Source organism: Toxotes jaculatrix, chromosome 5 (genome assembly GCF_017976425.1).
Source record: "Toxotes jaculatrix isolate fToxJac2 chromosome 5, fToxJac2.pri, whole genome shotgun sequence".
NCBI classification, from domain to species: Eukaryota; Metazoa; Chordata; class Actinopteri; family Toxotidae; genus Toxotes; species Toxotes jaculatrix.
In genome coordinates this window covers 20955281-21514031 of record NC_054398.1, presented here as the reverse complement: position 1 = coordinate 21514031, position 558751 = coordinate 20955281, and the positions used below count along the sequence as shown (strand labels likewise).

At 40.6% G+C, this 558751-nt stretch overlaps 17 protein-coding genes, 2 long non-coding RNA genes and 1 other non-coding gene across 33 annotated transcripts; 11 read left to right on the top strand and 9 right to left on the bottom strand.

The window, feature by feature from the left end:
- Positions 1-38403: 38403 nt before the first annotated feature.
- Positions 38404-44026, bottom strand: LOC121181500. Its single transcript, XR_005894038.1, has 2 exons — positions 43691-44026; positions 38404-39298 (listed from the first exon to the last, which is right to left on the bottom strand). It is a non-coding gene; the product is annotated as an uncharacterized LOC121181500 (long non-coding RNA).
- Positions 44027-46378: 2352 nt separating this feature from the next.
- On the top strand, positions 46379-63725 carry LOC121181501. Of its 2 annotated transcripts, none has more exons than XR_005894040.1 (3): positions 46379-46845; positions 54433-54524; positions 61755-63725. It is a non-coding gene; the product is annotated as an uncharacterized LOC121181501 (long non-coding RNA). The 2 variants fall into 2 exon arrangements; XR_005894039.1 differs by having other exon boundaries at positions 61722-63725.
- Positions 63726-69828: 6103 nt separating this feature from the next.
- Positions 69829-97402, top strand: pparab (peroxisome proliferator-activated receptor alpha b). Its single transcript, XM_041037668.1, has 7 exons — positions 69829-70006; positions 81932-82180; positions 84200-84360; positions 86810-86948; positions 90438-90637; positions 93422-93875; positions 94118-97402. Exons 2-7 carry the CDS (start codon positions 81973-81975, stop codon positions 94360-94362), a joined length of 1407 nt encoding a protein of 468 aa, XP_040893602.1. The 5' UTR covers positions 69829-70006; positions 81932-81972; the 3' UTR covers positions 94363-97402.
- A 1820-nt stretch (positions 97403-99222) lies between these two features.
- yars2 (tyrosyl-tRNA synthetase 2, mitochondrial) lies at positions 99223-126797 on the top strand. The gene is made up of 5 exons (XM_041038567.1): positions 99223-100010; positions 123095-123262; positions 124386-124541; positions 124807-124977; positions 125214-126797. Exons 1-5 carry the CDS (start codon positions 99223-99225, stop codon positions 125371-125373), a joined length of 1443 nt encoding a protein of 480 aa, XP_040894501.1. The 3' UTR covers positions 125374-126797.
- A 454-nt stretch (positions 126798-127251) lies between these two features.
- Positions 127252-131559, top strand: cdkn1bb (cyclin-dependent kinase inhibitor 1Bb). The gene is made up of 3 exons (XM_041038568.1): positions 127252-128054; positions 128353-128480; positions 129991-131559. The coding sequence occupies exons 1-2, from the start codon at positions 127613-127615 to the stop codon at positions 128466-128468; spliced, it is 558 nt and encodes a 185-aa protein (XP_040894502.1). The 5' UTR covers positions 127252-127612; the 3' UTR covers positions 128469-128480; positions 129991-131559.
- Positions 131560-140677: 9118 nt separating this feature from the next.
- kcnq1.2 (potassium voltage-gated channel, KQT-like subfamily, member 1.2) lies at positions 140678-294574 on the bottom strand. Its single transcript, XM_041038396.1, has 19 exons — positions 294460-294574; positions 291479-292165; positions 278213-278303; positions 273533-273659; positions 273236-273314; positions 273047-273143; positions 271400-271540; positions 268921-269031; positions 268488-268583; positions 267578-267715; positions 264372-264537; positions 260825-260851; positions 259205-259258; positions 258689-258806; positions 198148-198223; positions 197069-197163; positions 195935-195975; positions 194866-194927; positions 140678-142662 (listed from the first exon to the last, which is right to left on the bottom strand). The coding sequence occupies exons 2-19, from the start codon at positions 291979-291981 to the stop codon at positions 142516-142518; spliced, it is 2169 nt and encodes a 722-aa protein (XP_040894330.1). The 5' UTR covers positions 291982-292165; positions 294460-294574; the 3' UTR covers positions 140678-142515.
- Positions 294575-296984: 2410 nt separating this feature from the next.
- mrps35 (mitochondrial ribosomal protein S35) lies at positions 296985-304173 on the top strand. The gene is made up of 8 exons (XM_041039360.1): positions 296985-297125; positions 297540-297583; positions 297797-297964; positions 298739-298799; positions 298946-299085; positions 300816-300925; positions 301036-301105; positions 303326-304173. The coding sequence occupies exons 1-8, from the start codon at positions 296993-296995 to the stop codon at positions 303593-303595; spliced, it is 996 nt and encodes a 331-aa protein (XP_040895294.1). The 5' UTR covers positions 296985-296992; the 3' UTR covers positions 303596-304173.
- Positions 304174-304703: 530 nt separating this feature from the next.
- LOC121182474 (MANSC domain-containing protein 4-like) lies at positions 304704-306560 on the bottom strand. Its single transcript, XM_041039005.1, has 3 exons — positions 306341-306560; positions 306073-306207; positions 304704-305566 (listed from the first exon to the last, which is right to left on the bottom strand). The coding sequence occupies exons 1-3, from the start codon at positions 306558-306560 to the stop codon at positions 304704-304706; spliced, it is 1218 nt and encodes a 405-aa protein (XP_040894939.1).
- A 2642-nt stretch (positions 306561-309202) lies between these two features.
- LOC121181996 (transcriptional enhancer factor TEF-3-like) lies at positions 309203-345459 on the bottom strand. Its single transcript, XM_041038256.1, has 13 exons — positions 345445-345459; positions 342590-342887; positions 332620-332979; positions 321655-321719; positions 320502-320564; positions 318906-319040; positions 318304-318347; positions 317949-318010; positions 317634-317764; positions 316861-317034; positions 312990-313130; positions 311734-311886; positions 309203-310170 (listed from the first exon to the last, which is right to left on the bottom strand). Exons 1-13 carry the CDS (start codon positions 345457-345459, stop codon positions 310057-310059), a joined length of 1755 nt encoding a protein of 584 aa, XP_040894190.1. The 3' UTR covers positions 309203-310056.
- Positions 344565-388011, bottom strand: si:dkey-82f1.1 (DENN domain-containing protein 2A). Its single transcript, XM_041038673.1, has 21 exons — positions 388000-388011; positions 376333-376667; positions 361138-361224; positions 356908-357951; positions 355282-355409; positions 353645-353757; positions 353330-353527; positions 352944-353037; positions 351941-351991; positions 351487-351674; positions 351025-351134; positions 350278-350347; positions 349898-349975; positions 348712-348852; positions 348394-348542; positions 347087-347264; positions 346915-346956; positions 346633-346738; positions 345937-346221; positions 345642-345728; positions 344565-345505 (listed from the first exon to the last, which is right to left on the bottom strand). The coding sequence occupies exons 3-21, from the start codon at positions 361221-361223 to the stop codon at positions 345474-345476; spliced, it is 3180 nt and encodes a 1059-aa protein (XP_040894607.1). The 5' UTR covers position 361224; positions 376333-376667; positions 388000-388011; the 3' UTR covers positions 344565-345473.
- On the top strand, positions 379648-384665 carry adck2 (aarF domain containing kinase 2). The gene is made up of 8 exons (XM_041038679.1): positions 379648-380920; positions 381014-381160; positions 381324-381452; positions 381724-381819; positions 381956-382234; positions 382424-382552; positions 382875-382928; positions 383374-384665. Exons 1-8 carry the CDS (start codon positions 380039-380041, stop codon positions 383512-383514), a joined length of 1857 nt encoding a protein of 618 aa, XP_040894613.1. The 5' UTR covers positions 379648-380038; the 3' UTR covers positions 383515-384665.
- Positions 385769-447805, bottom strand: srpk2 (SRSF protein kinase 2). Of its 5 annotated transcripts, none has more exons than XM_041038676.1 (16): positions 447730-447805; positions 447426-447492; positions 405249-405400; positions 403058-403166; positions 401844-401931; positions 401283-401370; positions 401085-401191; positions 399560-399725; positions 397977-398017; positions 396638-396962; positions 394486-395382; positions 393229-393329; positions 392548-392655; positions 392363-392432; positions 389920-390012; positions 385769-386964 (listed from the first exon to the last, which is right to left on the bottom strand). In XM_041038676.1, the coding sequence occupies exons 1-16, from the start codon at positions 447743-447745 to the stop codon at positions 386780-386782; spliced, it is 2613 nt and encodes an 870-aa protein (XP_040894610.1). In that variant the 5' UTR covers positions 447746-447805; the 3' UTR covers positions 385769-386779. The 5 variants fall into 5 exon arrangements, with proteins under 5 accessions (XP_040894610.1, XP_040894611.1, XP_040894608.1 ...); XM_041038677.1 differs by having other exon boundaries at positions 397992-398017; XM_041038674.1 differs by having other exon boundaries at positions 447426-447755.
- A 2957-nt stretch (positions 447806-450762) lies between these two features.
- Positions 450763-450836, bottom strand: trnat-agu. Its single transcript has one exon. It is a non-coding gene; the product is annotated as a tRNA-Thr (tRNA).
- A 773-nt stretch (positions 450837-451609) lies between these two features.
- pus7 (pseudouridine synthase 7) lies at positions 451610-458693 on the top strand. Of its 4 annotated transcripts, none has more exons than XM_041039147.1 (17): positions 451610-451708; positions 451908-452024; positions 452367-452669; positions 452761-452845; positions 453168-453284; positions 453379-453523; positions 454448-454559; positions 454676-454753; positions 454970-455098; positions 455544-455669; positions 455755-455816; positions 455941-456101; positions 456330-456456; positions 456763-456864; positions 457114-457243; positions 457457-457548; positions 458132-458693. In XM_041039147.1, exons 1-17 carry the CDS (start codon positions 451671-451673, stop codon positions 458266-458268), a joined length of 2061 nt encoding a protein of 686 aa, XP_040895081.1. In that variant the 5' UTR covers positions 451610-451670; the 3' UTR covers positions 458269-458693. The 4 variants fall into 4 exon arrangements, with proteins under 4 accessions (XP_040895081.1, XP_040895084.1, XP_040895083.1 ...); XM_041039149.1 differs by having other exon boundaries at positions 451632-451708; positions 451959-452024; XM_041039148.1 differs by having other exon boundaries at positions 451656-451708; positions 455944-456101.
- A 604-nt stretch (positions 458694-459297) lies between these two features.
- Positions 459298-461199, bottom strand: LOC121182294 (endonuclease domain-containing 1 protein-like). Its single transcript, XM_041038723.1, has 2 exons — positions 460886-461199; positions 459298-460712 (listed from the first exon to the last, which is right to left on the bottom strand). The coding sequence occupies exons 1-2, from the start codon at positions 461177-461179 to the stop codon at positions 460107-460109; spliced, it is 900 nt and encodes a 299-aa protein (XP_040894657.1). The 5' UTR covers positions 461180-461199; the 3' UTR covers positions 459298-460106.
- Positions 461200-466832: 5633 nt separating this feature from the next.
- Positions 466833-469620, top strand: aplnr2 (apelin receptor 2). The gene is made up of 2 exons (XM_041039289.1): positions 466833-467013; positions 467448-469620. The coding sequence occupies exon 2, from the start codon at positions 467662-467664 to the stop codon at positions 469102-469104; it is 1443 nt and encodes a 480-aa protein (XP_040895223.1). The 5' UTR covers positions 466833-467013; positions 467448-467661; the 3' UTR covers positions 469105-469620.
- A 621-nt stretch (positions 469621-470241) lies between these two features.
- hdac10 (histone deacetylase 10) lies at positions 470242-477037 on the top strand. Of its 2 annotated transcripts, none has more exons than XM_041037405.1 (20): positions 470242-470546; positions 471722-471856; positions 471972-472068; positions 472242-472339; positions 472617-472721; positions 472803-472871; positions 472968-473094; positions 473350-473415; positions 473501-473560; positions 473801-473890; positions 474240-474346; positions 474435-474502; positions 475017-475260; positions 475387-475477; positions 475574-475659; positions 475936-475992; positions 476123-476204; positions 476351-476539; positions 476671-476830; positions 476946-477037. In XM_041037405.1, the coding sequence occupies exons 1-20, from the start codon at positions 470482-470484 to the stop codon at positions 476972-476974; spliced, it is 2025 nt and encodes a 674-aa protein (XP_040893339.1). In that variant the 5' UTR covers positions 470242-470481; the 3' UTR covers positions 476975-477037. The 2 variants fall into 2 exon arrangements, with proteins under 2 accessions (XP_040893339.1, XP_040893338.1); XM_041037404.1 differs by having other exon boundaries at positions 476943-477037.
- Positions 477038-478381: 1344 nt separating this feature from the next.
- On the top strand, positions 478382-492501 carry parvb (parvin, beta). Of its 2 annotated transcripts, none has more exons than XM_041039016.1 (13): positions 478382-478603; positions 484863-484952; positions 485423-485493; positions 485619-485721; positions 486613-486753; positions 487476-487591; positions 487816-487874; positions 488054-488073; positions 488602-488663; positions 488782-488850; positions 488990-489091; positions 489183-489255; positions 491046-492501. In XM_041039016.1, exons 1-13 carry the CDS (start codon positions 478498-478500, stop codon positions 491120-491122), a joined length of 1089 nt encoding a protein of 362 aa, XP_040894950.1. In that variant the 5' UTR covers positions 478382-478497; the 3' UTR covers positions 491123-492501. The 2 variants fall into 2 exon arrangements, with proteins under 2 accessions (XP_040894950.1, XP_040894951.1); XM_041039017.1 differs by lacking the exon at positions 478382-478603 and adding an exon at positions 482939-483091.
- Positions 492502-493142: 641 nt separating this feature from the next.
- Positions 493143-503466, top strand: parvg (parvin, gamma). Of its 2 annotated transcripts, none has more exons than XM_041039157.1 (14): positions 493143-493388; positions 493879-493982; positions 494557-494621; positions 495274-495376; positions 495598-495741; positions 497366-497481; positions 497583-497638; positions 497725-497759; positions 497869-497930; positions 498860-498928; positions 499075-499176; positions 500565-500637; positions 502385-502509; positions 502690-502848. In XM_041039157.1, the coding sequence occupies exons 2-13, from the start codon at positions 493922-493924 to the stop codon at positions 502474-502476; spliced, it is 978 nt and encodes a 325-aa protein (XP_040895091.1). In that variant the 5' UTR covers positions 493143-493388; positions 493879-493921; the 3' UTR covers positions 502477-502509; positions 502690-502848. The 2 variants fall into 2 exon arrangements, with proteins under 2 accessions (XP_040895091.1, XP_040895090.1); XM_041039156.1 differs by lacking the exon at positions 502690-502848 and adding an exon at positions 502857-503466 and having other exon boundaries at positions 493144-493388.
- Positions 503467-512030: 8564 nt separating this feature from the next.
- Positions 512031-552433, bottom strand: shisal1b (shisa like 1b). Of its 3 annotated transcripts, none has more exons than XM_041039281.1 (5): positions 552191-552433; positions 533608-533820; positions 529318-529531; positions 526446-526748; positions 512031-515220 (listed from the first exon to the last, which is right to left on the bottom strand). In XM_041039281.1, coding segments are annotated over exons 2-5 (585 nt in total). In that variant the 5' UTR covers positions 533675-533820; positions 552191-552433; the 3' UTR covers positions 512031-515219. The 3 variants fall into 3 exon arrangements, with proteins under 3 accessions (XP_040895215.1, XP_040895214.1, XP_040895213.1); XM_041039280.1 differs by lacking the exon at positions 512031-515220 and adding an exon at positions 536286-536361 and having other exon boundaries at positions 526442-526748; XM_041039279.1 differs by lacking the exon at positions 512031-515220 and having other exon boundaries at positions 526442-526748.
- Positions 552434-558751: the final 6318 nt, after the last annotated feature.

Genomic DNA, 558751 nt, shown 5'->3' with positions numbered 1-558751 from the left:
TGCCTGTCGCTTGCAACATTGGGTATTGCCCCACCAGTGTGGGCTCCCCGGATGGGCTCCACCACAACAGTGAGCCCCATAAAGTCAAACAGACGAGGAATGGCTTTCCAGCTGTGTGAATAAAAATTACTGTAGCATGACTAATAATGACTAATAATAATGAACTGGCGTCATGATAACTATGTGTCAGGGAGGTACTGTCAGTCACTTTGATTAACAGTGCAATGCATGAACAAAACAACATAAACAAAACATCAGTATTCCCATTTCTAGGGCTTCAGTTCCAGTGATGTGAATTTTGAGCAGATGTTCAGAATACAGAGTCAAGTCCTTTGGGAGTTATTATATGGCTCAGAAGACTCCCTCTGGTGGCAACTAGACAATGCTGAACTGATAAACATAAAGAGGTCAACCTCTTCACTATAGTGGCATTCTTAGTGAAAAGTTCCTTCAAAAACCAAGATTGAAATCAATCAGCTTAAAATCTGCTTAAAGTTAAAATCTGAATATGAAAATTTAAAAATGTACAGTGTCACTGTGAAGTTAAACTAACAGGAAGCTTCAGTTAATAGTAGGCAATACAGTACAATGGAATTTAATTTCACTTCACTTGATATTTCGTAATAAGCTTTTGCTTAACTGTTTTTGTGCAAAGGCTTCACAATTAAGTGTAGTTGTGGGCCTTTTCCTTAAATTTCAGTTAAGTGAACGACAGCTACAGTAAAATGCCACCTACTTAACAACTAGTTTTCTTTGAATTAATGAATCCCCCTAAATTTCTAAAGCTAAAGGAGAGAGAACCTGACCATTCTTTTTTTTTTTTTTTTTTTTAAATCAACACAACTTACATGTTTTGGGATAGGGTTATTTCAGTTCATAAACAGCCTTTGGGCTTTTCACCTGAAGTATCAGTTTACTAATAACCATCCCTTTTTTTCTTTTTTTTAATATCAAAATTCCACTGAAGTTGTAGAGTTAGTGAGGAGGTCTAATATTGTGTGAAGAATGTAATAAAGGGGATGTATTTTGACGTCATTTTAACAAGGTGACTCTAGATTTTGACCTTACCCCTTTTTTGATGACCTTTTTTGAGCTTACGTGTCGTCAGAAAAATTGTTTTTTCCCGCAGCAAACAACGCTCTGTCTGTCAAAAATCTCAGGAACCCCTTTCTCCTCTCCCTAAATTTTATAGACTTTGTACAGTTACTTAAAAGAACACATAAACTATCAATTCAGTATATTTCCAAGAAACTGCATGAAAAATGGTTAACGTGTTGTAATAATGATGGCATAAACTAAAATTACAGACATGAGCTATCTGAGCACAGAGACTGCCAGGCTGTTGTTGACCACGAGAAACAGACAAAACCACAGAGACCTTTGTTTCAAGACATCCCTGCGTTGTGGTTTCAAGGCCTTTTCCTTCAAAACATGCCCATCAAAATTCCAGATGGATTTTAGAAATAATGAAAGTCAACATGCGGGCCCAGGATGACATAAAAAAGACATGTATTTGATGTCTACCCCGTAAAAGATGGTCTTGTTTGTCTTCAAATGTACATAGCTCATCGTCGAGGCCTGGGTGGGGATGGTCCTGTTTAGTTTAATTAAAATTTTCAAAGGACCAACGCTTTTTATTAAAGCGGGATCAAGACCAGGGACAGTGTGCGTCAGTGTTATTTGTCACCCGCCATTGTCATTACAGACATGTTACACACATCCGCGCTTGTTTGTTGTCGACGCACACATTCCTGTGCACGCGAACACACATTATCTGTGTCTCAGTGTCCACACATACAGTAAGCATGCATACAGACTCACAAATCAAACCATAGACACATGCACTGTGGACACACACTGAGACTCTCACACACACTGCACTTGGGTGGTATCTGGAGGATCTTGTGACACACTGTTTATTTAACTTCAAAAAGCTGAGGCAGGGATGAGAGCATTTGGGTCAGCGAGGACATATCAATCTGAGTAAGTCATATGCCACATCACTGCCTGTGCTTTATGCTGCATTACAGGCCATTGTGTTTGAAAGATTTCCTCTTCCAGTCTCCTGAAAGGCGGTCGCTGTCCTCTTTGCTCTTTACTTGCCCTCGTCTTAGTCTTCTCTGTTACTTTAATAACTGTCAGCCAAACTTTTTCAAGATTGCACCATTGTGTATCTGTTCCTTTTCATCTGCATGCATGCTTCCCAAACTGTAGCGGGGAAAATGTTGGGGAGACAGGAAAAAAAAAAGAAGGGGATCATATTTTGGCTAGCATGGGATGATATGTCGCACTGTCTTTTTGAATATTATTAAGTACTCTTGACCGACAACTAAATAAGAAAACCCACCGGTTGCCCATGTGTTTGCATGGGAGCTGTTTCAGCTGGAAACAGTGAGAGGGCTGAAATGCAGAGCGTGCCAAACCATGGAGTGGCGTCTGGGGCTGGGTCCACCGCATCTACACTGGGCCCCAGGCAAGAAGGGGGAAACGGCTGTTATGGACTCGCAGAGTCCCCCTCTCCATCTCCATCAGCCATCTCCCTCTATATCTTTGTTGTCCTTGATCTTAACTCTTCCCTCTAGTAACTGAGCTCAGATTTAGTTTGAGAACATGACACAGTGAAAAGGAGCAGCCACAGAGAAAAAAGGATTCACCAAGCTACGCTGAGAGAAAGTGACCTTTTAGACCTGGATGTCAGATGTCTCCTTGTACATCTAACTGTGAGGTCAAGGGTTAAACCAAGCCTACCAGTCCTCCCATCCTGACCAATGGGTTTGACCTTTTCCTCTCTCCTGTTCAATCACAGCTGTGGACAAGGAAACAGGGTGTGGTCTGATTAATTCCTCACCATGCTCGCTGATATGTCAGGTGCCTCATTTGAGTGCGTGTGTGTGCACACACATGTAAGCAGCTCAGCCAGGCTTGGTCCGCATGTATCCCAGCCTGCTTCTTACTGGCCTATTAGCCCAGGCTGAAATTCTGTGCCATGCCCTCTCGATAGGAAGCAGGTTTTCTGAGTGCTGGTCCCTCTTGTTACTGTCCCACACCGCATTGGGGGCTTGTATAAAGTTTGAATTGCATCTTAAAGGGAAAGCAGTGTCTTTGCTTATGTTAAAACCTTCAAACACTAATTTGCAGTGTTGCTATTTTAAATCGGGTTCACTTCTTAGCAAGGCCACTCGCCAAACTGTCATGGGTGTTTTCCTGATCAGGCCAGGGCTCCGAGACAGAACAGAGAGGCAGGATCAGTTTACTCAAATCTGACAGTCTGGGACACCACGCCAAAGCTGTAGCCCCTGTTCAAGAGCACACTCAGTAAAATGAATGAAATGGCTTAGAGGAAAGAAAAGAGTCCAGTTTCAAGTTGGAGAGGCCTGAGAATGTCTGAGATTAGGATTTGTTGCTACTGTGCCATGTGTCTAGACCTGGCTCATGAGTTTATATGTGTGTGACTGTAGCTGGGTATGTATGTTTTCACAAAAGTAATACAATATACACTTAATAATTACTGTATGTGATAGTTCAGCAGGAATAAATTCTGCTAGAGGAGATCATAGTGCCACCGTCAGCTAAATTTGCCACACAAGACAACATAATTGATGGTTTGTTTTTCTGGCTTTATGTCACAACTCAAACACTTCTGATTTACAGGCTAATATTTGCTAATGAGCCGGAAGCACAGTCTGAAAAATATGTCTGTGCACTTCAATTCATGCCAACTCATCAATTATCTGCAATGCACTGTTGAATTTATGATTTTAAAAAAAAGTTTAGATGAGTCTCTTCAGCTTTTTCTTCACAAGTGTCAGAGACAACAGACTGCAGAACCAGGATAGTGAGTTGATGTGGTGTGGGGGACTGAACTTATGTTAGAGAGAGCAGTACCCACATGCAGACTTTGATGTGCAGAACACAGTTTAACTCACCATGATGTATATAGCCATGTATTGCACATCCTCTGAATTCCAATGAGAAAGTTGTGTAACATCAATGCACCCATTTTATTCCCCGTGAAGATTGGACTGCTCCGAACAAATAAACGATTTGTATGCTGACGCTTGAATTGAAATCAGATGGACAGGAGGCCGTTGTGACATAGTTTGCAGATGGGCCTGTCAGTTGGAATGAAGGGGCATATAGTGTTTTAGGGACATGTGGTAGACGGTGGAGTGCATTCAGGGTATGGAGATGCTGTTTTTAAATTGTCACGGACGCAGTCCAGTTTAACTTAATAGAAGAAACAAAGCTGAGGACAGGGATCACTGGATGTAGGAAAAATTATTTTCGTCCCTAAAAAACAAAAAACAACAACAAAAAAGGTTGGTGTTACAAAAAAAAAATACATAAACCACATTCAGTCTCCCTGGTCAGAGAATGAAACCCAAGCATTTACATTCACAATAAAATCTGACAGACATATGGCTTGTGTCTGTAGCAAAGGCCCCAAACCTTGTGTGCAGTGGAGCGAGTACAAGCAATACTCTCTGTTGCCCTCTAATAAGCCTGAGGATATGAGAAAAGGTCTGAGAACAGACAGAGTCCACGTCAATTTGGCACTTTGGATGGGCTTTCGTCTGAAATATTAATATCATGACATGTTCCCTATGTCCAGAAGCAACAATTCAACTGTATAATTGCTGTTTTATTTTCAAAAAGGCAGCTTGAATATGAAAAAAGGCATTAATAAAGCAAAAATGACATAAAACAGTAAGTCTGAGGTTCGCTTTATGACATTTAGAGTGCTCTTAGCACTCCAACATGGCCTATAGTACTTTAAATAACCATCTTGCATCACTGATTCCTGAGTATATTGGTCTCATTGGCTGAGAGCTATTAGTGAATGTTCTGAGCATGTTTCGCTTCAATAGGCAGGAATATGGATGAGATAACATTGCAAAACTGAATTAGATATTAACTTTCCTCCCCTTTTGGGTAAACTTTGCAGGTACATCAAATGCATGCTTTGGCGTTGGAGTTTACATACCTGTGAAAGCTAAACAGAGAGCATTGACTTAAGGTGTGGCCCATATTGGTATCTGACCGCAGCTATCACGAGCACAAGTGCACGGGCACATGCACACAAGCACACAGACACGCATGCTAACCTCCCTCTGAACAGCTGGGAGTGTTTGCAGTGCGAGTGGGTCATTCGTTCTCTTCTCTGTCTCACACAATGATCCATGCACTGTCTGTGTTTGCACTGCACCTAGCTCAAACAGCCCGTATTTCCGTCCCCTTGCCATTCAGGCACACTCTGAGGCTCGCTTTTGTGAAGACGCACACAACCTGGGAAGGCTTGGCCTCAGGTCGCACTCGGAAAACAAGGGCCAAGTTCATTGAGAAATCAACTAGAATTTCAGAAATGCACCTGATACATTTTGCCCCACGTTTTCTCCTCCAGCAATTGATAATGTTTTGGCATTCCAATCAGGGTCACTGAGATATTAGTCATGCGCTATTTCATTTCCTTAACAATGGCAGTCACGAAGACAAACCTGCTGTCAGGGAGAAGCTGGCACACCAAGTTCACAAAACCAGGGGAAGCTTATTGTCCTCGCTTTCACTCTCTGCTCAGTTATAAAGATGTTAATAAAAAACAGATAAACAATGAACTCCAGGCTGTCTTTACAAAATTAACAAAAGGCATTTTCAAGAGAGCAGTCTCTCTTACTGTCAAATCACATCATATTTTACACGCGTAATGAAATGATATCAAATCAACAGGCCTCACTATTGCTTACTTTTAATTTTCTCAGAATTTCATTATCCTGCTGATGAGCCCAGCGTAAATCACTCGGGATGAGTGCATCAGCTGAATGTCTAAAAAGTTTTTTTAAAAAGTGGCTATTCTCAGTCCATTCCGTCTCTGCATATGCCATTCCCCTCAGTCCATCCATGCTGTTTATCTTCAGCATTGCATTTGGCAGATTGAGGTTTCTATACCAATGGCCTGATATGTTTGGATATAAGAATGCGGTTTTCCTTTTTTTGGCACTGTCAGAGTGCCTTTTCATATACCATCCCGACATCAAACGCTGGATATGTAATATGTAAAGGCCATCTGTGGCATTCACTCCTGCGCACTGATGGCTTGGCAGCTGTATAGTGAGGCCTAATAATACCGGCCTGATAGACTGCGGTATAAAGAAATGGCGCAAAAGTATTTCCTTGCAGTGCTGCCTTTTTCAGGAAGGCTGATGCGAAATGATATTCAAGCTAGATTTTCTGTTGATATAAGGGAGCAATTAGCTCAACCAATCATCCTTCGAAATCGCATCATGGCCCTTGCCAAGATTTTGTGTTATGCAATGGTCATATTTCACCCCCCAGGTTTAAAGCACATAAAATAGCTGGTACATCTTGTTATTTTGTTGTAGCTTTTACAGATTACACAATACAGTTTGAGAATTTTTTTGCTCTTCTTTTTTTTAATTAACATTCAATAAGACTGGAAAGCCTGAATAAAAAATAAGTACGTCAGATTTTTCTTTATTTCAATGTCATACCAAATGTCACAAAATAACTCAAGTGACACTACAAAGCCAAAAGAAAAGCATCAATAATGAGGTTTGGCAAAAAAAAAAAAAAAAAAAAATCTTGAATTTCAACTCTAAGTCCACTTGGTAGTCTTTTCCATAACTTCCTCTTCCCAGCTGAAAATCCCTGCACTGAGTTACAAACTAACAGCATAAAAGATATAACACAAAATATGTCACAAGATCAGAATTTGAAAGTAAATGAATGCCAGTATACTCCCTAACACGTGAATACATTCTGAATTCTTTATGTGTGTGTATGTATGCGTTGTGTCTATGAGCTGGATGTCCATCCTCAGGTGGGTTCATAGTGTCCTGGGTTTCTCTGGCAGCCTCGCATTGGGCCTGGCATTGGGCTGCTTGTCAAACACAGGTTCTCTTTGTTGTGTCAGCCATACACTGAACCTTGCAGGGGCCTCACATACACAAAGGAATGTTTGGATGGATCCGTTACACAGCCACACACACTGCTTGTTTGCCTGTTTGACTCCACAACAGTAATCTGACATCTAAATTGGGTCAGGGAGGTTCTCGTAGCTGGACAGTGGATAAGGAGGCAGCCAGAGCAGAGGAAATTCTGGAGAGACAGTTGAATTATTCTGGGTCAGGAGGGTCAGAGTCAGAATCACTTAAATTGTCAAGAACAATAAACGTATCAGATACAAACGTATCCTGGTGACACTGGTGTAGAGACACTGACAGCTTACCAACTATCAGTTTGCATACCAACATGTGTGTTACAAAGGGCAACCAGACCACACAGAGACTTGCACGAGCCTTTTTTTTTTCCAAAATAGAAATGAATTCCTTATGAATACATTATCCGAGGCCACTTTTCTATTAAGACTGTTTACTTCAGCTTCATCTCTTTCCAAGCTGTTTTAAAGACATGAATACCACACAATTTGCAAGCGCAGTCAACACACACACACACACAGAGTTTCAACTCTCATCCATCTCCTGGCCTCCGGTTAACCCCACACTTTTCTGCCTGTGTGTTTGTGTCTGTAAAAGGCCACTTTGTTGTGTCTGAGCAGTGAAGCATCCCAGTGAGCAACAACTTCCTGTGAGATGTGACTGCTATTTCAACTCCACAGCGCTGGGCTGCCTGCGGTTTGTCTGTCTGTTGGTCTGGGTGTCTGCCCTCAAGCAGGAAGAAGACATTTCCGCTGAGACAGAAGAGTGACAACCAGTGTTGCCAAACCCAGAGCTCCCCACCAGCAGACTCAACTCCACTGGAACTGCAAACAGAGGGCATTCTGGTTTGTTTGACAGCAGAGGTCAAGGAGCACTCCAGGGTTTCATTGGACTTGGACTGTAGCCGCTCTGAGGGGTTCCTTCTTTCTTCCTCTTCTTCCTCTTCCTGTGTCTTCTTCATCTTATCCTCAGTTCCTCCTTCTTGTCTGGTGTCAGGGTTTTGGGTGAAGATGACAACAGCGGCTGGTGGACACAGAAGGGGAGCTGTCCTCCACACTGAGTGCGGAGCCATTACCTCAGCCGCCACCGGCATGACAATGATATTTTCAGTACTAGTGTAAAACCCGTTATAAACTAAAGCTGCAAAGACATGAAAGGCTTCCCATTTGGTTTTATTTTGCTGTGGTGCCACACTTTTTACTACATGCATTCCCTCAGAGAATTAAAAGAACGTCTCCTTTGTTTAGACTGTCTTATAACAATGAGGCCAAGTGCAAGAGTAAAAGTCATCATCAGCTTCTGATGAGAGGCTGTTTTAAATGTGGAATGTCAATGTAATGGTCATATAAAACACATTTATATGGATGATGTTAACATGACTAAAAAATTAAATTCTATTAAATTCTATTCTGTTGACATTGTCATTTTTAATTAGTTAATGAACAAATGTAAATGCTTCAGTTCCTTGGATCGTACACAGATTTTTAGGCTAATCGGAACAGACAAACTAGGCCCACATTTTCAAAGCACAATTTTCTAGTCTTCGAATTGAGTCGTAACATAACCAAAAGTGACTATAAGAAAACAGAGACCAAAATGTTCTTCCGTTCCCCTCATGCTGTTCCTCCGAGTATTTATTTTATTCTTCATAGAAATTATTTGTTTTTGGTCAAATCAGCCACCTCCATATCTCCTGGAGCCAATATTACACTCAGGAGTGGTTGGCCTATGAGTGGATTAGGACTTTTCCATTGACCAGCGGTTTGCAGAGGTTATAATCTTGCACCCCAAAGACAGATTTCCCGTTAAGCCCAGGAAAGCTGTCTGACACCACTTACTGGAATCTAGAGGAATTTGTAGCAAATACTTGCTGGCAGAGATGCAGACTCACAGAAAGTGGCATATAGCAAATGTGGACAATGCAATTTTGACTCTTTTTTTTTTTTACCAAAGGTGCACAAGGGTAATAAATATGTCTTTCCTTTATCTTTATTTAGCTTGAACAGAATAATGACTCCCGAACGTGCATAGTGCTGGCGCCACTTGCTGTCGGACAGATAAATCATTCATAACCAAGCGATTAAATATATTGAGGGATATATTGGTGGTTAATGGGCGGTTGGATCCTGGCTCTCCTGTATGAAATTCAGACTTGACCGCTGTCATCAGGAACCCATTCGAACGATGATGTCTTTGGGAATCACTGCCCATCTGCGTGTGGTACAATAAATTACAGCAATATGTCAAAGAATCAGCTTAGTACAGTTTGATCTATATGTGAAATGTCTGAAAGATTCTGTCTGATCTCTCTGTGAGAGAGAGTCATGTACAGATTATTGTTCTGTTCTGACAAGAAGCATACTGGTCTTTGGTAAAATAGCCACAGTTTGATGCCTTGATGGACATGATTAGCTGTCACTGAAAGACACTGGAATAAACTTGGAAAACAAAAAAAAAGTGACAGCTGAGTCTTCCCAGTAGATGGAGACAGAGTATGCAACACAAAATCAACACAATGAGCTTCTGTCATTTTGAGATCAGTCTACATTCTCCCAACATGCACAGGAAATGCATGAAGTTAGAAGTTTGGTTATATTTTAATGATCTGTAAGTGATTTTTAACCTTCACAAAACTTAAAGACAGAGGAAAAACAGGAAAAAAGAGAGGAAAGCCTGCTAAAAAAAAAAAAAAAAGACAGGCTGGTCGTGGACTTGCACTCACTACATGCATGAAACCTTTCAGAGATGTGATTAAACTGAGCTGGTACTTGATTCTGATCCATGTGTACACCCAGCAGAGGGAGTTCTTGGACAAGCATTGAAGCAGCAGTGGGAAGGAGGTCCTTACTTCAAGCAGCCCCAGTAGTGGAGCCAATGGATTCGGCCTGCATGGGGCTGAGGTCTGACTGTCCCCCAGTCCATCCGCCATCTTAATTGCTGTCATCTTTGCAGAAGTGACTCACAGCTCTAAGCTATCACTGTAATAAAGGACTGTCCCAGCACTGTGGACATTAATACTGGGAGATTTACCACTAATCTCTTAATCACATGTACCATTTCCCTTAGTGTCAAAGTGACCATTTTATTTCACTCTGTTCGTGTATCATCTGTTTGTCTGCAGCATCTCTCTGCTCATTTTTACTTGACAAAGCTCAGAGAAAAAGTCTCTTTCTTCCCCAGTTTATTAATCACCATGAAGCAAAGCTGAGACAGATCTACCAGCTGGCTAAGGGAGGCCTGGTCCCTGCTTGCACGCCACTGCACACATGAATATCATTAATAACTTCATTAGCACTTCCTGACTACATCCAACACTACAGTGGATTGGGTTGCCAACTGGATTGGATGTATGTGTGTGTAAGTCAGGGTATAGAAACGGTGGGGGGGGGTCCTACTGACTCTTGATTGCACATGGTTTCCTAGATTCAGAGGAACACATCTCCTCCAATTCCAGCTTGCCGTGTGATTGAAACAGTGCCTGGCTCAGACACCCCATGCTCCCAGTCCCACCAGGCGTATCGCTGTACAGTAACAGTACCCCTATTAAGATTCAAAAAGAGCTTGATCAAAGATAGACATTGTGCTCACTTCTCCAAGTCAAAGTGCATTATAGCACTGGGCACTGTTTAAAGCACTTAAACATCAAACATATGTAAATGTTCTGTTTAATTGCACAATCTCTAGCCAATCTTGACCGGAATGAATCGTCAAAGCTGTCTCCTCTAGTAGCGCTTGGACTGACATTAAAAATCTGGAATATATGGTGGTGAACGCAGCTTAAAGAAACTGAATAATAATCACAAATGTGCTCGATGATCTGATTATTCCCTTGTGAGGAAATGTCATTCATGTTGCGTGGAGGAAACTTTTTAAGCCTTGCAGGGCGGCATGGTTTTTATCAGTACCCTGCATTAGTTCAGGGACCTGCCAGTACAACCACAGTCCTTTGGTCACTACACTCCTCCCTATGAACATTAGCCTTTTGGACTTTCCTTAAGAGCACCTCAACCTTTAGAGAAAAAGAGTTATTTTCCCTTGTCAAATTTGTCCGGTGATTCTGCATTCAACTCTATATTTTGTTCATTATCAACAATTCTCATGAAAAGGCCAAAAGCAGCAATGAATTGAGTCACAGTGAATGTCATGTTCCTTCATTATGGTGAACATGGCCACTGTAGTTTATTTTGAGTCTATCCCACATAAACCATTGTGCTGTTCTCAGTGCTCAGTCCTGAACCCAGAGATTCAACTTTTTCCTACAATTTTACGCTTGGCTTAAAACTACAATGCACAGCTATTTTTGGAGATGACTTTCTCTCTCTCTTTCTCTCTCTCTCTCTCTCTCTCTCTCTCTCTCTCTCTCTCTCTCTCTTTTTTTTTTTTTAAATGAGTGTCTATATTTATGGCCAATTGTTAAAACTTTCATTTTCAGTAGGAACAAGTGAGCTTGTGCCAAAGAAAGGAGAGGGAAGTGAGAAAGTATTGGACAAACATATTGCTGATTTTGGTTTATTATTTGGATTTTCTGACAACTATGAACAATGATATAAAAATAAGTACAATTTAAAGAAATGTGGACCTTATTTTAAAAGTTTGTCCACCTTTTCTTATAGAAAATCAGGGCAAAATTTAAACTTATTACCCAATTTAGAGACTGACTACCATACCGTGCACAGTTTTTCAGTGCAATGAAGGATTATTACAGACATTTCATCTGTGCTCAATTTCTGTTTCTCCTGCAAACAAAGATAATTTTGTTACACTACTATACATCTGGCCGTTTGTGTTTCTTTCTGCATAACACCTGATCATAGCAATGTAGAAATTTTCCAGATCTCAGCAAATGTGTCAAAAACACAACCCAAGTTGTGATAAATTAGCAGAATTATCCTTTAATATGGTAGACAAGCTAGAATGTAATTGCTTTCATTACATTTTATTTACTTCACTCTTGTTTACTCAAGATTTTGCCATCTGGTTTTTCTACATGTGTCAACAGGCATCCTGAAGCAAGTGGCCAGAAAATATACTGCTACTAATTAGATTATCTTTTCCCCAAATGCTTCAAAGATTTGGGGAAAGATAAAAATCAAGGTCCACTGACCCAGTAAATTATACTGACTGACTGTGCACCAGATTTCCTACCCAAATACAATCAGTCTTTGCTGGATGCTGACCAATTCGCACCTTTTAACAGAGCAGACCCCAGAGCCATAAACTGCTCGACTCCAACGCTCACTGCATGTGTAAACTCCACTGCTCGAGCTCCTTTCTAATCACACGGGTCAAATGGAAGTTCACTGAGAAATATTCACGTGTGCCAATTTACACTGATCTCCTTCCTTTGCTTCATGTTTAGTCATTACACCGAGTTAGAATGAACTCTTGGGTCACGTATTTCATCAGGAAAAATACTCAGTGGTCTTTACACAGCAAAAAGTGAATACAGATGCCTTTTAAAAGTTAAAATGAGAACAAGAGCCAAAATAACATTAGAGATAAGCTCCATGGGCTCCTTTTTTGATTTATTATGCCTGTTTCCCCTTAAATCTCAGTAGAGCAAAACTTTTTTCTAGTCGGTGATTCTTTTACTCCTGCCATCTCGGCTGTTTCAAATTCACTTCCCGCCCACCCTATCCCTTCTAGCCCTGTCATTGGGGGAGACAGCTCTCGTTCTGTGATACAAGCAAATTTGTGGTGATACCAATGCAAAGCGACACCCAGGGTGGGAGCACCCAGTGTGCTGATTCAGCCTGTGTTAAGAAGGAGGGGTGAAGAGAAGGAAGGAGTGACGCAGAGAGGGACAATACTGTCTCCATGTAGCGGCCGAAATATCTTCAGCACAACTCTTTGACCGAGCGATGGCTTTGTCTGAACAAACCCACCAGACTTGCAAGCATTTCAGACGCAAAAACAGAATAGGGATACACAAGAAGGAGGTTTCATTTCAACTGGTTTACAGTAAAGTTCACTACAAATAATTCTATAAATAACTTGCAAATGAGTCGTTTTCCTTTACACTCACATGTGCATTTTTTACAGTCCTCCAGTTCTTGAAGATCCTTGACCTTGCCTGACCTTTGAGTATTCCACCACAGAGGAAGTGATTGTTCTGGCCATGGACACGGACAATGCATGTTTGTCCTTTCTGGGAACAGTGGGGGGTGTAAGAGATATACAGTAATCATAATGTGCAGTCACCAACGTTGATGGCTTTATGTTGTAAGTTCATGGAGGTCACTTACCATAATGGAAAAGAGTATGTTGTTCTGTGATAAATCCTCAAGTCTGACCATTAATTATACTAATGTCTTTCCTGTTGTTTTCTCAGCTTTTTTCACAGCACTGGCAGTCAACTGCGGATGATAATGGTGGTTTGAAGTGTGAGGCCAACATGATCGTTTCATAAACAGAAAAGCAGCATTTGTCATGGCTGCTTTTGACAGCTCATGACAACATGTGATGAATAACACATGCCGTGTTGAGTAAGAGTACCGCAGCAGGGCTGTGGGGATGGCCCAACAGACAGTCTGAATCGGCAAAGATCTTCTGGGTCAGCCGGAGGGATAAAACCTTTAAATGGAGACCATCCAAGAGTACTGACAGGGATCAGATGCAGTAATGCCCTGACAAACAACAGGGCCAGGCCACATGAGGTAAACATTAGATGCCACATGCAAAAATCACTTGTGCACTGACACATGCAAACACACCACACAGAGAAATGTATGCACAGTGAATGCAAAACACACATGTACATGTGCTTAAGCCACAATTTTATTCATGCTGCATGTGTTTGTATGGATGTAGCGACAAAACAAGATTCCTGCTATATTTTGAATCTGCAGCCAACTGTTTTTCATTTGTACTGGCTGGGGTGAACAAGTCCATGGAGTCCCATGACCGAAAATAGACAGTTCATCTGACTGTGTTATCAAGGCCTGCCCCACATCTTGTTAAGGCACGTCTGCCAGCCTATCTAAGCCTATCACTGTGCTCTGAAGGAAAACAAACAAGACCCACATACACACATCTACAAAAACACTTGGCTGCATGGGTACTCATCCTTTCAGACTTGTCCTTAAAAAGCAGGTCAGGTAAACTGAGGGGAGTCCCATGCCTTGTTTGTGTCACAGCATTGCTGGCCCTGTGTCAGTGTCAGGCTGACTTTCTTGCAGAACACAACATATGGGCCAGCTTTTGTCAGCAATAATAGGATGAAGTGCCAGACCTGCCAGGGGAGTCCACGTGATCACTTTACCTGAGATGACCCTTCTCCACATGAATGTGACTCACCCCGTGTTGCTGCTGTTTTTACGCCTCCTATAATAATGTAACATGATCGGTGTGTACCTTAGACTAAGCCACCAGCTGAATGGTTTGCATTAGAGCTTGTTAAGATGGTTATTAGTTGTGCTCTATTTTTTTAGCTTGTTGTGAGAAAATTCAAACCTTGTATGGGATGTTTGCCTGATATAATGCAGTTATTTTTGTCAAAGAAAAGATGTGCAAATTTACTTTAAAACTTCCCCTTAATGTGGGTACACTTCACAAATGGCCATCTGCATTGGTACAATGGGAACATGGCAACTAGGATATGTAATGCCTTGTGCTTTTTGACAGTAATTTCTACTAAATATCTTTGGGATCATTTGTCTCTGCAAGTAAAGTGTGTAGGATCCTGGAGACTGAATCGGTTCGCATAAGGAGCCCATTTTTATTGAAATGATCACAGAATTGTTATCAACCAAATGACACCCTCATGATTATGGACAAAATATATGAAAGATTCTCAGTCATCATCTATAATCAGCAGGTGTGAAGAAGGTATACTAATAATGCTACTCCAAACTTTTTATGGTAGTATCAACAAAGTTTGGTCTTGACACTATAAAGTACCTTCTGACTACCACAGGTATAATGCTAATTCCTGTAAGAGAATTACAGGTACATCACAGGTGTTTTTACTGCAGATGCATCAGGTTAACTTAGGAAGGAATTTTCTCATGTCCTCTGGATGTACAGTAAATGATTAACCTATGAATATGTTGCATGATCACCTGAAGCCAGTGTGGGTTATGCTGAGATCAAAAATTAATTATTTTATCATCAAGAGACAACAGAACTTGTTAACCTTACAAAACAATTACTAAGTGATAAAGAGAAAACATGTTTCGTTTTCTCTTTAGCCCCCAGGAGGCTGCTGCAAACAGAAAAGATGCTGCTGCTCTTTCTGGCTCACAGTTAAAGTTGTTTTGACTGAAATACTCACACACATCCAACCTGTAGTCTGGCATGTAGGAATATATGAAGTTATTTAGTTTTGTTACAAACTGAGTAATTATAAAACTATCTTCTAGTCAGCCGATACATTTGGAAGACTTGGCCCACTGGCTCTATTAATATCTTCAACTTACTGCCTTCAACTTTCTGAGAAAAATTCTGACAAACATGGCAGAGCTATGAAATGAATTGGTTGCCAAGTACTTAAAAAGATTAATAATTCCATGTGATTTGAATCTTTGCAAGTGTGATGCAGTATGTGCTATGTTTTCACATGTCCACATTAGTGTTAATATTTTTCAGAATAGTATGAAGAACAATAAGTTGTCGGAGCAGAAGGATATGGGATTTGCCTTTCTAAGACGTTATTTTGGTGTCTTCCCATGGAGCCGATTAACAAGACAGATGGAGAAGCGACTTGAGGGGTTCATTTCACCGTCTCCCTGTCCAGCCTATCTTGCTGTCATTTGGCCGTCAGACTCCTATTTGTGACATATAGTATCATAGCCAATACTTTCCAACATTAGCTCAAGCAATGTTAAAGTACTGAGAACTGGCTCCACAAAATATTGTGTTCCTCTGCAAACACAGCTGTTCATTTGATACAGACCCAGCTTCACTTTAACATGCAAGCCCCCAGAACATGAGATGCCCGATGAAAGATAAATTATTAAAATGGTAATGTTTGAGGAGTTCTGGGTTTTGCAGATTTATAAGAAATAGTTTCCTGGAGGGTTTGCAAGTTAGTGTTTCCAGAGAGTGTTAAGATATTATCAAAAATCAGCTGGGGCTGATAACATAAATGGATAATAATTTTACTAGCTGATTAAGTGGGAAAATACCACAATAATTTTATATTTGCACCTCAGATATAATTAATTATTTGCTACAAATGAGCTGGTAATGCATTAGATGTGATCCTAGTTGTATGCTCCTAAATAAGAACGAATCATTTGTATATTCAAGCAACTAAAGGTGCTGTACTAGAACTGTGTATGTGCTCAGGTATCATATTTCATCTATTCACGAGCTGTGTTTTAAAACTCCACACTGGGCTTGTGAAAACATCCTTCAGTCAAAGTAATTAACAGGTTTCCTCTTTTGTAATTTGAGACACACCTTCTGAATTCTCAGTTGTTCAAAGTGTAAATGAACCAAGACTTTAAGGAACAGAACGCTGATGACTGTAAAGCATGCCTGTCATAAGGCTTCACCTCAGAGGGTTGAAGGTAGCCGCTGCAGAGTAACATCAGCCATATTAGCATAGTTTGGTAGGCTGCTTATGTCTTTTCTTATGTTATTTCTATTTGTTCCTGATAAGATACACAGATATATAGTAGCCCCAGAAAGTATTCAGACCTCTTCTCTTTTTGCACACTTTATTGTGTTTTAATTTTAATTGGACAAAATTGCCCATCCATGTTCAACAATCCACAATGGCATAGCAAAACATGTTAAAAGACATTTTTGCAAATTTATTGAATCAAAAACAAAACTCTCTTTTACAAAAGTACTCAGACCCTTTGCAGTGGCACTCCAAATTGTGGCCAGGTGCATCCTGTTTGCCTTAATATTCTCTGAGATGTGTCTAGAACTTGATTGGAGTCCACCTGTGGCAAATTGAGTTGTTTGGACATAGTTTAGAAAGGCACACACCTGCACTCTAACAGGGCTTCAGAAGTTCTTTGCAGATGTGGGAGAACCTGGCAGAAAGGCAACCATCTCAGCAGCAATCCATCAATCAGGCCTTTATGGCAGAGTGGCAAGACGGAAGCCATTTTGAGTTACAGGCACATGACTGCCTTCTTGGAGTTGGCTAGAAGGTTTTTTTTAAGGACTCTGAGCGCACAAGGAAAAAGATTCTTTTCTGATGGGACAAAACTCTTTGGGCAGAATTCCAAGCACTATGTCTGGCAGACCCCAGGCACTACTGATCACCTGAATGATACGATCCCTGGGGTGCAATATGGTGGTAGCAGCATCCTGCTATTGGGGGACTTCTCAACAGCAGGGACAGGGAGACGGATCGCAATTGAGAGAAGGATGAATACAGCCAAATATGGAGAGATCCTTGAAGTTAACCCACCCTGACCTGAGACCAGGGAAACAATTCACCTTTCAGCACCATAATGACCTGAAGCATACAGCCAAGAAAATGGAGTGGCTTCAAGACAAGTCTGCCTCACCTGTGGAGATACCTGAAGATCATAGTTCAAACGCTTCCCTTCGAGTATGACAGAGATTCAGACGACCTGCAGGAAGAAATGGATAAAGTGCCCCAATACAGGTGTGTAAAGCTTGTAGAGACTTACCCTGGGAGACTTGAAGGTGTAATTGCTGCTAAAAGTACTAAATCAAGGGTCTGAATACTTGTGTAATTGAGTGATTTCAGATTGTAATTTTTGATAAATTTACAAAATTTTACAAACATGTTTTCACTTTGTCATTATGGGTTATTTAATGTAGACTGAGGAGTAGAAGTGGCAATTTTATCCATTTAAAATTTAAATCTACAACACAGAATTGTGAAAAAAGTGATGGGGTTTGAATATCCTCTGAAGCCACCGTATCTTTTTTCTGAATTAATTTGTTTTTGTAAATACCTAAATGGCAATTGGTATTAAACTCTCTTCCCAGACTAACTGCCACTCATGATAGAACCATGAGATTTGCATCCAATTTTTGGCCCATGGCAAAGTATATTTGGCAAATTATAGGCTGTCAGACCAAGTGCCTTCTTCTTGCTTTTAATAAATGACTACATAAATAAATAAACCTGAACTTGTACATTCAATCTTATGATTTAAAGTCCCATCCAGAAGCACACACCTGTGGATAAAAAAAATATGAGCTATGCAGCAAACTCTTGCCTTCAGCGCTTTGTCAAACTTACTTTGATGTGGAATGATTGAGAAACAATGGAGGGAGGCGAAATCCGAAAAAAAGGAATTAGAGTGCAGTTCACTGCATGCCACATCAAAATGTTCCAACATGATAGATTGAACTGACAAAATTACATAAGACACTGAATGAGGTAGTGTCAAGACAACACAATAATCATCCAACTGTAGAGGTTGGGGGAAAAAAATATTGTTAAATTAAAACAAACATGTTTCTGTGTGTTTTTGTGTCTTCTTGTGCAAAGTACCAACATTAAAAAAAGAGAAATGTATTTGGTGGTTAGGCAAACAATTCATTTTCTTGAATAACAAATGTTTGATTCAACTTAAGTCTACCTAATTTCCTCTACAAATCTGACACTTTGTGTATAGAAAACCCAAGTGACACAGTATATTATTCAAGACACTAGTGTGGTGTTTATGAAGAAGCCGTGGGAAAGGTAGTAGCAGGTCCACCCAACACATCACCGTGAACTGAACTAATTGAAGATTATAGTGGGGAGTATGCCATGCCTCTGCCAGCAGATAATCCCTCATCAGCTGCCGTCTGGACTCAGAATGAGGAGTACATTTCATGGAGGGACTCCCCCCATGGAGCTGCAGAAACTGAGAGGCAGCCCTGTTTAATTACTAGCCTCACTAACAGCACTCAGAGCTGGTGGAGTACAGAGACTGGGGCGGGACAGCGGACTGAGGTTCTGGGAGTCTTATGGGGTGGGGGGTGGGCGAGGGAATGCCTAACCCCCTAACTGTGGAAAACAGGAACAATGAGATTTTGTTTAGACTGAAGGCTCTGCAGCTTTGCCTCAGTTGCCATTGTCTCCCAGGCTTTTTCTTAAGCCCTCGCAGGTTACAAATCCAGACGCATATTGAGTCATTCAGGCATCTGTCAATGACAGGGTGAAGCCCACGTAGGGGACTCCTGCTGGGAATTTAATGAACATGTTTTCCTAAGGAGGTAGCTCTGAAAGTTAACAGACTAGCACGAGGGAGAATGTGAGAAAGTTAGCGACAGCCAAGAGTTTGAGGTTCGCTGCCAGTTTTGGTTTACAGACTCGTTTGATTTCATGCAGCATTTTAGGGAGTGTATTGTCGGTGAGGTTGGTGGTCTGGGCACCAAAAAACTACTGAGATCAAACGTTACCTTCATGTCATTCAGGCCCAACGTACAATGCTCAATTTACTGATTAATGCAAACCATTTTGCAAAAAAAAGTTGTTGCATTTTCTCAATCCAGAGTAAATGAAGGCCTCCACAACAAATTTGGAGTATAGAAAGTACCAAACACCAGTGAGAATGGTCTCTTTGTGCAAAGTGGCCTTATTCAGAGGGTGGAGGGTGAGTGTGGAGAACTTCAGCAAAGCATTCTGTTTACAAATAAGCATGGCTTAGTGTGCAAAGAGCCTCCAGACAGCCTTAGGTCAAGGAGCATTCAAGCAAAGCATCTCACCACAGTCACAGGCGACCTCATCACTTTACCCCATAGCTGGAATTCACATGCTTATGGATGGTGGTAAATTCCATTGAATCTGAGAGAAGGCAATGAGACAAGTCGTAATCCTTAATCTAAATATCAAGTGGTTTTGCATTGGCAAACACGTTGTGTCTGGACTCCTGATCAAGCAGCATAAGAGATTCATTGTGTGAAGCACAGAGTATAGAAATAGGGTAAGGATGTGTGCATTCAGGGTCTGTCACACAATTGCTGGAGTGACTTTGGATCAGAAATAAAATATTTAGCTTTTTCACTTGTGTGGTACTGGTGTGGGTGGGTGCCAAGACCAGCTGTCCTGGGCAGAAAAACAAATGCTCCATTATTTCAAGGTCAGTATTGATGTGCGCATATGCCAAGTTATTGTGTGCATGATATAAATAAAAATTCACAAATATTGCATAATATTTTATAAATAAATAAACACAGTGACATAACAGGAGGAAAATTGTCAAAACATGTCAAATCATTTTGGATTTCTTTTTTAAATACAGTATGATAAATTGTACAAATGTTACATACAATGTAGAACAGTTATTTGTACGAGTGCTGAAAATGAGGACATGACATAACCAAAACAAAGGAGTGTGCATTCCTTAGGCACTCAGATGGATCAGAACATGGGCATGAGGTCTTCCTTGTGGAAACACAAAACCGTCTCATGCTTTCAGTGCTGTAAACAGTGGTCTTTTTTCTCCTTACACTCCCTCAGAAAGTTCCCTTATGATGCCGCATGAAAGGCCTGCCTGACGTACACAACACTGACAATCATACCCACCGATAAAACAAAGCTAAATACGGCTGAATCTAGTGCAACTGCTCAGATCCAGTGGTCAGTGTGTAATTGATCAAAGTATTGAGGCTGAGCAGAAGCTTCCCCTGAACAGTTTAACATCAAGTCGACAGAAGTGATTTGATTTAACAAGCAGGATCATAGTTGTGTCTTTGTCCTTGAGTGTGTGTGTCTGGAGCTGCCAGACGGGTGGGTGTTGAGGGCAAAACTTTTGTGGTGCTTCCAGAGACTTTCTGTGTGGAAGCCGTGTCAGTGGTTCATGTATATACTCTGACCAACTACCCCTCTGAAGACCAACAACAGTCCTGACCATCTCATGAGATCAAGATTCAAATTGTTTTTGTTCCTAGAACTCAATAAAGTTTATCTTTAAAAAAAAATCTCAATATTCCGTGCTGTTAAAATAGCTCTTTGTGACGTAAGCTGTATTGCACATGCATCCACAAATTCTTTGCAGGTGCTGGGTAGCAATTACATGAAAGCAAAAGATGAAAAATACCTCTCAGTCTTGTTCACACAAATGGTGTGCTACTAAAGATTATTTTCACACAATTAAGCAGCTGGGACAGTTTCAGATTTAGACACAACTATTGAGTTCAATACCCTAGTTTTCAACTACTGAAAATGAATCTTAATATTAGTTTATGATGAAGAATAAGAGCTACTCTCTTAACATACTATTTTATATTGATATTCATAATCAAAACTGCCATATGTATATCATACAGTATAAGAGGCAAACCTTCGAAAGCTCCAACAGACCATGGTGCGTTGCAGCCATAAGACATGCTGCATTTTGTGTAACTGGTAGACACACCCCTATATTCATAACAAGTTGGCACGCTGGCTGCGCTAATATGCCCATATTCCCAATCTTCAATGAGAGTGACCAGTTCATACCCCTTATCCAGGAAATGTAGAAAATCCTAACAGAAAAAAGAAACAATTTAGGCAAACATCAAAACAATGAAACTGGTGCTTAAGATGACCCTATTCTTTAACATTTGTAGATACAGCAAAGACAGATTATGCAAAAAAAAACAAAAAACAAAACTGAACTGAACTGTCAGCGGGGATTACAACACGGCCTTAAAACTGAACCATTTGTTCCAGTGCATTAAAACAGAACTTACCAAATATGATTATTAAAAGGCAGGAAGTTCATTCTGGAAACAGTCAGAAATCCCTGACATTTTATGTCATTTCCTTTGGCACAAGCTTATGGTGCCTAACTCTTGCCCTGAGCTCGCCGCTCTGTGAACCCAATCACCCCGCCCAGTAATCCTCGCTCTCCTAACTGCGGTGATTTTGTCACATGAACTGCAGAGCCTGAAAGCTGTGCACGCACAGTCTGGAGAGGACACGTCACAAACGACGGTCACACTCATGCACAGCTAATCTCATTACCCTTGTCTCTATGCAGTATGGGGTCAACAGGGTTGTGTTGCTTGTGCCACCGCAGTGCACAGGGATCAAAATGATCATGAATTTTGGTGAGGCTTCACAGAAACATGAGTCCTCAGTGTGAGAGGTGGTTTGTATTAATAGCGGCTATCAAGAGGCCTAAGTGGCCTGGCTTCAGAGCAAAACATGTTGCTGGGCAAAAGTTGTTTGTGTGCCCTGGATGAAAAGTCAGTGCAGCCTGTGTTTACTGTCTGTCAAGTCTGGTATTTTAGAGCAGTTCATGCAACAGGTGCAACTTAAGATACAGTGAGAGTTATTCTGAGTGATAGCTCAAGTCACCCTTAAAACATCCCTAAGGCCATTCAGTCTGTCCGAAGGACTGCAGAGTGAGTAAATTGACTGCTTAAGTGCACTATGCACAGAGGACGCTTGGCGCTTGACTGATGTGAATGTGTTTATACCACATATCCCTTCAGAAACACTTGCAATACAACACACCAAATTTGATGAAAATAAAAAGAAATCTATTTTCTGCAGCTGTAAAGCGACTGGTTGCATTCTTCACACAAAACCGTCTCTCTGATTCTTCGGTGCTCCCAGTGTAACTATTTTCAAATTAGTGCATCCGACTTGTAAAATACAGTGGGCATTCAAAAGTATAACAATTTAAAGCAGAAAACTGGTGTGTGCACACAATAATTATTCTTCCACTGGTCCAGGTTTTGTGTTGACAAAGGTCAAATTTTGCACTGATTACAGGGCAGTGGCCACAGCTGTTTGACAATCTGCTGTAACAACAATAAGCCTTTATCACAAGTGCAGTAGTTGATGAGGTGATTTTGGATTAAAAAAAAAAACAACTTTAGCTTTTCTGACTTTTTAATTGCTGTTATGTAAACACATGTAATCACATATCAGTGTGTATAAAGACATGTCCTACTTTAACAGCCAGTATGTTTCATTTTTCTACTACTATTTTACATAAATACCCTACATTTTGAGTATGTTGTGCTGATTAAGTATGACAGTTATAATCTGCATTAACCCTAAATATCACATTAAATGAACTTTAAAGCTCAAATTCAAGCTCACAGAACAAAAAACAAAGGTCCTAACTTCTTCGATAGAGCAGATATGTGGTATTGATCCGTCCTCTGGTATCAAGTATTAACTCAATCATTTGTCCTGCAGCCAGAATTTGGACTAAATAATACGACTCGCACTGTGTGGACTATAATATGATAATATGAAGCTCAAACTCTGGAGTCATTGTTCTCCAGCAGCAAATCCTCTGAAGCCACATGCACACCAGAACCTGAATTCCCCATAGAAACAATTATCAAAACGAGGTCAAATAAATATTTTGTTTTCCACAAACGTTACCAGTCAAAACCCTTGTTGGCTGTGATAATAACTTGCAGTCCAGCCTTTATGCACAGTGGGGTGAGTCAGACTCGCCATGCAGCCGTGCGGAGATATTGGGGACAGCCTGCGCAGCGGATGAAACAGATGAAAAGCTTTCGCTGGGATGTGTATAATCCTGTCCTCACGACAGTCGTCAGACCACCTCGTAGATTATAACTCGGCTGAGGATCACTTTCTAGGCTATCTGAATGAAATGAAGAGCGCTGGTGACACGCACAGTTCTTCAGTCGCCTTCTTCCTGACAATTCCCGAAGCACCACAACAACACGCAGCAGCTGCAGCCGAAGAGGACACCTCAATATGCAGCTTTTTTCTCGGTTTCCTCTCATGCCTGTTACGCTGTGGACCCATAAGGAGGAGACTTTCAGCTGACAAGCAACAAGCACATGGCGCGTTGTTATGGTGAGTCGACTGCAACTTTTCTTTGTCCTGTGACACGTATTGGATGTGGGATTTATTCTGAAAATCTTATAAAAAAAAAAAAAAAAAAGAAATAACTTAACCCTTATTAAATTTACGGTTTTAACACAGTACTCGATCCCAGCGGAAAAACCGTTGTAATATTCTTAGAATATTTATAGCGGGACTTACAGAGAGTCCTTTGTGCACATTACAGACTTTACATAGATTTTGTCTTTAGAGTAGTTTTTCACTGGTGTCAGAGTTGCTTAAAAGCCAGTAAAATCCCTCTGTAGCACTGGAAAGAAGCTGGATTATCATCTTTTTATTTCAATAAATATTTTGTGAGATTTTATAATTTCATACTAATATCGTAAATTAAATTTTGCACTTGTGCTGTGGTGTAAAGTTTTTGAGTTTTTTTCCCCCTGTTGTTCTTTTCTTTTTTAAGTTTATTTCCTGTATTTGTTCACAGTGCCCCTTGTTGGTAGGTATCATGTGACTGCAGGTTCATTGACAGGAAAAAAAATAGATAAAAGTTTTGTTTTGTTTATGTCAAACTCAACAGTGTTGAGGTTCAGTCTAATTTATGCAGGTGATGAGTGCAAACATTAAAACTACACAGAGGAATTAAGTTCATGCGTTACCACGGTTAGTCTGTTTTCTGTCTAAAATCTTGAAATAGACATACAGTTTCGTAGTGCTGCTGGAAAATACTATGGTGAGGGATGTCGCTGTGTCAAGAGAACAGAAAATTGTTGGTTCAGTATTTCAGCTAAGTAATTTTGAACCGTGTTCATACATCATAAAGAAGTGAGGCGAAGGTGCAGCCTGAAAAGTTAAAAAGGCTCTGAGAGGTCTTGTGCAAGGACTCTTCAGAAATACACATAAATATAATTTACTGAATTTAAATGAGAGTATTAGGTCAGATAGACCTGTAGAGGAAGGGCACCCAATAAGAAATTATTAAAAACATAAAACTTCAAGGTAATAATTGTCAAATTTAGTACACAGTACACATCAAAGTTACTTTAATGTGTGTTCAGCTGATGCTTTATCAGCACCAGATGCAATATCTTGTGTTGATAAGTTGGTATAATAAAATTTGAAGTTCAGTATATATATTTACAGAGTCATGTGTTTAAAAAAAACTCAAACGAGTTGTGGAGTAGAAAAATAAAATTGCACCTTATTCATTTTATATTTTCTGCAGTTTGAATTGTTGTGTATCATTTTTGTTGCTGTATGAGACAAAAAAAAAATCCACCAGCACCAAAATCAGTTAAATCCAAGACCTGTCGCATACGCCTGTGTATAACCAGACTGCAAAGATTTTACACTGTATGTGGAATTCAGAAACGACTGGTAATTTCTCATTTCAACATGACGACATCTTTAATAGTGCACATTTTCAAGTCAGTTGCAGATGAGTCAGGGATATTTGTCAGAGTCCTATTTTCTGAGCAAAACTGGCCAACAAACTGTTCGAAGCAAAACTGCACATTAGAACTAATAATAACAGTGAAGCTCTCGTTCATAAACCGTCTTTAAAGAGTTTAAATACACTCTGGAGGTTTGACACTGCCTTGTCAAACCCTCATATGGAGCCCTCATTGCTAAAAACAATTCTTGCAGCAACTGCAACTACAATGCTCGTATTTCTGTTACCGCTTAAAATTAGTAACTTAACTCTTATGTGATTCTGAAGGGGTTTGGCTGAGTACCGTCCTCATCTTTATGCATTTACCTGGATTTTGTGTAAAGCCAGGATTTTCTGTTTTCTGCAACAGCATTAGAGGTTGTATTATATGACGCGGCCCGCTTATTCTCAGTTCCAACCTCCCTACCCTCGTCCAAACACATTTATGCCTCTGTCCAGATGTGTGTGTGCACATCTCTTGACGGTGCTGTTTTCTCTTTCCTAGTTCTTCATTGCTTGTAGAACTCATCAGTTAATAGCTGTGTGGAGTGTACAGCTCAATGGAGTGCACACTGGGTGAATCATTAATTATATTACAGCAGCTATTAAAGATTTCTGAGCACAATCTGATGAGTAAGCAATGTCTTAGGATTGACAGTGAAAAGATAATCATTTAGTCTGACAGTAAAATAACTAGTAGTGTCATAACTTTCACGTTATAGATTGTGGTGAATACATAGTTTGGTTCCTTGATGTGCTTCCTCGATCTCCTCATTTTTCACTGATCATTCTTTTGATCTAATATTGTATCTGCGGCATATCACTGATGAAATACAAAACAGCTGCGCAAATATTTACTGTCAGTAGTAGCAGCATAGTTATGAGTGCATAAAAGCTCCCGGCAAAACCATACAGAAAGCTTTTATCTTTTCTATGTAACCTAATGCTTAATGTTTGATCAGTGCAGTATGTAATTTTACTGTGAGACTTAATGAGTGGATACTTACAAAGCGAGTTGCACACACAAGCTGCAGATATCTTGTTATGCTGACATACATAAGCAGGCTGCATTTTTAAGCACAATAATAAAAGATTTTATTATTTTTTGACGACGTTTATTGGTAAGAGGCTACTGATGTAGTTGTTAATTTCAGCGTATTAATTTATAGCATCTGATTTTCAAAGGAAGTCTTTGTTGGTGATGAACAAATAGTGACAAATGTGTTTGAGCATCTTATACTTGCTGTGCTACAGCAGACTGTTGACTGTCATCCTGCAGTGGGAAGAAGGAACAGGTGAACACTATCAGGCAGCTGAGCCAGACAAGCCAATAAACCAGCCTCAGGACACTGCTGACTGATGCAAAACTTGCCTTTAGTCCTCCCTCATCCCTCAACTGTACTGCTGCTGCGCTTAAAAACTGAGTACATGCTAAAAAAACACTGCACAGAGTACAGTATATGTAAAATGGCACTTAACCAGTCTGGCTGTTCTTATTTGGGTTTTTCTTGCAAAGAATTAATGTGTGTGGTTTCCCCCTGTGACTTTGAAATGTCTTCTTAAAGTAGTGCATGTTTGTATCCGTGTTTGGGGCTTTTATGTGCATGACCTAATTCCACAGTGAGCAAAGAATCTGCAGTGATGGCTGCGTGGTCATGTGTATGTGTGCGCACACGCTCGTGTGTGTGTGTGATTGAGTGTGCACACGTCCTCCTCCCTCCCCCATCGCTTCCTTGTAAAGCCGACAGAGAGCACACTAAGTTCATCTAAGGACAGGGAAATGCTTTTCTTTCCAGTGTGAATCATTTTGGAAAAATGAGCCTCTGGACTGAATTGCCCCAGCAATTTGGCATGTTTCTCCATTCTGCTTCATTGTCTATTTTGGCTGAACTTGCAGTTCTTCATTTCACTGCCAAGAAAACTTCAGGTCCTATACAACAGGCAAAGCCAGTTTCTGAGTCAACCGCTGCCTGTAAGCAAATAAAATAAATCTCTGCAGAATACTGCCATAGCTTCCTGTTTAGCTGTGAATTCCAAGGAGAAAAGAGTGAGCCATGTCTGTACTGTAAATCCAGTGTTCCCCACTCCTAGAAACAGTGTAGAAAATACCCCTTTGTAAGCTTTTCACCTTCAAATAAAATTGTACTGGGAAAATGACACTAGTCCACTTTTTAAAGTCGTTTTTAATATATTTAGATTAAGACCCTTCCTCTTTTTAAAAGCCATTTTAAAAAGGTATCTGCTCTCACACTTATGCAGTTTAGAGAACAAAACTCTGCAGTGCAGTGAAAAGAAAGTGTGAGTGGGAGCGGTTTTGGGATGTAGACAAGGAGGAAGGGAGGGAGATGGGGGGGAGTTTTTAATTTTGCAGTCAGCCAGCCCCCTTATAATTCTGCTGGTTCCCCCATCAGAGGGAGCAGAGAGGGGAGAGGGAGTGGCCTGCGTTGAGGTTTGGGTGAGCCAGTCGTGGGCTGTGGCAGCCGGCAGCTGGGCTCTCACTACCTATGTCCTCCAGCTCCAGCCTGAATTATGAAGGCTCGGGAATGGCAGCCGGCCTAATTACAATGACTGATTGCCCATCCGTTGGCATTTCTCAGACGGTGATTGTCGTGCGTGTAGGATACGAGGGGAAGGAGGAGGGCCATTTCTCATTGGCCTTCCCATTTCTTTCTTTGCATGAGAACAGCCAGAGATTGAGATCTGATTGGTTGGAGGGAAAAGAGATGTTTCATGATTTGGCAAGGCAGAAATGGTGGAAAGCCAGAGACAGGTGATGTTGCACTGATGGTGCATTGTAGCCTATTCAGTCTTTGGCTCAAAATCCATTAAAAAAGCTGTGTGTTATACAACAAAAGACGTATTAAATGTTGTTTTTGCTGTCGTTTAGAAATACTTTATTGCCTGAAATCCTTTCATAATGTTTTTGATGCTGTTAAGAATCATGTCATGTGAAGAAATCCTTAAATGTGTCAAATCTTCAACTTGTTGACTTCTTACTGTGTATCTTGAGAGTTTTCTTCATCTATCCCACTGGCATTGTAAAAATGAAAATAAAAGAGGAAAAAGGAGAGGTCTTGAATTGGCCATTTGTATGTCAGCAGAGCACTCAGAGGTGTGATGTGTGTGTTAAGTGGGAGCTGGTTTGAGTTGGTCTGCCCTGCTTTGTCCACTGCTTTGGCTTTTGTTCCTCCAGTAATGAATTGTGGAAGCCTTGGCTTCAGCTTGAGTGTCTCATAGCAACTGAAAAGAGAGAGGGAGAGCTGGTAAATGGAGAAAGGGCCAGGGGAGATCATGTGTTTCTTTCAAAAGGCCAAGACAGACCAGACCATCATTTGGGCATTTCAAGAGGAAAAATCAAACTGGACGATTCGTGTCCTTATTACACATTCATCATTATTTATTACCTTTATTTCAAATGACAGCGTTTTGGGGCCTTAGGTAGCACCGTGTGTTCTCTGAAATGTTTCTGGGTTTTTTTAAGATGTACTTTGTAACTTCCTGGACTGCATTTGTAATAAATAGTGAAGTGAATAATATTAAAAAGAGAAAACGCACAGACACAGACAGCCCGGTCTGGTGACAGAGACTACCCTTTGAATGAAATGTGAGTCCAACCTCTGTCATAAGTTCTTTCCTCCTGATGCAGCCTTTCAACCCCTCTGGTGATGTATAGATATATGTAAGATTAGTTTTTACATGTCAGAAAACTAAATATAAAGTAATGAATTTCTTTCTAAACATACTACTGTTTCATAATTTTCTACATTAAACATTTCTAGACCCTTTTACCATTCACCTGTCGCTGCGACTCATTGTGTTTAGCACCCGAGGATGGTTAAGCATCTTGGATATCCAGTGGCACTGCTGATTAACTGAAACCTAGTAACACTCTGCGGTTGTAGCAGTTCTCAGGTCAACTGGCAACTTTCGCCCGAACCTCTCTCTCTCTCTCTCTCTCTCTCTCTCTCTCTCTCTCTCTCTCTCTCTCTCTCTCTCTCTCTCTCTCTCTCTCTCTCTCTCTGTGTGTGTGTGTCTGTGTTATCTTGCATGCATGTATGTTCACAGTTGCATTACTGTGAATGCACACGTGTGCGTTCACACCAGGCTAGTTTTTTATTAACTGGCGACCAGTGTTGAAGCCCGGCCATGTTTGCCCTGTGACCCAGACACTACCTGTCTGCTGCCATGGTTACAGGGACAGAGCAGGTTTAGTGGCCTGACTCCAGGGATTACTTTCCCTGGTCTTAACAATCAGGCCTGTGCCCCAGTGGCTGTAAAATGGACCAAACTGCACCCTAACAGTTAAGGGAGCTCTACGGTTTGCCCTGGTGGCCTTTAAAACTGTCCTAAGTGCTGTGTAAGGGATTAGACCTGTACAACGTAATTGCTCTGGTGTCAGTGACTGTCCCTTTGTGATCTGGTTCACTTGTAGTGATAAGCTCTCATAAATGAAAGAGCTCGTGGTGCACACTGGATTCAGGTCTGAAGTGCTTGAGCTAAAACACATGTTGAATTCATTTTCTTTGTCTTCGAAAGCTAACGATTTTTTCACCCAACACAGTTATACGTTTTCCTCCTATACTCACAATATTTTTTATTTCTGTTTGCCCAACAGATCAATGAGTGGCAAAAAAACGGAGGCCATGAAACAATCATTGTGAGTACTTTTTATATACAGAACTCGAACTCGAACCTGAACATCTGTAAAATATAATAGTCATGCACTACGTACTAGTTTTTGAAACATATACATTTACATTTTTGTTATGTAGTGTGTGGCTGAGGCGTTTGTTTTTGGTAACATTCCACATGTGAAAGATGGTAAACTGTGCAAATGTGTGAGAAGGGTGATGTGGTTTTTACGACCTGACTACTATACAGAGGCAGTTCTCAGTCTCTCTCCCTTTACACTTAATTTCAAGAAGTTGCAGCTCCGACTGTAACTACTTGAAAAGATTGAAATGAAGTACACAGGTCATTCTTGCTTGTTCTTTCTGTGCCAGTGAACTTGGAAACAATTGAAAATGGTGGCAGGACTTGATTTGCTGACCACCCCAAGAAGCTGGTCTTGTCTGGTTGACCAGATTGGTGTTGACATTTTTATTGCTTTTCACTGACTGTTCATTGTTATTTATGTTGCCTTTGATTTAGTCATCGAACGTTCTGGTTAAATACCCCACATGGCTGCTAAAGGCTATGGAACTGGCTGGTGCACTGAGGGTCAATATACTCTGGCTCAGATTTTTGGTGACTTAGCAGAATCACAAAGACCTCTCTTTTTCTTTCCAGTGACTTGCAGTCTTACAGGTGTCCACCAGATGCTGCAGGCTGCCTGCGCTGTCCCTTGCATGTCATCCAGTGGAAGATGTAATATCCACTTTGGAGCAAAGGGTTAGAACTCTTTCCATGGTGTTAGGATTAAATGTAATTTACTTGTGCATCATAGAAAATAGGTCCCATTTTGGGCTTTTAAGTAGCTTTGATGATGCATCTTTTACAGAAAGTGGACTGAGGTCAGTGTGATTGAAGACATGTTTTTAATTCCATTCGTTTAATTCAAGTCTTTGGAGAGATGATGAAAGAAGAAGTTTGTTGTAAAACATTATAATATGTCAGATAGAACCACTGTTTGGGGGTTTGCTGGGTTTTTTAACCACAGCTTTCAAATTATAGTAATGCATCAAAAGTTGTAAGAGATTCTTGAAAGAATATTCAGTATTGGTGTAGGAAAACAGATTAAGAGCAGATTAAGAGCTATAAACACAGTATGAACATGTGACAACTTCATTCTTCTGACAGTATATTATGTACCTCATGTAAACTTGCACTGGTTAACTGGAAAGGAGGGTCTGGTTCTCATGCCGAGAAGAGCAACTTCACAGTTAACTTTGTGAACAAAACCAGCCCCGCCCCAAGGCATGCTGGGAAATTTGGCTGCTGGCGAAAGTGCCTGCCAACGTCCAGAGAGCGGCTCTGAAAAATCTTGCAAGGGCTGAAAATGAAGTTTGAAAGTAGAAATAAGAGTAGCAACAAAGCAGAGAGCTCTCACAGCTGTAGGCTCAGCCTTCTCTTAAAGAGATATCACCAAAACATTCCTCAGTCATGGACAGGGAAATAGGGCTGTACAGTGAAGTGCTGTTCAAACATACTGTAGATCAAATCAGGGCTTTAGTCAATTTGCTTTTGGAACTACATTTAAGTTATGTTCAGTTTGTGTTTAAAAAGCTGACAAGGGCTGATTTGATTAAATGTCTCACTTTTGCTGTACCAATTACAGTTTTTTCTAACCGTAAATATATTGTAGCTTATTCTGAGTAACCAGAGAGAAAGAAGAGAAAAGAGCTTAGGAAGAATGATAGATAGATAATAATCTGATTGTTCAGCTGTATTCATCAACAAATACATAAGAAGACCGTAACAGAAAACTTGGTTTTAGAGTACAGTTGTGGCAGGTGTACTGTATACTGATGAAATAGAGAATGGAATTAGTCTATGTTTTTAAATAGTGTGTGAGATAACTAAAAGAAGCATTGTATCATTAAAATTTCCTGTTTTCCTTTAGTGTATCTATATGGCAGTGAGCAGAAAGGGGACATTCCATGTTTGAAGAATCAAACCTTTTATACACCTCGAATTTTCAAATTTTGCGGGGGTTCTGTTGCTCGCTCGTGGCTCTGTCCGCATTAAATTTTGACATGAAAAGAATAATTATTATTCATTTCTAATTTAAATTTTCATTTTGATATTGAACACAGGCCTGCATTACAGTGCAGTGTCAGCCTGGCATGGCTGATCAGAAGACTGTAGCGGTGGTTAGAGGTGGTCAGCTTTGTGCTGTGGAAGCAGCCGAAGCTCAGCACAGCACAGTGGCAGGCAGCCTGGAGGTCCTGAGCCTTCACTTCACAGCTCCCTGTTTGGCTCTCACACATTGTGCCATTCAGAGCCCAGACCGTATATTCACCCTGCTCTGGGCACCCCACCATTGTGAGAGTGAGCTCATTTGAAAAGCCTTCAGGATTTTTTGGTGCGAGCAAGTCAGCGCTATTTGCATTTGTTCCAGTCTTGAAGATTTTACAGGTCAATTGAGACAGGCAGATATCGAAACATGCCAAAGAGAGTGTTCCTCTTCATCGCCATCTTCATCATCCTCTTGTCTTTGTTTGTTTCACCCTGTCTCTGACTGTATTTTCCCAGATTTTCCTCGTGTATTGTCTTGATTCACTGAGGTACAATGTCTGAGGACTATTCATTTGCTTTCTGTAAGAAATTCTCTGATCAAATGGATCCAGGAGAAGAAATGGTCATGTAGCGGTTTCGCTTTGTGAATCCATTCAGTCATGAGATGAAGATTAAGCGTAGAAGATAGTTTAATAAATAGTTGTAAAGCACAGATTTACCTCAAAAGGATACAGTTACATTTTAGAAGATTAGTCTTTATACATTGTCCTAATGTGAATTTAAGCCCCATCACCTTACTTTCTATCTCAGACAACCATGCGTCCATATCTCTCTCCTTCTCCCTGTCTGTTGATTAGGGGCAGAAATACCTTTGTTGGCATCTATGGTAGCAACAGGGGATCAGATAGAGGTGTAAGTGCCAGGCTTTCATCCCTGGCCTCCTGGCAGGCAGACTGCAGGCGGGCCAGGCATGGGTTAGGCCGGAGCCAGCAAACCAAGACAGTACTCAGACAGAAACACCTAATCACTTTAATTAGCCTAAGCCTACCTTGTTGAGCTTGCCATCAGGTTTGCTTGCTCTTGCTTGTGTTGTGTGTGTGTGTGTGTGTGTGTGTGTGTGTGTGTGTGTGTGTGTGTGTGTGTGTGTGTGTGTGTGTGTGTGTGTGTGTGTGTGTGTGTGTGTGTGTGTGTGTGTTGTGCATGTGCACAAGTTAGAATCTGTGTAAAGACTCAACTCGTAATAATGGTTCAGATGCTATGTCCATTTCCAGTCATTTTACCAGTCATGAGTTACCGGTATTTCCTATTAGGTAATTCATGAGGATATATTAAAAAAAAAATCAAAATTGTGATTACTTTAAAAATTACAGTTTTGACAGATATTATTGAAATCTGTAATGTTCTCTTACTGACCAAAGTTTTATACAAAGCTGTATTGTTATGATTTTGAAAGCAAAAAAATGAAAAACTGAAAGTGGCTTGAGCTGCACAGAGCTGCGAAGGAGAGTTAATTTTTAGTGGAATTAGTTTATAGCAATTTTCTGACATTAAAAGAAGTAATTTGATTAAATGCCAATACATAGGATATTACATAATGTTTTTAAGTTTTATGTAGGTTTTTTTTTTCACTTACAGTCCAACAGGTGTTACACACTGGTGTAACAGGTGTAACACACATCATCAACAATGGCAACAAATTCTAAAATTTTGCATCAAGTAGGCCACAAAATCTTCATTAGGTTAGCCAGAGGACTGACAATTGATAGTGGTAGCTACTTAACATTCCTTGTAAAACAGGCCTAATGTTGTGGACTTTATACATGGTTGGTCTGATAGATCAAAATTCACACTCAGGACCTGAAATTTATATGTGCCAATCTGCCAAATGTTGGTTTGAAATGTACAAGGTATGTACAGTGTAGTTGAAAATATGATCATACAAAGAGTAGATTTTGATTTTGCACATTCAGCTAGTTACAGTTTAAAAGTTTTTTAGGACACGTCTTTCTGCCTCCCTCCAAAGGCATCACATGGCCTGCAGTTCTCATTTTCACCACTAGCCTATACTAAAATAACTGCACTGTACAGTGTTATCCCTAGATGAACCATTTTGTGGCTTTCTCTCTCTTTATTTTGCACATAAATTTGTTGATATTTAACAGTTACATTGCAGTTTGTAGAAATTTACTGTTAAAGATTTTTTGTTTCAACTCATGTATTTATGCTATGTTTATATGCATGCAGAGGCACATCTTTAGGTTTATGTCCAGAAAACTAGTGGACATAGAAAGCCTGTAAAATATGTAAGCCAATTTGGCTGATGATTCCAAAAAGTTCTCTTTGAGGCCCTAAAGACACTTTGACATTTTTAAAAAATCGCAGTGGTCGGCACATCATTTGTTCTCCACTCTTTTTGCGATCTTTGACCTGGCATGGTAATGCTCAAAACACAAAGTGATTTACAGTTTTTGAAACTAGAACAAGATCATGCCTTTGACCCCCAATGTCTAAAACCACAAAGTCATGAGTTTCATTTAAAGACAGTGAAATTGTATTATGTTGGGGAAAAACTGGTCATGCCGCCCACTCTTGCTAACAAGCTTACTATAGAGAGATAATGAGCTCACTTGCTAGCCAACATTAACTCATTAGCTTCCAAGCATGTTAGTTAATGCATCCCTAGACAGATCTCTCTTTAAGCAAACTCTGCACTTATGTCTTCCACTTTCCTACAATTCAGTGTTAACAACTCCCAGTATAGTGCAAGTGTTTCAGCAGCTTCAGTGTTATGTGAAGGGGTTAACTTGACTGTCAGTGTGTGTATGTGTCGGGAAGAGGGGGGGCGGAGGGGGGTTGTCCATCTGTCCACTGGTGAAAATGGCCATATGACTTGGTGCTCTGGCAGGATAGGAATCTGTCTGGCTTGAGAGTCAAGATGTCCTGGTCAGTGGGAGGAGGCCGCTTAAAGGATGTGACGTCTTCTCAGCAGACGGGATGTCAGTGGGAGTCACCTCATCTCTCAGGGGAGAGGTGGCACCGGGATAGAGTGGACACTTTCGGCGTTTTAGCTGACACTCTTATCCAGAGATTGACACAGGCACAACAGAGACAGTACAAGGGTCATGGCAACAGCATCAAGATAATAGCGTAGCAGACAGGCAGACAGTGGCAGAGGCATCTATGAACTTGACATTAGAAATCATTTTTTCACCTTGATCATTCACATGATCAGCTGGCCAGTTTTTATCCGGTAAAACTGAGATTAAATGATGTTTATGTTTGACTGTTTAACGTTTTAGGAGCTTGAGATAGTTGGCATTAAAAAAGTAGGTTAAGCTTTTCTAACCCAGTAATCCTTAGTTAACATCAGGTAAGTTTTACATACTTTCCTGTACTTGTTTTAACTTTCTGTCACTATTTGTGGCATTCTGTGCTTTCCCAGGCTGGTTAAATCAACATAGATTATTTGCAAATAATATCTGACCCTGGTCCTCTTGCTAGACAGTAGATGGGGCTTTATTTGTGATCCCACTATGGGGTCACCAGTCTTCATATCCTCTTAGAAAACCTTGTGGCCCCTTCTCCTTAATGTTTGAACCTGGCAGGACCGGGACGGCTTGGTTCTCCTTTTCCGTGCCCCCTCCCCCCACCAGACACAGTGATGGCACTCAGTGCCAGAGACACCCCTCCCTCCCCTCTCTTCCCTTCACCAACACTCTTCTCTCCTCTCCTCCCTCCCTTCCCTCTCCGCCGCAGGCAGACCCAGGCATGGGATCTCCATCTGTGCACAAAGGAGCCTCCTCTATCTGCATACGCTGCACATAAAAGGGCCTTTTGTCATGAGCTCTGCACACATGACCGTCCGCCTTTCACCCCACTGGAAAAAAAGATCACTCTCTCCAGCAATCCAACCCCACCCCCAACACCAGACTCAACCCCGTCCCCCGACCCCCACCCCGCCAGATTTTCGTCTGCGGAGAGAGAGGGAGAGAGAGGGAGAGAGAGAGAGGGAGTGAGACAGATCCACTCTGAACTTTGTCGAATAGAGACAACCATCAGATGGGGCTGCTTCCATCACTACTGCAAAGTCCTTTTTTTTTCTCTTTTCATTTCCCCTTTTTCATGTCTGCCTTCTCTTTTTCTCTCTCCTGGTGTCCTTGTGTGCACTCACTGTGAGGCACCAACGCATTATAGCATCTGCCATACTGAAATATGAATGTGCTCTCGTTTTTGCTGTCTCCCTTCCTTTCTGCAGTCTCTGACATTTAAGGGGCATTAGTGGTTGGTTTTGTGCCAGGTTATCGCCCCCCCATTACAGAGGCACAGGCTCAGTTGACAGCAGTCCGAGAGCTGATGCTTTTCTCTCCTTCTCATTTCAGAGCCTCCAGCCTTTTAACCCCTCGGCCCTATGCTGTTCAGCAGAGCCAGAGGTATTTGTAATGTGCTGAGATAATGACAAAAAATTGTCCGTACATGTAAGAATCATATCAAGATGAGACGAAGTAGAATTCTCCACCGTTGTGAGACAAATGGGCTGCAAGCCACTTTGGCCACTAAAGATGACAGATATTGGTGTTGAGGGATATTGAGTCAGGGTGGGGACAGAGCAAAGACACAGAGGCAGGCTAATACACACTGTCAAGTGCACGGGTGCTGCCACAAAAAACGCTTTCCTCAGCGTTTCCTTTGAAACACACACGGCCCTGATGCCTTGCTCCCAGCCAAACAAGTGTGGATTTTGGAAAGCCCTCTAGCTCATCTTGCTGTCGCTGCACACAGGCCTGTGGCGGAACGGAAGGATAAGATTGACTTCTCCCTCCACCGTCATGTCCTCTGCATGACCCTCTGCCTCTCTAAGCTGGTGTGAGAGGTCAGAGGCTGTCATATCGCAGTTTCCTGTGTGCTGTCCACATCTTAAGCCTGACGATGATGATGATGATGATGGGCAGACCAGAGAATATTACACACCATATAGTCAGCACAGTTTGGACCCTGTAATACAGAAATTATTGAAAGAATTTGGCACCATGTAACTGCAATGTTTGTGTGTTTGTAGCCATAATCACGAGGAACAGGGTAGTTTGTTCCAATAGAAGTAATAACATGAGAAGGAACGATTACAATGCTAATAATAGTAATAATAACAATAATAATAAATGTATTTATTTATTATTATAACTTAAAATAATTCCTGGCGAAACGTTATTACTTAAAATATTTAAATAATTTAACTTGTATATTCATTTGCTACATACAGTTGCCCAGTACATCTAGTATTCCCTGTGGGAGCAAGGAGCTGTGCTGTAGAGAAAAATCTCTGTATCAAACACACCAGCCAATCAGTTGTAAACGCACTGGAATACAGTGAAGAACACCTGTGTACACCAAAGGTTCAGGTTTACAAAGACAATCCCTTTGTAGAATGTGCATGTCCTCGGACTGAGCTCTTCAGTGTCTGTATTTGCTCATCTAATGGGCACAAACATAAAGCACAGTATGTGCTCTGTGTCTGAATGAACTAATTTGTTCATTTAAAGACAATGCGTCTTTACAGTATGCCCTTAGATGACCAGTATTTTTGATACCTACATACTCTAAAATATGGACGACACAAAGTAAAATACAGGGTAGAATTAATATATATATTAATATATATAGTAAAATAAAATAATCTGGTGGCACCAGATCTGTTTTCTTTGAAATCTGAAACATGTCTTAAACACATTATTTTGCTCCTCTTAAAAATAATATTTTACTGGAATTGAAAGAGCCACTAAATGTGCAAAAATAGCCCATGGAGTAATAAAACCTCTGTTTATGCAGCTGTCCTGTGAAGCGCTGCTTTTCTCCCACATAGATAAATATCCTTCAGCTAATAACGTTATGCACATCAATTACAGTCTGTCAGCCAAGTGGAATTTACCTAATCAGTGTTTTCATCCTTGTCACTTTCAAATCAATATCAGTACTGTTTCCCCTTTTTAAGGATGCCACAGATTTTTTACTGTGCAGCAAGTTAGAAACAGTTATCAAAGTCATTAAATGGCATTGCTGAATTGGGAATTGGATGAGTATCTACAATATTTCCCGCCTCACTTGTTGTCTTTGATCAAAGCTGTTTTGTAACTGAGCTAACTTTTCTGTGGTAATCAGAAGAGAGAAAGTGCTGTGAAGTGATTCAGTCGTTCTGCGTTGTAGAAGGCACCAGAAGGAGAGCAAGTTTATTAAATGGATAAAGCGTATTAGGTGCGTATTTTGCCATTCTCAGTAGACCAAGGAAGCTAGAGAGAGTGTGTGTGTGTAAGACATAACAAAACAGCACGCATAAAGTGTTTGTCGAGGCAGTGAACCGCTGAGTGCGTATGGCTCGACTGTTGGACTCCATGCAGCCCTGTGGCGCAGACACAGGCGTTTTGCCGTGGCCCCTAAAATGCCAGGCCGGTGCACTCCTGGCTTAATGTTGAGGAAGAATAAAACAAAATGGCCATGGCTGTTTAAAGTAGGTATTAGCAGCCCTCAGGGGAAAACTGCAAAGGGAGAGTTCAGGTATGTACAAGCCCGGCACAGGCTGGTCAAGTGGACAGAAAAGGAGAATTTTCTTTTTTATTATAACACATCATTGACTTTTAAGAATTTGCTCCAGTACCTCATTTAACTTAGTGCCTTAGATAAGTTTATTCACACAACTGTTTAGTCAACATCACATAATATCCACTCTACAAGGTTTTTTATTACACTGAAATAGCTCTTGTAATTACCATAATAACTTGGGTATTACAATTAATAAAGAGTAACACTATTAAAAAGAGTTATTTATTTATTATCAGGAAAAATGTATAATTTTTAACATCCTGCATCATAATTCATCTAATTTCATACATTAAAAACACACGTGCTTACTTCTGCCATAATGCTGAATATAAAAACCCAAAATTCTAATCTTTAGACTTCAAACCATGTTGTATCAGTGTTTGATTTTGGTCCTGTAATAGCACAGGACTGATAGAAGTATGAGGGAACATTTACATAATACATAATTATATTTAATTAAAAAAAATTGTCCCCCTTTTTGTCTAAAATGGCTCAAGGTGTAAAAATGTTAATTTAATCTTTTTCTTACTCTGTATCACCTTAACATGTTTAAAGTTTGATGAGCAAAATGAAGGGATGATTGAGCTCAGTCTATCTCAGATATGTAAAAAAATACATTCATTTACTTTTAATGCTTCGTTATCAACATTTTAATTCCATTATTGATGCTAAAGTTTGATGTGGATTTCTTGCCTTAGCTGCCCTAGTTCAGTGCTGCCATATGAAAGCTGCCCTGATCCAGGACAATATGTTTGGCTGTTGAGGGGCTGCCAGAAGTAGTTGTTAGTTACAGTTAGGGCGCGTCCCTCTTTGGATAGGTTGTCCACTCTGAGGTCTGATATCGAATAGGTCCATAATTTCCAGCCTGTTCCCCGGAGAAGCTCTCCTTTGCTCTTTTTCTCTCTGTGTCTCTTTTCTTCTTCTTCTTCTTCTTCTTCTTGTTCTTCTTCTTTCAGAATCCTGTGAAAAACAGAGAGGTGAGTTCATTTCTGCCATTAAAAAAAGTCTTGATGCTTATTTTCTTTAAGATGAATTGATCCAGTATACATGACCTTCCTTCAAATTTAATGTCTTTAGAATGTGACTGAAAATGATATAAAACACAGCTCCAAGCTTGACTTAAGATTTCTTCTGATTTTACATTTTTGATTTGTTAAATATGAAGAGATGAAAAGCTGACTGATAGGCGTTTACCACATGTTAAAATCAATGTTCTGTTTCGCGCTTAAATATTAGAAAAGATTACAGCAGGGCACACTGTAAAACGTTTCAGGGAGTCAGTCGATCTCTCTTCCAATAAAATTAAACTGAACAAATATGATAATTCATGCATTTACAAGCAATGAAGTGATTTTGAAGTATGCCATGTTTTAAAATATGCCATCAAAAAATATCCAGTATTATCAGACATATTCCCTAAGGAAATAAAGTACTGCTTTCAATTATTGCATTTATAATCATCATAACAAACCGTATTAATTCCAAACAATGTGTCTAAAGTTGACTAAAATCTGTTTTCTTTAGTATTTATATAGCAGCAAACTTGGAAAGTATTTGCATATGTAGTAAATAGAAACACACATATGAATCATAATTTTCCACAATTATTATTAATTATTTCTACCAAGGGAACGCAAAATAAAAAAAGAAGTTTTATCTAACTGAAATGTTTTTGGGAGAGTTGTATATGTGCAATGGTGTAATTATGATTTTTTTTTCACTAATAAAATTAAATACAATACAAATAATAAGCTTGATAGATGATGGAGATGCATGCTTTAAACCCATACATTTCATAAATATTAAGTTTTTGCCAAAACAAAATCAGTATCCTTTACGTTTCTATTTTTTTTTTTTACCATAAATTCCCTCTTACACCTTACTAACCTAAAGAAAAAAAATGAGCTATGTATTTTACAGAAGTTAATTGAACTCAAATATTACACATTTTTGCATCCAGTTTGCATCATACACTCCTAATGGATTATTATTTTTTATTGGCTTTTATCCTTTTTTACATGAGGCGTGAACTTACTCAGAAAGCAAACAGCCATCAACTTTTAAACCATTATATGTATTTTATAAAATAAACTAAATGTATGAATTTTGTAATATAAATATGTTATGTAATCAAATGTTCAGAATGCATTCAGCTATTAAATTGTGCATTTTCAAATAAGTGTTCAATTGTAATATCTACAGGTTTTACATGTAAAGACAAACTGTGGAAAAACTTATTGCAACTTTTGCATTCCTTGCACAAACATGAACTTGACCTCTGGGAAAGCACTCCAGGGAAAATTCACCAGTTCTTCTGTTTCAGGTAAATTAATATTGATATGATATTTAATTTTAAGAGAGATAACTGCAAATTGTCTAATCACAAACAGTGATTTCAGAGATGGTCAGTGTGAGTGATGTTTTAGTATGGTTTTATTTGCTTGCTGTTTTTGGACACACAGGATTAAGCTCATCACAACACTTTCCTTTTACCTCCCAGCTGTTTGAATAGCATGGCAGAAAGAGTTTGTGAAGAAATTGCCCCTTTCTTGCCTTTCATCATATGATATATCTGGTGCATCAACACTGCGCATGTCTTGTGTCCACCATTTTGTGATGAGAACTTTAGTGCACACGCCCCCATTTTATGAACTTCGCTAGAACACGTGCTTTAAAGTTGGAGGCCTTGAAAACTATTTATTCGAATCAGTCACGTTTAATTAGGATGTTATGCTTATTGGAAATATTACTCTGACTATTTTGAGATACACAGAGGATGCACTGCTTTCTAATGCAAGTCAAACATCCTTAATTTTCAATCAAGGGTGCAGGAGAGCATTACCTCTGCAAAAACCATGCAGTGATAATATTGTATCATTTATTCATGTCCAGACAACAATTATTGTTTCAAAGCTGTGCTGCACCTTGCCTTGACACTCTTCGTTCCTCGTCTGTGTGCATGTGTGTGTGCGTGTCAGAGAGCAGAAAGTGGTGGTCACAGTCGGCTGCCTGAGGTGACTGTTGAGGTCAAAGGTCAGGTTGTGTTAATAAGACATGATGTGCTGCCCTGGGACCTCAGTCCCATGAGGGATAACCCCCTAATCGGCATTAGTTAATGTGTTAGTAATCTTTACCTTCTTAAAGCAAACAGCAATGGAAAATTCAATGGGCCCGCTTGGCCTCCCGTGTAACGCTTTTGACCCAGGGGTCATGGCCTTTGTTCCCCGCTCGATGGGGAGTGCCCTCAGAGGTCTCGGGTGTAATAGAGAAGTTGTTTAGACACGTGCGGGGCTTAAGCAAGACCACCTCATAGACCCTGCTCCTGCTCCTGGAGAGTATAAAGTAGTGCTGGGATACTTTTGTGGTTAGCTTTTATCCCCTTGAATAAGTCCATTAGAATATCTATGTGTTTTTATATGCCACATATCATGTCTAGTATGTTGATGTAGTAGTGGTTGCTGACCAAGCACAGAACCACCCCCCCTTTCACCCTCCCAACCTCCTAATGCGTCCTTGATGTTTGCAAATGACTAAGTGCAAATATTGTTTGTCTTTGCGGATCCCCTGCCCACTGCAATTTCATATTCCTCCAGCTCTCCTCACTGTTTCCTGCAGCTCTGGAAAGAAAGCTATAGAAAAACAGCATCTTTATGCAGTAATGTGTCCTTGTCCTCTCCCCTTATCTGAACTTTCTGTAATAGAGAGTTCTTTCCTTGACTGATAATTGTCTTTTAAGACACTTAAATATGTGCTTAGTGTGTTCTCATGTCTGCAGCTGACCACAGCACATATGCTATACGAGGCCAAGAGCTAAATCAGTGTGAGACTGAAGGTTTATTCAAGGCCCTGATATGCAGTTATAATTTTTGGATAATAAATCCCGTTATAATTTTATACTTCTTGGATGAATAAGTGCAACATTTATATTGCTGTTCAATTTATATCTTTTAACCTTTCAGTGTAATTGTTCCTCTGTTTAATATTCTTAAATATGCTTATTTTGTGCTTTTTAATAAGATACAAAACTTAGAAATTTTAATGTCACAAACGTCAGTAGTCATCTGATGCTTTTTACAAAATCAACAAAAAAGATTAGCAGTTTCGAGAGCAAGTAGGGATCGTTTTTGCTGTTTTTGCTGTTCCTTGAATAGTAAAATGATGTCTGGCAGAGACCATAACATGGCGCTGTCTGCCATTTTGTTTCACATCGTATTATCAATAGGTCTGATTGACTGATTCTGCATCACGCAGAGGTAGCAGGCAGATGAAAAGCTGTTGCTTTCCTCTGCTTATTTCCGTTAAGTATGTAAATCAAAGAGCAGTCATATTTTCATGCCACTGTTAATTCTAAAAACATTTGTATTTAATAATTTAGCCTGAAAATAAGTAAGGATTAAAAATATCAGACATTGTAAAAAGAAGTAAAGATTATAAAGGTGCAAAAAAAAAAAAAAAAAAATCAGTGCATTTCATCAGAAACAGATTTATTTTGTCCAGTTAAAAACTCTCTATCAGTTGCCAAAATATGATAAATTATGACCTTAAAACTAAAGCTTGATAAATAATTGGGAAACGCAACAGAGGAACAATGCAGAGGAGCACAGTGGTAAGACTTGGCAAGCAACCCAAAACCAAAACTGTATCCTCAAATGAACTTTATGCCATGCAAAGTGCAGTATGCACACTAAGCACAAAAACACACAGTGTGCATCTCTAAAACATCTACATTTAATGCTTGGAGAACACATTCTGTCTTATGATTCTAGTTATTCCCAAATAAGGTCTCCCAAAATATACACATGGCAGCTTTATACATTTAAGCCATAATGAAGTCATGGGTTTCTCAATTGGTTAAAACGCATGGCGAGATGTGACGTACAGCTGCACTCCTTCTAATAGGATTCTATAGCTCATGCCAATGCAGACACCTGAACCAAGCTCGTATCTCATTTAGGGAAAGAGAACAGAGAACAAATAAACTGCAATCCAGCCTTCTCTGCACAAAGTTGGTGTAAATAATGCTAGCATTTTCCTCTGACTATCTGCACACTGTCTGCTTTTAGCCACCTGTGTTTTTATTGAAACCTGTCGAGCAAAGAGGAAGGTACAGAAGGGAGAATAGTTTTTGTGGAGAGTCCAGTTTCTGTGCTGCTGAAGTGAGGAAGACAGCCGGAGAGGAACGGGGTGGTGGCCGTGCTATGAAAGCAGCCCTCACAAACCGTGCAGCCTGAAGCAGTAGCAGCCATGTTAGACAAATCTGCGTGAGCTTGAGCCCCACTAATAATGCAGTGCCCTCCAAAGCCAACAAAAAGTTTTCACAGAGTAAAAGTAAAAAAAAAGTTTAACCCCCACCTTTTTTTCTCTCATTGTGTCTGCTAGGCATGTAGTCCCCTCTTGCCCTCTTTAATTCTCAGCAGTTTATAAAGCAGAAATGCAATCAAAATAGTTCCTCAGTAACAGATACACTTTACATATCCCCTTCCTCCTTTTATTTCCTTATAGAGCTCCTGTAGTTCAAGGCCGAGGGGAAAAAGTTAAAGCCACGAGCTCTGCCTTTGCAGTTTTTAGAACCAGAGCCAAAAGAGGCAGGAAGTTGTTGTACAATAGCGTTACAGTAATCTGCCACAAATGGAAAAAGCCAAATGCTGATCGCCGAGCAGAGAAGGTGGCAGAACAGAGGCAGAAAGAGGGAGGGAGGGACAGAAGGGACTAAAAGAGAGCTAGCGTGTGTGAGAGAGACAGACGTTACAGCAAAGAATAATCAATACAATCTAAGATGGTGGAAACAGCCATGCTGTTTAGGTCTCCCCCTCGAGTTTCCCTCTGTGGCTTGCTTACTCTTCGTGTAAATCTCTGCATGGATTCGGTTATAACAAATTGTTTAGACCATTATATTTTCTTTTTTTTTTTTTTTTATCCCTCCTCCATTTAAAAAAAGACAAATCAGCATCTCGGGGTGCAGGGTTGGGGGGGGCGGAGGGTGGGGGGGGGGGGGGGGGGGGGTTCTCGAATTTTTCTCTGAACTGTTGAATGTGCTTCACAGGGCAAGTGGCAGCTGTTTTTCCTCGAGGAAAAGCAGCAAAGTCTCACCCAAAAATGCTTATCAGCCTTTTGACTTTGTGCCAAAATAGCTGCAAGGGTTCAGCTTCAGCATTCAGTTTGCTTTGTGACAGAGCCGGGGCAAGGAGGAGGGTCCTGGCCGTGCGTTCTTTGCCACATATTACTGAAATAAACACTCTGCAAGCTTATCTTTTTCTTGTGTGTGTGTGTGTGTGTGTGTGTCTGTGTGTGCGACTGGTCTATTCTGTGTATTCACGCTAGTCACTGTGGCATGCTAAAGAGTTAATGCACTCCGAGAGTGTGTGCTTCTTTCAGAGTGTGCTCCCAAGACTGTTGCAGCGACAAGAGCCCAACTGCAGTAAGAGATAAGGTTAATAATTCAACCAGCTCTCAGAAGTCTTGCATATTTCAAGGATCCTTCAGCAGGGCAGTCCACTCTAAATGACTGTGTATTCTCTCTTTTTCCTAGCTTTTCTTTTCACTAGTTAATATAGTAGCTGAGGTACGGTATAGTATATCCCAGTATGGCGTGTGAGTGTGTGCACTGCGACTGCGCGCTGCTGGAGGAGTGGATTTCTGTGTCATTCTTCCTCCTCCACCCCTCCCACATTTAGTGCTTTCCACCCTCCCACTCTCCCTCTCTCTCTCTTTCCCTCTGTGTCTCCGTCTCCCACCCATCTTATGCTCCCTCCCTCCTTCTCCCTTGTCTCCAGTGCAAATACAGTTCCTTGCCGTGTTGGACATGTGATGAAAAAGTGACTGGTTCGCGCGCTCCGCCGCACCTCCTATTTCATCATCAGCGGAGCTTTTCTCCCCTTCACTGTGCGCTTGCTGTCTCCTCCTCTCTTCCTCTCTCTCTCTCTCTCTCTCTCTCTTCTTTTTCTCTCTCTGTTTCGGTTGCTCCCCTCTTTCTGCTCCAGCCACACGCAAGGGGGAGACTTAAGCTCTGCGAGGGAGAGAAAAAAAAGAAAAAGTCTGCTGCTATTTCTACAGTCAGGGCCTCCCCACAGCCCGCCCTTCCATAGACGGAGCTTTTTTTTCACTCACTACTAGCTGGATTTTAACCCTCTGCCTCCAACTAGCTGCACAGCAGCTCTGCAAAACCTGGCAACAAGTTGCTTTTTTAGGGGCCTTTTCTCACTTTTGGCGCATTGATTTTTGCATCACTTTGGATCTTGCTGCTTTTTCTTCCGTTCTCCTGTGTTTTATTTTCTAAAAATTTTCCTCGTCTTCATATTTTTTTTCTCCGCTGATGGGTTTCTAGTAGTATTTATTTGGTTTCTTTCTTTTTGGATGGAAATTCGTGAAGGTGGTGTTTCGCCATGTGATGGGCCTTGTTCCACCTGGAGTGCCGGGGCGCCATTTCTAACGGGTAACCTGCTTGTGGTGGGCTCGTGGTCTGGATGACCACTATGGGTGACAAGCAGAGAATGTGACCAGTATCTGAGCATGGTACACATCTGTGTTTTAAAGAAATGGCCTTCATCAGCGCCATCGACTGGTGTGAAGTACCGCACCTCCTTCGCCTTTAGTCTCTGTGTCTCCTTCTATTTCCTTCCCGTGTCCTCTCTCTCTCTGTCTCTGCCTCTGAGTCTCTCACTCACCCTTGTTCTCTCTCTTTCACACCGACTCGCTCTCCTAACAGGGGAATGAGTGGTGTGCTGAGCCGGAGCTCTTTCTGGGACAGGTGCCAACTGCAAACAAAAGACATTAAAAGGCAATAAGAGAAAAAGATGTAGCATTCGCAAAATTTCAGATTGTTGCAGCGAAATGTCAGAAGTAGCCTGTGCATGTTGTGTCTCTACATGGCCACTTTGCGTTAATATTGCATGTTTATATGAAGTATTAAAATTGATGTAGTGACCAAGGCTGTTGTTAAAGCAGGGGTTTGAATACTTTGCCACACTTATTCTAGTGAAGGCATTTCATTTGGGAAGAGGGAGGGAGTAATGTGGGAGAGCAGCATATAGACTGCTGAATTATTCATGTGCCCAGCCAGGGCTGTGACTGGACTGGTTGTGCTATTTGCATGCATCAGACATGCTGTTTGTCTGTTTGCTAACATTCCTCATTCAAAGACTTGTTAACTAGAAGACGGGCTTAGCTGGAGCCTTGTAGACAGCCTCATGGCCTCCTATTGTTTCAGGCCTCGCCAGGCCTGGACCCAGCCGGTGGCAGACGGGCGTGCAGCCCTGAGCTTGGGGCTCAGACTGTGGCTGGAAGAAGGAGTGAGCATGGAGCTGAGATTGAGGCCGGGGCTCAGGCTGGAGCCAGGGCTGAGGCACGGCTGTGAAGGGGACAGTCTGAGGGATATCACTGGGTCTTGCAAGAACCACCAAATGGGAGCTTATGGCTTTCTCCCTCTTCTTGACAGAGATGTGGATCAAAGCGGGAAGAGGTGCCGAATTTCGCATGCCGACGTTTGCCATCTTTACTCTGAAATATTGGTGAGTAATATCTGTTTTAATATATGTTGCTTGCATGGTTTCGGTGGAAGTTTATCCGTGTGTTTACGTTTTAGGCTTTCGATGTTTAACAAGCACCCTGTACAAATAAACATTTGATGCACTTGAGGTTCTAACACAAAGTTTCTTTTTACCTCAGTGCACATTTATACATCTGAATATAAAACCCTACATGCTCATGTAGTTTACACATAGTATACAGTAGCACATACAAGAGCGACATATCAATCCTTTTAACTCGGAGAATGCTTTTCTATAACTTTTCCCAGCTTTCCCACAAAATCTAATTGTAATTTAGTAATGCAAAAACAAAAGTCATTAATAGCACGTTGATTGCTGCCAGGATAATCCTACTTCGTGGTAATCAGTGAATGAGTGGAAGGCCACGGTTGTGGGGGTATGTGTATGAGTGATGCGGTCCGGGCTTAGTATGTGCTGTATGAACAGAAGTACGTGGTGTACTGATCATGTTGATCAGTTTAATGTTCCCAAAAAGCTTGTTTGTTTGTTTGTTTAAACTAAATTTCTATGAAAATACTCTGCATTTCTTTGAAGTGTAAGTTTTGCGGGTAGCATTTGCTAAGTTGGTATTTCAGTTAAGAATACAGAATAGACAATAAATATAAAACAGTCCATCACTTTGCCATTTGCAAGGTATTTGCCTCTATACATCTACTTTTAATGTCGATCATATCATTTCCTGATTTTTTTTGTAAGTATATCGTACTTCTTTGAACACGGGATGTCGTAGGACTTGCGCTTTGCATAGTAATATTTAGTGGCAAATGTATACGAAGTCTTTCAAAATGCTTTTGTCATTATTTTTAAAGGCAGGACAAATGTGAATTAATCCTCTGTAAGCAGTCATAAAGCGATTCCACAAAAACAACTGTAAAATGATGAATATGACTTTAGATAAGTTGCTTCGGATAAAACATAATTTACTTTGGCTCATTCAGCTCTTTGTCAGGTACTTGGTAGTTAACTTTATCAGTAGAATGGAAAATTTGGGTTGCATAAGCATATGAAGCGTTAATATGGCAATTTACAATCCCCAGGTCTATTCATAACATTTATTTTGTAGGTATTGCCTGTTAGAGAAACCAGATACACAGTAAAAACTGTTTTCAAATATCTGTTTTTTTAAACCTGACATATTAGCAGTTGATTCGTGGAAATCTTCCATCATTGGCCTGTTTTGTGCTTTGGTTTTCTGAGGTGAGCACTGATGTAAGGCTGCTTATCAGGGTTTATATGAAAGGGGACTTTTTGTGAAGGGCAGAGCCAACCTAATATTAGCTTTCAGGTGGTTCAAGATTCAGGTTCAGCTTTTCCATACACAGGTGATTATGTTCATCCATATGAATATAAGCTCTGCTTAACTAGCAGTGGACACATGGTTTTGGCTGGCAGAGTATCACACTACTCCACCCCTAAGGCCTTTTTGGCAGTGGATGGCAGGAGTCCAGGGAAAGGTTGCATGTTGAGAGGCAGATGGCAGGGTGGTGAGGGTTTGCAGTATTTTCTCTCTGTAAAAGTATACCTGACCAATCCAACAGCCTGGTACAGCCCACAATGAGGCATTCTGTGCACTGAAGCAAACTTCAGCTTTACTGCAGCTACACAGCAAATACAGCAAAGCCAGTCATGGGACACACACACACACACATGCAAAAGTACACAATCAAATATATATATTCATATGTATAACTGAATAATTTTCTTGGGGCAGGGGGTCAGATATTGATACTTTTTCACAACGGGGAACAACATTTTTTATATCCTAGTCTGTTTTTGCCCTTTCAGTGTGTGTTCTTGTGTGGCTTGATGAAGTGGTGTGTTAAAAGTGTTTATCCTGTTAAACCCGTATGATAATCAAAAGTGCCCGATTTTATCTGTGTATTTCATTTTTTTATTTATTTTATTTTATTTTATACACAAAGGTACCAGTCTTTCATGAATATGCTGCAAAAACAGAGCTAAAGGAAAATGCAGGCCACAGCTAGAACACCAAGTTCCCAAACTTGAACTTGACTGTGGCCTTGAACTTGAGTGTGAATTTCTGGAATTTTAATTAAATTGTACTTTATATCAACATTTTTCTTAGAATATACCAGTTATGGCTAAGTGCTATATGCTTTTGTGAAGATTATAAAAATTTCAAGTAACAGCACCTCAAACCTTTATGGGTATCAACCGAAAAATGCAAAAAACGAGCACTGTGGAAATAAATTATACTCTGTGTAGAATTATAGTTATTCAGTGTTCACAATAATTCTAAGTAATTATTATTGTATGCAATTCAGGCTTTTAAAAATAAATTAATTATTTTTCATTTATGTGTTACCTTTAATGTGCTTTGTTTAATTTGTATTTGATTCAGACGTATTTGAGTTTCATATTAACATATTATGTAGTGTACAGACAGAAAAAGAATAAATATTGTAAAATAATGTACTCCCTGTTTTTTTTCTGTAAAGAATGAATTATTTAAGAATTTTAGAAGTTCTTACATAGAGTTCCAAAGAGGGATCACTTGCAGAGAAAAGTACTTTTTTCTATAAGCTTACATCTATGTAGAGGAAAATACACCAGAAAGCATAAAACAAAATAACCGTGTATGTTATAACAAATATATACGTTTTTACAACATTGCTGTTATTGTAGAGAATACAGTAATAGTTCACGAATACACATCCTTAGTGTGTGTGTGTGTGTGTGTGTGTGTGTGTGTGTGTGTGTGTGTGTATAGTAAGACCATGAATGCATGCATGCACATGCTCATGTGTGTGTCCTCCACTTGCTTACTGGGTCACGTCTTTGATTTTTGTAATTTGTTATGGATTTTTTTTTTTTTATAATACTGAGTTCTTTGCGTTATTGCTTTTTTTTCTTTGATAGCAAAACCACAAAGATATTACTGTTTGACTTTCGAAGGGACACAATAAACATTTTTGTGCATTTATTTATTTATTTGTTTCAAACTACAATTCTCAGCATTTAGTTTTTCCTAACATTTATCCAGTTATGCCTTTAGACTAGTGTAGAAAAAAGTATAGTGCAATATTTATGTGGGTTATTTAATTTCGTTTGATTCCATTTGCACCGGAATTGCGTTATTTGTTATTCTCAGTAACATTACAAGCATAAAAAGTTTATCCATGTAGATAAGAAAACAGAGCAACATCTTTTCACAAACTGCCAGCCTGAGGCATTGGCACATGTCTCAGTTAAGTATATTTAATATTAAAAATCTTATTTCACACAACATTAACACATGGAATTAACAGATGGGAACAATACAATCTGGGGGTGGAATATTATTATTTAGTAGTGTAATCTAACTGGAGATGAAAGAGGTTTTTGATCTCTACATAACTTTTTGATGAAGATGTTTCCTGTTGTAGATTTTAATGGTTGTGTGTGCAGCAGTGCAGTATATACTTCTGTATGTCTCTGGATCTGAGTATTTCTGCCAGAGACTTTTCAAGTGTTGAGTATGTGGTTTAGGTCATGTGCCAGTGCTCAGTGTATTCTCACTAGTGCAACACACAGTGAAAATGAGTCATTCACCAGTACAAAACAGCAATAAGCCACCAATACACTGCTTCATTTGTTAAGTGGATAAATTGGTATTTAAGATTATGTGATTTTGTTTCATTTATGAGCTTGCTGTGATGTTGTGAATTCCATCCAATTTCCTCCTGGCTAATATGAAATCCAGATTGCAGTGGTGAATGGGGGCCAAGTGAGCTCTCACTGTAAATATATTTTTCTGCCACAATAATGAAACCTCTTTTATTTCTCCCGCTAAAATGGTTTCAGTGTGCTGTTTTAAGTACAGTAAAACTGAAAAACCCGGCATAATGAAAGTTATATTGTATGTGTAAGCTCTCTGGAGGACTGTCAGGGTTAGGGATTTGATTGACATACAGTACTGCCTGTGCTAAAAATGCATTTAATCAGTAAGAGGATTTTGATGTCTTTTCTGTATATTTAATTAATGGACAGTGATGCAGTATGTATCCATTGATAACAATATGGTGTTTTTAGGCCAGATTTTTTAAATTAATTAATTTATGTTGAAAGATCAAGATCAAGATCAAATCATGTCAAAGTAATGTACTTTTTCTGATCACAAGACAATGTAATGGCTACATGAACTACAAGACTAGAAATGTATATTTTAAAGTGGAATTCTCTTGCCGTAGCAGAAGCACCCACGTTTTCCAAGTGTTCATGTTTCAAGTTCAAATAAGTGGATATTCAGTACATCATTTGTAAAATGAAAGTCTTAGGAAAATAAAATCTGACGTTATGTAGGCTGAAAATATATTTATATGCGGTATCAATATGACAATTTTCCAGTTCCACCTTAGACTTAGGTCCAGTATTCACACTGACAGACTATAAGCAGGGGTGCTAAGTAACTCAACACTATGCAGCAGGTTTGCATAAGCAGGTCACTGCTTGTAGAAATGGAGCTGAACTGAAATCTCACTTCAGCAGCTTAAAACATCCAAAGGTCACATTGCATTCTGAAAAACCTGTGAGACAATTGGTTACATTTTACAGTACTTCTGTCAGTCTATGTGACATCTGCCTCAGGGTTTTATTCAGCGGTTGTCAGTCAGTAGAAAAACTTCAAATCTCCTCGAGGTACACAACAGTCTAGTCCGATCGGCTCTCTGTGGTAGAAGCTGGCCAGGCTCCCTGTTGCCCTCCTGTACTGTGAATGTGGGGTAGCAGCTAGAGTGGATCTACAGTGGCCACTACAGGCTATGCAGCACTCATACAGGATCAGCAATACAGTGCAGTAGGAAGAAGAGGGAGCCTGAACAAAGAGGCCGTGACCCCAATAAGAATGCACACACGTATACATACAGTTTTGGAGTTGATGTTGTTCGTGCAAGTGCCAAAATAATTGCACAAAAGCAAAACTTTCAAGGCTCAGTAATTACAGACACATATGTTGATGTACTTACACGCATATCGCACATTTGTAAATGCACACCAGAGTCTCTAAACCTGCTTTTCCTCGTTTCTTTCGCCATACATGGAAGCCATTAGTGCATTACCCCACTCACTACTGAGGATCGGGGGCCATTTTATTCTCCCTGTGTTAATCAGGATGTCAGCTGGGAGTGTCACATGTAATTTATCCACAAAACCGCAGCAACTCCACAGAGGCAGTGAGCGTAGTCATAATGACATAATATTGGACTGGGGGAGAGTTTTGGGGGTGACAGATGATGTAGATTTTCCTCCCCTGTACTTCCCCCTCTTTTCCTCTAGATGTTCACATGGTTGCTTTACATCATAGGTCCATTGGCTGAGGTCAAGGTGTTTTTTTTTCTCAAGTTTATTTACCCAAGGGCCATTTTCTTATACGCTTGCTGTAGAGTCCAAGTCTTACAGTTGAAAACTGAACATTTAAGCAGTTTTCTCGAGGGAATATGTTAGACATTTGACAGGCAGATTTCTTTCATCCAACCAAATTAATATTTAGAATCATTAAATTAAACTAACTGTTTTCTTTGCCTCTGACCACTCAATGTTCAATGTGTCATTATGTGTTTTAGAGCGTCTTTAGTCTGTGGTCGGCAGCATCACGTGTGAGTGTCTCTCAGCACACATCATCAGGACAGATACTTGTTTTATGTACCTGCCAGGCAAAGCGATATTCCAGATAACACTGAGCTGCGCCCACTCAACTTTTCTTTTCCAACGCTCATATATTTCTTCAGCTTTTGGCCTCTGCTGTCGCCAAGGCAATTTAGTCAGAGAAAAACTGCAGAATCAGCAAAATTGTTCCACTTGGAGGTAAGGTTGGAAGTGTTGAAAGGCCTCGCCTGCAACTCTCCAACTATCAAAATACTGTAAATCCGTTCCCTCACCTCACCTCCACTTCATCACTTTCTTACTGTTCATCATCCCTGAGTTGAATTATGTTGGCTCCATGTAGTAATAAAATAAATGCACTGGCCTGAGCTGTCTTTGAGCTATTCATTTCGGTACAGAAAAATGAATATTGAATATACTCTCTGCTTTGATATGTCATAACCCACATTTTCTTTTACTGATTTGAATGCAGTTTTCCACCACTGTAGTACTGATATCTACTGTGTAATTCAGCACTCCAGTAATGTTTATATATTCGGGTTTCCTTGCTTATGCTGCTTTGTAGAGGAAGAGTGACCAGAAATTTCAGGATTTGTCAAAAGCTACACAAGTCTTCCTACCTAACAGTTTTATTATTAAAGACAGTAAAGATTTCCCAATGCAGATTGGCTTAAAAAACATATAAGTGTGTGTGTGTGTGTGTCTATATATATATATATATATATATATATATATATATATATATATATATATATATATATATATATATATATATATATATATATATATATATATATATACACTGTTTTTAGTGTTTTCGTACAATACTTGCAATCTTCTATGTCGCGTATACTAATATACTGTAGACCATCCCTTCTGCACATACTCGCCCAGGCTTTATGAGTCATCAACATGCATGTACACATAAACAACACTCACACACACTGAGTGCAGTGAGTGCACAGCTCTGACATGAATCTCCCTCCACCGGCTGGAGGAGTTAGGTTACTCATGAGCCCATAAACATGTGCTGGCGGCTGTCCAAGGCACTGCACTGTAATTACAAACATTAGAAACAATATATAAAAGACCCTTCCCCGACAATGCTGTGTCCCGCGCTGCAATTAGCGTCCTTGTACAGAATTATCACCCTTCAGCAGCCGCCGCCGTGCTGAGTGGAGGCCTTTAATTGGCAGTGTCCTCCTCGGTCTGCTAGAGGACAACACTCACATCTCTCTTTATCTCTTTCACCCTCTTTATTTTTCCACAATCTGAGATTTGACTAATGGTGACCAACTACCTCTGTTGTCCTTTGTCCTATTTCACCTCCTCACAATGGTCCCGACATCACACACCTACGTATTGACGACATGGGCACATGTTAAAAACCTGCCTCATACATTAATGCTACGCAGTCTGTACATGCTCTCATGTGTGAACATGAACATACTGTGCCGCATGTGCAGAAAATCACTTATTATGCTCACAAGTACACGCATATGCGCCACTTCACCCACGCACATGACACTGTAGGCTTTCAGTAATACAGCATGCCAAAATGTGTGCACGTATGCAGCGAGTGGGTGCTACTGGGCAAGGCCAAGACCACGGCGGAGCTTGTGTGTTGGTGTTGGGTGAGCATGCGGCAGTGAGAGTTGGCCGCTGTACAGGCCAGCAGAGAGGGTGCGGTGTGTTACATGTTCCACTAATGAGTTTCCTTGGCCAGGCAAGACCGTGGGGCGAGCTTATTAGTAAACAGGCTACAGAGAGGAGACCCTACAGCCCTCTGCTGCTGCTGCTGGCTCTCCAACTGATCACTCTCTGTGTTTCTGCTTGTCTCTGTTGTTTTCTCTTCCTCTGTGTTTCTATCACTGTAAGTTGTCTCTCCCTTCGACTCTACAATTCTCACTCTGTTTTTCTCTCTCCATCTCTCTTTCCGTCTTGTAGGCAGTGAGTGGGGTTTTGACTTCAGCCACAGGCACAAACAATTTGGTCAACAAGTGAAATCACGGACAGACAGACTGGCGATCGCAGCAGCAGTAAGTACCATAATGTATTGTAAATTTAATATGTTGTTATTTAATGATGTATTGTAATGCCTTTGTGTTGTCTTGCATTTCATTTAATGAGATGAAGTCTGTAATTAGATGCTGCATAAGTTTCATTTGTTACATGCATGGCATGTAACTGCTCTGTCTACATCTATTTTCATTCTCTTTCTGAGACTTATTATAATTTGAGCCTGCATTAGATTAAATCATAATGGCTGGATATTGTGCCTTTGAAAGGCCAAGTGGTCCCAATGGCTTGTTAGTGCACTAGATTTAAAAAACAAAACAAAAAAAACAAAAACAGACATAATCTTTAGTGCAGAAGTACAGAAAATACACGGGGTGTAATCTTAATTGTCCACTAGGCATAGGAAGTCTTGACTCTCTCTCAGCCGGGGCCAGGATCTGTTAGAAAATGGCTTCCACTCTCTGCCTTCCAGCTCTCAGCTCCCCGCCGCCATTTTGTGTATCGCTGCCAAAGTAGTCAGGTAGCTGTATGAGAAGGACAGCGTAAAGTGGGGGAGAAAAGGTGGGTGCAACTGGATGCTGGGTTAAGGAGCAAATTAAAATAAACAGAAAGGAGTTGTGAGAATCGGAGAAAAGAGTTGTTCCGGTGCACAATGATAGAATATATGTCTTTTTCTTATGGAGTGGTTTTTAATTGTTGCCAACTGACTGCATACTATCAGCCTCCCCACTGGACCCTTCCCAGCTCCTCTTCTCAAAGAGCTGACCTTGGGTGGATGCCATAAACGGTTCTTTTCCAGTGGGGCAAATGTGCTGGCAGGGCCCACAGCTGCATGACCCCCTTCCACCCTCCACCCTCCATCAGTCCTCCCTCTCCCCAACAGACTGGCCCCCATAGTAACACAACCTGCCTGCCTATATAGTACTCTAGAGCCAGAGTACATGGGTAAAGCTTTAATCTCTGCTTATGTACCTGTCTCCACCCCAACCACAGCACACTGTTAGCTGTAGCTTCGAACCCTGCTGTGCCTGTATCACATGCACTTAGTAACCCCAGGCCCCACCGTCCAACCTCCAGCAGCAGTAGCAAGCTGCCCTTGGCTCTGGAATTCTGAATGCGCCAGGCATATGATTACATGTGCAGATGTTATTAAAATCCTCCTCTCATCTGACCCTAAGACCACTGGTACTATATCAAGCTTTCAGTAGTTGTCTGCTGCTGCTTTACTCTTGATCAGTCCATTACTAAACTTACTTGACAAAGTCACACAAAAACATCCAGCGTTTTAGCATATGCTACAGTGAGCAATAATTGAAAATTAGTGGAAAGAGGACTGATGTTTCAGGAGTTGTTTTCCTCATTTGTGGTTTCTGTCATTTGACCTACAGTTCCATCAAAATGAAATCACTTACTTACTGCTAACAAATATTCATCTGTTGCATGGTGATTTTCTTCCATTTCCCACCACATTCACAGTGAATGAAAGTAGCCCCTAAATGTTAAAAACAGTTTATTATCTTTAGAAAGAGTTGTTCATTTTCTTGCTTTGAAGTAATTTCACTTGTTTAATGTCACTCAACAAGCTCATGGTAGCGCCAGAATTTTGCGCCTTTATTTTTTTTTCCAACTTAGCAGTTAAACTGACCAGTGTGCCAACCACTTAAAACAATTCTGCGTAAGAACTGTAGAAGACATCAATATACATGTGTATTACAAATATGCATATAGATTTACCTTGTTGTCAATGGGGCAAAATATATTGACAGCTTACACAGAAAAACAGCACAGGTGTTTATCTGGACACTATATCTGTTTATGGCCTGAAGTGATGTTGTAAAAACTCCATTACTGTATCAGTGTGTATCTTTGCTGGCATGTAACTGATTTAGACTCTAGGTGCAAAATATAGCAGAGGTCCCTCTAGCAGTAAAACCTGGCCTATTTAGGCCTGTCACAGACAAGCTCTCATTGAGACAGACAGGCAGTCAATGGCTTTGCTTACAGTTCAGAATGCACTCTGTCCACTTTGGCTCCGCACTCCTTAATCTGGCCATGTGTTTGCATATGGGACAGAGTGGCCTCCATATTGTGTTTGTGGAATGAATTATGAATGCTATTGCATGACCGTGGCCTGTTTCTAGGGCATATCTCTACAACATCTACCCAGAGACCAAAGCATGAATACATTTACCCGGCCTAGACCTCTTGGAAATGATACTGTGAAGCTGGCCTGCCTGTGTTTGTTTATGGTTATATAGAGCAGATGGCCATGCAACATGGTCATATATCACACACTGGCTGCCTCGCTGGCACTGCCACACACACAAATGCTTATAGGCAGGCATGTAGGACTATTTGAAGGTGATTCAAATCTACAGAAATGTATTCATCATTCTTCTATCGGTCACAGAGGGAAAAGTGTTCAGTTTCTTTATCAGTGTCCATTGCTTTATGTTGGCAGTAGTCATGGAACTATAGGCACTGGTGCTAGTAACTGCTGCCAAACCAAGCTTTTCAGTGCTAACTGTGGTGAACTGTGCTGTATTTACAGCCTTAGCTTTCAGCTGGAACTGCTAACCACTGTAGTGAGGCTGACTTCAGCCAGCTGTAGCCTGGGGGGAACAAGCTCTTCAAGGTTACAAACTGTACAGATCCCTGTCTGCCTACTCTGGCCCTCTGTCTGTCAGCTGAAGTTCATATCCAGGGAGAAAGGTATTTGTCCCACCCTCTAAATATAGCTGGCGACAGATGCAGCTCGATGGGGCACTGCCCAAGCTGAAAGGGGCCCTGCAGGCAGGCCAGAGCAGAGCTGGGCATGCAGACGTGTCAGGACTATAGACTTCCCCTAATAGACAGGGGCCCTACAGGTCACCAGCAGCCACATGGCAGTGCACGTTTCACCGGCTCCAATTAGCATGGTGGAACAAAGACTAAGCCTGTGAATCTTTAAATGAGGATAAAAAATCAAATTGGATGTATTTCTATGAAATGTATAGTGAAATAGTGTCAAAAAAAGCAGAAATTTGTCAGACTTTTTAGAGGGAAACATCTTATAATGGGCTTTGTGGAGACTTTGAAATTTGTAGTCAAAAATCTTTTGGTACATGAATTTTGATTTTAGTATGTGTCCTTGAATTTCACAACCTTGTACAAGGCCATTAATCTTATAACCCTAAAGTAGAAGCCATGGGCTATATGCTGGTTCCACAGTGTAAACTTGATCAAGACACAGATTTGATTTTGTTTTTTTGTTTTGTTTTTTTGCCCGTGGAAAACCCTTCAAGTCTGTGCAAAGAATAAAAACGTAATCGGTAAGGTAAAGTCCTCAAAGTACTATTTTGCACTTATACCATTAAGCAGAGAAAAAAAATCAAATTTTAAACTGCTCATGATTAATGTAGTGTCATTGGTTTAATCACCAGTTTAAGCTTTTAGATATTAATGTAGTATAAAGCAACTGTATTTTTTGTCTTTTCTATCTAATGTAGGCTTGAGAACCATGAGCACTAATATGTCTAATGATGGAAACTTAAAAGGCATCATGTTTTAGGTATCCTGATATTTACTGCAATTGTAATAGACACCTGCAAACCCTGCATAAACAAGTCATTTCCATGTAGACCTTTCAACAGGCCTGTTCCCTGCTGTGCATCCTGCAGCCTTACAGTGTCTGTGTGCACACACATGCACATGCAAGAGTGTGTATGTTTCTCTATGTACATGTGACTGTATACTGTGTGTGAGAGATGAGAAGCAGCTGGCAAGGTTGGACTGAGTGGCCTGGGCGACCCCTGCTGCGTGCCCTGTCATTACAATGATTGGGGTCGTTTTTTACCTCTAAGGATGGGGCCGGGGGGGCGCACTGGGATCAGCTAACTCTGCTTAATCCAGCCCTCTTCACCTGGCATGTTTATGGCTCTACTGGGGAGGGGTGGGGGGGGGTCACTGGGTCCGGTTCATCTCACTGCCTGACAGGCAGACACACATATTATGCACATAGGCGTGAGTACATGCACACTCTGTCACACATGTATACACATGTTGATCTGCGCTCACAAACACCACAAGTGCATACATGTGCACATGTATTAATGTGTACACGTAGCTCCACACGCACATAAATTCAAACACCTTCATATGCAGCCATAAATTCTCTCTTCTTTCACTCTCCTAAGACACACTCACACAAGGTTTGCAAGCTCAATATCTGCCTCATGCGGAGGTGACGGAGAGGTCAGCCTGTCTGACTTTGAGCAGAATCCCCCTGTGGCTTGCCCCAGCCATCCCCCCTGGCATGTGTAACAGGACCTGCCCATGCAGCCTCTCCTCTTCCCCCGCTCCTGTCCTCCTCCTCCTCCCGCTGCCTCCCCCTGGCCCTCGTATAAATAGATGGGTCATGCCTGCTGTGCTACCCTGAGGGGGCTGTGAGGGGGCACAGAAGCCATGCTTCCCTTTATAAATGCTCCACCATGTCTATCTGGATTCCTCCTGTCTGCGCCCAGACACCACCACTTTACTTGTAGCAGGGCTCACATGTAGATGGACAAAGGAGAAGTACATGCACACAAATATGTGCATATACCTATAACTATACCACATCCCTGAGATAATGGAAGCCACATATGTATAAACACAAGGACTGATGAGCACATATACTGTGGATACTTGCAAAACTGAACCATAAGCACTCATATAATCTTGTGGAGCCTAAAGGCATCCACATAAGCTAGGCTAAGGAGAAGGGTAAATCTGAAGAAGAGTTTCTTTTCTTGAAACTTCTCAAGTGAGCTGCAGCAAGCCGACAGTGGAAATCATTTGATATTTTTTTCCATATTAGTGCCAGTACAAAACCTGCTTTTTGGTGCACATACCTTACTTTGAGGAATATAAATGTGTTTCTTCAAAACCCCTAAAACGCAAACTACGAGTAGCTTAACAATGTCCTCAATAAAATCTTCTAAACTTGGCAAAATTAGGACATAAATCTAATGTCTGATTATAGACTATGTAAACAAGACCATGAATCTACGTAAGAACTTGATGCCAACTTTCTACAGTTGGAATTTTGCAATACTTTGTGCTATTGACACATTTCTGTCTAACTAAAAGGTATTGAGGTTTGATATGAAGCCGTACTTATGGGTCCTACAGAAAACCCTAAAACGTAGGAATATACAACCTGGATCGGTAGAATCACATACACTTCACAAATGATTTAACTGTAATGTTTTTGGAGAATGAGCAGAAATATATATAGAAAATAATGCATTGGGAATGAGGGAATACATATTGTGTAAACGTCCAGCTTCTTTTTCCGAATAACCCGCCGCACTGACTGACCACAGACCACCAGAACCCCAAAGATCAGGTTACAAGGTTACAGCACTCTACTCAATCTGACTATCACTGCAGTAAAACTCAGCTTCAGTATTGATTGATAGGCACTGTAGCACTTAGACTGAAGTGTGATTGAATTAAAGTGGCTTTTTAAGCAGTGCATGCCTTTGCTTTGAACACTTGTGTGAAAATGTGATGAGGTAAATGAATATCATGTTTTGCCTTATTCCCTCCAAAGGATACTTTTCCATGTTTGCATGTGAATGTGTGTGCATTTGAAACTGTGTCCTTGTATGTGTGTGTGTGTGTGTGTGTGTGTGTGTGTGTGTGTGTGTCTGTGTGTGTGTGCATGCCCCATGGTGTGGGTATGTTTGTGTGACATTATTAGACGATGAAGTGTAGTAAGCAGGACTTCGCACCCCAGCACCTGTAAACAGCAAATGGGGGTGGAAGGAAAAAGCAGCATATCAGTTACAGACACTGTTCTTTCAAGTGAAGGAGTGCTTGCTGAGTTTGCACACTTTTAAGATGGCTGAATTTTCAGGTGGACAAGCTCTTAGTAAAGGAGGTGTTTTTAGATTGTATTGCATAACTGTGTGAAGAACTCTAAACAAGTGTGCACAAGGGTACATGCCTGTGTGTGTGTGTGCGTGCATACGTGCTTGCATATTGGTCCTCTGCACTACTTGTGTGTGGGTGCGAGTGTGAATATTTCCCTGTCACTGGATGATAGCAACTGGCTTCACTTGAAAGCAACAGCTTTCCTGGACATGCCCTCTGTTGGTCAGGACCCCAGAGCCATCTACTATATTAGATTGAAGTATGTCCAGTCAGCAGACTGAGAGGACAGTGTGCCTTGACCTTACCTTATGAAGTCTGGGCTCACACCGTTGAGCTTTTTGCAGGGCTGCACAATGAGAATAGACTGTGACATGAATGCTGATATGCTCTACACAGTGCAAACAGTCTCCTTCATGTACTTAATATCAAAACATAAAATCTTAAGAATTGCTTGACTTGCATATGATGAAAGATTTCTCTAATGTGCAACTTCATTTAAAGTTAAGGTTTCCTTCAAAGCAGTAATCTAATGCTTTTAGTCCTTTTCAGCTTCAAAATGAAAACAGTAAATTATTTTTGTTTTTCAATTTAATAAAATTAGCTTGAAATATGTTCTATTCTAAGTAAATTTAGTCCCTGTGCAGTCCTCTCTCTGTGGCTCTGCCTGTTCATTTCTTTCTGTCATTACCATATGCATGTGTATACATACTGTAAGTGTGTGTGCATACTGCAGGTTGCCATACTGTATCCTTCCTTCTGTCAGCTTGTCTCTGTCTGCAAATTGTCTGTGTGCTCCTTGTGTGTGTCTGTTACCCTGTAAGGGTGTGTGTTTGTGCATACTTAGCATCCACTCACCCAGTGCTATGGTGTAAGTAAGGCAGTGTTGAATAATGCAGAGAGCCTCAGACTCACCACTGAGCAGACACAATGGGGCCCCTCAGCTCAAGACATACCATGTTGTATTGTGCTGTGCTGTATTTGTGCCTTCACACATAGAATAACATTATTCTATGTTATTCTATGTGTGAATAACATAGAATTGAAGAGGTACATGCTGACAAAGATTACCCTGATGTGACTGACTGTTCTGTTTCTGCATCTTGTGACAGTCAAACTTGCAGGACGGTGTAGTTTTCTCACAGAACACACCGGAATGAGCCATATACAATTTCATACAAGCACACTGTAGATACACATAACCACATACTCAAATTACAAGCAAACAGACTGTCAGCCACTGGAGTGTTTGCAATTGATCTCACAGAAGTCAAATCTAAAAGTCATAGTGTTGAAGTATTTCTCCATTTCCTTTGTTGCAGAAGTAACAGATTTTCCCTCTTGGGGACTTTCAGATGGAGGCTACCTGACGTGCTGCTGAAACCGTGATGGAGGGAGGGGGCGACAGGCCAGTGTTCCCCGCTTCGCTGCGTGTTACAGAGCAGGTGAGAAACATTAACAGAGGCAGCAGCAGCTGCGGCCCTCTGCTCCGCACATGTGGGCCAGGATATGAGCTAGCTTGCGCTCGCCCACTCTCAACACTGGTCACTAATGTTAACACTCTCCTCTCTGAAGCACAGAAAACAGTACTAAGAAAAAAAGTAGAAACATGGTGGAGGCAGCACAGACTGTTACAGAACCAGTTTTCTTTTTTTACAGTTTATTGTATGTTGTGAACAGTAATGCTTAGCTTTAGAGAAGCATTACTAGACCTCTTGTGAGGTCACAACCCTCAACTATGGTCTGGGTTTTTTAAACATGACATTTGATGAATGGAATATTGCATTTTAATAGTGCTGAGGTTCACCTACTTTTGATAAAATCCTCATTATGGATGTCACAGTACCCTTTAAGTTATATACTAGTTGCATTTGAATATGGAAATATCTTGGCTATGCAATTTGTTTGGCACATATGCACCTTGTTGGATCATTTGAATTCCCCTTCAGTTTGAGCCATGAACCGGATGACCCAATCGTCACATTGTGTTCTGAACACACAGACCCCAGACACACGGGTGAGGTGTCCCAGAGGAGAGTGGCATGTGTATTTGTGTTTCTGTGAATCATAACTGCTGTTTTGTATTCAGTGAGGTGTGTCAAAGCGGATTACCTGCATGAATGGGGACCTGAAAGGACTTTGTTTTTCAAGACTGTCCTTTGGGGTGAGGTAGTAGGTTGTATAGTTTTAGGGTCATACCCTTCCTGTCAGATAACTATACAACTTACTGTCTTTCCTGAAGTGGCTGTAATGTCTTCAGATGCCTTTGTTGGAGCTTTCGGATCTGGATCAACACTGGAATGTGCATGTTTACGCACCGACAGCTAAGAACATAAGTCAGGCATTTGACAGTGGTAGGTTACTGAGGATTGTAGTTACCTTAGGTAGATTCCCATGTTATAATTTTCATGATTGTACTTTGAAAGTTTGAAAGTTTATGGTCAATAAAAAAAAAATTATCATAAGTGTTGTTATGTCATGCTGGTTCTGTTTGTGCCAAACAACAACAATCAACCATTCATATCTCATTAAAAACTGAATTTATAAACCTGTTCTCATCTGTCACCCCTTTTCCTTCACTCTTGTTTTTAACTTTTTTGCAGTTTTTTCTCCTGTTTGTGCATCATAGCTTTTTAGGATTTTGGTCACAACTATGTGGCTCTTTTCCCTAAACTAACTGATCCTGATTGCTTCCGTTGTTTTCTTAGTGTTTTAGAAATTAAAACTCAACTCAATGAGTCAGTCAATGTAAGATGCTTTTGATATGAAGTGTTTTTACTGTTAAAATATATGAGGACATATTTGTTTACTATAGTAAAATGTAGTGTTTATATGTCACTCTACCAAAATGCTATCAAATACAAGCTACACCAAAGCTTGCCAACCTGTAGGATCTTTCTGATGTTCGTACGGGGTGAGGTAGTAGGTTGTGTGGTTTCAGGGTAGTGATTTTGCCCAATCAGGAGATAACTATACAACCTACTGCCTTCCCTGAAGGGCAGCAATACTTCACCATACTGACAAGAAGGGAGGGGGGTTCATGTGCATAGCATCAAAAAATTTCCAGGATCAGTAAAGCGAACCAGGTCAACTGTTCAGGCCATGAGTCATCAAGTCATCTCTTATCTGGACCACAGCTCCAGCCAGTCATTGAAGCAGCAGACAGGACCAGCAGGTAAAGTCTTTTTGTCGTGGAATGTGTGTTTGATTTAGATTTTCTGCTTCAAACAATAATAACAATAAAAAATAGATAATGAATCAGTTTGTCTTTGCTGTTTTGTTCTTATATCCAAAAAGTTTCAATTTAAATGTTTCAAACTTTGAGACTATTTGCAGTTGATCAACTGCATTGGAGCTAAATGGTCCTGCTTTGGAAGCCATTTAGCTGAACATAACCAAACATTTTTTTTTTTATCATTGTTTGTTGGTTGAGAAAACATCAGAAATATCCTGCCTGAGAAATATAAGCCTGACTCGACTGCCTCCATCCAGTCCTGGGATCAGCCAGCAGCCCAGACATGTCATTAAGGCCCAGAGCAGAGCAGATGGAAAGAAGAGCCATGGCACAATCTCACCTCCTGAGCTACAGCATGATTCATATGGCAACAGATGATGGTTACAGTACTCTATCTCTCTAGCCAACAGCACACATAAATACACATACTCTCACACACACACGCGCACACACACACAGATAGTTGACGAGGTGAGTGCCAGCCAGTACCAGGCCAACTTGGGCATCAGACGTGCCTCACTGTCTGAGACTGCAGCCCTGTATCTCATATCAAGGTCAGACTTGGGGGTTGTCATTCACAGTGAGAGCCCTCGCTCACCCCTGTATCTTCACTCTTCAGTCACATACACAGTGATCAACTTTTAGTAACATGCATTTTACTATATACATGCATGTGCACACCCATTACTGTACTGTACATACTTACACTGCCTCAGTTTGCACATACTTTATATTTCACTTTGCATGTCATGGTTTCACACACATCAGTCATACCTGACGTGCTGAACTAGTTACATGTTCACCAAATGTTTCTGACACAGTGAGAGGGATTATGTGACAGTGCATCACTGGAGTAGCACAGCACAGAGCTGTAACATTGAAGCGTGGGAAAAAAAAAATCAACCACTGCACTGTGTCCCATGTGTTTAGACCAGTGTTGGGAGTATTTGCATGTGGGCTGCACCCACTGTGTAGCCGTCCACTGCCAGCCACCATATTGAATTGATTTGAGCCTTGGCCTTGGTGATAGAGCAAAGTGAGCTGAATACTAAGTCTGATGAGATAATGGATCTGTGTGCATCTCTAAAGGCCATCCTCCATCCTTCAGCCCCTGCCTCATTGCTTCACAAAAAAAAAAAAAAAACATTGCAAAAAGCTTTGACACCCACCCTGGGATATTCTTTTCCCATGCAATAAGCAACTAATGAAAAGCTTTTGAGACTCAGTCTGAAACATATGAGTCAGAATTCAATAATATACTGTTGTTTTATCCAAACTTGCCAGGAATTTGAAAAGAATAACACTCACAGCAGTGCTTTTCTAAGCCTTCATATGATGTCATAGCTGTATAAATGGAATAGTATTATTGATCGAATGTAAGTGGATAGGATTGAAGGCTCAGTGTGGGCAGGCCCCTCAAATAAACCACTGAGCAGAGTGCATTCACTGAAATGAAGAAACACTAAGCCTGCATCAAAATAGATTCAGCAACATTAATCTGTGCCACGGTGATTATAGAATGTGCTATTATGTGCTCTATATATATTTGAAATATAGGGCAAGGAAATGAAATACCTTGTTTCTATAGCAATGGTGCATATTCCATATTCATATTTAGATTTTCTACTCAAAGAAACAATCTATTTTAATATATTTAATCTCCAGAACAACTTCAAGCAGTTACACAGGCCACTCTGTTATAGACATATCTAAATCGCCCCCTAGTGGATGCTCAGTCGATATTCTGCCTATACAGTGTGTCTGTAACTTGTTTGCTTAATACAACCATTCTGTTTCTTTACACTGTAATTTTGTTATTTCCTGTACAGTCTTAGGGTTGCACCTAATGATTGTTGTCATTATTAATCTGTTAACAGAATGGTTGAAGAACAGTGAAAAATGCCCATCACAATTCCCTGAAAAGCCTTGTGATGTCCTCAAATGTTGTTTGGTTCAACCAACAGTGCACAGTCAAAACACATTCAAGTTACTATAATTACTATAAAAATGGGGAAAATTCTTACATTTGAGAATCTGGAGTTGATTCCTTTTTGGCAGTATTGCTTTAAAGAAATTAAGTTTCTGTCAGTAATCTAATCAGTTTATAAACATACATATACATCTAGTTTTCATTATTATTATTATTATTATTATTATTATTATTGTTCATCCAAATCAAGAGTCTGCAGATAGAGGTTGGAGTTGTAAAGCCATTTGTGATTTTCATCTCTCTCTCCCTCTCTCTCTCTAAAACTGTTGTAGCTAAAAACTGGTGTAAGACTGTGCAGGTAAAGTAACGTCCATCTGCAGTTTTTCAGCAGTAGGTGGCAGCAGAGGTCTGTTTGCTGTTGATCCTCCTCAGTGACCCACTTACTGTACTTCAGTGGGTCAACTCATTAACCCTTGTCAAAAGAGGTGCATGCAAGTTCCCCAAGCAACCCAGACTTATTTTATATAAAGCTACAACTTCATGTGTAACTGGAAATAAGAAGGTTGAGAATAGGATGTCAAGGTCTTGTGGCTTAAATGTTTAATCTGACTCATTTTGGGGTTAAATTTCACACACCATCAATGTTCTTCAGTAGCTACCATAGGGTAACATACAAAATTACTATAATCATATTTGTATTCTTGTTGAAAGTATTTTTCGGTTTTAAAAAAAAAAGCAGTTCCAAGAAGTTAAGCATGGAGCAGTGGGTCTTTCCTTAAACTGTATTCCTAAAGATGGGTGTCCTTTCATAACCATAAATTACTTCATCAGGTTTTTGCTTCTTTGTGGCCTGTTTTATTACAGCTAGGTTCAGTTCAGGGACAGACATGTTGTAAGCGAATGGGGCAGTTGTCATTATATTATCTAGATGTGGAAAGCATTCTAAGTCTCCCCTTAATTGGGAAACCAGCTGTTGTCCAGACAGAAAGTCTTGACCGTAGCCCATTACTGTGGACTCTGTTTCTGTCTGCTCTCGTGAGTCGTGTTGCAACAAGACGTAACTTCTGAGTCTAATATTTCTCCATGTCCTCCCCATATGGAGAAATCAGCAGCAGGCGTGGAGCAGCTCAGTGCACTGCAGCTGACATCTGTGCATTTGAGTATCATCTATTACTGCAGGATTTTACATTAATTGGTTTTATATTTAATGTAGTGCTTTACTTGTACTGCTCTTTACTGAACTACAGTGTTAAACAGGTTAAACTATCAAACAATATAAAGTTTAATAAAACAAACCCAAAACAAACCCACTCTTAACTGCAACTTAACTGTAACAGTTTTCATGGGTAAAATGTGGATTATTTCATCAAACTGTTATTTCCAAGATCAAGACTGAACTTCGGTGTTAACCATTAAGCAAACATGGACAAGAAGACATAAAACTACTATTGACAAAATAACTGGTATGTCAACAGATCCATTTCCAACTGATCAAACTCTATCTGCTGATGAAAATTTTAGAATACAGCTGAAAGCTCCACAGAAAGCTAGCAAGGGGAGCTTCAGTTTGGATTGTTTTGTCAAACTTTTATTTCCAAGGTCAAGAATGAACTCACATGCTTTGTACATAAAGTAGCTAAAACTGTCTCCACCTTGGCCAACTATTGTATTCTTTGTTTCTATTCTATTCTTACTTTGTTTCTTCATGTTATCATCACAAGTAGACATTAAGAGGGCTATACAGACCTTGGAGAGGATCAGTCAACTGATACTTAAACCAAGTGTGTGTGAATACTGGTGTTTGTGATACATCGTACTTGAATATACGAGCCAATCGTTTGGATTTTACACAAGAATCTCCTTTTGATGTAAGGTGAAGCGTTGCTGATATGGCTAAGGGACTTCCTTACCTCTAATTCCACACTAAAATGAACTGAGTGTGTGGTTTGAGAAGACTTTGCTGGGTGGATCCTCCAGTTGGATCCTCTAGAACCCAATCCACCATTCTGCAGAGATCAGTTAAAAGATATTTTTGATTCTTTCTAGGCAGCACATGCACATGATGTGGCATCAGTTAATGCATAGGCTTAAAGTTATTTTTTTCTATATTGGGGGATTTGTACTTCTACTTAAGTAAAGTATCTGAATACGCCTTCCACCCTGATTCATGTAAGTGCTGAGTGTACATGGAGGTTGTGAGGGTTCCACTGTGTTCCCAGGACACTTTAGAGCGACGCCCACATTACTTTGCCAAAGGCATGGACAGAATGTGATGGGGAGCTGGGATGAGGAAACAAGAGAGCTGAGAGATGCAATCGGCACACGGGATCAGGATCGCACACTCAGCATCTGGCATGAGCCGAGAAAGCAGAGATGCTTCATTAATGGACAGTTTGTTGCGACAGATTGACTGGAAACCCTCACAACTTGGCCAGGTGTCAGTGTGGAACACAATGTTTTCTCCAGCTGCCATGTGATTTTCATGAAAAGTACATTATTTTCTTATACACAATTAGCAGGACCATGTACTGGTCAACATCTCATAAATTACATATCATGCTGCCAAAGCATCTGGAAATTTAAAGATGTGTTCCTTTTGCTCAGATCTGAGAAAACTGTGTGATGAACAAAAATCTTGTCAGACTTGCCATGTACACTAGCAAAATATGTTAAAGACGGCCACATTCCAACATGTGTTTTGCTTATTGCCTGACTTGGATGTTTGAGCTTCACTGCACAGACATCATTCTGTGCAGAGTTTGATGCTAGAAGCTTTTTTTCCACATTCATCTACTGAAGGAGACATTATTTTGTGACGTGGCCGTTAGTCTGAAAGCCAATCGTGGTTCAGCATGCAGCTTATACAAGTGTGGTATGGAAACTTGAAACTTCCCGTGCACACATGATGTTAATAGACTTTTCATTGAAGTAGGAGACATCTTGCATCCAGCAGTTGAACTTTTGGACAAAAGAAAAAGTTAAAAAATTCTATATTTTTGTTTGTGGAAAAATCATTGATCTGACTCTAGATGTTATTCAAAGCATTTTTTGCATTATCTATTTAGTATTCTTTGTACTATCATAGACAACATTGTATAGACAGTTTACACTAACAATTTGACTTGTGTATAGATACTGTCAGTTGTGGAACTAAGTACATTAGCTCAGTGCTGTGTTTAGTAGAAATCTGTGGTATTTGTACTTCACTTAAGTACTTCCATTTTATGCTACTTTATACTTCTCTTCAGCAGCACAGCAAATTCCCACTACAGAGCAAAATATAGAACTTTTTACTCCAATACATGTATTTAACAGCAAGTTACTTTTAATTGTCAGATTTCAGATTCAGTTTATAAAATATGATGCATTGTTATAGATTCAACTACCCACCATCAGTAGTACGCAGTTAAAAGTAACCTCACCTCAACCATTTATAACATTTATGTACCACTTACACGTTATTGCATTAATGACAATGACCTGATGATATGATGATACAACACTGACAGCGGGCATTCAGTATTATACAGTGCTTATACTTTTATTCATGTATGCTTATAATACTTCTGTACTTTGACTGAACTGAATACTTCTTCCACGGCTCTCATACTGCACTCAGTTTCCTGTTCATAATAGTCTGATATAACTACTACAATTAGGCCTGTTGTGAAATTGTAATTTTAGACTGTACATTTACATTTTCCAGAATTTTAGAGAGTTTTGTTGTGTTTCTCTTGTATTATCAGTGATTGCATGTTTCATCCATATAGCTTCTTTGTATGTATTCACTCATTTGTATTAATGCCATTAACGCTTATCTGAACTGAATTAAATGCAGTGAATCGACAGGAAGTGAGAATGAAGCACGTGGATGACCTGAGGAGGGTCATTTGAGGACAGTGTCGTGGGTATGCAGATTTTGCCAACCCGTATTCATTCAGTTCATCATTTTCACAGAGGAACCAGCCGTATACTTTAAACCTCTGTTTTTGCAGAGCCTCCAGATTGTCTTAGGGTAGTATTTATTTGAACATTGCAAAGCAGTAAAGCGTACAGAGCACGTATGTAGGAAAAGTCTTTTTCCGGTCCCCCTCCCCAGCTGTCGCCATGGTTAGGGGGCGTCCTTCTCAAGAGTAACTGCTGCCCTCTTGCTATTCGCCGAAACTATAGGTGTGTCAGGGGGTGTGCGCCTTCTCCCTGCCAGCTGTCAGTCATGAGGTCACTTCCTGCGGGTGTGAGCTCCATGGCTCTGCTTTGTATGGACGTGGTGGGGGATTTTTGACAGCGGTAGCGCTGTTGGGAAACAAACAAGGACGTGGTCGGGGTCTGGGGGGGACTGTTTTTCCCTCCTCGCTTGCTCTCTCGATCTTGCACCGACCACTTCTCACCCCAGCGAGATTTCCGAGGATATGGCGGCTTCGGACTGGGCTGTTTATTGCAAGGTAGATGTCTTGATTTAGCCTTTTATTCATGAAGTGCACCCTCCTGCAGCAGCCGAGGGACCTCTATCTGTGAGGGAATTTTGTTTGGTGCACAGTTGCAGCCTAGAAACAGCGCATGTTCTCCCGGAGTGCGTCCAGTTTGCAGCGCCAAAAAAAACAGCAAGCGATTGTTTGCAGGACACTGGGACACATTAATAAATTCTTGAAGGATTATAAGACCATTGTTATTGCGTGGAGGCAGGCGAGTGTGATTTCAGTTTGCACGCCTGCGCAGCTAAAGTGGCCCTTGCTCATCAGTAGGCAGCATCTCAGTGTGATGTAAGCTATTCATTAGTGAGCCCTCCATTCAACACAAAGGCTATTTATTGGCTTGTTGGTACGCCCTATTACTCTAATAGCGGTTATGAGGAAGCTGTTGATTTGCTTATAGGTATTTATTATTATTATTTTTGTTATGAAGGCCTCCGCTTAGCAACAGTGACAATAGAGTTACAGGGTCCGTGCTCTGTGATGCTGTGCACGTAAAAAACGTAAACAACAAATGCTGTGTCAGTCCGGTTCTGAGGCGCTCATGAAACGGGACTCTAATAGCTAGAAACACCTGCATTACACCTGCAAATGGTCTCTGTAGTGTAAATATTGTTTACAGGTGTAAACAGGGAGCTTCAGATTAGAGAAGGAAGGAGGAAGTTATGAGTCCTTGATCAGGGTCTTAGAATCCTTGGCCTTTGGTGACAGACTTGAAATTGAGTTTTATTATTGCTTCTGATCTGTGTCAAGTATTTTTGCAGCACAAACGCTTTACTGTGAAGTGTTGAAGTGATGGAGGACCCAGGGAAGAGGTGGTTAATGTGTAGCTGCAGGTGCAAGGACCTGACTCCTAAAGTAACCATGAGGCATTTCTCTTCAGAGTTCAGAGCTTCTCAAACTCTTCCTTTATCTCTATAGGTTTGCATGGGATGAAATCACTGTCACATTTATGTTACTTTGAGTTGGTTGTGTGAATACTGTGAGCATGACATTCTGCATTAGAAAACTGAACACCTTGCACCGCTCATTTCTTGATAACACTCTGTTTCTGTGAAAGTGAAATTTGACCCAAATCCCGTACGTGTCCCATTCCCTTAAGCAATATAGGAATGCAGCCTTTTTTCGCACAAGTGGAAGGGTCGTATTTGTAATTTGATTTGTCTACTGCTCTTATAACTGTCCGTTGTGTATTTGTTTTTGGATTATATGCCTTCTGTGGGGTCATAAATGTTGACAGGAATTCCACAGTTAATGCCCTTCACAGTGCCTTTATTTTATTTCTCAATTTGCTGAAGTCATGTTTTATTTGTTCTTTTTTAAATGTAATTGTAAGACGACATTGGTACTAACTGGATACAGTGATGAAGGTGTTTTTAAATGCACCTGGTTAGAAGTGACTTGTGTTTTTTGTTGAGAATGGAAAGCTGCATCTGGAGACCACGCTCTCTGCTGACAAAGTCTCACGTTTCCCAAACGTGAGACTTTGAATGTGATCTGAAGACAGGCGCTCCATTCTGCAATCCCATTCCAAATACATTGAGATACAACCCAGTCCTGTGTACCAGGCTTTTACCTGTATTTTCTAACCCTTAAAGCCAGTCTCCACATTGATGTGGCATTTACCTTGGGATCAGAGGTCTTCAGTCAGAACCATTTTTACTCAGCTTATCATACTGGTGAGTGGGGTTAAAAATCCATTAAAATCGTGTGAGATTTGATGCAGCCTCAAAGTGACTGTGTGTTCTGCGTTGGCAGAGTAAAGCCAATAGAAAACTGATGTTTAGACTGAAGAGTAAATTGCTTCATTAGCTAAAAATGCTCGAAGAGATGACATCAAAATCGGTATACCAAACCCTGATTTTTTTACTGCTGAGTACCAAGTGTGTGGTGTTACTGCATCAGGGAAATCAGGTAGTGTCAGATATATCCCAGTTCTTTGATAAATGGAGGGAAGTAAATTTAAAACCTTTTCTTGTGATTTTTTTTTTTTTGGAAGTGTTTTTTTTTTCCATGCTAAGTTCCAACTATATTTTCTTTAATCCTTGCAGACTTCACTGGACACTCGGAAGCATGTGGATCTCACTTTCTCTGTTTGCAGGAGTGGCCATGTTGCATTTTTTTGGTCAAGTCTTATCGCTGCTTGTAATTCATCAAACCTGACTATTGTAAACAGAGGTACACAATGCATTTAGGATAGTCTTATCTCTCATGCACAGTACATGAAAAATGTCTTTAGAAACCAACTGTCAGAATTCTGTCACTGCTCAGACAAGAGCTTGTGCTTCTTTAAGTCAGCGCTAAGGGAACTTGTTCTACCATTGTTTTTATCTTTACTAGTTTCTGTCTGGCTGTGCTGCTGCATTCTGACAGTTTTGTCTCCAGGAACCTGAGACCTTTAATCAGATTCTGCTTGGCTGCATTCACACCCTGGACCTTTTTCTTTTTGGTTACCTGTCAGTTTTGTGGTAATTAATGCTTCAGCATTTGTGATCATATCTATCTACTTTATTTATGAATTATCAACTTGTAACCCCACCTCGGCATAATTATGTTGAAATACCAGTAGGAAGTTCATCACAAGAGAGGAAAGGAGAAGAACAGAGTGAAAGGCAGAGTTTTTTCCTCACTGCTCCTCAAACAGGACTGTCAGGTTCTCTTTCCAACTCAACCGTCTCAAGAGTTTATAATTTGTCTCTGTTGTGGGCCTATATAGAAGTGTATTGAATGTGTGTTTAGCAACGAAAACCTAGTTCCAGTGACCTATTTTTCAAGTCCTTGTATAACAGATGGCAGAGGAGCTATAGAAAAAATGTCATGTCTGGCATTTGTGTTGTACGCATTAAGTAATTCCACTCGGCTCCTCCACTGCTCGTAGGCCCTCACTGGAAGGAATGAACGGTACCTTTGTCTTGTTATCGACTTTGCAGGTTCAAAGGCGCTCCTGGCATTTCTCACCTGTTTCTGCAGGTAGTGGGTCTTGTTCTGGGGACTGTAGATTGGGGTATGCTTGAAACAAACTAGTTCATATGACGTGTCTTCTAACTACATTAAATGGCAGATGTGTTTATGGCTGCTCCAGATGGCTACACTAAAAGGGAAACTGAAAGGCCTGCCAAAATACAGTACAGTGAGGCAAAATGTGATGAGCATTCAAATGGGAATCTTGTGGTGCATTTTTCAACAGTATCTTCTCAATGAAGTGAGGCTGAATGCAGACCGAAAATAGCACTCACACAACACCACCTCCTCATTTACCTCACTGAGACCACTACGTTGGCACCACATGCGTCCTTAGATGGCTAAAAAAGTTAAACCTTTCAACTTATGCCACAACACACGTAAACATATTTGTAGATTACACTGAAGCTGAAACAGTTTCTTTGTTTTCGTCCCAGGCATTGATATGGACAATAAAATGATTGCCGCTGTGATAACTGTCCATAATTGTAAAATCCCTCCTCATATTATAAACACCCAACCATGGTCTTGATGTCTGATAAGCCTTCAAACTCATGGATGTGTTATTTAAACTAGACTTCCTGGATCAAATTTCACGTTTTCACTGGTACCTGTCGTAACACACTAACACCAATGCAGATTTTTACACATCGCTATTTTCAGTCCAAACGTGGCCTTTGCATAACAAGGGCTGTTTTGGATGTTTGTAGTCTCCTCTATGGTCTGTTTGTTTTGCAGCTTATGTCCTCTGTCGGCTAGGTTTGACCTTCATCTGAGCCAGGTCTATTCCCCTTTGAGCCTTCCTTATGGTAAAGTCCTTCTGGGTTGAATAGGATTGGGGGCCCTCTAGCCAGACTTACAGTAAGCAGCTCTGGACAGGAGATTGTCTGCACTAATGATAGGGGATGGATGCAGTAAATAAGCTGAATTTGTATGTTAAACCAAGAGGGGACTTGAAAGGAGGATTTGACTGGTCTCTCGAAGGAATGTCTTTGTCTCTCTCAGGCCTGTGTTTCTGGTCTGCTTGTGTGAGTGTTACATCTCTTCAACATCCTGTTTGTCTAAGACCAACCCATAGTTGGAAGCTTTATTCTTTCTTGTCAACTTGAAGTTGATGCAGTGGTGTCTGATACTCACCCATGTGAGCCACTGCCTATAGCAGCCCTTATCATTGACCTATCCCTGGTCTTATCTGCTCTCCCATTTTAATTCTTTTACTGACAAAGCCCACTCTCTTTCAGCTCTGACAGAAAAAACCTTTGTGGCCCCTCTATGACCTCTATGGCCCCATTTTGCATTGATTTTATAGCACAACAAACGAACAAGGCCTCTGAAGTATCCATATAATGTCAGTTTTGCTTGAGTTGGTGATACAGAGGTCTTTGACACTAGTATGGAAATTGACAGTGCTTATTAACATGACAGATGACCATGCCAAAGGTCTAGGCAGGGCAAAGATTGTAGAGTTTAATTGGGTCGTTTAAATCAAGTATGGTTAGCGTGTTGTATAATGGACGAGTGTAAAAATATGAAATTAACAGAATGGCTCTTGGACAACAAACTGCAAGATTTTCTGATTGCAACTGCAGCTTACTTGTTGCGTGAAGGAGGCCAAAAGAACATTATGGTCTTTTGTCGTACTCAGTGATCCTACTACAGCAGCCAATTAGTCTTGTTCTGTCACCAGGCCTGTGTGCTGCATGCCTCCCCACAAACACGTAGGCTGGTTTGGCAGCCAGAAAGGGGGAACTCAGTATCCCAGTGTCATGCTGGAAAATGAAATAAGATACACACAGCTGTCAGAGCGAGAGAGAAGTGCTCCCAGCCTCATGTTATTCTCATCTCAATTTTGGTGATTTCTGCACTCAGGCACTCCCCACTCTATTGTTTTTCAGTAATGCAGAAACCTCCCTCAAAAAAGTTTTGGAAAATTCTTGAGCATACCTCAGTGTAAAGATTGTTTTGGGTAAAAAGGAAGGTAGGTTGAGAGTGAGTAGGTTGAAGGCTTCCCTTTCTGATGGCTTATTACAGTGAAGGTGCAACCTGTGATTTTGTTGATCATTGTTGATTCTGTAAATTATAGTTATGATCAGTCATTTACTTAAAATTTTGTTGCAACAGTCCAACAATCCAAACCCAATTTACTGTAATATGATTTTACTTGGTAAATACCTCAATAGATCAGTAAGTTTTTCATAATTTTTAGTTGATCACTTCTCCTCTGATCAGTTAATAGTTTTTATTGTAAACCCCACTATGATAAGAATTCTCCCATAGTGAATTATGCACATAATAAACATAATACCATCTGAATCCAGGGGGATTTTAAATCCCCACTGCGATGTTGTAGTGCATGTACTGTCTTTCTAAGTCTAGACAAAGCATGTAAAATGTTTTATATTTCTTGGCAACGCTGCACTCAATTTGGTTAGTCAGAGTTTACAGACAGAGAGTTTGTCTGCTGTCCTTGTGTCCCTGTGTTGCCAGGGGATGAAAGTATTGTATCTTGGCAGAGCCTCAGGGGACAGAGCAGCTGGTAGAGAGGTACAGACTCACTTGAACGTTCCCTTCTCTTTCGCACTGGGAATGAGAGGTACATTGTGCTGATCACACGTGCAGTATTTGTCTTTCCAGAGAATGTGCACCAGACCGCTTCCTAAAAACCTCTTGTACCAATGTGTAATTTGTACTGTCCATAATATTCAAATTTGGCCATATCTTTATCCAAACCTAGAAATGTCTGATCACAAGAATTTGATTTCCTCCACTCTACAAGGACTGCATATACTTTATGGATACAAAGCCATGTCCATGTATTGCTTTTCATATTGAACAGAAATGCTAAGTACTGCAGTCTTTTTATTTTTTTATATTATATTTTTACTTTTGTTCTGCCATCTAGCACAGTTTCTGTATATCACCACGAGTATGTAAACAGGGAAAAATCAGTAACTTTTAATTAACACGATAAAACCAGCTCAGTGATAGCAAAGATCATTAAAAAAAAGTTAAGGTGACACGTACAGATGATACAGGTGACTCATGAAGGTACTTTATGGTGTTGTTGCTCCAGTATGCAAGTGCTGCTTGCTGTCTTGTTGCCCCAGCCCTATATCTGTCAAGAGATAAACGCAGCTGGAAAAGATTGCGGCAGTTTCCCCACTGTGAAATTTACAGTTTGGATGTACTGTGAGGTTTTGTAATGGTGGCCTGCTTGATCCTTGTGACTGATTTGGAAATAAGTACAAAGTGGCAGCCAGAAGCCAGCACTTGGCACGGAATGGACGTGTTGCTTAAGGACGGTGTCATTAGCTATTGGTGATTTTAGCAGCTGGAGAGAGTGAGGCTCGAGTCTGCCATTGGTTCAGTTGTAGTTGTATATCTTACACTCTGGGGTAGCTGGTTAAGCTGTGACTACACTTAGGGTCAAGGTTACACAGCAGCTGTGTAATTTCTCCACATGACCTCAATATTGCTGGTACATCACACTCCATCCAAAGCAGAAAAAAATAGACTATAGTATTATTACTAGTATTATTACTAGTATAGCATTACTACTTGCTCAAATCCAATCCAATGTTCCCTTCTTTTGTTATGTTACGTTCCTCTGAGCCAAACAAAGAATGAAATCAGATTTATTGTAAATGACATGCTTTTGAACACAACTGCTCCACAAAGGGATTTCTCAATGTTTTAGCGAGCAACCATATTGCCTTTTAGTGTTTAACAGAGGTTTGTTGTTTATCTGTTTATCTAACGCTTATTGCACAAAAATGTTTAATGTATCAGCAAATTAAACAGCCAAAAATAGCCCATGCCTTGCAACATTATGAGAAAGCAAATGTTTGGAGACAATGACAGCTGGTCAAGTTAAACATACTTTAGAAATTTCCAAAGAAATGCATGTAATCAGAAAGCCTTAACTTACTCAAACCTGAGCCAAAATATTTAAGATATCAAATACTTAGGAGGAAACATCTAGCTTTTTAAGAGCTTATGACTACCTAGAGTCTGTATACCATGCACTCAACCTGCTCAGATCTATCTAAATTTAGATTTTTGACCACCGCAATTTTTCAGCGTTGTCGTTTTGACGCCACAGCACACATGCAGGCACACTTTCCACCACGTAATGCTGTGCTTTTAACAGACGGTGTTAAGGGTCAGGTCACAATAGACCTTTGAGGTAACGTGATACACTGTCACATTGCACCTCCTGCTGTGTTTTATAGTCAGACTGTATGTGCTCTTGTCTTGTGAGCGTGTGCGGACATTTAATTATTATTTTGACATGGAACACGCTGTCAATGCAGAGGTCAGAGTCCTCTGGGGTTTATGTAACTTATTGTTTTATTTCTCAACTCCGTGCAGCAGTGGGTGTTGAATATGTAGACAGCCAATGATAGATCTTCATAATGTATAAAAATCAGTGGAAACCAATGGATGTCTGGAAAAATTACAATAATACCTAATATCTGAAAATCTAAAACTGCATTTTAAATTGGTCATCAAAAATGTTAAATAAATGCAATTTATAGTTAGGGAGCTAAAATTTGGACCTTCAGGTCTAAAAATAGTAGGCAAAATTTGCTATATGCTGTACATTTAGCTTTTACTGACCCCGTGATAGGGTAAGTGACCTGATAACGGGATGATTGAACTGTTAGCTATCATATGGCTCATCTGTCACAGACTACAGCTGAAGTCCAATGTCAATCACTTCTCAAGCTTGTACTTTGGCCAGTTTCCATAACGATAAGAGGGCGCCGGCCATCATATCAGCCCTAAGTGATAAGGGTTCACTCGAATGTTTACACTGCGGGCACGGTAGAGGCTGAGCTCATAGAACGAACTCTTCAAACAAATGGACAGACAGAGCAGGCGGGACAGCCCCATCAGCCCATATTCCTACCCTTAAGACTGCCGTAATGCCCTCTGGGGCCCTTCTTCTCACAGGCCTGCCAGCACTCAGACCACAGGATGGGTGGATTAAACATTAACCTGTGGTCCTCTCTCTCTCTCTCACACACACACAAACACACAAACACACACATACTGAATGATCACACAAGCCCTTGGGAAGAGCTGGATGTCATGTTGTCAGGGATCAAAGTTGCATGGATGAGGAAGGTAGGGTGGGAGTGTTTTAGTTACTTGGATTATTATTGAGTTTTCATGTTTTATTAACAATACTTACCAACAGTCTTATAGATACTGGTACTGATACTGGCAATACTGGTTTTATTATTAATGTGATAGCCAAAAAGTTATCGCTCTTCTATCTTTTCTTTTTTGCCAAGGTATGTTCTCCTTAACTTGGGAGTACTATGAGGTTTTCAGTAATGTTTTTTTCCACCCTTTCGCGAGACAAACTCTAATGTCTTGGTTTGCCTCTAGCTTTATCTGTTTTTACTTGTCATCGCACTCTTTGCTTGCTGTCCTTATCCTTGTTGGATTTGGAAAGCATAAAACTTTATTGCATGTGACACAATACTTAGTCATGTAGACTGAGTGATTACACCAGCCAGTTACCCATCTGGGTGGATTTATATATGCCACAGGATCAGATAATATGATCCCCTTTTTGCACACTAGATCTTGAGTGATGAATATCACCACTGAGTCTGTTAACTCAACATTACAGGCGATCACTTTCTTGAAGATCTCAGATAGATCTTTGTTCTCCACTATGTCCTTTTGTGTTGGGAGAGGTGGAGGCTGTGTACATGCCTGGGTCATGTTCAGAGCATGTTTATCTGTCTCAGGCAGAGCTTAGTAGCTGCTTCATGGACTGTCTGTCTAATGTGGGTCTTGACTGCGATGGATGAGTGTAATGTGGGGGGCTGGGTGACCGTGCAGTGCAGAAATCCATCGGACTGTATGGATTATTTATGCTCCACTCGTACATCCGGCCGTGTGATCATTGGTAACACACATTTTAACCTATTTTTGCAGCATACCATAATGGGATTTATTGATTTTAATGAGAGATTGAATTCCAGTGGTAACAGGTTGTAGCTGCCTTCACATGCCTGCAGCCCACCCTGCGTTGCTGATTTCAAAATGTGAGCCGTATATCAGCATTGCCATGGCATCGTCATGGCGACTCCGGTGGCTCTTGGTTAGCGGTCTTTTGTCAGTGTAACCCCCATCCTCCTCTTTTGGACCCTAACCCCAACCCTAACGTGCACACAAACATGTACGACCTTGCTCATCTTCCACTCAGTGTGCGCAGTGCCCTCAGCAGGCTTGGTTGACTGAGCACAAGAGAGGTCTTGACCTATGGGACAAAGGTTTGCTGTTACCGTAGGAACCGCTGTTTTCTTTCTCTCTCTGCCTCACTTGCTTATTCAGTCTTGCACATTGCTGATAATGACTGTGTAATGTAGCTTAACTGACATTCCTCTTCACCCTCCTGTGTCTCTCTCATTCTTTCTTTGTCTCATACCACTAGACCTCTGCAGTCTGCAGCTAAGCAGCTCTGTGTGTTTACATTCTCATGTTGTATGTTGGTGGCAACATGAGGTTAGCTTGGTCCACCACCTCATTGCTGCTGGCAGAGGGGTCATGAGTTCAGAAAAGAACTTGTGTCATGTATGTTATTTAAATAGAAAGTCACGCATGGTGTGTGCTGACACAAGACTTAGATATATATATATATATATATATATATATATATATATATATATATATATATACTGATCCATATCTGGCCTATGTCTGCAAATATGTACGATAAGTTTTTACTGACCTCGGGAAAATAAAGTTCTTGAATGGTTTACGAGCACAAATTCATCTCATCTTACCACTAGATAATAACTCAGCTGGGTCAATGGAGTGTTACCTGAATAGACAGCATGGATTTAGTCAAGCTGTAGCCAAGAAGCTCCTTTATTTTCGCCTTGGAGCAGTATTATAATGAGACAGTGCTGAGTGAAGTGAGTGTATGAAACAGGATGTCCTCTAAAGGAAGACCTGAGGGTCAGGAGCTAGAGGCTGAATGCTAAATAGGATTGCTTTATCCTAGCAGAGCTAACACTGCTCTCATTCAGAATTACAAGTATACTGTAGAGTGAGTAGCTCAGTAAAGTTGCCGGCTCACGTGCCAGGCTTCTCTTCCTGCAGAGTAGTTTTAACAAGTGGAAATCTTCACAGTCTTCAGACTTACTTTTAGTTCTCATGGATTTTAATTTTGATGATTAAAATTTTGTTCATTGCATGATTATTTTGGTCAGTGTCTTAAGCCCATATTAAACCTGAAAACGCACAGAAATTTTAATTTGTTGACTGTTTACTGCTTGTAAATTCTGCCATTTTTGTTGCTTGCTGTGCTGTTTTTTTCCAATGGCTCCAGCCTTAAAAAGTTTGCATTCATGAATTTGATAATGAACAATTCACCATTACTTTATCAGTTTTTCAGCAGACATTACGTCACTCTCTCATTACTGCAAATTGCTTACCGCTATTTTTTAAATAATTTTAAAATATTATTAATGATCATGTAACACATAGTTTTGCCACTCAAGGCTGAACTATATGCAAATGATCTGTACTTTCCATAGCTGCCTCAGTGGAATACCATTCATTTGTGTCATTAGACTTTTTAAATAGACTCACAGGGATCTCTGAGGGCAGAAGCTATTTGAGCACGCAGTCAGTCTCTCTTCTAAAATAGTCTACAGTACCTTACACAGTACAGGGCAAGCTAAGGTTAAACTAAAGACGTGTAAAGGTGTGGAATGGCTGAGAACAACCAACAGCTGCTATCTTATAGCTGTAGAGCCACCCTAACCCCCTTTACCACCCCACCCCCACCCCCTCCTTTGATGTTTTTAGTGGGGCCTGATGGAAAAGGCTTACCAAAGATTGACCCAGTTTACATGTGAATGTATGAAGTTTGAATATGCAATGTAAGGTCCATTCCCTTTGCCAGTGTTAAGCTAAGCCAGCAAGGCAAGCCAACCTCATAGTATATGTGTAGCTGATAGCTCCTCCCAGTTCCCCCTGTGCAATTCAGCAAAATCTCACCCATCTACTGTACAAGCCAGTCTGTCATGTCTCTTCTAGCCAAGCCTTCCTATCACAGCACAGCCTAAGCCAGCCCATTGACCTATATTCATTCCTCCACATGTCTCTGCGCCTCACTCTGTTCCTCTCTGTCCTCTGTCTTTCTCATTCTGCAGCTCTATAAGCTTTGTGAGGATAAGGTTACTGTATTCGGAGTGAATAGCTCAGAGGAGCGGAGGGGCCTGTGTTGTGTCATAGGATACTCTATGTCCTTCATGCCTTCATTGCCTGCTGACCTACTATAGCAATGCACATCACCTGTTTGTGGATGGCCGCATGTTGCATCAGCACTACTAGTTAGGCCTGCATCTGCTAGCCAGTGTTGTGTTTAATCATATGTGCTGAAAGATAAAGCTTCATTACTCTGTAGTGTTGATGTTGATAATGAGCTGGAGTTTTGCGCCATGCTAGCAACGTGGCTTTATGGGTGGCAGCGTTTGTCGGTCTACCACTTTGATCCAAAGTGAAATATTTCAACTTTCAACCACCTCGATTGCCAAGAAATTTTGAGCAGACTCTTGACAACTTTGGTAATCCTGTAACTTTCCTCTGGTATCACAGCGAAATAAAACCTATAAACCTAATGACCTGTTCTTTATGTGCCAGTTAAACGTGATGAACATTATACCTGCTAGACATTGTCATTTTAGCAAACTGACACTAGCATGTAGTGCCAAGCACTGCTGAACCAAGTACAGCCTCACAGAGCTACTAGCAAGGATGTAGACTCTTATCTGTAGGAGACAGAGGTGACCTTAGAAATAAATTATTATCTTGTCTCCCTCTGTCTGCCTGCCTGAGTTTCCATATCACGTCTTTGATGTGTCTTTTTTTTCCCCCCTCCACCCTCCCACTGTCCTCTGTCTCTAGTCTGATGAGTGAGAGTGCTGGCAGCCTGCTCCTCCACCGCGATGGTCGACATGGAGAGCCACTACCATCCCCCTTCTCCCCTGGAGGACACGGTGCTGGACAGCCCCCTGTGTGCCGATGACGACTTAATGGGCAGCATAGAGGAGCTACAGGACATCTCCCAGTCCATCGACAACGATGCACTCAGCTCCTTTGACGTCCCTGAATACCAGTCCTCCAGCAACGGCTCAGAAGGTTCCACTGTCTTAGGTGAAAAGGGTCTTAATGTCCTTGAACTGAAATATAGGTCATTAATGATATGGTGAGGTGACAATGCCGGGGTTGCTCCTGCAATGTCATTTTGCTGTTTCAAAGTGACCCCAGTAGCTCAGTGTAATCGCTTGGCCATTGTTGTTGTTGTCAGAGCAGGGGTCCTTTAGTTTAGCCACTTAATCCCTAATTTGCCCGAGCTGAATGTTTGGAGAGGACATACACTTTGGCTTATTTAATCTTTTGCCTTAACCTACAACACGGCTGTGCTACAGTCCTTTGACAGCCCTTTTTTACTCAGATCGTCTGACTGACCTACTTTTTCATGCCTTTGGGCAATAGCCCCTTGATCTTGATTGATTTGTCCTTGTCTGTCTCTGACTTACTGTGTGTCTTGATGCATTTTCCTGCCCAATTTCCTGCCAGTTTCGTTCTGTATTTCCTCCTTATTTCGCCTTTTCTTTCTTGCTTTATCTATCTCTTATTTTCTGCACACCCTTGTTTTACCTCTCTGTCCTCCTCCAGCCCTTCTCCTCGCTCCATATCCAATGAGGAATTCACACATTCCTCAGCTGCCGTGCACCACCTCTCAGGAAACATCCACTTTGCTGCTGTGTTTCCTTCTGAATAGAAGTCACATGGCCATCTGGGAAATTTATGCTACTACCAAATTATGCAACAAGTGAACCTGCAGTGAATAGTCTAGAAAGATAAACATTAAATAGAAGAATAGAGGGTGTGAGTGAGGTGGACAAAGAAAGAAGAAAAGAGAGGGACATGGCATCACAGAAATGTTTGATGATGTCATGGAAAACTCAGTGAGAGGGTGTCTGGGATTTATGGGTGTTTACAAGTGCTAACAGTGAGAGACAAGAGCAGAAGAAACACTGACATGCTTTTCTTGTCCACAGTCAGTCGAAGCATGTGCACTTGCACCAGGCAGGAACACAGATTCAGGTCTACTGCCAAATGCTGCTTATCCCTGTTCTGGCATCTCTCGACAAACTCATGTGGCTTGACTTAGTGCCACTGTTTTGTACCATTTCATCTTTGCTATTTGTGTACCAAGCAAGATCTTTCGACCATGTTCCCTTCCACAGAGTGGAAATACAAAACTATTGGCAGCCTATGGCAAACCCCTGACTTGTCTTCCATGAGGAAGATCGGTAATACTACTCCAACCCTGTTATGCTTGTGGCAGGCAACACACCGCAGACAGCATGCTAATATCTCTGAATAAATAGTCTCTGTGATGGAACAGACTGTTTTTATTGGGGCAAAGAGGTCAAACTGTACCTAAATTCCAATAGTTCTTTGGCGCAGGGAGATGAGACTTCACAGTAGAGACACATTCATTAAGGCAGCCATGACCGCAGCCTTTTTTGCCTTCAGTTATCTAATTTGTTAACTGAATGTGCTGACAGTGTGACTTACATAGACTGTAGCTTCACCAGAAATGGAAAGTAAGGTTGGAAGATCATCCAACCATGTCTTTTGGCAAGAGTTTTCACCTGTTCTGAATGGTTGGACTAGAAGGCATGGCAAAAAAGCATAGAGATGTTTGAGGTGTGATAAATCATACAGTCTCTCCATAAAGGCTTCACTGTGTGGGACTCAAAACCTATTCACTTAGTTGGTCTAGAGATTAAAAAGAAGAGAGCTTGAGAGTGAAGTTTAAATCCTGCATACTGTCTTACCTCTGCACATTTTGATTGTCAGATTGCTGGTTTCTAAAATTATAAGATGCAGTTCCCACAACTCTGACACTGGAAATTATTTGAAGGATGCTGATGCCTTTTGTCTGCTGGAAATGCAGTGTCCAGTTAGTTATGATCTGCGCCCATCAGTGCTTTATAAAGAGCACTCATAGCGGTTTTTACATACACAGCAGAAGCATGCTGCTCTCTTAAGTGTGCACAGACAATACAAACATTGTGGTGGCTGCCTTAAGGTGTGCACTTTAGTTGGAGTGAATAGTGCAATGGCATATTTAACCAACCATGTGCTTGTGTTTTGTAGATGCCCTGACGCCAGCGTCCAGCCCCTCATCAGTTGTTTACGGATTGGTGGCGGGCCAAGAGGAGTTCTCATCCTCCTCATCGCTTAATCTGGAGTGTCGAGTGTGTGCTGACCGCGCCTCGGGCTACCACTACGGAGTCCATGCGTGTGAAGGCTGCAAGGTGAGATGAAGATTACACACACAAAATCATACAGTTAAACAAAAGGTCCTGTTTTTAGATTTCACATTAGAGGGCAGAGGGGACAAGACCAGTGTAAGGATTGTTGACTCAGCAATTGAACATATCAGGTTATCACTCATGTCTCTACCTTATCTGGCCGCTCGTGTCTTCTCAGCCGACAATGTATTTTACTTACTTACTTACTTACTTTTTTCCTCCTTTCTGCCCCCTCTGTCACCAATTCTGTCAAGCTCCATCAATTACTTTGCTCCCAAGTCGCCCACACTCAAGCACAGACAAGCCAAGAATCACAAATAGTGTTCTGACTACACATTAACCAGCTTAAAGACAATAAATCATATCTAGAAGTATAACACTGAAGAAAGTGGGACATGCCAGGCCACAAATCCAGAGGCCATATGTCTTGTGACTAATGATAACTCCTGAAAGCATCAGAAATACCATGCTCGGCCTTCACACGTGGTCGCTCAATAATCTTTCCGTTAATTGTTTACCAGTCATGTTGAAGAACAACCCAAGGCTGTTTTTTAAGAGGCAGTAAAGGGCAAAGATAGTGGTACTTGAGGTGTTAGTGCATGTCTTTTTGAGCCTATGTTGGTCTGTTAGAATTCTGTGTTCTTTTATATTATTTCTAGTCACTGGAGCGGCAAAAACTGAAGGAAGAGTAGCTACTGAAGCAAGAGACTTTTCTACACCTCCACACTGTAAATCTACTGAGTTCAGCTAAGTGTATCAGCCAAAACAGCACTGGGAGTATGAAGTGATACATTAACTCCACCATGTCAACGTGCTGTTACATAAACATTGACATAAACAGAGCAGCAGCTCGCTGAAGTGTAAGCGCGTGCAGTTGTAGAATGATTTCGCCTCAGCGTTCATGCAGTTGTTGATATATTGTGCATCCATGTATGAATACAGAATTATATCTGCTAAACAAAAGCCTTGGTCAGTCCTCAGGGCAGAGTCGATGTTATGTGACTTATACAGAGTGAAGTCGTGGGGCTGTAAAACAACAGGTTATCGCAAAAGTCAAGGTACATTTGTTTAGCTTAACATCTACTTTTAAGAGGGAGTCATTAAAGGCGATCTATCAGATGTGACCTATGAAGTGCCAAAGGCTAATGGTGAAGTCCCTCCTTGCAACATTAGCTTGATAAACTGAAGTCAGCATTTCTTGATTAGATCTGTAGCAGAAGCTCTTTCCTGTTTCAAATGCTTCTCCAAATTCAAGAAATTCATCCTTCTTTTGCCCAGATTTTCAGGACACTACCATTGTGTTCTTTGCAGCCCTGAACTTACCCAGCCCTGAAAATATCACATAATGTATTTAGGAAGTATGTTGTTCGAACATGAGCCCTGATATCTCCATATACTCTATCTGCGAGTAAGTGGGAGTGACGGAAAAGAAAGATAGATTATTGACGCACATTGAGAATTTATCTTGTCATGGTAATCATGGTGGAAATTTGGCTGTTTGTGTACAGCATTTAACATTCATGACTAAATAAGCCACAATCAAAGTTAAAGTTCAGATAAATAATTTTCGTTATTTTTAAATGTTGTGCATTAAGAGTTAAATACTCAATAACTCAGTTACTCTGCTTCATCTGGACCCGATGAAGAAATTGCCTTTCTCAAAATGACTTTGCATATGCACACATACGCCCTCTCATCTGCATATTATTTGGTCATGGAGCAGTAATAGGAGGAAGCTGACCTCTGCGATGTCAGTACACTGATTCTTTACGACAGTGGACACAAGCAGTGTCGGCATGAAGTCCATTCATTTAGCCTGAATTCCAGTTCTGTCCTGGCTTCATGTTACCCTTGTTTTATGTGGGTATGTGTCTGTGTGCATGTGAGGTTGGGGGTTAGTAGGTGAGAGTCAGTCAGAATTACTTAACATGTTCTCCCATGGTTGTAGCACGTGTGTGTAATCCTATGTAATCTGGTATTGTATGACCGTTTGCGTGTCTTTCAGACTGTATGAGGGTCTGTATGTACTTTGGCACACTGGGTGACAGTTTTGGATAAATTGGATAAATATGTTATTAAGCAATTCCCCAGACCATTTTCTACCCTCCAGCCAACCACAAGCATGCAACTCAGTCTGTCTCTTCCTCGCCAAAGTTAAATGTTTCTTTTTGTCAAGGTTGTGTAAGCGAGGAGAAACTGATGGTGAAACTATGTATCTGATATTAACAACTCTGTCTTAGTAAAGAGTTGGTCAATATTTTTTTTTTTTCTGGATCCTGAAACTAGTCAAATAACAGTTTATCAGAAAGTAATTTACTAGACTAATTTCAGGTTCTATTAGCTTATGTATTTTGTTTTAGCAGCGCTGTTCTTACTGTCTGATTAATCTGATCTATATTGTCAATTCTCACAGCAGTATTCAGTGTTTTTTTTTTTTCCTCCATTCTTCCAGGGTTTTTTTCGGCGGACCATCCGTCTGAAGCTGGAGTATGACAAGTGTGAGCGCCGCTGCAAGATCCAAAAGAAGAACCGCAACAAGTGCCAATACTGCCGCTTCCAGAAGTGCCTGTCAGTGGGCATGTCCCACAACGGTGAGTCCTGCAGGGCAGGTCTGGGCTGTACTTCAAGCTCACACACACATGCACGCACATGCACGGTTCTTGTGACTCGTAAATAGACGCTACCTACCAGAGTGCCACAGTTGTACAGATGCCAAGAAAGATTGAACAGGCACGTACGCACATAATTAGCACAAATAAGCAATCTAACACCACAGCTGGGTGTTAAGTTGCATGTTAAAGCAAGTCACTAACTTAAGACTATACTACTGTACAGCTGTGTTTCTTCTGTAAAATGTACCCATTTCAAGACTGAAACCATTTTCCTTATTCGGAAACAGACCAAATCTGTAACTCAGGCGGTTACAGTACATGGTCTTTCTGTGTGTATCTATAGACTTTGCAGTGCTAGAGTCATATTGCATTGCAATTGCTGAATCCACTCAACCCTTTTGCTGCGGATATGTGAGCCACATAATTAGATGGGTCTGTCCACCTGATGATGTGCTTTCCAACCTGCAAAAACCTATGGAGGACTCTGACAGTCTGCTTTGCTGTACACATAGATCTGAAAATCAAGATAGAACATTTCAAGAGTCAAAAATAATCCAAGAGGTCAAAAGTAATTATCATTAATGCTAATTAATCATGATACCTACAAACGTAATACATGAACAGTGCCTTCATTAACTTAATATTCCTTACTGTTCTGTTTATTTTGACATTGAAAAAAAACCCTGGACTGTGTGTCACAGCTATAATTTCTACTCCTGTGACAGTGTTCATATCAAGAATCAAGCTGTAATATTTTAGAAAAATGTCCTGTTAAAAGACTAAAATTGAGAAAAGGATCACATCTCTATTCTTTTAATGGAATACTTTATTCTTGTAACGGTATAACTTTGGCTACTTGTTTAATCTGGCATGTGCTTAATGGAAGAAAGTGACTCTGACCTGCACGTGCAACATGTGTGAACACCCAAAACAACACATTGTCTTCCTTTAAATCGTTACATCAGATTTTGTCTTCAGTGCTTCTTATCTTTGTTTGGAATACAGGAATATTGAGGTCAAAGTATGAGATTCTGGTTAATGTTGTTTACTCTGTGTAAACATACAACATGGCATGCTGACCCTTGGCCAAGGTCAATGTCCCAATTGGAAAAAATGCTCTGAAACATTTTTTCAGAGCATTTTAGGAGATGACGTGTGTGTGTGTGTGTGTGTGTGTGTGGGCGAGGGGTGCAGGTGCTTGTCTTTGATGTCCTGTCAGCATATTTCTACTAGACAAGGGTCGATGTAATTGGTTGGTTTACATATAGACTATGCACACTTTGCAGATATTCTGTACTGGTGGCATTGAACTTGTAGATGCGGACGATGGACTGAGAATCTTTATTTTGTCTCATGGGGTTATTGACTCAACAGCCCTTCCAGTGCTTCCTTAAGGAATAGCCTAGATTTTGATAATGATAGTACCTTAAAGCTCTTCAGTAGCAGTATTTTTTCCCCTGCACTTCCTCTTATGGTATATGTGTATTGAGTTTCATGGGTCTAAATGTAACTGTAGAGGGGGAGGAAGGAGATTTGAGATGCAAGTGCAACCTGATCCTTTGAGGTCTGATGGTCTAAGATACTACAGGACCACAGCAGTGCTAATTTTGGGGGTTTGTCGCTCAGTTTGTATCGACTGCCAATTGATTTCATAGTTAAATCAGACCATTCTGGATACTCCTTACTGAAATGGTTCAGCAGTTTTCATTTTTTTTATTTAAATGTATTAACAAACACAGACTTATTATATGGGAAAATGTTGTCTAAGATGTTATTAAAAGAAACATTTTGAAAGGTTATAGCCAAGGGTTAGGCCACTCCACTTCATTTAATGTGTTGGCAGTTGCTGAGAAAATAACAGATCCAGAGCAATAATAAGTCTGACTGTAGTGAAGGACGTGTTTATTGGCTGGAATCTTCCTCCACAAATCAGCCTTTGAAACAGATGATTCAACTGAATGACAGACTGTCCCTCCCATCCCACCTTTAGGCCCCCTCCCAACTTGAGTCACAGACCCTCATGCCGGCTTTTAGGAAATGGACTTATGCTCAGCTTAGCATCACTCACTTCCTCTCATCTTAATTAGACTTGGCTCCTGCCCAGGCGACTGCTGTGGAGCTTTACCAGCTTCGGATGATCCAACCACTTTGTGAGCAGTAATCTAATGGGCCCTCATGCTGTCTGCTAGCTCTGTACTTCAGCCTTCTCACTCCTGCTCAGTTTGCCTGGATTTATTTCATCATGTGGGTGGCTTGTTGGAGAACAGGGAAATCATATCTCCTTATATGCTTTTATAGTCTTGTAAATACAGGCAGTTGGTGCTGATGGATTTTGGATTCTTAGAGGGAGGTGTGTGTGTGTTTATATGCACCATCTTGTGCCTATTTAGATTGTTAGGGGTTAAAAACAGTTCACCTCTAATCTCATTAGTCAAATGGGATCAGGCCGTCTGAGAGATGCCAGCATCCTCTCATAGAAAAACAACTCTTGCATGGTGTCGAAGCACGCTTCACACAACAGGTGCCCACTTCCAGCACACCTCGTAAAAGTGGTGTGTTCATTCACAAATTCCTATAGCAGCAATACATTAAAAAAAAGTCTCTTTACTTACATTTTCTTATAATAAGGTTTTCACTTCTCTGCACTTTGCTTAATTCATACTGACTTTAAGAAATCCCAGGCTCAAGTTGTGTCACTGATGTACAGCATTCACCATGCTGAATCAAGTCAGTATTTGAAAATAAATTAATATTATGTTTTTTTTTGCCTTTCTTTTTCTTCTTGTACATGTTTTTAACTTAGTATGTGGTCTGTTGTGGGATGTTTAGGTTTTACAGATTATGATATTTTGCTTGTCAAGGAAATATGAGATAATTTGCTTAGAATGCAACAGGACACCATCATCATACCCTCAGACTGAGGAGACAAAAAAGGCTTTGGCACCAGGTGTGAGGAAAAGAGTGAGCGTAGCAACATGATGAATAGTCCAAGAACTGCTTTTTTCATTTTCACTGATGCTATTTTTGAGCTTTTTGTTGCTACTGCTCCACAAGATTTATTTGGATAGATTTGATAGTTTTTGGACACATTTAATGTTTTTTATTTCTTTGCTGATATGTGGACTTGGAATCATTTTACTTTGTGGGGTGTCTTTGTAGAGATTTTGAAAATGAGTCTTCCAGATGTCAACATCTTGAATAAGTGATCATTGTGGTTTTGTGGCGCTCAAGCTATTTTACATTTTGTGTCAAAGCTCTCTGTGTACTCTCTTTGTTCTTACACAGTATTTTTCTCTGTGTTCAATTGCATGGCCTTTTGCTTTTTACAATGAACATAATACATGTAATATTATATTTGTTTTAAATTTTATCTGTGACTCTCTATTTGATTCTACAAAGTTCAGATTTATACGGGCACAAATTCTCTCTCATCTCTCATCTCAGTCTGACTTTCTCTGCTCTCTACAGCCATCCGTTTTGGTCGGATGCCTCAGTCGGAGAAGCTAAAGCTGAAGGCGGAGATGGTGACAGGGGACAAGGAGGTGGAAGACCCTCAGCTAGCTGACCAGAAGACGCTGGCCAGGCAGATTTATGAGGCCTACCTCAAAAACTTCAACATGAACAAGGCTAAGGCTCGAACCATTCTCACCGGCAAGACCAGCACCCCTGTATGTTGATTAAGAGTAGTGGGTTGCGTGTGTGCAGATTGCATGTTCATGGCTCTTGTCATTACCAGAGTTTCCTCACAGGTCAATGTCATGCTGTCTTGCAACTTTTTATTTATTGCTTCCCCACTGGAGTGATTTTGATGTCATTCTGAGCACACAGCAAATTTGCAATCAAACTCATGTCTCAATATGACCTGGCAGCCACTACCTCAGAGATTATGTGCAGCCAGCCACTGACAGAAATAACTTACTCAATCAGGAGTACAAGCCAACGCACAGGCCGGACAAGGAAACGTCTGTCTGCACGGAAACGATATAAAGAGCCAGTGTATGAGCCCATCACTTCGCCCTCCACCTCCCATTTCCCTCCATTCCTGCGCTCTTTTCATCACCCGTCCCCACTCTCACCAAAAACAGTCCCTAGCAGCCTTGCTTCTTTCGCTTTGTTTTCATCAGAACAGAGGGGTCAGCAAGGGGAGGGTCAGGGACTGTAGCCTCGCGTTGTTGTGAATTCCATGGATGGATATGTGTAGGTGTGAAATAGGTCAAGAGGGACAGGGTCAGTCCAAGTGCACATCCATGTTCAAACACAGACCTTCCCCACTGCTTCAGGAGATCAAAGCTTCCAAATGGACAAGTGTCCATTTAGAGTCCAGAGGCAGTCTCTGGATTCTGCAGCCATTGGGAAGCAGTCAGTTGGAAATGCACATATTGTTTGATCCACTTTTGATTTTAAAGTTCACTCATGGTCTCACAGCACTTTATACAACAATGAACTGCCAATGACAATCATATTGTACCATTTGCCAGAGCTCCATGTACACATTCTAATATGTTAAATGTTCAAGATACTGTTGCAAGAACATAGAAAGCATTCAACATCATAATTGTCCAAAAACTACCAAATGGATAATCACCCTTGTGGAGAAAGTGTAGCCTTTGTGAACAGTTTATTCACCTATGCAGGTAATTCTTTTAATTGAGGCGGAAAATTTCCATCAGGTTTGACTCATCAGTCTCAGCATCTGGCAGGAATACTGAGGAATAATTGCGTCAGTGTTGGCACTGATTTGCGTACAGCTAATTTTACTGTCTGACTTAACTGGTTTTGTGGTGGTATGACTCACCTACACAGTACATACAGTCTGGACAGGATGTCTTTAGTCCCTAAAAACAAAAACAAAGACACGTGCTAAAGAAATGTCAGACTCTTTCTGCTGCACTGTACTGTGGATAGTTTATTAGGAATTAAAAGACTGAGATTGTCTGATGACTTTTAGATGGATTGCCATTATCTAAAACTTTGTTTTATGACAAAACACTTACAAAACTATGGCATTCCCATCAGCAACAGCTATACTTTGTTGCTAATTAGCAAGTGCTAGCATGCTAACATGCTACACAAAGAGCATGAACACGGTAAACATTATACCTTCTAAAGATCAGCATGTTAGCATTGTCATTGTGAGCATGTCAGCATGTTGACATTAGTATTTAGCTTATTTATCATTTGGCCTACAAACCGATTGCAGCATCCATAAGGATGTCCCTCCAGGGTAAGGAGAGTAATTATATCAGTATTTCAGCAAATCAGCACATCGTAAGAGTCAACAAGGACTGTGGGCTTTGTACTTTTTGCTACCCAGTGAAGTGCCAAGGTCTCCTCTTCGGTTATTGTAACAATAGGATGATGATTTGGGCTTCTCTGCCTCTGTGGGATCACACAGTATCAGTTCAGGCTGTGAGGTCAAAATGAAGCAAAGTATCCATTAGAAAAACTATTTATTTACTCACTGTATACAGTGTATATGCACACAGCCTGTGTCAGCAGTTTTCTGCAACATTTTCTCAGTGTTTGGAAACTGAGATTAATATTTGATGAGCAGAATTTAGATTGTATCATTATAAAATTTGACATCAGCTTGTTCAGAAATACATTTGGTTGTGATTCTTGAGTCGTTTGTTTGTGAAACCATCAAATCTGATGATCAGATGCTGTGTTGACATAGAAGTTTCCCAGAATTAAACACCTCAGTGTCATGCCCCCCATACCTTCCCATGCTATTCTAGCCCACATTTAGCGCAGCACTTATGAGTCAGATCTCTGATATGATGTGCAGCAGCAGGTGTAGCTGCTCATCAGATGCTGTAACATGTCCACTACAGGAACAGTGACGCAGCTAAAAACACCTTTTCGCTAGTATCAATCACTGCTATCCAGAGCTTACATTGCTGCTTACGTTTACATACCTGTGTCTCTCCAGCAACATTGTTAGGATACTGTACACATCTTTTTTATTAGGAAAGCATAATTTGTCATATGGCCATTCAAATGAACTGCCTTCTTACTTTTGACATGTTGAGTTTGTCCAGGTAAGCCTTCTCTTCTCTGACACCGCTCTACTTTCAACATTAACTGTGCTTTTAAAAAAACTGTTTGCACCTGAAATCTTTTTTTGAGTGACATCCATAATTACATAGCTGCAGGGTCAAGGAGAGTAATTATGTCATGGTGGAAATATTCAAGCGTCAATAAGGGCTCTGGGCTTAACCTCTCCTTTCCGTGAAGATTATGTGTAAACACCACAGTCACTAAGGTTTTTCATGTAGAGAGGTTTGCTGATTCAGCATTTTCCATATTTACATAGTCAAGTCAGGTCAGGTTTATTTTTGTAGGCAAAAATCAGAGTAAACACTGAACTGACTGAGCTGCTTTTGAATTAGAAACACATTTTAAACCATATTTTACACAAACAGCTCATAGGAGTGTTTCTGTCTCCACAGCCTTTCGTCATCCATGACATGGAGACCCTCCAGCTGGCAGAGCAGACGCTGGTGGCCAAGATGGTTGGCTCTGCGGGAGTGCTGAAGGACAGGGAGGCGGAAGTTCGGATTTTCCACTGCTGCCAGTGCACATCGGTGGAGACTGTCACTGAGCTCACAGAGTTTGCAAAGTCTGTCCCTGGGTTTTCAAGCCTGGACCTCAATGATCAGGTGACTCTTTTGAAATATGGAGTATATGAGGCTCTCTTCGCCATGCTCGCCTCCAGTATGAACAAGGACGGGCTTCTTGTAGCGTATGGCTCGGGCTTCATCACCCGGGAATTCCTCAAGAGCCTGCGACGTCCATTCAGTGATATGATGGAGCCAAAGTTCCAGTTTGCCATGAAGTTTAACTCACTGGAGCTGGATGACAGTGACCTGGCTCTGTTTGTGGCCGCTATTATCTGCTGTGGAGGTGAGGATGCAGGAAAAATAACATTGTTTATAATTAAACCATTAATTTGCTGCATGGAATATTATATCTTCCTTTTTTCTTTTTGTTCTTCGAAAGCTTTTACTCTAACTTAAAAAAAAATGCTTCAGATTACACAGATTGTAAAGACATTCTTGAACTTCTTTGTTTTGAATATTTTATTCTATAAGGAGATCATTGTTAAGAAGTCTCATTCAACTTTATTTTTCCTTTACTATGATTAGACCGACCAGGCCTGGTGAATGTGGCGCACATCGAGCGAATGCAGGAGAGCATTGTGCAGGTGCTACAGCTCCATCTGCTGGCCAATCATCCAGACGACACTTTCCTCTTCCCCAAGTTGCTGCAGAAACTGGCTGACCTCCGGCAGCTAGTCACTGAGCATGCACAGCTGGTGCAGGAGATCAAAAAGACAGAGGACACGTCGCTTCACCCACTCCTGCAGGAGATCTACAGAGACATGTACTGAGGATTGTGGATGAATAACCAGGAGAAGCACTCTATAAACCATCTCCTTTTTTCAGGGACAAAAGAAGAAGAGTCCTCTATAAGCTAGGGTTGAACCACTTAAACCCCGCTAATGCAGCAAGAATTAGCTTTCATCAGCACAAGAGGTCTTGTTTAGGCCCAAGCAAGGAGCTGTTGATTCTCTTGGTTTGACACAGTGCTCTCCACTCCATTGTGTGGACCTTCCCAGGCAGAAAAATCATGTGTGCAAAGATGTGATGTACAGCTGATTGAGCCCCTACCTAGATACCAGTGTATGCAATCTCTGACCAAACCCTAAATGCTAATTTAAAGTCTTTGAGGTTATCCCCATCCTGACCCTCAAAAATGAGGAAAGAAAGTGAACTTCATAGTCACCACTCCAGCAGTATGTTTGAAAGTAGATTTTTATACTCTTATTAAAGAGCCATATACATTCACAGTTAATAACATCCAAATGATTTCCGTGGCAGCAGCAACACAGTAATGGTACAGTTTTCAAGCAAGGCAGCTTCTGCCAAATTGGCGATCAGTAAAGGGTGGTTATCCACATACCAGCCCTCCAGCAAGTTTCTTCTCCTTTTTATACCCAGAAACACAACTGACTGGCTCCTGAACATAATCATGTATTTTTACTGTAAGTCTTCTAAGCCATACTTTGTTTGTAATGATAGTGGAAATGATCAGTGTCTTTCATACACCTTACTCTTCTTAACAAAACAGCACTAAGACTTGGTATTGATTGTCCCCGTTTATTACACAACTTGTACTCGAACTGTTCAGGCAATAGTATTTTTGCACTTCAGAATAAGGTAGCAAAAAAGTTGAAAGAAAAGAAGAAGTTTATGAAATGGCCACAGGCACAGATTCACTGTGTATATGCATCACAATGCACATCTGAAGCACAAACACGCCTGCAATATGTTAATGTGACACTGTTTTATACTGGACCTCTCTTGAATGCCTTTTTCGCAAAACACATGCACAGACTTTTGGCACTCTATCCTGTTTTGTGTCCTGGTATTCAAGGGCTAACACCAAGATAAACCGCATTACAACCTTAATACAGGCAGACTTAGGACAGATTTGCTGGGAATTAATTCATCAGTTTCTTAATTTCTTGCTCACTGAAGCCCTGTTCCTCAAATTCTCACATCTCGTTATTTTTTCTCTCATTAAGTGAGAGTGTCTCTCTCCTCTTTCTCTTTGTCAGTCCCTCTGCCTTCTTTTGTGTTTTACCGGCTGTGTTTGGTCCTCATAACAGATGCTGCTGATTAAGATTCAGGAGTCTTTTGTGCACATTTTTTATATGATGGCAAATGAAATACATTACTCTTTTCTTCTTTGAAGAAAAGAATAATGGTTCTGCGTTGGTCATTTGTGGCAAACAGTCAAGCCAAAAGAAGAAGGTAAACACAAGCTTGTGGCCACCTGCATTTATCTGATTCAGTGAGTAAGTTAAAGCCAGTCAGACTTTTGACACAGCTAAAAAAATTACTCTAGACATTTTTCACAATTGGACAAAGTGATGGATGAAGACCAAATACATTTCCATATGGTATAATTTAGATGTTTTGTCCTCTGTTATAAATGTGTGTGCGAAAAGACCACTCCTGTATTTTGTTGTCATACTGCCTTCTGTAAAAAAGAAAAAAAAAAACGTTCTACACAGAAGACCAACCGTAAAGTCGAAAAAAGGTGAAAACATGCATGTCTGATAGCTTGGATAACATATATGTGGATCTGTGAGAGAATGCTTCCCCTCCCATCTGCTTATCCAACCAAAATTTCCTAAAATCATCATCAGTTTGTTGAAATCACAAGAAATGGACCTTGTGTTTATAATTGTATAAACAGAGTGTACTGTACATAGCTGAAATGATCACACTGACTTGCCCCAACTTTTAACTCTTGAGGTATACAAGGTACTAATGATGATCAAATTTTGTATTCCTCTGTTTGGTAAATACTTTTAAATGTTTGAAATTTTACAGTAAATGTAGGTATGTACTGTATGTTCTTTTTGCTTAAATGCCACATAATCATGTTTTAATTGAATTGGATCATATTTTTATACTAAAGTATATATGTATGACTAAATCAGATAATTGTTTATTTGAAACGGCACGATTGAAGAGTGCAAGAGTGTAAATAGACTTAATGGTAATAGGGCAACTGGTAATCTGAATATCCATAGATCTGAATCCCACTGGGGACATTCCTTTTGTTAGTCGCTGTTTTCTAGAAAGAGAACCATCAAGGCTACAATATGAATTCAGTTCATTTCAACTGTACTTCACCTGTAAAATTTACTGAAAACTGAACGCGTACAAGGGCTGTGCAGGGCTGCACTAGCTGACAGCTTTGAGTAGTTGACTAAAACTTGACCTCCATGACCTCCGAATACAATGAAAACTACATTTATCATTTGAAACGTCAAGCTACAACTCAGCACTGATCATACAATACTGGTCTCCTCTTTTTATACTCTGTTCTCAGGTTGCACATTAAAACAGCAAATGGGGTAATTAATATATGCACAGAATTTCATCATCATTATCAGAAATACTCCATAGTTGCCTCTTCATATTGAACAAACCAATCTTTATGTTTTTGTTCACACATCTTTATTGGTCAAATAGAGACAGTGAACGCACTCGTAATTTGCCATTACATCACATGCTATTACAGTAAAGAGGATGCAGTAATGAAAATGCAGTATATATTGTTTTATAGTCCTATTTTGTCATGCTTTTTTGTCTGACTCCTCACTCGCTGCTATATTGTACTAACTCACCTAACATTTCTTATGCCATGAGTAGATTACCGACACGTCAAGCTGCCTCTTACTTATTATATTTCCTCACAGAATGTCAGTCACACTTGCAGAATTCATTGAACGCAGCTCGTTTTTTTTTTTCCCGTGCATACTCCTGGGACTTGGATTTCCCAAATATGCTCGGGGGATTAACCACAAACAATCTGTGCCTTAGCGTGTGTCCATGCCATACAACACTAGAGATTCAGAAAAAGACTTGACTTGTGCACACACACACTTTCAGAATTGTAAACTGCTGGTGTCTTCAGCTAGATTTAGCAGTTGGTGACATAGTAGGGGCCACGCAGACAGGAAATGATGTCACAGCAGATTTAGAAAATATCCTATATAAACTACAGTAAGACAGAGGCTCAGCTGTGCTATTGAAGCTTTGTTTCACAGTAACAATAAAGGATTTGCTTTAAAGAAAGGACAGACTTCTTTAAAAACTTAAAAACATATACACAAGATAGTTAAATCACTAGAGCCAGGCCCTTGAGGAGAAGTCGTGCAAATTTGTGATGTCTGCTTACCCTTAGGAATGTCTGTTTTGTGTTAAATTGACAAGGGACTTTTTAACTTGTATCAGGGAAACCTAGTCTTCCTTTGTTGAACTAGCTCAGGACATAGAAAGGTACTGTTCTTCCTTCTCTCTCTCTCTCTCTCTCTCTCTCTCTCTCTCTCTCTCTTATTCTCTCTGGAATAGGTTTATAGTGTTCTGCCTTACAGCACACAAACACCAACAATATTGATTAATATTACCTTTTTATTTTCCAAAACTGACAGAAAAAAAATGTTACGGGGGGACAGCAGTCATAAGAATTAGATATTTGATTTTTTTTTTTCTTCCTGTATTTTTTGGAGTTTGTTTTTGTGGCTATAGTGTAATGCAAAGAGACAACGGAGACTGTCTTTGGATGTGTTAATGTGTACTGTGGCTTGGTAACAATACTGTAAATGTTTGATGAATGTATATCTAGTCATTTAAACAATGAAATAAGTTGACATTGAATGGATTTCAAAATAAAATGATTTTAAAATCCACTGTTAAAATGTCTATTTGTCACGTCAGCTAAACCTGATGCAAGTTTGCCATCTACTGGTCTGCAGTCAAACCTGCTTTGTAAAATTTAATGAAGTGCACACACTGCACTTTGGTTCAGTGTCTTAAAGCAGTGATTTTTATTTATAGTAATCACAACAGGTCTACATGTGTTGAGGCCAGGGAACAAGGACTGTCATAGCTTGTAATTGTATTACAATATGCTGTTATTATTTCGGCTGATGAGTGGCAGAAATTAATCCATGGCATGGGGGAAAAAACTCTTGCATATGTGCGAAGGTGAGGAACTAAAGCCTGGTATCTCACACATTTTCCAAGGCAAACAAGAAAACCCTAACCAGATTTACACTAGTTCATACTAACCCCGTTATAATCAAATGAAATAAGATATTATGAAATAATACTTGAGGGATTGGGGTGGGGGGGTTTGTTCTTGTTTTTATTTTTGTTTGTTTGTTTTTTGAAAAAGTGTGTGTGTATGCCCATATTTGCAGATGATTCTTTCTGACACCAGGAACTTCTCAAAGCCAGGACCTGTAGCAGGGCCCGCATTAAGGCCCTTGTAATGTCTACTATTGTGCCTTAGTAGTGCATGACCAGGACTGGATTACAACTGGTCAATGCAGGCAACTGCTCCAAGGTGTGATTAATGTTTGTGCATATATCAGTCTGTTTAACTTGTTCACTTCAAGGTGATAGTATACACACAACGCACATAGAGTTAGCGATGTTGGTGCGGGGGTGCCAAGAAGGATCCACACCTAAATTTTGCCCTAACATACCTGCCTCAAGCTCTAGGGCCCCAGGGCAGATGCCAGTTTTGTCCCATTCATTCTTACTTTTTAATCGGGCTTGCGGACGTCTTCAAACAGAAAGCGACCTCTGCCTTTGAGAACCAGTGCACTAGAGGGCGCTCAACAAACTATCCATGCGTCCCCTGTCTGCTTGTCACGTTGTCCAACATGGCTGCGTCCATGGTGAGGACTTGCCGTTACTTATCACGGAATGGATGCTGTATTCTCCTTGAGAGAACGAGTCTTTGCCTCACACCCAGATCTAAATTTCACTGTTCTTCCACAGCACATAACGGGCTGCTCTTCTCTCTAGGTAAACGCGGTATTCTGAAGGACTCCTTCCCCGATAACGCAGCTCAGGACCAGCTACCTCGGCTGCTAGAGTCCAGCGCTCAGACTGTATACTGCGGCTTTGACCCCACGGCCGATAGCCTGCATGTGGGTAACTTGCTCGCTATCATCGGCCTGCTGCACTTCCGAAGCGCCGGGCACCATGCCCTCGCTGTGCTCGGAGGGGCCACGGCACAAATCGGGGACCCGAGTGGGAAAACGAGCGAGAGGGAGCGCCTGTCCGCGGATGTCGTTGAGGCGAACACCCGCAGCATCCGGGAGAGCATCCAGAGGATTTTCACCAACCACGAACTGTACTTTCACGATAGCTCCAGGAAGCTGGGCACTGTTAATGTACTGAACAACCTGAGCTGGTACAAGGACTGGGGCGTCGTGGCTTTTCTGTCGGAGGCCGGCAGGTACTTCAGGATGGGCACCATGCTCAGCCGCCAAAGCGTTCAGTCCAGGCTGAAGAGCGCAGACGGTATGAGCCTGACAGAGTTCACCTATCAAGTGTTTCAAGCTTATGACTTCTACCATCTGAACCAAATATATGGCTGCAAGATTCAGCTCGGAGGCACCGACCAGCTGGGCAATTTGATGTCTGGCCATGAGTACATTCACAAGTAAATGCCCATTTTATTTAAAAATGGTTTCTGTTTTCTATCTTGGTTCCAAACCTTGTTGAAAATTCTCTTAATTTAATATATCATTGATCCTTGGTAAATGTAGACAGAGCAGAAAATTTTATCGAATATTTTTTGTGGATTGTTAGGAGACACCCTTCAATTCAGCATACCTCTAATCCACTGCGGAGCACTTTGTTGTACTAGGCAAGCAGCTATCTTACAGATATCTTAGCAGATATCTTATATCAAGCAGTCTTCTGTCTTCTAGCAGCTGAACCAGCTATATGGTTACAAGATTCAGCTCAGGGATACCAATCAGTTTTTCAATGTGATGTCTGGCCAGGAATGCATTTACAAGTAAATGTCCATCCTACTTAAAAACAAGCTTTAACGGCAGTGTTTTCTCTATACCTCTGTACCAGACCTCATTGAAAATTTAGGTAATTTATTATTTTAGAGATCCTTGGTAAATGGACACACCAGAAAATGTAACTGAATGTCTTGCAAGAGCTGATAAGAGCCAATTTACAATTCTGCAAAATATCAGTAGCGCAGTTATGGTATAGGTGTCTTTTTTAATAACAAAGGAACACCTTTAAAAGCTTTACATTCAATTTGGACTGATTGCTTTGTGGAGAGTTGCTAAATTCTAACTACCAAGGGGACATTATGCTACCTATCTAACATTGTCTTAATGAGAGTGTTTCTTTGTTTGTCTTGATATAACATGATATGGCAAATCTATACAAAAAGCCCTGTATAATAATAATATTGATGTTTTATACAGTGAACTGTATTACGCAGATCAGACAAAACACTAAACATGTGAAAGAAAAACTTCAGTTACACATATTTCTTTTGAAATTTTATTTAACAAGACAATTTTGTAAAACAGGTTAAAACAATATGCTCATATCACCTCTGCTGGATTCCACTTAAAGCTGAATTATTACCCATTGTTTTATTCATGTATGCAAAAAAGACAGAAGCAGTTCAACAGTGTGAACGGGCGGGCTGGCCATCGGGAGGTACGGGAGGTTTCCCGAACGGCCGGTCTGTTCCCGGCCGATGGTCGGAACGTTTTTTTTACCCTATAAAATGCAGTATCAGTGAACCGCAGCAGCGTGTCCTCGCAGCCGCAGGTGCCACAGAGTGAAACGTAACCAAGGCAAGAGTTGTAGGTTTCAGCAGTGAGGATCACTTCCGCGTTCGCGTTTCTCGGCTGCCGCTGCGGGCTGGCTCCAGAAGAGAGAAATTATCCATTTACCCCCATGTTAAAATAGCCAACATTACAGCCTAAAAAAACATATAATTTACGCGCTGTTACATTTTTGTGTTTTTGCGATCTATTGATCAGGGGCGGACTGTTTATTTTAGTAAGACCTCAAAATGTAATTAAAAACATCATGGTATAGTAAAGCGTCAAAATATGCCAAAAAAAGTCATATTTTAGTAAGACCTCAAAATGTCATAAAAAATGTCATACGGCCGTAAGGCGTCAAAATATGCCAAAACAAGTCATATTTTAGTAAGACCTCAAAATGTCATAAAAAACGTCATAGTATAGTATGGCGTTTTTTTCGGGCAAAAAATGTCAAAAAAGTTTTTGACCTCAAAATGTCATAAAAAAACGTCATAGTATGGTATGCCGTTTTTTTCGGGCAAAAAAAGTCAAAAATTTTTTTGACCTCAAAATGTCATAAAAAACATCATAGTATAGTAAGGCGTTTTTTTCAGGTAAAAAAAGTCGAAAAACTTTTTTACCTCAGAATGTCATAAAAAACATCATAGTATAGTAAGGCGTCAAAATCGGACAAAAAAAGTCAAAAATTTTTTTGACCTCAATATGTCATAAAAAACGTCATAGTATAGTATGGCGTTTTTTTCGGGCAAAAAAAATCAAAAAATTTTTTGACCTCAAAATGTCATAAAAATCGTCATAGTATAGTATGGCGTTTTTTTCGGACAAAAAAAGTCAAAAAATTTTTTGACCTCAAAATGTCATAAAAAACGTCATAGTATAGTATGGCGTTTTTTTCGGGCAAAAAAAGTCAAAAAAATTTTTGACCTCAAAATGTCATCAAAAACGTCATAGTATAGTAAAGCGTTTTTTTCGGGCAAAAAAAGTCAAAATTTTTTTGGACCTCAAAATGTCATAAAAAAATGTCATAGTATAGTATATAGTATGGCGTTTTTTTCGGGCAAAAAAAGTCAAAAAATTTTTTGACCTCAAAATGTCATAAAAATCGTCATAGTATAGTAAGGCGTTTTTTTCGGGCAAAAAAAGTCAAAAAAATTTTTGACCTCAAAATGTCATAAAAAACGTCATAGTATAGTATGGCGTCAAAATCGGTCAAAAAAAGTCAAAATTTTTTGGACCTCAAAATGTCATAATAAACGTCATAGTATAGTAAGGCGTCAAAATCGGACAAAAAAAGTCAAAAATTTTTATGACCTCAAAATGTCATAAAAAACGTCAGTATAGAATGCCGTTTTTTTCGGGCAAAAAAAGTCAAAAATTTTTTTGACCTCAAAATGTCATAAAAAACATCATAGTATATTAAGGCGTTTTTTTCAGGTAAAAAAAGTCGAAAAACTTTTTTACCTCAGAATGTCATAAAAAACATCATAGTATAGTAAGGTGTCAAAATCGGACAAAAAAAGTCAAAATTTTTTTTGACCTCAATATGTCATAAAAAACGTCATAGTATAGTATGCCGTTTTTTTCGGGCAAAAAAAATCAAAAAATTTTTTGACCTCAAAATGTCATAAAAAACGTCATAGTATAGTAAAGCATTTTTTTTGGGCAAAAAAAGTCAAAAAATTTTTGGACCTCAAAATGTCATAAAAAACGTCATAGTATAGTAAAGCGTTTTTTTCGGGCAAAAAAAGTCAAAAAAATTTTTGACCTCAAAATGTCATCAAAAACGTCATAGTATAGTATGGCGTCAAAATCGGTCAAAAAAAGTCAAAATTTTTTTGGACCTCAAAATGTCATAAAAAACGTCATAGTATAGTAAGGCGTCAAAACCGGCCCAAAACAGTCAAAAAAAATTTTGACCTCAAAATGTCATAAAAAACGTCATAGTATAGTAAGGCGTTTTTTTCGGGCAAAAAAAGTCAAAATTTTTTTTGACCTCAAAATGTCATAAAAAACATCATAGTATAGTAAGGCATCAAAATCGGACAAAAAAAGTCAAAATTTTTTTGGACCTCAAAATGTCATAAAAAACGTCATAGTATAGTAAGGCGTCAAAATCGGACAAAAAAAGTCAAAATTTTTTTTGACCTCAAAATGTCATAAAAAACGTCAGTATAGTATGGCGTTTTTTTCGGGCAAAAAAAGTCAAAATTTTTTTGACCTCAAAATGTCATAAAAAACGTCATAGTATAGTATGGCGTCAAAATCGGACAAAAAAAGTCAAAAATTTTTATGACCTCAAAATGTCATAAAAAACGTCAGTATAGAATGCCGTTTTTTTCGGGCAAAAAAAGTCAAAAAATTTTTTGACCTCAAAATGTCATAAACAACGTCATAGTATATAGTAAGGCGTCAAAACCGGCCCAAAAAAGTCCAAAAAAATTTTGACCTCAAAATGTCATAAAAAACGTCATAGTATAGTAAGGCGTCAAAATCGGACAAAAAAAGTCAAAAAAATTTTTGACCTCAAAATGTCATAAAAAACGTCATAGTATAGTATGGCGTCAAAATCGGACAAAAAAAGTCAAAAAAATTTTTGACCTCAAAATGTCATAAAAATCGTCATAGTATATTATGGCGTTTTTTTCGGACAAAACAAGTCAAAAATTTTTTTGACCTCAAAATGTCATAAAAAACGTCATAGTATAGTAAGGCGTCAAAATTGGACAAAAAAAGTCAAAATTTTTTTGGACCTCAAAATGTCATAAAAAACGTCATAGTATAGTAAGGCGTCAAAATCGGACAAAAAAAGTCAAAAATTTTTTTGACCTCAAAATGTCATAAAAAACGTCATAGTATAGTATGGCGTCAAAACCGGCCCAAAAAAGTCAAAAAAAATTTTGACCTCAAAATGTCATAAAAAACATCATAGTATAGTAAGGCGTCAAAATCGGACAAAAAAAGTCAAAAAAGTTTTTGACCTCAAAATGTCATAAAAATCGTCATAGTATAGTATGGCGTTTTTTTCGGACAAAAAAAGTCAAAAAAATTTTTGACCTCAAAATGTCATAAAAAACGTCATAGTATAGTATATAGTATGGCGTTTTTTTCGGGCAAAAAAAGTCAAAAAATTTTTTGACCTCAAAATGTCATAAAAATCGTCATAGTATAGTAAGGCGTTTTTTTCGGGCAAAAAAAGTCAAAAAATTTTTTGACCTCAAAATGTCATAAAAATCGTCATAGTATAGTAAGGCGTTTTTTTCGGGCAAAAAAAGTCAAAAAAATTTTTGACCTCAAAATGTCATAAAAAACGTCAGTATAGTATGGCGTCAAAATCGGTCAAAAAAAGTCAAAATTTTTTGGACCTCAAAATGTCATAATAAACGTCATAGTATAGTAAGGCGTCAAAATCGGACAAAAAAAGTCAAAAATTTTTATGACCTCGAAATGTCATAAAAAACGTCAGTATAGAATGCCGTTTTTTTCGGGCAAAAAAAGTCAAAAATTTTTTTGACCTCAAAATGTCATAAAAAACATCATAGTATAGTAAGGCGTCAAAATCGGACAAAAAAAGTCAAAATTTTTTTGGACCTCAATATGTCATAAAAAACGTCATAGTATAGTATGGCATTTTTTTCGGCCAAAAAAAGTCAAAAATTTTTTTGACCTCAAAATGTCATAAAAATCGTCATAGTATAGTATGGCGTTTTTTTCCGGCAAAAAAAGTCAAAAATTTTTTTGACCTCAAAATGTCATAAAAATCGTCATAGTATAGTAAGGCGTCAAAATTGGACAAAAAAAGTCAAAATTTTTTTGACCTCAAAATGTCATTAAAAACGTCATAGTATAGTAAGGCGTCAAAATCGGACAAAAAAAGTCAAAATTTTTTTTGACCTCAAAATGTCATAAAAAACGTCAGTATATAATGCCGTTTTTTTCGGGCAAAAAAAGTCAAAAATTTTTTTGACCTCAAAATGTCATAAAAAACGTCACAGTATAGTATGGCGTCAAAACCGGCTCAAAAAAGTCAAAAAAAATTTTGACCTCAAAATGTCATAAAAAACATCATAGTATAGTAAGGCGTCAAAATTGGACAAAAAAAGTCAAAAAAGTTTTTGACCTCAAAATGTCATAAAAAACGTCATAGTATAGTATGGCGTTTTTTTCGGGCAAAAAAAGTCAAAAAATTTTTTGACCTCAGAATGTCATAAAAAACGTCATAGTATAGTAAGGCGTCCAAATTGGACAAAAAAAGTCAAAATTTTTTTGGACCTCAAAATGTGATAAAAAACGTCATAGTATAGTATGGCGTTTTTTTCGGGCAAAAAAAAGGCAAAAAATTTTTTGACCTCAAAATGTCATAAAAAACGTCATAGTATAGTATGGCGTTTTTTTCGGGCAAAAAAAGTTAAAAAAATTTTTGACCTCAAAATGTCATAAAAAACGTCATAGTATAGTAAGGCGTTTTTTTCGGGCAAAAAAAGTTAAAATTTTTTTTGACCTCAAAATGTCATAAAAAACGTCATAGTATAGTATGGTGTTTTTTTCGGGCAAAAAAAGTCAAAAAATTTTTTGACCTCAAAATGTCATAAAAAACGTCATAGTATAGTAAGGCGTCAAAATCGGACAAAAAAAGTCAAAAAATTTTTTGACCTCAAAATGTCATAAAAAACGTCATAGTATAGTAAGGCGTCAAAATCGGACAAAAAAAAGTCAACCTTTTTTTTGACCTCAAAATGTCATATAAAACGTCATAGTATAGTATGGCGTTTTTTTCCGGCAAAAACAGTCAACATTTTTTTTGACCTCAAAATGTCATAAACAACGTCATAGTATAGTGAGGTGTCAAAACCGGCCCAAAAAAGTCAAAAAAAAATTTTGACCTCAAAATGTCATGAAAAACGTCATAGTATAGTATGGCGTTTTTTTCGGGCAAAAAAAGTCAAAATTTTTTTTGACCTCAAAATGTCATAAAAAACGTCATAGTATAGTAAGGCGTCAAAATCGGTCAAAAAAAGTCAAAATTTTTTTGGACCTCAAAATGTCATAAAAAACGTCATAGTATAGTAAGGCGTCAAAACCGGCCCAAAAAAGTCAAAAAAAATTTTGACCTCAAAATGTCATAAAAAACGTCATAGTATAGTAAGGCGTCAAAATCGGACAAAAAAAGTCAAAATTTTTTTGGACCTCAAAATGTCATAAAAAACGTCATAGTATAGTAAGGCGTCAAAATCGGACAAAAAAAGTCAAAAAAATTTTTGACCTCAAAATGTCATAAAAAACGTCATAGTATAGTATGGCGTTTTTTTCGGGCAAAATAATTCAAAAATTTTTTTGACCTCAAAATGTCATAAAAATCGTCATAGTATAGTATGGCGGTTTTTTCGGGCAAAAAAAGTCAAAAATTTTTTTGACCTCAAAATGTCATAAAAATCGTCATAGTATAGTATGGCGTTTTTTCGGACAAAAAAACTCAAAAATTTTTTGACCTCAAAATGTCATAAAAAACATCATAGTATAGTAAGGCGTCAAAATCAGACAAAAAAAGTCAAAAAAGTTTTTGACCTCAAAATGTCATAAAAATCGTCATAGTATAGTATGGCGTTTTTTTCGGACAAAAAAAGTCAAAAAAATTTTTGACCTCAAAATGTCATAAAAAACGTCATAGTATAGTATATAGTATGGCGTTTTTTTCGGGCAAAAAAAGTCAAAAAATTTTTTGACCTCAAAATGTCATAAAAATCGTCATAGTATAGTAAGGCGTTTTTTTCGGGCAAAAAAAGTCAAAAAAATTTTTGACCTCAAAATGTCATAAAAAACATAGTATAGTATGGCGTCAAAATCGGTCAAAAAAAGTCAAAATTTTTTGGACCTCAAAATGTCATAATAAACGTCATAGTATAGTAAGGCGTCAAAATCGGACAAAAAAAGTCAAAAATTTTTATGACCTCAAAATGTCATAAAAAACGTCAGTATAGAATGCCGTTTTTTTCGGGCAAAAAAAGTCAAAAAATTTTTTGACCTCAAAATGTCATAAAAAACATCATAGTATAGTAAGGCGTCAAAATCAGACAAAAAAAGTCAAAATTTTTTTTGACCTCAATATGTCATAAAAAACATCATAGTATAGTATGGCGTTTTTTTCGGACAAAACAAGTCAAAAATTTTTTTGACCTCAAAATGTCATAAAAAACGTCATAGTATAGTAAGGCGTCAAAATTGGACAAAAAAAGTCAAAATTTTTTTGGACCTCAAAATGTCATAAAAAACGTCATAGTATAGTAAGGCGTCAAAATCGGACAAAAAAAGTCAAAAAATTTTTTGACCTCAAAATGTCAGAAAAAACGTCATAGTATAGTATGGCGTCAAAACCGGCCCAAAAAAGTCAAAAAAAATTTTGACCTCAAAATGTCATAAAAAACATCATAGTATAGTAAGGCGTCAAAATCGGACAAAAAAAGTCAAAAAAGTTTTTGACCTCAAAATGTCATAAAAATCGTCATAGTATAGTATGGCGTTTTTTTCGGACAAAAAAAGTCAAAAAAATTTTTGACCTCAAAATGTCATAAAAAACGTCATAGTATAGTATATAGTATGGCGTTTTTTTCGGGCAAAAAAGTCAAAAAAATTTTTGACCTCAAAATGTCATAAAAATCGTCATAGTATAGTAAGGCGTTTTTTTCGGGCAAAAAAAGTCAAAAAAATTTTTGACCTCAAAATGTCATAAAAAACGTCATAGTATAGTATGGCGTCAAAATCGGTCAAAAAAAGTCAAAATTTTTTGGACCTCAAAATGTCATAATAAACGTCATAGTATAGTAAGGCGTCAAAATCGGACAAAAAAAGTCAAAAATTTTTATGACCTCAAAATGTCATAAAAAACGTCAGTATAGAATGCCGTTTTTTTCGGGCAAAAAAAGTCAAAAATTTTTTTGACCTCAAAATGTCATAAAAAACATCATAGTATAGTAAGGCGTCAAAATCGGACAAAAAAAGTCAAAATTTTTTTTGACCTCAATATGTCATAAAAAACGTCATAGTATAGTATGGCATTTTTTTCGGCCAAAAAAAGTCAAAAATTTTTTTGACCTCAAAATGTCATAAAAATCGTCATAGTATAGTATGGCGTTTTTTTCGGGCAAAAAAAGTCAAAAATTTTTTTGACCTCAAAATGTCATAAAAATCGTCATAGTATAGTAAGGCGTCAAAATTGGACAAAAAAAGTCAAAAATTTTTTTGACCTCAAAATGTCATAAAAAACGTCATAGTATAGTAAGGCGTCAAAATCGGACAAAAAAAGTCAAAAAATTTTTTGACCTCAAAATGTCATAAAAAACGTCAGTATATAATGCCGTTTTTTTCGGGCAAAAAAAGTCAAAAATTTTTATGACCTCAAAATGTCATAAAAAACGTCAGTATATAATGCCGTTTTTTTCGGGCAAAAAAAGTCAAAAAATTTTTTGACCTCAAAATGTCATAAAAAACGTCACAGTATAGTATGGCGTCAAAACCGGCTCAAAAAAGTCAAAAAAAATTTTGACCTCAAAATGTCATAAAAAACATCATAGTATAGTAAGGCGTCAAAATTGGACAAAAAAAGTCAAAAAAGTTTTTGACCTCAAAATGTCATCAAAAACGTCATAGTATAGTATGGCGTTTTTTTCGGGCAAAAAAAGTCAAAAAATTTTTTGACCTCAGAATGTCATAAAAAACGTCATAGTATAGTAAGGCGTCCAAATTGGACAAAAAAAGTCAAAATTTTTTTTGACCTCAAAATGTGATAAAAAACGTCATAGTATAGTATGGCGTTTTTTTCGGGCAAAAAAAAGGCAAAAAATTTTTTGACCTCAAAATGTCATAAAAAACGTCATAGTATAGTATGGCGTTTTTTTTGGGCAAAAAAAGTTAAAAAAATTTTTGACCTCAAAATGTCATAAAAAACGTCATAGTATAGTAAGGCGTTTTTTTCGGGCAAAAAAAGTCAAAATTTTTTTTGACCTCAAAATGTCATAAAAACGTCATAGTATAGTAAGGCGTCAAAATCGGTCAAAAACAGTCAACATTTTTTTTGACCTCAAAATGTCATAAACAACGTCATAGTATAGTAAGGTGTCAAAACCGGCCCAAAAAAGTCAAAAAAAAATTTTGACCTCAAAATGTCATGAAAAACGTCATAGTATAGTATGGCGTTTTTTTCGGGCAAAAAAAGTCAAAATTTTTTTTGACCTCAAAATGTCATAAAAAACGTCATAGTATAGTAAGGCGTCAAAATCGGTCAAAAAAAGTCAAAATTTTTTTGGACCTCAAAATGTCATAAAAAACGTCATAGTATAGTAAGGCGTCAAAACCGGCCCAAAAAAGTCAAAAAAAATTTTGACCTCAAAATGTCATAAAAAACGTCATAGTATAGTAAGGCGTCAAAATCGGACAAAAAAAGTCAAAATTTTTTTGGACCTCAAAATGTCATAAAAAACGTCATAGTATAGTAAGGCGTCAAAATCGGACAAAAAAAGTCAAAAAAATTTTTGACCTCAAAATGTCATAAAAAACGTCATAGTATAGTATGGCGTTTTTTTCGGGCAAAATAATTCAAAAATTTTTTTGACCTCAAAATGTCATAAAAATCGTCATAGTATAGTATGGCGGTTTTTTTCGGGCAAAAAAAGTCAAAAATTTTTTTGACCTCAAAATGTCATAAAAATCGTCATAGTATAGTATGGCGTTTTTTCGGACAAAAAAACTCAAAAATTTTTTGACCTCAAAATGTCATAAAAAACATCATAGTATAGTAAGGCGTCAAAATCAGACAAAAAAAGTCAAAAAAGTTTTTGACCTCAAAATGTCATAAAAATCGTCATAGTATAGTATGGCGTTTTTTTCGGACAAAAAAAGTCAAAAAAATTTTTGACCTCAAAATGTCATAAAAAACGTCATAGTATAGTATATAGTATGGCGTTTTTTTCGGGCAAAAAAAGTCAAAAAATTTTTTGACCTCAAAATGTCATAAAAATCGTCATAGTATAGTAAGGCGTTTTTTTCGGGCAAAAAAAGTCAAAAAAATTTTTGACCTCAAAATGTCATAAAAAACATAGTATAGTATGGCGTCAAAATCGGTCAAAAAAAGTCAAAATTTTTTGGACCTCAAAATGTCATAATAAACGTCATAGTATAGTAAGGCGTCAAAATCGGACAAAAAAAGTCAAAAATTTTTATGACCTCAAAATGTCATAAAAAACGTCAGTATAGAATGCCGTTTTTTTTCGGGCAAAAAAAGTCAAAACATTTTTTGACCTCAAAATGTCATAAAAAACATCATAGTATAGTAAGGCGTCAAAATCAGACAAAAAAAGTCAAAATTTTTTTTGACCTCAATATGTCATAAAAAACATCATAGTATAGTATGGCGTTTTTTTCGGACAAAACAAGTCAAAAATTTTTTTGACCTCAAAATGTCATAAAAAACGTCATAGTATAGTAAGGCGTCAAAATTGGACAAAAAAAGTCAAAATTTTTTTGGACCTCAAAATGTCATAAAAAACGTCATAGTATAGTAAGGCGTCAAAATCGGACAAAAAAAGTCAAAAAATTTTTTGACCTCAAAATGTCAGAAAAAACGTCATAGTATAGTAAGGCGTCAAAACCGGCCCAAAAAAGTCAAAAAAAATTTTGACCTCAAAATGTCATAAAAAACATCATAGTATAGTAAGGCGTCAAAATCGGACAAAAAAAGTCAAAAAAGTTTTTGACCTCAAAATGTCATAAAAATCGTCATAGTATAGTATGGCGTTTTTTTCGGACAAAAAAAGTCAAAAAAATTTTTGACCTCAAAATGTCATAAAAAACGTCATAGTATAGTATATAGTATGGCGTTTTTTTCGGGCAAAAAAAGTCAAAAAAATTTTTGACCTCAAAATGTCATAAAAATCGTCATAGTATAGTAAGGCGTTTTTTTCGGGCAAAAAAAGTCAAAAAAATTTTTGACCTCAAAATGTCATAAAAAACGTCATAGTATAGTATGGCGTCAAAATCGGTCAAAAAAAGTCAAAATTTTTTGGACCTCAAAATGTCATAATAAACGTCATAGTATAGTAAGGCGTCAAAATCGGACAAAAAAAGTCAAAAATTTTTATGACCTCAAAATGTCATAAAAAACGTCAGTATAGAATGCCGTTTTTTTCGGGCAAAAAAAGTCAAAAATTTTTTTGACCTCAAAATGTCATAAAAAACATCATAGTATAGTAAGGCGTCAAAATCGGACAAAAAAAGTCAAAAATTTTTTTGACCTCAATATGTCATAAAAAACGTCATAGTATAGTATGGCATTTTTTTCGGCCAAAAAAAGTCAAAAATTTTTTTGACCTCAAAATGTCATAAAAATCGTCATAGTATAGTATGGCGTTTTTTTCGGGCAAAAAAAGTCAAAAATTTTTTTGACCTCAAAATGTCATAAAAATCGTCATAGTATAGTAAGGCGTCAAAATTGGACAAAAAAAGTCAAAAATTTTTTTGACCTCAAAATGTCATAAAAAACGTCATAGTATAGTAAGGCGTCAAAATCGGACAAAAAAAGTCAAAAAATTTTTTGACCTCAAAATGTCATAAAAAACGTCAGTATATAATGCCGTTTTTTTCGGGCAAAAAAAGTCAAAAAATTTTTTGACCTCAAAATGTCATAAAAAACGTCACAGTATAGTATGGCGTCAAAACCGGCTCAAAAAAGTCAAAAAAAATTTTGACCTCAAAATGTCATAAAAAACATCATAGTATAGTAAGGCGTCAAAATTGGACAAAAAAAGTCAAAAAAGTTTTTGACCTCAAAATGTCATCAAAAACGTCATAGTATAGTATGGCGTTTTTTTCGGGCAAAAAAAGTCAAAAAATTTTTTGACCTCAGAATGTCATAAAAAACGTCATAGTATAGTAAGGCGTCCAAATTGGACAAAAAAAGTCAAAATTTTTTTTGACCTCAAAATGTGATAAAAAACGTCATAGTATAGTATGGCGTTTTTTTCGGGCAAAAAAAAGGCAAAAAATTTTTTGACCTCAAAATGTCATAAAAAACGTCATAGTATAGTATGGCGTTTTTTTCGGGCAAAAAAAGTTAAAAAAATTTTTGACCTCAAAATGTCATAAAAAACGTCATAGTATAGTAAGGCGTTTTTTTCGGGCAAAAAAAGTCAAAATTTTTTTTGACCTCAAAATGTCATAAAAAACGTCATAGTATAGTATGGTGTTTTTTTCGGGCAAAAAAAGTCAAAAAATTTTTTGACCTCAAAATGTCATAAAAAACGTCATAGTATAGTAAGGCGTCAAAATCGGACAAAAAAAGTCAAAAAATTTTTTGACCTCAAAATGTCATAAAAAACGTCATAGTATAGTAAGGCGTCAAAATCGGACAAAAAAAAGTCAACCTTTTTTTTGACCTCAAAATGTCTTAAAAAACGTCATAGTATAGTAAGGCGTTTTTTTCGGGCAAAAAAAGTCAAAATTTTTTTGGACCTCAAAATGTCATAAAAAACATCATAGTATAGTATGGCGTTTTTTACGGGCAAAAAAAGTCAAAAATTTTTTGGACCTCAAAATGTCATATAAAACGTCATAGTATAGTATGGCGTTTTTTTCCGGCAAAAAAAGTCAAAATTTTTTTTGACCTCAAAATGTCATAAAAACGTCATAGTATAGTAAGGCGTCAAAATCGGTCAAAAACAGTCAACATTTTTTTTGACCTCAAAATGTCATAAACAACGTCATAGAAAAGTAAGGTGTCAAAACCGGCCCAAAAAAGTCAAAAAAAAATTTTGACCTCAAAATGTCATGAAAAACGTCATAGTATAGTATGGCGTTTTTTTCGGGCAAAAAAAGTCAAAATTTTTTTTGACCTCAAAATGTCATAAAAAACGTCATAGTATAGTAAGGCGTCAAAATCGGTCAAAAAAAGTCAAAATTTTTTTGGACCTCAAAATGTCATAAAAAACGTCATAGTATAGTAAGGCGTCAAAACCGGCCCAAAAAAGTCAAAAAAAATTTTGACCTCAAAATGTCATAAAAAACGTCATAGTATAGTAAGGCGTCAAAATCGGACAAAAAAAGTCAAAATTTTTTTGGACCTCAAAATGTCATAAAAAACGTCATAGTATAGTAAGGCGTCAAAATCGGACAAAAAAAGTCAAAAAAATTTTTGACCTCAAAATGTCATAAAAAACGTCATAGTATAGTATATAGTATGGCGTTTTTTTCGGGCAAAATAATTCAAAAATTTTTTTGACCTCAAAATGTCATAAAAATCGTCATAGTATAGTATGGCGGTTTTTTCGGGCAAAAAAAGTCAAAAATTTTTTTGACCTCAAAATGTCATAAAAATCGTCATAGTATAGTATGGCGTTTTTTTCGGACAAAAAAACTCAAAAATTTTTTGACCTCAATATGTCATAATTAACGTCATAGTATAGTAAGGCGTCAAAATTGGACAAAATAAGTCAAAAAATTTTTTGACCTCAATATGTCATAAAAAACGTCATAGTATAGTAAGGCGTCAAAATTGGACAAAAAAAGTCAAAAAATTTTTTGACCTCAAAATGTCATAAAAAACGTCATAGTATAGTAAGTCGTCAAAATCGAACAAAAAAAGTCAAAATTTTTTTTGACCTCAAAATGTCATAAAAAACATCATAGTATAGTAAGGCGTCAAAATCGGACAAAAAAAGTCAAAAATTTTTTTGACCACAAAATGTCATAAAAAACGTCATAGTATAGTAAGGCGTCAAAACCGGCCCAAAAAAGTCAAAAAAAATTTTGACCTCAAAATGTCATAAAAAACATCATAGTATAGTAAGGCGTCAAAATCGAACAACAAAAGTCAACATTTTTTTGGACCTCAAAATGTCATAAACAACGTCATAGTATATAGTAAGGCGTCAAAACCGGCCCAAAAAAGTCAAAAAAAATTTTGACCTCAAAATGTCATAAAAAACGTCATAGTATTGTAAGGCGTCAAAATCGGACAAAAAAAGTCAAAAAAATTTTTGACCTCAAAATGTCATAAAAAACGTCATAGTATAGTATGGCGTTTTTTTCGGGTAAAATAATTCAAAAAATTTTTTGACCTCAAAATGTCATAAAAAACGTCATAGTATAGTAAGGCGTCAAAATCGGACAAAAAAAGTCAAAATTTTTTTTGACCACAAAATGTCATAAAAAACGTCATAGTATAGTAAGGCGTCAAAACCGGCCCAAAAAAGTCAAAAAAAATTTTGACCTCAAAATGTCATAAAAAACATCATAGTATAGTAAGGCGTCAAAATCGGACAAAAAAAGTCAAAAAAGTTTTTGACCTCAAAATGTCATAAAAAACGTCATAGTATAGTATGGCGTTTTTTTCGGGCAAAATAATTCAAAAATTTTTTTGACCTCAAAATGTCATAAAAATCGTCATAGTATAGTATGGCGTTTTTTTCGGACAAAAAAACTCAAAAATTTTTTGACCTCAATATGTCATAATTAACGTCATAGTATAGTAAGGCGTCAAAATTGGACAAAAAAAGTCAAAAAATTTTTTGACCTCAATATGTCATAAAAAACGTCATAGTATAGTAAGCCGTCAAAATTGGACAAAAAAAGTCAAAATTTTTTTTGACCTCAAAATGTCATAAAAAACGTCATAGTATAGTAAGTCGTCAAAATCGGACAAAAAAAGTCAAAATTTTTTTTGACCTCAAAATGTCATAAACAACGTCATAGTATATAGTAAGGCGTCAAAACCGGCCCAAAAAAGTCAAAAAAAATTTTGACCTCAAAATGTCATAAAAAACGTCATAGTATAGTAAGGCGTCAAAATCGGACAAAAAAAGTCAAAAAAATTTTTGACCTCAAAATGTCATAAAAAACGTCATAATATAGTAAGGCATCAAAATCGGCCAAAAAAAGTCAAAAAATTTTTTGACCTCAAAATGTCATAAAAAACGTCATAGTATAGTAAGGCGTCAAAATCGGACAAAAAAAGTCAAAAAAATTTTTGACCTCAAAATGTCATAAAAATCGTCATAGTATAGTATGGCGTTTTTTTCGGACAAAACAAGTCAAAAAATTTTTTGACCTCAAAATGTCATAAAAAACGTCATAGTATAGTAAGGCGTCAAAATTGGACAAAAAAAGTCAAAATTTTTTTGGACCTCAAAATGTCATAAAAAACGTCATAGTATAGTATGGCGTTTTTTTCGGACAAAAAAAGTCAAAAAATTTTTTGACCTCAAAATGTCATAAAAAACGTCATAGTATAGTATGGCGTCAAAACCGGCCCAAAAAAGTCAAAAAAAATTTTGACCTCAAAATGTCATAAAAAACATCATAGTATAGTAAGGCGTCAAAATCGGACAAAAAAAGTCAAAAAAATTTTTGACCTCAAAATGTCATAAAAATCGTCATAGTATAGTATGGCGTTTTTTTCGGGCAAAAAAAGTCAAAAAATTTTTTGACCTCAAAATGTCATAAAAATCGTCATAGTATAGTAAGGCGTCAAAATCGGTCAAAAAAAGTCAAAAATTTTTTTGACCTCAAAATGTCATAAAAAACGTCATAGTATAGTAAGGCGTCAAAATAGGCCCAAAAAAGTCAAATTTTTCTTTGACCTCAAAATGTCATAGAAAACGTCATAGTATAGTAAGGCGTCAAAATTGGACAAAAAAAGTCAAACATTTTTTTGGACCTCAAAATGTCATAAAAAACATCATAGTATAGTAAGGCGTTTTTTACGGGCAAAAAAAGTCAAAAAAATTTTTGACCTCAATATGTCATAAAAAACGTCATAGTATAGTATGGCGTTTTTTTCGGGCAAAAAAAGTCAAAATTTTTTTGGACCTCAAAATGTCATAAAAAACGTCATAGTATAGTATACCGTTTTTTTCGGGCAAAAAAAGTCAAAATTTTTTTTGACCTCAAAATGTCATAAAAAACGTCATAGTATAGTATACCGTTTTTTTCGGACAAAAATAGTCAAAATTTTTTTGGACCTCAAAATGTCATAAAAAACGTCATAGTATAGTAAGGCGTTTTTTTCGGGCAAAAAAAGTCAACCTTTTTCTTGACCTCAAAATGTCATAAAAAACGTCATAGTATAGTATGGCGTTTTTTTCGGGCAAAAAAAGTCAAAATATTTTTGGACCTCAAAATGTCATAAAAAACGTCATAGTATAGTAAGGCGTCAAAATCGGACAAAAAAAGTCAACATTTTTTTTGACCTCGAAATGTCATAAAAATCATCATAGTATAGTAAGGTGTCAAAATCGGAAAAAAAAAGTCAAAAAATTTTTTGACCTCAAAATGTCATAAAAAACGTCATAATATAGTAAGGCATCAAAATCGGCCAAAAAAAGTCAAAATTTTTTTTGACCTCAAAATGTCATAAAAAACGTCATAGTATAGTAAGGCGTCAAAATCGGACAAAAAAGTCAACATTTTTTTTGACCTCGAAATGTCAAAAAAATCGTCATAGTATAGTAAGGCGTTTTTTTTTCGGTCAAAAAAAGTCAAAAAAATTTTTGACCTCAAAATGTCATAAAAATCATCATAGTATAGTATGCCGTTTTTTTCGGGCAAAAAAAGTCAAAAAATTTTTTTACCTCAAAATGTCATAAAAAAACGTCATAGTATAGTAAGGCGTTTTTTTCGGGCAAAAAAAGTCAAAAATTTTTTGACCTCAAAATGTCATAAAAAACGTCATAGTATAGTATGGCGGGTTTTTTTTGGGCAAAAAAAGTCAAAATTTTTTTGGACCTCAAAATGTCATAAAAAACGTCATAGTATAGTAAGGCGTCAAAATCGGACAAAAAAAGTCAAAAAAATTTTTGACCTCAATATGTCATAAAAAACGTCATAGTATAGTATGGCGTTTTTTTCGGGCAAAAAAAGTCAAAAATTTTTTTGACCTCAAAATGTCATAAAAAACATCATAGTATAGTAAGGCGTCAAAATCGGACAAAAAAAGTCAAAAAAATTTTTGACCTCAAAATGTCAAAAAAATTGTCATAGTATAGTAAGGCGTCAAAATTGGACAAAAAAAGTCAAAAATTTTTTTGACCTCAAAATGTCATAAAAAACGTCATAGTATAGTAAGGCGTCAAAATCGGACAAAAAAAGTCAAAATTTTTTTTGACCTCAAAATGTCATAAAAAACGTCATAGTATAGTATGGCGTTTTTTTCGGGCAAAAAAAGTCAAAAATTTTTTTGACCTCAAAATGTCATAAAAAATGTCATAGTATAGTATGGCGTCAAAACCGGCCCAAAAAAGTCAAAAAAAATTTTGACCTCAAAATGTCATAAAAAACATCATAGTATAGTAAGGCGTCAAAATCGGACAAAAAAAGTCAAAAAAGTTTTTGACCTCAAAATGTCATAAAAATCGTCATAGTATAGTATGGCGTTTTCTTTCGGACAAAAAAAGTCAAAAAAATTTTTGACCTCAAAATGTCATAAAAAACGTCATAGTATAGTAAGGCGTCCAAATTGGACAAAAAAAGTCAAAATTTTTTTTGACCTCAAAATGTCATAAAAAACGTCATAGTATAGTATGGCTTTTTTTTTTCGGGCAAAAAAAGTCAAAAAATTTTTGACCTCAAAATGTCATAAAAAACGTCATAGTATAGTAAGGCGTTTTTTTCGGGCAAAAAAAGTCAAAAATTTTTTTGACCTCAAAATGTCATAAAAAACATCATAGTATAGTAAGGCGTCAAAATCGGACAAAAAAAGTCAAAAAAATTTTTGACCTCAAAATGTCATAAAAATCGTCATAGTATAGTAAAGCGTCAAAATTGGACAAAAAAAGTCAAAAAATTTTTTGACCTCAAAATGTCATGAAAAACATCATAGTATAGTAAGGCGTCCAAATTGGACAAAAAAAGTCAAAAATTTTTTTGACCTCAAAATGTCATAAAAAACGTCATAGTATAGTATGGCGTTTTTTCGGGCAAAAAAAAGGCAAAAAATTTTTTGACCTCAAAATGTCATAAAAAACGTCATAGTATAGTAAAGCGTTTTTTTCTGACAAAAAAAGTCAAAAATTTTTTTGACCTCAAAATGTCATAAAAAACGTCATAGTATAGTATGGCGTTTTTTTCGGGCAAAAAAAGTCAAAAATTTTTTTGACCTCAAAATGTCATAAAAAACGTCATAGTATAGTAAGGCGTTTTTTTGGGCAAAAAAAGTCAAAATTTTTTTGGACCTCAAAATGTCATAAAAAACGTCATAGTATAGTAAGGCATCAAAATCGGACAAAAAAAGTCAAACATTTTTTTGACCTCAAAATGTCATAAAAAACGTCATAGTATAGTAAGGTGTCAAAATCGGACAAAAAAATTCAAATTTTTCTTTGACCTCAAAATGTCATAAAAAACGTCATAGTATAGTATGGCCTTTTTTTCGGGCAAAAAAAGTCAAAAATTTTTTTGGCCTCAGAATGTCATAAAAAACGTCATAGTATAGTAAGGCGTCAAAATAGGCCAAAAAAAGTCAAAATTTTTTTGGACCTCAAAATGTCATAAAAAACGTCATAGTATATAGTAAGGCGTCAAAACTGGCCCAAAAAAGTCAAAAAAAATTTTGACCTCAAAATGTCATAGAAAACGTCATAGTATAGTAAGGCCTTTTTTTCTGCCAAAAAAAGTCAAAATTTTTTTGGACCTCAAAATGTCATAAAAAACATCATAGTATAGTAAGGCGTCAAAATAGGCCCAAAAACGTCAAATTATTTTTGGACCTCAAAATGTCATAAAAAACGTCATAGTATAGTAAGGCGTCAAAATCGGACAAAAAAAGTCCAAATAATTTTTGACCTCAATATGTCATAGAAAACGTCATAGTATAGTAAGGCGTCAAAATTGGACAAAAAAAGTCAAAAATTTTTTTGGACCTCAAAATGTCATAAAAAACATCATAGTATAGTAAGGCGTCAAAATCAGACAAAAAAAGTCAAAATTTTTTTGGACCTCAAAATGTCATAAAGAACGTCATTGTATAGTATGGCGTTTTTTTTCGGGCAAAAAAAGTCAAAAAATTTTTTGACCTCAAAATGTCATAAAAAACGTCATAGTATAGTAAGGCGTCAAAATAGGCCAAAAAAAGTCAACATTTTTTCTTACCTCAAAATGTCATAAAAAACGTCATAGTATAGTATGGCGTTTTTTTCGGCCAAAAAAGTCTACATTTTTTTGGACCTCAAAATGTCATAAAAAACGTCATAATATAGTATGGCGTTTTTTTCGGGCAAAAAAAGTCAAAATTTTTTTGGACCTCAAAATGTCATAAAAAACGTCATAGTATAGTATGGCGTTTTTTTCGGGCTAAAAAAGTCAAAAAAAATTTTGACCTCAAAATGTCATAAAAAACGTCATAGTATAGTATACCTTTTTTTCGGGCAAAAAAAGTCAAAATTTTTTTGGACCTCAAAATGTCATAAAAAACGTCATAGTATAGTATACCGTTTTTTTCGGACAAAAATAGTCAAAATTTTTTTGGACCTCAAAATGTCATAAAAAACGTCATAGTATAGTAAGGCGTTTTTTTCGGGCAAAAAAAGTCAACCTTTTTCTTGACCTCAAAATGTCATAAAAAACGTCATAGTATAGTAAGGCGTTTTTTTTGGGCAAAAAAAAGTCAAAATTTTTTTGGACCTCAAAATGTCATAAAAAACGTCATATTATAGTAAGGCGTTTTTTTTGGGGAAAAAAAGTCAAAAAAATTTTTGACCTCAATATGTCATAAAAAACGTCATAGTATAGTAAGGCGTCAAAATAGGCCCAAAAAAGTCAAATTTTTCTTTGACCTCAAAATGTCATAAAAAACGTCATAGTATAGTAAGGCGTCAAAATCGGACAAAAAAAGTCAACATTTTTTTTGACCTCGAAATGTCATAAAAATCATCATAGTATAGTAAGGTGTCAAAATCGGGAAAAAAAAGTCAAAAAATTTTTTGACCTCAAAATGTCATAAAAAACGTCATAATATAGTAAGGCATCAAAATCGGCCAAAAAAAGTCAAAATTTTTTTTGACCTCAAAATGTCATAAAAAACATCATAGTATAGTATGGCGTTTTTTTCGGGCAAAAAAAGTCAAAATTTTTTAGGACCTCAAAATGTCATAAAAAACGTCATAGTATAGTAAGGCGTCAAAATCGGACAAGTCAACATTTTTTTTGACCTCGAAATGTCATAAAAATCATCATAGTATAGTAAGGTGTCAAAATCGGAAAAAAAAGTCAAAAAATTTTTTGACCTCAAAATGTCATAAAAAACATCATAATATAGTAAGGCATCAAAATCGGCCAAAAAAAGTCAAAAATTTTTTTGACCTCAAAATGTCATAAAAATCATCATAGTATAGTAAGGTGTCAAAATCGGACAAAAAAAGTCAAAAAATTTTTTGACCTCAAAATGTCATAAAAAACGTCATAGTATAGTATGGCGTTTTTTTTCGGGCAAAAAAAGTCAAAATTTTTTTGGACCTCAAAATGTCATAAAAAAACGTCATAGTATAGTATGGCGTTTTTTTCGGGCAAAAAAAGTCAACATTTTTTTTGACCTCAAAATGTCATAAAAAACGTCATAGTATAGTATGGCGTTTTTTTCGGGCAAAAAAGTCAAAAAAATTTTTGACCTCAAAATGTCATAAAAAACGTCATAGTATAGTAAGGCGTCAAAATTGGACAAAAAAAGTCAAAATTTTTTTTGACCTCAATATGTCATAAAAAACGTCATAGTATAGTATGCCGTTTTTTTTCGGGCAAAAAAAGTCAAAAAATTTTTTGACCTCAAAATGTCATAAAAAACGTCATAGTATAGTATGCCGTTTTTTTCGGGCAAAAAAAGTCAAAATTTTTTTTGACCTCAAAATGTCATAAAAAACATCATAGTATAGTAAGGCGTCAAAATCGGACAAAAAAAGTCAAAAAATTTTTTGACCTCAATATGTCATAAAAAACGTCATAGTATAGTAAGGCGTCAAAATGGGACAAAAAAAGTCAAAACATTTTTTGACCTCAAAATGTCATTAAAAACATCATAGTATAGTATGGCGTTTTTTTCGGGCAAAAAAAGTCAACATTTTTTTTTACCTCAAAATGTCATAAAAAACGTCATAGTATAGTAAGGCGTTTTTTCGGGCAAAAAAAGTTAAAAAATTTTTTTATCTCAAAATGTCATAAAAATCGTCATAGTATAGTAAGGCGTCAAAATCGGTCAAAAAAAGTCAAAAAAAATTTTTTGACCTCAAAATGTCATAAAAAACGCCATAGTTTAGTAAGGCGTCAAAATAGGAACCGCTACAGGAAATCATTCCTGCCACATGCTATAGGACTGTATAACTCATCACCCCTGTGCCAGAGATAACCTGTGTTATTGCTGTTATGATGATTATGCACCTTAACCTTGTTTACAACTGTATTTCATCCTGCACTCTTATTCATTTTTATTCTTGCACATTCATATTACTGTCCTACAGTTTTACAGTCTTAATAGTTTTCATAGTTATTTATAACAATTTTTTATCTTGCACTCCTATTCATCTTATTTTGCACATTCATATTACTGTTCTATAGTTTTTTACAGTTCTTATAGTTCCATAGCTGTTTATAAGAATATTTCATTCTGCACTCTTATTCCTCTCATATTGCACAGTCATATTACAGTGGTATAGTTTTTATTGTTTCATTGTTGTTTATATACTTATTCATCCTGCACTCTTATTCTTCTTATATTTGCACATCCATACTACTCGACTGTTTTGGTGCACTGACTTGCTACTATGCACATTCTGGAGAATTCATTGTACTACTTGTACATTTGTACTCTGGTTTCACAAACTTAACTTATTGTTACCGCTGACTGCTACTTATACTTAGCTTTATTTAGCTTTTTTACTGCAGATTTATGTAGGGCAAATCTCCTTATTTTTTGTACTTGTGACCATTGTACTATTGTGTTTATTACCTGTACACGGCTGCTATAACAGTTGAATTTCCCAGTTTGGGATCAATAAAGTATTTTTATCTTATCTTATCTTATCTTATCTAAAATAGGCCCAAAAAAGTCAAATTTTTTTTGGACCTCAAAATGTCATAAAAAACGTCATAATGTAGTAAGGCATCAAAATCGGCCAAAAAAAGTCAAAAATTTTTTTGACCTCAAAATGTCATAAAAAACGTCATAGTATAGTAAGGCGTTTTTTTCGGGTAAAAAAAGTCAAAAAAAATTTTTACCTCAAAATGTCATAAAAAACATCATAGTATAGTAAGGCGTCAAAATCGGACAAAAAAAGTCAAAAATTTTTTGGACCTCAAAATGTCATAAAAAACATCATAGTACAGTATGGCGTTTTTTTCGGGCAAAAAAAGTCAAAAATTTTTTTGACCTCAAAATGTCATAAAAAACGTCATAGTATAGTAAGGCGTCAAAACCGGCCCAAAAAAGTCAAAAAAAAATTTGACCTCAAAATGTCATAAAAACGTCATAGTATAGTAAGGCGTCAAAATCGGCCAAAAAAAGTCAAAAAATTTTTTGACTTCTAAATGTCATAAAAAACGTCATAGTATAGTATGGCTTTTTTTTCGGGCAAAAAAAGTCAAAAAAATTTTTGACCTCAAAATGTCATAAAAAACGTCATAGTATAGTAAGGCGTCAAAATCGGCCAAAAAAAGTCAAAAAAAATTGTGACCTCTAAATGTCATAAAAAATGTCATACGGCCGTAAGGCGTCAAAATATGCCAAAAAAAGTCATATTTTAGTAAGACCTCAAAGCCTAAATAACACTAGTATGACCTCAATAAAAGATTAATTATTATTTCAAGTGGGGGGGGGTCTCGGGCCGGCAGTGAATCAAGTGTGAACCAATGCTCTTACATGTTTTGATATACACAAACTAGACATGTAACTCTTGAAATCCTGACATCTCTCCAGAATGAGTGGCGAGGAGGTGTATGGCCTGACCATCCCCCTGGTGACCAGCTCTATCGGAGACAAATTGGGGAAGACAGCAGGCAATGCAGTGTGGCTCAACAGAGACAAGACATCACCCTTTGAACTCTACCAGTTCTTTCTCAGACAGCCTGACACCAGTGTGGAAGGGTAGGTGAAGATAAAGGCATGTGTAAGATCTGAAAGTATCTTATAAATGCTAGTAAACCCATCACCTAATTTGGCTGGTTGAGTTAGAGTCTGACAGACTCCTTCACTTTTTGCACATTTGTTTTGTAGATTTAATTGTAAATGGATAAAATTACCATTTACGCCCCCCAGTTTCACTCAACAATCCATAGTGACAAGGTGAAAAACATGCTTTTAAATTTTTTTTAGCAGATTTGTTTAAAGAAAAAAAAGAAAACTGAAATCTCTCATTAGTCTTTGACTGAGCCACTCAAGGGCAATCACACTTGTCCCGAGGCCGAGGCCTCTCTTTATTTAGCTGCATTCATCCTTCCCCTCAGTTCTAACCAGTCTCCATAACGTGGTGCTGCTACCATGCTATGGGGATGCTTCTCTCATCTCTGTAGAGAAGCTCTCTCAGAGTGAACTTGGGACCTCTTGATCACCTCCCTGACCTATAACCTTCTTGGAAGGTTACTCAGTTTGAGTGGACGTCCAAATCTAGAAGAGTCCTGGTGGTTCCAAACATCTACCATTTCACAATTATTGAGGTCACTGGGCTCCTGGGAGCACTCAAAGTTTCAGAGATGGTTTTATGCTCTTGTCCTGATCAGTGCCTCGCCACAAAATTTTATGGACTATTATTGGACTTTATGGCTTAGTTTTGTCCTGACATGCAGTGTGAATTGTGGGACCTTATATACACAGCAGTGTGTGCGTTTCTAAACTATGTCCAATCAATTCAGTTTGCCAAAGATGGACTCCAGTCAAGTTCTAGACACATTTCAAGGATAACTAAAGCAACCAGGATATGTCTGAACACAATTTTGAGTACCCTAAGCAGAGCACAATCTGAATACTTTGGTAAATGATAGATTTCAGCTTAAGAGTTATATAATATTTGGAAACATTTCTAAAAACATGTTTTCACTTGGATTATTGAGTGTAGACTGGTGGACAAAAATGGCAGTTTTATGTGTTTAAAATTAAATATATAACACAAAGTGATCATCAAACAAAGGGGTATGAATAATTTCTGAAACCACTGTAGCTATTCTCTGCACTGTAACAGGAGACTGAGGTGTACTGTGTGGCTGTTTCACAGGTACTTGAAGCTGTTCACCTTCCTACCACTGGCGGAGGTGGAGAGGCTGATGGAGCAGCAGAGAGAGGATCCAGGTAAACGCCTCGCACATAAGCGACTGGCTGCAGAAGTGACGAAACTGGTGCATGGAAAGGAGGGCCTTGAGAGTGCTAAGAGGTCAGAACAGGCTGTGTATATGTGACATTTAATGCTCTTTTATTCAATATAATTGTTCTTTATCATTTCTTACAGGTCTTTTTAAGGAATTCAGTCAGTTAGAGAATTTTTTAAAAAATCTGTAATTTAGGATGATGCCAAATCTTTAACTCTGCCAGGGCCGCTGTTCTGTAGATCTGTAGTTGCCCTTGACCTCTGACCCCATTGCAGAGGGGACAAATTACCTTCAGAGGAGAAAAAGTTATATGTAATATTGTCATTGCAGATGTACCAACGCACTGTACCACAGCAGCGTGCAGGCCTTGGAGGAAATGAGTGACGAGGAGCTTCAGGAGCTCTTCAGGGAGGCTCCCTTCCACGAGCTGCTGTTGGAGCCGGGGACGACTGTGATAGACACCTGTCGCAGAGTCAATGCAATCCCAGAGGGGCCCAGAGGGTAGGCACCCCACTCCTGCTTTCATTAAATCCACTTCCAGGATGCAAGCTAACAATAGTCAATAGAAATAATTTATTCAAAAACTATATTAAACATATTAACCTGTAAATGAATGGATTCAAGTTACAGGGTCAGTGCAACCAAATCACAAAAACATTTTGCTATGGAGGTATACACATAGTTTTCATAGTGACTGTTTCACTGTCCTAATTAACAATGTGAACGTATGTGTGCAGGTATCGGATGGTTCAGGACGGAGCAGTGTGGATCAACCACAATCGGACAGACAAACCAGAGCAAGTACTGATCCCCAAACTCCACATCCTGTCTAATGGACTTACTTTGCTCAGAGTGGGCAAGAGGAACTTCTACATCATCAAATGGCTCAGTCTCTGAGGTCGTCTGCCTCTTGTAAGGGACCAGTTTACTCGAATGGACTGGCTGGGAAGGTAGGCAACTACACCTCATCAGGGTCAGCGAGGAGACCTGGATGGACTGATATTTTGGTACACAGTAGGCTTTAGTGTGGCCTAAGCTCAGTGATTGCCTGTGGTTGTCATATAAATATGTATATGTACAGATGTGACCTTTATCTAAAGGTAAGGTATTAAAAAGCGTTTGATATAAAGATTGTTTCCTGTTGAATTTGTACTCCCACAGAAATCCTGCAAAGTGAACGCTAGGGGGCACTATTGTCCCAGTCATAATGGTGGTGGTGCTGCTGCAGTCAGGACACAGCTGCACCACAGAGCCTGCTGTGACCTCCATAGGTAAATAATTGCTCACAGTAAAATTAAACTGCATCATTTCTCGCAAACAGGTTATGGTCCTATTTTAAGCGAATCACTTTTTTTTTAATTTGATGCAAACACAAGGCCAACATCTGTTGTACTGTAGCTGTTTTTTCTTCTTAGTGGTGGGAAGTGTAAACTGTTCCAAAAGAAAAGAAAGGGGTTTTATATAAATTCACAAACAAAGAAAGCTTGCTTGTAGATTATTTTTAGACTCCATGAATTTTATATTTCCATTAGCAGAATATTTTTTTCAAGACTGGCATTAGATTTTCCCTTGAAGTACCAGGTTTTCACTGTGGTGTAAATAACTATTTTCAACTCTCAGCATGCACAGACTTTCTCTGTCATTCTTTGTTTTTTCATTTTGGAGTTGGGGATTTTCTTTTGCTTTTGCAGACCCTTAAATGTGGATATGTACGTGGCTTTTTAGTTCTACATCTGTTCTTCTCTTTTTCTCCTGGGGGCCAGTGGAGATGAGGACAGGGTCTGGTGTGTGCTGACCTTGACTTACCCCACTCAGTTCCAGATTACTGGTGGAAATACATGGAGTCATGGAGATACACTTTGACTCAGTTTGTAGAAATTTTTATTTATTTATTGGGAATCATTGGATAGTTTTGACATTAGGTGGTGGGAAGTATACCTACTCTAACAGAGGATCCACACCTTGAAGCCTTCAGCCTATGCATTTTCAGACATGTCATCTCTTTTAAGGTGGAATGTTTACAAGCAGCTCATTTTTCACTGATTGGTTAAAAAAACACTCCACAGCTTATTTTTCCAAATGTTATTGGAGATTGTTTTTGACAACCTTTTGTGTTTGTATACATGTGTATTTTATGAATTGTAAATGTCTAAAAGATATTTGGTTTGAGGTGAAACAGAGTAAAAAAACATGTCTTGTGAGCTGAAAAAAAGGGTGGTGGGGTCATCTCAATTTAAAATACAGCATTGTCATTTCTCAAACTCTGCCATGAAGTTTAGTCTTGTTTTTTGTTATCAGGAGGCAGTTTTTAAAACCGCATTATACATGCCAGCCATTTAAAGTTTATCAGCAACTTCCATATATAGCCAAAATAAGAATTTTTCCTTTTTTTTTTTTTTTTGCTGAAATGAAAACAATTAGTAAACTTATGGGAGCATTTTCTTTTTGTTGGCAGAACAATAATTAAAATGCTTTTTTTTTTTGAAAAATGTTTACTTAAGTAAGATTTTTTTTTTTTTAAATCAAATTGAGACATTTTTGAGACATGCTGACAGCTGCAATTCTCATTTTCAATATTGTATCAGATTAGCCAAAGTTTTACTCTGTACAAAAGTGTGATTGTGCAGACGGCGCTGGATGTTGCAGCCTGTCGCAACTAGTCCGGTCCACCTTAAGAGAAGTGGGCGGGCTTTAGCGGCCTGCTCCACATTTAAATAGCTCTGCGTGTCAATCATTCCCCCTCCTCCTCCGCCGCCGCCGCCACCATCCCCCACCCCTCACCCCCCCGAAAGTCAAGCTCCCCTCTCAATCCCAAGTACATCTCTCAATCGCCATATTGGGTACTGAGAAGGTTTGTCTGCAGTTTCTCTCACTACGGGACGAAATTGACAGAGCGGCTTCAGTTCCTGTGCACTTTGTTTTGATGATCCACGGAGACAACGCTTGGCTCCAACGCACCGCGGCCGTTACCGTTTCCAGCTCGACGTATGCATGGCATAAGTCATTTCACGCTTGTTTTGGATCTTGCCCTGCGACGAGGAGACACCCGTTGTTTTTGAGCGGTGTGTTTTTCTTGTGAAAACTGGACGCTCCCGGCTGTTTGAGAAATTGTGTCTTTCATCTGGGGGGGAAAAAAATGTCAGATGTTCGACTTTCAAACGGGAGCCCGACGCTGGAGCGGACGGACGCGCGGGTGTCGGATCACCCGAAACCGTCAGCCTGCAGAAACCTCTTCGGCTCGGTGGATCACGAAGAGTTAAAGAGGGATTTAAATGGACATTTGCGGGAGATGCAAGAGACTGCCTCCGCCGAGTGGGGCTTCGACTTCGCCAATCACAAGCCGCTGGCCAACGGCAGGCTCAAGTGGGAAATAGTGGATTGCAAAGACGTCCCGGATTTCTATAGCCGGCCGCTCCGGAGGGAGAAGGGCGTCTGCTCCGCTGGGAATAACAATGTGGATCTAAATGGGAATCATAACTGTGTTGTAGTGGCTCCGAGCGACGATACCGACAGTTCTGACGGGCAGATGGAGTGCACGGAGCAGTGCACCGGGCAGAGGAAAAGACCTGCATGTCACGGTACTAAGATTTGAAACATTACCTCTAAATTTCACCCCGACCGCATTTCTGTGTAACAGGTAGACAAGGCTGCGGCTTACATATGGATCACAGTGGTGGTATTTCGCCCATCAGGCCGACGTGCACCGAAAATGAAATTTTAATAAACTGTAAAAAAAATAATAAAAAATTAAAACATAAATAGAATTTGCATCTTACAGTGTGGGCAAGCATGCAACATGACAGCTAAATGGGACATAATTTTTCGGCCGACTTATTTTCGGTAGTATTTTTTTGACGCTAAACTTTGCTTTTGCAGACACCTCGGCCCAAAATAAGAGGTCACACACCAGCTCAGATGAGGTTAGCTGTCCAAGTCTGAGCCACTCTGCAGAACACACACCCAGAAAGACCAGTCCCAAGAGGCAAACGTGAGGACGAGAAACGGTAAGGAACTGTTTTAGACTGATGCAACTTTAAGAATCGTGATTTTTTTTTTCTATGGGCTTCTGCATGGTGTAGCTACGGTTTGATGTTTACCAGCGTCAGCTTAGAAAACTCCGTGCCCCTCTTCCAGCTGTTGTTCGCCTCCAGAGGCAGCCGTAAATTTGACCAAATAGTCCACTTTAGTTTTTTATTTAATATTTTCCGTACTAAGATATGGAAATCTTAATCCAGCCCCGGTTACAGTTTAGATTTAATATTAATTTAAATTAGGTTTAGGTAGGTTTGACAACCAGGATACTTAGTTCTTTGTGTGTGTGTGCTCTTGAAAGGTGTTGTCAGTTGGTTGGTCCCATTCATTGAGTACTAGCAGAAAAAAAAAGTAGCAGCGAGAGTAAAAGTGTTTGCCGCAGCTGGTAGAGTTCAACAAAGCTTTCAGTTGTTTTTTTTTTGTTTTTGTTTTTGTTACTCAGACTTGTTTGGATGCACCGTCACGATCGGTGCAAGAGGGAGGCTGTTTAGAGTCAGAACAGAGAGGAAAGAAAGAAAAAAAAACGTGACTGTAACATTTACACCTTTAACTACAGCCGCCGCCTGTCACGGCGAGCCCGAGTTTCTGACTAAACTGTAAACAACAAGTGCTGAACAACAGTGTAGTAGTAACACGTCAGCAGCCACTGCCCTCAGCACGGAGCAGAGCAGGGACGGGAAGGGGCTGGTCTCTGTGTGAGTGTGTGTGTGTGTGTGTGAGCGCTGCTGCACACACTCTGCACACTAATGTTACAACACACACATCTGTCTCTGCCGGTGATGTGTGTGTGTGTGTGCAGAAGAGCCGCGCAGGTCTGAAATCAAGTGAGCTTGTTGGCCACGGCGGAGGCGAATAGGCATGAAATCCGCATTGTCGTGGCAGCGTGTGAACTGTCAAGGCTGCAATGGAGGATAAACACCAAATCGTGCCTTTTAGTGCATATGTATATTTTCTTAATTTGTGATATCTGTAAAGGCTTTTAATGGATGGTAAATATTTTCGCGCACTTAAATATGTTCAAGATATGTTTTCGAGGAGGAAGAAACAAAGAGTTTATCACCTTTTTTTTTTTTTTTAAACATAACTGGTAGTAGTTGTTTTTGCCTTTTGGTAACCACCTTCTAAAAAATATGTAAATTATCATTAGTATAAAACATAAGATCTTGCAAGTGCTGATGTAAAATTACAGATCCACTATTTTTATTTTTGTAAGTATTTTTTTTTACAGTCATTTGAATAAACAATTCTTGCATCGGTACTGTTATTCAGTAACTATCACTGGAGAAAACAACAGTTGCTAAACAATTTGCAGCGTCTTCATGTGTATCCCACTGTATATTTGGATACAGTTTGATGCTTTGAAGTTAATCCTCCTCGCTCTTGTCAAAAGTACTAAAGAACACAAAGCAATAACATTTTTTCCACATGCTAAGTGAAACTTAACTTTCTTTTTTTTTTTCTTTTATCTCATTTGTCCCACAGAGCCGAAGAAGCATGTCCCCCTTTTATGTGGGAAAACTCAGTGTTGGCCGACTTTGGAAGAGGAACTACACAGCATCAGAAACATATCAACTCTCCTGAAGACGGGGGAGGACGCTGTTGAAGCACTGAATAGAAACACTAAAGTTGTGGCACTCAATTAAAAGTTACTGCCTCTAAAAGCAGTCAATGTAGCAGTGTGCAATTAGGTTTGATTTCCTTTTTTGCTCCTTTTTTACTACCTGTGTGTACATAAATATATATATTATATTATATTTCTCTCCATATGTAGCACATAAGATAACATTATGATTTGAAAACAAATCCTTTATGTAAAAAGGTGTGAATTTTGATTTGACTTGAAGAATTGCAGTGTAGTTTGATACATGTTTCCAAAATGCTGTTTTGTTTTTTTTTTTATTTTATTTTCCGAAAGGCAGTGTGACTTTGACACAGTCCCTAATTGCTACATTTAAAACAAAATCATGGCTTCTTACAGTTTCTTAACAGTGCATCTTCACTCCGTCATCTTCCTAACTCAGCAGTGAAGAACGGTACAAATGTAGCTCATCTGTTTTTGTTTTTCTTTCCTTCCTCTGGTCATTTCAGTGTCACCAAGTGCAGGTTCCTCTATCAGATCTATTTCCCCTTGGAAATCAACACAGGAAAATAAAAAGAGTAATATTTCTGTGAGAGTGATTTAAAGAAAGTCCTATTTATTTTGTGATAGGTGCTTTTAGCATCATTTGAAATCTGGAATATGATGGGGGGGGGGGGGGGGGGGGGGGGGGTTTCTCTAGTACTCCTGCACACCTCAGCCACATTGTAATGGTGTGTTTGATTTCCTCTGGAGTTGTGAGGTACTCAGATATTGAAGGACAAAGACCATACAAACTGCACAGGTTGTTTTCTTGACTGTATTCCTGTTGTTTCATCAGCCTTAATGCTCTTCAGAGAGGAGAATTTATTTTTTTTGATAAGGGTTGAATGTCCTACAATACCAAATACATGGTTGCTTCAGTATGGTTGCCAACACTGCCTGTGCTTTTTAGTTGACTTCACATTGTATTACTTTGTGATAACCTAGACTTAAATTTCCATTGATGTTTGTACTTTTTTTTTTCACCAATGTTGTTAGCCTGCTGACGATGTGAGCATCTAAAAGCTTCCCTTTATTTGCCTAAAGTGTGGGATATATTCAAAGAGACCAGTGTACACCTGGATGGACAGAGAGAACAGCTCGTCTCAGAAATGCAGTCACCATGCCTGTGTATTTGTGTAAATCTTTGCAATGTACCTATGTACATAATTTTGTAAAAACACTGAGAAATTATACTAACTTATTTATGTCAAGCTTTTTTATGTAGAATAAAAAATGGGTTTTTGATTACGGTTATCCAAAGTGGCATTTACTTTATTATAATTGTCTTATTTTGTAAAAGCATATTTTTGGTAGTTTTTTTTTTCTTCTTATCAATAAGGTTGCAAACTGAGCCTGATAAAATATTTGATGTGCATTTTGTAATGTGTGGTTATAAAATGTGTTGCAATCAATTAAAAGAGAAAATCAAATCTGTCTGACTGGTGGTTGCTTTTTACACTTGGTGTAAATTCCCCATAAAACACACTCACACATTTTTGGGTTTTTTTGTATTAAATCTTCACATTAACCAAGCAAACCAAATAACTGCAGGGGGAAAAAAAAACATGGTATCAAAATTTTTCTATCACTGTTCATGTCCAAAAAGACACTTTTGGAAGTGCAGAGAGGATTTCTGTGCATGGAAGCATCCTGGTGCAGTGCAGTGTAGTGACACTCCCAATATGAATCCACCAGCGTTTCTGAGCAGGCTGATGATTGACACTTTTGTCCTCCAATGAAAAGGAGAATGGGGAAAGCAGACCACTTGTTGCAGCCAGTAACATTCAGTAACTTATCATGGGAATGGCTTTCATGGAAAAAAATGTAAGTGCTATGAGCTCAGAATACGATCCTCAGCTGCAAGGTAAAATACTGCAACTTAAATTATTTTTTTTACTATTTTACTGGCCTCAGTTATATCTGTATTTCTATGAATGCATGTGTGTGTGTGTGTGTGGTGTGTGTGTGAGTATGAGTGTATGTAGGTAAGTGAGTGTTTGCATTTATGTGCCTTCTGTGGTGTGTTTTAAATTCTATTTTCATCTTAAATTTGTTCCTGCCACACATAGGGTTTTTACATTTATTTTTTGTAATTGAAGGGAAAAAAGGAGATTTTTGTAAATGTTCTGTGCTTAGAGGTGAAAGTGCATTAAACTTAGGAGGTGTATTTTTGTAACTCCTATTTAGGCTAAATCTATAATTGGAAATTCAAGATTTTTCTAAACATATTTCAATGAATTTATTATATTATATTTTAAATACATTTATATAATTACTGGTTTTGATATTTACTGATGTTAGTTAAGCTCATAATACATAAAAAAAAAAGTTGTGAATAGAAATACAACCTAACAGTAACTTTACTGATTCAATACAAAGCTATTTTGCTCTAACTAAACTTGCCACATTGCTTTTTTATTTTCATATAAAAATCATGTTAGTTGTGTATGACAACAGCAGAGCCCTAATCTGTGACTAGCTGCTCTTTGACCTGTGGTAACTTTATTACATGTCTCAGTCTCTGTTGTGGCACATCTTCTGCTTCAAAACCCAGATTACTGCTTTCACTACACAGCATCTCCCTGCTTCCTCCTCACGCCACTGACACAGGAAGACACCTGCAGCAGCTCTTTAAAGCTGGATAGGTGGGGGCTGTGTGTGGTTAAGGGGAGTGTGTGTGTGTGTGTGGGGGGGGGGCGCGGGGGCGTCCAGTTCTGAAGTGTGCAGGTGGGTAACCTCAGCTTAGCCGTCCACCCCCACTCTGAGCCCTGCCCATTGTCCCAGTGTGTGGGCCTTTGTGTGGAGGGCCATTGTGAGGGGCCGGGGCTGGCCACTGTTGTGTCTGGGGCTTCGCTGCTCAGACAAAGGGCCCGTCTACGAACCTCCACCCTGCCCAAACAGCAGACAGATTGACTGACTGACTGACTGACTGACTGACTGACTGACTGGGTGACTGGGTGACTGGGTGTCTGACTGACTGCTTGACTAGGCGGCTCGCTGGATGACTAACTGGCTGAATGGCTGACTGGGTGTCTGTTTGGTTGACTGATTGATTGGATGGAGGAAGAAGAGGAGGAAGTGTGTGTTTCAGGCAATCTGCGATACCCAGTGTACAACAGTGTTATCTGTTTTGAATAAGAAGCTTTCAGTACTTTATGCAAATTAGTTTCTATACTCAGAAAAAAATGAACTTGTAATCTTGATTTTAAATGTAGTTTTTTTTCCATGTAATTATGACAATTACACTGACTGTTTTTCCCTTTAAAATGCTTTAAGAATTTTTGAAAAAATGTAAACTAAATGTAGGTATATCGGGGTTGGGGTAAGAGAGAACCTATAGGTTGCACAAAGGATGGACAGGAAATGATGTATGTACTAAATATATGTTAACAAAGCAAAACTTATTAGAAATTTGCATTTTTAGGAAAGTCTATTAATTAATGTGTGTGTGTGTGTGTGTGTGTGTGTGTGAGAGAGAGAGAGAGAGAGAGAGAGAGAGAGCTTTACATGGCTGCAAAAGGCAATTTAATGCCACAGGTACAGCATTTTAAATTAACTATATTTTCAACACTATACAGTGAGCAACTGTAGAGTAATGTGAGTGGTGTGAAAAACCTGTTATTACACAAGTGCAACATGGGTATTTTCTTATTTCTTCAGGCAATGGGAGGTACAGTCTCACCACACTGATGTAATAATTGCACACAGTGACAAAAAAAATGCTATGTCGTTTGTAAAAGTCTGACAAATTTCTTTATGAAATATATACATGTTTAGATAATGGAAAATTGACCAGCCTTGTCTTTTACACATTTTTGTCTAATTTCTTGCATTTGACTTTCAAATGACAGAATCATTTCATGTTATTTAGTGACCAATCACACACTGAGTTATTGCTGAACAATTCTTTTACACAATTGTTTCACAATCTGAAGTATGTCTGCTTACACTAAACTGTTTATTTGTAAGCACCACAGGAACGAGCACAGATAACAGGGTCAGTTATTCAAGAGGGCACTTATAAGACTAGACTATGTCGTCACTCTAATGCAACAGTATCGCCCCTTGCATAAGAAACACCTTTTCTGTTACAGAAGAAATGTCCCTGAAAACATTCCTGTAACACTCCAACAGTCCATCACAGCCACCCAAACAAAACCACAGTGAACTCGAGGAAATTCCAGTAAGCCAGTCAATCAGACGTGGAAGGCATCGGCGGCCTGTTACTCTCTGCGACATCCTGCATGTGCCAAGAATTCACACTTCCTTGCTATATCAACAGAAACAGGTTATCTTTTCCTGCGAACCGCCCCAGCACTTAATATAAAGCCACAAGTTCCTCCCCATGTTTCCTGCCCAGGCCACAACCCACGTCATCAAGCTATTCCCCTGGCACCTTAGGCTCTGAATGAGGGGAAAGAAGTGCCCACAAACAAACACCTAACATCCCTCTCGCTCTGTCTCTCTCCCTCTGTTTCTTGCTTTCTCAAACGTGCCCCTAACAGGCTGTGAACAGGCCAACTTGCATCTGAATTACTGTTTTGTTTTGTTTTTTTCCATTTCTCTGAGCGTTTGTCTTAGCCTGCATGGAATGCCCTGAGTGGGTGGGGTTTGGATGTTTTTTTGGACAGCTCAATTGGATTCGGTGAGCCAGGAAAGCTGTATCAATACAGGAAAACTATTTCATTCAATAGCAGATGCACAATGACGTTGCTTTGGTTCCTCAAACGTTGTGGTGTGTGTGACGTGCGCCATGTGAGAGATGTGTGTGCGAAAGCCTGGAGATGAGTGACAGGCAAGGTGAAGGGGGAGGAAAGGTTAGGGAGATGCTGCCGAGCATCGAATGACAGATGTGCAGATGTGCATCTGTGGTGCGTTTTTGCAGGGAAGAAAGGGGGTGGTGGTAACACTCATTAAAGCAGCGCACCTGCAGCCTATCAAAGAGCCTTTATCTTTTATCAAGGCAAATCTGCTCAAGCACGCAGACTGAGACGTGAAAACAAGCAGACTGTGCTGCATGCTCACTCTGACTCAGTCTCTCTTTATCTCTCTCTCTCTCTCTCTCTCTCTCTCTCTCTTCTTCTGACCAGTGGATGGTACCTGGCCCAGTAATCCCATCAGGAATGCTCAAGGATGCGTTTAGATGCATTTGGCCGAGAAACAAAGGCAGAGCTTCCAGCTGAAACATCTGTGCAGAGCAGATAGACTTTTTTTTTTCTTGGCGAGGACTCGCTTACTGTCAATCTCACTGTGATGTCCTCTTTCATCAAACACATAAAAGATATAATCAACATTAGCCACTGTACATTAATTATCCACAAAGCTCTACTGCAAAAACTGCTCTGATGACATCTCAATCCAGGCATCACATTGTTAGCTCACAGGAGATTTGAACTTTATCTACACTCCAAGTTCAAACAGAACTTTGACAAACCGGTTTTAAATACTGGGCTTCTCACAAATTAAATGAAACCGAATACAAAAAAAAATTTAAATTACAATCTTGATTGATTTCTTTTGAAGATTTTTAAAATATTATACTCAAGCACATCTTAATGTGTAACCACTAACTGATCAAAATGAGGCTTCTTGTTTTAATTAATTATTAAAAAAAAAAAATTAAAAACAAACCAGTAAGTCATAGCTGCAAATAGTTCCAGCATTTTTGCATGAAAAATCAAAAATCTAATTAAATCACTAATTACATTTTGTGTAAACTTCCCTTGAACTATGCAATCATTTCATTATATTAATGACCTGACTAATTTGACCTTTTAGGGTCAGATTCTCATATATAATTACAGGAATGGTAGAAGAAGTGACTGGATAAATGATTTCACTGGCAGAAGGTGTGTGTGTGTGTGTGTGTGTAAATGTAGTGGCATGTCCCCACCACAGCGCTGTCCCCACTGTGGTGGGGACAACGCTTCGGTGAAAGTCAAATTGTGTGTGTGAGTGTGTTTAAGTCCTCTACAGACTTATATGTGCATGTCCTCACATATTAATTTTAATTAATGTTGTGTGACCAAACTGAGATTTTCGCTGAAATAATTTGTTGAATTAGTTGTGTAATACACTTTACGCTTAATGTACAATAACTGTGTGTAAACCAGCAGAGGAGCTTTTGCACACAGATGATGATGACAGTATGGGTGTGTTAGGATGCAATGAGAATTTGACGTGATGCAAAATATTTCGATATGATGCAACTGCGTGTAACATTTGCATAAGTATATGTGGCAATAATTCCAGTCAGTCAAAATACATCTTACAACACTGCCCAAAGTATACACATCAAATTACATCCCATCACCGAGCCGGCCTGCCATGATGTCTAAACCAAAAATGAATGGAAAATTGTCTTCAGCATTGTTTTGGATTGGTACCAGAAACGCATCAACTTTCCACTTTTCATGAGCAATAAAGTGGCCCACATTTCATAGAAATATACCCAGACTTCTTTCTAACTTTCTCTTTCTTTTTTTTTTGTCCTGCCTCTGCTGCCCTCATCAGGAGGCTCGTGGGGCCTCTGCGCTGCACGGCCCTCAGCTCTGGTGTTGAAAAGATTCCTGCCTTAAGAATGAGTGAACATGTTCTCCAACACGGGGCTTGATGAGAAAAGCAGACTCTTCACCATATGAAACCTACCTCTCTGCTTTTGGACAAGCATAGATGTGGTCCGCTGGCTACCCAATATTCAATTTTTCAGTCTGCTTTCAATTTTCACTCACTGCAGATTACGGTGTTGCTGTTTAGGTGATTTTGAGCTGCTTTGCTGTGCAAATTTTTAATTTGCTTTATATACATTAAACCTACAACTCCTCTGGTTTGGTCAATTAAAAAAAAAATACTGCTTTAAATAACAGAATAGATGGAAGTTGATTGGGATTTTGATAGTGGTTGAGTGGTGGACAGAAATCTTTGTCTACTGTATCACCTTGTCATCGCTGAAATCTCATTCTTCACACACATGCTTCTGAGAATTAGTCTTGTGTGTAATAAGAAGTTTGTAATAGTGAAACCATATTACACAGAGCTACATGACAAGTTTTTCGAGTAATCCTTAGGCCTTCTGTTCATGTTTTATTTTCACTTCCCTTTTCCGTTTAAAAAATACTTTAAAAGGATCTAAACATAACACTAGACTGACGTTCAAAGCTTGTGCAGTATATCACTTCTGTGTTGTTTTACAATAACAGCCCCCCTTTCTCCCTTACAGTAGCTCCGTGCAGCTGTCCACCATGCCTAACATTCTGCCTCGGCTGGCCAAACCCCAGCACACCACTGAAGTCCTTCCAGTTTCAAGCCAGGAATTCTCTCTCTGTCTGGGGGAAAAGTCCCCAATAATATGACCTATATAGGCAGCCCCCAGCCAGCCTTTCTTTGCCCCCTCTACCGCACCTCAGCAGCCCCCCCCCCCCCCCCCCCCCCCCCCTCGCCCAAAGTGTGCCTGGACCTCTGCACAAATCTGCAGCAGCCGTAACAACACATTAGCAGCAGTCACACTTAGCATAGCCAGCCCTGGGTGGAGTTTCTATGGCTGGCTGGACCCAGGATGTGAAACTGAGCAGCTCAGACGGATCTTTGGATCTGAATGGAGCTGGTTTGTGCTGTTGTTCTTGGCTGCTGAGCTTTCCTCTGGTCACGGGGAGGGGTGGGGCATGGTGAGTCACAGGCATATGGTTGAGGGAAATCTCGTAAGGCCAAAGGTCACAAGGGGTCAATCTAACCTCCTGGCCTCTGGTTGATTTATTATCCCATGGGGTGATGTTGCCCTGCTCAGACCAAACAGAGAAGGGGTCAAAGGGCGTACTGTATCTGTTGCTGTTGTGAAAGGCTGCACAAAAAAATAGCTCTCTGAGTTGGGGATAAGGGGATGCAGAGGGCCCTGCAAACAGAGCCGGAGGTACTGTGGGGCCATTTAAAACCAGGAACATTACCACTGCTGCATTTCCCACAAGGACACCATGGAAACCAAGTCAGTACTTCAGTAATAGAAGGGCTTAAAAGCGACATTGACATCTAAGTGGTGCAACACAAATAGCTGTGTCTCTTGTTTCTTGTTCCTCAAGCTTAACCTTGATAAAGCCACTTTTATACCAAACTACATAGACACCGTAATAATAAAAATAATGTAAACTATTTTTTCATTAGCCAACAATGTTTCTGTGACACAGGCTGAATGTTATTCTTCCAAGCAACTCCCTTCCATTCTGTCCCCGTAAGAGCTGGGATTTATTTCTTTAGTAGCACATTAATACCTGATTCTAATGGGATCACAGGTAGGTTTTTATGATGGTTTTGAGCCAAACTAAGCCAATCAGAACTGGAAAAGTCTATTTTACGTTTGAAGACCAAAAATGGGAATGTCTAACATTCTATGGTGAAGAGAGGCGGGGGAAGGCAAGGAGGTACAACAACTGTCCTCCAGGCAACTGCTGGCCTCAGCTATTTAGGGACAGCTCCTGACAGAGTGCCTGGCATCAGCTGCTGCTGACATTGTTTGTCACAATCTTGGTTGATTCAGTACAAATACACACACATGCACATGCACACACACCTGTTGACTCATATCTGCTTTCATATAGCACTGCTGGGCCTCTACATGCCTGGGCCTCTCTGGACAGGTGGCCCCCAAGTGCCCCCACATTGGGCAGGCACACCCACACAGCCTAACTACCACCCGTTCACCAGCCACGGCCTCCCTGCTGAGCTGGTCTGGCTGTTTCTTTTTTTTTTTTGCCTTGGTCATTATGGGTACATGGTATGAGCCACTGATCCAGGCACACTGTGCCTCATGTACACTTGTCATTTCAAGGGTCCAGATAAAATCCAGAAGTGATTTAAGACATTTTCATGTACATTTACCCACATATAAGTGATTTGCACCAGATCACAAATCTGATTTCAATCCATCTCAATTCTCCAGGGCTACATGCAAATCAGAGCTTATCAGCTTATCAGCTTTATAAGTTCACAACAAAGACAGTTTAGCTAACGAAGGAGAACAACTATCCATAACCACACATAAAAACTTGAATGAATGAATGGAGACAAAAGTAAAAAAAAATAAAACAATAAATTCAACCAAAGCCTGATCACATAAAACTTTGGGTCTACAAGGCTTACACAAATTGCCCAGGGCAAAAAAACAGAGCAGACAGTTGAAGTCGCTGGTGGGGAGTGTGAAGAGTATCACTGTCTACACTATTAGAGTTGGGGAAGCTGTAAAATAGAAACTGGGGCTATTACATGAGATTTATATTTGACACCAGCAGGATTCCACAGAAATGCATATGCAGCTTTGATTCTGCTGTATCCTGTTAAAATACATGATTGTTTTCAATCAGCTGACATGTGTAAGATGTTTAAGTTCCACAACATGTCCACAAATTTTGTAATTTGGGACTTCTGTGTTATACCGAAGCATAATGAAGTTCTGTTCTATCCTCAGCGTTCAGGCTAAGGTGGCAGGATCAAAGGCGACATGGACGACCAGCAAACCTCAGAGAGTGTAGCGTTTCATGACCTAGCATGAGTTCCTCCTCCGCACAGACTCTGGGATTGCCAGATTTCACTGTCCAGTGTCTGTGACAGTGTGTCCCTTATATTCTCCTTTTAACTGCTTTCTCAGATCCTCTTTTAGGTTGTGCTCCTGTGTACTTCTGAGATCAAACTGTCTTTTGAAGTGGGAGTCTCTCTCTTCTCTCTGTCTAGCCTTGAGATGAAAGAGGAGCACGGGGCGACACAGAGTGGCCTCTGCAGACGGAGGTAGCCACGGGGTCTCTCTTTCTCCCTTTCTTTCTCTTCTTCGCTCTCTCTCTCCCTGCCAAAATCCCCCAGCAGTGATAGAAACCAGAAGAGGACAAAAGGAGCACTGCGACCCTCCGGCCCATGTAGTCTCTCTGGCTAATTGAAAATGGCTTTGCGCTCCTCTCTTCCCCAGCTCACTAGCCTGATGTCCTCCTCCTGCCTCTCCTCCTTCTCTCTCTCTCTCTCCCCTGCTTGTCCACCCCTCTCCCGGGAACAACCCTCTCTCCTTCCACCCTTCCCTCCCTCTCCTTCTCTCTCCCTCTCTCAGCGCTGGACCGTGCTGATCTTGGGACATCCCCAGTATTTTTTGGCCTTTGAAGGCAAATATAATTGAGTGGTAATATGAGACGCATTCTCTTTTCCTCTGCATGCCTCGCTCAATGGGTTATGGAATATTGAAGTTCAAAGTAGGCACGGTGAACGTGTTATTTTTTCTTTCTCTTCTCCCTTCGTGGTGATTGCAGTGTGAAAGGAATTTAGTGAAATGAGGAGCTGAGGAGATTTTATTTGGATGGAAACTCCGGCCCATGGCTTACCTTGACCCAGCTCGGCTCAAGATTTGAACAAACAGCTCAGAAAAACTATAAGAAAGGTTTCACCCTCCAATGAAAGCAAATTATGGAATAGATGAGCCGGTAATCAAATTCTTCCCGAGCCAAGACAGCAGGCCAAAGCGTAATGAAATGGAGTTTTATTATTTACAGCAGAGCTACAGTGCAGAGGGTGTGCGTGAATATCATTTACAATCATTTCCATCCATCTGTACAACAGGAGCCACCATCTCTGTGTTTCTCATCACTCCAACAAGCAGACATGTTCCAGGTTGATCGTTCCACGTGATAATAAATACAGTACAATAAGGCAATGTTTCTATTTACATCTCTTATAAAACTGTACAGGAGAACAGACAGGCAGATCTGTATCAAGGTCTGTCACATAATTAGAGTACCTTTAAAATACAACCACTTTATTTAATAGAAGATAAATAATAGCTAGATTTTTAACCACTGCAAAAATAGTAAAATATATGTTAGTGCAGAGAGAAAGCCTCTCTTTCCCATCCCTTGTTCACCCCGCTTTTGTGTGTGCATCCGTCTTTTTAGGAATGCGCATGCTATAATTATGGGAGGCCTTTCATACAGTAACTTGAGTTATTTTCTATTTTCTACTTCCTACATGCCTCAGTGTCCTGTCAGATAAATACAATGAGTATGGGAACAAAGTGAGAGCATTGTCTTTTTATATCAAACGTGGGCTCTCAGTGGTAGCCTGATATTTCCCAACATTTCACACAGAATGAGTGTGCCTGCTCCTCAAAGCTCACTGTACTGCACATTTTCTAGTGTTTCTTCTCATTAGATGCTCGCAATGAGCAATCTCCCCTTACCAAGAATTCAACACTTAATTAGCTCAGGAGAGAAAAAAATAATCAGAGCGGTAATGGGGCAAATTTATTTAAAATTGCACACAGCAGTGTGAGCCCCAGAAGAGGGTAATAGCGGATATTAAGCAGGGTTCTGGTGGTGTGAGCAGCGGTGCTGCAAAGAGTGTCCAGTATACATATCTCCCTAATCTCCCAGTGAAAACCTCGAGCAAACAGAGACCGTGCCATTACTTCTGAGTGTATTCCTGTTATACAGCTCCAGGTCCTGTCTCGGCAGTTTGGCTATTTTTATTAGCTCTAACGTAGCTGTAAATCAGCACCAGGTTAGCCACCCAGCCCACCCCAGACACATTTCTTTAGTTCCATTTCTTTTACTCCAGCCTTCCGGTCCCTAATGCTGGGCAAAGTCAACAGATAATCTGCCTTTCCCTCCTCGTGTTATTTGATCACTACTAACAAACACCCGCCGCAGTCTAAGTACAGTTAGGCTAGATGGATATGTGGCTGTGGAAATAACCCTGTTGTGTACTGGGTGTGGATGGTGCCAAGATAATCAGAAGGATTTGAGGAATGCCTCTGCCATGGCTGGACTCTCAGTTTTTCTCTGTGTCTTTGGGGAACTTGAGTGCTTTGATTGCATTACGACTTCATTACTGGGTTAGTTAGCTTTGGAATAATATTTGGAGTAGAGGAATGCAGCTCAGTGACAGGCCACACATAAATTAACATCATCTGAGTAGTGTGATTATGAGGTTAATGTAGTGAAATAAATTCATGCAGCGTGTCGCAGCTTGAATGACTGTGTGCTGCCGGGGAAGCTTGAGGGCCCACGATGCTAGTGTAGAAGAGAAAGCTACATGTAGACAACAAAAAAAGACCTAAACAGGCCCAACAATCATCAGAGAGAAGAGATTAGTCAGCCTTGTTCCTACACCATGAATCCCTCAGTCAGTAGTTCTTTTGTCCCAGAACAGTGCACAATTAAAAGTTGTTCTCTTATCAGGGGTCAAAAATCTGTGAGAAAATGGGATTGCAAAAGGAGTAGAGGAAATGGGGTTTGGAAGATTGAGTCCCCTTATTATTTTGCAGGCTCCCATGTAGGACGCTAGGCTGTCTATGTGTAATCCTGCCCTTTTAATTGTCCTTTGGTGGTGACATCACCATACCCAGTGCTACCTTCTCTGTGACATCAGGGTCCCTCGTCGATGCTGGTGCCCATGCATTTCTGGATGGTCACCCTGCGGATGGAGGGCTTGGATGTCAGCTCTGGCTTGGGAGGGAACTGCTCCATCAGGACCCGCAGGACTGAGTCCATTTTCTGGTCCATCTGATGGACCTAGATTTAACGCAATGACAAAAGACAAACAGGTTTGGTCAGCTGAATGCCTCCAGGATAAACACTCTGAACATAAGTACAGTGTAGACCTGCATTACAAAACAAAGAATGTGACTGAGTTTGTGCTTTCGTTTCTTATCCATCGGTGTCTTTAATATAGTTGCCATACCAATGACAGAGCAGCACAGGATATAATGACATGTTAGTCTGCCAGTCGCCGTCTACCTGCTAAAGCCACTCATTATAACACACACACACACACACACACACACACGCACGCACACACACACACACAAGCCGCTGTTGCTTACATGCTCTCCCAACTGTAAACACAGGTGTGTCACCCAACAGAGACATCTCTGACAAGGCTCAGCCAGTCTAACCATAGTGTGAATACAGACGAATGGCTCCACCTGAGTGATGGAAGTAAACAAACAAGAGACTGCCTGGTGACATGCAAATACAGCGAGGACATCTGCATATGTACACACCCAGACACACTCATATACAGTACACACTCACAACCACAAAAAAAAGGTGCTGAAACTTGCTGCACACAGGCTTCAAAGGGATTTTCTGCATCTTCACAGCCTTGGCCTTGGTTTTACTCTGTACTCTCTGTACTTATCTAGTACACACACACACACACACACACACACAAACACACACACACACACACACACAAGTACACACACACACACACACACACACACACACACACACACACACACACACACACACACACACACACACACACACACACACACACACAAACCATTATCCTCTGATGGCTCCTATGGCTTCAAGAAACCAGGGAAAATGATAAAGATGGCGCTTCTTAAAGCCTAAACAGCAAATTACATCAAAGAGCCATAACATCTCACGCACCAGGCAGAACGGACGGATTCAGACTCCTGTCTCTACTAGACACTGATAGCGAACAACTCTGGCCCAACTGCGGTATTTCTGGCAGGGCACAGTCAGATAGTTAACATCAATGGCATTTTCATAGGCTTAAGGGTATGGCCCCTCTTTCTCCCCATCTTTTAGTGTGTGTGCCTGATGGCCAAGACATTTTTATGGCAGAGCAGGACATTTAGCAGCTATTATTGTTGTTGAAATATGAGCCATAATAGGAAGCATAAATCTGAAATATCAGAATGTGTCACTGAAAAGAATGAAATCACATCACGGCACGCCAGTGACCATAATTTATAAACAACTGAGCATTGTCAAAATGTCGGACGAGCATTAGAGTCCAGACAAATATATTAGTTTTGCTTTTTATGCCAGCAAACATTGCTGTTGTCAAGTTTTTATTTGGGTCAAGTTTTTAGATCTCATTACTATAAAACTTAAAATTTAGAGTTGTGTACATCTACAGTTAAAGATAGCACAGACTGTAAACTTTAAGGTCATGTGTAAGGTCATATGCAAGTCCACTGGATTCTCAAAGCACTAACTTTTTTCTCATCAGTTAGTTGTAAATGTTATATTGCTCTGAAATATACTGTATAATGGAGCAAGTAAAACTTTATTTTGACCATTTTTTTACTGAGGTTCACTGATATTTCACCACCTCAGTACTTTCCTCTAAGATTGTACCATGACCTAAATAGTTGTGCTAAGTAGACGAAGCACGCGCTGGGCCCGGAAGAAGCTTAGAGAATAATAAGCTATCATAAACATGTTGGGCATTAATCTACAGACTTATCAACATTCTCGTTGGGGCTTAAAATGGATGAGGAATTCCTCCTGCTGTGTGTCTGAAAGGAGTGGTTCAGGAGGCTCACAGAGAGAGAAGAAAAACAAATTAGACAGCGTGTTGCAAACACACAACACTTATTTATTGCCACTAACTATGTGTATGTGTGTGTTTTCTGGGCATGGCTGTGGGTGAGAGATGCAACGTTGAGAGGGGGAGATTGTGCAAGTGCATGTTTATTAATGTGTCACTGAGAGCTTATGTGCTGCGCAGGATTAGAGACGAAATACAAGAAGGCAGGAAAAATAAAAGAAACAGCTTATTGTTTGACAGCTGAACGTAATTAGGTGATCCTGTCAGAGGTGATGACTCACCTCACAGGTCATTTCTGAGGGTGGGGTTTGTGCTGTCCGTTATGCAAAGATCCTGTTATATGAGTCCTACACTCAGTGCTGGTGAGCCTGCTTGTGACCGCTGTTCCTCTTTGCTATTACACTTTATTCCTGTGTTTGACATACAGTACCGTATGTTGTCATGATTTGTAAGACTTGTCATTTTGTCATATTACATCATTTTGCAGTGCTTATGACAGATGCTGAAATGATTCTTACAGTTATTATATGGCCTTTTGTATTTCTTTAAGCTGAAAATTACATATAAAATTGCAAGTAGCCATTGGAGCTGATAAGTTTACATGAGATTCTCTAAATTGGCATTTACTGTAGGGCTGTTCTAATGGGAAGGGTGTTTTGTTAATTTGTCCACCCTGTGTTGTGTGTAAATGCTGGGGTTGGGTGTCACCACTGCTGTGTCATAGAAACGCATGTGATCCAGTGACAGGTGATGCTCCAGCTGTCCCCGACCCTCCCACTGACCACAGACAACACATGGGACAGTCACAAACAGGCCTGACCCTTCAGCAGTAGGGGTTTCCCTGAACCCAGACAAGGTCCCTCTGACTAAGTCCACTCAGAGAGAGAGGGACACGTGTCCAAGTGTCCAGTGCTTTTACCTACAGTCGCATTATGTACATTAAGTTTTTCACTTTAGTCAATTCAAGAATATTTTTAAATGAGAGATACCTTTCTTTCTGTCTTTTCTTATCTCTTTTTTCAAATTACCTTTATTTCCTGACATAAGGAATGCAGATGTAGTACAGCACACAAATACAGCATGTAGAAAATAGGCACACAAATTTTTCATTTAAAGAAAGATAAGTCTTTTTTGGAGTCACTGAGGATACTATGTCTCTCAAAACATTGTCATATTACTTTTGTTTTATCCAACCAAACAAGAAAAGCAGAAAATCCTCACATCTGACAGGCTGAAAAAAATGAATATTTTGTATTATTATCTCAAAGCATTGAAATATGAAATGGGTGAGATGGGCAATGGGAACAGAAAGGGATACTGAATAAACAGGCAACACAGGTACATTGTGTTACAGTAGATTTGATCTTTGTCCTATCCTTCATTAAATACAGTCACTGCAATGGAGACATGAAGCATGGGGACAACGGTGGGGAGGACACAGAGCTCCTGTTCACACAGGAACACCCTTCCTGAACCACCTTCCTGCCCTCCCTTGGGACTGTTTGTCCGTTATCTGGTACACCACAACAAACACAGAAGCATACAGGACAAACAAACACACATTACATTATTTGCACATACTTGTTTATACTGCTCTGCCATCACCTAGGAAACAACAAACAAATGAGGAGTAAACGACGGACCACATCCTTGTCAGGACATTAACTGTGGCCATAGAGCTGTAGGCAAGAGGGCAATAATGGAAAATTAATAAAGACCCAGTGAGAGTAAACAACTGAGTGACACCACGGGGTAAAAAGTCACCATGAGCCTGAGTGACAGTTTGTCCTGTAAAGTAAACTAAAGGAATAATGTGAATAGCTGGTGTAACAAAATTCTGTCGCTCAGAATAGAACAGAGGTGCCTTTTCCAATCAGGTTATATTACGTATGAGGACTCATGCCAAAATCACGAGAAGATAAGATGAAAAAACACAGATACCATCAACTTTATTATGCCTGCAGGACACTTTTTTCTCCGACACAGAGGCTGCGGCACAGACGGTAATAAAAGCAGTCAGAATGAAAACAAGAACAGACAATAGCACATGTCAGGCATATATCACGTCATATATAGAGATTTGACATGGGCTTGCCTCATAAAACCTATAGGAGACTTACAACAAATGCTGGGTGGCCAAGTGTTGTTTAAATGCACACAACTTTCTTTCTTATTCTATTGAAAATGCAAAAGTTTCCAGAGATGCAGCATATGTCGGGGTGAATGTTGTGAAATGGGTATAAAATGATGCATGAGACAACTGGAATATAAAGCATCAGTGTCTTGGGTCTGAATATTACACGTTGTGCAAGACAGAGCATATTTACTGACCATACTGTTTGAAAATTTACATTTTCTCTAAGTTTTAAGCTACCTGCAGAGAGATTCAAGGGGGGACAGAGTTCAAGAGGTCAACTTCTCTCCCTGTCTGTCAGAAGAGAAGAGAAGAGAGGAGAAGAGAAGAGAAGTCTGCTTTACTATGAATGTCATGTAGAACTGCGATCCTTCATTCACAGACAATCCTCACAAGCTGGCCGGTGCTGATAGAGCAATTCACACTGCCATCTGTTGGGGAGTTATAAAGCCTGGAGAAAAGCTTGGGGCTGCTATCGCTGCATTCTCTGATCCGTGCCAAACTCTACCATCACATGATTACTGACACATGGAGACATGACATGCAAGAGGGATATGAGATACTGGATGAGGTAGAGTGAGGGAGTGTGTGGTAGCTTTGACATGTAATGAATGGTAATTGGGAGTTGTGAAGTGGTGGGGCTTATTCAGCATGGAAAACATGGCCTGTATATACACTGTATAGTGCAGTCCTTTGAACATTCAACACACGGAGACCGAGCAAACAAAAGCACAGGGACTCATAAATAGAGACACATTTACCTCCCCTTCTCGCTCTCCCTCTCTGACAGTTACCTTGAGGAGGACTAGGGAATGAAAAGGAGGAAAGAGGAGTGAAAACAGAGAAAATACAAGGAGAGTAGAGTGGAGGAGACAGAGGTGCAGGACTGCCAGGAGGAAAGACTACCAGCTCCTGGAATGTCTTGGCATCTGTGTCCAACCAGGCCGTGCTATTCAACAAAACAAGATTCCTGTCATTGAAATGCTCTCAATCGCACGGAGACAATGGAGGCAGAGCCGGGACAGAAAGAGAGATAAGACGAGAGGAAAACAACCGCACAGGTCACCGTCCTTGCATGCTGTAATGAATGCATAATGGGTTTTCCCATAACTGTGACCTCAAAAGGCCTCCAGCTCCAACCTGTGTAACACCAGACAATTTTAAAGCCTCATTCTTTCTCACCTTTGTTATGACTGTGCCTCCTCATTCAACATTAGCATGACTCACATGATTTGTAAAGGAATTGTTTAATATCCCACTGGGGCCTTTTGAATTACAAAACAGGGTTTTAAAATGGTGTTATAGTTAAAACAAAAAATATCTAATGTCCTTCACTTTCATAGTTTTTGTTTTGTTCTTACTGAAATCCTTTTCACTTCTGTTAAATTATTTTCAGTCAGCAGAACAGAACTTTCACTGGTACAGTCCAGGCAGAAAACATTTGCCACACTTACTCAAGACAAGTTAAAAACCTCTGAGCAACAGTGAAAACAGCAGCTCACTCCAAATACACCAGCAGTTAAAGGTACCCAGTGGAGTTTTCTTGTAATGTTACACTTACATTCACTGTTTCCTACCAAAACACATTGTGTGTGTGTCTCCATTTCCTCACTAATAAACCATTTTCAAATACAGTTTTCAGAAATATATTTTGTATTTACATCCATGTTCAGTGGCCCACTGTCTTTTTCCTGATTTTTGGCACATTGCTACATTTTTTGGAGCATTTCCACCACCGACTGTAAATCAGCGGAATAGCGCAAAACCATTGCCAGGAATGTGTATCGCAGAATGCACGTGGTTCGCATGAGATACAAAAAAAAAAAAAAAGAAAGAAAGAAAAGAGAGAAAAGGGTCTCTTAACTCTTAAAACCATTGCTCCCTCTTTTCACAATTTATTTTAAGAACTTAAATTCTGCCTATTTAAGAATAAATAGGCAGAAAAAGAAGCAATTATAATAATAAGCAAAAAATTAGTAACATTGCTCAAAAAGGAAAACTTTTTGTTTGTTAATTTAACCTCTAGATGTAAAATGCTAAGCTAAGCTATGATCCAATTCAGAAAAGGAGAACCTTTTTAAACTGTTTGCTAAATCAGTCAGATCCTCATTACTGCTTACACATAACACACAGTAGACATAACTAAAAATTCAAATCAATAAAACCATCACTGATCTTCAAAACAGTATACCTCTGTAACGTCAATTAAATAAATCAGCTTTTCCCTTTCTCTTGCAGAATTTTGGGCCCCATTGTTTTACAGCTCACACCTTTATTGTTTTGGTTTCCTGTCAATCCACTTCCTGCTGCAGCAGGCATCTGTGTTCAGAAAAAAAAAAAAAAGCTCTGATGAGGACCAGACTAGATCTAAAAAATATCAGACTTACATTCATCAGGTGTCCAGAAACATGTTCCCAAAAGACATGTGCAATCATCGCGTAAACTTTTTAAATTGATGAAATAGCTTGTTCCACTGCCTTCAGTAATGTAAAAATAATGAAATTCCACTAAAACTCAGATGCTGGATGCCCTTATTTCCTGTTTGTCAGTTGCCGTCTTGAACAGACCATAGGTTAAAACCACTGTTGTGTTATATCAGTTTGCAACAGCAAGCAGAAAAATGTCAATTAACCTAAATCAAAATGTGTTATTATGTTAAAATAATCACACAAATTAGAAATGTATGTGTACTTATCCAGTGAAACATGGAAACCAGAATGGTCGTTTCTAGTCATTTCCCATCCCTGTTTCTGTAAATCCTACATAATAGCTCGCTACAGCATAGGGTCAGCTCAGGTGAATTTCTCTGCCTCTCCATAGATCCCCTGTGCAGCTCACCCGGACTGCCATGCCTGGTCTTTGTGTTTCACCTACACACACGCAGACACACACAAGATCCAGCGTTTCTCTCTTAACACAATGGACAATGCAGAAAAAGCAACAGAGGGTGTACACACTGGCCTCGCTGGTGGGCCAATAACAAGCTAGCATTACACAGAGGTCATCATTATCATCACTATGACAGGGCTGCATGAATGGAGAATGGAGATCAGGGGTGTGGGGAGGAGGGAGGCGAGGGACGGAGAGGCCAGAAAGAGAGAGTAAAGGAAGAGGGAAATTAAAAAAAGGCAGAAGAAAAGGAAAATAAATTTGAAAGCCGGAAAAAAAACACTGGTGGCTTTTGTTAACACACACACACACACACCCCACATTAAAGCAGGAAAGCCAGAAGGCCACAGTGGTGCTGATTTTGTCAAAAGAATAAACCAAAGTTTTTAAACTTTACTATATTGAGGGAACTTGCTATAAATCAAGATTGTCATCAAAAATAATAAATTCCACACAGCTGCTCCCAGGTCTATTTTCAGAGCAACATACACACCCCCATGAGAAGTGACATTTACATGCCACAGCACACCACCATTATTTTTTATGGAAAGTCACTTGAAGAAGTTTGTGACGTTAAGCAGTGATGCTTTAATTTTGTGTTCACTTGACCTCGTGCTGCATAGGAATTTGTTAGGGATGGGAATCATTCTAGTTAGTCCACACATTAGTTTTGCATCCTCCCCTTTACTGACATATCAACATGAACGAATCCCCGACTCCACTGGTCTGTGCTTATGACTCTCAAATAGAGAAATCATGTGTGGCAGCTGTTCTGCAAACAGTATTACATTTCTCTTAAATTGTCTGCAGTTTTTAAGTAAACTCAAGGTAAAGGAGAGGCAAAGCAGGTGCATAATCACGCTTCATTTAATGAAATTTGTTTGTGACTTTTAAGACTGGTCAGTGAGTCATATCATTACTACTTAGTGGCTGAACGTGGTTGATGCAAAGTGTATGTTTTACAAATTAACGTCTTTTCTCAGTAACTGAATTTTTAAGATTTAAGATGCCTTTTTGAGCTTACACTTTCCTACTCTCTGACAAAAATCTGTCATTCTGTAAATGTCATTTTCAATTATTCAGCTTTAACTTGAATTTAAGGTAAGTGTGTGGAATTTGCTTCAGAGACTTCTAGCTTGGGAAACACATATATAAATGCACACTGTACTGTGTGCACACAGAGCGGCCTTGGCTTTAAAAGCGAAGTCACTGAATTTATATAGCACATTTAAAAACAGCCTGAGCTGACCAAAACACTTTAAAATGTTCAAAGAAACCTTGTAAAATAAAAAATCTAAAAACAAACCACAGAGATATACAGTGTAAGGAGAACAAAATACAAACAGAAGAGAAGACGTATAATTGTTTTATGACCAGCACGAGCTGGTGGTTAAGAGAGGCCGGAGGAGAAGATGGATGAATAAATGAATGGATGAAAGATGGAGGAGAGAAAGGAGAGGAGGACAGTAAGGCAAACTTCAAAAGGCTCTGGTGGCCTTTATTCAACAGTTTGTTTTTGCTGCCTTGTGATTGTGTTGACTCATCCTCCCGGTTCTTTCATTTTTGAGGGGAGGGGAGGAGGATTGTGTTCAGTTTCTGGGCCTGAACCATGATTATGAAATGTGATAGCATCTCATTATTGGTGTGTTTGTGTCACTGTGTGTTTATATCAGCTTTCATGAAAGAGTGTGCAACTTTGGTAATGGCTTTTGGTTTTGTGTGTGTTTGTATATGAGACTGCATGAATGTGAAGCTGTGTTGTTATTAGGTATTATTAGTCATTTGTATATTTCAGTAGTTTCAAGCTTCATATGCTCAGTACAGTAGACTTTGTGTGTGTGGTTTTGTGTGTTTGAGTTCAGGCTTCCCGCTGTGACCCCAATGTAAAATTCCATGACTTTTCCAAGACTTTCCACAACTAAATAGGAGCACTTCCAGGACCTTAAGACATTCTTCCTTTCTGGTTTCTAAAGGGCTTAACAGTCTGTTTTCCATACAGATAAAGAAAAGCAGCTGAAAACCACCAGCTAATGCAGCGAATGTGTGAAACTGTCTGTTATATTCATGTGACCCATTTGTAAATTTGTTCCTCAGAGAATTTATTAATCCTTAAATTTTCCTTTCTTGAGTACACCTCTCAGACGCTTGTGATGTTACAGAAATTCCTGTATGTAGCAATACAGCAAATAAAGCTATAAGGCAGCATCCTCAAAGTGTACACTTGATAATACTTCACATGAGGTGACCTGGGGTCATTCTTTGCAAGTTGATTGAGAATAAGAAAGATGGAGAACAAGAAGGACAGACTGCGTGAATGAATCCTAAACCAACGTGTCAGCTAGACTCAAATTCACTAACCCAACGAGCAACCAATCCGCTCCACCAGTGGCCTCAGTGCCAACTGGAAAACAGAGCTAGCCCAGCTCAGATTCACCACGGGCCGGGCCGCTGCCAAGGAGAATGGATTCACTTTTAACGCTGGCAGATACAATATGTTCTTTGTATTTGTAAAAGCAGGAGAAAGGGATGGACAGAGAGAGCGGGAAAAAGAGGAAGAAGAAATGAAGGGTAAGGCTAGAAGGGAGTGGTGTGGATGGGTTGCTTCTGGACTGAGAGAAGGAGAAGAAAGAGGGAGTGAAAGAGGGAAATGGTGGTTATGTTTTAAAGAACAGGAAACCAAGTGAGAGCACCTGATGCACATGATAAGTATCAAGGGCTGCGCCACGTGCCGCTAAACTGCAGCCAAAGCTCTTTTCTGCAGGGATGGTGGTGGTGGTGGTGATGGTGGTGTGTTAAGGCGGGGGGGGTGCGTACCGGCTAATCTCTCTTCTGAGTCGGCGCGCACTCAAAGCTGCTTTTGTTTCTGAGGGCTACTTTCACGAGGACGTACAATCCCCCACGTCCACTCCTCCCCTCCTCCTCTCTTTCTCCTTTTTATCTCTCCGTTGTTGGGAGCACACTCCTTCTCTCTGAAACACTGTGGGTGTTTTATTTGATTTACTGATCATTCTGTTTAGACATGACTGTGACTGCGCTGTGAGAGAGAGAAAGTGTGTGTGTGTGTGTGTGTGCATACGTGCATGTGTGCATCCCCGTGTCATAGTGTAGGTATGTGTGTGTCCATGCACATATGAACTTGTGGGAAACACTGATGGTCTTTCATGTTGTAAGAAGGTTAAAAAAAAAACAAAAAAAAAACAAAACAGAGTCATAAGTCAAAACAGCCAGAGAGAGTGTTGGGTGAGGGAGAGGCTTTGATGTCACGTTGGAGGTGCATTAGCGTTTTTCACATTGAGAGATGTGAGGGCCGGGGAAGTGTTACCGCAAACAAAATAAATGTTCAGCATAAACAAGCCAAAAGAGATGAATTATGAAAAGGCTGCCGAGAGATGAAGCTGCAGTCAGCTCAGAGGAACATGGGTGCAAGGTTCGCTCCCCTGAGTACAGGAATAAACATTTTGTAAGTGAGAATATGTGAGTAGCTACATTGAAAACATGATGAAAATATGCAACGCAAATACCAAACATTATATATTTATATAGACTTGAATAAATCTCAGTTTTTGTTTGTAATTTTTCTGTTTAAAATTGAACAGGAAAAAAATGAATGAATATCACATATCAAATGGTAATAATCTGGCTTTGGTGTATGATTGTGTTTCTATTGTTCTATAAATTCAATTCCCCATCATAATTTGTCAAATGTTAAATTATACCTGTGAAAGGGCGGAGTGGAGCCAATGTTTGAACAAATGAGAAAATACAAAAACAAACTCAAATGTCCATTATCCTCCATTACATGTGAAACCCATAAAACAAATCGCCATCTATCCATAAACACTTCAACCTCCAAACTATTTCCAGGAAGCAGTCACCATACACACACAGCTATTCCAGTCCTGTGACCAAACCGAGAAAAGCACTCAAAATGGTTTTTAGCAAGTAAAGTCGAGTAAACACAGTGGGGGGTAAGGAGTGAAGGAGGGAGGGATGGAGGAAAGCAGGGTGGAGGGGTGAGAGGAGAGGGTGGTGGGGAATAAGCAGTTGCCTGCTGGACCATTTGTCCTCAAAGACAGCTGGACATGATCTGCTCCTAACTGGTCCCCAGTGTGAAGGCCCTCATGAGGACAGAACACGGCCACAAACACATTTTAATACTCAAGATTTACATTTAAAAAAAAAAAAAGCAGAGTAAATAAAGAGTAAAAAGAACACAAAAACATTCGTCTGACACTTGAGAATTTTGTCATGTTTCAACACACAGGCACATAAATACATAAATATAAACATATGCACACAAACACCCCCCAAAAAATGTGTACTTGTACACACACACACACACACACACACACACACACACACACACACACACACACACACACACACACACACACACACACACAGAGTTTCTAGTTATTTAAGGCCTCTTCTCCTCTGGGAGATTTTCAACACATCCAATGATGCAAACACTAATATGCCTTTATGGTGGGCTCTAATTTTGGAAGACGAATAGTCGTCACATGACTCAATAAGGACAGTTTGATTACATTCCTCTGTCTCCTTAGAGCTAATAAACAGCTCAGAGACGCGACACCACCCCACATTTCATCAGCACGGCAGCGATGACTCAACGGGACTGAACGGACTGCTGCGCCTTTGAATTACTCACACTCATCCATTAAGAAGCAAAAACACACACGCACACAAACGCTGATATGCACCTCTACAAATATGAAAGGACAGTGGCACATGCAACACCAGTTACCAAAGGTAATAAGTCAGTTGCCTTGTCCTTGTTATTGCATATCTGTGCGTTTATCTTTGCACTACAGCAAATGGGTGTGTTTACCAATGCATGACCATGTGTACGTGCACATCGGTAAGCCATTTTTGAGTTTGCATCCAGGGTGTGGCCACGCATGGGTTCACACAGGGGAGTCTTTATAAATGAGGAACCCCCTGCACCCCCGCCCCACCCCTCGCCTTCTCACTGCCAGCTGCCACAACCACCAAATGCCCCCCAACCCCTCAAACACACACAAACACACACACAATCCACCACCATGCCCCCCCCCCCCCCCCCCTCAGCCCCCCCCCTTCTGTGCCAGGCTGTGGTGGCAGCCAGCGTGGCATCGTCAGTCACCGGGGAGGTGCCATGTTACTACGGCCACTGCTGTAGGTCGGCCACACTGTGGCTTTGTTCTCGTCATCAATAGGCCAGTCAGCCTGATATTATAAATGACAAGGGGCGTGCCAGCACTTTGGTCTAGGTTGAGGGGGACTATTGAAACGGATACTAATGGCATCGTGCACCTCAACAACACAAACTATTTTGTTTTCTGAGGACCTAAAACACTTATATATGATATATACAACTGTCGTAGCAGTGCTTAAAATTTTAATTATGGATTCATTTTTTTCAATAACTATTTAGTCAGTATTGGAAAATACACATCACACATTCACTGAGGTCTTTAAATTGCTTGTTCCATTTGTTTAACAAACAATGATTGATTTAGATTATATAAAACAGAAGAAAGTGGCAAGTCCTCGCATTGGAGAAGCCAGAGCCAGTTTGCTGATGATGATGATGATTATTTCATGCTCACCTATTTGTTTTACCATTAAAACATGACAATTATTAGTTACTGGAAAAGATCACAATATTTTCTAAGCTAAACCGTTCAATATCTGAAAAACTGTCTATGATGTCTGAGCTCTATGGTGAGAAACAGTGTCAAAAGGCAAAACATGCAGTATCAGTGGCGTCTACATCAAGCATTCAGAAAGCATCCACTGAGGTATTATTCATTTCATTTTCCAAAAAATGATCCAAACGGTAAACCACAAAGCTACTCAGACACAAGAGAGGCCCGATACAACACATAGGCGATGTAAACAAGACTTGCCTAAGTACAGTGGAAGGAATTAAAGATGTGTGTGTGTGTGTGTTTCCCAGACAGAGAGAATCCCCCATGCCCCACCCCCCGCCAGCTGTCTGCCCTGCCCAGACAGTGGCCCTGTGCCTGGTGCCATGGCCCCCCGACGGCATGCCAGCTGATCCTTGGGTGCAGGAGTCAGCCTGACCCCAACCAACCCCCTTTTCCCTTTTAACCAGCATTAAAGCCATTATTTCAGATAGAGAGCCTTATTATACTATATGACCACAGCCGGCCTCACACACAGACAGAAAGAAGGATAGGAGGCGACAGCATAGTAAAGCAATGAGAGACAGAACAAGAAAGAGAAGAGACATCTTGTCGCCCATTTGTTTCCAAATATAGCATCTCTCCCTGTTCCACTCAGCCTCTTGTTTTTGTTATGGTGGCGTTTTTCCTCATCAAAGATGCAGACATGAGAAGCGGTGTTGGTAGGGAGCCTCGCTTCGGTAGAGATTTGTTTGTTTGGATTTTTGAGGAGTGATGTTTTGATGGCGTCTGCAAATGTCGGGGGAAGCTGGGGAGGATGATTTTGCAGACCGGAGACGCCTGGTTGGACAGTGACAGTGTTTAGAGACACGCGATTGGTCAGAGTGTTCGGGGAAACGGCAGAGAGGTCACTGGGTCTAGGGAGCTCTCAGGACTTTGCTCATTTAACCGTAAATTATAAAGAGCAGAATGTTAGAAAATGTGAATGAAACAGCTTCCTTGTGGCATTACCAAACCCTGCTGGAATGAAAGTTGGACTGGCTATTTCCCATTAAGAGTGGACAGGGATGTCTGGTGTTATTCCAGAGCCAAATTTCATAATAACTCCATCAACTCTGCTTGATGACCCTACATTCTTTCCTGAAGAACGACAGCAGGCCTGCCAGGCTCGGCAGACAAAACGAGACATGAAACTGATAAGGCCAGATGAAACTATTCCACTCATTTGGCCAGTCACCGTGGCCTGCCTAATATCCTCTGTTCACTACCTCTGCCTTAAACCTGCTACTGTATTTCGATGTGTACATGGGTTTTGAAACAATAAGATCCTTATTTACATAGTACTTTGAAAAACACAGTGTTTCATCTGACTAAAATGAGAGAGCGCAGTAAAACTGAGGCAATAAAAAATGAGGCAGTTTTAAGACTTTTAACACTGAGCTGTTCATGCTTGGTTTTCACAAAGCTTAAGGAGACAGCGAATACATTTCACTTAACTCCTCTTTTTTTTAGCTTGTATTACTTTACATCTTTACGAGTCTGAGCAATAAAGTCATAATGCGTCAGCCACAAGCAGTTCCTGTTTGCACTGAAACCACAGGTGGAGAGACAACAATCACCTGAAAAAAGCATTTAAACATTTCATAATATTGAGGGCAGATCTTAAAAGGTGTCAGTGCTGCAGAGGCCGCAACACACATTCCTGACGATGGTTCACGCTATGCCGCTGATGGACAGTTGGTAGCATGAAAAAAAGCAGAAAGACACTAAATAAAGAGAGGCTATATCAACTGACTTGGCTGACTTATGACTCTGTGAAGAAGGCATGTGATATTTGAGGCCAATAATGTCACTCAGGCTCAGCGGGTTAATATGACTGAAAGGGAGGAAAATTATAGATTAAAAAAAAAAATACTAAAAAAAAAAACAAAAAAAAACGTGTTCAGCTGGTGACTCACTATCTTTCTCTTGTTGTCGTCCACATGCAATTTCCTGCTTCAGTGCAGCCATCCGGGGTGTGTTCAGGATCTCAGGTATGCCAATAATGACCCGGGGAAGTGTGTTGGCCGCCAGCTTTACCTTGTTTTCAGCCCTCGCATTCTCTACATGGTAACCCTTATCTGATCGCCACTGCACAAACAGGAAGGTATTTAATCACAGAATCAGTAACTGCTTTCATTTTAGATATATGGAAGTGGACTATGAGAGAGAGAGAGAGAGAGAGAGAGAGAGATGCACAGCTGCCTGGGTACAATCCCCCTCACAGTACCTAGTCACTGTCATTTGAGAAGGCCAATTGCCTCTTGTCATCAGGGTAAAAGCAAGTAGTGGGGAAAGACACACATGCTAGCCCCCCCACACACTCACACATGTGTAAAAATAGAGGCCTAGTGAGCGAGCTGCTGCCGTGAATGGCCAATACAGTACTCATACCAGAGCTTTAACATCAGCATCAACAACAGAGTCATTAATTTTGATTCATAGCGCTGCCTCAGTTGAGATTTAAATAGATTAGAGAGCATGAATAAGACAATTCAGGCCTGGGTTTTGCCCGAGACAGGCTCTGTGTGACACTCGTTCTTACAAAGGATACGGGTGTATAAAGCTCTTGTACCACGTATGCACTCGTAAGCACAGATTTCTGCACATGCTAGCACACAGGCCCAATCATACACACACACACACATGCGCTTACGCCAGCACACACACTCAGACACATGTACAGGGCAAACACAGAACCATACGCCTTCTTGTCCACCTGTTGTTCCCCCCACAGCGATGTGGGACCCTCTCTCAGCTCTCCAGCCTCCAGCTGTTGGATTTGGGGCGACAGACGCACATATGTACACAGCCCCCTGCCCCTCCTCATGCCTGCTGCAAACCAGGCTGGGTATTATTTTTAGCTTGTAGTAAACAGAGAAGCCAGGCTTTCATCAAACCCCTGCCCTCCTCTCTTTTTCTCTATTTTCCCTGCCTCTCCATCTCGCACGCTCTCCTCCGTCACTGTCCTTCCCCCTCAAAGGAAGCAGTCAGGATAGATCACAGTCCTCATTTAGGTGACTGTTGATCTAGAAAAGTGGAGGAAATGTGGCCTTAGTCAGGAAATTCTGCAGGTAGCTAAATCTTTTCAAGTGCTGTGCTGAATTAACTTCTTCTATTTTTAACAACCACGCCACCTTGGCACACGGTGCCCACTGTCTGTCAGAGGGAATGAAAGACGTAAAGAGACATGTTCTGCTGCTGCCACAGTTACTACAGGACGTACTGGAAATATACAGTTATACAGTGTGTGTGCCATTAGTTATACCTCTTTTCCCCCCACTGAGTCTATTTTGGGCTCAGTAAATACAGAAAAAAAGAGGTTTGCGGGTAAATGCGAGAAAAAGAGCAAGAGGAAAATTAAACTTCCACATGTATGGCTGAGTGTTCATCACTTAAGTGTGGAAAAAAGAAGACTTGGCTAATTTGATGTTGTACAATTTTCTCCTGGGTGAGCACATGCGATGAGTAAGGAGGGAGAAGCCACCCAAGTTGGGCAACAGTGGCTGAATGCCACTCCTCTTCACAGATTGTGGTTTATAATAGTAGGAATAGCTCAGTGTCACACATGACGACACTTGAAGTCACACTATCAGTCAGCCCCAGGCAAGATGACTCAGACAGAACTAGAAGTGAAAAGACCCATGTATTCCACAGTGATCTCTGCTAGATCAGACCAACTGCTTTTCTGAAAACAAGAACAAACTTGCTGAAATCAGTGATGTTAGAACAGCGGTCATCAATCTTTTCCGAGCAAAGATCACTCTTTTTGTGATGGTAAAATGCAGAATAATGACTTCTCTTTTTGTATATTATTTTTACTGCAGTGCATTTGACCAGAATCATGACTTGTGTGTTATGTGTTATGTTTTGTCAGGAGGAAAGTATGAGATTAAAGACAATCACCTCCCAAAACCCATGTTAGTGACTGCAATAGATGAAAAAAGGAGCAACTCTTTGACCAACAGACCAAAAACAGCCCTTTTCCACCGGGTTGGGAAACCCATGCTGTGCAATGCCATGAGCAACCACTATCAGATTTTGCGATGCACGCACAGCATGAGTGATTTTCCATCCAACAGGATGGGACAATAAAAGTCATTGTTGACTTGTACAACATGTTGGAGGTACGCTGGATCTTACAGACTACAGTGAGTCTGACACCTATAGCTTTTTTTCCACCCAGTGTGACAATTTTTTCTTTTACCATTCCTCCCTGCAAAAATTAAAACTTCCTGGCTAAAAAGAAAAGTGCTGCAAATGTGCAATGTGCATGTCTTGTTTCCAGTGTTGGTGGCAAATCCATTTCATTTTCTGTTTGAAAAATCTGCTTTTATTGATGTTTTACCATTTGCCAGCTGACAAGTCCTAATGTGAAACAGGAGAAAGAGGAAGTGATCGCTTTGATTTTCTAGTGGGTCATCAATCTGAATAAAACCTCCCATCATTATTTGCAACCCTGATTTTAAACTATTCAAGAAACTACAACCATAGTTCAAAATGCATAACAACATCTCTGAGAGGTGCTAAATCTCTATTGTCTCATGATTTATATTGTCATACAACCCATTCCTTCCTCCCTCCAAACATGCTTGTGAAAATGTCTCTGCTGAATATTTACTTGAGGACACCAAAGGGCCAAAATTCACAAGAAGTGAAGCAAGTGAACACATGACCTTATTTGGATGACAAGTCGCATAATAGCTTTTTAGTGTAAGTCTGAGTAGGCCGGTGACGTTTTGTCAGTTCCAGGGATGAGTAAGCAGGGGTCCACTAGTCCCTGCTTCCTCAAAATATACCCTGAGTCAGGAGTTGGCTAATGAGACTCATCCTCCAAACGTGTGTGTGGGTGAATTCATGTGACTGAATACGTAAGTGTGTGTGTGTGTATAGAGGTTCCTGATTCCTGAAACTCATAACTTTTTCAATCACACAAACACATACAGTCTCACACACACACACACACACACACACAGACAGGGCCTTGCTTGGTGACACAGCACTAATGGCAGTGAGGGTGTATTGTGAAAACAGAGAGCTGTATGCTTTGCTGGTTCTGAACAAGGCCAAAGGGTCTGAGCTCTGATCCTGATTAACCTCTCTGTAGCCAGCCCCTAACATCCGGACCACTCCTGCCAGTACACAAAATACCTGGGAGGATGCTACAAGACTGGTGGCTGTCATGGATGTGCACGCAGAAGATAAGAGCGCTTTCAGTCACTCTCTGAGTCAATGAAAGTATGAATCAGAATGAAAAACACTGACAGAAAACTAAATCACACTCAAATCTGAAAATAAATAAATTCAAATTCAAATCTTACTCCACCAACTAGCAAGAGACGTGTGATAATGTAATGAAACTCCTTACACATCACTGATCCAGTTTATTTTACAAAGCACTGTGTTGATTTTTGACAAGAGTCTGATCACAAATTAGTGTAGGAAACCAGAGAGAAATGGTCTTTTTGTAGTACCACAATTAAAGACTATTTTCATTAGAGAAACTCATACAGTAGCTGCATATCCAGGCAGAGATGAGTAATTCTAAAAGAAAAAAATCTCCTCACTTTAAAACACAACCGCCTTTTTTTAGTTTGCATTTTCTATTTTCATTTTAGGTAATGACACTGGCTTTTACCTACAAATTTCTACAACACATTACATGTAAACAGTGCATGGGTAAAAGCAAATTTATTTTTATTGATTAATTTTGGACCTTTGGTCAAACAGATAAAAGAAGTCATTTGAAGGCCTCAGCTGGGGCACTGAGAACTTATGCTGGATAATTTCTCACTTTTTTTTTCACACCGTAAAGACAAAACAAATGGTCCTTCAATCAAAAGGATTTAGAAAAAAATAATCAATAATGAAACAACTGTTAGAGGCAGTTGTATTGCAGTGTTAGGAAAATAAACTGCAAAAATCAAACCTAAGGAGTGAGGTGGAAGCGAAACAATATGCAAGAGGGGAATGGACATCCCAAATAATCTGAAAATCTATAGGAAGTAGAGCAGGAGAGGGATTAATGTGTAGAGCAGCCTATAACATGGAGCATTCAGGCAGCTGTAATATATTTATATTTCTTCTGCCTAGTGATGTCAGACATGAAACCACAGATATTAAGCAAAAGAAACACGGCTGTGACGCAAATATAAACACCCTCCAGACCAATGGCTTCCTTCGGCTAATTGGTTGACCTCCAGTGATGGGAAGGATGTCTATCCTGTCTAGAAATATTTATAGGTCAAGAAACAAACTAGCATTGTCCAAACAAGATGTGGCTAAAAACAGCCTTTTTTTTTTTTTTTTAAATAAAATAGAAATGATTCAAACAAACACTGTAAACAGCTAATGTGCTGGTGGGAGCCCAAGTGCAAATAAACACATCAGGAAGGAAGACAGAGTGAAGGCTTTTCCGGAACAAATCCTTGTCCAAACAGAAAGACAGACAAGGGTTTGTTTGTCTCATTGGCCTCTTGACCCGGGCTTTGTGGTGGCAAACTCTGAGATTTGTTTTGGAGTTAGTAAGTTAGCCCAGCAGTTAGCAGACAGCAGTGATGGAGTGATATTTGATGACATGCTTTAACCCTGCTACCTGCTGTGGTTACTTGCGGATCATTCTATCGACTGTCCTCCTATAACCTCATCTTTCCAGCTGCTTCCAGAGTGTTCATACTACAGGAAAACTAAAGAAGACTAAAGAAGAAAACTAAAGAAGTAATCACACAGTGATAACAGAACAATCGAGACGTAATTCTAGGCTGTGATAAGAAGAAAACTGTGGGTCATTACTGAAGATACGTCACTTATCCAAAGCATGGAGATAATTCTGGTACGGTAAATATCTTTTAGGGCTATCACTCTTCAAGGTCAAAGTCATCTTCAGCATTTCAAGGGAAACAATCTCTGCAAGGCAGACACAAATACTTCACTTCAAGGCTAAATAGCAAACCTAGTGAAACCTTTTTACCCTGCCACAACCAAAATGTATTTTGTTTTAATGTAATATGAAGTTTAGACTGTTTAGTAGCTAAATGTCTAAACCCTAACACAAGAATCAATCATTAACCAAAGAAAAGTCTACTCTGAGAACATTTCAGCACTCTTTCATTAAGCCAGTTAACTCATTTGTGCAAGTAAATGAATGAAAAGGAACAAAAATCAAAGTACTGCAGTGTGGTGCATGATGGCCCGAAGGAAGAGGACAAACAGGGTTGCTTGTAGAAGATCTCCAGTCTGAATCCCTGCATCAGATGGCTCACACTGATTCCTAACTGGACACAATGAGGATGAGCTAGCGACTAACATCAGATTGTTTCAGTGTTTCCCAGTGAAGATGTCCATCTGGACAGGCTCTCATGCGCCATCCGCTACCTTGGAGCATTGTTTTGCATTTGCCACAAAGCTGTGTTCTAGTTCTACTATAACTTAAAAGTATTGAGACAAAGAATAAAATTTGGAAAAGTTGGAAAAAAGTACCACATTTGACACATTGGTATTTTTGATCTGAACGCAGTTGTTAAAGTGAATGCACAGAACTTCCTGAGCAAGGCCTCCGAAGTCCTGGACTGGAGAGTGGGATAGCATCAGGCAGCTCCTTCTCTCATCATGCTTATACTGTACTTTACGTCATCCACTCTCCTGGTTAAGTCCAACTTATTAAAATATTCTTCACATTAGATATGCATTCTGAGTAAGAATCTCAGGAACACCTTCATCCAAATGGCACGCGGATAAAGAGACTATTGTTGTAAAGGTGAAAGAATATGGACTGTTTTCACCAGGTTGAGGGATGTGCTGACTTTATGTGTGTGTTAAGAGGCCCACTATCAGATTTAGGCCTGGTCCCTCTGGGCTATAAAGCATGGTGTTGGATCACCACTCTGCTGGGGCCTGCAGAGGCTCAGTGCAGAGGGGAGAGGGAGGGATACTCACAGGGGCTGAACCAGGAGTGTACTGGGGTTTTTTCCCCCTCTGCTTCCTTTCCCACCTCTGTGATCCTAGGTGAGCTGAAAAGGGTGTGTTTTTTTCCTTTAAAGACCTACTGTTTTTCTTCATCCCTTGAATTCCCTTGGCTCACTATTCTCCTTATTTCCTGTTTAGTTCAGTTTTTCTTTCTCTTCTGACCCATTGCAATGACGCAAGTTCAATTTTTCAAATTTAAATTTGCTTTAATGACATGACTGTACTTAAGCCAGAGAGGATTGTGCTTTTTTCCCCCTTAATTGTCAAACTACTGTTTCAGACAAATTCACTTGGTTTATTTTTCATCCCATACCTTATTTTATTTTAAAAACGGTAAAACTGTACCTATATACATTCATTCCATCTACAATTAAATATCTAATTGATTACCAGCTATGCTATGCAATTGTACATAATCATTACTCTTTACAAAAATCAGCTCCAAATTTGGGAACTTAGTTGCACAAATCACTCCAAGCCTGTGAGGACATGCACTGAAAAAATCTGTCATATCATTGTATAGAAATAAGGGAGGGAGCCAAATCACTTTCCTTGTTATTTTTTCTTAATTCCTTATAGCATTAAGAAAAATGATTTAGATTGGAAACAAGTAAAAAAAAAAAATCTATGGTAGTGGAGTAGAAAAAAAAGTTTTTTTTTTTTTTTTTGCAGTGCAAAGATGTCTCCCTCTCTCTCCCTGTATCACCTCACTGTCCACCAGCTTGGGAAGCCATCAGCGAGGCTCTCTGGCTGGCCTGCGGTGAGGCAGAGGGTTATGGCTCTGGCTATTGAAACGCATGCAGACAGACGCACAGGTGGTGTTTCACTTTCAGTCCGAGGAGAAAGTGACTGACTGACTGAATGTGACTGGGCTCCCTCTGTCCTTGCACATCTGGAGTGGACTGAATGGAGGGAGGGAACGGGGAGGGGAGGGGTGTGCGGAGTGGTGAATGGCAAAAATGCAGAGACAGAGTGTGTGTGTCTGTGTGTAGAGGGCAGCATGATATGTGTGTTGTGGTTTTGATCGCTTCATTTTTGCGGATGAGAGGGTGCTTGTGTGCATGTAAAGGGTGAAAGCAGAAAGTCCACTCCAGAGAATGTTTTCCATGAACACCTCACTTTTTTTTGTTAAAGATTTTAATCTACTTCATTAAAAACATAAAAGTTTGTACAGATAGTGTTATAAGTGTTTAAGTGTTAAGAGAATATATACAAACATGAGAGTATATGCAAATCTACTTGAATAAGTAGGACTGATTATGCACCATGAACGATGATCTATCAAAAATGAAAAACTAATGGGCGTTTGTGGTTTTTGAACATTTCACATCCACTTCTTTAGCAGTTTCTGTCTTGTGAATAATGTAACTGAACCTAAAATCAATGAAGGAAAGTAAGGAGGGTAGACAACCAACAAAGTAAGTAATGATGACAGAGAGAAAATGGAAAAGAGAGTGAAAAACATCAGAAGAGCGAGATGAATAAGCAGAGAAAAGAGAGAAGGCTGGGAGTGTGAAAGACAGAGAACGAGACAGATGTTCCAGTGCTGCTGCTGCTCTGCCCAGCGAGTGTCAGTGAAGCGTGCAGCTGCAGCTCTCGGTGACGAATCATTTCCCAGATCAAGATCGGTTTAAAAACAGGCAGGAAATTTCCAGTTACTTCATGTGTATTGAGTTGATTACCTGCACAGAGGAGAGTCCAGCACTGCCTCAACACTAACAGGAGCAGTCCTTTGCGACTCTCATATACAACTCAAAAGCACTACTGACGTGCACGGATAAAGGAATATTGACACACACACCTTCTGATCACCGTAAAGCTACGTAGAAGTATCTGAACGTCATCCTAAATGATGAAAGAGAAGGAAAACTAGCTAAGATTGAAATGAACAAGATCTATCTAGAGACTCCCTTTTAGTGTGAGCTGAATAAACACATAAAAGTAATTAATGTAAAAGAAGAGTGAGCCAGGCCCTTGAACTTTATTTTTCCTGAGCTGCCTGGTGAGCAGTGTGCCGGTGAGGAACAGCCACTCTTCATTTGTGTGTGTTGGAGTGTGCTTCACAGAGGGCTACCGCTACGTTTTGCAAGGGAGGGGTCCCCTTCACACAGCTGTGCAAATCTTCCTGTGGATCATGTCTGTGTGTATGGTGTGTGTGTGTTCATTTAGGCCCCAGCACCTGTACAAAACCTCACCATCTCATCTCAGAGGCCCCCTAAAGAACTCGACACCGGGTCCTGCTCAATGGCAGCCTCACACCGCCACATCGTCCAAAAGCAACAGCGGGGCCGGGGGGCCTCCAACGCTCCTGTGGCACGTGCCTGCCGCTCCTCTAGCTCATGACCCAAGATGGAGTTACGAAGGTTTAGGGGAGGAACGACTGCTTGCTGCCCCCTGAGCCCCCCTAGGCTCTTCAGGCTCCACACTCTCTGGCCCCATCAAAGGCTCCACTGGGTGGAGAGGGGAACATGGTTGGACCTCCCGCTCATTGTTTTTTCTCTTGCGCTAGTAGCCGAGAGCATTAGTGTGTGTGTGAGAGGCCAAAAGTTAAAGGTGAGTTTGAAAGGGGAGGACAGAAAGAGAAGGGATAGGAAAAAGTGGAGGAACACCATATGTAAATTTCTGCCACGGAACAGTAAAGGTTAATACATAAATGTATGGGCTGCATCTTTTAATTGCTCCTTGTTTGAGCCATTCGCATGAGAACAATAGCTTGAAAACTTGTGAAATTTGTTGAATGAAACAAAAAATAGAGCTAATACAGGTGTACAGTCAGTCTTTAATGTTTATGATAGCCTGCCTTTTGTAACTCCCTGTTTTTACTGTTTAAGAACAAGTCATATATATATATATATATATATATATATATATATATATATATATATATATATATATATACACACACACACACACACACACACACACACACACACACACACACACGTATGTTTCTAGCTGAACAATGATACTGGGCAGTTGTATACACCCCCCTCTGTTATCAGACTGCTCAATTTCATGCCTAGGCAAGTGCAAATGATACACTTGCAAATGTTTCAAAACATCAGCATTTATATTAAACTAAACATTTACAGAGCTCACATAAAAATGACTCAGGCACTTCAACTATGAAGAATGCATTGTTTCTCAGCCTAACAGGAATCTCATCTTGGCACAGCTCACTGTTTTTCACACAAGAATCTCATGTCTCTCAGTACAAAGCATTGTTGGAGGGATGAGCTCAGAGTTGAGCTGAAAAGAAGAAGAAGAAGATGATGATGATGATGATGATTTACTGAAAGTGGTATTTGGAGGAATGTTTGAATGACTCCATGGAGAGGCTACATGGGAATGTTCTATTTCAGTGTCAGCCCTATTCTGGGAATAGAAACAATTTCAGTCATAACAATGGCACGCTCACAAGATGGCCGATAAGATGCTGATTAGATGAGCTCAGTCTGGGGAATGTGTGTGTGTGTGTGTTTATGAGATAGGAAGCGAGAGAGGGAAGAAGGGAGACAGAGACAAAAAGACAGAAGAGAGAAAGCAGGGGGGTCCAAAAGGCCGCAGGGAATGACTGAAATGCTCAATTAGGATGAATGTGACTGTGAGCAAACAGGGAACGAGCGTAGGTGACTGAAGTCTGGTGACAGGCGGGATGTGTAATGTGTAACTAACGTCAGAGCCCCGTTCATGTTTGGTGTGAGCTTCCTGTTGGAGTGGTTTCCACACTATTTAGAAAGCGGGGGCGGAGCCTAATTTGTCATCTGTTTGTTAAAAACAGACAAGTGTGGGCTCCTGCTCTCACACAAAAACATCAGAGGTCATTACAGAGACAACAAATGTTTTGACGAAAATCTTTTGTCGCAGATAAAAAGGAAACATGGGAATGCTTTGAGATAGCAGACAGATGGTGACTTTGGGGTTTGATTCACTTTTTCCTTTTAATCTCTGTAGTTCAAATGTAGTTCAGTTCCTGCTTTTGATCACATAAAAAAACCAAAGCAGCTCTGGCATTCTTCCACTGGGTATCTCCACAGGTCTCCTCAACCTGTTTTATTTCCCCTCTCGCTATCTTTCCCCTCGCCTTCCTCGTTTCCCCTTTGCTGCAGATTTAACAATGTTCCTCTTATTGTGAGCCATTCATCTGTTTTATGCACCACTAGGCTATAAATCAGGGGCCCGAAATGCCCTCCATACACTGGGAACCCCTCTTTCCCAAAACTGGCCCAGTGAGCTGGAGATGAGGTGTTAAAATCAGAGGGTGCTTTGTCTTGGCCATGCCGTGCCACTCACATCTCCACTCACCACTAAAAGCTAATGCTAACTCCTGCTTGGCGCTGGAAGAGGGAGGAAAGGAAGGAAGAGGAGAAAAAAATTTAAAGTTTTTAAATTTATGAGCAGGCCTAGTGTGTGTAAACCCACTTCTCATATTGTCATTTTACTATTCCTGGTCAAATCTAACTTAACCTTATTGTTTTACTGCTAATACATAATTTTCTAATAATTGTATGATTTTATGAGAACTTTCAGCAAATTCCAACCAACACTTTCAGACCCTAAGGGCCATCAGTGACACATCCGCAGGTGCATGACATTAAGGACGTAACAAGGGGGAAAACTCTACTCGTGAGTTAGGTCAGTGTTTATGGATGATGTGAAGTTACCACATCATTAGGCACTATAAACTGACAGGATGGAGGGAATGACGTGGCCTAATGGAGTGACCACCCACCTGACATCATGCTGTATTGTCGCATGCTGGCGCATGACAAGCCCTCTTCTGTTGAATCAGTGTCACCAGTACACAAACTTGGCACTCGCTAGCAGGCGTGCCCTCGCACCTCATGCCAAGGAGATGTCCGGACACTCAGCCAGCCACAAAAGAGCCAAGAGAGGCCTTAATCACCTCTATTTACACCTGCCAACCGGAGGAGGGATGTAACACATAATGTGTGCCAAGGAATAGACTTGAAGAGGCCATCCAATAAATGAATTATTGCTACTATTTCCACCCAGCTGGAAACAATAAACAATGTTATTTGTAATACGAATTTAATCTTTTTTGTATTAAATTTTAATTTTTACTAGAAAGACTTTGGAAAGATGGAAGGAGAAGGGATGGCGTGCGATAAAGCTTCCTGTCTGGATCAAACTAAAAGCATTACAGTTATACGTATTTGCCACAAGACCAATCATTAGTCTTAAATGTTTAAGGTTCAATCCTCTAAATGCAAAATTAAAATATAGCTTATTTATACAGACAGAACAAAAGAACAGTAATAACAGGGCACCTTGGGTCCTTTATCATAGGTCCATTCATGTCCTCCAAACAGTAAATAATGGCCTAAGGAAAAATATCCCCCAAGATGTCAAATTTATGTACAACATATCCTGGCTGAAGAGAAATTTCTTTTATTGGTGTCTAGGTTATCTTTGCATAAACCCGAAACCATCAACATAATACACAAAGAAAAACAAACACACATATAGATAGACAAAGAATACACATAGCATGCTTCCCCTCCAACATATCACCACTTATGGGAATATAACAGAAGCCCTAAATCAGCTCATTCTCTTCCTATTATGCAACTCTAGGACCACCATTTCAGCTCTTTTGTCTCATTGCCCCTTTACCCCTCCATCATGCACAATTATGATAAAGACATTACCAGCTACCATAACATAGTTTGAGGGATGACACATGTGTAGGATCATTGTCCCCCTGCAACCTCGAAACCTGCCTGTGGCAAACTAGAGAAGAGTGCTGCTCATTTATAGTGGGGGGCCTTCTTCTACTGCTGCATTTTCATGCTTTCAGTTCTCATTAAAACCACAAAAAGAGAACTGCAAAGGCCCCTTGGAGCCCGGGCCTTGGAAATTTCGCTACGCTAAACCACCATAATATGCGCCTCCGTCCCACAAACATACTCAAGGGGGGCTCTTTGGTTGCCGTGTAATAAGTCCTGGCGTGCTAGCCTTGTAATTGGCCATAATTAAAAGGAGGCAGAAGGAGCCGAGGCTCTTCCTCTCAGCTTCAGCTGCCAGGCAGCAGGAAGTAGTAAAGACACGCTGTCTCTTCCTTTACTAGGTGCCACTCCGTCTTTCTCTTTGAGCCTCTTTTCTCCCTTTCTTCCCGTCACTCAGCATCTTTGTGAGTAGTATCTTTCGGGTCTCTGTTTGGAGCCACCAAAGAGTGAAGGGGGGTGAGCTTGAGTGTGTAAAGTCTATCCCTCTTTATCCTTAAAACCCCTGCCGTCCTTACTGCACAGTGTGTGTGTGTGTGTGTGTGTGTGTGTGTGTGAATGTCTTTACCATCTTTGTCTCTGTTCAGTCTGTAATTATTCAGTCTGCAGATGCTCCCTGTGTGTTTGTTGTCGTCTGTTTCCTGCCTGCAACCTCGTCAATATCATGTCTGTGCAACTTTCACGACACTACACCACATCTATACAGCCTGTCTTCACTCAGCAGGCCCATTACATCTGAGACATGGAGAATTCACTTGCTTTTTCCATGCTACTTGTAAATTTGGTGTCAGGACCTCCTCTTGGATAATACTCTTTATAAAACGCATAACAGTGTAACGTATGTTTTCCTCTGCACACTTCGATTTAATTATTGTTATTTAACCAAAACAAATCCAACATACAGCTGTTTACAAATGACCTTTTCAGCTTATCATTTAGACCCTCTAACAACTCCAAGCAATTCCGGATTAATTTCAGTGCATATGTGAGGACAAAATAACTTGGTTCTGAAAAAGTGGACGGAAAATTTCATCCAGAAATGTTTCCATAATAAACACTAATTGCTATAGAACAAAAACTTTCATTTATGACACAGGACTCATGCTGGGCTTTTAATTTCCCCAATGAGCATTTCTAATTCATGACCATTATATCGTTCACAAAGTGACCATTTCTTATTTATAAAGCCCTCAGCGCTGTCTGCATGTTCCAGGCATCGCGTTGGTATCTCAGCCTCAGCTAACATCTGCCTCAGCGCTCTGCTCACAGAAGGGAGAGTGCTGATGGGGCAGCGTGGAGCTTTTGTTACCTGAGCGTCACTCACCGTAACCCAAAACAAGACAGCTGCTTGACTTAGCATCAGACTGAAAGGAAACACCGACAAGGCAAGGAGGGAGAGAAGCAGGGTGGGGGGGGGGGGGGGTGTGGGTGAAGGAGAGGCGGGGAAGGAGAACAAGTTCATTTGCGTGCCAAGTTCATATGCGTGACTCTGAATATTAGAGGCCTTGTCTTGTATAAACACAGTGGTGATAGAAATGTGTATTTAGAGATAGGGTAGTGAGAAATGTAAATGTTGCCTAGTTGACAGGTATAGTTCAATGACATGGGGTACATTGTAAACCACAAAACCACAAAGTAACAAGACTATAGCCCTCAGTTATAGCCAAACAAAAAAAAGAGCAAATATCTCTCTTATTAAAGTTAGAAGACCCAGAATAACCCCTTGTTTCATCAACACTCAAATATTAACTCCATTTTCACTGCTGCTAATTTCTCTCAGCCCTAAAGCAAGATTTCTACCTAAACCTCTGAACTCAGTTGAACTTTGACGACTTCAGTCTCTTCTTTCTCCTGGTCCTCTCTCCGTTGTCAAAAGATGAAAAAATGACAAGGGGTCAGGCAGGGCCCAGTGGCAGCCATATTTCCTGGGGCTCCGCCTGTGGTCTTCACAGCCAAAAACACACACGGACAGACAGTGGGAGGATTCTGCCATGACCTTACACCCCAGCTGGGCTCCCTTAGGGTCAACAGAGGCCATGTAACAATCTCTGCAGAGGCCAGTACCTGGATCACTGGACCCATCCACAAGGGAAAGGGTGTGTGTGTGTGCACAAGGGCGTGGGGGATGGGGGTCTCTGGGGAAATGAATCAGCCACTTAGTTCAGCAACCCGCCCCCTCACTTACAGAGCTCGCTTCAGCAAGACCCAAAGGTCAACTCTCACCCTTTCTCGCATTTCTCTGTCTCTTTTTGTCATTTCTTGCTACCTCCCCCACCTCTCTCATCAGAGGTGAACAAGGAGCTATTTCAGAGTGATATGAGAAACAGAGGTGGGTGCTCTGTGTGCATGTATGCACATATGTGTGTGTGTGTGTGTGTGTGTGTGTGTGTGTGTGTGTGTGTGTGTGTGTGTGTGTGTGTGTGTGTGTGAAATGGAGCATAAGTCACTGTTGTCACATCATCACTATGTCACCTCCTCCTAGCTAGATTTAATTTAAAGGACACCACATAAAAAAGCAAACATGGTAAATTTCATAGAACATCGCTGACACTCATATTTTAATTCATTCCTTGGCTTGAATTCAAGTTGAAATAACAGATTAGACTTTATATGATATTCCACGCCTTTGTTGGTGGGTGCAAAAAGACCAAAAGCAGTCAGCTGTAATTGTACGTCTGAGAGAAAGCCGTAATTAAGCATTTTACATCTTATGAAGGTGTGGAGGGGAGCGAGCCTACAGCAGACAATCAAAAGGCCCGCAGGATCACCATCTAAGAAGAAAAACCATTTTCTAATCTGCTTAAGCACACTGTAAGCGTGTTCAAAAAAGGCGCGCAGGTAGCATGTATGTGCCGGGATGATGTGGATTTACACTGGAGATGGCAAATTGCTAACTTCACAAGGCATGCTTTTGTCAAAATTATGGCTCTGAGTGATTGTGGTAAAATATGCTGAGGAGCATGATACCCATTCAACAACCACTCTTTTATCAAGGCACATACCTCCTTACCCTCAAAATGCCTCCCCTTTACTGCAAAGTATAAAACCATGTAAAATGAGCCAGTATCAGTGTGTGTGTGTGTGTGGTGGTGTGTACAATCATTTTCTATTGGTGCATTTAGCTTGTGCGTGTGCATGGTTTTTTTTTCTTCCTGATGATTGTGTGTGTGCTATAAATGTCTGAACAGAAAAGTGAGTATTTTGTGTGTGTGGTGCCCAAAGCGCACCAGTTGGGGCTATCTCTTACCTTGTCACTCTATACTTGATCAGTGTGTGCCAAAGGCAAGAGTGGAGAGTCAGATTTGTACATTGTATGACACTCATGCCCTTGCATCCCCCTTCGCCACAGCTGCCAAAACGCCCACTGATGGAAAGTCGGCATCAGCCCAACATGCCCCCACCACACATATCAACACGGGCGGACACACACCCTCATGCACACAACCACAGAGATGCACACAAGCAGTGTACACAAAGAGAAACTGGAGGCACGCACCTACACTGACACACCTAAGGGCAGAGAAGGGAGAAAGGATAATGTTATGGGTGAGAGAGACACGAAGGAGTTGATTTGTGAGCGAGAGTGTGTGGTGCTGTTATGGCTGACATCTGGCTGTAAGAGAATCTGTGGCTACTTAGATGCCCGGGGGCCTGGGGCTGTTGACAGTCCCCTCCCACCTCGTCCTGCCTGATGGCAAGGACCGATAGTGATGGGACAACGTGGCCTTCTACCAACTGGGACTAAAACCACAGACAAAATCGCACACACACAGATATACCAATGCTGCAAGAACGTTCTTATCAAATAATTAACTGCAATATACAGTCATAAAATCTTCAAACTGATAAAAAAAAAAATGGAGCCACTGAGGACAGATAAGCTTATCTGTTGCTCCCAAATGCAGAACTTTTTCCCAACATGGGAATATCTTGCAACACTTCAAGAAAAGACAGGTCACTCCATTTTCATCTGGGAAAAAAAGTTAAAAAAAAAAAGAAGATTCTCTGTTCTTGATTTTTGTAATATGAAAATCAAAATCCTACAAATCAAATACAGACCCAGTGTCAGTGCCCACAAAACACAACATGCCCCCTACTAAATCGCACTGGCTGCAGAAAAGAAAGAAAAACAATGAATTCAAACTGACCATATACAGTAAATTGACCTATTAAGCTACATATGGTTTGCAGTTCTCACCCCCAGAGGGAAGGGGGAGTCACGTTCACAACACTCCATCACACAGCAGAGGGCCAGAACTGGAGAGATCATTGTGTGGCTCGGTGGAGTCCAGTTTCCACCCCCTTCCATTGCCTCAGAGCAGCAGTCCAGTGCAACTGGATCTGTCAGCCGGGTCCATCAGATAGCCGCCATGGCTGTGTCTACCTCTGTCTACCTGTCAAAGCTGTGTGGCTGTCATCCAGCCAGTCAGGCAGTCATTGCCCGGCCACCGCCCCTGCCTTATCAGGATAATGAGCTGCATTTAGATCCATTATGAGCTGACCCCGAGGACTTTCTCTGCTGCTAAGCAGGGGCCTTGTGCCAGTGATGGACAGGCCAGCGGAACGTGATATGGGGCTGCAAGAGCAGGACTGCAGGGGATAGGAATGAAGAAACAGTGCATGTGGTGGTCCGGCTACCTCAGGACAGTGATAATGTAAGATAGAACGAGTAAGTCTGCAGTAGGTCTGCACCATTTCACATGTTAAAAGGCATTAAAACACTCACTGGAAACAAACAAGAAAACTGCTGAGGAGACTGGCAGCCTCTTCCAGCCTCTACACTTCACTTCAGTTCCATGCTACCTGATTGTTTTTTGTAGACCACAATGGGTTTCTGGCACAAAAGAATACAAATGGAGTTTTCAAAGTGTTTTCAGATGGTGGAAGGAGTAAAAGGTCAATGGAAAAAGTACCTCCCACGTGTTTATCCTCTTCAGTAAAGTAAAATAGAAAACAAATGACGAGACCAGAGAAGAAGGTGAATGGGGTCAGTGACCAGGTGGACGAAGAAACTTCCTTTTTGTCACAGCATGGATGGATTTTTTTTTTTTTTTTTTTTAGAGAAATGTCAGCTTTAGTCACCTCATACCATACTGTTATTTCTTCACAGTAAAGAGATCAAAGTATCAGTGATCCAACAAGACTGGCGACACTAAGACATCAGTGATGTCTGTGATGACTCAAACCGTGGAGCCCCTCTAGCCATCCCCAGAGGGTGCAATGTTTATTACATCCCAAAATAACATACTGAAGAATGTTGCCATTTTGGCTAAAAGCTCAAGCTGTGGGGCTTTAGATGTAAAGTTTGTCCTGAGGGTGATGGTAGATTAAAGGCCAAAATGGAATTAAAATCACAACAGTTTATCCCATATATGCCTGAACGGCTTAGCAAATTCCATGGCAATTAGGCTATGAGTTTAACAAGTATTAAATTTAAAGCCAGGGGGTCATCAAAAGAAATCTACCCTCTTCATGAGAATCCAGCCATTGTCTCTGGTTTTTCAGCAATCTTGTCATGACCAGTGAAGTTCAAAATACACTGGCACCAAATGACGTGCGTCAAGAGTGCTGCCTTTTTATCTTTAGTATAAACACCCACCAGCAGCAGCTAGCCACATGTCAGTGCAGGTAGACACAACAGTTTACAAAACCATACTATTTTCCGGCGTCAAAGTTTTTTTTTTTTCCATTCGTTCTTGGACACATCTCGGCTCCTGTACCTTGATTTCGTCTCTTGTCAGGTTGTGGTCTTGTAGCTGTTACAATAAATGAGGAAGGCAAATATCCTGATCTCTACGACCTACAATCCTGGTATAATATATAAGAAGACATTCCCTAGTCAGTCATAGATAGAAAGACTGTCTCTTTGGGTGAGGAATCAAGTGAAACCACACACCAATCAAACCAAAATTCATTTTATATGCTACATTCCTTTTTATCCTTGTGTGCTTTGCACCCTGGCAAACCATTTGAATATCCATACCAAACTTAATGGCAATCTGGTTAGTAGTTGTCCAGATTTATTTCCCTGGAAAGAAGGAGGAGTGTTGAATGGAAATTCTAAATGTTGAATTTACATGTAGAGATCACATGTACAAGTGTCTTTATATGAAGTCTTGAAAAACAGGAAACGATTTTCACAAATAACTTTGCTGAAACTATCAGTCGATTAATCAGCACAAAATGAAACAGCAACTATTTACATAAGCAATTCATCATTTGAGTCACTTTTCACGGAAAACAAGAATTCAATAAGAATTTTGACAAAAAATCTGTATAATCAAGGAGAGGGTAGAAATTTACATCAAACCACTGCATAAAAAAAGGAGGTAGGCCTACATACTGTACATGTGTGCGCACAGATGACACAGATACTCATTCATGCACAGAAACACAGAGATGACAAACCACACAGACATATAATTTTACTTCCCTCTAGCTCTCTTGTTATCTCTCAGTCTCCCACTCCCTCTTTTCTTTCTCAATCAGTCAACAGAGCTATAATCAATCGATTGTGAGCTCCTAACAAGCTCCTCTTTGTTTTTGCACCCACAAATTGCTTTGAGGACAAACCACAGCTAAAAAAAACAAAAACAAAAAAAACAAAACAAAGAAAAAAAAAAAAAACAGAGACTGGGAAAACTTACAAAGCTTTGCCCGAAGTGACGCACACTCATTACCATCTTCACAAGGGATAATTAGTACAAGAGGGTAAAAATAATGTTGCCATCAATCAAAACAAAGACTGGGGGCGAGGACACGACCGGTGAAAGGAAGAAGAGGAGCGAAAGTGGCGGGAAGACGAGTCAGCAGAATGAAGCCCATGGGAACTCTGAGTCAGGGATAGTCATCAGTTTGGCTATGAATGCCTGGCCGAGTGCACGCACGCACGCACACACAAATATAAACAAAGGAACATTTTACTGGTAAGCAATGACCAAATATCACAATTAACACACCTGCACTCATGCCCAAGCAGGCATACACATATACACATGCCCGAACACACACACACACACACACAGCTCCTTCCACACAGTACACACAGACACACACGTTTACAGCAGCACAAAGATCACTACCACATGAAGGCACTCTAAATACAGAAACAAGCCATATTTTCCATGTTCTGGTCTATTTAGCTTGATGTGATTCATCCAGACGTCCCTCTGCAAACTTCTTCAGTTTTATGGACATTGCTTAAGTTTACTGTTCAACAAATAAGGATGGTGAAAGTTCACTGAAAATGGGCCTGAAGCTGTGTTGGGTCCGTCATGACCTCATGACTAATTCAATTCAGGAGTGACATTGGATATTTCTTAAAATGGGGGACCCTTGTGCCAGAACAACTCTGCAGAAATCCTGTACAGAGATTAATGATTTATTGGTCATCAAATGGTTAATGGCTTGCAGTTGTTTGTCAGCTCAACCTTATCTGCTGTGATTGCAGCACGCTCGGTTGATTGCTTTGCATGAGTCTAACAAAATACCCATAGGCTCCGGCTCACTCTCTCTTTCTCTCTAACAGTCTTGATGACTTACAGCCGAGTTGATATTTTTACGGGTATAAACAAGCATTGTAATGCAATACTATTAATAACGCAACCATTACTCTGTCTTGATGTCAAACGGATTTATAGTTATGAACAATTCTCTCTTTTGTGGTGGCTTTTTTTTAAATCGTTTTAATACAATGGGGCATAGTTTAGCTTTAAAGAAGCAACAAAAACAAACAGTAGTTTGGATTGATCGCTGCTTGTTTGTTGGTCAGAAGCCCGATGACTTGAAGAGTGCACTGCATGGTGTGTTTTCTTGGCCTTGTCTGCTGGAAAGAGTAATTGTACCAGTCTTAAGTGTCCCGTTTTTTACGAGCTGCATTAGTGTTTTCCATCAAGCTGCAATTACAGGCTATTCATACACAGGGCAGGCCCTCCTCAGAGTGCAGTGAATGGAACCAACTAGCATGCTCTGCTTTCTGGGAACGTCTAGCAGACACAAGCTATCTATTGATATGCAAAGCATATGCACGTTGGTATGCAAATATACATGAAGTGTAGATCTATAGGAATTGGCAAAAACACTACAGATACCATGCAAATATGGACTTTGACTGTTGAACGTGAGCAAACTTAAGTCAGGATCCATGCAAATATCTGTGGTTTACTAATTGGTAGGGTTGCTTGAAATTGTTGAATCAAGCTACATGTTAAGGTGAGTGTTAATAAAAAGAGGTAAGCCCCAGATCTAGGGGAGTAGGAACTATTTTATTACCTGCTGCACATGGTCAATAACCTCACTCGTGTGCTCCCTCCTTCTTTTTGAAACCACCCCTAATACCAAAGAGGTTACACCACTGACAAAACATGCCAATGATTTACCCATTTATACTACAGACTTTGAGCAGCAGCCACAGTCATGTACTTATAAACCACACCCTGGTGCTACGTAATGCTTACATCTATCGGAAAAGCATCCCATCTGGTACATCCCGGCACTCCAGGCTCTTCTCCCCTCACAACCACAGTGGGACTGGGAATTTCAACCTTTCCTACAAGGGCCAAATGAGATTTCCATCTTGGGAAAAAGGGCTGATGGATGTGCAAGCTGGAACTTAGGCACTGACACACATAATGACATGGGCTGAGAGATTTAAAGCAATGACTAACTGGGGCCTGCACTGTAAAGAAAAATATTTAGGATGACATGCTATCATACCGTTCTTCTGGAAATGCCATGATGTTTATATGTGTGTGCATGTATGTGTGTCTGTGTTTATATGTGTATGTATACATGTATATACACAAACACACTTTAACACTTTTTTTTTCTATTTTTATTGCCTGCTCCATATATACACGGTATTTTCCAATACTTCCAGTATAATACAGATAATTACAACGGCAATTAACTAATAGTTAGTTAACCATTTAATATTAGGTAATTAAGTCTGTAATCACAGTTTGTGCATTGTATTTCTCAGTGACTACAGTCGCTAATTATACGTTTATTGTTAAATGTATTTTAATTTTTGTAACTGCTAACAGTAAGCTTTTATCCCCCAAAATGAATAAAGTCTGCAGTAGGTCTGTCAGTGGTCACATCAATATTTGATGTGACCACTGACAGACTGGGGTATTGGCTGTGTCTTGACCACAGGGCCATCATGTTCCTTCATACCTCCAATTATGCTTTGAACCATTCCTCAATTATTCCATTATTAATGCACAAAACAAGGCTGCTTAATATCTTAATGTTTAATGTTTCCTTTGAGAAGTGATTTCTAAATGATTAGCCCACGCGCTGTTACCTTTTCTTAGGCTGTTGGTGTGTGCTTTCTGTACTGAGAAACACCTAGTTGGGTCGCTTTACACCAGTCAATGAATAACAATTGTTAAAACACAATAAAAGCCCTACTCTGTCACTCATCCAGTCTGGAAGCCATCTAATCATAAACAGTAGATAAGATTAGGATGTCAATTTCTGCTCTAAAAGGGCCAAACTTCATGTGCCCTCCTTTCTGTTAAGAACTGAGTTTTTCTCAAATTCTTTGTTACCCTCAAAGATATTACTTCCTATTTTCAATGATTAGGTTAATTACTGTATAACTCAAGGCTCAACTGAACTGTGTCAGTGCCCTGTGCTGTTTAATAAGTTACCTGAGGCACTAAAACTAGACGATATTGTAAACTTTCCTGCACTACCATCCCATGCTGAAGTGGGTTTTTATGCTGCAATAAATGTAGCTCACGACAGCGGAGAAGCAGGAACCGGTGTTGTTCACCAAGTGTTCGCGTGGCTGGTTAATGTGTAACCTGTTTGACTGGTGCTGTAGGGGACAGGTGACAATCAGCTTTGTTAGTTTTGTCCAGATCTTTGAAGGCCCTGATGCACTAAGCCAACCTCGAAGAACTCACGGCTAAAAAGGCTGACTGATCAAAGGCCTTGTGTTGCTTCACATCCTATGTAAAGAAGTTGCACTTGAACACATAGTAACGACTGGAGCCGATGGCCAGCTGACCACCAACATGAACACATGTTCTACGACAAACAAGAGGAAATTACCGGTCACTTTGCTTTGCACTGCCATTGTCAGCCTGCGGTCTTTGTTTGCAGAAGTAAAAAAAAATAAAAAAACAGAGAGAAATCACTGATGTGTCCTGGTGGCTTAGTGGACCAAAACCTGAAACACTTAAATGCAACATCTGTGGTTCAAATCCAGCTGGGGACCTTTCCCGCATGTTATCCCCTCTCTGGCCCCACATCTCCTCAAGTGGGCATTCAGACAAAGAACTTCCCCACATTAATAAAATCTGAGGGGGCTACGCTGCTGCTACATTGGCTCTATAAGTCTGAAGGCTTATCAGATGCCAAAACTCACCAACCTCTACTATTGTAGGGAAACATTTTACTGCTCTGGAAAGTTATCGGTGTGACAACCATTTTACCCTTGTTGAATGATTTTGCATTGTGTTCCACAAAGAAGGAGCCACTTTGTTTTTTTTTGTTTTTTTGTGTTAAGTACTTAAGCCAGTAAACGCCACAAAGAACTGACTTGTGGCAATGGTACAAGACATACTGCCAAAACTACGGCCAATGGTTGGCTACCAGCACTCAACTGGTCAGCTGACTGTTGGCTTGGTGTTTCAGGGTGCTCTGTAACCATAGATTTGAAGAGCAAGCGTTTCCTGCCACACCAGATTTGGGGCATTTGGCTGGGAAAAGATGGGCTGAACTATGGGAAAATCTTAGCATACAACTGTTAAAGCGTGGGAAAACGCTATCCTATGTTACCACACCATTCACACTCAATTTCATGGCAGTGCTTTAAAGTGTCACATAGTGTGATAAAGCTTTCCTGATAGCTTTAGGTTTATCTTTAAAGACTTAACAGTGAAGAATGCAGGCTGAAAGAAAGTAGAACAAGTTTTATCTTAACTTATGAGGGCAGTTTTACTGTCAGCATGCTTTTCATTGGAACAATCTGGGTGAATGTAATGCTTATACCTTCACACAGTCATTCTTTGAAGCAGTTTCAGGTGCTTAAAGGCCTGAAAACCTACTTCTCTAACCTTTAAGGAACATGACTTGTGAAATGCCCTTTAATTTTTTTCCGATTACTCATTTTGTCTTATGAAAGTCTGTGGTTTGCTGTTAGAGAGATGCACCTTCTTTACATGTGCTGTTCTTTATTAAAAAGGTTTACTTCCCCAAATGCTTTGGTCATTAATGTGCTGTCGTGTGTCTGTCAGTAGGGGTGTGAGACAGTGGATATTTGTGTATGTGTTTGTCAGCTTTTCTCCTTGAGGCCTGTCACACTACATCTTGTGATACAGCAACCACACGTGCGTGATTGCACACCCAGTACAGGCATGACTCAGCCACCTTTTGACAGAGATTAGCAGATTTGCTTGAACTGAGCTGCATGTGGTTTCATTTTAGGGCTCCTAACATGGCGTGCATCAAACATAATACTGTGAACTGGATGAGTGGATTTGCGTTAAGGTGTGTGTGGTAAATATGGACGTGTAAAGCCGGTGGTGAGTGTTTGTATATGCATGTGTGCGTGTGTGTGTGTGCGTGTCCTCTGGTAGAGGTGACCACTAATGAGTGACTATAGCAAAGTGACCCCATGGTCTGTGGAGAGAGCCAATGTGCTGTGGCTGAAAACATGCACATACACATGCTTGTATGAATATTCACTTATAGGTCAGTCTGTGTGTGTGTGTCTGTGTGTGTACGCGTACGTGTGTGTGTGTTTTTGTGTGTAAGTGTGCATCACGATGACCACCACCCCCTCATTACCTCCATCATGGCTGGAAACAATCAGCCACTCTGCCCCAGTTGTAGGCCAGACTCAGGCGTTGCAGACCTACAGACCTAGCATTAGAGAAGCCTCGATCACCACAGCCTGACTGGCCTCAGATTGGATCCAGCTTTCTAAACTATGGGCAGTATAATCTCAGAAACCCAAATCAAAATAGCCTTTCCCCCCCATCTCAACCATACATGCTGGATGCTGAGGCATAAAATTTACTGATTGTCATATATTGTCAACAATAAGTTCAGGCTTGATACAGTTGGAAAAAGTGAGTTCAACCACCATTAACAGATTATTATTAATATGATTTATGAATGCTACTAAAGCATGGACGGAGAAAGTGTGCAGTATAGTGGTAGATATGTGTACTTATTTTAACATGTATTTCTACACATGAAGTAAATTGTTACTGATGAAATGCAAATGCCAGTTAATGCTAACTGTAGTACGGTGTCCTAGAAGACGTGTAAAGGTTTAAAAGAAAATGTTTTTTTTATTTAATTACTGATATTAAAGTAATTAAATGTTATAATACATTACTCTCTTGTTCCTTGTATTACAAAATACATTCATTTGGAATCTAAATTTACACAAGAAACAAAAAAAAAGAATGATCAGTCAAAGACAGAGCTGCCGGTGCAGAGTGACATGATTGTTGTTGGGAGGTGTGAAATGGTATGAAGTGTAGATGTGTCAGTCAACAAGACAATTCACTTTGTACTGTTGTACGACTACACATTCCTGTCCAAAAGCTGATGAGGAATGATTCATTTCTGAAACTCTGAGATAAAGCGAGGCCCACATGACGAAGATACTCATGCGCACAAGAACAGACAAATACACAAACCTACTCAGCTGCACAGAAAAGGATCTTTGATACATGTATACATATGCTAAAACCTATAAAATGCATGTATTCCTGAATGTACACACACATGTTGTGACAGTGTCAAAGAAGGTAAGGTACTCACAGATGCCTGTGCACACACACATTCAATCACAAACACGCACACACATACACTGGGCAAGGGACAGTGAGAGCAGGCCAGGCTGTTATTCTAGTGCAGGCTGGCTGAGCTGACCGTGTAATCTCCAGGGTGGAGTCCATATTGGGTTTCTAGGCAATTCACTGTTTTTGGCCCACTTGTTTTGTGATTTAGCTAAAGAGAGAAAAGACAGAGAGAGAAAAAGGAAGAGAGAGGACAACAAGTGTGGGTTGTTTTTCTTTCTGCCCGGCATATTGTTGATGAGTTGTAATGCAGTGTAATACAAGTGGTGGTTAACCTCAACGGCCAAGAGGAGAGAGGGAGCGGGAGGGGGAAAAGACAAAACAAAAGAATGAATATAAGAAGAAAGAAAAAGAAATAAAGTGAAAGAAAAAAGAGGAGACGAAACAAAGGAGGAGACAGATACAAAGACAACCTTAAGGGGGTGGGTGGGTTGATCTTGAGAAACTTGTGCAAAACAAAGTTGTCTGGTGGTGTGGCCACACCTGCTGTGCATTTTGTTTACAGTTAGAGTGGGAACGTGGTATGGGGAAGGAGGACTTATTGTGTGCGGTGACATGGCGGCTTGCGACTTGCAACAGATACCATCTGTCATTGTTGGGACAGGGGAGATAAGGCTGAAAAGACTGTCAAGGCTGTCATTGTCAAATACCTCCACTGGAGAATAGCTCCCTATCACACTAGTTTAATGGAACATTACACTCAGATTTCTTTATATTTAGCTTATATTCTTTATTTGTATAAATTAGTGTATGAAACAAATGTGCTCCATTATATCTTGACTTAATTGGGCAAACAGCAGACACCTGCTACTGTTTAACTGTTCATTTCATTTGTTAACAGAAATACATGGGTTGTTGCACGCCGTCCTATCTGTGTATGCATTTATATCCTTCAGAATAAAGCGTCAACAGAGCCGCAAAGAGTATGAATGGGTGTACAAATGTGACTAATACTGCTGAAACAATTTGTTGATTAATCACTAATCATTAGCTTATTGTTATCAAACTAACCAAACAACAATTTGAATAACCAATGAATCCTTTAAGTCTTTAGCTTTTTGCTTTTTAAATAATAAAAGCAAAAAGTTCCCTATTCCAGCCTCACAAATGTGAGAATTTGCTGCTATCTTTGGGTTTGGTACTGTTGGTTAAACAAAATGAAGCAACATTTTATAGACTCATGAAAAGAATTATTAACAGATTCAATAATGAAAATAATAAACTCAGCATTAATGAATTCACACATAAACAAGAAGCTAATTACCCCCAACTAAAACCTTAGTCGCGTGAGAGTTGAGAAGAGATTGTTGTGATATTTTGGCAGCCATCTGCCATAGCATGCTGTCAATGCAATGACAGCACAGTCCAAACGGCTGGTGTGACAGACGACAGACACCGAGCTGGCTTGGTGAGCTGAGGGAGGGGCTTCCAAAGCACGCACACACACACGGCACCTGCATTCCCACAGTAGTCCAAGTCAACAGTTACAGCCCATCCCCCTCCTTGACACTACCAAAGAGGGAGGGACTGAGCAAGTGTGTGTAGGGGGAAGGAAATCCTTCCAGAGACAGAGAGAAGGGAGTGATTTAAGCTCTTCTCCCCTGGTTGAGGGCAGCTGGAAGGGCCCGGAGTAGAGGTGGGAGTAGAGCAGGAGTGGGGGAGTGAGTGATGGAGGGGGAGAATGGTCAGGAGAAAAGGGAGGAGAGCCATCCAGCTGAGGCAGCAGATCTCCACAGAGGCCCAGTGCCAATATCAAGGTGCTGAGTGAGCCAAGAAGGGGAGCTCCAAACACACACACACACACACACACACACACACACACACACACACACACACACACACACACACACACACACACACACACACAGAGGCTTACTCTCAATTTGAAGTCAAAAATAGCCACATCCACAAACACACTCCTCGCTTGCCTTCCTGCAAAATTCAGAGGTGAACACATGCAAACATATGCACACTCCATAGACACTCAGATGCTTGTGAACACACACACTCTAACACACACAATCACTCTGCTCTCAAGTGCTTTTCTCACCCTCTTCCCTCCAGAGGAAACTCCTGTTGCTTCCCTCTTCACCTCTCTCTCAAACCGTGCACAACCTCCTGTCAGCTGAGACAAACTGACAAGACAAGACACACAGTTGCACAGACGGCCAGAATGGGCTCCATTGTGCTCTAATGACCAGGCCTGCTGAGATCACCTTTGACCCGCAGACACAGGCTGTTTGGCCAGCGGTGGACTGGTGGGAACGACCCTTTGGCCGACACCGACCTTTGGATGTTCACTTCTCACCACAAGCTGCCCGTGTGTGCACTTGTGTGTGTATGTTTTCTCACCTACTGGAAATATGTGGTCTGGATTAGGCAAGGGGTGGCGCCGGGGTAGAGCATGGGTAGAACACGCCCACTCATCGGCTGTGCATTCTCTGGACAATTACCTGCTCTAGTCACACATCACCTCCACTGGACATCACACAGACTTTGTACTTGGTGGGTGGCTGGGTGAAGTCTATTTTATGTGCCGGTTCAACTGATCCAGACATTTGCATTCACACATACAGCTTGCAGTGCATGTGTGAACGCAGCTGATGTGTCTGTGTGAGTTTTTTGTTTTTGTGTGTGAGTGTGGGTGATATCCTGCTGAGCTTCATAAGCTTGAGAACTGCTGATGCTACAGCAACAAGTGATTTGTCTTCGCTTATGAAACTCGATATTACCCTAAGAGGTGCATGAAAAGCAACTATGAATGTTTGGACTTCTTGAAAAATGCAAAATATGTCAGATGAAACAAAAACATGAGTCATTTTACTGTCCAACTCTGTGCTTAGGAGTTGCTTGAAAAATCACCCAATGCTGGATAGTTAGCTAATACTACTATTTGATCACACTCCCTCTGTCCACTATCTGTGAGAACATAAGATACAGTGGAATCTTATCTATTCCTCGTCCCTCAGACTTTGGTCCAGTCTCTCCAGGCCTCTCTGGTCTTAAACTCCTCCTTGCGTATGAAGGAAGAGACATATCTCAGTCAGCTCGCCCTCATGCTTCGTTTCCGTCCCCGTCTGAGGTTCACTTCAACCCTTTATCCACTCTGCTTATCAGGCCAACTTCAGCTCAGACACTCCTGGCCTCCCTCTTCCTCAGCAGCATGTCTTGGAGGAGACAGTATCGAGATCTCTAGACGAATGTCTGTCTCCAGCTCTATCTTTATCTGATTGTATGCCTCTATCTCTGATTATGTCTCAGTTCCTAAGTACCATTGGAATGATACTAAATGGATGCTTCACGATGTGTGTTGTGCATACATGGTATCAACTGATCTGAATATCTGTCACCTTGTTGGTATGTGGGAGGACATGTTTGTGAATACTTCCGTTTTGTTGTCCTACTTTGCGTAGACATCTGTCCGATTTCTCCCTCCCTCCGTGCACCTGCAGCATTTCAATTTTTCTTGTGTGTATATTCCTTTACTACTAACTTTAATACGATACTGATGTAACAACTACTCAGGAATTGTGCGATCACATGTTGTCAGTCATGTCCACATAAAATAAAGCAGAACTGGGAACAGGACACCGGTGTATATTTTCTTAGTGTTATTTGCTCCCTCATGACACAATCATTCTGTTTATATAAAGCAATGCTTGCAGAAAACTTGTTTTGCGATAACCACACTGTTTTTGCTCACAATGATCAATGTAGCATCATCATAATTTTTTGTTTTTGTTCTCAGTGCTGTTACGACAGAAAATCGACAACAAAGGGGCTGATCTGTGTCACTTGGACCCAAGCAAGGCCAGCAATAACACTCCTGACCCTCAGCAGACAATGGAAATGATCTTGTCCTTATTGCTGGACTTTCTTGAGCTTTTCTCCAGTGAGAGCACTATCTCCAATGACAGGACTGTCAGGGGCAGAGCAACTGAACCTTCTAGAGGAGTTCTCTGCGTTGCATCAGCATTTTATTATCGAACTGGGATTACAAAACAGTTTTTCTGTTTTCTTTGCTAGTGTGCGTTTCTGGTAAAATGTGTGAGTTGGCAGGTACGTGAGTGATGACATGGCGATTCAACTTTACAACATTTGAGACAGGATAATCTGCACCGCCTGTGGCCGTCACCATTCAAAGTGTTGTAAATATGCAGTCCCCATTCACGGCCCCATTCACTGATTCAGCCTCAAATAACCGCTTCCTGATTTTATCCATTGTACCGTACGAGACTAGGCGAGGCCCGTATCCTGTGTGGACTACAAAGTTAATTACACACAATTGAAAGGTGTGCCGCTTTAATTGTTCTATAGGGAAACACAAGGCCCAGAGGTATAGAAAAACACCTACCATTACACTCCCATAAAATCATTAGTCATTTACCAAGAAAAAAAAAATCACTTTGGAATACAGACAAGCTTGTTAAGTGTTTTGCACAAACCTGATGCCATTAAAGCAAATGGGAGACGACAGGAGACTTGGCGTAGAGTGGATGGAGCAAGTCGGGCAAACACATAGGTGTGCACGTACCCACACATTCACTGTGATTTACTATGGGTACAACCAACCCCACTGTTGCCTGAGGGATGTGTCTGGGCACAGAGTTCCATAGGGCCAATGTCTGAACCACAAGTGGCCCAGTCAACTCCTTACACAGTCATAAACACGCCTGCATTAGTAACAGCTAGTTAAAATCATTCCATAAGCCCAAGGCGCTAGCTTGCTATGGCACAACATCCAGCTACAATAATCAAATGTACCTTATAATATTTCTAATCTACTCTACTTTTTTTTTTTTTTTTTTTTTTTTTTACAAACATTCATGTCCCCAAAGGATGAAAGTCTGTTGACTTTGGTGACCTCCTGACCTCTCCTCTAGTGCTACCATGAGGTTGGCATTCACTACAGTGAAAGTTCTCAACATCTATTGCTTGTATTGCCAGGGCCGCCCCCAGCCAAACGGGGGCCCTAAGCAAGATTTTGTAACCCTAACCCCAACCCCTACTACTTCACAACTAAGTATCTGACTAAGCATTTCTGCTAGTCAGCATGATGGGAACCTCGCCAAACAGATTATGATAAGCTAAATTAATGTTTCACTCACAACAGCTTTTATTTTTCAGGTTTATGGATGTTTATGGGTACACGTTGGTTGAACAGAAGAGATGCATATCTGTATGAAACGAGCACACACACAGTACAGGCATATATTCAGTATTATACATATGCGCATAATGCCCATTATATGTTCCCCAGGTACCAGCTTGACTTAACAGCAGTGACATTTACACTCATAGTCTCTGGAGTAATTTACACAGCTTGGCATCATGCACAGCTGGTTTACTGTTCCATGCACTAGACTGATTTAATAGCACTCAGAAGTACGGTGGCACCAGGGCTACTTAGCACTGTGTATTAGTAAAACTACAGGTCCCAATAAAACACAGACCCCTGTTTCATGAACTGTATATTGACCCCTTCATAACCTTCTTAAATAAGCTCACACCTCCCTGCTGATAATGAACTGGTCCATGTAGGAGTATATTAGTGGTCAGGCCCAACTAGAAGTAGTGGGGGCATTTGGCCAAGACAATAAAATATATGTGCAAAAAATATATCCCAAGGCCCTGCGAAACTTGGGCAATTAAAATGGAAATGTAGCATGGGTATTTACAGCCAACATGCAAGCCCACAGTGGGTGCTAGAGAGATGCAGAGAGAGACTAGGAGTAAGAGAGAGAGAGGAGAGAACTGACGAGAGACAGTGGCAGTGTACAACATGATTTAGATGCTGTGAGTGAGACTGCAGACCTATAATCCTGAAGGCACAGACCCAGACAGAGACAGAGGAAAGGCAAAGGGGCAAGCTCTGGGAATGAGAGACCAGGAGCCACAGAAAAAGAGAGTTTGTGACAGCAGGCAAAAAACAGGGAGTGAGAGCAAAAGGGTGATAGAGAGAGACAAAAGCAGAGAGAGATAGAAAGTGAGAGAGACTGTGAGATGGAGAGCACGCAGCCAGACATGCAGGCAGACTGTCCGTCTCTGGTTTGTGGGAATGCGGTAAAGACACAGTAGTAGGCAGGGTCCCGGCTCTGAAATTAGAGAGTGGCGCTAAGAGAAGGGAACCAGAGCCAAAGGCCGCCTGGGAGCTGCCAGGGGCTGCATCCCCAGCACACTGCCGAAACACGATTTACTGCTGGGCTGCACTACAAACAGCACACCGCTCCTGGTGCGCTATCTAACTCCCAGCAGCACACCACTCGTTGCATGCTATCGAGTTCACGCTATAAAGATACCACATCAGTGGTGGGAAGTGTCGACGTGAGAAAGACCAGTTCAGCTTGGTGAAGAAGGGTGGTATAGAGAGTCAAAGGAAGGTTGCTGGATCAGGAGTAAGTACAAAAATAGCAAAAAAAACAAAAACCACAAGGGCTAGCATTGGTGTGGCCATGTTGCAACAGGTACCAATAAGAAGCTGAAATACAATATTGGATTTTTTGCAGGTATATCATTCAGCAAAACCCTGCACAATAACTTATAATCCTATGTGAAAGGATTTTACTACTCTGGGAAGTTTCCATTGCCTTGATGAATGTGAAGTAAGCAGCAGAATAACACTTTTCATGTTAGAGGGTATGCTACCCGGACTACTACGCTTGCACATATTTAGGTGGACTACACATTGTGTTACCAGATAATGTTAAACAGCGCTGTAGCATAACTTAAGCCAGGATTTTGTTCAACGACCCTTCTTTCTTTGCTGGAGTCCTCCAGGTCTGGGGCCCTGCTTTACCAGCACAGTCTCATTGACATGAATGGGGTTGCATTTTTGACACATTACTAATGTCAGTCCTGATGGGGCCTAATGCTTTTCCTCCCCGCTGAAATATTTGTGAGCAAAACACTGAAAGCCTCTCAGCTGCAGGGGGTGCTGTTCTGTAGAGGATAATGACCCCTGACCTCCTAGTGGCAGGCAGACAGTGAATAGAAAACTTCCCTTTTAGGATGACTACATTTTTCCTGTCAATGTCGAGATGACATTGAGGGGATAAAAATATAATATGCTGCACAAGCATATTTGCACAGATCTACATCTTTTATCCAGAGACTTGTGTAATCAGTGGCAGTACAAAGAAGCCTATGCAGAATTCTAGATTTAATCAAAAAAGGAAAACTAGGAAACCAGTAGCTGTGATGGTTGTTGTGTGCTGCAGCAATCGAAGGCCAAGTCCAGACATGCAGGGAGATTCTGTATGTTCTCGTCTGCAGCAAAGGGCAGTTAGGAATACGGCCACTGCACTGAAGCCCTGTGTTCCAGGATTTGTGTGTGTGTGCGTGTGTGTGTGTGTGTGTATGTGTTTCCTTTGCCAAGTTTCCTCTCTTTGTTTAGACCGGCCCGGTCAGTCCGGCTCCCTGCTGAGCACACTGCGGCCAAATACACACATATATCAAAACACAGCACAACAACAGACAGGGTGCTCGTAGGGCAGAGAGGTGCTGGGAATAGGAGCAAAGGGGAGTTTAGAGAGAGACAGACTGCTGTCTGTACAGGAAAACAGAGAGAGAGACAGAACAGAGGACTAGAAAGATAGAGACTGCTGGACAAGGGGAGGTGGGATGGCAGCAGATTCACCCTTTCTAGCAGAAGGGCAGGGAAAGGACAGACAGTGGGTCACTGTGACCACCACTCTAATTACAGAGAACATGGAAAGAGCTGAGGAACATGCAGAGAAGTGGAAGAATGAACAGAGTGACACCAGTGACCCAGAGGGAGGGAAGGAGGTGGGAGCAGGGTGACCACTCTAGCTGAGAAGAGCTTATGATGGAATAATAATCAAACCTGCACTGTTAACAAGAATAAAATACATTTGTCTCAAAAAAAACAAAAAATTTTTTTTCCATAATAACAGTGAGCAATTAACTTCTTACTGTTTTTCTCTTTAATTACTTTTTACACAGCAATTTGGTAGACATGAGTGTGCACTGCAGGATACCAGCAAAATTATACATATGTATATGCAGATAGTCAATTCCCCCTTCTATTTATGACAGGAAAAGACTGTCTACTGTAGCTTTAAATCCTTTGAATGCTTCCATTGGGCTGAAAAAAGTATATTCAATTGAGTGTGACATAGGAACAGTAGGAACCTTGCTGAAGCATCTTTCAAGTCCAAGACTTTAAAAATCTCTTTAAAAAAACTTCTATATCTCTGTATGTGGTCTATGACATGCTGTTTATCATATTACAGTATTACTTTCAGTTAAAAATAAATATTTCCTCTAGCCCTTGGTTCTTTTGCATTAATCTTGTTGTGACTGTAAAATTACACATTTTTATAGAGAAAATAACATCAGAATTTTAGCCACAGACAACACCCCAGGCCCTAAAAAGGGATTACAGTTCCTACTGAAGTGGGCTTAACTTGTTCTAGTGGCCGATATCCAAAACTGAGGAAAACAGGACTGGATATGATATGTTTATATTGATGCACACTGCAAATCATTTATAGATTTAAGGCTTGAAATGCATTTTCCTCGTCTGTTACCCCCGCCCATCTGTTCAGTCTCCAACCCATCCTGTACTGGCAGAAGAGATAATGAAGCTGTTCCTGTTTGCTGTAGCACCGCTGAGAGTCGAGCTGAGGCACCGCTGAATGGACAGCAGTGTGTGCACGTCCGTCTGTGTGTGTGAGACTGCATTTGTATATTTATGTGTCTGGATATCCACTTGTATTTTTGTATATGGTCTAATGCATAAATATGTATTTGTGTGCGTGTGTTTACCAGCCCCTCATCTCTAAAGCCCTCCACTGGGTCTGGATTGGACCAGTCTAAACACACATTCATACACACACACACTCATATACACACACACTCCTGCCCCCCTCAAAGCCATGCTTTTAGAGACGAGGGGCCCTAAATGCCTTACAGATGGACTCCTAACAAACACAACACTCTGTCTCGGCCCTCAAGTATTCCCAGTATTTGGCCTTGCTGTAATTTACAGCATACTTACCTAATTGAGATGCTATTAAGGTCAGGGCATGGCATTCTTCTGTGTACGCCCGGTGCTAATGCACATGATATAAGCGTGACACACACAGCACAGTATATTTGCCCTAATACAGCGGAGTGAAGTTAACCACAGAGTGAGTGTGATCTATGGTCCATGTAGTGTACTTAACGCAACACAAATAATGATGTGTTGAGCAGAGACATGTCTGTGCAGGTCTGGAGGACACATTAGAAGACGTTTTCCTCACTAGACACTGCTGATGGTTTTACACTACACCCACCAACTTTCTGCGATTTCCAAATGCAACTGAATGCTACTATTATGACTATATCATGGAGAACTAAATATTGAATGTGAAAAAAGTGAATTATTGCACCCTTGCTGCTGTCCCATGACTTTTTTCCTCATATTGAAAAAGTATTTTTATTTTTTTGTTTTAAAGTTAAGCTATAGCAAGCTATATCAGGCAAAATACTTATTTCAGAAAATATTCTTTAAACCTTTATGTGGTGTTAAGTCCAGATAAGTAAATGATAATGCAACAATTAGCAAATTAAAAATGTAGACAGTTTTAACAGACTTAGATTTGAGGGTATCAGTGACAAACTTCAATTAACTTTAATTTGCATTTAAAGTTACATTAAATGTTTGTACGTTTTATCTTTTAATAGATAACTTCTGCAGTCTTGATAAAGTCCTTTCAAAAATGTTTTTCATATTTCAAAATGTATTTGAATAACAAATTTATGACTGAATGACTTATTTTAGTAAGTTATTAAATCATAAATTAGTTTAGTTGAACCAAGTTTAATAACTTAATTATTTAATGCAAGAAAGTCACAAAATTTGACCTTTAAAAAGGCTTAGTGTAGACTAATATTTTTTCAACCTTATGTAAAGTTTTCAAACTTGAACAAAACAAATTTCTCTTCCTACATAATTAAAGGCTGCTCCCTTCGGCTCTACACACTAATTTCAGTTTAAAGTTGCTGGGTCGCTCTAGGCTGCACAACACTTCACAATGCTGTTAAATCGCTGGAAAAAAAAAAAATAGGATCAGACTAAAAAAGCACAAGCTTGTTTTTCAGACAGGCATTTACAGGCTATGTGAAAGCACATTGTTGTAATTTCACTGCCCTTTCTGTCTATTGCTATGAGAAAAAATCCTGTTCCTATAAAACTGGGAGAGATTTACCACAAGCAGTGGGCTGACTTCATCTGAAAGCATGCAGTGAGCTCCTTTCTGAAAGGCCACGCTGAAGCTCAGAGACACTGGCCACTGTTTGAGCTTGTCGTTTGGGTATTTTTCATTGAGTGTGTCTGACAGAAAGATAACACACTGTCACAGAGTGCCATCCATCTTCGTTTCCAAGTCGCTTCTGGAGAATTCAATCTTAAGAGTGTGAGGTTAGACACATTGGTGATTAATCAACTCAACTGTGTGTGTGAGTGTATGTGTGTGTAGATCTATATGTGTCTTTGTGTGAGTGTGATAAATCACTGTCTGACCCTTTACAGGACACACAATGCCGGAGCCTCCTTCACCCCACTGAAGATAAATTCATCCACAAGTGATGTGCTGACAATAGTTGGACAGGAAAATGATTCTGTCTCAGTCAGTCAGCTGCGTAAAGCGCAGTCAGAGTGGTCGATGTCGGGTGTTTTACAGGGAAATGGGAGTAAAAAGTGGGAATTTGTAGCTGGAGGCCAGTGAGCACTGAAAAAGGCACAGGAACACACTCTTATACACACACACACACACACACACACACTATGGCACAGAGTTGATGAATAATTCCTCAGGGCTGTTGGGAAAGATCCTATTCAGAGGTGATTCAACTGTGACACCGGGGTTTTGCTTTGTGCGTGATTAGGTTTACTATTATGAACAACATGCAAGAGGTGACGCAACTCAGAAATTACACAATGTTATGAAACACACTCAGCGACGCGAGACAAACAAAAGTGACATTCACATGCATGTGGATGCAGCTCAACTCAAGGACACTAACCATTTGAACACTACAACAACAAACTTCATTCACTGTGTATTTTATCTCATTAAACATCTTGAGCTTATAGCTTGAGCGTTATGTTTGGATGATGTATTATGTTGTTGCAGCAACACAAATTAAAAAAAAAAAAGTAAGGATTTTCATGAAAAGAGCTGTTTTCAATGTTTTCAATTAAAGGGATTATACTATGAGTGTAATTATAAAATCATCACCTTCCAGAAACATAAAGCTTACATATTAAGTTTATCTAGAGCAGACAATAATATCTAACAAGTGCTACTGGAGCTTAAAGGTACAGGTCCATCTGGAGGAGGACTAGGGAATGTACCAAGTAACTAGGGTCAACGGGTTCATCCACCTGCTGCCTGAGGGATAAAGGAAGCCCCCTTTTCCATACAACAGGTGTGCTGGTCCGTCTGAAGCATCAAAACAAGAAAATTCACACGACCAGAAAGGAAAGACGGGAAGGGGGCGGGCACTGGGTCTAGGAAAACAGTGATTATGAAGGACGGGCGTCTCTGTGTGTCACAAGTTTCTGTTGGAACTCCTCTGTTCCACTCTGAGAATTTGCTTGTTGCAGCAGTGAATGTGACTGTAGCTCTGATTAGGGGAGCGGTGATTGGTTCCACATTGTTCAGGAGGGAAAGCAGCCTGCATCAGTAGGGTTCCACTGATTTGTTTCCCAATTATCCACCTCTCAGTTTTATTTTGCCCCTATGTCAAGGCAGCGTGGGCAGAGACAAGAAGTGAAAGAGGAAAAAAAAAGAGAGAGACTGAAAGAGAAAGAGAGAGAGAATAAGCGTCGTAGGTAGGAGAGGCACTACTGAACGCAGGTTTATGTTTCCAATCAAGAGATTACGATCACAACATGTAGCCCAGAGCAAATGGGCCGGAACTCAATCACTGAGGGAGGTCTTTAGGCTCAGAGCGTACATTGGTTCAAGATCATTACTCCTCTCTCTGTAACAAAGGGATCTGAGAGCAGCAAATGCATGCAAACATTAGAGAATATCAGTGTTGATGAGCGCGCAGAGATGGGAAGGTAAATGTTAAGGCAAAGTGGGGGAAATCCTGAGCTGGCTGACTTGAATAGGAAAGAAGTGACTGCAGAATGCATTGTTCTATTGTACAGGAGTTTTTCATTTACTCTATGATGCAAGAACAACATGACTATAAGGTTATTATTCCATTTTAAATAACACTTTCATGAAAAACAAAAAAAAAAAAAAAACATGCTCGAGTGCACAAACGCATCTCCAAACCTTTCCAAATCCACAGACATAATTTTGCTTTCTAGCGATGCCACCAGTCAGACAAACAGACAACAGATGTAGCCACACACCAAAACTAACAAACACATTTCATACCCTATGATTTCCACATGGAAAGACATAGAGACAGATAGACGGGAAGACAGACGGATTCACACAGTAGTCCAACTGGTGCAACCGTCTCTACAGGGGAAATATCTATCTTGGCATCACACTGACAGCAAAGTCGGCATCATGCTGGCATCACCTTGTGACTGTTCCTCTATGAGAGAGGACACGCCTAGTTATACCCGAGGGCTTCATAACACAGCTGTTGCCTTTTGGCTATGCCTCACTGCATAAAGACTTTTCTCTTTAGCCGTACTAATGCCAACAGTACTCTAAAATTCCCTTATGGAAACATAAACATCCAAGAATTGTCACCAATTAACCGATCTAGAATGACAGGAAAAGAGAAGGGCTAGCGTGGAAAATTATCACAATTACCCAGCCCCGAATAATAATAAGAAAAAAAAGAAAAAAAATAGAATGAACAAAAATGTAAGTTCAACATAAAAGCTTGAACAGATGACAAGGCCGAGAAAAGAGAGGTGTATGTTTGACGTTGGCACAGATTGACTGAACCCAGCCACAACATGGCCATATCAAAAGATTCTACCACACGCGTTCATCTGATAACAGAGACACGAGCAGGCAGAATCACACCCACACACACAAACACATAGTTACGCAGCCACACACATACTTCTGCTCACGAACACTATGGGTAATCTAATCATATTATCTCTTTCACAGAACACACACACACACCACAGCAGCAGCAGCAGCAGCAGCAGCAGGAGTGCGCCTACCTTATCTTCCAGCCTGATCAGTCGTGCTCCAATAGTTGGGTATTCTTTATCTTCTCCTTTTCCTGAGGAATGGAAAAAGAAAAAAAAAAAGCAAATCAAACATACTGAATATAAACCCATACAAATGTTCAGTGCTAATATAAATACATTTGCCTTGATGATAAGAATTTACTACTGAATTTTTTGGTGGTAATCGCAAGGACCTGAAAACACATGCAGAAAAGTGCATTTCGTCACACTTAATGTATGCTCACTGAATTTAGCTAGGCTTACCCTCCACTACTGTGTATCCCTGGATCTGCATTAGCATCACAGTAATTTCAGAGCATATCCCTTCCTCAGAGTAAAACCTCTGGGACACAGACCCTTATCATGGCAGACATTTTGACGTCTCAAAGCTAAGAAAGCACTGTGATCAATAATAACATTAACAACAGCTCTGTTCCATTAAGAGGCACATTAAACCACAACAGTGAGCATGCACAATACCAGAGCCTCAGCACTGGTATGCCTAAATGGAATGTAACCGTCATTAATGTTATTAGTTCCACCTGTGCTTTTCCTGCTTTGACAAATTAAAATATCTCCCACGAAAAAGTGGCACTATGGGGACAACAGCAGACCTGTTTTAACTGTTGAACAAATTGGAGATGCAGGCAGTAATTAAGAGCTCTATAACCCGATCATTAATAATGTCCATTTCACAAGCAATTTATCAAGTTCACAAATTCACCAATAATAGTTAACATTAATTGCGACTTATAACAAGACCCATATAATTTCACTAATGTGGGTCAGTACCATTCTGATTTTCACTATGATCTATCAAAACAAATGTACATGCTCTGAAGTATCCACACATGTGCATACACACCCATATGCACAGCAAAACAAGCAGCACACGTAAACATACCCACATCCAAACAGACACATATGCACACACACACAGGGACCTCTCTTGTATTTAGTCTGGCACAGCTCGTGTATGTGTGAGTTATAAACACGCAGATGGAGTGAGGAGTGATGGCTGTCTATCAGATGTAGACTGTTGTGTTGGCTGTGTATTTACCTGGAAGAAACATTCCTGGCTTCCCCAGTGTGCCGTCCAGCCTGAGGGAAGAGACAGAAGAAATTAGACATTGGAGAGGTAAAAACACTGGCCAGCACTTTATCCCAGCTCACGAACCAAACAGTAAAATAATATAAGCCAATTTAGTGCAGTGCCAATAAAACTAAACAAATCAAAAGTCAAATGTGGCCTGTTCTGTGCTGTCGTCTTTTTTCTTGTGTTTTCTGTTAAATTTCAAGTTGCATTATAAAGCTTTTTCATTCTTATAAAAAGATCTGTCAGCAGTTGGGTTTTATGTTATAACCAATGCTTTTCATATAAATTTAATCAATCAATCTTTTGTTGATTTACTGATACATGGTTTAAAGATTTCACAGTGCATTACCATGGTTCAGCTGAATTACCTCGAAAGGTGTAATGAGGTCGAGGTGACACACTTACATAAGCTTTGACCTAATTTATTATCTAACAGCCCTCCTTCATGGGAGAGTGTTGTGAAGAAAGAAACTTACTTAAAAAAGCAGAGAAAACTTTTGGGAACAGGACAAAAGGTTTTACTTTTGTGAGGACTGGACTTCATTACAGCTCAACTAAGTACAACAAGGTGTAACAAATCAGGCACCAGCGAGGCTCCTATCTGTCAGATGAACAGTAAGAACAGTAAGAGAGTGAAAGAGTATGATAAAAGGTCCAACTGACAGAAACTGTTAAGAGTTGCAAAATCACTGTAAGTTCAATAGAGAAATTTGTAACGGGGCCATTTCTCTTCCTGCTGTCTTCATAATCCAGCTCAGTTGACCATGATGGCTGTACAGCTTAGTTGAATGCAAAACAAAAAGAAATACAAATGTACACGGTAGAATGCAACACTTTACACCGGTTGGAATAAATGGAGTAAGACAACACGGGCAAATAAAGACTGAAGATTTCACTTTATCCATTTTGTTTTAATATGAGAAGATACAGTATGTTTTGCATTCTGACTTATTCTTTCTTCTCGTGACTATGAGGTGGAATCCAACAAAATGGTGAAAAAGAATGTGTGGGGAAAAAAAATAACATTTAAATCCAATGACACAAGTTGGAGACAGAAAGTGAAGAAGAAAGGGAATGAAACAAGATCAAAGACGTCACCTTCTCTGAAGCTCCTTGATGCGGACCATCATGTTGAGGTGACCCTGGGAATACTGCTCGATCACATCTCGCACGTCATAGGGTTTCCGTGCTTGCTGTGAATCCGTGAGTGCACACACACACACACGCACACGCACACGTAAATACAAAAACACAAAACACAAACACACACACACAGAAGGACACAAAAGCCATTGTCAACCATTGCCTCTGTTGCTTGGTCCCCGAAAACATCCCCAACCCCCTTGGGTGCAAAGGGTTCATTGTTAACTCATTGCGTGTGTTTGTGTGTGTGTATATGTGTGTGTGTGTCTGTGTGTGTGCACTGACAAGTGCATGGTCATGTAGAAAGCAATCGTGTTAGGGTCCTTTCACAGCTTTGTTTAGTGTGACGTTGATACAAGCAGCATCAGAAAGAACCCAGTGAACTCTTTAGGGTTTCCATGCTATACACAAAGTATAGCCTCTGCAGCTGAGATCACTTAGGCCATAATTGAAAACATATAGAACACTTGGAGACGGTAACAATATAGGAACCATTCTGCAATAACATGTAGCATGAAAATGATGGCCAAAGTATCTCAAACATGATTATGTTTTTTTTAACTGAAGTATTTTACTGCACAATTTTTTTTTCGCAGATTTCTGCTGACTTGAGTGCTGTGCAAGGCCGTGGCCTGCTTTGTGTATGTGTGTGTAAGTGTATTTTTTGTGTGTGTTCGTGTGTGCGGTACAGTAAGTGAATTCCTACTGTAGCCCCAGAGACAGGTTAGTAGATTTCCCATGATACTACGCCTGAACTGAAGCACAAAGAAGACATGCAGGTGCAAGTTCCAGGCATTTACACGCAAACACACACATACACATGCACAGCAGCGCTGCAGCTGATATATGCCTTTGGGGCTCCCCCTGCTCTTCCTGTATAACCGCACACACACACTACACACACTACACACACACACACACAACACACTTCTCTCACTCTGAACCTGTCTCTCTCTTTATTTCCGTGTCTCCTCCTCCCTTGCTCTCTTTAACTCTGTGGTGTTTCTCTCTCCTCTGGATTTCCTTTTGCTTACCTGAAATTTCCTCCTGGCCACAAAGTACTGCATTCTGCGAAGAACTTTTACCGCTGATCTCTGGGCATGGGACAACCTGTGACAGAAAGGGAGAATGATTTAGTCTAAAAGAAAAACACTTGATGGTTAAGCCTACAGATGTTTCCTTGCGGTAAATTGTGAAGTGGTTTGTTTTGTAAGGGAAAAAAAAACAAAGGGGGCTGCATGCCCCATGTCTAGTCTAATTGGCCCTTGCTGCATTCAAGGATCAAACACACATACATTAACAGAACAGGTATGCATCCATGTACACAAAAATATACATTTAACCTCTAACAATGTGTGTCAGCACAGATTAGGCCCCACTCTCTACCTGTTCCAGCCTTATCAGTCACAACTATAAATCTGCAACCTGGTGCAAAGTGAAACAGAAGAAAACCAGACTCAGTTTGCATTAAGAGGAGCCCAAAGTACACGTCCCCTCAGCTCAAAGCAGCACATCTGTGTCAACACAAAGGGAAACCCACTGGTAAGGAGCTAAACACTAAAACAAAAACCACTGGATGCAAACAACAGAAACAAACTCATACTTGCATATCATAGTGTGCACTTGTGTTTGTTTTGTCAAGGAGGCACTCTGTGTGCTGTGCACTGGTGCTCCTTTGGTTTATTTGTCAGAAGATGATGAAAAATGTCCTTTGGTGCCATATGTGACAGAAGCATGTTTGTATGATGTATGCTATGAGTGAAAATGTGTTGAATGACCGGATTTCACTGGAGCGAGTGATTGAAAAATATGCAAATACCTGGAGTTCAGATATAGACTGTGTGTATTTGTCACAGCCACACGAAAACATACAAAGCACAAAAAAAAAAAAAAATCACATCTAATAACGTAAGAGAGGGTTTCTTAATCTTATCCAGGCAGTTACCCTGGTTTTAGGTTCCAAAACTCCCAGGACCCCAGCAGTTAAAGGGCTGTCAAATTGTCATGTGAATTTGAGAACAACATACTGTTGTTTTACATTTTCAAGGGCACGGAGGAAGCTACAAAAACATTATATATTAATGACACTATAAAATGTGTTTGTTGTTTAAGTAAGTATTTATTACATACCGATATATGAATATATGGCTTTTAGGAATTCCTTACGACTCCATCGGCAATGACAAACAGCTGCACTTGTGAGTCCACTGCTAATGTTGGGGAGCTCTGAAACCTGAAGTCTATCATCAGGTTTTCTGTCCCATGAATCAGCTCGGAAAGGCCTAAACACTGAGTCAAACCCATTTTTTCTAGGAAGATAATCTTCAAAGTGTGTGTGTATGGATGAGTTAGACTAAGCACAATCAGTTTCAGGGGTCAGAAGTGTATGAATCAGTGCAAGAGCTCAGAGGGGCTGTGGTCCAATACATCAGCATTCACAGCTCCCTTTCATTCTGTCAAGTACTAGTTCACCTTTATAGTTTTAATACATTAAAATGCTGAAGGACCCTTACATGTTTATTAACGTATTGTTTCAGACTTTGTTCCAACACAAAGTGAGATAAAGCACACAGTATGCAGTATTATGCATTTCTTTGAATGAAAATATATAGTAAAAACAGCTCCTGTCTTCTGAGTGAGCAGGACTTTCCCTTGCTCCCTGGTCTTGTGCCCATTTCCCTCCCTGTCTTCTATTTCATGTCGAGCATGTCTCAGAGACAGGTGACCTTTCAGCCATCTGCTGGTATCACAGACATCAAAGTTAAGCTGGTAAGCCACGAGACGGTGCGTGTGTGTCTGCGCGCAGCGTATCTGCTGAGAAGGTGGATTTACAGCAAACTGACGTCATCAGATTCTTGCTGGACAGATCCAGAGGAAGATGACAGAAATGAACCGGGAATGGAAAACAATAAGGTGCTACTGCAAATACAAGTGAAAGAAAAATGGGTTTGGTGGAAATACTTTAATTATTGCTAGGGCCAAACACTTGTCTGGAGTTTATATACTGTGTAGTAATGATATGCACAAACGAATTTTCAGAATGCACTGCATGTTTGCATATGTGTGAGCAAAGTGCTCTTTGCTGGTACTTTGAGCGTGACTGCAGCTAGAGATAAGTTCTCCACTTAAAAGGCTCTCAAACACAAAATGAATGCCCCCATTCTTGTGTCAAAGCCTATGCTTTTGTATGTAGGGGGTAATGCATGTGTGTGTTGTTTTGAGCACGTCTCTCAAGCTATGTTTCAGTCAGTCAAAGCAGACACACCCTCATGCACACACACCCTTGACACACAGAAACACATACACCACCCTCCCCCTCCCCAAACAAGGGTCTTTGTGGAGTCAACAAGTCGCTCTGAGGTCTTAATTAGGCAGAGGAACAACAAAAGAACTTAACAGACAATAAGTTGACATGGGACCATAAAACCTGAACATCAAAGACTGTCGGGCTGCTGTCTTTTTTCCTGCCCTCCATGCAAAGCCTGCCCAAGCTATAGGAGGAAATGCACACAAACAATACCAAACAAAGAGAGTGAGGCCCTGTTTTGAGAAAAAAAAAAAAAAAGTCCACCCCCCGACCTCCTTGCTCTCCATCGTCGATGAGGAGAAGGAATTTCTTTTCCCCCCATTAAACATTTGGCACATAGGAACTGAAGGAATGTAATTCCCACATCTCTCTGCTGATGCTGCCCTTCAAACACTTGCCAGAGTGTCTGACTCTGCTTCTTACTCATCTCCTTCTGCCTCCCCTTCTGTCTTTCTCCTCTTTGTGTTTATTTTTCATGTGTGCAGAAGATTTGATATGCAGTGTATCCTGGGTACTCCTCTTGAGTCAGCACAGCTCAGATCTCACCCACGACGACTTCAATATTCTTTCCATTGTCCTGCGCTGTATGATTCATTCTGTAGTGGGAAGGCTGGTTGTGTGTATATTCTTTCTTCTACGGATTAAACCCCAACTTCTAGCTCTTCTCAGCAGACTCACTGTTCTTCATTAGGTCAGCCGTACAAGTCATGTACAAGCTATACTTGATGGAGTCATGAACTGCTCTTGTCCCTCTCTTGAAAGGCTCTGACAGGTTTAGCCCCATGGCCTCCCCTGAACCCTTCTCCTTAATAAGTTTTCTCTTTTTTCATTTTCAAATGGTCACTTTGGAGATCTCAGAGTTGTCAATGGCAACTCTCCTTCACTGCCCGCCCCCTCTGCTCTTTCTTTGGCAGGGGACCGTCAAATATCCTGTGCTTCCATGGTGCGCTGCAATAACCTTGGAGTCAGTCAGAAGAAAGCACCCTCAGACATCAATGTGCTATGGTCAGAGCCCAGCAAGACTGCTGACCTGTGTGCGTGTGCATGTTTGTGTGAGAGTGTGAGATAAGCTTTATGACTGGTGCTTTGGTCCATCAAAGAGATGTGCTCTTCTTCTGTTCTCCTCAAAAACAGACATTCCTTTATCATATCTTTGCAGGGATAAGACGACTACATTCTTTCAGGCATGTTTGATCTAAAAGTGATGGCATGCCAGAGGGTGCCGTGGTAAGGATTATAAGGGTGTACAGCTAAGATACTATATCACAACAGCCAACTTTCACCATTCAGTGATTTTAAATGAATAGGTTTTGATGACTTCTAACGCAAGAAATCTCCCACTGACATACCAGTTTCCCAGGATATATCTGTGATAAACTAACTAAATGTGAACATGCCTTTTGTATGTGAAGAGAACGTGTTTCCACTGGTGTGTCCAGGTTGTTTTTGTAAGTATTCTTGTCCACCCTGAAATACTGAAACAATCAGAAAATGGCAAAAATGCGTTCGTTCAGTTGGCAAACAATAAAAGTGTATTGTAACATCGTGTCCGGAGTAAGACACAGGCAAGTCACTTTGTTGAAACTCAGCAGAAACTCTTACTGTAAATGTTAGTTGTTAATGCTGATCAAATCATTGTTTTATGATTGCAAATTCATTGCAATTTCACTGTCTGGCACCATGAGTTTTTATCAAAATGTCACTGTTATTTATTTGCATTTCCTTTCATCTTAAGATGGAACTTGACATATGCAGAACCTTAAAGACTCAACAGCATGGCATGCAGCAAGACGCAGCTGGTTAAATATGGCTTCTTATACAATAGTTTCCCAGCTTCCCATGTGTCTGCCCCTAGTTGTTTTCATGTCCCTCATTCCCAGATCAATGGACACTGATCAAGACATGCTGGAGACAATAGCAGCAACCAAGCCACATCAAAGCCCAGTGCCCATTAAGAGCTGATGACAAAGAGAGAACAGAGAGAGCGTGCCATGTTTGATGTGTGTGGCCACAGAGCGAGGGAAAAAACAAGTGAGAGAGGCCAGAGATACAGAAGATTTGCGATCACCATCACCTCCTGTATTTCTGTTACAAACATCTCTGTCACACATTCTCTTCCACAGTGTAGCCCACAATATCTGATCAATGTTTTTGTCCTGACTTTGACAAACAGTATTGAGAAGACACCCGCGCACACACAGACACACAGACACAGACACACACACACACACACACACACACACACACACACACACACACACACACACACACACACACACACACACACACACAGAGTCACCACATAAATCTAAAGGTATATGTGAATAAAAGTGAAGACGCTTGTGTAAGAATCCCACCAATGAAAATAACTCCTCCATCCCTGTGACCTCAGAAAAGTCCCTCCAACGTATAATGTTAATGACAGCAAGTCTCACAACCTGTCATTATTTGAGGAGAACAGAGACAGACACAGCTTTTTCCCACCACACGGAGAGAAGATTGGAGAGGAGCGCGCTTCTAACAAGTACACTAATGACTGGTGAACTCTTCTTGACACAACTCTAACTGCCAAATTAACTAAAAGATTTGGGCAAGGAGGTTTCCAGTTAGACAGCCCGAGAAAATGAAAAACTACAGCCGTGGGAAAAACGCATTTTGTGAGAGTATGAAGACCACAAGACAAAAATTCCCATAGGTTCTAGCATAAAATATATATTTTATTTCTGTATATTGTAATACACTTTAAATATTCATTTGATACACCAGTGAATCCTACAGTCGGTCCCCTGAAGATATGTTCTTCAACAAATTGGGCCAATAAGTAAATAAATAAATAAAATAAAAATAGGAAGGAAAAAAAAAGGTTGGGTCAATAGCTACCTCATAGATGCAGCCAGGCTAATTCAGGGTCTGAGGGTTAATGTTCCACACCTAAGGTGTAGCCTAAAGAGGTGGATGTGGCTGTAACTGTTCTTCAAAGGGAGCCTGATTAGAGAGTTGGGCAGATTTGGGGTTAATGACCCCCTATTTGGTTCCAGCCCTTCTGGTCTAGATGTTCAGCCTAAGGTGTGTCACTAAAGTGGGCATGTTAGTCAGAGTAGATTTTTGATTTTGTGTTTCTTCTCTGGTGCCTTTTTTTTAGCCACGCTTACAGCACTGAGATGGAAATGTCAATCAGTTGGTTGGTCAGGCAACCACTTTACTTCACACTAAAATGTTTTAGCAACTTTTGTCTAGCACCATCATCAGTTCAAAATCTTAATGTTCCTAACACTGTTTATCTCTCTAACAGTTTAGTTTACTTTATAATGAGCATTAGCGCCTCATAGAGCCAAGACTCTTAGGTGGCCAGTATACTCCAATAGAAATGCTCTTAAAATTGTTCAAAGAGCTTCAGAAAGCCTCTCCCCTACAACTTTTCTACTTTGGATTGGTGGGGGGTTGTGTTCAACCATTTCTGTAACTTTCCGAAACATTCACACCCACCTCTTACCACAACTGATTTTCACACATCCAGCACACACTCTTAACACACATTGCCACTGCATCAACTAGTTGGAATAAGCCACTGTCCTATTTCTCAGAGACATCACATGTCAACTGTCCAGAAAAGCAGCGATTTTCTCTCCCTGGATGGGAACATTCTATGTACTGCACCTTGACATCTTTGATCCGTCCAATGCATGCTATGGGCCTAGAGTTGTATGTGGGTTATACATACAGTAGTTTGATGTTTTCCCTTTGCTCTATAAGGTGCCAACAAGTTCTATTTTTTAAGGCAGTCACTTGTAAGCTCATGCAGATCAAGCTGTGTACAACTGAGTGGCCTAATATTTGAAGATTACAAGTAATATATAACAGGACTAATGTGTAAAGGCATACTGATTCTTATTGGGGGCATTACTTAGCCCAAATGTTTACTTTTACAAGCATTTTAATTTCTGGGCTAGGTGTCTATGAAAGTATCTTTGCTTGCACATGCTTTGGTGCATCTATTTAAAGCCTGGTTGACTGATTTGGTCGAGTATGACAAGTGGGGAGCATTAAGTCTTGCAAAGGGCCACACACACAAATCCGCATGCACCAGCATCCAGTGTAACTGAAAGCAAAGAAGCACATACATAGACATACATACCAAGGCATGGACATCCAACAAATTTACTGTCCCTCCGTGTTAAGATCAACATTCTTGAGATGTAGTGTGTTTTCATGTGTGTGGGTATGCGCGTGCATGTTCTGTAGACAGGAGGGCGATTGGATTTCTCCAGTGGGGGAGGGGGGCTAAGGTGGTGAAGAAGGATTTATAATTCATGGCCTAATAGGATTTGTTGCTGTTTAGCAGGATTAGGCGTGTTAGAGAAAGAATCTATTTATTGCTGTTAGTCGGGGGGTCCCCTCTCCTGGGTGGGGTGGGGAGGTTTTTTTTGGGGGGGGGGGGGGGGGGGGGGCTGCACACTGGACCCTTGAATTTTTTTCCCCAGTTATTTTCTGGGATAACCCCTGGCATTGAGGCTCGTGAGCCCACCCCCCTCCTCTCTGCTCTTAGTCCCACTACAGCCACCATCTTTGGATTAAATTGGCTGTTTCTCTTTCATAGCACTCCGATAATCCAAGCACATGAGCCCAGTGGTTGGTCATGCCAACACACATGGCTGTTCATGTGTGTTGTGCTGTGTGTGTGTGTGTATGTCCAGTGACTATTAGCACCACCTCGTCCTTGAGGGAGCGAGAGCCTGCTGGAGGTGGCGGTCACAGACCTGCCCATGTTCAGACTGGCTTAACCCTGGCTATGGACCCAGCAGGAGGACAAAGAAGAAATAGAGGAGAAGAGAGAACAGGGAATGAAAAAGAGAGAGAAAGGAAGAGATGGAGGGTGACCTGTGGGCCTTCTTAGCTAAGGGGCTTCCCTTTCATAAGCCAATGGGTTCAGATTATAAAACTGTGCTCCTTTTCAAAAGAGCATTATTCTTTCATTCATGTGTGGTTGGGGCTACAGTGGGGGGTTGACTGACATTAAAGACTGCTGTTTAATTAGGCCTTTCTACAGTGGTCAGCCTTTTTGTTCCTGCTTTCAGCTATGGGAGGCCTTGTTGGCCTCCCTAATGGCAAACTAGTATTTGCTGTGTGTGTGTTTGTAAATGAGAGAAAGTGAGAAAGCCATCTCAGTATGTTTCGTGGTTTTTAGAAAGTAAGGCCAATGAGAGAATGATGCATATCCAGTGTGAGTCGGGAGAGGAGAGGACTTCAGATAAGAGATATAGCTGAGACGATTGGCCAAACACAATGCTGCAAGCTTCTTTCAAAAATAGTGGTATCAAGTCCTCCACTGAACAACCCCATCAGTCTCTATTTCTCTCTGGTTTATTTTGGTTTCCATTTGTTTGCACAGTAATAAAACATATGAGGTGAGCTAATAAGAGTAAATACACTCCTCTGTAACTCACACTCATTTCTTCCCATATTTCAACCTGCTCAAATTCTAGTTTCTTCACTTTCTGTGCATCAGCCTGCAAAGATAATAAAGTAACATTGTGCTGAAACTGGGAGTAAGAAAAGAGAAGAAGAGAAAGTGCCAGAGTGATTAGAAAGAAGAGAGACTGTCTAGAGAAAGAGAGAGATCACGTGGTGGAGGGAGAGGTAGCGTTAACAGTAGTAAGTTGTAGTGAAGAGGAGGGATTTATGGCAGCAGATGAGGCTCAGAATGTCTTGGCTGACTTGCTTTAATAGCTTCCGCTCCTGGTCCACCGCACAATTAGAACATGGCCTCTGTCTCCACGTCTGTCCCTGCCTGGACAGTTATTACACCAACAGTTCAGACACAGGCAGAGAGACAGGCAGGTAGGCAGACAGATAGGAAAGCTAAAAACGGCTGACACTTTCAAACTCTCTCTCCACTCAGTATGATAGAATTTCTGTGCGTTATATTATTAAATTGTACCCTTGCACCCTCACTTGGGTACTTACAACTTAAAATCTGGATTCAGGTGAGATTTGTGTGAAGGAAATCAGGGTCTTGACATTTGACTTTGGATCTGACTTCTATGAGACTTGGTTTATTTAAGGCTCTACTCTAAGGCTCTAAGACTTGACTTTAGTCTTAAGAGCAAGATCATGCAAGTCTTAGGTTCTGACCTCCTAAAATCCCAGAACAATAAAAATTAAATAAGACAGCAACAGACAAGCCTGACTATATAATCATTAGGCCTATACACCGATAACACCTGGTGAAACTGGGTGAACAAATGGATTCAGACAAAGAGGCATGAATCAAATCTGCATTTTATGTTATTTTTAAAGTTATATCATTAACCACTGAGCTAACAGATCACCCTTACATTGGTATACTATATTCACAGCTATTATTTATATTTTTGACCTACTTTTTCAATTTGACACAATCAGCAATTCAAGGTTTAAGATTTCTTATATCTAAACAAAGAGAAAAAGGAGTCTGTCTTTTCTCTCTTTTTCTGCTTGACTAAATACAGTCAAACAGTCAAGGGTCAAATTTAAGTTTTCGGCAGGATAAGCTGAGCACAGTGTGGTGTCGTATGACTGGAACAAATGACGGTCCATATCAGTTCTTCTATGTTTATGCGCATAGAGAGCAAGGGAACAAAATGAGGAACACTGTTCCATTTAAAAGGCTGACTACAGGCTATGACCCCACCTCTCTGAGTGTGTAAGCAGCCCAGGTCAGGAACTGCTTCTTGCTTGCTGCTATAGTGGGATCAGATGACTGTACACTGAGAGTTCACAGGCACAGGAGGAGGTGAAAGATGATCAGAGGGCTCGGTGGGTGCTGCAGGGTCTATGATTGGTCAAATTGACCCTCCTAATGTTCTCTGGTGAGATGAGATGTGAGAGGGGAGTGTGTCAGGGTGAATTATGGGCTTGTATCACTGCTCTTAAGCTGCTCTAAAAATTACACACTTTTGGCTGAACACTTTATTCTCGTATCATCACTGCTCTGAGCGCTGTTGGTCAGCTGTTTCAACAACATCTGAATACTGTTTGAGGCCCCAGGGCAGTATTGTTGTTGATGTTATCTTGCGGTAAAACCTGGCCCTGTCATTTCAGCATTTGAGTCATTTCATTTACACTGTGTTCTGTGAGTATGAACATGTAGAACCCCTTCTGACATCAAGTTAGAAGTACATCACTTGCATTTGCCTACACTTTGAACATGTTCGAAAGCTGTTTGAATATAGTTCCCACATGGTTTAAAAATCATTTTGGGTGATACTTGCATTATTTTTCCAAGCTCTACGACAGTGAGCAGCCAGATCTGCTGCTCTTGAGACTGCGCTCCGAAAGACATGAATTCTAATTTGAGTGGGAGAATAAACAAGAGCCAGAACATTTGGGACAATGCTGAAAACAGGAGTGGCTGCCAACCTTCAAAACAGAACACACTGAACTGAGTGTTCACTTTATAAGCCTGTATGATAAAACTAAACAATATATATGTTGTTTTCTGATAACAGTTAATAGTCACTTAGCCAAATGTTAACACACAAATATGAGACAGAGAATCTTGCAAGGACATGCACAATTCATTGTAACTGATGTAATACTACCATGATTTTAACAACAGTGACCTAATAACATGATGCAGTCTGCAAGCCAGGGTAATGAACATGATGAAAAATGACTTCCAACACTATTCCACACTGACAGACAGGAAAAACAGACACGCTGGCTCAGAGCCCAGAGCATTAAATGACAGGCTGAAGCTCAGAGGCATTTATTTGTCATAATACTAAACTAACTTGAGATCGGCTGCTATCTGTCAGCATGCTTCACCTAACTTTGGAGTGATACAACACTGAGTGACTGTGTCAGCAATGTTTACATCAAACAGAAAAAGTTGGAGACCACGAGGGATGGGGAAGAAAAAACAGAGAGGATTAAAACGGCCCAAATAAGAAAAGGAGGGAAGAAGGAGAAGAAGAAGTAGCACAGGATTCATCCTGTTTTCAAAGAGCTCGGTTATGAGAGCAGTTATCTGAAACGAGGTGCTGGGAACGGGGTGCAAAGCCATAATTGGATGCTTGTCCCCGGCCAATTTTTCAGGGCAAATTATCAACGCAAGGGTTGGATTGCTGGAACCACATTGTGGAGGTGGGAACAGTGGGAGCTTTGAGGGGCCAGCGTGACGTGCTAATAGAATCATTTAGCACACTGGGATAACGACAGCATGTGATGGATGGAGCAAAGGCCCTGCATCTGCATCTGCTGGTGCTGCCGCTGCCACGCTGGCCTGCTGACTCACTGCAGAGGTAGGTAGCATGGCTGAAGGTGCAGGCATCAGGGTCTGTGTGTGTGTGTGTGTGTGTGTGTGTATAAGCATGGCAAAGGCCCTCTTGGCAAAATGCACAGGGCCTTGTCTATCTCTGTGTGTGTGAGTAAAATGATGACTGGGCATGTTGCTTTTGGAAAGCCCACTGTGCTGTGCCATCTTGGCTTAGGACTGCCTCGTGTGCCCCCCTCCCACCCACTCCCGAAAACAAACTGTCACTCACAGCTTGCCACTGACCTCCAAATTTCCAAACTTTAACAGGCAAAATAAATATACCTTGGATAATAATAACTTTGGAAATGTTATCATTTCCAGCTTTTTATTTGCTGACACAAAATGCTATACTGGATCACCACTTCAAAGTTAGAGAGTGTGGAGAAGATTGGAATAACTGAAATTTTGAATGCTGCCATTGTCATTACTGCAGTACAGTAAGCATCCACAGTTTATACTGTAAGTGTTTGTGCGCCCACACCTACTGAACCTGGTGAAATGAGAGGAGTGAGGTCAGGCAGTCAAGCTCCAGAAATAAAAAGTCCTCTGTATTTCTTGTGCAGACAATGGGACAAGTTGAGGAACTTTCAAGACAGAGATGGTCACAAAATCAATTTTGTATCGAATCATCAATACAAAAAAAATAATTAATGGGGGGGAGGGGGGATTGATATATTTTTTAAAAATCTGACTCAGAAACATAAAAAAAGGGGGAAAAATGATCCCAGGTACAAACTTAAATGAAGTCAGTATTTTGAATTTGTTACAGCTCTGATTTGTGACTTTGGCTGTACATGTACACCACAGCAAAGGCCAGTGAGGCTTGTGTTTCCACAGCATTAACAGCCATATGCCATGGCACAGTGACAGAAAAAAGATGAAATGTTTATAACTTATGAACATAACAGTACTTAAATTAGCCAGGTGCCTTCCATGCTGATATTTTGGAGGATGTGAAATTTGTACAGTGCAGAAAATATATCCAGAACCTGCAGCTCTTCCCACATCACTACTCTGTGTTTGAAGAGTAGAAATGTACTGTTGTGTTCAATATTTCCTTAAAGATAAAAAGTCATTCTGTTCTGATCATTTTAATCATAAACTACAATCTGCCTAAACCTAAGCCATCCTGTGACATTACTGCATTTCAACTCAATGGGAATTCAACAAATAAGAATGTTCATAGGTAAATGCAAAAGCTCAGTAGATGACCCAGCCTGTGACTGGCTGTGCAGGACCTTAAAGCAGAGATCTGTATATGCTTTAGTTGGCCTGAAGCCAGTCCAGGAGGGAGGACATTTTATAGATGAAATCCTCTCCGTACAGGAGGTGAGGTAGCCTGGAGCTGTCAAGAGTGGAGCTTGTCCACCTCTGCATGGTGCCCACAAGTGCACTATGGGAAACAGAACCTCACATACAACACACACAAAAGCTCATATGTGTATTCAACGCTCCTCTCACAGATAAGGATACACATACGCACACAAAGACTGCCTCAAACACATGCACATAGAAACAACAGAGAAAGAAAGGGGTTGGGGGGAGTGGTGCAAGAAAAGGGAGAGAGCGAGAGAAAGGGCAGTGGGAGAAAGAGTGCAAGATAAAGAGAGTGAAAGAAGGGCTTCACAAACAAAAGAAAAGTCAGTTACACACAGGGAGCGAGGAGGGCAGGGGAGAAAAAAAGCACTGAAAAACGAAAATCAGCAAAAAAAGGGCAGAGAAGAAAAAAAAATCCTGCCTTCAGCTTTAGAATGGGAGGAGTGAGAGGGAGAGGCAGCCGAGGAGAAGGACAGAGAAAAAGAAAGAAAAAAGAGATATGGAGAGAAAAAGAGAGAGAGAGACAGGGGGAGCAGAAGAGGAGGAGGAGAGTGTCAGGGCTAGGGGTGATTAAGCCTGGGGTCTCCTCTCTGCAGAGACACGTGCGCAGACTTAATCAAGTCGACGCCAGCCAGCCACATTTCCACATTACTCCCTGGCCGCCTGCCTGACAGGTCTGAAAGAGGGAAGGGAAGAGGAGCTAAAGGAGTCCGCCTGCTCCACACACCCACCCTCTCCTCCTCCTCCCCATCTTCCACCACCCCCAGGCCCCGGAGCGATGCCAGAGCACATGTGAGTGGCATTGAAGGGAGCGGATGGGTATAAGTTAGGGAGCAAAGAGCAGAAGCACTACTGAGACTCCACTAAATGAAATGTTATTAGCTGGGAGTACCCACTAGTACCCCTGAAATCTCTGCTTTTCTAATGCTGCCAGTGCAGAGGAAGTGTGCACTGGCAGCATTGAGGATAACTTGAGGATGACCATATAGATTAAAGAGATTGAATGGGTTATTTATTCAGTGAATCTCATGTTTGCTGGTTTCTGTTAAATTCTATTGCAATCATACTGCAGCTTTGGAAGCGTGTTAATATCTGAATTGTCCACTAATTTCTGCAAAGACGTCTTAATAGTCACAGTTCAAGCATGACGTGAATGAATGTGATTATGTTTCTCTTTTAGTCACATAGAAACTTACACACAGAACCGAACACTCATACTGAAAGCTCGCAGCACACTCCTCAGCCACACACAGTTTCATTTTTTATTTTTTTATTCTTCACATCCTCTCCCTACAAAAAAATACTGTACACCCTCTCTTCCCTCTATTTTCTCCTTCACTGCTCCTATTTCACTTTCTTCTCTCCTCACTGGAGGCCAAGTGGGTCCAGGCCCAAGGTGGGGTATAGCGATGTCATTTAATAAGCAGCTTAACTCCAGCACACATGCCACAGAGAACGACCTGCGCAGGCATCTACACTATAAAAAATGTCACAACAAGTCTCGCTGTTTTACTCTGAATTAAAATTGATAACATTTGTATGTGAATCTCTAACATTTGTTCAACGACATGAACACCTCGGAGAAAAGTACATGCAGACTGCACAATCTAAACTTTCAAATTAGGGAAAAGTTAAGCATGAAATGATCAGTGATGAAAAATAGGTTGCTCTTTGTGCATAGTACATATTCAGCCCTTGTGTTCCAACACTCACTCGTGAAAATTTTTGCATTATACATACTGTGAGTATATTCAGTCTAAAAAAAATTTGAGCATCTGTTATAAAGTAGGGAAAGTTTTGCCAGTTGCAAAGACATTTTTTTCAGCGGAGCTCAGTGTCATTTCACAACAATGACGCCTGCTTATAGTATTTCCAGTAATGAGTCAACTGCTAATCTCTTCGACTGAAAGTCCCTGATAGAGATGGAAACAGAGAGACATTTGGTTCCACGCTGCTGTTTCTGAACAACTAGTGAGGTGTAATTTCAACATATTAGTGAAACAAGGGCCAGCCTGTGCCAGTCTAATCCGCCTTAAAATTATGCACAGGTGGTTTGGTGATAAGGTGAGGAGCCGTAGATACAGCATGTGCCTGAGTAGGTGTGTGTACATGTGCACACTTGTGTATCCCCTGGCCACATATAAAGTGCAAAGCTAAATCCTAAAAATGTGCATGTATGTGTGCACACAAACACACAAGGGGGCCTTCAGAGGTCTCCTCTAACCTGTGAGTGAGGTCTAATTAAGTGAAGGGACATGACAATGAACAACGGCCTCCCATAGGCCAAGCCATCACTCAGGCCTGCTGTAATGAACACCCACCTACAGGTGTGCTGATCCCCGGACAACTCTACACACACACACTCACACACACACATTAATATCTCCTTTAACAACAAAAGGGTGCATTCTCAAACGCGATTCCATATGCACAGTGCATTAACAATACATCAGAAAAAAGCAGTGCAGACAAAGTGCATGCAGATATATTTGATGATACACAACAACACATTGACACTTCCACATTTTGGTACAGACACACTGACATTTCAAAGTGGTGCAGCAGCTCACTCTCTGTGGCACAACTGCAGCACTGACAGCTCATTAGTGACGACTCCACCATCAGAGACGAGCCTAAACTCACCAACATCTGTCACCTGGTCCGCTGGACATCACGCTCCATCAAACAATGATCACAAATGACTGGTAAGTGTCTTGTTCCACCAGAAAAGCCACACAGCTTCAAAGGATATTTACTTGATGAGATACCTACTGCCGAAATAAAGTGTTTTTTCTCTGTCGGTGAGGTGGTGTCATCTATTATATATTGAATTTTTGACTTGATGAAGTCAAAACCAAATCTACCCTGCTCACGATGTTTCCATTTCACATTTTAATTGAGAATAATCTTCTTCATGAATAATGTTGCCAAAGCAGCCTTCCTTTACGATGAAGAACAACTTCAATGAGCTTCCCTCACAGATTAAGACCAGGTCTCCCCTACTGACTCGTCTTTTCCATTTCTAATGAATGATTAAACTTCACCATTTCATTTCCTAGAAACGTGCCAGGTTAAGTGCCATGGCTACGCCCGGAGCACAACTTCAGCCTGCATATTATGGGCTTAATTAACAGGCCCTAATTGCTTCTGAAAGGAAATAAATAAGGCAGCCAGCGGAGCGCATCCTACTGTTAACGGATTATTTCCTTGAAAACAATAACAGAATGTTCTGGTTTGCTCCCTGGGGGCCGGTTAAAGATTCTCAGTCTCAATATTTTTTACAGGAGGGTTATAAATGTAGAAGTTGTTCTTCCCTGAGTCCTCAGGACCTGTGTGTCTAACAAATGACACTCAATAGAGATGGAGTGGAATGAACGCTCATTTGTTCTGAAACACAATATTTTCCCATGTCACAGTAGTCATCCGTAAAATTAACCTTGGAAAAACATTACTGAAATATGGAAGTCTCTCCAACTTTGATGAGTTTGAAGCTCACACAATCCCAACTGGCGCAATCGCTATTTTGCATGTAATGAGAAAGGCCTCTAGCCAAAACAAAAGCAGCTAATTCAAAAGAACGTTCTTTTTCCCCTTCCCTGCTCTTACTAGTACAGAGACGACAGGAAATGAGTCTTAACATCAAAGTCTCAAGAGGAAGTGACTCTGTTCCCCTCCTCTGTTGGGAATTGTCCACTTCACCTGACACATGATGGGAGCACACACACTTACACGTACAAATACGCCACCAAAGCCTTTTTGTTTTCACCCTCTCACATAAACCCTAACCATGATATCACCCGATGGTGTAATGGCAGGTTGGGGGCCACAAACACCTCAACATTTCTCAGAGGGCCAGGGGAAGAGCCATTGGCCAAGTTTTATACGGTGGGAGAGTTCGCATTTTGTGGGGGAGGCTCGTCCTGCGGTGGAATGCAAATATTTAGCTTGCCCCTAGTATAAAATGAAAATTACACAGTACGACAGGAATACCTGTGTAGCTACCCAGGTGACCGCCAGCCTGGCTCCATCCAACAGGACGTAAATATAGTAATTACCCACAAGCCCCATGGGCACAAAGGGGAGTCAGTAAAGGAGTCTTACTGGACAATGATTCATGACTAAAAATGAACTTGTGCTGGCACAGCAGGACCGCGGATGATATAACCAATCAGGGAGGCCATGAGAATGTTTCTCTGAGATTTAGGGTAGACGTAAATATTTGTTGCTCTGTGATAACGAGCTGGGGATTTATTTGAGTGGAAGACACAACAGCCAAGAGCCGGGTCAACAATACTGCTTCGGGAAAGTAGACTTGGGTTCACACTACAAGAAGAAACCATGAGTGTTCACTGTTTCAGGCAACCCCCATGTCTGCTAAAGCAACCTAGCTGTAGTCAGTGGGGAAAAAAAGGCCTCTTGCCCATGCAGAGAAAAACACCTCTGCTGTTTACACGGCTACAGTGTGAGTGTGTGTGTGTGTGTGTGTGACTGACACAGAAAGAAAAATGAGAAAAAGAATAGAAAACTTCACAACAAAGTACATGGAGAGAAACATGACAGAGGAAAGGAGGGAGGGAGGAAGAGAGAGAGTGCCCCCTACAGAGAGGACAGAAAAGTCTAACTGCAGTGACCTTGACACTGAGTGAAAGAGACAAAGGAAAAAAAAAAAAAGAGAAAAAGGCAGAAAAAGCTCTGCATCCTGTCTGATGCAACGACTGATGGATATTACTATATCAAGACGAGGTAAGTAACTATATATGTATAAATATAAAGTTATAACCTACAGCTTAAAATCTGGATAATGTTTTATTCACATTAAGTAATGGTCAACTTAATGTGGTAGACTGTACAGTAAGAAGTGAAGTTACTCCAGATTTAAACAGCACATGCACACTTCACTTCACAGTCACTTGGACAAAACATTTTTCATCCTTCCTCATCCTCACTTTATATTTTTTTCAAGAAATCTGACTTTCAGCTTCTTTCATTTTTTTGAACAAGCCACTGTTTGAGATTCGATCTGTGTGTGTGTGTGTGTGTGTGCTTGTCTGAATGTGAACAACAAAGTGTCTCCTCACTTCCACATGTGTTTTCTCCTCATGCATGCGTTTGTGTATTTATGTGACTTATGTGCATGTCTTCGGATTCGCTGTGAGCGTGTGTCAGGCTGTGTGAGTGGTTAAATGGATTTTCCAGAGGCCTACAATACCAGTGCCATGTGTGAGAGGTTCTTTCCCTCGTATATTGGCCATGACACCCTCCCTCCGTCGCTGCACAGCATGGCAGCCAGCAGCACCTGCTGCACCATAAACACACCTGCAACGCAGTAAAACCATGGAAACACCCAGCATGGAAAAACTTCACAACACAATACAATACAGTACAATAGAGACGACCACACGGCTGCACAAACACTGCACACACTAGGTTCTTGGCCTACTTTAGCAACATTTAGGCTACACAACATACTTTTGAGAGTATTTTTTAGTAAAGTATAAAAATAGAAACAGAATTTTAAACTCAGTGAACAGAAAGGGGATTCTGGGGACATGAAAAAGATGAGAAAGATTAGCCGCCAGAGACTCGCTACAGTCTATAATACTCTATACTGCAGAGAAAGTAAATGTGTTTTGGTTTTCAATGACTAAAAACAACAAATCGGCCCATAAATTATATGTATAGCCTGCATCTGGTCAACACAAAGTAGTGCTGTACAGCCTCCCTGCTCCTCTTGCCAGCACAAATCTTGACCTCAGAGTTTTCTTTATTCTGGATTCCTTGTAGTTTTGGGGCTGGCATTCATCTTCATAGAGGACTGTTCTAACTCACTGAAGGAGGAATAGCTATTGAAGCTGCTCATTTCCTTTTCTCTTCCCCTCTAGTGTAAGACTTTCTTGCTATCAGTCAAGGATGAGACAGATCCAATCTTGTCAGACCTGGCGGAGTCCAAAAAGAACTAAGTCAGCCTGAATATGGTTGGAGGCACAGGAAATCTCCTCTTAGTGCTCAATGACTTTGCCATGGCCAGAGGTTCACAGAAGATAATGCAGAGGACATTAAACGCACCCTCCCATCATCTCCCTCATCAGTAGTGCCCTTCAAACGTGATTGTACTGTGTTTCAAGATTGTCCATGCTTTCGAGGCTGTCACTTGTAGTAGTCCAGGCCATAAGAGGATTGACTTCTCATTTTTTTTAAGACCACCAAAATGAAATAAAGATGTATGTAAAGTCTGTATGCAATGGCTATCACATCATTCGAACAAGACTAAAATCCTGTCTACACAAGTGGCAAGGCATGAGCTGCTGCAGCAGCTTCTGTGCAGCATCTGTGTCTACACAGGATGAGTTCAGGCACAGTTTTGAGCGTGGGTCACCAGCATTTTTAGCAGCGCTTAAAGCCAAACACACAATCACTGTAGTTACGCAAATAAAACGGAAGTAAATAGACTTTAAGTGCAAAAATACACATCAGGTCGAATTTACGGGAAAGTGAAACGCAAGCCATTATGCAGCCTGTGTAGACAGCTGGACGAATGAAAGAAGCACATCTCCTCCATTAGACACGTGTGAGACGGACGACTGAAACACACAGCTGAAATAGTTTCTGTGTAGAAACACCTTCACAGTCTAGAGCTATGCTAGCAGCTTTGTAAGACTGTGTTTTAGCTAAATGCAGAAAATGCTAACATGCTGATGTTCAGCAGGCACTGTATATTGTTTATCATGTTCATCATCTTAGGTTAGCATGTTAGCTATGTTGACCGATGATGGCTTTAGATGATCTTTCTCTGGGCACCATGAGTCGTTTCTGCACAGGCCAATGGGCCTGGGGCCACTCTGTGAGCTTGCATTACAGGTAAATGGACGAATGAAATCATCTCACTTGATTCTTACAACGCCCCCCACCCAAAAAAGAACAAAACAGGGAAAATTTATGAATTCAACCACTTTCATTGTAGCTTCCAAATATGTTCACATTTTGTAACTTTCATTCTAGTTGTAATTCATGCACACCTTAAAAAAAAAAAAAGAATAAGAAGCTCCATCACAGCCTATAACTTCTTGGCCTTGTCTGGCGTATGTCATAGCAGCCCCCTTATGTAAATCTGACAAGAATGGCAGTTGACTAATTTAATTAATTCCAAACAAATCTTATAGGATGTGTGCGCCCAAAAACAGTTGATACAGTGCATTACTGGTGTAAAAAGACCTTGGGAGGAAACCCAGCAATGAAACGACCAACCGCGCTGCCCTCCCTCGCTGCACCGTGACTAAAAAGCTTGTAAACCACACCCAAACTTTTGACAGCTTTGCGTATGAATACACATGTGCCTCGTAACAATTAAACATAAATGAAGGAATGGAAGAAAAAAAGCATAAAAGAGGGGAAAAAATCCCCTGTTGGGTATGATTTTTTTTAGTCCTTTTTAAAAACTGTCGTTAAAGGAAAAGTAAGAGGAAGATAGCGGTTGGGTTCAGTGGTAATGGTGTGATTAATTTTGGACGTTTATTTGAGTTTGTCACACTGACAGGACGGGTGACAGGTGCTGAAAGCCAGTCCAAGTGTGGACACTGGATGATGGTTTGCAGATGATGGCTTCTTTTTCCAGAACCCCTAACAACTGGACCGAGCCCAGTTGGCTGGCTGAAGGCAGTAACCGGACCGTTTCTCTCCCTCTCCCAGTTTATTTCTTTCTCCCTTTTCCTCTCTCTTCCTTTCTGTCTCTACTTTTCCTTCTCTCTCTATCCATCTCTCTCCTTCTCTCCATCTTCTTTCTCCACCCCGGTCTCCCTCTCCAACTTCTTTGGAAGGGCCTAATAGGACTCAGAGCTGGAAAGGAAAATATGGACTTAGGAAAAAAAAATTGTTGCCATTCACTTTTACTGATCTGATCTAGGATCAAATTCAGAGTCTCCCAAACATCAGGGCTTTGGCCAAAGAAACATGATACAATCAGACCCTGTGTCAGTGATAAATAGGAACAACTTCTGTCATGTGTTTCTTTCACCAGGGAGAGAAGAAAAAATATATTCTCACCCTTATAGAATGTGTAATATGTACCATAATGGTGTGTGTTTATGTGTGTCCTCTGTTCAATGCAAGGATATATGTCACAATTAACCCTGTGCTGTGTGTGTGTGCGTGTTTGCTCCACGCCTTCCCAGAGCTCCGCAGTTCCTCCATTAAGGCCAGTCAGTCAGCCAGTTAGTCATTAGGAGCCGAGTTGTCACTAGTGGGCCTGAAGGTCATTCATCACCTAAAAGGCCCACAGGACAGGGACAGGACAGCTCCCACTTTGCCACACACACACACACACACACACGCACACACACGCACACACACACACACACACACACACACATACAACAACACATAGAAACTATAGCCACAGACTGACTAAAAAAGGCACCAGGAGGTTCGGTACAGGGAAGGCAACTTGGGGTATATGCATGAATAAGACATGAGACACACAAAAATTCACCCAACTAAATGCTAACACACACCCACACACACTAATACTACATAGGCACTCTTGTTCATGCAGATGTCTCCTCTCTCTCTCTCTTAAGCGCACTAACATGTTGCAGGTTTCTGTCCCCTCCTTGTGATTTTTATTGCACATGTAACAATATTCACCACATAATAAAAGGGCTTTTTACAGGGCCCAGACTCATCAGTGGAGGAAGTGGGTGCAAAGAACAACGTTAATATCCAATATCACCACGCTCCTCAGGGCCCCTTTTTATGATAATTGATCACACATGATGGCATATTTCTGCTTTAAAAACAATTAAGCAGTTTAATTTGCCTGCCATTCAAGTCCTTAATGCTCTGTCAACGACAACATCCCCACAAGAAAGAAAAGAAAAGTTGATCTTGTCAAAGATAGAAAGCTACGAGTAGTGCTCAGGTCAAGATATTTGCATTTTCCTAACTTATCTGGGAAAGAATAAAATGTGTGTTTGTGTGCCGTATGAGACCATGTCAGGGAAAAGGCTTTATCTTTAGGGTAACAACCCTTTTAACCCGAGGTTTAAAAAAGTTTTACAGTATCAGCTGAATCTCCCCTATGGCCAAAATCAATCTGTGCTACAATTCAAGACAAAACACCTTTATTCACTTCCTGTTCATTGTGGTTGATTGTGAAGCTTTGGCAGAAACTGAACATAATATCAGTTTGAAAGTTCCCTCTGCGTGACTGGGGCTGGTGGGAGCTGAGATTTGAACCGAATATCACAAGTCCCTGATTTAATCTCATAATAGTCGGCTTTAATGTCCAAATGCAAGACATATGTGGCTTCGCTTTGGTTCGCTCACTCGGGCCACGTAGTACAATCTCCCAGGGCAAGACCCAGGAAAGGGAGTTTGCATTGGAACTGAAGCGTTCATGCTAGTTTAGTTTGATGCTAATTAGCCGAGACATTATAAGCACCATTTGGTTAGTAGATTTAGAGGTGAGGTTAAAGAAGATGAGCATTTAGAGAAATGTCTATTTGATAAATAGTTGAAAATGAGATGACAAACTCTAAAAAGGTCATGAAAAACGTGAAATTAAATAATTTGGGATTTTACATCAATACAGTGCTAGATCAAAACAGATGCAATGGATACAAACACTACTGTAATGTTGTTTTGGACTTCATCCAAGTGAACTCTGAACTTCTCTAAAACAAACAGACTCCCAGTCATAAACGCATCTCTCCCACTTTGTCCCTCTCTGTCACTAGAAATTGATTTCACACACACACACACACACACAATCACACCAAACACACACAAACAAAGTCTGCTGTTGGTGGCAGCTCACATGTTCTCCCACACACACTTACACACAGAGCTGCAGCGCTACAGCAGTGGGAGTGTTGTGACTGAGCTAGGAAGAGCAGGGATTTGTTTAAAGCAACAAGGCCAGGGGAACCTCAGCTCATACGGAAAATGATATGGATCCTTCTTTCTTCGTCTGTCACCGTGGGGCCCACATGTCACATGTCTTGCTAAAGCTACGTTACTTTACACACCTTCAAACCAATACAACAGTGATGCATTTCCTTTTGTCAATGTGAATGAGCAACATAATGCCACACTTCTGTCTTTTTCTTTACCTTAAAAGCATTAACATTCATGCACACGTGCAATCACCCATACACTGTGTGTATGACACAAAAACATTCTTTGCTTTCTTTCATACAATTTCATTAATGCTTTTACAGTGGTAATAACATTAAAAAGTATTTAATTTTTGTGGTATCTGTAGTACAAAGCAGTCACTGATGTAACCAAATTACGTTTGTGTAACAAATATTGCCTGAGTGCAGCCTTTTCTGTCATGGGCAGACTATGAAAGCGGACTATTAGCCTGTAATGTCATCTAGTCTGGTCTAACCAAAATAAGCCTTAGATTAATTGCAGATTTTCCCAAATGAAAAAGCACATGCTCTACTGAAGTCAGGGAGCAAAGCACACATTTAGCCTGTTTTTAAGTCCTTTCACTCCGTGTGTGTTTGTCTTTGAATAGACTATAAAATGCATCACATGATAGATTAGTACTTGATTATATCTCTTCAGTCATGAAAGGTGTGTCATTTTCAGAGCCTTCTGTTCAGATACTGGCTAGTATCTGAACCAGGACAACAGCCCCTGGAGAGGTTTCTTTTATTGTCAGTGGCCTGCCAGAGGACCAAAGCCTAAGGCATACTTCTTCACAGCTTTCAATTGTGTAATACAGTATGTCTCCAATTTATTGCAATACGTGTATTGCGCAATTTTGCATGAAACGTGCCACGTAAATTACTGTTGATTTGATGTTCCTGCACTGCCATTCTCACTGACCTCATGCAAACAATAATACACTATGACATCTTTCCCATGTGGATTTTCTGTGGATGAAGTCTGAGTTGCGAGTCAGAGAGTGGATTATTAACACAATGCACTAGCTAACCTAAAAAAAATGATTTCTAACAGGTTATGTGAAGCTATACTGTAAAAAGATCATCTGTAGTGTCACAGAATAACAGAGTCAGTGTGTCATTGCCTCTTCTCAAAAGAGATTACCCAGTGATAACAATCAGGCTTGGTCGCAGCCAGTAACGATCCCCTTGACCTAACTGCGTGGTTTTGCACAGCGTGTGACCGGATGGATTCCTTTTTGTCCCCACAACAGGAATGGGACAGAAAGCGGTATGGGAATGAGGAGGGGAAGTAGGGATTTCAGGTCCACATCCACTTCTTCCAGCTCACTGGCTGTGGGAGAGTTATTGTAGTTACTAACTGCAGCAGCTATCAGCTCTGGTTGGAACTGGTTAGGGGTTGTCTAAAATAACAATGGAACAATTGGCAGTTTTGACAGTATGGATGCTATTGAAAATTATATTATTGCTCATAAGATGTATGAGAATACAGAAGATGCCGGAGAAGTAAAATAACGCTGCAGCTTTTTTCAAGTTCCAGTTTCTATGCCCTAACTGAAGCTGTAAATAGGTTATAATGATTGTGGACATAATAATAAACGGATTATAATCAGCTAAAGGTATAGGAACACAATCAGAGTTGTGCTGTTTCCAATTGTACAAATAATATTAGACATGTTTAATATGAATGTAAAAATTTTGATTGGTCTCATTAAGAAAGTGAGAACAGCACCAAAAAAAAAACCTGAGAAAAAAAAATTGATTGAGATAGTATTGAGATTTAGGTTACTGACAAGCAAAGAGTGAGCATACTGCTTGTTCATCAATTATTTAAATTCAGCTACTGAACAGGCAAGACTCAAACAAACCAAACCGAAAAATATAAAACTGTCCCATTCACCATCTCCACATAAAATGACAGGTCAAAACATTTTTTGTATTCCTGCATTTTAACAAAAATTGTAAAATAAAAGTAACGCAAAAACTGAATAAAAGACATTAAATTAATGAAAAAAATATTAGCAAAGGAGAAGCCTGTAAGTGCAAGACCTGAGAAAACTATTAACCATGCTCATTCCTCCTTGAGCACTACTCCTTGGAGAGGAGGCACATCCTGGATTAAGCTTTACATACACACATACACACACAGGACTATAGATGCCCCTTCCTCTAGAGTGGGCAGCCTGTCTGTCACTCTATATCCACTGAATTGAAGCAAGGACATTCATAAAAGATCTGCTCTCGTGACAAACAGGAGAGGTTTGAACTGGCAGCCAAGAGCCACTGGCTGCACTTCCTGCCTCTGTGCATGTGTTTTGTTAGGTGCTTTTTCTAATTATATTTTGTGTAAACCTCTGTAATGCATTGTGTAGTGCATGTGTGCATATGTTTTTGTGCGTGAAAGCATGTCTGTGTGTGCAATCTGGTTTTGTAGGAGGGTTCACACGAGGCTGGCGAGACCCCTCCAATGCCAATGTGTCTGAGTGGAAAACCCTAGCACAATGGGGCCGGGCCCTGACTTCAGACTGGCCATCCGCCACCACTAACAGAGCAGTGAGTGTCTGTATGCGTGCATTTGTGTGTGCATGTACGTGAAAAAAACAATTTCACCATCAACCAGTGAAAGGCGACTTTGACTTTTCTTTCTGTATATCACTCTGATAAAAATATGCACAGCGTGATATACTAGGTGTATCACCTCAGTGGTCAGTGCACTTTCGTATCTGTGAGTGCGAGTGCATGTGTGTGTTTCCGCTTATCTCCTCTCCTGTCAACCATAAACAAGGCTTGCAAGAGAACTTCTACTCACTGTGGACTGGCAGTGAAAATAAAATGATAATAGTGTGGATTAGAACAGTACAGAACTGATGAATGGGGTCTGCATCATATTGTTTTATGGTGGTCATGATTTAAAAAGGTACACAAAACTGCAAATAACAACTGACACAATCATTGTAATGTCATTTAACAATACTTTGTTCTTTTCTGAAGTTACTAACTCATGCAGATATGGAGATATTGCTAACATGGCAGTGATTTACATGTCAAATTGCTGTGTGTTGTAAAATAAATTCCCTCTGAACAACAGATGGTGCCAATATGGGCTGGTCACAGTATCACAGTACCAACTGTGCGTGAGATGGGCTATGTGTTTTTTGAGCTTTAACGTCACTGGTGTATACTGTACGTATGTGTATGTGTGTGTGTGGTCTGGTGTGTGCCTATCACAGGACACCTGCAGGGACTATGATAGGATCAGACCGCTTGCTGAGGCCCTGCTAGGTATGTGTGTGTTTTTGTGTGCGTGCTTGTGGGTGCACATATGCTAAGCTCAGCAGATGTTCTCTGTCTATCTGTCCATCTCATCAGGTTGTGAGGCAGCAAAAATGTACTAGTTTCAACTCATCCCCACTTGGGTTGTTATGCTGCAGCATGTTACTGTTACTGTAAGTCAGCTTCAGCTAAAGTAAACAGCAGTGCCCTGTCCTGCCTTGAGGATTCATAGCCCAGGGCCTGGGGGAATGAAAAAGAGTCTGTTGCACAACTGCACACTATGAGTTGCAGTAAACCGTATGTACCAATACTGCAAATAAAGTGAATGAAATTTTAGTACACAAACTTGTAAATGTAAACATATGCTGAGCAAATGGAATGAATTCTAGATTAACAATTGAGAAAAAAAAAAAAAAAAAAAGAGATGCAGATTTAGTTATTTAGTGTAAAATTGTGCAAACCTAGCTCATACTGTGCACTTAATAACACCTTTAGCATGCACTGTAAGAAAATGAATAAATGATGAACCCAATAAAATACCAACATCAACATACACTGACAAAAGTGTGGATGAGCTGATTTTCCAGAGTCACGACATCCCACCAAAACTCCACAGTGACCTTGTCTGCAGTGCTATTAACAGTATGGTAGCCTAGAGGTTACAGAGGCTGGTTTGTGATAAGTAGTTCGGTGGTTTAAGTCCCAAGAAAGGCATAATTTGGATGGGGAAAGTGAATGAGTAACACTTTCCCTCCTTTAGGCAAGGTGCTTCGCCCACAGCTGCTCCAGTGGAGTTAAGCACAGTGGCAAAAAGTGTAACTGCTGTGGTTGTACTAGGCAGCTTCTTAAGTGTGAATGTGTGTTACTGAATGGATGAGAAGAGCATATGTTCCCTGTAAAAGGGCCTCGGGTAGAGGTTTAAAAATGAAAACAACACTTTCTTGCGAATTAAAGACTAAAACCGGCTATTACCAGAAACTTGAGAGAACAGCTGACACGAGTTCTTAAGTAACGAACGGGTCCCTGAGTGGTTATAGTTAAGTTTCCTTTAATTTCTTTTTCAACAAAATAATGCAACCAGAGCCTCAATCAAAGAGGCTTTGATATAATATTAATGAGGATTGTGACTCACATGGATCATTGTCTCTGGGTCCCAGCTGTTTGTGCGTGCATGTGTGTGTGTGCATATTTAAGTGTGTGCAAGTATGTGTGCCTCTTCTGGCTGGTACTATTTGCCTCCCTGTTTTCCTCCCTCCCAAAAGATTAATCACCCAGATGTTTCCTTGTTTTGCTGTTGGCTCTTTCTCACATTATATATCAAACAGAAACATCTCTCTCTCCCTCTCTCTCTCTCCCGTTTAAACTCCGTCCCTCCATCCCCCACCCATAAGGCAATGTGTTTTTTGTTAATGGGCATGTAGTGAGTGGAGGCGGACCAGCAAAAGTAGGATTTCTTTTCCACTTTCAGTTTGATTTCAAACAGGCACGTCTAATTAAATTACAATGAATTTGGGAAGATTTGTCCTTTTCAAGACGTTGGAGTACAGAGCAGAAAGACGGCTTCACTGACACTTCTAAACTGTAGGTGCTTTTATTTTCCTATTTTCCTTTTGAAGTCCTAATTTTCAGTGGTTCACAGGTGTCTGATCATGTGTATAGATTGGCTGTCATGTTAGGGTGGTGTCTTTGGCAGCTCAAACATGAACCACTGCACACATGCACAGTGCATATGTGTCTGTCTATACTTCTGTACCCACACTGACATGTGGTCCCTACCCCCTCACCCTAACTACCTTTAAGGATGGGTTCTGCTGCTTTTTTTTTTTAAATCTGTCTTAATTCAGTACTTTACATGCACATATGTACATTGGAAGTTTTACTGATCCCTGTAATTGTTACTCCTGTTCTTACTGGCCCTGAGGAAATCCCTTGTTCACACGACTACTCTGTAAGAAATAAAAGACAAAATCCACAGTCCAGTCTGAGTTAACCAAATCAAGGCAAATCTTCACCCTGGCAGTAGTGTGTGTGTGTTTATTGCCAATTTTGTGTCTCAGCAGAAAACCTATGAGAGACTCCCCCTGGGGCTCAGCAAGGAAACACTTCACCTGGGAAACACAGAGGGAATTCATACTAAAAGACGGGAATGTTGGAGATAGCCACTTGAGTTTTTGGCACAGGCCTGCTGCATGGGTCTCATGTAGGTCTTTGCAATCTCATGCGCACACCTGCAAACCTCTCCATTGCACCAATTATGAAACTGCAACAGACAACGTGATGCGCATGCCTCACTAAGGTTGCTGTTTGCGGCCACACTACCCACGCAGCTCCTTGTTGATGACTGGCTCGTAAAAACAACAAATGTTCTGTATAATGATGACATGCAGCCCATGTGAAAGCTTTAACAGACACCATGTGAACCTTTTCCTACATTCATCAACTTCAAGAGTGGCCTGCTTGGGCGCTTGAGGACAAGGAGTGAAAGTGTGACTCACACAAGTGATGTACACATTAATTGTAGCAGACAGTGTGTTCATAACCACAGAAGAAGAAGATGGCACACAGATTGGCATAGGGACACTGCTGAGTCTTGCCTGACCTTTATAAATGTATTTTTGCATGAAATGACTTTGTTTAAATGACCTACATTTAATTCTAATCTTCACTTTAAAACTGATTCTGAATCCTCAAACAGCCCTCTGAAGAAGTACAGTACAATTTCGAATTTTAATAAAATCTCTTCACTTTCAAGGTCTAAAATTCAATTTGGACCCCACAAATATAGACACACAAACACACACACACAGGTATAACTCAATCCTGTAACTCAATCCTGACCCCTTGACACTTAGGCAGCCCTGTAACACTAGCCAAAACTATGCCGGTGCAGAACATAACACACACACATGCACAAAGACACACACACCATTTGCACAGCATCTCTGCTGGGTTGGCTTGCAGCATATGCAGGGCTGGTGCTGTGAAGTGAACAGGCTCCTTTCCTATACAGCCACCGGCCATATGGTGGCCAGGGGCTGGCCTTGGTAATTGATGGTATCTGTCGGTCGGTCCATGGATAGGGGCCCTGGGGCCCTGAGATGGGCGACCTAAAACATACAGAGATCCAGCATGGGGGGGTGGGTTAGTGAGGAGGGGGACATGCTAGTGTTTCAGCCCTCCTCTTCTATTCATCCATTCATCTATACAAAGAGTTAACTCCCCCAACTCCCACACTGCACACCACAATTGTGCTCGGGTTTGCTGATAAAGGCCCTTCTCTCTCCCTCTCCCTGGCTTTGGCTGGTTGGCCCAGACCCCCTGTCAGTGGGCTAGGGTGAGGGGCTTCAAAGCCCCCTGGCCTGGGTCTGGTCTGGCTGCCTGGTTCTGCCCTTCACACCCTCCCCCACGCCGCTGCTGCTGCTGCTGAGTTAACCCCCAGAATGAGCTCTTTGATTGGGGCACAGCCAGCCAGATGGCACCCACTGGATGGGGATCGCTGGGTACTGCCAGATTGAGACTGGGAGAAAAATACAACACTGGCATGGCTTCATGGGAGCCAGGGTACCACACTTGCTTAGCTGCTTGGACTTACATATGATTTAATTACTGGCATTAAAGCTTTCACTTTGTATTTGATGCTGGTCCATCAATCATTACATGTAAAAACAAAACAACAAAAGAAGACCTTGCAGCCAGAAATGACTCAGAAAAGAGAAGTCAAAGGACATGTACATAATTAGTTGAGATATTTTTTCTGCATTTGTGATATGATAATGATTTTATAACATGGTAGAGACTATAATAAGAGCCTAGTTCAGCCATCTCAGCACTTGCAGTCTCACAAATATGCTAACCAGACTACAAGTCCGTCTTTGTGGTAGTTAGCGTTTTATATTTGGTACCTCTGATAATTTACATGATGTTCACACCACAGATATATAAATACACAATAAAGTGTACATGTAACTTTTTAGTAACAAAACAAAACTCTCAAATATACAGATGAGGTTTCATTTTAGTTATACAAGGGTCCACTATTTCATTGTGTCATTTTCTATTTAGCCCCTTGTACATCTATGTACTTCATACCTATTGATAGAAATGTTAGGCAGGGTTGTTTATACATGACAGCAGCACAGATTAATACCTTGAGTCAACAGAAAAGAAATGTCACACACAGATGTGTGCAAACGCATATATTCACAATCACATGCACATCCGTTTTCTCAGGGTCTGATGACCCTTACACATGTGTGGCAGTGTTGACTACACACCACCTCCCCATCGCCAGGGGTGAAGCAGAGGTACACAGGATGGGATGAGTGTGAAAGCGTGGGAGAGAGAGGAGAGAACCTGGGCTTGTTCCCACAGGCCTGACTCATGGCTCTGCGCTCACAACAAAGACCTCTGAATCAGGGCATGGCACCCCAGCGGGTGGAGCAGACACATGCACAAACACACATCAATATGAATACATATAACACATGGGCGCGCGCACAATCCAACATACTAGCACAACAATAAACAATGCATCAAGATACAGATATAATATGATTGCAGGTTTGTCGGTGAATTTATGATTTCACTTAGTGATTAAATGCAACTAACAATAGGCTAATTGTTAAACTACTTTCAAAAGCAGACACAAAAACAAATTTGTTCTGAATTTTGTACTGATTCTTTTTAAGAGAGGCCATATGGTAAAAAGAAGCCATTGCTGGTGAAAAAGAAAGATTTCTAATTACTCAACAAGGAATTTTAAAAGTATTAACTTCTTAATCACGATACTCTTTAAAAAAAAATTTCAGTGTAGCTGTTGTTAAGCCGTTAACCACATCCACACACATACGAATGTTTCTCACACATGTGTCTCCAAGCGTTTTATAACCGCGAGAACATCATAACGTTTTGTGCACTTGGACATGAACTTTCAGGATCCTGGTGATGAACTTGAACTTCAAAAGCACTGAGGGTGGATCACTCGATGGACAAGACAGACACATATGACGCAGTGTCTCAGGCCAACTGGGAAAACAAACATCAATGGATGATGCATGAGGGGATGAACTTAAATCTAGAGTGTGGAAAACTGAAAACCAGATGATAGCTGCTTTAATGTCTAAGCAGATTTGTCCTTTTTCAGCACTATTCACCAGCTACATTTACTTATCATTCCCACTGAATTCCGCTCTGCTCAGAATAGCAAGCAAAGAAACTGGTGATCTGGGGCTGCTATTGGGCCCTATAGTGAAATAAAAGGGTCACTGTGAAATTAAGAGATTATTATCTTTCCATCACTGTTATGAATGTGAGGTGAATCTTCCATATTAACTGTACCTAAGGAAGCATTAATATTTTACCAACAACAAATTTTGACCAAGAAAATAACATTTTTGTATCGACATCCAAGTACTGTCAGTCACTTTCATCTATAATTTTGCCAAAGAAAAAAAAATTACAACCATTACCAGTATTTTGATAAAATGTGTCTTTAATTTTAGGCTCTCTCTTCTAGCTGTCGGCAAGATCCCCCCCCCCACCCCCCACCCCATTATTAAAAGCAATGGCGCTCCCTCTGCAATGATGTGGGCAACATAATGAAACTCCAGTCACACCATGGTGACTCAGTTTAAGTTGCCCTGGAGCACAAATATTACCAGTCATCTGTACCTGATGGTTCCCAGCAAAGCAGTCTGTATCATACCACCAGCGACTAAGCTAATTCCAGCAATATCAGCAGCTGCCTAAACCGCTGCCTTTCTTTGATACATTTTCTTATCACTGGACAAGAATGTCGATGGACGAAACAGATGGTTGAACGGGTGTACCCCTCTATCATATAACACCTACAGAACTGTTTGTACTAATAAGGAGAAATTCACTGTTTTCACTGAACCTACATGAAGGCCTAAAAGTTGTGTTGCTGAGTATGCAATTCCACCAGTACAACATGCATATTGATTTTGTCTCTATTATCCAGTGTGACATCATTTAAACTGTTTTCTTCAACCCCTAGTAAGTATATTATTTTTAAATGTCTTTCATATGGACACAGGCCTTATACAGTTCAACTAGATCTGTGCTCTTAATTAGATGACTCCTTTTACATAAGATGTTGAGTTTTAACAAGATGTTAAGACACAGAACATGTTGATACTATGTGCCCAGCAATAGAATTCAAATAAAATTTTAAAAAAAGGGCCAAAAAATTGGACTATTAAACAGTAACTATGTCTACGACCAGTTGAAAATCCACAAAGAACTATCCAGCCACAGCATGGTCTTATGAAACTCTGGACGGACTTCAATTCTAATTCTAATTTTGCGTTAATCTGATATGGTTTGTGTGGCAGCCGACACGCGCAGCACAGACAAACAGTCTTCTGTTAGCTTCAATTCCATATGGCACCACACCGACTCCCTTTCTTTCATTTGGTGTTTCCTTCATTCTGTCATTCTTCCTTGTATTTTGTTCTGTCCGTAAGAGCTCCTGCCCCCTCCCATGTCTTTCTCTGTACGTTACAGGTCTGTCTCTGGCATGGGCAAACAAAGATGACTATAGTGAATGGCTAGCTGCATGGCTGAATGGCTGCTCTTATCTGCAGTATGCAAGCTGCGGGATGGCAGCAGCACATGTGCTGATGACAGCCTCACATTGGACAGAGTCTGGCGCCATACAATACCTCCCACTGTACACCTGTCCCCTGCTTAGAGGTCTACAAGGTCTGGATTAAGTCACAATAAAACTATGATGCTCTTTTAGCATGCATGTGGCTTTTTGGGAGAGTGTAAGATGTGGACACCATAAGAGAAGCTCATCACATCTGCGACAGTGAGACTTAGAGCAACTGACCTTGGAGGTGTCAGCGAAACATCAGCCACCTGCCCACACCCCCCAACTAAGCCACTGCCTTTGTTGAGCCAGTGTTTGCCCTGAGCTGCCCTGGGCCAGACCTGTTTGCTCTCGATGGATGGAGAGAGCGATAAAGGGATGGAGGGATGGAAAGAGATGGAGAGGCGAGGAGACTCTTCATTTGTATAAGGTCTCTGGCACCATTCAGGCCCGCAGGCTTTGACAAATGGAGGCAATAAAGGGGTGAGGCTTGGCAGGGGCTCAATTAACCACTAGTGGGGCAGGAGAAGAGGGGGACATGGACCAGGACCCTCGCCTCTATAGAGAAAGAACAAGTGAACTGCAGGGAGGGGGAGGTCTGGCAATTTGTTCAGCTGTCTGTCTGTCTGTCGGAGCAGACTTGGCCAGTCTTTTTCACTGTCTTTCCATCTTTCTTTTGGATGTATTGACTTAGCTTTTGCTCTTGAGGGGCAACTTGAACTTGTCTTACAGTGGCCTAGAAGATACAGATGAAGAGAAAGGTAAACAGGTTTAAGAATAAAAAGGTAGGAAGATCAAGTAGAACAGTTTTATGTCTGTGTGTAATGATGTAACATGATGCTGCAAAAGGGCAAAGAACAACGTAACTCCTCCCTGTTAAAGGCAAAAAGAAATCCTCTTGACAAAATGTCCACCTCAAAACATCTCCCATTCAATCCCAACACTACTTCAGCCAAGCGTACATCAATATGGCGCTTATGCTAGAGCAAACACACCGTAACTTATGCAGAGCCAAAAAGCCAACAGTGCTTATTTAGGGGACAAGTTCACAATCCCTGTAGCGCTGCTATCCATTCCCAGTGACAGTCATTTGTGTACCTTACACTCTCAGCACCAGCTAGCTACCTCCATTCAAATTCAAATTGAAACCCAGTGGGGGACAATGGTTGGGGATTCGCTGAGAGCAATTAGTAGTGGACTCCTCCAGTGTCTGGCCCAAAGACTTTTAGCCCTGTGGTTCCATCATGCAGAGGCATTGACCCCTTTCAGATGCACGAAAGGAAGAAGAGAAAGAGGGTGCAGAAAAAAGAGGGCTGCCTAGCGACGCCGAAACGAGAGGAGGGGAGTGGATTGGCAGAGTTAGGACTGTGTGTTGGTTTTCCTCTCCCGACTTTACACTAAGAGACAAGAGCTGGAGTGTGATGGAGGGGTACATGACTGTTGTGTCAACAGGGAATGCAATGAGGACAATATTATTGTCCGGCCAAGACATATCAAGCCACACTTATACTGCACTGAAGGACAAATAAATGAGAAACACAAATCTTATGAAAGCTTTTATGAATACATCGTCTTTTGCTACTGCTGCTGGGGTCAAGCATGCATTTAAATCAGGTTTCTATATGCTTCAAGAGTTTCGTGAATCTGGGATCTAAACACTAACCAACAATTTACTTTCATGCATCATAATAAAAACAAAGCAGATTCTATACATTTTAGAAATGCTGACAGATGTAAAGGTGCAACTCGCAGAACAAAGATCGTTTCATGTGGGCAATTGTTTTTGATGCTGATACTCGCCCCCACCACAGTTATCCACTTCCTGTGTAAGAGAAGTCTGCAAAGGTGCTGTAACCTGCTTATTTCCACAGCTGGCTGACATACATAACATAAACACACATATACAGATGTACAAACATACTGCATGAACACATCACAGCACACAACACAGATTATAAGCACATGCTCACCCAAGAATTAACAGCGAGATGTGCACTCACAAACAGAAACCCACACACAACCACATCCAACACACAGCTGTCTTTCTCATACAGTGTGAAGTAAGGTGAAAAGGAGAGAAAAGAGAAACAAAGGACCAATAAAAGAGAAGAAAGAGAACAGGATAATGAGATAAAGCCAGAAAGTAAGAATCAGAGTAAAACAGAGGAAAAACAATAATGGACAGATGTGACTGTACAGCACACAAGAAAAAATTAAATATACGGCGCAATGGAGGGAATGATGAAAGGCAATCAGCAGAACACAGGAGACTTTAATGTATAGACACCGGAGAGATGTGAGATGTAAAACTAAAACAGCTGCAAACAACCACCTGTTGATCTCAGTGGCGAACAAGCCCACTGAACACCAAAGAAGACGCCGAGCACTAACCTACCTCTTCACAAAGATAATTAATTTACATGTTATGTGTTAAGAACATAGACACCAAAATCATCCATGTGGCCTCTTTACATCCAGAGGCCCTGCAAACACATATGTGTGATGGTGAAGCTGACGTGTGTGTGTGTCCATAAGCTCCTGCTGGGCATCCAAATGATGTGACTGTAAATGTTTTCCGTCCTCTCTGACTGACAGCAGGTCCGCCCTGCCTTCAGACGGATGTGGAATGTTTGTACAGTATGAGCGTCGGTGCTGACCCGAGACCCAAGTGAGGGTGTTTAATCTGTTCCGAAACCAATGGAAATCAAACAAGAGTAATTTCCCTCATGGAGGATTTGAGTGCGTGCGTGTGTGTGTGTGTGTGTGTGTGTGTATGTTAGCTGGGTGGGGCGGGATTCTTGCCTATGGAAGAATAACACTTTATAATGCAGGGGTTAGGTTGAGATCTTAGTAATTCACACTGACAAAAAAATTAGAGGTTTAACTGATGACAGCTAAAATGACGACAGTGATGAGACTGGTAATGACTGTGTTGGTTATAAATATGGTGCTGTTGTGTATACAGCACAGTAATGGAAGAGAAATTATGCACTATTTCTTAATTATTTCTTGATCTGAAGTTGCATTCAATGTTTTTTTTTTTTTTCGGCCACTTGGGGGAAATGGAACAAGCTAAAAACTCAACATATCATTGCCTTACACTGTTGTTATGACAAACATTTTCTACTCACATCCAATAGACACTGAGTAACATCGGCGCTCAGTTGACGTTGTGCTTCTGACCACCTGATGAATTAAGTCCAAAATGATGCAGGGCCCTTCTGACTGATGTAAATCATAACACTGAAAATGCATGGATTCACAAACACAACACCACAGACCATAAACCAAAATGTTGACTTGCACTGAAGTAGAGTATGTGTTACTGTAATCCATGCATGCGTGTATGCAAGGTATGTGCATGTGAGCAGATGTTTGTCTACTCAGTTGACTGTCATTTGACCTTGAACTTCAGTTACATCCAGTTCAACCTGCTCTCCAGCTGCAGACGTGGTGGAAACCCTGTCACTCCTAACTCGTCTTCCATCTTGATCCTCTCCCTCACCTCTTCTCACTTCAGAAAAAAATAAACATTGTTGTCAGGGGGCCCATAACACTGCACATCACTATGTAGCTGTTGATGTTTACTTAAACTCTCTATCAGCAGAGGGAGGGTTGGCACGTTTCAGATATTTTTTCCTAGTAACCTCAGTCACTCATCTGTGAAATGTACGTGCATGTATATTTAGGTACATGGGTGTCGTATGTGTTGTTGTCATTTGTGAATGTGTGTTGTTTTCTTAACTCCTTCTGAGTGATGAGCCTAATAGAAGCACCCGGGGGTGTGTGTTTCTGTCTCAACAGCTTAGACGAGGCCTCTTCAGCTGCATCTCTACCCTCCTGTGAGGTCAAACGCAGGTCGTGGCGATAAAGGCTGAACTCCTGACACCCGTCCCAAAGAATGAGACAGCTCATTGTGTAGCAACAGATAGCAGACACAATGAGCCCTAGTCTGAGTCTTGTTTTCGCCCGACGCGGTGCTTCTTTTCTTGGCCTTGGTGGCGGCGGCTTGCAGGGATTCTCCTTTATGGTTGGCTAGTGACCCCGTAATCACCCAGGGGTGTCGCCCCTTTATCAGATTTTTGTCCAAATTTCATATCAATGCAAATGAGGTTGGAGAGGACTTCATCCTAGAACGCTTTGGGAGATGAGGTATTTCGAAGATGAGATTTGTGTATAGGGTAGATAAAAGCAGGCTGATTCAGTCTCTGCTGAATGCATCACTACAATGTGGAGCTACTCTACTTTGCTCTCTCTCTTCACTATTTTTCCAAAACAGCACTAAGCCCACTTGAGAATACTTGAGGTTTGGAAGAGTCAGATTTTGGCAGTGGCCATGAGAAAAGTTGGATGTCACCCAAAGACAATATTTTTGATAAAAAGAGGACATAAGACCAACCATCTATACTTATTACATTTCTGTTTGATTCTCTGTGCTTTTGCTCCCAAGTGAGGATCACTTATATGGGTATCAAGTTATAGCTATTGTTTTGCTTTGTGATAAATCAACAAGAAAGTCTTTTCCAAAAACCTGAAAACAGAGCTTTCAGGTTTTTCAGGCAGAGCTACAACCTGCTATACTGATGAGTTTTCAACACAGTGGTTTTATATTCCGTTGCTGATTGCTCAAGCTCAATAAGGTCACTGGCCAACAACAAGCATTTCCTTATTAACAACATTAAAGGTTAACTCCACTTTGCATCTAAGAACACAAACCAAGCACACTGCATAAAATTACACGAGCTACAAAATTCTCAGAAATACTGTAATCACAGCAGATTTGGACAAAAGTGACACAGCAAATACTTACATCCATTTAAGACCACAATTTGATGAGTGCAGCTGAAGGATAATGAGTTCATTCTTCACTCATCACAGTCAATCAAAGAATCCAGCAGCACTGAGAGCCAAGTTGAAGAACCCTGTGTATCACTCTGTGCCAGATGAAGAGGCACAAGAGCTTGGCAACGATCCTTGATAAGAAAACAGAGACTCAACTTTGGCTCTTAGCATCCTATGATTAAGTTTGTAAACTATATACCTCCTCCTGGCAAGCACAGATCAAATTCTGTGTCTATGTAGTCACTTTGCAGTGGCTACTCCTGTAAAGCTAAGTCAAATAAATAATGGTGCAACTGTAAAATGGTATTTTGTCATTAAGCGTGAAATGCATTTCTATACATGGGCAGCATTTTATTCTAAACAATGCCAACATATCCTGAGGGCAACAATGGTCATTAAAAGCTATTCTAATGTGTCCTGACGGTTGTTTTATTTTAATGAAAGTATTTATTTTACTGTGTTGTCAGGGAAAATTCATTTCAGTGGGTTCTTGTTTATAGATGCACCGCCTCACCATTTTTCCACTCTGGAAAACACTGATCTCAACTGAACTTTTCCTCAGTCCCCGATTTTACTGAAGATTACAGATCTTTGGGCTTGGTTTTAGTTATCTGAGCTACTGAGGGTTTCAAAAAAAAAGAGAAGCTACCATCTCATCAAAAAGGGATTGGAGTGTGTGTGTGTGTTTCTACATGTGTCGCAGCTGAGCTTTTGCAACCTTGGCCACAGAAGCTCAAATAGAGCTAGAGAAGCAGCAGGTGTGAATGCCGCTGGGGCTGTCAAACGAGCTTACACACACACACACACACACACACACCACTTGGACAGTATTTCCACTTGTTGGCGTGCTCATAATCACCACCCCTTCTTCTCACTCACACCTCACATTTTATCAGAAGACCCTGGGGCCTTTCCCTCACCAAACCAGGTGGCCGAAAGGAAAGAAAAAAAACTTTGTGTCAAATAAGAGCCCCCCCCCCGCCCCAATGCACACAACTCATCACTTTTGCCAGAGAGAAGGCCTGCCCAGCCCAGCTGTGGCTCTCGCCTTTACCATCTAATAACCATGACCTTCACGCTCTGCCTGTCAGACCTTTATTACTGCCTGCCACAGGGAAAGAGAGAGACTCAGAGAAAGAAAGAGAGAGAGAAAAGCAATAAAAGGCCACAGATGGGTGTGGGACAACACAGCTGACGAACAGAGAAACAGAGAGCTTTTCACATACCGTCACTTCTGATGATGACTTCAATGACCTGAGATTGGCTGACAGATGTCTGCACTTTCAGAAAAGCAAAATATCAATAGATGATATTGCAGTAGTACATTGCAAAGTTGAAAAAAAACAATATCTGATATTGTCTGGCTCTGTAGGTCAGTGAATTTGTTTTATGTTCGTGTGTGCGTGCACTGAAATGCAGTCAGCTCACATCCTAAATCAACACACACTGGGCCTTCGCTGACGGACTAAAAATAATATCTAGGTTACAATGCCCTGCCAAGCCCCAAACACAACAAAGTCTCAGGAAGCAGTCTTTTCAGCACGTTGCCATGGTGACTGACCACATGTGCAAGTCAGATAGGGGTGAGTGGTCAAACTAGCAGTCAGGCCGCGTTGTCTCCTTGACTATAATAGGCCTAAAATACAACCTTCATTTAACTAGGCACAGATGTGTTGAAGATAGCGGGTTTGCACTCACAGGTCATGCTGAGGGCATCTGATGAGCCCAGCACTAAAGGAGTCGAGTCTTCACCAACAATTGTGAAGAGTTGTGTCCAGATTTCTGGTATATGTGTGTTACACTAAATTTAAGGTGGTTAGGAAGATTTCAGAAGTTCTGTTCTCCTCTAACTTCACCTTCAGGATGAGGAAGTTATGGGAACACCTTAAACCTGACCATTAATGGCTCAACCTTCACCAAAAGGGGATCCCAAAGTTTTCATATATACAAAATATGTCAGACTGAATTTTGGGGGAAATGTATAAAATGATGCACAGGGCATCTAGAAAATTTCACATTAATGCAATAGTGCAGCCATAAAAAGCATTTCGTGTAAACATCAAATAGCTTCAACAAAGAGCTGTAACAAGCTGATACAGAGTGTAAATGATGCTGTGATCTGAGGAAATCAGATACACTTTCCAACCTCAAAGTTCCTTAAGGGGATTTAAAAAAAAAACAAAAAACAAGAGCAACAAGCCAATGAAACGTGACCCCAGCAAAACTGTGTATTTTAAAATGGTTAATATGCTCAAAAATTAAACATAAATACATTTTCCATTGATCCCACACAACTGACAGACTGGGGCTGAAATCGGTGACTGAATAGTGTCTGTCCGTTGTCCTGTGGAAGTGGATTGCTACTACAGGTGAAAGGAGGACAGCCATAAATCTAACTGATGTTTACTGAAGGCAAGGTTAACTGAGGATGATCCATCCTCCAGAGGAGGGAAGGATCCAGAGGCAATGTCAACAAACAAACTGCCACTGGAGAGCCATTCACCGTTGTCATTTTTCATTACAGTCAAGCTAATCCTTCAGGAATAAATGACTCCTACTCATATTAGTCTCTTGTCATTTATCTACCCTTCTGCCCAGAAACCATTAACTACAACAGTAGTTGCTAAAGCCATTTTTTTAAACAAACCAAATGCTGGCTTGTGGCCATCTGTCTGCAGGTTTGAATTCTTGACTGGACTGGGAAAACTTGAAAGAAAAAGTGAATGTGTAAAACTCTCTTCCCTTCCTCAGCAGCTACTGTGACATTACAGTAAGCAGTCCCCAATGAAACCAAAGAAAATGTTCAGTGGCTAACAGAACAGAACACCCTGTACAGCTATACTGGACAACTCCCAGGTGCAAAAACGTGTAAAGTGCGTAAGTGTGAAGCAGGGTGCTGCTGAAAAAGAGCATACCTACTGTATACGCTCAGTCAACTTTTCTGGGCTAAACAAATATGCTAGCACTTCATAGGTGCTTGGGAAGGGGAGTGAGGTGATGGATGTGAATGACTGCGGTGAGTAAAACGACACTGACACTGAAAAACATTTATTACAAAGTCTGACTTAGCCAATACAGTTAGAAAACCTGGTGCTTTCTGGTATGTGAATGTGGTGCTTTGTACACAATCACACAGTGTCCCTCACACAAACACCGTGTGCTCAACAAAAAACACCTACCGCTGTGGACTGAGCATTTAAAATACTAATATGCATGAATAAATCAGCAAACACCTAGCTTGGCATTTAAAGAGCCAAGCACTGTCAATGAGCAATAAAGGGAAAAAAGGCATAATGAAACTGAATATGTGTCCTTGAAATAAAAATCTCCCTGACAATTTCTCTAAAGGCTAGAGTCATTCTTCATTTAACTATATGCTATTTAAGTACATGGCTGTTATACTGCTGTACCCCTTGAACCATTCATCATCGTTTAGCACTTTTATGCGATAATATGGAAGATTGACATGAATCACACTGAAAAGCAATGTGGGGTAGTAATACATGTAAAAGAAATATCTGTGCTGTTGAATAATGTTCTCAGTTTCAGTCATGCAATTAATGCATCTTCCCTCTAGAGGAGAGAAAAGCTGTGCAGTGAGCTAAGTGTCAATAGCTTCAGCCTTGGAAACTGCTCTCCTCTCCAGGTGGAGAGTTGAGCCAAGGTTGAGATCGACTGAAACCTAACAGGTTAGAACACATGGTCTCTTTTTAATGGTTTCGTGCAGCTGCAGAGAAAACAGATTCCATTTGGCAATAGTCAAACTAAAAAAAATTCCCAATGGCACATTTACATAGACGCTGAGCAGAAAACAGTCGTCCACTAAGTGTTTTTTTCTCTGCGAGTTGCTTGACAGAAAATAAAGGAAATAGCAGGATAAGCAAAGACGAAATGAAACCCAACACTCTGCAGCAAGACTTGGATTCATATCATCTCTGGGGATATATTCACTCAAAATAACATATTAATAAATGTTTATACAGTGCAGTTATACTGTATGTATTAAGTTGACCCACAGTGTCACGAGACAAAGACCAAACTCTACTAAAGTTAACCTTTCCCTAACTGCTGGCACTTACTTTCGCAGGTACATAGTGTATACAGTCAACTAGGTGAGTAAGTCAGTCAGTCAGCCAACCAGTCAGTCAGGGTTGGAGGAAGGGGCTCCCCAGTGAGCAGTGCAGCTGTGCTACTGACAGATCGGTGCAGGGCAGCATGCAGCCGGCCTCTCCAGACCCTGGCACTTCAAAGCTCCCGGCCCCATAGCTAGCCCCCCTGTAGCTCCCCAGCCAGCCACTTCAAAAGACTTTTGGGCGCATCACAGATTCCCATCAAAGGGCCTGGACGCAGCGCTCACCCACGCAAGCAAGCCAGCCAAGGAGATATGATTAAAAGCACATTATTGGGGGAAGGAGGGAGGACAGAGGAGAGGTTCTGCAGGAACGTAGTGGAGGGAAAAGTGGACAGGCTACCAGGCCGAAGGGTTCATTCTTTACCTTTCGCTCATACTCTTGCTCTCCCGCTCATTCTTCATTTCTTTTCCAAATAATGCAGCTCTTGCCAGTTTTTTTAAGACCATCAAAGCAAAAAGATGACAGGACTTGACAAGACTGCGGGCAACCCCTCTTTCACATAATCTCCCTCTCTCTTTTCCAAATGCTTACTCTGTTTCTTCATTTTTCTCCTCCCTCTCTGTCCTCTTCTACCCTTCGGGGTCATATCTCAGGTCATTTAATATAAGCCACTGGCTACACAGCCAATTCACACCTGAAATTGCCCGTCAGTAGCAGCGAGTGGCCTTGAATGGTGGCATTGTTGTCCCCGTGGGGGACAGCAGCACACCAGCCAGCGGCCACAATGGGAGCCTTAAGGCCTGGAATAATTTGACTAAACGCATGGGATTTGTGAGCGCGGATTATCACCGTTCAGCCACGCAACCAACCAACCAGCCTACCAATCAACCCCCCACCAGTCTGACCAGTTAAAGCAGCACTGTTTTTGGGTGAGACTGCACCCACATCAGCTAAGCTAAGCTGAGTTCATTGTTTGACTTTGGTACAGTGGCAACAATTAAACACCAGTTGGAACCCATACTTTTATGCAACATTGGTGTGCGTGTGTGCCTGATTGATTTTGATTGGTTTTCAGGCTAGATTTATTTTTAGAGGACTTTTGTGCCATAACACGGGTATTTTTGCGGTTTGGGCTGTGCACGTGATGCTGTCAATACACTCCTCTTTAGCCGTCCCAGACATGCATCTCAATTTCCATTCATTTCATGCCTTGCCCCACGGCTTAATGCAACTTGCATATTGTTGTTGTTGTTTTAAACTGTCTGCCGGCAAAGCTGGTGTTGCTGGGCCTTTTTGCAGCTCATGATAACTCTGCTTCCATTATCCTGCCTCATTAGAGTGGATGTCCAAAATGTCAGAAGAATGTTTTATGGACTGTTGAGAAATCACTCTCCAGCACAAGTCACCCAATGTTCTGCCGTGCAAGAGAGGGAGGGAGAGAAGAAGATAAGGGGTTTATATTCTTAAAGGGTAGGGTGGAGGGAGAGGAGGGGGCAGCCTGCCTTTAGAAGAGCTTAGGGCCCAGTGTGGCGAATTAAATAGAATGCCCAGACAGAATTAGTTCCAAGGCAGACTGAGTCCCATTCTATGAAACTCAACAATTAGACGGATTAAACGTAATAACTCTAGCCTGCACTACCGCAGCAGTATTATGGTTACCCCGGCACCCAGGGGGTTGCTGTGTGTGTGTGTGTGTGTGTGTGTGTGTGTGTGTGTGTGTGTGTGTGCAATAGGGGTATTTATGCTTGCATATGAAAAGTGACAACTTGGAGAGAGAATGTGATAAACTTTGGGAAAGAGAAGTAAACACAGTCCCAAACATTTGGAAATTGTACTTTTCATTCCACAGATGCAGCCAGTTGACATGCTGTTGTGATTTTGGTTGTGTATTGTGATCTGACAGAGTGAACTGCACATGTCAAGGCTCAGCTTGTTGATATTCCGTTCGAAAAGTGCAATCCACGAAGCTGAGCTTCACGGAAGTATGTTAGTGTCAAGGGTCACAATGTTCCAAAATGATGATAACGGTGGTGAGACGGTTTAAGAAAATCCAGACATACACAGATATTTCTTAGCATTCTTTTGGAATGGCTGTATGAGTGGAAGGAAAAGCTGTCAAGTCGCACTCCACCGGTCCAAACATCACACATGGTGCAGCTGAAGTCTCTGCTGTCTGAGTGGCAGATTGACTGATTAACTTACTGACTGGCTGGTTTGCTGACTGACTGGCTTTTTGGATTGATTGGCTAACTGCAGCCCCCGCTCCCCCATCATCCACCTGTGTGTAAAAGGCCCTTTGTCAACGAGGCCTAATTTGATCTGACGCACCCTACACATGTGGAACAGCTCAGCAGCTCCACACACTTCTAGTCATTACACCGTGTGTGCGTGTGTGTGTGCGTGTGTGTGTGTGTGTGTCAGGAGAAGAGACGATGCAGAGAAGGAGTTGGAGAGAAAGACATCTGCTGAGAAAGAAGTGAAGCAAAGCAAAGTGCGAAAGCTTTGGTTCACCTCACACAAACTCTGGCCTTCACCACTTCTTCATTCTCTCACACATCTAACACTCATCAAGTGCTCTTTTGTAGTGCTGTCCACACAGTAGATACAGCAGCGCTCACTCACAACACACACACACAAACACACACACACCCAGAGAAAACTATTTCTTCCTCATTCAAGTAGGAACATTCCAATTTATAACAGTTTTTTTTTCCAACAGTTTTTATTTCAGTTGTTTTGGCCATAACTTCTATTGGTAAAGTCAACATAGTACACTGCACAGTTAACTGCAGAAATGTGGAAACACACCGCCATCACAGCACCAAGACCAGAGGCAGGAAACGAGCAGTCAAATGATTAGATGGGTTGTAAACAAGCAAAGGGTTTAGCCGCTTTATTTTGCAGTAAGAACCGAAAGTGAACACACCCAAAATGTCAGAAACACAAAATAAAGAAAAAGAAAAAAGGATGATAGGTCTACCTTGAATCTGTAAGCTGGTCTGTAAACTCTGATGGATGTTTACAACTGACAGGGTAATTTTACCATCTTTCTTTTCTCAACAAAAAAGACCTGGCTAATACTGTGTTGGTTAAAAACATGTGACCATGAGACATCTGACCATTCATGTTTCTTGACCTGTCTTGATTTCTTTCAGCAATGTCACACTGCTCCAAGATCTCAACAATCAACTTGAAGAGGACAATGTTATTTTACTGATAGAAATTATGGCCAAAACTATGAAAGTAAGAAACTGGAATTTCCCGTTAAGGTCAATATTTCTTCCCATTTAGCAGCAGTGCAAAAGTTTAGCAGCTGCACCTCTGGAGAACAAATACGATGATATAACAAAATGTGATTTCCCTCGTTATTCCTCATTTTTTTCTTTTTTTTTTTTTCGAAACCTCACACCACAATCTGGGCTGAGAGATGCATGTGGTGTGAAAACTTTAACAAACCCAAAGCACCATGGCCTTTCACAGCCTCATAAGAAACAAACTCCTACAAACTCTTTGCTCTCCTCATGCCCAGTCAGTGTCTGAGGACCACACCCTGATTTTAGGTGAAACAGAGCAGAGCCAGCAGAAACACAGCAGCCGCAGGAACAAGGCCTGTAGTGTAACAGAGCTAGTCCAGATCTGTATGAAACCTGATCGACAAACAGACCGGGCTCGAGGAGACTGGGAGGGACTGCTGTCAGTTCTGCCACTGTCAGGCACACAGACACGTAAATCTATCTGAACTGTAGCAATGAACAGAGACATGGATGGATTTCAGTAACGCTAACACAACAGGTTGTACGAACCACAGGGTAGAAACAGAGTCAGTTGTGTGATGTGCAATGTGAATGCTATCTAATTACAAATGACAGCTGAAGATTTTATAGATGTTTCACAGAACTCTTTTCAAGAGTTAAAAAAAAAACCCATGTATTCTTTCTTCCTCCACTTAACTTGCAAGTGCTAATACCCTTCACTCGTGACACTTATAAAGTGGTTCTAAGTGTTGCTCAGGAAAAAAAAACACTATTTCACATAATCTAGAATTAGCTGTGGGGTGTTTCTCTTTCCTCCCATTTCACCTCTCCCTCTCTCTCTAAATACCTCTCTCCTTCTGTCTCTCTACCCCTCTCTCTCCATCTCACCCACCCACAGGTCAGCCCAGCTCTGGCCCTCTCCTGTGTATTTAAAGTAATTGCTCATGGCAGTCAAGGTGTCTGCATAAGGGCCTGTCATAAGCAATCCACTGGCATGAGTAGGGGCCTTGTGCATGAACCTAATCCAGTCAGTAAAGCCAAATGGACGGACGGAGGGGGTTAAGAAGTTGTTCAACAGCAACCCAAAAAGGAGTAGGTTATGTAGGCTTTTAATCCTCTCAGAGTAAAAAAAAAAAAAAAAAGTGAAAATGAAGCCAAATCATTTTTCTTATGCTGAAAGTGATTCTTTCTTTATGGCTACCCTCAGTGTTTTTGCGTAGGAGTATGCAACTTTGTTTTTGTTTTTCTAAGGTTCACCACATGCCACAGAGCTCGAAGAAAAAATAAATTCAGCCGTTTTCATTTCTGCTTTGGTGTCTTGTCATGAGACCCTTCTGTGACAAATTTACGGTACATTCAAAAACAGCTGTATTTTAAACGCGGCAAATTTTCTGCTTATTATCGCTGGTCTTCCTCTTGTTCTCTTTCTCACTTGTGTCTAATCAGTAAGCAGCCAGAAATAGTGCTTTCTACGCACAAGAGAACTGGTCTCCGTATTTGCTTTGACACTGTGTGGGCTGTTTGCTGAGGGCTTTCTACACACACAGAAATTCCTCATCTACTTACCCCACCAACACCCCAAGTTCTGTAGCATGTTCAGAAGGCTGACAGACACAGACAGACAAACCGACAGACAGACAGGAACTAAGGGGCCAAGACCAAATGTCGACTCTCTCTGGGGCATGGCGACTCTGGTCAGACACAGCAATAAGAAGTGGAGCCCCGGCCCCTCCAGCCAGACTTGAGAGGAGACGACTTAAGGTCGTCTAAGTGTTTGGGAAACAGGCCCATCAATGTCAAAGCCTTTTATTGCTTTGGCTTCCTATTGCTTTTCCCTGCTTGGGGGTTAATATGAATCTACTCCCAGCAAAGGCAGCAGGATGGGTTCATCTTTTATCAGTCATAACTTTGCCAATTAAGTAGGCACACATGAGGAATGACCCAAGATTATAAGAAAAAAGGCTGTGCACTGTTTTTAGTGGGTTGAGTGAGGCTTTTTTTGTTTTAGTTATCCGTGAGTCTTGTGTATACGTGCTGACGTGTTTTCAATTCCTCTTTACTGTGAATGAATTAACACTTTGCTATGTGCATGCTAACTGTTAACTGTGAAACTCCAAGAAATATAATGATGAGTAAAAGCAAACAAAATGACTAGAAATCAGGATGCTACAACGACTTTAAAAATCTGATTGGTTGAATTTAAAACTAGGTGACTATACACACAGTGTACATGCATTGTTAGGCATACTAAATAACATTTAATGTGTTCTGCCAAGTTTTTACAGAAAACTGTGAATGAAAACTCTTTCCAGATCTCCATGGAACAAACTGATGATCATTACTGATTGTTTCATAAGCAATTTTGCTGGAAACACAATTAATAACAACAAAATGGCTGTTTTGTTACAACACAAATACTTTGTGTTTAATAACAAATGAGGACTTGATCTAGATTTCATAGCACTCAAATGGCCAAATGCAAATGGCTCAAAAATGATGGAAACTCAGAGCTCATAAAGTCATATTTACTAATAAAATTTAGGCAAATAACAATGTCTGCCTTCTTGTCCAAACAACGTTTTATAGAGCTACTGAGAAACGGGGCAAAACACTGGGGAATGGAGGCAAACGGGAATCATTGGTCTTAACCCAAAACTAATAGTTTAGTTAGCTATGACTCACATTCTGCCCAAATTGTTTTAGTGTTCTTTTTTTTTTTTTTTTTTAACAGTATGTTCATATGGAGCCCAGAAATTTCTCTCTTGCTTTCTCTCTACCTATCCAACTATCCAGCTACCTATCTATATGGATATTTATCTGGACTAGGACACACAAAAACCCATTCAGTTGCGCGCACACACACACACGCATCCAGTCAGTCTGCCACAGCAGAGTTACAAATGAAACACCCAGGATGGAACAAGTGGATGGGTGCTGCTTGCCTTGGCACTTGACAAATAGCTTGTTTTAATGCTCCTGAGAGCCCTGCGAGGTGAACCCCTGCTTACACCAACACACACTGCACTCCACTCGCCCTCGTCTTTCCTCTCCAAGTTTCAAACACGAGGTGGATCCATTCCTCTCCTTCTCTCTTTGCCTCGTTCACACATTTTTCTTGGCCAATCTGGCCAATTCCGCTTCAATCTGACGTTTGTGCGCAAAGGATAAACGACCTTCAGGAGAAAGTCTGGGAATGCCTAAATCTTTACTCCATTAGAATAAGTGTGGAAAATGCAATACAGAGTCAGCTGAATCAAACAGAACTAAGAGGTGACCAGTTACTCCAGTGCACTGCTGTGAATTATTTTTTAAATAACATCTCTCCAGTTGAAGTTTTCTTAAGTGTCAAATGGTTTCTGTGGAACTGGCAGATTGATCAGACTGAAACCAGTCCACCGTGGTGTGATTTGCATGGATCAAAATGTCTTAATATAAATGGAAAGTCCAAGGTCAACTTGTTATTTAATCCAAGCCCAGGCTGAGAATAAACACGTTTTGAGGGAGCAAAATGGTTAAAAAAACAAAATTTTCAAAATCATTTGTCAAGTTCTTCAAGTACATTGTTTAAAATGTGTAGCTTGAGGTGATTATTTGCATTCAAACATGATTATATTTGTCATGATCTTTATTCTGTTTCTATGGAACTTGTTCTCCTCTGCAGGAGACTGTCACTGAGTCCAATAATATTGTTTTCCTCTTAGAAAGGGAGGCTGGCTATTGAGTCAGTTATCTGATAGGAGGCAAGAATATTCTGTGTGACTGCATGTGTGTGTGTGTGTGTATGTGTGTGTGTGTGTGTGTCTGTGTGTGTGTGTGTGTGTGAGACAACGTAGGGGGTGCTGCCTGCTTGTCGTTGAGGCTGTCCTGAAACCACACAGCCAAAATGCTGCAGGAAGAATCTGTGCTCCCGTGTACTACAATATCCTGTTTGGATTCATGCTGCTCTCTCCACTCCAACGCACACACTCACTCACTGACACACACACACACGCGCTTGCCTTGCTCATACATCACACGCAAGCCACGAGCCAAAAACATACAACTTTGTTTTTGTTGCTTTTTGTTGCACACCTTTCTCCAGCACGAGTCTAGCAGATCATATGAGGCTGGACCTATAGGATTTTAATGTAATACACTGTCTGGGGGTGTAAAGAGGCAGGTGTGTGTGTGTGTGTGTGTGTATGTGTGATGAGTTAGTCAGCTAAAGATGTGACTCAGCAGTAACAGCTATAGTAATATTTAATCTTAAACTGGTTAGTTTTTGTGTGCGAAGCTGTGTGTATATGCTCTATGCTTGTTGTATATATACAAGTGCTTAAATGCAAACAAACTCACTATCCTCTTATCCATGCACTCATTAATAGGAGGGCATTCATCCACCCAGCTATCCAGTCATTTAAATACCTATCTACTCATCCCACCAGCATATTTATCAGTCTGCATGCAACCATAAAAATGGAGAAGAGAGGGCTGAGTGAACGGTCCTGTGTGCACGGAGGAGCTCTGCTTCCCGTAAGCAGCCGATAAAAATTACCAGAAGAAAAAAAAAAAAAAAAAAAGAAAAAAGACGATGGCTGGCCCAGAGGCAGATACCTCACTTCCCAACAGAGCGCAGTGCATTTCCTGAAACTGACAACTGCTAGGAGTTGTACTGAGGCCAGGCCAAACGTGAAAGAGACAGACAGAGGGAGAGAGAGAGGAAACTGAGAGAGAGCAGGAGGGAAAGAGAAAGAGAAAGAGAGAGAGAGAGAGTGGGTGACTTGACCTACAGTCAGGAAAAATGTTGTAAATACTGGAGTGACACACCAAATGGAGCTTGCAACACACAGTGCATACATGCACATGTAAACACACACACAGGCGCGCGCGCACACACACTTATGGCTTTTGATCAGTCCTTTGCACCGACTGAGATAGCTCTATATTCAAAGATAAAAGTGCCTGCTCAGAATCTGTATCTCAAACCAAACTGTTATCAACTGTTTTGGAACTGGCACACCACAGCTATTGTTCACAGCTAGACCAAAGCAGAATGTCTGACACAGAAAAAGTGAACACTGTAACACAGAAAGAAAAACAGAGGAGAGAAAGTGTGGTTTTGTCAGTTATTTTCTTACATCTCTCCTTTTCTCTTCCCTTCTTGCTATAGAATGGAAAAGTGGGATAGAAACATAATGAGTTGCAGGCCGAGGTTGACCAGGGTAGAACAAGTGGTGGTGGTGGTGTTGATGGTTTTGGTAATGGGCACACCCGACTGTAGACCAAACTCATGAAAAACACCCCAACAAGGACATTTCCACTTGAGCTCAACCATACACTTACCATTTCCCTCTTACTCTCTGTGGAAAACCAGCAGAGGCCAAATTATTAAATTTACACTAAAAAAATTTAAAACAACAACAAAAAAAAAAAAGAGTTCAGTGATTGTAGGCTGTCTGTCAGTAAAGAGAAGTGAAGGGAGTGGAGGAGTGATGTTGCTACAGCACAGCCTGCTGGTCAGAGCAGGAAATGTATTTACTCTTCAGCTCCCCTCCTCCACTCTGTAGTACTGCTGACGTTTGGCTTTTTCACGCTGCTGTGTTGTTTCAGCCGTTCAATCTAAAGAAGCGACTGTGCTCCAAACAAAACATGCACAAACAAAAAAACTTCAGCATTTGACAGCGTTTAGCCATGTATGAGCATGTTAGTCTTTTCTCTTATAGATACTGTTACTCAGAGCTCATAAACACACATGGTGTGCTCAAGAGTTTAAAAGATTAAACCTCTTGTTGAAATACTGTTGCCTTCCCAGTAGCTTTGTTTACAGATGCACTTTATTTTCACAGTTAAAATATCTCTCACATTCAGATGCAAGGTTTTTATTTTTACACTGTGGGTAAAAATAAAACCTTCAAACAGCTCTAAAAACAAATGTGATCACCAGATCTGTAGCCACCACTAAGGAAACTGAAGATAGGCTTTCTGGGAATTTTGATTTTTCTTAGCACCAGAGGTACGTTTTACATTCTACATTCAACAACAACAATAAAAAAAAGGATTCATTATTGCACTGTCAGTCTTTCATTCCTAGCAGTTTTGTGACTGAACTAAAACAGAATTTCACTGATCTTGCAGGGAATATTGGCTTTGAATGAATAATAAAACTCACAGAAAATGAGCGGAGAAAAACATGATTAAATTAATAGAGAAAAGTAAAAAATAGTTACAGGTAAATAAAGTCACTGTGGTAAAGTCTATGTAAGAGTAACATGATATCATCTACTAACACAATACACTAAAATAGCATGTACAGCAATATGATATGAAGTAATGATACTTAGTGTTTGCATTAATAAAGAAAAATATTATGGCATAAAATGTAATAAAGTAGTATAACATTAACATAATATAGTTTAATATAGTATGGAAAATAAAATACAAGTTGAGGTATAGTACAGCAAAACAGAGTGGATTATAAATGTTAGTAATGTATTAGTATTTGTAAAATCCTGGCTGCAGCCCTTTTAATTATATCCAAATGCATATGATTTAAAAAAAGTCTCTATGCTGTGGATGTATTCAGTGTGACTCGGGCTCTCTCTCTATTTCACAGTTTGTTCCATCCCCACCCTCTGACTCAGTTTACAACATTAACTGTAGCTGTACCATGGTGCTCTGTTCTGACAAACTCCAGCACAGTGTTTTATGAGCTAACTGAAGAATATTGTTATAACCTCTGTTACCATCAAAATAATGTTGCCTTCCTTTTCCAAACACACACATATTAAAGACCTCCTTGGTTTTGCACTGTAGTCTGCATTTGTTTAATGATTTTTTTTTCCTAAAATGTATTTTTTGTTGTACCAGTTTTACAGTTATAATGTTAGTACATCATGGTATCTAAAGCCAAACAATTTCTGTGCTTTACTTTCCCACAGTGTAATAGTTTGGTCTGGAAGATTTAAAATTACAGTCCAGCCTCTTCATCTTTGACTTGAGCTGAATTTGAATTTTTAGATTTAAAGTTTAGGGGTTTTATATTTATATTTTTATAATTTGTTATTTTTTTATGTGACTTCTACACTCTCTTTATTATACACCCAACAGAGGCCTAGTCAGCAGCTAGTCTAGTTCATTCAGCCACTAGTCAAGTTCACAAACACACAGTGGAGACCATCTGTCCGACTACATACTAATAAGTATGGAGATCCTGAATTATACTCTTATTATAAACACTCAATCTACTGCACAACTTTGCTGTCCACTCTTTAAAAAAAAACTAAAAACATCCCAGATATTTAATTTTATGCATTTTACTACATTTCAGAGCCTAAAACTAGAAGGGCCTACAGTACTTTGATCCAGTGACACCCTCTCTAACTTCCCTCCCAATTTCTCCGACAGGCTTTAAAAGAAAAGGATAAAACAGAGCCATAAAATTACAGTAGTAGGCTGGAAAAGACTTTACAGCACATATACACTTTCAGTATAAAAAGACCGGCCTTTCAGCACTAGAAGAGACTTATTTAGAGGGTTATTAGTCCCATTTACTACCATGGCCCCTGGGGGGTCTTTCATTATGAAATGGGCTCTATATGGCTCCTATTAACAGCAGTGGAAAAAATACACTTGGGGAGTAGAAAGAAGTGTGTGTATGTGTGTGTGTGTGTGTGTGTTTGAGTGGAGTTTGTGGAGTGGAGGTGACAGGCGCATTGCCAAGGCTTACCTGTTCCCCTTACACGATTTACAGCTTTTCACTCCCCTGCTTTAAAACATCTGGCTTCAGAGGCATTCAAAGTCTTGACTGATAACCTGTGGACCTTTTCTTTATCACAGGCTACAGCGAACGTACGATTTAGGGCAACAAAAAAAAAAAGCTTTAATTCTCTGCATTGCTTATCTTTTTCTTTGTACGTCCAAGATATCACATGTAAGATAAACTTCCAATCCCACAACCACAGGAACACTGTGGTTGGGTTTCTCTGAGAAGCAAAGCGCGTGCCAAATTCCAGCGTACTCTCTGTGGTGAAGCTGCAAATGTGTGGGGTTGTGAGGGGTGTCGCCTATAAAACTCATGCAAACCCTAGTGATGGCATTGTGATAGAGGCAACTGACTCTAGCACCCCGGTGTTTTTCTCAGTGGTCAGGGTGATAAGAAAAGTTCTGAGGATGGGACTTCAACTTTCATTCAGAGAAATCATATTAGAATAAATTCTGCCGCCAGATACTACCAAGAAGTTCAAGCCACTGTTTCTTTCTTTTATAAATGCCACTCACAAACAAGTATATGATAAGGAAACATGAAGTGTTTAGCAATTAATGTGACTTACTTCCTGTTCAGTAATGAATGTGGTTTGTGTGGGCAGAAAAAAAATATCCTCAAGCTACCTTATTTTGGCTTCCATTAACTGGGATTCCAATAATTTAATTTTGGGTAATTGTGCTGCCTAGTTAGTTTAATTTGTATGTTTAACCTCATTGTTATAATGCTACAATCCATTAGGACAAACATTATTAAATAAAATCCAAACACTCAAATAAAGTATTGCCTGGAATCCATTAAATTCAGGAGGCAGCAAACCAAAATACTAATTGTCATTAATTTTGTCCTATGAGGCTGTAATTGTTAACAGCACTCAGGTCTAATCAAAACAAATACTTTTTTTCAGTTTTCTGAAAATTGTCTTGCCCCTGAACAAAAGAAAGAGCAGCTATGACACAAAGTATCTCAGAAAACAGCTATTTCCTGAGTTAATTTTCCTTTTCCATGAACTGTTTTTGTGCCCGCCCCACCTCCACTTTCTTTGCTACAGGTGATGGGGTCTACCTGGAGGAATGAAGAGCAACTGATGCCAAACAAAGCATTGGAGGGTAAAGGGGAAAGCTGGGGTAGGTCTGTAAGGCCACACACACACACACACACACACACACACACACACACACACACACACACACACACACACACACACACACACACACACACACACACACACACACATGCAAACCATACACTTCCAAAACATACAATATATTTAAGCTCCAGACACAAATCTCTCCACTGACTGCTATGATTGGCCTTTCAGGGGGTATTAAGACCACCAGATGTACATAAGAGCAACAGTCATTATTTTTTAACATTTCAAGCAGCATCCAAACAGAAAAAATCCTCATGATTAGAGTGAATGTAAGCTCTAATTATGAGTATATACTATGATAATAAACCCGATCAACTGACTACAAGTCTGACAATAAAATCAGCATGTACTGCTACTGTACATTGCCAGCATCCCCAAGCAACCCCACTTCGGATTATGGAGGAAAAAGATATAAAAAATATCAACAAACCTGTCAGCTAATACTGAACTACAGGTAATAAACCCAGCTCTTGTTTGCCTGTCTATTTTGGTTTGCTGAAGCTTGCTATGCTACACAGTGTGGCTTGGTTCATTGGGAGTTATTCATACTGATTTTAGATTGAACCCTGATACACTGCACCGCACCAGGATATTCACCAAACCAGCGTGCAGTGACAGGATCACTTCAATCTACCACCGTGTGCACTCCAGGCAGATTTCATTCATGCTAATAGAGCCAAAATGGCGCTCATATGATTTCCAGCCACTGCACTCAGACCAGGCAATAATCTGGATGCAACAGTTAGAGATCATGTTGGTGAGAGTATCTTTTTATTTGGTCTGGACGGTTTATTTATGCAATTCATGCTTGCTGAGTCTCTGGATTTTCCAACCTGCGGTGAGAGGCAATAAAGCGGGCCGTTCCCCTCGTCACTGATGGTCTCTCGCCATAAAACCCTCCCAGAACCACCAACACCACTGAGGGGGAGTAAACACTCTCACCCCTTATAACAGCAGCACGAGGGCCTTCATTAATGCGGGATGGCCAGTGTCAAGCCTGACAAAACACACTCTTTAATTAAGTACTTCATGAAAATGCCTTTTATTGCACTGGGTGTGACGTATATGCCATAAAAGATGGCTTGCTGATTCCCTTTTGGCCCCAGTGGGAGAACTTGCTCCAGCAGCCAATGATCTCTCTTTCTGTGGAAGAACAGTAAAACTTCAAACAATCTATATCATCTTTTGTCTGTTGAATTAATACAGTCTGTGATTTCAGTTAGTGAGCCCTGATCCAAACAGGCACTTGTTTTGCAAGGAATATGAAATTGTGGCTTCTTTTTTCAAACATACCTAAGTATTACCTATCTCTCATTTAAGGGATCTATATAACACTCCAGGATAAATGCTGTCTATAAAAAAGCCTGACGACTTTTACTGCAGTCAGTGGTGCTGTAACACTGTATATTCTCCACATTGTGACACGCAAGCTAAGTCACACCAGAAAGGTCACTTGTGACCTTCAATGACATATGGTGTGCTGCCTAAGTATAAAGCAGAAGTAGTAGTCTCAGTGCAATGCAACGCAAAGATGACCACCGGCCTTGAATTTCAAACAGAAGTCGATAAGAGATGGCCTAACAGGTTTAGCATATTTGGAAAACTGAAAGTACTACATACATTTCTCTAATGTTACCGTGGCATTGTGAAAAACACTGAAGCCCAATACAGAAAAATGTTGTCTTGGTACGGTAGACTGAGCTGCATTCGGGGAGCTGAAGGATGAAGGACATGCCTGAAATAGCATTCATTTTACTGTTACAATCCTTCCATCTATCTAAAGTGGAAATATTATAAACAATATGAAGTCAACCAGAAACATGCACCTTAAGCCCACATGAATAATGCTGGACTGATCACATGACACCAAATGCAGACACAGCAGAATGGGGCAATTAAAGTTTGTGTTAAAGTTTTGACAGGTTTTGACTAGACGCCTGTACACTCTGCAACAATCAAACCCCAACACCCCCAGCCAACTTATTGCTTGCAGAACAAGCCAATTTCAATTTTAACTCTACTAGACTGCCAGCTTAAGTGTAGCATTTATGCTGGTTGTATTTTGGCCAAGTGAGAGCAATTAAACTATTTCTAATACGTCCAAGTGAGTAAAGGTAGAGTGGAGGTCAGCAACCACATAAAAAGCCCAGAGTCTTTAATGAGATTAACTTCTGAATCCCTCCGTGCACAGAGAATATGAATCAGTGTGTGGCTGTTTTACAGCCCCAAGACTATTTTCTGTCTTTTTTTATGCTCTAGAAATTGGCAGAAAGTCAAGAAACAGGGGCACAATTTGTTCTTTTCTTTCTTAGTTCCTTTCTCTAGCTTTTCATAAAGCAGCAGCGCCCGGGCAGCTTTTCTTGCTGCAGGGCAGGAGGCCACTGATCTTACCCCATCCATTTGTCTGTGTGCATATGTGTGTGCATTTGTGTGTGCATTTGTGTCTCGTGCATGTGCTCAAAGTGGGGCCCTTGCCTAGTCTAGTTTGTCATTCTAATACTTGGCAGTAAAGCCAAAAATATTAAGAGGATTTATTGGATATTTTCACATTAGATTCACTGTTGAATCTTGCATAAAACCCTATAAAATAACTTGGCACATGTTTTGGGACACAAAGTTGAGGAAAGGAGAGGGGGGGGCAGCTGTGGTAGGAGCTTATATCACAAAACGTTTGACAAAGCAACGATATTCAAGGTTTAAAAAGACTCATGTGACAGAAACTATGGATGGACTTTAGATTTTTCCTCTTGACTAAACGCCATATGTTTGAAACGCCCCTCTGTGTCATTAATATCAGAGTACAGTGTACAAGACAGGCATACAGAGGCCACACAGACAAAAAGTCAATTTGTTCAGAGCTCTGCACAAAAGATGCCAGTTGCTCAGCAGAGAGAGGCCCCTACTTGAAGACGACGGGCCATGATGCATGTGTCTCTGCCTGCAATCCCTCCTGTGGCGCTGCAGTGGGTTTTCATTGTTTATCTCCGGCTAGCTTGTAAGAGGGGAACTAATTAAGAGCTGCCTGTAGGTGGCCCATGCAGGCTTTTACAGGTCTGAAAGGAGACAAGGAGGAGGAGGAGGAGAAGGGCAAGAAACCTGGCCACACCCAGCAAGAGAAAGAGGCGCCTGCCTCAGGTCACAAGATGACAGACATTACTGATCTGGTGCTGCCTGTCGGAGTAAGGAAAAGAGGGATGAGTGTTTGGGTGTATGGAAAGGCTGAGAGATGAGGCAGTTGTAGAGAACAGAGAGAGAAAAAGGGAATCACAGCAAAGCAGAGAGAGAGAGAGAGATAGGACACAATCACTGCAATCAGCTAAACAAGGCCTTCCTCTGTTTGGGGTTTAAGAAGTGTACTTGGAAACATTTACTCATTCTTCAAGAGGGTAAAAGTCAACCTGCTTTGGGGTGGACTGAGGATCAGCAGCCCCGCTGGGGTTTGTTATGATTTCATTCAACAGTTAACCAGTAAATCTCACAAATTTATATCCTCAGAGTGTACAGCTGTACACACACACTGTATCATATCAAACCACCAAGCCACTAGGTTCTCACACATTCTAACGCATGTACACAATCAACGGAAATCAGTGTTTGTCTGAACTGTAACAAAATCAAGCCTCATTTACACAGGGCCAAGTAAACAAATAATGAAGGAAATGTTTACACTAAAAAGGGAAGAACTATGCTGATGACTGTGGAACAAGTGTATGTTGTTTTTTTTTTTTTTGTTTGATTTTTATACCATTTGATTAGATATTTGTAGATTTATTAGATTTATTCTAATAAATTTATACATTTGAAATCAGCTGGTTTTAAACGAACAAACAAACAAAGCAATAATAAAGATTTATCTTCTCAGACGGAGAAAAAGAGTGCTTGTGTGTGTGTGTGTGTGTGTGAGTGAATGTTTTGGGTTTAGAGGAGCAAAAGACATGATTGCGTGTGGACGCTGCCCTGCACCACTTCCTCTTCAGAAGCCCTGAGACGTCACAGCCAGCTGTATTGATGCCTCTTTCACATGTGAACGAACACACACACACACAATCACACTCACACACATTTTTGGAGTAGTCTGCTTCGGAGAAGGCAAAACAAACAGCCAAATGTTCCAGAGAATGCTGATACAGAGAAATAAAAGTGATAGAGATACCAGAAATGTAGGATAAATGCTGTTTGAACAGGCCGAAATCTAAACTGAGAAAGGAGCCAGCTCATGTCAAATTTACATTACAGCTAGAGGGTGTGGAGAAGCTCCAATTCCTGAATATAAAATAACAGAAAACTGATACAGCTTGTGTGCATGCAAGTCGCCTCAGGCAGTATGGGTGGATCTGGTAGCTGTCTGCAGAAATCCAGATAAGGATGCCAAATGACAGTGCTGTCCTTAGTGGCGTGACACTAGGGGCAAAACAAACCAGCTGTTATGGGAGTGCCCAGCATGGCCCAAATCTGAGCTTGGCTGTTACAGCTGAGTTATGGGCACGGCAGCACTGCAATGGATACAAATAGACACTGTCTGTCTCTGCAGCTGGAAGACTCGCTTTCACACACTCAGCCATTAACACCAGTGGTCTCACACCCACAGGCACACGCAAATAGTCAGACACACACAAGTGCAAACAGACAACACACACACACACATAAAAAAGAATATTTAAGAAAATAAGTACATGTGTCCTGGCCATGAGATGACACACGTTGAATTTTCCTTGACAAATTACTACGAAAGTCATTTTTAATACAGAGCTATTGATTAATGAACTGGCAGGAAATCTGACTACATGCTTTTGCTGAGATTAACTATGTTAATCCATCGTAACGTAAAATGACAATTCAAGATGAGTGTAACACAGGCTGCAGTAATTATAATGATACTAGGCCAGTCATGAGCAAACAGGTCCCTAAAACAACAGGCTATGGGCTGATTTATGGCATACTGTATCAGCATGTTGCCTGTGTACTGTAAAAGAGGAGCGCCATCTTCTGTTAGGGAGAACAAGGGCTGGAGTTCTAGACATAACGTGTTTCTTTGCAAATTCAGATAAAACATGCTCACATATACAGCGCCATTTTGGGAGCACTTTGAGATTCAGAGTTTACCACTTTAACAGTAACAGACACGTTAGCTGCAATGGAGATGCAACCTGTCCCCCTGCAGTTATGCATCAGTTTCTAAATAACATCAGCATTCACAACTGAATGACTGAACCACAACAAAGCCATTAGTCATTTTCCATGACACGCATTTACACATCTGTCTTAAGTCTATCAATGATATAATTATGTATGAACAGTCAATAATAAATTAGTACAACACGTGCATAGAAAACCACAGGCCTTTGCTTAGGTGACTTAGCTTCTTCTTTATATATCAGCACAGGTAACAGCTACTGCTACAATATATTCATGCTATTTGATTGAAGAATGGGTTCTCGTCTTTAACATTGGATACTAACATAGACACTGTAAGGACAACAGTCTGGCTATGGCAGTTTCCCAGTTTCCAGGTTTAAAGAATGACCCAGAGGTATTCCTAAGCACCAATTTAAAAAAAACAAACAAAAAAACAATAGGTTTCTATTCAGTAAAAAGAACATCCAAAACTAAAATATGAGAAACGTTAATCACATTTTCCAGGGGTGGCGCACATATCAAATTTTAAATAATTAATAGGGGTTTGGGTGGTGGCTAGTCATGGTTTCTATGCTGTGTCAAAAGTGACATTTTCCATGGCGTTCTTTTGACCATCAGATAAGCTTCAGGGCAGATGGAGGGATGAAGAGGTGGAGAAAAGGAAAGAGAAAGAGAAGAAGAATAGCGGGAGAGCCAGTACAGTACCTTGTGGAATTCAAGTGCTGTGTGGAGAAAGAGTCCTGGACCAATGCCACGAACGGGCAGGTCAAAAGACTGCAAGAGAGAGAAGAAGCATTCTGCTGCTCATAACTCTCGTTTTACTGTTAAAGTTTGGTTTGTTAATGATTTTACTTGAATTAAAAGGACTGGAAGGTTTATCTCCCTTAAGATATTTCGAACTAAAAACAAGAAAGTGAGGGATACTGTATAAGAATTTCGCCCTATATGCTAATAATCCGGTGTTCGTCTGTACAAAAAGTGCACAAAGCTTTTTGTTTTCAAGAGGGCACAGAAGAGAATGCAGAGTGAGTTAGAAAAGCCAGAGGCCAGCGATGGAGTTTGAGGGACAGGGGTGACTGTATATTTGCAGGGCCAGCAGAGGGAAAAGAATGCCTATTAGGTAAGAATACCGTATATTGTTATAAACAACATCCACAAACTCACATCTATGAGAATCAACACACAAGCACACATTCTTACATACGGTATTTAAGTAATTAAAAAAAAACAAACTTTAAATAAAATAATAGATCTAGACTCATATTCTCTTGAGCAGAGACACTGACATGTCCCATCTCTCCCCTACACCTTAAACTAAATCATTTTTATTTGCTAAACTTTAGAAAGGACCAAACTGCATAGCTATTAGATCAAATCCAATTTACACCAATGTGAACTAATTAAAAATGAAGCCTACATACAGTGTGTTGCAATAGAAATTGGCCAATAAATGAACAGTAAGTGTGGACTGAAAATGAAACCACCAAAAGGGCTCCACTTTGAACAACTTTTTTCTTGCTACTGTAATATAAATGTATATACACTACGAGTACATGTGAAGAACTATTTGTACTACAAAGGAATAAAAATACTGCATCATGTCAACATGTCACAGCACATCACAACAATCAAACAGCATCTCAAAGCCTTCAGTGCACAGAAGCTGATGCTTGAGGCACTTAAGGGTGTTGCAGCTCCCTGTGACAGATGTACACTATGGATTAACTGTATCCATTATTCATGACAGGGAACAACCACATATACACAGCATCAACTACATGGTAACCCCATGTAGCTTTCTATTGATTCTGCATTTAGTCCTATGGGACTTGGTATTACCTACCTGCTCCACCTAATGTGGATGCGCTGATGCTACATGACTCTGCCCCAGTGGGAAAGGAACTCAAACTCCCAAGTCTCCCAAACTGTTTACGCCAAACATTAGTGTTGACATGTTGTCTAACCAAAGTCTTTCCACTCTGCTTCTTTGTGAACACTTGTAGCAATTGATGATAGTGTAAACATGTGAAAACACCATGTGGGAGTACTGGTCTGTTGATACTAGTAAAAAGACAAAAGGAATTAATAGAGTAACTAAGGGTGAATTGTTGTTGTGACAATCATTAACATGCTTTGCTACAGTATGTTAATACAGGAAGCAAAGAAAATCTAATTACATCAGAATTACTTTTTAAATCACATTAATGAAACTCATTTATATGAGAGGGTCAGCAGGAGGAAGGAACATCATCAAAACGCATTTGCAATTCACACAGCAACCAACAACAGAGAATTCTCAACCTTAAGAGGGCATGTGGTGACAAGCTTTCAGTACCTTAACATGTCCTACAACCTATTGAAAGGGATTTCTTTGACATTTCCCTCAAGACTAAAGGGATAATCCCCTTTATAACTCTCTGTACCTGATATGGCCTTGGCCCTTGAGAGTCTCTTTAACCCTCAAGAGAGTTCAACAAAACAACTTCATTTAGAGAGCAGCCAGAGGGGCTCTGTGGTCTGACAAAAGGCCTTTAGGTACGATGACGAGCAGGGAAATCAGTATAATATGGATCAGAGAATGGAGGGCAGTGCAGGGTGATGGATGGGAGGGAGATGGGAGTTCCAGAGAAGAGCAAAAGGAAAACTTTGTGGGACTTACTGAGCTTTGTGAGTCACCACTGGCAGGGGAATGTCTTCACTCATGTAGTCCAGCTCATCAGTTAAGCTGTTGGCGCGGGAGATGTCGATGGAGGTGCTGTTATCATGATCCCTCTTGACTGCAAAGCACATAAATAACGGATAATTTTCCAGTACACTTGTACTGGACTTGGGAACTGTATACAAATAAATACAAATAAATCTGTTCAATTTAAACTCAGGCAGTGTGTTCAATACAAAAGTGACAGTTGCAGTGTATAGCACAGAAGCTAAGAGATACAAAACAAGAGTTAAGTAAATACTGTATATAAAATATGCACAGAGTTTGGCTTCTCTAGAAACTATTTTAGAACTGTTTTACATCATGGGGAACTAAATTTCTTAAGATGAACAATAGTTTGAAATCTTATGACAAAGGACACTGCATTCCAGTGGAAAATAAGCTGAGAAGTGCAGACTGCTATGCGTGTGAGTATGAGTAAAATAAAGGCAGATACAAAGAAAAAAACAAAGATACCTGGAGAGCCAGGGCAGCTCAGAGTGAAAGATGACCAAGAATGATGAGGAGGGCCTGATGGCATGCAAACATAATTAAAATAGGAGAAAAGTAAGACAGGAGAAAGAAAACAGAAAAAAGAAGTTGAAATAAACACACTTTTTATCAGTGGGTTTCTTCAGTGTTCACCCATCTAGTGTGAAACACAATTCTTAATCAACATGGAGGTTTTCAAAAACTTCTCCAAATGAGAGGAACTTTTTATTTGATGATGTACATAAGGAAACAACATGTGCAGAAGCAGAAATTGCAGCGCTCCAGTTCAACAGTGCAGCTGGATGGCTGCTGGCGCAGCTAAAAACAACAGCAAAGAAACATCATGTGTAGCAGGGTCTTGACCTGCAGTCAGACTGTCAGCAGAGTTTGACATGTCTCTCCTCCAAACCACCAGGCCTCCATTGTGATAAAGAATGGAGAGGCAAATCTGTGTCCAAGAACAGAATGACCATTCCAATTCAAGTAAAAGCCATTCAACCTCTCTTGTATTCCATCATTGGGTTTGTTTGACATTGTTCAATCCGGAAGCACAGATAGCAACAGAGAGAGTAACAGGGAATGAGAGAGGAAGAAAAAGTGAGACAAAAAAAAAGGACGAGGGGTTACCAGGGCTAACCATAGCCACATTTAGCCCCAACTTCAGCTCACTGAAGGAGATGTGAACTGGCTTATCTGCTACACAAGCAGGATAAGGGTTTATTAACATTATGTAGTTTATCTGGCCCATCAGTGCAAACGTGTTTGGCTGGAGGAGTATGAGCCAAGGGCAGGAGAGAGAGAAAGAAAGAATAAGTGCAGAGAGAAAAAAAAGTCAGTGAGATAGATGGAGATACAGAGAGAGAGGGGGAGCTCCACTGAGAGATTCTCACAGACAGAGAGGTAGGTGGGGCCAGACAGATAAGTGGAGCGATAAGCCGGACATTGACTAAATCAAACAATGACTAGTTTATTTCTGACCACTGGTGCTCTACAATGGCCGCTTATCAACTCCACAACCCCCTCCCTCGCTCTCTCCCTCTCCCTCTCTTTGGTGTCCCTGTCCCCACGGTCCCCTAGGCCCCTACCCATTCCAATCCAGGCCAGCCCTGTTCCTCACCCGTGGTGTTGGCAGGGCACCCAGCAAAGAAAACAGGCCAGGTCAACCCAGGACCAATGTCTGAGTCTCTCTGCTTGGCTCTGGTTTGGTCCAGTTGGGGACAAAGGCCCAGCCAGCCAGAGAGTCTAATTAAAATACTGTCTGGGCCACATTAAAAAGGCAGGCTAGCTAATGATTAACACAGAGGAGTTTTTAATGGGGGGAAAAAAAAGAAGTACTTAACCAGTGGAAGGGGCTACTGGTTAGACAGTGCAGAGATCACACATACACTATATAAGCTGCCTTTGTGCCTGTCTTTTTGACAAAGAATAACAGGAATGTTAAAGCTTATGCATTAAAGTACAAGATTATGGAATGGAAACTTGAGGTACGTAGCTACCATAAGACCAGGGTGCACTAAAATATTTGTTGAAAAAAATGGCATAACCCGATCATTAGAATTCCATTTAATGCACCTCAATTGAGATGGAGGAGGTAGAAGGACTCACCTGTCTGTCTGAACAACCTGGTGATTCCTGCGAAGAAAGCCAAAGAAAGATTGTTAATATGGGACTGCAACGTGGCGAGAGAACACTGGAGTTTGTGCAGAAATGACACATCAACAATCTATGTCAGCATTTTCTCTGCACAGTCATTTCCACCTTTACAAGAAGGCGATTTGATTTTATGTTATATTCGGGCCAGATGAAATGGTAAAGAGGGAAGCACAGATAACACTGTCTATTCACTCATTTAGTCTTTTAACCCAACAATGTGTCACAGTTCATTCATTCTCTTCCTGCGTTTGCCATTTTACTCACTGAGACTCTGACACTCCCTCCTGCCCTTCAGTAACCCCAGCCCAACCCGCCCGAAACAACCGCACTGCATTACAATATTAGATGACTCATAAACCCATTACAGCAAAATCGAAATTAAACCAGCTTGCTAAATAGGACAAGTGATTAATAAATAATATAAAACCTTAGCACATATTGTGCATTTTCAGTGAGTAAGCTACATACAGTAGGATCATCAGGAAGCACCACTGATCATTGAGCCATCTTAATAGCAAATGTTTAACTGTTAAAAAAAATATTTGCATCTCTGTTAAATATCTTTAAGAGATCTGGGAGCCAGGGACCAAGCTGAAACAGTAATAATAATAATATATAATAGTAACCAAAAAAAAGCAGCGGCCCCGTTGCAGACAGTTAACATTGTACATGCCTGTTTTACGGCGGGATCTGTAGCAAAGATCATACAGTCCCATGCTGTTTCAACCCTACACATTATCATTAGTGACAGCAGGCTGCAGACATAGGCTTCTTTACATGGTTTTATGCCATCCACAGCTTTTCCTATTCCTTTTTCCAGTCCATACTGTCAACCTGACTGACCTTAGGTGAATATATAAGAAAAGAAAAGTTATTAGAACATATGATTTACCTGTTGACAGACATATTGCATGTTAAAGTACGAATACGTGAATGGATACTGGATAAAATGTGATATCTAACTGGTTTTCCATTAACTCTGAATTTCATTTTTGTCCTCTCACACACCCTTTCTACAAAACATATGTTCTCCTTCATTATCCAAGATCCTCCCAATTAAGCAGGAAACTAAACAACTTTTCCCCTTGTGGTTTATCCTCTAGTGATGGTCTGCCTTTATGTCAAGTTTATGTCACACCAGCTCTCTTTATGGCTGCACGCTTTGACAGGAAAAACTCATTAACCTGGAGTCTAGGTCAATTCATTTGGCCGGGATGGCTTTTAACACAGGAAGTCAAACCACCACACTCTTAACCAATCAGACATTTATCATATACTGTTTGTACAGACCTGCATTAAAAAAAAAAAGTTTCTACTGTTATGTATGAGTACTGGCAACAATTAGGAACCACTATAGGTCAAATTTTATAATTATCTGCATACAGAATAATCGGACAATCATTCCACACAAGCTTTTCTAAGCCTCATGGCAAAAAAAAAGAGAGAAAAAAAAACACACACAACTTGGCTTTGGTATGATCACACCAATACTGGTAAACTGCACAAAATATCCACTTTTTTTCTACCTAAGCCCAGTGTGGATGTCTGTGGCCAGCAAAAGGGACAAGTGAAGCAGTAAAGAGCTTGTAACCATGACCTCTAATCACCACTGAGACTGTAATGGCTTCCATCTGGCGTGCTGGAGACACCTGGCAGCCATCTTGGCTCTAAGGAGATCAGGATAGGGCCTCTGTTTACTGTGTGAAAATGAGAAACCAGCACATAACAACTGCTCCAATAATGTGTAATGGTCTACACTGTTTGCATGAACTGAGAGACAAACTGCAATCTTTTGCAGGAGATTAGCTCTAAAAACCACATTCAAATAGACTGTCTTTTTCATAATTACTTTGTACTTCGGGTTAAAGCTACAAAGACAATATGATAATGACAGAACTTTAAACATGATGAAGAGTCTACAGCCATGCTAGTGGCTCTGTGAGGCTGTATTTAGACACATAAGTGCTTTAAAGTATAGGCTAAGGACTACAATGTTAACATGCTGATGTAAGCCGTAAGTTCACCATGTTCACCATGCTAACATTTACTAACATTTACATTAACATTTACACACAATATTTACAACATTTACAAAGCACTAAACACAATGTACAGGCTGATGGGAATGTCATTACTTTGCCAAGTCATTTGCAATTATTGGCAAAATTGAAACTTTGACCCGACAACAGCACAAGTCAACCTCATGATTGATGGCCCTTTTGGAAAAGTCAAAGGATTCATCATCTGGGGACTATGAAAGTCTGTACAAAATCTCATGTCAACCACGGAGTTGTTGTTGAGATATTTCAGTCAGGACAGTAAAGATGGACTGACTAACCAGGCACCCAGATGACTCTGCCATCCTTGAAGCCTCATCACTAGCGTGACTAAAAAACTGAATACAACTACATTTTCCACCAGTACACTGCATTCTTTAAAAACCTTGGCCAGTATTCAGTATCCATACGTAATCACTACCTTCTGTCATCGCCAGATTTGTTCACACATGTATCTTGTCTTACCAGCATCTCCACAAAGAATGAACTAATGAGATGACAGAGTTATTATGATTTCTTATGATGTCTTGCCATGTGGCAACAGTCACAGCAGTGAGCACCCGTGCTCCAAGTGTGAGCGCCTTTGAATAGGCCACCATCATTTTTAGCTTTTTACAGCTGTCAGATCTTTGTTAGTGTGACACAGTAAGATGTTGGCTCTGTTGTGACTCGACAAGCCAAAAGGTGTAAGAATAAGTATATTATTGGATTTGTTAAGCTGGCAACATAATTATTCAGGGGATTAATCTACAGATAGTATTTCTAAAGCAAGTGTTATAAGAAATGTCATTCCCATAGAGTTGTTCTGCTAATTTAAATGCCCTGAATGCAAAACAGATCAAACTTTTACAGAAATAATGGATTTCCAAGGCCTTTAAGGAAGCATGACATCATTTCACATCCCTCAACACACATTATTTCATCAAACAAAACTGTATTAAGGGGAAGAGAGAAAAAAAGTTGGTTTCATTACTGCTGTAACTCACTTCGTCAAATGTCCTCCACATGACACAGGCTTCACTGCCAGCTGGCCTAAAACTGTGTCAAAACAGCAAAAATAGCTACACAAAGACAATCAATGCAACTCAGAAACACCCTTTTCAAAAACACCTTCACAGAACATGGCCTTCTGAGGTGTCAAGTTCGAAATAAAAATGCCATTCTGATGACGCCCAAGATGAAGTCAGCTTGATCACGCCGTAGTAAAACAGGGCTCAGTTCTTTCATGTGTAATCTTGGCTAGTTGACTTGTCTGAGGCTGAGTTGTTAGAAGAAAGGTCACTTACAGAGTTTAGCTGGTTTTCTTTGAATAACATGTTTGGACCTCAGAATGAACAAATGGAAAATTAGCAAGTGACAGTAACCCTTGATACCTATTAGATATCAATTTGTAACCAACACTTTACAGTAACATGAGAGTAGTGCTCTTTTCAGTGTATTACCTTCAACAGAGCCCCTTGGCTCCTCCAAGAAAAATGAGACATCTTTCTTCTCTACAGAGTCATCAATGTGATCGTAGGTGATCTGGGGGATTGATACAGCCCTCTCTGAGGCGACACCCATAGAGCCATTACCTCTGGGCTTCAATCTCCTCTTGGTTCCCTTTTTCTGAGAGACAGAAAACATGAAAAAAAAAGTGTGTCAGGGCTATATTGTGATGGTTAAATGTACTCACAAACTGTCCTGATGCTGTCTACATGAGATGATGTCACAGTCAAAAGGGGAGCTTTTGTGCCTTTCCTTCCCACTTTCCCTCTGAAAATTAGTTAAGCTACCTATTATAGCAGCCGCCTGGTTAGCTCAGTTGGTAGAGCATGAGACTCAACCTCCCAGGGTCGTGGGTTTGAATCCCACTCCGGGTGGCACCACCTCCCATGGGCTTACCACCTGTGGAGGTGCCATAGGCCTTCGGTGCATTGTGAATTGGGTGGGCTGCCCCTGCGACCTGGGTCTGGACCCAGAGATAATGACATGACCTATTATAGCATAGTCTTACTTATAGTCCACACCCGTATGCCAGCACTGCAGCAGTCAGCCTGTCTCACAAGTACATTATACTGTATCCTCACTTGTGAACGAGGCTCAGAGGTTCATGAACTCCTTCACTTTGGGAAGAGACTAACTTCCAACCTGAAGGAGGAAATCCAGCATTTTCGTGACCTCAGCCCTTAAAATTCTGAATCTCATCCCAGCTACTTCACATTCGCCTGCAACCCATACACCAGAGGTCGATGAAGCAAATGGAAATACAAGATCAGTAAAAGGCAGAGGCTTGATTCTGTGACCAAACTTTACGCTCTCCACTCCTTGTCTGCACAAAGAGATTCTGTCCATGGAATTTACAAATAGAATCAGTGACAAAGTTGAACCTGGGTGGAGCTCAAAGCCCACAAAATAACCGCTTATTGACTTATCAGCCACTGCCACTACAGAGGCTACAGAGGCTTTGAGAATGGCCCACTCTGTATTCTGGACTGCTGTTTGCTGCATAGGCCAGAGCATTCATCACTGCAACATACAGTTTCATAGAAATGATCATTTCATTCTTTGCACAAAACTCCAGCAGAGTGCCAGGAGTTCAGTCCCATAAATTAAACCATTCCAACTAGACTTTCAGCCAGTGCTATTAGCTCAGACGTTATGATCCACCAGAAAAGTCTTTTAATATAGACTAGTGACATTTTTGTAACCTAAAGCAGCCCTCTTTGCTTTGCTTGCTAATGTATGTTGTCAGTGTGAACATCTTCACTGAACCTGCTAGTTTCTTTTTTTTTTTTTTTTTTTTTTGTGTGTGTGTGCAGCTCCACGGTTGGCTTGCTTTCAATGCTGAATGTTCAGAGTACTGGCCACAATTGGTCTTGCTGTAAATCATTTATACTCTATTTAACATGCACATCTTTTCAGTTGAAGATTGTAACACTATAGCTGAACTTTAATTTGTGCAAAGTGGCAGCCCGGTAGCAACCCAGCACGTTTTAATACATTTCAGGAGCTCAGAATTGTCAAGGAAACATTATTCTCTGAACAATGAATCAATCGATCCAACTATTTTCACTAAGTGCTAAAAACCCACATTGTGCCAAAAAATGCTGACCTACCAAAACACATTATTTTCTTTTATTACCTGTCTAGTTCATACTGTTGTTACACATCACAATCTTCTTGCTGCTGACATAAGTGATACCTGTTTAATCTCAGTTTAACACATAGTTTTTCATAGCTATGTGCTATGTATCAGTGAGTTTCTGGCCCTAAATGGTCCTCCAGTCCAATCCTTAGACCAGCTGACCCACGCCAACGTCATAGACGTGGCCTTTATAGAAACTCAATTATCTGGACTCAGTGGATCAGACTTTGGCATTGACAAGTGGCCAGCAGTTCAATCCAAATACCCAAAGTTTGAATGACTCATTAGGAGAGAGAGTGAAAGAGGGGGTTGGTGGGTGCTGTAAGACTCAATGAGAGAAAAGAGAGAAGGATGGAAAGGCAGGACGAAACTGTAACATACACTGAGTTTAAGAGAAAGGAAGATAAAGAGACTGACTGATGGGGTTAGATATAAAGAGGAGAGGGAGAAAAACCAGTGTGAATGGGAGTGAGCAAGAAAGAGACAAGGCAGAGAGGGACAGAGAAAAATACTCAGAAAGAGAGGAGACAGAAAGAGAGAGTGAAATAAAGTCTGTTAAACAGAGAAGAAACAGGAGAGAGCGAGTCTTGAAAGACAGGGAAAGGGGAGAGAGAGGAAAGTCAGAGGAGAAAGTCACATGCTGAAACAGAAAAGAGCGGAAGCAGCCTTCAATCTCCCCAATACATGTGGGTTCAATGCTACACAAAGATTTTTTGTTGTTGTTCTACTAGACAAAGGTTTACTCCCATGAGAAAGGCGGCGGTGACATCATCTCAACTGACTGAGTCTTTGTGCGGCGGAGACAAAGGCCTCGAGTCATCCTGGTGGAGTCAGGCCTGGGGGGGGGGGTTGTGTGTCCTTCCGCGTGTGTGTATGTTTGTGGGAACTTAACTTGGCCTTTTATGCTGTATGGCCTAGACGCAACATAGCTAATATTGTTGTGAAAGGTGAACTGCACAAGCAGACAATACGGTGTGGGCCAGACGTATGCAAAACCGCCCTGCAGTATCAAAGTCTGATGGCCTTTTCTGACAACACTCGTGAATAGTTCTTGATGTTCCGCAGCTCAGGTTCAAAAGATTATTTCAAATGTCTATCGGAAAAGAAAATGTTTTTTTTTTATTTTTAAGTGCAGTATGAGAAACACCACATATACACATTGTCATATCAAAATGAGATATCCAAAAATCAGAGAACGAACCAATAAAATTATCATTATTATCATATGCCCAAAGACTGAATGCTGTTATTTTTCTGGGTGGGGCAAAGTAAAGAGGTACAATAAACAGCAGAAGAGAGACATGCTTTGTGATGCCCTTGGATTTACACCAAGGGCATCACAAGGTTAGTGCCTTAGCCCACAGTACACTATACATTTTAGGGGTAAAGAGTGGTTTCAAAAAGAAATAATTGACCCGTCTTATGAAAAAAAAAAAGTAAATAAATCGCAGCTGGAGACTCTACAGATCATAAGCCACACAATGCCCTTAGCTCAGAATTTAAGTTAAATTGATTAATTACCGATATGTTCAGTTTCCTGATATTAGGACTGGAGTTGTCAGATTCCACTGTGGTGACGGCCTCTGGAGTTAGGACGTACATTTTCCATGTAGCAGCACAGCCGCCTGGTTTCTCTGCTGCATAGCACCTCCACAGTGTCTGAGGAGGGCAGGTTAAAACAGAATGAGTGTTAGCCAGTGAACCGATCAACACAAACTGTAATCATTTTCCTATTTTCTTCTACTCTAAACCAACCACAGAGCTGCCCCATTGGTCACAAATTCAGGGATATGCGTAAATTGCTTTAACAACTACTGGTGGTTCTTTTATTTCTTTGTTTGATTAATTGATTGATATTGATATGTCATTGTCCTGCAGACAGTCAGGTGTCTGAGCCGTGGTTGTGTCTCAGTGTATTCAGGGTTAACTGTAATCCTTGTAATGGGTAGCTTTTGGCACAAAATAGCTACTTGTTCATCTACCATTTCACTCTTGGCAAGTGGTATGCCGCTCACCTTTTCCATGGCTCAGTAGGAATTTGCAGACAACAAACACTGTTACTTTTTTTCTCTGTTCAGTTTCCAATGTTTGCTGAAGCTTACACTGGTAAGATCTGGAAGGTGCAAGTCTGCACGTTTCAAAAAAATAGGGATCAGATTGTGTTGGTCTATGAACATGGCTACAGAATCTTCTCAGACTATGGTGGCACATGTCTGTTAAATCACTGATGGACTGTGTGGGACCTGGTTTTTAATGTATATCATGCGGATTATACAAAGCTTGAATGCATGCACCAGCATAACGCACCAGTCTCTGGATTAGATTTTGGTATACAGTATATTCATATAATGGTGAATTTAAAATAACCAACCTAGATGCCCCATGGTATTACCTTACGTTCAGGATGCTTCCATGTAATACACACACGTACCTGAATGAGTGAGGCCGCAGCAGGGATCTGTCTGTTGAAATGCTTCTGTCTCTGCTTCTGTTGGACCTTAAGGGCAAACCCTGAGCCCAGGATACCCTAATTGGGGACAATTTGTTTTAACTGTATCCATTTAAACTTCAATAAAATAAATGTATATCACATTAAAGATGTAGGTAGACAGATGGAGAATAAAGATAAATTCATGTTTTATCATTTTATCAGTACAGTTATATAAGAAAAGGCAAAAAAAAAAAAAAAGTCTAATTGTGCGTCATCACAGAGAGCAATGTCTGAGCTAAAATGAAAAACAGAAGTCAACCAAGCTGTAATAAGGTTGGAACTAAATCAAACAAAATAAGTTTAATAAATCTTAAATGAAGTCTTTGCTTACTGCTGATGAATTTCATATGATTTGGATTTAAATTATATTTACAGCAGGCAGAGCGAAGAAGGAGATTGCGAAGACACTGAAGCAGGAGGCAATGGCCTTGCCTATCCACGTTTGAGGAATTTTGTCTCCGTAGCCGATGGTGGTGACAGTCACCTAGAAACAGAGAGTGAATCAAGCTCCTAAGCAGATTGTAAAAATGCAAACATACAAATCTCAGGAAACTTAAGAGTTCTAAATAAATAAAGCTACACCACTGCATGTCTAGGAGAGCCATAATGAGTCCATTCATTATGTATTTCCAAATAAAAGTGTGACTAATTTCCAAATAAAAGTGTGACAAGGTCTACAGTAGAGTTTGTATTGCAATAATACCTTACAAAGAGAAGGGGGAATCTTTTAATTCATTGGCTACTCAAACACTGTTTTATCAAAGGTGCGTTCACCTCAGGATGTATCAGTTCTGAGAACCGTCTTTTTATTTTACCACATATGGACCTGAAATATACATGTAAGTAATTTGACATTGAATACACCAGTCTTTTGTTTTTAAATGAATTGTTTTATGTTTCTAAAAATATTTCATCTGAAATACTTGATTCAGAGAGATAAAAAAAAAAAAAGAAAAGAAAAAATCCCACCCCGATTTTAATGAAAATGTCAGTCAGTCCAGAGCTCTCAAAGCTTTGCCACAGCAGTCTATAACAGGAGTTAGACAATAAAGAAAAAGTTCATCAGCCATTCTGGCCTTGCTCCACAACTGTCAGCGATGGCCGGGGCATTTCAGGCTCTTGCTCCTCAAAGGGAATAAGATTCCCAACCACTAATCCTCAGTGAGTGTAGGAATTTGCTGGGGTGAGGGGGGAAAACAAATACCTCTTGCATTTGCATGTACACCCACTCTGAAAGCCGAGCCAATTCTGACACATTCAGAACACACTTGTCTTACCGTGGGTGTCTATGGGGTATCACCTCGTGAGCCACTGCTGTGCGCTAACACAAAGCGGCTGATGTAAGGTGAGATACTTAAAAGGGCTTTGGGAGTAAAAAAGAAGGAGCAGGGGCGGGAAGGGTTTGTGTGTGTGTTGTGGGGGGGTGGGTGGAGTAGTGGGGGATTTAATCCCTCATCCACAAATCCGATGACTAAACAATGTCCTCCTGACCATCAGAGTGGAATGGTCTACTCAAAAACACCCCTCTCATTCAGACTGTAGGGTGTGTGGCAAAAACCTCTTCATGTCTACACAAAGGTCACAGACCTGGTCTTTGAATATGTGTGTCTCTGTATGCACCTCTATGATGATCTGCATACTGCATGTACTGTATGTGTGATTAAGCCCCATTCAAAATGTACATGAGCACTAACCACAGAATGGCAGGTTTGGTACTATCAGCTTTCATTTCCCTCTTTTACCCCTCTCACATCGTGTCCCGTTTGATGTTAGAAAGGTCGTTAAAATCAAACATCCATTACCTAACTATCAGCAATTGGCAAAAGACAAAGAGAAGCAAGGAAGGTAAGGGAGAGAGGGAAGGAGGGAGGGAGGGAGCAAGAGAGAGTGAGGGGATATGAATCATGGCATTTGCTTGTCCTCCAGCTGTGCGCCGCACCTGCACATCCGAATGTGGAAATCATGCCAGGAGAAGGAATAAGCACTGGGAGAGCTTAGCATTCTCCAATCAGCGCAATCTCATTTCAGTAAGCACACACACACTCACAAACCTGACCAAACCTACTGTAATACCATGTCATGTCTCTCAAGTTTACAGTCTCAGACACAAAAAAAAAGGTGCAGATCACCAAACTGTAGTAATCAAAAAATCTTTTCTCAGCATTATTAACAGAGAAACACAAATAGCAGCTTTTCTTTAACTTTCCATACAGTAGTGAGGAGAACTGTGACCCCTCTAACCTTCGTTACATAAAGGTAGTAATCCCACAATTAAAGTTTTAATTAAGGGAACTGACACTTTATATTGGTGCTTTAAAAGTTCTTTGAGCCAAAGAGCTCAGAGGTGAATGGTTTATTACCGTCTCTTTGTGGCACACTGATCCCCTGCACAAGGCTGCCATAGGTTTCTCATTACTCCGTGCTTTCAATTCAAATGTTTAATTAACTGCTCTGGAAACCTGAGCCTCCGCACAGAGGGAACTCGGCAAAACCAGCTCTGCTCACGAAAAACATCAACACACCTGCTTCTGTGTTAAGTGTTACACCAACACATGCATGCTGCATGAAGAACCAATGAAGAGAATGAAAAAAAAAAAACACAAGGAGGTTTATAATTGGTCTAACTAGAGAGGCCAGCCATTTCCATTTTTCCAGCTAAGACTCCTCTTGAGAGTGCATTGTACAGATAAGTTGTTACAGCTCTTCAGAAAGAAGAATCTTTTTTGATATGCGTGTGATGTGGCCTTCCAAGTATGTAAGCTATGTTAGGGAATTCAAGTAGCATTCAAGGATCCCATCATACTTTTCGGCTAAAGTATGATGTATTTCTTTTTCTAGATTCACTGCCTTACCACGCCCCACCACAAGGCATCGGCGTAGCTGGAGAAGCCCGTCTTGCCCTCCTCATCCACAGCATCCTTCTCCGCCAAGTAGACAAAGTAGGAGGAAAAAATCAGGCCCAGGAATCCAATGTACAGAGTGGTGATCAGCTCCTGAAAAACACCTGAAGTCAACTAAAAACAATACTTTGAAAATGTTGTATGAGTGAATATACCACATGTGAATAATATACCAAGACCATTTGTACACTGAATACCAAAAATGCACTCTTTTACTATGGGTAGCTCTCTGACAAAGCTGTAGTTGATGACAGCTATAAAGGGCTGATGTATTTTGATCATCTCTTTTTTCCAGATGTTATGACACAGACGTTTCAAATGATCTATGAGTGTCAACCTTCATCTTACTGTATACAACAAGTGGTATCAAGTTGGTTTATCCATGAATGATTATGCTGTTTGGCTCTTCCCTGTGGTCCACGTGTGCTGAAGACACTAACTTGCACTAGCTTGTCCTTTTCCTGAGTTTTATGGGGCTTAGCCCTTGCTTGACAACTAATATTGTTTGCATCATGCTGTGCGCTATTGAGACCAGCTTTGTGTCAGATAGGTCACCCACCACATTCTGTATGGCAGGAAGGACAAACTGGGTGTGGTAGTTATTATAGCCGACTACTATAGAATGGTCTACAATCAGTCAGGTTTGTGCCATTGAACAAGACACTGACTGCACTGATAACCCACCCGCAACTTAAAGAGTCAGGTTAAGTGGAGAGGGGCTCAGTTACATGTGTCCATTTGTATATTTATACGCTTGATGCTTCTTTGAAAGTGTCTTGGCAGGGAGTGAGCACAGTTTTTGGTCTTGGTCGCCTTCACCTATAGGGCTCTGTTAGAGGCTGAAACCCATAAACCCATGTGAAACAGGACCATAGCTCTAGCTCAGTGAAAACAGGTGGACACCTCCAGCAATATTTTTCCACTAAACAGAGCAGATCATTTGATAAAGCGGTCATCTGACAACAGGGAAATGGAAACAAATCACATTAGACTCATCTTGGATTCAACTTAACATTTATTTTCTTGACCTCTGCTCGCAATCTTCAGTGATTAGTCCTGTCCTTATGGATCAAAGAGACATGAATGTGAGGTTTGACTATAACCAAAGAACTGTCTACTTCAGGGATTAAGAAAAGAACATTACATCCTGTGACTTCATTGTGTATCAGCCTGAGAAAATACTAAAACAAGTGCACCAGGATTCAATGAAACAAAAAGTACAGGCAACCTTGACTATCTCTCTTCTCCTTATAAAGCCAGGTCTGCTGTGGCTTATTTGTGCATATGTCTTCATGCATTTCTGACTGTGCACACAGGATTTGTTGTAATAAGCTGTAACTATGGTATGGATTACAGCAGGTTGTCTGCCTTCTGCATAAGCAGCCTATAGTAGAAACTGCTGCTAAATGACGCAACAGAAGGGTAACTGGATTTTTTTTTTACTCTTCTAATCTGTCTGATATGTGATTTTAAAAAGTGCTAAAAGACAAGAGAATATATAAAAATGCAACTAAGAGCAGACATTTGAACCAGTCTCTGTGTTCTTAGTGTGGTACAGACCAATAAAATACAGCATCACCCTGAATACTTTAAACCCACCTGTCGATGAATAAAGACCACAGATCCTAGGAGCCTCCATGTTCCTCCCTGTCGATCCACGTGTAGCATGCGCAAGATCTGGAGGAAACGGATGCCCCTGCAGCACACAACAGCGCCTCATCAGTCTCAACATCTTTTGATCCCTCTTTAGCTATAATAATAAAATTCAGGACAAAATAACTGCTGTACCTGATGGCAGACGTGGCAAACACTTGGCCATTGGACCCTACACCGAGCACAATGATTGAGGCGATAACCACTATCAAATCTGTGAGAAAGAAAAAAAAAAGAGAGATACAGAGCGAGAAAGAAAGAAAAATAGAAAGAAAGGGAAATCAAATTCATTGTCATCAAATCAGGGTTCCAATCAATTCAGTTTCAGTGAAACTGTACTAAAGTAAAGCCTTACATTGCATGAACGATCTACAAGAACAATTCATGACATCCTTTGTATTAAATGGGAACAAAGGAAAATGCCAGGTGCACCTATGATTGATATGGGCTTCCTGATAAAGCGGAGACGTCCTTTGATGCCCGCATATTTGCTGCGGCAGCCTGCCGACCACAGCCGCACCACATACTCTGTGCCAAAGAACAGCACCAGCACAATCTCCTGTGAAGCACAAAGTAAACACAGAGCAAGGGTTACATTAATCCATTGGTACAGAGACAATAATTGCGAAACACATACAGGACGGGAGGATGTGGAAGTAGATAAGGTATCATTTCTAAAAGCATTGATAACGCAGTGCCGTGTATTAACACTAATCTAAAAGCATTAAGGTCATTATAATCAATCATCAAGATTTACGATATGATACGGGTGGGTAATGACAGGTGTGTGAGATAGAGAAAGAGAGACACCGAGGTGGTCTACTAGGACCAAGACCACCAAACCACCCAGCAGGAAAGATGAAGGTTGATAACATGGCTGATGACAGCTCATATTGAGACAGGGTCAATGGCTAAGCGATTGAAGCCGCAGAATGAAATGCAATCACACTCCCTTCTAACAGATAAGAAAGCTAAATAATCATTCTTGGGTGTTAAGATTTCATAAATGTAAACCTTTCTGTAGCTGCCTGAAGACAGTTAAACAGACTTGTTATGTAAAAATGACAATTGAAGGTTTGATTTTGAGCTATAATCGTGCACCTATTTATCTGTTGAGGTTGGTGCTTTTAAGTGCACTCCACTATGTGCCATTGTGCTTTTGTTTTTCTAGTATGTGAATACATGTGTTCCTCTATGAACTAATTAAGTCTGCCCGATGGAGACTGCTTTCCTGGCCACCATGTATCCATAATATTTAGCCACCGTACTGTCAGTTAAAATCTACGGCCATGTGGGTGGCCATCTCGGTGATTGCTTGAACTGGCTGATCCCTGACCACCCCTTCTATGAAACTTAATACCATTAGCCCTGCTGCAACAACACGGCACCACAGAGCCCAAAAACAATGACCAGTCAATCACACCAGACACTATTCTGGAAGGCAAAAAGTGTCACTCTAGTATCGGCACAAAGAGAAAAAGCACTGATGTGTAAACTTAGTGATGCTTTTGCAAGAGTAGTGTGGAAAACAACTTTATTTTGAATACCAATATAAGGGCCCCATCTGGGTCATCATAGTGATGAGGAAAACAGATGGACACATCCTTTTTACTGCTTTCTAAATTTTCAGTTTGCCCATATTCATTAATTAACCATGTTTACAGCTTTAGATTTTGCGCTCGAGTCATCTAGCCTGGGATTCCTATACTCCTTATTCAGCTCCATGAATTGCTCATTTTCTGTCATTGAGTTGAAGACAAAGAGAGGGGAAGAAAAGAGGCAGAATTGAAGACAGAGAAAGGCAGAAATGGTTCAGTAAATCTCTATAACATAGCCTGATAATCAGACTGAATTACCATGTGGGTTCACTTCATTCATTCATATGTGAATCGCAGAACAAATCGGAGATGTGGGCAGGGATTCAGAGGTCTGGAACCAGGCTACCTATAACATCCATTTCAGTTGAACCCGACCGGCCAATCAGAGTCTCATTGTTTGTGTTGGTTAGTAACAGACTAAGTAACAGACTTGTTGCCACTGTTGCTGTGTCCCTATGGCACTTCATAATGATTTCAAATATCTAAACAGTTCACTGAATTCTGGACTTGACAAAGCTGAATATATCACTGACAAATCCTATATACTTCAATCCTATTTACAAAACCTCTGCTTATCTTATCTAACTGGGGGATTATAATGTTTATTGCATATGTTTTCTAAAAGAAAAAAAAAACAAACAAATAAACTTTTACAAACACTGCCCCAATGTCAGACCAAAACATCAGCTCCAGCATAAAATGCCCACAAAATCCCAGTTCATCAAGCTTAGTACTTATGACATCTGGGTAACATTTGAAAGTCAAAGGTACGCATGAATTTGGGGAATTTGAAGGGATTAGTCATAATAATTCCATAAAATGGGTCACCCAGATGTTGGGGTGTTTTTGTATGTGTGTATCAGAAACTGGCAACTCCATGTTTACTGAAAACAGCTGCCTGTTCGCGCAGCGATAATCTCGTCAAGCCAGACGCGGATGAAGCTCATTCAGAGAGCTGCTTGGGAATTACGGTATCAGATGAAAATGTGATTAGATTGCTTCATCTGTGTGTCCCACTACACAGAAGGTGCATGTAAGCGCACACACGCACACACACATAAAGTCACTCATTACATCTAGATTTACCTGAGCTTTACAAAGCTTTTGCAACTCAGAGAAGGTACACAATCTTGTTATTAATGCTTGATTCCAGACAATAATGTCGATCCCATTTCAATTGCACATGTTTCCTGAGAGGTTAGTTATTTAATATCTCAGAATTAAAGCTATTACAAAACAGTGTTTTTTCTTCTAATTTGTAAGATTCACTCATGAGTACTCTGATAATCACCTGTCAAAATAATTACATGTCAGTAATCTACTCTCAGTATTCAGTTTATCACCATCTGACAAACAGACAGAAAAACAAATAATCAAAATACTGAATGTGTTCCTCTGGTGTGCATCACTCAAAATAAAACCCACCTACAAAACCTTTGGGCGCTTTTAAATACAATTTGCTTGAAATCCTTAATTTGGACAACAGAAATTTGGAAATACGAAACAAAGGGTTTGAGCTTAGCATCATCAATATGGGGAATTCAAGAGAGCAGTAGGTAGTCTGTGGACAACTGAGCGAAACACAACAAAATGAAAAAAAAAAAAAAAAAAAAAACAGACTTGGTCATGACCAAAGAACAATAGTAATAATGTCATGCAAAATGCTGTGGATGGATGTGATTTCATCAACTCAAAATTAAGACCTTTTATGATCAAAAATAAGATCAGTATATTTTATGGCCTTTTTAGACTTTAAGGATCTGCAGCTATGCAGCTTTACTGGAAGTGTGTTCAGCTTGCTGCATAGTTGTACACGTACAGGAATGGTGAGGACAGAAGAATAGTTCGTATTAAATGTATTAAATTTTTTAAAATAGGAAAGAGATGAACAAGGCCTGAGCAGAAGAGAGGATAAAAAAAAGAGATCCATCCAAAGATCCACTTGTGTGTGCGCTTCTATGCCTCCTGCCCAGTCTGGCTAGCTTTACTTTGGCAGCTGCTCTGAAGGCCAAATATCCTCAAGGACTAATGTCCCCTCTGCCATCCAAAACAAGCAGCCTGCGATTCACAGATGTCAGCTAACCATGAACTTTCTAAGTATAGTTGCTACCACCAGTATACGCCACCATGACACCACACACACACACAACTCCACCCCCTCAAACACACAGACACACACTGCGATAAGATATTCTCTCTCAATTAATATTGAACCAAAAGCATGCACTATCTACCTATCTATAAAAAAATAATGTATATGTCTATATATAGATACATAGATAGATAGAGATAGACAGATAGGTATAGATATAGAGAGGTATAGATATATACACACACACACTGAACCACTCCAGGTGTATAAATAAACAAGGCAAAAAAAAAAAAAAAAAAAAAGTGGACATTTTTTCCAATTTTCCTCTGTGTCTTTATGGGGCTGATAACTGCTGGTATCTTGAGTAATGAACCAACAGAAAAAAAAAGGTGTAAGGAGAGTGAAGGGAGGAGCGAGACAGAAAAGAAGAAAGGCAGGGGGGAGAGAGAGTTAGAGATAATGATAGAGAGTATTTGGCTCTTCCTGGGTATAAATAAATGAATAACCGTGATAGTAGGTCTTCAAAGGACACTGGCCAAAAGTTTACAGAACACAGTGTCCACTCTGTCCTCTGATTGCCCCCAGGGACTCAGGAGGTGGTGCGTGTGTGTGTTCTTGTGAGCGTGCATGTGCAGCCTTTGTGTAAGTGTCTATGTAAACGGTGCGCGAGTATGCGGTAGCTACATGTGTATTTATACTCGCAGTGTGCTGGCAAGAGACGGATGATGCAAGCTCTTTGTAGGGTTTCCAAACAGAAGCCATAACTTTCTCTACCTGTTGTAAGCCCTGGATTTATTGCATCACTTAGCAGCCTTAATGGCCTAATAAGCCACAAAAAAAAAGTCAATTTAGCAGCAAGTATCAGCAAGTACAGTCTGTGTGGAGCCAAATGGTTCTGCATAACTAGTGTCATCACAATAGTTTAAAAACAATGGCTCCTCAACCTACCACCCTACCTACCCTAATAATCTACGTACGTTACTTTCTATAAAGTGCTTTGGGTTAATGTAATACAAACTGGCAGGTGTCGACTGACTTGCAATACTGAAAGTGATTAATCTTGTTGAGCTTTGTAATATCTCTGGGCTGAGGTGTAAGATGGCGGGTAAGGGCCTTTCTAGCCAAGATCTTCTGTCTCCATCATGTGGATACAGGAGGGTACTGCAGCGCAGCTATTGTAGCCTTAGACATCTGTTTATGAATCTTCTTGAAAAATCCTAGTTATCAAAAAATAAATAAATAAAAACTCTGTCACACCCAAATAATTGATTTCATCTGTTCATCATCATTTCAGTAGAACTATGGCAATAAGAGCAGGTTTTATTATTGATGCAACCTTATATCTACAATAATTCTCAAGTGAATTATGAATATGGATTTGGATTTAGGTTGTTTGAGTATCAGAACACCAAAACTACTCACCATCCAGAAGAGGGTTCCAGTGGCAAAGTCTGCATATTGCTCTATGGTTGACAAGACACTGAAGATTAGACACACCAGGACCATGAGGAAGCTGTAGGGAGGGACAGAGTGTTTAGTCAGTCATCTCCACTCACCACATATCTCTCATGGTTCCAGTAACCAAATGTAACAAAACAGAAATACTTCATTATTGTCTTTAATATTCTTTTGTTTTAGGATATTTAAGTGGTTATCTTCCTAATTACTTTCAGTTTTATGTACCACATTCTGAAATAAAAAAGGATCAATCAATCAATCATTCTCTGTAGTTACAGCAATTGGTTTTGGAGCAGAGAAACTGAAACACAGGATAAAACACTTCATAAAACTACAAAGTAGAAATCTGTGGAAAACTGAGTAAATAAAAATGTTTAAGGATAAAAAAAGAAGATTAAATCATAAAACATCTAGAATTTAGATCCAGAATGGGTATAGGGGCTTATATCACTTTTTGGGTAATCATATTTTATATAGTCTGATATCACATTTATGTCTCCACAGTGTCACTTTTTACACATAAATGTACCTTTTTTTTAGAGCCTCTTTAATGATTTTGAGAGTGTGCAGGCAGTTTTCATATGAATGAAACTAATGAGACTAGATAAAAAGATATCAAAAGGCAAGATCTGTGTGCAGGGGATGGCAGCTGTCACAAAGAATGGAATCTGCTTTCTTTAAGAGTCAACTGTTGTACACAGCAGACATTTCCGCTGAATACCATTTTACTGCAGACAAACCACCTTTCTGTGAGAGACATGCAACACATATAATATTTCCTTCGAATTTAAAGAAGCAAGCTGTTTACTAGTCAGCTGTCCTACATAAATGTCAAAGTGCTTTGTCTGTTTTTCTTTTTGTCATCAATCTGCTTGTATTAACAGTTAACAGGATGTTTCCACGTCTCCTAGCAACAGTGAGACATTCCGACGAGACTGCCCATCTGTCAGTGTATATACATAGTCTACAAATATAGCCTCGTGAGTGGGACATCCACTACCAGCAAACCTACAGTGAAGTAAAAGTAAAAGTAGGGGGAGGAAGGTAAGGCTGCAACTAAGAATTATTTTGCATCATTGATTCATTTGTCGAAATATTAAATTTGCTTGTTTTCTGTTTTGTTCAGTTTTTAGTTATATACATACATTCATGTGATATAAACACTATATGATGGATACTGTACACAGTAGTGTGCATAAACATCTACATAAATAGATACAAACATACCCAAGTATAAAAGATAACCCCCCATCCTCTGCCCATATAATATTCATAAATATGTTTTCATTAGCGTAATCACCTTAAACTAAGAACCACTGTGTTTTCATCAGCTTAGAATGAGCCCTTCATATATACATAGGGAGCTGGTCATCTTCCATGGAGCCCGCTATGTTGCAAGGCCATGTTCCTACAGTAGACCAGAACAGATAAAATACACACAGAGTCTAAAGAAGGCCTTTCACATTTCTACAATACCTGAAGGCCACCGTAGGTTCTCCTACACACTTGTAAAGGGAGGGGTGAGGGGAGGGGGTATTTAGTTAGTTGCAACTGGCATCATAACTGGATAACACAAAATTTTACATACTGTTCCTTTAAGCCTTACTTGCTTACTTTGCGTTTTCTTTTGCTACTTCAGCACTCTTAGTTCAGGCTACTGTTAACTTTCACTTGGGACATTTACTAACTTAAAACTGTGTTGACTTTTTAAACTACTGCACTGGCCATTAACTTATTCATTTATTCATTCTAATGTTTTTTTTAAAAGAGGCTCATGGGGGGCTTTGCTGGGTCTTTCCTGACCCTACAGGACTAAGAGCAGAATCAGTTGTGAGTGTTTTCACCATGCCAGAAATAATCCCTGAAACACATCTTTTAAGTGCTTTTACATGACACACCATGAGTGTTTGCATGCACCACCATCACGATCGAGCTCACTTTCAAAACACAGCAGAGGGTGAATTATGATGCTGCGTACTACAAGCTGGATTACATGCCATATGCTGGAGGGGTTATGTAAGTGTCTGTTGTTTATTATTGTTCAGGGAGCATACAAAATAAAGCATAAATGTATATATTACAGCGGAAAGGAAAGACTTGTAAAATGCTGATTTCACAGGGCTACCACACTGGATCTGTACTTTCTTAATTGAGTATATGCAAAAAAGAAAAAATTTACTAAATCAGACACCCATTTGAAGCATACAGGTATATTAGACACCCATATGATCCAGTTAATTTAAGGAAAAAGGGTAGAGGGTGTGCTGTGCTTAAAAGATCTTGCTCATTTCTGGTCTGTCAGGTGGTAGAATGAGCGTAGGACAGATGATGGGGTGACGGAGGGTAAGACTCCCAAAGGAGGATTCCCTTTACACACAGACTATGACACATTGGCCAGATGGGACAGTGATTTTACCCTATGTGGATTACTTCTCAAACACACACACACACACACACAGACACACAGGAGCACAATGTTCTGAGTGTATTCCTGGACCTATAAGGAAGCCAGTCATCAACATGAGGGTGAGCTGAGGTGACATCATCCCCTCCAATTTAGTACAGTGTCATGTACGTGCCATTTTGACTGGGGTGACCAGGGTGAGGCACAGAGACTCAACCCAGAGTGATAGTGAGGATGTTATTTTGGTTTGGCATTACTGGACAGCATGTCTTATGCTGGCCTAAAACTCTGAAATCAGCCAGTCACATCTTGGGATGCTGGAGTGCCACCCGGGGTAGCCAATGAGATTTCATGGTTAGACACGCCCTTAGTGTAGTGTCCTCAACATATGGGACTGAAGGATTTGAGATGTGTATGACAACTAAAAACTAGGCTTAGAGCCAATCCAATCCTCTGTGGAGTGTACATTTTAACTAAAAGCAAATCATTCAACACCCAGAGCACCATGTAAAGTCAAACAAGAACAGGATGGGTCACCCAGAATGAGGTATGTATATGCTAGTTGTATTGAAGGAGTCTTACTGCTCAATTTAAAGTTTAGATTTCTAAAATAAAGACTGAATAAGAAGTCAAGAAATTAATAATTTGAAACTCAATTGCTTTTGTGTACATCAGCTCACATTCGTCTGCAAGATTCTACACTACAACATTAATGAATGACTGCTTTTATAAGTATTGCTACTGAACACAAAGACCACAGTGAAGACTGAAGTGTGGTATTTGCCTGTGTTTTCCCCTTCTTGAGTGACTTACTTGTCTTGTGAGACAACAGTTGTAAAGAAAAGTATGCGTAAATAAACCATCTATAGTCAACTAATGTGAACAAAAAGAAAGCAAAATTCATCCGAACACTTTCATCGGCTGATCAACTATTGGCCGTTTCACACATCAGCCTCAGTGACTCATTAAGACATCAGCTGATCAACCATAAGTCAACTACAGCAGTAACCTCCAAAGATTTTCATACAAGTGTGCAGTGCTAACCTTTGTCACCTTTGTCAACAGACAACAGACAATATACAGTCAAACTGTATATCGATTTGCCAAATGTTCTGCTGGCTATAAATAAATAAATTAATGAAAATATTGTATAAAAAAAAAAATTACTGATATTCTTAATTCTCAGTGGAAATCAACTCCACAAAAAGCAGATACAGTGCGTACTGACCACACATGAACCAATCACAAAGGGCAAATATCAAAATCATTGCCACTATGACATGTATTTTGCTGTGGCAAGATGGGCCATTGTACATTCACTGATCTGATGTGTGCAGCAACTGGCCAATGGCAACAACAATTTGTTATCCGTTGTTGCTAGGCTCTCAGGCAGTAGCATTGCCAGCCTTTTGGGAGAAAGGAGACCAGACAGAGGGAGCAGGTTAAGACGAGGGCAGGTAAAGTCAACTCAAAACCCATTTCCCTTGTGTTGAAATGAGATAATCTTATTAGAGTAAGCATAAATATGATGTCATAGCCATGTAGGTCATTGACAATGTCATGTAATCTGTGTTTTTTTCCTTTAGCGCATGGGACTATGGCATTTGTTTTGTTTTGGAGGGATAACAGTGCTCTACAATATCCCTGTTATTCCAAATACTGTACCAGCAGTGGGATAAATGTCACAATTCACTTGACAGACCATTCAGCACAAGCCTCCAGCCAATTATGTATTTAATGTAGGAGTCTGCATATCATAAAGTTTACTGGTGCACATTAGGCATGTCTCAAGCAGATCAGCAGGATCAGGATCAGGCTAATCACAAGATTTTTTTTCATATTGAACATATAGAGCCCAACTCATTTTTAGGTACTGTGAGTTTGAGAAAATCAAATCTGTCATACTTGTAGTTGGCATTGCTTCAAGTTTGCCACCAATGTCTCTTGACATATAAAAAATTCCCAAAATTAAACAAAACAATATAAAGCATACAGCCCTAATGAAAACTACTACCATACCCTTGAGTGCATTGTTTTAAGGTGGTGTGCTAAGTCAGGCTGTCTACAGGTAGTAGCTAGACCATGTGATTTAGCATTTTCCTAATGTCATATCCTAAAGCATTCTGAACTGACACCCTGGAGAGGTTTGCTGCAGACAGGACTGGGTCACTCACAAACATTAGCCAACCTTATTTAGCCAGGCCAAAACCCCTGGGATCTGATTAAAACAAAACAGCTGGGGCTTTAGTGAGTATTACTGACTGCAGATCTGCCCAGATTCACTAAAGTAAGTACAACGCAGAGCCACACCAAACCCTCTACTCAATCAACTATGAAACTGAGGCAATATAAGCTTAGGAAGCATCACCTAAATACAGACAGCAGGGACAGTGTGATTTCAAAAGTGTGGGTGACAAGAATGGGACATGTTCACTTTTGCAGATTAATCCATTCACATTAATATATTGAGAATGCAATAACACTTTCTACGCTGTGCCCACACCACAGACACACATACAAAATAATCACTTGACAGTAAAAAATGAAAAATAAAGAAAGGAAATCCTCATGTTTGAGAAATGTTTAAGCTCAACTAATCAATTCATCAACTAATCATTGATGTTCTAACCTTAAATTCTCTTCATCTCATTCAACTCAGCAGTAGGGGTGGGCGATATGGCAAAAATATCACATCACAATTTTTTAATGGTAAAATCATGATCACGATTTTATCACAGTTCATTTTTACAGTGAAGTTAATTTAGAACCAAACTGTTTTCTTTGTAAAAACTTAGCCCTAAAGATAAAAAAGTCACATCTCTCCACCGTTTGCTACTTCTCTCATATGGCGTGCTTTTATCAAAGGCTTGTGTTATAGTTGGTTGTTTCTGTGTAATGTCTTTAGCCGTTACCACTGGCTGATGCATGGTTGGCCTCGCTGCTTGGCTCTCAGTAAATTGTTTCGGATGCTGCCTCTTCAGGTGCTTAAAGAGGTTCGTTGTGTTTGCGCTTTGTCGTTTGGAGAAAACCCAAACCAGTTCCATACGCAGTGTTGGGGAGTAACGGAATACATGTAACGGCGTTACTTATTCAGAGTACAAATCATGAGTAACTGTATTCCATTACAGTTACAGTTTAAAAAGATAGTATTCAGAATAGAGTTACATTGTTGAAATCCATGGATTACGTGACGATACTTCTCTGTTTCACGAGTTTATATTTATTCTCTAAATGAACGAAGGGAACCCGATGCGTTTCCCAGAAGCCCCAGCTCCACGAAAACAAATAAACGAGCTATTTGCCTGATCGGTCGATCAGCACTGCTCGTACTTCGCCATGATTGGTTGGTCATGTTTACGTGAAGCGGGCTGTTGCCCAAGGAAAAAAAAACTTTTCGTGCGTCTGTGCGCAAGAATATAGCTGCAATTAATAGGATGTGCCCTATAGACGATAATACGATCTCTCTCCTCTGGCAGATCGTCAACACTTTCTAATCCTTCACGATCTAATATCGTCATATCGCACACCCCTGCTCAGCAGTGGACATCAGGTTGTTTTATTATAAATCTGTTGAACTGTCTGGCAGGTCACAACATTCTCTATCCCTACCCAAACATACCTTTGACATTCCTCTAAACTTCTTCTGACTGTTTGATAACTTCATCCATGTAATGTAAACAGTATGTAAATAATCAATTAATTTAACAACCAAGGTATCCACATTGTATCTGCTTAAGCTAAGCTACATTTGGCTGGTGCCGCATTTTTACCAGAGAGCTATGGCTAGCTCAGGTGTGCTAGGATGCAGAGAGCTGAGGGAATACAGTAAATAGTATTATATCCCTACATTTGATTAAGTCACTCTTTTATGTAGCTGAGTGTATGAATGAAGGCAAGTCAAGTCTTATCCAAGCAAACCCATCAAGTCCTCCATCAAACAACTGAAACATACCCAACATTACCAAGCATACGTTCAAAACAACCAGGCCTCACAAGGCCATTAGCATGCTAGCCAGCACTACTCAGGAAACAGTGCAGTTTATGCTAAATAACCACTGCTATTTAGCATAAATAGCATGCTAACTGAAAAGTGCAATATGCTAACTAGCAATTGCTATTTAGCATGTTGCACTTCTGAGTTAGCATGCTGATCAGCACTATTCAGGAAACAGTGTTATTTATGCTAACTAGCAACTGCTAGTATAATTCTCCAAGGCCAATATTACCACAAAACTAAAAACAAAGGTTACACAATTCCACAATCAGCTTATACAAAGACTACATTTTGTGCTAGGAAAAGTTTTTCTCACAATCCGACAGTGTTTTCAGTTTTCAATGTAAGCCCCAGCTCAGTCTTGCAAACCAGCAAACAACCAACCTCAACAGCATCTTAAATATAACTCCAGAGTTACGATCTTACATCCACTTACCTTCACCAAAATCACTCACTTTCCTCTCAGCCAAAGCCTGACACTAAGGCACCAGGTGTAGTGTCGGCCATTTTTTTTTTTACTGCAGTTACAGATGTCTAAAGTTCCGCCTTCAAATAGTGACCCAAAGCCCCGCCCAGTTTCCCAGTCAATCTCTCTCTAGCAGTGATGAGTTTTCTCTGTTTCTTTTATTCGCTGAGAAAAAAAAATACAGAAACACATTCCTGCATTCTCATATCCACAATTTAAGCGAGAATGGGTACTAGCTTGATGGACAGTCTTAGCCAAGGGCATAAATCAGATCTGATCTTATCACATTTCCATTTAAACTTGTCTCTTTTGTAAAGTTTGTATAAAATGTATGTTTTACAGTAAAGCGGTTTGTTTATGTTGGCAATGCTAAGCCTATGCTGCTGTAGGACTGCTCAGTTTACAGGTGATACCACTGCTATGGCTTCTCATATAACATCTTAGCCAAATGTCTGGCCCAGTATCCACCTGTGTCAAATCAAAGTATAAATTTTGTACATACTGTCTGCATATTTGTGCTCTCATTATAAATCGGTTCCATGTGAATTTGGACACTTAAATTCACTTAAATTATGTTTACATATTTGTGAAACACTGAGATTTCTCTTAATGTTTGGGCTAAACACCTCTCCATTCTGTAGCTGCTTCATAGACATGACATGAAAAAAAGAGCTTGTGACTTTGACAAGCACAAACTTCAAGCCAAAAGCATGCAAATTATCCTGGACATAATTGCTAGCTCTTTACTGAGCCCCCTCCCCTTCCCATCCATGGAAGAGCTTAGGGTGGATTACACCACATCAGCCACCAGCCACAAACATGGATATTCCATCCTGGCTTAGCTATCATCTTGTCCACCAAATACTTGGAAAATAGATGTAAATCTCCTTACAGGTTGGAGGGCAAGATGAATGAAAAGGTTAAGAGGGGTATCAGGCAACAGTAGCAGTGTCATTCATAACCAGCATCTTCAACAAATATATGTCATATTCAGCATCAGTAACATGCATTACCAAAGGGTAATACCCTAAGCTTCTCGGTTAAATTCAGTTGTTTACACACCATTGTAAAGAACACAGTTACAACAGGGGCAACGGTTTAAAAACCTGTTCAAATATCAAACCACCATTCAAAGGCCAGGACATTGTAGGGATGGTTGGGTCAGTTTTAAACAACCTGGCCTACTCGACCCTGAGACACACCTGAGTCAACTTAGTCAAATGATTGTGCTGTTGGATCAATTAGTCATGTTAGGAAGGAGTAAAATAAAAACATTTTTTCAGACTGCAACAATTAGTTAAGTGGCAGCAAAATAATCTGTAATTATTTTGATATTTAATAATTTAAATAATCTTTTTATATAAAAATGGGAAAATGCTGCATTCAGCCTCTCAAATATAAACATTTCCTGCTTTCTCTGTTTTATATCATATCAAACATAATATCTTTGAGGTTTAGAGTATTGGCGGGACAAAACAAGATAAGTGAGGACATCATCTCTGACCCTACTAAGTGAGAAATAATAGCATCGCTGGCAAGTTGATGAACATGAGTGTATGTGTAGCTGACAGGCATGTCTTTGGTGGCAAGATGCTGGCAAAAATGTTCCATTTGATTTTAAATGTTGGACGTGCCATTTTGAAGTTAAAGTCTCCAACTGCAGAAGAAAATTGCATTAAAAAGATATTTCCCAGAGCACATCAGTTACTACTGAGAAATGGAAGTGACCCTCACAGTACACTTCATTCTTTCAGTAATCTCTTGTAAGCAGATATCCAACAAGAGGTTTCCTTTCTGCCCTTTCCACATAGATGGAGGGGAAAGCCTGGAAGCTGGGGATTCACTATAGCCATTTCAATAATCTGCCCAGATATAAAAATACACAACAAAACCAAGTATTCCAGACAACATCTGGCCCACTGTGTTTTCACGAGGATAAACAGGTGCTATGCTTTCTCCACGGCACACTGCTGGTGGTATAATGACGTTATTGTGAAAATGACCTTTACCAGATAATAACATTTGGATTACAAACACACATAATTTAAAAAAAGGGTTGTTTTTAACAGCCAGATCCTTGAGCTCTTGTTTTCTTGCCTGTTTTAGCTTAAACATTTTTGTCACAAATGTACTTAGAGGTTTTCTTCTGTATCGCAACACGATGTAAGAAACCGATGTTAGACATGGAGGATAAGAGGACCGAGAGGTATGGTTGTAATCTGCTTGCAGTCTGAGAAGGGCATTTGGTAATCATGAGGACATAAATGTTTATTCCCTTTGGTTATGTAAAAGACTCAGAGGGAGTGGCCCAAACGTGAAGGGGATCGTTGCCCCAGGTTGTCTGCGTGCTGGTGAGTCTGCATGCCATTGCATAAGACTCTTTTCGGACACATGTCCACAAATGCTGTGCTGAGTCAAAGGGATATATACCCACTCTCACAAACTCTGTCGTCATTAGCGTGGAATGTGCTTGTATGTTTTTCTTTCTGTCTGCCTGCTCTGGGATTGGACAAATGTGACATTTAATATACTTAGTGCATTTCATTAAATATAGTTTAAATGAACTATTCAGTGTTTTTTTTTTTTTGTTACCATCGAGAGGATAGAGAATTGTCCTTGAGGACCACGAATTAAAGTCGGCAACGGAAACTGAAACTGTGTCTACTTAAGTTTCATTCAATTATTTACTTTTTAATCACTTATCTGAGATTTAATCCTTCATTAAATAATTATGATGATTTCTGTACAGCACTTTATCTAAAGTTTAAAATATCACAATAAAATGTTTTAAAGCATTTTAAAGGCTACATATTCCCTGTCTGTCCAACAACTTGAGTTTTAACCATGTCAAGGTAATCACAAAAACACATGAAAGAGTTATATCTGTTTGGGTTTAAAATAATTTTTAGTGGGTTTTGCTCCTTACAAGAAATAGAAATTACTGAATATTAGTACAACCTATCATCTTTCAGCAACTTCTATTTTTTATAATCTATAAAATCATCTGCATATACACCAACTTTCAAATCTGTCACATCTATAAACTACAACAGAAAGGCCTACTTCAAGGACATATGTTCAACATCCATATATCCAATACACTTATAGTATGTACACATTGTACATGATTTCCTCTGTGTCAAATGTCTGCAATTCTGCAGATGCTGTGTGTTATCCTATTATGGTACCTGTTGATTGGACAGATGTTCTGAAACAGCCAGATGGAGTGCTGACGGGTGCATTTTCGGACATATAAGCCTTTATGAGCCCATGTGTTTGTGTATTTTCCTTCACTGTATGCTGCAGTCCAACCATATTTTTCTGTATATGTGTGATGTTAGCTGCATGCCTGCGTCTACATACAAACTGTGCTGTGTATGCTGAAATTGGTGGCAGTTGGGGAACCGCTGATGATCCTGGCTTCAGCACAATAAAGGCAGTGATGAATAAAGCAACCACCTGTGTGTGTGTGTGTGTTTGTGTGTGCGTGTGTGTCATCCTAATGTAGAGCAGACCTATTAGGGCTGTCGTGAGTGCTGCATACGGCCCTTTATGCGTCCCTTCTCCCCTGCCAATCTCTAAAGAGGACAAGAGAATAGATGGCCAACAGCGATAGCCATCGACAAGTAAGAGTTACTTAAAGGAGTGTCAGCAGGGATCAGTCAGAAGGGTTTAATATTAAATGAAGGACGGGCTCAGGTTCTCTTTCCTCTGTGAGGGGAGAACATTAGAGCCTCAATTACTGCTGGGATGGATTATTAGCAATGCAAGGTACACAAAACACACAAACATATGGAGAATCTCTGCAGTGTTTCCATTCATTTCACACAGACAGAGCTGAAAAGTGGTGGATGTACCCTCTATTTAAAATGCCTGCTATAGACATTAGCCTTAGTCGTTTAAATGATTAAATCAACTAAGCTGAAGTACCTTCTTGGCCAGAGGTGCCTAAGTGCTGAGTCATGACCCAAGAGTGAGATACTGTGTACCATGCTGTGAACATGTAGGCAGAAAAAGGAATGATGACCATGCACTATATGTCTCATCCTTACAATATTTCTTGGACACAGACACGTTGATAATTTGCGGGACCACTGGCCACTCACAACTTGAATTTCTGAGATTCCCAGAAGATTTTAAACTTTTGTGGCTTTAAAGTTCATCCTTAACTGTAATTTATGAGAAAATATATTTTTTACATGTGACGGCAGTGGAGGTGTTTCTGCATACAAAAACGCAAATGTGAACAGGATGTAAAAAGACGTCAAAGTTGAACTTGTGCTCTTGCAAAAGGTCACACAACTGCAAGCCTTATTTGGAAAGCATTATTACATAAAGAACAACTCAAAAATTAAGTTTAAACATTTTCTGTTACTAGTGATTACAGTCAGTCCCATATGTACCTACACAATAAGGGTTGGACATAAATACTTATAGGATAATAATTAGGCAGCTGCTTTGGATAAAACCTCACGGAAACATACTACTCAGGTGTATTGGCTGCTGTGGTGTTTTCACATGCCAGAAGGTCTTTATACAGTATGTGATTTGTTGTTTCATTCATAGGGTTTATATATAAAAGGATTTTACTTAAAACCCATCAGTGAGTGACCTTGACGAAAGTCATTTGACCAAATGTGTTGGAGTCCTTTGGCCCTCAGGACATGAATAAGATTATTTACTGCACTGTCCAGGGCCCAGGTGTCCTTAGACACAACATGGTATATGGAATCCGCCTCTCAGCTAATTAATGGTGCGGTTTAGCATGCATGTGTAACTATAGCAGCAGCAGCAACAATGATCCTCCCAACACCCTTTCAAAGTGAGTTAGTAACAGGGTTGGCTGTTGTATTAGTGTGTTTTTACTGAGCACAAACCAAATGTATATAGTGTAACCATGAGGAAAATTAAATTATTATATTATAAATTACAGTCCAGTGTGGCTGTAGGGGTGAAACACAAAAAAGAATTCCTTAAAACACAGATCTTTTTAGCATTCAGACTGCCATTACCCCAAAACAGAGTAAAAATTAACTTCTTTCTAAAAAAAAAAAAAAAAGAAAATCTCTTTTGACCCATTCTATGATTCAGCTGAATGTAAACAGAGTTCAGTAGAGGCCTTTCAACTGAACTTCTATTATTATCATTCATATTTTCATCTAATCTGGTCTAAATCCATGGGCTCAGGGCTTACTATGACATCTGGGACTAAATTGTGGGATACTTCAGAGATCATGGAAGATCCTTTAGTCACATGTTAGCGGGTAGTCTTGGCCATGAAATTTATTTCTAAGAGTTTTGTTTGTATTTTTGCAAAAAGGTAACTGCTACAGTGCATTATTGTTCCCCATGAATTAAAATGCACTTGCTAGCCATGAATAAATTGATAGGATGAAATTTATGAGATTTCTGTGTTTTTATAATTTTTTTCAACTATTTATTTAACATATTTACACTTTATCTTCATCTTTATCTTTATTTATTTTCCATAATATTTGAATAAAGTGAAATGAAACACTAAACTTTATGTGTCTAACACCAAAACACATTCCCCTACCCAAAGTATGCAGTGTGGTCTTCTCCAATCATTACACCATGCTAAAACCCTCTAGCTTTATCACAGTCCAAGCATATAAACACCAACAAAGGAAAGAGTGTTCTTAAGTGACAGTCAAGAACAAAATGATTCAAGTAAGTTATGTTTTAACTGTGGGTCAGTGTGCTCCTCTAGTAGGTCAGGTTAGCAACATCAAGAAGGCAGTTCCATGTTTCATGCATGAGGTTGCTGATTTGTTGACTGTAAGGAAGAGCAGAAAAGGCCAAGCTCATCAAGGCCAGAGGTGTGGTTGACCAGATCACACTGACCTGCTTCTGTTGGGCTATCTTAAAACAACCGCAGACAGCCAGCAGGCCACAGACACCTCTCCTTTTGTTACTGGGAACCAGAACCTAATACTGGAAGGAGCTGCACAAGATGTAATTAAGAAGAGAGGGACTGGAGACACCACACAGGCGACTTGTGTCGCCTTAGTCAGACACTCAACTTGTCTGTTTGCTGAATTTTTAACTGCTTTTAGCACTGATATAAATGTTAAGCCTCATCATGATTAGATTTATTTAGTTTCCCAAAGTTTGTACATACCAGATACATTTCACAAAGGTTCCTGTTGCTCTTTTAATGAAGTGCTGAAGACTTTATTTTGCATTGTGTTCAGGGAGATTGTTTTCCACGAGTTTCCTGAGTTTCTTTACTTTAATTCAATGTCTATGCTCATCTGTAAGGATGTCTACTCATTCCGCACTGTTGCCAAACTGACCTGAAGTCTGTATTGAAATGAGTATGCACAGAACCAGACAGGTACTCACACAAGGAAGTGGTAGAGGAAGCATTTCAGTCCAGCAGGTCTCTCTAGGAAGTTGTAAACATCCCCCTGCATGCTAGTCTTGATGTAAGGGCTCTGGAAATCCTTTTGATGATGATGCAGCCAGCTCGAACGAGGAAGAGGTGGCGGGACAGAGGTGATAGAGGGCTGGCTGTGTATCATCTGCAGCGCTGGGTCCTTTGTATCTGCTGGCGGACAGCAGGGAATGCCTGATCCATTATTCACCGCTGCGGGGTCCAGTTCCAGTGAAACAGGAGAGTAGTGGCTTCTGTCAGGTGCAGGAGCCCGTAGAGCAGTACTAGTGGTTGTAGTAGTGCCAGTGGAGGCTGCAAGATCAGCATCTATCTCCTGGTCCAAGCTGAGGCTGAGGCTCGTGCTGGCATATCCATTGGGACTGCAACCTATGAAGGAGCTCCCCAGCCTGTTGCCATAGTCGCGCTGCACGTGGCACGTCATGTGGAAGGAGCGTGCCCGCCTTTCCCCCATGATGCCCTGTGGGATGGTCCAGTTCAGAGAGGGTCAAGGGAGACTTCAAAGTCCTGGGAAGCTCTGGAGGTTATGACCAAGGGTAGAAGGGTAGAGCCCAGCAGGGTAAGACACCTAGCTAGGCATGGCTAGCTACCCGCAGCAGACAAGACCACTCTCTGCTGAGCTGCATGTGTGTCCATACCTGCAGTGGAAGAAGTGACATGAGTCATGGAGATAGTATGACTAAAAGTAAGCCTTCCCCTCTACTAGCAATGACCTTGTTAATTTAACATCTGTCATGAAAAACACCAGCTGTGGACTCTGTAAAGCTTAGTGTGCCGACCCACCACCACTCTGCTTTTATACAAATAAATCTGTTATGTTTTCAACCTGCATTTCTTTTCAAGATTATTTTTACAGCTAAAAAAAAAAGTGTCTCCAAACAATTCTGAAAGTTTTTATGTGCTTGAAGCAGTAAATGGGTGAAAATGATCAAAAAACACATTCAAAGGTTGAGAGTTTTGAGATTGTGAGATTGACTGGAAGTGACTGGCTATCTTTATGTGAACAATCTTAATGGAGAAAAATGAATACTTTGTGGTTTCCTCATAAATATCTGGCTCTGTAAGAATAGCAGAAAAAAATATTCTCACTTCACAAATGTCATCAAGTAAGAATCTGGCAGATACTAAAGGTGGTTCCCTTCAGCATGTCACTTTTGAACTGAAGCCATATGTGGATCAGAGACCAGTTGTGCTTAGGTCACTGATGCTAATTAGGGCTTTTCATTGTGTAACAGTCCTACTTCTGGCTCTAAGATATATCTGCAAATGTAGAGAACCATGGCAGGTTTTTGAAGTTAAAAAAAGAGAAGGAAAAAAAGAGGAGATTGCCTTTTCTTAGAAATCTTAGTGACATTTCTGTGAACTTCTGCAAATGGTTATGGGCTATTACACTGTGACTTGTGACCTGCGAATTTAATAAAAGCGTAACAGCTACGTAATATTCCCAGAACAGAATCATATGGAGGTTAATGTGGCAGTCACAGGTCAACACACAAGTCCATTTCCGCCAGCTTTCCCTCTCTGATGACTTTCCATTGTAACAACAGCATCTTGTTTCAGCAGCAATAAATGTCAAAACCTGCCTAGTTTCACATCTAGGTCGGTAAAAAAAAACAAATGCACAGAATGCACCCTGCTAACATTTAGAGAAAATAATCCAGCATGTTTACCAGCCTACAACAAATTTTAAGCCACTACAGATATAATATGACCTTCAAGAAACATGTCACATCACAGCAGCTTAATCAACATGCAACCCGACAAAAATTAGACTGATTAAAGCCATGGATAGTTGCAGCCATGTGAACGACTGTTTTGCAGATTGTCTTTCACTTATTTCAAAGTTTTTTTTGGCCTTACAGTTACAGTCTTTAAAGTTAAAGTCAAGCACATTATTTAAGGACACAAATTCAAGCGTCAACAAAAAACACTGCATGTTGATGAGCCTAAACTGTCAAAGTCGCCACTGTTTGCCTTTGAAAATAGGTGTAAGGACATTAATTATGTGAGTCCAAGTGATTAATAGCTATTACTAGCTTCACCAATTAAATTTATAAAGCCAATAACAGGAGAAGATGTACAGTAGATGTAGAGAAGCAGGACGTTTACTGTCCAATTTGTGCAAAGGGAGCTGCAAATCAGGAAATCATCCTAAATATTGTGTGTAATATAAATTTATCATGTCTGCAAATGGTAATGAATCTTTAACTAAGACTGGACAGCATGAAAATTTGAAAACAAAACTTTCCATCTGCCCCTTTTTCTGTCGGACTTATATTCAGTAAATTAGTGTATCAAATGTAAGTAGGTTGCTCAGTATCTTCTCTGGAAAGAAACTGAACCAGGTAGTGTGATAGATGGCCGGATGCTGCCTAAGTGGATCGGAAAAAGTCTCATCGGACAAGTGAGGTAGGCTAATTGGAGGCAGCCACCCTCGTCCATATCTGTCCTCAACTGTGGATGAACTGATGACAAGAACCACATGTGCTGCTGTCTCCCTGTAGATAGAGTTTCTACCTTTAAAACTACACAGTCATGAGACACACAATGAACTGTCAGACATGCATAGGCTGCAGTGGGACTCTACAGTTACAGAGTATTGTGTGACTTTCCGTTAAATTGAACCGACCCTGGCATGGGACCCATAACACAAACTAAATGACCTCATGTGGGTTAAAATAAATTAAGAACATTGCGATTCTGTTCCCTAAAATAATAATAATAAGAAGAAGAAGAATTTTCCTCTTTTCATCAGCTGAACTTAACTCAGTCAAAAAAAAAAAAGGTTAGGGTCTGTTTAATGAAGCTGCATCATCAAGCAAATGTTAAGTCAATATTTGCATCATTTAATGCTGAACGCTACTGTTGGCAGCTGAGACCTTAAAGAATTAAACAACAAAATCATGTGTCAAAATAATGTGTCAAATCTTACCTTTTACTCCAAAAACACATCTCAAGTTGTTATCGGCGGCAAATAATAATGTAATTATCTCTGAAGCCAGGCAACAAGTTCGTCTGTTTTTGCTTTTTATGAAAACAAGATCCGGTTATAAATAAACTTCATTACATAAGTCAGAGATTATCTTCCAGCGCTCGAAAACATAGCTAACATCGAAAAAACAGTGAAAGCACAAGTCTTCAATCGGCTGCCTCCTGCAGGACCTGTCCCTTTGAAGTGCATCGCAGCTTGTGCCTAGACACATGGTGCGTTCAAGGGTTAGGGAAAAGTTTGTAATCACCTCGTGAGCGAACAAAGTGGTACCCTGGAACCTTTCTATTATTACCAAGTACTCAGGATGCAAAATTAGATAGTAGTACCGTACTGAACCAGCTAATGTTCGACCTTTTTGGTTGAAACAAAACTTTATTTAGGAATACGTGCACTAACAAGTGCTGTTTACAATTAGGTGTCTCTCACCAAGAAGCCTGTACACTATGGCAAATGTTTGTTTAGCAAATAAATTACAACCATATGTTGGCAATTATGGTAATGAATGGCAGCAAATTAATTAGTGATAATAGTGGTATAATGGAGGTAAATTAAAAAAAACAACAACACTAATTACACTACATTATTTGCCTGATGTGGCAAATAATGTGGTGTAATCTGTTTGCCTAATGTGCTTTTCTCACTGCTAATACAAGGGCCCCAAAAGCCTGTGATTTATGGAGTCAGCTGTACACAGTAGCCCATAAGCACCATGATTTGATTGTTATTTTTACAGCAATTTGAAATACTAAGGTTCAATATTAAACAATGTGAGGCCTGCGTTGTTGTTTTACTTCATACTGAATAAAACTGTGTTTAATCGAATTACTGTGCAGCCATTGATAGAACACCTGGGGCCAGGCAACAGGTGAAGGCCTGCATCCACGGGCCTGCAGCTATTTTTTTGGTTCCCACTAACAGGTTAATCCAGCCGTTCACTCTGGCATCGCTTCTTCAAACTGTTTCTGTGCATGTGTAATGGTACAACATGAGCACCATGATGAGCATGAAGTTAAGCAGATAAACAAAATCTGCTTCATATACAGTTGTCCTTTAATGTACTTATAACAGTAAACAAAACCAATTAGTTTTAGCCCCACCTGAAATCATCTGTTAGCTTGTTTTTGTACACGCTGGCTTCTGGTCAGCAACAACAACACAAACAAACAAACAAATAAACAAACACGTAGAACTTCTTTGCAAACTTACCCCACATGCAGACTCTTCTCTTTTCATGCCACTGGTGCAGTTCCTGCCATTTTTACCTTTATAAATATCTACACTCACGTCCAACATTCCCGCCACTGCTTCAAATGTAGTGAACTCAGTCGGCTAGGCTAATGAGCCTGCTGTTGGTGCAGCAACAACGCACACATTTGAAGTGTGTTGAAACCGGTTTCCGAAGACAAGCCCTTACTTATGTCTCGCTCGTACTTTACGGTAGGAGTGTTTTCATGTGGTATGTCCACAGGGCAATGCTTGTTTGCAACAAAGCAGGACTTTACGAGGGTAAGTGAACGCACCACATGTTTCAAAAAGCAGCAGCTGGCGGAGGGACAGCCGCTGGTCACACGTGGATACAGATAATGCACCAGTGTAAATACAGACGAAAAAGGGTTGTTGTCATTGATTCTTCACCAGAATACTTACTATTCTTCTTCTCTATTAATTATTCTTTATTTCAGCCTGAATGATATCCCATCATGCATCATGAGCTGCATGTGTGGAATAACCCCAGGGGGCCTCTACTCACTGTAACTTATGTTTACATTATATCCCCTTGTTCTGGTTGAAATGATTAGTTGAGTAATCTATTAGCTGACTTTTTAAAAGAACAAAACATTAAAAAAAAAAAAAAAAAACTTTTCAAGCTTCCCAAGTGTGCATCTTTGCTGTTTTCACAGTCTCCTGTGACAGTGAACTCAGCATGTTTGCGTTTGTATTTCACTGTAGGTCCCTATTTTAAGAAATCTGATATTCTGCTCTTATTTTGCATTATATTGCGTCCAGTGATGATGTATTGTCCTGTTATGTGGGCACAAAGGCAAATTCCTAACAATCTTGAACTCAGTCTTGAATCGAAATAAAATAATTGTTGGTTGCAGCCAAGGATGTCTCTGATATGCAATAACACGAATTTATTTACAATTCACAGAAGCGTAATCAACATGCAGAGAACTCATGGCTTAAATCCTGACATGAGATGGGCAATTGAGGCCCGATATTGTAGATATTGTACTTCAGTGGTGCAAATGTGTCTCTAATTTTCACTTTATCAACTCGGGGGGGGGCTGGAGGTCCGGGACCCCTGTGCAGATTCCCGCTTTGCTAGGTTGGTATTCCCTCCTTAATGAGCTGTTATTTCACACCTGTGTTCACCTGTAGGAGGCACTAAACACTCACTCTGCGCCGTGTTAAACCCTTCGCTACTCTCACTATTTGTCCCCTCGCTGGGTTCCGTAGTCACTGGGAAAACATGGCTTCACACACAGGGAAGGTTTTTCTGTGGTTAGGTCGAATAAATGTTCCTGCTCTTGGACTTAATAAATCAGTGAGCAGGGTCACATACGCGACGGATTTGTCCACAAATGTTTATACTGAGAAAAACGGTGAGGAAAAAAACAGCATTTTACGCTGATTCAGAAGAACCGCATCTGCACGCTAAGCTAACAGTTTGAAATGCTCATGTCCTCTGACAGTGATGCTGTCAGTAGAAGTATGTTACTACTACATTATAATGTAGTAGTACAGAAGTACATAGACAGATGCGCAGTCTCTAGAGGAGAGATACAAGCTAAGCTACATCATGTCTAAGAACAAGTGTATTGTTGGAAAATACAATTACAAACAAAATAAATATAGCAAAATAGGATTTGTGTAGTTAAAGTGTCCTTTGTCATTGGGCAGCAGTGTTAGGAGAATGAAATTATATGCGGTTGCCACATTTATGTTGGACATTTTTGTATTTAAAAAATGTGTATTTATATAAATGTGGTTAAACTTGATATATTATTGGTTTTCAGCTGCTCCTGACAGAGGCGGCAGAGGCAGAAGACCCAAGAGAGAAGTAAGTGCTGTATTTGTGTTTTTTTCCCAAGACTGAATATAACAAGGTCCACGCATTCTGATGGAACAGAAAATTGCTTAAAAAACTCTTATGAAATTACTGGCACAAATAATAATGGTAGACATTAAGGAAGCTGTCATGGTGCCACAAACAATGGCAGGAGATTTTGCCATTGATAAAGCTTTCTTTGTCATCTGTGCTTTGGGGTATCAGGCGGGGGAGCCAAGGACAGAAAAAATGCCAGTGGATCAGGACTGGACTGCAGTTTATCCAGTAGCAACCCCCTTTAGACCGAATTCTGTCCCCCTGCCTGTGAGGATGGGCTACCCTGTGAACCGAGGTATTCCACCAGAGAAGACGGGCAACCTGGAGCTAATCAAGGTCAGACCACATAACATACATTGGACCATAGGATGTAGATTAATGGTGAACAGGTAGTCTTGGTTGCAGTTTTAGATATTAAAGGAGAGACAAGAATAACAGGTGATTACTTGCTCAAACAGCAATAATAAATATCCACTAAGTAGTAGTATCCACCAGAGAGATAAATAAGGACTACAAATGCTTTCCCATTAGCCACTGAATTAAGTTGGTCTATTTGTACATGGTTTAAAGTGATTAAGATCTCCTGCAAACTAAGTTTAGCCACATACAGTCGACTGTGAGCTGAATGTGTATATCTTAGCATTCAGCTCCTAGTATTCGTTTTGACCGGCTCAGTTAATTGTAGCAGGCCAGTGCTCTTGCAGCAATGATGAAGTGCTTTTTGCTCTGCTGCACGGCTCTGATGACCCTGTCTGTGTGCCCGGATTACTGAGCTGCTGTGTCCACACACCAGCTGCTCCATCTGGACTCGAGCCACTGGCAGATCTACTACTTTCACCCGCCACAGCTGGAACTCTGCCGTGCACCCTAACAGTACTGATCTCAATCTCTCGCCCTGCCATGACCGACTAAACTGCTGTGAATGTGTACATTTACTTGCATGAAATAGATGTCATGTTAATATAAAGTGGGCGAGGCCACTTTGAGCTCAGTGTATGTGACTTTTTGAAGCGTAACTCCCAGATGTTGCTGTATATTTTTGTGTTTTTGTAATATGAGCTGTTCTGCATTTGAACACTCACGTAACCTCTCGCTCATAATCTCTTTCAGATACCAAACTTTTTGCATTTGACACCTGCAGCAATCAAGAGACACTGTGAAGCTCTGAAACGTAAGTTCTTCATTTAATTCTAAAGCAAAAAGTGTTTTCTTATTTTGTGACTTTGCTCAGCAGCAATTGTGATATAATCGTGTTTACCTTAAAAAAATACATAGGCTTATTTAGTTTGTGTAAAATGTCTCTCTCTCTGCCATCAGCATTCTGTACAGAGTGGCCGTCTGCCTTGGACACTGATGCCAAATGTGACGAGCTCTTCCCCATTAAAGTAGAAAGCACAGACTACGTGTCTGCTGGCCCATCTGTCAGAAACCCTGCAGCCCGTGTTGTTCAGCTAAGAGTGAGTTTCCCTGTTATACTTTCTTTTTTTTTTTTTTTTTGCTTATTGATGATGATAATCTCTCAGTGTATAGAAAGTTAAGTGTGGAGAAACCTGACATGTAAAATGAGTTTAGAGATTTACGAGGATGCATAATCACTGGCTGACATCATGTTTCTCTGACCTATCTAAAGAGACGCTCATTGTCCACTGACCTCAAACCTAAGAAATTATGCTGTCAAGTCTACAGAGATTAGTCCTAGAGAATTATTTTTACACACGAGCATGTGCTGAGGCTTTGTTGTTGGCCTTGTTGTAACAGTAACAAAACATTTTGTCATTGACATATTTGTTGAGACATTTTAATATTCCTCTTAATCCCCCCCCACCACTAATCCTTCGATGGGCAGCACTCCCCATAGGCCAAAGCCATACATGTAAACAAGTAAAAGCATGCAGCCTCCACAGTCCATAAAAAGAATATACGCACTCAAGATCCATCTAACAACTTAGACAAAGTTAACAAATACAGCTCTATAGCTGGTCCGTTGAAAATATAACAATGTAACAGACCTTAAAAAAAAAAGTAATTAATTTAAATTCAGATTATCCACATTAGTCATTGTTTTTCAGTTGCACAGGATAATACAGGCGTCAGAACAAAGAAAACTTTTCTTAGTTGCTCATCTGGCTGAACTATGGCAAAGCTTCAGCTTTCTTTTATACTATGCTGCCTATATTGTTTTCCATACGTGAATAATAACAATAATAATAATACTGTTTTTGTTTCTTCTATCTTGGTTACACTCATTTATCATAAATAGGCTTTCTGGCTCTGAAACATGTCGAAATGAAATGCTGCCTTAAATCCCAGATACTCAGGAATTTAAACTGTCATTGACACATTTGTAAAAGGTGGAAATGTGTCATTTTTTACCATTAATCACCAGCCATCTGCTCCACTGACACATTGGTTGAGATTATATCAGAAAGGTAGGAATTATTCTGAAAATAATCCCAGTGGGTTAGACAGGAAGATACATTGGCGAGCTAATCTCAGACTGTTAGAGTCAGAGTCCATAATATGTGGACCAAGCCCCCAATTTTCACTTTAAAAAAATTGATTCAATGTTTGAATGAAGAACATACACTGTAGGGTTGTCTTCAGTTATTAAGATGTTCATTTAGACAGAGTGAAAGTAGTGAGGGAGACTGAGGAAGATCCTGGAAATAAAATCTGCAGCAGGGATTGATCTGGAAACACATGAGGTTCAGGAGGCAACAGACTTTAACACTTTCCTGTCTCTGTGCAGCCACCTGAAAGCGATTTCACCTTTGTGTTGCCAGTGCATAAAGCTTGGTACACGGAGCACATGCACAAATGTACCTCGTATCATCTATAAATGTTTTTTTTTTTGTTGTGTAAATTATGTAAGTCAGAGCCATGAAAAACGCTGCAATCAAGGAATAATCTCTGTTGTTTTCATCTCTGCAAGGGGCTTAGAGGTTATTTTGGGCCATAGCATAAAATGCTGTGATTTCATCTGTAAAAGTATAGTATTTTAATCAACACAGTCAAAGCTCTGTACAGGTAAAAATACATTGTTCTTTGTTTGCGTATTTAAAGAGATAGGGATACATCCAAGAGAGACAGTTCAGAATTAAATCACTTCTGCGTAAATCTTTTTTTCTTTGTGCGTTTCTGTGCTCATTATTTATGATAACCTTGTGTGGTGTTGTTGCCCACACAGGTGAAGCTGTCCAGTTTGAATCTGGATGACCATGCACGCAAGAAATTGCTCAAACTTGCTGGAGACAGATACTGCAAAGATTCTGATGTCCTCACCCTCACAACTAACAGGTAAACACAGCTTCCTTAGGGCTCAATATACCTAAGAATAAAGTGAGGATGTTAAAAACAAACGTCCTTGAATCTCATCCTTTTTCTCTTTTCCTCCATCTCTCTACCAGCTGCCCTCTGAGAAAACAGAATTATGACTACGCCATGTACCTGCTAACTGTCCTTTACCATGAGTCTTGGGTGAGTAGGAAATATTTGTTTTGTTCTCCGATCTCTCTGCTCAACCAGTTTCTGTGTTGACTGAAGGTCAAGCAAACAGACACATGAGCTGAGAGTGACTGGAGAGGGCGAAATAAACCCCTCAACAAAACATAAGAAGCAGCAATGATCGAAGAGATTAATCAACTATTAACAAAATGCCAGTTAAGTCTAAACGTCAGACTGTTTCAGCCAAGCCATTCAAGGATCCATCTTCAGCCCATAACTTAACCTAACCAGCTCTACCAGGGGATAGCTGAGCCACCTGTGCCTGTTCTCAGTCCACGCTCATCACAGGTCTCCTGTGACTCTGGCCTTTTCCTCAGTCTCTCTTTTTGTTTACTGACCTTTTGTCTTCTTTCAGCAAGTATCCATTCATTTAAAGGCCGGTTGCTCTCTGGCTTTACATGTACTAATGACCCGCTGTCACCTTCCTTCAGTGTGTTTACCCTTTTTTGCGATCAGATGCATGATAATGGCTGATCTCCTGATGCATTGAGTAGTGTAAGTCACTCTGTTGCCATAGGTTTCATGGTCAAGCTGTAATCTTACAGGGTGGTGTTAGCGTTGGTGCACTTTCTCATCTTTTTAAGGAAATTGGAAAATTCTGTGAAATATTTTTATTCCTTCAGCCTCGACTTTGGTGACATTTACATCCTGCTAGCACCATAGAACGGTTCCTTTTACCAGGGGAATTCTTGTCCATCTTGCTCTGTGATCTGAGAGACTAAGCCCATTAGGGAGGTATCAGACTTGAATGGGCAGAAGGATGGCAAACAGCAGCATTGTCCAGTTGACATTTCCCCACAGATGAGGAGAAAACAGGCTCCCCTATCAGGTGTTGACCTTGATACTCATTTGCATTAAGCCAACCATGCCACATCTGGGATGCCTGCCACCAGGTCACCAGCCGAGGCACTGATCACATGACTTTGCAGCCAGTCACATATAAGAAAATGACTTCCCCTATTGTGCAACCTGTGCCTTTAGGAGCTTTTCCCGTCATGGCTTAGTCACATTAAAAGAAAATCTCTCAGCTGGGAAAGGTGTCCGAGCCAGGAGGTAGAACACTGGCTACTGCCCTTTTGGACACACAATGGAAGGCACAGTGCTTGTCCAGCAGGCTTGTGGAAAGCTGTGAGAGTGGCGTAGCGTTCAGGTCGTAACGCTAGCCCACAAAGAGACCAATTGTTTGCAGCCACTGAGGTGATTTTATCTCCCCACTCAGGGAGACAGACCTTCCCTGCTAATTCCAGTGTGTGCAAATCCAGGCCAGCACTGGGGCAAAGAGCTCAAAGCTGCCTCCAACATGGAAGGAAGTGTATCGCTAGAGGCACTCCATCTGCTTTTGTGCCTCTGTGCTCAACACCTGTCCCTTCCCTAGCTAAAAATATAAATGCTATATGGCAGGTACATAAACTCAATTGAGAAAACAGGTGGCCATTTGTCTACTGGAAAGTTATCAGGTGTCTGTTGACCAAACTACTTAGTGGTGGATACATTTCCCTTATAAAATCAAACATTATAACCTCAGCGTATGAGGATAATCTACAGATCCTTCATTTCATCACGGCACACTGCAAATGTTTTGATCTGAAACTAAAACTACTCAGTTTAGTAGCTCTTCATTAATTCAGAAGAAGCTACTGATCGGTTCCCAAGGATCTAGTGCTCTTCACTCACTAAGGCCTGGACTTGATCCAGACGGGATGTTATGTGGATCAGATATGTATAGCGGTAATGATGGTCATTAACCTCAAACACCTGGAGAGCAGTAGAACTGAGGCTCTGTCGTTGCCTTGCTTTAAGCTGCTGCACAATGGAGCCTATTGTTCTCCAGGGAATGTGATGACAGCAAGACAGGCAGTGGACAGAGCTCTACATATGGAGAAATACTATCTCTGTGAGAGGAGCATCAAAGAAGGGGTGAGGGGTGACCAAGGACCCTCATATTTTATATCTGTCGCTGTGCTGTGTTCCAAACCAGAGGCCTAGCATGAACTTCAAAAGAGTACTATAAATGTACTTTTTAATATATTTTGTTGCTGAAAATATGTAATATAATGTGACATAATTGCTGTATGTAACAAAACGTACACAGTTCAACTCTGACGCTACAGACAGCCCTGTTTTCTGTAAAGTTGGGTAAATTTTCCATAGGCGTGTAAAGAAAACAGATGTTCTGTTTTTCTCATTCTTCAGAAAACAGAAGCCTGGGAGGCTGAGAAGACTGTGGCAGACATGGAGGAATACAGCTGGGAGGACAGCCCGTCCCAAAAGAGTATCTTGGATACGCTAGTACGCATGAAAGTGGCCGGGGAAGGAGAAGGCGAGGACGTGCGAGAGCAGCTACTGGGAAGAAGCGAGGTGCAGGAGTATAAGGACTCGGTCGTGAGGCTGAAGAATGAAGGAGAGAGCGAGAGCACCATACTTCAGTACAAAGAGGCTGTCAAGAAAGTACTCAGCCTGTGATACAGCTTCATGTACAAATGTATTTACAGGTATACAGTGACCAAGGGCAACAGGGACCTGTAATAGGATCTACAAAAACATTTAAAACACAACAACCAGCAACACAAGCAAGAGATTACTGTAGATAATTACTATTCCAGTATACGTCAGGTTATTACAGCCTCACTGGTCACAGGCATGATGCTGTCTTTCAAACGAAAATAAAAGTCTGATGTGTGCTATTGCTAATGAGCCTTCTGTCTTTGAATTTTGAAGCTTTTATGTAATAAAGGCCCCATTCAGTCAGTTCCTAGCCCAACTTGAGCGCCCATCCCACCCTCGTCTCTATCGGGTCGAAGAGCGGGACTCTGGTGAAAGGATGCTTTTAGCAGCAGGCGGCTGAAAAGCACCTCGCCTTTCTTTAAGAGTTTTGGTCTGTGGTCCGTGCACTCTTAGGTCAGAAGAAACCCAATGCACTGACATGTGCTCAGCTGTGGGAAGGTTAAATACTGAAGGCCACAAGGCAAAAGGCAGTCCTCCTTCAGCCCCACTTTGCTGACAGTCTGAACAGCCCTTGAATTGTAGCAGTTTTTTTTTTTTTTTTTTTTTGCTTGGAAGCACCCAAGTCCCACTGAAGACCAGTTTAAGCAACTGGCAAATGTCCTTTAAGTTTGGTATCAACATCAGGTCAAACTCACTGAAGTACATCAAACCATAAGTCAGCCAAATGCACATCATATCGTCTTTCTGGAGGCTGTGGTCAAATGCATTGGCTGAACTTGGGTCTCGTGTCAAAAGTCATGGAGTCACAAAGGAAACCAAAATCATGGCAACGGTGTTTTTGGTAATCTCATCTAAGCCATAAAGTACCTCTGCCTCTTCAGTTTAAATCTACAGTATTTCAGCCTCACTGCGTCTCTTGACAGCACCTACATTTCCGCCCCTATCTGCTTAAAATGAAGCTATATCTTTGCTACATGAATAATCCAGTATGCAAAAACTATTTTACAAAAATAGAACAGCAAAAATTCTACTTATATCAAATGTCCTTTCATCCTGGATTCATTCATTAAACACACTGCTGTAAACAAAAGAGAAATGTTGTGATTTTTTTTTCTTAGCTCCTCTTTCAGGAATTCTCTCTGACCAGAACATACTTTATCAGCCGCATGGAGCCTTTTTTCCCTCTCCATGATGTTCGGTAGCGTCCCATCCTCTTCCTCTGACCCCTCCAGCTCACAACCAGCAGAATGGAGCAACAGCAGCTTAGCAGCACTGTGATACAGATGGCCACTGCAACCAGCAAGGTGTGAGCAGCCACATGCCATCCAGGTCCTATCCCCCCTAAAGTGTCCTCTCCACTGACTCCCTGGCCTCCCTCACCTCCTGCAGTGTGGTTCCTCTCCACCTTGGTGTCATTGGGATATTGGCTGCTGCTCTCTATGTTGCCCATAGGGGCTGTGGTGGTTGGAGGGCTGGTGGCTGACTGAGAGGAGATTGTGGTGTGGAGCTGGGTAGGGGTGGATGTGGAAAGCTCTGCGGTTGTGGTAGAAAAGACAGTCTTTGTCGCAGGATTGTAATGGCCAAGGGTGGTAGTGGTCATGGATAAAGTAGGTGTAGTAAAGCTGGGTGCTTTAAGAGAAACGGTGGAGGTGGTTGGGGCTGTCGTTTGTTCATGGTTCCCCAGGACTGTCAGAGGATCACTTGAAGTGGAAGATAATGCGCTTGTAGTTGTGGAAACTGCCGTAGGTGGACTGGTGCTCTGCAGCTCAGTGGCAGCGGCAGCGGTGGTGAGCGTTCTGCCTGATGTGGTGGAGGATTTAAATGTTGGTGCAGACGTCAGAGGCAGGACAGCGGGTGGAGGTGGATGTATGAACTGGCGTTTGTCTGAGGGTAAGGGCTCTGAGGCGTTGACTCGACTGTAGTGGTGGGGTAACACACGCACATTGGACGTGAAGTATTTTCCAAACACCAGCAGGTCAGGATCCACCCCTGGGACATGAGTACATTTATTAATGTCCTGTGTTGTGGTGTTGTTTTTTTTATACTGTAAAAATATGTACTGTACTGCAGAGAGCAGTAGAGCTGAGGCTACTGTAAAATATTTCTTAGGATGAGCACGTTTGGTTGTTATGCAAAATTTGAATTTGCAAAGTACACTTATTTCTCTAAAATGTCATCCCTGCATGCATTACAATACCAAATGGCAGAAAATGGAAATACTCAAGCAAACTACAAGTCCCTCAAAATAAAAGTTCTAATTAAATGTACTACTTACTTCCCACAAGGCTTCTGCTTGGTCTAGTATTAGTAGTAATGCAGAATTAGTATGTATCTTGCAGCCAAAATAAACAAGGACTTCTTGAGGCCCTGGTTTTAGTTGATATACATATAGGGTGACATGTTGTAAAAATATATAACCAGACTATGTAAGTTTCAATAAGAGGGGAAAAAAAACTTCTGAGCTTGTTTTTACTGATTAGAATTCACCTGCTTACCCTTTGTGATGTTGTACAGAACAACGTTGCCTCTGTGACTGAGAATACAGCTCTCCAGTGTTGGGCAGTGCAGGTGGAAACAGTTCACGTTTTCTTGAGCGGTATCATAGTGAAATATGGCCAGGTTACAGGAAACTGCAAGAGGAAAGAAGACAATCACTGATGGATGTGTAGAGGATCAGTGGAGGCATAATATACCGCTACACATGGAAGAGCATAGCTCAGTATCTGTGCGTCTTTTACGCTGGTTAAGAAGATTTTCACTCACAGTTTCTCGTAAGGCAACAGGTGCGGCTGCATTTCAGCGCCGTCTCCTCTTGGTAATACTTCAAGAGCTGCGCTCCTCTCCTCTGAGACTCCTCGATATCGATGAAAATACCCGGGAAGCGTCGAATCCAGCAGTTTTTATAATAAGAGGTCGGTGAGCACCTCGACTCAGTGTGGCACACCACACTCAAAACCGTCAGCAAGCCCCATGTGACATTCATTGCGCGTAATGTAAATCACACCATGTTAAATTACAACCTGAACAAAGCATCGACATGTCTGTGAAGCTGATCGCGTGGAGTTGACGGGCATGAAGTGGAGCCAGTGGTCTGGTTTTACTGGTACCAGTCTCTCTCCAGGTGAGTCACAGCTACGCACCTGAAGGAGGTGGAGACCCAGACGCGCGTACGTAGGCTACGGTGTTCAAGCTGTGCCACGGCAGCTAAACACACTCACAGGGCACTTTATTAGGAACACCATGCCAATACTGGACATGGCCTCCTGTTGCTATTAAAACTGCCTCAGTTCTTCGTGGCATGGATTTAACAAGATATTGGAAACTTTCCCTTAAGATTCTGGTCCATGATGGACACGATGGCATTACATAATTTCAGCGGTGATTGACTGGTATTAAGGGTGTAAAACATTCCCCACACCATCAGTGATAGTGTGGGGAATGTATTATTACACATTGTATTATTACTAATCTTTCAATCTAAAAGCTAAAATTCATTTAAAATTGATTGTTGACCTGTTGTAAACATTACTGAGGCCTGTGAATGGTCCTGCTGATGGGGTTTCAATGAATCTCCACAGTGCAAGCCTCACCTCACTACATCTATCACACTGTAAAGTCAAAACTTGCTCTAGCTTCTGTAGGAACTAAGCTGAAAATACCAGTAACCTCTGTTCCCTCTTCTCAGAGAGGTCAGGCCTCTGAGATTGGATTGCCATAATTGTAGCAATCTGCTTGAATTCTTTCAAATGGGATTATCAGAATAAGCCTTTTGCTCGCTGGTTTTGGATTTGCTACATCTGTTGGCCTGTTCCTCTCACTCTTTGTGTGCTTGTCTCTCCTTCACAGTGCCACTTTCTCAGTTTACACCTGGGAGTTTACAGTACCTTACTGGGATAAAGAGCCTATGGAGTGCAAGGCCTATAAGCTGCAGCTTAAGGGGAAACAATTCTGCAAAAATGGTTTTAAATCAGAATGAATCTTACTCCTACTCAAACTGAGAACATACCATAGTATGTAATCAGCTGTAGCTGACAACAAAAACATACTTCTTTGGTGGTAGATTCCATATATATATATCCTTATATGTTAACCTATTTTAAATTGATATTCTCTAATTTTATTAACACAAGGGTTATGCAATTTGCTAATAAGTCTTTAGTGTACATATATAAGGTAGCTCTGCAGATGAGACAAATATCTTTTCACTGATGTGGGTATAGTGCCTTAGAAAAGCAGCCAGTCCTAATGACCTGTCGTTTTTGTTGTTGGTGGGTTTTTTTTCATAACAGTGGGAACTTTAAACCAAAACTTATTCTTTGGTTTGAAACAGCCACAGATGGATTACATGGAAACTAGAACAAGAAACACTGCGTAGTTATTATGTACTCAGTGTACTCAATCCTGAGGAGTTTCACCATATTAACCCTGTGAGCCCGTACGTATCATATATGATACCCACATTTCTGGGACTCATTGCATCACCATCAAGCATAAACTTTGCATTTAACCCTTTTAGATGAACTCTTATGCTCGTATACTGACTCCTGGTGGACCCCCCTCACTTTTCCAAATGTTTTGACATGTGTGATACAAACAAAAAATATAATTAGAATTTATTTTTTTAATTATTATTTTTTTACATTTTGTCAAAGGGACAAATAAAGAGTTCATATTTGAAAAATTAGAATTTTCTGACCATTCTTTCATAGTTCAGGTCTCACAGGGTTAAACTGCCAAGCTGATGTGGACAGGAATGAAATATGAAATGTAATGACAACTCTCCACCACCAGATGGCAATGGTCACTTCCGTTATAAAAAAAAAAAAAAATCTGCGTGAATCACTAAACAGAAATATTTTACATTAGATAAATCATTATACTTTTGCACTAAATTTAAAATGATACAGAATGTGCATGGATCAGCATCAATCTGAAACTTTGAAACCACACTGCCAAGTAAACTTCACATTTACATAAACATCGTCTGGGTCCAGTCTCTCAAATGTGAGGATTTTGCAACTTTTCTTTGTCTCATATCATTATAAGTGGAATATCTTTAAGATTATGACTGTTGATCAGACAAAATAAGCAATCTGAAAATGTCAACTTAGTCTGTGGAAACTTGCATTAAATATTTTTTTTTTTGATATTTTTTGACATTGTGTAGTCTAACTATCCAATCATTTAATTATCAATACATTAATAAATACTGAAAATTACGACATACTTAACTTTTTGTACTTCTTACCTTTTGTTTTTGTTTGACGTCTTCTTGGAGCTGTTTCACCACCATCCACAAATAGTTGTAAATATTTGCAGCTGCATGCAGCATCATCTAAGAGGAAGGCTGGGTGATAAAATCAGGGTTAAAAGAGCATTAAATTTATGACATTCAGCCATATTTATTAAGTGATCTGTAACCTCAGCAATGTAACCTGAAGAGTGCCTAGAAGTATAAGGAAACATGAAAGCTATTCTCTGAGAGAATGTACAAACTATATGAATATACACACATATACATATATAGAATAAAAGCCTGCACATTTAATAATATATATCTTTAGGTTTGCACCACATGTAGTAGTGTGTGATATTCACATAATTCAAAACTCAGCAACAGGAAGGAGTTATGTAAGAAACACTTGTATTTTCATCTGACACTTCAGGGCAAGTTACAGTTACAGACAACATCTGTAATCAGCTTCCAGATCCAAACCTGGTTCAAGTTAGCAGTGTTATTATGTGCCTTTTGTTGTAGTCAGATAGTTTTCAATCAAAAACAGTAAGACAATACAAGAGACATAGAACATTAAACATCAAACAAAGTGAATACAATAGCTCTTTTAAATCATTTTAGCCTCTTAATTTTATAACTCTGTTTAGAGGAGATGGATGTGGCACTGTACATAATTACTCAAATGCTCAAATAACACAAACGATTGGCACCAAAACAATGATATTTTATGGATGTGCAAAGGAGGGATTCTCAGTCTAATTTCAATTACTTTTCCCCATTCTTATTCATATTTAAGTCACTAGGTGGCACCCTGAGGCAACCAAACTCCTCTGCAGCAAATATCTCCTGCACATGCATGAGTGTAAAAGAATCTAAATCAAAAACAAGCACTAATAAAATGAGATGAAAACACCACCAATGACAACTCTCTCATGCAGGTCTTGTTGGCTAGGTTTGGCTCCTTTGGTATAGAGACCACAGTGTATCATGGTCCTCTTCTTTTCCTTGTCACTTTTCACACAAAGCCTGTTTCAGCTTCCACAGTCTCAAATCCACCTCTTCCTCAGCAGTAGTAGTAGTATTCCTGGGCACACTGACAAAGCCAGAGTTTCTCTGGACTCCTGATCGAGTCGTATGGTTTCAGCTCTAAGCTCACGGAGGAAGTAGTCCATTGTTTAATGCTGTTGCTCACTGAGGTGCTACAGTGGGTCTATAGCAGGTAAGTTCCAACTGTGTGACTGTGTCAGTCTTTCACTAGCCTGTAAATATGATGTTGTGCGCCGTGCTCACTAGTGGACACTTCAAAGACGTAGGCTACGCACAGGAGTGTCTCCAGTGTGTCTCTGTTAGTCACCACCTGTAGACAAATACAGAAAGTTCTGTTCAGTCATGCCAGGATTCAAGACCTGTCTAACCTTGGTTGCCCATGTTTTTAAAAAGAATCTATGCACATTCATACTTTTTACACACATACAGCAATGTCACTGATATCATATCATTAGATGGATCCACTGTTCCACTGAATTGTGTCCTGTTTCCTTTGCAGAGTGGAAATGGTTCCATTTTTCTCCTCACAAGCATAACGCAGTTACTTCTTTGGCAGCAGCTTTTTAAACTCAGCCATCTTTTCCAGCCTGATCCTTTACTTTTAAGTTATTTTTTTCTTTTAAACAACCGCTGTATGATCATTCTTAAATGTTCAACATACTCCTTCACCACATACGTTATGTATATGACCATACTGGGCTAACAAACCTATGTATAAGGAAATGGCAATCACAATAAAGTGATGATTAATATGACATAACACATTACTAGCTAATAAAGAAATAATACATGATATATGATCTCTCTCTGTTATTCCATACATAAGACTTGTTTGTATCGAAAACACAGGAGGAGTGGCAATGCAACAAGCATAAAACAAACACACAACTTCATAAATTCATGATGTTCAATTGCATTGCACTGAATATAACAATTGTTACGTGTGGCTCAGCCTTGCAGTGTGGAATCTGTGTGTGCATGCATCTGTTGTCTATGTGTGTGTGTGTGTGTGTGTATGCCTGTGTCTGTGTATGAGCACATCTGTTCATGGTTAATATGAGCTAAATCAGCCCACTGAGAAACCTAATGACATGCTGCCATGCAGTTGTCAGTGTGGGCTCAATATGGTCATTGTCCCTTGGCCAGTAGGAATGCGGCCGCCAATGGAAGGGACACCAATGTCTTTGAACCCTGGTGTTGAGGACCACTTTGTTACTATGGTGATATACTCCACTCTATTCACTTCCCTCTCTGTGTCCGCTCTCTGTGGAGCAGACCGACTCATTCAGAAAAGTCCAACTTACAACAGAAACAAAAGAAAATGTTTTAATTCTGCACGAAACCATGAAATATTGCTGCTCATGGGCCGTAAAAAAAATGCTACCAGCTGTTAATGGTCTGTCACGGTTACAGATAAGAAATATTACAGTACAACCATATTCATCTAAACACTAAACGGTTTTCCTGTTTCACACCCTTTACAACTGTGGGATACCTGCAAAAACACACTGAATTTGAAAGAAAGATGTTCAGTGCTCACACACTGAACATCCACATGACCCTGTGTGCTTTATCGTCCCAGAATGGCACGAATGGAACTACATGAATGATGAAGGACAGTTGAGTGTGTTTCAAGTCCATGTATGTGTTGCAGACAATGAGTCATATCCAAATTCATTTCGAGTCATGATAAGCTGTTTATGCTTCTTAATATTTACACCACAAGTAGGGCCATTACAACAGAGAGTGAATGGGCTGAGTGTTGAGAGTCCTTAGTTTTCTTATACCGGCTCTAAAATAGACACCAAAACACACAATAAATCCCCAGCTTCTAAACACACATATACTGTATACCCCTGACTCTTGTGTGTACCTGTAGGATGGTGAAGTTCTCCAGTACACTGTTCATCATGTACTTCTCTGGCAGGTGTTTAAGCTTGTGGATGAAGTTGATCATGTATTCACATAAAGGGGAACGGTGGATCCGAAAAACGTAGCGCCCATTCTCAAAACGTGCATACTCTGTCTAGGAAAACAAATACAATATACTATAAAAGCATACAGTCCAATATATGAGAACATACACCACTGTGGAAAGAGGATTTAAAACACATTAAAAGGAGAAAATGTGAAATCTCTTGGAAGGAAAACAGAGATACATCTTCCACTGAAACTCAACTGGATGCATTGGATATGAACATCTATGTGATAAGCTGCAATATATGTAATATAATATACCTAATGCAGCATATGGCATGCCAGATATGACAATAAACATATTTCTCATGACAACCATAATCAAATGACGAAGCCATTAAATATCATCATGTGGCCTACTGAGGCAGATGGCTCTACCTAGGGATGTGTGTATGTGTTTATATTGTACAATCCATCAGCAGTGGGTGGGGGCAGGGCCACTATTGTGTCTAGTTAACGGGAAGCACAACAGTTAGTCATGCATGGGAGATCTGTGAATCACATCAGTTTCCTGACCACAGATCAGTGGTAAATGACAGGAATCCATCTCCACCAGTAGCAGTTATTCACTCCTCTGGGTGATAATAGTGGTTTTTGACATGGTCATGACCTCTTAATGTTGAAATATCACTAATCTATCGAGAAATTAGTGGTGCAAACTTTTTGAATTGTGGCCAGATACTGTACAGGCCACTGCTGATAATTGTAGGACCTCTACCATTCTCAACAAAATGGGCCCACAGATTTAAATCATACATAAAACACAATAAAAACAAATGAATTATGAAATCAGTCACTAAAGTTTCCATTATATGGGTATAACAAGAAGGAATTACTTTCTGTGCCCCACACTGTAAAAATGTGGGGACAGAATTGGAATTTTGAAACGTGAAAGGGACATGTACACCTTGCAAAAGTTTATCCTTTGAAAGCAGTCGCTGTAAAAATTTCTACTGTACACTGTAATGAAATGCACACACATTAAGGTTTGTTTTCTGAAACTTTTGTGTTACATGGTAAATGTAACCAGGCAAAATAGTAATAGTTCATAATAAAAGCAGGATAAATGCCTGACTACCAGTATATTCTAGTTTAAGGTAAACTGTAAAAAAAAAAAAAAACAAGAAAAAAACAAAACAAAACATGTCTTACCTCTACTTTCTCCACCACCTGCTTGCCAAAGGAGCAGACTTTGGTGGATGAGGTGATAATCATGTTCTCCGAGCTCTCATACTGGCTGGAAACACCATAGAAGAAGCTGCTGTCATCCTGCAGGTTTACACTAAGATCCGCCTTTAAAGAAGACACATACAACATGTCATATACACTCACCAAAAGGAACCACAATTAGTTAGAGAGGAGTGTTACAGCTAAACAAAGCTTGAGAGTGATTCTCTGTAAAGCCAAGAGGCATCCAATGGCCAGATCTTTGTTGACCTCTTGTAATGCTGTCAAATCCTTCCCAAGATGCTGTGCATCTCCTTGCGTAAGTGTGGGTTTTGTTGTAAGATGATAATACAGAAGATACATAAGATTTTGATCTTTGATCTGTGGTGCATTCAAGTGCCGTTGTTTACTGCATTCAAGTACTCGACTTCCTATGTTGAAAAAAACAACCTCATATGCAGCCAAATTTCAAGATTCTTCATCCTCAGGTGGATGCAGATTCATCTATCCCTGATCCTTTCACTAGTTCAAGTTTGAATTGAGGCAAGTTTAATCTGATTTTGGATCAGACTGAGGTGCCGTCTCCTCAGTCAGACAGCTGGGCTGTTTTACCTTTTCCCCTGTCAGGCTCTTGTCTCCTAATGGGCCATTGAGACACTGCTCAGCCTCCTCTCATCTCTTCATCACCCGTTCATCTTCATCCCTGGCTCATGTAATTCCTCTATTTGTCTTCATCCCTGGGGCCTAGTGACCCTCCCCGAACCGCCATTCCCTGCTTCCCTAACAGCCTGCGAGGGAATTCATCCAATTACAATCAGCAGTGTGCAATTGGCTGATTAGATCATGGTGGGCAGGCTGGCTGTGTAACAATTTAGCAGAGCCAGCTCAAATCGGATTCCCTCGGCACTTCAAAGGCGTGAGACAATCCGTTAGGACAGGGCCACGGGCGCTGAGGGGGTGAGGACGAAAGTGGGGAGAGGGACAGGGCAGCCAGCGGCCGACAGGGGGGTTTGCTGGAAATTCAATCTAGAATGCCATAGCTTTGGAGGTGGGCCAGCCGCCTGTCACCGTCACCATGCCAACCTGCGCCTCAGCACACCCCCGAGTCATGACCTGCCACGTGGCTGTGTCACTGCAGCAACATCAAATAGGCTGTTCCTGTCTTTTACAATGGCGTAAATAAGGTTATTGTATTTTCAGATGTGTTGAGGATTTCATTTTGCTTATTTTCATGGCCAAGAGCATCTTTGCTGTTTTTTTTTTTTTTCCAGTATGGGTGTTGAAATGTCCAGCTGTTTTGTAGCATTTCTGTGTTTTGTCATGGATGCCTTGAGAATTGGAGGACCCCCTTGGGATACAGTAAGATGAACAGACTGAGAGGGGACAGTGTTATGAGCTTGTTTTCCTCTAGCATATGTCATAAGTGTTGACTCCACCAGGCTCTGACATGAATCAAGAGAGTAATGTTTCACTGATGAATGAGCTGTTGGTTACATGCCACCCACCATTTCTCCGGCCATCGCTATCTCTTGTTCACACTGTCTATGTCCCTATTTCTAACTCTTGCGCTTTATTGCTGTCTTGCTCTCTTTTTCTTTATGATATATGGCAGGACTACTCATCCCCTCTTTCCCCTCACCCCTGAATCAAATGCCATGGCTCAACCAGCTGCTCTTTCCAAGGACTGGAGAATACTACTTGCAATATGGTGTCACTCATCAATGTCTTTTATCTCTCCACAATAAATAATGTGGCAGTCAAACATGTGTGAAGGGTAATGCCGTCTGGTGGCATGAGATTGCAAGACAGCCCTTTGAACTTGACATTCACAGTCTGTGGCGCTCCAAACCGCATCAGTTACATTATGTATCTGCTTTGCAAGTCACCAGTGGTTTTAACATCACACATTTTTGACCAAGTGGATCAGAGGATGATTAGAGGATGTCTATCATGTTTTACAGTGGGGAAGACGATGGTTTGTCATCTTTCTTCCGCAATAAAGCACTGTGTGCCTCCGCCATCTACATCCAAACTCCAGAACCAGACCACAGCAGTTAAAGGATCCACAGTACAGCTGAAGGTTACAGAGAAGCTATTGTGGTTTCCCATATTTCCTGCAAAACACTGTGGATGACTTTGAGTCTAAGGGTGGGAAAAGTGGAGACTGCTCCCCAACTCTGTGTGTTAGGTTTAGACTAGTAGTGGCAGGTGGATGCTGGTCTGTTCACTGAACACCACAGCAGGACAGCCATTGTCCACTGTGGTTTTCTCTGGTTGCAATCCAGCTCACCCCTTTCGGCGGATATGTATGGAACTCCATGTATGCACAACCGGTCTGTGGTACATGGATGACACGATGCCACCGGAACAACCCTGTCAGTCCCTCAGTATTGGAGAGGGGGGTTATAGTTGAAAAAGAGCATGACAGGCATGATGCTTAGACTCTGAGACGCAGCACCCAGTGAGACCCTTTGTGGTTAAAAACATTAAATATTTGTTAAGGTCTAAAAAAGGTTCAGGCTTGATAGCCAGACTGAATTGCCATTCCATTTCACTTTATTTATTCTATTCTATTTTGAATCCCTGAACAAATCAGAGGTATGGGTGGTGAGTTGTAAGTCTAGAGTTTCTAAAGAAGTGTACTTTCACTGACTTTAATCATACTTAAAGTCAACATGCCCACATAACAAAGAGAAGCAAAACCTTTGAATGATATGCCACAGATTTCTACTAAAAGTCACTTTTTTAAAAAGAGTTTGGCAACAGATTATTTAGCCTCTTTAGAGCTTTTGTAATTGAGTTAATGTCCTTTTAAAGACGTGTTTATATCTTTTTTATTCCACATACAGTATGTGTAGAGGCAGGTGCCCTGAGGTAAAGAAGAGGGTGGATTTGTAACTGTGTACGTGTTGTGCATGATACAAATACCAAAGGTCTTGTCCTGAGGTAAAGCAAGATCAGAGAGATGAACAAAGCAGACGTGTTCAATTACACCCTCATATTCCCCGTTACTCTGTCTCTCTCTCTCTCTCTCTCTCTCTCTCTCTCTCTCTCTCTCTCTCTCTCTCTCTCTCTCTCCAAATCTCTTCTTTTGGCCTCAACTTGCTTTTCCCCCTGTTTTCAATGATTTCGCACACTCTCCTCCATCTGTCTGTATCTTTCTCATCATGCTTCACTCTCTCTTCTCTCACTGTGTGTTAAGGTGAGCTGGTGGTGTGTGTGTGTGTGCGTGTGTGTGTGTGTGTTCTGGGGGGACTTATCTATAAATAAGTATGTGGAGGAGGGGGTGCATGAGGGTTGGACTCAGTGTAATAGTGCAGAGACAGGTGCCTAGGCTCACATTTCTCCTAGTGAAAGATCAGGCCTGCCACTCTGCCCAAGGCTGCTGTCACACACAATCACAAATACACACACAACGCATACACACATCATAGACATATACAAATGTGCCCACACCCAATGCATGCTGCGCTGTGAAGCCTTCTTTGCTGGCATATAAACCACCAATCAGGTCATGGGAGCAATGGCTTTGCATTTATTCTGGGCCTAAATCGCACTTAAGTTTGTTTAACTCCAACTCATAAGCTATCTCAACACTGTTAACACCACTAGGCCATTAACAGCCAACAGGTGCTACAAAACATTAACAAGCGTATTCACTGTACTCTCACCTCACCTTCATGAGGATCACATGCTCTGATGATGTTTGAAACATGCAAAGAGTATCAGACTGAGCTTTTCATAAATAACAATGGATTATACTTGAAATTAATGATTTATCAGTTGAAACTGGCTGAAAAGAATTAAACTGAACTCTGAAGAACCTGATGGAAGTGGATCTAATGTAGACTTTTACCCAGAACTTGACGAGAAAGAAAGCGTTGTGTGGCCCTTTGTCGAACAGCTCCTTCAGGCCTCCTTTCTTCTCTGGAAACTTGTCGTAGATCTGCCTGATGTCCACCGACTCCAGGTAGGGGTCGCTGTAACTCGGGTTGGACTGACCAATGTGCACAAACAGGTGCTTGTTGAACTGAAGAGACAAAAGTGCATATCAGGAGATGAACAGAGCCAAAAATGTCAAACGTCCAGTTTGCTAAGTTGCCACAAACGCCAAGTGAACTGTGCACTCCAGGACATCTGTCACATTGGGCCTGCTGTTCCATTGCATCATGTTTATTGTAATATTCCATCACCTGTCTTAAGGGTCCCACCCTTTTCTCCTCGCTTGAACCATTCATGATCATGTGATGTGCTGTTTTGATGTGTGTATTTTTGTGTGCCTGTATCTATGTGTTCATACAGTTTATCCTGTGATGTTTGTCAGTTGCCGTCACACCCTACACCAAAAACCACAAAAGATTAAAGAATTAAACCTCAATCTCCACACTTTTTCTAGACATGTGTGACACAGATTTCCTCAGATTTACTGTTGAAGAATGTGACTTTTTGCTTATTTTCACATCGCTGGTTATCATTTCATTTCTCAGCTCACACTAACTAGTAGGATTATTTTTTTACTAGTAGGTAGAAAATAAATAAATAAATAAATAAAATAAACTTTTGTGTGTCTCAGAAAAACACTTGTGGTGTACAGATAAGACAGAGTTCTATCCATTCATGTCTACTCACAGTCTCTGGGTCTTGAGGTTGCTCCAGGAAGGCAGAGAACTCCAGCATTCGCAGCTTGGAGCTGGCAATACTTCTACCCTGCCAAGGGGGGGCACCGGGAGACATGGACAGCCCTGCTGTGCTTTCATAACCTGCAAACAAGAGGGAAGTGAGTGCATGATGTGGTTTGAGTGTGACAAAGTAAAAATGCAACGATATTGCAGTTATCTCTCTGAGCTTTGTGCAAGCTCTTCATCATGAGCCGGGTTGTCTCATCACTTTGCCGGCATGACAGCCTTCTGTCAACACAGCTGGGGGGGGAGAAAGAGCACCCACCTGTTATGGGAGCCGGGCCGGACGCTTGCATGGTGTAACTCTGCTGGGAGAAGGGCTTAATGCTGGAGAGACGAGACAGACGAGAAGGAGAGGCATGTTATGCACTGTCTCGGCCTCATGACCCCATCTCACATACTAATTGGACCGCCTGACCTCCAAAGATGCAGGGGGCAGAGTGGTATGCCGAATGTTAGACAGCTGAAGTCTTTTCTTTATAATTGCACTGATATGTTTTAATTTGTTCAGAGATTCATTTCCTGACTGAAATTTATCTAATGGTTATTAAGCTGATCACATGAAAAACGACTGATGGATACTGTTGCACTTCAGAGAGAAAACAAAAATGGCTACTCACTCTTCATGGCCTCCTGGCTGTCCTGGAAGTGCCCCATGCCAAAACTGGGGAAAAACGTAAAAGTACAAACTATATTACTCAGCTCCACATTGCCACTAATTCTCACTCAACAATTGTGTTACTGTGTCTGCTGTGAGCATTTCAAATTGGAAGTACAGCGCTGAGAAGTGTAATTTAGAAAAGGAAAATCAATAAATGTGTCATATCAAAAAGAAAAAACTGTGTTCCTCAAAGTTTAATATATTTAGACGCACATGGAATAAAGGAAACTCTGCAACACTGTACTTCGTTTAAAAAGGACTTTAATAGAATTTTTAAAGGGACCAAATCACCTGTGACCAAACTGCAGGTTCATAAATCTATACAGTGCAAGCAAATTCAGGAAACCTGAATATAGAGGGACAGAAGTCAACTAACTAACATAGAATAAACTAGCTCGCATCCTGGGAAATACTGGACATGTGGAAAAATACTGGAATTAAAACCACAGACTTTGGAATTAACTTAAAGATATATATGATTTTTATATAAACATGGCTACTGCTCAGCCTTTTATGTTAATCTGAATAATATGGTGGAGGGGACACTGGTTAGGGACTCACCCCACCAGCAGTGGGATATGCTGGCCTGGATAAGCCCTGGAGAGCCATCTTGTTCTGGAAAGCCGTGGGTGAGATGATCTGGGCTGAGGACATGGTGGCCATACTCTGCAGGGCCTTGTCTTTGGCAGCCTGGTCCTACAGAGAGGGACAGAGACCGACAGTGAGACAAACAGACAGTTACGCAAAGGGCCGACACTCATCAGACTCCATTTAAGTCAGCTCCCCACTTCACCAGCAACACAAGCAGTGCCCTAAAAGGGGAAATGAAGGGCTGAGGCCAGCTTGCATCATCGGTGAATCCCTGCCAGGCAGAGAGCTGGAGAGAAGGTGATATTACAGTCAAGGGCCTTTGGGTCAAGAGTTAAGTTTATTGCTTTGGCAGGGGCAAGCCAGTGATGACAACTAGCTTCTGTCAGAGGTCATACTGAAAGACAGGGCAGGCAACAGGGTGATATGTTAATATGCTAATCATAATGGTATCAAACTTGCAAACTGCTAATGCCATTGAAAAGAGTTTAAAATAGGTGATAGATAGAAAATTGTCTCTCCTGTGCTATAAAGTAAAGTGATACACCCCTTGTGTTTGAATCCACTCCTTCAGCAGTTTCCAAACCACAGAGGACTACAAGCACTTGCCGCCCAGCCCTAATGGGCAAGGCCACACGGTGCATTCTTCTTCCCAGAACTGGCTAACACAAGGGCATAGCTGAAATATGGGGGGGGTACATGTGGTAGGGATCTCAGTTACACCAAAGATGTATTTAAAAAGGCCTGTGACAGGGGCCAACCCTGTGACCGATGCTGGGCTCTGCCAGCTGAACCCTCATGGCTACTGTCCAAGGTGAGGGAGAGTCCTGTTGCCTGCTGTGACTGCGGGTATGCGGATGAGAAATGTAAACTGAGAAAGTACTGGGGGGACAGGGATGTGTAAGCTCTCAGTATACCACACAGGAAAGCTTTTATTGAGGTACTTACCTCGTAATACCTGGAAGGAATAATGCAGGGATTAATTTGTTTCCTGACAATTGCGTTTGGTTCATCGTGTTCATAATTGTGCACAGTAAGCCTCGGGCTTCCAGAGAAATGTTCACATTTCATCGAAATGTGTCAGAACGCCATTTAAAACTAACATCAGTTAGAGAGTGCAATTAAAATAGCCGATGGTTTGTGCCTTTGTGTTAATGGAATGTGAATACATGGCAGTGCAGGGGCCATGGATGTTGAAATGCCTTTAACAAAACATGAAACTTCATTATGAGAGGCAATAATATGGCGTAATAATGTTTTCAACTTCTCTCCATCCCCTGCTGCTCAACTCGATTAAAATCGTGATAATAACGTGGACTGAATGCAGGCACCGTGGTTTGATTATGATCTAAGATCTCAGTATGACTCAGTCTCAAATAAAAATGCAACATACTAATGACACTTATTCAGCAAGGACTTTTTTCTCAGGTCCACATGAACACAGGAAAGCTATGTTACACAGTTCACACATTTTTAACTTTTGAACCTTCAAATCATGTAAAGATGAAATTTTCCAAAGCATTTACTGAATAGAAAAAAAGCAGATAGAAGTTGACTCACGTAGCGTACCTTCAGCTTCACCTGGATCTCTCTGGCCTTCCGCCGGGCTAGAACCTGAATGTGACTGGATACCTGAAAGACACAGACAACAGATAACACAGCAGAGTTAAGCACTGCAATTATGTGACATATTTCCAGCTGCTGCCTCTTTGCAAAAAGGTCCAAAATTCAAACGTAACCCCTCCATATAACCCTGTGTGAATGCATGAGTTTCCTCCAGATGTTTCTGTTCCCTTCCACACTCCAAGGACATGATGGTGAATGAGAGACTCTAAACTGGCCAGAGGTGTGAGTGTGAATATGTTTGTGTGGCAACCTGTCCACAGTGTACCCAGCATCACACAAGGCTCACTGGGATACATTTCAGCCCACGGTGACCATGCAAAGGATGAGCAGATTTAGAGGAGGATATCTCTGAACTGCCTAAAGTAAAATATTACTGGACTTTACCCTCACTCATATTTTTTTCTTTTAACAATCTGGATTCAATTTGTTTCTTTGGCAAGAAAGAAAAAAGAAAAAAAATGGCATATTTCCTACATAACACTGAGTCTCATTTTTTATCTTCCTCTGTCAGAGAAACATGAACTTCCTTAAGAAGATGTAATGCACCACAGCAGTCAATCAGTTTACTGCTGTTGAACCAGCAGGTGTCCCTCTCTCTCTCCAACCTGTCCCACCATCCATCTCTGATCCGTGACTGCCTCCCTTCTCCTCTGATCTCCACTCATCTCTTTTCATTCCCACACTGACTCTGCCAGATGACTTAGCAGGGACCCATTCTCTACACATCCATCACTGCCCATACATCAGTCCATCTATATCAGATACCATAGTGAGGATAGAGTTCCAAATCCCTTGCGCGTCCCACCTCAGTCTACCATCCAGATCACCATATTCCCCAGCTTCTTTCCCCTTCTAACAAGCACCAGCTCCATGAGGTGGTGAAGAAATAACACCGACACTTGATCCTATAGCATCTGTGCATTGGGCCCTGGCCCTAAATCAATCATCATGTCCAATCCTCCAAGCAAAGGGGAGTGAGAAGTGGAGTTGTGGTGGAGGGGTACCCCGGGTGCTGGGGCATCACTCAGCAGGACAGGACTTTCTAGAGGGGTTCAAAAATAGGGGCTGATTCAAATGGCATTTGCAGAGAACTCACCTGCTTCCTGGTCCGCGTCTTCCCCGTGCGAAGTTTGATATACCGTGCAATCAACTCATTTCGTCCTGTAAGAGTCCAGAAAAAAAATCATTTCAGTCTGGTAAAAATTAGCACGAGGTTCACTTACGGGGAATTTTCCAGGGCTTTCAGCCACAGTGTAACCATCCTCGAGCTCAACATCATTTTAAATTAATTTGACATTAAGTTTTATACTTTTAGACTTTGTTTTTCCTTCAAATTTGACTGAGGGCAGAGGGGCACAATAACTTTAACATGTTAAATATTGAGAAAAATGACAATACGTCAAATACTGTAGCTTCCCCTTGTATTACTGTAAAAGTTGTATAAAATAGGTGAAGGGAAAATTAATAAGGGAAAGACAAGTTTGTTTTATTTATATTTATATTTTTTTGCTTTGAAATGTTTTAGTTAACATAATATTTGTATGCTGTTTGCTTTTAGCTGTGATATCCAACTACCTGCTCTAAATCTTATTTAAATACAATTTATAAAAGCAGAGACAAGGCAACGCTGGCCCCACATTTAACCCAGGCAGATAAAGTTTTACAGTCTCTTTTGTTGTCAAGGTGATTTTTGTGCTGTTTTGTTGCAGTACACTCAAAAATGAGCTGAAAGTGGGGGGTTGATGAGGAGCATGTTCTAGGAGTGGAGGAATTAAAATGTTTACCAAAGCTAACTATTAATTCATCATCAGTGAGCCTGCTCTGCATGCCTGGCCAAAGCAGAAAGCACGAGACAGAGGAATGAGGAAATGTATATGCATCGTATATTTCTGTGCACGTATTTAAACAAATATTTATGTGCTGAAGTCATTGAAGTCACTGTATAATTAGCTAATGTGACTGCTTGAAATGTGTGTGCGCGCACATATTTGGAAGAGTCTGCAAGCATGCATGCATAAATCCATGTGCAAGTATATGACTAAGTATATACCTCTGTATGTGTGACAGCCTGCATCAGTCTTGGGCTGACCCCCTGAGTGTACACTGAGCTTTTATGTCTATAGAGAGTGTGTGTCTGTATGCTGCCACAGCTGACAGACAGGTCACATTGGCAGAGCAGGTGGAGGCTGCAGCCATGCGATCCTCAGACCGGACTCAGGACAGACACGGCACAGGCCAGTGACCAAAGGGGGCCCAGTCTGGTGAGGCTGCCAGGCAGCTGGTGTGTGTGTCAATGTTTATGGAATATGCCTTTACGCCCACAGTAAATCTTGGGCTTGTTCTCCCCCCCGAGCCACCGTCTCAGGTTTCAGTGGAGGGCAACGGTCATGTGGCTTCTTTCACCCTCTTCTCCAAAACTGAACCTCTACTTTAAAGGCATGTTCGCACAAATAAATACAGTAGGTTTTTGGGGGTGCAATTCAGGAACAAGATGTTGCCATTTTTTATTGTGAATGTAGTTTTGGGAAGAAACAATATGGCTGGAGGGGCTGTGTATGACTCTTGACGCTAGTAACTATTATACTGATTATACAAAGAATAAACACTTGTGTAAGCATAGGGCTGAAATGATTAGTCGATTAATCAGTTACTTAACTGATTGATATGATATTGATATTAAGATCAACATATTTACAAAGATGTAATAAGAAAAGGGAAGAGACAGACAAACACAAGATCAGGAGATATCGCACACGCTCCCACCCTGGCCCCCACATACACACACACAAAGTCATACAAGAGTCTGCTAGACTTTGCACCACCTCTTAAACACGGTCATTTTTCCCTTGGCACCACATCTCCATGTGAATTAACACATAGATCAGTCACGACACACAACTGGTACAAACCCGTCACATTTTCCCTCACATGGTGACGCTTGGGTCAGACCTCACAGCGCTCCACAAACCAGCCAATCGAGTGACCCCGAATGGTGTAAAGAGGAAACCAGATACCCAGCTGAGCCCTCATCAGAAATTTCGTCAGCCAATAAAAGTGATCAGATTTTGCGCGGAATGCAAAACAGTGTTTCTTCCCCGTGTGCTCATGTGAACCGATCATCCTGGTGCTTGCAGTTTGCTTAGACATTTAATGCTTTTTGAAAGCGTTTGTGTTTGGTTGCTAAGTCCTGACAGAAAGTAAACTGCGCCAGACATTTATAACAGTTTACAGTTTGCCTTTTGCTTCCAAGTTAGTTTGGAAATCCTTTGGAAAATCGGATCGTCTAACTTTATGCGTTTCTTGCGTTGTCTGACCCTAATGGTTGCACAAGACCAGCAGCAAAAGTTTTGGAAAGGTGGGAACTACATCTCCTGGAAATCCCTCCAGCCAAAACAACTCCCTCCAGTATTATGGTGCCACCACATTAAATCAGCTGGACAAGTCTACAAGTCTACAAGGGAACAAACTAGTCTAAGGCTCAAAAAGTGGTGCAAGTGTTAAAAATGTTCGCATTATACAGCAGAGTGATATTATCTGTGAATCAGTGAATGAATCAGTGTTGGCTTGGAAAGTAAAAGTGGTCGGTATTAGTCCGTGTAAAGCTCCAGATCCCTGAAACACACACACACACACACACACACACACATATTACCCAGCTGTAGGACTGCCTTTGTCTGAAGCTTTTGTGGACTAAACCCCTCTCTCACATGCTGTCTACTCCAGTCTATGCACACAGTCACACACACAAGTATAGACATAAACTGACACACACTCACACACACGTTAGCCCCAGTTGAGGCATTCATTCCGTCTCAATCTTATTTCCTTTCAGGGCTGTAACTCCTCAACCATTTACTGTTTATCAGGAGGTGCACTCGCCGGCCGATTGTTTGAGCCCCTAAATACATATTTCTTTAATTCCCCGGGGATTAAGAAAGTGTTCCACATTTGCTCGCAATCAAACTCTTGAAAAGACGAACAGAGAGCTTTGTCAAAGTCCTCACAGTACTTGGCCTCAAATGAACATTAAGTTGTCTGTATCGAGTTCCTCACATTACAGCAGCAAGTTCTTCCAGTTCCCAGCAATTTATCTTCTGGAAACTTCACTCAGTGTACAGTAAGATGTACATTGTGTATCCAATCCAATAGGGATTTTTCAAAGTAGCAGACACAGATGCGTGAGCATGTCTCCACACATGAATAAAAACTTCTCATGAATTCAAAAAAGCAGCCCCTCTTTTCTTTTGGTAGCCAGACACTTGTAAAACTATGTTATGGATTTGCAAGACTTCCCTCGGCCTAAGTTGTTGTCAAACTTGATCAACCTGTAAAGTACCATGTTAACCGCAAGTCAAGTGCAAGCATGAAAGATACTGACATTAGAGTACAGTTAACATATATAAACACACACACACACATATACATGCATTCATATTTATATATATATGTAGTATTAACAATCTAAAATGGTATAACAGTATTCTACCACCAACAGAGCAAATGACACACTGTTTTATCGACTGTGTCCTCATTCAAAATCAGCCAGGTATGTATTGCAAGCATTAAACAGCTTCATTAATGGGCTGTCAAAGAGGTTTTCGTTCATGTTCTTGTATCAGATGCCCTACCACTCCTAGAGTGAGTGCCTGGGGAAGGGCCCATCAAAAATACCCTCCAACACACCCATGAGATCAGAGAGGGGACTCAGTCACACAGCGATGAGATCATGATATCCAATGGGAGTAGCACAGACAGAGAACTTGTGCCAGCCAAGGCTGCAGGAAAGTCAGTAGGAACATTATACCATCACCCACTGGTCCACAGTTTGATGTTGTTTATCACACTGCCTGTAGTCACGCACTTGTCTGGGGGAAATCTGATTCTGGAAAAATTTCTTAAGGGCATGAAAAGTGACCGACTGCAGCAGAAGCAAAGTCGAGTGTTCCAGAGTTCAGGGGATAGTGCTGTGTTGTGCAACTTAGAAAACATTAGAATTTCTAAGTTTAGAGGGAATATTTCTGTGGCTGCTACATGATAGTGCAGTTTCCATATTGCATACTACTTAATATTTATTGTTTCCACACTCCCACGATTCCCAAGGTTCTCTTGAGCCATTTTGATTATATTATCATAATATGACTAAGGGCAAGTACAAGTTAGGACTGTGCATTTATTATAGGAACTGGATATGGCATGGCAAGATCAGCCTTGCTGCCAACTTTTCCCAGTAGCGAACTGCCGCAATGAAAATGTCCGTTGGCATCTAGAAAACTTTTTCCTAACAAACCACCAAAGTAAAAGAGGTGCCTGTAAATTGTTGACAGGACACCTCAAAAAGGAGACAAGGTCAATGTGTAATTTGTAGGTTGCATAAAACTTTCTAAAAATGCCACAAACATATGTATGAGACCTAAAACATACTCTAAAACATATTATAACAGTAGCACAAAAGGGGAAGTCAGCAAACTGGTGGTGAATAGTTCCAAGTTTCATTCTCCCAATAACGATCCAGCAGTTCAGGGCATCTGTTATACCGAGTACCAATCCAATGTCTGTAAAAACTGAAAACCTTGGAATGACTTTTATGTAAGGTAACCATGGATTGGCACAAAAAGGCAAAGGCAAAGTGAATAAATTATGGATAACGGATGGCGGAAACACTAACTTTTATAATGGCATCGACCTAGAAGATGTATTTAATGTAGATTCCTCAGATCATGGCCAATAACCGAATGATTAATAAGGTAATTTAGGTGCTGATCCAACATCCTTCTAGGAGGAGGGTTTCAAATGGAAGATTGGACCTGCACTAGACAGGTTAACATTCTACCCAAAATCCATGAATATATCAGAGAAAAAGGCAGGTAAAAACCTCTGCACTATTTACATGAATGTTTGCTTAAATGCAGAAAAGAACATTCCAGTCTTAAGACAATCATATCACAAAACATCAAAACTATACATCACATTCACTCCTGGAGCAGATGTTTTGCTAAGAAGCATTACAAAAACTGTTCTGGCAATTTGCCTTTTCCTCTCCTCCTCCTCCTCCTCCTCAGGCCTGTTGGTAGAGGTCGTGGAGAGGTGGACAGGGTTAGGTGAAGGCGGCCTGCAGTGTCCCTTCCAAAGTCAACCTCTGGGCCTGGTTGGTCGTAAATCTACCCTTGCCCAATGGAGCTGCGGTCATCACTGGCCTGGTCAGCTCTCTCGTTCTCTCTCTCTCTCTTTCCCAGCCCAGTGCATTCCTGACATTCCTATTTACTGACTGGTCCGCACCAGGCCTTGCATCTGCTGCTCCAACATCACCCCATGGGCCCATGTCCTGTTTGTATGTGTACAACAACAGCTCTATGCACAACAACTCAATTTAATCCATTTAAAATTTAACCTTAAGCCTTAAAATATGTTTTGGACTACAATTATCATTCATTCGCAAAAGCAATTAAAGACCTTGAATGATACAGCCTTTTACATAGAACAACTTTGTGCCAGTTGTTTCATTTTGGTCAGTGTGCGCATGTACAGTCGTGTATGTATGGCTAACTGTATACTAACTGCCATCTTCTATTAAAACACATCTGCCAGCCATACGTTTTCCTCCGCAGCACATATGCCCCACTGTGTCTGCTCAGGAAAACAAAGGTCACATTTAGGCTGCAGGAATGTCTTGGCTGGGTGTTATTCCCCCTCTGATAGACACTGGATGCAGCCCTCTGAGCTCTGAAAAGACCGTAAACCAGCAACAAGTCAAGGACTACATTAGTACAGAGCCAGAGATGCAGCAGCCCAGCTGGTCCAGCATCGAGACAGTCACAAAACATAACCAGTCTAACTCAAGATTTTGATACTTTAAAAAACTGATAACTGGCAATGAAGTTGCAAATTTTTTTCTGGTTCATCTCTTTATGATGGCAAGACAGTCTTGTTATAGAAGACCAAATCAAATAAATAATGAATATAATAATGAAAAAATACTATAGAGAGTCACAAAATATAAACACAGTGACTGTGTGAATGTAATAATGTGGAACATGCGAGTAGAGGGGGAGAGCAGGGACGTGCGGGAAGTGTTTTACCTCATCATGACAGCATATGTGGAGACAATGTGCGGTACACGGAGCAGATGGAGGTTTGAGACAAGCTGGTCTCAAACATACTCAACACTAAGGTTTTATTTGATAAAGCCTTAATTTTAGCCTGTGTATTTATGTGAATAGGAACAAAAAAAACTCTTCTCCAATTTGTGCTATTGTAATGTATTGTGTAATTTACAGGCAAACATACAATTTAGCATATACACTGATTCCAGCTTCCAGTAAAAGTCTCAGAACTTTGTATTTTATGAGAAATAACTCATGAGAAATAAGGAAATTGTGAACACATAAAGGATCCGTAAAATCAAGTTCTATTTCCTATCCCTTGTTAACTCAGTTTCCATGTGTTGGTCACTGACTATCTCTCACAGGTGTCATTCAAGCTTGCAAAAGCCGCAGCTTCCTCTCTGGGAGACTCTCAAATGCAGAGTGACATGCAGACGCCTGCACTCGACAGCGTGGAAACCAGTTGCACTGCTGTCAGAGCCAAATCCTAAGTTTGCTCTTTATTTCTGACAAAGTATAGTATTTCTAGCAGAGTAGTAAATTAAACAGATGCCATGTTATATTAACACAACCTTCCACGAGTGTCTTTGCAATTACAGAGATTTATGCCAAGGTAGTTTGCGCGAGGCTCAACGTATGTTAATTGCATAGACAGATCAACAGATGTCTAATCTTTTGGATCCTTCTACCTTCCACCTTGCTGATCTGAGATGTCCAGATAAAGTGACAGTGGCAGCTCTGTTACATGGCTGTAACTGCTCACGATGTCCTTTTGGTTACACTGTGATACAGAGACATACATACAGAAAGAGAATGACTGAGATGGAGGGAGCAGTATCCAGATTCCAGGAGTTCATTATCAGCAGGGGGTTTCCTCGAAAACCTACCAGAGTGCAGCATGAACAGTTTTTAATATTTGGTGCAACAGACACTGACAGCCACATGTCCTTTTAAAATGTGCTTTGACATTGAAGCCCCCTCACATGCTTTTAGCAACTCAATATTAGCATCTACTGACTTTCAGTGGAATCATACTGTGATGATATGAACACAGTGTCTTATTTTACAAAATTCTGTTGTTGAAATTAAGGATTTAAAGCATAGTACAATTTAAAACTAACAAAATGTGTTGAAGAGTTTCAAACTTCAAGATTGCACACAATCCACATGAGATGCAAACCAGTTCAGAACAAGTCCATCAAAATTAAACACATTCGATCCTCCCCTTGGCCTGGAGCTTTAGATGCAAAGGTCTCTCCCTATTCATTTCAGCCATATCACCCAGCATTAGCTACATTTATGTAATGCAGAAGTGCATGTCTTCAAGCAGAGAACAGAAACACAGTTACAAAAGTCCAAGCCCCACAGGCTTCTTCAGAGGTCAACAGGTCAAGGTCACTGGTGACTCTATCACTTTACTGCCAAAGTTCGGACCTGGGCGAGGACTCGCCGTGGCCGTGGCTGACCTTTATATCACATTCCTGACGAGCATCACTTGAGACAAAAACATATTTGCATGGCCGGACAAAAACCAACAATGGGCTGACATGTTGCACAAGCAAAGCTCAGTGGGAATATGATTCATTGTGTCGGTATTCTTTGTTCTGAACTGACAGAAAAACATGCCACTACTGAGGGAAGCTTTGTTGACTTTATCCACTTCGCTAACACAAGCAAGAAAATCTTTTTTTTCCCACAGGAAGTAAGACCCATCAAAATGTGAGAAAAGTGCTCCTCTAACAGATGTGAGAAAATCAAGTGTGACGAAACCAAACAGCTGCATAAAACATGAAGTGATGCAAGATTTAATGCTATTAAATAAAAATGATTCAAAAGACATCATGAAATAAAACAATTACAATTGCAAAAGTGGCCCATAAATCAATATGGCAGTTATATGGCAGCAAATAAACAAGGAAGATAATCATATTTCCAGTGCCACATTCTTCTAGCGAGAGCTGTCAGCACATCGGTTTCCACTGTACTACAAGTTTGGGACTGTTTTTCCATTATTGCAGCATGAGGCCTACGGTCAGACCACAGGGCACGTCTCTTGCTGAGAGCCACACAAGGCAGGAAATGTTTTCCTTGGCAGATGCATGTCAAATTACCGCTGGAGCACATAACCGCCACAATATCCGTGACACCGTCCCTAATAAGCGAGCTAATAGGTCTGTTGAGTAACGGGCACAAGGGCCAGCGCTATGCACAGCATTATGGGAAAAAAATGTGGTGAATGTACATGGAATATGGGGTAAAAACATTCCATTCAATTTAGGAATTTACAACGGCGAAGGCGATCCGAACACATTCCTTTTGTTTTGCTGCTCAGAGACTCAATATCATATTGTTTAGCAAAGAATGGTATTCATTCCTCAAAAGGGAATTCAACCTAAAATTCAGAGTATGTCGCTATCGGCCAACAGACATAGTTATTTTGCTAGGAGTTTGTTTTGTCTGTGTGTCCATATTTAACCCGTGTAAGGAGACTAAAGAACATTTCTATAACTATCAAGTCATCGCTTCACCATTTCATGTATGCCTTTAAAGATATTCTCAGCTGATATTTGATTTGGCTATCTGATTTAAGACCACCCATCAGCGCTTTAACAACATTAACAACACTAAAGACCTTCAAAGTGGCTTTGTATTGATTGTGGTTGCTTGAATGACTTGAGTTGTTGGCCACTTGTGACCCCAGGGATGGCGATAAAAGGGGAGGACTGTGGAGCTGCAGGGGCTGTAAGGGAAGAGCTGGTTGGGCTGTTTAGGGGCAAGGGGGGGAAATTGGGCCATGCACCAGCCCAATCCTGCCTCATTTCTCAAGTCATAAATCTGGATTTGCAGCAAGGCTGTCAGGCTGAACTCAGAGAGCAGCTGGGGGGGAACTGAAAGGCAGACGGACAGACAGACAGCCTGACAGGAGGGAGAAGAGGTTGTTCATAAAGGACAAAAAGAGACAGAGAGTCTGAGACAAAGAGATGTGAGGAGGTAACTCACAGAAATAGCAGGGAGCAGAGGAGGTAAGCGCAAAGACGCAACCTCCACCTTTCTCAGTCTGAAACACACATATATGTACACACACTGGGGACAGGTGTGAGAGAGGTCTGCTGAGCCTAGAGGCCATGCAAGACACTACTGCCCACCTTGGTGTTTATTTGTCCAACCCCGTCCTCCCCTCCAGGCGTTCAAAGGGTAAACGTCTATTCTGGTTTAGGGTTACAGGCGAGCTGCCTTGAACCCTCAAGCTCCCAAGCGCACATGCCATTCCTGGCGGGCCAACGCGCTCCCTGGCGCGCATCACCTGCCCCTGACCCCCACAGGGAGGAAGGGGTACCTCAGTGCCTGCCTTGCCAAAATGCCCACCCCCCCCACCACCACCTTTGTCCATCCAGCCCCCCATCCCCGTGACACAGAATGAGCCACCTGCCCCTCACTCTTCTGCCCCACACCCCTCCTTCTATTATTACAGGCTTTATAAGGGTTTAAGTGTTGATCAGAGGATGGCCATGACCTCAATACGTGGCTAAGCTAGGCTAGGCAAACCTAACAGTTAAAGGAGCTGTCTGGCACAGTGACAAAACAAGGCGATGACAGAGGCTGTCTGATAGCACCACTACCTCCATCCGCCCTGTTTTCCACCGCCCAGATCCACTGTCAGAAAGTCAGGCAGGAGGACACACTATGGCCAAGCCATCTGTTACCAAACATCTTTCAGCAAGACGTCAAAGAGGAATGTCACTTCACCTTCCCCACACCTCCTTGGCAATGACATTATCCAAAGATTCACTGAGGGAATACCTGCAATATAGTTATTTTGCTTCCTTACCTCAAATGATTATCAAATGCAAGGTAATAAAGAAATCTCAGGAGGGCATATTAAGGAATCAATGAGTGTGTAGCCAAGTAACATAAACAATGTGATATCTGGTCCAGCTACAGTTTATAACTTGAAGCAGCAACACACATAGTTAGCGGCTTTGCCATTTAATTATAAGTAGTGTACTCTGGGAAGGATGTGAGAATTGGTCCCCTAAACGTATTTGTGGTGAGCGATTCGGAAGTTATTTTGGTAACAGGAATACTGTAAAGTGCTCTCTGCTATGACAGCCAGAGACACAATGGGGCAAAGGCCTAGCCAAAATGAGTTAGAGTATAGTGATGATGGGGAAAAAAAAATACTTTAATTCATTTTTCATGGCTTGTGTCAGTTAACTGTTTTCATTCTCAGCTAAATATCACAGTTTCTAATATAAGATGAACAAACTCTGCATGAGAAGCGTATTTTGAATTTCGGAGTAGAAGAATGAGTGATTTGAGTGTGTGCGCCTGTTTGTGACACATCATGCCATCATACTGTACGTTACAGGACCAAGTGGACAGCTGTGCAGGAAACAGGAGTGATGTGAAACATGAACACGAGGAGCGGTGGAGTGGTGGGTGTGTGTGTGTGTGTTGAAGGGGGCAGCATGTGAAACAATCTGTCTGACCATATGAGGTACACTTTACTGTGGGAAGTGTGCAGAAGCAAATATTTATCTGTTTATTCCCACAATAGTTCACAGCTTCACCAGCAGCAGATGAGATCAGCCTATAAGGGATATATAAGGTACACAAGGCAAGAAGTGTGAAAAGATGTGTGAGCAAGCAGGGAAATTATGTATATTATATATAATGTGTTTAAACCTTGCTTACAAGTTAGTGTGTGTGTGTGTGTGTATGGGTGCAGGTCAAGTTTTCATTTGTGCTGTTACAGTATAGACCACAGATTAGAGGTTGTTTTAAAGGAATATGAAATTCACATAGAGAGAGATTATAGACTATGACTTATGACCTATAACTTGAATTATAGAAGAATTATCCCCAACCCTGGCCTGCACATGAACTGGTCCCCAGGCCTCATGTTTATCACCCATTCGAGAAGAAAAAGGGTCGACAGATGACGACAGAGGTGGGCGTACCGTACATCTTGCCCTCATCAGAGAGGATGATCTTCCTGCGGCCACAGGGAGGGTAGATGGCCAGGGCCTCCTGGAAGCTCTGCTCAATGTCGGGGCTCCACACGCCCTCCGCATCATTCTCCAGGGGTTTGTCGAGTCCGTCCCCCAGCTCCTCACTCCCGCCCCTGGGGGAGGGAGCTGTCACCCACTCCGCAGACGTGGTGGGAAGACAGAAAGGGGGCCACAGAACAGGGGGTGGAGGGTCAGGGGTTGGGGGCGAGGAGGGTGGAAGGAGAGGGAGGAGGCTGCAGAGAGTGGACCTGCCTGAATAAACTTGACAGGTGTGATGATGAAGATGAGTCTGGATGTGGCAGGACAGTCCTGGGAAAAGAAAAAAAGTATAATAATTATAATAATTATAATAATTTGATTTTCATTCTATATTCTGACAAGAATTTACATTATGTAAATGTTTTATATTTATACTTTTAACAGTAATAGCATCAACAATTCCACATGATGCACATTTGGAAAAATTTCTTGTACTCTATGTGTTTTAAAAATCATTCAGGCATGGAACGGCTGCAGCTAAGACTTATTGGTTATTATAAGATAATGTGCTCATATCTTTTGTTTAATCAATTAATTGTTTAGGCTGTAAAATATTAGGAAATTCTATCTAATCTAAGGTGTTATCTTCAAACTGCTTGTTTTGTGTCAAGAACACTTAAAAACCCAAAGATGCTGGATTAAAAACAATGTACACCTGACAAAAGCAGCAACTTCTAACACTAAAGCTGGAGCTGGAATCCACAAGTTTATGACATTTATGATTCATTCACAAAATGTCAACATTTCAGGAATACAGATTTTTGTTTCCCCAGTCTGTGCACTACACTTTCTAGAGTTTATCAAGTGGTGTTTGACAGGGTCTCATAAGCTCAAGGGATCCAAAATTTGCAGACCATGTAATCCTTCATATTACATTGGAACATAAAAGCAATCAAAAGCAGACAAACAAGGTTTTCAACCTAAAAGTGGTTTGTGAAAGAAACGCAACTGAGACCGGCTGACATCACCACCTAGGTTGGTTAGCGACCTAGCTGCTACATTAAGGCAGTCACATGAATCTCATGGCAGACTACACGATCACATCAGCCCCACAGCTGCTAATCCTGACTTGGAAAAAGCACCTCAGATCATTAATTAGGTTAGTGCCACCATGAAAACAAATAACAAAGTGGCACCTAGCGTTGAGACAACAGCAGGACAGGAAGGGGGGTGCAGGAGGGGCCTAAAGTCAACAAATGAGGAGACACATTAAAGTGGGATCACCGTCCTCAGACACACTTAGATACGCATGCCAAGGAGGATCATACCAGGATATTAAGGCCAGGGGGCTTTTTAGGTTGCCCATTTCTTCATCAGTACTATAACTGACTGTATTATTAGACTTATACATCCTCCACTGAGATTCTCATCAATGTATTTTTGAATTGTCTTGGGTGGGGGCGAACTACATTAACCAGCTGACTAATTAAAAGGATTTAATTAACATTTCACTGGCTTTTTTTGACAGAAAAAAACGGTCAAACAGCAATGGGATCCACATGCAAGTGACAGCATATGGATGTGCGACTCGCAAAATGTCTGCCAACATATTCACATCCTGTTTTCTGGACACAGCAAATTGTTTAGGATGTGCACACAGTGCTTATACTTTTGGGTGGTGGATAGTATGAGACAGACATGGGCTCCACCTCTTCCTCTCGGCGGACGTGCAGGAGAAAAATGGAATCGGGCACGGATGGTAGGATACAGTGGAGAAAGAACTCACAAACCCGTGAGTCAGTACAAACAGAGCTTTGTGTTTGTCATCAACAGTTTTCCTGCCACCATGAAACTAAGAGACCTCCATGTCCATTTATGGCAACAAAAAGAAAAGCAGCAACCATTACGTCAGTAATAATCCCTACTGTGAATGTCTGTGTTACGTGTAGAGGCAGTTCAGTAGCTTAAGTTCTACAAGGCTACAGCTGAAAAGGGGTCGTAGTGATAAGATGAGTGAGTTTGGTGTGTTGTAGGGAGTGAGTAAGACTCTCCAGCCAGTCCAGTAACCCCCCCGCCCCCTTCGCTTTTCCTCTGAGCCCCCTGATGTTCCACAATGCTTCCTGCAAAGCGTCCGGCCAGTCGGCCATTCTCCCCATCTCTCTCCTCTCTCTCTCTCTCTCTCTCTCTCTCTCTCTCTCTCTCTCTCTCTCTCACACACACACACACACACACACAAAAGTATACACAGATGTGTACATAAAGACACACACGGAAAAAATAAGCTCGTGCCCACACAAACAAAACTCCAACACACCAACAGTCAGAAACACTTAGAGTGCAGACTGGACATTCACCACACAGTCTCCATAGACATGCATGATAATCTCAAATATAGCGCTGAAATGATTCGCAGAATTAACAGAAGAAATTAATATTAATTAACAGAAGAAAAAAAATTAACGCAACTAGTTTGACAACCATGTAACATTTTCTAGTTGCAGGCTCTGAAATTCAATCCTCATTCAAAATGTTTCCCTTTGAATGTATTTGTGTCCATTAAATAAATAAATAAATAAAAGTAATAATATGATTTGACACCACACAGAAGTAAGTGTGACATTGCTCATCATCATCTAGTTGACAGGTCTTCTCTTGCGGGGCTGTAATAGTTTTAGTAAGTGAATGCTTTTGCAGATTATGTAAAAAAAAAAAAGAAAAAAAGATTCAGCCTGTCATAACTTCTGTTAAGAAAGTGAGACAGAGTGCCTTTAAATCTGCTGTGTATATCAACTAGAATATGTTGATAGTGCTCTTAGACATCAAACACTAAAACAACAACTGAAAACAGAGGAAAAGATCGAATTAGAACATCAAATCAAAGAAGTAAATCATGATCAAATTAAATAGAAACAACATTTAGTAACAGTTTTCCTCATGATGCTGATTTGTGGTTGCGTAATTTATAAAAAAAATTCCTGATCAGTAAAAAAATATTAGACATGCCACTGCAATTGGAGCTACTCATTACAATCCACTAAACAAATAAATTATAAAATAAAAACAAAACTTTCTGAAATCAATCACAAACCAGAACAAATCTGACATTTCAGTTGTTTGTCTCCAGCTTGGGGCCACTGTAGGTCACTATGAGATTTGTGGAGGCCATAAACCATTAGTGTGCTGCTTGTGGCCTCAGGCAAACCATCCAGGAGGTTAATTAACCTAAGCCATGCCTTAAAACAAGCCCCCCTCTACCTTCGCCCCCCATCAACCCCCCCCCATACCTCACCCTTCCCACCCCATCCACCCCCAGTGAGGCCCCTCTTCCCTGGATCCGCTCAACGGGATAATCCGTCAGCTGGTGCAGTAGACCAGGGGACACGTAACCCACCGACTGCCCACACCCCTTAACACAACTGCACACACACACACACACACACACAGACCGACAAACACACTCAAGGCAACAAATTAAGAGGAAAACACTTGAACAAAGAGCAGCCCACACATATACATCACACATGAGCCACAGATGCTTTAACACATGCTTACAAATTTCATCCACGCAGGTTCATATGCTGAAAGACACACACACACACACACACACACACACACACACACACACACACACACACACACACACACACACAATCTAAAATATCTCAAGAAAAGCATTGGCTACACTGCCATGAAATTTTGTTCATTCATGTCCCCAACAGGACTAAAATTGTAATATCTTGGGTGGTCATCAAGTCAAAACTTTTATTTGACTCAGACTTTGGTTTGTGACCAGATCCCTTCAAACCTAATGACATTCCCAGCATCCTCAGCTGTACTTTTAGCATGAAACTAAGATGTAAACATGGTCAATATGGTAAATATCATGTCTGCTAAACATGAGCATGTTAGCATTGTCATTGTGAGCATGTTAGAATTTAGCTCAACGTATTGCTGCGTCTAGAGAGCGTCCTCTGTGCAAGCAGCTTATTGTGATCCATGGTTACGTTTCATTGTTGGGTGACCGCCAGTGGTTGCAATTATTTCGGGAGCTAAGGAGGAAGTCCGGTGACATAGTATAAAGAGAGACAAAATCCATATACGGACAAGAGCTGGGATGGATGGATGGGTCAGCAAAACACAGGAGTTTGACAAGTTAGTCTGCTGTATGTTTTCAAACCAACAGCCATCATTGTTTCTTTTGAATGTGACCATTCCACAACTTTAACTGCATGTTTACTATTGTAACCATGATAACGAAGGTCCTCTAACTACAATCTGTCCCTAAAGATAACAAAGTTGTTTTGTGCCTAAACCTAACCAAACCGTGACTTTTCCATAAGCTTGACAACAAAGGTCCAATATGCCTGCCACTGTAGGGTCGCCTCAGAAGGTAGGAACAAACTACCTATATAGTCCTCATGGTTGGAGGATTTGTTGTGTGCCTAAGTTCAGCCTGACAGAGCTGCTTGCATGTCAGTAGGCTCTTTGTCTTGTTGGTATTCAACTGACACGTTTAACATAACATGACTAAATTCCAAGACAACCAACATCAATACTAGTAGATTATTTTCTCCATTAATCAATTAATTGTTTGGTCTATGCAGCACCACAGAACAGTAAAATACAATTTCCTAGAGCCTGAGCTGTTGCTGTCAAATGTCTTCTTTGTCCTATCAACAGCCAAAAACTCAAAGAGGTTCAGATAACAAATTAAGACCAGGAAATGTTCTCATATTTGAGAACCTGAAACCATCAAATGTTTGGCATTTTTGCTTAAAAAGAGACGATAATTATTCGATTATCAAAATACTTGCCAATTTATTTTATTTTATGTCTAATGTCTAACACTCATGGGGTGTATGTATGTCTGTCTGAGCATGGATTTGTATGTGTATTTGGTGAGTGCGTGTGTGTGTGTGTGTGTCTGCTCAACTGGTCACAATCTCTACTAATCAGGCCGGGAATGTAAAGGCAGGAAACACAGTCTGAAAATAAGGCAGCAGTATGGGATCAGGCTATGCAATGGAAAGTCGCAGTGAGAGCCAGTGGAGACAAACGGGTTTGTTTTGTCGGGTTTTTGCTGAGAGGACATGTTCTCTGGCACCGAGTCCCACAGGGCTGCACCAGCGGGAGCCTCCAAGCTCAACAGGCGCACACACACACACGCACACACACACACACACATTTGTATGTATACACACATACACGATTATACAAAGCTGTGGGTTTTGATTTTTAAATATTACAGAGTCATGTTCATATGAAATGCACTACTATAAAAAAAAAAAAACAATATATACACAAATCACACCACTACACCATATGGCTACAACTAATGATAATTTTCATTATAGATTAATCAGCCAATTATACGATTCATTTATTAATAAACTGGTATATAAGATGCTTAAAATAGCAAATGATGCCCACCACACTTGATGTCCAGGCAGCTTTTTTATTGAAAACAAAAAAGAAAAAGAAAAAAAACTCTACCTGCCCAGCACCTAACAGCAGACAGAAAGAAGCAACTAGCTGGTGAACACACTGGTGTATTTAGTAGCTATTAAGCCATATATTTCCTCTCAGGAGTGGGAGGAGAACAAAAAAAAGGAGCTAAAATAGAGTGAAAACTGGACATACGTGTGCCAGAAACACTTTATAAGGCTAAATATGTCAGTGTTGTGTTTACAGCTTGTTTCCACTTCCCCCAAGTGTCCAAAAAATCAGTTAAAGCAGGTTTAAATGAAGAAAAATAGGTATCAAAAAATGCATACAAGTGTAGCCTCAAAAATCTGTTTGTGTATTTTTCACCACTATATAAATCTCACAGCCTCAACTCCTTATCTAACGACATCCAGAGAGGACAGAGGGTCAAGACTCGGTAGTCATTAGCTAAAGAGTTGGAGCAAAAGAGGACAGAGAGTCTATCAGATCAGTCCCAGATAATCCAAACAGAGAGATCCATCAGACTGGCTGGAATCAATAGACAACACAGTAACACACACTTCACAGAGCTGTGGGTGCAGAGTGCTGTTGGTAGAAAAGGAGGGGAGGGGAGGGGGGTGCACAAAGTCTTTGTTCTACAAGGCTCATATCTGAGGCATTATTCGTTTCTCTCGTGCGAGCGGAGGAGGAATGATCGCTATGTGGGATGAGCACAGCAAAAAAAAAGAAAAAAAAAGAAAAATAACTCCTCCGCTATAGAGAGGACCTGTCTCAGGGCAACTCAACACACACACACAGGCTTGCAAACAAGGTTGAAACACACAAATTTCCCTGTTTTCTCGCACACCTTTTCATTCTTTTTACCTCCCTTCTTAGTCCACTCATTCACCCACACAAACACATACACATCCACCTCTAGGCCCAGTCACATCCACCCACATGCACACACACACATCAGCCCCCACATACAGATGCACAAAAGCTACTGCAGTGCACACAATACAACCTTAGAGTTCATATTACAATATAATTCATCTGTCTGAGACAACAGTGAACCTAAAGCCTTGAAAACAAAAGAGCCAAGGCCTGGAAAAAACCCAAACTCCTCTGGCTGTCAGAGACTTCAGGGGAGGCTTTGACAGGTGTGATTTTAACCCCCCCCCCCCCCCCCCCCCCACCTCCTCTAGTCACACTGTCATCCTGCTCCATTCCACCTGTTGCCCCTCTGGAAAACACACTCCCCTCAGCTGCCCTGTGGGACACCGTAACATACACACACGCACACACACACACAAAAGAAAACCCGTCAAGCCCTGTGTTAGCTGTGTTAGCTATCTTGAACCGTGATCAAAAAGATTCACTACTCACTCGTTGCTTTTTCAGCTCTGCGTTAGCACAGAGAGAATCTATTGAAATATACTGTGCAATACAAAGTCTGTCACACACTGACATGCAGTATTTATAAAATCATACACAAGATGGACTTTTGAATACTTTTTATCAGTAGGGGAAGCACATTTGGTAAAGCTGAGAATCATATTCACAGGATCTAAAGGCTGAAATGATAAGCAGATCAACAGAAAATTATTCTGCAACTATTTTTTTTAAAGCAAAAACACCCCAAAAGAATCACTGGTTTTCTTTTGCAAATGTAAATATTTACAGGTTTTCTTAGTTTTCTATCATCATAAATATTTCACTTTCATATTTCACTATTTTCTGACGTTTTATAGACCAAGCAGTTCAATCAGCATATTAATTGATGATTTCAGTTCTCCAGAGTGTCTGAGCAATCTTTTGGGTGTTTCACAAAACCTGATCTGGCTATGTATCTGGTTAACCAAACCAATCTGAAAATTAGGAAATATATTGCCTTCTGAAATGATGTGAGATATGTCTGAATCACGGTTGATAACCTATACTAACAACTCAAGTCTTATTACAGTGTGTATCACCACGATATAGCAACATTTTTCTGACAGGTAGGGGGTTTCTAACTCTTTAATACTGCTTTGGGAAACACCTGCATGAGCTACATTAATAGACTCTGACTCACCAGACACGCCATGCCATCACTTATGTTTCATTTCCCGCAGTGGAAAACGTATTCTGATCCTATTATTCCGATCTAACGTCAAACATCGTAATAAATATATTCTGTATCGAGTAAATGTTCTGTATTTAATATCTTACTTAAGTGAAAGTACAGCTGCATTATCAACAACATTTATTTAAAATATGAAAAGTTAGGGTTAGGGTTAGGGTTAACCCTAAGTACGGACCATGCAGTAAAATGACCTTAAATGATCTTAATCTGCAAAGTAACTTGTAACTGTTGCTCTCAGATAAACACAGTGGAGTAAAAAGTACAATGTTTGCTTTGGAAACGTAGTAGAGAACAAGTATAAAGTGGCATGAAAAAACTCAAGTATGACTGATGACTTCAAATCTGTATGAAAGAGCTGTACTTCAGAGATTGTACGTAATTTACACCACTGCTCATTTCCCCCCAAAAATCTAAGCATTTGTACTGTAGCTATGAACAAGCTGTTAGTTGTTTGTTCAGAGGGGATGCACGACTAATTTTTGATAGCATCTGGTTCTTGCTCCTGTGAAGTCTGAAAGCACTTATTGTACATCACTTCAGACAAAAGCATCTGCCAAACTACTGTAACGAAATAGACCATGATCTATTAGCAGTGGCAGTCACACCCAAAAATATAGGAGATGGTTCTTAGAAGATAATATTCAGCACAAAAATAAATAACAGAACAATCACAGAGTAATCGAACAAGGCAAGAAGACGTTTAACTGCAACAGCAATAATACTACTAGCACTACTAATTAAAGTTCTACATAATAATTATAGTAATAAGATTATAAATTAACAAAAAAAATGATACCATTCATGTGCAGCAGTAATACACAGTATATAGTGAACACTGAATAATATCCACTGGTGGAAAGTACACTCAGTTAAGTACAAATGTAATATATATTTCCATTTCCTGTTATTTTATACTTATACTCCACTACATTTAGGAGGGAAATGCGCACTGTTTATCCCACTACATTTATTTGACTATGTTACTTTGTAGATTAATATTTTAAAAACAAATCAAACAGAAGAGTTTATAGTTAATATTAAATCCATCTCATTCAGCTACAACATTAAATTACTGCTGACACCTTAATGCACCAATACTAATCCAATACAAGATAATACTGGAATATTTAGGAAGGGACCATTCTGCAAATGGAGTACATTACTTTTGATACTTCAAGTACATTTTGTTGACAGTAGTTATGTATCTACTCAGTGGTGGAAAGAAACCATGTACACTTATATACTGTTCTTAAGTACAGTTCTGAAGTACGTGCACTTTACTTGAGGATATCACTTCTTGCATCTTCTACATGCTGCTTCTTTATATTACTGCCTCAATGGGAAATATTTTAATGCACATTATTTAGCTGTAAAACAGCAAGAATCAGCTCCACCTTGGCCAACAACAATATTGAAATTCTGCTCCGATGCATCAATAATAATAATAATAATAATAATAATAATAATAACAATAATAGTAGTAGTAGTAGTAGCCTGATATGTAACTCTAATAGAGACCGTTTGCCTGCACAGTGAGTCCTCTAAGTACATTTTGCTAATACTATTTCACTTCAGTAAAATGTTCATTGACTTTTACTGGCAATAGAGTATTTTTAGATTGTGGTATTTCTACTTCTACTTAAGTAAAGGATCAGAAAACTTCCTCCACATCTGTGTGTGCGTTGAGTGCACGTTTGAAAGCAGAACATTCACTTGTAAGAGGCACGTTTTAAATCGTGATATTTCAACTTTCACTTAAGTAAAAAATATAGATACGTCATGCGTCATTCAAACGCAGGTGCTTTAATTATCCAAAAGACAATTAAATCCTGCCACAGACTGAGAAACACAGTACAAAGGCAACAATCACCACAGTGAGACTACCACTGTGTCAAGCCACTTCCAGTCTACTCACACTTGTTGACAGAAGAGAGGAAAAAGAAAAAGAAAAGAAAAAAAACCCTCTGAATTTAACAGGCGAGTTAATAAATACACAGTCTGAATTATCTCAGTTTCCCGGTGTAAAACTTTACCCAGACAGGCGCTAATGTTTGACTGCTCGGCTGTGACGTGATTCCCTCAAAAAACAGAAAAAGTTCCGGCTGAAGCACAGGAAGTCACACAACCACACACTCCACTACTGGAATTAAAGAAAAAAAAAAACTGTAGGAATTTGAGCGAAGAAATGTAAGACATTTGAGGAATGTTATCTCCGACAGTGAGTGAGAATGACTGAGGGAGAGAAGGCGTTGTGAAATACTGACTTCACGGCCACAATATTCAACAAACAAACAAAGTTTACAGCCCGACAGAAGAGGCAGCTCAAATCTGAACAAGAGCTCAACACTTAGAAAAATAGATAATTATGAAACACTTGTAGGAGCTTACCTGGTGAGAGTCTATTAGCAGACAGAGAGGCAGGCAGGTAGAGTAATATTTGATTTTTTTTTTTTTTAATGAAGAGTGACTCTATAAAGGTTTTCTGATTTTTTTTTTCTTTGTTTGTTTTCTGCTGCCTCGTCTCCTTCCTTAAGCCGTTTGTTTGAAGCGAGAGGAGGGCAGGAATGTCAGGAATTAGCCGTGGTATGACATGAAGCCTGGAAAAAGCCAGAGAAAAAGACCAAGGGAGAGAAGGAGGGGAGGGGAGGGGAAGGAGGGAAGCAGGGACGGAGGGAGGGAGGCAGGTCTGACCGGTCAACACGTAATGACGAAGGGGGAGGAGAGGAGGGCGAGGAGGAGGAGGAGGTGGTGGTGGTGGTGGGGCGGGGGAGGGAGGGGAGGAGGGCTCCGAAAAGGAAAGGAAAGCAAAGGAAAGGGGTGGGGGCAGCGCAGGGGAAATCTCATCAAGAGGAAAAAAAAAAAGATACAGATACAGATACAGCCCTGGGGTGACTGCCACTGCCTTTAGGAGGAGGGACAAACAAACAAAAACAAACAAACAAACAAAAACAAACACATGACAACAACATTATGAGAAATCACTACTCTATAATGACTTTGGTTTGTGTACAGTAAGTACAATACAATGTTTTACTGTAAACTGATGAACTTTACTGAATGTGTAAGATCTACTCTTCCTTTTTATTCTTCAGTGTATATATATTCTTCACTATTTAAAATCATGTTGTTTGTAAATGCTGTGTTCCTGATTTGTGTATCCACATCAGTTGTGTGGCGGAGGACAATAAAGTTCCTAACTCTCCTCCTCTTTGATTGTTATGAAAATTCTTTGTTGTGTCATGTTGAACAATGAGTGGTTATACTTTACTAATGCCACTTTAATATCAACAATTGACATTAAATATGTTAAACATGACACATTAATTTAACTATTTAAATATTAACAACCACGTTGTTATATTTAGCCTCTAAAAGTACGTCCCTGTTGCCTCTTGCCAGATGTTTTAATCGTTTACTGTGATAGTAAAGATATAGAGATATAGTGTATAGAAGAGATATAAAGTACAATCTTAGTTTAAGTTAAATAAAGTGAACTTTTTGAACATTTCTGGGGAATCCACCCATAGCACAGTCTTTCTTTCCAATCCAAGTTTTCACCCAAGCACATAAGCAGACAAAAGCGATAATACTGTTGGACATAAGCATGTTGTTAAAGTCATTAAAGGCCTGGAGGCCTAATTGTCTGAGATGTGATTCTGAACTTTGGACTCTGTGGGGCAACATGCAGTACAACATGAACTGGGTAACAGACTCCTCTAGTGGCTATTTCGGGAATTACATGACATTGGTTCATTGGTCAGAACCATTTGACAGTGTCAGACCATAACAGTGTTTTATCACCTGACTAATACACTGACCAACTAATTAATTTCTAATTAATGATTTAAAAAAAATTGTAGCTAGGTCACACAATACCACCACATTTATCTCACCAAACCTTATTTCACTCAGCAGTTGTTCAGATTAGCAGCCAAGTAATGGCTGCTTTTTCCAATAAATGTTCCATCATTTGTGCATGAGTTGAGCTTGTTAGTCGCCCCTTTGCAGAGTTGTTTGGAGAGTTGCTTTGTCTTTATCGTGCAGGGTTTGCAAAGATACTGACTGCAGATACAAGTATATGCTCCCCTAAAGAAAGAAGGAACAGAGTGCAGGGACAGCGCCCCCTGGAGCTCGAAGGGACTAAGGTCCACTTCCTGGTCACAGGATGTAGGTCTCTGCCTGTGTACACAGCTGTATAAAATTTATGAATCTTCTCTACTTGTGTAACAATACAACAATCCTATGACAATGGCAGACCAAGAAGTAAACACTGTGGCTCAGTGGAAACAGCAGAAGTTACACAGCTGACAAAATACAGGACAACACATGACTGAAAACATGACAAGTCACGTGTCTAATTCAAATCACTTTATTAATAAAGTTTCATTGCATTCTCAATCAGGTTTAAGTCAGATCTGGTTGCTTTTGTGAAACACTCCGATCGTTCTTCAACATCAAATCTATCCACATCCTATAGCGAAACCCAAGTAAGACATGTATTCACATTTTCCTTTTTGGTGCTCGTTCCTTTTCCAATAAAAGTTCATTTACTTAAAACAGTGGTACATATACCCGACAACCCAAAGTGGTCTACAAACAGTCTGGACTAGACTCTGTTAAATAAAGCCTATTACAAACTACAGGAGATTTTTCTTTGCACTCATTTGAAGGAAATTTTTAAAAAGAGATTAAGTTTATCTAAAAAGAATATAAATTAACTTAAAAAAGCCTCCTGCTGAAGAAGAAGTTGTACTATTGCATTTATAAAAGCCTCTATAGAAAATACTTGGAATGTATGAGAACGTATTGTACAAAAGTGGATCTTCAGTGACACTCCTCCTTACAGGTTTACAGGTGACAGTGTCAGTGACAGAAAAAGGGAGAACACTCTTCCTAAAAAACATTTACACTGAGCTGTGCCTTACAGTAATACACTGCAAGGACTGACTGTAATCTGTGACACATCCAGATATTGGGAAGTGTGAAACTAGACGCTGATGGGACATTGATTCATGATGTTGGAAGGGAGTTTTGGTCCAAGCTGAGTGAACCCTTCACAACACTATTGGAATGACTGGCTATTGAAGCTGGGAGCTGAACCCTGACTTTCCCCAGACTCCCTCGTGTTCTCAAACCATGAGGGTCCTTTTTTGTTCTGACCTAAAGATATATCTCCATCAGTGAGTTCTTCATGTCTGGGGAGCCTTCATGACTGCACACCTCATCATGATTCTTTGTCCTACTTTTCCAGAGGACATCCTGACCCCGAGCATCATTTTTTGGAAAGGAATTTCATCTTGTTTCCTGAAAAAAAAAAAAAAGCAACAGATGTAAATAAAATGTAAAAATTAGAATTCAACACATTTAACACAGTTTCAGTTTCACTGATCGCCTGACGGACTGACTGATTGATTGACTGAAGATGTGCAGTAAGTCTCACCTAAACCCTTGAGGAATTTGTTGACTCCTCGTTGCTCACTCCCAGGCAGAGAGTCCAGGTACTCTTGTGCTCTCACCTCAAACAGACCTGGCAACAAAAAACAAGCCTTTACAGTTCATTCTTATCTGTGGAAACACCAGCTGACAAACCAGACTTCACTGAAGATCCATTCACTTTATAGCAGTTAGCAATTCCACATATAGTTTTCTAAGCCGACAGAAGAAGAAGTTCAACCAGTATCTCTACTGTTATAAACTGTACTGTAACATCACTGCAGGTAATCAAACCTCAGTACCTCTGAGACCCTGTCTGCGCAGCTCCCTCTCCTGGATGAAGCCGGTGAACATCTGAGTCTCCATGAACACCTCCAAAAACCTTCTAAGGCTCTTTGAAGTGACCGCTTTGCGAAAGGCGTCGCGCTGAAAGGAGGCGGAAGAAGAAGAAGGGCTGGGCAAGGTGGGGGAGGAGATAGACTCGTCCTCCCGCTCTGCTCCACCCATAAAGAGGGAGTAGTGACCCACCATCTCCACGAAGAAACGCACAAAGGCCTCTGATACCACAGTGCTGAGGGAGCTGGAGTCTGGGAGGAGGCAGAAGATGGAGAACAAGGGAAAACAAAAACATGATTTTTGATTATGGTATCCTACACAACGGCCATTGCATACCTGTGCAAGGTTGATCAGCAACAATACATTAGCATTATCTCACAGAGGCATTTCAAACTTTCTACCCACTATTTTGATCAAATACCGAAATACTGAAAATACAAACAATCCCAGCCTCACACATACCAAACATTTTCATTTGCTCAGCTATAAACTGTCTCCAGCATTGATGTTTCCAGACATTTCCTTCACAAAAACTTTGCTCTCAAGGCAAAAAAAACCATCAAACAAACAGAATTCCTCTGAACGCAGCTGGCAGCTGACGTGTACAAGTGCTCCTGAGCGAATGCATCGAAACAGAAGCAGTAATAAGAGTGCTAAGTCACCATTGGGCAGGTCTCCTTTCTCACAGGCCAGCTCCCTCCTCTTGTCCAGCACATGCTCGAGAGCCGCCTGCAGCTTGTGAGGAAGAATGGAGTCCTCATCATCCAGCTGTGGAGGCAAAAACACAGATGTAAATGCAGTCAACATACTGCAGTGAATTAACATACTGTATTCATATAACATCTGGTAGAGCCACTACAAATGTAATGGAGTTCAAGGATAAGCCAGCTCCTGTGATGATAGATGGATTTTCACTGTTTTCTACGTGTTTCTATGGTTTCTACCTGTCGTAGGAAGCGGCTGTTGCCGAGGTCAACCACCAGGACCTGAGGGAAGAGCAGAGGGAGAGTGATGTCATTTCCTGGAGCTATTGTTCAGGGGAGGAAGAGTTGTGAGTCAAGGGCACCACAGTCAGAATATTACAAACAACAACAAAAAAAAAACATCTTATCTTACTTCTTCGATGGGCAGCTCTTTGAGTCGAGGCAGAGAGCTGGAGAGGAGGCCGACTATAAAGGGAGTAGGGGTGCAGACAATATCCAACATGGAGGGTGGGAGCACAGGGATGTAGGTATGCTGCCAGGTGAAGGGGTAGAGCAGAGCCACTACGGCATGACAACACTGAGACAATGTGCTGCAGAAAGAGAGAAAGAAGGATGTTAATTCTCAATTGCAGCAACTGTACGAAGCTATTGCTAGGAGCACGGATTTATTTGAGTCTAGAATACAAATCTAATGTCTACCACAAGATGGCGCTAAAATACTCTTCCAAAAAAAGCCTCTCCCGCTGCTCACTCTTAATTTGGAACATAATGATGTAAGTTCATTTCTGCTGCCCCAACAAACCCGTTGTTACCCTGACAGTATTGTTCAAAAGCATCTTTTAGAGGAGTGTGATGTAATGCAAATAAAAACTATACAGCGGCAGCAAACACATTCACCCCACACTGTAAAGTTAATCTCTCCCGCGTGTGCATCTGCTCATAGTTAATTCATTAAAAAATTGATTGGCAAGGCCAAGTTTCCACTCCACAGCAGAGAGAGTGCAAAGACTCGTGATCTGCTTATGAGCTTTGGTGAGAAATGCTTCGAATGCTTCTACAAACAAAAATATAAAAATGAGAGATGCCCAATAAATGTTTAAGTAGTAAGGAGGTGAACTCTGAGAACTACATATTGAATTGTGTTTATACTGCCTGAACCCTCAGGGTGTTTCTTAAACTATACTAGGCTACAATGACTGTTTCCACTGAGCTCACAAGTTGAACCAGGTGTACCACAACGGTTAAAAAAACACCTTTTGACCCTGACCACAGTGATAACAGTTTGAGAGTTAAAGGCTTTAAGTGAAATGTGTGGGTGTGCTGACATCACTGTGCACACGTGTTAGAGCTGGAGTCATGCTCTAAAGCCTAACTCCTTCTATCTGGCTTCCATGACAGTTTTCCAGAGCAGAAGTGATTGTTCCCCAGGCGACTGTATAACACAACAGCATTCCTTCCTCTCACACTTGGTCGGGATCTTCTTTTCCTCAAGACTGCTCGTCGACTTGAGGTCTCCCTGTCGCATCCTTCAGACTCTTTACTCTTGATCTTTTCAGCATCATGAACCTTCCTTCACTGAGGTGATCATCATGGATGAATTAAACGGATAAATTAAAATTCTGCAATGACCCCGTCTGCTTGCTGAAAGGATCTAACATGCGATCGTTGGGTTTGAAAACCGACTACCATGATGCGTATCTATATGTTGCTGGAGCCAACCTGAGTTTGTCAGCAGTGAAGATGACCCTACGCTCCAGCAGCAGAGAGGCAAAAACCCGCAGAAGGAGCCGTAGACTCAAGGAAGAGAAAAGACACTCGAAGTCCACATGTTCCAGACGGGAATCTGAGGGCCGACACAACTCTATCACCTGTAGGAAAGACAGAGGAAGCAAGAGGGACACAATAAAAAAAGAAAAGGACCATCAGATACTAATGTACACACTACATGCATACCTAATATGATTATGATCTGGTTTTAAGTTAGATTTAGTAAACAGAAGAATTCTGCTTTCCACAGTGACACCTCCATCAGTTTACCTCTGTCCCAGAGCCGGGTAGAAAGTTTTTGACAGTGATGGTTCTTCCTGGAGCAGGGAAGGGAGCTTCCATGATGCCTCTCATAAAAGGCTGCACCAAAGCAGGGGAGATAGCCCTCCTCTTTTCCACCTCATCCAGGATCTGGAAAAGACAGAGATGGAGGCTCTGTGACTTGAATACTGGCAATCACAAATATTTATATGAGTGCACTGTGTTGTTGGGTTGTTAGGTAGGTTTGGAACATCAGACCTTTATAACAGAACTGAGACGATAACATTTTCAAAAGAGCTTTTGTTTAATTTAAATATTTGTGGTTTAAGTTTGGACGATGTAACAATAATACCATGATACTATGTAAATTTGTCACAGTGGCTAATCCTTTTATATATCTGAGTGTATTAGGCCATTGTGGACAACATTGCAAATCAAAGAGTAAGACTGTTTTATGGCTTTAATTGGATTTTTATACTATTACAGCGTGAAGTACCACACTGAGAGAGAGACCACACTGGCTATTATTTTCATAAACTTATTTAATCTCACCATGATGCAGTGGAAACTGCCAAACATGTAAAAGTCACCACAACAAATGGCTAACAACCTGAATCCATGATGTGTACCCCTCTACACACATACTGTACACATCTGTGTAGTATTAAACTTTTGCGGAGCTAATCTGATACAGATGAAACATATTCAGAATATCAGCATGGAGTACTTCCAGTGCAGACGCAGCTTTCAGTCTATTTGCTATTTGCTGTAACAGCAGACATATTGGACCTTTCTATTCCCATGTCTGTATCCTTACAAACCCAACATTAGCAATGGCATATGTACACTCCACAGACATTTACATACACAGATCAACACACATATAAATTTAAGGCTCATTACAGGGAACTTTTTCCACTGCAGTAACCACATCAGCTGCAGTTCACATGTGTCTCTGTACTGGAGCCAGGACTACAAGGCTCTGTGTAGAAAGGAGATGGAGCAGAGAGTGGGTGGAGATCTGCGGGCACCGAGGGTGGTACTGCTCTGCACTTTTTTGGTGGGGGTGGGGTTGTATGCATGTGTGCATGCATGCAATATATGCAACTCAGAGGAATGTAATTTCACTGGATGGAAGTAAAAGATCTGAGTGAACTTCGTACTTTTGTGTTTATGCTTAAGTCACTCTATCTACCTTGGAGAAGAGGTCGAAGCAGCCCAGGCGGCTAACGATGCAGTAGACCTCCGGGAGTCTTCGGCCTTTACCACTGGGCTATGAACACCCAGAAAGAAAAATGACAGACAGCTTCAAAACACTCGAGTGACACAAGACTGCAACAGGATTAGATCAGAGAAAAAAAAACCCATGCCTTTGTTTCACAGAGACTTTAAAAGGTACATTCAGAAACAAATCTCAATCATTTTATCATCAAATTCAAGAAATATGTAGGGGATCATTACTGACAACGTACACGGTGATACAACAAATAAGCTCATTCACAATGAAGGATTATCATATTAAAAGAGAATCAGGAGAAGCTAGTGACCAAGGGCAGCAGCATTATAAGAGCTTACCAGTAATCGCCGACAGTAGCCAAACCGTCTGCTTCCATCCTCGCCAGTCAGGACAAATGAGAAAGTCTCACTGAAGATATAAAATAGAGAAACTATTTAGAGCTGTAAAAATCACACAGAAAAGACTGTTGTGGAAAGAGAAAATTCCATTCTGGACTGGACTTTTGAAAACAAAAGCCTGTCTTTGTACTTGAGAGGGAAGACCCTCAGGACATGCTTACTCTGCAAATAACCACATAAACCTCCCTAAGCTCTACCTGACAGGTATTCATCAACTGGCGATGACCTTCTTGACAGGTGAGAGTGTCAGCCAGTTCAATGACTCAGTCTGCAGGTGTGTATTTAGAGGCCCCTCAACCATCGAACATTTGCCTCCAGGTAATTATTAGCCATCACCATCAAGACACACATTTATTTCTTCTCGGAATAATGCAGATGCTTAGAGGCTAGGAGGTGTTGGGTAATACAGCCAATTATAACCAGCATGCTAAGGGAGGTGACTAGCAAACCAGGTGTAAGGTGCTAAATCCATCTTATTTCCCTGTAATCATTTGTCATTGTCCGTGCCTTATCGTTAGACAAAGAAGAGTCATCTTAACAAGCCACAAGGTCATTTCCATTTTGGGCTTTATGCTTCTTTGCTAACAAGTGCTTATTAGGAAGGAAAACAGCTGAGCTATTACCACTCTGACGAGAAATGCCTGTGTCCTTGTTTTGTTTCACTGCAGTGGCAGCCGTCACACTGACCTGGGGAAGTTGTCGACAGGCGCCCAATCTTTGGCGTCAGGGAAACAGAACTGAGGGATGACCTTCAGCTGGTCCTCAGTCTCCCGCATGAACTTAAAGCTCCTCTCAAGCTTGATAAAAAAAAATACGAGAACGCGAAAATATAGTTAGAAAATATGTTTACCGATACCTGAAAAATCATGCCATTTAAATCTTAGGCCATCATGTTTTACAAACACAGCTTTCAGATTAGATTGCTATTGAGACAAAGATGGAACTGAGATCAATCTGAAACAGAAAAATATATCTACAAACTGAACTGAGGTTCATTCAGAAAGAAATAATTACATATAGGATGAATTATTACTCTTGTCCTTGTAGGAAAGCAGACATCTGTTTAGACAAAAAATACTTACATGATTTTTCCTTTCCATTTTTTTTACATGAAATTCTATCTATCTATATTCTTCTATCCTCTTTTACCTTGAGGGGAAACTGCTGTGTGACTTCTGGCAGATATGGAACTCCGGCCTTGGTCTTGTGAAGTGCAACAACTATGAAATACTCAAAGAGTTTTCTCTCCTGCAGCTCCAACAGATCCCTCTCCAAAGTTCGGTACCGCCCCGTCTGCCTCAGCATGGACTGAACTGACACCAGCCGCTGGCTGTGAGCTGAAGGAAGGAGAAACACATTTCTATGTAAAGTGTGCGCATATGCATCCACAGAGGGTCACAGTTTGATAATCTGTACTTCCATCTGTTTACATTTTGATGTTAGCTATACAGTGGAACAATGGAAAGAAAGAAAACTGATCAGAATCAGTACACATCCTCCTATTGAGATTATGTATAAGTAGTTAAATAGCACCAATATAGAAATATTTTCATTTCTGAGCATGTATGTACTGGATGTACAAGTGTTTATTTTGTGTTCTCACCTTTTAGTTTTTCCTCTGTGTCACTTTCAGATTCACTGTTCTCATCTGTCACTACATTAAAGAGAGTGGAAAAGAAACGATTGGAAATAAAAATCACGGAAAACATGGTATTTACTCTCATTGCTTTCATTCCGGCCACAACCACGTAACACCACCCAGTCCTCTGATACATGGAACTTTGCCCATAAAACTAAATGAATATGTATGATGAGGTATTACAGCTTTTAAGGAGGTAGACCTGTTAAGTTTTTTTGGTCAAACGGAGTGGCATCGAAAAGGTAATATGTTTAAAAGCGCCCGCAGTGGGTAGAGTGTTGATAGTACTAATGGAAATTTTTTTCCCCATTTGACTATATTCCGAGGCTTTGCTATTTGTTATTTGTTATTTTAACAATAAAAATGTTTCTATGTACTTTTGATACATGTTTTAGATCATGTGTTAGTGTTAGTATTGCAGTGGTAGTCTATTTCATATGGTGTCTGCTGTCATCTGCCTGATTTGTGTCTCCTTTGATTTTAACTGGTGTCCCTTCTGGGGATTTACAAAGTTATCTATCTAGACCTGCATAAACATGCACAGAGTGCCAGACAATCGTGGAAATCATGTGCAGTAGCACATTAGAGAAATGTGTTTGAAAAACATGGCTTGCAGCATTAAGAAAGCCTTTAAAAGAATCCCTGGATCCACACCAACATCTGCATCTGGATCTGTTTTCGCCCCAGAAACTAATCACTCGTTCCTTGGTCCATGGCCTAACTTTTCACCAAATGTTTCTGAAATCAGTTAACAAGTGTTTGAGATGTCCTGCTAAGAAAAACACAAAGAGACACACAAAAATGCAAGCCCCTTTGTGGAGACAATGAAATGGTGGATATGGTCTTTGACAAGTCAAAAAGGTATATACATGAGTTTAGATTTTGTTTTTCACGAAATTCAGAGTTGATGGAAAAGGGGTGACAGGTGAAAACAAACAGTGGTCTGCTGTCACATTTGAAGCCTCACCTCTCCCTGAGCTGGACTCGGTAGACTGAGACACTCTCTTCATGCGTTTCTTCCCTCTTCGTGCCTCAAAGATGCCATTGATTTTCAGCACCATCTGGGGGAGGTAAAGGGAGAGAAATGTCCATCTTTAACTCCTTAAACTAATAAATAAAATCTGCCAGGCTTCTACCAAGATCATTTCAATACAGCTTCTGGGAGGCCTTTCCTCTAGTCACACTTCTCACAGGAAATATCCGTTCCGAAATTTTTCCCTGCCTTATTCATCCCCAGACGGCAGCATGAGTGGACCAGTTCTGAACCTCTCTGAGCAGTACGCTGGACCATAAATAACAGACAGAGCAGAGGGGGTTTTGTGAGAGGCCTCTCAGCCGCCCCCCCCCCCATACCTTGGGGATTTTCCTCCGTCTGCGATTGTACGGGTCTCCTGAGAGGCAAGGGGTGTCGTCAGGGCTGCTGGGTGTGGAGGGGGGGCTGATACGAGAGGGTGAGGAGACCCCAGTGTCCCTGCTGGTCTTGCGTAGTTCCAGGAGCTTAAAACTTCGCCGTTCTGAAGTTTGTCTGAAGAAGCCGGGCTTCGAGGAGAGCTGATGGGGCCAGATGGAGCAGATAGAGCACAGAGACATTAGAAGGTAGTTTCAGGGGTTGAACTGCTTCCATTAAATCTACTTAGATTTTATGACGCTGTATTGGCGATCAGGTACCTTAGTTGGCGTGTCAGGGACAGGAGATGAGGAGGCAGGTGAAACACATTTGCTTCCCATACAACTTCTCTCCAGCTCTATATCTTCATAGGGGTTCTCCTTGGATGGAGGATCTTCAGAAGATAAAAGATTTTTTTTTCAATAATAAATCAGTATCACCTGGATTACACAACAGCCTCACACAACCTTTCGAAAGAGCACAGAAAGTATTCTTTCCATATCAGTCATGTTTATTTTGCCAGACAGTTTTCTACTCCAGATGTGTGGAGAGCTACCAGAGGCAGCGGTGTGCTTACCCAGCTCATATTTTACTGTGATAAGATGCTTGCACAGCTAAAGCTAAACGTAACTCTAGCCACTAGCCCTCCCCTGCAGATAAGGAGTGAGGTAGCTTCGTTTTCCAAAACCTGTGCCTCTTTCTCTCTTTGTCTCTGTCTGTCTGTATCTCTCCTCTGCTCTAACAATCCATCCACCAGATGTGACCTGTAGGAGTAGGAGGATGAAAAGGGACGTTCAGTTCCCTGCTCCGTCTCCCTCTGAGGAAAACAAGGGATCAGTGTACTGTTTTTCACATTGCTGGCTGATGAGAAACTCACACTAATCTCTACAGTGTGTTTGTGTTTGCTGTCAACTGTGCACATGTGAGTTTGCATCAGTCATCAAAACGTGTGTCTGAATACATGTACTGGTGACAGCTGCTTTCCCCTCCGTCTGAAAACACCATCAGGCATGTGGAGTGTGTGTTTAAAGCGTGTTGATGAAACTTGGTTTGCATCTGGGGATTGATAACAAAACCAGGGGGACATCACACCCATTCATTACTGTCTACGCTATTTATATCTCTACTTCCCTGAGCATCTTTTTGAGTAGACAGCTACAGTATAGTGAGTCTGAGTTACTTTACCCCTGGGACACTGCTGAGTGTCTGGTGAACAGTGTCCTAGCGTTTTAAAGAACAATACTACTTTATGGAAGGAGGAAACTATAAAAAGATCCAAAATAAGCAGTGGCATCACTCTAACATAATTAAACTTAATTTGATTGTTTCCAGTAAGAAGCAGTCATACACCAGTCTCTGGGATGAAAACCAAAGACATGTTGAAGCTATTGCCAGTAATATGCTGTGGCTTTAAGTCATTCACATGCCCCCTGCTGCTCTGAAAATCACAGTAGGCAACTACAGCTACATACACAACGCCACTATTGTGTGTTATGAAATTAAACAGGCTCTAGGTGGGGTTGGCATAACACACCAGACAATAAGGTAGGAACGTAGATCAGGTTTCTACGTATAATTTTTAATAAAAGCGGAGCAGCATGGCTCTAAATTAAAACTGGAGCAGAAAAAACAGAGCGGAGTAAAGACAGCTTAGCCTCCCCATCACCTCTGTTACTGAACCCTATGACACACACTGATATGAGAAATGAAACTTAAGGGGTCATGTAGTGTGTGAAGGGCATAAAACATAGGACAACACACACCTACAGTACGTTATAGAACTATATTTTTCAGTTTTGGCAAATACAAATCAGTTTATAAAATGCAAAGCTGATAACGTGACACACGACAGGGACAGCACATTGTGAAATACTTCACTTTCCACAAGGAAAAATAAAGGTGTAATATGCATGCTTACCTATTATGTCCTCGTAGACATTCTCCTCTGATAAAGTGCGTGTTAGGCCCAGTCTGGACTGAGCGTACCAGTCCACCCTGCAGCTTTCTGTAGATGACTGGAGCAGATCCTCAAATTCATAGGACTTCCTGGTGGACAGAGCAGCACGAAGATTTAGGTGAATGGCATGCCAAACACAAAGGAAGAGGAAGGAAGGATTTTTGATTGATATCCTGGAGTGAACGTATGTTCGTCTTGATGCTTTCGAAAATATTTGATGTTGTATGCAAAGCATGAAAACCAATGCTACCATTTGCTAGTTGCCACATCTGAATGAGTACATCTGTGTGTCATCACTGCTGAAGATTAAAGCTCAGTAGAATAAAGTGCACACAAAGATCAGTGGCTGCACGCATCCCCTCATGCATGCACATACAGTACATACAATTAACTTTAAAGGTGCAGCTTTATTAGGTACAGCTTGCTCTATCCAATGTGATACGGTGCAACAGGCCAGCAATAAATCCTATGTTTTTGGAGATTACCATTTTCAGTTTTCTTCTCTGTGGTGTTTCTGTATTTAATAAAGTGTTTTCTCCATCTTGAATCAACACCTCCATGACAGTTTTAACAAAAACATCTTACAATTTTCATAAAAGTAGGATTCATTACAAAGATGTTCCATGGCATTGGATGAAGCACAGTGCACCTAGTAAATTGGAAACTCTGCGTATTTGTTCACACACAGGCCCACGCACAAAAATGGCCACTGCAAAGGACACTCAAAGACGCACAGCCTGACCAAACAAAGGGCTTGACACAGCACACTTGAGCAGAGTGAGGCCTCCACATATGGTATGGAATGTAATAGATCCAAGCCAAGCTCCAAACAAGAATTCAGACCACTGGAAAAAGTGAACAATAGATGTAGTCCAATACTGCAGAGTTCACATTTTTTGGTTTCCCTACAGAGACTTGTTTGTTTGACTGTAACCATCTGAGTTCGAATACTACTTAAAGCGGTCGCGAAAATTCCAAAATGTTAATTACTCATGGCAGAATAAATGTTTCAGATTCTGAATCACACTTTAAAAAGTTTCACGTTTCACATGTAAAGAATGCCTTACTACTCATTTTGTTATAGTAAAGGGCCTTGCGCAATCATTTTTACTGTCAAGGCTAAAGTTTTTGAAAAAGCAAGGGGCCTCTTTGACATGACTCACACCATCCAGCATGTTGTTCTCCCTTTCCAGTAGAGTTTTGGAAGGAGGAATGAGTTGCATTGCTACGTGCATTCCTCAGATCCAACCAATGAGCTCATTCTGTGAGATATTTAGAAACAGGATGATGACATTGGTGGTTTTGATTTACAGCAGATGTGGGACGTGTTGTTCGCCCTCCTCCACCAACCAGAAACTGCACCCCAGTGTTTGGCTGGCGGTGGAGGGGGAAGGGTTAGAGGACAGGACCGTCACTTGTTAAGTGTGACCTTCGAAGAAGATTCTGTTCACAATTTATCTCTCTAAATTTGGTTCTGGAGTTCTTCAATAAAGGTCTTTAGGTCCAGGCTGGGTGTCTGCTGCAGGACGGATGGTCAAAACTAATCATGGCTGCCCGTACCATCGTCCTAACTGCTAAGTCTCCTACCTATTACTGCTGTCCCGGGGTTTGTCCGCCCAGGGTCTCCTGCAAACTCCAGGTGGTGGGCATGTTGGTAAAGGTGGAGGAGGAATGGAGGGCAAAGGCGGCAAGTTCCGCTTTCCCTTCCCCGAGCTGGCTCCTGAAGCTGGGGTAGTGGGTGGTGTGTGGTGCTGGAAGGTTCTCTGAGGTTTAGGCAGAGGGTTTATAGATGGAGCACCTGGCTCACTGTATACGTTCTCAGGATCCCCCTCCTTCCTCCTCCGTGACCTGCCAGGCCGAGCCACATCAAAAGTCCCAAAAATGGGCTCGCTGGCCCTCTTTTCTGTTTCCTCCAGCTCTTCCTTTGAAGGAGGGCAGAAGTAATTCCCTGGAAATGCGAGCGAAGGTCTGTCAGGAACTTCCTTGGTTGCCTTCTCCAGTTTCTTAACATGAGTTAAAACAGTTTTCTTGTCTAGGGGTTGTTCTGCTGGCTTAGAAGCCTGAAACCCTCTCTCTAGTATCACTTCTCGGTCATTGTTTGTTGGGCCTTCTGGAGATTTTGGCTTTGAATCCCCCTGCTTTCGAACATTCTCCTTCCCTGAGTCTTGTCTGTCCCAGCTGACAAACCGCTTGCTGTCTGTCCTTTGGACCTCTGAAACTTTAGATTCCTTTTTCCTTACTGTCTCAACTTCCTTTTGTGTCGTGCTCAGTGGACATGTCCCTGTAGAGGTTAGTTGGGCAGGCTCCTTTTTGCCCTCCCATTGTGAGATCTTATCACGGATGCTAGCAGTCTTGACTCCTGATGGGCTCTTGCTGTGGTTCAGTTTGCCACACATTCCATTCTCCATGTTGGGAGTCCGCGGGTCAGTGGTGGTGGTGGCTCTCCTGTGAGCCAGCATGGTGTCAGGAGGACCCGGGCTATCACTCAGGCTGAGTAGGGGTGAGAGGGGACGCTTGGAAGACACAGTGGTGTCCCTTCTGTCTCTGTCCCTTAGTGACCCACACACCTCTTGGGGCTGGGGCACCACAGACGACGGAGCCTCCCCAAGCTTTAAGCCACAGCACTGGAGCCTAGAAAAGAAACACAGAACAATTAACAGACACACTTGAACGATGCATTATGTTTCTCTCCTTGTTTAATCCTTTAAAGGGTTGCAAACAAACCACAAGCAAGCAAAGTATTCTAATAAAAACATGCTAATAAATAAATGAATTAATCAATATTTTTATTCAGGTGTCTTACATTCTAAGGTGTGTAAGACACGTGGATTTACAAGACACTACAACACAAAACAAGAGGGAAAACAAGGAGACGTATGGTAGTGTATCCATACATGTCAAAAGATAGTATATTAGATTTAAACTTAAAAAATTAAACATATGGCACCCTCACATGTTGACAATAGGTCTTTAAGAAAAACTGTGGGTACTCGGCAAAAAGTCTGCCAATGGGGAAAACAAAAATAGAATTAAATCAGGGCCATCTGAAAATGCTTTCTGACCGTAAAACTAGTAAAAACAAATTGATATAAGAAATAAAAGATATTGGTGCTTGAAACTAAATGAGCATTTTAACTCAGCCTGAGAGACAAACTCAAACGAAGAATACGAGGAAGGATCTATAAGCAAAGCTAAAAAATAATGTTTCTTTGAACAGAAAATATGTGATTTGATCATCTTAAAATAAGACATCATAGCTTTCTTGAATTGGCCATTTTGCTATAAGCAGGTGAGTTGTATTCCATGATTAACACGCTGAAAGTTCACCTATGAAATTCAAGATAAACACAGACTATGGGGAGGAAACAAAAGTAAATCCAAACTGACAAATCATGCAAAGAGTCTTCTCTTGGTTACGCGGACAGTGCTAACCACTGAGCCACTGCTCCAACTGACGTGTTCTTAATTCATTCCAGATAAACAGAGGGAGAAAGCACATTGCACTGTTGTCAGCTCCAACAATTTATAGCACAATTATTTTCACAGAAATGTCAGTTGCTGCCTTCAGTGTACATTGCAAAGCATCACACTCCCAATAGCTCTTAAAATTGGCCACACAATGTGAGCACTTGCAATTACGCCCAAATAGATCTTTGTTTATGGTTTAAACAAGAATTCTTATTAAAAGAGCTCAGACGTCTGTTTGGTGCCTTTGCTTTAGCTGTGAGTCACTCCTGGAAGATTACTGGGTCATGACTGTCTGAACTCTGGGCTTGGGGGTCAAAGTTTACAAGCTACGCACACAGCTATTTCTGGAGAGGAGACGAAACTATATACAGAAGAGGGGAGAGGCCAAAGCATAGACGTGCATCTTTTCTTTTCTACTCTCGACCTACAAAACTCTGTTTTGGCTAAAGTCCATTCATCACATGATTGTATTTCCAACAAACAGAGGAAATGCGGCTTTGCTGAGTGACTTCTGGTGACATTGCTGGATGTGAAAACCAACAGTCATGCAATCTTGAGGAAATCTCAAGGGGAAATTACTGATTCAAGTTTCCTCAGAGACCTTTAACGAAAAGAAAAAAAAAAACTTTATGTTGTAACTACAACCAATGAGGAAACCAAATAATTCTCCTCCAAATTGCTCTGGGTTTTATTAGTTTGGCCTCTTTCCCCCTCTCTCCCTCCCCCATTTCATTCGCCCTCTGTGTCCCTCTGTGGAAACAGCATTTTTTATTAAGCATGAAGCAACAGAGGGGAAAAACTAGGTCAAATAGAAAAGCCAAGTAAAGGAGAACAAGGGTAGGCAGGGGGGTTGAATGAAGGAAAAAGTGGAGCAGATAGAAGAGGAAATCAATGCCCCCCCTCCCACTCCCTGGAAGATTGTGATGCAGTGAGACAGAGTGTGATTAGGAAGCAGATATTTAAAAAGTACACGCTATGGAAAGCTTGTCTATCATCCGTGGCCATGGATGGGTGGAGGATGGAGGTGAGGGTCATCAAGGGCGGAAGGAGGGAAGGGGGTATGAGTGCACAAAAGCATCTCTGACCAGCTGAGCTAACATAGGACCAGAGGATAAAGGGAAGGGTTTGAAATGGGCAAGAAGAGAGAACACAAAGGCAAAACAACTTTTAATGATATTCCAACTTTTGACCACTACCCAATCGAAATGTAGAGAACCTTTGAGAAATGATGACTAGAGTATTATGTTGAACCCTAAAAATAACAGACAGTTCAATCTTGCACTAGACAATCCTTCATTGGCACAAACCAAAATCCTTTCATTATAATCTAAATAGCACCAATGAATATTACAAGGATGACAGAAGGGACCACAGAGAGTGGTCACAGAAGCATTAGACAGTGGCAGCAGGGGGGCAGTAACAGTATCCAGGTGCCAGATGGCCAACTCTGCCCTGCTCCGCTCTCTAGCCCTGCTATTGTTATAGTGCTGACCCTAATGGAAAAAGGGCGTCTCCAGCTTTCTTAAGAGCAATACAGAATTTTTTAATGATTATGGGAAAAATGCAACTCACACCCAAGCAACATGCTGTGGGGAATGTGTTGAGGTATAAGATGGAAGAGTAAATGTGAACTGCAGGGCCACAGCTTTTGTCACATCTTGTATGTATTAGCTTTTAGTGTTAGTATGAGGTTCAAAATGACACTTAGTACTACAGTACCCATAAGCCTCAATTACTGTTACTATGTAGAAGACAGAAACCAGGACCACAAAATCATCAATTATCTAAGCATTTGGAAGCAAGACTTTGCATCATATGTGCTGAATTGATCCACAGTCTGAAAATCTGTAGGTTCTAACGGTTATTCAACATGTTCTACAAATCTCAAACTTTAACTTTCCCAGCATGTGGAAGACAGCGTTAACATTTTTAACTGGATGCTTCTCACTGCAATAGTCTCTGGGACTTGTAAGTTACTTTTCTCCTAAAGTTATTATATACATACAGGCTTGCTTTTGACATATATAGCACTGATGGTAGTTATTTGTACTGATAATTCCTTCCAAGTGTTGTAAATATTTTAGCAGAAAGTAAAATACAGTATGCAAACTCAATGGCATGAAGAAGACGGTCCCATCTGTATCACGAAGGAGCACAACTCATTTGGCAGTGACACACTGACATCCAATAATGCTACATATTAAATGTTTTCTACAAGTACCTCAATGAAGAGGACAGTGGGATGTTGACTGACAAGCACTGAAGCACTGAAGTTAAAATTGAATCATTATTACAAGACACTATATAAGAAAAACAGTAAATTGCTAAATTGGCTTTTGAAGCACCTACCCGTTGACTGATTGGTAGATGCAGTTGTCAGTGTTTGTACAGAGCAGCAGGGCCCTCCCACCGGTCATGGTGCTAGCAGCTGGCATCCTGCACAGTCACATAAAGAAAGAGACAGTCAGTTAGAAGAATATATTATTATCATATATAATGGCATGAGTGCACTGTGTGGATGAAGAGACTGTTGAAACACAGGTGAATGCAAAGGCAAACCAGACTTATATTTGAGCTTAAAGGTCACGAAGGTGCAAAGAAAAGCATTTACAAGTATTACAGACCATAAATTTAGACAGTTGAACATATTACAACTTGTATGTTTTTTTTTACTAAATATATGGAGATGATATACAAAAATAGGAGGATATATAGACTGACAAATGAGGGATGGGTCAAAAGAAGAACTGCTTCCCCAGGACTCCCTTCGGGAAACTTCTAACTCTAGTGTGTGAATGTAAACTACCGAATAGCAGCAAACCTCTCATTTCTGTGGCTTGCAAAACTAGTTTCTGAACCAAGCAGCAGAGAAGCAGGCCTCACGGGTTGCATGGCAGCCCCCCAAATGCCAATCCCCACTTGACAAGTAATTGGCGGACACAACTGAAAACAAAGCTTTAACAACGGCTAGCCAACAGGCATAAACACATATTAGGTTCCAGCACCCATGTGGAATTATGGAAAATATTAAAACTCCATCTTGTAATATAATTAAACTCCATTAGGAAAGCCTAAGTGGCAGCTTAAAGCCAGGAAAGTTAAACTTTTTTTAGGTTATCAATCAGTGATTCAAGTCTTTTTTGCACTGGAACACATTGCTGGAATAACTGAAAGACAAGTACTGAACAAACATTTTGTTTTCGCACTTCAGATTCTCTTCTCTTAACTTCCCTAATACGTTGTGTTTTCCAGCACTACACATTTCCCTCTCTTCTTTGTTATGGACAAGTAGTGCCAAGGCGTGTGTGAGGGGACATGCTCAGCCAGTTTGAAGTTATTACTTGGTCCATTTGTCAGAGTATAATGAAACCAGATCCACTTGGAGTGTAGCAAGACTATCCGTATGTAACATCAAATTAGAGCCGGTGGTGCGCAGTGCTCATGACTTGGTCTATAAACGCTGGTGGAGGGCTGGCATGGAGCAGAAGGGCCTGGCCTCTGCTTGGCACAGATGTGGTTACCATAAGAGAAGAGGATAGGCCAGCACTAACTCCCGTTGGCAGGTATTTGCATATTTGTTCTTAAGTAAATTTAAAGAGACATTGCTTTGCCACCCGGCTACATACTCACATGCAAAACCTCATATAAAAACACACCTACATAGACCTACACATCCAGCCAAACAGCCCATACTCCAGACCAACATATGAATGTGTGTGTGTATGAGTGACTTCTACCAGATGTGCTGGGATACTTTAGGGTATTCGTAGGCCGTTAAACATTTCCTGAGCACTGCATGGCCCAAACCCCCTCTATCCGTCTACCTATAAACCAGCATTAGCTAACCCTGACACGTTTCTCCCTTGCCCCCCAACTATGCAGGGAATGTGAGCCCAATTCAGCCAAATTCCACAAATTGTTGTCCCAACTGGCAGTGAGGCGAGTCAGGGAAAAAAAACACAAATTCTTTCGATTATGCAAAAAATTGCAGCCAAATAGCTGAACTTTTCCTGGGCTAACAACATAATTGGCCCTCTGGGTCCAGTGTTTTGGGATGATTGTGAGCTTGCGCGATGTTTTCTTGCAGAATTAAAGAACAAAACACTATGCAAGGTTGTGGTCTCGTCTGACAACAAGTAGACTAAAAGTACAATACGTCATCTTTTAGTCTCTAATTTAGCTTACAGCTCAACGTACAGCCCTCCATTGCTTTGTCTTTATCCCCCCTTCCCCAATCAGTCCAAGGCCTAGCCCCCCCAGAGAGAGGAGAAAGAAGGAGGAGGAAGGTTTGCGTCAGCCATCCACTGGCTTGTAGGCCCAAATTATTTTCAGCTGTGAGCCAAGCAGAGGTCACATGTTTGTGGGGAAACATCAACTGATTTTTTTTCCCTCCTCTCCCTCTTGATTCTTTTCTAGTTACTAAAAACCAAAACAGAAATGAAGAACAGAAATCCTGCATGGAAAGGGGGGGTGGGTGGAAGAATGTATAGAGCCTTTGAATTTTTTTCTGGGTTGGGAAGGGTGTTGCATGTCACAGGGGGAGAGGAAAGATGGGAAATATGAACGGAGGGAGCAAATCGAAGAGGAGAGGGGGGTTGGGGAGACAAGGGTTGTCAAAACTAAAGAGGAAAGTGGATATTGCAAAGAATAATATAAGTATACTGTTGCGCTGTGAAAACAGTGCAGGCTGTCCTACTGCATTGTTTAGAACCCCAAGGCCAAAACAGAAAAGTGCTGCACAGTGGAGATTCTAGTAATACCTCAAATACATACCTCAAACTTGACTCATACACACAAGAGTTCTTCCCAACACTCGCCTGAACCTGACAAGAAGTGGTGTCTTCACATCTCGTAAATGCAGTAAATCTGACAGCTTTGCCAGTTTTACAGCATTTGGTTACTGAAGGCACTCTTTTCAGGAGCAGCAAAAGCTTTTGTCTCCTAAAGCTATTGGCAACTATTGTTAACCCTAACCCCCAGAGCAAGATGGCCACCGTAACAATACAGAGGCTGAGGGAAGCCATCTGCTGAGGCCAATAAAAACATCATGGGAAACAGCGACCCAAAAGACCTCTACCTGCCCCGCCCCCTTCAGCCTTAGCCCTGTGAGGTGTGACAGGCCATGCATGCTGCGGCAAAGGAAGTGGTATTGTTAATCAGTGGCTGTGTCGATGAGTGTGCGGTGAGGAAGATGGCAGCTGAAAGTGTGAATGGAGATGACTCACGATAGTTCTGTTTGATATTAAAAGAGATATTTATACAACTTCATTTTGAGAATTTACCACAAGGTTTAAGTTGTTTTTTACCATCTATTCCCGGAATCACCTGTAAACTTTATTGTCTGCTTATTTACCTGAAAAAAACCATTACACAAATATATTTCATAAAGGATAGCCTCCAGTCTTGGCCTCAGATGAAAAAGGATTGATGCCCAGTGAACAGCACAAAATCCTAAATGCCTTAAAGCCTTAACTAGATAGAGATAGCAGCCGTCTGGGTCAGAGGCAGGGCATCACAGCCAAGCATCAGTTGCATAACAAACCCTGCAAGAGATTTCTATCAGCGGATGGACACTGGGTTTCTGGCAATGGACAGATTCTCATAAACATGCACCCAAATATACCACTTACAGCGGGATGCTGTTGTTGGTGTATGCTTAATGGCTGAGGCATGGTGTTGTGTTGCTGTAATATAGCCAATAGGATCTCAGTTAGCGAGCGTTACCATTTTCTCTAAAAATGAAAACTACAGTGGAAAGTGGAGAGAAGGAATCAATAGGGAGTATTTTTACCAGAAGACTAGAAGCCTATAGCCAGGGTTGCAGCTCACAACCAACCAGAAAACAACAATGTTAAATGGAAAAAATATGGAGACAACTTTGACATTTTTACCATAAGTGGGACACTTTGCAAAGTTTGACCTAAGGTTAGCACCAGAGGGACCATGCTATACCTGAATCAAAATGGTTAATCCACTGTACAGTGGCTATTGTAGAACATCACAGCATTTTCGGACCATTAAGCCCATGCTGTTCTAGGGTCAAGTTATAGTTGAGATGATTTAGTTAGTACGACATGCTGTCTGGTAACTAAGGTAACTAAATTCATTCATTCATTCAGTGAGCTTCAGAGTTTTCCCTGACATAATAAAGTGGTGAACTGAAGTGTTGGAATTGGAAATTTTGACCTGTTTGTGGCAAAAGATAAGGAATCAGGAAATTATCAACACATTGAAACTCATCCTTAAGGGACCATGAATGTTTTTGTCAATTTACATGACATTTCCACCATTTACTCTGAGCCAAAGTTTTAGTCCAGCTGATGAAGAGATGGACAGATGGATAAACAATCAAGCTGACTGACAATGCAATGAGTAGAGCCATGATCCTGGTATGAAAACAATGAGGAAGTTACCATAAAGTTAAAGAGACCAATTTGGGACTACAAGAAACATTTGCAAATACTCATTTCAGTCTAGAGAGTTTGGGTTGGAATGATTGTGATTAGTTTAACGGTCAGACCTCACGCCTAGGCATCTCAAACTCTTTTCCCATTGGCTTACAGACCTAGGGTCCTCAGACATCAGGTCTGGAACTTTCTCCACAGAACACATCACTACATGGACTCCAAGCTCCACACATCTGGCACCCTGTGTAAACTAAATACTATTTGACCTTGGTCTAGTCATGGAGTTGTAAATGAATCCTGGATTCACAAAGACTTAGCCCACACGCTGATTACTCAGCTACACACACACACACACTTACACACACACAGGCTTTTCAGAGATGACTCTTGGCTTAACTGTTTTTTCTCATACTGAAGTCACACAATGTTGGTTTGATAAAGGCAGGTCTAAGAATCAGCCTGGACTCATTCAGTGGCAATGTGATGACACACACTTCCACACAGACTGCATTGCAATGCAGTGTACACAATGTCAACTCAGACAGTGATACTGTCAGTGGGGTTTTTTGGTTTGTATCTTTGCTGTTGAGCTCTTTGAGCTTGTTAAGCTGTAAATTCTCTCTACGTGTTAACATTTGGTGATAATCGGACAAAGTTTTGCTGTTGGAGTTGAACTAGCTTTATCACACTGTATGCAGGTGGTGCTGTCAGTGTTTCAGAGCTAACTTTATCAGGCCTCCGGGTTGTTGTCAGCGAGCTGTTGGCTGGCTGCTGCTATGGCGCTCTGGAGGCCTGCCTGCCTGCCTCTCCCCAACAGCTGCTTCTCATAAAGATTTCATCCTCCCCTCTATCCCTCTGTCCCTCCATCCCTCTGTCCAGCTCTGCAGAAACAGCTAACATCATGACATCACCGTCCTTCGCTTGTTCTTCCCTGCACTGCTCTATTTTACTCTCTGTCATTTCAAAATACCTAAAAAGGACAAAGTCGCTCACAGCCCACACTGCATTTCACAGTTATCAGGACATGGAGTCAAATACAGAAAGCAACCAGAACGTGGCAGCCCCTAAACCACTCTTCAGCCTTATGAGGTTTTATGTAAAACTTGGACAAGGAGAGAACATGATCGCTCAAAACATGAATTATATATTGTACTATACTGTATTTTCTCCTTTTTTCTTTCTGTGCCGAGGCTGAATTGAGGACCCAATCCCCTACAAGATGTGGCTGTCTGTAGTATGTGCCAATAACTCGCCTGTAATCAATTTAACGCACCACTACACATTTAGCCAGCTCTTTCTGGAATGGCAAACTTGGCTGCTTTTTTGCTCCACGTCCTTCACTCTTTAATTTCTCCCTTTTTATTCTCTCTCTTTCATTCCCATTCAGTGTTAGAGTTGAGGGGAGAAAAGTATGATGGAGGAGGGAGAGAAGGATAGGAAGCAAGGACGGAGGGGTACTGGTTTTTAATCCTCAGCCCCTCTTTCTCTGTCAAACTGAACGTTACAATGCTCTGCGAATGTGGAGCAGTGATTATTCATTTACAGACATTTTTTGCGCAGCACTGCGGGGTTGCCAGATCTGACATCAAGTATTTGGTTTGAACAATATGGGGATTTCACAATGACTGACATGCTGCCTTGACCCTGTAGGCTTTGGAGGGGCCTTGCCTGCTTCCCAGTGAAGTAGGAAAGGAAAGGCTGATGGTAAAGGAAGGGATGTATGGAGAGGAGGAGGGAAGGAGAGGGTCGGGCAAATAAACAATGGAATTTTATCTGGGCTCAGCAGTCTCCCTCTCTCTTTTTCTCTCCCTTTCTGTTTCTGTGTCCTGTTCAGGGCCCCTGCTGCTTTCCCAAGCTGATTTCATAGCAAGCCCTTGGACATGAGCCAAACAGGCCAACTCTATGACTATGTGTGCCTGTATCTGTGTATGTATCTGCCCATGCATGTGACTGACAGAAAGTGTGTTACAAGCCTGAAAGCTGCATTCTCGCTCAATTTATCCGCTTTGCCTTCATGCCATGTTTAGCTCCCTCTCATCTTCATCTCATCTCTCTGTTTTTTCATTCTTTCACACACATTACTTTGCTATCAACTGGCTTTCCTTATCTTTCCGTTCTACATCCAACCACACACCACAGGGATCTGTGCTGTATGATGTACAGTGGTAAAGATGCCTATCAGCTGGCCTTAAGGGGCAAAAGACAAGCAAAATACAGTGCATGTACAAGCCATCCTGCTGCCAAGTGTCCTGTCAAAACCCACTGATAGTCCTCCTGCCCTGCTGTGCTGTGTCCTCTTGCCCCTCCACTTCTCCCCCCTGCTCTGTCTATTGTTAGGAGAGGATGGATGTGAGACGGCATTGAAACTGGGATAGCCACAGAACCAGACGTGAATACAGGAAGGGGGATACCACAAACAATTAATTTCTCCCTGCATATTTTTTTACTTATCAATCCACTCTAAATATAACACACGTATCCATTGTTGTATTTCTAACGCCACACATTTAGCATTTCTTGTTATTGTGGTTGTCGTTTATAGTTGAGACTCCTGAGGGCCTGGGTGTCTACAGACTATCCCACTGGGAGCTGGAAGAATGGGCCAAAATATTACCTCAGAAAATGTATAAACAAACCTTAATTATAATTAGGGCCACATAGAAAGCCACTGTGGATGTAATTATGGTGCACAGCACAACCAAGGGACACACCATTTAGGAGGCTTCTTATGTATGAAATGAATAGCTATTTTCTTGTTTGTGTTTGTGCACACAGACGGACAGGAAGTGTAATGTGACTTGCAGGAAGTGGGGGTAAGGCTGACCTCCTGTGCCTCCTGAAATGAAGTCATCAGGCTTTTGCTCAGCAAGTTTTCTTGCTTACGAATTCACCCAATACAGTAAGATCTTGAGTTCAGTGATGATAAATGGGACAGTTCTGACTACCACAAGGTCAAAATGGCAGCAAACGGAAGGAAAACTCCAGACAAACTCAGCAAAATCCTCCTAAAAGTCCTTCTCACTTGCTCCACCTGTCAGAGTTTACAAATGACTATCCCGTAACAGTTTAACCACAGGGTTTTAATAGGGGGGGGTCTTCTTTTCCCTTTGGAGTTTGTGGCTTCCATTCCACGTTCCACTGACTGCAAATGGTGCGGCTTCCAGGCTAATGATGCACTGAAGTCTTCAGCGTGATAAGCCCTTCTAGAAATAGAAATTTGGAGCCTTTGACACTGCTGGCCTGATATATGGCAAAAATTAAGTGGATAATTTTAAAAGATTTTAAGCCCAAGGAAGTTTAAAAAACAAAAACCTGGACTGACCTGGTGGAAAATTGGATTATAAATGAATTCTTCCATCTCAACAACTGCTTTTAGCTATCACCAACAAATACAAAGAGGCCTGAACCTGCTCACTAAAGAGAAGAGAAGCCTCTCTACAAGAGAAAATGACAAGATCATCCCAATGAGAGAAGAAAAAGAAGTGGAGGAGGTTGAATCTGTCTTGGAGGCAGAGCAGACAAATCTCTCTCTATCTCCCCATCTGGGAAAGGGTGTCATGTTTCGTCTCCTTGCAGAGGTGGAGCATCTGTCCTTCTACTCCCTCCTACAGACATGTCAGCCCCTCCTCCCCACTGAAAGAAAGCTCCCATCAGCAGAGCTCCTGACTCATCTCAAGTCTGCTCCCAATTACCCCGTTGGCTCCAGAGACCAGGGGTCCATGCCAACTCATCCCAGGAACCCGCTTTTAAACAGTTCTCACTTTGGCCCACAAAACCCCATCCAACACTGCCTCTGTCAAATCCAAAATCCACATTTGGTACATTTGCAGCTGAAACACCACTCCATCTTCAGCTAGCCTCGAAGGATTTGGTGTTGCTAAAGGCCTCAGTCTCCTTTAAACAAAAGTGCTTGCTGGATCGTCTAACAGCATCTGAAGCCACGTTTTCAATGGTGGAATCGGCAAGTTTTGCAACTTTCTGTAACAGAAAATCCGACAGTCACACAGTGAAAGGCCAGGTGTGCAGTGGTGAAAAAGTAAGCAGGGTTAAAGTAAGTAGAGTTGAAACTTCTCTCTTGTGTTCTCTTTTTCCATTCGATATTTAAACAATGTACCTCTTAGCTTACCTGTCATTAGCACTGTTATTATGAGCATGTTAGCATGTTGACATTATTTATTTATTGTATTTAGTTCAAAGCACAGACTCACTAAAGTGGCTATAGACTCTGAGTCTTGTTTTTCTATGTGTATTGTGAGCCTTTTACCTATTTTTGAGCTGTGCCATAGATAAACGTCCATCTACTCCTGTTGGACAATAAAGATATAGTGAATATGAAAAGTCTTTTCAAGTCCTTTAACATTTTCTGTATTCAGTTCTATTCCTTCAAAGACAAATTAGAGCACACCATGTGTTTATCCAGCAGTAAAAGACAAGACCTTGGTGTAGATGCACCTGCGGTTGGAGCACTGTGGCTGCAGCGAGCATAAATCATCACTGACAGAGTACACAAGGCCACTGACAGGAAAGCTCGCCAAACAAAAGAAGCCATGGAGCTCTTCCTGGCAATGAGCCTTGCTGTTTGGCAGGTAGTGATGAATTTCAATGGATGAGGTAATTTACAAACAGCCACAGGTAATATGCCAGGTGATAGACGCACACGCCATCTGTCGTCTGCAACCACAGCTGTATTGCATTTCACCACACCCGTAAACACAGGAGACAGACAAGTCATGTCTTACACCTCTGCAATAACTGTCTCCGCTGTTAACAACACCCAAAAGGCCTGGGTCTTACAGACACGTGAGGAAGTGTCATTGAATACACCACCATTCACAGAGATAATACTGCTCCCTGCAGTGAGCAGTATTTACAGCTATCTGATATTACATTGTGCTGACACACAACGTGGGATTCCTGAGAATAATGGCAAAACCTCTCCTCTCTAAAACAGGCTCAGCCACAGTGAATGTGCAGCAGTGAGTGGACCTACAGATCCTTTCAACAATAACCTGGCTTCTTTAGCACACTAACATTATTCTCTAGGCCCCAGATCAAATTTCTTCTCCAAGCCAAGGTCTCTGAGCTGAGCTCCAACGCCAAAATCCTCTCCTTCTCCTTCCTGTTTTTCCCCCCTTCACATTTTAAGGGTTCCACTTGTGAATTCCCACCAGAGCTCCCCCATCCCATCCCTGCTCCCCTGCTCCTCTGCATGCCTGCATAGAAACAGATTTTTATAATTCACCCGCCAATCCCCGCGGGAGCCAAACAAGGCGAGAGCTTGGGAAAGTGCTCTTCCGGAGTATAAACTCCAGAGTCAGAGTCAGAGCTGACGTTTTTGACCTCTACACACCCCGTGACCGACAACTGTGAGCCAGGGCCAAGACCGCCAGTGGACAAAAAACCAAGTGAAATGGAGAGGGGTGTTTCGCACAGCTGAAGCGAGCCAAACCAAACTTATCTAAAGATGTGCGTTTCCATCATCATCTCCTCAGGAACCTCAGGACAAATTGTACTCAACACATGGCAAATAGCAAAGACTAAACCAAATGCAGGGAGAGGAACAATGAGTGAGCAGGTTGTGCACACCATCTAATGTGTTTTTTGATTTATGTTTTTTGCATTCTTATATCGTGTCTCTATTTTATGTCTGTTGCTGTAGACTTTTGTTGTGAAGCACTTTGTGATATCTGATCTAGAAAAAGTGCTTTAACTTGCTTTCTCACATTCATGAGGTGCTGAAAATGTTAACCAACAACTAACATCGTAAATTTAATCTTTTGATTATTTTTTTTCTTTTTGTCAATCAAAATTGAATGCATATAACAAGTTACGGTATCAAGATTTTTAACTTGGTTTGATCAGGCTAAAAAAATCCCAACATATTTATATCTTTATGACATATAAATGTCACTTAGATTTTATTTATACGGAAAAGACTGATTGTAATATTGACACCAAGTTCAGGGGATACAACTACACAACTACATAGGAGTATAATGAAGGATAAGATTATTGTAGCCATCATTACACTGGAGACAGAGACATAGAAAACTACTACTTTCCCAGCTCAAGAACTTAACAAGACAGTGTTTAGATATGATTTGGTGTGATCAAAGCTCCTCTGTGTCTGCAGTGTGTCTGGAGTATATACTCATTAAGTTGTTACACTTGGATGAACCTCCAGACATTGTTTTAATTCTCAATATAGAGTGGATCCCTAAATTGACAGGTAAACAACATTCTTCTCATTCTTAGTGATGGCTCCGACAAAAAGAGAAGAGAAGAGAAGAGAAGAGAAGAGAAGAGAAGAGAAGAGAAGAGAAGAGGACTGGAACTTAAATGATTCGAAGGTCGTCGTCTGAGTTTTTCCATCTCAAATGTTACACAGCTGAGCAGCACACAACCAAACTAACAAAGCATGCGGTAACCTTTACCCATTTTGCTTGGAATGCTCATCATAACATGGCAACCCGAGCCTAAATCAACGAGCTGAACAGCCACATTAGAGTTACACTTTGAACCCAGATGGACACATTCCTTTCCAGATGGCAGCCTTCCCCACATGTAAGTTCTTTTTCCAAGCTGGGGATGTAAAGCAAATGGTAAATGCATGTTCATGTGCAAGTACAGTATGTCAGTGGATGTCCGAGTATGTGTGGCCAAGTACCGTGTGTTCAGGCCTATATTTTTATGTATGTGTTCGAGTTTCATCTAACAGCGTGCCATCAAAACACGCCTCTTTCATGGCTGCAACCTGCTAGATTCACATTCTGTACTGTAGTCAGTGTAATCAACGCAGCAGGACGGGGATTCAGCCTGCCATGTCTCGCTAAATGTCCCAATTAGAGTCGCAGTGACCATTTTCCCCCAAGCCATGGTCCAATTTCTTTTTAACACAACTCAGACATAGCAGAGTGAAGCTGCCAGACAGAGTAACAGCTTGCAAGCGACAGGCTGTTTGAGAAAGACTGTGTGTACGTGTGTGTGTGTTGGGGTGTTGGGGTTAAGGGTGCATCTAATGAAAAAAACATGGCCAGCTGCCAACTGGATAAATGTCTCCAGTATCCAATGTGATGGTATGCATTATCTCTGCGTGCATGTATGTATGTGTGTTGGTTTGACTCTTAAAGGACAGGGTTATGGGTGTCTAAGATGGTATGCATTATCCATGCATCTGTGTATGTGTGTTGGGGGGGGGGATTAGGGGTGTTTTGATCATGGGTACACCCATGGCCATCTACCAACATCACAGACAATACCCCCCGCCACATCTTTGAAACAAGAAGAATTCTTTCACCATCACCACAGGACACATTTTTTTCTGAGCATGTCACCGTGGTAACAACAGCGGCTCGGGGGCGTCAGGAGATTGGCTCAGTGGGGTCTTTAAGTTGCAGGCCGCCCTGCAGAGTGCCTGTCAAAAGCCAGTTCCTGTAAGAGGAGGGGTGGACGGGCTGTAAGCTCCTAAAGCCCTGCTGTCACTTTTCGGAGCAGAAAAGAATGGAGAAGACAGATGTCAATGGTCACGCATCTGCTAACAAACATACAGAAACACACACACAAACACACATGCATGCACAGATGTGCAGTCCTTGTTTGTTACCAACCAGCTGAGGAAGTTAAACCATGAAAAATCACATGACAACAGTATCATGTATGCAGACAACTGTACATATACATTCACGAGCTACACATACTCATACACATACACTCACAAATGTGCATAAGTGTGTAAGAAGTGGATGTAAATGTGTCCAGATGTAAAACAGGCATCCAATAGTTAACTTTCTTGTAATTTCAGCCAGTAGCGTCACTGTGAAGCTAAACAGTGTTTTTCTGGATGAATTTGGACTCTAGTGACTCATACCCATCATCAAAACTGATTTCTCCGCTTCAGCATTCTTCCAAGAAAAAAAAAAAAACAAGCTGATTCACTTGTGATAGATGACAGACTTGTCACGATACAAAACATCTGGTGTTTGAGTTTTCAGGAGATTTGATTCTTTTCCCCTTAAAAAGCAGAGTTGATGCGTACTGATGAAACATTCTCTTAACCTCCAGTGAGTGGATTTGAGACCTCGTGTGTTGCATGTGTTGACATGTGGAGATGTGTTTATGTTGTGTGCATGGGAGAAATCATGAGTCACTGAGAGTGAGAAGATGGATGGGCACTGAGTGAAAATGCCATGAAGGAGTGTGTGAATATATTGGCGTGAAGGACAAAAAAGAAAGAAAATGAGTCAGGGAAACAGAGGGAAATGTGCAATTAGAGAAAAATACCCTGAGAATGAATGAGTGCGTGTCTGACAGCAAAATGAATCACTGAAAGAGGAAGACTGAGGCACTGAGAGCGTGAAAATTCTGACTGATGAATCTAAGGGTCACAAAAACCCACTTTTCCACCACAGAGCACATTGTCTTTCACAGCCATGCAGACAGTTAGCCTCTGCCCCTGACTCAGAATGTAAACAACCCAATCTGACAGACCTCTGTGTGTGTGATAGTAACATTGGTAACAGACACACACAAACGCACACACACACACACACACAATGACTCCACACCAGAGCCCATTCTCAAGATTGCAGCCCACTTAATTCAACCTTGCTGACCAGCAGACAGTCAGTCCCTGTCTCTTTATCTCAAACTCTATAAACCTGTCCACAGCGCCTGCCGGAAAGTCAGCCAGTCTTAATTCAATAAACTCTCAAACTTACTGAGTTAAGTAAATACAACGCCAGAGTAGACAGAAACAGGAGAAAGAGAGGAGGAATGTTGATTTGTGCTCGGTAAAACTCCTATTGACCTGCTAAAGCTGTTCATTTACGCCAATATGAAAATAAAACTGAGTTTAAGAGGCTTAACAGAAAGTTATTCCAAAAATCAAAGAAAAACTTCAGCTGCTACTTCAATCAAGAAGATTAAATCAAATGTTTCAGTGGATCTCGTTCTTACAGTTAACAATTAACCCAAAACAGGCCGAACTCAAAGGCCTGAGAAAGCTGCTGAGGTGGATTATGCTGGCTGATTGATAACCATCTCTTAAGGGTCAGTGCTTAGAAGACATAGCAGCCATTCCTGTTGCACACTATGGTACCGCATGCAACAGAGCATCTCTCCGCTATCTCTCATAAAAAGACCTGGTTGATTCACAGCACATATACACAGTTGAATGGATGTGCATCAAATTTAAAGGTGCCTCCAGAGTTTCTGACCACTAGTGGCACTGTAGAGCGATGAATATTGTTTTATTTGTATATTGTTTGTATCACGAATTCTACCAACATTTACACTGAAGACAAACTGTATGTGCATGCCAGAAGCACAGGCGTGACATTTTTCTTCTGAATGTGCTTGTGGCATGCATATACAGAACTAAATATGCTGGTAAATAATACTGCATTTACCTTTATAACCACACAGTTCCACATATTATCAGTAGGTGGCACTGTGGTAACACTATACCAATTAAGAGAACACAAAGTTGGTCTTGCACGTTTCACAATATTACCAAACATGAAAATAACATTTGCAAAAGTTTACAAGGTAGGAAATGCATTCAAGATGTGTCTTAGCCCTTGAGGGTGTGTTCTGTTGAGAAATATAAACAAAGTTGTGTTTGTTTACAATGAAACTCCACATGGGGAATTTAACAGACTACTTAGCGAGTAAAAGACTTGAATCATTACCCTTTTTATTTCTTCTGGAACATATTAACTTCTCATAGTAAGTTTGATTTCAACAATAATTTATCAGATTCGCCTTTTTCAATTTTTGGTGGTGTCTTTGTTAATTAATCGTCATTGTGCTTCTTACAGCTGTTTCCTCTAAACACTTGGCAATCAAACAATGGGGGCCAATCCTGTGAAGTCTTTTTCATTAATTCATCTGCTGATAAAGACTGATTCTCTACATAGCACTGCTTTCTGTGTTCGTCACTGTCACTGTGGCTGTCGCTGCTCATGCTAATTGTCTAATTTGCTTATATATTCCAAAATGTATAATTTGTCTAGAAATTCAAAATGGACCAGTTTCTGTGCATCAGAGTATTTTCAAGGCAGGAGTTGGTTAAATGAGAAAACATAAAAACCTGGACGTAGTGGCCACGAGTTGAATCACTACATTAGATCAATTGTCATTCATGAAACTTTTGACACCTGTATGAGTTGCAGGGTCTCAGGTACTATATATTACAATTCAAACCCAACTGCACAGTCTCAATGATGCCTGGTCATGAGTCTGCAAACAAAATGTTTTTCCTAATCACTGGAAAGCTGACTTTTTGGAGGCACCTGAAGCTGAACCCCTCTGTCCTCCCTGGGGAGGTTTCCACCCCTGCCTGCCTCCTCATAACAATACAGGCCCTTGAAGAGGTGCCTTTGTTCACAGCAAAGAATGCTCATCTCACTTATCCTCTCCTCTCTTTTCTCCTGCTCCCCCTCAACAAGCCGGTTTGGAATCTGAAGGTTTGAGTGTGCACTTAGATTGTTTTTCCAAATGGTCACCAAACCATCTATCTACACTTTGTTTTCCTTTAACAAGCTGATGAAAACCGACAACCAGAGCGTGCATGTGTGTGCATTTGTGCTCACGTGTGCTCACATACTTCAGTGAGGTACAGATGAGTCTCTCGTGGGCAGCAGTAATGGACTTAGTGCAGACAGTTTGAGACTGGCTACTTGAGCAACACTCAGGCATACTTTACCTGGAGCCACAGCACTCCAGAACAAAATATGGCTCAAGTAAACAGAGACAAAACCACATCCTAACGTTTACAACGTTTACCATCCACTATGCTTTAAATGAGTAAAAATGTACATTCTGTACACTGACACACACATGTATGCTGACACATGTACAGCATGTACATTTCGACTGCAGACAATATGTGAGGTGCATTAAAATGGATCCTAAAGCTAAACAAATGGTTTTCAGACTGAACAGGCCACTTGGGTTCAGTTGATTCATTTCTATAAATGATAAAAATGTATATCAATTCAATAACAATGTGTCCAATATACTGTATACAAAGAAATCACAATTTTTACTACAACTTTACTAACTTTGCTTTTGAGAGAAAAAAAGCGAAAACCATGCAAACACACATGCTGTCACTCACGAACACTCTTCACATTACCTTTCTGAGCTGGGTGAGCCCTGATGAAGTGCTCTTGGAGTAGTTTCTCATTTTGCGTAACCTGACCCCACTGAAGACAGCATCCACTTGCATGGTTCCTTTCCTCCGGAGAAGTTTGCCTTTCTGCCTCTCTCTCTTTTCTTTGGTTTTTACACCCTTACTCCTGCCTACCACTTCTCTCACTTAGCATAGTCCCTGCCTGTACACACAGAGAAAAGACAGAGTACAGCTCCGAGTGCACAAAAAGTTTGAAAAAGGTACAAAGTCAGGGAAATCCCTCCTCCCGTCCAGCCTACTCCAGGGTAAAATGTTTACAGCTCTTTCTCCGCTCTCAGCTCACACACACACACACACACTCACTCACTCACTCTGACTCCTATCTCTGAATGATGATGGCTCCTTCTCTTTCTCTCTTCCCTTCTCAAACTTTTCCCACCCCTCCTTCCCTCATGCTACCCCCCTCCCCTTTTCCCTTCCTCCCTCCTTCTCCCTTCTCTCTCTCCTCCCTCTCCATTTTCCATCATCACACCCCTCCACACCCCCTCCCACCCACCTAAACCCCCCACTGCTGAACTAATCTGCAGCTGGCCGGGCGATTGGAGCCCTAGTTGCTGGGGAAACCAAGTGTCCTGCTCAAAAAAGAAACACAAGGAATGGAGCAGGAAGGGGCAAAGCTGAGCACAACTGAATACATAAATAACAGCCTCCACCGGGAGCTAATTAAAGGAGCCCAAGGGCCACTCTTCCTATCTCAGTGAGGGGACAACATGTTCATCTATGTTATCTTTTCAAGATTTGGTTTACTGGTTCACATGTGCCATTCAAGAGCAACAACAACAAGTAGTGCAGAAGCATAAGTGGTGTGTGCTAAACATTGTGTGTGGTGGTCTGTGAGTGTTCACAGACAGAAAATGGTTTGGCAGTGTTTGGGTTGATTGCCGCTGACCTCTTCTCAATGGTAAAATACAAACTGGGGAGTCCAGCTTGCAATCAGGCCCAGGGTTGGAAAATAACTCAATGGTCCTGTGAAAAGAGTGTTAAAAGAAAGTGTGAGAGCAGGAAACAAGGCTGGACATGCATACTGATGGCCAGTGTGATTAATAATTAACCTGTTCAACCCCACAGACCCTCATTGGTGAGTCCATTATTATAAACATATGCTGGGAAGGCAAACTGTGCTCAAAGTCTGAAATCTTCATATTGAAAATATGCCACACAGAAATATAAGTATCAAATGATGCCTAAGTTTTTTAAGTAAAAAAAAAGCCAAACATCACTGATAGAAAACAGAATATCTGATTTAGAACTGCTGGACAAACAAAACATTTCGAGACACCAACTTGGGTTTTAGTTGGATGGACACTTTTCACAAGTAATTAATAAATTAATAAATAAAGTATTTGGCAGATATCATGAATAGTAATAAACGCATATCTTACGCATTTCAATAGCCACCAGTTTAACCAGTGTTACCTGTAAGTGTACTATAACCTATTTCAGAAAAGTGTAGAGAATGTTTTGACCTTACTTTGAAGCTCTTAAGAGTAAATGAGTACATTTATGGAGTACATTGGAAACAGTGGGGTTTAATGTTATTTACTGTACACATTTAATATGCAGACAAAACCAGCACCAATAGGCACATGCATAAATACTGTACACATGATCAGGGATCCAGGTTACATTCTAATTTAACCTCAATTTTCGGAAGTGCAAAATGGTAAAGTATCTCCATACAAGAGCATACAAAGGGGCCTGACTTGCATTCCTCCAATCATGTCAGTGAGCAGCCTTGATAAAGTGTCTAACAGCATCACCTCAGCAGAGCAACCATCCTGCTGACCTCTGAGCCCAAACCCTGACCTCGCCTTTGAAATGCAAGAGAGATCTAAAAAGCCTGGCTTGTCCATCAATAGCTGTAAGGGGAACAGGGTGGGAGGCGGGGGCTAGTAACATCTGTTTGGCGTTTATCCCACCTTATTGTGTTGCTGAGTCCTCTATCAGGCCTACAGCTGGGATCCTGGGAGTGTACTGATCCCACTGTCCAGGGGACACACACCGTGACTGGGAACATGACTAGGACAAGTTCTCAGTCCTTGATGGTGCATAGTAGGCTGTTTGGAAAAACCTCTGGTTTAAGCAGAGGAAATGGCAATGAAATCAAACCCAGGGTGTGTTTTGTTGTCTGCCTCCTCCTTTCCTTCATGACCCAGAAACAGATTTTGCCTGCCATACCAATACTGCAGAAAAATCATAAAGCAGCCTTTAAGTCATCTCTTTGGAACTTTGTTCAGGAAAGCAGAGTATCCTATCAGGAAGTGCTTTTTAATGCCACTTCCATTTATGCCCAAACCACATACTGAAGTCCCTGCTCTGCCCAGTTCCATTGCCATCAACAACTGATCAACGACTAGCAAGAAAATGATGTTGTTGCTACATTAATTTTTCCCAATTTATTGGGATATGATTGTTCGATAGAAAGAAAATGAGCTGACAACTATTCTGATAATTGACAGATTGTTTTAAGCAGTGTCCATCAAAAACCTGGTGAGGAGAACCAAAGTGACTAAGTAATTAGCTTATGTCTAAAGGAGACAAACTCCGTGGGGAACGCTTTTCTGACCAACTACTTGTCACAGGTGTAATTAACAACATTAATGAAGGCTCTATTCCATTTAGATTAGCCACCTTTGGGGTCTTGATATTGTACATGCTGGCTCACTGGAAAGGCACTGTTAATGTTAGCGGTTGCACTATAAGCCAACAACAACCGTCTCGGTGTTTCTTTTTATTTTTGCACCCTTCTTTCTTGACCCTTCCTTTCCTTCTGGTAGGAGAAGAAAGGAGGAGGAGAGGACGAAGGGGCCGAGGGCCGAGAGTAATGTGTGACATGTCTCCACCTGTAGGGCATTTAATATCTCTGCAGTGACTCTAAGACGTATACTGGAAATGAATGAACTTGAATTATGAGTCAGAGTTTTTGTTTTTGATGGTATGTGATGGTAAGAAAAGCTTTGAACATACCTTGTAGTGAGAAATGCATTCAGCTGAGTCCGTGTGCTCCCTGAGTTGGTACCTTGAGCCGTCACTTGGTAAGTTAGCTTGAGAAAGTTGGCATTTCTTGAATTTTTGTACAAAAAAAACCGCAACACAACACTGACAAACATTTACATGGATAAACTTAACACACAAAGCGAACACACAAACTTCATCTGTACTGATTAATTAACGACCGACAAATGTTTGTGATTTTCGTTGTTCGCCTTTAAGACGAAGCCACGTGACCTCGTCGGTGACGTCGCAACCCGGATGTGAAGCGGCTGGCACTGCAGTGTTTTTAAGATTGCCCTGTTTTCAGTGGAAATGGATGATATTTTTGGCCGGTACAGTAACGCCAGCTGGCCCATGACATGTCCCACGGGAGAAGAGGCCATCCAGTTTCCTATCGCATACTGGAAACTAATGTAACTGCCACTGAGCTTAAGTTAAAGTAACGCCATGAATTTGTAGTAAAATAAGTAAATGTTCTTGCAGCTAGTTTAGTGTAGCATTAATACATGTTGACTCTTTTACGGTGGAGCCCCCGCCTTAAACTCGTGGAATTTTACATGGAGATCACAGTTTACTCCGAGTTTGCCGTCATCCTTTACTGAAGATTTTGTGGACCAGTTCACCTCCTGGACTGAGCTAACAGCCGTTTGACATAATGACCATGATGGCCTTTGGAGCGAGGGCGGTTCTTCTCAACCTGAGACACACCTTCAGGAAAGCAGGCTCCTTAGCCAGAGTCAGACTTATCCAGAACTCCAGAGCATGTTTTGCTAGAAGAGGGCAGGTTTTAACCCAGATACCCAAGGTTACACTGCTATGTTGGGGTGCAGTGAATGCAACATCTTGTGCAGCCAGGTGCCAGGAAGCCACTCTTCCATCCCGGACTGCTGACAGAAAGTCTCTAGCTAAAGTCCAAGTGCACAAAGTTATATTCTTCCTTCGTCTTAGCCTCCGTGCATTGGTTCTGATCCTCAAATTTGGCCCTCTTCTCTTATTCTCCCCCTTGGCTCTGGTTTCCACTCGTTGGGCGTCTCGCTGGCTGGATGCTCTGCTGTGGGTAACTGAGACCTCTGGTCCTACTTTCATCAAGCTAGGACAGTGGGCTAGCACCAGACGGGACATCTTCTCTCAGGAGTTTTGTGAACGCTTCTCAAGGCTCCATGTCAAGGTGAGCCCGCACTCCTGGGCCCACACCAAGCAATGTCTCAGGAGGGCCTTTGGAGAGGCCTGGAAGAGGGTTTTAATCTTTGACAGCAAAGAGCCGGTGGGTTCGGGATGTGTGGCCCAGGTGTACAGAGGCTGGGCCAAGGCAGACCAGGTGGAGGACCCAGCCTTCCAGTTGCTGGTGGAGGAGATGGAGAGAGAAGACTTGCTAGAAGCCTGGGAGATTCCAGGTTTCAGGGGAGTGGCGAGCTCCCTGTGGGGGCTCTGGAGGGGGAGCAGGGAGGAGGAGGGCTATGAAGAGAAAAGTTATCCAGATGGTCAGTATGAGGAGAGCAGCACAGAGAAGGAGCGTCTGATACCTGTGGCTATCAAGGTCAGTCTGTCATTAGCAGTGTAGCCTGTGACATCCATCCATCCAAGTCTCACCTCCATGATTGTTTATCCAATTGTTCCTGCTGTATTTAAGGTGGTCCATCCAGGTGTCAGGAGGCAGGTGGAGATAGACCTCTTGCTGATGAAAGCTGGCAGTTGGCTCCTGCACTGTCTCCCTGGACTCAAATGGCTCAGTCTGTATGAGATTGTAGAGGAGTTTGAGAAGCTCATGACCAAACAGGTAGAAAGCTGTTTGACTTTGTGCTTTTCTTACTTGTGAAATAACACATAAATTGATTTGCATGTCTTCATAAAATTCAGTTCACAACATGAAAACAATCAACCTCATATAAAAAAAAAGCTGATAGAGTCTAATATCTGATCTGACTGAACTTTGATTTCAGATTGATCTCCGTTTTGAGGCCAAGAACATTGAGCGTTTCCGGGATAATTTCCGTGGTGTGGATTATGTCAGGTTCCCAACTCCCTTACGACCATTTGTCACCAGGACCATTTTAGTGGAAACTTTTGAAGTGAGCACAGAAATATTTCAAAGCTATGGAAAACGCTGACTGAATGATTGAGTGATAAACTGAGTTCCAAGTGCACAATACTATCAAGAGACACATCAGGATATCAAATGGTTACTTCTATAACTATCAAACTATTGTCTACTTAAGCAAACTCAACCTATGTGACACAATGTGATTTCTAGGACATATTCAATTATTCCGGTTGAATTCTTTTTCTTTCCTCATAAATGAGGCAAACATTCTTAAATTTATATTCAGCCCTTTTTTTCAGGAGAGTGAACCCATTTCTAGCTACCTACGCTCCGAGATTCCTCAGGAGGTGAAGCAGAGAATAGCCAGGATGGGTGTAGACACCCTGCTGAAAATGGTGAGATACATAATGTGAAATAAAACTGTTTGTTTCTATACTTGATACTAGAAGATATTTATCTATTTAACTGAATTTTATCACATGATTAGATGTATCTCAAACACTGTCTCCATGTATCCATCTGTAATTCCAGGTCTTTGTGGACAACTTTGTCCACGGGGATCTCCATCCTGGGAACATTCTGGTCCAATATCGGGGACCTCTTGCTGGTTCCAGTGACAGTACTGGTATCAAAGGGGAGTCCCAGGGTAAGACCACCCTCACTGATTTGTGGGATACGGTGGTTGTCAGTGTCAGGCCAGACCCGTATCCTATCCAGCTGGTGTTGCTGGACGCCGGCATCGTAGCCCAGCTCAGTGACCATGACCTTGCCAACTTCAAGGCTGTCTTCACAGCTGTGGTGCAGCGGCAGGTAATGAGGGAAAGGGTATACCTTTGTATAGAGAACATGCATTCAAAAAAATCTTTTAATGTATTGATTAGCATCCAGACTTAAGTTAGGTAAGGAAGGAAAGCACAGCTTCAGAGTTACTTAGTGATTACATTTTGAAACTTGGATTAACTGTGTTTGCCACTGTTCCTTTTGATTTTCTGTCTTCAGGGTGAGCGAGTAGCAGAGTTGATTTTGCATCATGCTCGAGCCAATGAGTGCCAAGACGTGCCACAGTTTAAGAAGGAGATGGCCCAGTTGGTTGACCATGCCCTCAGCAGTACACTCTCTCTGGGGAAGGTACTAAGCACGATTTGTGCTCTCTTTTTGTGTCTGGTTTGTGTTTCTGATGCAGGGCCACGTGATGATGGATACCATGATGGTCATGGTTAATATGTTACTATTTTCAGTTGTAGAAGACATTAGAATAGAAATTGTGTTTACAATTTTGCCATCATTCTATGATTGTTATTATAATAATAATAAGCAATTCATCAGCTGGAGGTATTCGTCTGTTCAAAATGTGTAATTCGCTGGTGGCAGTGGCCAGTGATTGTAGGAAATACTGATCACTGATTACCACTGATGTATTTCGTTGACTGAGTTTTTATTGTGTTTATAGATCCAAGTGGCTGACTTGCTCTCCAGAGTCTTTGGTTTGCTCATCAAACACAAGGTAAAATATCAGCAAGTAATATTCGTTGTGGATAACACAACAGCCATCACTGAACAGAATTTCGGTTGTGTGTTGTCTCAGTGCACCAGGTAACAACTGAGACTGAGCCAAACCAATTTTTATCAAATAAAATAGCCTGAAAAGTAAGCGGTCAGCTACGCAGTCCTGAGTTTTGCTTGTTACTGTAAACAGAATTATTTGTCATAAAGTTGTAGTTTGAAGAAATTAAATGTCAAGAGAAATGATTAAATTATTATGTTCTTGTTTGAATCATGTCACTCACAAGGTCTTGCTTGCTAGGGTGCCACTTTTTTTTGTACTAAACCTAAAAATTTTAACCACCAACTCACTGAACTTGAGACAGAAGGAGCACCAAATGTCATAGCCACATGAACAAAGACGCTGTCACTAACTGATGTGATGTTCTTACTGATTGTTTTTCTAGGTGAAGCTGGAGAGTAATTTTGCCTCAATTGTGTTTGCCATCATGGTGCTGGAGGGTCTAGGCAGGTCACTCGATCCGAACTTGGACATCTTGGATTTGGCCAAACCCCTGCTGCTGAAGAACTGTGCCTCACTGCTCTGATAGATACATACACACACACACACACACACACACACACACACACACACACACACACACACATACACACACACACACACACCTGAAGATCAACAGATGAAGTACATTAGCTGTACTTGATCTGTAGTGCACTTGTAGATACACATACAGGTAACAACCCCTATGATGTATAGATATTGTACATCTATAGATGTAGCACATGTGTATATTTTCCTAATGCCATGATCATGAGGTGTCTTCAAGGCTACAATGCAGGATTCCACTGTGGATCACAAGATCATTGTCTCATCACTTCATTTCAACAGTGCTGATGCCATATATACCTCACTGAGTTTTACATCGGTGGATATTTCCACTTTCATTGCTGTTTCTCTTGAATTGTATCATCTACTCTCTGGTTGAAGTATGAACATTTCATTCACTGAAATCAACTTCAAGGCGTCTCTAACAGAGCCTAATGAATAAGAGCGTGTACGCTTTACATGAGGCACCACTTGTCGTTTATTGAGTGCTAATGGATGAGCCAGACACATTGGCAGACACACAGATAGCATCAGAGACCATTTGTAGTGATTTAAGATACAAAAGGAAGTAGTGCAAAGATCCCTAGTTGATACTCAAAAGCATATTTTTACTTTTTAATGACTAATATTGATCTCAGGATGTCTTTTATCACTCCATTTTGTATTGCATCTTAGATAATGTTGTCTAATGAGCCATATTTGTTTTAGTGCGAATCACAATGTACTGTAACATTTGTTGTTATACACTACATTCAAGCCTTGTGAAGCTAAAGGTATTCACAACTGACCCATGTCTTTCCATCAAAATAGTGGGAACACTTGTATGAATAACACATATCAATAAAAAGGGAATCTATGCTAACTGAGCCTTTTCTTTCCTTTGCTGCCTCTAGTGAGCACTTATAAGTAACTTATAAGTCTAACCCTTTCAGTGAAGTTAACTGACCAAACTTTGAAGTAGAAAATTCACTACATCAAGGGCACGGACTCCATTAATTTACAATTTTATTAAATCTGTCAATGAAAAACACAGACAAGAGACGCGAATCTGTCAATGTCATCAGGAAGAACAGTCAGCATGGCTGAAAGAGTGAGATCAGGAGGTTTTGGTGCAAAAAAACTCATCACATACCCTTTATTGCAAAACTGTTGATTTTTTTTTTTCATCGCCATCAAGAGCCCAGACAGAGCAGCACTGTTCAAGTAAGGAGGGAGGGGAGAGGTGACAACTGCGTAAAAAAATCTTTTCAATAATAATAATAATAATAATAATAATAATGACAAAAGAAATAAAAACATCTCTAATAGACAAACACAATCACCTCAGTATAAGACGAGATTCTGTCACAGTCACAACAACCAGAGAAAAGTTGTTTTCTTTTTTCCTCTTTTTTTAATGAATTAAATAGTTTTTAAAAATATCTCACCATTTACTTATACTCATCTTTTTTTTTTTTCATTTATTGCGAAAATAGGCAACTGGACTAATTGTGACGATGCGAGTTTTTGTGTGTCTGTGTGTGACAGAGAAAGAGAGATTAAGTGGAGAGAGATAGCGGAACGTCTTGGAGCGTTGGCACTGAGAGCAGCAGCAGTGTGTGGCGATGCAGTACTCTCATTCAGCCACTGGGTGGCACGGTTCAGTCTGAACATTCCTCCAGGGCCAGCGCTATGGCGGCACACTCCCCGCCCCACTGTACCAGAGGAAGTCAAGTTCTGCCAACAACAGCCTCTGTTTTTTGGAATGATGCTTGTGTGTTGAAACTTTGTCCACGCTCGCTTATCGGCGTTGCCAGATCTCAGTTCTATGTACAAAGGTTTCAAATCCCTGAAGGACATCTACAAAGACAAGTGCAACCTCCATGTGACCATCCCCTTTTTTGGAGAAGCTCAGGGATCAAAGGGTCCCTCTGTAAGGGTAAAAGCGGGGGAATAGTACCAGTCAGATCAGGTAAACGTGCCACGGCAGGACTTAACAGAACTGTTCTAGGGATCAAAAGTCAGGAATGATGGCAGAGGACCAAGATTTAGGAATGTCAAAAGCTGAAGAAGCAGGGGTTGTAACACAGTGACCTTCCTCAGAGGGGCACCAAAATATCCTAACATAATTCCTTCTAACAGAATGTCCAAAAGAGGTGATGAAACAGGAAAGAAATCAGCGAAATGCACAAAGAAAATAATGCATCCATCGTCCGTTTGTCATATCCGTTCATGCTGATCCGTCAGTCTCTCCATGCATTTTAAAAATAGTCTTTAAAGACCAAGCAGTCCTCCTCCACGTTAAACGGATTGTGTTTTTTTTTGTTTGTTTTTTTGTTTTTTTTTCTTGCTCATCCCGTACTTTTTCTGTCCCTGTCAGAGTGGCAGCTGTCAGGGTTGTGCCCCCTGAAGGACTGGCTGCCCTCCATTTCTCTGTGGTGGCCCCCAGCAGGAGCATGCAGCTCATTTAGGAGGGGAGGAAGTGGGGAACCAAACAAGTAAAGAGTGGCTTTTTGGGACTGGATTCTTGGAAGAAATTGGGGTGTAAACTTTAAGTCCAATGTGGGTGCGTCTTCCACAGCAGGGTGAGGGAGGGTCTATGTAGGCAGATCTTGAGTATAGGCACATACGCTCATTGTCTCACACAATAAAACACACACATCTGTCTCTCTTTGAGGCCCCGGCTATGTAAAGGTCATGGCAGATGGAGCTCTGGGCCATCAGCACTGTATCAGGGTTCCTTGTTGACTTTTCTTTCACATCATTGAAAAGATCAGCAGCTGTAAAGTGGCCTCTGACTGAATCCAAACAAGTTAAATCGAGAATTTGGAGGAGATGGGTAGATAGATGCAAGGGACTGGCTGACATCTTGACGGCAGAAGAGAAGAGGAAAGCACGTCTTTCGGACAGAGCCTGACTTCTCCCTTTTACGGTGTGAGCAGCGTCCATCCTCAAATGATCTGATTCTTTTTGAGAGATGTTTAGGAAGACACAGCTACTATGTCACATTATCTCCATAAGCTTGTCTTTACATTCCTTTTGGGAATAGATGGAGGGAGCTGTGTAGGAGTTAAGCCTAGTCAGATAAGCATGTAAGGGTGCATGTGTGGGATAGGGCAGAAAAGATTAAGTCTTTTCTCATCTACTCTGACTGTTTGTCTCCAACTTCTCACCATTCTGTTGTTCCACAGGCTGCCACCAGGGGGTGATGTTGGGGCTAACTGTTGGGGGACAAGGGGAGGAGGACATCTGATCAGAGTTTGTGGCTACGAGTTGAGCCAGGGGTGGTTTAGGCATTCGCCGGCCGAGGCCCTTTTCTCGGGCACCATCTCCAACATGGGCAGAAGGAATCGAGTGAAGTGGTCGGCGTCCTCCTGTGACCAACCATACTTCTCCACCAGCACGTCAAACAGGGACCACGGCTTCAGTTTAGTGATGTGCCGCAGCTCACCTGCAGGAGGCGATAGGGAGCAGAATCAATGAAGGCACAGGAGGACGTGTGGAGAAATGAGAATGGCAATGTTTAAAGGGTTGGTTCGCCCAAATTACAAATATTTTTATCTATCTATCTATCTATTACTTAAAGGATAAGCCTGGTGATGATTTTATATGTTTCCTCATTGTCATTCATTGTCAACAAATCCCATTAAAAGACAAAAACCAGCAATCCTTCAAACACATATTACCTGTGTAGCCAAAGCCTGATATAGCTTATTCCAAAAACTACTGAAAACACATCAGTGAGCCACAGTGTATGACATGACTCATTTTCAGTCCCACATACAGTGTCCAGCTGCTGTAAAACTCTTGTTTAAGTAACATATGATAAAAGCTACAGTACTCATATTAATGGAAATCATTTAAGAAACTCTTTATTCATGAGCCATTTTTTACATTATGTCAGCAGAAACCAAAGGGCTTGGAGCTGAGTTCCATATAAAAGGTAGAGATGTTGGGGTGTGTTGAGACAGACTTACACATCACTGATTTTTGATCTTTTCAGGGGATTTGTTAACATTAAGAAAAACAGAACAAACTTATGCTTTGAATGTAATGGTATCTAGCCATCCACATAGTTTTAATTATATTTACTGAGGCCCTAAGATATTTATTCCTTAGATTTCTGCCTCCAACCCAAAATAACAGTATTGTAAAACTCCATTCAGAAAATTCAGCAGAAACAGAATTTTCTAGAAACCGTGTCCTTGTTACTTTGCACACAGTCAACAGTTTTCATAGAGACTATATGTTTGGTAAATAGCTGTTCTAATTAAAAGAAAAATTCTATTCATTCCCATTTTGTTGGGGCTGGTGACAAAATCCTAGAGGTAAAGTTCTCAAGATCTGGTCAAAAATGTCTGTATGACTGTATCCTATTTGAGGTAAGAAAGAAAATATGTTATTTGTAATTTGGATGAACGGACAAGCCATTATTCTGCAGACTCCAACCAATCACTACAGCAACTGATTTCACTGATTAGTTCACCTCTTTCTGCTCAAAGTTGTGCTAATCAGTGAGGAGCTGAAGTGATGAAGCGGAAATCTGCAGACTCTCGGCTGAAAAACACAGAAACAAAGGACAAGATATGGACAGAAAGAGGCAGAGAAGTGGCAAGGTAATGGAAACAGACAAGGAGAAGAAGGTGTTCATTATTAAAGAGAGGAGGGAAATGACTGGCTGGGAATACAAGACTGACAGAGAAGAAAAAAGTATGAGAGAATGATTAATGATGGGAGCGATCGAGACCAAAGGTCCAGTTCAAATCATGGCTGCCATGGTAACCTCTCCTTCCTATGCACTGATTGGAGAGCACAGTATGGGGGGAAAGAAACCATTTATCAAGACTTCCCTTACACTGTACTGTACAAAGGAGTGATCAGGAAACAGTACTGAAACCACAGACTGAAACATGATTTCTGACAGCAACGTAAACTTTTACAGCTGTTTTTTGTGTTAATGGAGACTTTGCTTGTTACAAATTGCTGTTTATGATCTTTGGGTCTGAATTCTTCTAAAAGCTGAACATGTTTCAATTGTTTTGTCTCCAATCAGTGTATCTAACTTCCACCCTAGTTCAATAAAAAAAAAATCAGCGCGCACAAAGGAAACAAGGCAACAAGGCCACTCGATGGCATTGCACGGCCGAAGGCACCGTGGCAGACAGGAGAAGCCCGGAGAGACAGAGCGAGAAAGTCAGACCAGATTAACAGAGCGCTAAGAGATAAAAGGGAGAACATTGAGACATCAAGTGCAGGCTCAGAGATCAGATAGAGACAACATCAAAGGCAGAATATTCAGGTCTCATGACACATTATGAAGAATATATGAGCAGAAAGGGAAAGAGATCGAGAGAAAGAAAAAAGAGAATAAATAAGAGAGTGCAAGGGTTATCAGCTGTATCAAACACAGATCCATACACTTACCAGGCTCAAAGATGAGCAGAGTCAGTGAGGTGTATGACACACTTAAGACTTTGGATGCAGTAAGGTGAAATCTTCTACTCTTCTACGTAGGTAAGTTGGTAATATGACTTCATTGTGATTGCTATTGTAAATACTGCTATTGTTACTTCCAGAGTAGACTACCTTGTTCTTTGCAGTGTTGACTTGCTGACCAACAAATTGTTGTAAGTATTAATCCTAACTTTGGTACACAATCTGTGGTAACTGATTAGCAAAATTCATTTGCTGTTAAGAATATTATTATTGTTTGCTCAACTATAAGCTGGTTTGCTCAAGTCTTTATTAAGATAACACATTTTTTAAAAATGATTTAGAAAAATAATCTTCTTCTCATTCCTCTGATCATAGTGAATTAAAATGACTATTTTGCTTCTGCTGCATCAGATGGTTAAAGCAAACACAACAAAATGTGAATGACAATTTAGTAAGGACGGGCAACAAAATTACATGTAAAATAATTAAGTTGTTCAGAGAAAAAAATCTAAATTTCACCTTCAATTACTTGATCCACAATTCAGTAAAATGATTATTCATTTTTTTACAAGCATGTTTTGTGGCTTCTTTAGTTCAGGCCAGTGTTTCGTCTTTTTTTGTAGCAATTCTTTGAATTGCAGATAATTTCCTCTTATGGGAGCCATCACCTTAAACATGACGACGGTGTGCTCGCAACACTGTGATACTATATCAATGAAAGTCAATAAACTATAACAAAGGATTATCGCCCATCCATTCAATTTATTATTCATATCTGCTGTGATTGACAACTTACCTGAAATCTATCTGACATGCCTTGATGCGGAATGATTGGCAGTACTGCAAATGTCACTACACAACGAACACTATTTCATCCAGGCCTTTTGAAAACTATGAAGTTCTACAGCTATTCCAAAAGGGATGAGGCCTACCCTACACCTAACCAACCACCAACCACGTTGTCGTTTACCTTTCTTGGAGAAAAACTCTCGGCTGTACTTCCCGGCAGCGACCACTTTGCGTGGAACCTTCCCAAGGAGCTCCATGATCAGAGCGATGTGGTCTGCCCACCACCACATACGTCACAGAGGGAACAGGCACGGTTCAGCATTACAGCATGCACACACACACACATCAACACGACAGGCTGTATGGGACTAAAACACACTGCTGCCTCTGGGCACTGCATGGACACACTCACAAACCGAGGACTGATGTAACGCCTCGAAGTGGTGAGGATTTGTTCTCACTGTTTTCAGTCACAATTTCAGTCAGCAAATCCAATTTTGACCAAATTCAAACATTTTCATCAGCATTTCAGCTGTCTTTTAGTGTCCATTTTTGTCCATCTTAGACATCTGTGTGTCTCAGTCCCACCAGCTCTCTGTCCAGCGCTACCTCTTCTGTTGAAGAACTCCCGGGAATATTTTCCGGAGAGTGCAAAGTGCCTCGGAATACAGCCCAGCAGCTCTATGATGTGGGCTATGTGGTCTACGGAGGAGAGAGGGAGGTGGGAGAAAGGGAGGGAGGAGAGGGGGGAGGAAAAAGGAAAAAAAGATGCCAAAAAAAGGGAACGGACGGAGAAGGAAATGCAGACGAAGAAAGACACAGAAAGACAGGGTAAGAACAAGGAAGAGAGGAATTAATTGAAAGAGGAGAGATCAAAGTAAAATGTAAGGAAATTGTAAAGGAAAAACAGAAACAAGGAAGGGAAGCAACAGGTTGAGAAAAGCGGGGAAAGAAAGGACAAAAAGAGACAGTCACAGACAGTAAAGGAGAAAAATCTGTGTTAGTGAGCTGTGCCCCCACAGGAGAGGTGATGAAATGAAATGTTCAGCCTTGGAATAAAAGTGACATGCATTCAGATGCAGAATTGAATAAACTGGAACCCAGAGGTAGATTGTCCATTTGGCCTTAATGGTGGGAGATTAAAGGGGTCTGTCTGTGAATCACGATGTCATGACAAAACCGACACTGGCTTATTGCCTGTGCAAAACATGCAAAATGAGGTTAACTGTGTGTCACATGCCATGAGAAAAATAACACAATGAGCTGGCTGAGATCAGAGAATAGTGGGGATGAAGAGATCAAGGAGTTAAGTGAAGATGAAAGTGCACAGCTTAGATATGTGCTGTATTTTGTAAGACAAAGAGCAAAGAGAATGGCTAAGATTAATGACTGGAGTTTACATGCAAATATAGGGACTGTAATGCTTAATGGAGTAACATGTGACCAGAATATAGATACACATACACTCACAGGATGACTGGCTAATTTGCTTTTTAACTTAATGCGCTAACTGTTAGCGGATTGTTGTTGGAAACTAACAAAATCTGCTGTGCTGCAAAAGTTTAGATACTGAGCACAATGACTCTAAGCTGTGTGAGCGTTCTGTGTATCTATAACATTTGAGTGGTTCACTTTTAGGTATACAGTATGGTGAAAATGAGTGGAGGCATAGCAGCAGAATTAAAGGACAGGATTTACAGTTGACAGTGGATAGGGGGATTTGGGGTAAGGGGTGACTAGTTTAAACTAAGCTCACTTTAGGCCATTTACATCCATTTAAAATACAATTAGGAACAATCCATAACAGTTTTTGTCCATTGTTCAGATGCCTTGTTAAAAACAGTAGCCCCATGTTTGAGAAAAGATGACACACTTGGAAAACAAACAAATGCATGCTTAAAATTGTGTTGTGTCCTCCTGAATAACAGAATAAGAAAATAATTTTTTCCGCACAATGCATGAAAAACAAATTTCACAAATGCAATCGTAGTAGTGATAAACAAAAAAAGAAAAAAGAAAAGAAAATTAAGAAATACTAACTCAAAATACAAATATATTTTGGTTACTATTTATTTTGCTCTAACTTTTGTTTTAGGAAAGAACTTGAGCATATTGCGAGCATCAGACTCCCTGGTGAAATCTGTACCCAGTGTCTGTACTTGAGTTAAACGTTTTCAAACCATGTGTCTGATATGTGAAAAACTAGTTTAATTATCAAAACTTAAGCCAATGCATCTGAAGTTGTGATAAATACATTACTGCATTTGTGATGTTAGCAGCAATATATTATATCTTAACAATGGAGAAAATCTGCAAAGCAAATTAAGATTAAATAGCTCAAAAACACAATTTCTCAAATGAAAATACATTAAATCTATTCAAATGTTCAATTAGTACAGTTAATTAAAGATTTAAGACACTGCTTTTCCATTTCTATTTTATATTGAACATTTTCCCTCACTGCTAGTTATTTTTCAAGTTAATGTCCCAAATATAGATCAGGCCCACAGTCGTGAGACACAATACTCAGCTACGATTCCCCTGAGAAATACTTTCAAATGAGAAGTTTTCATATTTGGCAATTAAATTTTGTGTGAGTATGTTACAAAGATGTAAATACTCACCCTCATCACGGGAGTAGTCTTCTCCAGAGTGGGGTTCAAACAGATAATCTCCAGTAGCCAGCTCAAACGCCTCCAAGAGAAGCAACAGAACACTTTAGTCTATACTGACTGAGTATGGCTTAAAAAGTCAACAGTTTATGCACATAATGTACTATACTGTACATGCATGTATGCATTCTCCTCACCATGCAAGCAGTACTCCAGATATCTGCGGGAGTGCTGTAACCGGCTCCTATCAGGACCTCAATGGAACGGTACTGTCTCGTCTGGATGTCTTCTGTAAAGTGCTTGTGCTGGAGAGGAGACAAGGAGAGGAGAAGTCACTGTAAGTTTGAATATTTCAAATGTTTTTGCCTAAATTCCATTTATTTTTTATCTTTGAAAACATAAGTTTGTGCCATTCTGCTTCCTATTTTGGGCATTATCTGCAAATTGATCTTAAAAAGGGGGCTCCAAACACAAAATATTATACAGAAATTCTTTAATTATTGTTATTTTGTTATTATTATTAAATCTTAATCTCTAATAGCACCAGTGCACTACCTTTATGTTTGGTTAATAACTCCCCACAAAAACCTCAAACAAGATATTCAGCCAGATCATCTGATATAGTTCATGCCTACACAGAAAGGTATTTATGCAAAACCAACCTGTAAAAACTACAGGAACCACATTTGTCCTACTGGATATTGTGGAGTTTGAATGTCAGCGATTATTTTAATAAAAGACTATTTTGCCCCTGTGCTGCTACCTTCCTGTGACCTGTTGGCTGCAGTTAAATCTCATCAGATTTTTGAAACCAAATGTAAAAAGCCTACAGCTTTGTGAATTAAAAAATGCTTCAAATTCCAGATACTGTGTCTTACCACCCAGCAGGCATTTCCAAGATCAGCGATTTTGACTCGAATAGAGTCAGCATTGCGAGGGTCTAACGGGTTGATCAGGAGGTCTGCAGCTCTGGCTCTGACTAAGGGAGAACAGAGTGGATGAGCACAGGGTTAATACGTAGCATAGGTAGAAATAAGATTTATTCTAGACCAGGGACTGTTCAGCTTTTTCAATAAGGAATTCAAATAAGAGAAACTTAATCTTGTACTCTTGTTGATCCATAAAAAAAAGAAAATCCTTATTAAACTTTGGAGATGTGATCCTAGAAATGACCCTAGAGCTAGAAAGTTAATGATAACAAAATGAATACTGTGGGTGGATGAGTAATGTTGGCAGTGAGTCATTAATAATACCCAGAAGAGATATTGGACAAACCAAGCAGCTATAATGTATAAGATGGAAAATGAAAATCAAAACATAGTGATGATTATTCATGTTCTCCTGATTTGTTGCCTCACCTAAGATCTAAATTAACTCTTATCATTATTATTATTATTATTATTATTATTATGCTTTTTTCCTTTTCATCATCTATTCAAGTCAAACTCATTTACATGTAAATTAAAATTTCCTTTTCAATGGAGACATTGGAGAAGAAGGCAGCAAAAATCATTTGTTGATAAAATATGAAAAAAGTTGATTAATACAAATGAAAAGAATTGACAGGCAGTATCAATTTGATATTGTGAGCTGATTGTGTCGATATTTTAAAACATTTTTGCATATATTGTGTATAATTTTGTATTTTTTATCATTGCATATGAAACCCCAAAACGTTTGAAATTAAAAAAACATTTTGGGGTAATTGAAATATATAAGAGGAATGAATTAAATGTATAAGATATCTAAAATGAAAAAAGATATCTAAATGAACCAAAAAATCATAAAATAACTAACTGCTATGAAATGTTATTTTGTAATTTTCAATAATTCTTTTCATAACAGTTCTGTTATGAAAAAAAATGTAAATCTGTAATTGTGAATATAATCCTTTTGTGCATGTAAAGCACTAATGTAATAATAATTATAATAATAAACTTTAAACAGAGCACATTACAGGAAAAAATTAATAAATGCAAATAAATAAAAACAAACATAGGCATCAGAAATACCAGTTAATAAAATAAAGTTAAAAATATAAATATAAAAATATAAAATATTAATAATGTGCATAAGAGTGTGATGATAAAACCCAGCAACATATTAAACATTCACAAAGCAGACAGTTGTCTCACCTTTGGGTGTGTCTCCTGTGCTTGAGGATGACACAGTGCGACTACGGTCAGCCGTGGGGCTGCTGGGTGACGGTCCCGCTCCAATGTCTGCCCCCCCGGCCGATATGGGGTTTCCCGGCTCAGGATCCAGGGGCAAGTCAGGAAAGAGGGGCATTGTGCCCATGTGGCGTTCACTAGAGCCGTTGGTCAGCCCCGGTTCGCCCAGCTCGCCGTTATACATCTCGTAACCAGAGCTGAGAGAGTTGTCCCTGTCTGTGTAGCTGAGCTCGGACTCCACCAGGGGGCAGAGGAGAGGCTCGGGGGTGGGTGAGGGGGGCGGAGGGGTGCCAGGGTTCGGTTTCAGTCCCTCAGACCCCAACAGAACGTGGCCGTTGGTTTTGGCTGAGTTGGTTTTGTTGTTATGGGGTTTGATGGGGGAGGTGTTGTCCGTGAGGAGATCAGTAGTCGTGTCGTCATCCTCGTCTTCCTCATCCTCCTCCTCCTCCTCTTCCTCCTCCTCGTCTTCCTCATCCTCCCCCTCCTGCTCCTTTGATTCCTCTTCTTCCAAAACTGACTCCTCCTCTGTCTTGCTCTCACTCTTTGGCTCCTCACTCTCATTCTCCTCCCTTTCAGTCTCTTTCTCCTCCTCTTCTTCCTCCTCCTGCTCCTCTACCTTCTCCTCCACCTCCTCTTCCTCATTTTCATCCTCTGTCCCTTTCAATCCCTCCTCTGCCTCCTCCCCCTTCTCTTCCACTACCTCTGCTTGTGTTGGATCTCCACAACCTTCCTCTGAGGTGGGGGGAATGGGGGCATCTTTTTCAGCGACAGGCGTGGGCTCCTCGTCTTCTTCCACCCCCTCATCGGGGTCGTCATCGCTGATGTGGGGTACCTCGCTCTGCTCCTGGGGAGGTGCTGCGCCTAACATGGAGAGAGGAAAGGAAAAACAGTCAAGAGAGGAAGTGAGTGGGAAGGAGATATAAGCGCAATCAAAGACAGTGTAGGCAGAGAGGAAAACAGCATGAAAAGAGAGTAAAGACGTGAGAGAAGGAGTCAAAAGAGAGTATATGAGAATGAAAGAGACAGAAGGTGGAGAGACAGAGGGTGGAGGAGGGAGACGGAGAGACGCTGTGTTGTTTTTGTGTTTTTTTTTTTTTTTGTGAATCAGGCCAGGCTCCCATACACAGTGGGTCTAGTGTGGGCTGAGTGGTTGGAGCCAATCCACCTCCTATTCATTCACAGACAGACTGCACAAACCTGCATACACGTACTCACACACTCACTAACGCTGCAGATCTGTCAAAACTGCTGCTTTGATTTAGAAAAAAAAATAAAAATCATCTTTCTGATTGTTGACAACCTGAATACGGTAAAAAAAAAAAAAAAAAGGAAAAAGCTAACCTAAATATGTTGCTCAGTTTTCCTTCACAGTGGAATTCACTTCAATTAAAAGCTGCAACCAACCTGCTGTGAGGACACGTCATCAGGCTGAGCCACTGTTTTCTTTATCATAAATTAAACTGTACATAAGAACACATAAGGAAGTATTGTACCCCACACTAAATTAATAAATAAACGTCCCAGTGAATGCACAAGTGCAATATGCTCAGATTCCTACAAAGAGACTAGAGTCAAAGATAGGATTCAACCAATAAAAGGCTTTCTGAGGCTGACGCCAACATCTTTCAACTGAAGTTTCCAATAGTCAAGATTTTAAAGCTTCACACACTCAGTCTGATAATAAAGGCTGAATTGCCAACTTGTCTCAATTAAAACCAGACAAAATGGCACAAGTTCAGACAATATTTCAGTCCAGTTCTGCTGAACAAATCCGAGACGAGGTGGTGATTCAGAGGTCTGAGACAAAGCCGTGAGGAGGCAATGTAATGCAGCAAGTTCACTGCAAATGGCAGTGAACAACTGTCTGAACTGGGATTTAGACTAAAGAACAAACAGATCATGTACACACACACACACTTGTCTAAAACCTGATAAAAACAACATCAGTGTCTTCTGTCCTACTATGGAAGACCCACTGGTTGGGCCAACATTTAAATGCATGTTGCACAGCCAAATCTTGGACGAATCCACAGTTATAAAAAAACATTCTAGTAACTAAAAAACAAAAAAAAAACCCACTCCATCTGGGGAAAACTCTCATGATCACAAGACTCACAGGTATGATTAGTCAACCTAATGGGCCTCTCCCTCTCTCCTCCCTCCTCCTCCTCGTCTTCACAGTCCTCCTCATCGTCATCATCCTCGTCGCTCTCTCCCAGAGCCATGCTGGGACCCAGCGGCGGCGGTGGCAGTTGCTGCAGCGGTGAAGGCAGGTTGTGTTCAAGTGCCCCTTTCTCTCCCCCTTCTTTGGCTCTCTCTTCCCTCTTCTCGGCCTCTCTCTCCAGGGCTTCAATCTCCAGCATCCGCCTCTCCAGCAGCTCTGCCTGCCGCTTCTGTTTCTTCTTCAGCTTCTTCTTCTTGTTCTTGGAGATCTTCCCCACCTGAGAGAAGGAAGGGACAGAACATGAACAGGAGGTATTCAAGGAACAAAAAGTTTTGATACTTGTTTGAATGGTGGGTTATGATTTATAAGTAATGTCCACTAACACTTTCAGTGTATATTAATTTAATATTTGTACATTTTAAATAGAGCAAATAATCACTACCCAAAGGATTAATTCTTTCTTTATGGCTTAAGGAAATTGTCTCTGATTCTGAAAGGTACTGAAAACCTATTTCTCAATGCTCCACATATTTTTCTGCCAAAGTTAGAACAGTTTGGATTATTTTACACACGAGGTTTCTGCATTTGTTTTTGCTCTTCTCGCTGGTTTGAAGTAGGTGGGACAAGGTCAGAAAAAGGTGATTCAGGATTTAGAAACATCTGAATCACCACCTCCAGAGAGTGACACAGCTGTTTGCTTATGTTTCCAGACGACTGTTAAACAGTTTCAAACCACACCTACACAGCTCTGATGGCACAGACCAGCTGACAGTGATAAACTCTTAATAAACAATAATAAAGGAAGTCTTATTTTTTTATTATAAATATTTAATGTCACAAAATCTCACTGGGTTATATGAAAAATGAATTGCCACAAAGCTGAAAACAGGAATCTTTCTTAATTTATGAAAGCTTGGCATTTTGGAGACAGGGTTTTCACAAGGACAACAACAATATATTATGTAATACAATACAAATACATTTTCATTAAATCTGTCCGATAAGGACATGAAAAGAGAAGCTAACTTGTCATTTCATTGCATGTCCTCAGGTATTATACAGAGGTAGGAGGTTTCAAAGGACTACTGACAAAAGCCAAAAAGACTTATTGCTTTTTTATACTGTGATACACTCTGTATCTTCCTTGCATCTCTGACAATTTGTGAAGATCAAACCTAATAGTGTGAAATGCTCTAAAGGCATCTGTTTTTTTGTGTATGTGTGTGTTTTTCTTTTTTTGCGTGTGTGTTTATGTTTGTGTGTGTGTGCATTTCTCTCATTTCATACTCACATCTGTTGTACTCACCGGTTTGAGCTGAGGGGCTGTGCTAACTGACAGACAGAAAGAGAAACAGCAACAATCAGAGGCTTCAGAGTTTCACCAACATCAATCCGTCACAACCGAGTTCACACTACGTTCAGTGTCCTACTCTTCTGTAGAATCAATCATTAGCTCGTGTATTCGCTTTCCCTTTAAAGGCTTGATACATACAGAATCTGTAGGTGAAGTGAGAAAATTGCTATCAAATGAAGAAAAGATCTTTCACACTCCCACTGCCTCATTTGCTTGTCCCAGATCCATAATATTAATAGTTTTGTCTTCTCATGCCTGAGAATGTTGTTCTTATATAGTACACAGAACACTTTCACCTGAATCAATAAACCATGGAAGAGTAACAGTGATATTTGTACTTAAAACGTAAGTCCTGTCCTTTTAAAAACATATTTGCAAACCAAAAATTTCATATTTAACATAAATAGTCTCTTAGACGAACGAGATGATCACACAAAAAAAAAAAAAAATCAGCAGCTCAGCAAGTAAAATAATATATCAAGCAAAAGGTACAAGCATATATTCAAAGACATTTTGCTATTAACCACATCTGCACTTAATGACAAAACATTTTATTTATTTTGTCTTTTCAGTCACAGACAGAATGTGTCACCAGTGAGCCCTTCTGTTTTGACAGTTGATGGTTTTGTGCCTGACTTTAATTGTGTAGAAATGTAAGCAGTATAATTGGTTACCCTACGGCTCAAAAGGACTTCATTGGCTGATGCAAGCAATTGACAGCTCATGGAAGGGAGTCACATAGGGGACAGGGTTCACGTCGAGTTCGTCAAAGCTGTTTGTTAAGAACTTGATTTTTTTTAAGCGGAGGAACTTGGTGACAGGAGATGAAAAAGTGAGAAATGTCTGTGAGTAGTATAAAAGACAAACGGCCCAGGGTGCACATAGAGGCTTCTCTGTGAATCATTTTTCTTTACTGAGCATTTCAATATTAAACATGATCATTTAGAGGAAAATAAGTAGTTACTACATTATTGATGATTCATGATTTAATCTATTTACTATAAATGCTGATTTCAAATCAGGATTCTGAGATGTAAACTTGCTGTATGTGCTGTAAACATCCCCTTTCACCTAAACTCTAAATTTAGATGAAAAAGCTAAGCAATTTTCATAAAGAACACAGTAAACTTGCCTTTTTATGGAGCTATGCTGTTACCAAGTTTAGATGTTACTCTAAAAAGTTTAGTTTCTTTCACCTTTAATTAACAGAGTAAATTACATGGTATTTTGGAAGCAAAGTTTGGGGGAAACTAATAAATAATCCAAAAAAAAAGGAAACAAGAGGTCATTCAGGATGCTCAACCTCAAAAATAAAACCAGGGATCAGGAAGTTCTGCATGTGTTTTTACTTTACCTCCACCTGTTGTTTCCAGTCTTTATGCTAAGGCAAGCTTCATATTAATCGCACAGGCAAGAGAATGGTAATAATGGTTTCATCTAACTCTCAGCAAGAAAACAAATAAGCCTATTTCCCCAAATGTCAAACTATTTCTTTGGAGCATATTAAACATGAATTCTACCTGCTGATCCAGACGGAGGTGGGGCTCCGGCTTTCTGCCATTCGGTTGCCTCCATGGCCATGCGCCTTACAAATGCATCATCTACACACATCAGGATGTTCTCTGGCTTTATGTCCGTGTGGATGATTTTACACTTTGTGTGAAGGTAGTCCAGACCCTGCAGGACCTACGAACACATTCAGAGAAACAGACACACATTTTATTTCCGAAAATCAGGCTCGCATTTCTTGTTTAATCACGTGTACCTTCAAAAAGTGCAGGCACAGCCTCTTTCTCTGTTCAGTTCTTATTCCCTGTCTCTCTCCCTTTCAATCCCTCTTTCTTTCTTAGAGCCAAACTAGCCGTTCTTTTAATGCTTGTCATTCTCTGAGGGCAGAGAGGAGAGGCTGTTGATGTTTTTGTTTCGCTGTTTCTCTCATTTGTTTCTGTCCAGAGGCTTTGAGATTGAAGTGAAAAACACTCTCATTTAATTTCTACTCATCTTCAGCTCGGCTTTTGAGAAGCAAGAGGCTGGCAGTGGCTGAAATGGCTCAACAACTTCACATGCTCCTCAGGTGGCTGAGGGGAAAATGCCTGCAAGTCCCACATCTTAGGATGGCAGCGGTACACTGACGTGTGAAGTACACAATACCATGCACTGTATTAGAGGGCCTAAATACTGGTGTGCTCGTCGCTGTCTTGAACCTGTCCCCTGCTCTTTACACATTACATTTCTTTCTCTCCCTCTTTTCACCCAGTCTTTCAAAGACACACGAATGCGTAGTTTTTATATCTTTCTCTAAATAAATCCTGTCCAAAAAGATCAGCTCAACCTATTTGACATAGCTGTTGTGATGTCAAATGATCTGCTATGTTACTGCCCATGTGTAAATTCTTATTATATTAGGATAGAGGCAGTCAACAAACACACCTATGTTTTCCTGTAAAGCATTTGTAAGGATTTTTTTGAAAAGTGCTATATAGTAAAAGTTTGTTGGCCTTCTACGTATATACCAAAGTGACCCAGCCTACACATGCTTGAAATGACAAAAATAAAATACAGTCAGTGAAGATGATGTTGCCAGTATATGTCATTATTCTGGTCAGTGTAAAACATACTGAGAGTCCTTTATTATTAATACTTTATTAATATAAGTTTTGTTATCTTAGAACAAAGACAATCTGTAGATGTCACTGTGGACAACCCATGGACATAGTAGATATTACTGTTATATTATCCCCTTATATCTTTCAGAATTAATACAATGAAAAGCCAGTCATGTTTGATTTGATTTTTTCATGCATTTGCATACATATATCATCATATACTGCACATTTGAAAATGTTGTTTTTAATATTTGAATGAAAGATCGATTTGTCATTACTATTGGGACTTATTCCTCCACAGCTCCATTCAGGACAAATGTGTAATTAATATTCCATCACTGTGGGTGATTTTACAAATACTGGACTGCAGCTGTCAGATGCATAAATTATCCAGACCTTTTCGAAATACAGTCACCGGTGTGTGTGTGTGTGTCCTTACCTGTCTGATGATGCTCTTGACACATGGCAGCGGCAGACCTTGGTAGTTGGATTTAATAATCCACTTCAGCAGGTGGTGACCCAGCACCTCAAACACCATACACACATCTAGGATGGAGAGTCAAGGACTCACATTATCATATTTGTGTCACTCAAACACACACACACCCACACAAACACACACACTTGATCAGGATACGTATGCCATTGACGCCAGAGATCTTGAAGTCATCTATCAGCTGGACTACCATGTCCTTATTGGGGTCACTGGGGTCGCTCTCTCTCACCTGAAAGACAAGAGGACAATGAGATGAAGCAAACATGGACAGGGAACTAGGAGACGAGAGAATGAAAGAGAGCTGAGAAACAGGTGAGGACAGGGGAGATGGATGTTGGAGATTAAGATCCTGGAAAATTGATTCTTAGATGACTGTCCTCTGCACCCACCATGCAAGATAAATGACCAGAGTATCTTTAGTGTCTCATGTTAACAGAGAGACAAACAGCGAGACATGCAAGGTGTACAAAGGGGAAGTGAGAAGGGAGGAAAGAAGGCAAGGAAACATGGGAGGACAGAAGGAAGGAAGGGATATGGAAGGATGAAGGATGTAAAAATGGAAGTGAGAGGTAAGGAAGGAAGGGAGGAAGAAAGAAAGGAGAGACAGACAAAAAGAAAAAGGAACAAACAAAAAATGAAGAAGACAAAATGAGAAGAATAAGACTCCCAAACACCAAAATGTCAAACTAATCAGATTCTCACACATCGCAGCAGTTTGATCTCATCCAGGGCCGTCTCTGTGTAATGCTGGGCGCTTTTCACCACCTTCATCGCCACAAAGTTCTTCACCCTGTAATCACACACACAAAGATGCATTATTCAGATTTCGTGGTGACTCACAAAACCAATAGACTGTTAAAGCCAGTAATGGTAATTAATGTGTCCGTGTGAGAGATATGAAAATAGCACCTGAACTAATACAGGGAAACAACTGGGCATTCACACTGCCTACACTGGCACTGGTGGCATTTTATCACAAAGAAATAATGTCAACATTATGTAACGGTACAACAGTGACACACTGCTTTGGGTTTATCATAGTCCACATTTAGACTTTTTGTAATTGACGGGATGCACATTAGATATTTGGTGTATTACTGAAGCTCATAACCAAGATTTTCATCGTTAAAGTCAATTATCTCTCATTGTGAAATAAATATCTTTGTGTTTTGGACTTCTGGCTTTTTTGTAGCATTTTTGTAATTTGCAAGTGCCAAACAAAAGGCAAAAAAATAAACGTGTGAAATAAATGAAAGGAGAAAAAAGGAGAGTGAGAAAAAGAATAATCATTCCTCTGACATGAATACATGCATGATTCATTCATGAATGAAACATGCGTGTTTGGAGGAATGCGAGACGACAACATGAGCCTTGATATTGACATAGTGACTATAACCCAGGGCCAGAATTTGTCAAACACTGGGACTAACTGCACAGTGTGCGCAAAGTAATCCAACTCCAACTGACTAGTTTATGAACACCATTAGTGTAATTAACACCAGTGACATGAGAAAATGAGTTTGTGTGTGTGTTTGTGTGTGTGTGTCACTGAAAGGTGACACTGGGTTGATGATCCTGTCATCCATCCTCCTTGGTTGCCACGTTAACCCAAAAACAACATTATAGTGCAAATGGATGGCTTTGGTGCCAGTGCACGCTGGTGTTGGTTGCAACCGTCGCCGTGGTGACGTGCCAGATGCTGTCAACAGGTGCATGTGTGGTTTGTGTGTGCAGAATATGTGTGTGAGAACAAGGTGAAGTGAAGGACTATGAGAACAAGCCTTTGTGAGCCCTCGAGTGCTTTTTCTGGGTCATGACGTGTGGTGAATGTCCATATGTACAAAGGCAGCATGACGCAAAATTTAAAACCCTCTACTGTACTATAATGTATGTGTGTGTATGTGTGTGTGACTCACTGTATGTCCCAGCATAGCCATACGGTGGAGAAGTGGCCCCACCCCAGCTTCCTGATCACATGGTACCTCCCATTGAACAAATCCCCGATCTTCACCGGATGGTACCCTCCTGAGAGAGATAAAGAAAGAGAGGCAGAAGATGAAGGTTACAGGCGAGTGCGAGAGATAACCAGGCAATGACATGAAATCCATTAGTGAGTAAGAAGCGGCGGGAGAGCACCGGAGAGGGAGGGAGGTCAAACAGACAGATATTGTGACAGGAGAGAAGTGTTTTACAACTGAGAAAAGAAGAAACAGGAGGAAAGTACAGCACAAACATTTCCAGTGACAGGACAGGTATCTGCAGCATCAAGTGAACCAGCGAGAAAGAGACAAAAGAAACAATTTGAGAGTTGAAAGCTCAGTTTTAGACCTGGAAAATGAGGTCTAAAAATATTTGACTAAAAACTGTTGTTAACATTGGTGCTAACAAAATTAGCTGAACACAAGAAAATACGCTCAGGCACTGGTTTATTAGATACGGCCTGGTAAAACTAATGCAGTCTAATATAAGCCTAAATTCATGAAGGTTACAATATTCAGTCATGGTTGAAATTGTTTGTGAGAGGTGCTGATTCAGCTTCACAATCACTGTGCAGGATGTAGTTTGTGGTGTTGTTCAGCTGTATTGCTTTGTACTGACAGATGTTTCTATTATTTACTCTAACCTCACTGATATAAATATGTTTGACATAATTTCAGAAACAGCTCTCGATATGATGCAACACAGTTCAGCAGCACGGTAAACTGCAGCCAGAAATGTGTTGAGTCAAACCATAATCTAAAAAAAAAAAAGGATTCACAGTGTGGCAAAGACTGCATTAGTTTTAGCTCTGTGTATATAATAAAATGGCAAATGAATGTAAATTACATCTATTTTAATAATCAATTAATCAAGTCAGTATTTCTTCGAGTGAAAATGCCAAATATTTGTTGACTCCAGCTTCTACTATGTGAGGATTCGCTGCTTTTCTGTTCTTTATGATCAACTGAAACTGAATATCTTTGGGTTTTGAACTGTTTTTTGGACAAATCAAGATTTGAAGGTGAACAATTATAATGGGAATTCTATTTACTAAGCATATATTTATTTACTAAGCAAGACAATTAATCAAGAAAATAGTCAGATGAGTTGAACCTGGAGTTGAATATGATTATATGATTACCTAAATGTGAAATCACAATCCTCTTTGTTCTTGCTACAATGACACTACCATCTGGCAGAGAGAGAAGTCTAGCTTGCCAGGGTTACATTGTTGTAGGTGTATTTTATTGAACACAAACTTGGTAAATTGCGTAGTTTCAAATAAAATAGCACAGACACTCAAGAAGGGAGGGCAGGCCAAGATTCACACACAGAAAACTACAAAGACGACTACTACTGCAATTATATGCACTTCTGTGAACTCACAAAGTGTGCTGTAGGGGTTTTAAGGTTCATGAAATGGTCAGAAATAAATAAAAGAATAAAAGAAATGAATGGCTTTATGAAGATAATCTTAAAAACACTTCAGTTTTTAACAGAAAGCTCATGAAAAGAAGAAAAATATATATAACATATATAATAGTGATTTGATCTTTTCTCTTTTAGTCTTCCTTCTTATTCATGTGAGATCTGTGACAGCGCTTCTCATAACATAACATCATAAAAATCAAGAGTTTTCCTAGTATAGACTGATTGAAATCATCTAAAACATGCTGCGCTGTTTTTTTTCTTACTGATATTATATCGTACAGAAAGATAAGGGTGGTGTAATGTTCTGCAGTGTTTACAGAATGGGCGTAGCATTTTGAGACAGAGCTGTGTTGTAATGAAAATAAACCTTTTAGCAGGCAGTGCAGTCTTTGGCATACTGAGCCTCTGCAGGAAACTAGACTGCTGCTCCTTTCTGGCAACAACCAAACAACCTTGTAATGCTGGTGTCACAACTACCGAGCATCTCATACTGACGGCTAGAACGACACTGCTGCAGATCCCATCAGGATGGAGAGAGAAAGAGGAGAAAATCCAGACAGAGACAGAGAGAGGAGACAGTGTGAGACAGGGCAGCCATTGTTGAGCTCCGGACGGCAGACGTAAAGAGTGGAAGTAATGGGCTGGGACAGACTGACTTCAGTGTGCGTGGTCCAGCTATTTGTGTGTCGTTCTGACCTTTGCAGTAGTCTGCGGGGTCCTCCTGCTCCTCATCGTCGGAGCCCAGGATCTCCTCCTCCGGCTCCGGAGGCCCTGCCGGCTCAGGGGGAGGCGGAGGGGGTGGTGGGGGAGGAGGGGCAGTCACTGGGGCTTTCTGCTGGGTCTCAGGCCTGTAAACACAATAGTGGGATGAAAATCAGGTAACCTCTCGGGCAACTTTTCACTGGAAATCCCAGCTCAAACTATTTACTTTCACTGTGACTCACAGCGAGTGCAACTGTAGACTGAGAATTAAAAGCAGATGACTAATATCTAAATAATAACTTGAGATATTTCCATATATATACAAATGTCAGTTTTTCAAGTGTGTGCTGCTGACTGGCATCTAGAACGGTGATTCATCCAGGACTGAGTTCATGAAAGCCTTTACATTTGCAGTTCTGAACACATTGTCTCAGACAGGTCTATTCTGCAGAGAAAAAAAAAAAACAGCTCGGCAAGTGATGTACTGTATATCTGTGTTTGGAACAAATAAAAGATGGCATTACCATCAACAGCCAATGCTGCTGAACAAATAAAGAATAATGCGCATTCTGCAGAAACTCATATGTAAGAAACTGAAAGTTCAAAAAGAGGGACAAACTCAGAGATCCTCTGCACAGCAACGTAACATGAAATGAATGTGAAAAGAATCAAAATAAAGAAGAGGTTTGCCGCATGCCAATAGAACCGAGCTAACTGATATTTATTCAAACATCTTCTGCAAGAGGAAGACCGAGCCCACTCACAGAACATGCTTAAATAAATGTCTATTGGTTATTTTTGACACAATAAAATCAACAATTCATGTCTGGACAGCGCAGTGCTAAAGATTTAGCCAAAAAACAAACATTAACAAAGAGGATCTCTCTGCTTCCACAACCACTTACGCAGAGTCAAACCCAAACGTAAGAGATTCCTAAATTCCCTACAGTTTTTCTAAAAGTAAACAAGACACAAGGGAACTGAAGATCTAATTCTATGACAGATTTCAAAAAGCTTCAGTGTGTTGCCATTTAATATAAAAACTGTGAGTCACTGTGAGAAATTTGAGATAATGAATTTAAAATGAGTCTAAAACGTGACTGCAGTTGGTTCATGGGCTGGTATTGTTTGGAGCTCAGAGACAGTTCAGTTGAACCAATCCCCACCCACCCGTCACCTCAGACATGAATCAGCACAGGAATGGATACCATCCAAAATCAGACAGAAAAAAAAAAGAACTTCTTTCAATCCTGGAAAAATGTAAAAGTAAAAACAATAGTGATCTTGACTAAGATATTCAAGCAGGTATTCTTAAAATATATGACATGATTAACAACAGTGAAATAATAATAAACAGAATATCCAGAATAACAGATAGGTGCACAGATTAGGCTTGATCAGCTTTATGGGGTCCATCCAAAAGATTAGCCCTTTCACTTAACAGCCTTGTTCCACTTCCTTGCCCTTGTCTAAAATGGAACTGAGCCCATGAGAGGGAAAACATTAAATAGGCTGCAGAGCACAGGCTGCCTCTTTCTTCAGGCCTGGCTACATTCTGAGCATTTAGCTGGCACTCTTACCCAGGGTGACTTACAATGATTGATCAGGCAGGGCATTCAGCGTTTTGCTTTAGGACGCTGCCACTGCACACATGGCTATTTTTGGAGATTTTGGGAACATGTCCGTAACATTTCTGTTTTGAGCAGATCCCACCAAACCATCGTAGTACCACTGTGCTACTTGGCACTTTAGATATTTTGTTTTAATATTCCCAGATACTCAACACACTGTTAGAAGATACATGCCAATAAACGACAAACTAATGCATAACATAAGGGGGAAAAGACCTCATTTGGTGTTCTGATGATGGTGGTGGAGAATTGGTGTTCAACTGGGTTGACATCTGGTGACTTTGGAGGTCATAGCATATGATTCACATCATTTTCATACACATCAAACCATTCAGTGACTCCTCCTGCCACATGGATGGGAGCCCTGTCATCTTAGAAATGTTTGATTTACACGACCCTTCCCTCTAAGAAGACAGGTGGACCCAAACAATGCCAGCAAAATGCCCCCCACCGAGCCACCAGAACCCCTCACTGTAGGGGTCAAGCATTCAGGCCTGTACCGTTCTCTAGGTGTAAGCCACACATGCAATCGCTCCCCATGCTGACGGATGACTCATACGACCATATCACTGTTTTTCCACATCTCTGTAGACCAGTACCTGTGGTTTTGGCACCACTGAACTCTCAAATGTGCTTTCATCTTTGTAATGAGGGGTTTATGCACTGCAACCCTGCTATAACATCCCTCTCTATGTAATTGTCGACGGACTGCTCATGCAGACACAGTCTGATCACGTCCTGTATTGACATTCTCAGCCACCTGAGGAAGAGCTGCTCTTCTGTTTTTCATCACATATCGCACTAATCCCGAGCATCAAGGTCATCAAATTTACGACCCTGTTTACTGACGTCTTTCCCACAGATCTAATTGCAGGTGTCACTTTAGTCACTGTTCCTATTGAAACACCAGCCAGTTAAGCAGTGTTTGTGACTGAAGCTCTCCTGCCATCTGTGCCCCAACAATGAACCCTCTTTAAAAGTCACTTAGATCTTTTCCTCTTGCTATCTCAATACAAAATCTGTATCAACTGGACCTGCTCAGCATTTTTACACGTGCCACAGAGCATGACTGGACGTTAATTGTTTAATTGCACCATGCAGCATGTGTTCCTGTGTGGAAGCAAACTGCATTAGTTATGGTTCTCTACTCATTTATTCAGGTTGTCTCTAGCACTCACATTCGTTTCTAAGGAAAAAAGCTTGACATTTCCTATCAATCAAACATTTCAGTACAATGACTCAATCCAGTTTTCACCTTGAGGGAACTGGCTGTTTCAACGCTGTCTCTGAAAAACTGAATTAGACAGCTTCACATGAGAGCTGAGCATAAGAGAGCTTGACAAACACTTCTTATGCAGAGTCACCTCACAGTACAGGCAACATGATCAAATGCTAAATTAAGAGAGGAAAAAAATATATAAACACATAAACACACAAAGCCAGCGCTTGTGAACTGTTATTCAGTTGCGGTCACAGGCGCAGACACATGATAGAGGCTCTTGGTGCGTTCCCATGGCAACTGCAGAGCGAGGGGGAAAAAAAAAAAATCCAGGACACAAAGCGTTAATGCGGTGGCAAGGCCAACACACACATACAGACACACAATGGCAATGGTTCTTCCAAAGCAGCAGCTAAGGACAGAAGATAACTTGGCATTGAGATTTCACTGCTATTTTACTACTTGCACACACACGTACACACTAACACACAGGCAGGGGCGTGTGGGGCTGTGTCCTTGCAGTAGGATGCAGCTTCTTTACCAAAGCAGTCACGTAGGGTGTCATACATCACATCTATAAGCTCAGTGCTTTTATACGGCTCATCTTGCCATTGGCTGTACAAACACTTAGCCCCCCCATAACTTTCTGGACCCAAGCCAAGCCGAGCAGCAAAAACATTAAGATAGCAAAGACGCCACAGTCTGAAAGACAGGCAGAGGAGAGACGGTGGCAGAAATAAGAAGAATCGAGCGGGCGAAGAGACACAAAACAGAAAGCAAGAGGCAGAGATGAAAAGGCACAAGGCACAGGAAGACACAGAATCCGAGCGGTGGGAACGAAAAAAGAGAGAAAGGAAGTCAGAGAAACGAAAGAAGACAAGAGAGGCAGAAAAATTATGCAGGGCAAAAACAGAGAGACAGACGGATACAGAGAGACAGGTAAGAGACATACAAAATAAGAAAGTGTTCACTGGACAGAAAGAAAGAAAGAGAGACAAACAGTATGCAAAGAAAGAGACAAAGCAGAAAGAGGAAAATAGAGAGGTGGAAAGGCAGAAAGAAAGTAGTAGGTTGACAAGCAGAGAGACCAGTCAGAACAAAACAGAGACAGCAGACAGAAAACAAAAAACATACATGAAAAAAAAGAGGCTGCCCAGAAGAGAGACAGGTAGAAAAAAACAACAGAATAAATATAATCAGGGAGGAAAGCATACGAGACAAAGAGCGCTAAAGCACGATTTGCCTCATCTTAAATCTGACACACAAAACCTTTGTACACAAAACTGCACGTGGGAAGACGCTTTTCTCTGCATAAACTGATCCACTCTGAAAAATACTGTAAACCTTTCCACCTTACCCTGAAAAACAGGTGCAGGTGGAGACAGAATTAGTGCTGAGCAAGTGGAAAACGCCAGCGTTAACAAACAAGCTCATCCCTGAACACTACAACATCACAGCGGACTAAGATGCAATTAGAAATCCTGCTTTTTTCGGTGGTGGTGATTTGTTTTGTCCTTATTTTGTTTGTATAAATAACTTACATCTTTTTTTTTTTATCAGATGCACAGCACCACATGGATCCAGAGAGAAACTCACTCATATGGATTATGTTATTTATATTTATTCATTTGTTCATTCTTTCACTCAGACGCTGTACATTGTCAACCTGCCCCTTAGGGCCTGTTAGTGGCTACAAAAAGGGAGATTTGTATGTTTTTTTCAGATTTCTAATCTGTATAAATCTATTAAACCACCACAACCAGTATTTTAAACCAGTGAATCTTAAATGTGCCACTGAGGATCAACAGTACAGTATCCAGTATTTCACTCAAACCAATCAGCAATGATTAATTGCCCCCTCTGGTAAAAGGTGTACTAATCAATTTCCTCCGCTAATTGGCCCTAATTTACACACTAGGAGCAGCGATTTCCTCCTCAAGCAGAAGGTGCCCTTCTACTACCTCTCTCTATGTACAGTTATTTATCCATCACCCTTTTTGTTCATTGTCTGCTTGAAAACACAGATTTTTGTGCCTGTAACAAATAAAATGATGAAAATCCACAATTGTATGCAACACTTTGTTAATTAAGATAAAAACTCATTTTTCTTAACACGGATGATACACAAAAAATTGAGTTGGCTATTCATATACATAAAAACTTTCCTCCAAAATTTAAATTTGCGATTTAATTATAGAAAGATGCTTTTTGAGTGTGTATAAGCACACATAATTTAGCAAATGATGCAAATGGTATTTTTTAAATACATTTTCACACAAATTTTTGCACGACTTTTAAAATCTACTTAACACTAATGTGTTTGAATAGTTTAAATAGCTTTTATTATTGAAAAACAAAGACCAAAATCAATGGGTAGAAGCTACACAGCATTAGGCAAAATCTTTCCATTTCTGAGCCTGGTGCCTTTTCTTTTTGTGCATGTGTGTGAACCGTAGTATCATAAAGGTTTACAAGCACAGCTCCAACAGATGATCACTGTCATTTCTCTCATTGCAGACATACCACTCACTTGTTAAGTCAGTGGTAGGGCAAAATGAACCGAGCACTAACTCTGGGTGGATATAATGGAGGAGCTGTGCTGATTATCATGATGGCATAAACATGGTCTTAATTCAGGTTGACAAATGTGTGTGTGTGTGTGTGCGTATGTTTGTGTGATCACCTTGCCTCAGGGCAGTGTGGGAGAAGCAAATATGCACCATCAGGAATGTCCTGTGCGTGAAGTATTTTATGTTCGCATAAAACTAGCTGAGTGTGTGTCTGTGTCTCTGACGTTATATAGACTGTATGACATAATGCATGTTTAAATGGACATTTTAATGGAAGTTAATTTTTTTTTTATGCACACTCTATATTGGTAAAACACTACTGTAAAACTGGTGACACTGTAATAGAACGTGTGCCTACAGAGCACAGGCTGAGACAGGAGTCCAACAATGTTTTACCGTGGAGGTAAATAACTGCAGAATATGCCTTCCATCAGCATCTTGTTTTCGAAAGGTTATGTGTATAGACATGCCCAGACTGCTTCTTACAACCTAAACCGAGTGGAAGTGATCAGAACACACACGTGTCCTGTTTTCAGCCTCAGCCTTTCTGCTCTCACGCCCAACAATGGCATCTGTAGCCCCAGTGTTAAATTTTTAACAGTCTGACATGTTTTCCTGTGTCCAGCGTGGTGTATCTGAAAATTAGCATACAAAATCTACTAAAGAAGAAATTTGTCTTCTTCTCACATACAATTGCTCATTAGTTCAAACTGTGCAATGCTAAAACTTCTTGACAGGTTTGTCTTGCTGGTGATCAGCTGGGGGCGAAGTCCAAACTCCCTTGTTCACCCCTGAAAACCAGTTCTGTCACAAAGCGCCTCATAACTGCAGTGGAAATGCTTTAATAAGTTGTGCTGAGAGATGTGGAGAACATTGAGCCTGAAAACATGTAAAATTATTTCATTTGACAAAAACCACAGGGAAGGAGATGGAAACTGAGATGCCACTGAAGACCAGACTCCCGACCAATCACAAACGTTACTTTTCCTACCAGTAAATTCCTCATCATACCACGCTGTGGAATCGTGTCTGAACAGCTTTGTTGCTGTGAACTGCTGACTTGACAGGGCAGCACTGAAAATATCAACAGTGTACAGGTAAAACAACTTCTAGATTTACAATCAAAACAAGCATTCATTTTGATATAAACACAACACTATGTCCACTGAAGCAATTGCAATGGAAGGACAGCAGGAAGTCAGGTGACATTGTTACAGATCAACAAAATCTGTGCAGGGAGGAGGTTCAGGTGGATGGACGGCAAGCATGACCCTTCTATGACCATAACCGTGTGTTTATCTTTGTAATCACGATGAAGTTGTTTCTCTAACCTTAACGACCACTACTCATTTTAACACAAACCATCTTCTTTCCCTACACCTAACCAAGCTGTTTTTGTGCCTAAACCTGACCAACCTTAACTATTACATGTTCACGCCATACAAACGGTTAGTTATTTGTTGAGTGAGTGATTTTTAACAGTTTATCTGTGGCATATCTCCCGCGGCTAATTTAAGAGACCCTCCGATAAGTCATATCAGAGGGTTGGGACAAGCGCTCTATATGGCTGTTTAGGTTGGGGGACTTGTTAGTGTCAACATATCTCAATGGATGTTATTGTTTTCATAAAAGCACCTAACCAAAAACCTCATCACTGCAGATCCTGCTTCAGTCGTTCAGTCAGCTGAGGCACCTCTCTGAACTCATTCTTAGACTATAATCAGTGTCTGCTGTTGCAAGAAAATACCAAAGAAACTCTCTCAAAAGTCTGCACTTTTGTATTTGCACTGAGGGATTGTATTTCTTGCATACCCATTTGAAAGGTTTGGGACAGAATTTTTCTGCATCTTGCCTACGCACACAATATCACAGACACAGATTAACTTCTTATGAGGATTCTAGTCCATGCACATTTCTGTTGAACTGTTCTGATTTAAATTTTTAATTTTTTCCTTTTTTGCAGGGTGCATCCACAACAAGTCAGTAACTGAACCACTTAAAAGAATTCCACATTTGCCTGTTTATTCCTGTTTGCATGTGAGGAATCTGGGTCTCACTGTGCATGCCTCATTTAATGACACATATCTACCAAGTCAGAAAAAAAGGGGGGAATGAGTATTTTTATTTATTTATACACAGTGGTTTTCCTATTTGATTCCATCAATGTAACACAATTACAAAAAATGCATTATTTCCAACTACATATTCGAATGGAGGCTCCTTTTTAACTCACTGATGCACTGCATATCTTTTCTGAAATATAATTTAAAAACCAATTTTAATTTATGTTCCCTGATTCCTATAGATGAGAGAAGAAAATATTAATTGCAGTTTTCTATACCCTCCCATGCCTTTGGAACGGCTGGATGTAACCATTTCATCCACATGCCTTCAGAGACATCAGTGATGAATCCTGCTGTTAATGACAGGGAAAAGTCACAGAGCATTGCTAACACATCTCCGACCACTGAGAAGCAGTATAAAACAGCTGACCGCTCTCGAGTTCAAACTTGATGACTCATCCTTAAACACGTCTCGTTATCACCAAGGTAACAGGTATTCCTTAGCAACAAGAGCATCATCCTCCACTCTCAATGCTAAGGTGTGGGATTCAGACCGCGGGTGTCCTTCAGCTTATCCATTCCAACGGTGGTGTCTCTATCTCTGATTGATTCATCGCTAATCTTTCATTCTCTCCATCTTGGCCCGTGTCGGCAAGACGGCTGACTCATTCTCTCCTCTCCTCCAGAGTATCTGTCTGTGTGTGGAGAACTGAGATCTCACCGCTATTTTCAGGATGCAGCCTGACGTCACTGGCTGCACTGCCCCCACATAACCTCTAGTTGCACATTATGGCTCTGTAGGGTCCTGTTTCGTGCCACCAGCCCTCAATTCAGTACATTATAACAAGGTGCAATGCTGGATTCCCATACTGTATACACTACAAACGTGCAAGAGGCTGCTGCCATATTCTTGAATTTCTATTTTGGCTTCAGAGGGATTTTCACTGGCAAACACGGAGAATCACCAAGACGAAGCAACAAGGCAAGAGGCCCAGACAACATCAGCCCCCAGGCACTGAAGGAAACTATGGTTTATTACAGCTTCTTGCAACCATTCTTGATTTTTTTTCCTTTTCTTTTTGGTACAATGGGGCTTTATAGAAGAGCCTGTTCTGTGGACAAAGAATATTTCATCAATTCTTTCCTTGTCTGCAGAGTCGGGGCTTCTGTTTTTTTTTTTTTTTTTCCAGTGATTTAAAGTTAGTTTCTTCAAACAAGTGAGAAAATCCAAAATCCCTCCCACTATCAGTTAGGGATTTTGCATTAGATTTTACGTTAGGAGGTAATTGAGGTATTGAATTAATCAGACTAAGAGGAATTTATGTTGAACATAAAAGTGTGAAAACCAAATGTCTGTTGCTTAACTGAAGCATCTGCCATTGACCGTTTATAGCTGTATGGGATAAACTGTACTTAAACTACGCACAACAAGGACAGCCTCACCAGTGGAGCAGCCTCTTGAGATAAATGTCTCTATACTTGCAATTGTTCACTACTGCTGTGGAGGACACCGTTATCTCGCGCTGCATAGTGCTTACTGTCAACAAGAGCCATCCACCTTGGCAAGAAACTCACAACGATGCAGGTTCACCACAAAATGAGCAGCCTCTCATGCGGTGATGATGTTCTGACCCAAAGCTGAACTGGAGTTTTGTGTACTGTATGTTTGGAATGTGTTATTCATCTGTTGCCACCGCCAAGTGTCCTTTGATAACTCCTCTATCACCAGATGCATCAAGGAGAACAATGCAAAGAGGTCTTATACAAAGACTAACAGAACAGAGCCATAAGACGAGCTTCAAACTCTAGTGGTAGGGAGCAGAGGTGGAGGAATCTCACCGGTTGCTTGAAGCACAAATTAATTAGAAAGTATTAGCATTGTCTGATTAGCTAATAATACAGCTCATTAATTCATTATTCTGCACTTACAGTTGTGCAAAACTTGATTTCTTTGTCATGCACATAGTTGTTTCAGTTCCTTATTCCTACCTGTTCTGCATATTGAGATTTGCATGGCCTGTCTGCATCGACCCCTTGTTCCCTCAGCTGCTGTTAAGAATTGAATTTCCTTCACAGGGATCAATAAAGCGGCATCACAACCAAGGCAATGCAGCTAGCTCTGAGAAAATACAAAATGTACACAATGAAACTTAATGAATCGATGCATTTTAGAGCACGAAATGAGTGTTTCGTTCACAGCCACACATTCTGTCGAGGTATCATTATGAACTGCTGCCCCCTCACCCACTGTGCTGTATGTCACCCTGGATAAAAACATTGGCTAAATGGTTATAACATGAAAAACAAGCCATAATTTGTTTTTTAACAATTATAGTGGCATTGAGGTGTTTTTAGCTGCTGTCCATGTTTGAGCTAAACACTGTAGCTTCCAGTGAATAAACACAGAATAGCACCAATGCTCAGACTCTGTTTTGTGCCACAAGTTTCAGGCCACACCAGAGTTAGATTGACTGGTGCTGAAATTCCCCACAGGCAACCGATAGATACAAGACCACACGCTATGCTGCACTGACTGAACTCTATAATAGATATACAATGCATAGCATACACAGTAACAAATGCAAACACGCTCAAAGATAACAGGCAATAAAAGCTAATAAGCAAAATCTATACAAACCCCCTATAGCATGCACAAATATAGTGGACAAAAATAAACTTGCAGCAGGCAGACACGCGTCTGTGGCTACATGGAAAACCCTGGTGATAAAACCAGTTGACTTGGAATAAAATTTGCATTGGAAAACAGGAACACTGCTCTGCATGGCTGGTGGGGTGGCATATGTGTGCATGTGTACACAGAAACACACACACACACAAACGCCTTGAGGTAGTGGAATTCAAGTGACATGCCTGCAGATCCAGTAGGACAAGCACATTTTTGTCTCCCACACACAAAAACCAACAACATCTCCAAGCACACAAAAACACACATGCTTACAAGGGCAACGTTTGTGTTCATATTTCTGTTTCCAAGTGTGTGTGTGTGTGTGTGTGTGTGTCATGTGTGTCCTGTGCCCTGTTCTGCAAAAATCCATTAGTCTGGGATTCATGGTTTACTCTGCTCAGTATGGAAACATCCAACAACATATCTTACACACAGAGCCGGTGGGTATCTGCTGTGTCTTTCATTGTGCAGTGCACTTTACACTCTGCACTCCTCTTTCTATAGTGCACTCATTCACTGCATTCTGTATTTATACATTCCAATGACGTCAGCAGGCCACAAAGCCTGGTATTGTGGCGGTAACATCCGCCCACACTTGTTACAGCAAGAGCATCAGGAGAAGCCATGTGCATGCATGTAATATACTAACAGATACATACTGCAGGGACACACTGTAAATACATGAAAACATGTAAGCACAGCGAAAGCCTGTGATGCTCCTGTCAAACCTGTGCTGCTCCACACGGACCAGATAAAGCGTTTCACAAAAGGAAGCAAGGATGCAATTTCAGAATGCAACATGCATTTCTACTGGTGCTGAGAATTAAACTGAGAGAAGCTACAACAATAATAAAGTCTTTTAACTGTTCATATAGTAATTTAAACAGGATGAACAATCGGAAATGAGAAACCTTAAGGAAAGAAGTAGCATGCCCCGATGTATTAAAAACAGCTGTGACGATTAGTCGATTAATTGATAGGCCCATCATCAGAAAATTAATCGACACCATTTATCACCATTTTCTGACATTCTGTTTTTTTATTAATCAATTAATCGATGAAACAAATCGCCACACTAATGGATAATGGAAGTAGTAGTTAGTCGCAGCCCTACATGCCCTTTAGGTCATACTGGCCAGAGACTTCTCCATTTATCTGACTAAAACAATCTTACCACAAGGCCCATTTAGTGGCGGCTGTGGTGCTTTCGATTGTATCTGACAATCTTTCTCAGCAGATGGTAGTTTGCCCAGTAACGATTGAACAGCTCCTCCCCAGAAGAGCCACTAAATGGGCCTCGTAGTGAGATTGTTTTGTGAACGTCTGCTTCCAAGGTCAAGAACAAACTTTCAATCTAAGTTGATATGGATGAGAAGTCTGTAAGGTGTGCTGAATTTTTTTTTTTAAAAACTACAATTTCATGACAACTGGACAAACTTTATCTGCTGAGGAAGGTCATGTGATACAAACGTAAGCTCCAGAACAACTACTAAATGGACTGCTTTGTCAGCTGCTGTTTCCAAAGTTAAGGACAAACTTTCAGTGTCAATGCCCCATTTATGTTTTTTACATTATGGTTGAGAAGTTGCCTGAGCAAGAAACCAGACGACCTTCAAAAGAAATAACACAAATCTCAAGAAAATACACAAAACATCTCTGAGCAGACGTTTTAATGTCATGGCAGGAGAGCACAGGTATAATTAACAACATCTGAGAAGGTGTACCAGCAGCTTACTGAGGCATCCAAATGGAACAGAGCCATTGTTAATGTTATCAATTACACCTGAGCTTTTCACACTTTGAGAAGGCAACTGTCTGCCTAATTCTGGCAATGAAAACAGGATTTTTCTAGTGGAAAACTGATCATTTCTATTAATTTGCAAATGAGAATTAGGATTTAATATTCCTTTTTTTTAAGTCCTGCTTATTTATAAATACTGTGTACTTATGTTGTTAGGCCTGGTGATAAACAGGATATGTCTGCCAAGTTCAAAATGTTTGCCAGGAAAAATCTATTTAAAACCTTAAAACTGAAGTTCTGTATTACACCATGTCAGTGCCAATGTTAGTTGTCCTGTTCTTCACAATCAGTGCCAAGTTAAGAAAAAATACAGACTAATTTAATGGACGGAGGATAAATCTATGTATAGGCAAAATGCAGCAACAGTTACAAGTGAAAAGAGCTTCACTTTTCCTGCTGATTTACAGTCCTCTGTGGTCGCCATGACAGGTCATTATATATGTTTTTACATGAACAGGCTTCTATATGAATGAACTTTATGCAATAAAGCACAAGCAACACAAATCCTCTGTATTAATAAGTCATTTTCATTTTATGTTGACTACGCTCCACTAAATGCCGGCAGTAATTAAGACCCTGCAAATCCCCTGATGAGGTGGAAATTTCATGAGAAAAATGTACAAGCTTTGTTTTTCCAGAAAGGGTATTTTAATCTAGTTCAGAGCCATCACAAGGAACACTGAGGATTCGTGTAATTGTTGGTCTGACAGTGTTAATTGTTGGAACTGCTGCTGCAGCATGTTCTCCACTCCCATGGGGCTTCATCGATACCAAAGGCCCCATCTCGAGTTAGGTAGCAATAACCCTCCTGAAAAGCAACATACTGTTATGAGTTTTCTGAGGCAGGCTCTAAATCATGTTTATTAATCACTGCCAATCAAAGAGGATGTCGACATTAATGAGATCTATATATATATATGACTGTGCCTCAGAACTACAATAAGATATAATATTGGCCTGTCAGTCAAGCAAGAGCAAAAATAGAGAGCTTTACATGGTTTAATGTGGACAGACGTTTCCCCAGTCCTCGTCCAGAGCCAGATTCATGTTGTCACTGTCGTTTCCACTGAATGGCTGAATTGCAGAGGTCTCTACTGGATTAAATTCCTCTTTTTGTTTATCTTAATCCCTGCATAATTTACTATATACCGGAGCACAAGAATCAAGGTTGTTTTATTTAGATGCCTCCTCTGATCTGTTTCAGGGGTCGAGATGTTTTGTCTCAATGAGATTCACATATCAACATCACAACCCAAAAAGGATGTCTCATTACTAGCCGTGATCATCACACCCTCTTTGGTCTGACATATCCAAGTCTGTTTGCTGCCTTTGGCTCAAGAAATTAAAGTTAATCTGCTGCAGTAATACACAAAGAAACATGACGACTGGATTAGAACCACAGCGCTGTGGAGAGTGAGATCTAAAGCCAAAAACTTCAACATTTAGTAAAGGAGGTTACGCAACATGTATGTCACTCTGTAAAGGAAATCCCAAACTATTTTATGTAAAAACTGCTTTTAATGTGTTTCTGTGTGAATACCTTTAATAAATAATGTTTTGAGATTTGTCACAAATATGAATATTGACCCTCTCTCTGCTTGTCACTCATCTTCTACCCTCTAACTTCTACTCTCGAAAAAAATGTTTTGTATTTTTGGTCTTCCTGGTTAAAAAACAATAGTGCTAAAACAAAATAACCACAGGCCTGGAGGCAGTGCATAGATAAACATCATTATTTAGCCTATTAGTCCAAACCTTGCTCTTGCTTGTACTTTCCTCCTCTACATGAGTTTTGCACAAGAACAAACTGGGGCTTCCTCATTAAATAAATTGTCAAGTCAACTCGTAACAAAGCATGAATTCACACCCCATCTCAAACCTTGCCTCCTAGTATTGTCGATCCAGCACCCCTTCAACATTTTACTCCGCTATTCCCTTTTCTGCTTTCTTCATCTACCTGTTTCGGAGGGCCCTGTGGCGCAGGCGGAGAACACACAAAGCCAGACCCCATTTCTTCTTAGTGGTCACACACGAGCTTGACTCCATAAGGCAGGAAAAAAGTATGGATGGAAGAACAGAGAAAACACAGTAGCTCCCGCTGTCTGCAGTAGAGTCATGGACACAGCAGTGGTCAGGCAAGAACCCACGAACCCAGCCTTGAATTCCAGCAGACGTCACGCGGGCCTGTGACATCCACCTGCTAAGGATCCTTCTCAATGCACGTTTGAGTTTGGACTCTGTAAGCACATAGGCACTGATGCACACATATGCACTACAGCATAAGGCCAGATGCATCTATTTTTACAAACACAAGAACACAAACACACACACATGTAACATGTCACATACAGATCAGAAACGCAAAACCCACAACACATTAGCACCTTTCCATTCCTATGACCATTAAAACCATCTTGTTACCTAAAATACACTGAAAATACATTAAATGTCAATTAACCTTCCAGACAACACTATTCCCGAAAATACTTTGTAATATGACTTGAATGTCAGCTCATTAGCATGCCAGTGTGCCTGGAGCCAAAGCGCTACTTATTACTGTAGGGCAGAGTAAAACTAGGGGCTCTAGTTTCAAGACAAAGCTGCCAGAAAGACAAGTTATGTTCAAAAACCAGCTGTAAAAAGTGGAGCTAATTAAAAATAATGACCTGAAAGGATTGTTACTCAAACAGCCCGATAGATCTTGGCTACAGATGTCATGAACACGACCTAACTTTAAGAGAACTCTATCTGTAAAATTTAGTTTACTACTTAAATGCATCGGCTTATGAAAACAAATATTTACCTAAAACTTCTGACAGTAATCTAAGGAGAAACACTCTCTGCATCAGCTTTATTTGAATAATATTATGGGGACTATGCCTGTGCATCCAATCCAGACTCTCTCCAGAAAACGGCAGCGTATTCATAACACACCCACATCAGGATCGCCACACCCGGCCCGGCAGCGTGTGCCAGCAGAAGTGGGAAAACACACACCACTGTAGCGTTATTGGCCGATATCGCAAGTTTAATCCTGTCGAACCAGAGGCCTGGGTGTGAGCCGAGCGTGCCGAGTTGGCATATTGGAAGACTTTCGTGAGTCCAGAGTTCAATGAACCCCACCCATGCACGTTGATGTGGACCAACGAAAATAAAAATAGGACCATGCTACAGGAAGAGAAACAACAGTTGAACAGTGCTCTCAGACACAACAGATGAATAGTGTTCTCAGTTATGCAGCAGACAAGTGACTCAGTCCTACAGGGCATAAGGCATTGATGAGGGGGCTATGTGTGTGAGTATGTATATGTTTGCGTGTGTGCATGTGTGTGCATGTGTGTGTGTGGTGTGACTATAGCAGGAGACAAAAGGCGAGAAAAAGTGCTACCTTCAAAAGCAAACATGGTATCTTTTCACACACATGCTTATGCAAAGCCACACAAACAAACACAAACCTCCCCCCACACACACAAACACAAACAGGCCATTATCATTCCAGTGCTTCAGTGCTGCAGCATCAGTACAGATTAGTCCTCCGGTGACCTCGCATTGCCCAACACACTGCGCAAGTCTGCAGAGAGCCATCTATCTTCTCCCTCCATCTTCCCCCACTTTCCCTCCTCTCCTTCCCCTTCTGCTTTTTATCTTTGTCTCTCTGAGGCTCTCCACCCGTCTCCATCAGCTCTCTCCTGAGGTTTCTGCTGTCCTTTCCTGTTCTTTGCTCTCTGTGTCTCTATCTTGGTCTTTCTCCTTCTCTCTCCAACATTCTTCCTTTGGCTTTATCGTCTTTTTCTCTATTCCTCTGAGGGATCATCTCTTTCCCAGGGCTACCGTCGTGCCACGTTCTTCAGATTCTCTCCTCCAAAAGTCTCAAATTTTAGCTCCCTCTCTCCCCACTCTCTCACTTTTCCTCCATTTCCCTGTTTCTGCTGAGTATAACTTACAGCGTCATAGCAGTAAAGTTGACTCCAGAAGGACTAATACGCTGATGGCAGATAGCTGTAAAATAATGAGAGAGAAAGGCCCTAGCTGCATGCTAAATATACATACTGCAGCTGAAGGCATTACACAATAAAACAGGAGAACTAAAGGAGAATGTTTTTCCTCAAAATTTTTTTTTCTTCATCAAGCTCCTGTTGGGAATACAGTCTATTATTAGCATGGTTCGAATTGCCTGTTAAAACAAATTAGCACCCCTAGGAGCACAGCTGGTGACTAACAATATACTAACAATGCAAAAATGTCATTCTATCGATACAGGAAAGGCCAGTGAAAGAATTTTTCCGCTGTCCAGTAGGGAATGTGGGTAAAGAAAATTAAGCACACCTGAAATCTGAATTCAAATTGGTTCATAGTTAATTTATTATGAATTTCCAATCTCTTAGTTGCAGTTTCAGTGTCAAACAAATGATGCATGTTGTTCACATTTTTATCAAGATTCATGTTGATATTTCTGGTACAATGGCTTCACAGCAACAGTTACAACAACAATAAACGTGACCAACACCGCCACAAGTTGAAAATGCTGCCTGAGATCTTGTTCTCACAGAGAAATTAAAAACCTCCCAAATGGAACCAACACCAGATGACAGAAGGAGATATGGAGGTTAAAAAAAAAAAAAAAAAAGAGGGCTGGATAAGCAGAGAGACTAGAGATAGAAAGAGAAATAGATAGTGACGAAAAGATGAAGAGATACAATGGAAAGAGAGTGGCACACGAAAGACTGGAATGCTGTGTATGTAAACATACAGCATTGATAGGGACATGGACACAAAGTCTAAAATGGTAGAAAATCGAACCCAATGAAATGATAAGCATTCTTGCTGCTCGTCATGTGGATCTAATGGCAAAATTCTTGTCTTTTTTTTTGTACAAACAACATAATCTTAGTGATGATTTGCTCAAAGCTTTTGTCATAACCAACTGAATATTTTCAGAGAGGAATGCAGTGGTGCTGGGAATGGTGAAATCTAAAAAGCACAGAGCCTTTAAATCATTGTTGGAGGATCTGTGCTCTTGAATCCAGGCTCATCAAGAAGTAGTAAGAAGTAATAAGAAGTTGTGTCATAGTAATGTAGGTGTGTGTAGCCAAGGTAAACAGAACCATACCATCGTTAAAAAATGCCCACACTCACAGAAAGTGATTTCAGTTTCATCCAACCACATTAACAGTATCCTCCTTCACTGCACGAATGTTTCATCCATTCTCATCTACTGTACATCTAGTGCATGATCTTTGACCCCATATTACACTCGCCGACGCCACAACCCTGCTGAGGCGCTCACGGCAGATCAGGTGCCTGCGTCCGGATCACATGACCCATTCCTTGGGGGTATCGCCATGGCGATCGCCTTCGACACACTACTTGTGAGGTGTCTTGTTCCTGGCTGCTGGATGTTTGACTCAGTGATTCCTATTACTGATTAACCACATAGGATTTCATTGACCCAGGTGGAAATTCCCAGTATTATTCTGTGTGACACAGCGAGAAAGTTGTGCTATGCAGTCAGGTTAGACTTGTTTGAAAGGCCTGAAAAGTTCAGGCCAGCTTTGACTACACAAACACACACACACACACACACACTTTTTATTTACCATTGCTACATCACTGAAAGCCCTCAAAGGGATAGAAGGGATGGGAGCATCCATAAGGATGTCTCCTTCTCCATCTGTCCCAGATGGAGAATGGAGCCCAAACCAAAGAAAAAAAAAAGAGGAAGCAGGAAAGAAAGTAAGGCAATCATCTGTTTCTGCCCAGACATAAGAGGGGGGCTGGTGGGATGGTGGAGATAATGGAGGCCAGAGAACCAGACAGGCAGGGCAGGCTGGTTACTTTGCTAGCTAGCTCCCTGCCACGCTTCATTAGCTATTGTCATGTCGTGGCATGGCTGGGGCTGCTCATGTCTGTGTGTGTGTTCGTGTGCCCTGTGTGTGTCTGTGGCAATGTGGGTCGGACCAGAGAAGATGGTGGAGGCCATATAGGCCAGTCGAAGCCGCATATACTGTGTGAATGTGATGGCTGCTGGATGTGATGTTGTCTGCTGCATTGGCCTGGCTTACTGACCGACTGGACACCTTCCAGCACTTCATGCTGCATCCTCTGCTGCTCTCTGTCTGTTACTTTTCTCCTCCCTTTTATCTTTACCTACTGTTTAATCAATTTCAGCTTTGTTGTAGCTTTGTGATTTATTTGTGATTTATTATTTCCATTATCAATTAATCTGTAGATAATTTTCTCGATCAATTAATTCGTTGCTGTGTTTGTGTCAGAAAATTGTTAAAAATGTCCATCTTAATTTCCAAAAGTCCAAGGTGATGCCTTAAAATGTCTTGTTTTGTCCGATCAATAATCCCAAACTCAAAGATATTCAATTTAGAATGAGACGTGCCAGGAAAAAGCAGCATATCCTCACATTTGAGAAGCTGTAACAAGGGATTTTTTTGTCTTTTTTTTAAATTGCTGATTAGTTTTCTCTTCTGTTCTGAACTAATAGTGAATCAGCTAATCACTACAGCTCTTTTTTTTCGTTCTCTAGAAACACCCTGCCCACCACTAGAAAGCCTGATTCTGCAGATCACCTAATTCATAATCCATTTTCAAAAACAATTCAGTTCCTCCCTTGGCTTCTTACTGTTCGGTTAATAGCTTTTGCGACACCTCTGTTTTAAAGAGCCCATTTTAAAAATAACAATAGTCCAAAATGAAAACGAAAATGAGTTTTTTTTGCATTCTTCCTAAAAAAAACCCCCTACAGAACATTTAATCAATTATCAGAACTGTTGCTGATTTAATCAATTAACTGACTATTCGACTGGTTGATTGACAGAAAACTAATGGGAAATGATTTTCATAATCAGTTAATTATTCTAGTAATTTATTAAGCAAAACACATTCTGTGAGTCCAGCTGCTCCAGTGTGAGGATCTTTGGCTTTTCTTTGCTGAATCTCATTGTAAATCGAATATGTTTGGGTTTTTGGTTTGATTAAACAAGACATTAGTAGATGCCACCTTGAACTCTCGAGAACTGTGATGGACATTTTTTCCACCTCATTATGACATTCTGTGGACCAAACAATCAAGAAAATAATCATCAGTTTAACTGAGAATGAAAATAATAATATGGAGAATTAGTTCTATTTCATAGAGCAGTGAGAGGAAAGGGGGGCAGGAAGGCGGCGGAATAGTATTTGAATGTATCCAGTACCCTTTGTTTCAACTGGTGTCAAAGAGATGAAAGAGGAGACGAGATGGAAATTTTGAGGTACTGCTGGTAATGACTGTGTGTACGTGCTTGTTGTGTCTATGCTGATTATTCTAACCTCTCATTTCTATCATCAGTACATCAATCGGGTTCTTACGTATGATGATACCTCCTACACTTCTCTTTTCTATTGCTCTTCTTCCTCTCTGCCCCTCCTTCGTCTCTTCAGTAAAAATCACGCATCAACCAGTCACACTTACATGGTGCAGACACAGGCTCACACCCACAGAACTGTAAACACACACATACAAGGACGCAGGAATCATGCAAACAGATTACATACTAATTTAAGACATTAAACCCACCTGTCATCTTTTGCTTAAGAGAACCATATCACTTTGTTATCGACTACATGCACAGATTCTTTTCAGTTACATTAATTTAAACACACACACACACACAGCCATCGCCTGACAGAACACACACTGACTGAAGGTTAGATAATCAGCATCAAAGATAGAGAGGTTTACCCAACACCTCTCAGTGCTCCTGCCTCTCAACGGCTACAAGTCAGCTTTGCAACAAAGCAGGTAAACTCTTGACCTTGGGGTGTTTATTTATTCAACTTTAGTTTAATCCTTAAAGAAAGTCTCTTCAAAGGACATAAGCCCTCCACCAAACGGCGTCAGTTATGACCTAAACCGACGTGCTGTCACCCCACAGAAAGAGGCTTTAAGCTGCTCACACGCAACGAGGATGTCAAAACACTTCGATATCCTTTACGCACACATACACACAAGCCGCTCCTTGTCCTCCATCCATCTCCATCTCCACCATGCCTCAAGTGCCAAGTTACACAACAGGGCTCGTCTTCCTAATGTAAGTGCTTCAAGAGAAATTTGTCACAGCGCCGCCCCTTGCTCTTTTCAGGCCCAACTCGTCCATCCATTCGGTTTAACACACATAAGCTATCAAATCCACTCTGTCTTATTGTTGACAAACACATTACTGCACATCCCAAACGATGCACTCCAGAGCTGCGTGGATGTGTGTGTGTCTGTGTGTGTGTGTGGGCCCGGGGCCCAGATGGTGCTGCAGACAAAAACAGTGTGCTGATATGTCCCAAAATGCAAGCTGAATATAGACTCTGAAGTCCAATCCACACTCAAATATAAACCACTTGTAAAAATAAAAATTAGGTCCAACTTCCAAATCAGTTCATGCTGCTTAATGTGCATCAAACAAAAATGTCTTGGTCAGTTAATATAATGACCATTATCTGTATTAGGGATGCAACTAATTATTATTTACATTTTCTGTAAATCTATCAATTGTTTTCGATTAAATAATGGCAATAAATTTCCCTTCACAAGAGCCTGAGGTGATGTCTCCAAGTGGCTTGTTTTGACTGACCAACAGCCCAAAAACCAATAGCCAAACTTTAAATTACAATAATATAAAACAGAGACAGGCAGCAAATCCTTACATTTAAGAAGCTGGAAGCCCCAAATAATTGGCCATTTTTATTGTCAAAACAGCTGATGATTAATTTCTACTACTTCACTGATCAACACAACACTGTACTTGCATCTCAGTCATTTTGATCTTTCTAGCATATTTCTTGCCACATCATGCTCTTTCTTGAGCTGCCAATTTATGCAGATGAATCTGTGTAATCATGGGCCTGTTTTTTATTAAAGCGAGAACGGCTCTGTTTGGTATCTGCATGTATCCAGTCCAAAAGGCAACCCAGCTGTCTATGTCACACTCACAAAGCTGCAGAATCCTCTCTGATCTTTGGCGCAGCTTGTGGCTTTCAAATACAGCTTTGAGCACAGCGGTGTCAGCAGCTAGTGCACTTGTGAGGTTCATAACCGATAGCGTTATTAGGTATATATGAATTCATTCAGAGAGATGGGAAGATAAAACTTCATGACTCGTTATTCGAACACATTTGTTAAGCTTCTCCCTGGCTGGTCAGCCTGAAATGGAGGAAACAGTCACGTGCATTGTTTCTGTTGATACATGAGATCTCACAGCCGTTAAAGAGGGCAACAGCGTGTGCACGAATGTAGCTCTTTGTTGTCACCTGCCATGCAACAAGGGACCGCTGCATTATTCTTAATTACGGCCAGACGGCTGTAACCCAAACAACAGAGGAAGGGAAAAACTTGCAGAGTGATGAAATCCACAAATCTTCCCACAATAGATCTGTAAGGGCATACTCTATATTTATGCTTGTCTGAGAGCAGGAATCCTACTTTCCTTGTCTAGGTGCTGTAAATATAAGGGAGTATAACAGTGTTCATCCATATCTGTGCTTGCACATTTGCCCGTGTGTGTGCATTTTATCCAGTGCCACTGCCTCTTACTCGAAATTAAACTTCACTTCAGGTTCATCCAAAACTGCCAATATGACGCCGCTCTCCTCTGTGCCCAACTGCCCATGTAATAATGCCTGATATTGTTAGTGCCCATTTACTTCTGCCTATTTGTGTACCCACTGCGCTGTGTGTTTGAGTGTGCCAGTCTGGGGCCTGGCGCTAGGTTGTGTGGATGGCAGCAGCTCTGCCTGATCGTACTTGGCACAACATCAGTGGCTACCTGAGTCATCCAGTCTGCCTGCACCTCTCCCTCCAACACCCGTCAAATCAAGCTCTTTCCGCATTTGCACACGGAAAAGAGGAATGTGGACTTGGTCTGAATAGATGTGAATGGATACGGGTTCTTTTGCATGCAGCAAAGAGGTTTAGACACACACACTGACTGATTTGCTTTTGGATTCACTACTTATAACAGCGGTGGAACCTACCAACAGCAGAGCCTTTCTCAAACATTTCTCCAAATCTCTTTTCTGTTTTTTTTCCCATTAAAAAAAGACAAACTTTCCTTCTTTAATTGACTAAGTTACCATCAAAGTGACTCTCAGAGCTATACAACATTACAACATATATATTTTTTAAATCAGGATCATCTAAGCAACCCTGTAAGAAATAAAATACTATGAGCTTAAACTGCAACACTTTGAGGTCGTATATTTGCATGGGAAGGTCTAAAGGTACAAATTATTGAAGAGGTCATTCATGTCTATTGAGTAACAAGAGTGGAATGAGTCTTAAATAGCTTGATGCATGTGCTCGTCATGTGTTGTGAAATATTCTGTTGTGACCATTTCAAATGATGCTAGTGTGTGCACGTCTTTGTCTGTATGTATTTTCAATTAGCCACAGAGTGTCATGTGACTGATAATGCTTTGACTTGGCTATTCATGCTGAAAACCGGTAAATGGATGTTTCACGATATGTAGATCTGAGATGTAATGAACTCTTACAGCTGTTCAAAATGTGTGCTGTGTGGAAGTTGTGTGGCATTCAGAGGTGCCATTGTTCAGTAATGCTATGCACGGAGGTGCGTCATGTGGTGAGCTGTTGTCTTGCATCGCTGCTGAGATGCACTGCTGCTGTTGCTGCTGCTGCTGGCTGTACTAATGTTGATGTGTGTTGACACTCTTGCTGTGTAAGCTCTGTGCACCACTGCCATAAAGAGACAGTATGTGTGTGTGTGTGTGTGTGTGCGTGTGTGTGTTCTACTTATTGTTGTCATAGGAGATGTTGCAGCCTCAGAAGGCAGCAGCAGCAGCTCAAGTGTGTATCTGTAGTGTGTGAAGGAGATTATGCTTTAAGATGATGTTGAAGTGCGCTGTACAGTGTATATGCTGTTACGTGTATTTAGGTAAGTTTGTTGTGTTTCAGCAGTCAACTGAAACGTTACAGCAACATGCAACAATGAACCACTGCGTTTCCTTTCCTCGCTACAGTCAGACTGATGTGACCCAGACAATAGAAGGAACCAGCTTATGACACACATACAGAAACAGAAAGAGACACAAAACATGGAGGTGCTGAGGGGGCTGGTGATCGGAGAGTGTTGGGGTGAGAGAGGACAAAATAGCAGACAGATGGACATGCACACAGACATATGGGGAGGAAATGATAAGGGTAAGGAGTAAGGAAAGGAGGAGGAGGAGGAGGTGGTGTTACCTTTCGGGGGACGAGGATTTCTCCGAGTTCACGGACATGAGCGGTGCCTGTTAGCCGCTCGCTGGCCGAGGGACCACAGGAGACGGCGAAATAGAACAGAAACCTGCTTTCTCTCTCTTTTTTACTCTTCTCTCCCTAGCTCTCTCTGCTGTGTCTGAGTAAAGGAGAGGAGAGGGTTACTGCCTCCCCTCCTCCTCCTTCTCCTCCTCCTCGTCCTTTTCCCTCCTCCTTTTCCTCCTGTCTCTGTGTCCCTCTTGTCCTCTCGCTCAGAGGAGAAGAAAGGATGGAGGACAAGGCTCCGCAAAGGATTAAAAAAAGAGCAGCAACTGTGCAGTGCAAAATCTGGTTGAGTGTGTGTGTCTGCCTACGTCGGTGTGTGTGTGTATGAGCTGATAGCGAGAGCAGCAATGTCAGTCAGGCGCCCCTCCTCATGCCCCAGCCTCCTTCCTCCCTCCCTTTCCTTCCTTCCTTCTCCTCCTTCACCTTGCCTCTCTTTCACTTTCCCTGCTGTCACTGAAACTCCCCTTTTGTCTTCCTCTTCCCTTGTCCCCTTCCTCTCTGGTGTCGCCGGTTGAACTGGGTGATGAAATGAAAACACAGGCTCTGGATCCACAGTGTGTCTGTGTCTGTATCTCTCCCTTCCTTCTCTCTCTGTCTAGCTGGCTCTATCAGGCCTTCTGCAGCTCTGCACAACAACAGAGCCCAGGGCGAGCTGGAGCGTTCCACTTTCTGCGCAGGCAGAGGGGTGTCGGCTTGTGACAGCAACAAGGAAACTAATGCTTTTCTCCTTGAGGCGCACTCTCCACCCCCTTTTTTCCCCTTTGAATTAGTCCTTCCCTCCCTCTCTCTCTTTTTCTCTCTCTCTTTCTGTCTCTCTCTCCCAATTGCCTTATTACGACATCCTGTATCTCAGGGCAACGCCGCACAGATCTGCCTTATACTCCCCCCTTCTTCTCCTCTCTCTCACATCCTCCCTCCTTTTCTCTAAACCCCATTTCCACCTCTGTCTTGTTTGGACGCCACTGCTTAAACATGTGTGTCTTATCCTTTTCGGCCTCCATCCCAGTCTGACTCTATTTCCTCGCCATCTCTTTGGGCAGATGGGTCTGCTTCTACATGAGTGAACAGCTCACAGAGAGCTAGCCAGAGGGTGTGCCATGATGGGGGGTCTGTCTCTATCTCTCTATCTATCTGACCTCAATATTGGTGTGTGCGTGTACGGATGCTTGTGTGCGCATGTATATGTATGTGAGAGCATGTGTGAAAATGCACAGCGGGGGTTGGAGGGGCATCCTGAGGTTAACATGACTGATCCAGGATGCAAAAGTAGACATGCGGTACACAATGTTTACAGTATATACAGACAATTGGCCTAAAATACCTGTCAGTGGTCCCTGAAATGAACAGTCAATGTGAAACGATGGACATTTGTCTACCCTTAGAGATTTTTACAGTTTATAACAAGACAGCTATCCCCCTAATAATGTTATAATATAAAATATAATACTGGATTTGATAGATTTTCCATCAGTGTAATGAAGTATCTTGTATTGTCAGGTATTTAATTCACTGGACAAACCAAAAACAGACGCTCTTATCTGGTTATTGGCCATGGTAACAGCATGGCTCTGGAGACAGCAGCGTCAGTTTGTCAGTTGGTCTGTTGGTCCATCACTTTGGTCCAGGGTTAGGGTTTTAGTGAAATATCTCAAAAGTTTTTCTTTGGTTACGTTTTGTGCTGATTAGCAAATCTTAGCATGCTAACATGCTAAACTAATCTACCTGCCTAACATCAGCATGCCAGAGTCGTCATTGTGAGAATGTTCATTATATATCACACTTTTAAAACATATAATGCAACGTAATTTTATCTATATTGTGCAAGATTTCATATAAAATACTGATGTTTCATGCAACCGTGTATCATGGCCAACATGTCAACAAAAACTCCATCACTTGATTTTCAAAATTACAATATGGTTGAAAACATTACTTTAAATTTTGTAAAAATGATAACAAGATGACATCGTAGCATCAGCACACAATACCACAAAGAAATGTAATAAAATAATAATTATCACCCAGCCCAAAAACAAGGCCACTGATTTTGTAAAATGTAATGCTGGTCATATGTAAATAAAATGTCTGACAAATACATTTCTGGTAATAGTACAAACACTGTAGCCATATCTGACAGCTATCAGAGGCATGAGACATGCCTGAGAGACAGAAAGACAGAAAGAAAAGAGAAACACAATGATCCCCTTTCTCTCCTATCTCCATACAGTTCCACTATCCCACATAAAAGGACTACATTAGGCACACATGTCTCTGAGCCAAACTATTGTCCTCATTCTCTGTGGATGTGGGCCAATGGGGGGTAAAATACACACTGGGTCTCAGCGCATCCAGACAGCAAGAGGAATATTGAGCTAATATGAGAGGAAGCACTCGACTCTTTATTCATTTATTTTCCATACCCAGTTTTGTCAGGGTCACAGGAGGTGGTGGGGGAGGGGACTGAAGCCTATTGTAGCACAAACTGGATGTAATTCAGGAAAATCCCAGACAAATCGCCAGTTCACAGTAGCAAGAGAACTAGGGATCTGCTTGGAAAACATCACTTCACAAGTTCAATATCTAATTTGAGCCCATATGATCTCCCAACAAACACATGCATGAACACTAGATCTTGGTAAACCGAGCACTGGCATGAACAGTGCCAAAACCTTGCACATACAGAGGAGGTTGGGGCGGTGGAGGGAGCTGTGGCAGCAAATGGCATTAGCAAGTGTACATCAGCACAGTCAGTTATAAAGGCCAAACTGCCACTTTCATTAATATGACTGGATGATACCAGCAGCTAATGAATGAGCCCAGGGAGGTTGATCTCTTTTGTTTTCATTTATTGTCTGTATAACTGATCAACAAATCCAAAAAAGAATATTCCATCAATAATTTAATTTTACAAAGTCATCTTTAGACCAATGCAATCTGTTGGATCCGTATCAGTGCCAATACAGACCTTATTGAGCAGACTAGGTATCGGCTATACCGTGGCCAATTCCCTTTAAATACAGTTTCTTCAACAATTTATTATAAATTTATAAGTTTTCAATATCAGTTACATTCTTTCAGTCATGGCAGGCTGCTGACACGTTTGTAGTGCACAGCAATCTCTGGCCACATTCCCTTACAAAAAAAAAATTATCAATTAATATAAATTATTACAGTGGACAGTGCACAAAGCTCCTCAATAAACACCCCCCTAAATTTTTATGGGAGCAATGGTACAATCCTAATGTCACCATTCTATGGGGATAAACCTAGCAAGACTTAAGACCCCCCAAAACAGAGTAGCTCATTCATGTGAAGGAAACATGCACACACACACACTTACAGGTGCACACACACCCACACAATAACACACATCTACACCTCAGGATATTTCACCCAGGCTATCAATTGGCAAATTCAAAGGCTGATTCTCGCTCTATTTTCAAAAGGAGAAGGAGCAAAAGAAGAATAAGAAAGAGGGGGAGGAGAGAGATGATGACTCTCATGAGCAGATATATTTTGGGAGTCGGTATTGAGGCTGCCGGGAGCTATCTTTAAGCGGCCTACTTCTCCTCACTGCCTGGTGGATGCTGGGGAGAGAGAAGGGGTTTATGCTGGCAAACACACACACACACACACATATTGCAAACTGCTCCTGAACACACAGTGCACTCAAACACACAAATGAAGCCACAGACAGAAGTCACAGTGAGGCACAATCATACAGACAAGTAGAAAAATGCATATACAGTGGATTGTGTGTGTGCGTGTGTGTGTGTGTGCGTGTGTGTGTGCGTGCGTGCGTGCGTGTGTGCAAAGGCAGATGAGCAAGATGCAGCTACCTTAACAGTGACTGTGCTCTTTGTGTCTACAGCCTTGTTGTCACTGTCTTCAGAGAAAACATTGCCCCCAAGTGGAAACACACACAATCACACACACACACACAAAGTGGCCTGCCTTGTAATGCAATGTATGTGGGTGTGTGTGCGTGTTTGTGTGCGTTTAGAGCAGTCAGTGTCCAGATTGATTGGCATACTGATAGCCTGAGGTCTGCCTTAGAGCAGCTACGCACTTCTATATGGAGTATACCAGCCTATAGGGGCTCAGGGGTATATTGGGACAAACAGCATGACGCTGCCCGTGGATAATGGATATACATCTCCTCATACACACATATACGCGCGCGCATGGTACGAGCCATTTCTATTTTTGGTTTTAGCAGCAAATGCGTTTTCCTCCACACCTGCAGACCTGACCAAAAACGACAGGACTGAATCCCAATATTTTAATCCCAATATTAAGGAGCAATTCAGCCAATTTACCGAGTACTACTCAGTCTGTGAAAACAGTTTGATAATGAGACCTGAGACCTGAGAACAAGAAACATCCTTAGCCAGACAAACACACAACCAGATTTCAAGAATAAAACATCTCAGGCCAGACAACCAACAATCAAGTGACACATAGGCTTAATAAAAACAATTACATGAGTCACAGAAGACATCAAATAATAAAGTTTTAAAATCACATAACTCTCAAAGCGGCATTTTTGACTGCAGCAGGAGGTTGATTTCAGGAAAAAAGCTCTAAAAATCCACTGTGTGCTACCTATTTGGCACCAAACAGCAGATGCAACAGAGTTAGAGACAAGCTGGTGAACATACCAGAGCATTTAGCAGCTAAAGGACCAGATATTCCCCTAAAAAGTTGGTAGAGACCCAAAACAGAGTTAAAAGAGAGTGAGTAGTGGACTTACACTCAGCAGGTGTCCAGAAACACAACTCCAAATGATAATGCTGCTTCACAACTGCTACATGGGCAAATAAGCAACTGTCAAGTTCATCATATCTACGTAAAAAGGTGATGACATGCCAATGCTATGTTCACAACTTGTTTGTGCTGCCCTGAAGTGGCCAAAACAATCAGTTACTGAGGGCTTAAGTAGTTACTGGATCATGTACTTGTTCTATTTAAGTGTCCCAGTAAGCCAGGACAGTGACCTAGTCTGCACAATATCAGTGTCCTGGAACTGGCTCACCTGTATGCAATACAACAATTAATAATGTTATTAACTACACCTGTGCTTTTCTTGTTGTGACATGTGAAAATGTGAGCCCTTAAACAAAGTATATTTCCAAACATCTGGACTAATCATGGGCTTGAATCACTCACTCATGGCTCTCCAGCCTCTTCTTCTCACTCATGTCCTGTCACTCTACTTTCTTCCAGTTTAATGGGAAAAGGCATAACGCCACCCACCACACGCACACACACGCACACACACTCACTCACTCACTCACACACACACACAGTTACTGGTCAATGTTGAGTGCTCGTAATTCATCCAGACATACACAGGTAAGCACCTTGCACTTTCTCTGCCTCATTACCCTGGGGAATGCACTCTACAGCAATATCTTTGAATGTGTGCACTTTGCAAGCTATAGCAAGAGTGTGCTGTGGTTGGTGTATGTGCAGTAAGTGACAGGGGTGGTATACTGTTTACCCAAAGCTCATACTTAAAAAAACAATGAGATTATGACCCAGTAACAGCTCCACCTGGTACTCTGTTAGCTAAGTGGTGTGTGTTTAATTGATGAATGAGTGACCCCTGCCCTCTCTTCCTACACTCTGACCTCAAGCGAGGCAGCTGCTGACATGTTTAAAAGGACCCTGACAACACATGGGGTTGGGTATCACTTGACACCAAGCTCGCCCGCAAAGTGGCCAACGTCATGTTTTTTAACACCCCTTAACCTCAGTAATGGAAGACAAGGCAGGTCCAGTAACAACACTTAGCTGAGATGAAGGTGTTGATCAATGTACTGCGTATGCACTGATGTGCACTTTTTAAAGGAATTTTAAGGGACTGGATGCCATTTTACACTAAAGACTGTAAATCTCAAGAAGTGAATGAAAATTTAAAAGCCACAAAGATTAATTAGCACAAGTGAAATGGGATATTTGTGTGTACTGTGACTGACTAACATAAAACAGCAAGCCTTGTATTCATCTCAGAAAGCACACAGAATCTTTAAACAGTTGATTTCAATAGGTAAACATAAGGTCTGAGCTAAAGTACTCATTCACTTCTAGCATGACAAACAACAGGAGCTGGAAGAGCAGTACCTACAAAGAATCCTTTCACCAACCACCAAAAACTGGGACATGAATACCCTCTATTGGCCAGAATAAGAATTACATTCATGAGACTCAAACTTGCATACAATGCACTCTTCACTTGATACAAAACATTCATAATGGGATACAGGGCACTGGGGAGACGTAAACAGCAGCACTTTGGTGGGGGTGGGGCAAACAAAGACACAGAAAAATAAAAAGTGTTTTTTTCCTACTGTCATAAAGCAGAGAAAATAGTCCTGGCCGCAAGCTGAGGGGGCGTACAACAATGAGTGCCCTGTGTTTCCAGCTACAGAGTACTGTGATATCAGCCCTGCAGCATGGGGGTGAGAGAAGGCAGGCCTTTGGTCACCGGCGAGTGTTATGTCAACACAATGAATGTGATAATTCACTTAGCAGGACTACTGCTGTAATGTGACTGAAATACTCTGAGACTGGTGGTTAAATGTCTCTACAGGATTAAATGTGAGGTTACAGCCTTCAAGTTGAAGCTAAATGGGGCCAAACAGGAGTCACATCAAAAAGGCAGCCAAGAGACAAATGCAGACTGGAAAAATATGCCTCACAATTGGAAAAACATGTTAGAGAGCTCCAGTGCAACATTAAACAAGGCCCACCTATGAAAAATAAGATCTAAGTTGTAACAGACCAGAATTATTCTTTAAAATTGAGATTAATGACTTTAATTTAACGTGAGGTGTGTAAAACTGCCCTTCAGGCTTCCTGTAAGCAGCCAAGTTCCACTGGCAATCTACAAGCTCAACGTGTGGTGCAAGGGTTGGAGACTAAGAGGCCACAGCCATGCTAGTTGTTCTGTAAAGCTGTACTGGCACAGCAGTGCACTGAGTGAAATACTAACATCAGCACTGTCAACATGCACAAATGATAATGCTAACATGCTATGTTAAGCAGGTGGCTTAGTTTAGGAACTGACAATTAGCAGGTATAATGTTTAGTTTAGCATGTTAGGATGATAAACTAAAGCGAGGCTGAGGTCATAAAAAAAAACTACTGGACAAAATGAAATATGTATGTGATGATGGTTGGTGAAAAGTTAAGTGACGACCACAGTTAAAATAGATCACTGTAATAATCTGGACTGAAGTGATAGATAAACTGACCGAACATGCCATGCTACTGGGAAGGCTAAAAAAAAAAAAAAAGAAGAATGTGAAGCTGTAGAGAAGTATATTGAGCTAAGCAGAATTTATATTTATATCTGTGTAAAACTGATTTGAGCTGAACTGAACCTCTATCATGCAAACTTATAGAGGCCTGATGTGTTGTAGGTGTATTTCATAATGACAGCAATAATGCAGCGAACACATTTGTTATTGCAATACTGCATGCAACACTGAATAAATCCAACACTAGAGCAGCACTCCATGTGCAAATGCTCTATCTAAATGTTTTGACATTCAGACAGAATAAGAACCACACACTACATAGACCACTTCAGTTGCAAATAACAGATGTAGTGGATGGTAAAATGAATATATCTAATTTTTTCCCACAAAATACATCACAAAATGTGCTATCGAGCTAAGAGAGGGTTATAAAATTGAGGATTTTATCAAAAAATAAATTCTGTATACATCGTTTGGTTTATTTGACCAAACTCACCTTTTTTACTCATGATTACATTTCTACAATCATCTAAGTATGAAACTCAGATGCTTCTTGATCTGTCAAGAATTTTCAGCCAGGTTTTCAAGACTGAGCTAAATGAGGACACCAGACTGCTCAGTGTAGCCAATTACTCAATGTTTACAATGACAGCAGCAGCCGTGGTAGAAAGAAGCTGATGCATGGATTGTGAAGGACACACATATGCACTGAGACTATATACAACACACTCTGTGCAGAGATACTGAGGCAAACGAATACCTTGTGGCTATAGACTGCAAACATGAGGAGCAGTGATTACAGCTGGCACTGGCAATTCAGTATCATTGAAATGAGTATTGATTCTGTCCTGTTGTGCCTGTGTCTGCATCCATCATATTATCTGTGATTATTGGTGGGTAAATAGGGGAAATGTTTAAACATATTACGCTCTGACCTGCTGGGGCACGCAGACGTCACAAGCAGCATCTTGGTATCTCATCATCATAGGCTTTCAACAGTTTCTTTTAACTGAAATTGTATCTAGATTTTCCATGGGGCTTTGGGTTTGAGCTTAACTTTTCCCATTTTCAAAGGGGGTAATTACTTTAAATCATTGCTGGTAGTTCATTTTGTGCAAAAGCAATTCACCGAGCAGCAAGAAGCAAAATAAAAAAAAAAAAAAGCAGCAGGACTGTTTTTAAAAATGGACATTAAGTGATCTGCAGAATCATGTTTTCTTGGGGTGCAACATGAATAACCAGATCGTGACAACAAAGACAAGAACATGCAAAAATGATGAGAGACAGCAACATTCAAGGATGTAATTTCCCACTCACAAATCCCATTTTGTCCCCTTCACTTGTGCAGTTTGAGTTTGACTGCCTCACTAAAATCTCTCTAAAATTGTCCTTTTGCTGTCTGTCTGCCAAATCAAACAGCAGCAGGGAGAAGTTTATTAAAAATGTGAGCTAGCAGCAGCAAGTGATTTGCTGAACCTTTTTTGCCCTGCGTTTGGACACTAGGCTTCATAGAGGTTGCCCTAATTTGTGGAAGTTGTTGAGGCCATATGCAATGTGAGAAACAGATGTGCAGACACTGATGAGGGTTGAAATGTGCCCTTTCACCTCCTCTCCATGGTCAATCATTGAAAAAAAAAAAATCTGTTTTAATTACTTTAAGTTATTTAAGTCAATAGAATTTAAAAGATTATGTGCTTCCTCGGCTTCGGAGTGTGCTGCAACATCAGCACATATGTTAAAATCTTCCACAATTAGAGGTCCCTAATAAATGGTGATGTAGACAATAACGGAAAGTATGCTGGCTTTGCATTTCAGTAAAACTGCATAACATTTTTAGGAGGAGAAACACCCAAAGGGCAGTGCTACTAGCTAAAGAAAAGAGGAATTAGAGGTGCCGGCGCCACCTCACTTTCTGTTCTCTCTACATTAGTGTGAAAAATTAAAATGAGCTGTTGTGCTGTCTGCTTCTGTCTGAGTTGCCTCTTGGCAACTGAGCAACATAAAAATATACAATAGAGGCTTTACACTGATAAATGTGACTTTAAAGCTTGACACTGTGTTTTTTGTATATTTCGCAAGCATATAACGTGTAACCAAAATTGAAAACAGAGAAAGAGCTTAATAAAATAATATTTTGGAAGGTTAAAAATGCAAAAGAAGTTATTTGAAAGCTTGACAGGACATCCATCAGAAATGCAACTTCACGAGAGCATTTCCTCCCTCCCAATCAACCAGAAGGTGGCAGTGGAGGGTGACTGTACAGTGTACAGTCTCCCCGACTGTGATAAGCTCCTGCTCTCACAGAATTACATGCCCTATTAATGTCGTCCCTTCCTCCTCCCGTGATGACCCACTGGCCTGCAACTGCAGAACTCCACCACACTTCAGAAGAGGGAGCAGCAAATCCTTGTTCCCTGTCCCTCGCTGAACCAATCCTATTTGGACCACACACGCTCTAAACATGGGAATCCCTCCTTTTAATTCACTCTTGCTCTGTCTCCTGATTCAGTCTGATTGACTCGGTAGATTTGCTCGGATCTTGTGCTTTCCTGGCTGACGTTCTGGGAAAGCAGGAGGAAATCCTTAACGAGCTCAAACTCTCCCCCCGCCGGTCAGACAAACATCTAGTTTAAAAAGGGGAGCAAAATCTAATGGAAAAATCCACCCTGTGAGACAAGCAGATTTAAGGAGCAGTTCATATAACAACAACAGATTATAGTACTGGCAGGTTCAGTAAGAGCTAAAAAGGAACAACCACTCAGCCCTTATTAACTGCCAAGTTCAGATACAACCTGGTAGCTCACAAAATCAGCACATAACTATTGAAAAGGTGAGATTAAACTCTTCTTCTCAGGAGCCCCTACTTCAACACCTACTGGAGTGGCCTACTTCTTCAGTATCAGCCAGTCAGCCAGCAATAATACTGGCACTGTGGTCACCAGGGAGAATATCATTCCCACTCAGACACCACAGAGGAAGCAGCTAATATCATATTACAAATCAGTATATAACAATGAATGATCTGTGAGGGGCACAGTCAGTCTCTCAGTACGAGACAGGATGAGTGTATGTAGATAAATCTAGACATAAATTTTGATTTCTTATTAACAGTGACAAATGTATACAAATGTTTTACAGCATTTTCCCCCCATAATTTCCCCAGTTTGGACAGATTGGAAAACAATCTGGTCTCTATCTGCAGCTGAAAGTACATGTTAAGTATTTCACACATAACACATAAATATTCACAATGGATCAAGTGATTATGTATAGTGTGCACAAGTGCTGCTTGTAGTGAAGGACCCACAGGGAATTATCACCCAGCTCTGTGGAGCATTTTGGCGTCTTTTAGGTAATTGTTTTGGTTTTACGGTCCACAACTTCCTTCAGGGTCAGTGCTCTTGTCACTTTTTCCAGCAGCAGTTTTCAGTGATAGAGCTCTGTTTAACCCACATTACGCCAGCTAACCAGCACCAGACGTAGAGGCAAAGTTAGTGACTAGCTTTTGGTAATGGACCATTTAGCAGGGAATTGGTGGAGACCCTAACAGAGCTAAAAAGGAGAGTGATAATTGGACTTACAATCATCAGCCAAAAACACCAATAAAAACGCAGTATATGGCAATGTTGTGTTGCTTCCATGTGACCAAAAAAAAATGCAGATTTAAAGAAATCCATACATTATAGTGATGCCAAAATAGGAGCAATCAATACTGGAATTTCAACTGTTTCTGAAATGTGTAGTTATTCCATGTATTTGACCTGACATGGGCCTTGATGGGTAGCAGGTAATTACTTCTGCTCAGCTGTCACTGTAAAATCTAGCGCTGCAGGCCGACTTGAAATTAGTTTCACCTCACAATCCTGACATGACAGACCATGGGTGTGGATGGTTCCTCCGTGGCCTTGACAATGAACTCGCAAAACACAAACATGACTCCCTCTCTGGTCACCTTCCCCTGTGCGGAGCTGCTTAAAAGGAAACAGTATAAATTGTTGTCGTTCAGGTCTGACTTGTAATGGCACATTTCCAAGGATGTGAATCCAACTTTGGATAAAAAACAAATACAAGCCAAACAAAGAGCAGCAGCAGCCTGCATGTCTCATATTCTTACATAAATGAGCATTTTGAGCTCTCTGCTGTTTCTGCATTCAGCTGCTCGTCGTTCAGCGACCTATGCGCTTTCTCACTTGTGTCCAACGCAGCAGATTTTGCAAACCCTCATTTCCTGCCTTCAGCTGCCCTGTGGCATCCTCTAATTCCCTCTCTCCACTTTCCTTACTCACTCTCTCCATCCCCAGCTTTCCTGTTGCTATTGGTTGGCCAGACTCTTGCTCACACATATGCAAACTCTCCTTTTCACCATCTCAGTCCTCCTCCCTCCCTCCTTGTCTCTCTCTTTATCTTTTGCTCCACCTCGCTAGCTTTCAGCATGCCTCTCACCGTTTCTCTCTCCCCCTTTTCGTCTCCCACTCTCTCCCTCTCGCTCTGCATGCAGCTCACATGCTCCACGCTCAGCTCCCACCATCAGCTCCATCCAGCCAGGCTGCAGCACTGATGAAGGAAGCATTATTGGCTGAGCTGAACAAATCTGCTTGCCAAAGATCAACTCTCTGAGGACATCTGGCCAACTCAAGACACAAGGCTACTGGTGTTCATCCACAGATAGATGGACTCCTGTGTTCCTCTGGGAATCAATTCAGTTTATTAACATGGGAGCCAGTCTGGACCTTTCGCTTACCAGTTCCTAATCAGTAGACATTCATTTAGCACAACAACAGGCTGATCTTGCACAATAAGCAAAAAAAAACATTATTAAATACATAAATATTTGGCTGCCAAGCCCAATATGAGTGGTATTGCTCTTCTCATCAAAATCTTGGCAAGAAAATGAACAATTTCCCAAAATTTTGAACTGTAAATTTGATATCTCACACACTAGCAAAAAAGTGTTTCATATAGTATGTACAACTTCAAAAAACAGTATTCAGAAATCTGAATTTGTGACATAACTGGACTTAAAATTATACAGGGTCTGTGGCTTTTGGGTTAAAATACCATGGACCTTTGTTACATCTTTCTCCCCCTCATTTCCTGTCATCCACTCTCACTATATAAAGACACAATATCCACTCTCACTCCGCCGAAGACAACAGGAGGGATAAAGACACAATAAAGTGCCCAAAGAGATAGTCAAGATATATGGAGAATCTATAAAGAAACACATGTAAAGTCTGCATATTAATGTTATACAGCCCTGTATGCATATAGATGTTGATTTATTGTTGTAAATGATGCTTTTTTTTTGTGTATCTGTATGCTGACAAACCAAAATGTCATCTTTATGTGGTATATATTATATACTGGCCTTAGCTTTATAAATTTAGAAGAGTATAAACCTGACAAGCCATTTCAGTCTTGACAAACTCCAGCTTCAGCTTGCTGCCTGGTACCACTGATTAAGCCCTGTCTCGTCTCTGCACAGCGCTCCAGCCAGCTGCCTGCTCTCATCTTCAGTTAAAGACTATGGGCTGGGCAGAACCCCCACTGAAAATCAATGCAGTTTACAGTGCAATGTCTGGGAACATTAGTCAGGTTAGAGCCAGCTCATTTCATGCAGAAGGGTCTACAGCACTACGACAGGCACTGCAAGCTGACATATATATATACAGCATAGAATATTAGCATTTAGACTCAATAGTGCTCTGTCTGGAAAAGTTATGACTAATGAATACTATTATACTGGTGTCGCTTTATGTCCCATTCACACTCACAACCCCAGCATGTTTTTGTATGCTGATCCAGATCCATTTAGTCCAGGAGGTGATTCACACCTAAGTCTCAGCCTCTGAAATTTTCAAGGTCCTGTCAACTTAAAACATGAAATGGAGCCACTTTTTAAATCTGTATTCCATAAGGCAGATTCAACATTTTATCTTTTATCAATGAGAGCCATAGGTTGTTGACAGGGCTGCTAGCTTTTACTACTCTTCATAGGAACCTCTTTCCACCATATGTACCATTAGCTGCCATTTTAAGCATATGGTATATATATTAATATTATATAAAAATTTTATTCTTTAGCTGTTACAGGTGCAAACTCTACTCCACTCTGCCTTGGCTCTTAACTACTGCATCATTGTTGTGCCTGTAATCATGGTGGAACTAGGACTTGCTTTGTTGGGTTGTTATTGCTACTGGTCCACTGGAGTCATACAGCCAGTGTTTCTATGGGAACATGCACAACAAAAGGGCATGATGGTCCATTTATTTTAGGTGACAGTCCAAACTCAATAAAGGGAGAGATGATAAAGTGAGAGAAATAAATGTGAAGGTGTAAAAGCTATGATCCGTCACTAAACTAATCCGGTCAGAGAAAAAGGGGTACGATGGTTTCGTGTGGCTCCTGCAGCAGCTTGCAAAGCACTTGTGTTTTTGTTGCTGAGAGTTGAATCCCTAGTAAAGAGAACAAGCCAAGCTGTACGGGCTGAGACAATGAGCAATAAAGATAAACGTGTACTAATAAATCAATTTGGAAGTTTATATTTCAATATTTTTGATTAAACAGTTAAGATGAAGTTAAGATGACTGTTTATCATCATTTGACTGCTTAAAGGAAAAAACGTGTATTTTTTTATCTCTTGCCACTGTGTTGCACTTCTTTGTGAGTTTATCCTTTTATGCTTCTAAACTTTTTTCCCATAAGCACCTTCAAGACTTCAATCATATACACAGTATATGGACCAAAAGGTGATTTCCTTTTATTTCTACATAAAACAAGTAACGGTAAACAGAAATGTTGGATTTCTAAAATACAGATCCCTTAGATTTGTCTTTTTTAAAAGCATTGTCATAAAGATATAAATATTAGGTATAAAGATATAAAATATTAGAGATCTCTGCTGGAAAAAACACCTCAGATGGCTTGGTTCTTTTTGTTTGGCCTTGGTTGGAGATCATGTTTGCAAGAACAAGTTTACTGAAGTGTCAGTACCAGTAATCTTTTAATATCTCAACTCTAATATCCCTCGTTCTCACACACGCAGACTGAGAAACAGCAGCCAGATCATCAGCACAGACTGAAAGATCAACAAACCTGTTGATGAGATAAAGAGATAAGGTCAGGTTACTACACGTAGGCAACAACGTAAACATCAAAGAACCAAAAAAAAAAAAAGTTGGACGATGAAGAGAGATGGTGTAACAAAGTTAACGTGGTGTGAACTTTCTTTTGGGCCGCAACCAAGTTCAAAGCATCTCCTACTACTCCACCTACAGCCCTTGCACATCTATAGACACACACAGAGCACAGAGATATTCTAGTATTCTAGTATAGAAATGCAAGAAATTATACCAACGCACAACCACGCTTACAAATCACAAGTAGTGTCTTTGAATTCTGCTGCCTGGTACACAATGTGTGATCAGCACAGTGATAAAAGCTGGTGAAAGACTTTGAAGACCAGACTTGTAGCTGAGCATGTGGTCCCCTCACAAATGATACCGTCTGCCTCGGCGTGAATCAGCAACAAATACGTCACATAGCTTTTGAATCTGCAAAGAAAAAACCCTGAAATCTAGCGTTGAGATGCACCATACCTCCTGTCAGTTTCTGATCAATGGTGTCTGAGATACTGTGTGACGAATAAAAGATGACTGATCCATCATTCTGTAGTAGATAATAATGAGATTCAGTGCATAAACAATTGTTAATGTGCCATCACTTGAATGAATCTACAAACACATTGTTTATATTGCCTCATTTCATCATAACTGTGGAGTCTTTTGTTAAGTTTACATTAACCCACCATGTGGTTACATTAATAAAATCCACAACAATTCTGGTTCATATTATTACATGTCTATTTAACAGTTCACAAACAAGACACAATCCAGCAAAAGGTGGTCAAGATATTTCACTCAAAACCAAAAATGACGGGGTTCGTGCTCTAGGCACCATGAATGTCTGAAAAACATTTCATGGCAAGACATTCAGTAGTTTTTGTGATCTTTCAGTCTGGACCTAAGTGGTGGAACTGACGAACAGACTTTGCCAACTACAGAGTCACAGCACTCGCGTGGCTAAAAAAACAGAACTGCAAATTCCTCAAAACCTCAATCCTCTAGCCGCAGTAAGTAATGCAAGACTGCCCAAATAACAAGAAGACCCACAGTGATACCTCAAACTTCATCAACAGAAAATCAAAGCAAAGAGAAGCTGCTGTACTAATGCAGTCATCCTTTTTCAACAACAATACCTGATCTTTGGAAAGTACAGAAGACAAACATCACTTCTCTGCAACGAGTGAGTCAGACCACAGTCTGGCTCTTAAATAAAAGACAGCAATTAAGACAAAAAAAAAAAAATCTGTATGAATACATCTGATGCATCTTTAGATAATGAAAGCTGTTGATACATGCACTGCAATTAAAAGGCCCTGCACACCCAAAGGTACTCCCCCAGCAGGTGTTCTCACATATTTGGCCTGGTGAGGTCTGTTCTTAGGCTTGTTATGGTGTGTAAAAACTGTGACTGTCAGTTCTGTAGCATCTGTACTGGTGGCCCAGTGACTTAAGGGACTGACCATGACTTGCAAAGTCTGCTTTGTATCATACCATCCCTCCTCTCTCTCACTTTCCCTCTCTCTCACAATTTCCTCTCATGTTTCTACTATTGACTCTCTACTAAAACGCATAAAATACAACCCCCCCTCTGCAAAAGAAACGTACCACTATATATAGTTTTGTTGCACCTGTTGGGACACAATAACTTCTACTTTTTCTCATCTTCTTAGTACAGACTTTGGTGACCTCACACAAGCCCCAGCATGAGTCTGCCATACTTCAGCCTGAGCAGAGGCTTACGAGAAGAAAATGCCAATGTGGGAACGTTGTGTGATGTTGGTGGACAATGGACATATCTGCATATGTAACCATCATTATCATTACACACACAAGAACTCTCCTATGCATTCCTAATAAAGTCCTCAGCAAGGCACCTGGATCTGTTCCTGTAAGCTGTGGTTAAATCTCCCCTGCACCCTCTGTGTTTGTTAGCGTGTGTGTTTGTTTGCCGGACCGAGTGAGGTCAGGTCAGAAGCCACACAGTTGGGGGGGTGAGATATAATGGACACCTCTTAAGGCTGGGAATTTTTTTATGTACGTACATGTTTGTCTGAATGAATGAGCTCAAACATGGGAAGTTGTATCAGCTTAAATCAGGGGAGATCAAAGTCAAGTGACAAAGCACTGACTGTATCTGAACTGAGTCTAAACACTACTATTCACCGCAGTCCATAATGGTCTGGATGTGAAGGTTTCTTTGTAGTGGAAATGTGTGCGTGTGAGACAGTGTGTATGCATTTGTGTGCATGTGTGTTTGTTGTGGTTTCAGGTTTTATCTCTGCTATGTGAAGCCCTTCAGCAGGGGTCAGGAATGAATCTGGATCAAAGGAGATCACAACCCTTGAGAGTGAACTCTGTCTTTGAAAGTGAGTGTGTCAACTGCCAGAGAGGGAGAGATGAGTGTGTGTGTGTGTGTGTGTGTGTGTGTGTGTGTGTGTGTGTGTGTGTGTGTGTGTGTGTGTGTGTGAGTGTCTGTGTGTGTGTGTGGGGGGGGGGGGGGGGGGGGGGGGAGGGGACTGTCTAAAGTGAAGTGCATAAAATTTTCAACAGTCTAATCTTGACACACACTTGAATTTATCAAACTGCTCAAAGTACAATTTTGGACTTAAGTGAAAGATAAAGTAAACATCATTCACTTTTATACCTGCTCATAAATGTAAGAATAAAGACATTAAACTTCTTTTGACTTAGAGACTAGTCTGTGTGGTTCTAAATTCTCCTTAATATATGATTTCTCTGAAGCAGCTCGTCAACTATTCAGCCAATTTCCTGTAATTTCACCCCTATTTAAATATTTATACATTATAAACATGTTAGATTGAATCTTTTTGGATTCTGACTACTATACCCCATCTTAGTCACTGTCTTGAGGTAATTGTTCATCAGCTTTATTTACAGTGTCTATGCTGCAATTTGAATTCAGTCCATCTGTCCATTTTTTTTTTTTTTTTGCACAGCGGCAACAGCAGAACAATGATTATTTTGATGAACTGCCCCCACAAGACTTCACAGAGCCAAAGGTGACATCTGCAAATGTCGTGTTTTGTTCAACCAACAACAAAATATTCTGTTTACTATGACATATGACAAAGAAAAGTAGAAAAATCCTCTCATCTGAGAAGCTGAAATCAGAAAATGTCTGACATTTTTTCACCAGCTTTGCTTGAAAAACAACTTATTTTGAATTTATGAGAAGGGTTGCCTTTTATTTAGCTATATAATCAGCAGGTTAATTAAGAATGAGCACCATTTTTAGATGCAGCCCTACTTCATTGAAAACATCAGTAAGGACGGTCTTGAATCAAGAGTCGTTTTGTCAGATTTACTCATTTTCTCTGCATTCTTAATCCCTCTGTGGGCTAAGCCCTGCTGTATATATCCCAGCATACACCGGGCAGAAGGCAAGACCACATCCAACAACAGGACATCAATCTCCGGGCTACCACAGGAGTCATTTTTCACTCAGCAGACAGCTGCTCCTGGAAATAAAAATCTGAAATAGGTGAAAATACAGCATGAAGCAGAGTGATTTCATCACTAGCATAATATTTTCATGTTTTAAGAAAGAATATGGGGGGAACTGGATTTATGAATGGACACTTTTTTTTTTTAGAAACATCTGGTTGCTTATTTGTATTATTTTCTATTTTTTTGTGCAGGTGTTTGGGAATTCCAGCACATTCGAGCACCCGGCCCCCGGCAGCCCCCAGGGGTGGTCGCACCGTTGGTAGCACCTAATTGATGCCTCCTTCGGCTGCCGGTGACGTCGCTCCAATAGCATCATGCCATGAAGTAAGCCCCCACTCTCTCCACTCCAATTCGCATGCACTTTACAGAGCCACTGCGCTGCTCACACGCCAGCCCGCTGCAACCGCTCACGCCCGGGAAATCACGCTGAAATACCCGTGCATCTTCCCCGTAAGACCGCCTAACAATACCAGAGGCGCACACGCACCGAGAAACAATGCTCTGACAGATTCAAGGAAAGTTACATAATCAAACAGCATGTGAGAGATTCCCACAGAGGGTAGGTGATAAATGGTGGGCTTTTACTCCCCATCAGTCTGGTCCAGCCATCACTGCTGCAAAGGGGGCCAAGGAAATGAGCTGTCACATCTGTCAAACCTCCCTCTGCAACCCCCAGTACAAAAATCAATCAAGAGGTCATCAGCACTGAAGAGGCAACGTAAGATACAAAGCTGAGGAAATGTGGCTTGCAAATGTTGCTGGGAGTCAAGTGTGGACCTGTGGGGGGACCTCAACGTCCAAATGCCCGGTCTGAGTCCTTAAACGTAAATAGCAACTTCCCACACTTCACAGTAGCCCGTCTGTGAGATGTAAATACACGCCTTTTGCCATATGTGCGCACAGTGTACCGCCGACGCACCGGCAACAGCGCCGGCGTCACACCGAGAGAGACCCGCTGTCAACAAACCAAACCCCGGCAAACAAACACTTCACCTCTCCCAACGTCGTGCGGTCCCCGACCGCCGCCGCCCCTCTTACCTCCGATGGTGACCCGTTTTGTCTTTCTTCCCCTTCGGCCTCCTCTTTCTGGCCTGGATGGCCATCACTGGCGGGGTGAGGTTACGTTTGTCCACGGGCATGACCGACGTCCGAGTCCGGGGAAGGGTGTAGGAGGGACGGGGAGAGAGAACAAACACACATCATCAGGCTCTGAAGCTGGCTGGCACGCGTCATTTAGCGTCGTTTAGCATGCATGTAGGCTTCCTCCTCGCGTAACTTCTGCCACCTTTCACATTAAATACAACCAGAAGCATAGGCGAGTTAGTGGCTGAGGGATACGCACCTTTCCTGGAGCTCATGTTTCCTCCTCTTCCCCTCAGCAGGAGCAGGCAGCACGGCGGCAGCAGCCGGAATCTCTCTCACTCTCACTCACTCGCTCTCTCTCTCTCTCTCACACACTCACACACAAACAAAAACACACACTAACCTCTCTACCTTTGGATGACACGCGCTCCCTCTGTCGTTTGAAGCCGGAGTCGCGTGCAGAACCGCCTGGGCCTGCGCCACTTCGCACATTTGACAGTTAACTTCACCTAAATATAAAGTTAAACAGCAGGATATAGCTTTGTGGAACTGTATTGGTACTTTCAAATGCTGTATTAGTTCGTCCACCTCATTTGTATCAACATAAATAACTAAACAACAGAAACAGATGTCTGTATAAAGCAATGCAGTTCAACAGCACCACAAACCACATCCTCCAAAATGACCACGGAGCTGAATCGACACCTCTGTAAAACAGTTTCAACAAAAACTGAACATTAAAATCTTCATGGAGGGAGAATTTATTGTAAGACTCTTTAATCAGACTATATTAGTTGTACCTAATAAAAGGGCAACAGAGTTTACACTAACTAAATGTAGATTATTTGTTACTAGCCAGTTTGTATTTCTTTATATTTAATTTTCGTCTTTTTTCTTCTCATTTGGAGGCTATATTGAACTTCATTTAAGCTGTTGAACAAAATAAACAAGTAGTATACTGACTAAACATGTATTATTTAGTTTAAAGCAACATGTTCAAGCCAAACAAAACTGAGGTGCAGTAGTTTAGTACTGAATCTAATACAGTTCTCCTCAGCTATGTTACACTTTTACAAAGTACTGTATCAGTACACAAGCTTGGTAGCAAGCCCAGGATGCTGTTTCTATACTATTTATAGTGTCAGTTGTGTGTTTTGTGTACTGCTGTCTGCGGCCCACTCTCTACTTTATGTAATTTCATCAAGATTTGTTGAAAGGCATTAAAAAATACCTAATGTATCCATTGTAATAAATAATGTGAAATTATTAGTCCAGTACACTTTGCTCCTCGTGCGAGTGAGAATTGGACTTGCCTGAAAAATGTGTTTATGGATATAATATCTATTAGGACCAAGCTCCCTTGCAAAGCTTGACACCACAAAAGATTTCATTACCAGAGCACCAAGGTACACATTTGTCTCTAGAGGTTTAAGAGTTATAATCCCCAGCCTCCTACATGTTCAAAAGCAAGTTCAGATGTCAGGTAAAAGACGATGTGGGCCATAGAAAGGCTTTGTCCCCTCTAACGGTTTTATTTCTGTGTTTACAAAGATTGCCTGTTTCTTTCAAATCCAGATCACCATTACCAGGAAATATGATCTGACCCCCTGTAGCTATATCCTGGAGTCACTGAAAACCATCCATCTCTCTCAGTGTATTCAGTTCTGCTTTAGCGAGTCCATGCACAGAATCATAAGCTACAAGTATAATTTAGAGCTGAATTTGAGCACTATTCCCTTTTTAATTTAGTCATAAGATGGAAATGTGACAGCAAATGGTTTCAAATGGCTTTATGAAAAAAAAGAGTAAGTGCCCAAATTTTTAGAATTTTTCCTTAATGCTCTTAGTGAAACATACCTACTTTTCCAGAGCAGTTGGTAACAAGGTACAGGGGAGGCAGTCTCAGGCTAAATAATTAATATCTCACACCATTTAATCACTGCAGCTCACCATTCAGCATGTTAAATTATACTTTCACTGATGTAAAATGTGATTGGCACTGTTCATGATGGTAGAATGGGATAAAATCACAGAATGGAGGATTATGAGTCAGAAAGAATGTTTTTATATGGACATTAATCTGCACAATGAAATGAATTAGCAGAACTTGTCTGCTACAATCGCGTAGGCATGATTGTGGCTCTGATATAATTGTTTTGAAAGCAGACACATTGCCTTTTAGAAACTAAATCAGGAATGCTAAGTAAAGTAAAAACAAAAAATAATAATAATTTTAAGGGAACTGTTATTCACTCTGCCAAACAGGCAAAAGATGCACTGACAAGGAGGAAAAGCAATGAAAAGTCAAAACAAACAGAAAAGAACATGAACATTGCCATTATTAATTACACCTTGCTAAAACTAATGTAGTCTGGCACCACAGTCCTGTAATAAATCCTCCCTTTGTAGATTTTTAGAACTGTTTTATGGAGGTGATAATTCAACTTTATTGACATATTGGAGGTGATTTATTATCTGCCCTCACTGATCCAGATGGAGTGGTCAAAATATTAACACCAATATTAACACCAAATATCAACACTCAGCCTGCTAATAAATGTCTTTACTGAGGGGGGGGGGGGGTTTAATATACTTCTTTAAGATCCAATCACATCCCCCTGCTCTTTGACGCGTTATTATAATTAACACAGTTCAACAGTTCAAAATATTACAGAGGGAAAGTATATTCATAACTCCAGGACTCCCCCTCTTCTATTTTATTTGCCATCCACCCACCCTCACAAGAACATTTTCATATCCCTTCCACAGCGTGCAAGCTTCCTGGAAGTATGGTAACACACAAACAAAACACAAACAGAAATACAAATAAATAGACCTTTAAAGTAAATTACAAAAGAGCTGGCACTTCCCAAAGAGTTTCTCAGAGCTGCCGAACACATTGTACATGATCTTTCCCAGTTTTAGAACAGAACACAACATCCTTAAGCCACCAAGAGGTGATTTGGGGGCCATGCTGGATTTCCACTGAAGTCACCAATGTTGCAATAAAAGGACAGTTCTTCATTTTCTTGCCCACAGCAGTGTACCTAATAATAAACTGAGTGAATTACCTACAACACAGTGCCCAGTGACAAAATGTGGATTACAAAACACGGGCTATGCGGTGAAAGGGTTTGGCGTATATCTACAGTTTACACACAGTTCATACAACCAACGCCCTGTTTTATCGTTTATTTTACCATCTGCGATCGTTGCTTTGTGTTGATCTCACCTGCACAACCAGCCTCGATGGTCAGTTACACTCTGAGTGTTTTACGCCTCCACAGTTAAAAGGCACCGCTGGGATTCGAACCCAGGATCTCCTGTTTACTAGACAGGCGCTTTAACCAACTAAGCCACGGCGCCGGTGGTCAGCAAGAGTTTTCTCAATCTTCACTATCGAAATAGAGCTGAATGTCTGGTGGAGAGAGTCTAACCAAATGCACTACAATTACATTTACCATTTGTCATTCACAACAATGCAGCTGACTTCGGACACCACTTCAAAACCTATGTCCGTCTCAGGGAAAAAGGAAAATATGACATCATCAATCAATCAATAAATATCACATTTATTGTGAAAATGCTGAATATTATCAAACCCAGGTTAACACATTTAAATTGCTTTTGTTTCTCAACAGCAGTCAAAAATTCTTGGACTTACTATCATGGAAAATGGAAATCTGGCAAGTATTGACATTTAAGAAGCTGGTAATGGTGAACTTTTGGCATTTTTGTTTGAAAAATACTTTAATGATTAATCAGTCACCAGAACTGTAGCCAATAAATTTTCTGTCGACCAACTGATTAATCAACCAATCTTTTCAGCTTCAGAGTACTGGTTGGTTTCTGAGTGCCAGAGGAAATAATGAAACTTAGAGCAATCTCTCATTTAGCATTTCTTTCATATTTAGATAATCTGAGACTTATAATCACCGACAATAATGAATAACATTAATAAAGGTTATTTAAGTAGCACAAATCAAAATCAGGCATGAAAGGGGAAAAAAGAAGGTACAAGTTGGGTAACAATTTTTGTTATTGAGTTGTTCATCTTCTTAAAAATAGACAATCTTTTTGATGATTGACAGGTCTTTGACCAAACATATGCAGTGGGCGGGCTTTAGAGTAGGATCTGTTTCCGGCACATACAGACACACACACACACACACACACACACGTGAGAAAAGCTGTCGTTACATGCTGCTCTGCACTCTTCTGAATCTCACCACACGAAGGTAAGGTGAAGGTGAAATAAGCTTTTTGGACGGAAACAACAACCCGTTTCATGTTGTCTACGCCGAGGTTTCAGCTTAGCTTTGCTGCTCGCGGCGTTAGCACCAGCTAAAGCTGTTAGCCAGCTAATTGATGACAGTGCGAATGCGCTAGCTCTGCTAACTTTTGAGCGCTCAGCGATTTGTTCGTCGTGTCTTTTAGTGCCTGCGTCAAGCTCGTGTCCCTTAGGAAGTCTCTGCATGTGTTCAGCAGCTGGGAGACGAGACGTGTTTTCACCGAGAGCTACCGTTGTCTTTTGCTACCTCACCTCCACAGAAAGTAAGTCAGTGGCATCGTTTTGTAGGCCATTAATGTCAGTGTTGTTGTGTTTTACTCATGCCAACGCTGCAGTGCAATATTAACAGCTGTATTTAGACGGTATTTCAGTGCAGCGGGTTTAGATTACTGCCTTGGGTTACTAATAATGGCAAAAATTGCATCCCTAGTGTTATTTTCTAAGATTTTAGAAAGAAGTCATTATACAGCTGTCTTCACAATAGTCCCAATGACAAGTATATCTAAATTTCTTATGTAAAATTGGTGGAATATCCCTTTAACTGTGCTCTGCTTAAATGTTTGAACTAACTAAAGCATGGTTTTTGTGTTCCGCCCTTGTCCCAGTTTGGCTCTGATGGCTGAATCAGAGCCTGTGCCTGTCCAGGTTGGAGAGAAAAGAGGCTGTCCAGAGAACGAAGAAGACGACACACCGTCAAAGAAACCCAGAGTAGAGAGTGATCATGAGAATGGAGGTCCTCCCCACCGAGATGAGGAGGGGGAGGGGGAGCCCGAGGGGGAGGCGAGTGACGGAGAGGAGGATGGCGAGACCTTTGCCGATATGATGAAGCATGGTCTCACCGAGTTGGATGTGGGCATCCTGAAGTACGTCAGTGACCACGAGGGCTTCTCAGGAATCCTGAAGGAAAGGTTCGTCCTCAAGAGTCCGTAAATATTTAGCATCATTTGCCTCAATCCAGTTTGGTTTGTTTGACAGAGCTTTTTTTCTGTTTGTTCTCAGATATTCAGATTTTGTGGTGCATGAAATCAACAAACAAGGAAAGATAGTGCATTTAGATGATCTCTCTATCCCTGCAGAGGCCGAGGTAAGATTTTGGATTAAAATTCATTCACGTCACTTCTTTTTATTGTTATTAAGATTTCACTCTCATGGCTAGTTCTGTAAGTTGACTGGAAGGAAGTATGAATCACTGTTTTAAAATCTGGTATTATTTCTTGTTGAAACTTATTTTAAATTTGTAAGCAAGTCTTAGATTCATCACACATGATGATTGAAAATAGTTGTAAATATGATATTGATATTGTAAGTAAAACCCATAGTAAAGGAAATCTTTAACCTGTTTTCTCTCGCCCTGGATGAGGTCAGATAATCCTTTTAAGGTTTTTGTGTTGTTCCTTCTATGTCAGGAAGCTCCAGAGGCAGAACAGCAGCCAAAGGAATCTGATGTGCTGACTGAAGAGCAGAAAAAGCAGCTCAGCGAGCTGCAGCTCTTCAAGAATAAAGAGGGCAATGTCTCCATTGAGGTGAGGTTACACTAGCTGCATCCCTTTATGGCGTCAGTTAAAACTCATTGAGAGTTTTAGGTAATATCATTACCTGGTTCTTTAACATCTGTAGGTGATGGACGATACAAAAGAGAAGAGGACACTGGTCCACAAAGCCATCAAGACTCAGTTTCCTGGTCTGGAGACGAAGACAGAAGAGAAGGAAGGACGCAAGTTCATAGTAGCGTATCACGCTGCTGGGAAGAAAGCTCTAGCAGGTATGTGGAGAGGCGACAGGACCAGGTGCTAGTCTTGAACTGTCTGGACCGAGTCCTTAACCAGTAATTTAATGATCAGAGAAGGGATTAATTAATTGCATGTCCTTTTTTTTTTTAAGTCTGCTGCAATGCATGTGGTCACAGCTGAATTCCAGAGCAGTAAAATATAATGCATGCACTTGTGCATGAGCATGATCAACAACACCCGCATGATTCTGCACAGATCTGTACTCACAGTGGTTTTTCAACCAGCAATTTTTGATAAAGGCCTCACCTTGTTATTCAGTGGAATACTTGGTTTGGTCAGACTGAACACTTTAGAAGAAATAATAAGAAAAGCAGACACACGACATCATGGTGCCTTGAAAAAAACCCTCAATGCTTAAACCATTTAAATACCACGCTCCACTCTCAGGCCTGTGCATGAGATCTCACCTCTGACAACTCCCCTCCCTCACAGTACGTAAGAATCTCTTTCTTAGTAACATTATTCTATCCTCCTTTTGCTCTTCTCTGGTGGATAGAGGTCAAAACAACTGCAGGTAAGAACCTATTCTCCACACAGCACAGAGGAAGTGGTTAAAGCCCACATGGAGTTAGGTGTTGATAACAAGTTGTGGTTAAAATACTCTTTGTGTTGTAATAACAGCATGAATTGATTTCCATCTTGTCTTGCAATATAGAGATTCAGTGTGAGAGTGAAAAATGATCTTGATTAAAAGCTGAGATTTCTGCCACAGGAATTGTTTTTCAGCACTTTCAGTGAGGTGACTGCGCTCAGAAATGTAAGGAAGTAGAAAATCTGGAAGGTTATAGCTTGAATTTTGGGAAACTTTTCAAAGTGATGTTGTAGTTTATAATATGTGAATTATAATCATTCTTACTCTGTATTTCAGTACAACTTTTTTTCTGTGTCCTTAAAAGCTCCAAGGAAACACTTCTGGCCCAAAAACCGTGGCAGTTTTTGCCACTTTGTCCTGTACAAGGAGAATAAAGACACCATGGACGCCATCAATGTGCTTTCAAAGTTCCTCAGGTCTGCTTTATTAGAAAGTGAATATCTAGCAAGAAAGAATGATTAAGAGTCTGTTTGCCCAGTGAAATGTTTGTAGTTAGGAACTGTCTTATGTATAGTGATGCATGTCTTTCCAGGCTCAGGCCCAACATGTTTTCCTACATGGGAACCAAGGACAAGCGAGCCATCACAGTGCAGGAGATTGCTGTGCACAAGTGAGTGTGTGGTGATGCTGTGAGGGAATCACAGCATTTGTTTGTGCTCGTTACGCTTAAGATTTTCTGTGGCTGATTTTTAAATGGCTGCTACTGATTATGTTTCTTCTTGTCAGAGCTGGAGGTGTTTCAGCTCTTACTAGGCAGATGATCTCTGGATGAGCTTGAAGCTCAGGGTCAGTAATTAAGGAAATCTTTCTCATGTTGTATCCTCAGGATCACGGCAGAGAGACTGGCTCACCTCAACAAGTGCCTCATGAACCTCAAGCTGGGAAACTTTTCCTACAAAAACCATCCTCTAAAGCTGGGAGAGCTGCAGGGAAACCATTTCACTGTGGTCATCAGGTCAGCAGATGTTACTATCTACTAGATTATACCTCATTCCTGTCACTTGTTATGGATGTTGAATAGCTGGTGAGCAGGTTCCCGACAGTTGACGTGTATCTCACAGTTGCTTCTTAGGAAGTGTAAAATCTCAGGCTTTATGCAGATTAGCAGTTGGCTGGTTTACTAACAAAAAGATGGGAACATAATGCACAATAGAAATACCAGTCATACCTGATTCTGATTTTCAAGATTGTGCCTTTGCCATATAAACAGGGACTCTAGTCCCATGATTGATTAAATTAGAAAATCTCTTATCTCATGTTTCTTTGAGTTTTACCTCTCGCCTCCATTTTGTCAAAAATACAGTATGTACTCTCTCATCATAAGGTGTCTGCTCTCATCGTCACTGTCAACTTTAATGTATAACTTGTTGTCATTGCATTTGTTGATGTCTTTGTATCAGGAACATCTCAGGAACAGATGAGCAGGTCCATCAGGCCATGACGTCCCTCAGGCAGACAGGTTTCATCAACTATTACGGCATGCAGCGCTTCGGCACCACGGCCGTGCCTACGCAACAAGTTGGCAGGTAAAGTCGTGACATAGAGATACTGGCATAAATTGTGACAGGAAGGTATTTTTCAACTGTTGTTTCCTTCTTTTGTTTGGGACAGGGCCATCTTGAAAAATGACTGGAATGAGGTGGTGGATTTGATTCTGAAGCCTCGTCCCGGAGGTAACAACCTTTTTTTTTCCGCTCTCTTCTCTCCCAACTTTATTCTGTTTTCAGATTATTTTAGAATAATTAATATAGTATTGCATTTCAAATTATGTTCCTCCATCTTTATTGCTTTCTTTAGCAGAGAAAGAATTCCTGGTCCGCTGCAGGGAGGAGTGGGCGAAGACTCAGGACCCAGAGGCTGCCCTGAAAAAGCTGCCCAACAAACGCTGTGTGGAGGGGCAGCTGCTGCGAGGCCTGTCTATGTATGGCAAGAAGAACATCGTCTCTGCGTTTGGACTGGTTGGTTTTCTGTTAGTAATGGTATAAGTTTGAAATTGGCTCTGGAGTGACCAGAAACATGACTGTTACATTGGACAGATTGCATATATGAATATGTGTTACCTGGATGATTGAGATAAAGCAGGATGCTGCTTGGAAAAGAGCGGTCTGTTCAGTACATCTGCTGACAGTTTATTTACACCCATCTCTACTGTCTCTGATGACTGCTGTTTGCTTTTCTTTCCCCAGATCCCCCGCAACAACCGTCTGATGTACATCCACAGTTATCAGAGCGTGGTGTGGAACACTATGGTGAGCCGGAGAATCGATGCCTTCGGCCTGAAGGCTGTAGAGGGGGACCTGGTGCTCAGAGGAAGTTAGTAGTTCATTTCTTTCATTTTTTTTTCAGCTCTACAGTCTGACATTTTAGGAAATTGGCTTATTCCCTTTCTGTTCGGAAAAAACAAAAAATTTTTGTTTTTATACTATGGGTTCTGAAGGGATTAAACAAACAAGAAATAACATGTTAATAAATGAGGCTTTAACAGGTCTGGCAGACAGATTGGATTCCCTTTGGTCATAGTCAAGCCCCTGAAATGTGTCCCCGTAACAGCGGTTTCTGCCTCATGATGTTATGAAGAAAAAGCTGCTTACTGATGTTGTCTCTGATGTGTTCATGCAGCCACGGCACACGTGCTGTCGGCAGAGGAGGCTGAGGCTCACACCATCCATGACATTGTGATGCCGCTCCCTGGGTTTGACGTCATTTACCCCACTCACCATGGTAAGAAGCCTCTCTGTGAGGCGTTTGTTTATTTTTATGTTACATGAAAGGATAGCAGTTAAAAGTAATACTGGGTGGTTTTAATACTAATTATGTACATGAAAGTGGTTACACCCTTTCCTCTTTCTTCCACACACATTCGTTCATCAGGGGGATTTTAAAAAATCTTTCAGGTTACATGTGTAAAAATGTAAACAGCAAAGCTGCTGATAAAAAAGTAATTCAGTAATTGTGGTGTGTTTCTGTCAGTGGGTAAAGGTTACCGGGAGCTGCTGTCTGTAGACGGGCTGGACATCGACAACATGAGACACAAAGTGAAGGACTACTCTCTGGCTGGAGCTTACAGACGCATCATCATCAGACCCAGTGATGTCAGCTGGTTAGCAGGCCTTTCACTGTATCATCTCTAATGATACACCGCATGAAATACTAGTATATTATCTTTTTAACATCCAGTATTACTATTTTACGAGTGCTTTCCTATTACCAAGATAAGGAGGCTGTTAACTATGTACTGCAGTCATTTCAGTTGTAATTCTGCATAGTGATCTATAACCTGGTGTGTTGTGGTGTTCGTGTCTGTTGTGAGCAGGGAGGTGATTCAGTACGATGACCCCAGGATCTCCCTCGTGCATACAGACTTTGAGAAGCTGGAGAGCAAACCTGCCCCCGTCTTCAACAAAGGCAAGGTTATTTTTCACCTGTTTGGGTCTGTCTTTAAAGTGCTGCAGGGTAGATCTGGATCTGTGGACCCGAGAAAAAGCTGTTCCCACTGCGACTCAGTTAAAAGTATTTATCACAGATAGTAGAGAGGAAATGAGGGAGAGTTAACGAAGGTTTCCAGCCCAAGATGCATGAATGAGGCATTTACATTTTTTTGTTGTAGATATCAAGCATGAGATGTATGAAGATTATTTTTAGGGCTGTGACTACCAATTATTTTTATTATCTGTTAATCTGTTGAATCAGTCACTTCATCTATAAAGTGTCAGAAAATGGGGGAAAAAAAAACTTCCATCCCAGTTTCTCATAGTCCAGTGTCACATCTTCAGATGTCTTGTTTTGTCCAATAAACAGTCCAAAACCCAGAGACATTCAGTTTAGTTTCAGTTTTATCATAGAAGACTAAGGGAACCAGGAAATATTTGCACTGAGAAGCTGAAACCAGAGAATATCAAGACAATCAACTAATGGTCGCAGCTCTAGTTGTTCGACGTTCTGCTGTTTCTCTGTACACACCCTAATGCAGCGCTTCTTTACCCAACAGAGGGGAAGCATCGGGCTCTGCGGATGGAGTTCTCTCTGCCTCCTTCAACCTATGCTACTATGGCGATCCGAGAGGTTCTCAAGTTGGACACCAGCATCAAAAAACAGACGCAGCTCAACACCACCTGGTTCAACTGAGACCAAAACACACACTGGCATAAACCGGACTGCTGCTGCTGCTGCTACAGGCTGCAAAGCACCTGTCTACTGTGGCTACTTACTGTTGTGAGTGTTTTAAGTGTAGTGTGTGTGCGTGTGTGTGCGTGTGAGTGAGTGGGTCCTATATGAACCCAAATGTTATTTCTTTGAAATACAAAGAGCAACAAGCACCATTATTCAGCTGTTTTTTTTTAAATAATGTTTTTACTTGCTCTAAAATGTTTCTGTGCTGTAATGATTCAGCACATTTTGGCGGTCATCAGAGTAAACCTTGTGATTTCAGGGTGCTCTCACCTATAGTAAGGGTGGTTAGCATTTCCTGTTTGTATACATATATGATTTTTTTTTTAAACTGAATGAAAAGACTCTTGAGGAGAGAAATTAAAAAAATATTTAAAGGGTGAGTTTACCATGTGCAGTCTTTCTTTGATTGTTCTTGTTAATGCGGCGCCGTGTTCTCATGTGGTTTCTTTCCATTATGAGGGTTTTTGCAATGTGGTTTTATGAAGTAACGATGCCATTATCAGATTTCCTTTCTATACAGAAAGTCAAGGATGCGTCTCCCTCACAGAAAACCTTTGACCACTTATGTGACTAAGGTTACGTAAACACTGTCTCCCTCTGCTGGCCATCAGAGCTAAGCTAAGCTCTTTCCAGTGGAGGATCTGAAATGTATTTTGGGCTCTTTATCCGTCTGCTGCTGGTCAGAACAGGCACTGTGGAGCTGACCATCTGGCACTGTGGCATATGCCAGCTGGCAGGATACAGCTGCCCTTTCAAACTAAATGCGATTACTAATCATATCATTCACCCTGGGGCTATGTCTGCCCTCTTAGCTTTGGATCATTTCTTTATTTTTATGTTTTAGTGGTAATGTTTGTAGTGCCTGTGACCTGCTGTACCAAAGCACAGCCAAAGAAATCTGACCAGATCCTGAAGAATCACATGAACAGAGTCACCAAAAGAGGTACAGACAAAAAGATCATCATTTTTAATTTTGCATCTCACTTTATTTAAACTTAGTTTAGCTTTTGTAATTCACATTTCATGGCATGGTTTCTGATCCAAATGTGAACAAAAGGGTTTCCACACCACGAATGCTGAACCCAAGATATTACTGCTTTCTATTCGGATCAGCTGGGAAACATTATTCATCTAGAAGTATAAATATGTGTCTTATATTTAAAAATCCTTGTAATTTATAGGATGAACTCCAAAATGAAAATTAGAAAGTGGATATTGGCCCAGTTTTGTGCTGGATTTGTCTGTTTTATTAAGAGTAGAGCAGAGTATTGCTGCAGTAAAGAGGCTGTATATGAAAATGTAAAACTGTTGGTCTAATCTGTCTGTGCTGAACAAAAGGCTCACACAGGAAGGTGTAGTTCAGTCATTAAGAGGATAAGTTAGCAAAAGATAAAATGAAGGTGAATGAAGAGCACAACCACGTATGCTATGGCTTCTTCACAGTAAGTTTATGCAGCGCAATTTTAAATAATAATCCTGTGACAGGATAGTAATGTAACAAAATCTAAGCTTGATGTCCAGAGCTTTAGCTTATTTACTAATTATTTCTTAAGTGTGAAAAATATTTTTAATCAGCAGTCAAGCACCCACAGAGCAATTATCTTCAAAACTAAATGGCCATGTAAGTTATGCATGAGCAACAAGTTTTATTTACTCAAGACATTTAGATGAAATCAGTTTAAATGAATAATGAGTGAGAGGATTAACTCCTAATCAGCTGCTAAATGTTGCATGTTAGTGACACTGATATAAACATGAAGCCACACTAACTCTGATGGACCATCTTCATGTTTTTAGGGCAGGTGCAGGGCACTGTTAGCACTGTTAGGAGGCACACAGTTGTCATAGAAGATCTGGAAAGAGCTGTCAACATAAGTTACCCTCTTCAGGAAGTCCTCCAGCTGCCGCACCGTCATTTCCTGAACCTTATTATTCTCCCGGTCGTTGAGCCCATAAGCTGCAAACACAGGGAACTTGGAGCGCTCGGAGTACGGGGCGTTGTGGTCAAAATCAATGCAACAGTAGGCCGACCAGAGGTAGGAGGGGATGCCCAGGCGGTTGATGTTCTGGCGGCGGATTGTGTGACCCGAGGTGGTGACCCCGGTGACCACATAGGCGGCGCCTCGGCAGTAGTTGTTGAGCCGCCTGCGCATGATGTGCTCGTAGTGTTTCCAGGGGCCGATGTTGAACTCTCTGACCTGAGGAACCACATTTGTCAGCGTGTAGGTGGCTGCTTTGTCGTCAGGATGGGCCTGGTGCTCGTCCGGATTCAGCTGTCCACGCTCGAAGATCACGCTGTCAGAGTAGTCATCGAGGACAGCCTGAGCATCTTCAAAACTCCTGTGAACATTTTCTGACGGGAACTGCTGCATCTCTCTGGAGCCAGACATTGTGGACAGCTGCCAGAATAAACAATGTCATTATCAAAGACCAGCAAATCAGTTTATCGAGTAATTATATGATGAAATGACTTAATTCCCGAAGGATCTCTCCAAAGTTTCACCTGAACACTTGAAACTGTGCCTTTTTAAGTCCTATGTGGGATAAACACGAAATCCAAAAACATCCCTACCTGTGGCTCATACATCCAAGGCACATCAACCTTCTTGGAGCCATCTGAGCGCTTGAAGGTGTACGCAGAATAAACAGGGATGCGGTTGAAGGTGTCGTACAGAGTCACAAATCGCGGTTTTCCCTCATAGAACTGGCAGATCTTTTTAAACGACTGTCCCTCAATCCCTCTGGGCAGCGTGCCCATGTACAGGAACTGTTTACACTCAGGAGAGATGTTTTCCTGCACCTCTGCTCCTGCCATCGCAACAGTGAGCAGACAGATGAGGGCTCGATATGTTCCACAGACAGTCATGACAAAACGTGCAGTATGTCCCCACAGTTCATCTAATCCTTTTGAAAAGCTGTCCTGCTGTGCGGACTCGCCCTGTCCTCTGCCTCATACCATCTCAGACATATTATTCAAATTCTTATCTTTTTCCCTTTACAAGTATGCAAACCATTATCATGTTTAAAACACCAGTAACCATGTACATAAAAGACACAAATTTTAAGCACATCACAGTCACTGAGTACAACATTTCAGATCTTGAATTCAAATCTATTGCTAATGTCAGATGAACACAGAGTTTCTGTTGATACTAATTTCCCACTGTGCCAAACAACCAGGACTGTAGGGGCATCTGTCCGCTGTAAATTGCAGATGTTTATCAGTCTTGATATTTCAGAGTCTTTCCTGTCTTACAGCACATTGTGCAGCTCTACTGCTCCAACCTTGTTGTTTCCCAATGTGATGCTCAGCCTACTGTTTTCTCCTCAATGAAACACTTGTATTTACTCTTTCTTTCTTTCTTTCATTTCTTCTCAGCAAGTAAAGTTCTGTGTGTGCATGTTTCAGTGAGAGAAAAGGCGAATGTTTTTAGAGACATCTGTTTCCATAACAACAGGTTGATGGCAGCATGACCTCTGCCCCTGTGGAAACAAACACTTCCTGTTTACTTACTGGAACATCTTCACTGTTTACACTGTAACCCCATGCTGACCTACAGTATCTATCCATCTTAGATGTAATGATTACTGTGGTTGAGAAACGGTTCTTAAAAACTCCAGGGGAAAAAGTAAAAATCCAAAATGTCCTATAAAAATATGTTCCCTTTATTATCATCTTTGAATATGAAGTTCAAATCCACCTTGTACCTTGAAATTTTTGAATTTATAAAAACTGAGATATATAGTAGTTTATATAGTAATACCTTTTATTATTCAAAATGTTTGGAGAATTTCTCTATTAAATCAAATTAACTCAAAATAGATAAATTGAAAATCAAATTAGGATTTGCATATGGACAAACAAGCACAAATCATCACAGCACAAATGCAACCTTTTCTTTAAGATTTTTTTTTTCACCAGAGAGACTTGTCCAAACACAGCTTATGCCAAAAACAGCATGCATGTATAATTTCATTGTGAGGAAAATATGACAGCTTATGCAGCTGTCACATTATGCAGCTTATGTGTGACAGAATGATGAACCAATAAACTAGATATGTGGTATTTATTTTTTTGGTTTTGTTCACGTTTGTTCATTTAACTTGTGTTCTTATTTACTGTGGAAAAATATGAAAAACTATTAATTCATTGTTTTGTTTTGTTTTGTTTTGTTTTGTTTTGTTTTGTTTTTTGCTAAGTTACAGCCTCCTTGTACAGAGAAATAACACAGCTGTGAGTCAGGATCTACTTTCATCTGAAAATTCAGGTGTAAACAGGTCGGTGGTTTAAAGGCCTTTTTGAATGTATTCATGGAGGCAGCCTCACACACATCCACTCCTCTATTCTGATGTTGTGGTCTGACTATAAATGTGAGCACTGTTTTTTTTTTTTTTTTTTTTTTCCAAAAGAGTTTTATTAGCATTTTCTTTTATATAACATACATGCAGCCAGTCATATGTAGTTTTCCATCAATGTAGAAAAAAAAAAAAACAGTATTCATTGCTGCTAAAGAAAAAACAAAACACAAGAAACACGACAACAATGAATCAGTAACGACAATAATGCTCCTCTCATACAACAATTGCTTCATTAGACATACATATAATTGCCTCTATAATGTAATTTGCAAAAACATTTGAAATGTTTAATTATTATTGAAATATTAAGGAACTGCCCCGTCCACTATCCTTAGCCATCTACCTGATCCCCAGTCAAATCAAAATCCTTCACAAAAATTATAAAGGGCCTCCATATTTTTTCAAACATTTGCTGCTTAGCCTTCAATATATATGTTATTCTTTCTAAAGGAAGACTTGTTAACATTTGTTTAATCCACTGTGCAGTATTTGGGGCTTGATTACTCTTCCATAACAGTGCGATACTTCTTTTAGCAAACACAAAACCAAGGTCCATGAATGTTCTCTCACTTTTCGTGTAGTTATGTTTCTCTGGGTACACACCCAACAGAAAGAGCTTAGGATCTAATGCAATTTGCTTTAACAGGATCTTCTCAATAATTTTTCGTACTTCTTCCCAGAACATTTCAATTTTCCTACATTGCCAAATACAGTGAAACAATGTGCCTCTGTCTTCCATACATTTTGTACATATGTCTGGTACATTACTATTATATCGATTTAGGTCCACTGGGGTTATATACATTCGCATTATCCATTTAAACTGCAGTAATTTTAGACGTGTACTTATGGAACATGTATGAGCCTTACTGCATGCTGCCCTCCACTCTTCGTCTGAAATTTCAATTTGTAAATTTTCTTTCCATGCATTAACCTTATATACTGTGCATTCTACTGAGTGAGATATTAATAGCTTATAGATCTCTGAAATGAGACCCTTCTGTATCTTATCCTTCATCATAATTTTTTCTAGAGATGAGAGTGGAGGTTTGTTGAGGTTATTTTGGGTTACTCTAACAAAGTTTCTTAACTGAAGATATTTGAAGAAATGATTTCTATGAAGACTATACTTCTGCTTAAGTTCTTCAAAAGACATCATAATATTAGAATCCTGCATATAGAGGCTCTGAATACAATCTAGCCCCTTAGAAGCCCATACTTTAAATGTGGCATCTGCTCTACCTGGCGCAAAGAACTGGTTGCCCCAAATAGGGCTATGTTGAGATATCGGGTATGATTCCTTCAAGTACTTATTGACATCATACCAAATCTTTATCATATTTCTTACCATTGGGTTTTTAGTCTGTCTCCCTAATTTTTTAACCGTGTTTGAGTGTATGTACAAAGGAAGAGACACTCTAAGATTATAAGACTCCATTTCAGTCCAATGGGGACATTCATTTTTTGAGAAACAAAACATCATGGACCTCAGTTGTGCAGCCCAGTAGTACCACAGCATATTTGGACATTTTAAACCTCCCCGGTCAAATGGTAAGTACAGCAAGGATAAGCGTAATCTTGCCCTCTTATTGTTCCAAATAAAACCCACAAATATTTTTTTTATTTTTAAAAAAAGGTCTGAAGGTGGCGGTAGAGGAATGTTTTGAAACATATATAGTAGTTTTGGCAGAACATTCATTTTTAGGATATTAATTCTACCTATCATGGATATTGGTTGTGACATCCATCTCTCAGTTAATTTAGTAATTTCTATCATTAAAGGATCATAATTAGCATTAACAACACCTTCCAAATCTGGCGTAATTTGTACCCCCAAATACTTAAAATGTTCCACCACATTAAACTGGATAGCCTCTGCAATTGGGTTTCTTCTCTCATTTACATTAAGGAGTAAAATTGAAGACTTGGCATTGTTTACTTTGTACCCTGAAACTTCACCATATATTTTAATTAACTGTAATAAGATTGGGATTGATATTTTCAAATTTGACAAAAATAAAATGATATCATCAGCATACAACGCTATTCTGTGATCTGAGGGACCAACAACTATTCCTCCAAGTTGTGGATGTGTCCGCACTGCTATTGCCAGGGGCTCAATTGCCAATGTAAATAATAAGGGTGAAAGCGGGCAACCTTGGCGACAGCCTCTGCCAATATTTATTGGTTTTGATATATTCCCATTTGTTAAAATTTCTGCTGTAGCGTTTTTATATATAATCTGGACCCATTTTATAAAGTTATTTCCAAAACCAAATCTATTTAAAACACTAAAGAGATAAGACCATTTGACCCTATCAAAGGCCTTCTCAGCATCCAATGATAAAAGTGCTTTATCTGATGCCTCTTTATTAAAATAAATTATATTCAGTACCCGCCTAACGTTGTGAAAGCCTTGCCTTCCTGTTATAAATCCATTTTGATCTTTATTAATGATCAATGGCAAAACTTCTTGTAGGCGCTTTGCTAAAATTTTAGACAAAATCTTGAGGTCGGAATTGAGCAAACTAATTGGTCTCATATTTTCACATTTATTAGGAGGTTTACCTGGTTTTGGCAATAGAGTGATGAGGGCACGATTCATATATGAGGGAAGACTACCTTCTTGAAATGCCTCTAAAAACATCTCTAATAGTGGTGTTGACAATCTTTCTTTAAATGCTTTATAAAAATCCATAGGTAGACCATCTGGTCCGGGGCTTTTCCCTGATTGCATACTATTAATAGCATGTTCAATATCGTCTTTTGTAATTTCCAAATCCATCATCTGTTTATGTTCGCCTGAGACATGTGGCATGACCAAGTCATCAAGGAACTCCCCCAGTCTTTGTGAGTCAACCTCATCTCCTGCATCATACAGGTCTTTGTAGTACTGTTTAAAGATATTGTTAATTTCTGAGGGATCTACAATGACTTTTTTGTTTGATATAATATTTGTAATTGGTGTTTGTTTTTCTAATTGTTTAATCTGCCATGCTAATAATTTTCCAGATTTATCCCCTTGTTCATAGAATGTTTGATTTAACCTTAAGAGGCTAGAGGCTGCCCTGGTGGAAGACAATTTATTATATTCAGCCCTTAATATTAGCAGTTCAGTTTCAAGACTGGGGTCACTTTTCCTAAAAATTTTATCCTGGAGGGTTTTTATTTTATACTCCAAATGCGTTCTCTCTCGCTGGGCCTTTTTTGCTTGGGAACCTATGTAGCTAATGATATGTCCTCTAATAAAAGCTTTGAAGGCTTCCCATTTTGTGCAAGCGCACGTTTGTGTTGTGTTAATTTCGAAAAACATGTCTATCTGACTCGCAATATATTTAACAAACTCTTCATCTTGTAGCCATTTGTGCTGAAATCGCCATCTAGGAGGATCTTTTGTTAGTCTATTATCCGTGTAAACTAAACAGGAAGGAGCATGATCTGAAATCACAATATTATCATAGAAACAATTGTGTATCTTTGCCCTTAGTTCAGATGAGATTAAAAAGAAATCTATTCGGGAGTATGTCTGGAATGTGCTAGAATAGCAAGAGAAGGCTTTGTCTTGCGGATTTAATTCTCTCCATATGTCTTGCAAATTTAGTTCTTTAATAAAATAATGTATAGTTTCTCGACTCCTAGTATGGGATTGATCTAAACCTGTAGATCTGTCTACACTCGGGCTCAAAACACAATTAAAGTCCCCTGAATGTGAGCACTGTTAGTTGTTGTTTGTCCTCCCTGTGGGCTGTTACTTTGACCACTGTATATGCTGTGTTTGAACATGTGAGATATTGAGAACAAAGAGTGTGTTTGTGTCATTCATTTGTGTACCGTATGTGCATTTGGATGTGTTTGTCTGTGTGTAGAGAATATGAATAGAACAGAAGATCGGGGTGGGGGGGGGGGGGGGGGGGGGGGGTCTGTTTGTGTGTCTCGGGTTTGTGTGCGTTTGTGGGGGGAGTTATTGTGTCTCTTGGGAGGTGTGTGTGTTTGTGTTGAGCAGGGGTGTTTGCAGGTCTCGTAACTCTCTGCTGGGGTGGTCTGGTTTAAGAGAACAAGAGAAAGGAGGGTGTGTGCATCTGTGTGTGCATCTGTGTGTATGTGTGTGTGTGTGTGTGTGTGTGTGTATATATATATTCAGGAAGAAGAAGACACACCTTCTTCAGCTTACACAGTACAGATGTAGAGACAGAGAGCAACAGGAGGAGAGGTCATAGAGAGAAAGTGAAATGAGAGGAGACGGGATGAGAAGACAGAGGCTGACCACTGCGTCACAGTGATCATCACACAATTGTAAGAATCTCAGAAAGAATTTCATCGTAACGGATGAAGCAGCCTGAGGTAAGTGTTTGTACTGACCCTCATCATAATTCCTATTAGGACTTGGCCCTCATTTAGGATCAATTTATTTCCATTTCACGTTTATATTTCTACTAAGATCTTTTCTTCTGCTTCTTCTTGTCTGAGATTTAATGCAGCACCTATAAAAGTTTTCTTGAACTTTCGCCCTCTCTGGTGTCTTATAAATGGCCTGTAATAGTCTGTGTTTTCATTATTTTTCTGAAAAGATGTAAAGCAGCTAAACTTACATCAGGGAACCTTTTGTTGTTGTTTGAAGGACAAATTTGTCCAAAATTCTCCTTAAAAGCTCCTTAACTAATCTGTATGTAGCTGAACTTTGCCTTGCTGTTACAAGCTGTGCATGTACAGTATTCACAGTATTTGTTCCTGTTACAAAGGTGTATGAACCTGACTGCATTTCACTTTATTTTCAGAACATCTGAGTCAAGGTACAGAAGGAGGAGTGAAAGAAAAGTGGGGACAACCAATACACATCTGGAACTGGGACCCAAAATCTTACAGTGCACAGTGCATGAGTTCTTACTTTTTGCTTCTAAACATTGTTCTGACCAAACTCCGGCTCACAAGGAAAGTACTGGAACCTCCATTGACTTTAATGGCAAATCATTTTATATAGAAACACAGGAGATGGAAAGACAGATGTCAGATGCCGACTTTCCCATCTCCCCTTCTCCTTCTCCTCCTGCCCTCTTCCACTGCGACTACACCGACTGGTCTCCCTCATTCTCCATCATCCCATCCGTCTACCTGCTGGCCTTCCTGGTTGGTTGCCTCGGCAACGGCCTGGTTCTCTGGGTCTACCTGGACCGAGCTGAAGGGAGGAGAACAAGGACCGGAGACAACAACCAAAGTGGAGCTGGAACGTTTTGTTGCATCGGGATTTTCAGAAGCAGTCAGCAGGACATTAACAGAGTTAGTAGAGTTCAGTGTGAGTCTTCTCCTCAAAAGAAAAAAGGAAACTGTGGATTTTCCTCAGGACAAAACTGTAGAACCTCCTCTCACTCCTCCACCTCCTCTTCCTCCCCTCCCCCCGTCCCTCGTCCCTCTCGCTCTCTGACAGACTCTCTCATAGCCAGCTTAGCGTTGGCTGACCTCTGCTTCCTTGTGACTCTCCCTCTGTGGGCCGTTTACACAGCCATGGGCTACCACTGGCCTTTTGGGCAACCCCTCTGCCAAATCAGCAGCTTCCTCACTGCTCTCAACATGTATGCGAGCGTGTTCAGTCTGAGCATGCTCAGTGTGGAGCGGTACTGGGTTCTGACTGGACGACGGCACTCCAGCCACCATGCCCCGCAGAGGTGCCCCAGCAGGTCTTTGTGGATACTTGGGGGAGTGTGGGTCCTGGCAGGGGTGCTGGCGCTTCCTGGTTTGCTGCTGCGCTCTGTCAGGGAGATGGAGCTACACCCTGAGCCTGAAGATGATTGGCAACTAGAGTCTGCTGACTCTGAGTCAGTCTTCCTCTCCTGCCAGATGGATTACTCCATGCTGATTGGAGCAGACCTGGAGGAGGATGAAAAAGAAAGCGCAGAGATGTGGTGGGCAGCCGCCTTGAGTGTTAAATCAACTCTAATTGGCTTCCTGCTCCCTCTTGCCATTTTACTGGTCTGCTACTGCTCACTGGCCCAGCTCCTCAGCAGACATTTTGGACAGGGCCCTCGTCCTGACCGCAGACGCCAGCGCAGACTCCTCAGGGTCATTGTCACTTTAGTGATGGCATTCTTCCTGTGCTGGCTGCCTCTGCATGTTAATAAGACTGTGTCCATGCTGCTGGAGTTTGGTTTTGTCCCATACTCCTGCTCTTTAGATCAGATTTTACTGGCTGCTCACCCTTACGTCACCTGTTTGGCGTACCTCAACTCCTGCCTCAACCCTCTCCTCTACGCTGCCTGTGATCCGTCATTTAGGAAGAGATGCAGAAGAGCCCTTCTCATGTTGTGCAGAAGGGGAGCAGAGGGAGGAGAGAGAAAGAAAGATGAAGGAGAGGAAGAGAAAGAGGACAGGAGCTCAGCTTTTCCCACAAGAACACAGGAAGAAACAGGAGATAGGACAGAGGAGGAGATGGTTGGATAGATGGGTGGCATGGTGGCTGAAGGGTGAGAGGCCACAGAAACCATAGCTCAACTTCCAAGAAGATTACTGCTTAAAAATGAAAAGGTTAACCCAGTTAAAACTAATTTCACCTGGAACTGTGAGGGCATCAGGTCATTTTGTTTGCTGATAGTAAAGCATGACTGCATGGGACATGTTTCACTAATTTTTCAGCGTTGTTGAAGACAATCAAGATCTACAATGAGCTAAATTCCAAAGTGGGCCAGACTCAGAGTCAAATGTCAATATTATCAAAAATTAATTTTTCAGATAAATAAACATCTTCATCGAATGAACAGTCATGAATTCAGAAATGTAATTCCCTGCCTCCTGTCCACACGTTTCCCACAGGAAAGATGCCACTGCTTCCCCAGAGATGGTGCCTGGCTGGACCAAATATTTTTGGTCATATGATCTGTTTCTATATTTTATACACAGAGTTGTTTATTGATTTGTGTTGCACTGTTTTTACTGTAATTTTCCCATTAAAATATGTTCTATAAACTAACATTTGTCTTTTTGGGGGGATTTTGAGATAAATGGACAGTAACATTATGCAAAAACAAACAAACAAAAAACTACAAGAAACAAATAAAATAAATAAAACAAAACAAAACAAAACAAAATAAATAAAGTAGATAGGGACAGTTGTTACTCAGAAATGGGCAAGCGCTATAAGATATGGGGCCAATGTAACAAAGAAGAAAATGATAAGAGAATAAATAAATATACAAATGGGCAAACATTTGTACAGAAAATAACAAGTGACGCTTTAACAAACTGAATAAGATTGACTGGCTCTTTGATTAAAAATCTGTAAAAATGTTGGTTAAAATGAACAAACTCCAATATCAAGTAATCATTCTCAGCGAGCGGTTTAACTATAAGTGACAAGTTTAAAATACAGTTAAACTAAATGAACATCGCTTCAGGACCAGAGTGAAAAAAAGCATCAAGACAAGAACATGAAGCAATTTTTCATCTGAAATAACAAATAAGTCATATTAGTGATACTCTGCATCAAACTTATTCACCGGTCTGTTCTGCAGCAGTGAGCACCGGACCCCGTCCACAGTGTGGCGCCGATGAGCCAATAAACTGCTTGACAACCTCCATAAAGCTCAGCTTACTTTGGGTTGACCACTTCACTGTTTACATGTGTTATGCAAAATTTACGGAAGCGCTTTATAGTTAAAGTCAGTGAGTCTGATTAAAGCCGCTCTCTTATCGATTCTTAGTAAACTTGCTTTGTGCACAGTTTATGTTAGAAACAATTTTATCGCTGGAAGAAATTGTTTCACCTCAGAAACGTTAATGCATGTGCTGCAAGTCCACGCTGCTCGACTGGTTTGAGACATAATGAAGATGGGAACAGCGCTGATTTATGATGAGGAGATGACCAACTACAAACTGCTCTGGGTTGAGTAAGTACGCACAGGATAAGGTGCACACAGCACAGCTAGCTGTTAGCTTGCTAAACACACAGAGTTGAATGAATGTAAAGCTCACCAGGCTTTGATATTATGATTAAATATGTGACTTTTTTCATCGCACTATTATAATTAGAATCCTATAATCATTTAACTGTCTGGAATCGATAACTTTAACTTGTGGTGGCGGTAGGAACTGTTTTTGCAGTTTCTCGTTGCTAGTCCGGTTACTTAGTGGGGTGCACCCACAGAGTTAGCTCCGTTAGCTTCGTAAGCATATGCGTATGTGCCTTCGGTATACTAAATTACACCGAATTCTGCACAGAATTAGCATGAAATAAAAACATTAACCCCTTAAGTCTTAATTCGTTATCTTTCTGATACGTTTACTCTTTGTTTTAGCACTTTTTCAAACTCTTTGGTACAGTCGGCTCAATGCTAGATTCTTGATATATATCGGCATTTTCGTGAATAGAAACATGATAGTATCTTTGCCATAATTTCACACATTTTAAGGGATGTTCTTCTGTTTGTGTTTGTGCCTGCGTTCACACAAATCACACAGGCAGAAGCATAAAACCATAATATTCCCTGTTTCAGCCAATGTCCACCTTATTATTTCCTGATCACAGTCAAGCATAAAATCCCCCAAAGTTTCAGACTCTGTTTTGTTTGGGCCGAACAGTGAAGTGCCTTTATTTTATTTTTGTACTTTTTGCACTTGCAGTTTCACTACTAAGTGAGATCGCAAAAATAGTTTGTGGTTCTTGCATTGGATGTTAACTGTGAAACTGTTTTTCATCTGGATTAAAAATACACGTTAAAAGGAAGTTGTCAATTTTATTAACCTTGATGATATCTATTTTTTTATATGATTATTTTCAGTTGAACAATAAATAAAGCTTTGCATTATTTATTCTGTGTGCATCTTTGTATTAATTTTATTTTACCGGTTGTACATTTTTATTCTTAATTTCAAGATGATTGCAGCTTCCTGATGTACAGTAACATGCTGCACTTGTGTTAATTTTTTAAAAAATACTGTTTGTGCATAGGACATACAAAAATAAAATTACTAACCTACTCTTTTTAAAAGATGTCGTAAAACTGCTATTTAACATGCACAAAAACAATTTCAACAAGTGTTTTAAATGTTTGTCTTTCTCCAGTCCAGCATGTAAGATCGAAGTACCCGAGCGTCTGACAGTGAGTCATGAAGCTTTGGTCAAGAGCGGTCTGGCTGAACGCTGTATCTCCATACCTGTCCGCGAGGCGACAGATGCAGACATTCTGCTGGTTCACAGGTCAGTCCTCATCCTGACCTCCCACCAGGTTTACTTAAATCTACTAATTCTGATGATGAAGCTGTGAGAAATACCTCAAATCACCCATTTACATGTACTTTTCTGCCTCCAATAGCGAGGAGTATCTGGATGCAGTGAAGAAGACCCCTTACATGACTCTGGAGGACCTGAAGGAGTTCACCCTCCAGTACGGTGACGTCTACTTCCACCCAGTTAGTCTCACTCTTAAACTTCTTTAAAGCTGAGTTGAAGCTAATGTCATTTATTTGTATCTCACTTTTGTTCATTCAGTCGTGATTAGAGAAATGATTTTCCGGTTATTGTGCTGAAAGTAGGTAATTTTCACTCCTGGCTCATCACCCCCTTTTCTCATTAACTGTCCTAGAACATCTTTCACTGTGCCAAACTGGCTGCAGGGGCCGCACTGCAACTGGTGGACAGTGTCATGACGGGGAAGGTGAGGAATGGCATGGCTCTGGTCAGGTGAGGCTGTTTAACCAGTGAGACCCAGCAGACCTGATATGTACTCTGATGCTACATTCAGTATGTTGGAGTTTGCTTCTCATTGTGTTGCTGTGCTTTAAGGTTGGAATCATTAGTTCATTTATTGATAACAGGTGAAACGGATTTGAAGTCAAAGATATTTATTTGAGATGAACAAGTTATTGGGTCTTGGTCAAAAGACGTGTGCGCATTGTTCTATCGTTTCTGCTTCATTAATTAAGGAATTAATTAAGAGTATATCTCTTCTGCATCACAGACCACCAGGACACCACAGTATGCGCAGCGCTGCCAGTGGTTTCTGTGTGTTCAACAATGTGGCCATAGCTGCTCGATATGCAAAGCAAAAATATGGAGTAAAAAGGTAACATGAGTTTGATTTATTTATTTATTTTTATTTAATCTAGAAATACACTTATTTATTTACGTCTGTATGTTTTTCCAGAGTGTTGATAGTTGACTGGGACATACATCACGGTCAAGGGGTCCAGTACAGTTTTGAAGATGATCCAAGGTGAGTCTTTGCTTATGGAAGGATCCCGAATTGTTTATGTGGATGTTTGTCTTGTCATCTGGTGTAATAAATTCCTCATGCTACATTTTTTCCCAGCGTGCTCTACTTCTCATGGCACCGCTTTGAGCATCAGAAATTCTGGCCTCACCTTAGAGAATCAGACTTTGACAGTGTCGGCAAAGACAAGGGAGCTGGATTCAATATAAATGTACCATGGAACAAGGTATGTAACCATAGAAATACTGTTCACTTGAAATCATTAATTATTTTTTCCATTGGCTCAGCCTTCTTTGTACAGATGTTGCAGGCTTTATCTTAAACTCTGCTTTTGTGTTGACTGAATGAATGAAAGGGAAAGCAAGTAAATGCTTTATGGCTTTTAATAACTGTCCTTTTAGCGCTGATGGTTGCGTTTGTGTGGACATATGTGGACAAATATTTTATATTTATTAAAAAGTTCGTATTATGGTATTTTCAGGTGGGAATGCAGAACGGTGACTATCTTTCAGTCTTCTGTCATCTCCTTTTGCCAGTTGCATATGAGGTGAGACAGAAAATTCACACTTTTTCTTACGGACGGTCTGATGTGTTAGACATGATTTGTCTGAGCATGTGAGTCTTTGTCACAGTTTTGCCCAGACTTGGTGTTGGTGTGTGCGGGCTTTGACTCAGCCATCGGTGACCCAGAGGTACTGAATATAAATTACTATGATAAAACCTACAATTTGTTTGCAGTATTTCTGCTTTTTTTTTTTTTTTAACAAATGTTGAAAATATGTGGTAGCATATTCATATTCACCGCTTTCCCTTGCTCTTACCTCTCATGATGTGTGAACATTGGACAGACTGGAAAACTATGTGTCCAGTCTGTTTTCCATCACTGGGACATGACTCAGTAAACTAACTTCAGTTACTGGTTTTATTTTCAGGGGGAGATGTGTGCCTCTCCAGACATCTTTGCCCACCTCACTCACCTTCTCATGAACCTTGCTGGTGGCAAATTGTGTGCTGTGCTGGAGGTCAGTTTGTTGTTGTCAGGCAACATGAAACGTTTTTATTAACATGAACACAAACACTAATTTCTTTAAATATATGTCTATTCCTTTAACACCTGCCCTTGTGGAGACACTATTTGTTTAGTTTTTTCCTCCACTGTGTATTATATCTATTGGATTAGTTTTAAGACTTTGTGTTCTTATTAAAATGACCACAATGATCAAAAACACAACACTTAAATCCATCAATACATTTATTACATGTTCATATTCATGTAATTTTTTGTAGCACTGGCAGTCTGGGACAGTTCTGCATAGTTCCAGACACTTGTGTGCAAAGCAAACTTGTAAAAGGCTTTACTGTGTTTTCCAGGGAGGGTACAACTTGACTTCCCTCCCCCAGTCTGTGTGTCAGACAGTTCAAACGTTGCTTGGAGATCCTGCACCTCGACCTGCAAACCTCAATGGCCCCTGTAAAAGGTCTTTCTCTCTGCCAGTCAAATTTAGGTGTCATCCTTATCTTAGCATGTGTCCGTTTTGCAATTGTAGTGAATTTGTGTCTTTTCAGTGCACTTGAGTCCCTTCACTGTGTCCGATCCACTCATAGGCAGTACTGGTCCTGCCTCAAACATGCAGGTATGACATCAACATAGTTATTTTTGAGCTGTGCCTTAAAGGAGTACTAGACCAGTTTCAGATTACACTTTAATAACGTCAGAGTCAAAAAAATGCATTACGCATTCTTTGTCTTTGTCAAACCTAACCCCCTACATTACCCACAAGGCAATTGGAATTACTGAGAATTTAGTAGTAGATTCAGTTATGTTAAGTTAGCAGTGTCTAATGTAGTCTCGAGCCGTTAGCCTGAAGCAGAGATGAGGAGCCGCTACAGAGGTCTGTTAGCCTCATTTCACTCCACACCCCCACATTTTTTTCATTTTCAAACTTGCGGTCTTCAGCCCCGGAAGACGCTGACCATAGACTGTATATGGTTTGACAGACTTTGTGTAGCTTCTTCTGGAGCCACAGAAGGCTTTATTCAACTCTTTCATGATTTACTTCATGATTACTTCAGTTTGTATTGTTTTAACCCTCTGTCATTTTTATGTTCACTGCTTCATAAATTGTTTTATCGCTCTTTCCTTTCCAGCTGATCTACCAGCCTGTGATATCAGCACCAAGCGCATGAAACTGGCAGAAGAAGAAGAAAAAACACAGGATAAAGGGGAAGAAGAGAAAAGTGCAGAGGAAAAGGTGTGGCCAGAGCCTCCGAAACGAGTCACTCCCACTATTCGTACTGCTGTCGTGTTCCCTGATGGTGTCGCTTGCCCAGACGGATGCAAACCCTTCAGATCGACAGAGGATCTCGACCCACTCACAGTCAGCAAACTTAAGTATGGAGCTGTGGTTGGTCATGGTCCACTTAAGTTAACCTTATTCACAGTGCTCAAATGTATTTTTCATTATTACCTTTCGAATCATGATTTCATCTTCTAAATGTTTTTTTTTTCTTCAATAAGGGAGAATTTCCTTAAAGATGCAGATGACAGCGATGCTCTCTCCACCCTCTCCAGTCTTATTGCCCTTGTAGAGAAGATGGAAAAGAATGAGGTAAAGTCAGTGATGTGGTCTGCTTGTAAACATGTTGTTTGACCCGCGTGCATGATCTGCAGGCTCCTCTCATTATATTTAATTACTGCCTCTCAGATCTGCAGTGGCTTGGCGCTGGTCCATGACGTCTCCATGGCAACGATGTGTGTTGTCCAGCATGCTGCAGCTGCACTCACGAATCGGTATAACAGTGTGGATCTTAATTGTACACATACTAACTATGTGTTCTGCTGAGAGTTAGATGAGAAGATTGATACCACTCTCATGTTTGTAGCTGCCTAAAACTTTAAGAATAAAAGGTCCCTTGAAATCAAACAATTACAGATGAATATCTAATAGTATAATTGTATACAATGGTGGAAATTTCCTTTAAAGAACCAGTTAACATTATTTAACATGATAGGTTATTTTATTGTTTAAAATATAGTCTGATTTGGTACTGCTTTGTCTTATTGCAGGGTTTTGGTTGTGTGTGTCGGAGACGGGAAGGTTCCGAGTCACGTCACTGAAGATGGGTGATTATCATTTGTGATACAACTTGAAGCAAATGAAGGAAAGAGAAAGAAAAAGGGAGGAAAAAGGGAAAAAAGCCAACTGTCTCCAAAAGCACAAACAACATGGTAACACAAATGTTTCTGTCTTCAGGAAAACATTTGTGGTGCAGTTCAGCAACAAGGAGTCAGAGGAACAGGAATGCAAATATTACATTCCTGTGCATCTGAAGAAGGTACTGTGTTTTACACTGGGAGAAATCCTCATTGTTGTCCATACTGTCCGTGACTCATGTATTCATGTGTATTTCACAGGAAATGTGTGTGTTTTTGAAAATGTCAATGGAAACACATCCCACGTGTATTTGTTGTCCTCCTACAGGGCTTCAGCGACGTGTCAGGGTTCATACAGGCTTTGTTCAGCCTCGTCCTGCCTTTGGGATACGAGTACGACCCCGGTCTGGTTCTGTTGGTTCGGATGCCAGATAGTGGGCTGTCCGAGAGTGTGTGGCAGCACCTAACGGGTCTGCTGCAGGGCCTCGCACAAGGACACACACTGGTGCTCATGCAGGTAAGACGACAGGGGCAAGTTTCGTGAAACTACATCTCTTTCTTGGACCAGTTGTCTCTTTAGCTTGATTTTTTTGACAGGTGAGGCGAGGGTGATCTACTTCAGTGATCAGGATTTTGTTTTTCTTTCAGGAAGGTGAGAAGTCATGTGTCGGCCCCACAGCCTCCTCCCTCCTCGGGGACGCTGCCTCCTCTTTGGGGCAGCTTCTGGCTCCCCAACCAGAGCATGTAGAGTCCCTGGAGAGCCTGAGACACAGGCTGAAGGCTGACTGGAAGCTGCTGCAGACCACAGGTGAATTCACAACAGCAGCATCAGATATAAACAGGGCACATAATCTGACATCCACAGAGCTTTTAAAATCACTTTTACTATATTAATTGGTGTTTCTGTCTCCTACAAACAGCAGAAGAAATGGGAAGAGGTGATGAGTTCTGAAGCTGGTCCTGCTGTTAAAAAAAAAGAAAAAAAAGAATTGAAAAGTCTCAATGTCTGTGCATATGAATATATATTGTCAAAAACATACTGATGGGCCTTTTAATTAATGAAAAGTTGTTAATAATTGACTTACTGTAGACATAGCACTAGTTAACATCTGAATAACTTGTGGTTAGTATAGTGAATTCTATAATAGGCCTACCTCCAGCCTATTTATAGGATTAATAAGCATTTTAGTCTCTTTCATGTTATTTTTTCTTTATGTTCTTTATAACTTTTGTCTACATTTTTTATAAATGATGACCAAATTAAAAAAATAACTTTTATGTTGACCTCATTACAAACCACTGCTGTTCATGTGTAGTTTGTTTATTGGTGATGTGACATTAGTGTTGTAGGTGTGCATCAGATCAATGGAGAAAATCTGCAGCAGCGGTTTGCACATTGAGAGACTGCATTTAATGGGTATTTTGTGGAAAATCATCAGTGTCATTCACCGGAAATTTTACCTAGGCACATCTTTCATATTTAACAATATACAAAAATAACACAGGTTATGTTGGCGTAGATCAAAGCAGAAAAAGCATCCAGATCTTTTACTTTGGAAGAAAAATCAGAACCACAAAAAACATCAATAGTTGACTACAAGTAAAAGTCCTGATTTCAAAATCTTATGCAAAAATACAAGAACCATGAGCACAATGTACTTAAACTTTCAAAAGTAAAAGTACTCATGATGCAAAATAAATGCCCCCCATTCAGAGTTGCATTTATCATAAACATAGTATTGTATTAAGATGTAAGCAGCATTTTCATACTCTCAAGGGAGAGTTAATTTGAACAGCTTTTTAAATGGATGGATTAACCAATTAAAAACAATTCCATGTCTGTTTACAGTTTGAATTTACACATGGTCGTAAATCTGGAACAACAAACATAAACCTTTCAGAGAAAAGGCTCCTGTGAAAAAAAAAATAAATTAAGACCTTTGAAAATTAACTTTAAGACTTTTTTATTACCTTTAAAGACCTTTTTTATTTTTGTTGCGAAAACTGAGATCAGTGCTTTTTAATACTGTAAGTAGTAAAAACTACAATATTTTACTTCACTACATTTCTTTCAGTTATAGTGAAGTAAAAACTACAATATTTTAATGAAGTGTCATAAAATGGAAAATGGAAAGCACAGTATTTTATAATTCTAAAAATAATAATCTATATAATCTTGACCTGAAAGACCTCGTAAATCCTGTTCGTCGTCCTGACTGTAGGTGGCGCTGTGGTATGAGTAGGAGGGGAGGGAGTCGCATGTGAGTCATTCAAGCAACGCTTCTCCCCTCAGCCTGTTGTTGTCTGACTGTGACTTTATGTGTGTGTGTGTGTTTTGTGTCTTTTCGCTGTGATTGGATCATACACCGGCGCCTGGTGGAGTGGCATTATTAACACAAACATAAGACGGCGCATGCATATACACACATACACACACACACACACACACACACACACACGCAGCCACCCTGAAAGATGTCTGGGACGTTTGCGACCTTGCAGTCCGCAAAAATGAAAAAGGACGAATCTTTCCTCGGGAAATTAGGAGGAACCCTGGTGCGGAAGAAAAAGTCTAAAGAAGGTGAGTCATGTAGGCTATATGATGTTTCGTTTTTTTTCTCTTGTTGTTTTTCTTGATATTGTGCTATAATGAAAGGCCTCCATGTGATTCATCTTGCTCTGTTTCTGTCCATGGTGCTGCAATCACATGATGCGCTATTAAAGTATTCTCCTCCGGGACAACACCGGCGTCTTAATCACGAACTGTACACATGATTTACAGCGTGTATACAGAGGTTTTCAGTGTGCCCCTGACACTCACTTTAAATTAAATTAATGATTTTGTGTTTCTTTGGTAAAATATTCCAGTTTGGCTCAATGTTAGTAAGTCATAGTGTAACAGACTCGCAGTTTTTGAGCTCCAGTGTGGTTTTGATTTAGTTTTTATACTTGTTTAAAGCTCAGAACTGCTTGTAAGTGATTGAGAGGCCAGACAAAGCCTCACAGCAACTCCACTGGCATTTAACATGAGGTAATAAACATAAATAGATCACACAGCCAGTGGCTGGTGACAGGAATGAAGATAAAGGTGTAAGAGGATTACAGTACTGGCTGTATGTTAGACACCAAAACACCAACTTATTTCTCTGGTTTTCCAGTGGTAGACCAAACTATTTTCTGACCTTCCCACATGCCAGTCACTGTCTGGTAAAACAGACAGCTGCAAGGCTTAACGCCTCAGTGTGTGTATGTGTGTGTGTTTTGTGTGTGTGCTCTCAGCCATGTGTTTGCAATCTCCATTAAAGGAGGGCCACCAGCAGGAGGACAGTGTTATTCTAATTGTTTGGGAGCCTCATGAAATTCCATACTTCACCTCAAAACGTCAGAGGCTTCCACTCATTTTTCACTGGTAGCCTGTTGTAACCTTTTTAAATTTTGAAAAGTTTAACCTGTGTTGATTGCTGAGATAATCTGTGTTCAGCTTGTTTTAAACTGCAACTGAGACCCAACATTTCATGATGAAGCTTTATGAGAGCCACAGCATGATGTGATGATTTTAATTGATGTATTAATCGTCTATTTAGTCCATTTATTAAGCAAAACCTCTGCTTCCAGTTTCTCAAATGTGTGCATTTGTTGCTTTATATCTGTGTAAATTTAATACACTTCCTTTTTAGATTCTTGGTTAGATAAAAAAAAAGCGGTTTGTCGCCATGGTCTTTAGGCAATCAGCTATGTTCTATGGGAACTATGAGCATTTTTAATTGAACTCAGTGATAAACAGTAAAAAATAAACCAGAGTGCTCTGGTATAGATAATACTGTTGTGACAGAGTGGAATCAGGTGCTTTTTCTAACAATAAAGACACATTAATACTATAAAGGAGTAGATATCAAGCAGAATATCACAGATCACAGCCCAGGCAATGAGCTGATAAGGTGATAGCTGAGGGGTGGAGTCCTGGTGTAATGAGGGAACTGAAATAACTGGCTTCTTAATCTACACCAATTTTTTTTCAGTGGTTTGACAAAAAAAAATGTAATGTTTCAATCATTCTGTCAAACAAAATATTACAGTGTTCCTGATCCAGCTTCTCACATGTGAGGATTTGCTGCTTTTCTGTGTCATATAAATGAGTTATCAAGTATCTTTGGAATTTAGCACGTTGGTTGCACAACACAAGCAGTTTGTGCTAACCTTTATCAAATGATACCAGCATTAAAAAAAATTTATTGTTCCTCTATTTTTTAACCACAGGTTACAGACAAAGACCCCCTGTGGTCCCCAGACCTTAATTTTGCCAACATATGGCTCTAAGTCATTGCTGCTAGTAATGAATTCTGCAGTGTGGACAGAAGGGAATCCCTCATGGCCACACTGCCCCTATGTGGTCAAAGTGGATTAAAGCTCAGATGAGACAGGTCAGTTTAAAGGGAGACGATCTTAATAATGTCTGCATTAGAGAACAGTATGTGAGGCCACAAGCTGAGCTCCAGAAGCAACACACAGCTTGCGGCCTCACATGTTGCTGCTGTTGTGGTTTCTGTTACTTTTGGGTGTGGTGCTTTCTGTTCTTTAAGGGGAACTCCCAACGTAGATGAGCTGGAAAAATTGCTTCACTTATGCTGAATAATCGTTAACAGTATAATTGGACGGTTCCTCTTAGAAAGGGACTTACATTTTGTTAAATTGTGCTGACACACCTAAGCAACCACACATACACATTTTAGTGCAGTATTAAACAAGCCGTCCTCTTCCACCCTGTTGTAACAGAAATGGGATGGAAAATGTTGTTTAGGGATTTTTGGCAAGATAGTAAAGAAGATTCCTGTATTTGCAGACCGAGTTTTTAAAGACACTGTTATGTGTCTGGCTCTGTATCTGCTGATAAACTGAAAGGAAGTATGCATTTCTCTGACAAGCCAAAAGTCACTTTGTCAGCAACAGGCAGCTGTAATAAAAACAGTTTAGTGAAGGAAAAAAAAAAGCAAGTTTGTGCTATGGACGGAGAGGACGAGCATGATGTCACATCCTTTCCATGTTATCTTTGTGTGAAGAGCATTTACGCTCTGAAAATACAAATTAGGACTAAAATGCAAAAGCTCTAAGATGGATGCAGGTAATAGTAAGTCACCGGTCATCATCGGTTTATTTTTGCTATTTCTTTTTTTATTCACTTTACCTACTTATTTTATTGATGCTACTTCGACCTTACTATCAGAAAGAGGTGGAAAGAAATTGAGTTCATTATGCATTAATGAATGTAGTACAATATATATATTTTTATGCTAGTTCTTTGCTTCATTTGTTCTATACTGTGCAATACTGGTGTTTTAAGAATTTATCTTGCTGTGAATGCATGTTCATGCAAAAACAAATAGTTATAACATTTTCAGTTTGCTGGTAAGTTTTATGAACTTGACAGTTATGCTATTATTAGCAGTCATTAACCTGGAAATTCACTGATACTTAGAGGGTATTAGAGTAGGCATACGCAAAATAGGTATAGTTACTGTTTTGAGCAAATATTCAAATAGTCATCACACTGTCATATCAAGTCATGTCAGTTTTACTTTTATTAGAACCTCATCAATACACCGTGCAGGCTGATACAGCCACTGATATTAGCTTATTAGGTCATTGGGTCATTGCCTCAATAGTCCTGTATGTTAGAGCTCTGAGGAAGGCACATGGCTGAAACATGTCAGTCAATGTCAATAAAATGTAAAGCTCTACAGTCATTCTTTGCTTTGGTGGTGTTCCACCTTTTTTCTATTCCCTCTTCCAGGATATGCAGTGGGTGTTCAGAGTGGACAGAGGCAGCAGTAGTAGAATTACAATATGGAGAAAACACATTAGTAAACATGCTGTTATATTAAATGAATATTAGGTGTAATAGATTAAACAGTTTCAACTGTCATGGTTAATATCAGCTGAGGGCCTCCTGTGGAACATACCCAGTGACACTGTCATCTCCTGGCTGCTGTTACTCACCGGTGCCTGTGTTGGTGTAAATAACCAGAGCTATATTTATGGTCCAGTCTGTCTTCTCCATACTGCTGCTTTATTTATATCTTCCCCCTGTGCCACAGTAACCCCCCCCCCACCCCCACCCACGGGAGCAGTGGAACCAAACGACACGAGGTCGATCTCAATCTGTTGTTTATGATGCCGACTGATTGTACATTGAAGATTTTTCCTCTAAGTCAGAAAGAAATCTCACCACATGTTGTTACTACTGTCTCAACAAGCCACTGTGTGCTTTTACACGATGGTTTGTAAAACCACTGAGGAGCTTTTTACATGAAAATTATGCAGTGAAGCCGGCATAAGATAAATGTTCTTCACTGCAGGCTTTGGTTTGTATTGAATTAGTGTAATTCTGTTAACAGGAATACAGCCAGAGGTTGATTGATTATCCGCTGCAGCAAAACATGTTAAAGGCTCCATTCGCATGCTCATTGAGAGAGTTGTTCACTGAAACAGGTCTATTCTCTAATAGTGGTGGGAATTTACTTGATTGCATCTGATTTGAACAGTGAGTTATGATTGTTAAGGCAGCAGCAAAACCAGAAACAGGCATTGTTGCTCTTTTCAGGGTTAAAACACCATGCTGCGTTCATACTACACATACAGTAAATTAATGGATATCTAGTCAACTCTATACCTGTCACAGGTCAGTGAAATCTGTCCTGTGCTCACATCCCAGAGGTTTACTAGTGTGTTACAGTAGTGTGGCTTTGGTGGCTTATGTCCAGTGTCATATCTCTTTCCTGTCACACACACACACACACACAGAGATACGTACAACACAAACCTCTCAGCGTCTCCGGTAACTGGACTGCAGAGGTGGGGTGGAGGGTTGTGACAGAAATAAACACGTGATGACGCCCCTTCCACTGTCCAGTCCCACCGACTGCGATTCACACACACTCACGCAAACACCCACTGACCATACATACACCTCATTTTCTACCTTCACTCGCTACCATCGGGGCGGGGGGGAATCCGGAGCTTTATAGCAGAGATATGGCGGGACTGCTGTGTGGGACCAAGAGAAAGAAACAAGGTAATTTGGTTGTAATGTTTTGGCTTTGAGGAACTTGGATGTGGAAATGAGGAACCAGGACCTGTTACCTTAGCACTCTGTGGGTTAGAATATGCCGGTTGTTATGAGAATTCAACAAGATGGAAGTATTGGTCACTGTACAGTTTGTACTTAACATTAGTATTTTTCTTTCCTCACCATTCTGCGTAAATCTGCTGTAGTAAGTGAATCATGTTGTATAATTTTACCATTTTAACACAGGTTTTACTTGATTGTGAAGTACCAACGCTCTGTCCGGCCCAGTAGAAAGCAGCAGTAATGCAGTCAATGGACACAGGCGGGGGAATCAGCACAATTATGATGAAATGCAGCAAGCCTGCTCTGTAATTACAAAGCAAACTGCTGATCTGTTGTGAGATCCTTGGCTCGAGCCGGCTTTCAGCTCTTATGAGATGCTTGAATCAGATAATAAATCTGTGGGGACTCCTCCTCCCAGGGTAATTCTGTATATCCTCTCTCTCTTTTAAGTTAAAGACACAGTTTTTGACTTTGTTTCATCATATTCTCAATTAGAAAAATCAATTTAGCATGTTTTTAATTAAAAAAAAAAAACAAAAACCAAAGAACTCGAGTGCTGCTATTTTTACCCATTGCATCCTCACCTCGCTTCTTCTCACATTCTTTTATAAATAGCAGGGTCAATCAAATGACAGATTTGAGGCCAAATTGTGACTGTGGTCCAGTTTGTTGCAGGTCTTACAAACTGAAGTGGGGGAAGATAAAAGTAATGTGGCCATTAGGGGATGAAAGCCTTCAAATCCCTGGAGTATCTCTCCAGCCAGAAGCGAAAGCATCTCAGCAGAAACTGACCTTGTTCGAAGCTTCACTCAGTGTGAAGTCTGTCTTGACTCTTTTTAATCACCTTAAATGAACCAGTTTCAGACTAAATTCCAGCCACACTTGAAGTGCATATCGTATGTTTACGCTGGGGGAAAAAAAGACAAAAATGACCTGTAAAGTGCCAAGATACACTCCCATGATTTGAGTGTTGAGTAAGATGCACAGACACTGCTGCATCCTTAATGCAATCTGTAGTGGAAAGGAAAGAGCCTCACATAGCTGGAGGAAAAGTGAGGAAGTGACAAACGTGTGACAGCTCTGCAAGCTTCTCAGAATCAACACATAGTCTGTATGTATGATAACTATAGTTATCATATAGGAAGAGTAAGTAAAACCTCCCCACTGCATTGGGAAAATAATTGGAGCAGAAGTATAAAGTACAAATAATCCCGAACTGCACTTTAGTAAATGTACTTAGTTTCAACCACTGTTTGGAAGAAAACAAAATGACTGAAAGAAAGTCATGTGAAAGAAAAGTGTCTAAAGATTTTGTGCCTACAGATTCCCATTGAACTATTGTAACCTATTGTAATTGTCATTTTGCTCAAATCAGACTGTTACTGATGCTAAATATAGAAAGGTGGTGTTTGAATGATTCAGGTAGTGCCTGTGGAGGAGGAACAGGTTTATAAATTAACATGACATTTTCCTCACTGGCGTTTTTTTTAAGTTGATTTTGCACTGACACAGTTGCCACTGGCACTGATAAACATAAAGATTTGCTTTCTTATTCTTTCTTTCTTTCTTTCTTTCTGTTGACAGTCTTTGCGTCTTTATCTGCTCATCTCATTGTCTCTATATACTCAGAGTATAGATAAACACATTATTTTATATTATCTTAAACTGTTCATCATGAGCCAGATTTTTGTGTGTGTTGTTTTTGTCTGTTTAGTGAGTGATCTCCACGAGGAGGGTAAGAATGCCATCAACGCTCCCATGCTCCCCACAGGGATGGACATCCATCCAGAGGACACACTGCTGGGTATATATACACACACAAGAAACACATATACACAAGTGAAGAACATTTTGTTTAGAACTCTTAACCACATCTCATATGCTAAAATATTAATATTGCCAAAATGTGTAAAATGTTTGTTTTAATTCATAACAGGGCATCGGATTGTTTTTTACAGCTGAGGTTACTGAGGTCATGTAACACATGACAAATGGGGACTTTGGAGGAGCAGGAAATGAAAGTGGGTGGGGTGGAGACTCAGTGGGTGGTGTCTTCAGTCACCGTGTGAATCACTGTTGATGTGAGGTTGACAGGAACATTGTGTATTTGTTTATGTGGCTGTAGGTTTGTATTTATGAGAGACAAAATAATATATGTGTCCAAGTATGGGGATAAATGAGCAGGAAATTAAACAGTAAATCTGAGTTTCACTATAAACCTCTTCTCACATGTCCACCGACTGTTCTAATCTTCTCTCACCTCACCCTCATCAGAGGAGAACGCTGAGAGGATCATGTTGGATCCAACATCACGGGAAAATCTTAAATTTAAAGATCTTCTGAAGGTAGTCTGGGATTACATTTTTGTGCACAAACATCATAATATCTTTGGTCTAATCAGAGCAGTAAAAATACAAATAAATGTGTACACAGGAGGAAAAGGTTTTGTTCTATTTTAATGTGTGTCCAGGTCCTGATTGACTGGATCAACAGTGAGTTGGAAGAAGAGAGAATCATAGTCAAAAACCTGGAGGAGGACTGTTACGATGGTCAAGTGCTCCAGAAGTTATTTGGTGAGAAACAAATTTCTTTGGCATCACAGGTCTCACAACATCTTTATCCATGTAAGCTTCTGTTGGCCAAAATATGAAACTACAACATAAAGTCACTTGAGCAACAAGCTGCACCATCCCATCAGAAAAAAAAAACAGTTACACCATCAATAATTCATGGTGTAGTCGATCGGTTGGTGCAGCCATGTGACTCTAGTACAAAGATGCTGTTGGTTCATACTGTGAGTTTGATATGTAACGAAGATGGATGAAACTCAGTGCTGACAGTGAGCAGTAATTCCATGCTTTTCTTTTGTAAGATTTCATTTTCCTACCGATTTGTTAACCTGCTGTGCACGAGACACATTGCATATGTTTCAGAAGTGTCAAGAACAACAATTAAAGCACACAGCAGGAAACATTCTATTCAGAGATTTGTGATTTCTTGTTTTCTGTTAAAGCCCTTTTTAGTTTTCACACATGTTTGTCACTTTTGCACCTTATGTGCCTGTTCTGTTCTGTTTTTATGAGTGCTGCTGGTTCCCTTTTTAAAAAATAATATTTAAACCCACGCACTTGAGATAAGCCTCCAAAATCCTTTCCCTTAGAGCAGAAAAGTCCTTTTATACAAGTCATCTTTGTTGTCTGCAGCCACCAAATTTGTACATTTTCAAGATCATCATCATGTCCTTGTTTTCCAAAGAACATAGCCCACAGTGATACAGGCAGGAAAAAAATAAATGTTTCTGTCATTTGAAGCACTGTTTTAACTTTGGTCTTTTATGTAAATGCAGGTCTTTGGATTTTTACTGTCAGCAAGTATTCAAAATTCTCCTCTGCGCTTGGATTGAACTTTCGCGTGTGGTTGAGCTGACATTATTGTATGTCCTCTGTCTCGCCTTTTGTTGACAGAAAAGTTGGCGGGTAGGAAGCTGAACGTGGCTGAGGTCACCCAGTCAGAGATCGGCCAGAAGCAGAAGCTTCAGACGGTTTTGGAGGCCGTTAACGAACTGCTGAGACCTCATGGTTGGACCATCGAGTGGAGTGTAGACTGTGAGTTTTGCATTGCCTTAGAATGGGTCAAGCTTCAAAAATCCTGGATTTTGCCTTTCCCATAATACAGCTCCACAGCTCTCCATAGATTCCACCAGCGGCATTTTACAGCTGTTGTCATTGGCTGAATAGAGTTGAGAAGTGAGAGAGTTCACTGGGTGTTTTTCTCTATTCTGTATTCTCATTTCACATTTCACCTAACACAGTAACACGGACTCTCACAAATAATGTAACGACCCTTTAATTCCAGATTTGTTTCTGAGAAATCATGTTTTGTACGTCATTTTAAATACCCATGATGCTTAGGGTGCCAAAGCTATGGGTAAGAGATGAGAATCCAGCTGTATTTTCAGGTTTCTCAATAAAGTGTAATCTCTTTTGGCTATCTTCTCCCATTTTTCAACTCTTTAGTGCTCTTTGTGACAGGCATTCTGAACTTCATGTGTAAAATTGGTGGAATCTCCCTTTAACACATGATTAATTCTCTTAAATTTGCATTACAAATGGTGATTATTCAGTCCTGAGCACAGTTCTGAGCAACTCTACAAACATAATGATTTCCCACAAGAGCTAATGCCAGACTTACATTAATTCATGCTTCATTATTTTCTCTTCAAAGAGCACCAACAGTTACCTTTCATCTTTAGGAACTTGCTCACATCATTACTTTAGCTTGCTGTGTGAAAGAGCTGACAGTCGACTCTTATGATTTACCGTTGCAGCTATCCATTCAAAGAACTTGGTGGCTATTGTCTATCTGCTGGTGGCTCTCGCTATGCACTTCCAGGCCCCCATCAGACTCCCAGAGCACGTCTCGGTACAGGTGGTGGTGGTCAAGGTAAAGTGTCCCATCAAAATCTAACAGGAGTGGCAGCCATCATCATTATGTGCAATGATGTAGGGTACAGAGATGTTTTTATTTATTTATTAGATTTTTATATAACCTGTATTTAGCCAGGAAAGCCTCACTGAGCTTAAAAGTCTTTTTTAAGAGGGTCAAACAACATAATCCAAATTTACTAATGTCACTACAACTACTACTTTTATTTTTCATTTGAGCAGAAGCGGGAGGGCATCCTACAGACTGCTCTAGTGACCAAAGAGCTGACGAGCACCACAGAGTAAGAGCTGATATAGTTTTCTTTACACATGGTCCTCCTCACTTTTCAAAGTCGTTATTATGTATAGTGTTAATAATATTTACTGTACTATTAAGTCTTAGGAGCCTTGAAGATGCTGCTGATAGACTGCAAAATTAAATCTTCTTTTTAATATTCTGTCTCATTTTTTTGTTCTTCAGAATGATGATGGGGAGATTTGGTGAGTCCCAGCCACAGACATTATCTTTTTCATTTTACAGTATTATAGAAATGTCCCTTTAGTTTTATTGTTTCTTTGTCTATCTGCTTAAAGGACTAGTTCTGCATTTTTGGAAATATGCTTTTTTTGGTTTCTCTCTTTGAGAGTTTGATCAATACCACTCATGTCTTTACAATTAATATGACGCCAGCAGCCTGTTAGCTTAGGTTGGCACAGAGACAGGCTGAAACAACAACTTGTCGTTTTTATCCTTTGGTTTTGTGCGAATTATACAAACACGTTGTAACATGTTCATTCGTGAGCTTTAAAGGTGTTGGCACACAGGTTTTTTCTTTACCCCAGGACAGACCCGGGTCAGAGCTTTATGCTAAGCTAAGGTCGCCACCTGCTGGTTGTCGGCTTATACTTGCAGGATAGACATGAGTGGTGCCAATCTGTTTATCTTTATGACACCTTCGACATTTCCAAAAATGTCAAACTCTTCCTTCATGCTTTCATGACCTTCAAATCCTTGCTTCTTTACAACAGAGAGGGATGCGTTTGACACTTTGCTGGATCACGCACCTGACAAGCTCAACGTGGTGAAAACGGTAAAAGACCTCTTCTTTGCGTGATAATGAATAGTATAGTCACTTTGAGTGAAATTCGAGTTTTTTAAAATTATACTTTAAAATGGATTTTATCCTATTCTGTTTGTCTTGTTACCAGTCGCTCATCACTTTTGTGAACAAACACCTGAACAAGCTGAACCTGGAAGTGACTGAGCTGGAATCTCAGGTACAAGATTTAAAGACTCATATTTTTATCCTCTCACCTTCCTTTTATTTGCATGTCTGGTTCTCAGATTTTAATTTTCAGATAGTTTCTTTATAGATTGCACTGTATATGTCTGGTATCTCTATATGTGTGTGTCCAGTTCGCTGATGGAGTGTACCTGATATTGCTGATGGGGCTGCTTGAAGACTACTTTGTCCCTCTGTACAACTTCTTCCTCACCCCTGAGAGCTTTGAGCAGAAGGTGATTTTGCGGTGAAATGTGTCAGACAAATGTGTCAGATGAATTTTAGCAATTTAGCAGTAAATTAAACTTATACTTTGTTTCCCCTCAGGTCCACAATGTGGCGTTTGCCTTTGAGCTGATGCAGGATGGAGGCCTGAAGAAACCCAAAGCCAGGCCAGAAGGTATTTTATAGACAGAGATATATTACATTATTACAAGATCAGATAAAAGACATAAAATGTGAATTTTCCAGAGGAGCTTTATATGGAGCCTGACTGAGGTTATGAGTCTCTTGTACTGACAGAGGGCTGTTAAAAAAGTCACTGAATGGTTGATGACCTACAGTAGCAGTCATGTTAAAGGTTGTCCAGTAGATGGAAACCTTGCCTTACCTTTAAACTCTAATACTGGATGGATGGTGCTGAGTTCAGTCAGCCGTGAGCTCCACTCCAGCTGGTACCTTTTTAAAACAGCTTACACATAAAGAATCAGAAAATGACTCACTGGTTTCATGTTGTATTTTTCTATTGGTTGAGATTATTACTGGTTAAAAATAATTTCTTACTTTTTCACAATTCAGTGTTTTTTCTTAGAGACTTGCATGTTATAGTTATTCATTGAAAGTGATTTTTTTTTGTTGTGTAACTTAAACAGAACTGTTCAAATTCAGTATTATCACTGCACATCTAAGTTTAGAGCCGTAAATACCTGCTCAAACATCTCAGGACACTATAGTTAAGCATTTCTTTTGAACTCTACAGTATTTTACTCACTTACTATACTACTATATACTTGTATAATTGTCAGAGCTACTTCACATTACTTTTTATGCTTTGCCTCTCTATTTTAATCCATGAAAACAACCAAAATTTGTTGACATTGCATTATTTTCAATATGAAGCACATATTGCTCCATGTTGAATATTGTAAATAATACATACCTTTGCTTTTGCTCTTTTTTAAAAAATGTACCTTTATTTATTATTTAAATGTTCCTATTCTTAAAACATGTCTGTGTATTTTTGTCTGTGTATTTTTCTTTATTTCATTATACTATTAAGCTATACACAATCTTTGGTGATGGCAACCAAGTGTTTCCCTACACAATGCACTGTCTATGATTATTTATGTGATAAATATATCTCTAAATATTGAACTAGTATAAATTACGGTAGATTTTAAGCACGTGCAAATACTGTCTCACTCCACGCTTTATTTATGCAAATGCTTTTTCCCCTCTTTAAAACATTTTCCTGCCTAAGCCAAAACATCAACTACTAAACAACTTGCAATCACTAGGTGCAATTTTTGCAGTACTTGAAGTCATTATAGCTGTAATCTTCACGGCTGCATAGCTCTACCTCTTGTACAGTATATGTGTTGGGATTAGCTTTGGGTTTGTGCACATCTGCAGGTTCATTACAAATGAAAGCAGAGATCCCAAAGCCGTTAATGATAACAACACTGTCACCCCAGCTAACAGGGAAACGTAGATGATAAGAAGCTTAAGTCATGCAAGTTTAAATGGTGACACAATGGCACTGCTTTAACAAATGGTGTCTGGTCTGAAAATAGACCTAGTTGAAATTATGAAGAGAAATTACAATAAGCAAATTAGCACTTATGTAGAACACCATGGTGCTGAGAGAGAACAGAAAGTTTTTTTATGCCTGGATCTCTCCTGGTAAAAAGTAATACATCATATGATACTCATTTGCAAATTCTTGGGAGCTATTTTGAGCTCCATTTAGTTTCCAAAATTACAAATAACAATTTGTTGGAAAGTAGTCCAACTGCAAACATAGAAGAGGCTCCTTTGCATTGATATGATTTTTGTTTTGTGCCTCAGTCTTCCAAGGACCCAATTTTTGTACATGTCAAAGGTCTTAATATTCTTCCTGAAACTTCTCACAGCAGTTCTAGTTTGGCAAACTCTAATGACCTCTGCTTTGTCTCAATTTTTGTTTTACAGATGTTGTCAACCTGAACCTCAAGTCCACCCTCAGAGTTCTCTACAACCTTTTCACCAACTACAAAAACTCAGAGTGAACTTTTCCAGTTTCATCCTCGGATATCACTCTGATATCCTGTGCCTGTGCGGATATTATGCTTTACAGTCTGGACACTGGAGGAGACCAACTGGGACTGAAAGTCATTACGTGGGACTTAAAAAAAGACCCAGAGGGAGTAGCCTGAAAAAGGCTCTGAATGTTAGTGTTTAATCTTCCCTAAATGTCAGTATTTATTTATTCCTTTCTTGAATGTTAAAGTCAGGAAACGCTGCAACCTTTATCCCTGCATTTGAATACACAGCCATCACAGGAAAAATGTATGAGAGCAGAAATCTTAAAACTGGAAAACATTTGTGTCAAACTCAGTTGCTTATCCTCCAGATTATTTAAGAAAGTTGAAAATGCTGTTACATATTATATAGCATCAAAAACACCTTGTATAAATATTAAAAGAATAGTTTGACATTATGGGAAATATGCTTATGCACTTTATTGCCGAGGGGCTTATCAATACAACCAGCAGTCAGTTATCTTACTTAGCTACTACCATTAATCTGGCTCTGTTCCAAGGTAACAAAACCTTCCTAACACGCTATATCTCATTTGTTTAATTTATATAATTTATATTTATACAAATAGTTTGACAGTTTGGGAAATACACATATTTGCATTCTTGCTGGGAGGACTGATACCACTCATGTTGATATGGCAGATATAAGCTATAGTTTGTTAGCTTAGCTTAGCACAAAGACTGGAAGCAGGGAAACAGCAAATGTGGCTCTGTTCAAAGGTAGCAAAAGTTCACTTATCTACCAAACTAGTATAAAAATAGTGAAATAGTATAAAAAAATGCTGGTTTATGAAAATGATGAGTAGCAGTGTTCGGTTGGATCACTGGACAATTTAACTCTCAGCACCAAAGTAGTTAAGCATATTTCTCAAAATGGTGAACTATTCCTTTAAAAAACTTGAATATGTTGTGTATTATATATTATATATTATCTAGTACCTGAAAATGCTTTGGATATTGCTACTATAGGTAGCTAAATATACTATAATCATTTTTCTTAACAGCTGAAGGAACTGTGAACGGTTCTTGTTTACTCTGAACTATGCACTCCACCTCTCAAGCCATATTTAAAAGCTGATTCTGTTGCCTTCTGCCTTAAGTGCAGTGTGCTCTTGCCATCCCTGGAGTGCAACAGCCAGAGTATCTTCGTATTGACCAGCCTTTCAGACATGTCCCTGAGGAGGCCTGGACCCACAGTGCCACCTGGAGACCTGCTAAGATGTGCATGCATTTTAGAGCCAGGCTGAATTATTGAGAGATTGGATGAGTCAATCTAGACTGCGCTCGCACTGGATGGCTCACCCCTGTGCGTTTTTTTTTTTATCTTGCCTATCAAGAAATAAATGCCTGGAATCAAAACAGAATGAGAATTTCATTTTATCTCTTACTTGTGTGATAGGTTAGATTTGCTTTGGCTTTTGAGCGAGATTGGCCTTGGAACAGGCAATTCCTGCAATTTGGGTTTAGCTAAAGGAATTATGGGTTTATTTTAGGCCTTTATTTTCTTGTCTCATTCCTTTGTTGCTATGGTAACCTTCCTCATCCCCAAATTGCCCCTTTATATGGCAGATGGGTGGTCCTTTTTCTTTTCTTCAGCAAGGCCGGTGCACATACAGAGCTTGTTGTTTTGTTGTCTCTATCTCTCTTTTTTTCTTTTTGTTGCTGGTGTGTTTGTTGGAGAATGGAGAAGGCTGGAGACCAGATGACGGCAAATTGATCCGGCCGGTCACAGATGGAGATGTGTGAGTCGAGCCTGAGTTGCTCAGGCCTCCAAGTGTCACGTTTCTCTCGGCCCTCCTGAAGTGTGCTTTTGCAAACAATACATTTGTACCCAAGAGTCCTCCTTGTTCTCTTCCCCCTCGACACACACTTATTATTAAAGTCTCAAATGAGGTATGTGACACAAACATAAACGCCCTTATCACAAAACGCTCTGCTGCAAAGCCAGGATCAGAAAGAGGAAGTGCTACCTTCTATGCCACATCCTCTCATTTGTGCTTGTCTTCCCTTTCTGCCCCGTGACATCTTATTTTCTTTTAAAGCAGCAGTTTGAAATTGAGTACAGTCAGACGTTTTGCGTTGATAGAATTCACAAAAGCTTCCATTCAGGTTCAGTGCAGCCCTCCACTTCTTATATTGCTGTTTTGACAGTTTGTGGAGCTGACATCAGTTAAGGAACTCAATTCAGCTGAAGTCACCCGATTCTGTCGAGTTGCTCTCAAGAGTGCTGAAGGTAAGCTTATTCAAAGACTTTTTTGTTTATGACCTTGTTTGAAAGTTACTGTCAACCTCAGGAAAAGGAAGCCACACACACATAAAACACACAGGGAAAGAAAAGTTCCTTACCAAAGCTTTTCTCTCCTCCAGACCCAGGAAACAAGAGTTTGACACGCTCCAGGTCACATCTGTTTTGTCAGAATGTCTTATTGTATGTGTTTGCTGTGCTTTGTCTCAGACCATGTGATTCAAAATGTTCAGAGGGAGAGGTGCAGCCCTGCAAATCTGTGGGGATCTGTAGTACTGTATTTGATCTGTTGAGTGCTGAGTGTTGCACGGAAAAGAAATGAGAAAAGGAAGTGAAGACACTAACATCTTCCTTCTTCAATTTTCAAGTTTTTGACCAGTTCCGGTGGATTCTGTGCCTGTCTGTGTTTTTATAAACTTCTAAGCACTATTGAAGCACTTCTTCTCCATGTGTTGAAACACATTTGACTTGTCTGCAGGTTTTGTTGACCGGTATAGACTAGCTCGTCTTTAGGAGGAGTGATGGAGGCTGACATCTTTGAGTATCACAAAGACAACCCTGTGGACGTTGAGTCTTTCCAGGGTATGTATGCATTCAGCGAGCTGCTAAATATTTTCAGTTATCACCTGTTAAAATGAATCAGTCTGTTAGTCAATCTTTACACATACTTTAAAGCAAAACATTTTGCAAACCATGCTGTTGTGTTCTAGTAATTTCAATATTTATATCACAGCTAAGGGATGTTTCAAATATTTAGTCTGTCCTCAATAGAAATGTGAACCTATGAAAGTGGGATAGACTAAATATTAGAAGCACCTCTCAGTTTATGCAATACAGTTAAACAGTGCTACAAACCGCAGCCTCCAAAATGACCCTCAAGTACTTTACAGAACAACCTTCATTAAGATATGATTTATTGTAGATCTGTTCTGTGCGACTAGTCTCTAAGACTGTAGTAGTTTTAGCTAGTTGTGTAATAAACTGGCCTCTGACTGTATTGTTCAACCACACAGAGCCACCAGAGTCCAATAATGTTTGTACAGTCTTTAGCTTTAATCTGCATTGTCATGTCACAATAATGAAAAACGTGATGCAGGTGAGATGTTTAGCCTACAGGATGGGGCAAATCATGCACATTTTTTTTATATTCACACAGGGGAGAAGAGGAAGCTCATTCAGCCAACATCTTCAAAAGACCCCAAACTTGAAAAGCTAAAGCAGGTGATTCCTTTTATCTACATATGAAGCTCTGTCTGAATTTCTGTCTTCCATTCAATATTTACCATAACATCCAAGCCCATCCTGGTTGACCACAGTCCCAAGGCTCCCAGTATGTCTTTACTGGGCTGAAGATAAATGCTACACAGGAAATACATTACAGGGCCTGTATGTATGTGTGCAGTGAAGAGCATGAATAATATCTGATGCAGGGAGAGAGGTGGAAGGATCAGTGAAACTTTAATGAACATAATTATCGGAGGTGATGGGAGACAGATCAGAGAGGAGCGGGGAGCCGACAGAGTCTGCTGGATCAGACTTTAAAACACATTTTGATTGGAAAAGATAGCAGCTCAAGTGCTTTGTGCAAGTGGCAGTGAATGAATAAATAACTCAGTAAGCCTGGCATGTCTTATATGTAGATTTGGGAAGAAAAACAAATTAAATGTCGTTTTTATTTTTGGGGGAGCAAAGTGTGTTTGTCATCATTTTCCATCTTCTTCAGGATCATATTATCTCTGAAAATTGATTAAGAGAATTTAAAAAAAGAGGTTTCATGCTGTTTTTCATCTGCTACATTGGGAACAGAAAAATGTATTAAAGGAGATGAAAGTGTTTGATGTATCTCACTGTGTGATGAATTGTGTCTTGTTAGGCATTGGTTGATTGGATCAATAAGACTTTGAAACCAGAGCACATAGTGGTTCAGAGTCTGGAGGAGGATCTGTACGATGGACTGGTGCTTCATCATCTGCTGTGTGAGTTAAAACACATTTGAATGATTGGACTGTCAGACCTGATATCTAATGTTACATTAACATACTGCTCTTCCACTTAATCATTATTTAAATTAGACGATGAACACTAACAAATGTTTCCCTTTCAAGTTGTCCTAAAAGCTGTCAGCTCTAATATCCAAAACACAGTTCTCGCCAGTACAGCTCTAACCTTTCAAATAATAATTTCCTGATTTCTTCAGGCAGATTTACCAATGTGCAGTTGCCTGTGGAGGAGATAGCGCTGACCAGCACCAGTCAGACCCGCAAGCTGGAAGTGATCCTGGAGGAGTTGGACAAGAAACTGGGCCTGCAGGACAGCAGCCAGATCAAATGGAACATCAAACGTGAGTCATGCAGCTGACTGGCATTCACCAACAAAGCAACAAGTGAACAAATGTTCTGTCCTGGCAACGACTTTGAAATACAACAGGATTTGCTGCTAGCTCAAGGGTGCCATGTTAGCTTATACCAACTGTGAGGGATTCTGGCGGAGATAAAATTTGCTGACATCACGGGGGTCTGTTTTAATTATCTGTCAGTGGATTGTTTGCGAGCGCTGGGTTATGGAAGCAAAGAAAGGCCATAAGAATCTGAGCCTTGTTAAAGGAACTGAGCACCTGACTGTGAAATTCAAGAGTCCAGGGTCAATCATATGAATTTTTCTCTTACACATATTCACATATCACGTGATTAAAAAAAATATAACGTGATAGGACAAAAACTCATTATAGTCAGGCAGATCGAAATTACTAAGAGATGGAAAAGAAACTTTTATATAATCAAATGGTTCAACTTTTAGTATCAACTATCTTTTTGGCAAGGCATGCACCAACACTTGAACCTACAAGCTGTAAAAACAAAAAAAATTGATCAGTGAAACTTCTATCTGTAAAGGTTGAAGGAATTTGTGAGGCGACCTTTTCCTTTGAAGTAGCTGATTGCTAATTTTCCATGCAGCCTTGATATTGCTTTCAGACTTTGTAAACTGGTCACAGAGGAATCTTTTCTTGGCTGCTGTTAGGAGATGACTGTATTTATTTTTGTAAGATTTATAAGTAGCTAAATTTAAGGGAGTTGGAGAATGCATCTATTTTCTGCAGTTTGTTTTTAATTATGGTGGACTTCTTCAATCCAACAGAAAACCAAGGATTATTATAATTTTCCCAATAGCATCAGAATGAGTAACCAGTGGAAAACATTTCATAAAACTTTAATTAAATAGTTCCATACATGCTTGATAGGTTTGCATTGCTCTCCCTATTTACCTTTTCAAAGGAAACTTTCTCCAACAGATAATTTATCACAGATCGATGATGTCCAAATACAAGCTGTCATTTTAGGAACAGAGAAACCAAACCACTACTGCCACTGGTTTTTCTCCTTGGCCAGGTGGTTTTCCATGGTGGTGAGCGAGTTCAAGTCCCATGTGCTCATCGAGTTTCACGTTTTTCTGAGATTGTTTTTCTCATTTTTCTTTGAAATCAGACCACTTCTCATGGTCAGTCATGGAAACAGGATAAAATATATTGTTGTTACCCCTGATTAGCAGTCAAGGCAAAACATTACCAAGACTTGTGTGGATTTCAGGCGGATTGTCTTATGCCCAAACTCTCAGGAAAGCCCATTTGGCCATGACACTCCTTTTGACTGCTTCAGACTACACCACAAATAATGAAAACTACTATATATAGAGATATTGTAATTACACAAGGTGAACATTAAAAAGCTGATACTGAAAAAGCCATAAATTATGTAAAAAATGGAGTTTGAGTTTATGAAAATCTTAAGGATCACACTCTTAAGGATTATGAATTACACAGTTGGGTGTTCATATGTTTATAAGATTCATATCTGTGTAGCCTTTCTTTGCTTCCATGATAGGTGGTGGCGAATTTTGTCAAATCATTAAAAGTTCATTATTATTATTATTTTCTTTTCATATTACCGTCTCTGCCATTCGTCTGTCAGTCATCCACAACAAAGACCTTCTGGCCACTATTCATCTGCTGGTTGCCATGGTGAGATGTTTCCAGCCTGAACTGGAATTGCCATCAAATGTGAAGGTTGAAGTTGTGGAAGTGGAAGTGAGTTTCAGCTCGAGCTTTGGCACTTATTCCTTCTCCCTCTCTTGAACCCATTTTGTAGAATTTCTGCTCATTTTTGGTTAACTTTAATTTATATCCAGGTCAGCAGCAGTGGAATTAAATCATGTCTGCAGATAGAGATCCTGACAGAGGATAGGTAAATACATTTCTGCCCTGTTGTTCTTTGGATGTGAAGAAAAACTCAGTGTTCACCTCATACGTTTTATGGCTTCTTCAACACAGCACCACAGGCTCAGACTCCCTCAGCAATACTGAAAGTGAGTAAGAGCACTCAGATCTTGAGCCTATGTGACATCTTGAATGTCATCCGAGCAACATTACATCCAAAATGACTTAACACACTTTCCTGGCTGTCTGGTCACCCAGGGGAAGATCCCATTGAGCAACTGCTGAAGCTTGAGGCTCACAAGGTCAACACGGTGAAGAAGGTAAAACAAGGAGACGAGGTAGTTAGGTGTCACCTAACTGGCAGTGAGAGAGCAAATGTCTGGATCGAATGTTTTATTAGTAATTTGTATTATTGGGACCAGGGCTCCCTTTAGGAACAGATCAGTTTATCCAAACAAATATTCATTTTGGGGTGTGGTTGCAACTCATCGATGAATCTGTTGATCAATTTTTCCACTAATCAGTTCATTTTTTTCAGTCTGTAAAATGTCAGAAAATATTTAAAACTGTCCAGTATAATTTCTCAAAGCTCAGACTCACATCTTCAAATATCCTGTTTGGTCTGAGCAGCACTTCAAAAGCTTAGGATGTTCAGAAATAAATCCAAAACAGGTACTCAATGGACCTTGTGGTAAGACTGTTTTATTAACTAATGTTTCTTAGGATCCAGGGCTTCATCCTACCCACAGCCTAAAACCTAAAGATATTAAAGTTACAATAATAGAAAACAGAGAAGAGCAGATAATGTTCACATTTAGTTCCCATTTACCAACAAATGTCTGGCATTTTTAGCTTTTGCTAGCTTCAAGACTCAGACACACCAATGCCCATTGACCGGTCTCAGTACAGCCTCACAGAGCCAATCATTGATGTTGCTCGATAAGTGACTTAAACAATCAGTTATTAAAATAGTTGTCACTTAAATTTCGGTTGTTTGACTAATCTGTAGATAGATAGCTAACTGCTTCAGTACTGATTTTTAAGGCAGTCATGTAGAGTGTAGAATCAAAAAGCTTTTGTTCCATTAGGCGTCTGATATTTTCATCCTTTATCCTGCTGACTGTAACAAACTAAAGAGTTCGTCAGGTTTTTATGAAGAATGGAACATGATTGATGCTTTAATATCTCAGCTAAATAAGGCCAAAATGTATTTCAGTGTGCCTGACCTCCTAATTCTTTCCATTTTCAGGCCATTTTACACTTTGTCAACCAGAATATGTCAAACATGGGTCTGCAGGTGCATGATATGGACAGACAGGTAAAAAAAAAAACAACAGAAAAAACCCCAGCTGAAATCGGTTTTGGAACTCTTATATACTTTCCTGTAAAAACAACAACAAAAAAAGTAAAGAATCATTGATTACTTCCCCTGACATTATATCACCTCCTGTGTTTTCTGTCCAGTTTGCTGATGGTGTGATTCTGCTGCTTCTGATCGGACAGTTGGAAGACTTCTTCATCCCGCTCTACGAGTTCAACCTGACCCCTGTCAGTCACTCTGAGATGGTATGGACTCACTATAGATTCACCTCACATTAGTTAGGAAAGTGCATCGTCTGAGAGGTGATACGTTATCACTGGACAGAGGCATACACACACAGCACTCAGTATACTATACAGATGATGTTGATGTTATTTGTGATGTATTTATTAAAAATCAATCACTTAAAAGAGAAATTACCAATTTCAACCAGAGTTCACTTAATTAATGACTGAAATTCTGTGAAAGTGTAGACGTATACAGGCTTCATTAATCTAATTCAAAGCTAAAATAGATCATAATATACTTTTTTCTTTTCCAATTTTAGATAATCTAATTTTCCACACACACAGTGGATAATGAGCTACAGTACTGAAACCTGGTTCAAAACCATGCCTATTACAATATACGATATGATAAAATTAATATTTTACAATTCCCATAATAAAAGCAGATGCATAATTATACTGTGTCATGGCTCACTTAAATGATATCTTTGATCTCACTTTACTTGAAGCAGTAGGATGGGTCTATGAAAAAGTTATGATTCTTTTATCACAGATATGATGAGCTCATGACTTACTTATTGTATAAAGACACTGTAACTCTCCTTATTAGACTTTTTTTTGATACCTTAAAAACTAAAAAGCTTCTGGTGATAGACACACATAATATATAATAGTGCATTCTCAACTGTTATATAGCCAAACATATTAAATATGACAGTTCTAACATTGTGGAAACCCAACCCAGAAATACAAAGTTTTATTTATTTTTTAATCAAAATGCTGGAGATGTTACCTGCTGTAAAATGTTGTTCTAGCAGGCCATTTAGTATACTCTCTGTCTAGCTAGCAGTTATGTATATATATGTTGGCACACTGAATTTTAATTCCTATTTTAATTTTTAAATTCCTATTGTAAATCAATTTTCATTTGGTAGAGATTAATTTACAGTTTGTCAGTGACATAATTTCTCTGCACCTGTGATAAATTAGCAATAGACTACTCATTTGCTCCATTAAACTCTTGCCATCTTATGTATTTAAAGGACAAGACTGATACCACTTTCATATCTGTGTTAAGTGCAGAAAGCTAGGAGCTTATTGGCTTTAATTAGTATAAGCAAGACTGGAAACAGGGGGAAACACTTATAGTGATTTTAATGTTTTTAATGAACTTACTCGCTTGCTGCTTTCTGTTTTAATGCTTGGCTAAGTTAATCACCTCCAGGCTGGGTATTTCATGTACACATACTGTATAGAGATATTACTAAAAGGTTTACTTGAAACATACTGTCTATGAGTTGGTTGGGTAATTCCAATAAGTCCTGACACATTTTCTGTTATATTTCTCAGATGAAAATGTGATGTGCTGATTGTGTGTTTGAGATTTTTGTCTCTTTGACCTCTAGCTTCATAATGTGACCTTGGCCTTGGACCTCCTGAATGCTATAGGCTTCCAAATGTCCACTGTTGACCCACAAGGTGAGAAAATTAATTGTTCACACAATACACATGCTGCCTTTATGGCAACACATTTTACTTAAATTAAAACAGAACGTCTGCAAGGAAAATGAGTGTCAGAAAAACAGTGCAACTCCAAGATGGCAATGTCAGACTAATTCAGATGATGTCCTCTACTGAGAGCATTTATCAGGATGACAGAGAAATGCCAGAATTTGTTTGTATGTCAGGTGAGGAGGGGGATCGCTCCGGTAATGTGAGTTAATCTCAACTGCTCGGTGGAGTGTGGGTCTGACAGTGTTTTGGAGGGAAAGATGAAATTGCTTGCGGAATATGAATGAGTGCGACTCGTGTCTTGATGAGTATCACTGCGGATGATTGGCTCAGTCCGAGGTCATCATCATTCATTTAGAGAGGAGCAGCCAAGGAGACAGTCTCAAGGGGATGATGTCACTGTGGTGCCCATCGACAGACACGGGGATTTAACCTCCCCACTATGGCTGTATCTGCTGTGTGTGTTTGTCTGCAGGAAGATATGTTATCTGTATTCATGAGCACTGCTCCTGTATAACACGCAGTTATCAGGCAGATCCCAGAAATATTCTGATTGTATCTGTGCACTGGAATTTAGAGTGTCTGTCAGTTCCAACCTGCAACTACTAGTTATCAGATTTACAACCGTAAAATCACAACTTCACGATTTGTGGTGTAAAACTTATGAGCCTGAGCATTCATCCCAAAAATTATGTTTCAGTCAGAACACTGCTTTATTAATTTTATTACACTTTATGCACAGTGTCTGGAAATGAAAAGTCAAGTTACGTCAGTTAATTTATAGGACAACAAATGTTTACCAAAGTGCTTTGCAGAGAACTTTAAAATACAGTTAAATTATCAAGATGAACATTCCTGGCCCAGACAAAATAAAAGCAGTCATATTAATAATAAAGAAGACTCAAGAGGTTGTAGAAGGCTGCTACAATTGCATGCGAATGCCCATAGCTTTATGCTTTGTAATAAGATGTCCAACAGTCACATATGGGTGTCATGTTTGGGTGGAGGTGGACCAGGTGGCGTAAATCACTCTAAGAAGAGAAAACAGTGACTATCTCAGTGAGTTATCGATTTTTGCGTAAGTGTGTGAATCCGTCAATAGCAAATGGATCTACTTCACTTCCCTGCAGATCCATTATTGACAAGAAGCTCTGTATTCTCTCTGAGCTTCAATCTCGCTTTCACTGTCACTAAAACGTCCGCACTATATTGTCTGCTAACCATATAGCCTGTAATTGTAAAATAAATCCTTAACACGATAACTGTTAATGTAAGGCCCAGCACAATTAATCTAAGCCAGGAGCAAGTGGCTAATTTAATTCATTTTTAGTATCTTTTTAATTACCGGCATAATTGCTGTGATGGAATGAGGATTCCCAGCACTCAGGGTCTAAAAAGGGAGCACGCTGCATGCATTAATTAGGTTAGCCAGTAGTGGAGTCGATCTTTATGTCACATTTATTCAGTTAGTGCATCTCACAACTGAGAGCAATTTTGTTGGGATCTCATCTCGCCAAGGACACATTGATTAAATTTCCATCTAATGTTTTTTTTAGTCCCTCTGATCTATGACCTGTAAGGAGGGATTGTGAGAATATTTATTAGCTAATGTTGTTAAAAGCATCCTTAAATTCTCACTGCCTCAGTGGCTTGGTGAATGCTGATGGTGCACTTATGAACATGCACTAAATGTCTCCTGTGGATTATGTGACAGATATCGTCTCTCAGGACGTTACTGCCACCTTGAAGGTTCTGTACGCCCTGTTCAAGAAGCACAAAGGGAAGGGAGAGAGGACAGATGCCTGAAGAGGAATTCAGCAACTGGAAATAGAAACAAAGGTGAAGATCTTTGGTCTTTAAGGTTTAAGTAGCTTAAGTAGCTTTAACAACTTCATCATCATAAATGTCAGTGACATGTCAGCAGTGTCTAAGGGCCTGGGAAGACCAGCATTTCTGACGGCAACCTTTTGGAACAAAATCAATTAATTTCAGTTAATCATCACATTTTCTTTCTTCTAGAGCTTAACTTTAAAGGACTTTGATGTGTGAATGTACACTGCTGACCTACAGCAAACCATCGCGACAGTGCTGATCAGGCTATAGAGATCCAAAGAGTCCAAAACAGAGAAAGTCAAAAGTACTAATAAGACTTTTTTTTTTTTTTTTTTAACTTTTTGTCTTTTTAGTGAACAAGCTATTGTGGCAGGTCAGTATGTCAGAAGCTGGAAAGTATGTTATCAGGTGCCTCACCAACTAGCCCTCCAAGCCTTCAGCACCACCCATTTTGTGAAGAGGGATGGATACAAAGTGAGCAAAGAAGTCCCAGTGGGCAACTGCCGCAGGAGCACAGGGGTACCAAAAGCCCCAGGTTCATTATGTATCAATGAGTTTTACATAATTTTATTAACTACACGTTTGTTTAGGACTTTTCACCACTAAAGTGCAAAATCAACTGAGTTAGGCTCTGCATTGTTGTCTGTTATTGTGGACCTGTCCTTTGATCTTAGCTGGTTTAAGACTATTTTAGCTTATATTGTGCTCACGGTGTATTCGTCAATAAATCTCCAACCAGGTACTAACCAGACACTAGCCAGACCAGAAGTACTATATGCTTTCGTGGCCTTTTTAAATATTGTTGACAGTGTAAAGACAATAAATCACACATATACATGTGATGTATGTGTTATTTCCTGGTAATTTGCTGGGGTTTTTTTTCCCTTTCTCACTGTACTTCCTTTCTTACTATATAAGTCCCCCATCCCCCACTGCCACTTCTCAATAAACTGTGTGAATTTCTTTACCGGTTTCTGCCTTGTGTTCCTGCTGTGACCTCCTCTGTTTCTAGACTGTGAACGCAACTGCCATTTTCAGGAAAATTGGAAGATTTTCTTTTTCCAGCAAATTGTTCACATCGCAGTGTCACACAAATGTAGTAAGAGTGCAGCAAGCAGCGACAGAAAGAGGCACAGAGAATAAGACACAGACAATAGATGCGGTTTAATCAAAGCATATTTTGTAAATTATGTGTTGAATTTAAAAAAGACTAGAACTGGAAAAATCCACTTAATTATCCTCTGTGTTGCAAGAAAGTGTAATTTAAAGCAAGCATAAGTGATTTGTTAGTGGAAATTTGCAATATTTAGCAATTTCAGCAGCTCCTTAATATGATGACAATAAAAGCTTCTAATTCTAATTATTTAGAGTTAAATAGTATCTGTCTACCTCTGCCTCTCTTGTTTTAATTTTGTGTATTTAGTTTGTGTATTAGCAAACTGCAGTGTGCTTCTTTGTTTTTGTATGAAATTTGGGCAACACTGAACAGTAGAAACCAGCTCTTTCTTACTTCCTCTTACTCCCTTCAGTTTTCTTACAGATATGCTTGTTGACATTCAGGAAGCCAATTAATGCTTTTCCACCGAGGTGATGGAAAATACACCCTAATTCACATTTTGTTTCCACTGACATTTTAAAAAGTTTGCATAAAATTTGCTTGGCAGCCAAATGGAATCACAGCTACTGTATATCTTTAGAAAGATAGACAGACTTGGAAGAGAAGAGATAGAAAAAGACGCTGAGGTGTCAAAGTAGTTTTAATCGGTCCACTTTTGGACCCCACTGTAGATGTGACACTGTGAAAGGGGTCGCTTGCAGTGATGAGCCTATGGAGAATTTTCACACACATCTGCTGCTCCCCTCACTTTACAGCAAGATTCAGCTCATTGTTTAGCTGTTTGGTGTCAAATTTACTTTTTGCTTTGGTTCACCACTCTCACAGCATTGATTTTGGCCGCAGCAGGCAGCTGTTTTCACAGAAAATGGTCTAAAAACCTTTTCTACACTACCTGTTCAACCACCATACAGCAGACAGACAAAGTTAGTAATTAGCCGGTGAATATGGTGGAGCATTTAACAGCTAAGGAGCCCGATGTTTCTCCCAGAAACCAGAATTGGTAGAGACCAAAAACAGGACTAAAAGATAGTGAACATTGGACTTATGTTCATCAGATGTCAGCAACACAACACAAAATGAATGCTCATGTTGCTCAATAACTGCTGGAAGTGTAAAGCATCAACTGTTGGTGATGGTGATGATGTGTCAATGTTGTGTTCAGAATTTGTGTTCACTGCTGTCAAGTGGGGGAAAGATTATTGCAAGTTTAACTGGACATGTTGCACATTTTCATGCTGTAAATTGCTCATTTCAGGGGGCAGTTTAAGTATTGCGAAATCCAAATAGATTCTCCTCTATTTCCCAGTTCACAGCCCTTGAGCTCTTTGTGATTGTGAACTAGATGTTCTTGTTGAAAACTGCTCTATGATAGGCAAAACCCTCTGTGATACAGAGTCAAACAATGAATGAACACAGTTGCAATAAAGTTCTCTTTGTATTTTAAAGCTTTTCAGTACAGGATTAAACTGTATGGAGCCTGGTGGTGGTTCAGGCAGACTGAGAAGTCTTTTCAGAGTCACATCATGTCACATGTACCATCCAGTCATATATGTTTGTGTCCCTTCTCTGCTTTGAGCAGTTTAACTTCCTCCACCTCCCCTGCCTCCTACTGTATTCATATTAAGTTGTATGAACATGAATGTGTCATTATGTATATGTTCAAATTCATCAAATGTTGTATATCTCAGGGTCAGCTGAAGAGGTTTTGAGCTGGGGAACAGCTTTCTCTTGTATGTTTCAGAGCAGCACACAAGCAAAGCCACACAACTAAATTATGTATTATTGTTGCAATAGGTGGTCAAAACCTTGATGCAGGCGTACTAGTTGAAAGTTGTTCTGAGACAACTGAGCCTTCAAACAGAATCAGTAAATGAGATGGACTGAATTATATTCATGAAAACATTCAAAAACCCAAGCTATTCTTCATCTGTTTGTTTATTAACTGTCTAAGTAGCAAGGTAACCGTGTTATTTCAGAGATAATTGACAGCATCATCATTTATCTGCTTTCCTGATCTGAATAAACATCTCTAAAAAAATCTCATGTACTCTAAATGGCAATTCTAACTGTTACACTTGTAGGTCTTGTTCAGAGTTAATACAGTGAATATTTGTGCTTTTGAGCTTGCAACCATGATTCAGTCTTAACACATAAGGGTGTGAAAATTTTCAGAATAATTAAAAAAAAACAAAAAACTGATAAATCACAAGATTGTCTATGTGGCCATATGTGCAAACATTGGTACACCTTTGACATGCATGTTCATTGATGTTGTGACATAGGACAAAATGAGTAAAAGTCAGATGAGATTAATGTCATTTAGTCACTGTGTGCATATCAGCAAAAAGGTTGCAGCTTAGTCTGTCACCAGTTTTTAATCCATCAGAACAAACAAGCATAAATTTCAGGATAAACATTTAAAGGATTAACCTGTTCTGCTCCAACGATGGCACCTTCTTCTTCTTCTTCTTCTGCTTCTTCTTCTATTAGGACATCAGCACCAACTCCTCAGCATTGTTATAGTTACTGTATAATGTATACATTATATGTAAGAAATAAATAAGTGATACCTATAAGCTCTGAAAATATTTAAGAAACAATTTGATACAATCTTTTGAGGCTGCTGTGAGTATATTCTAGTGCCTGGGGTGGCCACACCAGAGGATTTCTCATAAACAGTTTCAGGGAAAACAAATACAAATACTGTCTCTTTGCATAGAGACCCAGTAGACAAATAGTTGTCACAGTCCATCCAAAATGTTGACAGGAAACATGAGTAATAGCTGCCTCCCTTGTCACACTGAACAGATGTATCTCTGTGCACAAAAAGGGGCCCAGAGCCAACAAAGCAGCAGCAGAGCACATACGTGAAGCTGGTGGTTACTCTGCTGCTGCTTAAGTGTAAAAAGTTTAAAAATCAAGAGACTTCATACTACTCTTGTGATAAAAATGAAAAAATCATGCTCGCAATGTGCTTGAGGCAGTCAAATTTATTTGAATAACACATTTTGTACATTACTCAGCATAAAAACGAGGTGAGGCAGAAGATTAATAATTAGAACCAACCTGAGGACCATTGTAAGAGACAGCTGTAGTTGCTAACTACTTTTCAGATCAAAAATTTAGATTAAAAAAAAAATCATATGATAGGCTCATGAAGCACAACTGATTGTTAAAAATTAAACCAATGGTTCCCAACCTTTGTGGCTTGTGATCAGTGTCTGGTCAGGGTTTCCTTGTCATATCTTAAATCTTGTTAGTAAGTGACATTACATCCAAAGTTCAGGGGGTTAATGAAGAGATAAAATTATCCAATATTTCACAATAAAAGAAATTATTACAAAAAAAGTTTTAAAAATCTGAAACAGATCTGTTTATGAGAATGGTTTTCTTCTCAGATAAGGTAATAATATCTCAGTCACAGGGCACATTTTAGTACAGAACAAGTACCTTTACCTGATACTTTAAGCAAATTCTCCTCACAATACTTCTGTACTTTTACTTAAGTAAAGGATGTGATTACTTCCTCCATGACTTGTATTAAGAGATAAAGAAATAAAAGTGTCATGGAGAAAATTAATCAAAAGGAAAGGGGGTATTAATTTAGATGACAGAAGTTTGGGTACATTTAAATGTGTTGTTGAGCAGAAGGCAGATTACTAATGAGAATTTTTCAAGGTTCAAGCAGCAAAACTGTCCATCATTCACAGCAGACAGCTAAGCCCAAGTGACCAAACTGTCCAACATTTGCTCCAAACTCAGTGCCAGTGAGAGCTGAGAAGAGGAGCAAAAAAATCTTGATATTAAACTGTTGTTTCCAGAGTAGAGGAAAGTGAGGAGGAACGGGAAACTAGAAAGAGGTTAAAGTTCACACCTTCTGTTTCTTTTAATGAACCAGTGGGGGCCTTTCCATTCTTTGTTAAATCTAATCTAATGGGATGTCAGCCTGCAACCCAGTGACAGGATTTTTTCAAGCATCAGACATCTACCATATCGGACCATTTCACAGTTTCGCTGTTCATAATGAGTCTTGCATCAGTATTAAAGAACAACAAGCGTTTCATTTGTGCTGCTACACTCAAGAATCATTATGGAGGTTACAATTATGTTTCAAATGCGCTTATTGTAGAGCTGGGGGCAGGGAAGGAGGTGTGTATGAAAACCACAGGGGGAAATCGCTCTGCGATATAATTTCAATAAATACAAGATCTCCTGTGGCTTTGGGAGTGTATTTCCAAATGAATGATGCACTTGCTGCAAAAAAGTGGTAATTTCTGATGAGGTTCCATGTGTTTTTTTCCCCCCCAATTTCATAAAATATAGCAAAAACTTAAACTCATTTGTATCTAAGAAAATCTAATGCTTAAGAACAGTTTTGTAAATACAGTCTGATTTCTACAGAAGAGAATGTAAAGGGATCTTAAAATACCTCTGAGTCATATCATTTATGCCAAGTTCTTTTCAGCCTCTTTTTTATGCTATTGACATTCTTGGGAGAAACTTGTCCTCTGAAGTTGACCCATCTTCAGTATTTGTATTGAGCCGGGGCTTTAGTAGCTGAAAATGAACACGATCATGTTTTCAAGCAGGAGGTCACTGATAGACTCACATGAATACTGAGATCATACAAAATCTACACCGAAAACGACCTAAAACCTTCTTACTCCAAAACCATGTGCTATTTTACCACTGAAACGCCATTATAAGTCATTTTAATTAAAGAATTTGAAGAATAACTTGTTGTGTGGCTGAATTTAATTATTGTTTGTCTATACGCTGAACATAGCCAGTAATGTCATGCTAATGTAATTGAAGAAAATGTTGTTAAAGAGAAAACATTTTGAATGAATGATGAGGATAAAGCAATTAGTTCAAATTTAACTTCTTTTCTTTAAAATAACATGATCAAGACAAGATGGTCAATGATTTACAGGGTTTTCCACGTCTGTCCTTATCTCAACCCTCATATGCTGTACTGGAATCAGATAATGGCAACAGTCTGGGAAAGACTGAGGCTCAACAGCCTGCAAGGTGCAGTACTGAGCTTCTGATCAAACTGTATAGTAGGAAAGCCAAACTGAAAACAGACATTGATCCACACAGTATACTGATGCAACATAGAGGCTGCTGCAGCAATCAAAATCATCATCATCTGTTTTTATCAGTGGTGTAAGAGCAGTTTTACTTTCCTATTTACTTCAAAATATCTATTATCCCCTTGAGTGCAATATTCTAGTTAAATATATATTGAATGATCATATGAGGTCTAAGATTTAATCATGCCATTGTGAACTAAATGAATACAGTTTTTAAAATTATAACAAAATGTTTCATCCTGCTTCTTCACCATAACAGAGTTTAGTGCAGATAATTTTCATTCTAGCAGTTTTTATTTTAAAAATTCCCTTTCAAAAATTGGATTTTCAATTTAACACTTTTTTCAGTCGCAGTTGTATTTCACAACACTATTTCTTCCGGAAGTCCTCGTCTATCAATCAAAAGTGGCAAAACCAGCTGTGTGATTTGCTGTTGCTTTGCACTGAATTGCTGGGCAGCCGACCACAACCACCTGTTTAGACTTCCCATTGCTTTGTTTTGTTTATTTCTATCTTTGTTTTATTAATTACGTTTCTAGTGTGTGTATATTCTATGTCTTTGTTTTTTATTTTGAAGGGCTGTTTTTTTTTTTTCAAACGATTTCGCTTTTAGAAAATGGCGGGGTTTTTTAAACGGCAAACACTTGCGCAGTCTTTGCGTTACTTAGCGAACTTTTTTTTTTTTTACGGTAAATATAAACAATGTGACATTTCACACGCGCGCTGGAGTTTTGTTATGTCTCATTGGGATGGATTTGTGGACTACAGAAAAGGACGTGTTTTGGGCTCCGGACTGCATCACCTGCATTCAGGGCTGTTTGTCGCTAATGGAGTTTGTCGTTAGCTGCCATCTTGTCATCAGATCTTCCCACTCTGAGACGCCACTGCTCCACTTCACCAGGGTAAGTTTTAATCCGCTGTTTATGCTGACATGAATGTTGTTAGACTGTTTGTTGGTCCTGTTGAGCTATATGTTTGTGTGGCTGGCTTTCACTCAGATCTGCTTGATGTTTTCTTGGCTTCTTATGGCTGTTCTCCATGTGCAATTTGCCTGTGTTAGTACTAATATTAACACTAAATTAACTTCTGGTGACTGACAGTGAAATTATTTTTCATTTCGTTCATGTTTGCCCTGACATCGTCATGCTTTCATTCTGCTGCTTTGCATTGTGGTGAAATATGACTGTTCATGTTTGAGTATTATGAAGCTTAGCTGCTGAATTGGTTTTGTGGATATTGCCGTTTGGGTGTGGCTCTGGTTCTGGGGGCTCTTTTGCACCAGGTCTGAAGTTGAAAATAATTTTATACCGTATATTGACTTTAGGGGCATAAACATGACTGCACACAGCTCATTCTCATAGTTATATCCTTGTCGTATTGGCTTTATGGGCAGCTCAGTATGGCCTTCATATTTTCTCCACACACTTCATATTCAGCTGAGCATGGACTCATAAACATTAGTTGAGTGCCTACTTGCACTCACATATGTCTAATATATCTAACCTGTCACAAATTTCACAAGCTTAAACTAAATTATACAATAACATCACTTTAATATCATACAACAAATTAGCCCAAATCATATATCAGTCTTTCTCTGTCCTCTTTCTTTGCTGAAGTTAGGTGTGGTCAACCACGTCAGTGATTCTCAAACACTCAGAATGGTTAATTTAAGTGGACGGCTCAATATGGACACTAATATCTACTTCAGATGGATCTTAATGCCATGTCAGTGCTACAGAAGATCCGGCCTGAGCAGCAGGGGCATCAGAGAGACTAAACCTAATGGAGTTTTAATAGATAAATGTTGGCAGGATGTATCTCAGGCTCCTCAATAACTGCAGGATGTGGAAATCCAGACAATGGTTTTTAAATGGTGATGGATTGGAGCAATTGGTTTCATATACACAGATGGGAAGAGCGTTGGTTACTGGAATACAGGAAGGAGTTGGACACAGATGGAGTGAATGGAGAAAAGATGGCAACATAAAGACGCAGTTAGATGAGCTGAACCTGGGCAGGATGATTGGCAGAGGTGGATGAGAGCTGGGTGAAAGTAGAAGTCAAAGCTAATTAGGAAAGCTCAAGGGTACCTTGACAACATGGTAAACTTCTCGGTTGCCTGGGGACTTTGCAGCAGCAGGTGTCTGATTTGAAGAGAGGTGTCTGATTTGAAGTCTGACATCCTGTGGCTGTCTTTGGCCTCAGTTTTTCCACCATCACTTCTTTGGTTTAATGATGTTTCTGTGTCAGCCAGCTTTGGACTTGGTTGTTAGTTTGGGAAAGTCACTGCTTTGAGGCCGAATGAATCATCTGTTTGAGAATGTTTTTGAGAATACTAACAAAACAGCATAACTTCTTCTGTCTTGTAAGCTACACATTCAAATAGGGTTATTTAAATACAAATTTATTATTTATACGTATATTATGCGTGTATCATTATCATACCACTAATACTAATTGTTTGTTTCTCTGGATGGATGTCAGCTTTTTTTGCCTGGGGCAGTCAGTTTTAGCACAGTATCATTCATGAAGTCAGTATGCATGCACTACTAATGATAATTTGCTAGCTTGCTATCTAGAATATGATATACGACAGTTGTTTCATCTGGCAAAATGGATAGTTGCTAGAGAGTCCTGCTTTTGTTAACCTTTGTCAGACACCCATCTCACTACCATAGAAGCATTTGAAAAAAATGGAAATATGGTGAAGAAAATAGGAAATAGGTAAACAATTAAAAGGAGCTCAAAAATAAAATTAGCAAAATGAAAGACAAATGAAAGAGAAGAAACAAATAAATATTAATTTGTTCTATCAAATCACTTAAGGTTATTTCTGTTTCTAACCAACTTTTTGCACTCCATTTTAATTTGAATTAAAACAGTACACTAACTTTACTTACTGACATGTCAGGTTAGATTCTAGACTTTTCTGATAACATTTTACTAACTCCAGGGTCTGTAGGAGCTTGGCTTCAAAGGCTTAATGAAATAAAAGGGTTTATTTTTTCCAAACAACACATGACAGAGGGATTTAAACACATTGGAAAAGATAAAACTTTATTTTTCCCTGTCGTGACAATACAAAGTCAACAAGTGCAGTAACAATCCAACTGAAAACGGTACTGAACATTCTATCTAGTAGTAAATACATAGACAGAACGTGGTGCACATTATCACCACCACCACACCCAAAAAGTGAGGTATCAACCACTACAAAGCATCTGTGTACAGGTGGGTATTCAACTGTAAGGCAACTGTTACCATGACAACCCGGAGAGACTGAAACAGATGTGCGCTCCCTTCTTCCCACCTTTTTTTTTTTTTTTTTTAATTTATTTATCATTATTATTTTTTTGGGGGGGGGGGGGGGGGGGGTAGAGGGTTGAGCTGATACGATTTACAGTACCACATCACATCAGGCCAGAGTTAAGACTGTTTTCAACAAAACAGAAAACATCACAAAACCAAGTTATAACATTTTAAGAAATGGGGGAAAGATTCCTTATGTGTCTCTTGAAGGAATCATTTCTGACCCTGCTAATGCTTGTCAGAAGCAAAATTAAGTTTTTCTTTTTTCCCTGGGTGTGATTATTACTTTACTGGTGATAAAAACAAACCTCCTTTGCCTTATTACAGGTCAGAACACACAACCGAGAGCCCTGAAAAGAGACATGTTCTCTAACATATTAGATTTTTCCTGCTTATCCAGCACTGAGGACTAATTAAATCCACTTTGTGCTTCTGCACCTGTTAAAAAATTCTCTTCCCTGTTTGCTGCTGCTGATCACACTCTGGGAATAGGGAGGCAGCTACACAGAGAGAGCAAAAGAGTGTAATTTAGAACCACTGCGGATCTCTGGGCCAATTATTTCACTTGGACACATCCTGTTTCTCTGCCCCTGAAAGCGATGGCATGAGCCTGCTGGGGCACACATGCAATTAAACTTTAGCCATTGAAATGGGAATTAACTTGCTTTAACAACTCAGCAAATGCGAATATTATTGCTGATAACTGAGGATGACGCCCGGCAGGCCCCACTCACAGCACTTGACTAGAGTTCGGTCAGGGTCCAATTTAAATTTCATGAAACAGAGAGGATAAATATGATGGCAAGACCCAGTGAGCTGGCTCAGAGCCCCCCTTCAGCAGTGCCTCGTTTAACTGTTTCTCTTGTTAGCTTTTGACGAGGACATTGCAACATGTGCACGGACCAGAGATTCTGCGCACGTACAGGCTCAGCAGCTGCCAGATTACTAGTTACAGATACAAGACTGGGACAGGTACCCCTCTTGTACTGTACCTACTGTCCACCTGGTCTTCACACTACGTTGCTCATATACAGTCTGGCATCAACAGCTGCTTTGTTTGTTCTCCTTAGACGGAAAGGACAGCATTTTATGATCACAGAGAATTTATCTCAGCAGTTAATTCAGATTTGAGCATGAAGCATTTCTTTACAATGTCATGGTCTTCGAGCTGAAATAGTTTGTCCTCTTATGTTGGGCGAAAGGAAATTAATCTGGAACAATTTTGATAATCAAGTTATTTAATTTTTTTTTCAAGCAAAAATGGCACAATAATTCCCTTGTTCCTGCTTCCTGCTGCTTTTCTTTATCTAATGTGGTAGTTAATTGAATATCTTTTGTTACTGGACTGTTTGTTGGACAAAAAGAATAATCTGAAGACATCACCAAACTGTTACAGGCATTTTTCACTATATTCTGACACTTCATAGACCAAACGATAATTGAGAATATAAGTGGCAGATCGATCAATAATGAAATTAATCTTGCGGTCGTGGAGGATTTTATTTTGATAACTGATTATTCATTTTTGTAATTTTTCATTTGCTGGTTCCAAATGCAAAGATTTTATGCTTTTCTTTGTCATATACAACAGTGAACTGGAAATCCTGTGGTTTTGGACTGTGAAATATCTGACTCAGGCTGTCAGAGATCAGTTTTATCGTTCAAATCATTCATTGATTAATTGAGAAAATAATTATTAATATTCAGTAAGTAGAGACTTTTCTTAAAAAAAAAAAATCACTGTTTTCACTTGGCTCCATACAAAACTGACACAGAAATGGCTGAAGACCTTTTTCAAATGAGTTCATTATCCAGAAATACTGAATGTCCGTTTCATTGACTCCATCTTCATTTTAAATGTAAACCGAGCCGAGCTCCTCAGTGATTACCCAGTGCTCATTTGGCTGGCCCCTCTGACTTTTACATACCATGTCATCCTTCTGATTAAGCTACTGTACATTATTGCTGACAGTGAAGGGGATTTTAATGGATTTCTTAACATTTCTGTTATGGCTAATCGCTTACAATTGTCTATTACCAGTGTGGGATATGGAGTGCTCCTTATAAAGGAACCTAATGGATATTCATTTGCATCATATTGCTAATGGAGCTGTTTTTCAGGCAGCTCTGGTAATGAGGAAGGCCAAACAAGTCATTGGATGAGTTTACAGAGGCAACTGTCTCATACTAACTTTATATGTTCTGGTCTCAAATGGGGTTGAAGGCTCATAGCTAAAGGTTAAGGTTATGTCTAACTTAGCAAAAAGCTCTTTGCTGTTCTGAAGGCATCCCTGATCCTCGTTAATGTTTTGGGTGAAGTAATTTATTCAGGCTCAAGATCCCTTTCCTTATCTTTGGTAAGACCAAAGAGAAATCTTGATGACCTAATGTAAAACCTTTAGATCTACAGCAGTTTAACTGTATGGCGTTATGTCCTTATCAGACACATTACAATATAGAGAAATCACTTGTTTTGCAGAAAGGAGACCTAAAACATTTCATACAAGATATTGTTTTTCAACATGGCTGCTGAGACATTTTGTGTCTGGTTTCAGTAAGTAACAAAAACATTCTACTCTAAGTGAGATGCTCAGCATCAACCTAAGCTGTTACATGTTGCGAATGTTAATCACTCATATATTTCTCTGGCTAGTTCACATAAATAAATCACCAAATAGATAACCCACAACTGTGTCTAACTGCTACTGAACACAAACTGACACAGCAGTGTAATAAACATTTTATATCTAGAAAAATGAGATTTTTTTGTTGTTGTTCAAAAACAGGCAAGCTTCCTTGCTTGCAAGTACAGTTTATCCAGTTCATCTTGGATTTGTTTGGGATACTGCAGGCCTTGGTAGCCATTTCAGGGCATCACTGAACACCTCTAAGCAGCTGAATGTGTCTGCCACTCCTATGCCATGGCAGCAGCAGTACTGTTCTCTGTCTTTCCCTTCAAACTTTGTTCAGCTGTGTTTCTAAATGCCATATCAGCCTGCTTCTGTCAGTCCACGGGTGTTTTGTGCTCATTAGAAAGGGGCAGTAGTAACTTCTAACTACTACAGTATGGCTAGCCCACCAGTAGTCTTTGTATCTGTGGTCCAGAGAGGGGCATCTGTCGGGCATCTCCTCTGTACCACGTAAGGGAACAAGGTGTTGCTACTCTTCGGTTTGTCCACTTGCTGCATCATTCTGCCCAAGAAAAGAAAAACAAGAAACTGAGCATCAAAATACACTCATGACCTTGGAAATAGCAGTTTGATAAAAATGTTTTTATACATTGTCTACCTTTTTCCTTTTTCGGATACTTTAAACTACATCTTTTTTCGTAGCAAGATGACAGGAAATGAGAAAGAGAAAGATAAAACAAATGCCTATGACCCAGTTTGAATCAGGAACAAGCCAAGAGGTGTGCTGGTCATATTCTTTGGCCAGGTGATAATCAGGTGAAATTTCAAGGAAAAATAGCTAGCTTTTCTCAGTACTACTTTTTGGTAAAGCCTTGGCAGATTGGCAATCGATTATGAAAATAATTAATTAGTTGCAGCAATAATGGCGTCTAAACCATTTCCGTAACAAAGGGCATACTCCAGAAACTGATGAAAGCCACATGATGTGGTTGAAAGTTTTGTACACCCGAGTAAGTAAAGTAGAAACACTTTAGGATCACATACATACATGGATCATGGCACGTGGATCACACAGAATGAAAACAGTTAAAAAATGGAGGCTATATCATTTATTTATCCTGTCCAAATAGCCATTTTTAAGCCCAGAGTGCACGTCTGCTTCAAATTTCACCGAACACAGAAATTATTTGGGAGAAATTTCCTGGATCCTATTGAACAACTTAGACATGGCTGAAACTTTCTCAGATCACGACGTGTGTGCTTTCTGCTTCATGGTCCACACTGATTGTTATATAACAACATACTGCAGTTAAAATCAGCTCAAAATCAGGCCTGAAAACACAAAAACTAATAAAATGGGGCAGCTTTGCTTTTCAAAAAGCAATCAGATTTACATGAATATTTCACAAGTCTGTGATTCTTGTAAAGACTCTAAGCCCACCCCAATCTATGAATCACATTCACAGCACTCATTCCTGCACCCCAAAATAATATAACAACATTGTTAATGGGAAAATAAAAATGTCCACCTCCTCATCTTATTGATTTTCCTTGCATTTTTGTATCAACACAGAATTATTTATCATCAGTATTTTTACAACTTGGTTATTTTATTGCACTCCAGAGAAAATGACTAAAATGCAACGTAAAGTTGTGACAAAAGATCTAATAAAAGATCACAAACATTGCTCAAAAATAAACATAAAAAACTGCAGCAACCTCTTTTGCTCGTGGTAATGCCAAAAGTCATTCTACAACTTGCAGAGCGATAAACTTATTCCCCTGCTCTTTCCCTTTAGCCTGCAGCAGAACTCTGTGCCTGGCTGCCTTTGTAGCATCTGTGATGTTAATTAACTCACACCACATGGAGAGTGTTGCTTTAATTGGACAAGGTCTTGGCATTCTGCTCTGTGGACAGACAGGCCAGGAATAATTTCATAATTCTATTATTACCACAGAAAGCCAACCAGTTAGTTCATAGATGGATGTGACAGGAGACAGAGCTTTGATCACACTCTGACAGAAAAGAACAGGGGGAAAAGTTGGAGAGAAAAGTGTGGCTGGGTGTCATTTCCTCTGCAGAAAGACCGGCAGGTGTTTAAGTGCTGGCATTAGGAATGGCTACCTATGACCAAAGTGATGTAACAGACAGGCCAAGTGAGTGATGGAGACTGCAATTACTAGACTGGGTGATAACGCTGAATCACTGAGATCTGACTGGAAGAGGCAGTGTTACGGTTGCTGGTGAGTCAAGTATATGCTGAATGTGGTGACAGATGCCACCTCACATGGGCCACTCTATCCATGGCTAAGCTCAGCTGGCCCAGTAAGCTACCATCCTTGAGTGAGTGGGTAGATATTGGCATGATGTGCAGCTGCGATTTGGTGCCAAGTGATTTATGAACTGCCAAGAGAAACTCTGACGTGTTCTGGTTGATGTGCAGTGGTGTCATTTGATGTTGCCCAACATCTTGTTTCTCCCACTTTTATGTATGACACTTCTGGCTGATTTTCAGCATACATCAAAAGTGCTATATCTAAGTATTTGCTGTTTCTAGATAGCCAACATTAGCATTAACAGCTGTTTACTCACCAGTCTGCAAGAAACACTGTGACTTCACTCTCAAACTACATTCCTGCGCTCGCCAAGAGCTGTCTGTCTTCGTGTAAACTCTTGTTTAGCTTCTATTTCTATCGCTTCATTTATTTGCCACCAAACATGCTTTCTTTTTCTCTGGGCAGAGGACAGACTGGATGTTGGCTCACTATTGCCTCTTGAGGAACAAAGTGGTATTATGTGGCAGGGCAAGGCAGGCTAGCTGGTTAGAATGCTAACTTTAGTAGATATCTCTGCAACACAACACTCGGACGTCTTTTACGTAACATTAAAGCTTTTACTTCTTCACATTCTATTGACAAGTTTTGTGAATTTTAAATGTTTCAAACTAAAATACTGACATGCACCAAACTCACACCAAATAGGCAAGCAAAGGAACAGCTTATTTTTATCTTGATCGCAGTTATTTTTGCACTGTAAGTCTTCATCGGCACTGACTAAAGCGAAACGTAATTCGTTTGAAATGTGCAGTAAAACCAGACTGTATTAGCAGCAGCAGATCAAATATTTCTTGCAGTGCTTAGATGGAGAATGTCAAAGCGGGCACACTACACAAAGAATTCTAAAGTAAGTGGTAGTATAGGAAAATTCTCACTTCCAGCTCCTTTTTAAAGTTTCTTTCTGCTGTCAGGATATTCAGAAGATGCTGCTGCTCTCCAGTTCAAGAGGTGGATTGGGGAACAAAGAGGGCTGGCCAGACTTTTAATGCCCTATTAGGCACAAGTGGACAACCAATCAGGGCTTTAATGCTGCTGAGTGCTTTATGGCAGTAGAGCAGGAGCTTCCAGGAACAGCTGAGTTTATTGCCGTTTAAGGGTTACATAAGAGCCCTGCTTAGATTTGTGATGCCAAAATGTTTTTTTTTTCTTTCTGTGGCAATGAGATAAGCCTAGTGCAGTGTTTCCCAATAGATTCTGTCTGATGTACCACCACAGCCCTGTCAAATCGGCTCCAGCGCCCCTTAATTAAAACCACCCGCCATGTTCCAAATGTGTTAATTTGAATGGATTTTAAACTGGATATTTAAAGGAATAGTTTGACACTGTGTATTCATGCAGAAAACTAGATGAGAAGATCAATACTCATGTTGATCTCATGTTGGCACTGTAAATACGTAACTGGAGCAGAAGCTGTTTAGAATAGCATGTCTGCTTTTGAAAAACTGACTTTTTTTTTATCAGTCATTGACTGGGATGTTGCTGCCATTAAATGCCACATTACTCTGAGTAAACTCCCATCTGTTGGCAATTCCTTGCTCATAAAGAAACAATGCATTCTTCCTATAAAATGAAGATAAACTATAATATCAGACCCTTTTTTTCTCTCTCCTGGATCACACATCATTTGGTAAGAAATTACACCAGTTGAGTTTCTTTTATTTGTTCAAACTGAAGTGAATAAATGAATAGGAGATTTTAATAAAGGGTATCCACAGAGAGAAAGTAACAACAGTTTCCAAGGCCGCCCACACTGAACCCCCAGCAGACATGCAGCAGTACATACCAGCCCGCTCACGTAGTGATATGGTAAACAGTTTTCCCACATGCTGAACACCAAGCTGCACTTTCTCTGAAGAAGTAGATCTGTGCATGTGTAGAAATGATACTTTGACTTGCTTGTCAGGGTTTCTTTGCTGCACTGGTAACCATTTATGCTGGATTCCTGAGTTGCTGTTCAACTGGGTTGTTTTTAGATGCAGCTGCACCAGTTGTGGGACTTGACCCCATCTTTGTTTGTTTACATTTGGCCAGCAGATGTTCGACTAAGTGGCCCCAGTTTTCTGAGCCATTACCCTGCATCCTCTCTGGGGATAAAGATCTGTACCCCCGCAAATAAACCAAGGTCCATCCAATGACGCACTGTGTGGGCAAAGTCGACTCTGATATACATACAGTATCACCCAACATGGTTACTTAACACATTTAAGAAAAGGTGCAAGCATTATCTGGAGCGTGAGAAGTGCTTCACTGTGTGAAACGACAAATAGGCTATTCTAATCTTGCCCCAGAAACTGCTTGTGACTGAATTTAGCTCCCAGCATCTGTCACTTTTTTTTCCGTTGTGAATGATTGTCCGGGAATATTTTTAGTTCTTTGTAAATGCTGTCCTGTTTATCAAAAAGTTATATATTTTTTTAATAGAAAGATGTGCACGGTTATTCTACAGTGCCATCCATCCTGAAGCAGTTTCCGTCACTCATTATTGGCATGAATTACGATGCTCTCATTTTCATGCATGCTCTCATTTTCTAGGCCCACTTTGTCAATGAGCATTTTGCTGAAGTTTTGAACACCTTTTAATAGACATCCTGTAGTTTAAAGCTGGAGAGCTGCCATTACAGGTCAGCCTCGCCAGTCTAGGATTGATGAGTCCTATCATACTGAACTGACTTCATGTCTAATGAGGAGGCTCCATGGATATGTCCAGTCTTAGTTAACTACGTTTTCACCAGCAGAGCAGCCCCAGGATCCCTCTGCAGCACCCCAGCTCCTCTATCTATGGCTCCCACTGTCCACACTGCTTCTCAAAGCCATTTGTCAAACCTCTGTTCACATTAAATTATCATGACCTGAGATGTCTACCTCTAGGAAGAGACTCTAAGCTCCAGTCGGAGAGATAGGGTGCACAGTGGCTGAGATGGAGAGCTGAATGAAAAATTGACTGCACAAAAATGTAGGTTTGTTCAGACTGTGCTCTATTATTGTGTAGCTATATTATGAAAAGTCTGAACAATGTCTGCCAAAAGAAGAAAAGTTCCCTGCGGCTGCTGTATGTTATAGTTCACTCCTGGTGTTGTAAATCATCCTGTATGTTTTAACAACAGTCACACACAGTCTAACACACCCTGAGACTCCTGTGTCTGCTCTCAAAGGTAATAAAAAGATAAACTAAAAGGGACAACAGATGGTGTTTTGCTATAGAAACTCCATGAAAGGTTTCTAATGTGACGGCGAGTCAAATCCTTCAGGTTAAATATGAGTTAGGGGCCCCTCGCGGATAGTGAAGCCTTCACATTATTCTGTTCTTTTCTATTCATTAATGATGGCAGCTCTCTAATGAGCCGGTCAGACTTAAAACCAAGAAAATTTTTCTTTAAAAAAAAAAAAAAAGAGGTTGATGCTATTTTGAGATGAAAGACAAATACAGATCAGATGCTTTGCAGAAAATTATCCATTAGTGGGTTGAAGGGGTCTTAAAATATTGATTAAGTCTGTATTCCTTAGTCAGAGAGAAAACCATATATTGAAATGATGGAACTCTTTACCAGTGAGTTGCTATGATTTAAAAAGGAATAGAGTTATCAATATTATTAGCTGGCACTAATGATGTGTGTTTGCCTCTGTGTGTGTGCACTACACTCGTAAAAAGGAACGCAAGTAAACTGGGAGCCTGATGTCTGAGCTTCCTCCCTGTTGGCTTGGGGAAAGTATGTTAGAAATGCTCTAATTTGTCCTTCTAGACACAGTGTTTCCCTGTCATGTTGCTCTCTATGTAACAAAACACGGAGTACAAAGAAAAACAGGCAGACAATAAAATGAGACACAAAGAAAAACAATGAAGAAAGAAATGAGGTAAAAGAACAACCCTGAAAGGGACCATTGAATTTGTTTCTAAGCATCTTTTTCAGTCATTGCTTTTCCAAACCACAACAAGAGTCTCTGCACTGTAGTATGCTTATCAGACAGTGTTTCTCATACATTGACTTATTTGTGGCAACACTATCAACTGCTATATATTCATTTTCTTATTTTTCTATTTTCAAATGTGTACATTATATTAAGTGTATCACATTGATTCACTCATCCCATCTCTGTCCTGCTCTCTCACTCTCTCTCTATCTCTTGCAAAGCAACAGACAATGGACCTGTCTGTGCATCAAAACAATGGTCATACGACAAGAGGATGTTTTGTTGTTGACTTTCCCCCACAGAGAAGACACCTAGCATAGCTCTTAGTCAATATTGACTGCTCGTACGAGTGGATAACATTAATGTTAATTTTATTAAGCTCTGATGCCAAATGTTTGCTCTCTCACTCTGTCACATCCAGCTCCTGAGTCAAGTCCTGTTTGTCTGTTTGTTCTTTGATACCAGTTTAGTTAGTTTCCTGTTTTACTTTGAAATTACTAACCCCTTTGTCTTTTTTGTAGATTCACTTCCTGTCCTCCTTTGTTTCCCGCCTCTGTGATTACCTGTCCCGCCCCTAATGTGTTGCACCTCTGTCTAATTGTTTCGCCTCCTCCTAGTGTATTTAAGTCTTGGTCTCCTCTTTGTTCTCTGCCAGATCGTCTTTGTCTGTATAGTCCAGCGTTCCAGCATTTGTTCCTTGTGTTACTCCCTGTGTGTTTTGACCTGGTTTGTTCTCCTTGCGGTTTTTGCCTTTGCCTTACGATTTTGATACCTCTGCCTGATTTTGGACTGCCTTTCTGTGTACCGACCCTGTTTAGATTAAAGACCAGCTTTTGCCTCTTATTCCTGTGTACTCAAGTCGTGCATTTGAGTCCCTTTCTGAGCCCTCTCTCTCTGACAGTACAATCTGGCCAGAAAGGACTCAGCCAACTCAGACCAGGTCCGCATTACCCTCCAAGATTCGTCATCAGGATGAGAAGATAGACCTCCTGAGATATGGGTTGAGGGAAATAGTGGACCGGCAGGAGAATATGATGGCAGCAATCGGAGGATCCATTAATCTTCTGCTCGAGCAGGCCCAAAAGACTGTGAGTCAACCTGCAGCGGACCATGTCGGTCCTGTCTGTCCTCCGGTGGTGCCCGCTACTGACCCGGCTCCTCTGGTTCCTTACAACATGTTGTCTCACCTGTCCCGACTAGAGAAGTTCTCCGGCGATTCTGGAGACTGCCGGGGGTTCCTGACCCAGTGTGACCTGCACTTTGAGTTACAAGCTGCTGCTTTCCCTACTGACAGACCTAAGATTGCCTACGTCATCTCCCACCTTACCAGCAGAGTGGAGTCGGAAGTCTCTGGTATGCTCTTTCTTCTCCCTGTTCACCCGAACATTCACGCAGATCTTCCAACAAGTCACCACGGGTCGTGAGGCAGCCTGTGTACTCGTCGGGCTCTAGCAAGGGAAGAGGCGGGTTGCTGACTACGCCATCCAGTTTCGCGCACTGGCAGCGGAGAGTGGCTGGAATCAGGCAGCGTTATTCAACGCGTTCATCCACGAACTATCTAGCTCCATGAAGAATCAACTAGCTCCTCTTGAGCTCCCTGCAGATCTGGACTCACTCATCGCTTTGGCTATAAGGATCGACAAGAGAATGTGGGAGAGGGAACAGGAAAAGCAGTGTGATTCCCCGCCAGACCGGAGGCGCCAGCCTGCTAGGCCGGAGCCTTTTCCCTGGCCGCAACAAGGAGTCTCTCGCCCCCTGTTGCACTGTAGGAGCCCATGCAGTTGGGTCGGACCAGGCTGACTCCAGAAGAACGACATTGCCGCTTTGATGAGTCTGATGAGCCCAGTAAAAGACCGGGCTCATCAGTGAGGAAGAGGGCGCTGGTGAGCCGAACCACATTTCCTTTCTGTCCCTCTTGTCCTTTACCGCAAGTCACTCTCACCTCTCCTTTTCTCTCTCTCAAGCAGGCAGTGTTGGTGGATTTGGGGTCGGATGCAGACTTTATTGACTACAACCTGGCAGAGAGACTGGGGCTGTCCACTTCTCCACTCTCTATTCCCTTGGAAGCCAGTGCCCTGGATGGTCGTCAGCTCGAGTAACCGGGTAACCCATATTACTCAACTGATTTCATTAACCTTCCCCGACCACCACACAGAGACCATAAACTTCTGTTTATTCCAAGCACCACAACACCCTTTAATTTTGGGTTACCCTTGGCTGCGGAAGCACAACCCACTCATTGACTGGACTAAGGGTGCTTTTGTTTCTTGGGGGGAGAACTGCCTCCTCTTGTGAGTTCCTATACACTCAGGTTCCTCAAAGCCCCGCAGAGACAGACTTTCCTGACATCTCTCAAGTGCCCTCAAACTATTGGGACCTGAAGGAGGTCTTCAGCAAAACTAAGGCCATTTCCCTCCCTCCTCATCACCCCTATGTCTATGCTATTGCCCTCCTCCCTGGAACCTCCCCTCCCAAGGGACGTCTCTACTCCTTGTCAGGACCAGAACAGCAGGCTATGAAGGAGTACATTGATTCTTCACTGGCTGCTGGAATCATTCGGCCTTCCCTCTCCACGGCTGGAGCTGGATTTTTCTTTGTGGATAAGCAGGACAAGACTCTTCGGCCCTGCATTGACTACTGTGGACTTAATGACATCACCATAAAGAACAGGTACCCCCTTCCTCTTATTTCCTCAGCTTTTGATCTGTTGAGAGGAGCCAAGGTATTTACCAAGTTAGACCTACGAAATGCTTATCACCTGGTAAGGATTTGGGAGGGGGATGAGTGGAAAACCGCTTTCAACACCCCTAGTGCACATTATGAGTACTTGGTAATGCCATTTGGATTGACGAATGCCCCAGCTTTCTTTCAGGCTTTGGTATACAACGTTCTCAGGGAGATGCTGAAACCTATTTGTCTTCGCCATCTGTTGTTTCGACATTCTCATCTTCTCCTCGGATAAGGAGACTCATGTGCAGCACATCCGGGAGGTCCTCCAGCGCCTTTTGGACCACCAGCTGTACATTAAGGCAGAGAAGTGTGAGTTCCATGTTCCTAAGGTGTCCTTTCTGGGGTTCATCATCTCAGAGGGGGCAGAGAGTTCATCAGAAACTTCAGTGTGGTGGCAGCTCCCCTGCATGAACTAACCTCTCCCAAAGTTAAGTTTCAGTGGTCTCCCAAAGCAGATGAAGCTTTTAGGAGACTCAAAGAGAACTTTACCTTTGCCCCAGTGCTGAACAGTTTGTGGTCGAGGTGGATGCCTCTGATGTTAGCATTGGAGCCGTCCTCTCTCAAAGGTCAGCCAAAGATAACCGACTTCACCCATGTGTGTTCTTGTCTCGCAAGCTGTCCTCCTCAGAGAGAAATTATGATGTTGGGGATCGGGAGCTGCTTGCCATCAAGGTGGCCTTGGAGGGGGCAGAGCAACCATTCTTAGTGTGGACAGACCAACCATTCTTAGTGTGGACGGACCACAAGAACCTGGAGTACATTCGCACAGTCAAGAGACTGAATGCTCGTCAAGCCAGGTGGGCGTTGTTCTTCAATAGATTTCAGTTCACCCTATCTTATCGCCCCGGGTCAAAGAACACCAAGCCAGATGCCCTGTCTCGCATATTTGACCCAGACCCTAACCTTAAGATGCCCACTACTATTTTGCCTCTCCCATGTGTGGTTGGGGCTGTTACCTGGGCAATAGAGAGTCAGGTTAGACATGCCTTAGAAATACTGTCCATACCGGACAGGTGACCCCCGAACCGGTTGTTTGTTCCCTCCAACCTTCGTTCACAGGTTATCCACTGGGCACACACCTCTCTTCTAGCCTGTTACCAAGCGAACCATGTTTGTTATCCAGCAACGGTTCTGGTGGCCCTCAATGTTCTGGCAACAAGACCTCCAGACGCCCCATGGCAGGCCTCCTGTGCCCTCTCCCAGTGCCAAATTGTCCCTGGTCCCATATCTCCATGGATTTTGTTACTGGACTTCCCCTCTCTAAAGGTAACACTACCATACTCACCGTTGTTGACAGGTTTTCTAAGATGGTTCACTTCATTCCCCTGCCTAAGCTCCCCTCTGCCAAGGAAACGGCAGAGGCAGTACTCTGCCATGTTTTTCACCTCCATGGTTTCCCCAGGGACATGGTTTCTGACCAAGGACCCCAGTTTGTCTCTAAATTCTGGAAGGAGTTCTGTTCACTGCTGGGAGCCTCGGTCAGCATCTCCTCTGGTTATCGCCCACAAACCAATGGACAGTCCGAACGTCTCAACCAGGAGCTTGAGACGGGCCTGCGCTGCCTCACCTCCCAGAACCCTTCTTTGTGGAGTAAGCAGATGATTTGGGTTGAGTACGCTCATAACACTTTACCTTGCTCCTCCATTGGTTTATCTCCTTTTCAGTGTGTCTATGGGTACCAGCCTCTTCTGTTCCCAGCCCTGGAGAAAGAAGTCAAGGTGCCCTGTGTTTGGGCCTTGATCCGCCGGTCTAGACGCACCTGGACCCTGGCCCGTCAAGTTCTGTTGCGTAACTCTGAGCATTACAAGAGAGCTGCTGATCGTCGCAGGACCCCTGCTTCAGGCTACAGACCCGGCCATTGAGTTTGGCTATCTACCCGTGACCTTCCTCTGAGAGTGGAATCCCGTAAGTTGGCACCTCGCTTTGTTGTCCCCTTTCCAGTCTCCAAAGTTATTAACCCCCTGTCAGACTTTAGCTCCCCAGGTCCATGAGAATACACCCCACCTTCCATGTCAGCCGAATCAAGCCTGCTCGCTGGTTCCCGCCTCCAAGCCCCCCCCCCCCCCCCCCCCCTCATATAATTGATGGAGAACCAGTCTATGCAGTTCGGCAGCTTTTAGCGGTACAACGTCGGGGCCGGGGGTACCAGTATGTGGTAGACTAGGAGGGGTATGGACCAGAAGAGAGGTCTTGGGTCTCTGCAAGCAACATTCTGGATCCTGCTCTCATTTGTGATTTTCACAGAGACCATCCTGAAGAGCCTGGGCCATCTGGAGTTGGCCGTGGAGGGGAGGGTACTGTCACATCCAGCTCCCGAGTCAAGTCCTGTTTGTCTGTTTGTTCTTTGATACCAGTTTAGTTAGTTTCCTGTTTTACTTTGAAATTACTAACCCCTTTGTCTTTTTTGTAGATTCACTTCCTGTCCTCCTTTATGAATCTACAAAAACACTCTAGATGAATATTGAAAAATATTTTCAATTTAAAGATTTTATTTTAAAAACTCGTCCTGAGGAGGTGCAAAGACAGTCTGGACCAGAAGTATCAGCAAAACAGATAACCAAGAAACTTAAAGCTGAAAAGTCAGACCAGTGCTTTATGATTACCTATCCAGTTAATTTGTTTTGAATATTTATAAGCTTCAACCAGTGCTCCTTTGGCAAGCAAGAGAGGGCCAGGAAGGGATGGCATTTACTACATATTCTTACTTGTGCCACTCAAATGAAGCCACATTGGAAACATACATTCTCTGGAAAAGCTTTAGTGAGGGCTTGCAGCAACCTGCAGGTTGTCACATGACAGACAGTGACTTACCATGCAGTGGATGTGTTGTAGGGCAGGAGTGTAGGGCTGTGACTCTCCCCTCGGAGGCTGTGCCGGGGCTGGTAGTGGCTAGGGACCATGGGCTGAGCTTGAGCTTGGACTTCACTTTCCTCTGGCATGGACCTGTGCCACTGACTCCGAGCCTTCTTCAGCCAGCGTCCTCCCAGACCCCATTTCTCCAGGTAGACTCGACACAGCTCGTAGTTTATGGCTGAATAGTAGAGAAAGTCCAGCGCCAGCAGCACCATGACAAAGAAGCCGTAGATCCACACGCCAACCAGGGCTGTATAATTACTGCAGGAGACAGACAGAGAGTATTAACACAGTGTAATCTGGGGAAAACGATGCTAAACACTCCTCACATGCTCAGAGCTACCATCCAGATGCCCTTAAGCTGGGTTTTTAACTCACAGATGTGAATGTTTGCTCTTCATGTGGCAAGACCAAGACATTCATCAAATCCTCCCTTGATTAAAAACCATAAATATACAACAGTCAGCCACAACATTAAAACCAGTTTGTGTGTGTGTGCGTGCGTGCGTGCGTGTGTGTGTGTGTCTATAGATATATAGAGATATATATACCTCCGTCTCTTCCATTTTCTGCTTTTTAAATACTTGTTTCTTAAGCTGGACAAAGAATTTCATTAGTGCAAGAGACTTTTTAATCCATCTCATTTTGGCTTCCTCGTAGTGCCTCTGAAAATCTGTGCTCCTTGTTTTCACCTCTCATAAATTTTCTTCATGTACTACATGATCCAGCTGGATTTATGTGGGGCACATTTGTACTTTCTTCTAGTCCACCCACATCCATAAAGTACAACAAGGTAAATGAGCAGAAATAGCATAAAAAAATGGCTTCTTGAAAAGTTTGAGAAGCAGCATTTGCCAAAACAGGGCTACTAAATACTTTTGGGTATAATGTCTCTGTTTAAACGGTGCTGCCGACATTTAGTTGGGGAATATCGCACAAATTGAAAGTGATTCAGTCCTATCTGGATGCTATTCAGAATGGAAAAAAAATATTTAGACTCTGAGAGACAGAGATGACACAGGATATTACTTCAAAATCAGTTTATCTGGAGGGAAACCCATCTTTTATGTCATTTAGGCATGCTTTGCAATTTGTTTTACTGCATTGATTTGCCTCTAGTTCAGTAAATCAAGTCAGTCTATTTCTGTCTGAAAATGATGTGGTCTTGGGGATTTTTATTTAAATAAATGTCCGAACGAATATCTGAGCTGATCGAGTAAACACTAAGGCAGGTGAACATCACCACTGCACTCCAATTTGAATGTATCCTTAACTGCATTTACCTTTCCTCAGATCTATGTCTGAGACATTTAGATATAATTTAGTTTGTATGTCTACTTAGGTGATTTGAAGGGGCAACGGGCTTTACAAGTGGAACTGTACTTCGGTCAACCAGGGGGTAAGCAAACAATATGTGCACAGTCCTTGGAGGGATCGATCATGACCACACAACTAAAACAAATGTTATTCAATATTTAACAGCTTTCTCAGAGAGGGAAAGCAGATGCAATTGATTATCTGTCAAAGGTTTGTAGCTTTTCGTGCTGCTTTTTTAAAAATTTTGTCTCAGCTGACTCTTCCACTCGGAATATTTTGAGTCTGCACCATTTCAGCTGCTCTGTACATATATAGAGGGCCATATGCTACAATACATTGACATGTGAAACCCGCACAGGTCAGATGTCTTTGATTTTACTTTGAACCACACTAAATCTTATAGTATAATATCATTTTCAACGTGCACTGTGAGTACGGAGCAGAATATAGGCCACTTTAACTCGCTTGGCCAGTGGTAAATATCAGACCTGCTCTCCCATCTTCTATGGAGCAGAGGATGAAAGAGTAGCTCAACAGGACATCTGACACTAAAATGAAATATCATGACCGGCTGCAGGGCAGTGTGAACCATCCCAGACAGAGGCATGCTGGGAGGGCATTAGTACAGAGAGCTGTGGTTTTGTCACCCAAACCTCCCACTGAGAGCTCCCACAGAACAAGAGACTCATTTTTTCTTTGTCCTTCACTCAGCTTAAACCTGTTTATCCTGCAATGAATATGTATCCTCTGTGAGAATATATTGACATTTCTTGTCACGTGAAGTATAGTTTACTATGAATAATACTGAACAAATGCACTATAATTTACTGTATGCATTTCTATGATAGTCATGGATGCCATAGTGGGACCTGATAATGGACAACACTTAACACCTACCTTAGTGAGTGATCCTGTGGAGGCTTCCCTCTCACAACAACTGCCTTCAGCAGCATCTCCACTCTGTGGTGGTTTTGAATGCTTTTCTAGGTTTAGATCAATGTCAGCGAACCCTCTCAATAAGAGGCAAGTGGTGTCAATGAGTGCAATACTGTTGAAGGAGGGAACGGTTTGTGAGTCTACAGACTATCACTGGCTGTTTTCATCTGATCTGAGGAAATATCACTTCTCTGAACCTACTTGTTACACCATAGCTGCTCGCATAAAACTCTACTCAAGATTCAGCACAGCCTATTTTTCCCTTAATTACCTCCACCAGTGAGGTTATGTTACGAGGTTGGTTTGTTTGTTTTTTAGCTGGATATCTCAGAAACTACACAACAGATTTCAGTGTAACTTTGTGGAAGGTTCCATCATGGCCCAAACAAGAATTGATTAGCTTTACGTACTTAGTGCCACATTTACATTTTGGCTCATTACTCCTGAACTGTGAGTCATAGAAGTCTTATTCCTGTGACATAATTAGACTTTTAAAACAAATCTGGAACCTGACAGGGCAGACACATACAGCGTAGAGAGGTCAAATTGGTTCAAATGGGAATTAATTATTACTTACTTGTGTGCATATCCATCTGAGGTGGTGGTGAGGTTGATCTGCATGACCATCTGGAACTCAGTCTCGTTGCAGCAGTACTTGAAGGCGGTATTGTTGTGGTGGCAGCAGAACATGTAGGTCTTGTTGTCTGAGAGGCGTGGGCAGTGAAAGCCAAAGTGGTAACGCCCCTTGTGGTCAGAGTAGGGTTCACACACCCGGTAATGAGCTGAGAGTGCTGCAGTGTTGGGGAAGACAAAGATATAAAATCCAATCAGAAATTGTCAAGGTAAGAAGGTATTTTGGTACTGCACGCGATAAAGACATGTGACTCATGACCTTTGAGGCAGACAAGAAAAAAAAAGAAAAATGACCCATATCAGAAACTGACTGATGGAAAACAGCTTGCAAAGAAACACACTGCAACCTACAGCAGCCAAATCACAAAAACAAAGTACTGAATGCTTTGTTGTTTTCTTTGGATGCTTCAGAAAAGACATGGCTGGACAGAGTGCGTGTAATAACGGTGTAGGACAAGGAACAGAAAACAAACACAATGTACCAGCAAAAATGATCAGATAGGAGATCACATTATGCATACAGGCCCTGATGGCAAACGCTCTGTCACCTTTATTCTTGAAGGAACACAACAACCCAAGTACATCTTATTTATTAGGTGATTATGCGAACATAAGAATGTCAGTGCTTCTGGATGGAAACGCCAGATATGCTCAGGTATTTGTTTTTTCTCCTGACCAATTACAGAATTTGCTGTGTCAAAATTATATTACAGATACCTAGATGGTGGTTTTGGTTGAAGCCAGGAAAGGACCCAAAAGGATGAAACATTTTTGCTCCATGCAAATAGACAAAAACTGAACTCAAATGAAAGAGGCAGGCCTGCACCAGTATGTCCAATTTGAATTGGTCAGACTAGCCAGACTAAAAAATTACACTCATTTTGAAATTATATGAGATGCCAGAGTCCCAAGTTTATTATGGAGCAGTGCAAAGATATGTGATAGAAATCATACTATGGCTTATTTGCATTAATCTGTAACTGTGCTTTCAAGTCCCTGCAGCTTTAGGAGAAGATCAGTCTCTGCATCATTGCTTTCACAAAGAGAACAAACAATATTGTTTTTGTTATGGAATCTGGCAACCAATAAGGTTTTGCTTGAAAATGAAATCACAGGAATTTACTTCAGGAGCAGCCGAGACTCCATCTGATAATAATAAATTGGCAATCTGTCAGAGAAATGAAACAGATATAATGAGTGTCAGTTTATGGGGCTGATGATAGTTAATGCGCGTTGAAATAGACCAGGACATACCAGCTTTCTCAACATCCTCATAACTAATCAATGGCAGCTTCTCTGCATCCTTCCTCTTTCTGTTACCAGTAATAAGAGCAAGAATGAATGTTGCAGTTTGCCAGAAGACAGACCCTGTTAACTGTAGCAGGGATATACAGCAGAAACTGCACAAAAAGAAAGTTTATGCTCTCGTCCCGATCAAAATATGTGTTTACTCACTCATCAGCATGCACTTACTTATCAGCATGGACAGGTTGATATACCTAATCACATATGGAAAACTCTACACCTCTGTTGGTGTTTTCCTTCATGTTATGCTTTGTTTGATTTTATTAAACTAGGAAGGCCTCATTCAGATCAAAAGTCTCTGTATGCGTGTCCTGGTCTAGATAAGCAGCAATTACCGTGCGTTGCAATCAAAACAACATAAGACAGATAACACAAAATATGCCACAATGCTCATATCAAATGATGAATTAAATAAAAAATCAGACAAAGATTTTATCCTAAAAATAACCTAAACAGCACCATAAAACAATACAAAAAATAAATAAATGACGCATATAATAACTCAATAAGCTTAACACTCAAAAACACCCATCTTACTCAGCACTGTTAGTCACCAACAGGTACAGCAATACAATAATTCAGGGCTTAGCTAAAATTGATGGATATTTTTGGCCATACTGATGTATCAGTCTGGCTCTATTTATGTTTGTCATTTGCTTAATCTGTAATAAATGAACCTCTTTGATTTATTTTTGTTTGATCATTCTCAGCCAAAGCATAAATTAAATTATGCCACTTCATGTGAAGTGCACTTAGATTTGTATTATTGTAATTGATTTGTCCTTGTCTTGCGTTTTTTTCCTTTCATCAGTGAAGCCTAAAAATCTGGCAGCGTTGTCAGTAAAAGTGTTGCTGCTGTGATTTAGTTCAAGGTCGACTTGTGATGCCGGGTAATAGAAGTCTTTCAGTAATCTCAGACAGGGACAGATCAGTATTTGAAAGGCAAGAGCTCTTTCAGGTTATAATGAGCTTGGCGTGGCTAGCCATCGTCCCTTCCACAATCAAAATTTTAGCAGAGGAGGGGGCAAAATGAAGGGGGACTGAAGGACACCACAGGATTAGAAGTCAAGGATGGCTTGTAAATTGAAAGAAAACTCTTCATTTGACCTCTGCATTGATCGTACAAGTTGGTGAATCAGTGAAATGGTTATGCAGTCAGCTCATGTTATTTATATCCCGTTAATCCTCATACCTAAAGGTGGGGTTGGCAGTTGTTCGCAAGTGAACTGGCAATAAGGAAGTAGAGGCCCTCGACATAGGAAGTGGACCATAAAGTCCAGCTTCCCAAATCAACAACAGCTGGCTGTGGAAACGATACAGCTGTAAACACACCCACCTGCTTAATTTCATTAACACCTCTTGAAATTTAGGATACAGTTAACAGCTTGGCTCTTGCCTTACAGTTTGTTTACAACCTGCGGTCTGAAACCAGCTATGGCTGTCTGACAGTGCAGGCAGCAGCAAGCAACATCTGAACATCAGTCAGTTCTCACACATCACATTTATTTATTTATAGCTACAATCACACCTACAGTTTGCTGATGTGTCGTGCTTCATTCAGTGTTCAATTCCAGGTTAATGAAAATGATATTGACTCATTCAGCTGGTTTTGGTAAAATGTAAAATAAATTTACAATTCTTTTTTCTTTAGCTAAGTATGATGAACTTTCTTGTACCATTTTTGTGTTAATATAATACATGAAAAATAGCTGAATATGAACATCAGTCCAGAGGTGGGTTTGAGCTATTGGCTGGACAAAACAAACAATTTGAGGATGTCAATATGGCCTTTGGGAAATTTTGATAGTTATTTTTACTATTGTTGGACATTTTATAGAAGAAAAATTTGATAAATTAATAAAACAAAATGTTGATTAATTGATAGGACAAAGTTGTTAGTCGTAGGCTTCCTATCAGTATGACCTGATTGTAGAGTATATACAAGCACAAACTATCAACTATTTTAAGAATATTGTAAATTCTTAATTATTTATCATTAATTAATTAATTTTTGATAATAATGAATCAAGCTTTCGGACTCTTAAGGTTAGCTGGAGAGTCACTTCATTCTGTTCTGGTCATAATGTTTATTTCAACAGCATCTCTGTCTTTTTCCAAAGAGTAATTCTTTCTTCTACACCAAAACAAATCGGTGAAAAATCTGTTATGTAGCCTTGTACATGATGCCCCTGTAGTACAAGTCAAGTCAGAAATCAACTCTGCATTGTGAAGAATCGTATTTCATTGTTCCTGACCACCAATGATGAAGGTTGAAATCCAGGTATCCCATCCCATTTCTCACTCTTCTTGTTCTTATGAGCTTACTGTTTAATCCAACCTGCTACATGCTGTTTTCTCCCACCAGCACTTCATCCTCCTCTTTCCCTATTTTGTTATTTTCAAACATGAGTTGGCATCTTTTCCCCTGTGTATAATGTATACTCCACATCTCAGAGATACTTTATGCGTTGGCTGGGGTTTTCTGTTTATACCTTTTGGGTTATAATGTGCCCTCTTCACAGTTCCATGCTGCATGGCCTCATTTAGAGAGCGCCCTCACGGTTCAGAGCTTTTCCTGCCAAGTATACTTTTTCTTTTTGGCAATAAATGTTTCTCTGTCTCTTGATGTTAACTGTCTTTGACTTAACTTCTGACCATCGTGCGTCAACATCTATCTCTTTCTATCCATGAAACTGCGTCTTTTGGGATTGCTTCCTGTATTTAGTTCATAAGTTCACTGGTGGCTCTCTCGGTAACGGACTGAGACCCACATTTTGAGGCTTAGGATTTTGTAGAAACTGCTCCCAGCATGCCTAATATGAGCATACCCTGAGACTCTTATGTGAATGTCTGGTGTCTCCTGTAATGAAAAAAATATGAACTTTTGAGGGCTAGGCAGACAGATTGACTGATAAGAAACTTTGCAGACCTGCAGTGGACAGCAGGAGGAAAATGACCGTCAGGACATTGAAGGACTGCCGGCTGGTGATAGTCATCTTCTCGTCCTCATGTGGGAAGAAGGGAGGGCGCAGGAGGGAGGGAGGAGGGAGGGGGGGCGCTGCACGGCTTTAGCTGGATGTGGGCATCCTCTGCTTGTTGACAGCTCCTCTCACATGGCTGCTGCTTCTGGGAGTCAGGAGTCCTGATGGAAACAAGACAACCAGGGAGAGAAAAGATTAAGTCATTTGATTTGGATTTGTGGAAGTTACACCCTGCTGTGTGGACAGCTTGTCTGGCAGTGAGCTCCCATGATGCCTTCTGAAATCTGTCCTTTGGTTTATATAATAGGATGGCTTGGGCATGAATTTTAATTGGAATTGGCACTCTGGCAACACTGGGGCTAAAAGTTTGTCCAAAGAAATTCCTATAGTGAATACACTTTCTCTGCATTTGATGAGAGAAAAGTTTGCATTTGATGCATTGATTGTTTGTAACACAGAGCTGAAATAATTGATTGGTTAGTCAAGTGACAGAAAAATTGATATTGATATTAACTATTACGATATTGATATTGATTATTATATTGGCGACTTTGATAATTGATCCGAACTTTTAGTTAAGGTCTTGTTTGAGTCTTTTTATGTAGAGGCCGTAACAGGTGGTTTCAGCTTCTTGAAAGGGGTTAATCAGGCAACCCTACACATCTCATCTATGTCTCATAGTAAATTATAGTGCCAACAATAAGCAATCATAATTTCTTGAGCTGAAAGTGCTAGTAAATTAATCTACTAACTGACAGAAAATTAATTGCCAACTCTTTGATGATCAGTTACTTGTTTATGCTTTTCAAGCAAATATGCCAGAAATTACTTGGTTCCAGCTTCTCGAATATTACAGTTTTATAGATGAGCATTCAACTGATTAATAAAGAAAATAATCAGCAGGTTGATGATAGAAATAATAGACAGGCAGGGCTTTAATTTATGAATAGTTTCATAGTTTCCTGGGGATTGTGAAATTATCTGGTCCTGAGTAGGTCAGCTGAACAGCTGTCTTCAGGCAAGCATATAAATCAGCATTTGGAGAATAAAGCTTCCAATAATGAATAATTGATTAAATTGAATATTAGTTTAGTACATATTTACATAGCCATTTCCAGAAAATGTCATATTTTTTATTAATTATAACTCCATGAAATAAAGCATCATGGTTGGTTGCAGCCCTAATAATGCATTTTGCCTTTTGACTACACTTCCCTGTAAGAACATATAATTCTCTGATGCATCATATCAGCACTTCAGAACATTAAAGACAGAACTAAGAATAGCTAATAAATATATTTCTTTTATGAAAGTTTTTAACTAATATCAGTCTAATTCATCAGTTTATCCTGCTGAGCACTGAGATTAAAACGACACCTGGTAGCCTGTAGATGTTTATTTATATATCTCTGCTTGGTTGCAAAGAAAAATGCTATAAGTGCACTAAAAGTATGGTGTTCCTAGAGAAAGTGTTGTTTTTACCGAATATTTAATGAATTACACAGAAGTTGCTCCTTCAGCACAGTGTAGAGAGTTTTGATTGCAGAACTGCTGAGGAGCACTTTCCTTGTAAATGATGCATCGTGGGACTTCATGAATTCTTCCTCTTCTACCTGAGTATCACTGTGCGTTTACTGTTTCAAGCTGCGTCATAGCCAGTCCACTGATGCTAAGTGAGATTAATGGGGTGGTGGCACATTTTGCTTAGCCACGCCTATTTCTGTTGTTTGGCAGAATTTATTCCTTCAACAGCACCAGAGGAAATTATACGTAAGCAGTCCATGTCCCTGCATTAGTTAAAGGTGATGTTTATGGTAATTTATTATAAACTCTGTCAATGAAGCATTTGCATTTCCATGGCACCTGAAGCTCTTATCAGTGTCAGCCACATGCGACAGGAACTTAAGATGGGCTGAAAACATGGCTAATGACAGAGGGTGTTTCTAAATGTTAAGGGTGGCTGAAATGGAAGACATCAAAGCTACTGGTCTGCGCAGGTTTCATACCAAGCAGGATGTTAAAATGTATTCACTCACAAAAATCACAAGACCTGCACTTGACATATGAATCATTTTCCACTGCAGTGCCAGAATCTGCCTTCGAAAATGGCCCCAAAGCCATCGAAGACTTTAGCTGCATGTATGTGCACACAAACTTAAATATCCACTGTGCAGAAGCAGCATGGAAAATATTACGAAAACTCAAGTCCTGAATTATTAAGGAGCTGACAGCAGAATAGAGACCACATATAAAAAGCAACAACAAGGGCGTAGAAGGCCATCAATGTTCTTCTTTATCTTGTGATGAAAAAGAATGGTGGATCACATCCAGTTTAATGTTGCATCACCACCCTCTGCTGTTTGTCTTTTTTTTTTCTTGGACTATTTGCAAGCTGTTTTGGCAAATTCTCAGTGCCAAGTGTGGTGCTGAAAATCTCCATTTGGAGGGAGATAGGAAACAAAGAGTGCCATTTTTTGTCGCACCACTTTGTTTCACCTGAACGCACAATCAGAATGGGAAGAGTTGAGGGCAAGAGCGAAGGGAAGAAAAGGGATGCAGCCAAAAGCTTTCTCAGAAAAAATTCAGACGTCATTCACCAAGTCAAAGATGCCAAGTCTATACATACTTTTATAGAGCAGCTGCCTTTGAAGTTGAGGTGAAAATGTGTTCGTCTTGCAGAGGAGATGATAAAGTCGAAGTAGCTGTCGGTATAAGAGATCAGCAATGAGCTATATAGGAAAAAAAGCTACTGTATTTACAGGTTGCACAGAGGCAGCCAAATTTCCTGGCATATGTTCAACATCAGCTGTAAAGTGGAGATATGGGTAGAGTTAGAAAGCAGGCAAGACTCTCAGCTTGTCAGTTTCAGAAGGTTGCAAAAGTTGGGTGATGCAGATCTGAGCATTAGGGGTCTTCACAGATCCAAAATTATGGACTTGTGGAAAAATAACCTGAATCCAATGTGCATAAATTACTTTTTTTTTTAAACAACACCCAAGGACAGAAATTTCGATTCAAACAGGCCAGAGAATAATTAGACCTTATCCAAAATGTGGTTCACCCAAACACACTTGAAAAGAGAGAGGACATCGATACTGGCAGCAGCATGGTGCACCACAAGTTAACAAGCAGCCTCTGTTGAACAGAGTTGCAATAGATGTCATTCCTCCCAGCAGTTCACAAAACATTTGGTCCTTCTTATATCCAAAACCCTAATTTTCTCATGTGATCAGAGCTGAGTCCTTTATCTTTTGGCTATTACACATATTTTGACAGACAGAGCTGACCTACAACAAAACAGTGAGATTCTACCTGACCCGATGAGACTGAATCTAATTGGACCTTGTTCCTAGAAGATTCGTGAAGATCTCTGCTCCCTTGTGAGAGTGCCTGATCAACACCCCTCAGAGAATATATATTTGTCTGTACTCTGGTTGAGACGCAGCTTCTGGCTGGCTATAAATGTAATATGCGGCCACAAGAACATGAAGTCAAACATTACTGAAAAAATTTGTGTTTGTTTAATTGTGCTTCTGTGGATAAACAAATATATTGGAACCAACTAAAGTTGTGCAAACACCTTAGATCCTGCTGTGTGTCAGTTACTGTGTCAGTTACTGTTATTGTACCTGTAACAGCTCCTACTTGTTGCCATGTTTCTTATGTAATCTAAACCGCGCAGGCTGATGGTTTCACATGACCAAACCAGGACACAACGCCGTTACTTTGGACCGTATGGACAGAATATGTACGTGGAGCACAGCGGGCTGTTTCTGTTGGAGTCCTTTAAAGCATTTTAGATCAGACAAGCTGTTCCCTCTTTAGAAAGCCAGGCAGCTGAGTTCCCAGGAGGCTTGTTAGAGTGGCATTTTATATATTTTTTTCCACTCTTTTTACTTCTGGTGAGAGCTTCACTGTACTGTAAGATGACAACATGTGCAGCACAACGAGGGATTCCCGTCCTCTCAAATCTCCCTACAAGCTGACTCCCCTTTCTTTCTACAGCTGTGTATAAGGGGTTTATATACAGCATTTCTTTGTTTCCCAGTATTTTCACATGCAGTCACATCATTGTCACATTACTCCCTGTGCTGTACAGGCTATAACAGGGCAAGGTTCACTTCATCACAGTGCCGGGCTTGTTTGCAAAGAAGAGGTGAATGTGAAGGGTTTGTGTAATGAGCCTGATGGTAGTGAAGCAGAACATGTACTGTAAATACACAGACGTGCATGCAGACAGGCACACACAGCATAGCACACAGTGCATAGCTCCCTGGGACTGAAAATAGAACATACTGCCCAGCTGAACAGATATGCAACACAGATGGAGGGTCTAGTTACTTGGTGTTTATGTCTGAGATCAAACTAAAATATACATAAAGATCACAACAACCCTGTGTTACCGCTCTCTGAGTAAATGTAAAGGTTGTTAAGAGAGGAAGTATTTAAAAAATTAACACGCTCCTGGGGTAACTAAAAGCATACACAACTTGTTTAGCTGTCTACGTGTTTCTCACTGTTATTGCCCAAGAGAAGAAGAAATTAAGTGACCAATTACTGCAGCAACCACTGTGAATCTAACAGCACACTTTTCATCACAACGCAGCAGGAGACCCAAATCTGTCATAGGTTTGATGAGGGAAAGTGCAGAGGAAGATTTAGGGCTATTTGGAGATTACAAACAGTGAAATGCCCATCTCCTCAACATCCTTGTCCGAGTCTTATTTTTGTTCAGACATTAACTTCAAAGTCTGTGACATGTTACTATGCTTTCTAAAAATCATTATTTATTTATTTTGGCCTGCTGTATCTTTTATCTGAGAAGCTTTCAAGTTTGTAAAGGCACAAACTTGACATTACTATTCTGTCTCTCTACAGCTTAACTTTATTTTTAGAGCAAACATTTAGGGCTGTCGCTTTGAGTTATTCACATAACCTTTTATTTCTTCTATGGATGATAGTAGTTGGATATTAATGCACCCTCTGTGCCTCGTTATTAGGTTTGTGTTTTCCTCAGAGCGCACAGATACACTCCTTGTAGCTACACTCGCCCTTAATACATGTTAATGTGCATTATCAATCATCCTAAAACACATGGGCTTGTGAGCATCCGGAGTGAAGTACAGTTTAGAGACGAGACTCCCACTTCACGCGAGGGATGAGTGCACACTAGCTAAGTGACTGCATGTCATATCTGGGTCTGCTGATGGGCTTGCATCCAAATACTGATCAGTATTCTGCTGCAATGAGCCCTGTGCCTAATTGATACTTCCTTTGACTGTCATCATAATAAATTGGGTTTCATTCACTTTTGATGACATTAGAGCTTCACTCAGAAGCCCTACAGTGCTCCATTAGGATATGAGCCCGTGTTGGGATATTCAGAGCCGTGATATAATGATCATCGTTGGCACAGAGGACTGCCACTTCATTAGAGGTAGAAATCCCAAATCACTTTGCTGATTTGAATCACTTTGTAAGTTCAGTTCAAAGATTTGTAGTCACTGGCTCTGTAGATAAGTTTTTTCCCCTAAGCTACTCGGTTGCATCACTGATCAAATGCACTTCATTTCGTGCAACAGTAAGTGAAGATGTCACTGTTCACATAGCATGATGTTCAGCGCTGATTCAAACGGTCTTCAGTTCAGTGGCACATTCAGTCTGTTGTTAGTCCAAGCTGTCAAGTTGAGTTCAAAATTAGCCTGAATACCTTGTAAAAAAAATCACTGCTCATAAGGTTAATAGCTCAACTGCCTAGTATTTACAACTGAAAACAGTGCTCTCAGTCACCACTGAGTTCAACCCCACTGCTAAGAGCTACTGATTCAGTCCGTGACGATGGTGACTCTGTAATGGCAGTTCACTTTGAGAGTTCACTGGCAGAGATTCATTCGTACATGTACTAAACACCTCCACACAGCATACATATCTGCCCTGTAAATCACTTGTCCTGTGCTTTCCTTTGAGAAAAAAATCAGCAACCAAGAGAAAAAAATATATTTGATATTTTTTTTATTCTTTTTTTTTTTTTATTTTTATTTTAAATACTTTATTTTTTTAGATTAACAAAAATACAAAGGGTTGGTCACCCATACATCCATATAAATGTTATACTGATTTGGAGAAAAGTCATTCTTTCCATACTCAGAACATTTGTATCTATGTAAGCATTTTCATGTCACAGCTTTCTTGATGGCTGCTAACAATATCTTTAATAGGTATTTGTCTTGCACTGACAAATGGGCTACTATATCTGGTTTTAGAGAAAAAGCAGTCAATTCCATCACCAAAAATGTTATGTATTGCTCACATTGCCTCCTGCTGGTATGACTGCATGACTGGGCAGCTACAAAATATATGGAAATGAGCTGCCAAATGTTTTGCACACGCTTTGCTCCTCCATCATAGACCCCCCTCCAACTCACCTATCCATACGCATTTGAACTGTGGGGTTAGAAAATATCTAATCAAATCCTAGCAACAGAATAGGAAGTAGACTGTATAGCGCACATATTCAACCGGTCTTCTTCCAAAATGACAAGTCCAGATTCTTTCTCACGTTAGTCCAACCTTATTTGTTTAATGTTTCTAAATGGAATACTTGAGTGTCGGCATCCTGTTGTCCTTATATTCATATGTTAGTAAATATGTCAATTAAATTGGTATCGCATTTCTCAGATAGATTTTATTTTATTGATACTTTTTGGTGTCATGATGACACCCCTTAGTTTTGCATTAATTCTTGGGAATGCCATCGGTTCTCTATTTATTAAGCAAATCAAGAAATTTTATGTTGTTTTAATGGTGACTATGCAAATCTTTTTTTCTCTTTCCCTGTAGACTTTGACAACTGATTTATTTCTTTTAGTTTCATGTAAAGTTGATACTGTTCTGGTAAAGAACATTCATTCTGTATGCACTGTTATGGGCCTTAAGTGCCAGCTATAACACCAGGCTTTCTCTTTAATGCTGGGATGCATGATGCTGATTTAAATTTGGTTTGTTGTACTTAATATCGACAGGCTGTAAAAAGGAAATGTAATCCCATGACCATTACATGTAGTTTTATTGTCATGAAAGCTTTGATAAAAGCTATTTTTCTCAGTGGCTCTGGCTTATATCATAGTGTATGTCTTCCTTTTCAGTTATTTTAAATGTATCTAAATGTATAATGTATATAGTTAATATTCAATTGCTTAAATAGTCAAAAGCAAAACATTAGAATGATCAATTGAAATTTCAATTGATCAATCAGGTACCATATTACACAACTACCCATACTACCCAAAGGTGTCTCCAGTGTTTTTGTTGGTCTATGAATTACCATAACAGATGATATAGCAGATTACACAGCCCAGGTGTCTTTCCATTATGAACTGATATCATAACAATTGCTTACTCATTTGTGTTGTATCACTGCGAGCTCAGAGCTACAGAACTCAACATCTTCAGTTTATATGATCAGTCACCTGAATAAATTTTCCAGATCAAATATTCTAAATAAAGCCCAGAGGCAGAAGCAGCAACATGTTTTGGTCTAGTGGCTTAAAATCGCCTGGGAGACGTTTACGTCACAGAGGATATGGGGAAGAATGTAACAGCTAGTAATTAGTGCACACAGTGTAGTGTACATGAAATGAATACAGCTGATCCAAAAAAAAAAAAAAAAAAAAAAGCCAAACGAGAATAACAGCAGGGTTGCCATAGAGCTTGTTGTGGAGAGTTTGGCCAATATGGGAGCATAGTGGGCTCAGCTATTGTGTAGTGCAGCCACCTAGCTGCATGGGTGGTCTGTTTCTGTTTTTGACTTGGTAGTGGTTTGTTAGCTTAACACAAGTAGAAGATGAGAGAAGAGCTGTAATCAAACTTGCATCTGCTGCAGGCTCTCTGTGTGTCTACCTGCTGAGAGCTGTCATGTTGATGGAAACCATTCTGCCTCCTCCTTCACTTTGTCTCACGCCCTTAATTCATCACCAATTTGGATCACAAAGACAGATTTTAAAATATTAGATCATCTCAGAATAATAATAACGCTAATCAATTTCTTTTGATGGGTGTGAATATATAAAGCTGTGGTAATACCTGGTAGAAATGGTAACACATTACTGCCAGGGTTTCTGCAGGGCTCACAAACATAATGTAAGACTTTGAACCTTTGAATCCTATTAGCTTGCTTATTTATTTATTTATTGAAGGGGATAACTGAAATACACAGCAGATACAGATGCCCAGATCACACTGGTGAAAAAAAAAAGTCTACTGTAGAAAGATTTTTTAGTTGATATTTCTGCAGGAGGCAATAGCAGCATCCATCTGGAAATAAACCTCCCGCAGCAGTGGTCTCTAACAGATCTGAGCATTGTTCATTTCACCTCGCTACACTGCTCCAGCCTCATTTCAAGTTGAATGAGTAACTAATATCAAAACTATAGAGGTGATGGGGAAAAGAAATCTAATTTTCTTAAGCTTTAACCACATATAGAAACAATGAAAGGGCTAATTATAACACATCAACACACCCCAGAGATTTGCATCATACAGCAGCTGGTAGGAGAAAGTCTATTCTTGACCAAATGAGAATTTAACAGTGCAGTTCTTTCATCAGTAATGTTTGCTTGGCAGTAAATATATGCATGCAGCGAGGGAGAGATGGCTAATGAGACAGCTACTGGAGTCTAGTAAGTTGAATGCATTATACAATCAAGATCTCAAAGTCAGCTGGGAGAAAAGAATTCCTGGAGCCCCATCTAATGTGATGCAGATCTACGAAGATGCTGTTTCCATGTGATGCCGTATGAATGAATCCAGCTCACTTAAAGTGACATTATGCCTTTGTAAGGTAGTGAAGGTTATGAATCCATTGATAAAACCTTTGTTAGACAACAAGAAAAGCTGCTTAGCTGCTTAGTTTCAGTTTGTCTTTTTAGGATATTAATCTTTTTTTTTTTTTCTAGTGAAATATTGTATAGTTTTGCATCTTCAGCCACCTAAAGAATATTCTATGAAACAGTCGCAGTACATTGGTTCAAAATAAGGGGCCACATGCAAATAAGGCTGGGAACTTTTAGAAGTCAAATTTCCATTTTCGAAGCACCTCCTGTCCATATTAACATGAAAGTTGAGACTGAAAGTTAATTCTTGGCCCTGGAAACAATCTCAAGGTTCTTTTATTAGCTGTTCTGGATATTTCTTAATATCTTTAGTGATTAGACTGCTGGTCAGGCAAAACAAGCAATTTGAAGGTATCACTTTGGGCTTTGGAAAATTGTGATGGACATTTTTCACTATTTTATCATTTTTATGGACTAAATATTTAATTGATTAATCAAAAAAAGAGTCGACAGATGAATTAATGATATAAAAGGAGTAGGGGTTACTTGCTGTCCCTGAGCCTTTGATCAAATAAGTCAGGGGGCTGGGTGTTGTTGAGTTTGACTGCTAAATGTCACAGAGATACAGTAGCTGTCGTAGTTAAGTCACTTTCAAGGCCACTGAAAGCCTTCCAGGAATTGTGCCACAGCAGCTCACAACACATCCAAGGCTTGAGCTGCCTGCAAGCTACACAGAGTCCTCATCTGTCAACACATCAGCGCTTTGGCACTCAAATTCAGTTTTCTTTGGTAGTGGGACTGTGACTCATGCAGAATAGCTGGACTTGTTTTGGCTCGGGGGTTTGGGAGACATATCCCGTGGACTATTTTGTGTCTGTGATGCAGACAGACACAACAGTGTCTCCCAATCACAAGCCAGCAGTGTTTGGTTGGATTTGCTTTAACACCCCACACTAGGCTCAGTTGGTTTTTCTTGGTAATGTTCCCTGTCATCATCCGCCTGACCCTGGATTTAAAATAGTTTCTGCCTGCAGACAAATAGCCTGGTGGGAAAAATGAAGAAAGCGAAAATCACGACATGGGACAGTGAAGCATGACAAAACTGCATCTCAAAAAAGCAGTTTGCTAACCGTTGTTATCTCAGCCATGGTCTGCCTTAATAGTCAAGTCTTACGCATACCACTATGATCGTGAGGCAACTCTGCACCAAAAGTGCAAAAATATAATGTTAAGTGTGATCCAGCACTTATTTCATGATATTTGATACTAGTAAATCCAACAGCAAGCACAAAACCACTCAAAGAACTGAAGAACCACTGAAGTATAGTTTAAGTTAAAGTTAGGGTTAGAGTTTGGTGTGTAGTTACACACACTGCCTTGCACAAAAAAGTATGATAAGAAATTCTACTTCTTGTGACTTTAAAACAGCAATTTATACTGAAGGACAAAATGAATGCTGAAGGCAGTGTGGTTAAAAAATGGCTGACCATATTCATATTGTTTGGCCTTACCCTTTTTTTTTTTTTTTAATTGGTAAGAGACTGCTAAAGAATGAATGACAATTTTTGGGTTAGTTGATTGCTCTTTTGTTCAGTCATATCTGTGCAAAATCCCAGATGAAATTAAAGCACAGGATGAATTATTAAAAAAAAGAAAAACCTTTGACTGCTAGCAAAGAAGCTATCACATGGAAATGGCTGCAGGAAAACCCCTCGACCAAGGACAACTGGACTGAAATAGACTGTATGGAAAAATTGACATTTGCCATAAGATGTAACCCAGTACAACCCTGATCCCAATAAGTTAAATGTTTCTCATGTCAATCCACACTGCCTGAAAATATCAGTAGAAGCTTCTAATCCACAGTGACTTTTACCAGTGTGTCAGATCCAACAGGAGCACAGGGAGGTGTGTAAGTATACTCTCAGATAACCTCCCTGAACAACTCTGTTTTTAGAGGTTTAACGCTCCAGACCAAACCTCTTGCAATCAGCCCTGAAATAGCCATGAGAGATACACTGTGGAGACCCGGACAGTTCTCTTACACCTCAAGGTCTCAGTGGTCGCCAAGGGCAGAGGTCACAGACAGCCTCACACTGTACAGCCAAGAGTACATCAGATGAGGATGGATAATACTCCACACTGCTCCACATCCAAAAGCTAATGGTGTTTTGGCAGCCAGTTTATATGGCCTGTTAGAAAAACCTTAAAATGCAAGGAACCGTTTGTGGGCCGTTCCAGCGATCATTACTGGAAGTGTTGGTTGACTGGCCATCGTAGTGGGATTGCACCTCATTAATGTGGCTGTCCTGGTTTTGACCCACAGAAAGTGAACTCACCTCGGTTTGCGAGTTTGGCGGATCTTCTGTGAATAATAACTTCCTATTATGTCCCGAAATGCTCCCTGAATGCCAGTGAGTTCAACTCTAAGCTCTGATATTATAAATGTGTGCGAAATTCTCTGAAGTCTCAGATTTCTTTGACTGTGGAATGATTGTTTTTTTTTTTTTACTATCAATATGAACAATAGCAGAGTTACCTGCTGTTATTCTCTGCTAATATGTGGACATGACTATTGTGTCTATTTAAATTATTAGTCGTTATTTGAGAGAGGGATTATAGTGAGCCATTACATTACATGGTGAATCAAAAATTATAGTCATTTGAGCCCATAATGACTCATGGATTATAGTGAGGCTTTATATAGCACATTATCTCTGTCACCATAGTGAGCACATATATGCTGCTGCAGTATAGACAAACGCTCACACACACAAACACAGCAGTTGAGTTGAAACCCCCTGTAATGTGGATTTTTGATTCCGTGCCATCTGACTGTGTGAAGCCGCTGGCTCATTGGTATCAGACTTAAGAGACAAAACCCCAGTATACCATAGACACACACAGCTCCTATCCACATTCATGCTTTTCCTGTGTCGTACCAACGGCAGTGTCGCTGTGTGTAATGCTCTAACAATGAGGCACACCACCAGTGAAAAGAGAAAACAGAAGGAATTCATTGTTTTGAGTGAGGATGAAAAACCCCAGAGATTTGCCCCAGACTACTGCTGGCTCAGAGGCCCAGTCTGTATTCATACAAATATATGGTTGCTGATGAGACCCTTTCAGAGGAAGAAGTATTGTTTGAGCTGACCTATACTTTGAGTTGTGATAAAGAAAGTTAATTTAGTATAATTGACTGATCTGTTGATTATTTTTTCAATTAATCCACTGGTTTTAGTCAATAAAGTGTAAGAAAATCGTGAAAAATATTCATCCCAACTGAATGTCCATGCTCAGAAAGCTTTTTTCCTGGATGATCCATCCACATCTCTAATGACATAATGTCTTTTACAAAGACAGAATATAGATATGTTTTTTTTAAATTATTTATAAGAATTAATTAAAAGAATAATGTGAGCGTCTTAAATGCTCATTCAGAGGTTGCGTGCCCAGCTGTTCCTTCGGTCCTGTCACTTGCCACATTTAAGTTGTTACCTCGACATGCTCCTTTTATCTGGTGATAAAAGCTTTTTCTCTACATTGCAAGACTGAGCCAAAGTGACAGAGGCTCTGCTGCACCTCGGGCTCTGTAATCAACAGCCAGTGTCTGACATCTGCGTTTAACCCTTCGTCCACTCCCCTTGCATCTCAGCTGTCACTCACATCTGCTTTCTTCCTACAACACCTCAGTGAGGGAGGTCAATCAAACTTTTTTTAGTTGTAAGTTGTTCAGAGCAGCCAACTTTAGTAAGTCTAGTTTGCTTTGTATTTGTAGGCATAAAGGTTGTTTAGAGATTCTACTGTTTTTCTTCCTTTATATTTTTTTAAACTCCCTTTTTGATCTTACTTTTTACTTTGGCTTCTGCTTAGTTTCTTTTTGCTTCAGTCATGTTCCATGTGTCTCCTTCTTTCTGCTGCTCATTTGCACAACTAATGAGTTTAAGAGCAGATTTTTGCAAGTTGTGAGAGAAAATGGGCTTTTAAATGACAGCACGAGATACAGACCCTGTCTTATCTCTTAGGTAGTTCTACAAATTGAAAGCTGCCATGTCTGGTGTGCAGTAATGTTAACCTCTTAAATCCCACTGACTTCCTAGTGGATCAGTCATGATAAACTTATTCTGTGGAGGCAAATTTGGTTCAAACAAACAGGACTATACTTTAAATTCCAGTGGAGATCCATAAGTTTTCAAAGATGTGTCTAAACAACACACAAAATCTCTATAATATTTCCATTTGAAGAGATTGTGCAACCATAAAACCATGAAGGCTTTGAATAATTTCACTCAGTATTAACATCACATAGTTAAAATTAAGATGTAAAGCATGGAGTGGAATAAGATGATTTTTCCAACATTAAAGCTATGCAAGGGGAGACACAGAGGGGAAAATTGAATGTTTTGAAATGCCAGACCCTGCAAAATATAAAAAACAAAAACCTGCATATTTACCCCATGCAAATATGCAGGTTTTTGTTCACAACTTTATGAACTTTAGCTGTTTAGGTTTGAGCAGGTTTGGTCCGGTTTCTTTTAAAATATTCCTGTGTTGTTAAAGTTACGTGATGTGTTTGACACCATAATGATTGTATTGGACATTGTATTTGAGAAAATAGTTACATGTTCCTTAAAATAAAGATATATTTATACCTAGATATGATTAAGAAAACAAGAATTATGTTGATTACTCATTACTCGTCACATATAACACTGATCTATGAGGTGATGCAGTGGGATGAGTCAACTGGAGGTTAAACAAAAGTCGAAGAGGAGGCTGAGCAGTTCTGGTCACAGGTCAGAGGCAGGCACACCAAATAATGAGAATTGACAATGAGTCGGGTCATGCATAAAGATGTAAATGTCATTATGTCAATATCACGGTTATTCTCTGAGTGTTTCGTCTTTTTCAAAATCACCCTTGGGAAAAGACCCCTGACCCTCCTCCCTCAATTAAGGTTTTTAAGAACCGTTAAAGAATACATTAAAAAGAGTACAATATACAGCTGGAGCTTATTATTTATTATTATTTATTACTGTTAGTATTTATTATGGGAATGACCAACAAACATAGATACTAATTTGCTTAAAAGGTCCACTCCAGTAAACATTTGCCCAACCTACGATTTCCTCAAATATTAATTACCCCCCCCCTCGTGACCCATCATTCATGCGTGATTTAACTGTTTCATTTGGGTCAATATTACAAAAGCCTCAAAGGAGTCTGAATCGATGTCATTTTCCTCCCCTTTTGTGTTGACCAGAGATTCACGCACATACACAGAGCAAACAGCGCATTAATATTCAAAACTGCCCCTGGGTGAACCTGTGTCTGAATTTCAGCAGCTTGTTGGTTATTTGATTATTCTTTCCGCCTTTCATATCAGTAGCTGCACAAAAGGAGGAGAGGCCTTCCTGACGCCAATAAAACCCTCTCGCTACCCTGCAAAAACACAGCAACAAAGCTCAAAGCAAAGAACATACACACTTTGAGGAGGAGGGTGAAAATAAGTGCACCTCGACATATTGACATTTAGATAGAATGAAAACATTTAATGGGCTGTTTTATCAGCTTCAAAAGAGCAGAGAGTAAAAAGCGCTGCCGTGTTTGTGTTTTGACTTGTGGGGCTGTTGAGAACAGAAGTGTTACTGTAATGCCCAAAGGGGTCAGGATGCATGGAGTTACCACAAGGAGTGGGCTACTGATATTAGCATTGACAGTATAATGGGGCAAAGTGCTAGCTGGCTTTCTGCCTCTGGCATCTAATGGTTACAGTACCAAAGTACAACGGGGACCACATGGAGGGAGAGTAGCGGTTACAAGAGTGTGTGTGCGTGCGTTTGTGTGTGCGCGCTAGATTATCATCTGTTCGGTGGAATTTGATAGTTGGGGGGTGGGAATGAAAAGTGATGTCAGTGCCTTAACAAGAAACCTGTTTGTTAGCTTCTCTCTCAGTTTCTCTCCTCCACACTCGCTCACATGCATATAACTATAGATAAACCCACACACACCACACACACTGATATTCTCACTAACACAGCTGGAGACCTGCTCTCTTTCTAACGCTGGCTCTTTCTAACAATCACACAAACACATGCATGTGGAGACCAGTGCAAATTAAAGCACACACATTGAAAACACACACACACACACAGAGCCAAGCCCAGGGCAGGGAAACCCTACAGAGAGAGATGTCACAATGACAGACCAGATAAACCAAATGAATGCAGAGTTTTCTGCACCGCAGATCAGAAAACAAGACACTTCTGTGCACGCTGAGTGACTACATGCTGATGTTTATTTTGCGTTGGAGAATGTAATTATTTGGCTGCCATTGCTGCTGTTGGTGTTATTAATCAGTTATTTTCTCAGAAACTGTTCAGTATGATTTTTTGGGGGGAGTGAAGGGCGGGGTGGAGTTGTTCAAACAGTGCATTTTCTGAACTCAGGTCCAAACCAAGAAACCATCCTCAAGTACACATGAAGGAGGTGGTCTGAGGTCAAACTGAGGTAAACTGTGGTGTGGTTGGCCTATGGTCAAAGCACAGTTCAGACTCTCACTGAAAGAAAATTCTCTCATAGATCTCATTTCGACTCTTTCCCACTGTCACATTGTGTTCACATTGTGATTTGATTGTATGATTGTAAACAGAATGTTGGACAAAATGGTCAGTGGGAAAACTTTGTCTCAGAAAATTGTGAAATGTGACTTTTTCCACTACATTTTGTTATTTTTTGGACTAGAAAAAAAACGAATGAAAATGAAATAATCAACAGGTTAATCAATAATTAAAATTATCACCAATACAACATATTGTTCTCCATTTCACCGAATGAATGCCAATCAATATGGTTGGAAGCAGCCCTTTGACAAGAGCCGGTCTCTTCTGAGCTGTGTAGAGTTTTTCTGTCCCTCTGTGTATCTGTGTGGTTCACTTAGTGTCCGGATGTCTTGTTTTCATTTTTTGTTCTTCCATGCAAATTCAGAATATGCGTGTCCGTTGTTGATTTCAGTGGGTGGGAGGAAAATGATTTCAAAATAATAGTAGATTATGAAATGATTCTCAAAACTATTGTGTAGTTGTACATATGTGATAAAGAGCTGATAAATTTAGTTTTCTTCTGTATGTTTCCTTATGGCTCATATAGATTTATGAGTATGGTAGCTAATTAGCATTCTGTGGGTATAATTTTACATTGAAGAAAGTTGGGAATATGCAGTTGTATAGCTGATAAAATGTCCAGTTTCCAGTCAAAAATTATCTTCTGTTTGTCTGTGATAAACTGGGGGACACACTTCAGTCTTACCATGACCAAAGATAGACTCTGAAAACACAGTTTCAGTTTGTGCTCACTCCTAAATGACCTACTCTGTCTGCACTCTGATACGTCCAGATATACGGCTGGATTAGGCGTGCTGTGATGATACTTGATACAGAAAATGCTGCTCAGTATATCTGGGAGTTTTTTTTTTTTTGCCTCATCTGGACCGTGATAAGAACCACCGTCCGTGAGATGATGATAACCACAGTTGTATTAATTTCAGCTCGGCGCCTCTGACTTTTATGTTTGATATTCAGGCACCAAAAACTCGTCCTCTGCCAAAAGATTGTCTGCATCTGCTGCCGCCAGCTACTCTGCAGTTTCGACAGCAGTTTGATCATCTGTTCTGAATTTGAAATGCTCCTCACTCAAAATTTTCACCTTGAGGGCTTCTGCCAAGCCACCGGTCACGACGCTTCTCCCTGCTCCACCTCCCCTGGTGTGAGAGTGTTTGTGTGTGTGCTTTAGTCCCCCTGTATGTGTTATTCTGCCTTTGCGCATGATTGTGTGTGTTTGTGCATATGCCTGGGGTGGGGGGTATGACTGTGTATATTATACGTGCAAGTGAATGTGTGCACAAAGCAGACATTAACACCCTCTCAATGTCAATTACTCTTCCTAGCTGAGAAAGTCAGCGGCCCTCTGATGGACTCACCATAACTGCCCCTGTGAGGCAGTGCCGTGTCTGTCTGTCTGTCTGTCTGCCTGAGACAAGGTGACACAGGAAACAATCCTCTGCTGATGACTGATGGCCACAAACAGCTGTCCTGACCTCGCTTATGTTCGGTCACTCCTACGGAGGTGACTGTGATTATGTGACAGAAACACGTATAGTCCAGACTAAACACAAAGTGATGACAGTCACGGCACTACTCTGCTGCTGAATGATTCTTCTTCAAAGCAGACTTTTCACTTTAGGAGTTTCTGTATAAACACGTCCTGCTGAATGGAGACCAACACTTCACTGTCACTGAAATGAATGGACAGTGAGGCTTAGGCTTATGCAATATCTCTCCTTTTGTGTCAAAACACACAGTCCAGAATAATTGCCCTTCCATGCCTCTACCTGTGTTTACACTCCAAACACAATACTCTCTGTTCCCGGTCCATCTTTTTAATACACCCCCACACACATCAGTGAATCTTTAAAGGACTTCACCATTCATCAGTTCGCTTAAGCCTGCGTCAGAGGCCTTTGTTGCCAGGAGCCAGAGGCCAACCTCAGCATCTCCAGGCACACTTATCTTATCCATGCTGGAAAATGGCTGCGAGGAGGCTTTGTGACAAATAGTGAGCAGGATAGGTCTTCATTGGTTTCAAAGAGAATTTTTCAGTCACGTTCTGTAAATAAATAAAGCCTGAACAAAGGCAGAGTCCTTAGGGACCTCGTTTATCATGTAAATTACACAACTGCTCATCCACAGTTCATCCAATAATCATAGTATTTGGAAGGGGGCCATGATGTTTTTATTAAATTTTCCTGTTCTCTCACTGTCCTGCTATATCTAAGTATAAACAGTTTCTTCTACTTGTAGCAGTTAAGTGTGAGGGCTCACCTAAGAGACTCTAATGCACACCAGAGAGACTCTCTATCATCCATGTGTGTGTATGAACACACATGCAGCCGCGCACCTAGCAGACAAACACTCTTTCTGCGCACATACATTTACAGCACACACATTTGAACAATGCACACCGTCATGCTAAATCATAAAAAGCTCACAACCGCTGCCCCCGGGCCAGTTTTCACACAGACACACAGGCGAGAGCAGGATTTTTCACAGAGGAGCAGGCTTCTGTGTGAATGAACAAAGGGAATCTCCTTCCTCCTCTGCTCCTCTCTCCCCTAAATCCTATCATGTGCCACCATGCGTCTCCCACACGCCTGTTTCCAAGTTACCGGCAGCGTCGGCTGCCAATCCCGCTTAATTGCCTCCTGTGTAAAGTGACGGCTGAGGAGCGGTGATGAGAGGGAGCTGTCCTCGCCTTTTCCTGCAGCTCGCTCTCTGCTACCTTGCCAAAGGAGAGACTCCACCTGAGAACCATATTGTATACCTTTGGGAAATTACATAGTAGTGTTGACCTAGAGTGAAACTTCGGAAGCCAACCTGGAGACTTACTGTATGAAAAAAAAAATGTCTCTAAAATATAACTAAGGGAGTTTTAATCTTGAGAAAAAAACTGTTCTCAATTTAAGAAAACTGCTCTGTGAGGACATTTAATTTAAGCCTTAATAGACACTAAGGGAAAGCACATGAATATGAAATAAAAAAAATTGAATAGGAAATGTCTTGTCAGAGATAAAGTAAAGAACAGAGGCTGAAACAATAACAGCAGGCAGTGTTTGTTTTAGCGATAAGCAGCTTTCCTCACTAACCTTTCTCGAGCCTGAAGAAAAAGAAAAGATCTTCTCGCTCACTCCTGCTCGCAGAATTTACCACCCTGTTGCTCCTTGTTCTCTCTTCCTTTGTCGCGCCTTCCTCACAAATAGATCCTCCTCATCCTCGGGACCGGGGCTGGTATTAACAGCTCATGAGGGAAGCCAGGCGGAAGAGAAAGAAAACACACCAGAGAAGAAAAGAAACACACTCTTCTCGCCCCTAAGTCCTCCTTGGCAGTGTATCCCCATTCGTCAGAGCACAGCGACTGAGAGTGAGTGAGAGAGAGAGAGAGAGAGAGAGATGAAACGATACTGAGTAAGTGGGCGAGTGAGAGAGAAAGTGAGAGAGGGAGGGAGAGAGAGCTTGTGTGTATGCACTGGAGGGTGATCCTCTATAATGTATGAGCTCCTGTTTATCTCTCTGTCTGTCTCCTCTGCATGCATTCCTTCCTGACAGAAGCCACGAGGTCAGCTGCTTTCACAGTAACAACACTTGGTTTCCTCTTGAGGGAAAAGACTTCCTGTTAGTTCTCCGCTCAACTTCCCTCATGAGTGAAATCACCCTGTGTTTTATGCTTTTTAAAATCCCTTCTCTCGTGCTTTCTCTCCCTCTCTCTCTCTCTTTCTTTCACACATACAGTATCACTCTCTATTCCTGTCTCTAAATTTATTTGCATCCTCGTGAGTGTTAATTTTACTTCCTCTCTCCGAACACTGCCTGTCCAGAGGTTAGTCCATGGACAAAGAATGCGCTGCTATTTAATTTCAGTTGCACGCTGTACACATTTACAAACAAACAAACAAACAAACAGAAGCGGTCATCCGCATATTCAGTGGATACTGATGCAATTGGCATGCATAAAGAATACAAATTCAAAATGAACTGATAAATAATATGAAGAGAGAATTGCACACTGTAGGAATATGGTTAATGGAAGCTAAATGAAATGGAGAAAAAGAACAAAATACCATGAGTATCAACAGTACTACAGTCAATGCAATAATAGAGACAAAGCTAACGTTAAGTCTAAGTTTGATCTGCAATATAGAGCGGAAACAATTTCTTTTCATATATACTCACAAAGCACTTTATTAGGAATGCCCGTACACTTGCTTATTCATGCAATTATCTAATCAGCCAATCATGTGACAACAGTGGACTGCAGAAATCATGTAGATACAAGGTCAGGAGCTTCAGATAATGTTCACATCAAAGTTCAGAGTAAAGGAATAATGTGATCACAGTGACTTGTTGCATGAGGGTTGGTGCCAGAAAGGCTAGTTTGAATATTTCTGAAACTGCTTGTCTCCTGGGATTTTAACACACAACAGTGTCTAGAGTTCCCTCAGAATGCTTCCAGAAACAAAAAAACATCCAGCAAGCAGCAGTTCTGTGCACGGAAACGCCTTGTTTATGAGAGAGGTCAGAGGGGAATGGTCAGACAAGTTGGACTCTTCACGCTGCTGTATGCACAGGCTCACCAAAAAAGACATAGCCTGGATTGATGAATCTAAATTTCTGCTGAGAAGCAAAGTTGGTATGGTCAGAATTAGGTGTCACCAGCCTGAATCCATGGACCCAACTTGCCTTGTGCCAACAGTCCAGGCTGGTAGTGGTAGTGTAATGATATGGGGAAGGTTTTCTTGGCACATTTTGGGCCCTTAATACCAATTAATCATGGTTTCAATGCCACAGCCTACCTGAGAATTGTTGCTGACCATGTGCATCCCCTTATGGCCACAATTTACCATTTTTTAATGGCTGCTTCCAGCATGATAATACATCATGTCGCAAAGCAAAAGTCACCTCCAACACCTTTGGGATGTGGTAGAACAGGAGACGGTGCAGCATGAATGTGCAGCTGACAAATCTGCAGGAATGATGTGATACAGTCATGTCAACATGGACCAGAATCTCAAAGAAATGCTTCTAACATCCTAGTTTGGTGTGCCTAAAGTGCTCAGTATATTTAGGGTACTTTTCACAGTTTCCTGTTATTTTATAAATTCTAAATATGTAACTGAATGAAAATAATTGTTAGTTGCAGGCCTATTTTAATGCTGCAGTTAGCCAGTTGCTAGAAAATTAATAGAAATTCATTCAAGTAATTTAAAAATTCTGAATTTTTGCGATTTTCACAAATGTCAGGATTGGCTGTTTATTTAATGATGTTACCTTGGACTACGGGAAGTTGTTGTTGTTGTAAGTAATGATTAGCATTTTTCAGTATTTTTTAGACTAAACAATCCATTCATTGAAAAAACAGATTAACCGACAAAGAAAATCATCATCATATGCAGCTCTGTTGCATTTTCCCATAAACAGTTTGTTGACAGGACGGGTTTAGTGTGCCATCAAGAGCAGATTGGATTGGTACGAACTTACGCATGCGCGCGTGGTGTGAGGCTACCAAACAATGAACATGGCGTCAGACAGTACGCAGTGCTTACTGTCCGACGTAATTTAGTAATGCCCAAGTTTGCACTTTTTTATTTTTAACGTTAACTAAACATTGCTTACTGTCCGACGATGTTCATTGTTTGGTAGCTTCACACCACGCTCACATGCGTGAATTTGATGACGGGAGTTCGTACGTGAGCACGTACAAATCGATCTTTACAAAATAAAATGAGAATAGGAGAATCCATTTTATCGACACAGCTCTAAGTGAGAACCATCACTTTTCAAACATTTACAGGTGTAACAACAGAACAGAATATTGTCACTGGTCTTGCAAGTGTACAGGCTGTGTGTATGGAACTTGCTGAAACTGTGATACTCTGCTGTTCCTCTCTGCTGATTCCTGATGTGACATGGCAGCCAGAGAGCCTAAGTGTCTCCCTTGAGTGCAGTGCATATTTGGGTCAATATGCACACGAAGTCGCGGATCAATCAGGTCACACATATCAGTGAAAGGTGATTCAGGGGCCAACATGGCCATTTCCTCAGTTATGTTGATAAAGTGTCAAAATGTCACGAATCACACAGACAGACACCCACACCAGAGTGACAGAAAGCCTCAGTCGCACCACAGACGAAGTGATAGAGAATCTCTCCGGAGTGGGGAAATGAAGGGTATGAACATATGGCCATGTCATCTTGACGCTGCACATTCGCCCGCTGACCGGGCGAGGAAGAGGTGCTCCTGTGGAGCACTGTGGGTATTGTGCCGTCTTGGTTGGCGGGTGATGCTCCAGGACACATGGCCACGTGCAGCAGGAGGAGGGAACTCTTGTAAGGGCCATTTTCTGTCAAAGGAAGGTAGGCAAGGCAGGGAGGCCTCCGGCAGGTTGTATAGGGATTGGGCTGTATGATGTTCAGCCAGGAGGAAGTATGCACAGAGGCGATATAATGCATCCTCTGAGCGTGTATTTGTGTCTCTGCATGTGAACTTTCTGAGTGTTTGGAAGAAATAACTGTAACTACTCATAGCTAGTCATTTCCGACACAGCACACTCATCCACATGCCATCTTTTGTGCTGTTCTCCCTTTGTGACCAACATTGAGTGCAAATACAAACACTTAGCGAAGTGAGATAGCTGGCCCAAATCAGTTTTTTAAATCATCTTTCATTCACGCTGCATGAGAACCAAAAACCGTAAACGTGAAAATAAACATGAAATCACTGCAAAACCATAAAAGATAATTTTATTTGTCACAGGAAAGTGATGAAATACTTGCTGGGATTGCTGTTTAAAATGGAACATTCATCCACAGTGCCAGATAGTAAATATTACACATTTCCTTTACAACTCTTATGAAATATTGAGTGGCTTGAAATGTAACCGGGAAATGAGGTCATGAGAAATGAATGCAAAGCAGGGAAGCTGCATGGATTGTTGACTGGCGGCACTTAGTCACAAGATAATGCCTCTGATGACTGTAAATCAGATTGCATGTATACTGCTGTCTTTCATACTGTAAGTAGATCAAAGTCCTTTTTTTTTTGGGTAAAGGTGGGATTTCCACCACCAGGTGTGAGTCCTCTCTATGGACTGGTGGGTACACAAAGTTTGTCAGTGACCATGCTGAGGTCATGACAAGCTCCTTGCTTGAACTGCCTTCCACCCAGCAGAGCTCATTAATAATACAAATGGCTGTGAGCATGGAGGCGTTCATCACCTCCATCATACCAGTGCCTTCTTACAGATGGAATTAAATTTATCAACTCCAGTTCCCTTTTCTGTTTCGGTTAACGGTCCCTCCCTCCCTCTGAGAGATTCAGATGATAGGAGTTATTCTGTCTAGTGTGGCCTTTTCCTCCTTTTAGCCAAGCTCTGGGAGATTTCTTTGAATCTTTTTAGGAGGCTCCATAAATGCAGAGGATCAGCTTACACGGTCCACCATTAAACCTGCAGGGTATTTGATACAGATGTGACTTTCAATCTTTGAAAAATGAGATTTCGGCTTAGCTTTGTATTATATGGTCCAAGTGCAAGGAAATGACTTTTTGAAAAGGCTTGTCTGTGTTATCTTTTTTCTTTTTCCTCCCTGGGATATTTTTTTTCCCGTCTGCAACCTCTGCCAGCCTCTGGAGCTGGGTTATTTTCTGTTGTAGACAATTTGTAGTGGTGGTTTTAAAATGAATTTAGATTCTTATGCAAAATGTGGCCCAGCTATGAATTAGTGTCCTGCAGCTGATGCTGTGTAGTCCCATGGCGACAGCGTGAGTGAATGTTGTTGTCAAGCTTTTCTCAGGGGCCCTGCTTAAGCACACTAGATAGAGGTCAGAGGAGGCACGGGGAAGTGTGCAAATCCCTGCAAGTTATTGCATGTCCTCTGGTCTTAAAATGGATGCTGCTAATAGAAACATGCATCCTGCTGCTTTCTAATGACTCTAGTATTCATCAAATGCCACTTTTGGTCATTTAGGTGGAGCTTTGCTTTTGTTTTGGCTTAATTTAAAAAGGTCAATATGGGGAAAAAATGATTTTGGCCATTTGTTTCCCCAAATGAGCTCTTACTTGTTACAGTTTGTTGTTTTTCAAGTGTAAGCTCAAAAAAGGCCTCCACTAAGGATACCGCACCTCCACCCCCCTTTTTGATCACATCATGGTCTTAAGAACCCATATTAGACACAACGTCAGCTGTCTGTAAGCCAATCCCCTGACAGCTAGCTGTCCGTGCGCTTTCCCTCCTTCAGGGAAGTGTGTCCTCCTAATTGCCTTGAAGGTAGTGTTGCTTGTTGCAAAGCTGTAAACCCCATCTTGAAAGCAATGGGGTGTCACTTAACATCAGCAATTACAAGATTCAATCATAAACTGCTCAGCCATCTGAAAAATATTAGGATAATCATTTTTACCTCCTCCAAAAACAAACAAACCCATTGAACACACTAATATGCTGCTGAACAGGCGATCGTTTTTATGGCCCTCTTTGAATACTTCTTGTTCTTAGCTGAGCAGCCGCATTTCTCACCAAAACCAACGTCTGGAGAGAATTACAAAGTGAGATTATACGCATATTTACACACAGAGGAATTAGCTTTCATTGTTGCAGAATATAACTTTAATTGGCATTTTTAGATCAAATTATTGTTTGGTGGATAGATTTTATGAGATTCTGTGTGAGTAAAACCTCAAAGTCAACTTTTCCTTCTTTAAGTTTTTTGACTGTGCTGCAGAAGAAGAGGAAAGTCTCTCTGACGGGTTTTGAGTTATATGTCCACTGTATTTTGTTTTCTGTGAATCACTCGTACGTCTAATCGAGGTGGTCTTCGGCCGCATGCGAAGTGACAAATCGTTCCTGGCATCACACTGAAATAGCTTTGCTGTCTCAGAGTCACTCTGTCCAGACTTTGAACTTTTGCAGCTGTCATCATGTTGCCAAGAGTCAGGCCAGCTATGGTCTTACTTTTTCTATTGTACCATCATCATATAATTACAAACATTTGTGCACAAAACAACACAACTTTGAGCTCTGTGCCTGCATTTTTTATTCCAACTACACTGTCTTTAGAGAGAAAACAGGATACAGGATTTTTAGGACTGGAACAATTACTTGATTAATCAAAATAACACAAATCAGCAAAAATGTTCAGAATCAACAAATCAGTTCAGACATTTATTAAGGAAAAATGCAAAACATGAACTGGTGCCAACTTTTCAAATGTGAAGGTTTGCTGTTTTTGTGTTTTATTTGAAATGGAATATTTTTGGGTTTTGGATAAAAGAAGTTATTCAAAAATGTCAGATTTGGCTTTGGGAAATTGTATTGCTTTTTTTTTCTCCACAGTTGTCCAATGCTTTTATACATTTTATATTATTATTAAACGGGTAGTCGTAAAACTAATCAACAAATTAATCAATGATAAAAATCATGTGTTGCAACCTTAATACTTTAATAAAATAATTAACAAATTATGGTATTTGAAATTATAACTGTTTTATTTTTTGATGAAACTTTAATAAATATTAGATGTCTGATTCTTCTTGTGTTCATTTATCGAACATTTACACATTGGACACCACAGTAGATACAGAGCAACTGCAGACTTATTCTCTCCTGATGTACAATAGGGCTGCAAGTAAAAATATTTTCATTATTGATTAATCTAC

Bases quoted from the DNA above. Each gene is read 5' to 3' on its own strand.
- si:dkey-82f1.1 (XM_041038673.1), bottom strand. From the start codon at position 361,223: ATGCCAGCTGCTAGCACCATGACCGGTGGGAGGGCCCTGCTGCTCTGT. The intron at 351,135-351,486 runs GTAAAAGAGGAT...TTTTTTATCAAG, and splicing joins CACAGCAGTTTCCCCTCAAG to CTTGAGAGGAGCTTTAAGTT. The intron at 347,265-348,393 runs GTTGGCTCCAGC...CTCTTTCTGCAG, and splicing joins TTCACTGCTGACAAACTCAG to CACATTGTCTCAGTGTTGTC.
- kcnq1.2 (XM_041038396.1), bottom strand. From the start codon at position 291,981: ATGGGGGAAAGGCGGGCACGCTCCTTCCACATGACGTGCCACGTGCAG. The intron at 268,584-268,920 runs GTAAATATAATT...GTCCCCAATTAG, and splicing joins CCTTCTTCGCTCTGCCTGCT to GGTATCCTGGGCTCAGGGTT. The intron at 194,928-195,934 runs GTAAATACACAG...TCCATTCCTCAG, and splicing joins GCCAGGAATGTTTCTTCCAG to GAAAAGGAGAAGATAAAGAA.
- pus7 (XM_041039147.1), top strand. From the start codon at position 451,671: ATGCTGCTCTGCACTCTTCTGAATCTCACCACACGAAG. The intron at 452,670-452,760 runs GTTCGTCCTCAA...GTTTGTTCTCAG, and splicing joins TCAGGAATCCTGAAGGAAAG to ATATTCAGATTTTGTGGTGC. The intron at 452,846-453,167 runs GTAAGATTTTGG...CTTCTATGTCAG, and splicing joins CTATCCCTGCAGAGGCCGAG to GAAGCTCCAGAGGCAGAACA.
- LOC121182474 (XM_041039005.1), bottom strand. From the start codon at position 306,560: ATGAATGTCACATGGGGCTTGCTGACGGTTTTGAGTGTGGTGTGCCAC. The intron at 306,208-306,340 runs GTGAGTGAAAAT...TTCCTCTTGCAG, and splicing joins CTGTTGCCTTACGAGAAACT to TTTCCTGTAACCTGGCCATA. The intron at 305,567-306,072 runs GTAAGCAGGTGA...CTCATGTCCCAG, and splicing joins TCTGTACAACATCACAAAGG to GGGTGGATCCTGACCTGCTG.
- yars2 (XM_041038567.1), top strand. From the start codon at position 99,223: ATGGCTGCGTCCATGGTGAGGACTTGCCGTTACTTATCACGGAATGGA. The intron at 123,263-124,385 runs GTAGGTGAAGAT...GCTGTTTCACAG, and splicing joins CCTGACACCAGTGTGGAAGG to GTACTTGAAGCTGTTCACCT. The intron at 124,542-124,806 runs GTCAGAACAGGC...TTGTCATTGCAG, and splicing joins GGCCTTGAGAGTGCTAAGAG to ATGTACCAACGCACTGTACC.
- hdac10 (XM_041037404.1), top strand. From the start codon at position 470,482: ATGAAGATGGGAACAGCGCTGATTTATGATGAGGAGATGACCAACTAC. The intron at 473,416-473,500 runs GTGAGACAGAAA...TCTTTGTCACAG, and splicing joins TTTTGCCAGTTGCATATGAG to TTTTGCCCAGACTTGGTGTT. The intron at 473,891-474,239 runs GTCAGTTTGTTG...TGTGTTTTCCAG, and splicing joins AATTGTGTGCTGTGCTGGAG to GGAGGGTACAACTTGACTTC.
- cdkn1bb (XM_041038568.1), top strand. From the start codon at position 127,613: ATGTCAGATGTTCGACTTTCAAACGGGAGCCCGACGCTGGAGCGGACG. The intron at 128,055-128,352 runs GTACTAAGATTT...TTGCTTTTGCAG, and splicing joins GAAAAGACCTGCATGTCACG to ACACCTCGGCCCAAAATAAG.
- LOC121182294 (XM_041038723.1), bottom strand. From the start codon at position 461,179: ATGACTGTCTGTGGAACATATCGAGCCCTCATCTGTCTGCTCACTGTT. The intron at 460,713-460,885 runs GTAGGGATGTTT...TTATTCTGGCAG, and splicing joins CTTGGATGTATGAGCCACAG to CTGTCCACAATGTCTGGCTC.
- aplnr2 (XM_041039289.1), top strand. From the start codon at position 467,662: ATGGAAAGACAGATGTCAGATGCCGACTTTCCCATCTCCCCTTCTCCT.
- parvb (XM_041039016.1), top strand. From the start codon at position 478,498: ATGTCTGGGACGTTTGCGACCTTGCAGTCCGCAAAAATGAAAAAGGAC. The intron at 487,592-487,815 runs GTAAAGTGTCCC...TCATTTGAGCAG, and splicing joins TACAGGTGGTGGTGGTCAAG to AAGCGGGAGGGCATCCTACA. The intron at 488,664-488,781 runs GTAAAAGACCTC...TCTTGTTACCAG, and splicing joins AGCTCAACGTGGTGAAAACG to TCGCTCATCACTTTTGTGAA.
- mrps35 (XM_041039360.1), top strand. From the start codon at position 296,993: ATGGCTTCACACACAGGGAAGGTTTTTCTGTGGTTAGGTCGAATAAAT. The intron at 297,584-297,796 runs GTAAGTGCTGTA...TTGGGGTATCAG, and splicing joins GCAGAAGACCCAAGAGAGAA to GCGGGGGAGCCAAGGACAGA. The intron at 301,106-303,325 runs GTGAGTAGGAAA...CTCATTCTTCAG, and splicing joins TCCTTTACCATGAGTCTTGG to AAAACAGAAGCCTGGGAGGC.
- shisal1b (XM_041039280.1), bottom strand. From the start codon at position 533,674: ATGACTATCACCAGCCGGCAGTCCTTCAATGTCCTGACGGTCATTTTC. The intron at 529,532-533,607 runs GTCTGCAAAGTT...CCAACACTGCAG, and splicing joins CCTCCTGCTGTCCACTGCAG to CACTCTCAGCTCATTACCGG. The intron at 526,749-529,317 runs GTAAGTAATAAT...TGTCTCCTGCAG, and splicing joins TCAGATGGATATGCACACAA to TAATTATACAGCCCTGGTTG.
- pparab (XM_041037668.1), top strand. From the start codon at position 81,973: ATGGTCGACATGGAGAGCCACTACCATCCCCCTTCTCCCCTGGAGGAC. The intron at 82,181-84,199 runs GTGAAAAGGGTC...TGTGTTTTGTAG, and splicing joins AGAAGGTTCCACTGTCTTAG to ATGCCCTGACGCCAGCGTCC. The intron at 90,638-93,421 runs GTATGTTGATTA...CTGTCTCCACAG, and splicing joins CCGGCAAGACCAGCACCCCT to CCTTTCGTCATCCATGACAT.
- srpk2 (XM_041038674.1), bottom strand. From the start codon at position 447,526: ATGCCCGTGGACAAACGTAACCTCACCCCGCCAGTGATGGCCATCCAG. The intron at 403,167-405,248 runs GTCAGAACGACA...TATCTCTCTCAG, and splicing joins CCCCGCAGACTACTGCAAAG to GAGGGTACCATCCGGTGAAG. The intron at 393,330-394,485 runs GTGAGACAACTG...GTTCTCCCTTAG, and splicing joins CACAGGAGACACACCCAAAG to TCAGAGCCAGAGCTGCAGAC.
- parvg (XM_041039156.1), top strand. From the start codon at position 493,922: ATGGAGGCTGACATCTTTGAGTATCACAAAGACAACCCTGTGGACGTT. The intron at 494,622-495,273 runs GTGATTCCTTTT...GTGTCTTGTTAG, and splicing joins AACTTGAAAAGCTAAAGCAG to GCATTGGTTGATTGGATCAA. The intron at 500,638-502,384 runs GTGAGAAAATTA...ATTATGTGACAG, and splicing joins GTCCACTGTTGACCCACAAG to ATATCGTCTCTCAGGACGTT.
- adck2 (XM_041038679.1), top strand. From the start codon at position 380,039: ATGACCATGATGGCCTTTGGAGCGAGGGCGGTTCTTCTCAACCTGAGA. The intron at 381,453-381,723 runs GTGAGCACAGAA...CCTTTTTTTCAG, and splicing joins TTTTAGTGGAAACTTTTGAA to GAGAGTGAACCCATTTCTAG. The intron at 382,235-382,423 runs GTAATGAGGGAA...TTCTGTCTTCAG, and splicing joins CAGCTGTGGTGCAGCGGCAG to GGTGAGCGAGTAGCAGAGTT.
- LOC121181996 (XM_041038256.1), bottom strand. The intron at 320,565-321,654 runs GTGAGTTCTCTG...TGTGTCTTTCAG, and splicing joins AGACGCGGACCAGGAAGCAG to GTATCCAGTCACATTCAGGT. The intron at 319,041-320,501 runs GTACGCTACGTG...CCCTCTCTGTAG, and splicing joins AGATCCAGGTGAAGCTGAAG to GACCAGGCTGCCAAAGACAA.